This window comes from Mauremys reevesii, linkage group 4 (genome assembly GCF_016161935.1).
Source record: "Mauremys reevesii isolate NIE-2019 linkage group 4, ASM1616193v1, whole genome shotgun sequence".
Lineage (NCBI taxonomy): Eukaryota > Metazoa > Chordata > Testudines > Geoemydidae > Mauremys > Mauremys reevesii.
The window spans coordinates 9,408,711-9,985,426 of record NC_052626.1 but is presented as its reverse complement, the minus strand read 5'-3'; the positions used below and the strand labels follow the sequence as shown (position 1 = coordinate 9,985,426).

General features: G+C 45.1%; 11 protein-coding genes and 1 long non-coding RNA gene across 47 annotated transcripts in view; 6 read left to right on the top strand and 6 right to left on the bottom strand.

Moving 5' to 3' along the window:
• DLGAP5 (DLG associated protein 5) overlaps window positions 1-22,152 on the top strand; it is a 45,558-nt gene extending 23,406 nt beyond the window's left edge. For 3 of the 4 annotated variants that reach the window (XM_039538591.1, XM_039538588.1, XM_039538590.1), the window contains 12 exons: window positions 3,709-4,010; window positions 4,460-4,587; window positions 4,679-4,802; window positions 5,431-5,516; window positions 6,789-6,949; window positions 9,055-9,147; window positions 11,327-11,549; window positions 13,681-13,915; window positions 18,304-18,364; window positions 19,452-19,701; window positions 20,097-20,146; window positions 21,680-22,152. In XM_039538591.1, coding sequence (XP_039394525.1) covers window positions 3,709-4,010; window positions 4,460-4,587; window positions 4,679-4,802; window positions 5,431-5,516; window positions 6,789-6,949; window positions 9,055-9,147; window positions 11,327-11,549; window positions 13,681-13,915; window positions 18,304-18,364; window positions 19,452-19,701; window positions 20,097-20,146; window positions 21,680-21,805 — 1,839 coding nt within the window. In that variant the 3' untranslated portion in view covers window positions 21,806-22,152. The remainder of the gene's footprint in view (window positions 1-3,708; window positions 4,011-4,459; window positions 4,588-4,678; window positions 4,803-5,430; window positions 5,517-6,788; window positions 6,950-9,054; window positions 9,148-11,326; window positions 11,550-13,680; window positions 13,916-18,303; window positions 18,365-19,451; window positions 19,702-20,096; window positions 20,147-21,679) is intronic. The other variant, XM_039538589.1, reaches the window with a different exon arrangement.
• A 4,337-nt stretch (window positions 22,153-26,489) lies between these two features.
• On the bottom strand, window positions 26,490-44,105 carry LGALS3 (galectin 3). 2 transcript variants are annotated; one of them, XM_039537822.1, is made up of 7 exons: window positions 43,921-44,105; window positions 33,692-33,713; window positions 31,735-31,951; window positions 31,577-31,692; window positions 30,654-30,742; window positions 29,080-29,248; window positions 26,490-26,787 (listed from the first exon to the last, which is right to left on the bottom strand). In XM_039537822.1, the coding sequence occupies exons 2-7, from the start codon at window positions 33,707-33,709 to the stop codon at window positions 26,632-26,634; spliced, it is 765 nt and encodes a 254-aa protein (XP_039393756.1). In that variant the 5' UTR covers window positions 33,710-33,713; window positions 43,921-44,105; the 3' UTR covers window positions 26,490-26,631. The 2 variants fall into 2 exon arrangements, with proteins under 2 accessions (XP_039393756.1, XP_039393755.1); XM_039537821.1 differs by having other exon boundaries at window positions 31,577-31,951; window positions 43,921-44,103.
• Window positions 44,106-65,794: 21,689 nt separating this feature from the next.
• MAPK1IP1L (mitogen-activated protein kinase 1 interacting protein 1 like) lies at window positions 65,795-77,134 on the bottom strand. Its single transcript, XM_039538457.1, has 4 exons — window positions 77,030-77,134; window positions 69,305-69,332; window positions 68,035-68,748; window positions 65,795-67,272 (listed from the first exon to the last, which is right to left on the bottom strand). The coding sequence occupies exons 2-4, from the start codon at window positions 69,326-69,328 to the stop codon at window positions 67,261-67,263; spliced, it is 750 nt and encodes a 249-aa protein (XP_039394391.1). The 5' UTR covers window positions 69,329-69,332; window positions 77,030-77,134; the 3' UTR covers window positions 65,795-67,260.
• Window positions 77,135-102,919: 25,785 nt separating this feature from the next.
• SOCS4 (suppressor of cytokine signaling 4) lies at window positions 102,920-176,427 on the bottom strand. 9 transcript variants are annotated; one of them, XM_039535208.1, is made up of 3 exons: window positions 114,529-114,622; window positions 106,056-106,134; window positions 102,920-105,610 (listed from the first exon to the last, which is right to left on the bottom strand). In XM_039535208.1, the coding sequence occupies exon 3, from the start codon at window positions 105,509-105,511 to the stop codon at window positions 104,204-104,206; it is 1,308 nt and encodes a 435-aa protein (XP_039391142.1). In that variant the 5' UTR covers window positions 105,512-105,610; window positions 106,056-106,134; window positions 114,529-114,622; the 3' UTR covers window positions 102,920-104,203. The 9 variants fall into 9 exon arrangements, 6 of the variants coding, with proteins under 6 accessions (XP_039391142.1, XP_039391144.1, XP_039391145.1 ...); XM_039535210.1 differs by lacking the exon at window positions 106,056-106,134 and adding an exon at window positions 108,630-108,686 and having other exon boundaries at window positions 114,529-114,608; XR_005597683.1 differs by lacking the exons at window positions 102,920-105,610; window positions 106,056-106,134; window positions 114,529-114,622 and adding exons at window positions 147,133-147,374; window positions 170,222-170,277; window positions 176,066-176,392.
• Window positions 114,622-155,988, top strand: WDHD1 (WD repeat and HMG-box DNA binding protein 1). Of its 2 annotated transcripts, none has more exons than XM_039535204.1 (26): window positions 114,622-114,746; window positions 117,351-117,439; window positions 119,025-119,136; window positions 125,161-125,312; window positions 127,142-127,253; window positions 127,836-127,886; window positions 128,831-128,926; window positions 131,822-131,914; window positions 132,531-132,637; window positions 135,030-135,171; window positions 135,355-135,553; window positions 135,748-135,932; window positions 136,854-137,038; window positions 138,580-138,821; window positions 139,700-139,837; window positions 141,450-141,606; window positions 143,414-143,528; window positions 145,158-145,289; window positions 146,082-146,305; window positions 148,178-148,305; window positions 149,730-149,786; window positions 150,054-150,097; window positions 150,237-150,395; window positions 150,830-150,963; window positions 152,249-152,384; window positions 155,038-155,988. In XM_039535204.1, the coding sequence occupies exons 2-26, from the start codon at window positions 117,363-117,365 to the stop codon at window positions 155,239-155,241; spliced, it is 3,381 nt and encodes a 1,126-aa protein (XP_039391138.1). In that variant the 5' UTR covers window positions 114,622-114,746; window positions 117,351-117,362; the 3' UTR covers window positions 155,242-155,988. The 2 variants fall into 2 exon arrangements, with proteins under 2 accessions (XP_039391138.1, XP_039391139.1); XM_039535205.1 differs by lacking the exon at window positions 114,622-114,746 and adding an exon at window positions 115,349-115,658.
• On the top strand, window positions 161,152-166,633 carry LOC120403705. The gene is made up of 3 exons (XR_005597685.1): window positions 161,152-161,254; window positions 165,979-166,055; window positions 166,505-166,633. It is a non-coding gene; the product is annotated as an uncharacterized LOC120403705 (long non-coding RNA).
• Window positions 176,428-176,434: 7 nt separating the features above from the next.
• GCH1 (GTP cyclohydrolase 1) lies at window positions 176,435-210,435 on the top strand. Its single transcript, XM_039535212.1, has 6 exons — window positions 176,435-177,298; window positions 195,562-195,671; window positions 198,028-198,083; window positions 205,261-205,292; window positions 206,561-206,645; window positions 207,381-210,435. Exons 1-6 carry the CDS (start codon window positions 176,941-176,943, stop codon window positions 207,505-207,507), a joined length of 768 nt encoding a protein of 255 aa, XP_039391146.1. The 5' UTR covers window positions 176,435-176,940; the 3' UTR covers window positions 207,508-210,435.
• Window positions 210,436-227,518: 17,083 nt separating this feature from the next.
• Window positions 227,519-437,972, bottom strand: SAMD4A (sterile alpha motif domain containing 4A). Of its 10 annotated transcripts, none has more exons than XM_039535570.1 (14): window positions 437,756-437,972; window positions 435,856-436,499; window positions 309,220-309,738; window positions 276,503-276,766; window positions 265,790-265,899; window positions 264,268-264,354; window positions 259,958-260,252; window positions 256,869-256,954; window positions 249,420-249,538; window positions 242,994-243,195; window positions 242,134-242,260; window positions 236,412-236,495; window positions 233,494-233,586; window positions 227,519-232,298 (listed from the first exon to the last, which is right to left on the bottom strand). In XM_039535570.1, exons 2-14 carry the CDS (start codon window positions 436,049-436,051, stop codon window positions 232,270-232,272), a joined length of 2,211 nt encoding a protein of 736 aa, XP_039391504.1. In that variant the 5' UTR covers window positions 436,052-436,499; window positions 437,756-437,972; the 3' UTR covers window positions 227,519-232,269. The 10 variants fall into 10 exon arrangements, with proteins under 10 accessions (XP_039391504.1, XP_039391507.1, XP_039391506.1 ...); XM_039535573.1 differs by having other exon boundaries at window positions 437,765-437,972; XM_039535572.1 differs by lacking the exon at window positions 437,756-437,972 and adding an exon at window positions 437,303-437,390.
• A 14,450-nt stretch (window positions 437,973-452,422) lies between these two features.
• Window positions 452,423-482,112, bottom strand: CGRRF1 (cell growth regulator with ring finger domain 1). 8 transcript variants are annotated; one of them, XR_005597930.1, is made up of 11 exons: window positions 481,905-482,112; window positions 473,449-473,588; window positions 471,740-471,917; window positions 471,394-471,541; window positions 464,518-464,625; window positions 461,491-461,699; window positions 458,875-459,032; window positions 458,034-458,169; window positions 457,577-457,672; window positions 453,576-454,382; window positions 452,423-452,585 (listed from the first exon to the last, which is right to left on the bottom strand). XR_005597930.1 is itself a non-coding variant. In XM_039536569.1 (7 exons), exons 1-6 carry the CDS (start codon window positions 482,006-482,008, stop codon window positions 465,478-465,480), a joined length of 807 nt encoding a protein of 268 aa, XP_039392503.1. In that variant the 5' UTR covers window positions 482,009-482,112; the 3' UTR covers window positions 464,518-464,625; window positions 465,460-465,477. The 8 variants fall into 8 exon arrangements, 3 of the variants coding, with proteins under 3 accessions (XP_039392501.1, XP_039392503.1, XP_039392502.1); XR_005597931.1 differs by lacking the exon at window positions 452,423-452,585 and having other exon boundaries at window positions 453,078-453,867; window positions 454,299-454,382; XR_005597929.1 differs by lacking the exon at window positions 452,423-452,585 and having other exon boundaries at window positions 453,078-454,382; window positions 458,034-458,188.
• A 1,383-nt stretch (window positions 482,113-483,495) lies between these two features.
• Window positions 483,496-501,527, top strand: GMFB (glia maturation factor beta). 4 transcript variants are annotated; one of them, XM_039537656.1, is made up of 7 exons: window positions 483,496-483,625; window positions 490,260-490,356; window positions 490,998-491,047; window positions 491,999-492,048; window positions 492,805-492,887; window positions 494,540-494,613; window positions 497,558-501,527. In XM_039537656.1, the coding sequence occupies exons 1-7, from the start codon at window positions 483,623-483,625 to the stop codon at window positions 497,627-497,629; spliced, it is 429 nt and encodes a 142-aa protein (XP_039393590.1). In that variant the 5' UTR covers window positions 483,496-483,622; the 3' UTR covers window positions 497,630-501,527. The 4 variants fall into 4 exon arrangements, with proteins under 4 accessions (XP_039393590.1, XP_039393593.1, XP_039393589.1 ...); XM_039537659.1 differs by lacking the exon at window positions 483,496-483,625 and adding an exon at window positions 484,608-484,648; XM_039537655.1 differs by lacking the exon at window positions 483,496-483,625 and adding an exon at window positions 484,737-484,848.
• Window positions 501,528-516,217: 14,690 nt separating this feature from the next.
• CNIH1 (cornichon family AMPA receptor auxiliary protein 1) lies at window positions 516,218-526,816 on the top strand. Its single transcript, XM_039538637.1, has 5 exons — window positions 516,218-516,423; window positions 519,525-519,593; window positions 522,962-523,074; window positions 524,361-524,504; window positions 525,399-526,816. The coding sequence occupies exons 1-5, from the start codon at window positions 516,343-516,345 to the stop codon at window positions 525,424-525,426; spliced, it is 435 nt and encodes a 144-aa protein (XP_039394571.1). The 5' UTR covers window positions 516,218-516,342; the 3' UTR covers window positions 525,427-526,816.
• A 3,151-nt stretch (window positions 526,817-529,967) lies between these two features.
• On the bottom strand, window positions 529,968-545,434 carry CDKN3 (cyclin dependent kinase inhibitor 3). Of its 4 annotated transcripts, none has more exons than XM_039538370.1 (9): window positions 545,397-545,434; window positions 544,093-544,164; window positions 537,703-537,785; window positions 536,805-536,860; window positions 536,075-536,119; window positions 534,488-534,710; window positions 533,163-533,194; window positions 531,944-532,047; window positions 529,968-530,581 (listed from the first exon to the last, which is right to left on the bottom strand). In XM_039538370.1, exons 3-9 carry the CDS (start codon window positions 537,774-537,776, stop codon window positions 530,495-530,497), a joined length of 621 nt encoding a protein of 206 aa, XP_039394304.1. In that variant the 5' UTR covers window positions 537,777-537,785; window positions 544,093-544,164; window positions 545,397-545,434; the 3' UTR covers window positions 529,968-530,494. The 4 variants fall into 4 exon arrangements, with proteins under 4 accessions (XP_039394304.1, XP_039394306.1, XP_039394305.1 ...); XM_039538372.1 differs by having other exon boundaries at window positions 531,944-532,044; XM_039538371.1 differs by having other exon boundaries at window positions 534,488-534,707.
• Window positions 545,435-576,716: the final 31,282 nt, after the last annotated feature.

Genomic DNA, 576,716 nt, shown 5'->3' with positions numbered 1-576,716 from the left:
GTCTCTCTCTGCTTTCACACTTCTACCATCTAAGTGTGCCTGAAGTTGTTAGGCCATATGGCTGCAGGCACTTAAATGGTCCAGCATGCAAGATTTCATGTTCGTCCTCGTCAAATCTGGTGGAGGTTGGTCTGTTGCCCAAATTGTCAGGTATTGGATGGGCTGGTCTAAGTGCATCCAGTGGTTCTGAACTCCCTTCAGTGGTGGACAGTTCAAAGTATACAAAGGTGTTCTCTGCCTGTGTTCTCACCACATCCCCTTAGATGGGATCATAGTTACAGATGCTTCCACAATAGGTTGGACAGCGCATCTGGGGGAATTGAAGATACAAGGTTTATGAACAGAGCGGGAAGCATCTCTTCATATCAGTGTTGTGGGGCTTCAGGCCATTTACAATGTATGCAAGGTATTTCAAGTGCAGATACTCACTAACAACATCACCACAATGTATTATGTGAACAAATGGAGGAAACCACTCCCATCAACGTTGTCAGGAGACTATAAAGTTCTGGCAGTTCTGAATCAAAGAGAACATCATTCCCACTGCTGCTCGTTTACCATGGGCCCAGAGTCACTCAGCCAATCATCCTGCAGGAATTTCTCCCAGAATCACAAATGGTCTCTGAAGCGCAGTATACTGAGGTCCATATTCACAGAATGGGACATTCCTGCTATTGACCTGATTTTGACAGAGGACAAAGTGCAATCAAATTTGCCCTTGAGCAGGTCTCAGTCCAGATTCCTTAGCCAATGCCTTTTATGTGAATTGGGGATCAGCATTGATGTATGCTTTCCCCCTGATCCCAGTCATTCCTCAGGTCATTCTCAAGCCAAGGATGGATCATGCTAGACTAATTCTAATAGCACCAGTTTGGCCAAGACAATGTTGGTTTTCCAACCTCCTCAGTCTTTGTTCACCCATTCCTCTTCCTTGTTGACCCGATTTATTGACTCAGTTCCATGGTCAGATTTCACATCCAGCACTGAGCAGTCTGTCCCCAGCATGAATACTAGTATGTCTAGATAAAGAAAGCTGTTCAACAGATTCTGCTTAGCAGTAGAAAGCCCTCCGCTAGGGCCTATCTATTTGGAAAAGTGGAAACATTTTCCCATTTGGTGCCTAGCCCCGGGGGATTCAACTGATAGAGTCCTGGAGTACCTGTTACACCTTCAGTCCTCTGGTCTGTATCTCAGTTTGTTGAGGGTTTGTGTGACATTGATTTCAGCTTTTCATCCTGAAGTCCAAGGACAATCAGTTTTCTTGAACTCCATAGTAGTCAGATTTCTGAAAGTGGTCACTTGTCTCTTTCTACCACAGAAGGAAGTGAGACTTAATACTGTGTTAGCCTCCCTTATGGGTTCTCCCTTGGCAACTTGTTCTGTCTCTCCTAGGCAGAAAGACAGTGTTTCTTGCAGCCATAACTTCTGTGAGAAGAGTTAGTGAGCTGTAGGGCCCTGATGGCAGACCCTCTGTATACTTATTTTTTCAAGGACGAGATTGCCTGGAGACCTCATCCTAAGTTTTTAGTCTCAGGGGGTGTCACTATTTCATCTTAACCAGAAAGTTTACTTACCTATATTTTTTCCAAAATGTCATTCAAATGCTAATGCACAGTGTCTTCTTTCCTTGGATGTGAGACAATGCTTGGCATTTACTTGGAAAGAACTAAGCCATCTTGTTTCCTTGTCTTTTTGTTTCCTTTGCGGATTGCAAAAGGGACAAGTGCTCTCTGTGCTGGCAGTTCCAAGGTGGATAACATCCCATGTTACAAGGACTTATTATGAGACAACTCAGACCCCGCCTCTGCAGAGATTGAGCCCGTTTGACAAGGTCCCAAGTGACATCAATCGCATTTCTCTGACATTTTGATATTGAATATTTGCAGGGCTGCTACTTGGTCTTCCATACATATTTTTACCAAGCATTATGCTGTTACGTCTGCATCCAGATCAGACATGAATTTTAGGAAGGCAGTCTTGCTGTTACTCTTTTAAGGAGACTTCAAGCCCCACTTCCTTCTATTATTGCTTGTGAGTTACCTGAGTGGAATACATGTCTGCAACCACTCAAAGATGATTGTTACTTTCCTGTACTGTAACTGTTGCTCTTTGAGATATGGATGCAGACTTGTATTCCCCAATCCACCCTCTGTCTCCTCTGCCTCAGTCTCAATTCTTGACAGTCAGTATGAAGAAAGTGATGGAGAGCAGGGCCACACTGCCCTTAAATAGCCTGGGGAGGGGCTAAGGGGCAACAGTTGCGAGCACTATCCCTTTGGGTACTGCTAGGCAAAGTTCTCTAGCTTTGGTGCACTTGGCATGCTCATACCTGAGTGGAATACACATCTTCACCCACGTCTTAAAGAACAACAGTTGCAGTACAGGTAAGTAACAGTCTTTCAGGACTCCAGTGCTATAATTTAGGATGAAAGCCTTCATTTTGTCTATAGCTTGGCTAATGTGCCTAAGTATTGGCACTACACTAACCCCGTAACATCACCAATATCTAGGCACAACGGGCAAGTTGAGGATGAAATGTAAGCCTCGAATTTAAAAAGCAAGGAAATTTAGTTAAAGTAAATAACATTTAAGGAGGATTAGATCTAAATTTAGTCTTCTAGAGCAGTGGTTCTCAACCTTTCCAAACTACTGTACCCCTTTCAGGAGTCTGATCTGTCTTGTGTACCCCAAGTTTCATCTCACTTAAACTACTTGTTTACAAAGTCAGACATAACACAGCACACTATCACTGAAAAATTGCTTGCTTTCTCATTTTTACCATATAATTATAAAATAAATCAATTGGAATATAAACATAGTACTTACTGTATATACTCGTTCATAAGCCGAATATTTTTGGTAAAAAGTGATGCATCAAAGTGCGGGGGTTGGCTTATAAACAGATCTACACCAAAATTTGATTATTTTAAACTCTATGGAATCATTTAATTGAATATCTAATACATTGTCGTTTCGTTTACCTGGCATGTCTGCAGGCATAGAGCCCCTCAGTTCCCTGTGGCCGCGGTTTGCCGTTCCCAGCCAATGGAACTGCGGCCACTAGGAGCTGAGGGGCTCTGTGCCCGTGAACACTCTAGGTAAACACAACATCCAGGCCCGCTAGCAGCTTACCCTAACGGGCCAGGAGCCAAAGTTTGCCAACCTCTGAAATACAGGGTCGGCTTACAGGGTCATAGAGTTTTTGCTATTTTTACCTATCCATCTTGGGGGTCGGGGATCAGCTTATAAACGAATGGGCTAATAAACGAGTATATACGGTACATTTCAGTGTATAGTATATAGAGCAGTATAAACATTTCATTGTATGAAATTTTAGTTTGTATTGACTTCGCTAGTGCTTTGTATGTGGCCTGTTGTAAAACTAGGCAAATTATGTAGATGAGTTGATGTACCTCTTGGAAGAACTCTGTGTACCCCCAGGGGTACACTTACTCCTGGTTGAGAACCACTTGATAGAATTTCTTTCCACAAATTATCTTGATTTATGGATGACTCCAACTACTAGTCACTTCTCAAAACATAAGTATTTGTTTCAAAAATGTGTTCTGTATTGTTATCTAATGAGTAAAGTCCTGTAGTACTTGCAGTAATATGGACTAAAGTTGAAATAGTGACAATAACCTCAACTTTATTTCTACTATAAGAACTGGTTTAAATGTTTGCTTTGTCTACCTTGTGCTGTTACAGGCACATAAACATGAAGTGGAAGGAAATACTTGGATGGATCAACTAACTGAAGTCTCTGTCAGTAACTCTAAAAATCCAACATCAGAAGTTCATCAGGAAGATACCCTGCTAGAAAGGGAAAACATACCGGTTACTCATATTCCAGTTCCAGTGAGACCGAGAACACGTTCTTTTGCTCCTCAGAACTTTGTGTTTCAGCCCCTAGATGGTTTAACAACTTATAAAGTTACACCCATGACTCCTTCCAGGGCAAATGCATTTTTGACACCCTGTCTCTCCTGGAGCCCTATGAAAATTGATGTGTAAGAACTCCCTCTTCTAATGACTTTGCTTAACTTAGACCTTGTTGATGAAAAGGGATTCAAATTGCAATGGCAGTTCTGCTGTGGAAACCTGTCTAATATTAAACTGTACAGCATGTCAGTTGAAGGATATCTGACATTTAATGAAATGATTTCTGATCACTACCTACCAAGCCTATATTTGACTGTGTAGTGGCAAAGGAAACCATGGTCTATAATCATGTGCCTTTAGGAGTAGAGCTCTCTGCAGTCTCTTGATATGCTATGAAATACACACTTGTTGCTTTTTAGTAAAAATGGTTTGACTTCTCAAGACACACATGTTTAACATTTAGATTTGATTAACTGCACCTAAAAGTGCCTTGTTCCTGTAATGTAGTATATTATTGGCCATGTTAGCCAATTTTAAGGCATGCCAAGTAACGGTTTCTAACTTTTCTGTTCCTTAGTAATGTTTCTAAAGAAGAATCAAGAAAAGAGTGTTCGTTAAAAAATCAAGCTTCACCTGCTCAGGAAGGGACTGATAAAGGCTCTCAAGAACAGCAAATTGGTACAAATTCACTGAAAGTGAAGAATGGTATAGTATTGTGATTCACATTTCATGTAATCCTCTTCCTTGTTTGTCAAATAGTGTCCTGGTGATCAAATATCCTTCATATATTTTTCAGAATGTGCCTCAACCAAGACGCAAGATGCTATGCAGAGTTCACGTGAAACTAGTCCAGTGTCTGAAGATATCTCCGCAATTGAAACCAAAGCAGGAGAAACAGATCATGACGTACCCTATTTCAGGTTTGTGTTAAGATTGGCTTCTTACCTGGCTAACAAGACTTCAGAACGGAGTACTAAAAACTAGAATATCTATAAAACACAAACTCAATAAGTCACTAAACTCTAACAGCATAAATAGTAAGAGGTTTTCTTGGTAGCTGGATAATGTTTGTCATGTTTAACTCTCATACTGGCCTTTCCTAGAGTTCTTAAAGCCAGTGACAAACCATCTCTTAAATGTTAATTTGCAATAGATCAGTGTCTTCATCTTCCTATATGTATCAAGCAGATGTTAATTACTATTCTCTTTTTGTGCTTTGTTTGTATTATATACATATTGAATAAAAACAGAATTTAAAGTGATGAAGACTAATGCCTTCTTAACCCTAGGAGAGCAAGCGGAGACAGTTCCTCTTTTTATCAGCCTCCAAGACTGGCCGCTTAGAATATACCAGCAAGCTATAAAGCCTATCAAACCTCTCCTAGAGCAGAAAGAAGAAATGTTTCCCTCCTAGTAAGAGACTAAGAACACCAGCAGCTGCAAAAGTACTAATGGCAGTTAGGGAGGATCAGATTTTACTGTAAAATGTAACAGAGGTTGGGTATCTCACCTTTTCTTTTCTCTTTTCTCTTTCCTTTTCTTTTTTAGAAACGTTCTTGCCTCTGAGACTGAGAGGCTGATGTCACACTGTCTCCAGTGGGATGGAAAGTTTGAACTGGACATACCAGAGGATGGTAAGAGAACAAACATGTAGTAAGGAACGGGATGGGTTTTATCCCAACCCTATATTGTCTGATCACTGGGGGTGGAGGGAAAAGCAATTGATTTTGATTGTATGGGCCAAATTGCATTGGTTGAGACACATGAAAAAACTGTATTGGGCAAATATCCAGAATATTTTTAAATGTTAGCATTAAAGCTCACATAGAATGTTAGAGTTTTAGGCCAGGAGGGACCACTGGGTAATCTAGTCTCACATCTTGTATAGCACAGGCCACCAACCCCACCTAGCACCCACACAGTAACCAACAACTGAAATGAGACCAGTCTTACAATCCACAGGACACTAGACTATTATGAGCCACAAGCAGAGATTAGAAGGGACTGAGGTGCATGAGTGACCGAGGCCCCCATGATGCCAGGATTATCTGGGTATACCTCACTTAATCATTTTCCTGCCAAGTGACCTGCACCCACATACTGCAGAGGAAGGCAAAAAAAACCCAAGATCTCTGCCAATCTGACGTGGGGGAAATTCCTTCCCAACCTCTCACGGTGATTAGTTATAGCATGATAATTTAAGCGAGAACCAGCAGACCAAGCACCTGAGAGAGAGTATGTGCTTGGTGCCACCTCAGAGCTCTGGCCACTCTGCAGCATCCCATCTCCAGCAATGGTCATCTTCTGATCCTTCAGAGGAAGGAGATAAATAAAAACCCGCCCAGAATAGCTGGAGGGTGGGGGGGAATGCCTTCCTGCCCCCTTCTGGTGGCCAGCTGAAACCCTGAAGCATGAGATTTAGGATGCAGTTTGCTGACGCTAACAAAGTAAATGGAGTTGTCCACCAAAAGAACTTGTCATTTTCAAACTTTGCCCTTTGTGTGACTTTGACCAAAAAAAAAAAAAAAAAAGGCATGAAACATAGCCAAGCTATGGAATAGCTTTTAAACCAAATTTAAGACTTAACATAGAGTAACTGTTCTTGTTTGGGGAACATGAGTCCAATGCCATAGTCAGACCTCCTCTTTAAAGATCTCTGGAGGTTGTGTTACTTCTAAAAGTATCAAGCATGCCTAGAAGAGTTGCAAATACGGTGGCTGGCTGCTGCTCCATATGAGCTGTTTTGAAACATTGCTCTGGATGCAGTGAATCTGAAGTCAGGTTATACAGGAAGCGAATTCTGGCACTCTACACTATTAGACATAAATAAATTAAACCACAATAACGGTAGAATGAAATGTTCTTTTAATGTGTATCTTCAACTGTTAACTTTTTTTTATCATCAGCAAAAGATCTCATTCGGACAACAGTTGGTCAAACGAGATTGCTCATAGCAGAGAGGTTTAAACAGTTTGAAGGACTGGTGGATAACTGTGAATTTAAACGGGGTGATAAGGAGACGACATGCACAGATCTGGATGGATTTTGGGATATGGTTAGTTTTCAGGTATGCACTTAATGTTAAACTACAACAAAACACAGAACCTCTATGAAATTCATGTGAAACTTCTTTCAATCCACTGGGTTCATTTTATGGAGGCTGCATTTGTAGATTTTTCAGACCCTAATGTATTTTGTGTACACAAAGCAAAACTATAGGTGCTGGTTTAGTAGTCTAATGGTAACCTGTTCACTGTAACACAGCTGTGTGTGGTCACAGTGTTAGCGTACAGTTACCATTAGACTAGATCTTTTGAGAGAAGTGGGGAAGAGCATCTACAGATCCCCTTCCGTGTGTTTGAGAGCAGTAGTGAAATGCATTTGAGCCTGGGGGAAAATGAGCCTTTCCTAAACTGGAATTGATTAGTGCTTCTTGTGTCCTTTTTTTAACCCAGCAAACTTGTAACTAGTCAAATCAAAAGGCAAAAATGTATTTAGCTTGCAATGACCACCCAAGGGAACTGGAGTTTGGATTCTGTCAGGGAAGTGGGTGGGTCTGCCACCTGGAAAGTCACAGGCACTTGAGAAGAAACCTTTGGCTAATGCAGCCAACTTTGTATATGCTGAAAGAATGGAATACACTACACACACCTATTTGGTTGATGGAAAGGCATCAGAAAACCTTTTACCTAGGAGGAAGCATAAGGGTACTGTGGAGACAAACTTTGGTGTAAAAAAAAAAAAATCCCCAGCTCTGCCCAGTTCTCCCTCACTATTCAGTCACTTGCACATGCTGTGGTGAGAGGAGAGCTGGTGGAATCAGATATACATTACCTCAGAGAACCAGTTCACCAGGGACAGACCAAGTGTTGTAACTCCAGATTGACAGAGGACAGCAAACTCCTTATCACATAAGCCAGGGAGATGGTACTATTGTAGTACAAGTTTGTGTCCATAGCCTCAAGATGTCAAGAGCAGGGACCGAACAGGCTAGGAGAAGGAATCTAGGAAAGGGGGCAGAGATGTAGCAAATCTTGCAACAACTCTACACTAAAAATGTTTCCTGCCTAGCGATGAGTCTGCACTTCTGAGTGTTGCCGTTGTAGGTACTGTTATACAATAATCTGTTCCACATAGCCTTAAGCCTAATGAGTTCTAAGAGAATTTCTTTGACACAACTTAATTTCTCACTTTTTATTTCTAATTCAGCATGTGAACAGTAGGCTGTAAGCAGACTACTTTAATTCTAGGTGCTGGATTTCCTGAAGGTGATCTGATGTTTTCTTTCATTGGATCGTCCAGTGTGATAAAGGCTGTTTTGAATAAACCGAAGTATCTTTGAATGTAGTGTGTGTCTATTTAGTGTTAGTCACATCAGCTATGTTAACAGGGAGACAGCAGTTCGTTTCTCCTATTAGAATCTGTTGGCAGTTCAGCCCGCTTCTATATTTAATTGGAAAAGTACAGAAAAGGGCAAAAAAATTATTAGGGGTATGGAACAGCTTCTATATGAGGAGAGATTTATAAGACTGGGACTTTTCAGCTTTGAAAAAGGACTGGGGGGGGATATGATAGAGGGCTATAAAATCATGACTGGTGTGGAGAAAATAAATAAGGAAGTACATTATGAGAAGGAGTAAATAACACTAACTAGGGGTAACCAAATGAAATGAATAGGCAACAGGTTCAAAGCAAACAAAAGGAAGTATTTTTTCGCACAACACAGTCAACCTGTGGAACTCTTTGCCAGAGGATGTTGTGAAGACCAAGACTATAACAAGGTTTAAAAAAACCTAGATGAATTCATGGAGGATAGGTCCATCAGTGCTTATTAGCCAGGATGGGGAGGGATGGTGTCCCGGGCCTCTGTTCGCCAGAAGCTGGGAATGGCTGACAGGGGACGCATCACTTGATAATTGCCTGTTCTGTTCATTCCCTCTGAAGCACCTGGCATTGGCCACTGTCAGAAGACAGGATACTGGGCTAGATGGACCTATGATCTGACCCAGTATAGCCGTTCTTATGTTCTTAATGCAAAGGTACCTAAATACGCAATAAACCACCTGTTTTATGCTTAAAAGACATTTGATTCAAATAAGTTATGCAGCTGTAAATCTGTGTGTTTCGACCATAACCTAGTTCTCTAGCAGTCTTTTCTTGGATCTTCAACAGGTAGAAGATGTGAATAAAAAATTTGATAACCTGAGTAAACTTCAAGAGAATGGTTGGCAGCCAGTTAACATCCCAAGCAAAAGAGCCATCAAGGTATGTGCGACTCCTAAAAGTCTGCTCTAAGATTTAACATGTAACTGTTTTGAACAGTTCTAAATAGAATATTTGTAGTATAAGGCTACTATGCCTTCTGAAGCCCTGCTCATTCTGTTTTTCCTCTCTAAATAAAACTAGTAACATTAGAGAACTCCTTTCAAAAAACAGTCTTCACCCTTTCACCCCCACCCCCAATTAACTGGCAGTAGGGACCTATAGTTTAGCCTTTTCTGGCCCAAGGAATTGGGACTAGAAATTGAAATCTTAACTCTTGCACAGAGAATCACTGCAAAGGCATATCATCTCTTAAGGCTTGTCTACACTACAGTTATGTTGGTATAACTTATGTCGCTCAGAGGTGTGAGTCACACTCAGGTCTGTGTAATTTATGTCGCTCCAAAGTGCTGGTGTGGACAGCACTATGTCGGCAGGTGCTCTCGCCGACATGGCTACCCCCTCTCACTGGGGTAGTTTTATTATGCCAACAGGAGAGCTCTCTCCTATCGGCATAGTGTCTTCACTATACGTGCTACCGCGGTGCAGCTGCATCAATGTAGCTGCACCACTGTAGCACTTCTAGTGTAGACTAGGCCTCAGAATTAAAGTAGGTAGAAAGCCTGTAATAAGGCAGTGGCTTCCTCAGGACCTGACAGGGAGGGACCATTACACTCCCCCGGGTGGGTACAGGCAAACTTGTCCCGCTCCCCTCACAGGAAGTGTAAGGGCAGGGCAGGAAGTATAAGAGGAGGGCCCTGCCTCTCAGCTGCAGGTGGACTGGGGAAGGAGGTGGACTCCTCCCCAAGAGCCACACCCTGGGCAAGACCCAGGATGGGCCATGGAGTAGACCAATGCCCTACTGACCCGCGGAGACATCAGAGGAAGCGCTGCAGGACAGAGCCTAGTGGCGATGGAGGAATGCTGACAGAGTTTGGTAGGAAATGGGTCAGGGAAACCAGATGTTGGTCCAGTCGTGCTGGTAGGGCACGAGGCAGTGTTTCCCTACTGACCCAGTTATGGGACTGTCTGCCACTGCTACGGCCCTGAGCTGGCACCTGGTGGAGTAGGGTGGGCCTGGGTACCCCTACGCCCTGCCACTGCCCCACATCTAGGACTGGCTACATACTGTACTCACCCTAGCCCAGAAGGCCTGCATCAGAGACTGCTGGGTGATTGCTTGCCTCAGCCAGGAGGGCGAGGGCCATAAACTATTGACTACTTTGTCCATACTCAAGTGCTAGAACCCAGACCTACTGCTGTTTGTCCCTGCCAGAAGGGGGTGCCACAGAGCCTGAGAGGAAAGGCAGCTACAAAGCCACAAAGTTCAAGTGTAGTAGTTAACATCTCAGTTGTGGTCTAGAGGAAGGACTCTTGTCAGTACAATATTAACTGTTTGCTTTTTCAGGTGAGGTCTTTGCAGTCATGCCAGTGGCAAAAGTAGGAATCTATGGGTAACTTTGCTAAACCTGTGCTGTAAATGCTAAACTGTAATGAAGGGGAGTAAACGTAGGACAGTTCCACTATTGGGGTTAAAATACTTCTGATTTTTTGGGTGTGAAACAGTCTGACACACTCCAAAAACATAACTCTTACAGTATTTAATACAGTCTGCCACGTGGAAGGTAGGTCATTGCTGCCAGTGACTCATTCGACTAACAGTCAAGGCTGTGTGCGTTTCACAGTTTGGCTGCAGAATTATGCACCAGAATATAAGCTTCAACTTAAGAAATTGTTGGACCCTTGTGGTTAGGAAGAAAAACTTTACAAGTAAGCTAGTAGCATCCCATTTGCTGAAGTCCATGATGTCCTGCATCTCTATCTCCTGGCCACTAGGAGTCTCTGCAGCCCACTGCTTACAAGGTCATGAGCAAAAGAAACCCTGATTGCCATCAGCAAGGTGTTAGGAAAAGTTTTGAACTCTAGGCTTTTACTTCAACACTCCTTGCAAAGAAATTGCTCTGCTCTTTTTGTCCATTTCCAAAACCCTGAAATAGTTGAATGACAGTACAAGAGATCAAGGACATGAACAGGGATGATCTTTCCAGCGATTAGATTCCCCATTGCCACCTTTGTATGGGCACTATTTACAGTGGTCAACAGCTCCAAAGATGTTCTTGTATAACTGCCTTTTGTCTCTAAGCTTTAAGATGTGATAGAGATTCTCTTTTACAACTTTCAGAAGAAAGCTGTCCCAACTGGGATATCTAAGCCGAAACAGGGGGCTGCTGGAAGAACTGCTGCCCGAAACCGTATTGCTGCCATAAGAGCGGCCATGAAGGAGAAAATGAAGCAGGGAGAGACAGCAGCTGACTCTGCAGTCCAAGAGATGCCAAAAGAAGAAGAAAAAGTGGTGTTTGAGGCAGGATTTTTCAGAATTGAAAGTCCTCTAAAATCTTTTCCAGGTCGGTGAAATTCATTGCTATTACTGTGACCTGGAACTGCTGGGTGACTTCCTCCACCTGTGCTCCAGTTTGAACTTTGCTGATTATATTTGATGCTGTTGTATCACTTGAGTATCAGGAGGAATGATATTTCACCTCACTCAAAGTTCATTACACAAGGAACTGAAGGCAATTGTTTTGCGTGGATGAAGTTATTTGAATGAAATCACTCAATTGAGAGGCCTACTGAAGTAAATCAGGCAGTAATGTGACAATGGGTTGTATACAGTTTTCAGCACCTGGTCAACTACAAAGCTTTATGTTGAGTATTCTTGCTTTACTCACATGACTAAACAACGTCTAGATCTCTATAAATAGGTTCTGCCCTTTGTTACTGTGCTAGACACATAGTTAAGAGAGCAAAGGAGTACACAAGATCTTTCTTCTACTGCAATCTAATTATGAAATCATTTTTCTCACTAGCCCTTGTTCCCAGTTGGCTCTGAGCCATTAAGAGCAGTGTTCAGCTTCTTTTCTCTACCATCTTTCTAGGTGTTCAGTCTGATTCTAAGAGTGTGTTCTCAACTCCTGTTGTTCTTGGGTATAGCTTCTTCCCAAAACTAGCAGAATTCTTTTAATGCACATGTGACTAATACCTTGAGGTCTTTGAATTAAAAGGATTTGGCAACATTGGCTTTAAATGCCAAGATGGTGTCCACTAACAAATCTGAATCTATCAGATGAAACAAGGTGAGTGACAGAGTATCTTACTGGACCTACTTCTATTGGTGAGAAAGACAAACTGTCAGGGTTACACAGAGCTCCTCTTCACCTCTGGGACATGTACTCGGAGAGTCACAGGGAAATACAAGGTGGAACAGATTGTTTAGCAGCAAGGGACCATTCAAGATGAAGTGGCCTTTTAATACCTCTCCGGTCATAGGAGGGGAAAGGTGGGGGAAAGCTGGGGCAGGGGATTAAGTTGGTTACAGATTGCTGTAATAAGGCAGAAATCCAGTGTCTGTTCAGTCCATGATTTTTAGTATCTAGCAAAGTTACAAATTTAAGCTTCCAGGCTTATCTTTTGATGGTATTGTGCAGGTTTCCTTTCAGGACGAGGACTGAGAGGTCAAATACAGTGATCACTTTTTGGAAAGTGTTCGCCCACGGGTGCTAGTGGTTTTGTCTTTTATCATTTTTCTGTGTGAGCTCATATGAGAGAGTGGTGATTGTTTCGTTTCACCCACATAGTAGTTGTTGGGGCATTTAGGGTTTGTCTACACTGCACTTGCGGCTGGCCTGTGTAGGCTGAATTGGGCTCAGGCTATGGGGCTGTTCAGTTGTGGTGTAGATGTTCTGGCTCTGGCTGCAGCCTGAGCTCTGGGACCTTTCCACCCTGCAGGGTTGTAGAGCCCAAACGTGGATGTCTACGCTGCAGTTAAACAGCCCCACAGCCCAAGCCCAAGTCACCTTGTGTTGTGTGTGTGTGGGGGGCAGTTATCATTGTAGCAGTGGAGATATTTCTACAGGTTTTGCATCTGTTCTTGCAGGGGTCTGGTGCTGCTTTGAGTTGTTCTGTTCTAGTCTGTGAGGGGCTTGCTTCTGTCAGATGAAGCAGATAAGACTATGAATGTGACAGTGTCCTTTTAAACCTTAAGGTTTAAAAATCTCCATTGTTAATGAAACCAGAGATAAAAGTTGAAAGTAGTTAATACAAAAATGTATACTGTATAATTTGTGCTGTTTATACTTCAGTTGGTATGTATAGTAAAACTGACTACAGTACTTTGTTCTTATTCCTACTCAGTTTCAGATTCTGGGTCTCCTGTACTGGCACAGCTGTAAACTGCAAGGGAATGTCAAAATCCAAGATGTTTACTAGAATACTTGAAAGATGTTTTCATATTTAGTAATTTTTTTTAATTTAAACTGTTAGTGACCTATTCACACTTGTCATCTTTGTCCATATTCTATCTGGTAGAATTCACAAGAAATTATTCTTAACTTGCCATCTGAATAAACTATTTAAGTTCAACAAATAAGAAAAAATATCAAATTAGAAAGTGTTTCTAATCAGAATCTTGGTCACTGAATTTGTCCCATCTTTATAGAAACATCTCCCATCTAATGACACTTTAAACACATTTTTCAGCTTTGCCTTCCAAAACACCTGGCAGATCTTCCCAACGGATTTCTAAACAACTGACAACTCCAAGATCAGCCAGTAGAACTTTGCTCCAAAGCAGTCTTGCCATTCTCTGCAGCTCTGAGGACACTGTTGCAAAACAGACGACACCAGCAGCCAGTGGCTTTCATGTTCCACAAAATCCTAACAGGCTCCAGGCTCCTACTAGAAAAACGCTGTTTGGCAGCACACCTGAACAAAGGTAGACACTTGAATACAGCCTCATTCTAACTTCAGTTGCAGTAGAAGTTACCAGTTAACTTTTAAATGGGAATATAGACACCTCTTAGCACATACAGTTGTCAATATTCATGTTTGCTAAATCTTACCATTAATTCTGCTTGGGTAAAAGACGCCGAGTCCTTGTTTTCCTCCCTCCACTGACCTAAAGCGAATCTTAAGGCTTTGCATCTCAAATATAACTTCATTGTGCATAAATATACATTTACTTTCTGTCCAGAAAATGAGTTGTGTAGTGAGTACTGACAAGGACCCAACCATGATGGTAGGAGGGAGAACAGCACAATAAAGACAATACATTTCAAGAAGGCAGACTTTAGCAAACTCAGGGAGTTGGTAGGTAAAATCCCATGGGAAGCAAGTTTAAGGGGAAAAACAACTGAAGACAGTTAGCAGTTTTTCAAAGACACATTAATACGGGCACAAGAGCAAACTATCCCACTGCATAGGACAGATGGAAAGTATGGCAAGAGACCATCCTGGCTTAACCAGGAGATCTTCAATGATCTAAAACTCAAAAAAGAGACCTACAAAAAATGGAAACTCAGTCAAATTACAAAGGATGAATATAAACAAATAACACAAGTATGTAGGGACAAAATTAGAAAGGCCAAGGCACAATATGAGCTCAAACTGGCTAGGGACATAAAAGGAAACCAGAAAACATTCTGCTGATACATTAGAAGCAAGAGGAAGACCAAGGACAGAGTAGGCCTGTTACTCAATGAGGGGGGAAAGACAATAACAGAAAATGTGGAAATGGCAGAGGTGCTTAATGACCTTTGTTTCAGTTTTCACCAAGAAGTTTGGTGGTGATTGGGCGTCTAACACAGTGAATGCCAGTGAAAATGAAATAGGATCAGAGTCTGAAATAGGGAAAGAACAAGTCAAAAATTACTTAAACAAGTTAGATGTCTTCAAATCACCAGGACCTGATGAAATGCATCCTAGAATACTCAAGAAGCTGACTGGAGAGATCTCTGAGCCATTAGCAATTATCTTTGAAAAGTCATGGAAGATGGGAGACATTCCAGAAGACTGGAAAAGGGCAAATATAGTGCCCATCTAGAAAGAAAAATAAGGATAACCCGGGGAATTACAGACCAGTCAGCTTAATTTTTGTACCTGGAAAGATAATGTTTGCAAATTGATTGCTTAATTATTTGCCCCACGTAGAAGTTAATAAGGTGATAAATAACAGTCAGCATGGATTTGTCAAGAGCAAATTGTGTCAAAACAACCTGATAGCTTTCTTTGACAGGGTAACAAGCCTTGTGGATAGGGGGGAAGTGGCAGATGTGGTATATCTTGACTTTAATAAGGCTTCTGATACCTGATACTATCTTGCATGACCTTCTCATAAACAAACTAGGGAAATACAATCTAGATGGAGCTACTATAAGGTGGGTGCATAACTGGTTGGAAAATTGTTCCCAGCGAGTAGTTCTCACTGGTTCGCAGCCATGCTGGAAGGGCATAACAAGTGGGGTCCCACAGGGATCGATTCTGGGTCCGGTTCTGTTCAATATCTTCATCAATAATTTAGATAATAGCATCTAGAGTACACTTATAAAGTTTGCTGACGATACCATGCTAGGAGGGGTTGCAAGTGGTTTGGAGGATAGGATTAATATTCAAAATGATCTGGACAAACTGGAGAAATGGTCTGAAGTAAATAGGATGAAATTCAATAAGGGCAAATGTAAAGTACTCCACTTAGGAAGGAACACTCAGTTGCATACAAAATGGGAAATGACTGCCTAGGAAGGAGTACTGCGGAAATGGATCTGGGGGTCATAGTGTATCACAAGTTAAATATGAGTCAACAGTGTAACACTGTTGCCAAAAAAAAAAATAATAATAATAATAATATATCATTCTGGGATGTATTAGCAGGAGTATTGTAAGCAAGGCACGAGAAGTAATTCTTCCATGCTGATTAGGCCTCAACTGGAGTATTGTGTCCAGGTCTGGGCACCACATTTCAGGAAAGATGTGGACAAATTGGAGAAAGTCCAGAGAAGAGCAACAGGAATGATGAAAGATCTAGAAAACATGACCTCTGAGGGAAGATTGAAAAAATTGGGTTTGTTTAGTCAAGAGAAGACTGAGGGGACATAACAGTTTTCAAGTATATAAAAGGTTGTTACAAGGAGGACGGAGAAAAATTGTTGTTGTTAACCTCTGAGGATAGGACAAGAATTAATGGGCTTAAATTGTAGCAAGGCCAGTTTAGGTTGGACATTAGGAAAAACTTCCTAACTATCAGAGTGGTTAAGCACTGGAATAAATTTCCTAGGGAGGTTGTGGAATCTCCATCATTGGGGATTTTTAAGATCGGGTTAAACAAACACCTGTCAGGGATGGTCTAGTTAATACTTAGTCCTTCCTTGAGTGCAGGTGACAGGACTACATGACCTCTCAAGGTCCCTTCCAGTTCTATGATTCTACGATGACTGCAGAACAAACTATGTAATGAGGTCAAGGTTGGCTATGCCAAAAGCTGAGAATGGTTAGAATGTTCAGGTTCTTCTTCGATTGCTTGCTCATGTCTATTCCACAGTAGGTATGCATGTGCGTCATGTGCACTGGTGCCGGAAGTTTTTCCGTTAGCAGTACGTGGGGGGGGGGGGAGCACCACTGCAGCCCCTGGAGTGGTGCCTCTATATTGCGCTATAAGGGAGCCACGCGCTGCCCCCACCTTCAGTTCCTTCTTGTCACCAGTGAAGGTGCGTCGGAACTTCTTGCTCCAGCTCTGCTGCAGCCTTTCTAGTTAATCTTAGTGGTACCTTTAGCTAGTTATTAGTAGAAAGTAGTTTTCAGTTGTTAGAGCGGGCCCAAGGTATGCCCCATGCCCCAGGCTCCAAGCCCTGCGACTCCTGTCGCCGTTCCATGCCAAGGAGTGAGCCGCATGCTGAGTGTCTCCGCTGCTTGGGCGAAGCTCACGTGAGTGAACGCTGCAAGATCTGCAGGTCTTTTAAGGAGAGGGACATCAGACTTCGCGTTATCCTCATGGAATCGATGCTGGCTCCAACTCCAGTACGCTGATCGGACTCTGCGCCAGGCCTCTCATCGTCAATGCGCCACAATGCCCCAGCTGGCACCACTCCCCTTCCAAGACGCAAAGGAAGAGCTCAGCTACGCAGCAGTGCCAAGAGGAGGGAGAGGCTGGTCCCGTGTTGGACAGCCCTTGGTCCCCCCTGAGCTCGAAACGTCCGACTCGTGCTGAATGGAGTAGCCCGGCAGCATCGACATGCACCTCTACCCGATTCCCTTTTTAATGTACTGTCCCACTTAGTACTGGGCCAACTGGCTTTACCCCTTTACCAGAAGTGGTCCCGATTTTCCAGGTGAGTGGGGAGTTTCCCCATCGTCTACTCCGCTCCAGCTTATCCTGGAGTACTTCCTGTCCCTTAGGACCCAAGGGCTGGCACCCGTCTCTGTCAGGGTACATTTGGCAGCCATATCGGCATTGAGGACTGGTACCCCCTCTAGAAACAGGACCTCTTTCTCCTCATGCTCTGTCCCAAGCCCCATTCCTCCAATGAGAAACGCCGCCTTCGCACGCTCGATATGTGTAGGGCACTGGCCTTCTACCTGGATCGGACTAAACCGTTCCGAAAATCCTCACAACTCTTTGTTGCCTTGGCCGAGCGTATGAAGGGGCAGCCTATTTCCACCCAGCGCCTTTCTCGCTGGATCACCTCATGCATACACATGTGCTATGATCTGGCAGGGGTTCCCCTGCCACCGATCATCAGGGCGCACTCAACAAGAGATCAGGCCTCGTCAGCTATTCCTATCCAGGGCATCTGTAGGGCTGCCACCTGGTCTTCAGTTCACACGTTCACTGTGCATTATGCGATCATCTCCCAAACTAGGGATGACGCTGGGTTCGGCAGAGTGGTACTGAGTCCCGGGAACTCGAACGCCTACCCACCTCCAACAGATATAGCTTGGAATCACCTACTGTGGAATACACATGAGCAAGCACTCAGAAGAAAAGACAGTTACCTGTTCCGTAACTGGTGTTCTTCGAGGTGTGTTACTCATATCTATTCCACCTCCCACCCTCCTTCCCCTCTGTTGGAGTTGTCTGGCAAGAAGGAACTGAGGGTGGGGGGAGCGTGCGGCTCCCCTTATAGTGCGATATAAAGGCGCCACTCCAGGGATCGCAGCGGTGGTGTTCTCCCTCCCCCCCTCTTCCCCCCCCCCCCCCGAACAGGTACTGCTAAGGGAAAAAAACTTCTGGAACCGGTGCACGTGGCGCGCACACACACCTACTGTGGAAGAGACATGAGCAACACAAACATCAGTTACAGAACAGGTAACTGTCTTTTTCTCTTTCAGTGGCTCCCCACTTGTAGAAGAACAATGTTCTATGACAGATGGTGCAGCAGAGAGAACTAATGTGAGTTATGTCTTCATTGACTAGTGCATGTATGTGCCTTAAAGATCTATCTTCAGTATATAAGAAACTGTTAATGTTTACCCCATAAAGCAGTGGATACCATGGATTCTAAATCTGGAGAATGTACTTTCCAGTTCCTCCAGAATGTCTGAAAGTTGGGAGAGATGTTTGCATAGGATCATTAGTATTGAATGGCAGATTATCTTAAGCTTTGTTTCTTTATATGGATCCACATTTAATCCTTTTTGTGCCAAATTGAGTCCAACAACTTAAAGCCATTCTCCTACAAACTGCTAAAAATCTCCTGCATTGATTTTTATCCTCATAATCTACTACACTTAAAAGAGCAAGCAAAGAGTTTTCTTGCTGTTCACTTGTTTCATCTCTGAGAATGTCTAGATGCTATATTATTTTTACCTGCATCTAACTCTCCATGAATTTATTGCACATCACTGTCTGCAGAGGGGATCTTATATGAAACATTTGTCCAGTTATGACTGCCTCTCTTCTCTTCCTCCAAGAAGTTCCTCATAGCTTTCCTCAGGGAGATAGCCTTGCCTATAGGACTTTTCAAGCTTAAGTATTGCTCAGTAGGTAGTTCTCTTGCTACACTGTTTCCTCAAAGCACAGAACTGATTACCTAAAATACTCTTCAGACACCTCTGCTGTAAGTGTAAATTCAGTTTTCTTCAGGGAGGAAGAATTGACCTTGCATTTTCCTCTTTAAAAGCTTGTCAAAGAAGCACCAAAGAAACTAGCTTTCGTCTGAAATAGATCACAACAATGGATTTACAGTGGCCACCTTTTGTTTGGTTTTGAAGAGTCTCTCCTGTATAAATCTACTAAACTCTTAACAAATTATTCATAGACTAACTCCAGTCCACAGGCCTTGTATCTTAACAATACACATGGTGGAGTACCATCTTCCATGATCTCTTGGCCTACACGTACACTTTGTGCTTTCTTTCCATTTTTAAAGTTGATGCATTTTTTTAATGAAAACAAAACAAAAAGCACAAAACAGAACTGAAGACTGATTTATGTCTCTTGTGATCTTACTTTCTACTTATCCCTTTTAATTCTCCAGGAAACAAATGTAGCTGTCCTTGAGGTGTGTTTACGCCCAGATGAAAGGAGCAGTTCAGGTCCTGTTGATTCTCAAGCATTGAAAGATCCTGACATTAAAATAGAAATGCCAGATGTTACAGAAGAGATGGAACTGTCTGCTACAGATCTTATAGGTCAAGACATTGTCATGTGCAGCCCAGAAAAGAATGCCCAGTCAGAAACTGATTTCATTCAGGCTGAAAAACCAAACACACCAGAATATAAATCAGGTGGGTTTCTTTATGGTTATTTCACATGGTTTGTGTTTAATACTAGGATTTTACAATCAAAATAAGGCTTTATCTGACAATCTTAAACTTATTAATGGACCTTGTTAACACATGAACTTATTGCTGCATGACTATTAAGCTCTCTAAATGGGGTGCAGTGTCAGTGTCTATTTGATATTTGCACTGACATCCTTGTATTATACTGAATGCACAACCGCAAATAACCATACTAATCAAGAGGGTTTTTTTAATTGTATAATCTTCAATAGGGTGTGTAATCCCACTATAAAAAGCAGAAGTAAAAGTTGATAAATGCTATGAAAACTGTATGGCATTTCCAGCACTATCAAGCAATGCATTGTAACTTTTAAGTTTTAAAATGTCTTATTTTCCAGATCTTTTGCATAGCGATTTTATCTCCAGTGATGGAACTCCTTTTGATGTGGTAGGTTCACCTTTAGTCTTACTTGACTAAAACAATCCATTTTACATGGCAGCCCCATTCAACTTTCATATTAAATGTCTTTTGTAAAATTTCCTGAACTACTGCAATGAATTCAACTCCATTAAAAAGTCAGTATCAAAGACCCAGTTACTCTAGCGCAGCGGTTCTCAAACTGGGTTGTGACCCTCTTTGAATGGGGTCGCCAGGGCTGGCTTAGACTCAGTTGCAGGCCACCTGCCTGAGGCTGAAGCCTTTGAGCGTCAACTTTGGCCCCCCCTACCTGGAGTGGTGGAGCTTGGGCTTTGGCCCTCCCACCCAGGGCAGTGGGGCTTGGGCGGGCTCAGGGTTCGTGTCTCTTCTCTTCGCCTGCCCCCCCCCCCCCCAAGATCGTGAAGTAATTTTTATTGTCAGAAGGGGATCGCGATGCAATGAAGTTTGATAACCCCCTGCTCTAGTGCATGCTGCCTTTTGTGGTCACTCAGGAACAGCTTACGTGGATCCAGGATAAAATAGCTCAAGATTTTTGTAGAAGAGTTGTCTAATTCCTGTCAAACTGCTTGATCCCTTGACTTGGTCAAACTGCCAAATATCCAGAAAATCCAATTAGTCTGAACTCTTAGTGATCTTCTCCCTCATGAAAAGTTGAGGCATGATAGCTAACCAGGTGAAGGCTTATTTCTTTCTGTTAATACCTGCTAAAAATGGATAATATGCTCCTTGCTTTCTGCCTTCATCTGTCCTTTTCCTTCCCTCTTTCTTACGAGAATGCTTCAGGTCTCTATTCTATCTCTGCCTTGGTAGCGCTAATATTGTCTAGGGCTGAAGTTGTCAAAAGATCCCCAGGGGAAAGTTGGTGCCCAAATCTAGGGGATTTGGGTACCCAGCTCCCTTGGCTCCTCTGAAGATCTCACCTTGCATGTGGATTGCTGCTGTAACTGGTCCCCTTCTTTCCAAAACTGAGCTGATATTTAAACTCTCCTTATGTGATTGGAAACAAGCCGGCAAAGTGCTGGACCAAAGAGGGGGCCCCAGTGACATTGGTAAGTTGGTGTTGGGGTTTTTTTAATTCATGGCTCTTGCTCTGGAAAAATGTGCAGCACAACTACGATCACCACATTTGAGTCAAGTACTCCATCCGATACTTAATATTTCTAATAATTCTGCACCTTTCAGCACTCTTAAGGATTCTGCTCATAAAACTTGTTTTATCTTTGAACTTGTGTATTTTAAAGCTGTGATGATTAGTGCCCATAGTACTGAATGAGGTGATGAGAGAATTCCCTTAATAAAATCTTTGTCAAAACATTGTCCACCACCTCTTGTCCCAAGGGCTTATACGTGTCTATTATTCATAGACCTCTACACCAGGCATAAACAATTGATTGACAATGACCGTTCCTGTCAGTCTGGCATTTAAATCACTGCGCTAATCAGTAATCTGCTGCTGTACTATGATTTAGTGAATTTGTTATGTGCTGTAGATTGGAGAACTGTTGCTTGAACACTCACTTCACACTTTAATTTCCCCTACAGCCAAGCTTGAATTGCAACCTCCCCTTCACACCAGTCAGGAATGAAGCACAGAAGTTTGCAGCAGCTGAAATATACAATGATCTAATTGTATTTTCTCCTTTGTCTCCCCCCTCTGTGGAAAAATGAAGACTGACTTTGAATTCAGAATGTGTAAATTACACTAATTGAATACATAGAGGGACATCTGAAGTACCAGGATATTACCCTTGAGAACAACTGTGTACTGAGTAAATGTGTCTAACCTGGTATTTAAATAGTAGAGCTACTTATGAAAAACGTTTTGTAACATTTTATGAAGCAGATGATGTTGCAATATGATAACTGCTGTACAGTAATAGCTAGGGAGGGTGATAAGTAGGCTTGCTGTATCCATAGTGACTTGCATGATGATGCTCCTATTTAGGGATAATATATCATGTACAAGCTTCCACACATGTCCAATCCACTTCAAGATATAAACTTTATTTTATTCAGTTTTTGCTTTTCTCCATTTCTTTCCTTACCTCAAAAATAATTAATGTGCAGTCATGGGGCGTACTGTGTGCGGTCATTGCTACAGTTCTAGCTGCACCTCTGTCCCCTTTCTGGTCCCCGAGTGTACCCATTTGGGCCCTTTGTTTTTACCTACACTCTGGAATTCCACAATTCTCCTACACTTACACTGAGCCTGTGTATTAACTGTGCTTACTCAGCAGGTCTGACGGGTCCTTTTTAGAAGTCAGCGATCAGTGCTATCCAGTGACCAACCAGCTTTCTTAAAACAAACAATATGTTGGTTTTAACAGTAGGAACAAAGCATTTAAAGAGGATTTGAAAACCAGTGTGTATGCATGTTGCTGATCGCCCCTGAGACAAGTTTTCTTGGGAGTATGTCACCCTGGTTTCCCCAAACTCCCTCTCCATCTTGAGAGAGACTCCTTAAACTTGCCACAGTTCTTTGATCTCCTGTGTTCCTGAGCCTTTGCCTGTCTTGGCATTGTCTCTTAACAGCCCACAAGTGGTTATGGAGAAGTGGCTTATCCTGAACCCTTCTGTTTCCTTATGGCCCCCTGTTGAACTAGATCAATATATTCATACAGCAAATATCCCAGTAACCAAGGCAACATCCAGTATTCATAAATCATTATAGATCAGCTCCAATTGTCATACATCATTTAAAAAAAGTGACTTTTCGCCTCTTCATTGTCTAATAGTCGATTTTGTATAATAAAATATCGGTTCTCCCCTAGCTTTACTTCAAACTAACTCCTTAGTCAGATACCTAGTATCTTTCCATGGTTACAGTGCTTTCTGCTGCAACTCACCTCTGACAAGGGTTTCTTATTTCAGAATGCTAAGCTGAAAGTGCTGTATTCATGACACTAGAGTCGTCTGTTGAAATAAGGATGAGGGCGCTAACCTGTCTCAAGATTGCTGTGCTGGTCCACTTGCTGAACTTGGTCCCCAAGGCAGATAGCCATCTCCATTCCTCTTTTACAGAGGACAAATTTCTTGTTCAGCTGTATTCCTAAAAATCCTGTGTAGTAAGGAGTGTTGGAGAATCGTATGTGAAATGTTAGTCTGTATACAATAGTGTTAAATGGTGGGGGGGTTCTGTTGACACTGTCCTTCTGGGCTAGCACATCTCTCCTGCTGGCAACTCAGGCTGCCTGCATCTTACTATGTAATGTCACAATTAAGGCATGTCTGTTAGTTGCCTTAAGTGTACAACTCGAGTATTACATATGACTCATTCTTGATACGTTTGTAAACAGGTTCCCTAAGGATTTCTTTTAAAGTAATGTCTGTCCTGATGTTCTTCATGTGACTTCAGATTGCAGCTTTCTTCGGAGTGCTGCATGTGAATGGAATCAGATCCTGAAAATGGACTCTCTAAGAGTGAAAGGAATGTACGACTTTAACAGATTCCCCCCCCACAAAGAAATTAACTGACCTGTAAGCCTCTCCTTCCAGCAGGGCGTAGGAGGAATTTGTTTAGCTAAACTTTATGGTAAAAGCACCTGGAGACGGAAGATAGTCTAGTGGCTAGGACACTCTGCCACTGGCTTCTTCTCTGACCTTAGGTAAGTTGCTTAGCCTCTCCGTGCTTCAGTTCCTTATCTATAAAACAAGGATAATAGTCCTATCTCACAGGGGGGTTTTGAGGTACTCGGGTAGCATGGTAATGGAAGATCTAAGTACCTAGATAATGCTAACTTGTATTGCTCACACCTTCAGCCATCTGATTCTCAGGCTTCAGAGTTCTAACCTCCTTGAAGTACTTGTGGCACAACTTGCCACGCCTTCCCCTTAGAATATACAGAGGCAACCTTTTCTAGAAGCTTGGCCTGGCCAGATGCTTTTTTTTTAAGTAATCCAGCTGTGCTGTCTGCTCCAAGACCTATTTAGTATATTAACTGTAATTATTTGAAGTTAGTCTTAGAAACAAAAAGGGGGAAGGGTGCAAGGCCACCGCTCCAGCTCCTTCCCATTTGGGGTGATCAGTGTATTCTCCCCCTCCCCTCCCCACTGCTTCATGCAAGCCTTCCTCTCAAAGTTGGAGGTTGCTAAGAGTCCCAACTCACTGTCAATAAACTTTAGAGAGGGAAGGAAAATCAGCTTGTCTGTACTGTATTTTCTGTGATGCAAGTACCTACACATTTCCATGGTGCTTGAGTAATTTCAGGGTGGATAAAAATCAATGATTCTTTAAAAATAAGTCTGCTTTTTTAATTTAAATTGGATTTTTTTTGATAGGATTTTTCCTCAAAAAAAGCATTTTATCTAAAGGTAGTTTTAATTAAGACACATAGCTCAAAGGTATCTCATGATGGAATAGGGATTATAAATTTTAATTCTATAGTATGAGACAATATATTCATGTCATCTTTAAGAAAAGATTTGTAAATTAGTTCCAATAGTTCATGGATTAGGGACCCAATCTTAGAGGTTCCACAGGCTTTTTATAGATTATTTAGGCTAATCTTTCTATCTACCCAATAGGACTCAGTGCTCAGTCTAGAAGATACCATCAGAGATGCTTAGTTTTGCAGTTCTCAAACTGTAGATTTGTGTCCCCAGAGGTAACATGCTTGTTAACAGCAAAAATGTGTTTAAATAAATAATATATAGAGGTGAGAAATAACAGACCTCAACTCTATTGTCCCTCTGCAAATTTGTGTATGCAGAGTCAATCCCTTACCTCTAAAAGTGCAAAGTTTCAAAAATTTCAATGAATAGAAGATTGTTGGGGGTGGAATAGATCTGGACAAGGAGAAGTCTGGAGATAAATGTGAGAAGTGAGGGACATATGCTTGTTTTGTTAAAATATTATGTTTGCTTGAACAAAAAATATTATGTTTGGATGAACAAAAACATCCAGAATATTTAATGTTGTTTCGGTTAGACATTTAAATTGTTTTATTTGTCTGGTGATGTTCTCCTCATACAGCATGGCAAGAAAATCCTCCAAATATTAATGATTAACCTGTTGAATTGGAGAGAGTTCACCTCCCTAAATGCCTTCATAAATATCTGCTTCAATTACCTGTGGCAAATGAAACAATCATTTATTTTCTGATGTAGCTGTAAAACTAACCTGAAAAGTTTTCAAAATAAATCACATTTTTAAACAGTATCGTGTACCTTCTAAAAATGAAACCTACATCTATCTCTGAGTTGTGAAGAATATGTATTAAGATTATAACAACCAACAAGAATGCACTTTTATGTAGAAAACCATGATTAAATTGAGTCTTCCTGACTAGTGATTTAAATCAAATCCACCTGAGTAATTTCTCCCAGCTGAATGTAACTTATTAGGAATCTAGTGCCCCACATAATAATCTTACTGTTCAGTTCACTACATACCAGCTATACTACCAGTTTCCCATGCTGCTGCTTGGTGGAGTAGTCTCTTCAGAAGATTTCCCCCTCCTGGAAAATCCTCTCCACTTAAAGGAATTCATGTTTAACTAGCTCATAGTATGGAGTAGTTGAAAGGAGCTAGGACCTCATTATCCTAAGTGGAAGAATTAATCAAGTTTTCAACTCAGTTTTTATTCCACATGTTTTGTGAACTAGGTTACTATTGAACCTCATGCTTTTCCTATATTAAGTGTAACCCCTGTTGTTCTCTCAGCCTCAGCTTGTCAGAGAAGATGGACCATTAGAAGGGGGATACCTGCATCTTTTTTTCAAACAAGCTAGGTCAGGTTGGACTGCTGCAACTTTTAATTAACTTCAACTTTAAGACTTACCATTTAAATTTCGTTAGTTTTAAATGCAGGAGTAGATAGAATTTGGTTTTGGACATGCTTAAGCTTTTAGCTTGTCTGAAAAGGTCTTTCCAGATTTGATTTTTTTTTTTTTTTGCACAATAGCTGCAATTCTAGAGTAACTTGTCTTAAGCCTAATTTATTCCTAATATCTTCAGCTAACAGGGGTGAGTGGAGAGCAGTATTGTGCTTTACAGGGCCAAAGCATTGCAGTCCATCTTGCTGTAGGCTTCCTTCTAAATTGAGTTCAAGTAGCGGGTTAGTGAATGCTCCAGTTGTGCTTCCTGTAGAAGCACAGAAAGTGGACCTGGCTGTTTGTTTACTCCTGGGACCAATGGTCACAGGCATCAGGCTGTTCTCCCAATGAGGTCCTCATTTCTCTGGGTGGGCCCAGGCCAAAGCTGTAGTTCATCTGTTCTGTCCTTTGGTAGACACCCCTTCTGGCCTTTAATATGCATTACCTAAATTCTTGCCATATTTACACTTCTGTGGCTTGCTAGGAAGGCTTTTTGTACCCATTTTCTGATACCCTTTTTAAATAACATGGCAGCAAATTTCACTTCTAGTACAAGTATTTTTATTAAGTTTATTATACAAAGGATAAATGAAGCCAGCAATTTTTTTTTAAAGGCTAACTGCTATTCAAGAAATGGCCGGAGTATGTTTCTTGGGGTGAAGGTTGCACTACAAAAACACTCATATCATAGCAGGTGTAACGCTGGTGAGAGAGATGTCTCCACCAATGCTGAGTGTGGTGATTTCATTCAGGTTCTTCAGCCGGTAGTTGAACTGCAGCAAGTGAGCATCATTGACAGCTACCTTGAAATGATCTGTCTCACACAGAATGTGGATCTGAAAAATGTGAGTCAAACAGATGAGTTTAACGTTGCATTTGTTTCAGGGACTAGGTCTCAGGCTAGAGGGACTATGGCCACTGTTCTGAATCAAGCCTAGGCGAATACCATTGTCACAGTGGCATCTGCTAGCAGTGCATGTAAATCAACTTGGCAGCGGAAGGGTAAGTGTAAAGTGTCTATTGCAAAAAAAAAAAAAAAAAAAAAAAAAGCCATTTGCCTTTCTGCTGCCATTCCACTGACCAAAGACTCAGATTCAAGTATCCCTCATGAGCCGTCGTCCCTCCAGAGCTGGTGGGAGAGCTTTGCAGCGAGGCTGACATCCATGCTGTGCCAGTTCTGTGGACAGGGGCCCTCCATTGTCAAGCTCTGATACCTTTCACAAGCACTTAATTCTGCATCTCTTTTCCCTAATTAAAGCCAAGTGTTTGTTCAGTCCCTTCTCCCTTATAAGGACTAGTTCAGTAACACTTGCTTGAGTCTTGTCCACCATCTCTACCGCTGCACGCTATCCTGGGAGTTAGTTCCCTGGGACAGCCCAGGCTCCCTTGTAAAATGGTCAAGAATATGTAGCAGTCCAGACACCTGCTCAACAACCTGCTGTTTTACTTGCCTGGGTCGAGTAGAGCTTTGCAAGGCTGTTTTAAACATTGAGCGAGCAGGGGCCCTGGATCCTGTAACTCTACTTCCATACGTTCCAGTAGTGATGTGTAAACTGGGGCGCTGTTTCACCAGCCAGGGAAGGGGGAAAAAATACTCCAAGCTTCAGGGCTTGTTTTTTTTAAATCCACCAAACCACCCCCCTCAAAGCACAAATCAATGGTAACAGGACATTTGCTTCCTACAGTAGAGACTTTTCCCTGGAGTAGCTAGCCAGGTGGGGTGAGTGGAGCGCAGGAACTGGTCCAAGAGGTAACCATAGCAGGACCGCTTGGAAATAGTGACCATAATACAATAGCATTCAACATCCCTGTGGTGGGAAGAACATCTCAACTGCCCAACACTGTGGCCTTTAATTTCAAAAAAAAGGGGGAACTAAATGAAAGGGTTAGTTTTAGTTACAATGTGAAGGCACACCCCTTTGATACTCTGCCCCAGCCCCTGTGTGAGCCACAAGGACCTGCTAACCCTTGAGAGGTTGCAGCACCTTTAACCTTGCCAGCCTGGCTTTGACCAAACACTAGACCAGGGAGCGGCTACCTTTGGCACGTGGCTCGCCAGGGTAAGCAGCCTGGTGGACCAGGCCGGTTTGTTTACCTGCCGTATCTCCAGCTTCAGCTGATTGTGGTGCCCACTGGCTGTAGTTCGCTGTTCCAGGCCAACGGGGGCTGCAGGAAGGGGGGCCAGCATATCCGTCAGCCCACGCTGCTTCCTGCAGCCCCCATTGGCCTGGAACGGCAAACTGCAGCCAGTGGGAGCCCTGATTGGCTGATCCTAGGGATGTGGCAGGTAAACAAACCTGGTGAGCCCTCTGCCAAAGGTTTCCAATCCCTGCACTCAACTGTTCTGTAGAAAGGGTTCCTTGACAAGCAGTTTTCTGCATCAGCTGGGAGACCTCCCTGATCTGCACCATCAGGCTATGATTACAGTCCAATTAGTAACTCTTAGAGAGGCAACATGAATGCGGGCAGGGAGTTTTGAGGGAGTAAAAGCTATGCCCTGAGCCTTGGCAGGAGCGGTTGAGAAAGTTAGGGAACGGACACATTTTATGAAGTTGCCAATTAAGGTAAGACCCACCTTAACATGCCCCTTACTAAAGCAGGTTTCTTTATAACCAGACTCACTGGACTTTCTCCTTTATGCAAGCAGCAAAGCCTTTGCTCCTTGGCTTGCCCTGCTATGGCCAGCCCTGGCTGGTAAGGACCCATATCTGCCACACTGCACCACAGAGCAGCTACTGCTATTGCTTTTACACAGTCTTGGCATCAGAAGGAATTTAACACGCATGTGGCTTTTGAATTTAGTGCTGTTGAAAGGTACCAGCATGACAGCCCTGGCCATTTAAGGCCTCTGTTCACCAAAACAGACAATAGCCAGGTGAGTCTCCCAGGGCTGCTGGAAGGGCCAGCTGCAGGGCTGAAAGGTTTATGCCCATTCACCTAGATTGCTAAAGACAAGGGCCAGTTCATACCACGGTGGTGCCCTTTTTGCAACAGGGCACTGGAGTCAGTGAACACTCCTGTCCAGTATATGGCATTTAGAAGTGGATATTTAGAAAATACACATTTAAAGTTTCTGTAGCACCAGGTATACCGGGCACCAGGCCTGCCAGGTAAAGTTTAGTTTATACCTTAAAAGGTTTGCCAACTTCAAATGGAAACCTGGGAGCGGTTCTCTCCTCCTTTCCCCAGTTATTCTGAATCATTGAGTTACAGACAATGACGGGTCTGGTCTCCTCGCTGAAGCGGGGATTAAAGTGGAAGGCGATGTCTTGCCCTTTCTTGAAATCCAGTGAAAATCTGCAAGAGAGAGAACTTCTCTTTCCACAACCCCTGAACGGTATTGCCGCTCAGCTCGTAGGCTAGTTCCTACAGCGGTCGCCTTTAGTCACAGAAAGCAGAGGAGTAAGTCAAGTTTTACGGTTGTAATGAAACAGGCAGCCCGGGGTCCTGCTTTCACTGACTTGGCATGTCAGCAACTCCCTGCGTGTTTAGGGTGGCCAGGGGTCCCGATTTTATAGGGACAGTCCTGATTTTTGGGTCTTTTTCTTGTATAGGCTCCTATTGCCCCCCACCCCCTGTCCCAATTTTTCACATTTGCTGTCTGGTCACCCTATGTGTGTCTAAAATTACAAACACCACAGCACACTACAAACTGCACTCTGGCTGGCTGACTGTTCCTGCCCCTGCTCCATACTCATGGCTTCCCCTGTGAACCCCCCATCTGAATGGCTGCTTCTATAGCACCTTCCACAGGCCAGTTTGTATGGATAAGGGACAGTTAGAGAAACTTCTGCTTAATGAAAGGACATTCTGGGCAATTCATCAGGAAGCAGATGCTGCTTGGGAGAGCACCTGACTGCAGCAGCAGCGGGCTGCCTCCCGCCCAGGGTTGGCTTCCAGGACAGCAGCTGAGCGGTTGGAGCCTCCCCCTTCCCACCCAGCATGCTCAGCATAATCTCCTGTCCCCAGGTGCTAATCCTGGGCCTCTCTGATCTGATCAGCCTGTCCGGTGGGGTTACGCCCGAGTGCTGCAATGGGGCCCTGGCGTGTCTGTGTGATGCTCCCCAGTGTGGTGTTAGGGAAGCCGCTCTGGGGCACAAAGGTCAAGTGGAGCTTTGTTCACACCAAACTCTAGTGCAAATTCAATTACTACACCCCCTGCTTCCCCGCCGTGAACCAAAATCCAGCTGGAGAAGGCTTTAGCCACAGCTGAAAATACAGTTCCACTCTGAATTGGCACAGCAACACCTTCGATCCCCCGGGGTGAGTCGACAGGGCCGACCTGTGCCTTTAGGTACCACCTTGGGCACGGGCTGTGGTGTGAGCTGCACCCATCCAGGAGTAGCCGTGGACGCCTCAGAGGCTCAGTCGTCCATCCCTGCCCAGAGTGGGACAGTAATTCAATGCTGGCCTATACCAGCAGGAAGTAGCGGCAGCCCTTATGCTGGCCCCCACATCAGCAAGGACAGAGACACGGTTGCACCCATGCCCTATCCCTGATAGGAGCAACCAGCACCCAGTGACTCCTGCACCCTCACACACACGCCCCCGCCAGCTGTCCGGTGGGTTCTTCCTCCCCGTTCTACTCCCGTATGGGGGCGCAGAGCAAAGCACAATCTAGCCCATCGGTAACACAGCGCTCTCCTCCGGGCAGCGTCCCCCTGGCTCCGCTGGGGACACCCACTGCTCCGGCTCACTTTACCTTTTGGGGTTTGGATTCACCGTCCCCACAATGGTGATCAAGAAGCGAGGCACGAGGCCGGTCTGCAAGGGCAGGTCAAAGGGGACTCTCTGTGAAAGAACATGGACGTTTCATTAGCAAGAACCAGACTCGCAGCCAACATTTAAAACCACATATATAAAAATACACAGACAAGTCCTAAGGTCTCATAACTTGATAGTGATCAGAGGAACACAACAGGCTCCTCAGGAGACTGCTAGACACCCAGCTGTCTGACCCACGCAGGAAAGCTACCCCTGAGTCCCTCTTGCCCCTCCCTAGCTTTAAAGGGACACTGACTGAAGACTTCTCAATTACTGGTGCTTTACAATATAAATGTAGCTGGGAGCTAATGACTTAAGATCTCTGTCAAGGAAACAAGTTTGCCTGGAACAAAAGGGAATAACTGATATTTTCTGGGAAGTTTGCTTTAGATATTGCAATAGTGGATTGTTCCTCAGGAATGAAAATGTTCAGGAATAATTTAGATGCAAGGTGACAACAAGGAGCGTGGTGTTTTTCAGAGCGATCAGTTTCTTCCAGCAAGATCCCAGCTCTGTAACATCTCCTTACTCACCATGAAGGACCAGAGATGCACACTGGCACGTTCACCTCCCAGGCAGTAACACTAGCGCTCGAAAGGGCTGGGTGACAGCACTATGGGCCTGAGCCTGTAGGGGCCTGAGTACTCTCAATGCCTACGGACGCTGGGAGACAGGGGGGGCACTTTGCACCTTCCAGGAAGGATTCTGCACCTTGCAAGATTGAGCCCCATGTGCTCCGGTTCCTAATTCATACTCTGTCTACTGCACTCTCGGTCAGCCAGGTCCCTCCTGTTCTCAACCTATCAGACACTGCAGATTGTCTAAGAACTGGAAACTATTAAAAAATTATATAGCTGTCACCAGTGGCGCAGTAGGTCCCCCGGGCTGAGGGACAGATCCAAATCCAGGTCCAAATTGTGGTGCAGTAGGAGGTGCTCCAGGTCCACTTGGGGGTTGTCCAGGGGCAGGTGGTGCTCCAGGATAGGCTCCAGGCGCTCCAGGATAGGCCCCTGGTGCTCCAGGATAGGCCCCTGGTGCTCCAGGATAGGCTCCCGGCGCTCCAGGATACGCCCCTGGCGCTCCAGGATACGCCCCCGGCGCTCCAGGATACGCCCCCGGCGCTCCAGGATAGGCTCCAGGACCAGCAGGTTGATTTCCCCAGGGACCACCAGGCCAGCCTTGGTTTGGAGGAGCATTTGGGTTTGTGTTACCGGCTCCAGATAAAGCATCAGATAACTGGAAGGAAGACAAAACATCGTCAGTATGCTACCATTGCATCCTGCCAGCCAGCGTGAGTCTGTTTTGATTCCTTACATGCTTGTGTCTCTTGGTGCTTTATGGGGAGAGAGGACAGGCAGAGACCAGAACTTCGAACAGCAGGGTCGTTATCATTCTACTTCTTGTCCAGGAGAGAGGGTTTGGAATGTGTTTCACAAACTACAGGATCTGGCCTGTCACTGGACAGAGCCTTCGGGTCCAGAGTGGGATTGGAGAGGGAGCCCTAGGGAGGTTAGAAAGAAGGGGACATTGGCTTGGAGTACAGGCTACTCTGGAGTGTCTCTATATGACCCAAAGACTTTGGATGCCAACTGGCAGAGGGCACAGGGATCCCCTGGGTTCGCCAAAATAATGTCATGTAAGGTCTCTAATGAAAAACCTGTGGCACACTGGTCATCATCATCATCATCCTGGGATGTACGTATGGAAAATGTGAAGAGTTACACACACATGCAGCAAATTATGCTCTCTAGGCCTTGTCGTTAAAGGCAGAGCACTCAAAGGTAGCATCCCTTGAGGCAAATTTCTCCAGACAGGAAGAGGAGATGTTTATCTCCCCGCTGGACCATTGTGTGTCTTACAGTAGAAGTCTATTAACACACTGAGTCAAATGCTAATGAAGAGCTTGTGGAGACTTCAGAAGGAAATTAACAGGAAGAGGCAAACAGAGGAGGGATCCCGGTTTTCAGATGAATCTCAAAGATCTGTTATGGTATATTTGATGGGGGAGGGTGCAGAAAGATGCTCTGGCAGCCTTCAATCTGTGAAGGCACGTTGCCAACAGGCTTGATCTTTTGAAACGGGATTTCAGCCATCCTGGCTGAAAACAGTGGGAAAAGGACTTGGAGTAAGCTATCCTGTTGAGACAGGAAAAGTCTTGTGAGTTACGTTTAGCTAGAAAGCATGTTATAATTTTGTTTTATATGTAACCATTTGTTTCCAATATTCTTAGTTACTATCTGCTCTTTGATGATAAACTTATCCTTGTTTTCACTATAAATATATCTAAGTGCTGTGTTTTCAGCAGATTGATGATCCAGAGTTGAATCTTGTAAGCTGGCATGTGCTATTCCCTGGGGAGTACAGGACCTGAGAGTTCTGTGAGTGTTCAGTGGATCAGGGACTGGGCACTTCAGAGGGACACACCATGAGGATTCAGGGGTTGCTAACCTGTCCAGAGAACACAAGGCCTGCAGAGACCTGGAAGGCAGCTTGCGTTGCAAGAGGCCAGTGGAATCAGGGAGCTGATCCAGAGTAGGCACAGACAAGACTTCCTCACGCTAAGGGCAGGTGGTAGCAAGGAGCTTCACAACCCTGGGAAGCATCACGCTCTAGCAAGCTGCAATGTGTTGCGTTTATGGTAATAAATGTACAATTGAAAGCCAGAATAATGGTCCCACTCCCACTGACACCAATGAAAATCTTCCCATTGAAGTCAATGAGAGCAGGGATAGCGCACACAACCCTAAATATTCATGAGCAGCCAGTGATTTTGGATGCCCAACCTGAGATGTCCAGGAGGGATTATTTCAGCACTAAATGTACAGCTTAAGAGCTGAATTTAGTTTTGAGGAGTTTTATACATCTTAGAAAAGATGAGAAATTCTAGCTTCCACAGGAACTGTATGCTTTAGTACAAGGCAACATCGTTTATAATGCTCAAAGATCATGAATTTTGTTTAAAAAGTCAGGACTTACAGAAAAACCGTCTGCCATTTTCCTGAAACAAAGAACAAGGAGACAGTTAATACTTATTTTCCCCACATTCAATCTACAAGATACAGATCTCAGCATTGCATTTTTAAAAGTCACACGAGTTTATATTTAATACGTCCTGAAGAATCTATCCCCTATGTCTTGCTTGCCAACTTTTCACCTCAAAGCATTGCTACTTCCAGAGAGAATGTCTCTTAACTACCCCAAGGACTAATGACATCTATATGAAACATTGTTAGCTAAATATTAAATGGGAAGATATCAGTACCATACTAGATATTACACTGCTGTACCTGGACTGATGTTTAAAATTAGTGCCCCTTTATTTAGACAATGTTGTTATTCTCTATATTAGACCTTAATGGGAAGGAGGCTAATCATCACTGGAATCTTCAGTGCTCAAGGACTGCAATTTAAATGGAGAGTTGCTACATTGTGAGATATGCATGCAAGGGCCATTATCTTGGCAAGGGCTTTGCTGTAGGGGACTTGAATCAATACAGTTATCTTTCCTGGAGAGATGGACACCAATCTGAAGTGTATCATCTGTGGGGGCTTAAAATCCAGTTAAGGAAATACTGTTTAAACACATAGCAGTCATGTACAGCAGCTTATTCAGTTATACAAGTCCTGATTCAGCACATCCTTAAACACCAGAGTAATCCCAATGATCTCAAAATTAAGCACATGTACATTGCTGAATCAGGGCCACAGTTAGAGAACAAGCATGGCTGAATTTCTATCTTTCCAACAGAGGTGAGTCCTTTTAATTAACGGATCTCCCAGATCGACAGTATGAAAAAAATCTGAGAGGCCATAATATCTGTGTTTCTATTGGCTGTCATTTTCCAGATAACTATAATTTGCACTTGAGATGATTGTTGTACTGACAGTTTCATTCCTCTTGTAGAAGTGGAGTACAACCAGCGCTGTAGCCAGGGAGATACAGCGCTGTGCCTTGCCAGTGTGGACGGTGAGTGAGTTACAGCGCTGTAAAGCCACCACCAGCGCTGTAACTCTCCAGTGTAGCCAAGCCCTTACTTGTTAGGTAACAAGATTTCAGCCTTTCCACAAACTGTGTTCTGATTTATTTACGCATTTTTTGAATGGCTGCCAGTTCTGATAAAGTATAAAGCCAGTTCCAATATCCTAGACACCAAATCTGTGCCATTGGTGGAAGTCCAGAGTAATGCCCCTGAAGTCAAGGAAGTGACTCTGGCTATACATCACTGTTACAGAAATCAGAACCTGGCCCTGCGCAGTGCATAAGAAGCAAACGATAGAGCTGCACGTAGAGTAGTCAGCTTTACATTCTCCTTTTTGTCAAATACTTTTCATCACAATGTTTTCCTCCGGCCATAGCAGTTGGAAATAGATTTGTATCAGTAAGTGGTAACACACAGTTATAGTTGCAGACATAAATAGCATCAAAGCTCCATATTCAGTCTGCAAATACAGACACGTCAAGGTTGTTATCTTTGCAAATCAAGACTTCTGCCAAATTGAAAACTCAAAAGGAAGAAAGGAAAGAGAAGCCCCCCCGACTCTGTTCTTCCTGCTTGCCGGAATGAAGATTGTGCAACCCGAGATTTGCCCGCACTCTAATTATTATTTCTATGGTGCTACAGGGATGAGGGACACTTTACAGTCACGTAGCAAGACAAAGGCTTTGCCTGGAGGAATTCCAACTGGTTTAAACCAATACGGACAAGTAAACCGGAGCAAACAGCATGCGAGAGAAATCCAGCGTGGTGCATTAGGCAGGACAGAATGCAGCACGCTCCAGCTGTGAGCTGTAGAAGATGGTTTGTGCTAGTGAAGTGGGCAGACCAGCTCGGTGAAATAAGAAGGTGCCGTTTTATTTCGTTCTTTCCCCTGACTGTAGCTGCATTTTAAGTCGCACGACAGCTTGTTTCAATAATTCAGATGCATAACAAGTTTTCATCTACATTGGTCACGTGAGTGGTTCTGACTCTTATCCTAGGAGACAAGTACAAACCCCAGAGACTATTCACCTCCCATCCCCCACCACAGTGGATGTTTCGACATACTTTAAAAAAAATAAAAAAAAGGCAGCCCAAAGTTTCTGGAGCAAAAACCACAAACTACGTAATGGATTTTTTTTTTTTTATTTTTAAAGTTCAGGGATATCTCCATAGTAACCTCGCTTGGTAAAACGCCTGGCTGATCTGTGTAGCCTTCAGCTAAGGCGTGGCACAAATATGAGTCAGGACTTCACCCATTTTGATCAACGGCTCTCAGATGGAGTAGGATTCTCCTTCCATTAATAATAAAGAAAGTTAGGTTATGGCATATGACTAGCTTATCTAAGCGTGTCAGATAATGCTGTACAGCGATAAAATTCCCAGCTTCGTCTTGCACTTTTCATCAAAAGTGCTTTACAAAGGAGGTATCATTACCCCATTTTACAGATGGGGAAACTGAGGCACAGAGCCATGAAGTGACTTGCCCAAGGTCACCCGGCAGGACAATGGCAGAGCCAGGAATAAACGTAGGTCCTTTGAGTCCCAGGCCATTACTGTAACCACTAGGTTACACTGCCTCTCTAGCAGTGTACTAGCTGCAAAATTCCCACTGACTTCAGAGAGATCCCCTAAATTGTTAATAGAGCATCAGTCATCACTGTACGTCCCTGCAACTCAAAACTGCACCTGCTTTTTAGGTGAACAATTCTACCAAAGGGAACCAAAATCGGGCTCTAAACATGGCTAACACTGAGGCCAGCAAAGGAAAGAATTACATTTACCCAGCAGCAGAAACAGTTACACTGGCACTGAGCTGGGACAGAGAACGTCTTTGCTAGCTGCTTGGCTGAACTGCACATACATCCTCTGCCATAAGCAGGAATCACTGCAACGCAGCCAGTAACGTGGGGGCAGTTATTCTGTTTGGTCCTGACTGTCTTTTTGTTCTGTGTTTGGACAGCACCTAGCACACTGGGGTCCTGGTCCTTGACCAGGGCTCCTAGGTGCTATGCAACATGTGGCTCCCGGAAGCAGTGCCATGTCCGCCCCCCAGCTCCTATGCGTAGGGGCAGCCAGGGGCTCCGCACACTGCCCCTGCCTCAAGCGCCACCCCTGCAACTCCCATTGGCCTGGAACTGCAGCCAATGGGAGCTGCAGGGGCGGCACCTGCGGACAGGGTGGTGCGCAGAGCTGCCTGTCTGCCCCTCTGTGTAGGAGCTGGAGAAGGGACATACTGCTGCTTCCGGAAGCTGCTTGAGGAAAGTGCCCGGAGCCTGCACCCCTGACCCTCTCCCGCCCTCCGAACCCCTCGGTCCCAGCCCGAAGCTCCCTCCTGCACCCTAAACCCCTCATCCCCAGCCCCACCCCAGAGCCCGGACCCCCAGTCAGAACCCCCTCCCTGCACCTCAACCCTCTTCCCAGCTCGGAACCACCTCCCATACCCTGAACTCCTCATTTTTGGCCCTACCCCAGGCCCCGCACCCCCAGCTGGAGCCCTCACCCCTTCCCGCATCCCAACCCCCAATTTCATGAGCATTCATGGCCCATCGTACAATTTCCATACCCAGATGTAGCCCTCGGGCCAAAAAGTTTCCCCACCCCCGCAGTAGACCCTCATCACACGTGCCTTGAAGATTACAGTGTAAATGAACACAAACAGGGATACGCAGTAACTCTGATTTCCCCTCACCAGAAATGGATCCCATCACCATCCATCCATTATGCAAGTCAGTGTTTAAGAGCATTACCATTACGGCCACAATGCTACAAGTCATTGAATAGGAGAGCCTCCACGTCTCAGTGTGCACACACCAGGATCTGCAATGTTTGCACACTCACAGATGCTAGAAATTCACCATGCGAAACACATTTGAATGCATTAATTCAATCAACTGGAAGCACAAGTGTGTGTGCAAAAATTGCCCTATGAGCAACACAATTATTGATCTGCATTATGGGAAGCACCTGGAAGATCCAACTGATATCAGGGGGCCCCTTGTGCTAGGGGCTGTACACAAACCTAGGGTGGGTCTACGCTAGAACAATGGGGAATTTGGACCTGCTCTGGGAAGGCTGGGGATGCTGCAATGCAGCCACACGAGGACGGGTTGTGGATAAGTGGAGGTTAGTTAACACACTCCAACCTAACCTCAACCCACTTTTCTAGCATAGAAAAGCCAACAGCGAGAGACAATTCCTATCTGGAACCGTTTACAACCAAAACAGCTAAGAGAGACAAAAGATGAGAGAGGAAACTGAGGCCCGATGGGGGGTGGGGAGAAGTGACTTGGCCACGGTCTCACAGGATGTCCAGTCCCTTTGGGATGAACTGCTTCTCCAGCAGACAAGATGATGGGACAGCAGCCTCAGAACGAGGTGGGAATGTCAGAGCTGCAGTGGAGCAGAACCCAGTACACAGATAATTCAGAGTGGGGCTCCCCTTTTGTTCAGCATGGACACACAGCATGGACATCCGGAGGCTCTCAGTATAGCTCGGGGGCAAACCACTGATGGAACGAAGGACAAACGACAACTCCTTCCGCTGGTTAAAAGCGCGGGCCAAAGCACTACCGAAAGGTCCCAATTTCTTCCCCTCCCCCTGGCCTGGAGGTTTGCAGGAAGCTCTCCTGCTCTGCTGTGTTGTTGCTGAGACTGGAAGACTTCTCCCACTGCACACTGCAAGTTACAACACAGAGCCCGAGGCTGAGTTCTCAAGCTGCTAGACAGCCAGCCTGCAGGTTGAGTTTGCTGGATGGCGCTGTTAATCCAGCCCAGGTGGCGTTTGTCTGTCTGCCCCGTGCCAGGCTGAACTGGCAAAGCTAGCGGTGGTGTTTTGTCTCTGATGAATCAAGACCGCGAGGCCTGGATGTGTGACCCACTGAAGTCAAGGCAAGCCCTTTGGGCCCTATCGTGCATTGCGAGGTGTCAAGCTACCGCTGGAGGCATCAGTAAATAGTAAACTCTTACTAAAGTCAGTGCGGGTTCCATGTGCGGATGGTTGGGGCCTTACATTTTGTATGTCAACTGGGGTGGGGGGGTAAAGGGGGGGGAAGGGAAGAGTCTCGGGGAAAGGGGAAAAGCAGTGGAACAAGATTCCCATCCTGAGAAGATTCCCATCCCATTAAGGTGATGCCACTGGAGATCTGGCCCATCTGCTACACAGATTATGAGAATTTTTGCCCTTATTGGTACTGCCAACCTGAGTGTTCCTAAGCCTATGATCAGGGCCCCCTAAATCAGGACACTTTTTTTTTAAATTTAATTTTTAAGACAAATATTCCTTTTTGGGGTCTTTGTATTTGCCATCTGCTTTTTGCATCTTTAGTATTCACATTTTTAGGGTTTTCTCTGCAGCTGTGAGGGCTAGAACAGGGGCTCCTTGTACAGGCACCGACTCCCGGGCTGGAGCTACAGGCGCCAACTCCCCAATGTGCCAGGGGGGGGTGCTCACTGCTCAGCCCCCAGCTCTGCCACAGGCCCTGCCCCCACTCCACCCCTTCCCGCCCCCTCCCCTGAGCCTGCCGTGCCCTCGCTCCTCCCCCCAGAGCCTCCTGCACGCCATGAAACAGTTGATCAGGAGGTGCGGGGAGCGAGCGGGAGGCACTGATCAGTGGGGCTGCTGGTGGGTGGAAGGCCCTGGGAGCGGGGTGGGGGAGCTGCTGATATATTACTGTGGCTCTTTGGCAATGTACATTGATAAATTCTGGCTCCTTCTCAGGCTCAGGTTGGCAACCCCTGGGCTAGAAGCTTCCTGTTTCAAATGGAATCCAATTCTCACATCATCACGTGACTCCCAGAGCTGGGGCTTTAGGCGGAGACACCAAATATCCTGAAACTTGTGATAAAGCTGAGAGAGTTGGCAACATCCCTTCCTCATGCTCTGTGCAGACCAACAACTCCTCACATCTCCTCATCGCTGCAGGAATGTTTTGTTTGATATTTGAACCTAGCTCTGCATAGATAATAATGTTTTGTCAGCAAAGGCTATTGTGGTTTTCAGAGCCATAGCGAAAGCTGTAATTAACCCTTGGGTTTCAATGCGCCATGAGCTAGGCGCCATCAAAGGACTGTCTCAAAAGCACCAGGAATCCTGTGGTAATAGAGCCCCACCCCCACAGATGGCTCTGCATCAACTCCACCATCAGCACCCCTGGCCATCTCGGCACTCCTTCCTCCGGCTGCATGCTGTGACAAGCAGCTGTCACTCTGCTCTTTGGCTGCCTGGCACAGCTGCTGCTGCGGGAAACAGAATGGCCCTTTGAGATCCCTCACCCTGCGGGCTGCTTTCCCACCCACCCACTGCTCCAGCTCTGTGTGTGCATGCACGCACCCAAGGGAGGGTGAAGATTCAGAAGCACCAGGATTAAAGTCACATGACAACATTCATTAGCACCACGTTTGCCACTCATAGCTCCCCGCAAATCTCCCCTCGTGGCCTGACCCTTCCCATGCTTGGCATCAGACCTTTGTGTTTGAGAAAGTTTGAGGTGAACCCAATCACTGAGCTGCACAACCCCAGATGCCCCGCAGGATGCCTGCCTGCCCGGCCGCCCGCCTCCATTTCCAGAAAAGAGAATTCAGTACAAAACCCTCGGTTACTGCAGCAGTCAGGCTGCAACGAACACAGGAATGCCAGGAAATAAAATTATCAGCATTCCTGGCATGCTCAGAGTGTTTATTACTATCTAAGTTGCTACTTACTGTAAGGTACCCGCAACGTGGGCCAGTTAACACGGATTTAAGAACCTTTTACATCCCCAGCTTGTGCGCTTACGTCTACACCCCGGGGTGTTACACTAGCAAAGGGCTTCAGTTTTAGGACACACGCATTAGTTTCCAGTCTGTGTCTTCAGGCATGAATTCTCAGCGTGGGTGGGCGTGCCCACCCTGCCAGGAGGGATCCCAGCTAGAGGACAGGGGATCGCAGGCTTGAAAGGGGGACCCTGGAATGGAAAAAGCTGAGAACCACCATCCTAGGCTACACATCTCACAACCAAACATAAACATGAATATAAATGTTCGATCCTGCTCCTACTGAGAGTCACAGACATTTGGCCATTTTAATATTCCTGAATCTCATCAGCTAAAAGGCTTGTGTAGCTATAGGGAGTGGAGGAGAGGAAAAGCAGAGAGGGATACACAATGTGTAGGGAGCGATACACAACCACTACACACACACACACACCAGAGGGAGGGGCACACACCTACTATACACACACAATGCATAGGGATTATACAGCTGCATCTATTTCCAAGCAACGCAAAGCATAAGGGCACCTTTCACTACTACAACAGATTTAACAGAAGTGTTGACTCTGGATGTAACCGCCAGAAACCACAGCCAGGTGGCTGGTCCCTCATGCTATTCATTTGTGCTAGTCACACTCCCACAAGCGGGGGACCGAAGAGGGGGAAAGAGAGGATTTACAGTCGCCCCACAGAACGGCCCAGTAGTTTAGCTGAGAGGCAGTTTCCATGGACTAGACACAGGGCCCGGACTGATTCTAATCCTGTCACAGGCTCTGTGCCTCAGTTTCCCTATGTGAGAAATGGGGGGAGGGGGTCACAGAGCAGCAGCTGGGCCGGCCTCTGGGGATCCCACAGCGGCTGGAGGCCCAGTGGGGGGTACTGCTGGCTGAACAGCAGCACACGCGACATCCCACTCGGGCAAGGGCTGCCTTCGCTGCGGGGCGGGGTAAGGACCGGGGCGGACCCCAGCGCCAGCCAGAACCTCCCCAGACAGGACCCCGGCACCAGCCAGGGCCCCCATGGACAGGACCCCGGCGCCAGCCAGGGCCCCCCCAGACAGGACCCCGGCCCCGTGGCGGGCAGCCCCCACTTTCCCCCTAGCGCCCCCGGGACAGCTCCTGGGCAGCAGGCGGGCACCTCCCTGGGGAGCAGGGGCCGCCCCGCCCTGCTCGCAGCCTGGCCCCGCCCCCAGGGGGAGGCCGCGCCCCCGGCCCCGCTCACCTGCGGGTGTAGTGAAGGATACTGCTCCCGTAGAAATGTGCTACTTACGGCGTATGGCGCACGAGTTATACACCCTTGACTCAAGAAATTGTAATACATAAATGAGATTTTTTTTGTGCCTCTTTGTTCCTGAGCCTGATGGGTGCAGTAAGGCCAGTTCAAATGCCTTGAGCCTAAACACCGGAATGAATCGTAGGCTACCCTCATACTCCCAAACATTTCATATACCTAAGGCCATACCTACAGTTTAAGTGTGGGCTAACTCACGTTATGTCACCATGGAGTCACTATGGTAACTATGGCACTTGTATTTTCCATGTATTTTGTATGTATGCACTGTATTTTGGGAGGCTTTGGTTTGGCAGTGTACGCTGGGTACCAAACAAGTCAGACAGGGGTGGCTGTGGCCAGGGGATCAAACTTCCTATAACGCATAAACGTATACATAACGTTTACACCTTTTTTTCTCAGGGCCGCCCAGAGGATTCAGGGGGCCTGGGGCAAAGCAGTTTTGGGGACCCCTTCCATAAAAAAAGTTGCAATACTATAGAATACTATATTCTCATGGGGGCCCCTGCAGGGTCCGGGGCAAATTGCCCCATTTGCCCTCTCGGTGGCCCTGTTTTTTCTAAACCCACTAACCTGCCTGGCCCTCCTCACTGTCCGCCATCTCGCACAGACTCATGGAGCTTGCATGGCTCTGCACTATTGTCATGAGCGTTAGCACCCAAAGGTGCATGCTCCTTGACTATTTGCAGATCAGCAAACATACATGTGGGGTGTGACATTCTACTCTACATTCTTTATGAAAAGATGCTTATGATATGGATATGACATAGCCAATATATACCTTAGGCAAGATGGCTGTTGACTGTGTTTATCCAACCTGTATGCATGTGAGAGTGCTCTCTGTAGGGATCACCTACAACTATGAAACTGCAAACTATAGGGATGTGCTGCTACCCGGAGCGCTGCAATGTGATGAAGCTAATTCCTACAGGCAGCAGTTTCTCACACACACGAGTATGAAACTGGAAACTATAGGGATGTGCTGCTACTCAGAGCGCTGCAATGTGATGAAGCTAATTCCTACAAGCAGCAGTTTCTCACACACACGAGTATGAAACTGGAAACTATAGGGACATGTGTTGCTACCTGCAACTGAATTAGCTTCATCACATTGCAGTGCTACAGGGATCACATCCCTAGAGTTTGCAGTTTCATACACCCATGTGTGTGTGTGAAAATGCTACGTGTAGGACCGTGCTACCCGCAGCAGGGAAAGCTCAAACTTTGCTAAAAAGGGTATTTGACGCATTCTCACATGTAAAACCAACCTGATCGCTTTCTTTAACAGTGTACCAAGCCTACATGACCTTCTCATAATCGAACTATGGAAATGAAGCCTAGATGGACATAACGCTCGAGAAGACGGGCATAATAACAATGTCATGGATGTTTCTAGTCAAAATCTTCATGTAGGATTGAGATAAGGGCATAGAAATTCGATGACAGTTTTCAAGCATGTACAAGGAAAGTAGCATCTTTTTACAGAAGCTGCTTCTTACAATCGAGGCGTGTCACTAGCTGCTACGGTTGGCACATTTCTACCCGTAGCAATTTCACATAGAAGATCGTGCAAGAAACTGCTACCTGTCGGCACTTGCTACACCGGGTAGCAGTTTTATACAATAGCAGCTTCTAAAGTCTCGGGATGCGCTGCCGGTAGCACATGCCTACGCGGAGCAGTATCCTTCGCTGCACCGGATCGGATTCTGCCCCGGCAACCGCTGGAAGAAGCGGAGCCGGAGCCGGAGCCCGGCGGGGGGAGCCGGGGCCAGCGCCCGTCCCGGAGCCCGGGGCCAGCGAGAGAGCTGGGGGGCGAAGACTCCAGATCGGTGCGGGGGGCGGGAGGGACGGATCGCCGCCCCCTGCCCGCAGCTCTCTGCCGGGGCAGGAGAAGGGGGGCCCCGCCGCAGGAGCAGCAGAGCCGGACGGGCTCAGAAAGCTGAACCTTGTCCACACGAGCGACTGGCGCCCCGAAGGGCGGGATCCGGCTCCCGCAGCGGGTTCCAGCGCTGGCCAGGCCAGGGGGCGAGTGTAGACACCAGGCGGGGCTCCTGCCCCCAGCTCCCCGCTCCAGCTCTGCCGAGCGGCACTGGACGGATAAGCCACAACGAGGGGCACACGCAGCCCCCTGGGGTGGGTGCCAGGGCTGAGGACGCGGTTCCCTTTCACTCCGCCGCCCTTACTTACCTTAGGTGTAGCGGCCCCCCCAAGCCAGCACGTCCCTCTCCTCTCCGAGCGTCTCCCTCCCTGGAGGAGCCCCAGGAGCGGGGAGTTCCCCGAGCGCTGGAGGCGGGGCAGGGCTCAGCCTCCCCTGGCCAATGGGGTGGGACACGGGGAAGGCCCCAAACCAGGGACGCCAACAAACCATCAAGGAAGGAAACCGCCCTGCTGTTGCTATGGGAGTGAATCCTTCCTGCCCTGGCAGTGCCGCCAGCTTCATGGGCGGGCTGGTTGCTGGGGGTGTGGATAACGGTCACCCCCCCAGGGAGGGGTTTGGGGACTCGACATGGGGGCTGCCCCTCAGGCTGAAGGGCACTGGAGAAAAAGGCCTGACTGGGGCATGGATGGACTCTCCCATAAGGGCAGTTTTCCTTCCCCACTGTTCATTAAGCGATTGTGTGAAATAGGTGTTTTAAACAGAGTGAATAAAAACCAGTTTCCCTCGGAATTAATGGCCTCCCGCTTCCAGGGTAGCTGTGGGCTTCTCTTCGTAGTGAGGGGGAGAACCGGAGCTCAGGATGCTGCCTTCAGCACTGGGCCGGCTAACGCAAGCGCTCCCGGCCAGGTTCGAACACAGTAACGTTTCCTAATGGAAATGCAAAGCTCTGTGGGGTCAGAGAACCCAACTGCTCCCCCCGCCCTCCGCAAAAACAGGCTACGCCAGGCCTGAATTTCTCATGTCAAAAAATAATCTGGAAACCCAAACCTTCCAGCCTCCCTTCCCGCCTCAGAAAGCAGCAACAAAAAGGGCACCAAAGCCATTTTTCCCCATCGCAGGTCACCTTCCATGTTGTGCAAGCTAAACTGGCTGTGTCCAAGCACTGCTGCTGAGTAACAAAACCAACAATGTGCCCACATGACTGTCCTGCTTCTCAGCTGCAGCCGATAACTCACTGAGTGTGTGTGTCAATAGACCATCCGCCCTAAGTCAGGGAGCTCAAACACTATGGGCAAAGGGGAGATCCATATCAGCACCTCGAGCGAGAATAGTCTTTTGTGACAACTGGGCCTAGAAGTTTTTGCCTGCTTGGCAATTGACCATGACAAGTAGATCACGTGATTTTTAATAAAGAATGTTATAAGGAGGCGCAAGAAAGCCAGAGGGAAAAACCGAATTAGTCCAAACGAAAAAGCCCACGGATCTAACTGAAGGACTGTGTTAAGATCATGCTTGGTAAATAAGAAAATGTGGGTCCGGAAATTAATAAACTAAAAGTATTGTGTTGGAAACAAGGCCTAATTTATGGCCTAAGTAATAAGGGGATGGGTTATTCCACTCAGCCGTCCCTCTTGGTGCCCTGTCACAGATGCTCTACCCACCGCTGGAGCACCTGCTTCTGGCCACATCTGGGGATTAGCTCTGCCCATCTGATGCCCCTTCCTGCGGTTGCTCACTCCGTCGCTTCTCTCAGTCTCACTCCTTCAGGACTCAAGTGCTCCCGTTTTGTGGCTTGGCCGTCTGGCCAGGTCACTGTAATTTTCCCCTTCCAGGGCGGGTGCATGTATCAAAGCCTCTCATGATGAGCCACTGCTCCTTAACAGGGCCACTTCCACAGTGGCTGATGGGGAACCCAGGCCCACCCTCTACACTGGGTTCCAGCCCAGGGACCCTACAACAGGACATCGAGATCTGAACAGTCCTAAACCATATGGCTGTATCCCCGTGGGCTCTGTCCTACCTTGCCTTCAGACTTGACTAAATAGTCTATAATTCCTCAAGACTTGGCAGATTATATCCTCTTGCTCTGCACCCTGTGTCTTTCGGGTAATATAGCAGCCCCTTTCTAATAACACTCCATGTCCCCGATGCCTTTAACAATGGAATTTTGTTTTACCCTTAAGATGTTTGAATTCCTCAAAAAGCTTTTCCCTTTCTTTACCAAAGCCCCAACATAGCCAGAAAAGGAGCCACCTTACTGAGCGCACATAGTCCATCTTTGTGTCTATCTATTTGAAAAAGAGTCTTGTTTAAGCCACAATGTCCCAGGGGTGTTGGAGCCTTCCCAAAAGTGAGGGGCTGGGGGGACCCCACCCCTGGAGGACCCGCCCCTGGCCAAGCTGGAAGCCGGAGCAGGATCAAGGAGCCTGTTTCCCCCCTGCCTGGCGTGGGGTGGGTCTGAAATCAGCCCCCTGCCTGTGTCCCCACCCCTGGACCCCCCCCAAACAGGGCAGGTGGAAGGTCCGCAATGCCACAGCTTCCCACAGCTGCCCGTGCAAGTCTTATCATGGCCAGTCTCTCAGCCCTCCCACAACTGCCCGGGCTCCCCAGATGGGCTCCACACTGTCCTGGCCAGGGGTGGGGCTTAGGGGGGAAGATAAGGGGAAGGGGGCAGGGTCCACCCCAGCAAAAAGTGGGAGGATCAGAGTAAAAAATAGGGAAAACAAGGAAAGAACAAGTCAAAAATTACTTAGACAAGTTAGATGTCTTCAAATCACCAGGGCCTGGTGAAATGCATCCTAGAATACTCAAGGAGCTGACTGAGGAGATAGCTGAGCCATTAGCAATTATCTTTGACAAATCATGGAAGATGGGAGACATTCCTGAAGACAGGAAAAGGGCAAATCTAGTGCCCATCTAGAAAAAGGGAAATAAGGAGAACCCGGGGAATTACAGACCAATCATCTTAACTTCTGTACCCGGAAAGATAATGGAGCAAATAATTAAGCAATCAATTTGCAAACACCTAGAAGATAATGAGGTGATAAATAACTGTCAACATGGATTTGTCAAGAACAAATCATGTCAAACCAACCTGATAGCATTTTTTGACAGGGTAACAAAGCCTTGTGGATGGGGGGAAGTGGTAGACGTGATATAGCTTGACTTTAGTAAGGCTTTTGACACAGTCTTGCATGACCTTCTCATAAACAAACTAGGGAAATACAACCTAGATGGAGCTACTATAAGGTGGGTGCACACGATTGGTTGGAAAACCGTTCCCAGAGAGTAGTTATCAGTTGTTCACAGTCATGCTGGAAAGGAATAATGAGTGGGGTCTCGCAGGAATTGTTTCTGGATCTGGTTCTGTTCAATATCTTCATCAATGATTTAGATAATGGCATATAGAGTACACTTAAAGTTTGCTGACGATACCAAGCTAGGAGGGGTTGCAAGTGCATTGGAGGATAGGATTAAAATTCAAAATGATCTGGACAAACTGGAGAAATGGTCTGAAGTAAACAGGATGAAATTCAATAAGGACAAATGCAAAGTACTCCACTTAGAAAGGAACAATCAGTTGCACACATACAAAATGGGAAATGACTGCTTAGGAAGGAGTACTGCAGAAAGGGATCTGGGGGTCATAATGGATCACAAGTTAAATATGAGTCAACTGTGTGATGCTGTTGCAAAAAAAGCAAGTATCATTCTGGGATGTATTAGCAGGAGTGTTGTAAGCAAGACTGGAGAAGTAATTCTTCTGCTGTACTCTGTGCTGATTAGGCCTCAGCTGGAGTATTGTGTCCAGTTCTGGGTGCCACATTTCAGGAAAGCTGTGGACAAATTGGAGAAAGTCCAGAGAAGAGCAACAAAAATGATTAAAGGTCTAGAAAACATGACCTATGAGGGAAAATTGAAAAAATGGGGTTTGTTTAGTCTGGAGAAGAGAAGACTGAGAGGGGACATAACAGTTTTCAAGTACATAAAAAGTTGTTACAAGGAGGAGGGAGAAAAATTGGTTTTTTTTAACCTCTGAGGATAGGACAAGAAGCAATGGGTTTAAACTGCACCAAGGGCGGTTTAGGTTGGACATTAGGAAAAACTTCCTAACTATCAGAGTGGTTCAGCACTGGAATAAATTGCCAAGGGAGGTTGTGGAATCTCCATCATTGGGGATTTTTAAGAGCAGGTTGGACAAACACCTGTCAGGGATGGTCTAGAATCCTAGGTAATACTTAGTCCTGCCCTGAGTGCAGGGGACTGGACTGGATGACCTCTCAAGGTCCTTTCCAGTCCTATGATTCTATGATTACCCCTAAGAATTTGAACCTTTGAACTATATCTATTCATTCTCCATACAGATACCATTTACATTCCTTTGTAACTTTCCTTTTTGTAAAGATCAGTCCTTCAGTTTTAGCAGTGGAAAACTTGAAACCCCAGGCATTCCCCGTCAGAGGTCTCTCGTAACGCTTTGTTGATTCTCTTTTCTGACACCTCCATATTCCTGCTCCTAACCCCCAGATCGCAATCATCTGTGAACAGAGTGACACTACTCTGGCACTTATTTGTTTTGTGAGTTCACTTATAATCACAGAAGTGTAGCACTGGAAGGGACCTCAAAGGTCATCTAGTCCACTCCCCTGCACTCATGGCAGGACTAAGTAATAACTAGACCATGATATTAATTAAGGTCAGGCTGATAACACTTTCCTGTAGTGTATCGTTTTTAATACAGTATTATATAAATTTGATGTAACTTTCCCACCTCAGACCTGCATGGTCCTTTTACTCAAAAATTCTCTAATCCACCCATACATTCTTCCCCTTATCCCTCGTGCACCGACTTTGTACAGCAATCCCTCCCCTCCATCGCATGTCATGTGCCTTTTCAGTATCTAGAAAGACCGCTATCATGGAGCCCTTGTACCTCATGCTTTTTGGTATTCTCACTTCCCATTTAGCAATGGAGCATCTTCCTCTCCTCAAACCACTCTGCACCTTATCTGTAATGCCATTATTTTCCAACCAGGCCACCAATCTTTCTGTCACCACTATCATCATAATTTTAGCCAGACATAACATAGAGGCAATTGGCCTACACAACCCCTTCCTGCTCTCAGCTAATGGGCTTTATACAGGCCCCTCCTGTTCCTCCCCAGCTGAACTTCATCTCTAATTAGTCCTCATTGCTTCCTGGCTTCGCCTCCTCCTCCATGTGCAGCCTAGGCAGTTCATTGGCCCACCTAGCCACCTTAACCCCTTCAGGCCTGATCAGAGGTGAAAGTAAGCCGGTACGCCTGGTACAGCGTACTGGCAAGAGCTGGTGCACTGTTCTGGGGCGGCCCGGCTTCCCCAGGCGGCAATTTAAAGGGCCTGTGGCTCCCAGCAGCGGCTGGAGCCTCAGGCCCTTTAAATTGCCACTAGAGCCCTGCTGCTGGAGCCCTGGGGTAGCGGCAGCGGGGCTCCGGGGGTTATTTAAAGGGCCAGGGCTCCCGCTGCCTCTACTGCCCCCCGGAGCCCCACTGCCAAAGCCCCGGGTAGCAGCAGCAGCCGGGGGCTCCGGCAGTGGTTTAAAGGGCCGGGGCCGTAGCAGCAGCCGAATCCTGGGCCCTTTAAACTGCTGCTGGAGCCCCCAGCTGCTGCTGCTACCCCGGCAGGGGAGGGCACTTACCGGCTGGCTCTGACCCCCCCATCGCCGCCCCTTCTGCCTGAGGCCCCGCCCCTTCAGGGGGCAGAGCCGGCCCCAACCCAGCCCCGTACCAGTAAGTCGCTATTTCTACTTTCACTCCTGGGCCTGATGTGGGGCAGACACCCCACCGCAGGTCCTGGAAGAAAGAAACTGTGGGGGGACAATAAGGAAGAACAGACAGAGGCTGCTGACCCATGCTTCACCATCAAGACTGCCACCCCCACCTCTTCTGGGACCCTGGGCCTTCGTCATCCTAATCCTGAGACGTCCTGACCAAACCAGGCCAGAGAGAGAGAGAGAGAGACCCAGATAACATCGCCACCTGTATCGGCTCCATCTGGGATGAAATGGGATTTGTCTTTAACAACAACAGCTGCAGCTCCAGCCATAGGTGCTGGAACTCGGAGTGTGGCCACACCCCATGACTTGAAGTGGTTTCCATCACCCACAGGGGTTTCAGTTTGGTTCAATGGCTCTCAGCACCCCCACTATACAAATTGTTCCAAGACCCCTGGCTTCAGCTCATCTCAGCTAACTTCCCTCTTACCCAACAGAGAGTTATTCCCATCTGTGATACCCACTAAGAGACTGTCAAACAAAGGGCTTTTTACTTCAGAAACTCTCTCCAGCTAAAGGGAAAGGGAACAAAGGATGTTGTGGACATGAAAGCCTTATTTACTACTTTAGAGTTCAAATGCCTTAACCGTAGTGCCTTCTTTTCTGTGTCTTTAACAAAAGGTTACGAGGCTTGTTAATGGCGTGTTTGCCATGGTACCAAGCAGGTTGTGGTCTCTGCATCCCAAACCTTGTTTAAGATTGGTTAATGTTGGACAGTGACTGGGTTATGTTAACACCCTTTGGGCCCATATATTCCATCTAGATTAATGCACCACCTCACAATTACATAATAGGTCAGCAGCAAAAATTCGATAGGGTGAATAATGGTAGTGTGGTTCCATTGCACAGGGCTGGTTTGCACATGGGAATTCATGCAGGGGGTCCTTAACCTTTGCAAATCATGGAGCACAGCTCTATGTGGGGTATCTCTGCCCTAAGCGGGGCCAGCTAGAGCAGGGCTGGAGGTTTGGCTGCATGTTAATAATTTGAAAAGTGAGATTTGAATTTTCTACTTAGAACAACTTTTTTCACAATGCAGCCATGTTTGCATGCGCGCGCGCACACACACACATACACACACACCCCCTAAAGCTCACTGGCATTGGTGCATGCTGGGACAATCAGGGGAGCTGTCGCCTACTGCCTAGGTACTCCTCTAGGCACATGTGTCACTGCATCCTGGGATTTTTTCTGCCGGATGGAGAGCTGGGAGAAATGAGAACCAGCCAAACCAGTAACACAGGCAGGGTTAAATATGCAAAGACAGTGTTGCACTGTGGCAGCTCAGGCAAACGTGAATCGCGTTTAGGCCCTGACTTAGGAAAGCCTTTCTAGTCAGTGTCGCGCTTAAGCACATGCGTAAGAGCTACCCTGAATCAGGGCCTTTGAGTAAGTATTAACCAGGGTGCACATGGACATGTTCAGAGCCAACCGTGTTACAAACTAGTGTGCACAAAACCTTGCGGCATAGGCACCAATGCCATTCAGCCCTTGTGACCGTTAACTAGAGCAGAGCAAAGTGTTCCATTAAAACGTCGCCTCCCCCACCCCATCCCTCAACAGACAATGGCCTGTTTGACAAATGCACTTTTCACAAAAAATGCCTGTGGGGCTGAAAATTTTCAGGTTTTCATTGAAAAAAACCAACTTGATTCCCCCCTCCTCCTCCCCCCAGTTTTTAACAAAAGCAAAACACAGAAACCAGCTTTGTTTTTTTGTTTTTGATGAAACCCAAAAAAAAGTTAAAGAAAATTTTTGATGAAAATTGACATATGAACCAAACCCTCAGCTTTTGGTTCATTTTTCCTTTTGCTACAATAAACAGCAGTGCCTAGAAGCAGGGCGTCTATGGCCTGTAGCTATTACAGGGCTCGATTCCACCAGCCCTCTGCACACAGAACTATTTGGGCTAGAGAGAACTAACAGTGTGTGTTGTGTACTTTGCCTTAGCTAGCATGACTCACCAGATCCGTACTCATGTGCTCACATTCCTAGGCGTGGCTGTTGTCATTGTTAAGTTTTGTCTCCTGGGAGTAAGAAATAGGTTTACTGCCAGGGAAACACAGAAACCACTTCCAAAAAATATTATGATTCTCAATTATCACTTCTCTGTCTTAAACTGTCCCAGAGTGGTGGTGTGCACTGTTAAACAGCTGCTGCCTTCCACCCCAGACGTGGCTGCATGCCAACGGTGGGATCCTTGTATCTCTCTCTCTCTCTCTCACACACACACACACACACACACATACCCTATACTTTATTATTTATTCAACACTCAAAAATATTACAGCCTGGTAGGAGAAGCACAGTCTTTGGCCTGAAGATCTGGCAGTTTATGGCCTTGATCTTGCAGCTGCAGTGGGGTGCAGTAGTCTGCCAACATGAGTTGCAAGATTAGGGTCCCCCACAGATCAGAGCATGCAGCAAGGATAGGAGAGGGACTGGAGCTGGGGGAACCCACGGCTCAGGGCATGCCGTATCTCAGGTTAGTGATGCAGACTCTTTAACAGCCCCAGAACATATGGACTTTCTAAATAGAATTGATTTTCCATTTAAAACACCTCTCCAGCCCTTGAACGGTGTCAGCTATTATATATTTCTATTATTTTACTTTTCCCTCCACCCTCCCAAGCTTAGCCTGTGACGGAGGAGGGGCTCATATGTAATAAGTTAGCAATACCGTTCTGTATTAATTCATGAGCATTGTATGTGACCCAGTCATGGGAATGTTTCCTGTATGACCACGTGGAATTAATCCACTGCACAAACGTGTTAGTTAAATGTATTAACTTGGCAGGAAACAAGCAGGACGATAACACAACAGGCCCAGATAAAACAGTGGCTACTAAGCAGGTCAGGAGGGGAAGAAACAATGCCTGGGCCATTAGCTGTGACAATCCCACTCCCTTGGCTCCAGCCCAAAGTTACACAGCTGTTTGCAAAGGTTGCTAGTGGGCAGCTGAATAGGACTTAAAAGGGTTAAAAAGTCTGGTCACTGTATGAATTGCTGGTCACAGCTCCTGGAGGGAAGATGTGCAGATCCCAGGCCCAGCTGGACCTGCTGAGAAGTCCTGGTTGGGACACAGAGGGCTATAGCCAGTCTAAGAGTGGGAGAATTGCAGGTTTCCAGCCCAAGAGAGGAGAGGGCACAGGGCTTGTCATCTGAAAGGGGGCACTCAGACTGGAGAGGGCTCACAGGTGCAGTTAGCCTTCTAACCCTGACATCCCCTTTTCCAAGTAACTGCCTGCCTTTCTTTCATGTTTTGTAGCACCCAGGGCTGGCTAGTGTTGGCCCAGAGGAAAGCTGGGGAGGGATTGGATGAAAATAGTTCATAGAATATCAGAGTTGGAAGGGACCTCAGGCAGTCATCTAGTCCAACCCACTGCTCAAAGCAGGACCAATCCCCAGACAGATTTTTTTGCCCCAGATCCCTAAATGGCCCCCTCAAGGAGGGAACTCACAACCGTGGGTTTAGCAGGCCAATGCTCAAACCACAGAGCTATCCCTCCCCCTTCAACTGGGTTTGTAACTTTCAGCCTTGGCTTTATTCTGCCCTGTGGATCTGTGACACTCACAGAATATTATTAAGCTTTTTGAAGACATAAACTTTTTAATCAGGGGAGGGAAACAAAAACACCAACCCATAAATAACTGAACAATAAATCTTTGGGGTTTCCAATTGAAATCTCCTGGGTTAAAATATGGCCATGCAGTGTTAGCAGCTCTCACGTGGATCATGAGGCTCACGATATTTGCCTGGCTGCTGGAGTCAAGAGATTGCACCAGAATCTCAGCTTGCATTTAAAACAATAAATTGCGTTGCTCTCTCTCCGGGTGGTGGAGGAAAGCTTGAAATGCACAGAAACCAGAAGGCAGAGAAAAACAACACAGCAGTCATTGCTGTTTAAAAAAATCTCAGGATTGTAAAGCCAATCTCAGGACTTCTGGGGGCCTGACTCCTGATTTTTCAATGCACAGAGTTGGTGATACTGGCCATGTGACCAAAAATGGGCACTAAAACCCATCAACTGACAAAGAGGGTGGTAGCATGATGCATCCTGGGACAAGTCCAGGCAGCAGCCAAAGTGCGCAGTAAGCGTCCAGAGGAGGCTAGTTTCTGCAGAAAATCAGCTCCAGCTGGGGAGCAGAAGCAGCCTTGACATCTCCTCCTCTTTCAAAGAGCCACTCCTCCCTCTAGGAGATGGGAATGGGGGGATTAGAGCAAGTGTTTCATATGGCTCGAGACATTCCCTAGATTCAAGAACCCTGCACCCACTTCTTTCAGGGAGGTCAGGCTTTTAGTTTCACTCTACAAACGTGAACAGGAGGACTGGTGGCACCTTCTCTAAGGTGCCACCAGTACTCCTGATCTTTTTGCGGATACAGACTAACACGGCTGCTACTCTGAAATCTACAGACATGCTCCACATACCAAAGCCTGAGTCACAGGCAGGCATCTCAAACCCCACCTAACTGCAGTCGTACACTAGGGCAGTTCAGCTGGAGCATGACATATAACTCAAATCCCTCTGCACACACCTTTGGTGAGCAGCATGGATAGTTCCACCAGCTCTCTGCCACGCACATGGCAGTGAAAAAGAACAGGGCATCACACAGGGCGCAGTCATTAGCTCAGGCAACCTGGGAGGAACGCTGGATAGGGAATCGTTACTGGATAGGGTATCTTCTCTACCAGGGAAGAAACTGCTAGAAATCCCTGAAAGGATTCAAAACATTTTATGAACCACTGATGGTTCTTTATTACAAAGAGATGCATTCATTGCACTGCTGAAAGCCCCACTGACCAGCTGCTTGTTCTAAATTTAGCCTGATTTGTAACTGGGGAAATGCTACCACTAGAAACAGCAAAACCGGGGCTGGAGAACTCCGGAGCCTTCACCACAGTCCTGGGCAGAATAAGACCACAAAGCTAGAGCCTGCAGTAGCTCAGATATTATTGCGAGGAGGCCTAGCTAGTCTTTTGAAATTGAAAACCTTTCCCCAGGGGCGGCACGGTGAGAAGGTGCTGAAGTCCAATAACCTGGTGAACAGCGGTTTTAACGCCTGGGAGAGCCACCCAAGGCAGCCAGGGCAGGGACCAGATGAACAGCAGTCCCTGGGTCCTCCAGGCTAGGGGGCTGGGTGAGAGGCCACCAGCAGTTAAGCAATTGTTTGACTTGCAAAACAATGAAGTTGCAGAACCACAAGGTAGCTATGCCAGCAAAGAGGGAGGGCGCAGCCTTGGTCATGCCCTAAGTTGTTTCCGATGGTGTGCATGGGCGTCAGATTCAGAAACTGAGAATCTAGCCCTACAGCCATGGCGCGAGGGGGGTGCCGCTGGATTTTAGGCTGACCGGGAGGCGGGTTCGGGTGGCTGGGCTGGGGGAGGTAGTGCTTTAGCACCTGGGAGGCACCAGGGGTTGTTGCAGGAGTCAGGGGGGTTCTTGGCTGTGATTTTAACCAGTGGTGGATTTGGAGTTAGTGAGGCCCTGTGAGCAGCTTCATTTCCCCCCCCCCCGCGCCCCCCACCGCAGGACCCAGCCAAGAAAAAGATCAGTCTCTTTTATTCCTCCCCACCCCGGTTTTCATTCTTTTTTTCTTCATCCTCCTCCTATATTATAAGTAATGGGGCAGGGGGCTGAGGTACAGGCGGGGGTGCGGGCTCCGGGAGGAAGTTTGGGAGTGAAGCGGCGCAGAAGGAGGGAGGCAGAGTGGGCAGGGAGCCACCTTAGCCCTGCTGCTGGCACATCTCTGTGCGCCCCTTGGGGACGGGGGGGGGGGAGTGAGTCTCCGTGCGCTGCCTGGGGCAGGGGCAGCACATGGAGCCGCCTCCCCGCGCCCCGCCACCAGGGGTGCGCAGAGACGTGCCAGCAGCTGGCTGCTTCCAGGAGCAGCGTGGGGCCGCCGGCCACGGCATGCAGGCAGCCTGCCTGAGCTCTGCTGCGCCACCGGCCGGGACTCGGGGGCAGGTTGTCAGATATTTATCCTGCATTTGGGGGGGCAGGGGGAGGCTGCCACTGGGGGCACCGTGCCATTGGGGGCACCGTGCCACTGCACGGTTTGTTTCATGGTCAATCCGCTCCTGGTTTTAACCGATTAAGGGAGAGCAAGGAAATGTCGTGTTAGGACAAGTGGGCAGCTCTTCAGCTCAGAGCTCCAGCTCTGCAGTACCACGGCCTTGCCCTTTTGGGGTTTCAAACATTGCCCAGGGCGGGTTGCAAAGCAGGGTGACCCCCCCCAGCCCAGTGCTGTGGGTGCTATGCAGGGCAGCCGGGCAGCCTTCGGTTTAGCATATCGGTTTTACTCCGCAAATGCCACTGTCGTGAAGCTCAGTGCGAATCGCCTCCCTCACTTTTGGCCTATGTGAGTTAATTCATTCACATGATCACTGACCAAATCTCTCACTTGCATTATTACTACCAGGCCTGCTGGGCTTTGGGCCGCCTGCTCCCACTGAGCAATGGCTGTTAATGTTTACAAGATACACACCGCACTTGGCCGTGCAGATAATTATTCAGAGTGGTCTGAGCACAGGACGGGGAGCCAGGAACGGCCCAAGTTCGTGCCTGGCATTTTGGCGGGGGTTGTATGTGGGGCAGCCGGCCCCGTCTGCCATTCACATGCCACAAGCTTTTTAGTGCACTAGCTCGAGCAAAGCTACCACAAGGCTGTCTCCTGGCGCTGCAATTCATACCTCTGGCTCAAAGCATGGAACCAGGGTCTGACCCAGCTCTGCCAGACTCTCCCTCTGGGTCCTTTAGCAAATGACTAGAGGCTCGTCTCCACTAGGCAGGCTCTGCCGATACAGCTATACTGGCAGAGTCCTAGCATAGAATCTGCATCTGTCGACAGGAGTGTTTCTGCAGGTATCAGAGTGGTAGCCGTGTTAGTCTGTATCAGCAAAAAGAACGAGGAGTCCTTGTGGCACCAGTTTTAGCCCACAAAAGCTTATGCCCAAATAAATGTGTTAGTCTCTAAGGTGCCACAAGGACTCCTTGTTCTTTCTGCCGGTATAGTAACACCACCTCCCTGAACAACATTAGCTATGCTGACAGAACCACTCTTCTGTTGGCACAGACCGGGGGCTTTGCCAGCATGGCCATGTCGGCTAGTGGGTGTGATTTCAATGGGAGCAAGGCACTTAAATACTTCTAAGGATCTTCCATGCTGCTCCTGCATTCGGCATTTGTGGTATGTTCTCTTGCAAGAAGCTGGCACCATCTTTGCACATAAGAGCCAAGTGACTTGCTCCTGCTTGTTTTTCCATTGTGAAGAACAGCAGCTGTTTGTAGCACCAGCCCTGACAATACGAGTGTAGTTTCTTCTCTTAATGGTTTACAAACGTCAAAGTCTGGATGGTGCATTTCACTTCCCCTCGTGTGGAACTAAAGCAAAGGCAGCTCCACGCCCCGCTGGCTGAGCCCACTTGCCGAGGTGCTGGGTATGCTGGTCCTGGGAGCCCCCCCATGCCTCTTGCTGTCGAGTTTAATGTGAAGCTGCTTTCCAAGGATAAACTAAGGTGAAGACTGTAGCAATTTCGGTCCTAATATATAGAAATTAGAGCTCAAAAAATCTAAAAACTAACTTCAAGCCAGACATTAAATATCCTCCTGTGTTAGGAGAGCTGAAGGTGCAGTGAACGGTTTATAGGGTGCACTTAATGAGCTTACATTCTACACAGCCAAGGCCAGGAAGTGGAGGGAGAAGGCGCAGAGGTTCAGGGAGGTGAAGTGACTTGCCCAAGTTCACACAGCAGGGCAGCACTGGGAGTAGAGCCCAGGCGTCCTGAGCCCCAGTCCGGTACCTTGTCTGCTAGCCACAATTGCCTAACAACAGGTGAACCTCTAGTGCGTGGTTCAGATGAGCATAGGTACCCTCTGAAGGTCCCCTATCTCCTCCAAGACTCTCCCTTTCTCTACCTGACAGGCTCCACCCCCCACAATAGCCATTCAAGCTCCTTTTCTCCTCATGACATCAAATAGATTCCAGCTCTCCCCATCCCCATGCTCCCAAATCCCATCTTACCTTGTGGACTTTAAGGCCAGAAGGGACCATCATGATCACCTAGTCTGACCTCCTACACATTGCAACCCACAGAACCTCACCCACCCCACTCCTCTAAGACCTGAGCCCTTTCCTGGGGCTCGGGTGGGAACGAGCAAGGTGAAGAAGCTGTGTCTAGGGGACGATAGCGGGAGAGAGTAGGGGCCCTATTTGATGTTACATGGACCAATGACCTGCAGTGGGCTCAGGAGGAAAGGATGGGGCTGTTCAAACTGATCTGATTGATAGAAGGCCAAACAATGTGTATCTTGCACTTGATGAATTTAGCTTAAGGGAGACACTTTTTTTATTTTTAATATAGAACAGTGATGATTGGGGTATTATCCATGATTAGTTACTATAGCACATTAAATCAGAAAGGAATCAAATTAGAGCAGCCTTGTTAGTTACATGGGATGGTTCCTATAAAATTTGTTTCCTCCAGGTGCTATTTCTGCCACTCTGTTCCCTGGGCACACAATTTAATATCAATGTATATTAAGTCTTCTTATAAACTGAGAGGTTTTCATTCTGGAAACTACCAATTTGTGTTCTGTCTTTACAATCAAACTAAATGAAAGATCATAAAAATCCCTGTTGTGAAGACATTTGATGTTGAACCGCATTGGGATTCATACTACTTAAGAAAATCAGGTGAAAGAAAACAGCAGCATTCAAAGTCATACCTGCGGCTGAGGGAGAAGGTCTGAGATCTGCCACCATCAACCTATAATAAAATCTAGATTTTTAAGAGAGAATTCCAGGCTGCTGGATTTGAAGTGAGTAAAACAAGGCCCCCACCCCGTTAACTCAGGAGTGAGTACATGAGTTATGCTGGCTTTGCTCTCCCCTCAGAAACAAGGGCAGGAGAAATCCCTGGGGCTAGCACCAGGCAGAGACAAAACAGAAAGTTGCCCTAGTGCAGTATGCAGCATTGAAAGGGTTGCTAGATTCACTGAGACACTACTGAGTAGCAAATTGTGTCTGACCATGTGGAGAGAATCAATGGAGACGGGCCAGCTCTTGTTCATTACAGTTTGCTGTCTGTTAAGCCAATAGCCATTATGCCCTCTATTGTCCAAACGGAGACTCTGCATACGTGCCATTTTTGCTATAATTTTGGCAGAAAAAGTCAATCCGCAAGCCCCCGAGAAAAACTGTAGTGGATTCAGGCTATTCTGTTAAAGGAGGCCTGCAAACCTGGAGCTCAGTCATTCGTATGTTTAACCCGTCTTAGAACAGAAGCTTATATGAGTTCGTTAGAACACGGCAAGATAGATTTTGCTGCCTGTCGCCTCAACATGGATGCTCTTCAGGGTGAGCATTGGTTGAAACAGGCCCCGAGCAGAACCAGCAAGACACCATCATGGAGGAGGGAGCTACTATATGAAGAGTAAATAACAGAGTGAGGAAGGATGTTTTGTAGCTAAGCCACAGAAGCTGCAGCCCAGAGGCAGCTGGTATTATTCAGTAATTATGAGGACTGGCAGTTGTTCCAAGCTATGCCACTGATTACCTGGGTGCCTGCACTCAGATTTCCTAGCAGGAAAATGGGGAAATGCCATAGGAATCATGTGAAGCTTAGTGTCTGTAAAGAAAGATTAGAACTATAGATGGAAGTTTAAAGTAACCGCTGTGCCAAAGAGGCTGCCAACGGTAGAGAATGATGATGATATTTAGGGCTGTCAAGCGAGTAAAAAAATTAATCACAATTAATCGTGCTGTTAAACAATAGAATTCCATTTATTTAAATCTTTTTGGATGTTTTCTACATTTTCAAATGTGTTGATTTCAATTACAACACAGAATACAGTGTACAGTGCTCACTTTATATTTCTGATTACAAATATTTGCACTGTAAAAAAAAATATTTCTCCATTCACCTCATACAAGTATTGTGGTGCAATCTCTTTATCATGAAAGTTGAACTTACAAATGTAGAAGTACAAAAAATAACGGCATTCAAAATTAAAACAATGTTAAACTTTAGAGCCTACAAGTCCACTCAGAAGTTTTGTTACATTCGCAGAAGATAATGCAGCCCACTTCTTGGTTACAATGTCACATAAAAGTGAGAACAGGCATTTGCATGGCACTGTTGTAGCTGGTGTTGCAAGATATTTACATGCTAGATGCGGTAAAGAGTCATATGTCCCTTCGTGCTTCAACCACCATTCTAGAGGACATGCATTCATGCTGATGATGGGTTCTGCTCGATAATGACTGAAAGCAGTGCGGACCGACATGTTCATTTTCATCATCTGAGTCAGATGCCACCAGCAGAAGGCTAATTTTCTTTTTTAGTGGTTTGGGTCCTGTAGTTTCCACATTGGAGTGTTGCTCTTTTAAGACTTCTGAAAGCATGCTCCACACCTCATCCCTATCAGATTTTGGAAGGCACTTCAGATTCTTAAACCTTGGGTCCGGTGCTGTAGCTATCTTTAGAAATCTCACATTGGTACCTTCTTTGCGTTGTCAAATCTGCAGTGAAAGTGTTCTTAAAACGAACAGCATGTGCTGGGTCATCATCCGAGACTGCTATAACATAAAATACATGGCAGAATGGGAGTAAAACAGAGCAGGAAACATACAATTCTTCCCCAGGTAGCTGTCACAAATTTAATTAACACATTTTTTTCTAATGAGCATCATCAGCATGGAAGCATGTCCTCTGGAATGGTGGCCAAAGCATGAAGGGGCATCCGAATGTTTAGCATATCTGGCACTTAAATACCTTGCAATGGTGGCTACAAAAGTGCCATTTGAACACCTGTTCTCATTTTCAGGTGACACTGTAAATAAGAAGAGGGCAGCATTATCTCCCATTATGTAAACAAACTTGTTTGTCTAAGCAATTGGATGAACAAGAAGTAGGACTGAATGGACTAGTAGGCTCTAAGGTTTTACATTGTTTTGTTTTTGAGTGCAGTTATTTAACAAAAAAAATCAACATTTGTAAATTACACTTTCACAATAGAGATTGCATTACAGTAGTTGTATGAGGATTAAAAAATAGTATTTTTCAATTCACATTTTTACAGTGCAAATATTTGTAATCAAAATAATAATATACTATAAAGTGAGCACTGTACACTTCGTATTCTGGGTTGCAATTGAAATCAATATATTTGAAAACACAAAAACATCCAAAATTATTTAATAAATTTCAATTGGTATTCTATTGTTTAATGGTATGATTAAAAGTGCGATTAATCAAGAATAATTTTTTTAATCACTATTAATATTTTTGAGTTAATCGCAGTTAACTCACGCAATTAATCAACAGCCCTAATGATACTGTCTCTCTGGCACTCTTCTGGATCAGGGCTAACAACCCCCCACCTTTGTATAATAGACTATTCCCAAGGAGAATGAGCATTTATTTCCATTTATGCTGCATGCATTCATTCTTTGCGCATCACGTCCTAGCTGCACTTGAGTTATCACTAAAAAAAACAACCACCGGTGACTGGCCAGTCTTCTGACCAGTCAGAAAGGGAATCCACACACACAGGTCAAATCCTGCAGATAACGTTCCGTTACCACAGTTTGAGCATTTGCACAAGGCTGTGACATAGAAATTTAACACTCAACCTTGGGTAAGAACAACACTGGAATAAGTAGTTTTCAGTTTTCAGCATCTTCGAACAGCTCAGTCAAATACAAATAGCAGCTCACAAATAACTCAGTCTTCCATTTGTACACACTCTATTCCTAACAACGCCTCAGGTCACATGATCAGAGCTCCAGCCTGCTAAAGAAACAGTAATAATAATCTGCCCCTTCTTTAAGTGAGCCTATGGGATACTTTACTATCTGTGAGCCACGTAAATATCCTCGCACCAGTTATGTGCATCTCAGGGGGGATGAGTCATTTCTCATCTTTTGACTTTGGAGTCTCAGAAAGGCTCCTTAGAGAAAGAGCTAATTCCATGTGTGTGTTTAATCAGATAGGGAAAGGGATGTGTATTTGCAGCAACTTCAGATGCTGCCTCTGCATAGTAATGGGAAAGAGATCCTGATAGAGGAAGAACAGTAAGGGGACTCTATACGGTCTGTTTACAGTTAACTGCAAACACTTCCCGAGTTTCAAGCTGCTGATCAGAGCTGTGGGTATAATGGCTTTAGTGGAAACGTGGTGGTAGGAGAATGCAAAGCAGCAGCCATAAGGTACAGGACTTCCACACAAATCAGACAGCTAGTCTCCAACTTCACCCTGGTCTACACTTGAGTTTTGCTAGCATATACATATTGGTCAGCGTATGATTTTCCCCCCCCTCACCCTGCCTGACACAGCTATGCCAGCAAAAGCTCCAGTGTAGATGCAGTTGTACCTGCAAGAGCGGCATTTTGGCTGTACAACTTTCTTCATCCAGAGAACTGGTTTAAGCTGTACCACTGGGAAGGCTGCCAGTTTACCTCTGCTGGTGTATCTATACCAGCAAACCCTTTTAAGTGCAGACAAGGCCTGTATCCCAACATGTGATTTCACAGGCTTGTTCCAAGACATGGGGGTGGAGATAGGTGCATGAACCTAGGGAGAGGGAAGAGGCCCTTTCTAAAGTTAACAGCTTATACTAAAGGATCATTAGGAGAACACCAGTGCAAGTAGCCTCAGTGGCTCTAGCCCACTCTCCTGGAGTAATACTGAAACTGGTGTTGGTCAAAAAGAACCAGAGTCCCTTGGGGGGACACACAGGAGGATCTGGTCTTGCTAGAAGAATAGAAGTTGGTTCTATTCTGTACCCGTAAATTAAGAGGAAAGCCTTTCTAACTTGGCATGTAGTGAAGCATCAAATTAGACATGAGAGAGACTTGGAGTAGGTTGACCAGATGTCCTGATTTTATAGGGACGGTCCCAATATTTGGGGCTTTGTCCTTTATAGACACCTATTACCCCCCACCCCGTCCCAATTTTTCATATTTGCTGTATGGTTACGCTAGCTTAGAGAGACAAGGTGGGGGCGCTAACATCTTAGTGGTGAGCGAGAAGCTGTTTTAATATCCTCTCATCTACTTCTTCTAATGACTAAATACTTCAAGGCGGCGGTTGGTAAATATCACTGGGTATAGGTTCCCAAAGGGAAGAAACAGAGGTGCTCCTGCAGGACAATAAGCAGTGGGTATACATAGATCAGTACCCAGGTCCCAGTCTCAGAGTGGAAAAATTGCAAAATCCTACCAAGACAGGAAAAGATAAGAGGCCTATCACTTGAAGGGATTCACTCAGACCAGAAAGGAGAGGTGCAGACGGAGTGTGCTGGCTCTAGATACTACAGTGCTAGCAGCATTAGGCAAGTGTACATGGTTTCAAGGATAGAACACAATTATCACCCCTAACTGCTTCTGCTACCTTGTAAGCTAGGAGGGAAGATATAATTTATCCTACCTAAACTTTCTCTCTCTTTCTCTACTGCAACTTTTACTTTGGCCGAATATAAGAATTGCCAGACTGGGTCAGACCAAAGGTCCATGTAGCCCAGTATCCTGTCTTCCAACAGTGGTCAACGCCAGGTGCCCCAGAGGGAATGAACAGGTAATCATCAAGTGATCCATCCCCTATCACCCATTCCCAGCTTCTGGCAATCAGAGGCTAGGGACACCATCCCTGTTCATCCTGGTTAATAGCCATTGATGTATCCTCCATGAATTTACCCAGTTCTTTTTTGAACCCTGTTATAGTCTTGGCCTTCACATCTTCTAGCAAAGAGTTCCACACGTTGACTGTGCGTTGTGTGAAGAAATACTTCCTTGTGTTTGTTTTAAACCTGCTGCCTATTAACTTCATTTGGTGACCCATAATTATTGTGTTTTGAGTAAATAACACTTCTGTATTTACTTTCTCCGCACCAGTCATGATTTTATAGACCTCTATCATAGCCCCTTAGTCATCTCTTTTCCAAGCTGAAAAGTCCCAGTCTTATTAATCTTTCCTCATATGGCAGCCGTTTCATACCCCTAATAATTTTTGTTGCCCTTTTCCGAACCTTTTCCAATTCCAATACATCTTTTTTGAGATGTGGCAACCACATCTGCAGTATTCAAGATGTGGGCATATCATGGCTTTAGATAGAGGCAATATAATATTTTCTGTCTTATCTATCCCTTTCTTAATGGCTCCCAACATTCTGTTCACTTTTTTTTTTTTTTTGACTGCTGCTGTACATTGAGTGGATGTTGTCAGAGAATTCTCCACAATGACTCCAAGATCTTTTTTTTGAGTGGTGGCAGCTAATTTAGACCCCATCATTTTATATGTATAGTTGGGATGATGTTTTTCCAATGTGCATTACTTTGCATTTATCAACACTGAATTTAATCTGCCATTTTGTTGCCCAGTCACCCAGTTGTGAGAGATCCTTTTGTAGCTCTTCACAGTCTGCTCAGGACTTAACTATCTTGAGGAGTTTTGTACCATCTTCAAATTTTGCCACCTGTTTACCCCTTTTTCCAGATGATTTATGAATGTTGAATAGGACTTGTCCTAGTTCAGACCCTTGGGGGACACCACTATTTACCCCTCTCCATTCTGAAAACTGACCATTGATTCCCATCCCTTGTTTCCTATCTTTTAACCAGTTACCAATCCATGAGAGGACCTTCCCTCTTATCCCATGACAGCTTACTTTGCTTAAGAGTCTTTGGTGAGGGACCTTGTCCAAGGCTTTCTAAAAATCTAAAGTACACTATATCCGCTGGATCCTCCTTGTTCACATGCTTGTTGACCTCCTCAAAGAATTCTAGCAGATTAGTGAGACATGATTTTCCTTTATAAAAACCATGTTGACTCTTCCCCAAAAAATTATGTTCATCTCTGTGTCTAACAATTTTTGTTCTTTACTATAGTTTCAAACAGTTTGCCTAGTACTGAAGTCAGGCTTACCAGCCTGTCATTGCCGGGATCACCTCTGGAGCCCTTTTTAAAAATTCCTCACTCACGAAAGTCCCGTTTTTGCTATTCAGAATCAACATGAAATCTGTGCTTTGAAGTGTGGCAAAAGTGGGTAAAAACAGGAATTGAAAGACAGAAAAACATCAGTCTTGAAAATACGTTTAATGTCTAATCTTATACAAAAGTGACAGCATTTTCAAAAAATATCAAATCCTGTATTTATAGCTTTTCACTATCATACAGCAATATTTGCCTCATCTAAAGAAAATACAGCAGCAGGTGATAGTCTATACTTTAAAGATGTGATTGCTTATATTTCATATTGTAAACAAATGCAGTAGGCCAATCTCAAAGCACAAGTCAAAACAAACTTCTCAGCAATTTAACTTAAATGATGCATAGAAATGTACAAATTCCATTGCAAAAGCTTCAGGCCAGAAGTTGCTCACACTTGACATTACATGTGATAAAGTTACTACACAGCATATAGTGACAACTTGAGTTTTTACACAATACATTAACAGATAAACCCTTTCACTGCTATGCAAGGACCCTTGCTCACAAAACAAAGGGGATATGAAACAGTTTTCTTGACTTCAAGAAATATGAATATACATTGAGTGTCCCATATGTATCTGAATTTTAGCCTAACCTTTCCAGTAATAAATCCTGCCTATTCCAGGAAGAACCCAGACATTTATTTACTTTTGGAAAACCCCATTTAAAAAATATTTTGATATGTTAACTTTGTATTTTCTACATCTGGCCCCTTCCCCTGCAAACAGATCCAGACCAGTGCACGTTCAACCCACATTGTGACTATAGGATCAATTCTTTTAAATAATTTATGTTTTCCTAGATCAATTTACAGACTAAGGCCGCACATGTCAAATGCACTTGACCAGATGCAACAAAGCATGTTTGCTATAGTCACGTGCAGAAGTCGTATCAGTCTTGGAGAAATTTAAGTCAATTCAACAATGAATTTTTGAAGTCTACGTTCTATGGGAATAGCATTCTACAATTAATTTAGGAAATATCCTATTTAAAAATATTTCGTCTGGTTCTGATTTCCAGTGTTCAAAGATACTATGAATTATGTTGAATATTAGGGACAAATCTTAATTTGTTGTGTTCAATTCCACTATTGTCTTCCTAGTACAAAAACACACCTACCTTGGCTATTTATTAGACCTCATGTCAATATGCTAGAGTGGCCACAGCTCCTTCACAGACTGCACTATTCTGTAAAATTTATTTCAGGGTTCTTGCAACTGCCATGGAGACTATGGCTATGTATCCAACATCACTACCAGGCCAGTCAGTTTATTTTTTAAAAGTCCACTACTCTGTGCATGCAAAAGTCCATAGTAAGGGAGGGAAGAGAAAGTTATTTTGATTTCACAGTTCCACTATGAAAAGGGATTTCCTAATGAGCTCTGATGGATGATTTACTAATCCATCAGTATTACTAATTCAGTTTTTTAATTCCACCAACAGAGGCTAAATTAAGATTTCCCAGGTTGGGATAAAATAAATTCTGCAGGGTCACAGAAAGTCTAGGTAATCAAAGTACCATAATGAATTAAAAAAAGCCCAAGTCTCAGCGAAGAATGTGTCTTGGTAATGCAAAACTACCAGTACGATAATTCCATAAAGATTCTCAGTCAGGAGAATGAAATTGATAGCAGTGACCCTTCCGATGAAAGGCAGCTACACAGAATTCTAGTCATTCAATTAAAACCAAATCAGATCATGTCATTCAGCGAGGTACAACATACATCTAGCTATGAACAAAGGGACTACCCAATTACTATGTTCAATGGAGCTCTCACATAAGACTGGCTCATTTTCAAACTATGGCAGAAGGGAGATGGATTCTAAGGATCTATCTAGGCGATAGGACTATGTGGAAGGCCAAAAGCAGCTTTTTCCTACTGGACTACTTTAAACTCAGGCTTAATTTCCAAGGATGCTGAATAAAAGTTCTGCAGAGTTTACACAGCTTGGCCGCAAAGCCAAGTTTCAGATGGACAGAACCCAAGTTAAGAGACAGGATTATCTCCCAGTGGGAATCAGTTTATCTTCATGCAGAGAACAAGCCAAACTTCCAGTCACCACTACTAACTTTGGGCCGGCAAAAATTATGCCCTCATTTTCATGCACAAACCTCACATTTGTGAATTTAAATTAATTGAACTGCACACCCAGCTACTTGATTTGCACATAAATGCCTGTTTGCGAATGTGAACAGGTGTGCCTACAAGTTAGACTAAGTACTTTGGCCTATGAACGCTTCACTGTAGTCCCAGAATGAGAGAAATTGTGCTTGAGTGTATATTTATATAAATGCTGAGAACACCTTCAAATTCACATGCTCCATTTCTCTTTAGTATGTTGAATTACTGTAGCATGTTTAAAATATTAAGAGATTTCACAAAGAAATCTCAAAATACATTGTTTTTACTGATATCCTGGAATAACCTGAAAATAGACAAAATATGACTATCCATTCATTTAGTGACCCCCACAAGTCTGGTATCAAAACTTAAACATTAAATGTCAGTGAATGCTTTAACTTTTTAGTAAGACTGTAGGCCTGATCCTGTAATCCTTACTCACATGGCAATTCTTTTTTCCCCCCAAAGGAAGCTCTGCCTTGAGTAAGAACCACCGGACTTGACTTTGTCTGCTCATCCTAATTCACTTTAATAAACCAAAAAGATGCCAGTATATGAGCAAGTTAAATTTATGCAGATTGCTCCTTCATACCTCAGAAGTACATACAAGAGGTGAGTACTCTTCACAATTCCAAAAGTTACTGAAACAAAATTTTTTAAAATCTCTGTAAATAGTGGATGAAGGTGGAAAGCTACAGTACTTTGTTGCCCAGCATGAATTCAACGGTAAGGCTGTAAAAATTAAAAAATGAAATTCAAGGTCAATTTATGGCTTTAGCAAGACAATACATCCTCAAATCAGCACTAAGCAAACGTCTCAATGAAAGGCAAGGACAAAATTTAAGTGTACAAGTCAATTGTTACTTTGGTTTTTTTTTTACCGGTAGTTCTACAATCTAAGGCTATGTCTACACTAGAGAGCTCTCCAGTTAGCATAATTAAACCACCGCCAACGAGCTGTGTCAGTGGGAGAGCATCTCCCACCAACATAGCACTGTCCACACCAGTGCTTATGTCAGTGAAACTTATGTCAGTCAGGGGGGTGTTTTTTCCCCGATTGACATAAGTTTTACCCACAAAAGTGCTAGAGAGGACATCACCTTTGATTCTAGTCTCTATACAAATAATTCCTTCCATTCTCTCGTTTAAGCAAGGGGTTCTAGCTGCATGTTCATGCTTAGAAAAAGCAATCAAAGCGATGCCTAAAATGGAAGTATTTTTGACAGGCCAATAAAATACAACCCTAAAGACTACTGTCATAGTTCTCAGGCTTAATAGTATTTCAAATCTGAGTTAACTGCCTAAACAGAGCATTCCCATACTTTTTAACTCCACTAGGCTGCTAATTTCCCATTAAACTGTTGCCTGGAAAATACACATAACAGTTCTAACAGTCCATACCATTTTATTAAGTGGTCTTTCCACTGCCCAACATCAGCACTTGTGTGTGATGAATTTTGGAACTGTTCAACACAGTACAATTTAAATACTCACATGGTGACCACCAGGCATTGATGGAGTACCAGCAGGACCAGATGGCACTTGAAAAGGATTAGGGGGTGTAGGATATAGTCCTGGAGCTGGATATGATCCCGTGGGTGGAGGAAATGGACCAGGTGGTGAAGGTCCCCATGTTCCAGGTGGGACAGTACCCCACGGTACTGTAGGTGCAGCCCCGGGTGTCTGGGTAGGAGTGGCATATGGCCCAGGGGGTGGATATGGCATACTAGGTGCAGGATATTGCCCTCCCATTGTTGCTCCCCATGCTCCAGAAGGCATAGATCCCCATGGCCCAACAGAAGCCGGAGGTGCAGCTGGCTCTGTTGGACCACCATATGGTCTTGGAAGCTCTGGAAAGGGCATATTTGGTGGAGGATATTGCCCTGGTGGGACAGGACCTGGCACAGATGGGGGTGGATATGGACCACCAGGAGGAGGGCAAGAGGGTCCAGTAGGAGGTGGAGGAAATGGAGCAGGCGGTCCAGGTGGCATTGAAGGATACATTCCTGTTGGGGGAGGTCCAAATGGCACACTGGAGGCGGTTGTACTTGGTGGCAATCCAGATGGCCCCGTAGGTGGAGCGCTTGGGGTGTTCCAAGGATTGGAAGCTGGCCAGCCTTGTGTTGGCTGACCAGTTTGTTGACCAGATTTTGTATTGCTCACTTTGGAGGTTTTAGCAGGGGAATGATCCGGTAAAGCATCTGCCAACTAGAAAATAGAGCACCAGTGAGACTGCAAACTGCCTACTATTGTAATCACTAACTGTGCATGGCAATCCATTAAATTTACAAATTATGTACATCATTGTTAGTAAAGCTATATTAGCTCCTGCATGGTTGTGCTTAATTTCATATAGCTTCTCTCTTCAGAATAGCTTCACTTTAGAATAGAAGTTAAGAGGTATTCGGTTTTATAGCTATAGCACGTCAGAAGACAAAAGGAGAGCTACCATATGTGACAATAAGAAAACTTTTCAGTGCAAATCCAGAGGGAAGGGTCTTTAAGCATCTTCTACATAACTACTTTGAAGGCAGCATGTTGGAATTACATTTCAATACTAATCTCAGACCTGAAAGTCTCAAGGAGACCATCTGACAGTTTAGTACATTTAGCCCTCTGGATTGCTCTACTCATTCCAGAGCCAATACCACAACTGCAGCACCAGAAGAATCACCTCCCTATTTTTTCTTAAATAATTGTCTGGAATTCAGAATGAAGTTGCTTGGCCAAGCGATTTTTAAGGGGGAAAAAAATGATTACTTACCGAAAAGTCATCAGCTCCAGACATTTTACTGGAAAAAAATAAAAATAAAAATGAAGTTAGTTGAAAGCAATTCTCAAAAAGTGTTTCAGGCAGGAGCTTGTAAGGAAGCTAATTCCTGCCTATTTGTCTAGGTTCAGTGCACACAGCAGTTCTACTCTACTAGATGTCAGCATTTCCCCAACCATGGCTTTGTTTTTAGGATTCAGAGCTGAACAGATATCCATCTGTTGCCAGATCGGACTAAGGTGGTTCTCTCATGGGTGAAGAGACAGTTTTAGTAGGGCCTCTGTTACAGTTCCAACACACCAGGGAACAAGTCATAACATGGTAAATGGAACTTACCTATCCTGTAACAGGACCATATAACCAGAGCTTAAAAATTGCATGTGCTTATGGCAAGTTGGAAGCTGCCCCAGGCAACTGCCCTCAGTTTCTGCAGAATCTAAACTCTCATTTTAAGTAGTATTAAATTTGTGAAGACAACCTTCAAAATGTGAACTGACTAAACAGATGCTGTCTTAGTGACTCTAAAGACAAACCATTCCATTGTCTACTGCTGCTCAGAACTTTCCCAAACTGCAGCAGGGTGAAAACTGACGCATCTTGTCAGTTTTTACTGTTCCTATTTGAATTAAACCAGTTTCAGTCTGCTGCTTGGGCAAATTGAGGGATGGCAAATCTTTGCCCTGGAGCTACTCATTGACGATGCCCACAAACAGAGGAGGAGCAGAGTAGTGCAGATACTTTGTAGCAACCAGAAATCTTGAGGGATAGAATGGGTAGCAGATGGCCCTTCATCACTGTGGCCGGAAGGCCAGAGGAAGGCGTAAAGTAGAGGTGCAAAAGTCTGTACTGCAGACCTGGCCTTTGTATCAATCTCTGGCTAGTAGATTTAATCTTCAGGCTATTAGATCTCCAATTAACTTCTAAGCCCTATGGTGCATAGATAGGCATGAAGTGGGCTGGAGGGACTGATGGACAGAGCTTAAGGGCAGAAGGGAGCATTTTATCATCTATTCTGGCCTGAAGAGAAGGGGAGATTTGTGAGGAAAGTAGGGAAAGTGTAAAGCTTTTCTAGGGCAGGAGTTAGAGTACAAAACATAATGGGAAGAGAGGAAACAGACCACAAAGCCAGCTCAGGAATAGATACTCATGATTTATTATAGAAAAAAGACAAAGGGCAGTGAATCCGGAAAGGGAAAGCATATTCGATTCATGCTGCCCATATCTTCCATCTGAGGAGAGATTACAAAGAAAATAATAGATTACAAAGATTGGGACTGTTCATCTTAGAAGAGATGAAAAAGGAGGGATATGACAGAGGTCTAGACAATCATGAATAGTATGAGAAAGTGAATAGGGAAGTGTTATTTCCCATTTATATGACACAAGGGGTCACCCAATGAAATAGACAGCAGGGTTAAAACAAACAAAAGGAAGTATTTATTCGCGGAGTGCACAGTCAATCTCTGGAACTTGTTGCCATGTAATTTTAGAAAGGCCAAGAGTATAACTGGGTCCAAGAAAGAATTAAATAAGTTTGTGGAGGACAGGTCCATCAATGGCTATTAGCAAGATGGTCAGGGATGCAACCACATGACGCCAAGCCTCCAGCTGTCAGAGGCTGGGGCTGGATGACAGTGTATGGATCAATCTAAATTTCCCTGTTCTGTTCATTCCTTCCGAAGTATTTGGCACTGGCCACTGTCAGAGACAGGATACTGGGACAGATGGACCATTTGTTGGACCCAGTATGGTCATTATGCTTCAATTAAAATCTCAATAGGCAAAATGCCAGATCAACTTGTAAATGCCTCATTTGATGTTTTTTTCTTGACACTCTTCATATATGCCTACAACTAGTTAGATGCAGTGGAGCTGTAGCCATGTTGGTTCCAGGATATTAGAGAGACAAGGTGGGTGAGGTAATATTTTTGATTGGACCAACTTCTGTTGGTGAGAGACCACTCTACCTTGAATGGTCCCTTAGAATACATGTTAACTATTTATGCTAAACAATCTTTTCCACCTTGTGTTTACCTATGATACTCTGAGTACCTTTCATATGCCTGAAGAAGAGCTGTGGCTCAAAAGCTGGTCTCTCTCACCAACAGAAGTTGGTTCAATAAAAGATATTACCTCTCCCACCTTGTCTCTACAGCTAGTTAGACTCAGAAGTGGAAAGTATTTTTATTCAGCAACATCCAATAATTCCATTTTAAAGTCACTGCTAGCCACGGGCTCAAAATTACATGGATTTGCAGCAAATAAGATGCTGACTTCATTTTATGAAAAAAGGGGGTTAACAGTAAATGGAATCTCATTTTCCTGTTGAAACCAGCTATTTTGCTATACGTTTCCTAGAAAACCATTACACAAGTGCTATCACTTACAGAGAACAAAAATGAAGCCAATTAATTTAACAGACATGGTTTTTGTGCAAGAATTTGGGAGATGAAGTACTCTATTTCCAATGCTTCTTCTTGGGTATAAGGGAGAAAGGAGTTATGCTAGTTTAAGAGTTTGTCAGGGAGTGGGGATGATTACAGAACTGAAAGAAAGAAATAAAACCCAAGTCATACTTCCCTCCATTTGTGGCAAGACAAAGGAAATTCTGTCTTATAAAGACCCCTGCCTCTGGAAACACCCTCCCTGCCAGCTCCAACAGATCCAGCAGCTCTGAGACACCAAGCCTCAGCAGCCTCCACCTACAGCCACAACAGGGTGAATCAGGAGAAGGAGCTGTCAGAATGGCCTGTGAAAAGATTCTGATCCTAGATGCCAACCACCTCCCTCTTCCCCCAGCATCCAGGGTAAGAAGAGGGCCTGCTAGATACTCCACTATTCCGATCCAGAGATGAAATGGGACAAATATTCCAGCAGCCTCCAATTCCATCCACCCTCTTCCACAGCAGAAACCAACAACTGGACTACATACTCCTGAAGTCACAAGTAACATTTACACTGACTTTTCTGAATTACGAACTCTGCTCAAATCATGTCCAATCCTCCTGCTGCTCTCTCTCCCCACTACTCGGCTAACCCTAACATTCAGTGCTGGTGATCTATTAGTCATTCTTTTTCTATACTGCATGCTTTTCAAGAAGCCCTGCCACTTTTTCCAGTCCCCCGCCACACCAAATATATCATTCAGTCTGACCTGCACAATCATTCTTCGCTATAGGACTATAAATACATGTGGAGGAGATGCACTAACAATTAGGTCATTAACTAGCTACTGAGATTTGATAATCTCTGTCCTTGTGTCACCACAACTGGTCTTGAATAGGAAAAAGGGCTTTGTAGGATTTTTAAATTTTATCTGGAACTAACTACCAGCTATTTCCAAGACAGGCATAAGGAATGGCAGGGCAATTGCCATAAACACACATGGCCCTTGGTATCAATTATTTACAACTCAAGAGCCAAGTTTACTTCACCTTAAATCAAAATAAGAGTATTTCCTGTAGGAGACTGAATTATTTGGGCATGTAAATTTCTCAAAACTTCTTTTCATATTCCTTTTCCTTCCTGCTGGGATTTCTGTTTGTTGCCTCAGCACATTTTTATTCTTTCACTCTCTCTTAGCATTACATACCTTCTATTCTCAGATTCAGAGGGTTTAAGGACAGAAGGGACCATTAGATAAGGGCTGATCTATGCATCACAAGCCATTCATTTTCACTGTTACCCCTGTACTGAACCTAGTAACTTGGGAATGGCTTAAGCATATTCTCCAGAAATACGTCCATCCTTGATCTAAAGACATCACGAGATGGAGAATCCATCACCTCCTCTTGGTATTTCTGGCTTCAGCTTCCAGCCATTGGCTCTTGTTATGCCTTTCTCCACTAGATTAAAGAGCACCGTAGTACCTGATATTTTCTCTCCTTGAAGGTATTTACACACTAGTCAAGTCACCTTTTAATCTCCTTTTCAATCATCTAAACAGAACTGTTTACGTCTCTCACTGTAAGGCATTATTTCAGGGCCAGAGAAAATTTGTGGCTCTTTTCTGTACCCTCTTATTTTTCAATGTACTTTTAAGAAATGAATACCAGAGATGTACACGGTTTTCCACTATTAAGCCCTTTCCTGTTTATGCTCATCCTTGATACCTCACAAGAAATGCACAGAATTTTGGTGCAAGTTGTTTGCAGAAAGTCTAGAAGAGGATCCTGATAAATTGAGAGATGTGTTGGAGAGAGATGGGCTCAAAATAAACAGAGGAAAGAAAGTATATGGTATATAACTTCAGTAACATGAACACTGAAGAATTATCCTTGAAACTAGATGGGCAGACATTACTGAAAATGCAATGTTTCGAATATATGGTTTACAGAATCAGGGAAAATGAGGAAATACCTACACCGACAGGAGGGTTGGCATAGATAATCCACCTCCTGAGAGGTGGTAGCCAGGTCAAAGGAAGAATTCTTCTATCAACCTAGTGGTCTGTACATGGGGACTTAGGTCATCTTAACTATGCCACTCAGGGGTGTGGATTTTTCCACACTCTGGACCAACATAGCTAAATCGACCTAATTTTCTAGTGTAGGCCAAGCCTGAGTGTTAGGCAACAAAGAAGAAACATGAGCAAGTGATCTGTACCACAGAAAAGGAAATGTTGAGGTGAGTAAGTACTGTAAGGAGGAAAGGCCATGTGAAGAACATGTACGTTAGAGAGACTTGAAATAATACCCATAAATGAAAAAAATATGGTTTGGTCATGTAAAGCACAGTCCTGATAACTATGTGGGTAAGAGAGTCCAACAGATAAAGCATAAAGGAAAAAGAGAGAAGCCAACCCAAAAAGTGGTGGGATGTCCTAAACAGACAGGTTAGCATGTGGTGTGACAGAGGATTATGGCTAAGGCTATATTTTAGTAATGGGTATTTTTAGTAAAAGTCATGGACAGGTCACGGGCAATAAATGAAAATTCATAAGAACATACTGGGCCAGACCAAAGGTCCATCAAGCGCAGTATCCTGTCCTCTGACAGTGGCCAATGGCAGGTGCCCCAAAGGGAATGAACAGACAGGTTATCAAGTGATCCATGCCCTGTCACCCAATCGCAGCTTCTGGCAAACAGTGGCTAGGGACACCATTCCTGCCCATCCTGGCTAACAGCCAATGATGGACCTATCTTCCATGAATCTATCTGGCTCCCTTTTGAACCCTGTTATAGTATTGGCCTTCACAACACCTCTGGCAAGGAGTTCCAGAGGTTGACAGTGCGTTGCGTGAAAAAAATACTTTCTTGTGTTTTGTTTTTAAACCTGCTACCTACTAATTTCATTTGGTGGCCCCTTGTTCTTGTATTATGAGGAGTAAATAATACTTCCTTATTTACTTTCTCTATACCACTCGTGATTTTATAGACCTCCATCATATCCCCTCTTAGTCACCTCTTTTCCAAGCTGAAAAGTCCCAGTCTTATTAATTTCTCCTCATATGGAAGCCGTTCTATACCCCTAATCATTTTTGTTGACTGTCCATGACTTGTACTATATGCCCCTAACTAAAACTTGGGTGCTGGGGAGGGGGAGAGGGGGGAGGAGAAGAGGTGGGTTAGCAGGCTCCCTACCCAGCTCCCTGAAAGCAGTGACATGTCTGGGAACTGCAGCCAATGGGAGCTGTGGGGGCAGTACCTGCAGGCAGAGGCAGCGTGCAGAGCCACCTGGCCACGCCTCTGCCTAGGAGCTGAGGGAGGGACATGTCACTGCTTCCAGGAGCCCCCGCAGGTAAGCGCTGCCCAGAGCCCTCACCGCACCCTAACTCAACCCCCTGCCTCAGCCCAGAGCCCCCTTCCACATGCAAACTCCTGCTACTGCTGGGGTGGGGGGGGAAGTGTGGTGGCCTGAGACCGCCCCCAGCCAGCAGCGGCCGATGCGGCTGGCCCAGGGGCTACCCGAGCTGCTCATGCGGCCCCCAGGCCAGCCACTGCAGAAGTCATGGAGGTCATGGAAAGTCATGGAATCTGAGACTTCCATGAGAGATTCATAGCCTTAATTACAGCATCAGAGAATTTGGAGGAAGAGGATTTGAGGTGCTGTCCACATTTGATGGGATTAACACATGGAATAGGATGACTATGTATACAGAGGTAAAAACACCTCCATACTGCCACACGACTGTACTGGGAGCTCATATACAGGTGCTTGTCCACTAAGACACCTTAAATCCTTTTAAAGTCACAGCTTTCCAGACTTCAGACTCCCCTATTCTACAGGTATGGCCTGCATTCCTTATTCCTAGATGTACAACTCCGCATACAGATGTATTGAAACCCATTTTGTTTGAACAGGCAGAGGCTCCCAAGTGACAAATCACACTGTATGATTATTCAGTGCTCATTATTTACCACTTTGCCAATCTACAAATTTTATCAGTGTGACTTCCAAATCATTGAGAGAAATGTTGCTGTGTCAGGCCTAGTCCCAAACCCAGCAGAACCCCACTAATCTATGATCAATTTTGTCAGTGGGGAATCTTCCAGTCTGTGAATTAGCCAATTAATCTATTTAACTTGTACATAATATTGCAAGTTAATTCTAAAATCAGAATGTCATGCGATACTAACTCAAACAGCTCAACTTACAAAAGTTTAAGTATTACATCTCACCTGATCTGACCTAAAGGCATACTGAAAGGAAATAGGCTTGCCAAAGGCTTTCTTCAATGAGGTGTCCTTGTGCCCGAGCTTATATACATTTTAATAAGCATTTATAAGCTTAATGGATGCTTTTTTCCAAGACAATCAAAACACACAGTATTTTTTGTACTATTACACTATATATAGCCGAACAAAGTTTAGACTGAACCTCTTTGCTTTTTACATGCTGTGTAAGAACACAGCACTAATTAGTATAAATGCTATTTTTATGATCAGCTACTAAGCAACAAATCAACTGGTTACCAAAACGCCCCGTGATGTAATACAGCATGCTGCCGCATTAACTGAATTCCTTTGTGCAATATTTCATGTCATCCCAAGGGTGGCATTCGTTTAATGCCACTTTGCTGTGCGCACAAATAGCAGCTTTGATGGATGACTCTGTCTGTATAGGTTGCATATGGTGTTTGTACTTTGAGGCACCTCCTTTTTATAGGACTTGGAGTGGGATAAATTGCACCTAGCAGGAGGCAATAGCTAGGTGAGCAACCTCTAGTGTACGGAACTGTGGTGCGGCTTGTCCCCTAAGCAAGAGGGACACAGGTACGTTGGAACACGGTTCGCATGACACATCCACACCCTGCCAGGGCTTCGCGGCGGCTTCCAATACAAGCGAACAAACCCTCCCCCCGCGTTAAAAATAAATCCCCAGGTCACCTCACGTGCAGGGCGGGGAGACCAGACTCTGCTCCCCATCCCCAGGCACAACCCTCCCTCCCCCACCCCCGGGGCATGACCCCGGGCCAGAGGATCAGAGCCACAGAGGCCACAGCTAGGATCTGTGAGAACCGGCCCTACGGAGCCTCCCCCGCCTCGGGCCCCTCAGCCCGGCCCGCCGCGGCGCCCCCAGCCGGCGCCCGCCCCCTCAGCCCGCCGGCCACCCCCGCCCCGGGTCCCTCAGCCCGGTCAGCCGCGGCGCCCGCCCCCTCAGCCCGCCCGCCACCCCTGCCTCGGGCCCCTTCGGCTCCAGATCCCGCCGCACCCGAGGCCGCGGCCCGGCCGGAGCCCCCCAGACGCGCGCGCGGCCCGGGCTCAGCGCCCGCCCTACCTGCGAGGGGAACCGCGCGCCGCAGAGCGAGGGCAGCAGGGAGGAAGCCGGCCCAGCAGCAGCACCGCGACCCAGCCTCGCACGCGGAAGCGGAAGTGCGTCTCTTCCCCCCCCCGACAGGAAGGTCACGTCCGCTAGCCCCGCCCCTTCCCGACAGAGGCGCGAGCGGACCCCGCCCCCTCACCCTCAAAGGCGGGTCACGTGATAAAGACCCCGCCCGCGGCCCGAAGCGCGAGCGGCCTTTCCCGGCGCGAGATGGACCACGTGACACCTTCCAGCCTCCTCCCCTGTCCAGGCTCCCTCCCTGCTCCGCTGCCGATTTTTGAGGGCGCCACAGCGGCCCCTAGGGGAAGGCACGAGAGGTGCAGCGGTGAGGGGCGGAGCCGGTGAAGAAGGCGAGAGAATCCCATGCTTGGGCCATTCACAAATAACAATAGCGCACTGACTAGTCAGGTTGCTCATAGAAATAACCCCCTGCAAGAAGCCAAGGAAAACACACATAAAATATCAACAGCCTAATGTGAAATAATAAGTCACATGATGAAACAAACAGTGAAACAGCAGCTCTCAGGGAAGGAAAACAAACACAACCCCACCACCAGGAATCAGAAATTGAAAAATTCTGATTTAACCCCCCAAATGCTGGGGATTTGCTTAATACAAGAAGAATACAATGGGGTGGGGGGTTAGCTATTTGAAGAAAACCTGAATATTTTGGTCAAAAATTTTTTTTTTCATAAAATGCTTCATTTTTATGAACCGACAAAGAGTCCTGTGGCACTTTATAGACTAACAGATGTATTGGAGCATGAGCTTTCATGGGTGAATACCCACTTCGTCAGATGAATGTAGTGGAAATTTCCAGAGGTAGGTATAAATATGCAGGCAAGAATCAGTCTAGAGATAAGGAGGTCAGTTCAATCAGGAAGGATCAGGCCCTCTTGCAGCAGTTCAGGTGTGAACACCAAAGGAGGAGAAACTGCTTTTGTAGTTGGCTAGCCATTCACAGTCTTTGTTTAATCCTGAGCTGATGGTGTCAAATTTGCAGATGAACTGAAGCTCAGCAGTTTTTCTTTGAAGTCTAGTCCTGAAGTTTTTTTGCTGCAGGATGGCTACCTTTAAATCTGCTATTGTGTGTCCAGGGAGATTGAAGTGTTCTCCTACAGGTTTTTGTATATTGCCATTCTGAATGTCTGACTTGTGTCTATTTATCCTTTTACGTAGCGACTGTCCAGTTTGGCCAATGTACATAGCAGAAGGGCATTGCTGGCACATGATGGCGTGTATTACATTGGTGGACGTGAATGAACAGATGATGTTGTGACTGATCTGGTTAGGTCCTGTGATGGTGTTGCTGGTATAGATATGTGGGCAGAGTTGGTATCGAGGTTTGTTGCATGGGTTGGTTCCTGAGTTAGAGTTACTATGGTGCGGTGTGTGGCTGCTGGTGAGAATATGCTTAAGGTTGGCGGGTTGTCTGTGGGCAAGGACTGGCTTGCCTCTCAAGGCCTATGAAAGCAAGGGATTGTTGTCCAGGATGGGTTGTAGATCACTGATTATGCATTGGAGAGGTTTTAACTGAGGACTGTAGGTGAAGTTCTGTTGGTTTCTTTCTTGGGCTTGTCTTGCAGCAGGAGGCTTCTGGGTACACTTCTGGCTCTGTTGATTTGTTTCCCTAGTTCCTCGTGCGAGTATCGTAGTTTTGAGAACGCTTGGTGAAGATCTTGTAGATCTTCATTTTTTATGAAACCCTAATTTTTATTTAATTTTTTTATCAGAAAAGTGTAAAGCAGCTGTAGCGACAATATAAATGTATATATACAAATAATAAATAGATAAACATCACTTTGAACTTATATAGCACCATCCATCCAAAGATCTTACTCTGTTATAAAGAGGGTAGGTGTCACTATCTGTCAGCCTGTCTAGCGATCTATCTAGGACTCAAGGAGCTCAATCTATTTATCTTAGCAAGGAGAAGGCTAAGGGGTGACTTGATTACAGTCTGTAAGTACTTACATGGGGATTAAATATTTAATAATAGGTTCTTCAGTCCAGCAGAGAAAGGTCTAACACGATCCAATGATTGAAGCTAGACAAATTCAGACTGGAAATAAGGTGTAAATTTTGAACAGTGAGAGTAATTAACCATTGGAACAATTTACCAAGAGTCATGGTAGATTCTCCATCACTGACAATTTTTCAATCACTATTAGATGTTTTTTTAAAAGATCTATTATTTTTGAGAAGTTCTATGGTTTGTGTTATCTGGGAGGCCAGGTTAGATGATGATCATAATGGGCCTTTTTGGCCTTGGAATTTATGAATCTGTCTATGAGCTCCATATGTTGTACCTAGCACATGTAGCCCTTGCTACTGAGTCTTCACCTTAATGAGCATAAACCCTCCAATGTGTTATTTAAAATTATATCACAGCATTGGTGATATATTTAGGTAGGATTTTAGGACATTCTCCTGCCTGACACTCCAAACTGTAGTAATGATCCTGCAAACATTTTTGTATCTGAGTAGTCCCACAGAATTCAGTGAAATGTGTTCATGTGAGTACATGCATGTCTGAAGAATTGGGCCCCTCATTCTGTGCATTTTACTGTTGTCGTAAATGTACCTCTTTTGTCACTTTCCAAGGTCTTGCTCCTGCTCCCCTTTGAAATCACTTACAAAAGTACCACTCTCTTCAATAGGACCAAGGAGAGGCCCCAAATGTTACCATAGCTGAAATAGGAATGAGAATGCAATAGCTTTCCTGATGCAATTTATTTACATAAATTATTATTGCCTAAGCCAAAATATATTAACTACAGCCCCAGTCCTTTTATGAGGTAAATGATGATTTAATAGTATCTCTGCTAATCAGCATTTAATGAAATACAATGGATCATTTAGGCCAGCTTCAGCAATTCTTTACTACTGTAATTTTATCTTTGGCTTTTTAGATTGTCTGGCCAGTATCATCACCACTGGTGATTGTACCAGAACGGCCCTGACCAAGTTGGAATAATGAGGAAATAATATAATAGTAAAATGTACCCTCTTGCCAACAAAGTGCCATTCACAATGGTTCATTTAGTAGCATACTCCAGATTAAGGGGTCCAAGCATGGCAGTGGCTCAGTGCCCCAGACTGTCTAGCGAATGCTGTACTGAATAACCTGGTAGCCAGGAATCTTAATTAAAGAGCGTATGTGCAGCTAATGAAGGTTACAATGTATCACCTTAAATGTTGACGTAAAGCTGCCCTAGATCAGTGGTTCTCAAGCAGGGGTATGCGTACCTCTGGGCAGGGCTGGTGCAACCATTTAGGTGACCTAGGCGGTCGCCTAGGGCACTAGGATTTGGGGGGGCGGAATTTTCTTCGGCAGTGACTGCGGCGGCCGGATCTTCGGCCACCCCGGTTGCCGCCGGCATTTAGGCGGAGGGAGCTGGGACAGGCAGGGGAGCGCCAGGAGGGCCGCGCGCAGCAAGTAATGGGGGGAGGGGTGGCATGCAGGGGAACTCCCCGCCCCAGATCACCCCTGGGAGGCGGGAGAAGTGAAGCAGCGACGGAGGTGGGGCAGGGGTGAGCTGCTTCACTTCTCCCGCCTCCCAGACTTGCAGCACCAATCAGCTTAGGCGCCGCAAACCAGGGAGGCGGGAGAAGTGAAGCAGCCATGGCGTGCTTGGGGAGGAGGCGGGGCAGGGGTGAGCTGGGGCGGGGGGGTGCCTCAGGGTAGGGGGTGGGGAGCTGCCGCAGGGGGGCGCCTCAGGGCGGAGGGGGGGAGTTGCCCCAGCCCTGATCCCCCTCCTGCCCTCTGAACCCCTTGGTCCCACACTCCTGCACCCCAGAGCCGCACCCCCAGCCAAAGCCCTCACCCCATCCCACACCCTAACCCCCAATTTTGTGCGTATCCGTGGCCTGGCAGACAATTTCCATATCCAGATGTGGGCCTTGGGCCAAAAAGTTTGCCCACCCCTGCTCTATAGTAGCTTGCATTTTTCTTCAGTGGCAGAGTTGTCATCCTTAGCTACTCACTGTAGATTGGGATATGGGAAAGATCATTAGGAAATACTTAATCTAGAATTTAAAATATGAATAAAGTGTCAGCGATGCTATTCCATGTGAGAACTGTTAGCAACTGCATTTTCCATGAATACAAACACTGGCTTCCTTGGGGTTGCAGGAGTGAAAAAAGGGGGTGGAATTTGCATACTGTGCTTCAGTTATATTTCACAGGAATTGAGCTGTCATTGTTCCTACCGAGTCAGATTTAATCTTTTTCAGGGACAACAGCAGAGATGCAGAGATGTGGAGATGACAAACATCGGAGCCAGGAAATCCAATCACACCCTCCAGGCTGTGCGTACCACAAACAAGCTATCCAGAGAAACAATTACAAAATCTTTTTTTGCACCAGCTGTGTGAATCCAGCTACTCAGACCCATTACAGAATGGAGGAAAGAAGCATCTTTAACACCCAGTCTAATAGAAGGATTTTCATTTTTTAGCCCAATAAAAGTTCTGGAATACAAAATTACTTGTAGTTCAGACAGAAAGAAATTGCCAAAAGCTTACAATGGACTAGAACGGTAAACTATGTAAAATTAATCTGCAGTTACGCAGAGCTGGTTCTTACTGAGTTACTTCCATTTTTATATCCATGCATCATTGTGCACTGTGTACATTATGCACTCTAAAGAATTAGCTGACCCACCCCGAATCTAGTTTGTAAAGGATACCAGATGGTACGTTCAATGCATGTGGTAAGCTTTTATGTGCTTCTCCCTTATGGCCAATCGCAGACTGATAATTTATTTCAGAAACCCTCATAAAATAAATCACATTGAAAAAGACGCTGTCTTCTAGTTAATAATTGCTCTTTCTCTAGGCAGATCCTTGCTGCCATGATGATAAAATCAGAAAGCTGGTTTAATGTGCAATTAAATGGAAAATGCATCCTATTGAGAAAATGAGATTAGACTGGGTTTAACTGGAAAAGAAGCAGTGCTAACATAGTAGAACCTTTGATTCTTCCGGAATTATGTACAGGTGGTCTGTCACTAGAGACACTTAGATAATCACTTAGACTCTGAAACACAGCTCTGTGGCAAGGGGTGAACTCTGCAGCAAATTCTGGGCCTGTCGGACTGGGGAATATATGGGACCCTGATTACATATCAAGCTACTGTTTGAGCTTTTTTCAGGCATCACATATGTGGCCATCTGAATGTATTTAGCAGGTGCCAGGAGAACCCCATCTATGGAGGAAGATGTTTACTTTCCATTGATGTTCAGTGAGTAGGAATTCGTATTTCCAGTACGTGTTGACACCCAGAAACTGGGCCTAACTGGAGCTTTTCATATCATTTTCCATTCTCTAAAAGGGGAAAAAAAGGTTTTAAAAAGTACTAAACATTGGAGCTAAACCTGAATCAACCCCCCCCCACATCTGCACAACCACACATTTTGGATCTTGATCCAGTGATGCCATCTGTAAAGTCTCACAACCTCAGCTGCTTTGCTTAAAGCTCCAGTTCTGGAACCAGGTGATGACATCAGAATCAGTCCTTGCGTAAAAAAAAACAACCCCCCCCCAAAAAAAAACACTAAACTTTTTCTAGCCCTCATTGTTGTGGAATAAAAGCTTTAATATGTGACTCCTGTGGGTTCACAAAGCAGAAGGCAAATAAAAAGAACCCCAAATTTATAATTTAAAAAAAATCTAATGTAATGTAAAAATAATTAAAAAAAAAATCTAATCTAAAATTTAAAAAAGCTAATCTCATTATTTTGGGGGGCCTGACACGGTTCTTGAATGCTTGGGGCCACCAATACTGTGGATTCAAATTCCCTGGTTGGCCCTTGATTCTCTAATGAATAATAAGAGCTCCATTATGGGGCCTAGTACTACTTTTCAGCTCCACAGAATGTTGTACTCTTGTATTTTTGATGGTGCAGCAGCTTGGGTACATACATGTGATAGATTGGTCAAAAGGTAGATGCCTTGTCGCCCAGCTCCACAAAGGTATTTCGGCTTCTAATTTCCACTGAAATCAATGGGAGTGAGGTGCCTAAATACATTTGAGGATCTGGGCCTGTGTTCATAGTGAAATCCTTTCAGCAGCTGCTCTTATTTTGGATACTGTTTTGAATAGCACTAAAGTAATTAGTGTTCTCCCATGGCCCACAAATATATGTCCAAAGCACGAACAGCATTTTCTATAGGCAGTATGTCCCACAATTGCCTCTGTGGCCATGTGAGTAGCCCTGAGTAGGGAGTATATTGTGCATCATAGGACATGAAAAAGGATTCATGTCTGCATACATAGCACATTACACCAACTGCAGTCATTTCAGAGACTCAGCAACATGGTGTCAAGTGTCTTACTCAGACCCTATGCTACCAGCACTCCCAGCTATCTCCGTGACACCACTGATTTCCTGAGAAAACTACAATGCATTGGTGACCTTCCAGAAAAAAACCACCCCATCCCATGGATGGTGGAGCTCTCTACACACACAAACATCACACTGATGGACAACAAAGCAGCTGTCAGAGTAGTCCTGATGATGCCACACAGCACAGCTGGCTTGGCTCTGTGGCTTTATCCACACACAACAACTATTTCAAATTTGCTGACAATATATATCTCCAGATATAGGGGCACAGTGGGGCACCATATGGCAATATGCCTGGGCCCAATTATAATATTTAATGGGGGCTAGCTTCCTTCCTCCCTTACTTCTCCTTCTCCCACTCACGCTCTACATCTCTATACATTGATGACATCTTCATCATCTGGACCAATGGGAAGGAAACCAACCACTCAACCAATTCCACCCCCAGCCTCCACCCCACCCTCCTCCCTCCTCAGCCAAGGACCAATCTACAACCCACTTCCACCACACATGAACACACACCACCAACACCACAAACACACTACACCCCCCTCCCCCCTATACCTACACCGCCCCACCACACCCACCTGCCCCACTTCCACAGCAAACACCACACACACAAGCACTGACCACCAAGAGCACTGAGACTGACCCCACAACTGACCAGCCACACATCCAGAGAACAACTCCACACCAGAGACACCAAGACCACAGAAGCCAGAGGAAATAGAGAAACAGACAGAGAGAAAGAGCCAGAGAACCACAGAGAACCAGACAACAGAAAGAGAGAGACAAACAGACCCCAGAAAAAACCAACAGTCACCAGCAAAATCCCACAGCCAGCACCATCATCCATCATCTATCTCCTCATCTGGCATCAGATCCCATCACCACACTGGGCCTGAACCAGACACTCCACAGGCCCCTCAGCAACACAGCACACCTGCCAACTGCAAACTGCCAACAACCTCACACCTGACCACCAATCTCACCAACAAAACCAATCCACCACAACAAACACCACCAACACAACAACACACACAACCCACACCCACAAACACCACACACCAACCACATCAACACAAACAACACGGTTCATTCCACCAGACCACCACAACCACAATAGCCATTCATCATCGCAGCATAAACATCACATATACTGGACCCATGGATGACAAAACATGTGATGGAGGATAAATGGACACAACAAAAAAGAATGAAATGGAAAGGATAGACATGGCCACACACACAAAACAGACACAAGGCAATGAACAATGTAGACTGGCTTTCAAACCTAAAAGATCACAAGGTGGCCATCCTACAGACTTCAAACAAAGACTTGAGCTCAAAAAAAGATCAAAGAACAGACAGCTCCAGCTCAGGAAGCAAAAAAGAAGAATTCCTGCTTGCCACAAGGACTCAGAATTCCACTACTGGTTTTCACACCAACCTCTGGAACTCTTCCTCCTCTCCTGGTGATGATCTTACCTCTTTGATTCTAGCTTGCTTCTTCTTTCCTTATATATACTTGCCAGGAAATTTTGCTCACTTGCATCCGAAGGTGTAAATTTCCCCAGGAAAGGTCCAAAGCGCAATCTATTCTGCTGTTATAAGCTGCCCGCCATTTCAGCAACATGGCTACATCAGTCAATTGTTTGCCACTTAGAATATTAGGATTGGAAGGGACCTCAGGAGGACATCTAGTCCAACCCCCTGCTCAAAGCAGGACCAATCCCCAGATTTTTACCCCAATTCCCATCTCAGAGATTGAACTCACTCACAACCCTGGGTTTAGCAGGCCAATGCTCAAACCACTGAGCTATCCCTAACTGCTTACTTATGAGTCAGCTTGTGAATGTGCCTGTGTCTCACTTTGTCTTTCTGTGCAATGTTGCTAGGATCCATCCGTCTGTCTAGAGATAAACGTGCATTCACACTTTTCTCTTTCTTGATCAAGCATGCTGCATTTCCTCTAGCAATCCCTCTTAGTTCCTTTGAGATCTCTAACTTTCTTGATCAAGCATGCTGCATCTCCTCTAGCAATCCCTCTTAGTTCCTTTGAGATCTCTAACTTTGTACGGCCATAAATGCATGTATTTCTACATGTGAAATTAATTGTTCACAATATAAGGTTTCTCATTTATCTAGTTAAAATGTATACTAATGACACATATATGGGTAAGGTCAATGATCCACTGATTGGTGCCAGAGAACACATTTGCAGTCGAATGGCTTGTATTAATGATTGGAATGAAGCGTATATGGATCATTTGGACTTGTCAGGGGTCTATAAGTTACTCTGATGGGAAAGATGCTAATGAAAGGCATGTCATGAATTACTGATATAAGTGCTCAGTCAGAAGCAGTCTGTGGAAAGGATTAGGCGTAGAAGGTCTGGCCCAAGAGCTAGACACAGGAACCTCACCTGGACAAAGGGGGTGAGTTAAATTTTCCCTTTTGTCTGGATGGGGACCATTGGAGGAGTTGGCTCCTGTGGACATTTGGTTTTAGTTCAACCTCTTTGAGGTTCCTTTGTGTTTCAGAGCAGCAGCATAGAAGTTTTAACAGCCAGGCTAGGTTAATAACCAAACCTAGACTAGGGAAGGACAGGCCTACCCTAGACCCTTTTACCTGTATCGTAATGTCAATTGGGGGGAGGGGTCATGAGAGACACACCAGACATTTTTGTATTGGCAAAAGCCCCAGTGCTGACTCAGTTCTACAGGCAGAAAGTGCTTTTGCCAGTACTGTATAGCTTACCTCGTTCGCTGAACCAGTATAAGCTATACCACCAAAAGCACTTTTTTGCTGGTAAAAAGAACAGGAGTACTTGTGGCACCTTAGAGACTAACAAATTTATTTCAGCATGAGCTTTCGTGAGCTACAGCTCAGGGTTTGCTGGGATATAATACTGGCAAACCTTTTTTAGTGTGGAGCTGGCACTAGTTTTGGGAACACAAGCATCATGCAGCCAGGGGGACAGTGACTTTGGGCTATGGGATTTCATGGGAATAAAGTACGGGACAGAGGCAGGAGACAGGAAGCATGTACAGTGGGAGGAAAGTAGAGATGCTTAGCTGTATCCTACCCACTTTGGGTCGTAACTTGATGGCTGCACCGCAATGCTACCAGTAATGCAGGATCCAACTCCACAACACCCCCTGTACCTCAGCCACTTTTTACATTGCTCTGTCAGTTTCCAACCCTTCAAGAGCATATTGTAAAAACAGTCATATAGCAGTCAAAGCTCATCAAATCAACACTAACAGAGACATTTCTTCCCACATAGCTAAAGTTAAAGGGCATTCAGCCATTCAAAGCAAATCTGGATAAATAATACCCATGTTATTCTTCCTTGGTTCCCCTTTTCAGATTGAAGGCCCTGCTTTGGCAAATCACTTAAGCACATGCTTAAGTGCTTTGTTGAATCAGTCTCTTACTGCTGATAATACCAACCTGCATCTTCAATCCATGTGAAAGTGCTTTAGGGGTGGTGAAATTGCTTCTGAAAATCCACATGAGCGCTTCCATAAATAGGTTTTATTTTCACATCAGCCTGCAGGAAAACTCAGCAAGAGAAGAGGTTAGCCTGGGAAAGGATTTTCTTTTCAACTAATAAAAACACCACGGTGATACAATTCAGCAGCGTTTTAGATCAAATGGATTTGCCAGATCAATAGCCATCAATGGATGAATGATTCCTGTAAATAAATAAGAGACTTAGATATTTTGAATACCTGTTTGACAGAGCTATTAAAATCCAGAAATTAGACTGCAATTAATTGAAGGCACAATCAGTTCAAGCCAAAAGACCCATAATAAAACCCTGAACATATTTTAATCGTAGGGGTCTCTTTAGTCAAATATATAGCAGTGATAATAAATTCAGACAAATTCCATGAAAATCTCTGTTCTTCCGACTCTCGAGGCAATTAGCATAATCACCAGTTCCTCTTCCTTTTTATGAAAAGAGGAAGAAATTATGCAGGGTAGGAGTATTTTAAACCCTAGCCCGCATCCCTGGGGAGTTTTATAGACATTACAGTGATAAATTAAAAGATGGATAATTGAACGTTCTTAATAGGCTTGCTCCAAAGCCCACTGAAGTTACTAGGAACCTTTACTTTGATCTCAGGGCTCTGGATAAGGCCCACGATGAACAGGTCTTGTCTGGTGGACAGGGGCGGCTCTACCTTTTTGGCCGCCCCAAGCAGTCATGCGTGGGAGGCGCCCCGGAGCCGCGGGAGCAGCGGACCCTCCGCATGACTGCACTGCAGAGAGCTGGTCCCGCTGTGGGGCTGCTGGGACCCGCGGCGGCGGCGCGGGGGGGTTCGGGGGGTCCGGCTTGAGCTGCTGCTGCCCCATGCCTGCGAGCCGAGGAGCCGCCGCCGCAGCCCGCAGCCTCCCGCCCGCTCCTCCTGTCCCAGTCGTCGCCCGTCGCTGGCCGACCGCAGGCAGGTGCAGGCGCAGGTCCACGCCCCGCCTGCCCCCCCGGCTGCGCCCCGGCGCCGGGGGGCGGCGCTGGCGGCGGGCTCGCGGCCCCCTGGCGGGGCCCCCCCCTGGCCCCCCCCTTTTTTTTTTTTGCCCCTAGCCCAGCTCTTGCTGCTGGTGCTTGCCCTGCCGCGCTGGTGGAGCCATGCTGCCAAGGCTCTCCCTGTGGGCAGAGCTCGCAACAAATTGGGTTTCCCAGTGGGGATTACAGAAATGTTAATTCAACCTCGGGCTATATTCTAGGAAGTCAGATTACATAGACTGAAATCAACAGATTGCCGTGCTGCTCAGTTCATCTCCTTCAGGATCACTGCATTCATCTGTAACATTACTCTTATCCGTTTCTTCAAAAAGGTAGAGTATAGCGAATGGTCAATTTGTGCTAACAATCTTCTTTGATGACTCTGCTTTTCTGTACGAATAGCAAGATTTCTGTCTTCATGTCTGTGCCTCCTTTTTATCTTGATTTTAAAGTTCTGCTCCCAAGTACAGACCTTTTAGGAAGGCCCTGCTTTTCCGGTTTACCTAGCATTCCAGCTGGCTGGATTGGGATCTCAGAAAATTATTATTTATTTTATCGTCGTGTGTATAAGCCCCAGTCATGCACCAGGACCCTGTTGTGCTAGGCACTGTATAAACACAGAACAAAAAGAAAGTCCCTCCCCAAAAAGCTTGGAATGTAAGTACACCTCTACCTCGGTATAACGCTGTCCTTGGGAGCCAAATCTTACCACCTTATAGGTGAAACCGTGTTATATTGAACTTGCTTTGATCCACCGGAGTGCACAGCCCCCCACCCCGGAGCACTGCTTTACCGCGTTATATCCAAATTTGTGTTATATCGGGTGGTGTTATAGTGAGGTAGCGGTGTATAAGACAAGAGACAACAGACAGATGGGGGAGTATCAGGAAACAAAGAGACAATAATGGTCAGCAAGGTAGGCAATGGTCTCAACACACCAGTAACCTACCTGTTGTCAAATCAAATGGCCTCCGTATGCTCATTCAAGCTCTGCCGGGATAAGAACTCAAGATCTTTCTAGCATCTAGACTGTTGTTTTAACTTCTAGATGGCATAGTCTTCCTTTAACTATGAGGTATGTTACTGAACAGCAGATGCTATCCTGGCTCTTTTATCTGTCTGCTGAAAATCATGGCCCATTCCTTTGTCTGTCTGCACTGATTCAAAATTCCCTCGGTAATTTTTTGCAAAGGGAGAATTGAGCCTAATTAATGAATATAAATATTTATAGTAATCATGTTAGGAAGAAAGAGAATTGAAGATTTCGACAAAGCGCACTGCAAACATATTTGGTTTGACTAGATAGCTATATCACAGGAATCAGAGGATGTAATGATAGAATCATAGAAATGTTGGGCTGGAAAGGACCTCGAGAGATCATCTCATCTAGCCCCCTGTGCTGAGGCAGGAGTTGCAGGAAACAGCTATACCATCCATGACACTTTCACCAGGCTGGGGTAGGGGGTTGGTGTGTGGGATGCGGGAGAGGGCTATGGCTGGGGGTGCGGGCTCTGGGGTGGGGCTGTGGATGAGGAGTTTCGAGTGCAGGAGAGGGCTCCAGGCTAGGGCAGGAGGTTGGGGTACAGGGAGGGGTATGGGCTCTGGGCTGGGGATGCGGGCTCCGAGTGGGGCCAGAAATGAGGGGTTCAGGGTGCAGGAGAGGGCTCCGAGTTGGGGCAGGGGGTTGGGGTGCTGGGGGGGTGAGGGCTTCAGATGGGGGTGCAAGCTCTGGGGTGGGGCTGGGAATGAGGGGTTTAGGGTGTGGGAGAGGGATCTGGGCTAGGTAAGGAGGTTGGGGCCCGCAGGTGCTGCCCCCACAGCTCCCTTTGGTCATGGTTCCTGGCCAATGGGAGCTGTGGAGCCGGTGCTGGGAACGGGGGCAGTGCGCGGAGCCTCCCTGACTACCCATGTGCCTAGGGGCCACAGGGACCTGGCGACCGCTTCTGGGACCCGTGCAGAGCCAGAGCAGGCAGGGAGCCTGCCTTAGCCCTGGATTCCCACTGTGCCGCTGACTGGACTTTCAACAGCCCAGTTGGCAGTGCCGACTGGAGCTGTCAGGGTCCCTTTTCGACCAGGTGTTCTGGTCGAAAACCGGATGCCTGGCAACCCTCGCTGGAACTTTGGGACATGGTGTGGGTGGGGGGCACGAGGCCCCATCCCTCTCCATGGCCCCACCTCTCTCCATGGCCCCGCCCTGCTTCTCCTCTTTCCCCTGAGGTCCCACCCCCTGACCAGGCAGAAGCCCTGGACCCTCCCCCTGTCCTGGGCCAAGGGGGCCTGAGAGCAGCCCCTGGGCCATGTCCCAGCCTCCTGGGGCACACCACCCAGGGCTGGGGGAGGGTCCAGAGCTCCCCACAGCGGCCCAGGCTCCCTGGGCAGCTCTTACCAAACCCTGACTCTGGCTTCCGGCCTGGCCAGGGGGCGGCGCCTGAGGGGAAAAAGAGGAGTGAGGGGGGACCTCGTGGCGAAGGGGTGCTAAGGCTCACCTCGGTCCCGCCCCACACCAGGAAGGGGAAGGCGAGAAGTAACTGTCTCATTGTTACCTTGTGTTCCCCTAGCTGTCACCTCCTCTCCCTTAAATTATACTGAGGGTACGTCTATACTACCCGCCGGATCGATTTATCGCGTCTCGTCTCGATGCGATAAATCGATCCGCTAATCAACGCCCATACTCCACCTCGGCAGGAGGAGTAAGCACAGTCGACGGGGGCGCCACAGCAGTTAACTCGCCACTGTGAGGACGGCCAGGTAAGTTGAACTAAGATACTTCGACTTCAGCTGAAGTTGTGTATCTTCATTCGAATCCCCCCACTAGTGTAGCCCAGGCCTTAGATTGTAAGCATTTTGGGGAAGAGACCATCTTATTAGAGTTTCCAGTGCCTAGAACCATGGGACTGCAGTCTCTATAGGGGCATAGACAACTTTTTTTATTGTGGGGGTGGGAATAAAGTTAAGAAATAATAAACTAATGGTTGTTAAATAGCACTCTAATGAGTAGTTTTGTACCATGACTAAACTTGTCCACTTTTAATACAGAGAAATAAATTAGCTTAAATTCCAAGCTCAGAGTTTTCTTTCTTTCTTTATTAGTGCAATCCCTAAATTTTTGGAGGGGCTCCAGCCACCCTGAGCCTCCAGTTGTCTGCCCGCATCCTCTATGTGCTATCTCAGTATAAATAATTAATATAAATAACACTAGCTGTCTACTTCTTCTCTGTCTAGTATCACATTGAAAGGAGATCTCTTGCAGAAAAACATAACATCAGGGCTGGTTGCTGACCTGAGAAAACTAGTCACATTCTGGAACAGTTCAAAGAAATCACTCTCCCTTCCCCACCACTACTCTTGCTAAATACATTTTGAGAAAACAAGATTTGCTGCCAAAATAGCTAGAATGGGCCAACTCCCTAAATGGGAGGGAGACCTTCCCCTAACTCCACCGATGCTTCAAAGCACACTCCTCCCTTCAGAACCAAGTATTTTTAGTGCTTCCAAAGAGCAGCCCAAGATTTTATGATGTTACTATTTATGTGGTTGTTTTAATCAAATAACAGTGAGTTAAGAGCAAAGAGCACAATACTGCAATCCTATGAAGAGTCCTTACTCACAAGACTAACTTAATAGAAAGACTACTATGTGAATAAAGTTTGCAGGACATTAAACTAAATCTTGTACATTAGGGCCTCAAATCTGCACGGCATTTAAGCACATGCTTAACTTTAAGCAAGTGCTTAAGTCCCATTGGCCTCAATGGACTTATGTATGTGCTAAAAGTTCAACAAATACTTAATGCTTTGCTGAATCAGGATGTAGGAAGAGAATTTAGTTTTGCTGATTCATTTTGAAATTAGACCATGCAATAGTAGTTTGGAACATTTTAAATCATTATTTACTACAAGGATTCAGTATCTGAACCATAAAGTCTATTCCCCTTGTACGTTATGGTATTTGAACCAAAGCTTATGAAATATGGTCGGGTCTCAATGATCCATATTATACTCCCCAATAAAAATATATTTATTGCAAATTTGTGGTTGAAGAAAATGCATTGGCTAATAGGAAAGTGATATTTTACAAGCTTAGCAAAATCAGAAACCAATGTGAAAGGAAATGAATGCCAAAGGACATGAGACTTACTATCTTCCTGCATTTAAACTAGCTATCATTGTGTGGTCTACTCAAAATACTCTTATTCCAGGTTGTTGCTAATCCCTCTAAAATTACATTAAAGAGCAGGTGGGTTAGTGAAGTGCAAAAAGAGATTTTACGTAGCTAGCCCAGAGCTTAGTTCCACTAAACTACGATTTGCACTGTTGGTTACGCAGCTCTTGTGTAGTGGCTACTGCTTATTTGGCTGTCCATAATTATCTCATTGTTACCTTGTTCTCCACCCATCTGTTTGTAGCCATCTTTGGAGGCAGAGACCATTTTTTGCTGTGTGTTTGTACTGCACCTAGCACCTTAGAGTCCTGATCCCTGGTTGGGGCTCCTAGGCACTATGGCCTAGATCCTCAAAGGTATTTAGGCACCTAACTTCCATTTAAATCAATACATAGCATGAAGGACAACGCTTCTATACAAATGTCCTTTCTGAATGTCTGCCAGAGAAGTGATATGAAGGCAGATGAGGTCACAGTTAAGGTTTTGCATTAGAGTACAAGTCTAGGGAAACTGAGGCTTCTGCTTTTGGGTATCTGTTGGAGACAAAAGTTAAAGCCTTATGGGACATTGGAGCATGTTATTGATAGTGCTGAAGGCCAGATGATGGTGGAAAGGAATGCACAAGTTTTTCCCCTTAACTTCTCATTTTAATTATTTTAAGGTTATGGGTGAATGGAGTGTGTCCTGTCACAACCTTAACTGCCACGACATGTAATTTTTATATGCTAATACAATACACTCTGTATGTGAAATGGGGTATGCTTCTTTCTTGAATCATAAAGGGTTACACCCAGTTTCCACAGTATAATTTATATTGCAACCTTAGAAAGTGTTGAAAGGCTGAGCTCTAAAAGATACTTTCTAGAGTGCTATTTGGTCATGTTTGTGTAGGAGTTTAATTGCTTGAGGATGCAGTTTTGGGGAACGGAAGGCATTATAGTTAAATAACAATGGCACAGTTGCTGGCTTAATGAGTGGCTGGAAATGGATGAGTCATGTGCTTTTTCCCCTCCCCCAGAACCTCTCCACCCAACTATTCCTGGCTACTTTGACTCCAAAGAAATGAGCATGTTGGGTACAAGAAGGTGGTAGTTTATTTCCTGCTTTTGTCATTAAATGAAGAAAAATATAAAAGAATTGACTATATAACCTTGACCCCTGTAAAATAAGTTGTCTATAGAAAGGAATGGGACTGCAGCCTCTGTAGGGGCATAGACAACTTCCTTTCCACATCTTTTAATTGAGGTTTATATAAATGTGATCATGAGCGAGATTTTTTCTTTGAAATCCTAGAACCTTATACAGTTTATATGTTTAAAGTCACACAAACCCACACAATGTCACCCTAGCATGTATCTAACCCACTCAATTAATCTCCTATTCACCATCACACCTACCCCACCCAAGTGAACACTGGGTCAAATCCATCCACAGTGTAAATCTTCTGAAGCCTTTGGAGTTACACCAAGGATTAATTTCATCCCAGAGTTTAGAGATGCTAGTAGTTGGCCTGTCTCACTCATTAATCCCATCTGAGAGTGGCTGAGGTTGGATTGAAACCAACCTCCAAAGCAAAAATTTTGTCATTTGACAAAAGATCTTAAAAGGATCAGCCTGATGCTCAGTCTACAGCTGTTGGAGCTGTAAGGTTTTTGCAGGGAGATATATAGGCAATTTCTGAGCCGTATTCAAGAGCTGCAGTATCAAGTTCTCCCACAGGAAATCTGAGCGCGAGGTTTCCTGCTTTTATGAATGAAATACTGTGACAGTGCAAGGAGTTAACAGCTGAGCCAGGACTCTGATCACTCTGGCACTAATTGGCTCTCCCAGAGAGGTCTGGTTGGGTAATTGAAGTTAATGATCTAATGAGGTGAGTGGAGGCTGGGTGCTAAAGAGCCAGTTAGCCCATCAGCCCAAGACTGATAAAAGCATAGGATGTCAGTGCAAGGAAGGAGGAGGAGAGTGTGAATGTTGGTTTGTTGTGTTTAAGGTCAGAGAGCTTTCCAAGAAGGGAGATGTCTTCTCTTCTTAGAGCCTGGGAGAGGGGCTGAGAATACAAGGGATGGGGGAAGTCATATTGCTGCACAAAACTGGAAAGGTGTTGGTGGAGGAAGCATATACAAACAGCAAAGTGTGGAGCAGTTTTCTGTGGTGCAAGAAGGCAGGAGCATGCCCTGCTACAAGGAAACATTCAGGGGTTCCTGCAGTTTGATCCTGTGCCACACTGAGCCTTACATCCACACCTCTCTCTTATTGCTGCAGTTTTCCGTTCGGATATCTGCTGTGTCTTCCCTTGTTCAATTCACTTTGGGCCAGTAATGCTTTGTGTGCACTAAGCATCAGTGGCCTCTAGTATTTATATCAATGACAATGCAAACCAGGTCCATTCTTTTTATAAATGCAAGCAGGTTACAACTACTCAAAACAACACAAGTGTTTAGTTACCAACCTGTGTTGGGCTTTATTGAGACACTGCTGACACACATAGCATACAATCTGATGAAGTGGGTAGTCACCCACGAAAGCTCATGCTCCAATAGGTCTGTTAGTCTATAAGGTGCCACAAGACGCTTTGCTGCTTTTACAGATCCAGACTAACACAGCTACCCCTCTGATACTTGAATCCTTGTGTGCTTATTTTGCTAAAGAAAATGTATTTTCTAGGGGAAAAAACAACCCCAGAACCAATGAGACAATGAGTTTGGGGTGTCATGCAAATGATGCAGTAACATTGCCATAGCTCAGATTAATTTTCACCCAACTAAGTTTACTTGACCAATTTGCCAAGGTCTGAATATCAATTAAAAGAACCCTGTCCATTTGTCTTGTGTGTTACTCCCCTACAAAATAATGAACTGTTTAATACCCCAGAGGCAATTTCAATTTATCTAGTTTAATGAGGGAGGTTGTGGCAGAAGATTTATTACCCTGTTTGATCTGCTAATGTATTTCCCTGACCATCCCAGCAGCACCAATCAGCATATTTACATTATACAGCTCTATTTTCAGACGGTCATTACTTGCAGACTAAAAATGACACAGTAGATCTCAGCCTAAGAGCTAATCCAATTTGTTTTTAATTGGAAACAAAATCTGATAAGGCCACTTTCTAGTCAGACCAGCATCAAAAATTAAGAGACATTTACAGGGCTTTTTGGCTATCTTGCAACTTTTTTAAGGCCTGTCCTGGGAATATAACTACACAGCTGTTGCAGGAGGACAAACTGCAGTCTATTACTTGAAAATTCACATTGTTAATGCAAGCAATAAGTTGTAATTGGTGCTGATTAGCACATTTTTAAAAACATTGTAAAAAGGACCTATTCAATTGATACAAACCCAGAGCTTTTTCTAGCTGTTGGCTCACAGTGACACTTTAAAATAAATTGCCTAAATATACTGAGTAAAAAGGTAAATACGAAATCATTCCTCTCTGATGGGTTAGAAAAAGAAATAAAGCAGGATGAGGTGGATTAGGCTGCAGTTACAGAGCCATGCACCACTAGGTTACTCGTTCAAATCCTGATCAGGTTGGCAGTTTCCAGCAATTGTTACCAGATTGATTCATTGATTGCTCTTCCGTCATGGACAACAGTATGTGAAACAAGCATGGTGGCTTTCCGGCTCCATTTCCATATAGAAGAACCACCAATGCAGCTGGCACCTGTCTTGTCTATCAAAACAGAGAAGCCAAATGGACTTAAAGGCTGAACTGCTCCCCCCCTTTCAAAGTGTTCGTGCCATTAGGTTGAGTCGCATTGATCAGGAAGGGTCCAATGGCACTGTCTGCATTATAGCAGATCTGCAGATACAGAGAGGATTTCAGTCCTTGCAGGGCTATTATCAATGAGGATGATATAAATTACATAGGTAGATTAGCTGATCAAATATGCTTAACATCAATCATGAGTCTGTCTGAAAGATCAAGACTGGATGTGCTTCTAAAATACATGCTCTATGAATTTGGGGGGGAAGGTTCCATGGCCTTCGTTATACAGGAGGTCAGATTAGATCAGTGTTTCTCAACCCTTTTGTGTGGGCGATCCCCTTTGGACTTATCCCTGTGGCACAGGGACCCAGACCCGGTGCTTCCTACCCCCAACACCAGCCTTGTTTTAGACCCCCCTAAATCTGTCTCGTGACCCTTAGGTTGAGAAACACTGGCCTGGGAATCTATGAATCTTGGCACCTTTAACAGATACATAAAGGTCAGTGTAAATTTTGCCACTGACATCTCAGGGAACAGAATCAGGGACAGCGATCCCACAGAAGAATTAATGAAAATAAAGAAGCACTCAGGCTTTATTATGGGTATGAATGCCAACCTCCACTGGAGACAGGAACTTACCTATATAATGTAGATAAAATAAAATGAGCAAATCAGTTTCAATAAGGGTGGAAATGCCACTCTTAGAATATGTGGCAAAAGATTCAGGAAGGGTTGAATTGGCCAAGCATGCTTGTGTGTGGAGGCGGAGGGGGCAGGGGTGGATGGAGAAAGGAGAGAGATTGCACCCTAAGGCCTGATTCAGCTCCCTTTCAAGCCAATGGTTTAACACACTAGCCAAGTGTGTTTTTGTCCTTTCTCATGGCCAGAACTCATAAAGAGGTTTATAAGCCTGCTACAGCCTTTAAGCTATGAAGCTGGTTCTTTAGCTCAAGCAGTAGAGGTTCATGCTTGTAGATCCAGATGTCCCTAGTTCACTTTCTGCAGACAACCTGACCAAGGGGTCTTATAGTAAAACTCCTTTTGAGCATCAGTAGGAGCAGATCTAGAATCCAGGGAAGTTTACCAGAATCTTTAGAGGTGCAACAAATACCTTTAAGAATGCATGCAATCCTCAGTACTTTCACTTGATTGTCAGAGGGGAAACATTTAGATAATGCATCAGCAACACTCATTGAGGCAATAATTACAATGAGTATTGGGGGTGAAGTTATTGCAATTCACCCCATGCATGTACTATTGATTTTATATGCAGCCCTAGCAAATCATGCAGAGTTGAGTAAACCTGTATCGATTTTTACACTGTAGCACAAGATGAATATTTCCAACATTCTAAAGGCTTTCATGATGCTCTTGGTAACTATCCCCTCACCCTTGCTTCCTGAGAGTAGAATTTAATATGGACAATCAAGTTAAAAAATCAGTTAACAGCTACAGCCTCTGTTTCAAATGGAAATCAATGTACACAGGAGGTCAAATCTCATGCAGGGCAATGGAGACATCTATTGCCACCCAACTATAGTCCAGCTTGGTTCAGAATAGATATTCTGCCCCCCAGATGACTCCACACATATCACAGTCTACAAGAAAGCAATGAGGAGAGGATGTTTGAAATGGTGTTTCCATCATTCTCCGGTGCTAGCTGGTTCCCAGACTAGGAGTGACATTAGCTCCTGTGCATCCTGCCGAGAGGCAGAATATAATAGATATGTGACTGCAGTGCTGAGACCAAGAAAGAAGATGGCTCTCAGTATCAAAGGAAGTGAGAATATTGAATGGATCAACCTAAAATCCCAAACCATCAGCAAAAGCTCCCATCAGCAGTATATGAGCTGCGGTCAAGATTTCTGTCTCATTATGCCATCAACTTATCACTTCCCATACACATAAAAAAATAAAAACAAACAAACCTCAACAGCATTTTCTAATATAATGTACTTCAGAGATTAAAAAAACCACTTTCTTCACAGTTAATTTTGCTACACTGGACCAACGTACAAGTTCTTTATTGGATTTTTATTACAGCTAAAATTGACTGAGAAAATCACTAGGATATACTTAGAAATGGGAAGGAAATGTACGTTTACAATAAATAGGTCTCTGAAGGTCTCTTGTTTCATAGGAAGGAAGCTGTCTTTATATTACATGAACTATAAAAAATTATTAAAACTGAAGAGACAGGAAGCTGATAATTTGATTTATCATCTTAATGGCTATGATTCATGAATAAATAATATAATGGTTTATGTCTCTCTTGTAAAAAAGTAGGGAAGAGCAATTTGTCTAATAAATGACTTCAAAGATTACAGTTGAGTCTTGTTTGCCACATTTGTTCTATTTAAAAGAATGAGTGAATTCCTTATTTCTTATTACTTACTAAGACATTTGTTGTATTATTTATAAGAGTCAAAAACCTTAACTAAAAGCCACTCATCTTTGACCACAATCTCCCATTAGCTTTAAATTCAGGAAAGAAGATGGGATTGATCACCAGATCAATAAATCTAGCCTCAAAGCTGACTAAAAGCTTCCTTCAACCTCCTTCCTATGGGGTCTTTTTTCAAAATTAAAGTACCCCCTTTTTAATTATTTAAGAGCATGTCAGTTTTACAGTAAGGCCATGTATGACAGCATCATACAAATATTCCTTCTTTATATTGGAAATGTGGGCAGCTTCTTTAAAGGGACAGCATATAAATGATGATCCCTGTATTTCTTTGCAGCTGGATGTGCCACTAAAGAGATATAGCCTGTAACAAATGACTGCACCATAGATTTAATTGGTTTGAAGCTGCTGACAAGAGTAATAAAATCGACACGAAATATATACCCCTGATTATCAGACATGCTGAGCACCCAAAACCTTCACTCACTCCACTTGGAATTACCAGGGCTCTGCACTGCTGATGTCAGGCCAATAACTTACATTGCTGCAGAGAGCTATATACACTCAGTGAGAGTAAAATCCAACATAAAGAGTAACAACCAAAACAATTTTTTCTGTAGGAAAAGCTTATATCTGAAATTTGTCCACTGTACATTACAGGGCCTGACTTTCCTTCCTATGCTTTCTTACCAAACAACTATTTTACTGAAGATAATGGTAGCCAGGCCTTTTCTTTTCCTTACCAGATGGGAGACCTAATTAACAAAAGGTAAAAGCATTTCACATTTACTACAATCAGCTTGACATGTTTCTAATGTAGGGTAAAGAAAGAACTTAAAAGTGCTACCCCCCACCCAAGTCATTCTGCTTATGGCAAGACTGGCAGCGTGGTCCAGTGAATAAGGTATTGGGCTTGATATCAGGAGAGTTGGATTGTAGTCCCAGTTTAGCCACTGACCTGCTGTATAATCCTGTATCAACTGCTTCACATCTCTGTACCCCTTCCCCTCACCATACTAGTGTCTGCAACTTAAATAGGTAAAACAGGCAATCTCTTACTATGTGTCTGTACAGTACCTAACACAATGGGTCACTTGATTGTGACCGACAAACAATAATTTACTGGCACTCATTTGTTGACTTGGGGAAGCAAGAGTGGGAAAGAACATTTTGCCTCATGACAAACATATGGACCGGTTGTCAAACTATAGACATATGCATGAGTTTATCCACTGGGTCAGCTTTAGGCGAGGAGTCTTGGGTTAGGAGTAGGAGTTGTAGTGTCAGCCCTACAGCAGTTCTCAGCTGTGCATGTGGATTTTCCTAACACTGAGTATGGTGTGTGATCTATAGCACAAGCTGAGGAGTGGTGATCAGCAGACCAGACCTTCTCATGCCAGGGTTTGGAGCCTCAGACAATAGGACCAGCCTGGTATAGTGTAGGATTATCATGGGGAAAAAACAAGCCCCAGAGGTTAAATGGCATGCCCAGGTCTACTAGATTTTGCATGGACCTGGGAATCATAAAGATATAATTTATAATCTGGCTTCTGACACTCATTCTCTGCGTGATCTTGAGCCTGTCACTTAACTTCTGTCAGCCCCCGTTATCTTTGAATCAGATATATTTGCCTACTTCACAGAGGTGGCATTAGGCCTTGTATTTAAGACAACATATTAGCAAGTCTGTTAGTGGCAGATAAAGAACTCAGGGATGTTCTAAAACAGATAGCCTCTAAGAGGGTTCTTTCTCAAAAATTGGACAGTTTGAGTGAGTTTCACATGCTTCATGGTAAAAAAAGGTTTTGTCTTGTGAAATTAAAGGCCCACAGTCAGATCCCAGCGGTGCAAAAAATCACATTAAATGAATTGGCAAAACAAAACAAAAACCTGTACAATTTAAAAAAAAACACTTGTTCAGCAATTTTGTTCCTATCTAGGTACTTTAAACAGTTATGATTAATGAACCCACACATGAAAGGCTGTTTTATACACACAATGGCTATCCCATTGAACTATTTAGTCTCCCAAAATTGTAGAAAAATCTGGAATAAACCAAGCTCCTGTTTCATTTCAGTGTTATAACAGATGCCACAATTATAGAGGCTGCTTAAAAATACATAGACAAAGCTGAAAAAAATGCAGCAGGTTGTAAAATTGCATCCAAGACACATTTGTCTGATGGCCTTTCACTGTGAAGGGACAATTTTTGTTGTTGAAAATGAAGAAGATAGTCTTTGCTTTGTAAGCCTTCATTAAAGCACTCATCTTCCTTCTTAATGGGTTCAGTGTAAGAACTAAATATATTAGATCATCTTTATGAGTTGCAATCTAGTTTTTGTACAGTGTTGTGGAAAACATGAACAATTCCACTTAAGTAAGAAATCTTTTAGTTATGAAGCGCTTGGCGTATACTGGAGTTTCTGAAGGAGATCAGTTTGATTAAGCAAAGTGCCCCTGCAAACTTTGGATAAATTTAGGTTTGGACTATTTATTAGTCAATCATGGACCAATACTCCATTGTGCTTGATGCGATGCACACATGGAACAAAAGATGATTCACATTTTTCATCCAGTCTTATGTGACTATGGCAGCAGTAGATAATGAAGAAATAGATTTCCTAACATGAACTAGCTTAAAAAAAATCATGAATCCTCTTAAGAGAATGTCTGGTCTATTCAATGAAGTTAATTGAAGTGAAGGAGTACAAGGAAGTATACATTGATAGCTATGGATAGTTTCATAGATATCAGTTCCCTAATAGCGATTTGCACATACAGGAGCAGTGGCTCAGCTGATGTAAACTTTTGATAGACTCATCTGTGGTGCTATGATAGTTTACACCAGCTGAGAATCTGCCCCATACACCACTCAGAAATATTAATTATCAGTGAGTTATTAGTTTTCCAATGATATAATTTGGGTATATATCATAACATCAGCGTGTTAGGTGTAGTGAGTATGTCAGGCCTGACAAGTTGCTGGCAGAATAGTGAACCGCTAATGGGCCTTGGCGTCACATCTTCCTTTTCAGGCCTCAGCCTTCTCAGCATAGAAAATTCCCTGAATGAATCTGGTGTCTTTGTGATGTAGACATTTTTCCACTAGGGACTAAAAGGAGATCACTGTGTTTATTTTCACTTGTGGTTTAACAATGATAAAATATTAGTGCATCAATCCATGTTATTGCATGAACATATGTGCTAGAATTATGTTCTTAAAATGTGTTTGGCAAGAAATGCATAAGCCTAGACTGCCTTAGATGAAGGAATGTGAATTTGCTTTGTCTGACCAGCCTGGTCCTCAGGCAGAAATACTGAAGGTACTTTTACATAAAAAGGAAACAAAGCTATCAAGCCAACATGGGGAGGAACCAGTCTGAAGACTTCACCAGACTGCATGGCATCTCTTCCCCATAGGAGAAAAGTTACTTTATCTGAGAATACATTTCAAAAGATTATTGGTTTATAGACAGGGGGTCTGAACTTCAAAAGATAAGCAATTGAATCAATTGATTGTAAACAATATTGCTGTATTATAAAAGACTATTGAATAAAGTCTTATGAAAGCCTATGACATGCTGGTGATTAATATCATTGTGAAATGAATGCATTAACACTATATGAGGAATTATGGATATTCACTGATATCATGCTTTAAAGTATGTGACCAAACCCAGGGAGAAAAAAGTTCTCTCTCAGCCAGGAGGGAAGGCAGCTCTATACTAGTCTCCAATGTAAATTAAGCAATCTAGAATCAAGAAAACAGAAACCCTCCTAACATACAAATCAGCAGAGGGATAGGAAGTCCACAGAAAGCCTTCTTGACTCTTGAAACAGAGACAATGAACTCTGGAGTGATGGAAGGGGGCAAAAAGACAGTGATCAATTACTTGTGTGTTTCAAGGGGCCAGAGCTCTTGAAATCAAAGAACATTGGGTCCTTCAATGTCAAATGTTCAATAGGGGTTGAAGGCTTGAGGAACTGAATATAGGTGAGAAACCTACTTCCGCAATGATTGTATCTTGCCGAAATAAAGTTTTAGTCTTAGAAGGGTATTTTTACTTTTGCTTGCTTGTAACCCTTTCTATTTGTATTATGTATACAAATAGAATAGGGTATAATTTGACCCTATGACTTTTTGTTTAATAAACCGTAAAAGGAAAACAAGTTTATTAAACAAAAGGTCACAGGTAAAAATACCCTTCTAAGACTAAAACTTAATTCAGTTCTGTGACTAAAGTAATAGTGTTTGTCAAACCTCAGTTAAATTAACAACCTGCAGTGTATTCTTTTTAAAGAGCAACAAACGTAACTTCTGTGAATGTTCCAGGAGAGGGCTGCAGGGAGACAGCTAAGGAAATTTGGGATTTGGGGGGCACTGGCATCACTCTGCAAATGGTTACCGGGCCGTGGAAGCCCGGGTGTAACCTGTATGCTTGTAGACTGACTGTTGGCATTCAGGCTGTGACCCCAGCAGCCTAGCATTTAAGACATCCAGAGCTGAAAGGGAGGTGATGACAACCCCTAACTGGTCTGGGTTGAACCCTAGGATGATGTCACAGAAGAATTTTTAGGCAAGGAATGCAGTGCTTCAGTGGAGCTGTGTGGGAAAGTTTGCACAACCACCCTTGGCACTACTCAGTCTCCAACTTTGGGGGGGAGGGGAGATTTGCTGCTCACAAATTCACGTAATTTTCTGACAACTGTTTCTTTGGCCATTTTAATTTCAATGTCATGCTATTTTAGGTTCCAGTTCTGCAAACATTTATGCATGTGAGTGATCTCATTCAAGTCAAAGAGACTATTCATGCGTTAATCATGTACAAAAGGATCAGGGCCTAAATTCCTAAGGGATTATTCAACATGTCAAAACTGTCCACATGGTTAAATGGAAAAACAATATGCTCACTTTAGTTACCTATATTATTACTTATCACATTTGACAGACTGTCTAATCTGGGCCCAGTGCCATAAGCAGAAGTGAGTCCCTTCAATGAAGATAACGAGATTGGAGAGTGCTCAGTACATCACAGAATTGGGCCCCTCTGCCATTTATAGTGACTAGTTCTATGCCTGACCCTGCACCCACTGTGGTTCACTTGGATTATGCCATTGATTCAAGTATGAGCAGAATAATAATTTTATTGAAAAGAAGGCAAGAGTTTGATTTTTGTAAATGACCATACAAATATAATGTAAAATGGTGCAGCTTTCTGGAGGATTATCCATGCATAATTTTCTTGCACACAGAATTTGGCAGCAAGCAATCTTGTCTGGGGAGATGTAGCATTTGATCAATCTGTAGCTACTTCTTCTAAACCATATTTAAACAAAAAGCCCTCCCGCTACTAATGAAGTAAGAAGGTTATCCATCTTCTTTTCAGGATTAACAGTGCAAGATAAAACAGTGCTGTGTCAAGAGTGTTTAAAGAAAAAAAAAAGTAGAAAAAACTTCATAGCAATAACTGCCCATCAAAAGATAAAGACTGAATAATATTTTACACATAGTAATAGTGTTAGAAATAGACTGATTAATTTTACTTTATATATAGGTCATTAGCACTCATTTTAAAAGATAGAAAATACAGATCAATCAATCTTTAGTGTTCAGTGCATACCTTTCAAACATGCCTGCAACATATGCAAATTACAATATAAAAAGACAGATCAAATTCAAATATGAATTTTTATTTTTAAATCTAAAGACTATCCCTATGTGGAAACCCTACAAAACCTACCTGAAATTCCATAAAACCCTAGGGTATGAACATTACCAAAAAACCACAGACTCAAGTGAGTTGACTAAAAAGGGGTGGCAGGAAAAATCAAAGGACATTTGGATAGAAAGACCCAGGGAGAGATCAATTTGGACTGTAAATAATCTGCAGAAAAGATTCAAATTGCCATAGGAAAAAATTCAAGGGAGGAAGGACAACACAAATTTTATCAGATCAAGAGACAACCCCTATTCCCCCAAAAAACTACATTCTAGCTTTGTTGCTCTGGTACATCGATCCTGAGTACTCTAACTTTTGATTTATAGTGATATTCCTTCAGATATAACTTGACAGATGGAGGAATAGGAAGAGCATCAATGCCATCATATGTTGTAGAGTTGCAAATAACTGTTCTGCATATATGCTGAAGGGAAAAAGGAAAAGTCCTGTGTAAGGGAGTGGATAAAAGTGGTTCAAAGAACATACAAGAGCTCGGGTCTTTATAATGCTCTAAGAGACCAGTAATGTCAGGAGAATGGAAGACACAAGGATCATGAGCATCAAAGCTGAAGTTATGATTCCACTGTTCAATTCTTGCATGAAGAGAACGACTATAGCGTCTAAAACTAACAGAAAACAAATAGTCTTCTTGGGCAGAGTCTCGTAGTAAAAAAGTTCCTTCTGGCTTTCCTTCTAGTAGTGCCTCAGCTGCATATTTGTCCATTACACCCCAGTAGCATGGATTGTTATTGATCTGGAGAAGGTCTGGGACAAGACAGTGGACATAATCAATCTGGGTATGATATTTGGGAGGAGTTTCCAACTGTAGCAGTTCATCATCCGTTTCCCATTTGGGTTTGTTCCTTTTTCTAGAACTTGTGCAAAGTGTTATAACTTCATCATCAGAGTCCATATCACTCTCCTCTTTATTGTTCTTTAACACCTTACTCATAACCGATTCAGTCCTAGGATCACATTTACAGGAGTTGCTATCTGTAATGTCACACGGCTGTGAGAAAGAGTTTCTTCCTCCTGTGCTCGCTCCATCTCTCAGATGATCATCCTTCTCTTCATTTTGGGATATATCAGGGTTTATCCAATCTTCTGATTTTTGACTTATGGGGGCAGTGTGTCTTTTAATTAAATGCCATCGAAAAGCTAGCTCTGATCGCGGTGGGAAAGGACACTTATCTAGCATTAATTCACTGATATGAATTTTTCTCTTCGATGGAAGTACCGAAGAGTGCCGACTGCTACAATTCTTTATAGGAAAACACTGTCCCACAGCATCTTGCAATTTCTGTTTAAGAGACCGGCCTAAAAATCGGTGGCCACATGAACGATCTAAATCCAGTTCAATAGATGAACAGCTGTGCTTCCTCTCTTGGCTCCTTAAACCAGCCACTGGTTTTCCTACACTACTTGCTGCTTCACCATCAGAACAATTCTCATTCTTTTTTGACCATGAGAGCTTCTTTCCACTCCATACATAACCATCCTTTCTGTCTGCACTTCTACTACGGGTGGTTTTGGGTCTTACATCGACATTTTTACTATTACTTTCTTTATTTTCCGCCATTTTGACAGCTTAACTCCAAAAGTCCCAGAGCTCTATGTTGTGTTTTTCTGTAACAGTTTCTACAGCTTGAAGCTTCTTTCAGGCATTTTCTGGAAGTATCTAAGGAAACAGAAAACACAACTAGGTTAACAGCTTTACAAGTTCACAACACAAGACCAACTCAACTGTATAAATGACAGTAATGGCAATTAACTGCTGGCATATGTATAAATAATATAAATCAAGCTCAATTCATTAGGAAGGTTCTTGACAAACACTGCCTTGGTCGCAGACCTAGACACTCTTAATCCTTCTCCATTATTAATATTTTCCAGTAGTTACCATCTCCTTGAGTATGAATAAGGCATACATACACCGTGCTTTATAGCAAAATTGACAACAATTTTGCGCCAGGTAGGTTTTAAAATGCCACAGTACATGCATTAGGTTATATTGCTTTGGTTGTTCACTGAGCAAATGCTGCATCTATTCCAATCAGCCTTTCAGGAAAGAACAAGCCAGAACAGAAACAAAGTAGGTCAAAGAGTACAAAGAGCTACTGTACCTAGATGATATGCTTGTTTATTACTAATCCACAAAGTCTGATGCCTAGGATCCTATTCTTAATTGACACTTTTGGGTCACTGTCAGGATACAAAATAAATTAAAAATAAGTAAGTCGCAGATTCTGCCAATTTCTGAATGTTGTTTTCATTTATTTTTCAAAATGAAGTTAAAAAAAACATTAAGTCCCCAGGGGGCTGAAATATCTGGGGCTTTACATATGGAAAAGGATTAAAACAAATCCAGATCCCTTACTAAAAGCAATTGAAAAAGGCCACGAAAGATGGAGCTGCTTATTACTTATTACATTAAATGAGCGTTTTCCTGAGACTTATACATGCTTAGTTCACTCCCTATGTTTGCTTCCTAAGGCTTATTGTATTCTTAAGAGTTAAAATATGTGTGTGTGTGTACACACATGCTACAGGGAAGGGAGGGAGGCATCTTAAAAAATCTGCTTCTGAGTACATAGCTGAAAGGATAGTAGCACATTTTTCAACATGCATGGCAAGGTGCATCTAAGCACTCCAGGTCTGTCATAATCTGAGGTAGGTTTTTTCCATACCAAAAAGTCAGGATATGTGTCCTCTCCTCCACTGTTTAAAAACTGACAGAGATGGTGAATACAAAGAAGGGAAAGAAAAGGCATACACTTCCTCTCTCCATCAAATCCATTCTCATCATGAGAATTACCCAGTATTATACCCCATCACTCTGCATTCCCTGAGGGGCTGAGCATGCTGGCAATTCTGCATGCTGAGTTCTCTCTTCTGTTAGTGAGCGAGCAAGAGAGTCGGATGATAAATGAAACCTATGTCTCTCATATAGAACTACTCAGCACTACCAAGAGGCTAGCAAGATGTTTCAATTTAATCAATGGGCCAAATTCATCCCTGATGTCACTCCACTGTGGAATTTTGGAGAGTCACTTCATTTTACTAGAAAATATTTCCCATAGGCATAGTATGGACTTTGCAGCCTGGGCAGACAAATATATGGCAGCAGGGCTTGCACTAGTGCACTAAAAATAGTTGTGTGAAAACTGCGGCACTGGAGGAGGCTCGGCCCAGCTGCCCGCACTCAGAACCACCCTACCTCCTGGGTCCAAGCTCAGGTGGCAAACCTGAGCTGCTGGTGATGCCTCAACAGCCACACAGCTATTTTTAGCACACTAGCCCTACCTTGTCTGCTCAGGCTGGAAGGCTCACGCCCCATTGCTGTGTAGACATACCGTTTATGTCGAGTAGGGGAAATATACAGGAAATAACAGAAGTTTGTGAAAATTATTCGATTAGAGCACTCTTGATGATTAAAAACTCAACAATATCTAGTATTGGAGAATAGGAACTACAGGCCTGGAGAGTAAGTTTAACAGATTCATTGGCCCAGTTTTCATTTACATCCATATACATATATGATGAACAATTAGCATTTGTACTTCAGTAGTGCCTAGAAGGTCCAATCAGGGATCAGGCTCCTGTCGTGGTAGGCACTGTAGATACACATAATGAAAAGGCTGCACTGCCCCAAAGAGAATGTTATTTTCCCAGTTTCATCTGCTGCTGCAGACTAATTTTGTCAGGCCAATTAGAAAGGCAATTGATACTCAAAATATATGACTGTGCAAGAGTACCTGGAGCTGCAGCCTCTCAAAACCAGATCTGAACTTGGCCTGATAAAAGGACAGAAAGGATGGTGCAAAGGCTATCTGGGGATCTGGGAGACCCAAATTCAGTTCCCAGCTCTGTACATATTTCCTGTGTGAAGTTGAGCAAGCCACTAAATCCCATTGAAACCAAGTGAAGTTAGGTGTCTAAATACCTTTAAAAAAAATGGCCCTCAGTCTCTGCATGCCTCAGGGCTTGTCTACACTTAAAACACTACAGCAGCACAGCTGCATCACTTCAGTGCTTCTATGTAGACCCTTCCTACACCAATGGGAGTATTCTCCTGTCAGTGTAGCTAATCCACCTCCCCAAGAGGCAGTAGGTGGGTTGATGGAAGAATTCTTCTGTTGACCTAGTTCTGTGTACATGGGGACTTACGTTGGTTTTAACTACCCTGCTCAGGGATGTGGATTTTTCACACCCCTGTCTGACGCAGTTAAACTGATCTAATTTTCTACCACAGACCAGGTCTTAGTTCTCTATTTGTAAAATTAGGTTAACATCAAAGTCACAGGAGCATTGTGAGGATAACTACTTTAAAGATTCTGAGGTGCTCAGATATTATAGTGATTGGGGTCATATAAGTACCTTGGATAGGTACTGTACACTTAACTATCCTATCCATAAACTGAAGACTTTCTACCTAAATAATGCCATGTAGGTGTACTGCCATTAGTGACTGAAATGCAACCAAATGAAAAAGAAAAAGAGAAAGGCAGCAGAGATAGAGAGTATTCTTTTACCTACCGGGCAATGTTAAATGAAGCTATCCAGTATATCAAGTTATGCACATCAGCTCTGAGAACTTTACATTTACAAAGATGAATAGAGACAACAACCGGAAGAGAATTATACGCATAAGATTAAAGTCTCCTGTCTACTGAGGCTTTCTTGTAAAGTGGATATACCTTAGGGATGTTAAAAGCAGATACAGCTGACAAAACTCAAACATGAAACTCTTCCTCCTAAACAAATGACAAGACAAAACAACATGAATGGCTAAAACAGGGTTCATGTCAGGCTACTGGATTCTGAAGGTTATCAGACATCATCATGGATTTAAAATCCCTACAGGGTTATTGCTACACTGTGTCCTGACAAACTTCAGGATCTCAACTAAAAGCAACATCTTCTAACAGATGCATTTATACAATGAAAATGCTGTCCCCAATCAGACAGTAGGCAACAATCACCAGCCAGTGAAAAATATCAAAGAGATAGAGCCTGATCCTGTGTGCTGGAGTCAATGGCAAAACTCCCATATACTTCAGAAGCAGTAGGAGCAGGGCCATAACAAACACAGGGAAGTCTTGTTCTGAATAACTTGAGTGTTGCTCTACTAAAATATTATTTTTCTACAGCCACCGTGAATGTCTGTCTGCACTGCACTGCCAACCCCTCCAAAACCTTTCTAATCAAGTTGTTAGTTATAGTTTCCATGTGATTAATTATTTAAACAGTTCTCTACTCAAATACAAAAATCCAAGTGTCTCCATCTGATTTTTCCTCTCATTAAATGACAACCCCATCCCTGGTATACTACTAACCAAAAAGATTAATTTCAGTCATAAAATTGTGGAAGTTGATATTTTATGTCATTTATAGCATTCAAATCTATTAAATAATTTTCCTAACTACTACCCATAGTTTCAGACTGCTTACATTTCAATAACGAGTATAAATTAATATATTATTTGAATGGTCTATATTTATCTGTCATCTCTTTTTATTGGTATTTTTAGTTTTGGTGGATTTTTTTTAGATTTTTTTAAAACAAATGACTTAAGTTAAGACCAGCCATACTGGATCAGACCAATGGTCCATCTAACCCAGTATCCTGTCTTCCAACAGCAGGTGGTGCCAGATGCTTTAGAGTGAATGGACAGAACAGCTAATCATCCATCCCCTGTCATCCAGTCCTAGTTATGATACACAAAAATATATTCAGTTGTTTATGTATCTCTCATTGACCAACTGCTGTTCACATTCATCTTTGCCCAATCATTATTTTGGCCATCACATCTCACTTTAATTTAATACTTTCATTTCCACTGAAGGTGGGACACTGTTGACTTACTTCTGAAATAAACCCAGTTAAACATAGCATTAACTCCCAATTCCCTTGTCTCCGTTGACTTGTCTCAGTTCTAACTATTTATTTTGATTTATGTTACAGATTCTAAAAGTACCGAACCTTATCTCTGGGTGCCTCTGTAATACATTATAGATACAATCCCACTCAAAAATGGAACCAGCAACTACCTCTCACCCCTACACCAGAAAATAATTTACTAGAGATAAAATCAAAACCCAGATTCCATCTCCTACCCAACAAGAAATCCTGATTCTTACCCTGCCCGTTTCTTCACCAAAACCCTGGGTAGAGGGGTCTTGCACCGTGCCTAAAGATTAAATACGGGGCTATTTCATATCCAGTATGTGAGTGCGTGTGGGAAGTAGGTTCCAAAGTTCAGGGCTACTCATGCAAAATGCCCTACCAGAAGTTCCCTCTCTTTTATATTCAAGGAGCTCCAAAAAAAAAAAAAAAAAAAAAAAGTGCCTCTGCAGACTAAACAGCAGTGGCCATGTGGCACAGGGACAGAAGCAGTATCTCATGTCGTCAGGTACCAAGACATCAGGGCCTCATAGAGCAAGACCAAGCCTTTAAATTCCACACAGAAACCGCACAGGCAAATCATGGAGCACTGCTATCATGCTCCCAGCAAGTTTACACCAATTAATAAGTCAGATACTGCAATCTGCACAAGCTTCAGCATCCAGGTAGATTTAAAGTGTAGCCCAGTGTAGTGTGCCCTGCAATAATCTAATACTCAGATGACAAATGCATAGATGACGGTAGCAAGGTCTGGGAAAAAATGGTTGCATCCTCTTGGCCAAGCAAAGATGAAACCAGCCTTAATAGAAAAACTACTGCTAGACAATTTTTTTAACAGCAGCTGAGGATCCAATAATACCCCCAGACTGTACTTTAACAACAAATGGAGGGCAGGCACAATTATCGCCATATCTTCTGGTGGCTTTCCTAACTTAACAACATCTTATATGGATTCAGCTTCAGCAAGATTAGATGTAACCTGATTTTGTACTTAAAGCACCTTTACAGTATAAAGCATTTTAGATGAAAGCATTAAAACGTTTATGAAAGACACTATGCATAAGACTACTGAATTGTTTTAAAACATTTTACATGAAATTCCCTCAGCCCTCATAAGAAATTTATGAGTTGGAGAGTAGTTCTACCTTCCCACTCACCTGATTAGGAGTTCCTACTATAATAATGTGTAAGAACACATACCCCATATCCCCACTGAAAACCATGTCTCTGCACAGCTTCTACAAAGTTCTGCAATGAGAGCTGAGAATACTAAAAATAAAAAAAATATAAAGGAAGCCTAGAGTCTAATACTGTTTCAAACATGAAAGCATCAATGATGTGACTATTACAAAGGGACCAATAACACTTCCAATACAAAAATTATTTCCCTCCGCCAGGCACTGATGATGCAACTGCAGAATAAAACTGGACATAAAAGGTTTCAGCCTATAAGCAATTTTTCTTGGAAGCATGAATAAAATGGGCCATATTGTTAAAGGTACAGGAAGAGAAAACAGAGATCTGTTTTCTTATTTCAGATACTTAGTGATTTTAAGACAAACCATTTTTTTGTCCTTAAAGAAATTAGTTCAATTTTAAAAATGAATATTAATTAATGAAGGTTGTAAAGAATCAAATGTGCTTGCAGGGACTTTTTTTTTTTTAAACCACCAACAAAACACTGCAGGTTTGACTTGTACAGTCAAGCTATTATAGCTAAAAATTATAACAGCAGCATCACTCAGAATAGTTTAAGACGGCAACTTGTGTTTACAAAAATGTCAATGTACTCTGAAAAAGTCTATTTTAGTAAAAATGACTATACAAGTCAGCATGAAACATAAAATATGTTCTTGTGTTCTGCAAACACATACAAGACATCAACATTTATTTTAACTGCTTTTGTAGACGTCAAAACTATCTACAGCAACAAACCTGCACCAAAATACTTAGGAGGACAAGTTCTATTTCCTGTTATTCTCCCCTTCAGGAAGACAATAGTATGAGAAAAAATGGAACGTGTCCTCAAAATACTCTTATGTGTGTCCCCAGTGCTTATGAAATCACAGGCATTTAATACCTGACTCTCTGGAATTAACAACAGAAGGAAAACATGATTATTTGTACTTATCTATATTGTAGAGCTTTCACTCCATGAATGAGATACAACCCCACTATTAAAAGTTTGGCCTAAAACTATTTAAAAAGCTGAATAACTGCTCCTTTAGGACCACCCTGAAGGACTATAAATGGAAAACAATGCATATTTGAAATGAAGCATAGATTTGTGCATACTTATTTCTAAACACTAGCTTCTGTCACCAGTCTGTTCTGAGCAGTATTAAAAACCCAGCATCCCCCCCATGTTAAAAGGTGTGAACCGATCAAAGCTTTGACCCCTTCTCTTTTAGCTGCTTGTGAGCAATAAACAAAAGAATAAGCACTGTCCTAATGCTAATGCAGCCAACGTTACTTACCTGCTGCTTCCCGGAAAAGATTAGGAGGGGAATATGCAGGTGGGAATCTCAGAGCCCGACCTCATGCCAGGCAGCAGCAGCAAACACTCACCATCAGACACAAAGATGGACTGGATTAATTGAACAGCTGGATGGGTGGCAAGGGAAAGAGGGAATGACAGAGGGGGTGTGGGGAGAGAAGAAGAGGAGATTAGAGTGAGGAAGAATATTAGAGGGGGTGGAGAAGAGAGAATGGAGATGAGAGAGGGGACTGGCGGAAAATGAGAGAGGCAGGAGGAGTAATGGAAGTGTGGGACAGGGAGGGGAAAAGGAGGGGGAGGGCTGGGGGCACAGAGGGGACACAAGGAAGAGGACAGAGGGGGAGGCTGTAATACAGAAGAGGGGGAGTGAGACAGGCTGGGTCAGGGAGAGAGGAGGAGGAAGAGGAGGAGGGAGTGAGACAGGCTGGGGCAGAAGGAAGGGGAGAACGAAGGGGCAGGAGGAGGCTGGGGCAGGAGGAAGGGGGAGTGAGGCAGGCTGGGGTGGGAGAAGTTAGGGAGGAGGGAGCAGAAGGAAGAGACGGGCAGGCTGAGGGGGGCAGGGGAGTGGGGCGGAAGGAAGAGGAGGGGACAGGGGGAAGAGGAGAAGGGCAGGCTGAGCAGGGGACAGACTGAGGGGGCAGGAGGGGGCAGGTTGAGGAGGGGGAGTGGGGCAGGGGGAAGAGGAGAAGGAGGAGGTTGGGGAGGGGGCAGGTGGAAGAGGAGAAGGGCAGGTTGAGGAGGGGCAGTGGGGCAGAAGGAAGAGGAGGAGGAGGGGCAGGGGAAGAAGGGCAGGCTGAGGAGGGGGAATGGGGCTGAAGGGGAGAGGAGAAGGGCAGGCTGAGGAGGGCGCAGGGGGAGAAGGGCAGGCTGAGGGGGGCAGGGGAGTGGGGCAGAAGGAAGAGGAGAAGGGCAGGCTGAGGAGGGGACAGACTGAGGGGGCAGGAGAGTGGGGCAGGTTGAGGAGGGGGAGTGGGGCAGGGGCAAGAGGAGAAGGGCAGGTTGGGGAGGGGCAGTGGACGACGGGCAGGCTGTGGAGGGGCAGTGGGGAAGAAGGACGGGGTGGAGGTGGTGGGGCAGGGTAAGAAGGGCAGGCTGAGGAGGGGGATTGGGCTGAAGGGGAGAGGAGAAGGGCAGGCTGAGGAGGCGCAGGGGAGAAGGGCAGGCTGAGGGGGTCAGGGGAGTTGGGCAGAAGGAAGAGGAGAAGGGCAGGCTGAGGAGGGGACAGACTGAGGGGGGCAGGAGAGTGGGGCAGGTTGAGGAGGGGGAGTGGGGCAGGAGCAAGAGGAGAAGGGCAGGCTGAGGAGGGGCAGGGGACGAAGGGCAGGCTGAGGAGGGGGAGTGGGCTGAAGGGGAGAGAAGGGCAGGCTGAGGGGGCAGGGGAGAAGGGCAGGCTGAGGGGCAGGGGAGTGGGGCGGAAGGAAGAGGAGGGGACAGGGGAAGAGGAGAAGGGCAGGCTGAGGAGGGGACAGACTGAGGGGGGCAGGGAAGGGGGGCAGGGGAAGAGGAGAAGGAGGAGGTTGGGGAGGGGGCAGAAGGAAGAGGAGGAGGAGGAGGGGCAGGGAAGAAGGGCAGGCTGAGGAGGGGAATGGGGCTGAAGGGGAGAGGAGAAGGGCAGGCTGAGGAGGGGCAGTGGGGAAGAAGGGCAGAGGAGGAGGAGGAGGGGCAGGGGCAGAAGGAAGAGGAGGAGGAGAAGGGCAGGCTGAGGAGGGGACAGACTGAGGGGGCAGGGAGTGGGGCAGGTTGAGGAGGGGAGGGGCAGGGGCAAGAGGAGAAGGGCAGGCTGAGGAGGGGGGAGTGGGGCAGAAGGAAGAGGAGGAGGAGGAGGGGCAGGGGAAGAAGGGCAGGTTGAGGAGGGGGAGTGGGGCAGGGGCAAGAGGAGAAGGGCAGGTTGGGGGGGGGGAGTGGGGCTGAAGGAAGAGGAGGAGGAGGAGGGGCAGGGGAAGAAGGGCAGGTTGAGGAGGGCAGGCTGAGGAGGGGCAGGGGAGAAGGGCAGGCTGAGGAGGGGGAGTGGGGCTGAAGGGGAGAGGAGAAGGGCAGGGTGGGGAGTGGGGCAGGGGCAAGAGGAGAAGGGCAGGCTGAGAAGGGGCAGGGGGGAAGCAGGCGCAGGGTACGGAATTGGCTACCGGGCTGTGTGGCGGGGGGAAACCTGCCCTCCCCCCGCGCTCCCTTCTTGGCGGAGCCCCGATCCCCATACCTGCCTGGGCAGAGCAGCTCCGAAGCGGCCTGGGTCGCGCCCACCGCCGCCGCCATCCTTCCTCCCGGACTCGGGCCCGCCCTGCCGGCCCCGCCCCGCCGCTGACGGGAGCAGCAGGCCCGAGCGCGCGGGGCGGGCTGAGGCAGGGTCGCGCAGGCGCAGTTGCGCCGGCAGGAGCGCGGGAAGGCTGGAGACGGAGCCGGGCGGGACAGTGGCTGGTGAGTGCCGGGCTGAGGTATCGCCGGTGGGGCGGGTGAGGGGGGTGGTAGCGGTGTCGGGTGGGAGGAGTTCAGCGCGTGTCAGGGGTTGGGGTGTAGGTAGGGGTGGGGTTGGGTGTTCAGTAGGGAGTGTGGGGAGGAGAGGTGAAGTGGGGGGTGTGGGAGGAGAGGGGTTGGGTGTGGGGATGAGAGGGGTGGGGGTTAGGTTGGGTTGGGGATGAGAGGTATGGGGAGGAGAGGGGTGGGGGGGTTGGGGATGAGAGGTGTGGGTAGGAAGGTGGGGGTTGGGTGTTCAGTGGGGAGGTTGGGGTAGGGGAGGAGAGGGGGGTGCTAGGTTGGGTATGGGGAGGAGAGGTATGGGGAGGAGAGGTGAAGGTGGGGGGGTTAGGCTGGGTGTGGGGAGGAGAGGTGTGGGTAGGGATGGGTATGGGGAAGAGAGGGGTGGGTAGGTGGGGGGTTAGGTTGGGTGTGGGGATGAGAGGTGTGGGTAGGGATGGGTATGGGGAGGAGAGGGGTGGGTAGGTGGGGGGGTTAGGTTAGGTGTGGCTATGCACACACCAGGCAGTGCATAAAGCAGGAGAGAGGATTGTGGGGTGTCTCACTGTGACCCCAGCACTGGGCCCAATCACCCCTCATGGGCTGGGTGCAGATCTCCCCTTTGACACACAGAAGATGGAGGCAGTAGCCTTCAGATACTAGCCATCCCAGGTTTTGCCGCCTACTTAGGGTTCAGGACCTACACACGTTGAGTGTGGGGCTATATCACTCCCCCCCATCACCATTCCCGTGGAGAATGTAATCATATCTTAGGGCTGGACAATTTCTGAGGGGCTCTCTCCCCATCTTGCCCCCCACATTGATCTAATGTGAAAGTTTCAGGAGCAGCCAGTGGCCAGCAGGGAAGCCTTTAGGGTACGTCTACACTGCATATTAAGCCTGGTCTCTGACTGAGGTTTGAGCCCAAGTTCCCCCACTATCCACACACAAGTCAGTCGGATTCGGGTCTGAGAGCTCAATGAACTATGATCCTAGGACCCTGCTAGGAGGGTTGGTCAGAGCCCAAGTCCCACTGTGACTTGGGTACAAGCCCTGTCATTCTGCAGTGTAGATACAGCTCATTGCCTGAGGGACAAACTTCATTCCAAACTGGTGGAATGATCTGCCCCTTCCAGCAGATATTTTTCTCCTTGGTAGGGGATGATGGTTATCTAGCCCTATGCTACATACTGAATGAATGACTTTAATCTGATATCTGGTCATTTTTTCTATTGCCAGTGAATATTGAGTGATGCTTGCACTGAGGTCCCCACCTCCAATAGGCAACACTCTATCTTGAGCAGCTTCTGTACTTCCAAGTCCTGCAGCCTTATTTTGTTTCACCATTAGCTAAAGGCCCACCACTCTAGGGAAGTGGCTTTCACTAGTTCCCTGTGAGGTTGCTAAAGTCAGTTCTTGCCATATATTGTAAAAAGTAAAACACATATCAGGGAATCAATATAACAGACATATATTAATTGTGTGTTTTGAGGTTCTGTCCAGTTTATAGGTTTGCTGTCAGGGTAGAATAGAAACTTCAGAGGTATTCAAAAAAGCAGACATGTGGACGCAGTTTTCTTGTTTTGAGAGTCACCGTGTTTAACCAAATTCAAGGGATTAATATTTTTTAACTATGATCCTCCTGGACCTTAAAAAAATACAAGCAAAAGTGAAATGCACTGTGTGTGTGTTGTTCAGTCACAGTCAGTTCATGAAGAATTTAAAATACAGAACTGTTCTGCTTATATCAGTACAACTTAGAACATATGTAGAATTTTAGAATAGATGGCTTTTTAAAAAATGCCTTCTGTTCCAACTACATTCTTTGAAATGACTGTCAAGTATCAGAGGAGTAGCCGTGTTAGTCTGGATCTGTAAAAGCAGCAGAGTCCTGTGGCACCTTATAGACTAACAGACGTATTGGAGCATGAGCTGTTAGTCTATAAGGTGCCACGGGACTCTGCTTTTTGAAATGACTGTTATTTGGAGCTGATGTTTATCCATTTTTATTTCCCTCGTAATAAAGATATAGGCTTGTCACAAAGATATCAGTGTTGCTTATGTGAGTCCCAGCACTTCAGTTGGATCTACCCAGGTGAACCCTGGTGCTTGCATGGGACCCCATTAAAGTCATTGGAGCTCTACATGGGTGCAAGGTTCTTCCTTTGTGGATATAGTTACAGGACTTGGGAGCACACTAACTGTTTTGGCATAGGCTAGCAGTTGTTAATAAAGTTCTAAACAATTTAACTCTCATACAGTAAAGTGGTGTTGTATGCTCTCAGTTTATATTTGTTTAACCAGAAATACTGCAGTATTTACTAATGCCCCCTTTAAATTTCTTCATTTCCCCTCATCATACTTTTCATAATATTTTTCAAAATACATATATTGTAGTGATTCTTATCAACGCTGCTAAGCTCTTTAACAGGAAAAAAACATGCAAAAATACCACTGCATCAAAATGATTTAACTACTGAAGTTTAAATAGTGTTTTCCTGTTATTAACACTAAAAAAATCATTTGTATTTGTTATACAAAGCTTTTTATATTTTTATTATTATATAGATAAGAGAGAAGATGCCTTCAACACAAAAGCCAATGCGCTATGGACACACAGAAGGACACACAGATGTCTGCTTTGACGACATTGGAAGGTAAATTATTGAAATTAGGGCTTATTTCAGTAGTTCATATGTCTGTAAGCAATGACATTGATATTGCAAAACTAGAGGGGGTGAGAGAAGAGTGGTGGGAATGCTCATGGGCCTGACAAAACTCTCATATGAAGAGATGTTGAAAAGATTGGGGTTGTTTACCTTAGAAAGGAGTTGAGTAAGGAGTTGAGTAAAGGTGGAGGCTGGCAGCTCGAGACCCCCCATGTAATAACCTCGCAACCCCCTGAGGGGTCCCGACCCCCAGTTTGAGAACCCCTGGGGTAGTATGATAATGCTACTGAATTGAAACTGAGCCCTGGTCCACACTACAGAGTTAGATCGACGCAAGGCAGCTTATATCAACCTACCTATTTAAGTGTCTACACTAAAATTTTGCTCCCACCGATGTAACTCACCTGCTACACCGTCTTAATAATTCCGTCTCCACGAGAGGTGTAGAATCAATGTTGATGTAGCTAGGTTGATGCAGTGTCAGTGTAGACAGTGCCTTGCTTACATTGACTGTCATTGGCTTTCAGAAGCCATCCTCCAATGCCCACAGTGAGGAGTTCAATTGGTGCAAGCACTCCTGGTGAGGGGCATGCACCACCAACACATGGAGCAAAGTGTAGACATGTACAAGCGATATAATGACTGTGGCAACTGTATGCCAATGTAAGTTAGGTCATCTTAATTTTGTAGCATAGATGTGGTCTGTGTGTGTTAAAAGAGGGTATTAGGGTCAGAATGGTATGGGGATTGATCTACCAACAAAGTACCAAAACCACAAAAGGACAAAATACAAAAAATGATTGACAGAAATTATAAAACCTTTCCATTACTTTGCCAGCATGACTGATAGCAAATACAAATGTCTTAGTCTGAGCCAAGTACACTAAGAGGAGGCTGAAGTGTTGCTGATATAATGGAATCCTGAAATCATTCCTGTCTTTCTAGCATTTAAAATTGGAGATTCAGATTTCTGCTCCCAATCTCTGGTTGTGAAAAAGGTTGTGTAACAATTTGTTGCATCAAAGTTGTAGAAGTGAAATCATGAAAGACAGGAGAGTTGAATTCAGAATCTTGACAGTTTTTAAAAAGCCTGCCCTCCTTTACAGCCATCTCGGCTTCAATCAAGTGTGTTTAGCACATTTGGATTAGGTCAAAACTTTGTGACAGGATAGGAGGCAGAAAGGGCAGTTGGTTGCCCAACTTCTAGTGAAAGTCAATGCAAGTTGGGCTCCTAACTTTCCTTTGTGCTGTTGAAAATGTCCTCCTAGATGCTGAAAAATGAATTGGCTGGTTAGTGTCTGAGTATCTAAGGACAGATACAAAAGAGGGATAGGCATACGTAATTAGTAGACTTATACTCAATTATTGTGTTATACTAGCAGAATTGCAAGTTTTTCATGTTGTATAATACGAGTGTCTGTCTCATATTATTTGAAGAATAAATACACTTATAAAATGTGTTTCATTTAATAAAAATGTGAATTTTTAAACATTTTCGCTCCATATTTTGGGCTGAGGAAAATCATAATAATCCTGTTATACACAAATGTTAATATTATTATTTTCTTAACAGCTTTATTGTAACTTGTGGCAGTGATGGAGATGTTAGGATTTGGGAAAACTTGGATGATGATGATCCTAAGTCCATTAATGTGGGAGAAAAAGCATATTCATTTGCTTTAAAGGTATTAGTATAATATTTTCTATGAAATGTGCAACATGGATGCTGATATGTCTTGATCCTGCAAAATCTTCCTTGTGTACTTAACTGCATGCATGTGAACTCAATGGGACTGCTGACGTGCATAAAGTTAAGCATGTATTGGAAATATTTGCAGGATTGGAGCTAGAATGGTATTGGATTTAGCAAACTTGATTTAATATTACACATGTAACTCATTGCATTAACTTACATAACATAGCTTTCAACAAATACAGTAGTCTAACTTTTTTTCTTAATGTTGTCACGGACACATCTTACATGAGATTAAAAGGATCTGTCTTAATCATACAATCATAGAAATGTAGGGCTGGAAGGGACCTTGAGAGATCAACAGCTGCAGTCCCCTGCACTATGGTAGGACCAAGTACACTGCTACCTTGATATAATGTGACCCGATATAACACAAATTCGGATATAACGCGGTAAAGCAGTGCTCCGGGGTCGGGGTGGGGGGCGCTGGCTGCGCACTCCGGTGGATCAAAGCAAGTTCAATATAACGCGGTTAGATTTTTTTTTGGCTCCCGAGGACAGCCTTATATCGAGGTAGAGGTGTAAATCTAGACCATCCTGACAGGTGTTTGTCTAACCTGTTCTTAAAAACCTGCAGTGATGGGGATTCCACAACCTCTGTTGGAAGCCTATTCCTGAGCTTAACTACCCGTATAATTAAACAGTTTCTCCTAATATCTAACCTAAATCTTTCTTGCTTCAGATTAAGCCCATTACTTCTTGTCCTACATTTAATGGACATGAACAATTGATCCCCTTCCTCTTTGTAACAGCACTTAGCATATCAGGTTCCCCCTCAATCTTCTTTTTTCAGGACTAACCATGCCCAGATATTTTAATGTTTTCTCATAGGTCAGGTTTAGTTAACCTTTTATCATTTTTGTTGCTGCCTCTGGACTCTCTCCAATTTGTCCACATCTTTCTTAAAGTGTGGTGCCCAGGACTGGACACACTACTCCAGCTGAGGCCTCACTTGTGCAATAGAGCAATTACTTCCTGTATTTTACATACGACACTCATGTGAATGCACCCCAGAATATTAGCCTTTTTTGCAACTGCATCATATTGTTGACTCATGCAATTTGTGATCCACAATAACTCCCAGATCCTTTTCAGCAGTGCAGTACTACCACCTAGCCAGTTATTTCCCATTTTGTAGTTGTGCATTTTATTTTTCTTTCCTCGGTGAAGTGTTTTGCACTTGTCTTTATTGAATTTCATCTTGTTGATTTTAGACCAATTCTCCAATTTGTTAAGGTCATTTTGGATTCTAATCCTGTCCTCTAGTGTGTTCCTTCCAGCTTGGTGTCATCTGCAAATTTTATAAGTATCCTCTTCATTCCATTATCCAAGTCATTAATGAAAATATTGAATAATACTAGACCCTGCATTGGCTTCTGCAGAGCCCCACTAGATACACCTTCCCAGTTTGATAGTGGACCAACGATAACTACTCTTTGATGTAGTCTTTCGACCAGTTGTGCACTCATCTTATAGTAATTTCATCTAGAGCACAATTCCTTAGTTTGCTTTTGAGAATGTTATGTGGAACTGTATCATAAGTCTTACTGAAATCAAGATATATCATGTCTACTGCTTCCTCCCATCCACTAGGCCACTAAGATTGTCAAAGAAGGAAATTAGGTTCGTTTGGAATGATTCATTTTTGACAAATCCATGTGGCTATGCTTTATAATCCTATTATTCTCCAAGTGCTTACAAATTGATTGTTTAATAATTTTTTCCAGTATCTCTCCAGGTGTCAAAGTTAGGCTGACTAGTCTATAATTCTCTGGGTCCACTTTGTTCCCATTTTTAAAGATAGGTTTTATGTTTTCCCTTCTCCAGTCCTGTAGGACCTCACCCATCATTCGTAAGTTGTCAAAGTTAATTGCTAATGGTTCCAAGATTGCTTCAGCTAGTTTCCCACTTACCCTAGGATAAATTTAATCAGGCCCTGACAACTTGAATACATTTAACTTATCTAAATATTCTTTAACCTGTTCTTTCCTTATTTAGGCTTGCATTCCTTCCCCCTTATATTTATATTAATTGTGAGTATCTGATCACCATTAACCTTTTTAGTGAAGACTGAAGCAAATAGGCATTAAACAGCTCAGCCTTCTTGATGTTGTCACTTATTAGCTCTCCGTCCCTGCTAAGTAGAGGACCTACGCTTTCCCTTGTCTTTCTTTTGCTCCTTTTAAAGAACCTCTCTTTATTGCCTTTTATGTCCCTTGCTAGGTGTAACTCATTTTGTGCCTTAGACTTTCTGATTTTGTCCCCACATGCTAGTGCTATACTTTTGTACCCCTCTTTAGCAATTCATCCATGTTTCTACTTTTTATAGGATTCCTTTTTGATTTTCAGGTAATTAAAGAACTCCTGATGGAGCCATATTGGTGTCTTACTATTTTTCCTATCTTTCCTTTGCCTTAGAATAGTTTGCAGTTGTGCCTTTCACAAACTGCAAAAGTGACTGCACTCCACCAATGTGTTTAGGTGAAGGTATTAAAGCCATTAAAAATTGATCAATTTACTTTAAATATCATTCTACTCCCATATCTACTGACATCTGTTCCCAAAAGAGAGATTAATGTTGAATCACTAGAAACATCTAATTGGTTGAACATGTCTATCTGGTTTATAGTTTAGATAAATCATTCAAGAACTTTAAAATGCTTTAGAGTATATTGATTTGACAATTTATTCCTTACCCCATTCAGTGGGGTAAAGAACTACAGAAGTTTTCCTCCTGCTGAGTTTCTCAGGATATTCTGACTTCATGATTTTAAACTCTCTTAGAGAAACTGAAACAGAAAATTATTTTTTAATATACAGTGTAATTTAATGATGATGCTGAGACTTTGTAGTAGTCATTTGGCTATATGGATCAAAACTTACATTCCAGAAGTCATTTCCTAGTGGTGTCCTTGCTAATCATTGGGTGTCCAGCTTTAAAGATTTTTGGGTATCCAAAAGACGGTTCTCTGACCTTTTCAAAGGTAAGACAGAAATTGAATCTTGAATTCTTCTTCCACTGCAAATAATAGTAGTTTGTGGGAGTGCTGATTAGAACCTATTCTAGTAATCTAACTGATCTGCTCTAGCATAAAGTGCCTAATATAACTTGCTATATCCATCATGAAGGATGTTCATATTTTTATAAATATGGATGGAATGATTATTTGGCTATGATAATTAAAATAAGGATGACTTACATCACTTCTTATAACAGGTGTCAACTGTACAACGTTAATGCATCTTTTGAAAACTTCACATATTTGTCTTGAGAATTTTCATAGTAATTCCTTTGTCTGAAGCTATTCTTATGCTACATTAAAATGTATTACATAAATACTTTGGTTTTTGTATAAAATCTGAAATGTCCTCTCATTTTACAGCATCTTTTGAAAATGAGAGAATTATCCCAGGAGTTTGTAATTAATCTTCAAGTAGAAAACAGTGTTTGTGCCATACAAATTTGCAGTGATAGCAGATTTATTTTAAAAAAATGCATGTATCAAATTTTGGTAACTTTTTTGGGGGAATGAGTAAGCAATTATTGATATGTGTGTACTTAAAAAAAAGACTACATTTGAATATATACGCAAAAACTCAATGTTATCAAGTAAAATTTACTAAAGCAGGAAAATTTTGAAGAATACTGATTTTATTTTTTCAGATTAAGTAGCCCACTGCTTTCAAAGATGTATGTCTGAGTATCTTAGCATGAGTTTCAAAAACATTTTCCAAGACTTAAGTCCAGTAATTTTGTTTAAAAAATTAGATTTAATTCTTAATTCACTCATAAATAATTTATCTTTAAGGAAAAACGGTTTTTAATTTGAAGTAGATCTGAATCAGTTAAGTACGGTCTGATATCTCTTAACATATTAGATTATCTAGTCTGAGTGTTGCTGAGTATATAATTTTTGTAATATTTATATTTGTGAACATAAACTTTATGTAACTCTGCTTTTGGAGAGAAATATGCATGGCAGCTGTAATTATGTATTTTATGTAGGCTATAACTTAAATTATTTGTCGAACCTGCTGCCACACATACGTGAAGAGAGATGATACATTTTCATCTTAACAGTAGATTTTTTTTCCATAAACATAAAAGATTGCCGTAAAATTTGCCATGTCACTTGACCATATATATTCATTTGGCATTCTGAATAGGGAATATTGGAAAGATTAATGTGATGATCTTCTAGTTTGTATTTCTGCAAACTGGCCATTTGTTAAACTATGCCTGACAAGCCATCAAGCTTTCCTTAATGGCATTTAGTCTGTGAAATTTGGGACAAGGGCGCCCTCTCATGATCATGTGGCACATAAAAACCAAATATAGGCAGTTCTCGACTTTATGACATGCAAGTACATAAAAACCAAATATAGGCAGTTCTCGACTTTATGACATGCAAGTTACGATTTATAAACTGTCATATTTCGAATTTACGATATCGGTTTCGACTTTAAGACGCTCGATCAGACATTGTTCCTATGGGAAATTCAAATTAAGACATTTTCAATTTGACGCAATTTTCAGGAGCCAATTGTGTCGTAAGTCCGAGACTGCCTGTATATTTTGATTACGCTTTTTTCCTTTGGGAAGTGAGCTTTTTTTTTTCTCTATCAAAACCCTGAGAATTCCTCCTTGTTTTCTTTCTTCATACTCTCCATGGTTAGGGCCTCACAATCCCCTTCTTCCAGGTGTAGAGGATTGAATGGATCTCTTTAGAGCTCATTAGTGCCATTCCTTGACTCACATGCTCACTATTTCAGTAAAGACACAAGGCTCTAAGCAGGGCCATCCTTACCCATATGCAAAGCATGCAGCTGCTCCAGCCCCTGTTCCGGCTCTTCCCCATGGCCCCCACCCCTTCTCCGCCCCGCTCCGCTCCTTCCCCACCCCAGCCCCACCTATTCCCGCCCCTGCCCAGCCCCGCCCCCACTCTCCTGAGGTCTGCAACAGCCATCATGGCCGGGCCTGCATTCCCCGTGGTGGGAAGTGCAGACCTGACCCCAGTTGCGCCGCTGGTGAGTGGTGGGGGGGTGGTTCCCCTCTGTCCTCCAAGTCATCCCCCACCCCTCGCGGAGTCTGGGGCCCGCACCCCCCCACGCGGAAGCCTAGCCTCCACCCCCCTGCGGAGGGGGGTGGGGGCTGCGTAGGGCCCCAGAATAGCTAGGGACAGCCCTGGGTCTAAGGCCCTGATCCTGCAAAGACCTATTCACATGTGTAACTATGCACTGTGAGTAGTCCCATTGAAGCCAGTGGCGCTGCTCACAAAGCAAATATTTAAGCATGTGAATACATCTGTACAGGATTGGGGCCTAAAGGAGTAACTTGTTTAAATAGCTTAAGGCAGTGGTTCTCAACCTTTCCAGACTACTGTATGCCTTTCAGGAGTCTGATTTGTTTTCACCTCACTTAAAAACTACATGCTTACAATATCAGACATAAAAAATACAAAAGGATCACAGCACACTATTACTGAAAAATTGCTTCCTTTCTCATTTGTCTAGATGAAATTTTAGTTTGTCCTGACTTCGTTAGTGCTTTTTTATGTAGCCTGTTGTAAAACTAGGTAAATGTCTAGAGTTGATGTACCCCCAGAAGACCTCAGCGTACCCTGGGGTATGTGTACCCCTGGTTGAGAACCACTGGTTTAAGGAAGATAGTTAAGTAATATCAAATTAAAAAATTTGAAGTGTGGACGGTTGTACTTGTTAATTGAAAATTTTCTCCTTGGTTTCTGTTAATTTGGGGGTGGGGGGGCGGAGGAGAGAGGGAAGAGGAAGAAATATAACTGGAAGGAACATTTCCCAGGTGCTGCTCCTTTTTAAAACCAGAAGCTCTTGGAACTACTCAAGATTATATTTGGAAAGATCACTGGCTTTCTGTTCCTTGGACCAAAATATTTTTCTTTAACCCACCAATTCCAGAGTTTATTTGTTTCATTTGTAGAATGGAAGACTGGTTACTGCAGTATCTAACAATACTGTCCAGATTCATACATTCCCCGAAGGAGCTCCTGATGGCATCCTGACTCGTTTCACCACGAATGCAAACCATGTTGTCTTTAACAGGGATGGTACTAAAATTGCTGCTGGATCCAGGTAATTTGATCTTGATGCAGGACAAGCCAATAGCCACGCTAAATCTGGAACATTAGCAACTTCCTGGGATGTGACTTTTGTTCACAATATCATCTAATTAATCTTCATTTTGTGAAGATTTTACAATGCCTCAAAAGGTCTTCATAGAAGAAAACGGTCAAATGGAGGAGGCCATTAAGAAAAACTTTTATGGGAGAGGTTGGGGCCACATAAATAACTGCCCCACAACATCAAGTTTCCAGATGTAATTTATATTCTTCAGGGACTTACTTTGCAAAGCACAAGGGTTCACCCATATGAAGCTCATTTCAGGATCAGGGCTTTAGTTACTAACTTTATATTAAGAATCACAGTATTGTTGACAGTTTAAGGACCCACTACTGCAAACGCTAATGCGCATGCATAATTGTCACAAGTCTCTCAATTATTACTTTAAGTCTAGAACTTGTGAGTTGACAGTACATTCCACTTAAATGCAGAACATATGGATAGAGCCCTGCAAATCCGCGATATCTGCTTTATATCCTTGGACTATTTCCCCGGTACATTGGGAAGTTGGCACCTGTAGCTCCTGCCCCGGAGTCAGTGCTATACGAGGAGCCACATATTAACGTATGAAGAGCCGTATGTGGCTCCGGAGCCACAGAGTGGCCACCCATGCCTTACAGCACTCCACAAATCACACCCCTTAAAGTGCTTTGCCTTACAGGGTAGACAAGCCCTTGGTATCTTGCAGAAACTGTGGCTGTGATCCTGAAAAGAGTTGTGATTATGCTTAGGACTGCAGGATTGAGGCTCAGGGTTAGATTTATTTAATGGTTTTGTAGATTGCAACACTCTTGTGGTATTAAGATATTTGTAGGGAAGTGCATTATAATCCTGATTTTAAGTGGTTCATATGTCAACCATAAAAATGTATTCCACACTGAATTTGAGACTCAGATGTTTCTAACTAGTGTTCTATTTTTTTATACATCAGAAACATCAGTTTAAGTACTTCTAAATTTTACATTATTTTTAAAGTGTGGGTGAAGATGCTATTGTGGGGCCTAGTATGGTTTAAAAGTTGATAGTATTCTTAATTATGGACTAGATTGGGTCATAATACTGAAAAAATCCAATTATTTGAAAATTAGCTAATGCATTCTTTCTATGAAATATTTTAAAGTTTCATAACGATTTTTAGCAAACCAGCTTAATCTACATATGTAGCAGCTATTTAACAAGATAAGTCAATCAGTTGTGGTAATGATAAAATATAAATGTCTACTTTTCAAGAGCCAAAATACAGATTTAGGTGATGATAGTCTAAAATTACATAATAATATAGTTATTAATATGCGTGGGTGGGTGTGATTATGACACATACACCTCTACTCCGATATAACGCGACCCGATATAACACAAATTTGGATATAACTCGGTAAAGCAGCGCTCTGCGGGGGCAGGGCTGCGCATTCTGGTGGATCAAAGCAAGTTTGATATAACGCGGTTTCACCTATAACACGGTAAGATTTTTTTGGCTCCTGAGGACAGCATTATATCGGGGTAGAGGTGTATATGATTTCTTATTAAAGCATTCCATTTCCTCTTGAATTTAGGGGAAAAGTTATTCTATTCTGATATTGATGGCCTGCTCCTGCTCCCATTGAAGTAAATGGCAAGACTTCTATTTTCATGTAGATTCTACAGTGATAAGTGTGATTTTAAAAAATCCCTCAGTGATCAATTAGATAAAACTTGCATTTACTTCAGTCAAAGCAGAATAAGGGCCTGCCAGTCAGTATTAAACTAATCTGGTTAATTAAGTACATTTCTCTCATCTGCAGTGATTTTATGGTCAAAGTTGTGGAGGTAACAGATAGCAGCCAACAGAAAACATTCCGAGGACATGATGCCCCTGTCCTAAGTCTGTCTTTTGATCCCCAAGATGTTTTTCTGGTAAATCATTTTCCTGTCATTTTCTACTTTGTACTACTTTTTCCTCCAGCAGTTCATATTTTATGTTTCTTATGGGATCTTAAATCATAAAATGGTCCACAGACACAGAGGACATTGTTTTTATTTAATTTGTCTACTGAGTATGACCCATCAAAAGGATCGTGAATATCAAACTGTCTCCAATAACCTTAGCTGTACTTTCCTACACGTACATTCTCAGTGTGAAATTTTGTATTGTCCTTTCTGCTGAGAGAAGTTGATCCACTGACATAATTTAAAACAAAATGTTGATTTAAAAAAAAATTACATCTAATTTTAAGTATTTCATTGTGAAGAATTTGTAAATACAGAAGCTTTGAAATGAACGAGGGTTTCTTATATTTTCAAGCAAGATGATTTATATTTTATTTAATATAAAATATAAATCATATAAAATGTATTGTGAGTTTGTTTAAAGGCTGTTCATATAATATGTGTCTATTGCTGGCTGTACACCTCTTAAACTTCTAATTGTAGCATGACTTTTGCTACTTTTACTGCAAATTGTTGATGACATTTTAAAAACTACTCTTTCTTATACAGACATCAGCAAGCTGTGATGGGTCTGTCAGAGTATGGAAAATCTCAGATCAGGTAAAATGCTAATCTTTTGGAGTTAAACCTTAGATTTTACTGTGTGTGTATTTTACAAAAGAATGATCTTAACTAAAAGAATGCGTTTTGTCTTTTGATGTGTCAGAATTGGTGTATTGGCAATAAATGGAAAAGATTAATATTTTAAAAATCCTAATTCAGATTAAATCTAATTTGCAGGTTTAATGCTAACAAAAGCTCATAATTATGTAGTTCTCCAGAGTTAGGGCCCAGTTCTGCAGAGTTGTGTCTAGAATTACTTTTGCTTAAGTCCCGTTGACTCTACAATGGAACTCCAAATGGGAGTAATTATACATGGGCTGATTGCAGGATTGAGTAGTATCCTTGTGACTTGCTAGTTTTTAAGACAAATACACACCTAAATTGTCAGACCTAGCATTAGAATCTGTGATTGTGAATGCCTTTCGTATAGCAATGCTGGCACTGTAACTTTTCGTATGCAATGTTTTGATATCATAGCTGTGATTTGCATTTTAATGTATAAGCAGTAATATGGGGCACAACAATACAACCCTTTTTGTATTGCTTTGGTCAAATCCTGCCTTGACACACACCCTGTCCAACCCTATTAAAATCACTGTGGTTTTACAAAGTATTAATCGGGTAGAATAAACAATCTGATTTGTACTACATTTAATTAAAAATGAAAGGTTTGCGCTTGGTCTGAGACATTATGCTATATTTTATAAGTAGCTATATTTTTATAAAAATATTTTCACTAAGTTATAAAACCTGGGCATGGTTTTTTATAATAATAAGAAGACAGACTTACTATCGTATTTGGGTGAGAGAGATTACTTCACTTCCACAATTCTAGTATAATTTTCCTCACACTCCACTTTTAAGACTTTCTTTTTTATAATACAGAAGGATTTTTGCAATTGCAATGTAGAGAACCTAGTTCCGAAATATTCTGTTTTCAGACATGCGTGACAAGCTGGCCACTGCTGCAGAAGTGTAACGATGTGATAAATGCTAAATCAATATGTAGGCTTGCCTGGCAGCCTAAAAGTGGGAAGGTAAGTGACACATTGTTTTGCTGTCTGTAGTAGTCCTCTCTCTGCGAATACTTGGCATAGTGATTGTTAACAACAGAAGTTAAGCCAGGCCAATCCATATCCCAACACCAAAAAATAGATAAGTATTTTTGATGAAATTATTAAAAAACCAACCAAACAAAAACCCCCTGGAAATGGATACTTGGTAAAGTACTGTATAGTCAGTGCCAAAGTGAGGCTGGCAATACTCCAGCTGTCAGCCTGATACAGTATTCTATATTCAAGTAAGCTGAACAGGAAGGAACCCTGTTGGTAGGGAAATAACTTATTTGCTCACTACTAGGTATCAAAGTGGTTCAGTCGTTCTTTCATGTAAGTAAACTTTATACTGTGAATAATTTCTATTGTATAAATAAACAAGCCTTTTAAATAAGAAGTTACTGTATTTTCAACAGAAGAATAAAATTGATTTTAGTGTGAATGACGAAGTGCTGATTGTTACATTACAAATAAAATATATATGTAATGTGAAACTTACCCTGCCATGCACACAGCTGTAGTAGTAGTAGTAGTAGTAGTAATAATAATTGGAGATATACCAATCTCCTAGAACTGGAAGGGACCTTGAAAGGTCATCGAGTCCAGCCCGCTGCCTTCACAAACAGGACCAATTTTTTCCCCAGATCCCTAAGTGGCCCCCTAAGTAACTCCTTACTTAACGTCCTCCCACTTAACGTTGTTTCGAAGTTACATCACTGCTCCATTAGGGAACATATTCGTTTAAAGTTGTGCAATGGTCCTTTATAATGTTGTTTGACTTTAAAAGGGAGCGTTGCACAAGTTCCTCTTCTCCACCTCCTTTCCCTCCCTCCCAGCACTTCCCCGGCCTCCAAACAGCTGTTTGGCAGCGCTTAGGACTTTCTGGGAGGGAGGGAGCAAGCAATTGGGGAAGCTGCCTGCCATGCGCGCGCTCCCCCTTCCCCCCCCCTGCATGCGCAGGCAGGGCCACCCGGAATGCAGGGGCTTTAGGGACTGCAGGGCCCTGGGCTAAGGGGGCCTCTGGTCCCTGGCCTGCAGCTCTAAAGCCCTTTTGGAATGCAGCCCTGCGAGCACGGGCCGGAGGACTCAGGAGGAGCAGGGGCAGCCAGCAGCTGCAGAGAAGCAGCACTTTCCCCTCAAAGCCGGCTGGAGAGAAGCGGCGCTTTGAAGGGGAAAGCGCCACTTCTTTCCAGCCGTTGGCTGCACGGTTGCTCCTGCTCCTCCTCAATCCTCTGGCCCGTGGAAGAGCAGGGGCAGCCAGCGGCTGGAGAGAAGCGGCGCTTTCCCCTTCAAAGCCGGCCAGAGAGAAGCGGCGCTTTGAAGGGGAAAGCAGTGCTTCTCTCTGGCTGCTGGCTGCACGCTGCCCCTGCTCCTCCTGAGCTCCCAGAATTGTGGCCATGGAGGCGGTGCTGCGCTTGCCAGAGCCACCTGCACATCCCCTGCACCAAACAGGAGCTGCCCCAGGTACGTGCTCTGCACCTCCTGCCTGCCCCAGCCCTGAGCCTCCTCCCGCACCGCCACCTTGAGCACCCTCCCACACCCTAACTCCCTCCCCGACCCTGCACCCCCAGCCCTGAGCCCCAGGGATAAGCTGGGGCACCTCCCCACCACCATATAGTACAGTATTGTACAGTATATAATATCTTTTGTTTGCCCCACAAAAAATTTCCCTCTGCATTTACATTAAATCTTATGGGAAAATTGGATTTAACATCATTTCACTTAAAGTTTCATTTTTCAGGAACGTAACTACAATATTAAGTGAGGAGTTACTGTAAAGGGGCTTTGGATAGGGAGCTAAGTGAAAGTGGGAGATGTGGAAAAACCCCTCTTGCAGCTTATGATCTGAAAAAATGGTTGCAACTTCTACACCCCATGTGGGTTTCCCATCCACTGGATCTGCATAAGTGCATTTCCATTGTCCCCTCACAAACCTTGTCTGAATAATCCATTTCAGGCCATCTTGTATGTAGAGTCTCTTACCCATGTCCACTAGCACTGGTACCAGAAGGCTTAAGTGGTGCAGAAGATCATGTGTCACCCTTTTGTGCCTGCTTGAATGTCACTTACAGTCCATTAGTTTGACATGTTGCTTTACCGGTATACAATTTGTATACAATTCTAAAACAGTAACAATTTTGATTGGCAGAACAATCTATATTGCATTCATATTTTGAAATGTAAACAAATGTATTATTTTTCTTATTTAGACATAATGTAAGAAGTACTTTGACATGCAGTGATCTGTGGGGTGACTGGCAATAACTTTGTTTTTTTCCTTGTTTTTTGTACTCTTTGAATTAGGTGAAATTATCTTGTTTAGGAATCAAATATTCAAAGATTTATATATAAAATATTATCTAACAATATAAGTATGAGATATTAATAAATCCGATCAAAAGGTTTTATAGATATCAACTTTTGAAGAGGTCCATTGGCGGAAGTTTTATTTATAAGCAGTTGAAAACTATTTACAAATTTTGCTAGCTGTTCCAAAGGTCAAAATTTCTGTAATTTTCAGGGGCAGCTGTCAGCCTCTTCATCCTTCTGCCAGAAATAAATGCAGATTAAAATACAAACTGCTATGCTCAAATATGCTTACTTATGGTTTCTTGAAATTTCCAATATAATTCACAATGTTTTGTCTGTCTTTATTTTATCAATCAACAATGTTGAGATGCTAATTAAAAGATACTGTGTCGGACTGGCTGTTGTGGCAGTTACAACTATAATATCCCTTCTGAATAAAGAAACTACACTGCTTGTTGGCTGCTGTAATTAGCCTTATTTGAATGGGAAGGGAAATGTGAAATAAAAATAAACCGTTTAAAAAATTTTTATTTGTCCTAAATTAACACATTTTTTTTTCCTGAATAGTTACTAGCAGTTCCAGTTGAGAAAGTTGTTAAACTGTACAGAAGAGAAACTTGGGATAATCAGTTTGATCTTTCAGACAATTTCATTACTCAGGTACGTGCCCTATATCATAGGTTTTCAACCTTTTTGTGTCAGGGTGAAACACATCCTCTTAGAAACGGTCTCATGGACAGTTAACCCTCCCCTGTCTTATAACATCACGTCTTTGGAGATCGCTGGGTAGAAGAATGCTAATTCACCTACATGGTAATTTAGATATATGTGTACCTCGGCCTACAAGAATCTTGGTACAGTACATGTGTAAATCACTGGGCGTATTGTCAGTGGAACAGATCTTGATAGTCTTTCAAATATTAAAATATAAAACAGTCTTTTATGCATACATAACTCCACCTAAAATGGTTGCTTTTTGCAGTTGCAAAGTACATTTTGCTCCTGTCCACATGTTGCAGGACATTTGAAAAACTCAGACTTTGTTGCATTTCTCTACAGCATGCAATGACTAAAAATAAGTACTCTGAATGAAAAGGAGTAAAAAATGTGCTGATTTTTAGAGTGGCTCTTATACGAGGGTAGCAAAAAATCCTCCCACAGACAGCTGGATACAGTTTGCTAAAAGTTCTTAATCTTTTTCATAGATGTCTATTTTACTATATAGGACCAAGAACACTGTCAGCACTCAATTAATAATAATGTCTACTTTCCCTAGACTCTGAGTATTGTGACCTGGTCTCCCTGCGGACAGTATGTGGCAGCTGGAAGTGTCGATGGTTGTATAGCAGTTTGGAACGTGGACACTCAGGAGTGCATGGAGAGGTATTCATTGCTTTCCATACAATATATAAATGTTTATCTATTGTTTTCACAAAGGGGAGTTTTTTTTCTTATCCCTTATTTTTAGACTTTGTCCATGTAAATAGATACATAATTTGCTTATAGAAAGTTCTTAAAAAGATATATATTTAGATTTACAAAAAATTCCACTTTGTCTTGCACTCAAGGGAGCTCAGGGGCTGCTTGAGATACTTTACCTCTTCCCCTCACCAGGAGCAACTTCCCAGAAAGAGGGGGGGAGTAGGCAAAGCCAAGGCATCATCATCACACACGAACACATAGTGTGCACCATGCTTTCCTCTCAGGGTAAACAGGGAGCTCTGGGAGGTATTCTCACTCCTGGCGATTCTTCTGGGGCAGGGACCCAAGTGTGGGTTTATGACTAAATACCACTATCTAGCCCTCAGTGGATAAGGTGATGCATTTTATTATTCACCTTCATCCTTTGGTTAATTTATAAAGAGTAGTGTTGTGACAGGCTGTGAGGGGAATATAGCTTTGAGCCTCCTGAAAGGGCAAGAACAATGGCCCTTGTGATGCATCTTTTCAAGAATGGGATACTTAAATCAGGAGGTGGGGAAATAGAGTGGTTGACTCCCTGATTAATCTTTTTCTCCTTTGCCCCAAAGGAGAAAAGGCAGAACCCGATTGTGCTACTATCTTGTTAGTAAAGTATCTCTGTTTCATAAGTATGATGAAATGAGGAGGAGGGAGGGTTTTTGCATGTGAATAAGTCAGATAAGAAACATGATTATTACTTTTAAAATACATGTTAGGAGCACAGGAAGATTATATGCCGATGATTCGTAGGAGGACACTTACATGAGAACAAAGGGAGAGAGGAGACTTAATCCATTTGACATTAGAGGCAAAGGGCTAATTAGTCAAATATGATTCACGAGAGCAGCCGTATGCACTATTGTAACTGGACAATTCAGCAGGACATGTCTGCTGTGGAATTAACTTCTCTTTTTCCACCTATAGGGGGAAATTATCATTTCATGAATATAATTCTGATTTATTAATTGTTTTAAAACTCTAATTGATTTTCTTCATACAAAAGGAAGAACTTTTAGGTGCTATATTAAATGATCCAAGAATTCCTAAAAAACGCTGCAATTGCCTGACAGATGAGCATCTTCAACAGTGTGTGTGCCTTGCCCTGACCTCCTACAAAACACTCTTCACAAAGCTTGCCAGAGATCGTCAATGTCACTTCTCCCATTAGATATTATCTTTGTTTCTGGCAATCATGTTGATTTATAAATTTTGTTAAAAGAAACACTAATACTTATGTTGCAGTTGGGGTCTTTATTTATTGGCAGCTGAAGTTTTGTTTTGTGTTGTCAGCCTTCTGCACTAATGGCCCGCCTCTTGTCATAAAATTCTCAAATCGGCCCATGGGTAGATCTAATTGAGTATTACTGATCTAAACTGACTTCCTGTGCATCAGAGGCCACAGATCTGACCCTTTCACCGTCCCCCACTCCTGCAATAGTCCCATAACCTCTGGCTGAGTTATTGAAGTTCTCAAATCTTGACTGATTTTTTGAAGTCCTCAAATCTTGATTTTTAAAGACTTCAAGTTACAGAGAATCCACCATTTACTCTAGTTCAAACCCGCAAGTGACCCATGCTACAGAGGAAGGCGAACCCCCTGTGGATCTCTACCAATTTGGCCTGGGGGAATAATTCCTTCCCAATCCCAAATACAGCGATCAGTTAGACCCTGAGCATGTGTGCGAGTCTCACCAGCCAGACACATGGGAAAAATTCTCTCTCCCCAGAACTCTCCCCATCTAAAGTCCCATTTGTGGCCCTTGGAGATATTTGCTAATAGCAGTCGTGGATGTGCTGTATGCCATTGGAGGCAACTTTGTCATACCATCTCCTCCATACATTTATCAAGCTCAGTCTTGAAACAAGTTAGGTTTTTTTGCCCACACTACTCCCTTTGAAAGGCTGTTCCAGAATGCTACTCCTCTGATGGTTAGAAATCTTTGTCTAATTTCAAGCCTAATCTTGTTGATGGCCAGTTTATATCCATATGTTCTTGTGCCAACGTTAGCCCTTTACTTAAATAACTCTTTTCCTTTCCTGTTGTTTATCCCACTAATGTATTTATAGAGAGCAACCATATCTTCCCTCAGCCTTTGTTTTTTTTAGCTAAACAAGCCAAGCTCCTTAAGTTTCCTGTCATAAGGCAGTTTCTCCATTTCTCTGATCATTGTAGTAGCCCTTCTCTGCACCTCTTAATTTTGTTGTTGCTACATTTATCTGTATGTTTTATAGCACCAAGGAGCACTAGAACTTTGCAGAATACACTTATGAAGGTTCCTACCTTAAGAAGCTTTAAAACATTTTTTGTTTTTAGGATGAAACATGAGAAAAGTTACACCATTTGTGGGCTGGCATGGCACCCCAAAGGTGGGCAAATAGCATATACAGACACTGAAGGAAATCTGGGACTGCTTGAGAATGTTTGTAATAAAGATGGAAAGAAATCAAGTAGCAAGGTAATAAAAATATTACTTAACCCTCATCTGTATTGGTTAAGCAATCATGCTTATTTTGACTGAGCACATAAAAACTCAAAGCTCTCGCAGACTCAGCCCTGGTTTGGTTTGGTTATTAGCTAATCCAATTTGTGAATGCCAGGTTCAGAAAAATGCTCTTTGAGGACTGTTGTTTCACTTTAGGTCTCCAGTGCAGTGGCAAAGGACTACAATGATCTTTTTGATGAAGATGATGACTTTTTAAACACAGACCTGATTGAGCCACGGTCATCTCCAAAGGTCCTATCTAATGAGGAAGATAATGATGATGACGACCTCATGCTAGCTTCAGGCCATCCGAGACACCGAGGGGCAAGAATAGAGGATGATGAGAACTCACTAGGTACAGAGTGAACTGGGTTCTACAGCTCTTAGTGTTTTTTCAGGATCTGATAGTGTTTTATTGAGTCTTACCTACATCCTCTGTTCAAATATGGCTTCTGTTTTATCACACTACACAATTTTTAGTGTTTTCTTTAATTGTTTTCTATCTCATCTGCCATTGTAATTCTCTGATATTGAAGTTTTATCTTCTAGATACTGCACTGATGAAAGTTAATTCCAATCTTGAAAAAGATGATGACAATGACCAAGATGGTAGCATTCCAGTTCTGCCAGTATCAACCACCCAAAGACCTTTCTATGATGGACCAATGCCAACCGCCCAGCAAAAGCCATTCCAGTCTGGTTCCACCCCTTCGCACCTCACGCACCGCTTCATGGTAAGTCTAATTTTATCTGTGGCTGCACTGATTGGTATGATAACTTCTTCAGTAATTACTGACACTACTCGTTTGACTTGTCTAAGACTAAAATCAATTTTTTTACTGTTATCTCGGAAAGCTGTAAAATTTGACATAACTCGGAAGCTAAATAATAAAAGTAGCCATCTGTTAATACCCAGAATTCTTAATGGTATACTTTGCACTTAGCACCTTTTACCTGTAAATCTCAAAGTACTTCTAAAAAGATGGGTAAGCATATTAGAAGTTCCTATTTTTATTTATTTTGATGTAGACACAATATTTAGTTTTAAGGGAAAATTTAGAATGACATTTTGTACCTGTGCTATTGCATTCTAGATAAAATACTCTTTTAAATCGTTTATCTTCAACTGTGGCTAAGATTTTTGTCACAGTTATTTTTAGTAAAAGTCACGGACGGGTTGCGGGCAATAAACAAAAATTCACAGAAGCCTGCGACCTTTCCATGACTTTTACTAAAAATAACTGGGGCAGGGGAAAAGGCTGACTGCTGTGGGGGACTGACAGCCCGAGTCCCACTGTGGGGGGAGGTGGGGACTGACAGTTCTTGCTGCTATCGGGGGGGGCGTGAGATGGGGAGGACAGTGTCAACTCCAGCCCTGGCTGCTTGACAGCTCCAGCTGCGGCCGCTGGGAGGCATGGGGAGGGGGGACAGCTCCAGCTCCGGCCACAGGGGGTAATGGGGGGACAGTTCTGGCCCCAGCAGCTGAAGCCGCAGCCACTTTGTGTGGGTGGGTTTCTACAGATGAAAGCCAGTTATATTTTTATTTAGGAGCCATGAATTTGATTTAAAAAAAAACTTTTTAAGCTGTTCGTAGGTGTGAATAATTTAACTGGCTTCTTTGGAATTGCTCATATTCTTCACCTTTTGTTTTATAGGTGTGGAACTCTATTGGTATTATTCGTTGTTATAATGATGAGCAAGACAACGCTATAGATGTGGAGTTTCATGATACCTCTATACATCATGCAACACACTTGCCAAATTCTCTGAATCACACAATGGCTGATCTCTCCAGTGAAGCTATCCTATTGGCATGTGAGAGCACAGAGGAACTTGCAAGGTAAACTGTAGTACATCTGCATGGAACCTGTATTGTGGAATTAAAGTCAGCATGTTCAAAGAGCTCTTTGTAGTTATAACTTTTGGTTCTTGATCTTGATTTAAAAAAAAAATATATTGGTGGTAGATTTTCACATCCTTCCACTATGTAGATTTAAGGAGTATCCCAATACTTTATGTAGTTCAGGTAGCTTTTCTTTGTTTCTTGTTGTTTGAAGTTCTTCTGTCTTTCCAAGTGTATATTGGAAGATTTTAATGCATTGATGTCTCAAGAGAAACTGTACATACTAATGACAGAATTTCAATCCCCTCAAGTCAATAATGCATGATAAGGCACTGTTGGCCAGGTTGTTACTTCTCTCTGCAGTAGTAGGAGTGATGATAGAAAGCTATTGTGTCTGAGCATTGGTGTGGAGATGCATTTTAGCTGCAGGGACACACTGACAGAATGACTTAAGTTGTGCACTGTATAGTGCTTCTTAGAACCTGCAGATGAAATGTGCAGTACATGCTTTCCAACAGCAGCTGGGCATGCTAGAATGTTCTCCCTTACACTTAAGGAGTAATAGCAATAACATTCTGCCTGATTCTTAAGTGAGTGTTTTAGGGAGACAAGGATCTTCCACCCATTTCCTCATCTAGTTCGTCCATGTACAACTAGCCAAAATGTAGCTCTTAATTTATAAAATGTGATCAGCATCTACTAGTTATAGCAGCTCTGAAAAACCTATAAGTTTTTCAAAGCTTTTTCAAAAGTGTGTCAAACACTTGGGAGTCTGCCTTCTTTGCCTTCTGGTGTTTGAATGTAACTGGACTCTAAAGTAGCTGTATTTTTAAATTTGCCATATGAAAGATGTTGCACTTGGAATTCCACTTTTAAATGACAATCAGGATATAATGAGCAGTAATGAATAATGGACACAGGGATCAAACCCTAAACATGTAACTCTATCCCTGGGTAGATCTTACTTACCTCTGACAGATATCTGTGGGAGTTGTCTTTTTTATTTTTTTATATCCTTGCAGCATTGAATAGAACTATGAAATTGAAATTTTTAAAGCAATTTGCTTATGTCTATCTCTTAAAGCTTAAATTTTAAAAACTAAAAGTTTTAATAAAAAAACAACAGAATTTGTCAGGAAAATGTGGCAAGATTTGTAGGACCTGATTTTCAGGCATGGTTAGCACCCTCAGCTCCCATTAATTTTAATTGGAGTTGGAGTTGCTCAGCGCATCTGAAGATCCCACCCATAGACTCCAATCAGATTCCACATCATGCTTTTGAAGAATCTGGATTTCTGAAGCTTGGATTTCTGAAGCTGCAAATTGAATTGGATGATCAGTCACTGAGCAATAGGATTACAAATGGTAATCTGCAAGTATCATGCCATTTCACTTGTCCGATAGTTGCAAATTGTAGGTAATCCCCAGTCTCAGAAAACAATAAAACTTTACAGAGCACAGGTAAGTGGACAGTGTATTTTAAGTCATGCTGTCTATTTCAGCTTTAAATGTTTTCCTTTTATTCCTCTCATTTTTAGCAAGCTTCATTGCGTTCATTTTAGCTCTTGGGATTCCAACAAGGAATGGACAGTAGATATGCCAAAGGATGAAGATATTGAAGCTATTTGTCTGGGTCAGGGCTGGGCTGCTTGTGCCACTAGTGCCATGCTAACTCGTGTGTTTACAATTGGTGGAGTTCAGAAAGAGATCTTCAGTCTCCCTGGTCCAGTGGTGTCAATGGCGGGACATGGAGAGCAGCTTCTCGTTATTTATCACAGAGGTACTCTTCTTTCTCTCGTACTCTTTTTTTGGTTTGTTTTAAATCCCTACTATCTCTTGTTAGTGGTTTCAAGTATTGGTTTATTGTGCATGGTCACCAATTCTTCTTTTCCTCACTCTGTACTTCCTCTCTCCTCCTCCACCAGTTACTCCTTTTATTGCTGCAAACCCACAAATGTCATTTAACAAATAAACAAATAAAGCCTACATATTCAAACTTGAGTGCCTTAAATTAGGCACCTAAAAATAAGTAACCTAATTTTGAAAGGTGCTAAGGATGCACAGCTCCCATTGACTTCAGTAGGAGTTGTAGGTGCTCAACACTTGTGAAAATCAGTAAAAAAAAAAATTGTTGCTTGAAATTTTAGGCACTCAAGTTTGCAAATGTTGGCCTCTTTGCATATTTATACACATCTATCACTTAAAATACCTTGAATTCTGAAGAATATGCTATAGACATTTAATTGCTAGGCAGAAACAAATGAAATGTTTTGATAATTGGCTAAGTTTGGGGGGGGAGGATTGTAACTGTAAGATAGCCATGATCCAACTTGGATTTCAGATACACAGGAGCAAATTGCCCCTGTAGTTTGTAAAAACAAATATTACGCATGTGCTTGTAAGAGTTGTAGCTGATCTTACAAGATACACACAACATGTACCCACATATCTGAGATCAGAATTGGCTCTCAGTTATTTGACCTAGGAGTTCAGGCATAGACCTGAAATAGAATTACTCAGGTAAGTGTTCAATTAAAAACTTATATTTAACATGAGCTCAGAAATAGGAAGATGCATTTTACCATCACATTCTGTCTAATCAAGTCTAAAATTATATTGTTATGCAACACAGTCATTGGGTCGACCTTTTCTTACTAGGTACTGGCTTTGATGGGGACCAGTGCCTTGGAGTACAGCTGATAGAGTTAGGCAAAAAGAAGAGACAGGTTTTACATGGAGACCCACTTCCTCTTACAAGGAAATCCTACCTGATGTGGGTAGGATTTTCAGCAGAAGGTAAGATGATGCAGCTATGTGATGAGAGTTCCAGTGAGCAATCTTGGCTCTCTTTTAGATGGAGAATTTTACAGAAGCATTCACCTAATTTTTAAAAAAATAAGATGTTCCTGTAACTCCAATTTGTTTTGAACATCTCGTGACCATCGATCCATCCATCTTCCTCTGATATAAATGTAGTAATTGGAAATCTGAGTGCATTTACAATGTTAAAAAAATAAATTAAAATGTTACCAAAAAACCTTGAGCCAATCAGCTTCCCTCCTGCCTCCCCCCCAAAAAGCTACATCTCTGCCATTCTACTGAAATAGAAAAAACTTGAGATTTGTCCCAAATATCTGCTTAGGGAAAAGCCTGTGAGAAAAATAGATAAGCCCTATAGCATTCTATGAAGGTCAACAAAGTCTCCTCTGTCAGATCAATGTGTGGAGTGAGTTCTGGAACGGAGGGCCCGTAGCTGGGAACACTATACCACCAACCACTCCCCTTTTAATTGCGAGGGCTTTTAAGTCAGTTCTTCAACTGACCTCAACTGCTGTGGTATAGCATGAGGAGAAGTGTTCTCTGCAATAGTCAGGAACAAAATTATAAAGTTATTTTATAGGTTGCAGCCAACACCTTGACTTGTACCTGGACACAAATTAGAAACAAGAGCACACTGTGGACTACAGGTGTCATTCTCCCAGCGAGAAGCACCACTAAATATTCAGGAATTGCATTCTGCACTAGCTGAAATGTGAATAGTCTTCAATGATAGCTTTGTGTGCAATAATAATTGCAGCTTGAGGTGACAAAGACCGGATAACTGGGCAGCTCTGCATCCAAAAAGAGAGGTTCCAATTTGCTAGCTATACATAGATGAGAAGAACCCTTCTTGGCTACTAATGCTACTTGAGTGCTAAAAAATACTGGGGTTCTAGCAGAATCCCTGGCTTGCACACGTTACTGACTAAATGCAGATAAACACCCTCTAGTCCAAGGACAGGTATCAGCCCTAACATCTTCTGAATATTTTCTGTGCCAACCAGTATTACCTCTTTCTTCTGTGGATTGAGTCTCCACCATCTAACCTTCATCCAGGCCCCAATTTTGGCTGGGTAGTGAGAAAGCAGTGAGACTGCACCATCTGAATCAAATATAGATTATGTTACAGCTGCTAAGTAGTTGAATTTGAGAACTACCTGCTTGGGATTTCAGGATAAATTGCAACTACTGCTGTGCCTCGGGCTGAAGAGAGAAACCTTCTTTCTGTTGAACTTCTAACTTCTGAGACTTATAGTAGGAAAAAGTACTTATTCCTAACGTTGGAGTTTTTCCTAAAGTAGCTTATTTTCTGTCAAATTCTTCAAATCTTTCAGGAATTTCAATCTCTTGCATATCTCCATGTTTAAATGTCAGTTTGAATAATCTGGCCAGCAGGTGGTGCAGCTTTCTAAACAAACAGTAGCTTCTCCCAAACAGTTTGTACTTTTGAGCTGGAGGATATTACTTAATATTTGGGCATCCTAACCATGTACTGCTGCCTAGCAGCATCTGCCCATAAATCCTTAGTCATATTGCGGCCTTAGATTGAGTTGGCTGCCAGAACAATGCTTGTGTTTGTTACAAATAGGTACCCCATGTTATGTGGATTCTGAGGGAATTGTGAAGATGTTGAACAGAGGACTTGGGAACACCTGGATTCCAGTATGTGACACACGAGAATACTGCAAAGGAAAATCTGATCATTATTGGGTAATTGGCATCCATGAAAACCCCCAGCAGCTGAGGTGGGATATTGCAAAGAGAGTTACTTATGCGTTTGTCTTGGTCATGGTATACGTAACGTTTCCCCTTTATAATAATAGAAACTGCAAAGGAACTTTAACTAACATGATTTTTAAAGGGTTAATAGCGAATAAATATGCTCAGAAAGTGATCCAATTATATATGTAATTTTTAAAATGGACATTTAATTACTAAATTGACCTTGAATAAAATTATCAGTAACAATTTGAATAAGAAATTTCTAATGTGTGGCTAACAGGCATCTTACATTTTATTGTGAATTACAAACCTTATTAAAATTACAATTTTCTAAAGCAAATAAGTTTGTAAGCTTTCTTCTGACTATGGGGTTCCTAAAACTGCATCATAAGCTCCCAATTCCATTTGGTCCAGTCCTACATTGCCTTTTTAACACCTTGATTACTTTGTATACCTTTCCCCCCCTTGTATTCCCTGGCATGTTTCTTTCCCCGCCCCGGGCTGAAACTTTGAGCGGCTGAAACTGGGAGCGGACCCGTGGGAGCCCCAAGCCCCAGCTCCCTCTGTGAGGCTGAAACAGGGAGAGGAGCCGTGGGGCTGAAGTTCCGAGCCCCAGCACTCCAGGTCTAAAGCCCTGAGCCCTGGTGCTCCCTCAGGGCATTCCTGAGGTGTCCATAACTCTGACGTTCTCCTGTAATTCAAAATGGAGCTTTTTACACTCCTCTGTAGTGTTTTATTAAGTGAAAGTGTTTTGTGTCACCGGCAGACTTCAATTCACTGTCCACTTCCTCTTCCAGATCTTTAAATAACCCTGGTCTCCAGGAAACTCATTAAAATGTGTATCAAACTGGTGGGATGACTGAGTCAGCATCATCATGAGTTTTTTCCTCCTGTTCCTCTAAAGAAAAAGGGTGCTCCTCTATGAATTACAAAGAACGTTTTATTCAAAGCCACCACAATTGCTAAAGATAAGAAATCAGGGGAGGGTCATTGTTTGATGTTTCATTTATCAAACCTTATGCAGTAATTGACACACGTAACCAGACCAGTAATGCTTCCCCTTTCTTTATGCAGTGTTTGAAACAACATCACTTAAGGAGAAATTTTGTTAATGCTGCAGTGATGCAGCTGTATAGATCAGCTTTCCCAAACTGACATTTTACTTAGCTGAACCCTGCAAGAGTGTACTGGCTTAAATGCCACTGTAGTGCTACAATAACGTTAGAATCACTTTATTCAGGACTGTATGTGTGATCCAACATGCTACAGGACTGTCGAGAGAGAGAGGGAGTGTGTGTGTACGTACACTCTCCCTCTCTCTCTCGACAGTCCTGTAGCTTATATATACCTTTCCATCACACACTTCATTCCTCAGCCAAAAATAAAACAAACAATAAGAAAGTCAGCTCAAATTTTGCAATTATCTTCAGTTTTTCTGTGGCCCACTTTTTGGATAAATTAGAATGTATAGTTTCTAGAATATACTAAATTGTGTGTTAGAAATTTGCTATGTTTTTATTGTTTGCTGTATTTAAAGTATCTAAAGTGAACAAGAGAATGGAATAGGGTACTCTGGTGTAGCTGACGTTGTGGAGCATATGTTCTGGTCATCTCATGAGCTTTTATTTGTTTCACCAGTTGTACAGATGTAAAAATATATTTAATCCCATCACTACAATATTGATTTAACAGTTAGGATATACAATTTTTGTAATTAACAAACCCTGTTAAAATATCTTGTTCCTTCTATATTCTTGGGAGACCTGACTTGCAATTAGGCTTTTCTGTAGATTCTGAGTGGTTTGTATGTGTTTTGTTTTCCTTGGACAGGTGCATTCCTTGTAAAGGAGCTCGGTTCCCTCCTACACTTCCACGTCCTGCTGTAGCAATTTTATCCTTTAAACTTCCTTACTGTCAAATTACAACAGAAAAAGGACAGATGGAGGTATGTAGACTTTACCAACAAATTGGGATGAGATTATCTCAGGTGTTCCTAATGAACAGAGATCCACATTATTAAAACCCTCACTGCAAAGAGGCAAACTATTGAATACATGACAGCACTGAACTAGTGTTCTGCTCCTAGGTCAAGGTTGAGGAACATCGGTAGGATAGTATAGGGAAGCTTCCACTTCTGAAGTCCATCTGTACATAAATAGGGGTCTTCAGTCACCAGGGCTGTCAATCTGGCATCTTTCACTAAATTTATTGCAAAATATCTAACCCGTGTAAACAATTTGGGAACCATACTACAAAGAGGCAGTGTAGAGTCTGCGGAAGAGATCTAGGCATGGTGTTTGTTCAGGTTTGGTAGTTCATACAAGTTTTTTGTTGTTGAAATAATTGTATGTACCAAGGAGAATAAATATAGAACCAAGTTGATAGAATCATTAAGAAATGCTATCTCCCTTTGATCATCAAAATCGAATCTGTCTGCTTTTCAAAAGTGATTAACATTTTTTGGCTGCCTTAGTGTTTTGGGCCCAACTTGAAACCCATTATAGGTGTCTATTTTCAGGCAGTGCTGAGCACCCAACTTTTGAAAATCAGGCTCCTTTAAAGTATTTCACTAAGCACCCAAAATTTAGTCATTCTGAAAATTTTGGTCTTCAGGTTTAATTTCTCTCTTAAAATAGAGACTAATTGAAAAAAGATGCAAATGCAGAATATTCTTTGGTATCTGCAAAAGATCTGTACTTTGCTTCAAATTCTGCTTTGATTTAAACCTCATTTCAGTTGGGGTGTACATGGTATAAATGGTGCACTGAGTTTTAATCTCCATCTCAGAGGCAATTTCATATGTTTTGAAGACTGTGCTCACTGATCTATGTATACAGAAGAAGCTTCAGCAAAAAATACCATATTCTCTTGTGAAGTGTTCAATGGTTTTCCTCCATTTTTCAACAGTACTGACTGAATCTGTGTGTCATTGTCCTTGCCAAGCAGTGAAAGAAGGACGTCCTGAACTGTTAATTTGGCTGGAGGGAGCTTGTATTTTAGGTAGTCTCTACACACTATAGGACTGAATGGTTCCCAGTTGATCCAGTGAGCATGGACTAGATTCAACAACCTCCCTAGGCAATTTATTCCAGTGCTTAGTCACCCTGACAGTTAGGAAGTTTTTTCCTAATGTCCAACCTAAACCTCTCTTACTGCAATTTAAGCCCATTGCTTCTTGTCCTATCCTCAGAGGTTAAGAAAAACAATTTTTCTCCCTCCTCTTTGTAACAGCCTTTTATGTACTTGAAAACTGTTATCATGTCCCCTCTCAGTCTTCTCTTTTCCAGACTAAACAAACCCAGTTTTTTCAATCTTCCCTCACAGGTCATATTTTCTAGACCTTTAATCATTTTTGTTGCTCTTCTCTAGACTCTCTCCAGTTTGTCCAATTTGTTCTTAGTGTGGCATATTTTTCTTTTGCAGATAAAGGCTTAAGGACAAATATCTATCACTTGCCCCAATAGGATGTGAAAAGGAACATTAGAGAATAATTTGATACAAGTTGGTGGAAAGTACTAAGCACCTTTTTTTTCCTGGCGTTTAGTATGCTTTTTTTTCTCTTTCTCTTATTCAGGAACAATTTTGGCGTTCAGTAGTGTTTCACAACCACTTGGATTATTTATCAAAAAATGGATATGAATACGATGAAAATGCTAAAAATGAGGCAGCAAAAGAACAGCAGGAGCTTTTAATGAAATTGTTTGCTGTAAGTAAAATTTAAATGCAAAAGAAATTAAAGCTTATTGTTGAGCATTAATTTTCAGTAGATGGTATTTGATGCTGTTTAATTATGGATAGCTACTTTGTCATTTTCTTCCATGTGTACAGTTATCCACCTAACACGCTGTATGATTTTAGCCTCACTGTTGCTTTTCAATTGTGGAAAAGGTGTTGTACAGAGAACTCCTTTTTTTTGCTATACAATTAAGTATTGTTGGCACTCTCTGCGTAATAAGTCTAGCACCAGAATACTATAGGTGTTGCAGGGTCAGAATTGAATTGTGTTGGCAGTGCTATGTGAAATGTTTGCATAGTTCCTGCCCAAATTGTGTAAATCTTGTTTACTTCTTTTATACATGAAGTCCCACTGAAATCAGTAACTCTAATCAAGAGAGTCAGGAGCGCAGGATTAGGTCTATCCTTTGTTGTTGAAGGCAGTGTTGTTAAACTTTCACTGTCCTGATTACTAAATTTCCAGCATTTTTTTTTTTAATAAATGAAAGCCTTAATTGATGGGCTTGCATACCCATGCATGCTCCCTATTAAAAAAACTATTTTGAATTTCAAGGCTCTGTGTTGCCTAAGAAAAGTTACTGTCCTTACAAATGACTAGGAGCTATAAGGCGTATATATACAGGTGTCTGGCTAAGCTATGCCTCTTATGAGATATTAAGTTGGTGGTGGTTAGTGCCATTACTACGATTAATTATTCTCTTTGGGTTATTCTAGGAAGCATGCCTGTGGAGTATGTATCTAAAGGATTATTTTTCTTTGTTAGCTTTCTTGTAAACTGGAACGTGAATTTCGTTGTGTGGAGCTTGCTGATTTCATGACCCAAAATGCTGTCAATTTAGCTATCAAGTATGCATCTCGCTCTAGAAAACTAATATTAGCCCAGCGGCTGAGTGAGATGGCTGTGGAGAAAGCGACAGAGATGGCAGCACCTGAAGAAGATGAAGAGGAGGAGGAGGAGGAGGATTTCCGAAATCATCTGAATGCTGGGTAAAAAGAATTTTGACATGATAAAGGAACCTGCAGGGTTTTTTTTAATATGGATATATTCAAAATTATGGTGCAGCCAATCCAATTTTATTGTCCACTGCTATAACTTGCAATATATTTATTAGTGTTATGACAATTGGCTCTAATCCTAGTGTGATTCTACTCTAAAAAATTGTCTCTATAAAAGTAGAGCTGTGTTGTTCAATAGCTTTACTCCCTCTGGGGATTCATTGCAATAAGTTAGCTCTGAAGAGCCAGCAAAGCTAGAGAGAGTGGATTGGTTCATTTCCTGCATATGTGTTGTTGGAAGAATTTTTATTTAAGTCGCTCAGTTACCATACTAATGATGGTGGTATTTGAACCTATATAGAGTAGAATAGAACTAAGTTCTGATTGCAAACTACTGTTGGTGATGCATGAGGCTGAAGGAACTCAGATCAATTTCTTTAGATTCTAGGCTAGGTTGACAGTGTAGGGACTTAAGGCTAGTCTACACACAAAACTGATCCTGAAATAACTAGGTCAGTTTGATGCACACCTTTTGTTATTAATGTCCACACGCAGACTTGCACCAAAATAAAAAAAATTGTGACTTAAAACCAAGTTAGTTATTTCAGTGCAAGAATGTGGTAGAATAGCCTTTAGTTGCGATTTACAGCCAAAGTGGATGTTCCTCACTGTCCCTGTCCGCCTAGGAGTAGACAGAGGATTAGAGGTGGTATTAAATGCCGTTACTAATCCAGTGATAGAAAAGCTTTCACAGCCTTTCACCAGCAGTGAGATAATGGCATCACCGTACAGTGCAGAAAGTTAGGAAGCTTATTTTGGTAGAAAGAAGTTTAATTTTGCAACAAGTCAAGGCCCATACATAAAAATGTCTGCAGGTTTACTTTGGAATATATGGCTGCAAACAGGATGATAATTCCTTTCCAAGTAGTCTGCTCCAGTTTCCCGGTTCATGAATGGAAGCCATAGTCTAATGTTGGTGATTTCAGTCTCTTCTAGGGTTGGATTATATCACAAAAACTAGATTTTTCTTATTGCCAGATTCAGTCGTTGCTGTAAGTATCTTGTTGGAAAAAGAGAGCTTCTGTTTACATATACATACATTTTAGTAATCAGCAAAGATTGAGAAAGAAATACAGAAAATGTACTTGGTAATTTAATGGGATTTCAGTAAAATATAAGATCATATTTTCAACACTTGCTGCCTAAATTGCAGTTTGAAAATATATGCATCCAGTTATTTGGCTTTGTATTTGAATGAGTAGTTTGTGCATGTAATTGGCATGTATTATTAATGATTAAATGATTAGTCTTGAAAACTTGGCCCATTTATATTGTTGCAAATTGTCAATACTATATAGCAGAGATCTCAGATACTTTATCCCTTTCCTCAATAGTTAGCACCTTTCTCATTAACTCTTCCTTCAAAAATGGTTGCAATGTTCTTCTTACTCAGAGCGCACCTTACTCTTGCCTGTCTTGGGGAGTAAGGTAAAATTGTGTGGATCTGTCTTTGAGCCTTTGAGTTCTGGAGGTCAGTGCAGGCTGTTTTAATTCAATGTTGTGAACTTCAAGAGAACACATGTGATCCCACTTAGGGTCATAGGAGTACTGTGTTGGTGGCACTGACGTGGTTATTGATATTTAATTTATTAAACCCTTGAATTGTTTTGACTGTCTTATCACAGATTAATCAATAGCATAATAATAATAAAAAGTCCAGACTGTTTTCATTTTATTAAAATTAATACATAAATGTAACTTGGTCTCACTTTATTCCTTTCTGTTAATGAGCGTCCCTCTTTCCCTTTTGGATGAGGTGGAGTTTCATGCACAGCCTGATTAAAATTAGTTATTTCCACTTAGTTATAGCAACTCTACAACAGAGTGGAGCCAGCCTCGAGTCAGAAACCTGCACGAACAAGATATGGAAGACAGCAAGGAAGCTGATGCAGTTGAGGAAGTGGAAGAAATGCCAGAAATGCAAAAATTTAGTAAGAAACACTTTTGGGGCAGGTTGGGAAGTTTACACTGATCTTTGTTTTACAGACTTAATAGGAATTTTTCATTGTGGAAATTCCTCTCATAACTTTATAAAATGGATTGGATGATAACACAATAATTTATATAGCATTTAACATTTTTAAAGAATTAATTTTCAGGACACCAATGTGAGGTAAGTAAGTATCATCTCCATCTTACAAGGAAAGTGAGGCACAGATGTTAAGTGACACAGCAGGTCAGACACATAGGTAGAGCCCTGCATGGATACAAAATTTGTATCCTCAACCAAGCTGTAATCCACAAAAATGATCTGCGGATATAAAGCTGATAGCTGCAGATTTGCAAGGCTTTAGATATAAAATTTGGATTCTCATCCATCCACGATCTGCAAAAATGGCCCATGGATATCCGTATCTGTGGATGCAAACCAGATCGCAGCAGATTTGTAGTGCTCTACACATAGGGTCTGATTCAAAGCCCACTGAAGTCAATGGAAAGAAATAAGGATTCTTGACTCCAGTTAGGACACAACCATTAGACATGTTCTGTCTGGTTTGAACATCCCACTTAACTATGTTACTATCATTGCATTTTTTGTATGGTTTCATTTTTAACAATAGCACCTACTGCCTTCTGGGTCACCTGATGGAACTGTTTCCTTGGTTTCAATCCAGCTCTTACATGGGCTGAATTAACAGAATGAAGGCACACCCTGGCTGTGTCCTCTCCCTAGCTGCCAATGCCCATTTTCTGGGGCACCTGAAGGAGAAGGGTTATAGGGAGCTTGTGATGCTCTGCTATATCTTTACTATCACCTCCAGACAGACTTTCTAGCACGCATCTCCTTGTGCTCTTTCCATTTCCCACCTTCTGTGTATTAATACATATTTAGTAATATGAATGCTTTGGACTCTAAGATAGAGGGGTTGGAGGGGAAATAATCACTGAACTACGGTCTAGCACATGCTTACCATATTTTTTTGGAGGAGTGAAGAGTGCAAACACTGAAACTTGCTTTGAAGACCTGGAGTTATAAATTCGTTTTTTCTTTTCTTAGTATGCTCTTTTCTATATTATGGTAACACTTTAAGTTCTAGAAATTCTTTTAAATAAATGCTGTTGCTTCTACTGCTAAAAAAGATGAAGTTTAAGTGGGGTTATCTATAAAAGTGGCAAAGTAAAGCTTATCTTATCAAAATAAATATTCATCTCTTTCCTTCTTCTTAGAAAAGGTGAGTCCAAATAGGGATACAATTATTTAAATGTGTCTGTTAAAGCACTTATACAAACACTAAAATATAAAGTAATGATGAAAGTTACATATGAGTTCACTAGGATTTTTTTAAAATGAGTTGTGCTGTTTTAATATTTGCATTTTGTTATGAATTTAAAATGCATCTTTTTATTCTTGAAGGACAAAATCCATTCTGCAAAACTGTAGGATTGCCAGAAATGTCTGCTCCTAAATCTGGTGAGTAAATCTCATTTTATTCCAATAAGAAAATGTTGTTGTCAGGTCTATCATTTTGTTGTCAGTATCTACCTATGTGCCTTTCCTCCTGTTTCCTAACATCCTAGTAAAAGTGCAGAACTTTCAGTTTTCATTTAACAGGCCGGAATACTTTAATTTTTCTAATTAAGGAAATAAAATTATAATTGTTCCATTTAAACATATGAAACACACACAATACTTTGCAGATTTTCATGTGTTGTTTCTTTTCCTTTTCTGTAACAAAAGCTGTAATTACAACTAGCAGTCAAGGACGAGTCAATCCCTTCAAGGTAAGAATTTTGCAGTTCATCTGATAGTGGGTTGTTTTTTGTTGTTGTTTAAGTTAAGATTTTCATATAAAAGAAATTCTTTGGAAAAGAAGACTCCCTTTTGTGACTGAAAATAAAATGCTACCGTTTGTTACTTTAGGTATCGGCTAATCAAAAAGACCCAACAGCTCACTCAGCTAATATTCTAGATAATATGAGCAAGTTCTCCAAGAATACCCCAACACCTAACAGCCGGGCTGTAAACAAACAAAAGTCTCCAGTTATAAAGCCTCTGATCCCCAAGCCCAAATCCAAGCAGGTAATGTTTCTGGTCTTTACACTAGTTCAGTGAGCAAAAAGTTAGTGAGCAAAATTGATTTTTCCCTGCTCTTATTGTATATAGGAAACACTGTTGATTGAATGAAACAACCCAGATGGTAAACTCTGTCCAAGCAGAGTACAGAAAAGTGTACAACTATACCATGTGCATACTAAAAAGCAATATGAGATTTTTTTTGTCCAGCTGTAGAAAGCATGCCCTTGCAGTGACTTCAGTAGTTATTCTTATTTAATAATAGAGTATTAATAATACACATGTACTGTCTTAAGGTTTTAAACCATCAGTTTAACAGCAGAAACCCTCAGTAAAATCGCTTTTCCTTGGGATGATGTGTTTTATATTGTCAGATGTAGACGTATTCACAATGTGTAAATATCACCAGTGAATTTTTCTAAATCTATAAATTTTTATAGGCTTTAGCAGCCACTTTTTTCCAGCCCCGTCCACCCCATGCTGGTGACAAAACAGTAGAAGAAAAAGAAGAAAAGGCTGAAAATATATTGCCTGAAATCCAAGCTGCTGTCACTGAAAACACTGAAAACAAAAGGTGAGTGAATACAAGGGATTTGTTTCTCATATAACACTTAATTTTAATTTTGATGTATACACTTGACACAATTTCAGAAATGTCTGCATTTCTAATATCAGGCTCATTAATTGTTGCTATTTCATTTTTCTCATTTGCACATCAATGTTCTTTAATTCTTTAGACCTGGCTAGTCTCAGGGTATGTCTGCTTTGCAGCCTGGGGTGTGAATAGTAACTCTGAGATGTACCCATGCTAGCTGTACTCTAGCTAGCTTGCTAAAAATAGAAGTGAGGATGCTGCAGCGTGGGCTTCAGCAGTTGCTGCACAAGTGAGTATATACCCAGCAGGGTCAGGTGGACTTGTGCAGCCCGCACTGAAGCCTGTGCTGCAGCATCATCACTTCTATTTTTAGCGAGCTAGCTAGATTATATGAGCTGCCTTTCATGCCCCAGGCTGCAATGTTGACTTACCGTAGAAGTGTTGCATTTTTTTAAAAGTTTGGTTTGAACATTTTGGAACATAATAATATATGGAGATATACCTATCTCATAGAACTGGAAGGGACCTTGAAAGGTCATTGAGTCCAGTCCCCTGCCTTCACTAGCAGGACCAAGTACCATCCCTGACAGATTTATGCCCCAGATCCCTAAATGGCCCCTTCAAGGATTGAACTCACAACTCTGGGTTTAGGAGGCCAATGCTCAAACCACTGAGCTACCATGAGCTATCAAAGTGGTGTGTCAGCACTTCTGTTATATTCATCTTCAGAGTCTCACTAGCTAATTGAGTGAAAACTTAGCTGCCTTGCTTCTAGCGGTAGTCGTTACACATCAAGGTTGTGGGAATGATTTCTGATGGCATTGGAATGAGACAAAGCTGTATAAAACCATGATAAGAGCATTCATTAATAAGTTTTCACATGAAAAGGTGGAAGTACCCATACCAACTGTAAGAGGCGAATTAATTAAGAGAAGCTATTATCAGCAGGGGAGAAAAACTTTTGAAGTGATAATCAAGATGGCCCATTTCGGACAGTTGACACAAAGGTGTGAGGATACTTTAACATGGGGAAATAGATTCAATTAGTGTAATGACCGAGCCATTCCCAGTCTCTGTTCAAACCTAAGTTAATGTTATCTAGTTTGCATATTAATAGAAACTGCTGAGTATGCTGATTTGCTTTTCTAGACAGGATCTCTGTGGCAATAAAAAATACTCCAATCAGTTATTGTTGCACATGCTATTTTTGTAAAATTATTCTATAGGCTTCATATGCTGGAAATTATTTTTGTGACAATTTTAGACCAAAGACAGGATTCCAAATGTGGCTAGAAGAAAACAGAGAGAGTATTTTGGCAGATAATCCTGATTTGGAGGAAGCTGACATAATAAAAGAAGGCATGAGTCGATTTAGAGTGCTGTCATCTGATGAAAGGATGGTAAGAAAGCTGTGTTGCACTATATTTTTCAATAATTGTTTCTCTTTTACCACTGAATCCTGTGGAAATTCTAGTTTTGAAATTTCCTTAAATGCTGCTGCTCTCCATCTGGACTCAAAATATTATTCCAGGCCAAAACCCAAAATACATGCTTTAATTATCAGCCAGATCTTAATAAATTGTTTATTTTCATAATGATTTAGAGGAAGGAGTAATGTTTACAATAGTAAATTGCAGACATGAAATCAGATTTGGAGAGGATGCAGAGACTAGGAAAAGAAGGAATTTAAAAGTTCAGTGAAGTGGTCAAGAATTAGTAAGGTGAGAGAAAAGGTAAAAACACCAAGCGGAAGTTCAAAATGGGAAAATACTTGTTACAAAGGAGAAATATTGAGAAAGGCCTAGATGTGATCACAAGTAGCAAATTAGACAAGCACTTACAGTCTGAAGGTGTAGCAAATGCCATAATGGTATGTATAAATAAGCTGCGGCATGTAAGAGCAAGGAGGTAATAGTTCTTCACAAAGCCTTGGTTAGACCATGTTTATGTAAAATAGTGTGTGCAGCATTGTCTTGTCTTGTTTTCCTTTACATGTCTTTTCTGTAACAAATAAGAAAACTTTGCTATTTTGGACCTGTAGTGATCTCATGGTGCAAATATTAGTGATTAGATGTCCAAATTTCACCTGGAAAAACAAACGGACCAAGGCCTGAATAAAACCTGTTTTTTAAAATGCATAGACTACAGAAATCAACAAAAAAGAACAGGAGTACTTGTGGTACCTTAGAGACTAACAAATTTATTTGAACATAAGCTTTCGTGGGCTACAGCCCACTTCATTGGATGCATGTAGTGGAAAATACAGTAGGAAGATATAGATAGATAAATAGGTATAGATATATATATACCTAATATATACACAGAGAACATGAAACAATGGGTGTTACCATACATACTATAAAGAGAGTGATCAGTTAAGGTGAGCTATTATCAGAAGGAGAGAAAAAGAACTGTTTGTAGTGGTAATGAAAATGGCCCATTTTCAGCAATTGACAAGGAGATGTAAGGAACTTGGCGGGGGGCGGGGGGGAATAAGCATGGGGAAATAGTTTTACTTTGTGTAATGGCCCATCCACTCCCAGTCTTTATTCAAGCCTAGTTTGATGGTGTCCAATTTGCGAATTAATTCCAATTCAGCAGTTTCTCGTTGGAGTCTGGTTTTGAAGGTCTTTTTGTTGTAATATTGTGACTTTTAGGTCTGTAATCGAGTGGCCAGGGAGATTGAAGTGTTCTCCAACTGGTTTTTGAATGTTATAATTCTTGACGTCTGATTTGTGTCCATTTATTCTTTTACATAGAGACTGTCCGGTTTGGCCAATGTACATGGCAGAAGGGCATTGCTGGCACATGATGACATTATCACATTGGTAGATGTGAATAGATATGTGGACAGAGTTGGCAACGGGCTTTGTTGCAAGGATAGGTTCCTGGGTTAGTGTTTTTGTTGTGTGGTGTGTGGTTGCTGGTGAGTATTTGCTTCAGGTTTGGGGGTTGTCTGTAAGCAAAGACTGGCCTGTCTCCCAAGATCTGTGAGAGTGATGGATTGTCCTTCAGGATAGGTTGTAGATCCTTGATGATGTGCTGGAGAGGTTTTAGTTGGGGGCTGAAGGAGATGGCTATTGGTGTTCTGTTACTTTCTTCGTTGGGTCTGTCCTGTAGTAGGTGACTTCTGGGTACTTTTCTGGCTCTGTCATTCTGTTTCTTCACTTCAGCAGGTGGGTATTGTAGTTGTAAGAACTCTTGATAGAGATCTTGTAGGTGTTTGTCTCTGTCTGAGGGGTTGGAGCAAATGCGATTGTATCATAGAGCTTGGCTGTAGACAATGGATCGAGTGGTGTGGTCTGGATGAAAACTGGAGGCATGTAGGTAAGTATAGCGGTCAGTAGGTTTCCGGTATAGGGTGGTGTTTATGTGGCCATCATTTATTAGTACTGTAGTGTCCAGGAAGTGGATCTCTTGTGTGGACTGGTCCAGGCTGAGGTTGATGGTGGGGTGGAAATTGTTGAAATCATGATGGAATTCCTCAAGGGCTTCTTTTCCATGGATCCAGATGAAGATTTCATCAATGTAGCGCAAGTAGAGTAGGAGTGTTAGGGGTGTTAAAAAATCAACAAAGTGACCATAACTGTACTCTAAAGCCTGAGGCATTAAATATCCATCATGCTAAATTGAGAGAAACATAATTTTTTTTTTTTGGTGGTTGGGGGCGGGGGGGAATTGTTGTATCACTAACATTTTTTTTTGTTGTCAAAATTACTTAAACACAACCTTACCATGGTGTGTGTGCATTTAGAACAAAGGACCATTGAATAATTTGTCAAGAGTGATCATTAAAATACTACCATTAGCGTTCACAACTAGACTACTTAGGATATTGATGTAACAAAGAGTCCTGCAGTAGCACAAGCTGGGCTCAGGAAGTAATTTCCAACCTTACCAATGTCTCTCAAACCTTAGCGGTGGTCAGTGTAGTCACTATTCCAATGCTGCCTTATTCTGCAGACATTTTCTTTCCGTGATTATATGGTAGGATAGTAGAATTCACTATATTATGCTTTGGTTTTACTTTTTTAATGTACCTGCTTTTTTAAGGTCTGGACAGAGAAAGCCAAAGGAGGAGCAGCTAGTAATTCAGCTGAAGCAAAAAAGCGGAAGCGCCCAGCAGATGCAAAGAATGAGGGGAAAGAGAAACGAGAAGAAAAATCAAAGGAGGACTCCAGTTTGCCCAAAAAACGGAAGCCATTAGATCCATCTATAACTGTCAGATTGTCAGCCTTTGAATTCAAGCAGAGCTAAATTAAAATTGGTACCTTTCCACTGTTTTCTTGTCTCAAGACATTAGTTTCTCCTGTACTGAGAAATTTGCCAACATACTCCAAGTGCCCTTGCAAAAAGAATGAGTGTTTTGTCCTAAACGTTCCTTTACAAAGTGGAATGATGGAAATGATGCAGCATCCCTGAGATCCTTGATGCAAATAAGTTTTTATATAAAGTGTGTATAGTTGATACAAATAGTGATAATTCATTGATTATTGTAGATATAAGGCCAAATTCTATGATGCTGCGTGGCCTTTGTGTGCCGTACCGCTCGTGATATTTGATCCTAAAGCCAGTTAGGCCATGGAGAATTGGCAAAGTGTAAGGATGATCTCATGGTGTTGTAGAGCCAAAGTAGGGGCTCTTGTGTCACTTACTCTTATCCTGTCAAGGTAGCAAGGAGAAGAAGCAATGGGGGGAGAGAAAGATGCCCCTGTACCATACTGATCTTTGGCTGCAGTTACAACTCCTTGTGATGATTTCCAGCCATTGAGCTCCAGCGCCTAATTTAGTACTGAGGGTCCATCCATGTACCGAAGCTGTACTGGGAACAGTGGGTGTACAGAGGAGAGATTTAAGCCGTCTTGTGTGTACATGTGTATGCTCCTCCCCCAACCTACACTCTGTAGAAGAGCTCTGCCCCAGGATTTGGTCACTCTTAACTTTTGAATTTGTGGGTTTTGTATGTAATATTTGTTTAAAATAAAATGTGAACATTTCTGTGTTTAGGTTGGTGGAAGTCTCCTTTTCAATTTTTGCATGTTGCACTAGGAAGGAAGCAGGTGCTTGGGGTGGCCAAAGGAAAGGGGCGGCACGTCCAGGTCGTCGTCGGGTCCCTCAGTCCCTCTCTGAGCGAAGGACCCGCCGCCGAATTGCCGCCGAAGAAGGGGTGCAGTAGAGCTGCCGCTGAAGTGCCACCAATCGCGGCTTTATCTTTTTTTTTTTCCTGCTTTGCCGCTTGGGGTGGCCAAAAAGCTGGAGCCGGCCCTGCTTGCACCTCATAGTCAGAAGCCAGTTATATACACCATTCTTGCAGATGGATAAAACGCAGTGTCTGATGACTGGAAGTCAAGCACACATTGATTTTGATTTAAGATCTAGGAGTAACAGCTTTAGCTTTTCACTGTAGCAAGTCAAATTTGAAGGGCTACAGTCATTTAGTATTTTTTTCCTCCTTCAGTCTGGTAATTCTACTGAGATGTTAAGCTGCTGCCCATTCAGTAGGAATCATGAGTTTTTAGTGTTCAAATCAGTTAGAAGTAAGACATAAAACTGAGATTCTGCAAAAAACCCTTAAATCCTAGAGAATTTAAATTTCAGAGGTTAGTGATAAATTGAGAATTTTTGTTCGTTTTAACATTCTTCATTTTGAAAAGCTTGACCTTGAGATTTCAGTGTATCACAGCATTTTTAATTATATGTGGAAAAGTGGAGGTGATTGTGGCAGCTATTGTTGCTAAGAATAAGCAAATGGAAGAAAATCTGAAGATGCATTAACCCAGTTAATATAAAGCTTAAATAATAATCTAATTGATAAATACAAACTTTTTTCATACTGTTTTTACTCTTACATGCTTTTAAACAAATGACATACATAAGGCACGGTACACATCAATAAGTAAAAAGAGAGAAAACAGATTAAGCCATTCTGGGATCAATATGCAAATACTATTATTTTAGAAAATACTGACTGAATTCTTAAGACTTACACCTATCTCACATGTCTGGTCCTGGCAGCATGACAAGTGCAGGAGGCTGGAGCCTTCAATGACCTCACTCCACACTACATCTCCAACCATGGTCTGTCCTCAGAGTCTGTTCTATCTCGCAATCACAGGGTGTGATTGCAGCACACGTAGATATACGTGAGCTAGCTTTAATCGAGCTAGCTTGAGTACCGAAGCAGTGACACTGTGGCAGTGCATACTTCAAAACAGGCAAGTAATTACCCAGGGTTTGTGGTGGGCTTCTCCAGTCTGTACTGATGTGCATGCTGCTGCTGCTTTACTACTACCAGGACTTGAGCTAGCTCCGTCTAAGCTAGCTTGGGTATGTCTACTTAAGCTGCAATCAGCCCCTATGACTGCAATATAGACACCCTCAGTCTGCTTCTCTAGCACGATCTATGTACTGTTAATCTAGAAGGTGTTTATGGCTGTAAATAAGCGTCTTTGACCTGTTGGCAGTCATAGACCTTGTGCTAGCCACCCTTCATTTGGGTTAAATGGAAGAAATAATTGAGCTCCTTGATGGAGTGAGATAGCTAAAACAGTAGAAACCACGGACCAAGGTACTAGATCTCATGGGAAGGGAGAATAAGAGGGATTTCCCTGGGACTGACTGAAATGTTGGGGCATTGATCTGGAGCCAGAGCGGCATTTGTGAGCATGGCCCTGAGAGAGAGAGAGAGAGCGCTCCTTGGGGCACAGGACACAGTTGCCAACTTTCACGTGGTAAATAAGCACCCTGACTTTCACAATAAGCGAAAGATCACGCTAATTCCATTTCAAAACAAGCCAATCCCTCAGAACCCCAACACTCTGTGACTAGATCCCCTCGGCGTACAGTCCGGGACTGTGGTGGGCCCGCTGTGCACCCCTGACTCTTTCCCCCTGTTTGCCCCTTGTCCCTGCTTGCAGGGAGCCAATAAAAAAAAAGGGGGGGGGGCAACAAGCTACAAGCCAAAATCTAGCCAATTAAGCCTAAAACAAGCCCAATTTCTGCGTTTTTTCCACAGGTTTGGCATGTCTGGCAGAGGACTGTCTGCAAAGGCAGCCTTGGAAATCATGAGCAAGGAAACTGCCTGCTGTTGTTCGTTCATTCAGTGTTCAGGGAAACAGGACTTTGTGTACATTCTTTTTAAGTAAACAGGATTGCACTGAGGAAATATCTGATTCACATAATCAATTTCTCTTCCTAATGGGAACAGCCCAGCGAGGCTCTGAATATTGGCTAACCGCTCGGGTCAAGGAGCGACTGTCTTCTCCTTAGTGTTGGTGAGAGAGTCTTTGCCGTGGCTCCTGTCATTTGGAGTGAACTACCTCTTAGCCTCACTGCTTTCACCCCTCTTCAAATCCTCACTGAAGAAAGTATCTTTTTGGTCAGTTTAACTTTAACTTTATTTCTGTGGGGGAAGGGGTTGTTTTGTTTTGTTTTGCTCAACCATCTCATTGCATGTGACCCTAGAAAGCTGTTTTCTTGTGCATTGTCAGAAAGGTGACATACAAAATGAAGTTGTATGGACAAAATGGGTAACAGTTACTACCGTAAGAACAGGAGTACTTAGGGCACCTTAGAGACTAACACATTTATTTGCGCATAAGCTTTCAAATAAATGAATTAGTCTCTAAGGTGCCACAAGTATGCCTGTTCTTTTTGCGGATACAGACTAACACGGTTGCTACTCTGAAACCAGTTACTACAGTATTCACGATAAAAGAACAGCTTTACCCATCTTTGCTGAACCCCTTTAGGTGTTTTAGTTTACTTGGCATCTGCTTTTGCTGTCATTTTGGTTGCTACAGTAACTCATAGCAAGATCGCCATAAAATTTCACCATTGATAGCAGCGTAAAGTCTCAGCTATGACTCAGTATAGCAATTTTCTGCAATGGAGAATCATTGCAATTAGACCATATATATGTCTCATACTGTCAATGCCTAGGTCAGAGATGCTTCTTGCTGAAAAGCTGTGACTGCTACAATTTACCCAGTAATCTAAAAAAAACCTATAGTCTGTAAGGATGCACACATCATGCTGCAATGGTCACAAAATGAAAGTTGTGTGGTGGCTTTTAATAGCTGATGTGTTTCAGTGGTTGCACATCCACTCAGTTACATAAAGAAACTAGGGATGTAAAATATTAAACGGTTAACCCGTAAGCATTAGTCTTACCAGTTAACCCACCCTAACTGTTAACCCTCAACCCAAGGCCAGCGAATCCCAGCCCCAGCCACGCCGACCAGCCAAACCCAGCCATGCTGGGCGGAGCAGCCCCAGCTGCCCACTAGCCAGAGCAGCCCTGGTCCGGCCAACTGACTCCAGCCGACTCCACCGGAGCAGCCCCAGCCATGCCGGCTGGCTGACCCCAGCCTCGCTGACTGGCCAGCCAGCCCCAGCCCTGGGGCTGCTCTGGCAGATGCGGCTGGAGTCGCCAGCCCCAGCCCTGGGCTGGCTGGAGCAACGCCAGCTGGAGCAGCCCCAGTCCTTCTGCCTTTAATTGGTTAACTGACTAAACGGTTAACTTTTTAAACAATATTTACATTCGTAAAAGATCAGAGGGGTAGCCGTGTTAGTCTGGATCTGTAAAAGCAGCAAAGACATGCATCCGACGAAGTGGGTATTCACCCACGAAAGCTCATGCTCCAATAAGTCTGTTAGTCTATAAGGTGCCACAGGACTCTTTGCTGCTTTTATTCCTAAAATAAAAACTTGGAGGCCCTATCTTAAAGAAGGGTTTTATACGTGCAACACTTGAGGTTTGAGTCGAAGACATGCTGAGACCAATTGACTTTAAATAAGAGTTACAGTACTCAGCCACCCTAAAGATCAGATTAAATTGAACACAGGCAAAATATACCTGAATACCAGGGATGATATTGCATTTCATAACGTACACACCTCTTCAAGAGAGAAACATTTGTGCTATAAGTAAGTAAAATACACCAATCATCCTACTAAGGAACATTTTCTTTGGCCTTCCAAGCACTTGCTCCATAATATTTGAGTCCAAAAAAAGACAATTATGCAAGGCTTTCAAGCTGTGCCAATCGGACTGAGGATTTTTTTTTTTAAAAAGGTGAGATTTTAAATGCCTCATTCAAACAGAGCAAAATCCTTCATCAGAGGAAAGAGTTAAACTTCCTTAAAATTAACACACACTGAGGGAGCTTCCAACCCAGAGAAGTTTCGAAGGTGTGTGTGTGGTTGTCTGAGTGAAGAAAAATGTGCTTTTTCCCCAACGGCACAAATTCATGTCTGCCAGACTCACACAGCCTCTGCACTTGGTTCAGAGATCTGTTTAATGATCTGGTAGGTGGGCCGCCTGAGGGCACCAAGGATGATGCTTGGGCTCACAAATAATTGCTGAAATATACTTTGCATAGCTTGCTTTGTTTTATTTTCTCTGGCCTGTACTGCCAAGGTACTTGCAAAAATAAAACCTGGTATTTCTTCTTTCTTCCCCACCCACCCACCCCTGCTCCAATTTCTTAGCCACTTGTTTTACATAAGTCTGTGATGATTAATTTTTTTGGAATCTGAAGACTCCTGAGCATAAAATAGTATCTGTAGTCCTCAGAATATTTAATCTGTCCACATTGTTTTCTTTCACTTCCCTTTAAATAACAGCAATAATGAACGCTATGTCCAGGTTGTTAAATATCCATGAGGTTTAAACAATATATAGTCAAATAAAATACTGTAGAGTTTATACCTGTGACAGTCTGTATCATTATATTCACCCCTTTTACAAGACTATGATATCTTTTGTGCAAAGTATACCTTGTGAGATATCATTTGAAAAGTCAAAATTTGCTGATCATTACTGTCCTGGTAAACTATGTGTGGCAACATTGTATGTAAAGTTATAAGATTCTACTGTATGATATTACTCAGACATGTTCCAAACCAGTTCATCAGAGACAAAAGGCAGACTGATGCCTCAGCCAGGTGTCAACAAAATCAAATGAACTATCACCTGGGAAAGTGGCCATTCTTTGACAGGAAAAAAGGGTCTGAGCAAGAAATTTACATCTTGTCAGACAAACAGCTGGAGGTTCCCATCCCCACTGACTTTGTCTCCTGAGCCCCAGCTGGAGATGATTTTCAAAAAGGAAAAGAGAACTATAAGAAAGGGGAACAGATGCCCCCAAAATACCCCTTTTCTCTCTGCCCACAGCATCAACACCTGCAGGACAAGGAAAATAACACTGAACTAAGGGAGGCATCTTAGCTGGATGGAATTCAGCCAGTAAGATTGCTGAAGTATATGGTGAGAGAGACCTTTGCTTTGAATTCATTTAGCTTGTTAAGTTATATATTAGTTGCGTTTTACCTTTTTCTATCTTGTAACCAATTCTGACTTTTATGCCTCACTACTTATAATCGCTTAAAATCTATCTTTCTGTAGTTAACACATTTGTTTTATTTAAACCAGTGTGTTTGGACTGAAGTGTTGCTAACAGGATTTGTTCATATCATTTTCTGTTAATAAAATGATACTTTATATGAGCTTGTGTTGTCCAGGAGAGGGCTGGGCAGTACAAGCGTCACATTTGGGGAGGAAAGCCTGGGACTGGTAATTTGCTGGTGTTGCTCTGCAGTGTAATTCAAGAATGGTTTGCCATAGCTCTTATACAGTATAGCTGGGAGTAATTTACATGCTGGAGGCCGTGTGAGAGCAGATCAGGAGTGGTGGTTCTCACAGCAAAGCAGTGTGAAAGGCACCTCAGGCTGGAAAACTGAGGGGACACAGTTGTTCAACAGTGCAATGTGTACCCTGGGATAATGTCACAATGCCTTTTAATACAAAGATTTTAAAGACCTCTTAATTTTCTTTCCTAACTTGCATGGGGTCAAAGCAACAAAGAATCCTGTGGCACCTTATAGACTAACAGACGTTCTGCAGCATGAGCTTTCGTGGGTGAATACTCACTTCTTCAGATGCAAGTGGTGGAAATTTCCAGGGGCAGGTTGGAAATTTCCAGGGGAAACCTGCCCCTGGAAATTTCTACCACTTGCATCTGAAGAAGTGGGTATTCACCCACGAAAGCTCATGCTGCAGAACGTCTGTTAGTCTATAAGGTGCCACAGGATTCTTTGTTGCTTTTACAGATCCAGACTAACACGGCTACCCCTCTGATAGTTGTTCAACAGTGCAATGTGTACCCTGGGATAATGTCACAATGCCTTTTAATACAAAGATTTTAAAGACCTCTTAATTTTCTTTCCTAACTTGCATGAGAGTTCAAATGAAAAGATTATTTTATGGAATAACATTTGACTGAAAAGCTTATCTCATCATTTTGTATCAGTGAATTAGCAATGCAATTTTTAATTAAGATACTCATCTCCATTAGGTGAAGAAAAATGACTCTCCACTGCCTGCGTCATTTGGGATGCTCAGGGCTCCTCCTAGTGTTCTCTAGTATTATACATGAAGGATAAACTTGGTTCTGTGCATTTAAATATTGTCTTAACATGGCATGTTGTGTCTAGCTAAAATAGACCCTCCCTAAATTGAGTTTCTGAAAAATCTATCAGTTCTTCAAGGTTTCTGGAGGTTAGGTCCATCAATTACTATTAGCCAGGATGAGCAGGGATGGTGTCCCTAGCCTCTCTTTGCCAGAAGCTGGGAATGGGCGACAGGGGATGGATCACTTGATGATTACCTGTTCTGTTCAATTCTTCTGGGGCACCTGGTATTGGCCACTGTTGGAAGACAGGATACTGGGATAGATGGACCTTTGGTCTGACCCATTATGGCTGTTTTTATGTTCTGCTGCAATAGTTACTCGTTGAGGCATTCCAATAAGCCACGTGCTCCTTCCCAGCACACTCGTGATTTCTTTTGCATTTCTGTTTACTGATTACCCAATAGTTACTTATTTTTCTAATTCTTACCTTCCCCTTTTTGTTGCTGCAAGAATGAGTAGCACAACATGACTGAGATGTACGTTCAACGTACAGGGCTAGGGCTGTAAGTTCTTTCAAAGAAGCAGCTGCTCTGGTGTTGGCCAGTGTTGGCATTTCAATAGCCTGTAACAATGTGCTTGGGCTTGGACAGCTTGGTTAACTGATTTGGGATGTGTTCTTATTACTAGATGACAGCAGCAAAGTGGTTATTTAAGTGAAATGTCTGGATTTGCCAGTTAAGGTTGTTGTGGGCTGCATAACTCTATCAGCCCACTGGCTGGGGATGGATTCAGAGCATTGAGACAACAGAGTCTGACATGATGTTTCTTGTTTTAATCTTTGTTCCAGTATGAAATGTGTCCCAAGTCCAGTCTCCATGAGCATGCCCCCTCCTGTGCATGTGGATTATAGCACCATAGCAGCATGTCTGACCCCTCATGAGATGGCTCAACAGTGCACACCCTGTTTGCTAGTGAGAGCTATTTCACATTAGGCCATATCATCTCCATGTTGTGAAATACACTTCATGAAGAATGTCTGAAACTTTTCTAATGAAATATAATGGGTGGCAAAAAAAAATAAATTCCTATCTTACCTCTCCTATCTATAGTATTTCCAAGGCAATGGGCTCAGTTCTGGCCTTGAGCGATTAGACTGAGAGCAACACAACCTTATTTTACCTACCTGTGGCATCCTCTTGCCACAGAAATAAACAAACAAAGGTGTGTGTGTAACAATAGCTGCTATTCTGTGGTTTTTGCTGGTGTATGTATATGAGTGATAATCCATTTCAGAGGTAGCTGCTCTTTGTTTCTCCCACTTCAGTTCAGTTGTATACTGCTGGCAAAGTGTTTTGAGGTCCCAGGATGAAATAAATGAAGACCAAGCACAACAGCATTGCTGTTTTATATTGGTGCAAACGCTGCTACAGAAGCACTGACTTGACACGTTCATTCCTCACGTGCCTGGTACCAACATTGTGCTTGGCAGTCTACCAAGGAGTAAAACGGATAAGTGAAATGATGGAAAACATAGAACAATGAACTGGACTGGTAGAAATGTAGTGAGGCAGGCTAATCAGCTTCCTGCCTGCCTACTGCAAAACCACGCCAGGAATATTATTTTTAACTTTGAGTGACTTTTCAAAAGTGCTTAGCATTTGCTTTGGTAAATGCCAATGGTAAAACTTCTGATTTAAATTAAAATAGGTGAATGACAAGTGCTTTTGAAAATCCCATCTTAAAGGTTTTGCAAGCACCCATGCAAGTGCTGTACATCCTGGCATCATATTTGTCCAGTTCAAATGACTCTCTCTCTCTGTAGGTATTTTAAATAATCAATAACATTATTAGTAAAGACCCTGGCTTGTTAACAATTCATTGGGACAGATCCTCAGCTGGTAGATGATGACGATGTGGCTTATGATTGTGAAAATGTTCCTTTAATGAAGTTCCTGGCCCGTTTTGTATCACTCCACATTTTCTCAGGTTGGCCTAATCGGGGCCAGGCAGGGACAAGACAGGCCTTGCATTTAACTGCAATTCATACAAGGGAGACTAAGGCTCTTAAGGAAACACATACAGCAAAATCATCCCTTCAACCTGACAATTTAAGAGCTGGGAGAAATTACAGGAATGAAAGAAGGAAGTGTGTATCCCACAAAGTTAAGGTCTCCACATTTTTTCTTGCATTCTACATCATGCAAAGTACTAAGCTTTCATTTAAAAAAAATATATTTTTCTACTGGAAGAATAAACTACCATAATGTAAAATGATAGGCTACTACATTGTTCATAGAATCATAGAATATCAGGGTTGGAAGGGACCTCAGGAGGTATCTAGTCCAACCCCCGGCTCAAAGCAGGACCAATCCCCAACTAAATCATCCCAGCCAGGGCTTTGTCAAGCCTGCCCTTAAAAATCTCTAAGGATGGAGATTCCACCACCTCCCTAGGTAACTCATTCCAGTGCTTCACCACCCTCCCAGTGAAAAAGTGTTTCCTAATATCCAACCTAAACTTCCCCCACTGCAACTTGAGACCATTGCCCCTTGTCCTGTCATCTGATACCACTGAGAACAGTCTAGATCCATCCTCTTTGGAAAGTGTTAACACCGTTTTGCAGAAAACTAACAGCAGTAGCAAAGAGGAGAATCTTATGCCCCCTCATTCACCAAAGCCACACAAAACTAATATCCACCAAGGTTGTGAAATGAGCCACTTGATGCTAGATTCAATTGGATGTGAATGACAGAGGAAATTCACAAGAATAGTTCCAAGATGTGCGTTGCCAGGAAACTGTCCAGTGTACAAATCACATTATTGATCCCAGGATGATAATGCCATGAAGTAAATGAGCAGAGAGATGCAGGGACACAACTACTATTTTAGTTTCCTTTAGTCAAAGGCTTTATCTTGTTTTAGATGAAGATTTATAGAAGACTGCTGCTTTTAAGGGAAGAGCAGTTATAATATTTGGTGTAAACAGTTGCCTTATTATATTTGTTTTCAGATTACAATTTTTATACCTTGTAATCAGCTGCTAACATTTATAACACCAGGCAGTTTAATTTTAATGTATTTTATATTTGTTGTTTGTTTAATACTAGAAGATCTGTGTGGGGAAATAGGTAAGAGGGAAGCTATGCCTCCGTTGATTCACCCCTGATCCTTCCACCATCTCCCCAGCAGCTCCTTTTTTTGGTGGGGGGGGGTTTCTCATGTGATCATTATGATAATTATTTACCAGGACCCCGTTGTGCTAGGTGCTTTCCAAACACAGGACAAAGAGATGGTCCCTGCCCCAAAGCCCTTTGGTATGGCTTGGAGCATGTGGGGCTGAGCAAAATTGCTCTTTGTAGCATCATTTTCTCCTCTAACACCAGAGGACTTTCGCAGGTAAGTTAATGTAGAGGGTGCATTATAGGAAAACTATGAGTGGAAACTTGCAGTGTTTCCTTTCCCCCAGGGAGAAGTAGGCCACATAGGGGTGTATGGCACCTAAAACACTCATCTATTTTGTTTTTTATTTTAGATGCTGGAATTCTCCTACATTTAACTCAATGTTTCTTTAAACTGACAGATACAGATCCAAATGACTGATGAATCATAGTGCTGAGTGAAACGTTCCATGTGTATTTAATAGTCTATAGGAAATAGGTAAGTACTTTGTGACATTGTCACTGATTATCACATGTACACCTGTGTGTATCATTATTCACCTTACACATTCCAGTTAAATTCTGCTTAAATGCTATTAGCAGCATTTATTTGAACCAATAACCAATGGTATATTATGGCAATAGAGAATAGAGTTAGAGAGTCTCTTTATTAGCAAACATTGCATAATTTGTTTCTTTTAAGAGCTTGAATCCTGAAAGGTGTTGAGCCCCCTCAACTCCCCTGGACTTGAATCAGAATTGGGGTGCTCCTTCCCTCACAAGATTGAGTCCTAAGAGCCTCATCCAAATCCCAAAGTCAACAGAGACTCCTATTGACATCAGTGGTTTAGGATCAGGTCCTAAATGAGCAATTATGCTTTTGGCAGATTTGCCTCACTTCCCCCCAAATGAACATCTCCTACTCACATTTGCATTCTATACCCTCAGAGGACAGAGGTGCATCTTTTCAGCACCTTATCGGCCAAGAACTTGGAATGCTGCAGGTTTCATTTTGCTTTGTGCTCTTCAGACTGGTCTGCGCTCACAAGTCACTGCGTTGTCTTTGCCACTGTGATGCCTCTTCTCTCTCCTTTGTGTAATCGACCAAGTTTGGCACCTTTTGGGAGCAAATATCTTAAACAAGCACCTTCTAGCCACTCTTTAAAAACTTGACAAATCAGCAAGGACTATGACTAGCTGCTGTGACATTGAGCATGTCTTGTCCTTATCTCGACAAAGTTGTAGTTGGCATTCTGTCAGCTGACTCTGCTCTTCTTACTCGTGTTTTATTATAAACTTATTGTTGTGCCAGATAAGGCTAATTGATCCAGCCTTTCCTCTTGATTATCCTTTCAAAACAGGCAGTGGCACAGCATGCAACAGCAGGGTGACTACAAACTGATGTAGCTGTGAAAGCAACCCCTTATTGCTACTGTAATTATTAACATTGTGGCAAAAAGCCAATGCGTTTCCTCTTCCAGGACAGGAGGAGAGCCAAAAAACCGATAGGGTGGGAATGTAAGGATGAGAGGAGGGAGTGTTGGCTCCACAGCATGCTACGCTGTTCTCTGTGACCCCATCAGACCCAAATGCTATGGAGGCAGGGGGTTCAGAGTGCAGGAGGGGATTGGGGTATGGGCTTACCTCGAGTGGCCCCGGGGTGGTAGTGGTGCACAGCAAGGCTAAGGCAGGCTGCGTGCCTGCCCTGGCCCCGCACCACTTCTGGAAGTGGCCAGCATGTCCGGCAGTGGCTCCTGGGGATGGGGTGGGGTGCTGCCATCGCCTGCGGGTACCACCCCCAAAGCTCCCATTGGCCGCAGTTTCCCATTCCCTGATGGGCCAGATACAGCCTGCAGCTCGTAGTTTGTCCTCCCCGATGTATGGAGTCCCTCTTTCCCTGTCCACCCATCTTGATGGGAAATCCTGACTGGAGGTGTGAGAATGCCCTGGGGCATGCCTCCTCCAGGAGCTGTGTTTATGTGGGGGCTGGGCCTAGGGAGGAGCCAATGTGAAAACACAGGGACTCCTCATGGATGTTGCAAAGGTACTGGGTGATCTTCAGGTGTTTAGGTCTGAAATCCTTTCCCATTCTATAGGGGCAACCAAAGAACTCCTGGACCTTGTCTACACTACAGGTTACTTCAGTATAACTTATGTCGCTCAGGGGTGTGAATAATCCACCTCCCCTGGGCAATATAAGCTATGCTGATCAAAGTGCCGGTGTAGACAGTACTATGTCAGCAGGAGAGCTTCTCCCACCAACATAGCTACCGCCTCTCGAGGAAGGGAGAACTCTCTCCCATCAGCTTAGAGCGTCTCTACCACAAGCACGACAGCGGCGCAGCTGCAAGTGCTGTAGTGAAGATGTAGCATTAGAAAGAAACATTGTGAGTTACAGGCAGGGGACGTTCAGTCCCCAAGACAGGAATAACTCATGCAGGGAACAATTTGACTAAGGAGCTATTTTATACAAGGAGGAGGAAAGAAGTGATGAAGATGCTTTCCTATTATTGCATACAATCCAGGTTATATTCTTTGCAGCTTTACATCCCTTTCCTGTGTCAAATTTTTCAAGACTCGCGTTTAAAAATTAAACATTGCAGAAAGCAATCAGAAAAAGGGTGGGGCAGGGATAGCTCAGTGGTTTGCACATTGGCCTGATAAACCTCAGGTTGTGAGTTCAATCCTTGAGGGGGCCATTTAGGGATCTGGGGCAAAAATCTGTCAGGGATGGTACTTAGTCCTGCTAGTAAAGGCAGGGGGCTGGATTTGATGACCTTTCAAGGTCCCTTCCACTTCCATGAGATAGGAATATCTCCATATATTATGTTATTATTAAAGGGCACAATTCCTTCATGAGCACCTACCCTGTGCTTTAATGCTGTCCATTATAAAGTTCAGTCTATCACTTCCTTTCCATGGTTCCTGTGCTTCACCTTTCAGATATGCATAACGTCATGGAAAGCAGCTTTCTTTGGTGTGATTACATGCCATGTGAGAATGTAGGATGCAAACAATATATTAGAGACAAGATGGGTGAGGTAATATTTTTTTATTGGACCAACTTCTGTGGGTGGAAGAGACACTTTCTTCAGACCTGAAGAAGAGCTCTGTGAAGCTTGAAAGCTTGTCTCTTGCACCAACAGAAGTTGGTCAGATAAAAAAAAAAAAGTTACCTCACCCACCTTGTGTCTCTCATATCCTGGGACCCACATGGCTACAACAACCCTGCAAACAATATAGAGTAAAAGCTTTGTTATCCTGCATGTTGGGGAAATGGGGGGGGTGCCAGTTAATCAAATATTCCAGTTAACTAAGAGTTACACTTACCAATGGAATACCAATTTTCAAAGAATTAGAATACAATAAAACAAATAAAGTATAAAATAGTATACAGGTACTCCACCAATCCAGTAGTAGTACTGCACTGCAGAGTGGTTGGTTTCTTGAGGTGCTTAGGTGTATACAGGAAAAGTTTTCTATACAGTAGGTTATCTTATCACACTACATATCACTATGGCCAGTGTATGGCATACACCGAGATCACTAAAAATACACTTAACACAAAAACTTTGATTCAGAAGGCAGTGCAAGATCCTGCTCAGACTTCTGCAGACTCAACTCAAACACCTATAGAAATGGGTTCTTCTAGGAATTCACAAGGCACTTGCAGTAACCAGAAAAAGGAACAATCAACATGAGTAAAAATGGAAACCAGACCCCAGAATCCCTAAGCATATAAAAGTGTGACTCATGCACAATTTTGTTCTCATGTTATTTCTTAGAAATAAATGAAAAAGATTAGGCATGTCACAGTACATGATGATGGTTTAATAAACTCTTCTTCATTCCTATCCCCATTTACTTGCATCTTTTGTGTGATTAAAATAGTCTTTCAAATCTTATCATATAGTTATATATCTTAGAGGAAATAAAGCAGGGCCTACAGAGCAAATCTTTAACCCGTGAAACCCACTGTGATCAGTGGTAGTCTTGTCATGACTTCAATGAGTTTTGGATTAGGCCCTTAATTTGCACATCTGCACTAAAGGCACTCCATAGCCAGATGTTCTAGAATTTGAATCAGTTCAATTCAATGAGATTTTATTGGTATGACAAGGTACATAAATGTTGCCAAATGTAAAACCAAGATAGACCCCCCCCATCTGTCAGAGGTAGGTATCTTCCCCCAGGATTGGGTTATACACCCATGTTTGGGATTTGATCCCGTGTCCATTTGTCAGTAGTGTCTATTCCTGATCCGGTGTCATGAGCAATAAAAACAGAAGCTCTGATTTTGCTCCCATACTGCCTCTATGCCAGTGTAACTCCACTTACTTCAACTGAGCCACTCTGGGTTTACACTGGTGCAAACGAAGGTCAAAATCAGAGCCATGGTATTTGGGTGTTTCTGTTTCCTGCCTTGTTTTTAGTGAATGTAGAGCTGGTGCTAACAGGGGGATGAAGAGAAATGAATCATGTTCTAAAATCTGTATTTATGACACGTTTCCTTGCCTTGTTCTTGTCTTTGACCATTTACCATTTCCTAGGTGCCTGGTGGCAAACGATAGTACTTGATACTGAGAATGGAGGCAGATCCATGTGAGACAGGACAAAAGAAGCTATTAGCATGAATATAAAGCTGGGGGAAAGGTCAAAACTTACCTGGGCTGCTTCAAGGGACTTCATAGTGAGGCAGGGGTTGGCCATTGCTTGCAGAACTAGAGAGACAGGAGAGGTTACAGATAAACAATCGCCACCTGGAATTCAGAAATGGGCGCGAAGCAAATTCTCAGCAGCTCCAACTACCCCCAAACTTAGGGTGGAGAGTGTGTATGTATGTTGTCTGTCTAATCTATCCATCTAACACAGGGGTTCTCAAACTGTGGGTCAGGAGCCCTAAGGCTGGCGTTAGACTTGCTGGGGCCCAGGGTCAAAGTTCAAGCCCCATTGCCCAGGGCTAAGGATACATGCCCCCAGCCCAGGGCAGAAGCCCTTGGGCTTCAGCTTTACTGCCCCACCACCACCCGCCCAGGGCAGTAATTTTTGTTGTCAGAAGGGGGTCACTGTACAATTCAGTTTGAGAACCACTGATCTAATATATTTCTAAGGTGCCTATCACTGTCTGACTTGTATAACAAAAAAAAACTTAATAGTTGTTCCTTTTCCCCTGATCTGCCTACCCATCTGTCTGTCTGTCCTTAGCCTTGGAGCTCCTAGGGGAAGAACCATCCTTTCTTGAATATCTAGAAGGCTCCTACCACATCACGGGTGCTAGCACACTGATTTGTTTGTTTATGGTTATGGTATCTAAGCCCTGATATAGGTCTGAATTTCAGGACTGACCTTAAGATTATATTTATATATATAGTGACAAAGTTATTCCTCTACTTTGGTGGGTCCTGCGCTTATTGGCAGATTTGTTCACCTCAGTGATCTTCCCCACAGTCTGGGTCAACTCCTCCTGTGTCTGATCAGGAGTTGGGAGGTTTGGGGGGAACCCGGGCCCGCCCTCTACTCCAGGTTCCAGCCCAGGGCCCTGTGGATTGCAGCTGTCTATAGTGCCTCCTGTAACAGCTGCATGACAGCTACACCTCCCTGGGCTATCTCCCCATGGCCTCCTCCAAACACCTTCTTTATCCTCACCACAGGACCTTCCTCCTGGTGTCTGATAATGCTCGTACTCCTCAGTCCTCCAGCAGCTCTCGCTCTCCTCTGGCTCCCCCCAACTGGAGTGAGCTCCTTTTTAAACCCAGGTGCCCTGATTAGCCTGCCTTGATTGGCTGCAGGTGTTCTAATCAGCCCGTCTGCCTTAATTGGTTCTAGCAGGTTCCCGATTACTCTAGTGCAGAAAACTACTAATCCAGTGACCAGTATATTTGCCCTGGACCAGACTCCTGTACCCCATATGATGGGGCTGAACCAAATCTATAGATGCAAACATTGGAGAGCTCAAAATCTGGTTTGGCATTTTACAGTTTAGCCCCATCTCCACTGAGCTCCCAGGGAAGGGATCATGTGTTCCTAGATGGTGTATTTGTACAGCACAATTATTTTATTTGTATTTCAATAATGCCTAGGGCCCTGGATCAGGACCCTGGTGTGCTAAACCCTGCACAAATGTGATCAGAGAATGGTCCCTGCCCTGAAAAGCTTTCAGTCTAAATAAATAAGACAGATACAGTATTACCAGATGTTCAAAAATTGTGAGTCAGGACCTCAAATGTCATGAAAGTACTTAAAAAAAAAACAAGATTTTATAACACATTGTGGTGCTTTTTTTTTTTAATTGAGCCTTTAGGAGACACATGAGCAATGTTTTCAGGCTTTTTTCCATAAGCATGAAGGCTAGAAACTTGCTTTAAAAAAAAAAAGAAAGAAAAAGAAAGCTGAGATTATCATGTAATCCCCTGACTCCAAGAGCTGGGGCTTTAAGGAAAAGACCATGTATCAGGAGAGCTGGAAACACTGCAGCAGGGACAGGAAACAGAAGTGAAGCGACTTGACCATAGTCAATCAGTGATAGAGCTGGGAATCTAACCCAGGTCTCCTGAGATATAGCCTAGCATCTAATCCACTAGACCAATGGCTTTCAAACTTTTTTTCATTTGTGGACCCCTAAAATTTTTTTAATGGAAGTGCAGACCCCTTTGTAAATCTTAGACATAGTCTGCAGACCACAGGTTGAAAAACATTGTTCTATGGTCATGACAACCTTTTGTGCGCCCCTTAGACATAGTCTGTGGTCCCCCAGGTTGAAAACCACAGCCCTAGACCAAGCCTGGGGGCTTAGGGTGATATCACAATACAAATACATAATAATTTAATGGTTATGATAATGTATGATGGAGTGCACGCTCTGTGTACTTTACCATCCCGTAAGAGCACATTTGCATTTCATTGCGCACTGCAGATCCCCGTTCTACGTTTTACTCTGTACTTACAAAAACCAGGTTCAATAAATAGTCCCTTCTTTTCTTATTTGCACAATGCAGTCCTCCTCCCCCATAGGCCCAGGGCAGGAAAGGGTTAATGAGATAGCTAGCAGACTCCACCCCTGCACTATCAGCCATAAATGTCAAGCTGAGAGGCTAGATCCTTCAGATGGAGGAAATAAGCAGGAGGAGAACAGGAAATTAAAGGGAGAAAGCAGAGTTTGGAGACGGGTTAACTTGCTGGTGCTAAGATTTGTCTTCCATGCTCAGAGGGGCCAGAGAGCCATAGTCTGTCTCAGTGAGGTAGTCTGGGCACAAGCTACATAGGGGCTTTTTCTTCAACCACAGATTGAATGACCATGCTGGGAGTGCATGGGTTGTCCTGGTCTCCCTGGGGAAAGTAGGACTCTAGAGATTGTGAGTTTGCCACCATCTCCCCATCACAGACCTAATTCTAGCCTGTACCCAATTTGAGCAATGGTATCCTGCTGGCTGTCTCTTGTTTACCTCTTAAGTAAGGAGGGAGTTGTTTTTTCCAGCACCACCCACCTGTATACTCCTTGATACCTCTGCTGTGGCCAGCTGATATTTTAACATGACTGCACATCCATGAGAAAGGGAAGATAAAATCAGTGCATTGGGGTGAGATAAACTAGCAGAGCTTCAAAGAGTCTTGTGGCACCTTATAGACTAACAGCCTGCTTCTTGCTTGCTTATATATACCTGCCCCTGGAAATTTCCACTACGTGCATCCGACGAAGTGGGGATTCACCCACGACAGCTCATGCTGCCAAACGTCTGTTAGTCTGTAAGGTGCCGCAGGACTCTGTGCTGCTCTTACAGATCCAGACTAACCCGGCTCCCCCTCTGATAGCAGAGCTTTGCTGCCCTTCCCAGAGACAAGTTTAGATCAGGGGGTCTCAAACTTCATTGCACCGTGACCCCCTTCGGATAATAAAAATTACTATGTGACCCCAGGAGGTGGGGACTGAAGCCTGAGCCAGCCCAAGCCCCCGGTCGGAGGGTGGGGGAGAGGCAAAGCCGAAGCCCAAAGGCGTCAGCCCCAGGCAGGGGGCCTGTAACCTGGGTCCCTGTGCCCAGGAATTAAGCCCTCAGGCTTTGGCCTCGGGCACCAGCAAGTGTAAGCCAGCCCTGGCAACCTCATTAAAATGGGGTCGTGACCCACTTTGGGGGCCAAAACCACTGGTTTAGATTTAAAAAACCCCAACACATTATACTCCTGGAGATCCCTCTTAGCCCTAAAGGAGGTTTGGTGGAAATCTGCACAGCTGGCAGGCCCCTCAGTAAACTCTGAGCTGTAGCAGTGGAATAACAAAGGATTGACTTTACTGGCTGAGCCCTGTGAGCAAATTTACATAGCAGCTGGCACTGTTAGTCCTTCATGTTAAAGGGCATAAAAACTAGCTATGATTATAGAGGGGGAAAATCTGTGCCCAGGACCTTTCTGGTTAATGTTATGTATCACACTATCACTGCCTCAGTGTAGTTCAAAACTATAATTATGCAGTTGCAGTAACATTGTAAATAGACTCTAGTATTGCATATATGAATAAGGAGAACTTTAAATCATAGAATCATTGAATATCAGGGTTGGAAGGGACCTCAGCAGGTCATCTAGTCCAACCCCCTGCTCAAAGCAGGGCCAATCCCCAACTAAATCATCCCAACCAGGGCTTTGTCTAGCCTGACCTTAAAAACTTCTAAGGAAGGAGATTCCACCACCTCCCTAGGTAACCCATTCCAGTGCTTCACCACCCTCCTAGTGAAAAAGTTTTCCCTAATATCCAACCTAAGCCTCCCCCACTGCAACTTGAGACCATTGCTCCTTGTTCTGTCATCTGGTACCACTGAGAACAGTCTAGATCCATCCTCTTTGGAACCCCCTTTCAGGTAGTTGAAGGCTGCTATGAAATCCCCCCTCATTCGTCTCTTCTGCAGACTAAATAAGCCCAGTTCCCTCAGCCTCTCCTCATAAGTCATGTGCTCCAACCCCCTAATTATTGTTGTTGCCCTCCGCTGGACTCTTTCCAATTTTTCCACATCCTTCTTGTAGTGTTGGGCGCAAAACTGGACACAGTACCCTAGATGAGGCCTCACCAATGTCGAATAGAGGGGAATGATCATGTCCCTCGATCTGCTGGCAATGCCCCTACTTATACAGCCCAAAATGCCGTTAGCCTTCTTGGCAACAAGGGCACACTGTTGACTCATATCCAGCTTCTCATCTGCTGTCACCCCTAGGTCCTTTTCTGCAGAACTGCTGTCTAGCCACTCAGTCCCTAATCTATAGCAGTGCATGGCTTCTTCGCGCCATCTTCGACAAGGTCTCCTTACACCAGGCCCTTTCCTCGCAGCACATCTCCAAATGGATGTCTCATTGCATTCACAAATGCTACACTCTCTCTAATGTTCCTCCACTTCCTAGAGTCGCTGCTCACTCCACGCGGATGCAGATGGAGGATATTTGCCAGGCTCCGTCCGCTCCTTTACTTCTCAGTACAGCCTGTGACGTCTTGCGAGTCTTCACACTGGACACTGATCACTGCTTCCTGCTCACCAATGTTTGGAATCCATATAGGGACCATCGCTTGAAGAAGAAGAGAAGGTTACTTACCTTTAACTGGAGTTCTTCAAGATGTGAGATCCCTATTTGGATTCCAATACCTCCCTCCATCCCCTTTGCTGAGGACGATGCTGCTTAGCGGTAAAGAGGGATACTGGAGCGATGTCGCCCTGCACGGCCTCTTATAGCCATGGCTGCAGACACGAGGACAACTCACATGCATGTCAGTGGACACTGCTATGAATCATTCCGGTGCATAGCATGCATGCCCACATTTGGAATCCAAATAGAAACCACACATCTCAAAGAACCTCCATTTACAGGTAAGTAACCTCTTTTCAGCCTGTGGTCCATGGATCCTGGGGCGGGGGGTGTCCGCAAACTGTGTCTACGATTTCCAAAGGGGTCTGCATAGGGTGACCAGAAAGCAAGTGTGAAAAATCGGGACCAGGGGTGGGGGGGTAATAGGAGCCTATATAAGAAAAAGACCCAAACATTGGGACTGTCCCATAAAATCAGGACAGGCACCTCCATTTGAAATTTTTTAGGGGTGGGCAACTGCAAAAAGGTTGAAAACCACCAAACTTAGACCACTCAGCCTACATTTTCACTTTGAGCAACCAACCCACAGCCTTAATCCTGCCCCAAAATATGACCTTGCCCGCACATGCAGACTTCAGTACTAACGTCTTCCTAGAGCTGCCAAACGACAATCACTACTACAGAGCATTCATTCACACAACTCCCCTTCAACATGGCAGAGAAACCTATTGTCCACTACTCGCAATCTGACCTCCCCCGACTTCACTTACAGGCACTACCAAACCCCACACTGAGCTATGTCCACTGTCACTCATGAAAGCCCTGCCAACTCCCTAGTGCGGTAAGTACCCACACTGGGTGAGTTAAGGCTGAAGGGAGGGAGGCAGAAGAATTGATGAATGGAGCGTCCCTAGGGATGCTGAAGGGTTTGACTGCTGCCTACTTTACTCTCTGTGTGGGTGGGATCTGTAGTCAAGGCACCGATCCTCATATAAAGCCATTCCTCAGCGTGTGAAGGTTCGTTCTTACGAGGGATGGCGCAACAAACGGAAATGCTTTATTGCATATTTGCATAATCGTCCGAACCATTTGCAGGGAAGGGTGAGCTCGCTGGGGGAGGGCAGCATTCACTGTACAGTGACCGTGATCACAAGAGACTGAGCACGGGCTTAGCAGTGTCTCCGTATCACTGCACCGCAAACGGCCCAGCCTATAAAGCCGAAACCAGCTGCTGGATCTGAATCCAGATCCAGCCCGAGTACTAAAGACCCTGCTTTGGGGCGTACTAGGGAACCGGCTGCTGAGGGAGGCATGAAGCGCCCCCAGGCAGAGCTGGGCTGGACCCGACCCGACCCGACCCCAGCGCCTGGGGCGGGGCAGGGAACCTGTCGGGCAGCCGCTGCTTCCGTCTCCTTTCTCCCGCGGGCCGGGATCCTCTTATAGGCGGCGGGGCTGCGTGACGCACGGGCAGGGGCGCCCAATGGCCGCGGCGCGGGCCCCGCGAGCCGAGCCGGACGCGCTATAAAGAGAGGGACGGTGCCGGGACGCGCCAGCGGAGAGTCCTGGACGCGGAGCCCGCAGGTGGCCCTGGCCCCGCTTGGAGTCCCAGGACGCGGGGATCCCCGCTGAGCGCACGGACTCCGACCCCTCTCCCCGGGCCGGGCGCACGGAGACCCGGCACTCCTGGGCGCAGACGGTCCCCTCCCCTATCCGGTGCGCACGGACCCCCCCAGCCCCAGGCACTGCACGGGCCCGCTCCCCCCGGGGGTAGCCGGAGTCTCTCCTCCCCAGCTCCCGGGCGCACGGACCGAGTCCTGGGGCCGATGGAGAAGGGGAAGCTGGGGGCGCTGCTGGAGCAGCCGCCGCGGTCGGTGAGCTGCAATGGGTACGCGCTGGAGGAGAAGCAGCCGCCGCCGCCGCCTCCGGCCGCTCCGAGCCGGGCCCTGGAGCGGCCCCGCTACTCGCAGGGCACCAGCGCGCGGTGCCTGGACGGCTGGAAGGAGGAGAGGACCCGCAGCGAGGAGGATAACGAGATGAACCTGCCTAGCCTGGCCGCCGCCTACACCACCATCCTGCGCTCGCTGGGCGAGGACCCCGAGCGGCAGGGGCTGCTCAGGACCCCCTGGAGGGCAGCCACCGCCATGCAGTTCTTCACCAAGGGCTACCAGGAAACCATCTCAGGTATGGGGTCCGTCCCGTCTCAGGAGCGGGAGGTGTGTGGGGTGCAGGAGTGCCCCTGTCCTCTCTGGGGGTGAGGGGTGCAGGTATCCCCCAGACCAGGACATCCCTCATTTATGAGGACCCTATGAGTGCAGGATGTCTCCACTATCAGGAGACCTGCTGAGATCTTTAAGTTGGAGGGTGCAGGAGTCTGCTCCAGCAGCAGGAGGGCTAGAGAGGGATTGGACGATACAGGGCTATTCCTGGAGGATAGGTCTAGGGCAGAAAGAGTAAAACTTGTGTTAAATCCAGAAAACTTTCCTTATCTTAAACACTGCACACTGCCTAAAGCAATTCAGGTACTAGAGTAACACGTTCAGGACTTCTGACCATCTCCAGAAGTGAGGAAATACAGGAAAGTTGCCTTCAGTGTCTCATCCATGATGAAATCAAATAGGATGGGTCCTGCCCCAGCCACCCAACTCCAAGGTTTACTTTTGATTAAAGTTGAGTGAAATATCAGCTCCTTGCAGTAGTGAAGTAGACCTGTGCTCAATCACTGCGGGAAAATTCACTCTTGAAACACACCACTGCAGTAGCCTTCAAACAAAAACTCTACTTCCTGCTGACTCAAACAGCTGCCAGCTTAACTAGAGAGAGTGGGGAAACTCCCAGGGGAAAAAAGTGTGTCATTGATCCTCTGATTTTCTGCATGTTCCTGGTCTGTAGGATGCTTTTAAAAATGTCTACTTCCTCTTATCAGGTGTGCCTCAATTAGGGGGGAAAAATGTCGTAAGGATCTCATGATGCCAGGAGACTTCAGGGTAGGTAGTGAAGGCAGTGCCTACCCTGACTTGACTGAAGTAGAGTATATTTACCAGGGTTGCAAGCATGCGCTGAACACATCTGACAGTTTTGTCTACTTACTCCCAGATATTGCCAGTTTCCACTGCGTCATGCAGTGTGGTCTTTTTTGCTTTTTGAAAGCTTGTGCACTTTTTTAACCCTGTTGGCTCAGCTGTCTGAGACTTGTGTAGATTTTTAGGCTTGCCCATCGGCTTTGAGATGATAAGCAAGCCAGAGTAAGCAAATTTAATAGAAGCCTCCATGATCTTGTTTTCCTTAAACAGTTTATAAACTGAAATCTCTGATGTAATTTAACTATTGTCTCATGACTGCTCCACCATAATATTGTCAGTTTAGTGCTATTTTACATTGACTTCACCAGGGTGTAGGTGAGAAATGGTGCTTTCTAATGTTTCTCCTTTTTTAAGTCCCTAACCTTGCAAATTATTTGCAGCTACATTTTCCAGGTGTCAGCTTTAAACTCAAATAGTGCTGACTGGGCTAAGCAAGAAGAATATGAACCCCACACCCCCATCTAAACTCTCTGGTTAGAGACAGATTTTTACAATGCCTGTACAGTGTCTAGACCAATAGAGCCCTAACCTGAATGGGGACTCTAAATGCCACTTTAACACAAATAGTAATACAAGGGTTTGAAAATCTCACTGCTGCTCACCAGTCTCAGTGAGTACATGGTAGATGAGCGATTTCTATAGGATTCAAGTGTCAACTTTTGCAAAGGACCAAATAGAAGCAAACGTGAACCAAATATAAGCAATTGTCTTCTACAGTCTACCGTTCCACTGTCTACTTTTGTTCATAGCATTGTCAAGCAGCAGCATTGTGAAACTAACAAGATGATGGTCAGTTTCATGGCTGCTATCCAGACCCTTACCTTGTCAGTGACGCAGTCAGGAGCTGTGCCAATGGCATGCTGTTGCTGACTGGAAAAGCTGAGCCACAGCAGGTACTAGTAGTATTCTTCGCAAGGGAGGAGAAGCTGAAAAGAGACTGGAGGAGAAAGAGGAACGTTTTCACCACTCTTCTTCTCTCCTACCAACCCCATTGCTGCTTTGATGGGGAGAAGGGACAAAAGCCATCTCCTCCCTTCCATTGGTATCCAGATACTGGGCTAGATGGACCTTTGGTCTGACCCGGTACGGCCGTTCTTATGTTCTTCCAGTAGCTAGAGGCACATGGAATCTTACAGAAGTTGCACCCAGATAATTATGTGAAAATGGAGGCACCCCAAAGGGTTCAGTAACAGCACCTTGCCCATGACTGGGTGTGGCATATGGGACTGCACCTCTCATTAGGCTGTTACCCTTGGACTTCAGTAGTGGAACATTTTCACCCTTGCCTTTCATTAGTGCATTTAGTCCTTCAGCTTATAGGTATCTGCTACACTTTTCAAACCTGGCTTTATACCCACAGCCTTGTGTATCGTTCCCCACACCCCTCCTTGATGAGGGGTCCAAGAGTTAGCTGAGCAAATATATAGATTGTAACTATGTGTGTAACTTTCCTGACAGTCTTGCTTTATTCCTTATTCTGTAAGAATGCCGCCGAGGCAGAAAACCTTGAGATTTTATGAATAGAAAGTGTGGCAGTTCCACATCAATAATTTAAAAGAAAAAGAGAGTAAAGCTGTCACAAATGAAAAACTTATCTGCATGCTGATGCTGAATGCTGGGTCCCTGGGAGAGGTGTACAGATATGGGGACTTACCTGGCTGTAACTCAAAGGCAGCTCAAAAAGAGCTAGTTGTTACAAGCAGCAAGGTGCAGAAAGAAACCTGGAGATGGGGTGGGATAGCTCAGTGGTTTGCACATTGGCCTGCTAAACCCAGGGTTGTGAGATCCTTCCTTGAGGGGGGCCAGCTGGGGATTGGTCCTGCTTTGAGCAGGGGGTTGGATTGGATGATGGTCCCTTACAAACAACCCTGATTTTCTATGTCTACAGCCCTCTTCAGAGCTCTCAGTCAACTCCTAATTTTCCTCTTCTCATCCTGCCTGCTGCCTGGTAGATGGTTCTCATTTGTCTGGCTACAGGACATCAGCCCGGGACCACCATGTAAAGTCAACTGAGATGTCCCATGATAGCCAGCTGTCTCTTCTCGGTGCCAGTGTCTGAACCCCACTCTTGTGGGCAACATCCATGGGGACTGACCTGATTTCTAGTTCATTCAGTAGCACTTCATCCCCGCTATGCCACCTGCTGCCTGGTGGATTCTGTTAGGACTCTGAGTGGGCTGTCCCCCATCCCCCCCACCGCACTAAGCCATTAGGCCACAGCACTGCACTCCCCAGTGTGCTCTCCTAGGAGGACTGGGGGAGGCTGCATTTGTAGCAAGGTGTGTAAACTGTTAGTTGCTTGCCGCTGACTCTTTTTAAAAAAAAATGAAATACGACTTGTTCTGATGCGGAAACTTTCTCATGTGTGACCCAACCGGCCCCCTTTGGGGATCAGCCCTAGAGTGGGTGGCACGGAGCTTTGGAGGATGGCAGGAAAAAAAACTTAATGGAAGAGCCCATTGGGGCAATCTTCTGGCAGCCCCTCACATAAGGAGCATCCTCCATGCTCTGAAGATGTGTTCGTGGACAGAAGGGCAGAACTGGGTCAAAATATCTTGCAGAAGCTTCTGCACAAGAGCCAGCCTTTAGAAGTGATGTGGCCATTTGTGGCTTTATTTTTGGACTAACTATTTTGCAAAGGCAAAATGAGGCTGCAGTGTGAATATGGTGCTCATTTCCCCCCTCCCCCGCATCATAAGGGGAAACATCATCATTTTCCAGTTGCTCCTCTCCTTTTCCCCTCCCACATTCCCCCAAAGAAGAACACCTCTCATTCTCCAGTTGAAGGCAGACAGTTCTTCTCTCCCCACACCCCTCATTGGTTAGGTTGGAGAGGAAACAGTTGTGGCTGGGGGCAAAACCTAGGGTTACCTAGCAAAATGTGAAGGTGCTGAGAGGACTTAGACTTCGGAGCTGACACTGATTTAACCTCCATAACGTAGATACTTAAAACTCTTACTATAACTACATTTTTTCCTTTTCTTTAATATAGCACCTATTTATATCTAAACACTTCGGGGCAGGGACTGTCTCTTATTATTCTTGTACAGCTCCTAGCACGATGGGGCTTTAATCTTGTTGGGGCATCTAGTCCAGCTGTAATACACAGAGTGCCGATACCATCTTGTCACACTTCTGTGGCTATGGACGGCCAAGTCCGAGGAAGGAGTTCAAATAACTACAAATGGTCCAAGTGTGTGCAATATGACAACAGGGTTTTAAAATCACAGATCTGAGTTTCTGTATTTCTAATTATACAATGGGATGTGAGAGAGCTTTATTTCTAAAGAAATAGTGTTTAGTTTGCTGTAAAGATCCTAGAGAAAATTCTGAGTTTCAATAAACTTGGATATCAAACTTAGTGAAGACCATATAGAGAATGTAAGATCAGGAGACGTACACAGTATAAAACACATTCAAATGTATAAAATGTTCAGCTTAACTCTGTCTAGAAATGAAAATTGAGGGGGTCACATTACTTTGTCTATTTGGTCTTGAATTCTGAGTTGACTGAAAGAGGTGGGCAAAATCCAGAGTTTTCTGGCTAGCTATTGGCTGTCTCTGTCAGTCTCCTTACCTGCCCTGCAGCTGCCTCCATCTCACCTGGTGAAATCAGAAAGGAGAAAGCAGGAGAGCTGTGAATGCAAGATCACACAACTTTGTATGACTGGCATTTTCCAAAACTCATGTTTTAATGTATTTGGATTGTACAGTGTCATCTACCTCCATTAATATTTTCAAAGGTTGGCCCACAAAGGAGAAAAAAGTACTGTGGTTTTGTCCTATTTTGTTTCTTTAGGGTGTGTAAGAAAGACCTGGAAGGCCTTAAGTATTTTTCTGCTTGGAAACTTATTCTTCTTCTTGAAAGAACAGAAACATTTAATCTTCTTGTCTTTGTTGTAAGACTTCAGTGATTCAGGAATGGATTGGGAGTTTTTTAACTTTTAGCTTTATTTTGATTTTTGGTTTTGTTTTTTGTTTTAGCAACTATTTAAAAAAATAATAAATTGAAACCATGTGGCTAAAACTGTCATGCTGTCTGGGAGTGGTTCATGACCTTGAGTGTGAACCTCAGGGCAAACTGTCAAAAAGCAGGGCAGAGACTCCAAACTGGTTGTGTGTTCTAGAATTAGATTTCACCAACCCAGTAACAAATGTGAACTGTCAGACACTCCAGTCTATGAGTCCATGGTGAGACTATCTTGCCACCCAGGCAAGTTGGACCTAGTGATGATTGGTTGCCATACGCCAATGGTAATCTTCCCCGCCCCCCAGGTCCAAATTTCTTGGTCAAGGTCCAGACTCCAGAGAAAATAATACAAAAATAACAATAATGATAATAAGTAAATAGATTTCATGGTCCATTCAAAAGGATCTGGGGGTCCAGATTTGGCCTGCGTCTGCCTATTGACTACCCCTGTCATACACCAAAGATCACAAAAGATTCAAGGTGCTTCCAGTCCCAAGAGACCCAGTCACATACTTCAGGTCAATTTGTACCTCATATATCACACCAAAGATGAAGCTTGTAGTCAAACCTATGGTAAACTAAGGATTTATTAACTAGGAAAAAGAAACGAGTTATTGACAGGTTAAAACAGGCAAACATAGAGCTACACGTGAGTTACTGTCCATGGTTTTAAAAGGTGACAGAGCTGTAGCAATCTGTCAGCACTGAATGTCTTCTAGGACTAACCCAGGCTGAGCCTGGGGATCTCTGCTTCTGTTTCCTAGCTCCATCCCTGTGAGATTCCAAACAGCAAAGACAGAGAATTTTCTTGTGTCCCTGTTTTATCCCCTTCTTCCAGCATTCAAGCCAACGGGATAGGCTTTCTTGCAGGTACCACCTTCATGGGCGTGAGAGGGCCATTAATCAAATCTTTGTACTGTGATGTTCCACAATGACCCATTTAGTTTTGGGCGGTGGACCATTCCTCCTGAGTGGGGCCAGGTGTACGCTACAGTACGTTACTTGGGGGTGTGAAAAATTTACATCCCTGAGCAACACACTCACACACACCCCGTGTAGACAGCTGTCAATGGGAGAACTTCTCCTGTCAACACAGCTACTGTCTCTCGGGGAGGTGGATTAACTATGCTGATGGGAGACACGCTCCTGTCAGCACAGGAGAGTGTCTTCTCTAAAGCGCTACAGCAGCAAATTTGCCTCAGCACAGCATTTTAAGTGTAGACAGATTCAGAGCAAGAATTTTTACAGTTATGGAGCAAAACTTCCATATCCTCTTGTAAGGTCTGTATCCCAGCTACAAGTAAAACGTACACATGCAACAGTTTACAAGCATTGCATACAGTCTAAATGCTAAACACATTCTTCTAAATCTAATACCTACCATGGACAACGCTAACATACAGGTGAGCTGGTCTGGTTTCAGCTGATGCCTACAGCTTTGGCAAGAGCTGGCACCTGGTTTGTCAGCGTCACAGTTACCTCCCCTTGCGTAATCCAAGTTTTCACTTCCTTGATACCAGTGATACATAAACATAGGGAGACAAGACACTGACAATGTAGGGAGGAGAAGAAAGTGTAAACACAGTTTGCCAAATTCAAGCCTCTGTAAATCATAAAAGAGAAAAATAGGGTAGAGGCCAACTTTTTTGCCTCATTGTATGTTACTTTTGAGACTAGCACTGTATATTCCATGGCCACTTTGGTAATGATGATTGTAGTGCTGTGTCCTGGCCTACTTCACCTATGCTTGTGTTTGGTACTTATGTTCTGCAGTTATATATTGTTGTGCTAACTAAAGCACAATAAGAACAATTATAACAAGCATCTAATTTTGATTCTAGTTTATGCATTGGCCCTTGCTTTGGAGTAAATGATTTAATCAGCTGATCTCTAGTAGCTTGTTCTAGAATTATAGAAACGAGCTCGTATCTTATCTCTGACTTATCCCCAATGATATGAAATCAATGAAAAGCAAATATAAAAATATCAACACTCCAACCCAAAGTGAAATGTCCATCTGTAGAAAAACAAAGTATCAGAGGGGTAGTTGTGTTAGTCTGGATCTGTAAAAGCAGCAAAGAGTCTTGTGGCACCGACATGCATCCGACGAAGTGGGTATTCACCCACGAAAGCTCATGCTCCAAAATGTCTGTTAGTCTATAAGGTGCCACAAGACTCTTTGCTGTTTTTAAACAAACTTCTTGAGGCAGTCAAGGTTAAATAAAAACTGGATTAAAATCCTGTCTTAAATTTGATTCATTAAATAACATTTCTCTCAAAACCTAATCAGAGGGAGGGTCTGTTTCTCTACTAAATGGTTCTTGGAATAAACTTAATCTAGAAAATTGTACATTTAATTAGATTTTCCATACATAAAAGTAAAGCTAGGTAGTCTGTCAGTAGCTGGTTGTCTTTAATTCAGTGTTTGCATATCCGCTTCAGACCACCTGTCAAAAGTTCCCTTTTGTGTTGTGGGAGAAGAGGGGGACTCCTTTTTATTGCTTAAACTTTCTTGGAGGCTGGTGTCTGTAAGGCTGTTAAACTATCAAACGTGACCAAGTATATAACAGTGCAAACTTAAGAAAAAGCACACAATAAATGAACAAGAATAAGTGGAAATATCAGGTGGCAGGCTAACACTAAATTCTAACTAGAACTGTAAGTCTTCAGACTTTCTGAAATAACTTTTGGTAATTTAAATAGAAGGGTGAGCATTCTGAAATGGTGAACTTCAACAAAGCTGACTTTAAAAGATGAGCTGTAACTACCGGTAGTTGGTTCTTGCCCAGCAATCCCAGGCATTTGCAGAAGGAAAATAACTTGTTTACGTTTGAATATTGAAGCACTTTAAACAAAACAACATGTTCATTAAGGGCTGCAACAAGTACTGTAAAAACGGTGCTAGTCACGCACAGCAAAAGCCTTGCACACCTTTCGTTGAACAGAACAGTCCTAATATATGGTGGTACATTCAGTTTGTCTTTCTGCTAAAGACAATGTGCTAACTTACTCTGTGCTGCCTCAAAGTTTTAAATGAAGAATCTTTATTTGAATTTAAAAAAAACCCAACCCTCATGACATACAGTTGCACATATTTTTAGATTCAATTCTTCAGTAGTCCTACTTTCCTGGACATTTGTTTTGGTTCAAACTGTTAGGCTTGTGATTTTTATTTTCATTTAACCCTAATTACTCAGTGACCCTGTACTATAGATCTCTCATTTTAAGGCAAAACCAGTAACATCTGGTGTTATGTCCAGTACCAATAGACTAACTTCTATCAAATTGTGTATGGCTTGGATTTCTTGGGCTTTCGGATGGAAAGTACTGAATAAATACCACCTTACTGCTATTTTCCTCATCTTTTGTCTGTGGATTTGGTATTTTAACTGGTGACAGTGGTGAGGGGAAACTCATAAGTTCCCAAAGCTCGGTTGGTTTGCTGAGGAGTGTCCTTGCTAAACATCACAATGTAAAAATAGAGAGTCTGAAGCTTAAACAAACAGACTGTTCGATCAGCCAAACCACCCTTTTCTAAAAGATGGTCGGTTACTCCATTCTGGTTTTTTTTATTGGAGACAAAAGGTGTATTGCTAGATCTTAGTCCACAAACAATCTGTTTGGAATGAAACATCATTTGTAATGTATTGGGCTAGATGGATCAAATAACATAAGTTTTCAAAGGCTGGTTTTCACACAGACCTACATTGTTGTTTTCAGAAGCAGTAAATTTCCAGGGGTGCATATGGTTTGTTATGAAAGCCACTAATATCAATTAACTTCTCTTGTGGGGATGCTTTCTTTGTTGAGCATGGTTACATAATAGGATCAACTTTCCTCCCCCCTGGACTATTGCACTAAGCCTCCAGGCTTTTTAACCACTTTTTCTCACTATTAATGCCCTCAAATTATACTTGTTTGGCAAAACTTCTTTCGCTTTTAGATATTAACTTAATTTTTTTAACCTCTTTATCTGATTGAGAATCCTCCTCGTTAAGGACTTGTTTGCTCTTACACTGCCTTTCTAGTCCATTGTTTCAAACTTCTCTACTTTGCATCTCTAGTTCAATTTTTAATGGTTCCCATGATATTATGGTAACGTTATGAAAACCTTTATTGAAATCTTGATGCATTTTAATGAGACTCTACATAATCCTGCTTTCCCTCATATTACTTAATGTATCAGTGAAAGACCAATTTAAGAATTTTGAAATCTTAGTTACATCTGAGAATCTGTAATAACTGATCTTTCATATGAATAGACTCCAATCTCGTGCTCTATGCAGAATACAGTGATAGGAAACCAAATGAATCTGTTCCAATGACACGCAATAATATTGTTTAACTGATTTTGACTTTCCTTCTTTTTTGCCTTTTTTTAATATATCAAATAGGTATTAAATTCTTCAAGCTTTGCTTTTGCTAACTGAGGGATTAGCCCTTCTTTCTGAAACAATTAATTCCATCTGGGGTTGAGTACACAGTTCTTGTCCTTATAAAAGTTTGTCTGTCATCACCATTTCTCATAAGAACCCTGTAGGTAAGATTTCTTCCTTTAGTTTCAACTCAGCAGGAACATATGTGAGGGGAACAATGTGGATTTGATGCCTATTTAATCCTTGTATTGCTTCGTTTTTAGTTCTGTTGTCTGTTTAAGCAGCAGTGTTTTCAACCCATGCTCCCTTTAATTTGGAACCTCTTTCTTTAATAAAGGTTTCTTGAAAACTCTGCATCCTCCAGAATCCCTTCCTTCTGAAAAACGTAAGCCATTAAAATGCCACCACCCAATAAACTCTCCGTACATGGCTGAGAATTGTTACTGTTGGAATCCTGACATCTTGTGTCGTACACTTTTTTATTTTATTTTTTTTTATATTAAAGGCCACCATAATTTTCATGCCTTAAGGAAAATATTCTTGATGGGTAACTGCAGTCACTTCCTAACACCTGGAGAGAATGAAGATTTCAACCTTGGATTTATTTTTTGCTTTCCAATAGCAATTCAGGGTTTGAGAAGCATCCTGAAATTAGATTAGTTTCAAATCACTATGGCTGGTGTTTCCACCCATGCCCAGTACAGCTGTAGCATGTGGCTGTATCTTGTGTGTATTCTTCTGGGTTTTGTTTTGTTTTAAAGTCTCTCATTTCACATCACTGAACACAATCCAATCTTACTCCCCACCATTCTGCCAAGGTGCCTTAATCTTGACCTGTACAGACCACACCTCTTTGGATGAATGTAGTTCACACGTGCTCCTTGGCCTCTGAGATTGCTTGAACAGTGTCAGCTGGGTGTGGACACCATTCTCAGTCCAGTTCCTGTGACTGAAGGTGAAGCCTCAGCTGGCTTTGAATCAGTCACCCAAAGGAGAAATGGATTGTCCTGTCCTATCCTACTTGCCCTGGAACATATTAAACTAACTTGATTTAAAGATGCTTGTCTGAATCTGAGGAAACCTGTTACAGACGACTGGACTTTTCTGTGTGGGGTTCTTGCCGCCTTAGTACAAACCTACTTCTTTTAGCTTAACTTTTGAATTAATGTGTTACTCACTTTCATAGAATATTAGGGTTGGAAGGGACCTTAGGAGGTTATCTAATCCAACCGCCTGCTCAAAGCAGGACCAATCCCCAGACAGATTTTTTGCCCCAGATCCCTAAATGGCCCCCTCGAGGACTGAATGCACAACCCTGGGTTTAGCAGGCCAATGCTCAAACCACTGAGCTATCTGTCCCGCCCCGCTCCCTTATGAAAGGAAACTACACAGTTTTGCACAGAGTAAAAATTATACCTCTGTTGCAGAGCAGCAAGTTGAATGTGCTGCAGCCAGAGGCTAACTGTTGCTTAATGTTTATTGGTAATCTCCCCATTCAAAATGCAATTCTTCTAATATCCTGAAAGCTCCATGGCTTAGCAAATAATTCGCCACCCCATACTAAAAACGCTTGTTAAAATGAAAGGACCTCTTTGAAACTTGAATATCAGCGGCTTTTAAAGTGGCTTAAATGAGAATGTAAGCAGCCTGTGAACTTTTCATGTTTCCACTATTGCGATGCATTGTCAAAGGAAGCAAATGTAAGTGTCACAAGTGTTTGTTTGTAAAACTGACAGGATGCATCAAGATGCTAGTCTGTATAGTGCTGTCATCTTTCACTCTCTTGCCCTATCCAGCCAGCTGTCAGGAGATGCAGAGTCTGCCCCTTGGTTGCCAGAGGTGATTTTTGCTTTCCTGTGTCACATGAAAGCCATGCAAATAGTTTCTATAGCAACAGGTCATCTTTCCTCTGACGCAAAATCCTGAAAAGGTCTCTTGTTCCTTGTTTTCATCTGATTCTCATTTTGCTTTCATCCACTGTTATATTGTAGATAAAGGTTTTATTTCAATTTTGCTCAGAGCTGCTTCTTAATGGACGCCAGCTGTTAGTTTTACTACACATCAAAGTCACCACAGCAGTACCTTAAATCTGGGTCAGAGGAGAAATTGCTGTGATACTTAAACGATGACACCTAACTTTACTTCTCATGTTTACTTAGCCCCCCACCTCCCCGGAAGGCATCTGTGTTTGATCTGAACTGTAGCCACCGTGTTAATATAATATGTTTTGCAAAGGGCTTGTGTGTTCAACTCAATTAGTTTTTCTGAGTTATCCTTAGGAGCATGCAGTTTCCCTTTCGTTTGTGGATCTCTCAGCCTTGTGGGACATGCTGTTTTGAAGCAGCATGCAAACATATCCTTTTTGCAGCTGAGTCCTTGCAAAAACGCAGGGGAGAAGTAGCGCTCTTGAGATCTTCACAGACCGTGAGGAATACCTCTCTTCTCGCATCTGCTACTGGAAAAGATGCATAATTCAGGGGTTTGTACTAATGGTAGGGGGTGCGTAGCTAAAGTGATGTTGCAGGAGTGGTGAACTCCAGCTGAGGCGGAGAAGAGCTTTCCTTTCAATTACACATGCACGCTGCAGAGGACAAGGAGCCTTAATCGGTGTGTCTGTTGGACACAGTGCACTAGAGAAACTGTTGTACAACAATCCTAGCACTTGTGTGAAATTAACCCCATGTTCTCGGCCATTGAGAGCTCTAGTATGTGGAGTGCTTCAAATTCAACTCGTGTACTTGTGTTAAATGTGTGTGGCTTTTTGTTCATTAAGAAACACAGAAAATAAATGTAGTTTAGTTACTGGGGCTAATTTCTCTCTCCCCACCTTTTTATTTTTTGTTTAAAGAGCTAATCTATCTTTCCCTCCCCTTTCCTTTCCCCCACTCCCCCTTAGAACAGTCAGGAGAAAAGTACACTAGCTCTTCTAGCAGCACAGAAAGCTGCCGCTGACTAAACTGGCTGGGATTGTCTTGCAAGAACAAGTTCGAACACTGGGTGAATCTTGTAAGGCCTGGAAAAGAAGTCCTGAAATTTATCTGTGCTTCCACTTGGTCTGGAAATATCAGGATCTGGCACCGACGTTTCCAGTGCAGACATTATTTATGACTTGGGGATTCCAGTTTTAGGTGAAACAAGGATGTGAAGTGGTCCATGAAAGCTACAAGCTTAACTGGGCAGCATGGTCCAGTGACTAGTGCACCGGGAACAGACCCCCGGTCTTCCACCTCCCAGTCCAGGTCCACCACTGACCCATGTGACTCTAGCAATTGCACAGCAGTCACTAATTTTGGTATGAAATCATGTTAAGCACTCTCCTTCATGGCTGCGAAACATGGACACTTCATACCAGGCACGTGAAGCAATTAGAAAATTTTCACATGCGCTGCCTGCGTCTCATCTGTGACATCAAGTGGTTGGTCAAGATACCAAATATTGAAGTCCTGGTCCAGTGCTGCATGACTTTGTGTTGAATGAATCCCTAATCGTGCAGGCACAACTTTGGTGGGCTGATCACCTCCGACGTATGGGTGATACAGGACTCCCCAAAGCCATATTTTAAGGACCGTTGAAAATGGGAGCAGGTATGCTGGGAGGCCAATGAAAACTATAAGGAACTCCCTAAAAGCTGGCCAAGTCAACCCAAACACATGGGAAGCTGCTGTTGCCAACAGATCAGGATGGCTGTAGACCAGTTTGTCTGCAGTTAAAGCCATTGAGAATTGTAGAACAGAAGAAGCCAAAGAAGTGGGAGCGAAAAAAGGAAGCTGTGGCAAAAACATGCTGCCACATGTGCCCAGCGTGCAGACAAATGTGTCGATCCCTCATTGGCTTACAAACACACTGACTCTCATACATCAACTGGCACAGGAGACTCCAACAACCTTTTCTGTGTGTAACCAAACCATCCCCTGGGATCAAACTCGGGGGCTAAATGCATGAGCTAAAAGCCACATGGCCCTTAGCTAAGGCTGTAGAGCAAACTCATTAATCTCTAAGTGGTCTCGGTACCACTAGAGAGGACAGCGCACCACACCCAGAAGATGTGTGGGTTACATGTGCTTCTGGCCTGTCTCTTTAGATTGTAAGTACATTGAGACAGGGACTGTCTGTACAGTGTCTGCCGCACGGGGGCCCTGATACCAGTTGGTTCTACTGTAAATCAAGTAACCACTCAAAAGGCTTGGCTGGTTTTGGCAGTGGGGTCAAGTCACTTTTTATATAGCCTGGTTCAGTCATCCTTGAGCAACAGCAATTCACCTGAGTCACTGCAGCTTGGTGCCGGAGTGAGGCGCGTGACACTGCTTCTTTCCAGAAGTCGGTTTTTACAAATCTGGATTGTTCTCAGTAGAAGTCAACCTTCAGAGGAAAACCAGACTTTGCACTGTTCATTGAAGGAGAGGTTATTTTCAAAGTCGGAGTAGGAAGGACTCATCTCAGCAGGGTAGGGCCGCTTTGGAGCGAGCCTCTTTCAGTCAGCTAACCCTGCCGTTTGGATATGCACTACTCCACATCTTGTTTGCTCCATCTGTTCTGCTTGTTGTGTCACTTGCTCTGGCAACGCTGATGGGGTTGCAGGAAAGGCTAAATTGATAAATCCCTTTTGGCATTCACATGGGCTGAAGAGGGGTGACCTGCAGTGATCAAAGTAGTAGAAATTGCTCTGGATAAGGTTGTTCTGGGCTTCTCTCTTGCTACTAATCAACCATTTTTTTTTTTTATGTGCAGAATCAGCAATAAGGCAAGATCCACATGAGCGAAAAGCAAAGGGGCAAAGTCTTGTGGAGCAGCCCCAACTCTGCTTTTGTCTGGATATTGTCTGCTTTGGAGTGTAAACTCTTAGGGTCTGTCTACACTGCAGTTAAACTCACAGCTGGCCTGTGCCAAGTGACTCTGGCTGGCTCGCAGGTCTCAGGCGAAGGGGGGGTGGGGCTGTGTAAGTGCCGTGTAGACGTTCAAGCTTGTGCCAGCTCTGCGACCCTCCTGCTGTGCAGGACCCTAGAGCCTAGGCTGCAGCTGGGGCTGAACTTCTACACTGCAGTTAACCAGCCCCTTAGCCCCAGCCCCAAGAGCCCGAGTCAGCTGGCATAGGCCAGCCACAATATTTACTAGTTATGTAGACATACCCCTTGTTGCACTGCATACATACAGGCTGAATAGCACTAGCCTTTAGTCCCTGAAAGCTTGGGAGGGAGGGAGGATGGGCTCATGGCCAAGACACTGGACTGGGTTTAAAAGACCTGTGTTCCATTCCTGTCTCTGCAACAACCTCTCTGTGACCATGGGCAGGTCGCTTAACCGTCTCTCTTTTTCCATCTGTATAATCAGGATAACACTAGTCTCCTTTACGTGTAACTTAGCCTTACGATCTCCCTGGTAAATGCATTGAGCTGCTTTGATGGAAACCTGTAAAGGTCCATTCTGTAAATGTCAATTTCTTCCGACAGGCTAGATTAAAAAGTCCACGCTATCGTATTCGGGCTGTGCGTGGGACCTGACGCCAGATACATTCAGCCTAAGAACTTACCGAATTCTCAACCATTCTAAGCCCCTTTGCTTGACTGTGCAACAGCTTTGTTTGTAAACCTGCCTCTAACATCACTGTCCACCTATTGTGAACAGCAGCTGCCAGGTTCTTTGCTAATAGCCATCGGGCAGGGTGTCTAATGCTTGGTGCAATCAGAGACCTGCTCTGGGATCCTTTTGCTGAGCCCTCTCTGTTACTCTTAGCAACACTCTTAGAAGGGAAGCGTGAGTTCTACTGAAGGCAGCATTCCTCTAGTGACACACGTCACCTAGCGTGTTTAGGTTTTATATACCACATCCTGTGCTGTGATGAGCTCTGTACATTGTGCTGTTTGCTGAAAGTTGTGTCCTTCATAGAACCTCCGGACACATGACTCTCTAGAGACCTTGTTGCCATTACATCGTATCCTCCCCCTTCCCTCCTTGCTACCCGTTAACCTGCTTTGACGCTGGATATTGTCCACTTGAAGCATGCAGTACTCCAGCACCTTTCACGCTAGCTCTCCGATGCTTGGTACACCTCGAGCAAGGGCAGGAGTAAGAGTGCATGGCACTTTTCCTGTAAGCAAAAACACACTAGCTCTCCCATGAGGTGCTTAGTGTAAATTAGACAAGTGCAACAGACAGACAGGTGGGGGGTGGATTCATTCTGTGTTCTGCTTTGGCTCAGCAGGAGGCCGCACTGGGTGGAGGCTCTGTGCAAGGCTACTGGGAAGAAGCAAAGTGAGGAAGGCATGAAGGCTTTGGTAGGCGAAGCCAATGTTGGGGATGGAGACATCTGAGGGCCATTGAAATGAATAGGAGTTATGCTGCTCAATCCCCTAGCTGGCTGGAGCACAGGACTCACCAAAGCATTTAGAGGGAGAAGGTCCTGCCAAGGGCTGGAGTGGAGCTGTGTAGCACCTTGAAGGGGTGGACAAGGAATACAAACTTGATGCAAAGAGAAGTGGGGAAAGTAAATGGGTGGATGGCCCCTCCTTCTCCTCCCCATCTCCATAGGCGTGGACAGCTTCCCTCATGCCTGGTGGACACTGTATTCTATCTTCTGTCCTATCACTCTGTTCCCCTAGACGAGCCAGGTATATGTGTTGTGGTATCTGCAGTGAGACCACACCAGTTCTGTTTCCCTCTAGAGAGAACACTGCTGGGATTAGGGTCACGGGGTGTCTGTTGAGTAGGCTGGTCTCGGGAATGTGCCAGATAGCAAACTTCTCCAGCTGACGCACAGAGGGGGCCTGCTGGTACTTCACAGAGCAGTGTCCTAAATTACGTTCCCTGGCAAATGCTGCTCAGACACTTCTCTCAGCACAGGATTGCACACCTGAGCAGTGTCACCCCAACCACTCCTGCTGCTGGGATCTGAGCACTTTCCCCTCCAGCTTTGCTGGCTCTCCATCACCTGCTCCTGCTGCCGTCACCTCTAAAGGGCAAACCCATATCCTTAAGAAGTGTGCCCCTGACACTCCCTACCACCCCTCCTCCCTCTCCGCTGCCAGAGTGACTCTATGGGGGAAGGGGACATGGCTTAGAAAGATTGTAGAGAGCAGAAGTCCCACTGTAAAAATGCTGCTCGCCTTGTTCTGGTCTCTCGCCCCCCCAGTTCGTTTATACCCTGCCCGTGGATATGTGATTCTCTCAAGTTCCGGCTCGCTGCTTTCCAGGTCACTAGCCATTCTTGGTAATGAACACGGAGAAACAGCAGAATGTCGCAACGGCTGGTTTCCAGGGTTACCTGTGTACCTCTGATAGCATGCAGGAAATTAAAACAGTCTGTGATGGCGATAGGTTATTGGCAACAGATGGCGGCTGTTTGGGGATGTGCGTGTCCGAGGGAGGCATAAAAGCAAATGCAGCAGGCACAATTGTTGAATTTGTACATTAACCACTGAGTCACTTGAAGACGAAAGCGAAGCTTTTAATGAAGTACAACAGTCACTGGACACCTTTTGTTCTTCTATTAGACTTTACTCTTTTTATGGTATGGTCTAGGAGTTACATGGGGCCCCCGCTAAATGCTTAGTGTTCACCTGCCTGGAGGCCTGCGCATGGTATGAGTGTTTAGCCGTTGGATGAGTTATGGCCATTAAACTGGCCATATGTCCCATGTAATTGTTGGCTTAGCCCTCTTCTTATTGAGAAAGCGGAGGCTGCCGCTGGAGTCTATGGCAAAGTTCTCCCTGGCACAAGCAGAACAAATTACTGCCCCTGGAGTTCACTTCACTGAGCTCTGCTTCTCTCCTGTTCGAAAGGCACCGTCTGTCTCTTACCTCGGGGCCCTTCCTTAGCATCCCTCTAACGTCTCCAAACAATCCGGCTTTTCCGAATACTCGCAGAAACAGCAGTGGGCCTATGTAGCAGGGCCCGGTCCTGGGAACAACTTGGGGAGTTGGCAGAAGTAGACTGAGGCTCTGGACACCACTCTCCAGGGCAAACAGCAAACGCTCCAGGCATAGCATCCGAATGGTGCTCACTTGGCACTAGAAGAACCAAGTATTTGTCCTCCCGCTACCCGCTTGGATTTCCCCATTTACTTTTTTTTTTTAACACCTCTTATCTTTGGGGATGGGCTGTGCAGCTAAGTTGGGGTATCCTCTGCCCCATGCTATAAACCTTCTGGGAGGGCATAAGAAGGCAGATAGGCAAAACTGTCAGTTTCTTAGAACTATAAACCCAGTACTGCTCTTGCTGAGGCACAGAGAATCAGCTCTGGACATTCTAACCAGCCGCTGCCTTTTATAGAGGCCTAACTGTTGCAGGGCACGTTATGAAACTTGTGAAGGAGGAAGTATCTTGTCAGACTGTGAAAACTGACCTAGAAGATGCCTTGGTGTGTTTGTTTGCCTTTCTCCTCACCTTGCCCTTTTTGGTGCTACTTTTCAAGCATATGGAGACCCTTTGCCTCTCCTCTGAACCCTAAACCAGTTTGACCTCGCAAAGTGGTGCACGCAGGAACCTATACAACATGAGAGGATCCTTATAACCTATGCCTTCTTCAGCACTGATTGTAGTAGACATATTGTATCCAAGCCTGCACTGCCATGGCTTCACTGCTATTGTTGTTTGAGCTAGGTCAAAGCTAGCTTGGGTATGTCTACACATGCTGCCGTCACCCCACTGATTGCCGTGTACACATACCCCATCCTTTACATTCTAGGTTTCTTTTTTCATTCCTACCAATCGGTGGACATGTGTTGTCCTCTGAACAAATTTGTTTATCGTTAATGACTCTTCTTAAAGACAAATTGTTTCTGGTGTGTCTGTGAAATCTGACATTGCACTGTTGCAGTCATAGGACAAGCGACCCTGTACCAATCAAACTGGATCCTTAGTCTATGCTTAATGGATACACTTCAGGGTCTACTTTCCATAGTCTTAAGAATTGCCAAGAGCTAAAGGTGTGCCTGGGGAAAGGGATCAGAAAAATCAGCATTCTTCATATTTTGCATGTTGGGTGTAATTTATATATAATCTCCTGCAAACATTTAATTTCAGATGTCCTGAATGATGCCATATTTGATGAAGATCATGATGAGATGGTAATTGTGAAGGACATAGACATGTTCTCATTGTGTGAACATCACCTGGTTCCGTTCGTTGGAAAGGTAACTACCTCACAAAACAGACACTGTAGTGTAAACTATGATTTAAATCTCTCATTCGTGTGTGTTTCTGGTAACTTTGGTTTGTTTTTGTTTTTTTTAAGCTGTAACTGTATGAGGCCACTTACTATCTAGAATCACAGCAAACTTACTATCCTATCAAATCATAGCCACTTATCTAGAATCACAGCAATCTTCAAAATACAAATTCTGAAGACCACTTTCATGCAAGATTTATAGGATTTAAGACCCTAGCATATAGCGGTCAACCTTTATCAGTCTAATAGTTTCTGACATTTTGTATCAATGCTCTTCATGAAGCAGCAGCAAGCCTTCAGGGCAGACATCTTGATATTAAACCAACGCACCTCAGACGTCAGCTTTGATCCGTAACAGATTACACTAACAATTTGAAAAGCCAGCTGGTGGATTGTCGTCACAGTAACCACTGCAGACTGTGCAAACCTTGGATTAGTGTGCTCTTTTCAATGAATAGTCGGGCCTAGATTTCCAAGAGTAACTAGTGATTTTAGATGCCCAAACTGTGACAGCCTAACGGGGCCTCAATTCCAGAGAGTGCTGAGCACCCACTCTTTGAAAATCAGGCCTCTTTCCAAATGTCTCAAGTTGGACACTGCAAAACTGAGGCTCTGTCTAAAGATCTTGGTCTCTGTGCTGCTACATTTGACGTCCATGCCAGCTTCAGAAGTACCAGAGAATGGAGCATCTGCACTACAGTGTCTCCCCATGAAGCACAGTTGAGATGCAAGTGTTCCTATAGTCTGTAAAATTCTATCCATGCCATTTGTGTTCCCAAATACATTTTCTTGTAAAATAAACTACCTACAGGGAAGCCCAGTTTTATATGTGCCTCCTAGAGGGTGTCATCTGATTCTTGTCTCCTCCCCCCACTCTGCTGTATTGCTAGTGTTTAATTCTGGAAAGTAAGAGTCTCCTTTCTGTTCTGGCTTTCTATTTGCCTATATTTTTGCTACTGTGTAGGATTTATGTGCTTCTTCTTATTCTGGGGCAATCTGTAAATTCTTTTTCCATCTAGAAGTTTGGCCAGTGTGGGTTGGAGAAATCCCAAACACCGAACTGGTCCTTTTGCTATGTTCTCTTCCCTTGGGGTGTCTGGACCTTAATTGTCACAGCTGGTCAGCTAAATGACTTGGTGTGCTTCTAAGGATTGTTAGACTAGCCATTCTCCTGTTGGGTATATCAAACATGCTGCAAATGCTCTTCAGCAAATGATGTATTTGTAGCTCTGTCTAAAAATTCACAGTTAAGCTGTTCTTGCCATGCAACAAAAGTTATTGCTTGTTTCCAAGTAACTTCTGCAAAACCATGTCTCTTACTTTGATCTGAAATGTTTCGTGTCTTTCAGGTGTCAGTTGGTTGATTACCCAACAGAAAAGTGATAGGAGTGAGCAAATTAGCCAGGTAATTAGGTGGTGGTATAATACCTATAGCCACAGGTACAGCAAAATAGGATTCTGAAAAACCAGATTTCCAGGCAAAATCATATGAAATAACCCTACACTGACCCTTTCCGACCGTGCTATCTTGGCAAACGCATCCTTTGGTACAATGACACACCAGTGAGTCATCTGTAATCTGCTCTAACTATAAATCCACTTTAATACAATAGCTTCTTTCACAACTCTGAATACGGTTTTTCTCAGCACAAATCTGAAAAATTTGTCACTGCTTTTAGGACAGATTTTAATGAGAACTCTACTGTTTTAATATTATCTATTAAACATGAATGCTCAGACAATAAATGCATATTTGAACAGGATGGAGGATGGCTTTAATTTCATTGGCCTTCTGCAGTATCGGTGTCCTAAGAGCTATCCCTTAATTATTTTTTCAAGTGCATTGCAGTTTGCACACTAAGCGCTTCTTCCCACATGAGCTTTCCAGCTAAAGCAAAAAGTCTTTCTTCAAAAGATTTTTTTAAGCCATTGAAAGAAGCTGCATTTATTTTAGCTTAACTTTTCTGTGCTGAGTAATGCTAAAACAATCTCTCTGTTGCACCTGACTTAAATTCTGCATGTTGCTCTGTAGCCATCCTGAGACTGGGTGTACAAGTTGTGATTTCCTCCAAAACACTTACCCACTTTAAAAAAAGATACTGAACTCACCAGGCACTCACTCTCTGCTTGCTGGTTAATCTTTCAGACTTGCATGGTGGCATGTCCTCCCGCCCCCCATGCTAAAGCTTCTGGGTTTGAAACAGAAGTGAGTCTAATAGTTTGACATGAGGCAAATGCGTATTTCAGAAAGTATGCGTGAGTGTTAATGCTGTCTTGAAGATTGTTTTGATCCAGTGAATGGTTTGTTCCCCTTTCTCTAGGTACATATAGGTTATCTTCCTAACAAACAAGTTCTTGGTCTCAGCAAGCTTGCTAGGTAAGTACTAATTTAATGAAAGCAGTGCTAATTTGTAAAAAGGATTCCAGGCTGTGTTAAGTGTGATGACCTGTAATCTGGTCCCCTTCTAAAGTACAGCAGACGGTAGCAGTATCTCATGTTCTGGATTTGGGTTTACAGCAATCCTTCTCGCTAAGACTACTGGAAAACAAAAGCTAAATTGCACCTCCTTATTACTTTAAACAACACCGCCTTGGGAGTGTGCAGAGTAGGGATAGATTCATAATTTTGCTGAAGACTACTCAAAAACATTGGCGTATAGGAGATATGAAGAACCTCAGAGTTACAAATGGCCCAGTGAACCACACACCTCATTTAGAACTGTTAAGTACACAATCAGGCAGCAGCAGAGACCAAAAACAAACAACCCCAAAAGGCAAGTACAGTACTGTGTTAAATGTAAACTACTAAGAAAAAAAAAGGGGGGGGAGAGCAGCATTTTTCTTCTGCATAGTAAAGTTTCCAAGCTGTATTAAGTCTGTTCATTGGCTGTTTGTAAACTTTTGAAAGAACAACCATAATGTTGTGTTCAGAGTTTTACAAACACTTCAGAGTTACAAACAACCTCCATTCCGAACGTGTTCGTAACTCTTGAGGTTCTACTGTGCAAAAGTGATGGCAAGTGGTTATTTTAGGGAGCTCCAGTTTTTGGAAGGCAGGCAAATAGGTCCACTAAAGTTGATAATTTGTTTACTTGGACACTGCATTATAAGGTCAAACTCCAGAACTTGTGAATGATAAACAAATGTGATATTAACCAAACTCTTTCTGGATTATGTTCATGATTTGAATCTAACACTGTCCTATCTACATCAGTTGACTCTTCAATTAAATCTGACATTTTTGTTTCACTATAACCTGCAGTGAACAAGCCTAGAGATGGATTTTATGGATGAATTTCAGATTAGGGATCAAAGTAATTATGATGCATTTCAGAAACCTATTTGTCACACAAAAAGCTTTCCCCCAGCATGTGGCCTTATGTCAAGTGCTGTGCTGAATCAGTTGTAGCAAAAGTGGCATTTATGGAGTGATAATGCAGCAAATATGCCATTTAGTGGAGACAAGAATGGAAGGTTCTCTTCTGAAAAAAACCTCGGAAGTTGGCTGTTTGCAAAGACTATGTAGGAGTTCATTTATTCTCCCTCTGATACATGTGTAAATCCTCTGAAGTTCCCAATAACGCTAATGAGAGTTAAACTTGTAAATCCACAGGCACGTTGGGTTTTCTTAGCAGGGAGGGAGTGGGTCAAATATGCCACTAAAGCACTTTAAATGCAGCTGGTCCCATTCTGCACTCTGTTTGTGTAAGAATGAATCTGATTCAGAGCTGGAGAGACCCTTATACCACGAACAAGCAATCTTTGTTAAAATAACCTCCGATCCCAGGGAGCTCATCAGTCCACACGTTCTATCTCACATGGGCTGGCAGCTAGAAAAGCTGAACTTTGCCCTGAGTAACCAGGCTCAGGCAGACTGTTCAAAAGACTCTGGAAGTTTGTGTTGTATTTCACAGGCACAAAACTGTGCGTGTCTGGATGCAGCAAACATTGTAGAAATGCAGGATGAGAATTTGTTGAGCTATTTTCAGCATCTCCACTCTGTATCTTTCTATTTACCTGGACAAAAGCTTGTGGCATAAAATTTTTTTCCCCCCTTCGTTGCCACTTAGTATTAGACACCTTTCTGAGGAGTGGCATTTCATGATTCAGCTCTTCTGACTATCAGCACTCTTGTGGCAGGAACTTCAAGAATAACTTGTTCATTGGTATTTTTTAGTAGGATTTCTGAAGGTGACTGTCCTTACTGAAAGTATTCGCTAACATTTTACTGACCTTATTTACCGAGGGGGTTTTAATTCTTGACATTTTCAAACTCTGCTCAGGATCACAAATGAAATATAAATCAATTGGATTGAGTTTACATTTGTCAGCAATTGTCTCTGAATTGCAGTGGTACAAAGGAACGCTCAATTTAAGAATCACTTGTCTTGAATGATTAATAGAGATGGCACTATAGTGTTAAAAGTGTATAATTTTCTTCCCATCTCTCTTAGCAATTGGTATAGAAGCACACCGTGGGGTTTGTAATATTGATCCATTGTATGATTGCAGGCTCTGATCCTGTCCTTAGGAAGTCAGTGTGAAATCCCCATTTTCAATGGCAAAAGATCAGGCTCTTAAACTGAAAAATATTATTCAGTCTTAATTTGTTTTCAAAAACTGTAGTAAAAAACAGACTGGATGACCAAAAACTATATCCCTTCCTTGCCCTATTTAATGCAAGCTGGGGCTCAAATGAAGATTTGTGAGGCTGCCGGTGCCCTGGGTATAATCTATCCTAATAGGATTAGTCTAATGAGTTTGATTAGTCAAGGATGACCTGTGTTCTGTAAACAAACACCTTTCTCTGGATTTTAAAAACATGGCTTGCAAATCTACTGCAAATAATCCTATTACAAATATAAATGTACTTTCAGATCCTCTTCTAGTCCAAAGTTAAGAATATTTGTCTATCAATATATTTTACATTTGTTTATCAATATTTCCTCTCAGTGTTGGTGCTACTTACTGTAAAGTGACTGGTAACACACCCCTTGCTCTTCAGTAAAAGGACTTTTTTATGAAAACCCTTCCTCTGAAAATGATACTCTCTCGCTTTTTCACAAGTGTCTAATTAATGGCCCAGGCAGGGCAAGGTGGGTCTGGTTTCTGTTGAGGCTGACAAGACCAGTATAAAAGCCTTGTACAGAAGCTTCTTGACATAGCCACTGGGCTGTCTTATTAAGCTTTCGGGATTTGCATACATAACTACTCCTTCCCCGAGCTGAAGTTTTGTCTCTCCGAATGTATCGATTACGGTACTATACTGAGGCATCACCCCACTCCCTGCATGATGACACTGCACGAGAAGTGGGTTAAATCTGCAGACCAATTTAAAAGTAGCATTAAGATCCTTGTATTTATTTTCTTAATTAAAAAGTGGGGGTGATCAACATGGCCCTGGGAGCATATCCCTTGGGTTAAAGGTACCAAAACCAATCCCAACACCTGTTTCCTTGAAGTTCCAATGGGCCCAGTCGATAGTCTTGAAGGTACAGTCTGTTGTAGCTTCCAGGAACAGCCTTGGGGCGCCTTCATGTGATGCCTGACTCCATTGCAAAATCCCCAAATAAAGCTGTTTATAAAGGATGCTACAGAACTAATGGGTCACAGAACAGGCCGTTCATGAGCAACGGGAAGCCATGGGGAGCTGGGAGTGATGACAGTTTGTTACACCAGGAAGGATGATACAGCTGCTGCTGTACCCTGTTGGAGGCTGGGAGAGTGACCAGCTGCTGTAAACAACCCTGCCATTTAAGAAATGCAGGCCAGATGCTAAGCTGCCATGAGGATGTTCTCTCCCAGCAGCCACTGAGGCAAATCATTAGCATGGCTTTTTACATGCTTAAATATTCACCGTGTGACTATTGTTACCTTCTCACCTAGGAGCTGCAACTGTAACCTTTTGGGTGGGCTAGAGTTCACTTCATTTCCTGTCTCCAGTGCCTTAAAAAAAATAACCCAGTGTGACGGGTTGGATCACAGAAACCCCCTGTGGGTTGCTAACTAATGTGCCAAGACTACCTCTGCTCCCGGTTTCCCTGCCAGCTCAGGACTCCAGCACCCTGTCATGCTGAGCCAGACACCCCCATCTGCTCCAACACAGACCCAGGGTCTGAATTACCTACCCCAAAGCTGCAGGTTTACCTGAAAACAGCTTACAGAAGTGTGCTTGACTTTAGCATTCAGATGCCTAACTCCCCATGGGCTCTAAACCCAAATAAATCCATTTTACCCTAGATAAAGCTTATGCAGGGTAAATTCAAATTGTTAGCCCTCTAGAATGCTGATAAAGAGAGATGCATGGCTGTTTGCTCCCCTAGGTATTAATACATACTCTGGGTCAATTAATAAGTGATTTTATTAAATACAGAAATTAGGATTTAAGTAGTTCCAAGTAGTAACAGACACAACAAAGTAAGTTACTAAGCACAATAAAATAAAATGTGCAAATCTGTGTCTAATCAAACTAAATACAGATAAGATCCTCACCAGTTCCAAAATAGTCTGTGAAAGGGAGCAATCACTCACACCCCCTGTAGTTACTGTTCTTTGTTCCAGTTTTCTTCAAGTATCCCAGGGAGGGTGGAGAGGCTCCTTCTTTAGCCAGCTGAAGACACAATGGAGGGGTCTCCCACAGGTTTAAATAGACTTTCTCTAGTGGGTGGAGAAGTCTTGCACTGGTCCTGTCTGTATGGATTCCAGCTGAAGGATATTTTGCGCCCCCCCCCCCCCTCACTCCTATGCAAAGTCCAGCTCCAAGATGGAGTTCTGGAGTCACTGGGGCAAGTCACATGTCCATGCATGACTCAGTCTTTGCAGGCAGAAGCCATTGTCCACATGGTATCTTGTATGTCTCCAGGAAGACTTCTTATGTGGATTGGAGCATTCCAAGATGCAGTGTTTCCCCAAGTGCTTCCTGATCGGGTACTTAACCTTGCAAAATCCTCACAAAGCTTGCTTAGAAATCAAGCAGGTATACAACCACTATTCTTAACCTCAAGTACAAAATGATATGTGTGTACAAATAGGATAAATAGATATCTTAGACCATAACCTTTACAGAGATATGTTACATGGCACGGGCAGCACAAAACATACTCCAGTTATGTCATATTCCCATAAAGCCTTATGGGAGGTACTGTCACACCCAGCTCCCACAGAAAGTAGCCGGAGACCCAGAGTTCAATCTCTAAGGATTTTCAGCAAGGATTGCACAGGGTCAATCTCCCCACATTCAAGTCCCCAGAGGAACTAAAGAAATGAATTTAAATAACTTTATAAAATCTTATGATAAAGAAACAAATCTAATTTTTACAGCATGACATGGCTATTTTATAATCCACAGACATTATCTTCACAGTGATACATAAATAAAGAAAAATTAACATCTGAACAGTTCAGGCCCCACAGAAATACAGTGAGAAGAAACAGAGTTCCCAAAAGCTTAGATTTTGTTCACCTAAATCTGTGAGAGTCTTTGATCACCAAATCTAGACAATCTGCTGAGTCTAAAACAACATCTTCCCTCCACTTGCTTGTAGGAATCTTGCACTGGTCCTGTCTGTATGGATTTCAGCTGAAGGATATTTTGCGCCCTAGGCGAAACTTCCACCTTGCTGCCCCCCCCCATCCAGCCCCCACTTTCCTATGGCCAAGTTCCCCCCAGGCGCCCAGATGTTCACAAAGTGCAGGGGACATGGCGGGGGGGGCTCTTCCAGGAGGTGAAGGTGGCAGAGAAGGGGGTGCACGGGATTGTTGCAGGGGGTGGAGGTGGCCAAGAGGTGGGGGGGGGCGAGGGTGTAGTGGCAGGGAAGAGATTGCAGAGAGGCAAAAAGGGCTCATTGCAGGGGGTGCAGTGGCAGGGAGGGAGCGGCACAAGGGAGGAGAGAGCAGGAGGGGGCTGTTGCAAGGGGCGGGCAGGTGGGGGTGTGTCTGTGCCCAGAGTTGTTGCAGGGGGGTGAAGGTGGCAGGGAGGGGTTTCCACCAGGGGGGAGATGGCAGGCGGCTGTGGGGGGCGGGGGTTGATGCAGGGGTGAAAGTGACCATGGCTGGTTCAGGGGGTTGCCCGGTGGAGGTTGCCCAGAGGCACAAGTGGCAGGACAGGGTGGGTTGTTGGGGCAGGGGGTGCACAGGAGAGAAGGTAGCTGGTCGGTGGGTGTTGGAGGGGGTGGCGCTGGCTGGGGGAGGGGTGCCCGGGTTGCTCCCACATACATCATTCCCCAGGCCAGGGACCGGACCTGCCCACCCCCTGGCGCTCCGCAGGCCCGTGCGGCTCCCCGTGGCCTGGCTAGGTACCTTGCAGGCGGAGCAGACACCCAGCTTCTCCGCCCGAAGAGCAGAGTGCAGCCGCGCCTTCTTCCCCAAACCGCGGGCCGAGCCGGGCTCCCCACCGCCCCTGGGGCTCTCAGCAGCAGCACAGGCAGCCAGCCCCCCGCCGTGCCCGAGCCTGCCACCGCCGAGAGCCCTGGGGGCGGCAGGGAGCCCAGCTCGGCCTGCGGTGCAGGGAAGAAGGTGCAGCTGCAGCTGCTCGGCCCCGGGGAGAGGGACTAGCTGCACCGCGGGCAGCCCCTCGGGAGGCGGGGAGCAGCAGCAGCCGCCTTCTGCGCTGCTGTTTATAAAAACCACTCAGTTAAGTGTATAAAGAAAACCCTGTTACAAGAAAATACAAAACTGAGCATAGAAAAATAGAAGTGACTCTTTCCCCATGACTCCATTTAAAGAGAAGTTGGTGACTCAGACTAGTTGAGACAATTTAACTAGAACAGTTTGGCTAAAATCAAAACCACATTCACAGTATACAATTAAAATAGAAGTTATTTTTGCCTCCCAGTTGCCCCTGGCTATAACGAGCAGTGCCCAGGCTTCCTTGTTTGAGGGGTAACAATATCACTAACCCGCTGCAAAATATTTCAGCGTTCAGGACAACAGCCTGGGGCCTGCCCCGGTCTCGGCTTCTCCCAACTCACACAGGGCACGTGGCCTTTTGCAAAGCAGCTACGCTCACTGCTTGTCTTCAGGGAGGCTGACCCCAGCAACAGAGAACCTAAAGGAGCATCCCCAAAACTGCCACACCCAAGTCCAGAAGCTTCTGGATGTGAAGTGCTTAATCTGCCTAGCAACAATGACCCAGACACAACTCATTCCTACCTCCCCCCAATGGGTCTCTTAAAGCGATATCTCCCTATTAGGCACATGGCTTACACCAGGGGTAGACAACTTATGGCACGTGTGCCAAAGGCAGCACGCGAGCTGATTTTCAGTGGCACTCACACTCCCCGGATCCTGGCCACTGGTCTGGGGGGCTCTGAATTTTAATTTAATTTTAAATGAAGCTTCTTAAACATTTTAAAAAAACCTTATTTACTTTACATACAACAATAGTTTGGTTATATATTATAGACTTATAGAAAGAGACCTTCTAAAAACGTTAAAATGTATTAGTGGCATGTAAAACCTCAAATTAGAGTGAATAAATGAAGATTCGGCACCCCACTGCTGAAAGGTTGCCAACCCCTGGCTTACACAATAACCAAGATTTTGTTTCTTTCTAGGATTGTGGAGATATACAGTAGAAGACTACAGGGTAAATAGACTCTTTTATTCTTATAGAGAACGCTACCACATACGCCATCACCTTGGGGAAGCAGGCCATGGTACGTCCCATTGGCAGACCACTACAACAGGGCTGTATCTGGGCAGATTTTCAATGGGAGTCATGATCCAGGCATTTCTCATCGTGTCCTGTGTTTTCTAATTTGCCCATTGCCGTTATCCTGAAAAGCAGAGTCTCCCCATGAAAACTGATTCTGGCTATGAGAGCGACTCAAGGGAAAGGTGCTAGTTAAGGTATTGCTGCTGGGACCAAGTGAGGTCGCTGGTGGTTTGGGGGCGAGGAAGCTGTCCTGCTGTCCAGAGGGATGGCTCCAGGAGGTGGAATTCTAGAGGAGTTGTGTACTGAAGATACTGTTTGTTGAATCCTAAAAGAAATACCCGAGCCAGGATGAAGCATGGGCAGAGGACAATAGTCATCCTCAGAGATAAGCCACATTCCCAGGCATTTCTAAGAACCACACAGCTACTAAAGAAACTGAGGCTGCCCACAAGGGGTGTATTTTCAGCCTTCGTAATTCCCATTAGATGTTTCTATCTTTCCTGTTCCCCTTCTTGTTTCATGATGGTCTTTTTATTCTGATTGCCCCACTGTGTTTTGGTCCTAAAACCACTACAGGAGGAGGAGGAGAGCTGCTCTCGGCTCTGGCTGCAGGTTGGGTTGGGTTCAGCCTGAGCTCTCCTTACTCACTGTTCTGTAACTAGACTCGAGCTATTCTTGGTGGCAAAGTTCTCAAGAAGGTTTTGTAGGCAGCAGGGACCAGCATGGCAGCAGCAGACCTGGGGTGAACATAGGACACAAGTACTCTAGACGGCAGGAGATTGTGGCACTTCGCTATTCTGCAAAGTTTTAACTTGCATGCTTAAAAAATTCCTTAACACACAAAAGGAAAACCAAAAATATCTTGCCCTATGTCAAAGAAATGAACATGCGAAAACCACTGTGCAAGAAAACCAAATGTAATGGAGTGTGCAGATTTTGCATAAGTCATGACACTACATACAGTCTCATGCATGCACATATGAAAGTAAAAAATAAGGCTTCCAGTTACCCAGCCATGTGAGAGAAGCCTGCACTAACATCCCCCAAGCTACATATCCAGGAAGTACAGAGTTTGAGAGCAGTTCCTCTTAGAAACAGTAATATGCTATTGAATAGTGTCACTTTTCCTCTCCACGAGATACGAACACAATAGCCATGTGGGGCTGTATCTGCCTCTGAACTCCCTGTTGTCTCTACAGTTCAGGAGCGCCTTACAAAACAAATTGCAGTAGCCATCACAGAAGCCTTGCAGCCTACTGGAGTTGGAGTGGTTATTGAAGCGACGTAAGTGACCATACACTGCTGTTCTCTGTAGTAACATACTGGTGCTATTGCCTGGCAAGGAGGACTCACGGCAACCTGCCAAAATGTATTCCTCATGCATTGCCTCTCTCACTGCTGCAGCTAGCATATCATGCTCCGCACGTAAAAATGGCACATACAGCGGAGCCACATAACAATTTGGCCAATGTGCTATAACGAGGGAGTGCCTCCACCAGCATTGAACAGTGGCCAGTCAGCAGGCCGTGTTAGTGGATTGGAGCTTTTGCACTGTGGGGAGGGGGGGGGGAAATCTTGTTACCTTACCTCATGGTGGCAGCTGATCGCTTAGCCAGGAATTCAAAATAGATCCTTAAACATGGATCCATTGTGATGACCAATTTTCTGTCGTCATTACATACTTAAGATTTCCAGTAGCAGACCTTGGTTCCAATCTAGAAACAAATATTTTGGTGTGATCAGCGTAGCATGAATATACAGCACTTTAGGTGAGGTTTTCAAAGGCTCCTAAGAATTAGGAACTCAAGTGCCACTGACAGGGAGCAGGAGCTGGAAAGCTGGCGCCTTTGAAAATTCCAGCCCTGGGCCTTTTCCCAGACTCCGCCATAAGTGGATTATCTGAAATGCTTGCAGTTTAAACCTAGCACTGGAAAATGATTGTCCCCTGCTTCTCACAGCAGTACTCGCCGCTTTACAAAGCCTCCCTGATTTACGCTCCTGCCCTTTTCTTTCTTCTAGACACATGTGCATGGTAATGCGTGGGGTGCAGAAGATGAACAGTAAAACGGTCACTAGCACAATGTTGGGTGTATTCCGGGAGGATGCAAAGACTCGGGAAGAGTTCTTAACCCTCATCCGAAGCTGAAGCGGTGCCACTCGCCGAATGCTCTCTGCAGATCGCACTGTCCGTGCCGCTGTCTGTTCTTAACTCTTTGTGCAGCTCGTTTTTAAACTAAGTTGTGCGTTCTAATATGTGCAGTGAAATAATTTTGACGGCAAGTCAAAAATGTAACCGTGAGGTAGGCCCTATGGATATCTATGCTGTCTCTTGTGTCACAGGATAACCCAGCTACCGATAGTTTTTAATTATACTTACTCCATCTATACTACAATTTTATTGCCAGTAGAACTTTATTTGGCAGGTTATGTACAACACAGCATAGGAAATATTGAAAGGCTACAGATCTTTGCAAGGTAATCTAGGTGCCACATATACTGCCTCATATTCCTAACAGGAAGCTCTTGAATGATCTCCACTGACATGTCAGAATTCGTACTGTACCATTAACTGAAAATCTTCTGATATGTTGGTTTCAGTCTTTGAATATGCATGTCGTACCTTTTCATGTGACAATCTGGTGACACATATTTTGTTAGTATTCACCTTCTCTCCTTTGTGGCTTTAGTCTGTTACAAAGGCATATTGTTATTGTGCTAGTCTCAACGTGCAGGGAATTAATTTCAGCAATTTAGGGGGGGGCAATCTTATCTCAGTCTGCAGGGGTTTATGCACCTTCCTATCTGTGCCTCAAAATGAGAATATTATACCACTGTAACTGTAGCAGTCATTTTATATAAATTACTGTTTTGGGTTTTCAAAGAGCTAATGAATGCAAACAGAGTTTTAACCATTTTATATCATTTTGAGTTTGCTTTCCTGGATTTTCCAGGTGTTAACTGGGCTAGATGAGTAAATTACACACACACACCCACACACACACACACACACACACACACACTCTATTTGAGTAAAGATTTCCCTTAGGAAAACTACACATGGGGGAAATTAATCCAGAATAAAATAGGTTGTGAATTTAAAAGTGAATTAACTATTCCTGATTAACTCCACATATGGACACTCTAATAAGAGCGTCCACACATGGAGTTAATCAGGACTAGACAAGCTCTTCCAATATTTTAAACTTGTAATCTTATCCAACTCAGTGGATCAAAGCCTGTGAACTGAAGTGACTCCTGAACTCTGCACACCAGACATCTTTTCTGATGGAACATAATTCCATGTCAGTGTAGCCCTGTAAATACACTGGTATGAACTGTTCAGTTGTTCCTCTTTCATGAGGGCAACTGAGCAAAGTACTTCCCAGGAGACCAAAGTGAGTTAAACATATTTTCTGAAACCTCGGCATGTGAAGCAGGCAGTTAAGAGGAATTGATTTAATGTATTAAATTATTAGGAAAATGTAATGAGTGTTTTGTAACTCTTAATTGGGACAATATGGTGCAAATCAAAATCACCCATTTGCTTCTAAAACCAAAGGCAATACATACACAATCCTGTGCAGACTTTCAAAGAGCCAGAGTCCAAATTCATATAGCACGCAGTGTCTCTGGGTGTGAATGTAAAATCTACTACAGGCTAAACTAAAAGGTGAGCTTTGAGCTTGAGTCAGCAAATTATTGCTCGTTTATGCACAGGTCGTTAATGCCCCTTTTCATCCCGTGACGAAAGGAAACTAAAAGTATTTTATCATCGGGCCCGTAGCTCTGCAACAGGGTGAATGTGATAATCATACGCTGCCCTTCCCTAACTGTCACACTTCAATTGCCATCTGCCAGCAATCTCCAAAAATACCTGGATAAACTTAATGTCTTGACTCACTCATGCTAAGACATTGAAAGCATTAATAAGAAAAGTGTACAATATTCTGAAAACACTAACCTCACTACTCCAGTGCTGAGCACTCTAGAAATGCCTTTCTATTACAGCAGGCCGACTATTCTGAATCAATCAGTATTGCACAGTATAAATCCAGAGTTGCTCATTGGATCCCACTCCCCCCCCCCAGTAATATTGCCTCAGATCTACAGCAGTGGTTCTGGCAGCAGCATTGAGTCCTTGACTTCAATATATTTTTTAAATATGCTAATTAAAAAGCCTTAAATCACACTCGTCTGGAATGCAGAGTAAGATTTGTTCTCTCTCTCCTAGTGCAGCAGCTCTAGAAAGAATTTGAGGACCAAAGAGTTTTAGACACAGCTACATTTTCCCGTGATCACGTGCTTGCTTTGAAACTGTCAAGTCTCTTAGGCCAGGTCTACGCTACAAAGTTGTCAATACGGCCATGTTGGTCAGAGGAGTGAGGAAAAAAAAATGCGCCCCCTCGCCGATGCAGCTATGCTGGCAAAACCCCCAGTGTAGACACAGCTATACGGACAAATGAAGGATGGCCTTCAAATTATTGGGGTGCCATAGCAGAGTGGTTCTGCCAGCGGAGCTGATGTCCTTCAGGGAGGGGTATTTCTAAACGGCCAGGAAAACGCTCTGTCCGTATATCCTGTGTCTACACTAAGGGGCTAGACGAGTAGAGCTGTAGTGGGGGAGTCTGCGCCGGGCAGACTAGCCCTTCCTCTTCTAGAGGTAGCAGCAGGGGTTGTGTTTTTAACCACTTATCTCTCTTCAGGCTAAAGTCCACGTTACACCACCACGCTTCATTATCTACGTCATCATGATCTGTAGTCCTTGAAACATACCTCTAGGTACATGTGGCCTTGGAGTTTGTTCCGATTGTTGTAGGCTGTGGTGCATTCTGGAACACTTCGACTCCCGTGAGCTTTAACTACAGCCAGTGGATATATGTACACGACACAGTCTGCTGTTGTACCCCATAAAAGTCTATTGAGTTTAAAACGTTTCAGTATTATCCTTTGGAATGTATTAGCGTGACTTGCAACGGTGTGAGATTACACCATACAGCCTGTACGCAAAGCAACCGCATACATAGAAACAAGGGACAGAGGGGTAGGGTGTGCTCCAGCTTTAGCAAAACTTCTTAGGAGGGGGAGAGACGCTACGGCTGCAGCTGCTGTTTCCATCTGGCTTAGGCCTTGCTTTCTTTCCCACCACCTCCTCCTCCATCGGGACTGCCCCTGCAATCTGTTCAGGCTTAGTACCTGCCTCGCTGTGCCGCAAGAGACCTCAGCTCTGGCCTCCTACCCCCTCACAGGCCATGCTTCCTTTAGAGTCAGACTTCCCCGTGTCTCTGAGGCAATGCCTGAAAGCCACAACATGGTCTCTCCCCTGCTGAGTGTTCTGCCTTTTCCCTTCCTCGCAATCCAGAAGTCTGAGCCTCGCTTCGTCTTAACTTTCATCACTGTAATTCAAACAGCCTGACAAAACCAAAACAGCGCCTGCCCCACCAGCTAGCCGTGGGAACTACTTTTGCTGAGAAGGCAGCAGGGCCACCCTTAGGCATACGCAGCTGTGTAGGGCACCATGCATTTTGGGGCACTGAATTTAATGGTGCCCTAGGCAGCTGCATACCCAGCAGCACCAGCCCCGGCGACCAGCCCTATCCCTTGGCCAGCCCCCTCTGCAAGGGACAGGGCCGTCCCTAGGGAGTGTGTGGGGCCACGGACACCTCCTTCCACCCTGCCTCTTAACCTTCCCCCCCTGCTCCCCCGGGGCCACCTCCATTCCACCTCTTCCCCCAGTGACCCCGCACTCACCAGCAGGGGCGGGAAGTGGAGCAACCCCGCCCCAGCCTGCTCTACTCTGCCAGCGCCCAGCTGCGGCGCTCTGCTTCCTGCCGCCGGTGACTGCGGGGAAAGGATCGCCCCCCACTCTCACCGGCGGCGGGAAGCGGAAAGACATGGCCCCAGCCTGCTCCGCTTCCCTGGCCCCGGCCCCAGCCATGTCACCCTGCCCCCCTGCTAATCCCCTGGGCCAATCGGGGCCCGTGGGACCCCCCAAAAGTGGCCCCCCACAGCTCCTGCCTCCCAGACCCTGGGCGGGGGCACTGCGTAGGGCACCTAAATGGCTAGGGATGGCCCTGGGAGGCAGAGGATACAGAGCTAAAAAGCAGCCCCATCCCTCGTTTAGTGTGTCAGTAACTGACCAAAGGCTCTATGTGCTTAATGTAGCCGAAGCACCAAATGACCTTGGATTTTCTGCTTCCCCTTTCCAGCTGGGTTGGGACCCACAGCCAGACTGAAATTTTGCCCTTTAGGCCACCCGTTAAGTCCCAGCACAGTCTGTTGTAGTGTAATGTGCTCACACCAAGCGAGTGCAGGTGGCGGGCAGACACGCTGCCCTGGACCACCCCTGCTCTCCTGGCATCGATTCTAGCACAAGAGCAGCGGTGGCCTCAAGAGAACTGCAGCAAAGTAGGCCAGAGGCTGGTACTGCCTCCATATCAGGTTTCCTTCTCCCAGCAGAGAACCGGTTCCACTGGAAGGCCAGGGCTGGGGCAGCCAGAGCGTAGGGCCCTGAGTGTGCATAGCAACAGGGAGGCTATCGTGGTGTATTAGACCCAGACCTCCCCAGGATCGGAGGTGGACACTGGTACATCCCCAGAGTACAGGACATCCCTGCTCCCACCTGCATGGGCCTGCCCCCGTCGGCCGGCCCCAGCCTGCGTCACTCCGCACCGCGTCACTTCCCCCGTTGCATCCTCCTGCATCAAAGCCACGTCTGGTGCTAAGTCCCTGCTGGACAGGGCCAGTGCTCCACAGAACCAGTCCAGTCCGGCTTAAGCTGGACAAAGAGCCGCCCTACCACGGTCAGTGAGCATCAGACGGGGTATGAGGGGAAGGAAACCCGACGGGGGCGGTTACCAGAGAGCAGTCCAGCTCTCTGGGCCTGGTTCTCCTTTACTTACACCGAGCTCCTTTTGGAGTGGTTCACATTTACACTTGCTCTAAGGCTGCTGGCTGCTGCCAGAGTGGTGCACAGGAGCCTTATATTAATTAAGAATCTGTCCGTCTCTTTAGTGTCCAAACGAGCTCCAGAAGAGGAGATGTGCTGGGGGAGGGCACGAGATGGGGGGTGGGACCTGTGGGGAGGGATAAAGGGTGAGAAAATGAAAGGCAAATACTAAAAGCATGAAGGGAAGAAAGAAATGAAACAGGAAGGACAAATACCCACCCAGTAGTTAATAAACCTTTACTTCACCTCGGTGCCTACATTGTTATTGCACTGCCTGGTCATACAGCAGCTAGCGCAGGGGAAGGGAGCCGGCAGGGAGATAAAACTTCAGTCTGAGTGCACCTATGGGGAACATCGCCGTGCGTCTCATTTGCTGATTTGATCCCTGCTGTGGAGCCTGGAGGGAAGCAGGGGAGGGGGGGGAATGTATTGACCAATCCAACCCGCTGTTCTTTTTAAACGGGCTGGTCCATCTGGAAATGATTGTAATGCCAACCTTCAAAAGCCTGTTCCGAGCATTGCTCTTGGTCACAATGAAGCTCTGTTTAATACACAACTATATTAAATACACTTGTGGATTCAGAGGAGCTTTGTTGTCAAACCATTTTTTAAAAGGCAAATGGTTTTTAATGTCAAAACAGAAAATTCCATGGGCAATGTCCATTTTCAACTTGACTGGGAGTCATGTAAGAACCTGCTGTGCTTTCATTGAAAACAGGGCCGCCGGGGGGGGGGGGGGGGAAGTGGGGCAATTTGCCCCAGGCCCCCACAAGAGTTTTTCGGGGCCCTCAGAGCAGGGTCCTTCACTTGCTTTGGGGGTCCCGGAAAACTCTCGCGGAGCCCGGGCTCCCGGAGCTTCTTCCACTGCAGGTCTTCGGTGGCAGGGGGGTCCTTCCACTCCGGGACCCACCACCAAAGTGCCCCGAAGACCCACAGCGGGGGGTCCTTCTGCCCCGGGACCCGCCGCCGAAGCCCCCAAGCCCCCTGAATCCCCTGGGCAGCCCTGATTGAAAAACCAAGGGTTTCTGCTCTCATGGGTGGAGTCCAGCTCGAAATGCTGCATCCTGCAGGCTCAAAAGCCAGAAGGCAAATAAAAAAGAGCCTAGAACTTTTTTTAAATCTCAGGATTTTTAAGCCAATTTCGTGATAGGTGGGGGAGCTTGACTCCTGTTTTGAATGGTTAGGGTTGGCAATACTGTGATATTTCCTCCCTCTTTTCAATTTCTTAAGCTTTTTCCACATGGTTTTTGGCGGACTGTTCCTGCCGACTCTCATCCACAATGCGCTTCTTTCTAAGCTGGTCAGCACCACCTGTCCCAAGAGCCCACACTGACTTTAGTATCCTGCTTATTGGCTCTCGTATCACTTTTGCTGATGTGTATTCTTTCTAGCCGCTGTTTTCATTAATGACACCCATGCCAACTGCTGCCCATTCATGTCCTCCCCTCCCCCCCCTTTTTTTTTTGGCGTTTTCAGTTGCAATTTCTGCAGTTGTTTACTGCTTTAGTGAGTGTTTGAAAGCACCAGGATTAATTGTACCACAAACACTCTGCTCCCTAGCACAGGATTTTAGTTCTTATACTCACACTGTACTTTCAGGCAATGCAGAGGTCTTAACCAAGAGCAGAGCCCCTCTGTGCTAGGGCTTGCACACATAGTATGAGACAGTCCTTTGCCCTGAAGCGCTTAGTGTCTAAAAAGACATGACTGAAATGGTCTCGAAACTTCCATGTGCTAGTGCAGTTTGTGCACAGGAACATACCTTTGAAAAGATGTGACTGCACAGACCTGACGGTGTAAAAAAGTGTGAATATGAGTGTGCAGGCCCCTTCTTTCGGTGTAGCTCATCGCATGGTGTGGGAGATTGTTGGAGGTGAGGAATGCACCGAGCAGTGTACCCACAGACAAATCCCACACCGCTGAAATTAACCATGGCTGGCCCAGAATTAAATGTACCATTTTCTTTATGCTTGCTAAGCAACCGTAGTTCTTTGTGTTCCCTGCTCCCAACCAAACGCTTCACTTGGTCTCTCTCAGCTTTCCATAGCGTATACAGCCCTGGGAGAACAAGCAAGCATGTGCACACACAGCAGATTAAATAATGCATTCCAACGTACATGACAGTTGCACCCTTAACCCCATCCTGCACCGACAGAAATCAATGGGACTGTTGTCATCTACTTCCAGTTTGGGGCCTTGCATACCAAGGTGATAGGGGCTTTAGAAATACCTAAATTAGATGGAAACCCTGATAAATAAGCAGATGTCAACTTAATCTCTTATTAAAACTTGAGTGAAAAATATCTTGACCGTATCTTTCGAAGGATATTTGTGCTAGGAAGTGTTTGCATGAACTCAGTTTGCTTTCTGTGACAAAGTTCCTCCTCTACCTTGGTGGGTCCTGCGCTTATTGGCAGATTTGCTCACCTCAGAGATCTTCCCTTCTGGTGGAACCCACAGTCAGGTCAACTCCTCCTGTGTCTGATCAGGAGTTGGGAGGTTTGGGGGGAACCCAGGCCCACCCTCTACTCCAGGTTCCAGCCCAGGGCCCTGTGGATTGCAGCTGTCTATAGCGCCTCCTGTACCAGCTGCATGACAGCTACAACTCCCTGGGGTATTTCCCCATGGCCTCCTCCAAACACCTTCTTTATCCTCATCACAGGACCTTCCTCCTGGTGTCTGATAACACTTGTACTCCTCAGTCCTCCAGCAGCACAGCCTCTCACTCTCAGCTCCTGATGCCTCTTGCTCCCAGCTCCTCACACGCACCACAAACTGAAGTGAGCTCCTTTTTAAATCCAGGTGCCCTGATTAGCCTGCCTTGATTGGCTGCAGGTGTTCTAATCAGCCTGTCTGCCTTAATTGGTTCTAGCAGGTTCCTGATTACTCTAGTGCAGCCCCTACTCTGGTCACTCAGGGAACAGAAAACTACTCATCCAGTGACCAGTATATTTGCCCTCTACCAGACTCCTGTACCCCACTGGTTTGGGTCTGTCACATTTCTGTACCTTTAAACTTGGTCACTTCCTGCAGAATCTTGCCTAGGAGTCTGGCATTTCTTAAATGGGGCAGGTGGCTCTTTCACAATGGCCCATTGGGATCTGAGCCCATCCTTCCTCTCCAGAGGTCATCCCAGGGATGTACTGAACAGGGCCTTAAAAGGAGGGGAGCTCTGGCATTCTGTGGGTTGAGAACAATTCTTTCCTTCCATGTGCTTTTTACACCCCGAATGATGGGTAGGGAATCTCTCTGTCAAAGTTTTACCATCTGTGTTCTGAGTAATTGAACACACAGTGCATGATAAAGGCCCATGGTTCTGAGGACTCTCAGACTCCTGTAGGGTTCGTGAAGTCATCACAGTTTTATCTGGTCCTGTTTTCGTAATTAGCTGGCACTGTTCATTAGCCAGCTCAGATGCTCCTGAATCCAGTGGCTTTTATCAGGTGATCAGCATTGGGAAAGACTCTAATCAGCTGCACCCTTTGAACCTTGACTAAGCCAGTCTGCTAACCTCCTGGAGGTCACCTTTACAAAAGGGTTGGCTTCCATTCCTTTTTAAAGGTCCAGTCATGGTGTTGGAGTCAAATCATTCACAACTGCAAATCGCTCTATAATATGTTTTAGGTTGGACTATTTAAAGGGGCATCAAGATTACGATCCTGGTCGGTATTACAGAAAGTTGTAGCCAGACTACTAAAAACCTTAGCATATTAAAATAAAGATTTAAAAAAAAAACACGTGTATTGATTTTTAGGCAGTGTCATGTGACATTGTATTTGTTTTGCTCTTCTTTATCTTGAGCATAAAAGTTAAGCCGAGGTTAAGAGCCTAACGTAGTTACGTATAACCTAACAAACATGCTGGGCCAGACTTTAGAAGTGCTTAGCCAGCCCCCTGCATGCTTCATTTTCACAGTATGTACAAATGACACACGGACTGCCCATGGGATCTATAAGGCCACATTCCATCACAGCCACACAGCCGTGCTCTGGGGCACAGCCGTGCTCTGGAGACGTTTAAGCTCCAGCCTTAGGCTCTGGCTAACACTGCAGCACTTCCAGCCGTGCAGCGGCACCGACGCAGCTGTAGCGCTTGTGGTGGAGATGCTCTAAGAGACTCTCCCTTCGGCTTAATAACACCTCCCTCCACGAGAGGCGGTAGCTGTGTCAGCAGGGGAAGCCACCACTGCGCTGTCTACACCAGCGCTTAGGTCGGTATAACATACATTGCTTGGCGGTGTGGATTAGCCACAGCCCTGAGTGACGTAAATTATACCGGAGTAACCCGCAGTGTAGGCAAGGGCTGAGTCCCACTGCAGACCCCTCCAGCCCCACTCGTTTCACTCCATGGGGTGTGTGTGTGTGTGTGTTTCGCTCCATGCCATGTGTGTGTGTGTGTGTGTGTGTGTGTGTGTTTCATTCCACACCGTGTGTGTGTGTGTGTGTGTGTGTTTCGCTCCATGCCGTGTGTGTGTGTGTGTTTCACTCCACGCCATGTGTGTGTGTGCACTTAGCGAGTGCGTGGAAGATGTACTCGCAAGGGGCCAAGTCAAAAACACTGTGGTGAATCAATACACAAAAAAGAGCTGTAGGTTTGGTCTCACTCTCACTGCAGCAGCCAGTATTAGCAGTGTTGTTACAGTGCTGATTAGGGATAGCTCAGTGGTTTGAGCATTGGCCTACTAAACCCAGGGTGGTGAGTTCAATCCTTGAGGGGGCCACTTAGGGATCTGGGGTAAAAATTGGTTCTGCTAGTGAAGGCAGGGGGCTGGACTCCATGACCTTTTCAGGTCCCTTCCAGTTCTAGGAGATTGGTATATCTCCAATTATTACCTTTATTACCTTTAGCTGGGTAAATGCTGGACGGATTTTTAGCTTTACGGTGGAAGACTTGATTGTGTCATCGAATCCTCAAAGTGAGCCATAGAAAAGACCTGTTTTTATCTAGCACAACTTCCTCCCAGGGCAGGGAAAGGGGGGAGGGGGGCCTTGCCTCATGGACATTTTCTAGCCTAGCTGTAAATACCCCAAGTGATATGTTCCAAAGCTACATTAGTAATTTTTTAGACCAATCCTGCTTGCCTCACTCATGTGAGTAGTCACCACTGATAAAGGGTCAGCTCTGGGGCCCATTGACCTAATCTGGCTTGCATGATCTACTCATGTGGCTTGCATGACATGTTCGGTGCCTACAGAATCGCCACTTGTGTTTAAAATACACAGGTAAGTTTCCAGTTCCAGGGGTGTGGAAAAAAAAATCTTCCAAATGTGAACCCAGGTTAAACTGATGGCGCAATGGCTGCCTGAGTCTGCAGAGAGCCTGAAACAATAGCTCTGAGAGGTGTAAATGTAACCCCCACACCTCCTGGGTGTGGTGCTCTGTCCCCTCTAATGGCACTGGGCCCACTTAGAGAGTAATGAGTCTGCTACAGCCTTAGCTAAGGGCCCTGTGGCTTTTAGCTCATGCAGTAGAGAGGCTCATGCATTTAGCTCCAGAGGTCCCAGGTTTGACCCTCGCCTGACAACGACCGGAGTCTGTCGGTGTTACATAAACATGCCCCCAGCCCCCATTGGGTATTAACTCTAAAACCTAACGACAACACTCATTGCTTATCATTTAGGCCAGGCAATAGGCATAGCGGTAGGAGTGAAATTCCAGAGCTTCGGAACTGGGAATTACTGTGTAACAAGTTAGAGGCGAGCACTAAGCTAACGTTTGGTATATTTGCTTCCCCTACCCTGTACCTTATGTTACCTCTCTGCTGGGAGACAGCCCAACGCTCAGTGTTTCAGGACTTTTGTTATATTTATATATGTCTGATACAGAGACAAATCTCTGAGCTCCGCCATGCTCTCTACTCTCCGGGCAGGGGGCGATACATCCTGCCCCTCTCCACCCTTCTCAGGAGAGGGGAGGGAAGCGCCTCAGTTGAACAGGTCCCCTCCCCTGGCCTTCTAGGCAGGGGAAGATAAGGGCCCTGGCCGAGTGGGTCTTTTAGCACAGCCAGGGGGCTCAGCAGGGAGCAGGCTGAGGGCCACACCCCGGCTCCCTGGAGGTTCCTCCCACCTCAGTGAGCTGCGGTGGAGTCTGACTGGTGCCTTTTCCTTCCAAGGCAGCCAGCCAGCAACTCCTCCCCTGCGGGGAAGGGGAGCGGCGGCAGGGCGAGGTAGGGCTTCCAGGAAAGGCTGCCGGGGCGCCCAGCCAGCTCCTGGAGATACACCAGTCTGTGGGGCCCTCTGCTGAGCCCAGCAGGAATCTGTGGCTAGACAGGGATCAAGAGAAGAGTTTCTTTCGCTTGCATTTAATTTTGTTTCACTCGAAGTGTAACCGCTGGTCTGAACAGCCAGGGCCAGCTCTAGCTTTTTAGCCGCCCCAAGCAACAAAAAAAAGGCAGCCGCAGGGCGCGCGTGGAGGGCGGTCAAGGCGGCTCGCAGGGGGGGTGAAGGGCGGCGCTGCAGCCTGCTCGCAGCCAGGCGAGAGGGGCTCCCTCCTCCAGCCTTGAGGTGCTCCTCCCAGCCGGGCAGGCGGAGCCCCTGGGGGCTGCAGGAGGTGCTGGCTCAGCCGCGCCTTTAAAGGCGGCTCGGCCAGGCCGGGCTCAGAGCGGCGCAGGAGGTGGAGGCCGGTGCAGCGGCGGGGAGTGGCGCATCCCAGGGAGCCCAGTGGCACGGTGAGCGGCGGGGATTGCTAGTTCCTGCCCCCCGGCAGGGCAGCCGGAATGTGCTGCCCCAAGATTGGCCCGAATGCCACCCCTTACAATGTGCCGCCCCAGGCACGTGCTTTCTCGTCTGGCCCTGTGAACAGTGTTAGGAGCTGTACCTCTGCGGCACACCCCACCAGGCCAGGGGCAGCACTCCGGGGCCTGCAAAGGAGCTTTCGGACAGGCTGCCATCTTTTGGGGTAACGCAACTGAACAGATTTAGCACGGCGGCGGTATTTACCGCTCAGTGGCGGAGCCAGGCAGAAGATGGGTCCCCCAACCACAACAGTTTGATTTTTTTTTTGCTGAAAAAATCTGAAAAACCACCAAAAACGGCCCCAAAATGAAATATATTCAGCCGGAACGGCCAAAACAGAGACAATTTTTTTTTGGTTTTTGAGGGTTTTCAATTTGCCAACCACCCATCACATTGCTAGGAGAAAAGCAGCCCCTGCAAAGAAGTTTGTTTAAGGCAAAAATCCAACCTTTCATCCAAAAAAAAAAAAAGAGATGGAAAATGTTTGGCCACCCCCATCCAGCAGGTCGTCACTTGGCAGCTTCCAGGGACGGACTGAGTCAGGGGTCAAATGGGGCGGGGGGGAGTTGTCTTCTTCCACCTTCTCCCCCTGCTCCCCCACAACATGAGCTCTGCCCAGTGACTCCCCAGCGTGAGATGCTGCTCACAGTACATGGCGCAGCTGGTCCAGATATGATTGTGCAGCTCTCAGGTCCGCCGGGCTCCTGGGCTTAGCTTCCCCTCAGCGGGTTTGAATGTGCTCACGGGTTCCTCTGGGAGTCCTGCCTTTGGCGCCTTCCTGACCGGGGGAAAAACAAAGTGGGAGTGGCTCCGAAATGCTACCCACTTATGGCCTGCAGATGAGCCTGGCGGACCGTAGCTTGTGCCGATCTGTGTTACTCACGCGCCTGTCTCGTATCCCAGAACAAATCGTTCTGTTGAGATTTAAATGTTCATCGCTGGGCATCTTGTGTGTCGTCGCTGAGCCGCACGGGGCCGTTCCTGCCACTCAGCGCTCGTGACCCAGGCGCTCACCAGGACGCAGCTACACAGCGCTGCAGCGGTTACACCTGGCTGAGGTTTGCTTCACAACCCTAAAGTCTAGCCCAGGGGGTGGCCAAACATACTGCCCCTCAGAGCCGTAGATGACCCAATTCAGCAGTTCACAAGCCCGGGTGTGGCTGCTGGGGCTCAGGGCTTCAGCCCCACTCCCCACCGGACAGAAGCCCCTCACCCCAGCACTCTGCCATGGGGCTGAAGGCCCAAGACCCCCCTCCCCCCCTGCAGAGGTGACCCATGGGGGGTGTATGGAGTCATGTCCCCCCCCCCCGATTTTTGCCAGGATTTGCTGGTCACAGGATACCACCCGGTCCCCTCTCTGCATGGCAGTTGCTGCAGCCAACAAGCTGGGCCGTGGGGCGAGGCTGCAGCAAAGAGCTGGGAGAGCTGCTGCATTTGCTGTTGTCTCTCCCCATGGAGTTAAAGCAGCGGCCCCCTCCCCGCAGCTCCCAGCTCTTTGCTGCTGCCTCTCCACGTGGAGCTAAGATCTGGGAGCTGCAGGGCGGGGCCCCTGAGGGTGAGACGGGGGGGGCATGTGCCGGGGGGGGGGGGGACATGACTTAAGCTGTTGGGGTGGGATAACCTTTAAATTGTGCAACCCCCCCCACCAGCAGGCACCAGTTGTCTCTGGCAGAAGCCCCTAGCCCCACCACCCTGCCGCAGGGCAGAAGCCCCAAGCTCCCCACCCCCAGGCTGGTAGGTGGAGAGCCGCACGTTAAAGCACAACAAGCCGCATGCAGCTCGCAAGCCATGGTGTCACTACCCCAGCCTTGAAGTTTCTGGGCTTCAAAGCGGCGGGGGGGGGGGGCTTTTTTCCATGTAGGTTTTGCGGGCGGGTGGGTGTAGCGCTTGCACCGAAGAGAGGCGATGGCCGACCAAAGAGAGGCAAAAACATCCAAGCCTTGCCACATACCAGCTGCACGGCTCTAAATGCACAGCAGGAGTGGGTCTGAGGCTGCAATGGTTTGCTGGTGGAAGCGCAATGAGCTAGAGAGCCTGCCACTTGCACGGTCAAATTGAGCACACGCTGGTAGTGACGTAAAGCTGTTACCATCTGGTTGAAATGCCCAGTGGCCTCACTGAGCAGCCTCCTGGCTTGTTGGCTGGCAGGCTCAGCAGCGAGGCCGAGGGCCGACTGGCTGCATTGGTTGCATGACAGTCCCGTGCCCTAGAGGTGGGCTCTGTAGCTAAGGATTGAAGCACGTTGGTGGAATAGCCTAGAGGAAGCCTGCACGCCCCAGCCGGTGTAGAAACAGTTCTGTGTCTGACCAGGAGACCTCCCTGTCCAGGGATGGGAAACTGGCACCTTTCCAGCGTGCTAGATTCACCCTGAAATGAGCAGCTATGGAATGGCTGGTGTAGCAAGCTGCTGAGAAATGGGGCAGTTACGCTTAATAACTTCCTTAAAACAACCCAAGTAGCACCAGCCGACTATGTTTTTACTTCCCAGCCAGCCAGTTAACGTGGCTGAGAAATTTTCTCCCTGGTTTCTATCCGACTTCATTCCTAAAGGCTCACTGAGAGCAATTGCCATTTGCCGGTCCCTTCACAAGAGACGTCTAATGAATTAACAAGGGAGAACAAAACAGCCTGTTTGCTACAGCTGACCTCTGCAAGCTAAGTAAGAAATTGGCGTTCTTGGCAAGGTGTTGGAAGGAACCCAGTGTAATTCTTACCAGTGTACAGTCAATGTGGTGATTGAAAGCGCTGGAGTTTCCAGCAGCGCTAGTGGAACAGCATCAAAAGCATTTGGCCCTCCACGTAATAGTGCCTGACTGACGTGGTGGGAAAGAGGAGCGTGGAAAACGTGGAACCAGGACCCAAGATGCAGCAGGCAGCTAAGACATTCAAGCTCCAGGAGGCTAGCTGAGCAATACTTGTTATCAGGAGCCCGGCGAAGATGGTTCCCAGGGATATGGATACCTCTTTTCTAATGCTTTCAATGTGCCAGCCGCACCTGCCTGCTCTGTACTGTCTGTAGTGTAGATAGTGTAGCTAGAGATACCAGGGGCAAAGCTCGAGCAAGCTGGGAACACTGTGTGTGAGAGAGATTTTAATAAAGATGCGACCTGCTCCAGGACGGTGGCTGGTGCTGCTCTGTGCCTGGTGCTTTGAGAGTGATTCAGTAAGCGGCAGGCCCAGAGGTAACGCGCAGACAGAATCAGGGGGTGCTGCCTGCTAGTGCGCCGGGCAGAGAGCGAGATCTTAGCGGAAAATTAGAGAGAAGCAAAATGTAGGCGTCTCTCTCTCTGGCATGATCTGGTCGGTCTCTCTCAGAAGGGAGATGGACATTGTAGTCCCTGCCAGCAGGCAGGTCTGAGGCAGAGTCACTGAACACGGGAGCCCAAGACTCAGTGGGTAGCAAGATGCACTTGGCTGCAGGAAGACCAGGAACAGGGCGACAGGCTCTGCAGAGACAATGCAGTTTTCCTGCTCAGGGGTGTATGCCTGCCACATTTCCACCAAGCACAGCGGTGATTCAGGAAGGGTGGACACATAGCAGTGGCTTGTTTCGAAGGGGAAGGGGAGTATCCCCTCCCTGTAGCTGGGTGTGACCCTGTGTCTCAGTCCCAGTTTTACAGAGGCACAGGTGGGCCCGACTCCCTAGGCCAAGGTCCTGGTTGGGTGCAGCTGGTGTGAGGGAGCTCCCTTGCTCAGAGGCTAAGCAGGGGTCTTTAGCCCTGCACTGGCAGAAGGCTGGGGCATGTACCACCTGGTTTGCATCACTGGTTGCACCAATCTGTGGCTAGTAAACGCTTTACAAACCATTTGATACTTACCATGGCCCAGGAGCACTCAGCTGAGCCCAGCCAGAGATGCTCCTTGCACTGCAGTACAGCCTCATTCAGCCCACAAAAAGCTCTTTTCGCCTCTGTCTCCACAATCACTCAGCTGCCTGCGGCATCTCTGTGACCAGACAGCAGCTGGTCACAAGAACAGGCCACTAGAGGGACCAGGTTGCAGAACAGCAACAGGCTTTGCAAAGACGGGCTGCTCCTAACAAAAGGCCGTTTCTAGCGCTCTAGACAAGGCCCTGGGGCTCGCTCAGTGAACCAGACCCCCCGAGGGACTCAGCCTATGAACCTGCAGCACAGAGCCCAGCGATTGCTAGGCACATGGGCCATGCCTCCTGGAGTGGCCAGGAGCAGCGTAAAACCTGTACGACATACCCAGGCGCTGGTGCACTGCTGGCCAAAGGGGAGCATTCCTTCCCACCCACCCGCATCGGCTAATCCTCGCTGACCGGTGAGGGGCTATTCGCTCTGTCCTTTCCAGGGCACTTTGTAAGGGAGAATAAATGCAGACAGCCAGCAACTGACTGCAGCGCACCTGAGCTAAGTGTGCACCAGGGTCAGGGCATGGGGCCTGCAGCGTGTGTGTTTGTGTGTGAGACAGAGACCTGCGTGCTCCTGGCTGTATGCATCCCACATGCGCAAGGCTGCCCCAACTCTGGCCTAACGAGGGGGTGCAGCAGAGCCCTTTGGAATTAAGTAGCTACAAAAACAATGGGCCAAATTCATCCCTGTTGTAAACTCCTTCACCCTTAGGGGCCTTACCCCGGGATGAATCTGACCCCAGGGTTTAGGATAACTATGGACACCTCGCAAAATGAAACGCAGCCCTCGTCAAAGGGGCCTGAGCCACTGCACAGTTTCAATAACTGGCTCAGGGTCACGCAGGGCGTAATCGGGGCGAGAAGATGAATAACTGACTGATGCCGCGTGAGTGATTCAGCCAGCCACCTTTCGAAGGCGCCCAGTTAAATTTACAGCATGGCCCTTTGGGTAAAAGACTAAATGGAAAAACCCCTCATTGCTGGGAGCCCTGTGGAGTGACGGACAGCCCCGCCTGCCCGCCCGCAGCAATGCTGCCCTTGGAGCTTTTCAACCTGCGCCGCGCCAGCTTTCCATGGGGACGGCTTTTCCCCCCCGCCCCTGTCATTTTAAATTAGTGCAACAAACACTTGCTTTGCAAGCCAAACGGCAGCTGCGCAGCCATGGGAAGAGGATTGTTTATGGAAGGAAAGGGCCTTGCGTCTGGGTTTAGGTAAGAGTTTCGAAGTGGGTGAAAACTAACATGGCCGTCATTGCTGGCTAAGGTGGGGCCTGACGCGGTGCGGCTTACTCAGGCAGACGGCCTATGGCATTTAATGAGAGTGTGATTACCCCCCTGCCCCTTCACTTACCAGGGCAAAGTTTACCTCCCCGCTGCTGCCTCTGTGGCGAGGTCTCGGCACCGCAGAACTGCACTGGTGCCATGCAGAATGGGAGGGAACTGGCATTCTGCAGCCCCAGCACATTGCAGAGCTGGGCACTATTTGTGGGGGTGGGGGGGGGACATCCTCCATCTCTGGGCCATCAGGGTATGAGGGTGGGGAGGGTGGCTAGGGCTTATTATGGGTACACTGCAGGTGTGTCCATGAGCCTGCTAAAATTTTGCCCAACCCTCCTCATCGCTTCTCAGGAAACCCCGCCGCCTCAACCAGCAGCCTCCCCTTCCCCCCATCCTACGAGCCCCCTACACCTTCTTCCTCCATTGTGACCTGGCACATGGGGTTGCAGCGCCATTCAGGTTTGGCAGGGCCAAAAAGTTGTCCTGCCCTGGCCTGGGTGCCTCCTTCCACCCAGCCGAGGCAGCTCTGCGGCCGCTGCCCTGGGACTAGGATGTTCGACACCTAGGGGAGGCTGGCAGCGCGTCCCAGCTCAGAACCAGGTCACACCGGCTCTGGGCTGGGGGTGGGGCCCAAGGGGCATTACTAGCCCTTGCTAGGGCCGTGTAACTCGCTTGTGTTTCCATGCTGCAGAGCCTGTGGCCAGTAATGGGTGGTTGGCAGCTTTGCCACAGAAAGAACAGAGCTGCTCTTAGTGCGTTATGCAGCACGGCACCCCTGGGGCACCCTCCTGTCAGGTAGCTCTGTCCCCCCCGCCCCGTTTTGCTGTGTTTGCTCCCCCCACCACCCTGAGGATCAGTCTTTGCTGCTGCGGCTTGGCCTTGCCGGGCCCCAGTGACAAGTGGAGACCAGCCCAGGTCATTGCCAAGCTGGGCTTGAGGAGAATTGGGGGCCTAGTTCTGCCACGCATGCCCTGGGTGATATAGTCCCACCTCCTCGCTGAGCCTCTGCTCCTTCCCCTGTAAAAGGAGGCTACTGCTGCGCAGAGGTGTGGTGAGGGTTAATTCATTGGGGGAGGAGGGGAGAAATCACATCCCCTCCCCACCTCAAAGCTATGTGAGGAGCAAAGCCTTGGTGCACAATCTCCACCGCTATACATGGATGGGGAACGCAGTTACGTCTGTGGCGTTACCAGCCCCTGGACCCTGTAGCAATCCCTCCACTGGTCCCAGGAGCTGTGAGGGGCAGGACGGGGGGGCTGCATGTTGTTCATCCCCCCTCCTCCCCTGCAGCCAGTGGAGTTTGCAGCCTCCGGGCTGCAGTATCTTTTCTGTGGAGGGGATCCCTGTTTAAGGGAGGGAGCTGTGTCTAGCAGAAGTCGACAGCAGCTGCCCCCAATAGGGTGGAACTGCTTAGGCATGAAGCAGTTGGTGGTGCTAGGGGCACCCGGCCTCCTCTCTAGCTTCCCCCTGGGAGCTGCAGGGTTTGGGGCTGTGTCCTGCAGCCTTTTCTGCAGGAGGCAGAGTCCCCATGCAACAGACAGCGAGGAATCAGCTGAGCAGCTCTTCATGAGGGTTTCTCCTCCTGAGCCCCTTCTCATGGGTTTGACAGCAGAATGGGGATCTCCCACTCGCTGTGTGGAAGGTCCGGAAGAAATACAAGGTATCACTCCAATAAATTCCTTTCACACTTTGCCTGAGTCACGCCTCTGGACTCTCTCCCAAGCCCACAGACCTTTGTGGGTAGGTGAGGAGCAGCGTCCTCATCCTCCTGATGGTCAAGCTGAGGCAATGAGGTTAACCCATGAGCTCCCAAACTCTACTGCTGTTTTTCTACAGTTGTTTGGTGGCTAGAGGTGTTGCCAACTCTCCCAGTTGAAATATCACCAGGCTCATGCTATGATGTTCTATTGAAAGCCCCAGCTCCTGGAGTAAAAGGTTTATGAAATAATCTCTATAGTGTGTCTATGCATGTGCTAAAGCACGTTTCACACCCTCAGGGTTGCAGAGAAAAGCTTGGAAATGTGACTAGAATGCAGCCTGACGGCACTAGTCGGACAACCAAGAAGAGTCCCCTTTGTTTGTTTAAAAAAACCCTCTCATGATGGTTTTTGGAAGCCTGACTCCTGATTTTTGAACACTTGGGGCTGGCAATACTGAGATTGGGCCTCCAGGGGAGTAAATCCAGTGCTTTTGGGGAGTGCTACATTCACATGAAAAAGAGGTTTGTCTATGTGAAGTTAATCTGCCTCTTCTTGTAATTTATGCAGTTTACCTGTTTGAGGGATCACAGCCCATGGGGCTCTGCAAACACACTGCCCTCTAACACCATGACAGGCATCGCCTTACACCTTGTATCTGGGCCTCTGCTCCTGCAGCCCTTACTTATGGGAACAGTCCCACTGACTTTAGCGGGAGTCTAAACCAAATTTACACTGGAGCAATTCATAGATTCCAAAAGCCAGAAGGGACCACTGTGATCACCTAGTCTGACCTTCTCTATAGCCCAGGCTAGAGGACGTCCCAAAATAATCCATAGAGCAGAGCTTTTAGAAAAACCTCCAGTCTTGATTTAACAATTGTCAGTGATGGAGAATCCAGCACGACCCTTGGGTAAATCATCCCAATGGTTAATTACTCTCATCATTAAAAATGTACCCTTGATTTCCAGATTAGATTTAGCATTTTCAAAATATACATAGAAGAGAAGTTCTGAGTGTCAAGCTAAGCTTTGCAATGACTTTAACTCCTTTGCTAAGAAGTTGGAAAAAATACAGAGAAAACACCAGCTAGAGATCTTTCCTGTGGAGGGTGGTAGAACTGGTGATGGTGATACAGAAGACAGAGTTTATAGAAGAGCAGGATGGCTAGTGGACTCAGATTAACAGAACCAGAGGTTCCTAAATTCTAATCCTGGCTCTGCTTTTCACTTCTTGTGTCTCCTTGGAAAAGTGGATACTGTTCTGTGCCTCAGTTTCTGGATGGGATTACTACTAACTTTCTGCACCTACCTCGCAAGGGATAGTTAGTTAAACATTTGTGCAATGCTTTGGAATTCAGAAGCCCTAAAGACTAGATTCTCAAAGGTATTTAGGCACCTAAATAATGAAATCAATGGGAGCTAGGCACCTCAATACCTTAATCTGGGCCTAAACCGCAACCATGGGATTTTTACATAAATATAATAAAACTTTTCTACAAAACTAAACAGCTGTTTTTCTTCATTCCTTTGAGCCACAATGCTGGTCTTAAAAAAAAAAAAAAGGAAAAAGAAACCAGATTTCACCCCCCCCAAAACAAACAAACAAACAAACAAGACTACACACCCCAGTGTTACAAAACCTTGTATTAATCATCTCCCTTCACTTTCAATATAATGTTGATATGAAATATAGCCATGATTCCTAGTTACATGGGAGGAAATGAGTAATAAATACATTGTAGCAAGTTTAAATCACAAGAGTGTTTCACTGGTAACAACATTTGAAAACTGTACACTTGCAAAGAACAGCATCTTTCAAACATTAGTATTTCTTTATATCAGGAAGCTTTTACATGTAACAAACATGCTATTTCCATATATGACAAATTTAAAAAATATGCATTGCTTGGCAACATTAACTAGGCAAAAATATTTCTTTGTGCACTAACTTTATACAGAAAAAACAGGACTAAATGCATGCATGTACGATAAGGAACTGCCAGAAGATGGCATGCAACGAAAGAAAGTCCAAAGCTTTTTAAAGTAAGCTTACGTTATGCATAAATACATAAGGGTTATATATTAATAAGGGAGGAAGTATTCTGTTTAACATTATTAACATTCCTGTTTTCTTCCTATTCCTCCCAGAGGAATACACATTCACCTTTAAGTAAAGATAAAGGAATACAAAAAATAAAACTCACTTTGCAAACTCTGATGACTTGTATAAAATCAACTTTAGTGTTATCATAACTGTGTGCAAATTATACTTCTGCAGGATCTACTTTTCATCAGGCACATTCAGAAAGCCTAAAATGGGTCCTGTTTCTGCACCCCAAGAGAGAGAAAGTTGACAACAGACATATTTTTAAGTGCTGACTAAAATCTGAGCTCTGGTTCTCAGTCCTGTGTTCTTACATGTGTGGAACAGGGCCTGCATGATACTCGTTCTGCACCTTGTGCATGTCGCTGATCTACTCAAACAAAGCAAGTTCTGTGAAGGCCTGTTGGTGACTGGGGGAAAATCCCCGGACTTCCACCATCTGAGAAAAACAGGCTGATCCCCAGCTCAGGTACCTGCATTACTACTTAGACAAAGAGCTTGTCCGTGAAAGGGTTAGCTCATGGCACCTCAAAGGAAAAGCAGGGTTTCCTCAGTGTCATGAATACTTACTTGTCCCTTACCAGGAAGGTGGGAGGAAAGGGGCAGCTTAGCCCTAATTTGGGACGATTAGAAGGCTGTGTCCACTGCAAAAATGAGCCGTGTTGGACAACAGGGTGACATTGTCGACATCCCACTCTCAACAGGTAAACGCTTGTGTCTGGCTGCAGTGGTCAAAGCGAGCCCCGTTGAGCACTCATTGCGCGACATCTTACTGCTGCTCCTATTCAGCAAAGCATGTGCTTAACTTTAAACCCATGCGTAAGTCCCCTCGAAGTCAGCGGAACTTAAGCACTTGTTTAACGGATGTGCTTTCCGAGGAGGGGTGCCCTGTGGTGAATCTGCCAAGGGCCTGGCACACTTCGCTACCAGTGCTGGACTCTGCTGATCCTGTCCAGCTCAGCAGGGCAATCCGATGGGCGGGGCAGCCAAGCTTGACCTGGGGGCAAAAGAGGTTCATTTCTGCAGTGTGGACACAGCCAAGGACACTTGGATAGACGGAATTTGTTAGCTTCTCAGTGCAGACAGCATCACCAAGCAGACCGTCATTCAGAAGTGAAACCCGAAGCAGCAAAAAACCATCAGCAGCGTTTCATTCCTTGTATGTCTCAGCCTCTTGTGTGTGTCTGCCCCCTACTGTTAATAACTGTAAGAAACCGCCAAGGATAAAAGCACCAGTAAAACCTCATACATGATAATAGTGTAACAAACTACTGTCACTGGAAGAGATGCTTGCAGAGATGCCAAGTACACACTGCTTTAGTGAGAAAACAGAAAAAACCCCACATTTATATGTAGTGAAATATTTCTTACTCTGAGATTTGAAATTATTTGATACTTGCTTATTATAAAACAGTTGCATTTGGGGTAAATGGGTAAATACAAAAAAGAAAGGCACTGCCGCTTTATTACTAAATATTTGACTTCACAGCCTTATGCATGCAACTGGTTTTTATAAATAAATTTATTTTGTTTTAGAATTTGATTTTTCAATTGAGCTCTACACCTGCACTCAACACAGGCCTCAAAACGGAGCTGGGAAGGACTTCCAAAATGGAACCGAAGTTACTTTTTAATTAAAACAAAAAACAGCAAAACACAACAAAGTCTATCATTAACCTATACACTCCCAATGGAAAATAAGCTTTTTTTAAAAAAGAAAAAAGAAAAGAAAAATTGAATTATGTGGTTGTTAATAACAGACATTATCATGGTTACCAGCCATAGCAAGTTAATAAGTAATATATCCAAAATAATATCTCTAATAATCAGATAACCTCTGTTTCTATATTCAGCAAAGGAATAAATAGAATTTCAGATTTGTAAATACTTTGTCTTCCTTTCAAAAGATTCATACTAAGGTGATTGTGTTCACAAGTCATTTTCTGAAGCTGCACATTGTATATAGCTATGAATGCTCAAGATGCAGCTCAGATTTGAATACCTTCTCATTTCCTATCCAAGCTGTGTAATACTGCAGTTCATTATCCTCTTCATTAACTTTGTTTTAAGCTCCTTCTAACACATTCCAAAGTCCCCTCCTATTGTCTTCCCTTATTACTCCACCAAATCATGCTCAGTTACATTGTATCATGCATTCTGGTAAACAGGAAACCAAGAAATATCAACTGTATGTCAATCAGCATGAAAAATTGCATTTTGGCACTTTTTGTTTTTATAAAGTTAAGTAAAAATGCTGCATCTAAATTGGATTTACAAACCTTATAGTACATGTAAGAACACCTCTTTGAAGCTGCAGTTTAGCCCTTAGTCCCCCCTTTTAAAATAGTCACGTTGAATGTTTGGCACTGAAAATATTTGCTGCTTTGAGCAATTCCATAACTACTTTCAGAGAATGTCAACCACCCAAACAACGTTAACCGACAGAACTGATTTCTGAAGTATTGTACAGATTCATATAGCCATGGTATGCACCAATATTACTTTTCTTTATATAATAAAGAAAAATTGCACGCACCAAATCATTTCTTACTTACACCAGGGTGAATCCAGAGTAACTTCACTAAAGCCAATGGAGATGCATTGGGGTAAAACTGGTGTAAGTAAAAAAAAAGAAAAAAAGGAAAAGAACCAGGCTATCTGTGTGTCAAGCAAGCAATGGGGATTCAATTGGAACCAGGCTCTCTGTGTGTCAAGCAAGCAATGGGTGTTACTGAAATGTTAGGTGAAGATTCTGTTTTTATTTGGGTGTAAATCTGGAGTTAACCCACTGAATTCAATGGGAACAACTATGGATGTAGGCTGGTGTAAATGAGACTTGATTCTGGACTCAGATCTCAGTTTAAATACTTGCTGGTTCAAAGTTGTATCAAATTCACGTATGAAATGAACCAGGGCCACCCTTAACTCAGTTATAAAAAGCAAGGTGTGATAGTTACAGTTCTGGGATGACAGCAGCACAGAGATAGATGTGCATCCGAACAACTGGCTCTTAAATCTTTAATCCACCCACATGTTGACCTTCCTTCCCTTACACGTAATGTCCAGTTTAGCCTGCTTATTACTCTATGGCCCCATGCACGCTCATTATCTGTCAGGACCAAGAAAAAGGCAGCAGTGTTTGGGAGCCAGTATAAACACTGAACAGAGCGTAGTCACTATTCATACTGAGAGCCGCAGTCCAGCACTGCTTACGTTTTGCTGCTCTCCCGCATGGTCCAGTAGCACAGGAAGCTCATGCTTTCCCCTTTAATCCTTCTCTACCTCCTCACATCGTCTTGTTACTCCCAGGGCAAGAAAAGGCCCAGCCCTCCACCCCTGTAGTTTAGCTGGCAAACTGTAGCTAGTTCTGAAAATGATCCAGTCAGTCTGGGATGTAGTGGCAGGTCTGTAAAAGCCACGATGCAGCATCTTTTAGGTATTTACATACACAAGACAAGAAACAAGAAACTGATCCCACTTGCTCTCCACGCCCAATCACATATAGTCCCGCCCACTCCACGACATCCCTCCTCTCTTCTCTGATGTCCTCTCCATCCCAGCTGATAAGATGAAAACCCAAGGCCTGCCCCTAGAAGCATAGCTTGGTTGCTATGTAAAATGCAAACCTGCTGCTATTAACAGAAGTAAAACAAAAAACTCCTTTACAACAGGAATATGAGACAAAGGCCTACCAGACATTTTTACACACTTATGTACCCTTTATATCTGCTCCTATGTAAACAATACACAGATTGAAATTTAATTGTTTTAAATTTAGTTGAAAGGACGTTTGGTGGTGGTGGTTGGTTTTTATTTTCCTTTTTGACTGCACGGCAGCTCCAGGAGATATCTGAGCTCCAGTGAAATACAAGAGTTGTAAACTCTGAACAATAAGTTACCCCCTTGTTTTTTGGTCACACACGTGATACTTGTTAATTTCCTCCTTCAGAAACAGGGTTTGCCTGGTGCCTGTTTGCCTGGTGCTCTCCATCCTTCCCAGCTGCAGATTAACATCTAATTTACCAGACTTTGCCTTCCCCGCCCCCCACTTTCCCCCTAGAGAGGATGTGTAATAAATGTCAAAACAAAGTCCAATTCTAATGATATGTTCACAAGGACAATCTACACATTCACAAAATTAAAACAAGAGCGAGAGAGAAAAAGAGCGAATGCAAAATCTCTTGGAGAATCCTGTGCACGTGTGGAGACTGTTGCCACTGGACCTGCAGCAGTCATTCTCACGGCCAGCGCTGTCACCGGTACACGTTCATCTTCTATATCGTAGAGGTTCTGTCAACGCCGTCTGAAAGATGTAAGTCATAATCAGAAGTAGCCACACCTTGCTTTAAATTGCATTGCCTCAATACTACCATGATGGGCGTGTTACAAATACCCAATTTAAACAAAACACAGCAGATTGGCCTGAATCCAATTGGTAGATCCAAATGTTGGGGAAATTCAGCTCTGGATCCAAACTTGGTGGCTCAGATCCACCTACCTACCTTCCATATCTGTGTGCCGGTCAGCAGGGCGCTGCCATGCCCTCTCTAGTTGTGAATATAATTTGCATGCTGGTATGCAGTAGGGGCTCAAATGTATCTTTACAATCTGCTCTGAGTAAGGGACATGGAGTTCTTGGCTGCTCCTGGAGCAGCAGCCAAGGGAATGCAGCGTGACTCAGAGTCACCATGCCTGCCCTGGTCCCTCCTGTGCGCCAGGAAGGAAGCAATCTGCTTCTGGTCTGTTGCCCATTTCTTGTTCCTCTTTGCCCACTTCCCCGCCCCCATCCGGTGTGGGTCAGGGAACAGTGGCCATGCAGAGGTGTGCAGTGACCTACAATGTAGAGGGCCCATGCAAGCACTTATTAGCCCCTGGCTCCACGTACCAGAGCATAGCAGAAGAGATGGCCTTGCCCTAAATTAATAGGCAAGGTTCAGAGTCGGAGGGGCACATCTCTGTTATCCTGTGCACTCTGAGCAGGCAAAACTCCCCTTTATGGCAGCGTGAGAGGGAGTGCAGGATGGGACCCAGTTCCAGGAGCGTTTGGAAATGCAGCCCTGCCCAGAGGAATGGCAGCTGCTGGGTGGCCTGGGGTTTAGTTTGCTTTTAAAATGCAACATAGCTAGGACAAGGAAGTGAAAGGAACAATTAGAAATAGAGGCCAGTAATGTCACAGAGGAAGCTTTAATGCCATGCCCGGGGCACGGACTCCATCTCATTTCGGTGGAAGCCGATGGGGCTCCCTCGACAAGTCGCAGGGGCCGACTGAGGCGTCGGGGGCTAAATTCCCCTCGGTTCATTTCTGGCCTCCTCTTTCTAAGGCTTCCTGACAGCCTCCTGGTAATGTACTGTTCCCGACTCTTTTCACCCGGGCCCTGTCCCATCACAGCCCAGGAGTCAGGATATCTAGGGACTCGGTGGTTGGGGATGAGGGGTTGGAGCAGAAAACTCCTCAGATAGGGGTGATGTCTCAGCAAGGCCTTAACGAGCCAACTGACCAGTCAGAAAGCGCTGAGAGGTGTGCGTGGGCTTATCATGCCTGCTCCCGCCAATGAAATCCACAGTGCCTATGACGCTCCATGCACAGCTCTCTACAAGGGGACGAAGTACGGAGAGAGAGAACAACAATGAAAAGCCTGGGTGAGGATTAACGCTGCAGACGGGTTTTTAACCAGACACGAGTTATGACAAATGCATTCAGGGTGCAAGCTTTTTACACAGATTCACTGTCTTTGAACACGTATTCCTTGACATGGCTCCTCTGTGCTCAGTCGTGCACAGGCTTGTGAATGGATTAGGGTGGCTTTTAGAAACACAACAGCAGGCTTTGGGCTATGGAGAGTCTTCATCAGAGATAAAAATATTGTATTTCCAACCCCACCTGGAATTATGGATGTAGGCCAAAGATGGGCATGATCTGAAACATCAGATCAACCTGCCACTGCACCCCCACCCTTCAAACTTGGGGGCAGAGTGGATCCAAATTCAGTGGCTGGCTCATCTCTAGGATGGGCTGCGCCAAAACCTGGATCCAAACACCTGCAAGGCTCTGGGAAGTTCAGACGCTGTTCCTGGCCCCTCCCCAGCGCAGGCACAGTAAGATGGATAGCCCAGCTCGGGTGCGCCCCTGTTCGGGGAGAACGACGTGAGCAGTAGGCTGTGGGGTGGCTCCTGCTGCAGTGCTGTGCCCAGGGCAGCCTGAGTGATGCAAGGTGACCTAGCACGATGGCCCTGGGAGAGCCCACCCTGTTGAACATGGAGAAGGGAATCAGGCTGGTGCTGCGAATGGCAGAGGCGCTCAGCCCAGAAAAGCGGCAGCTCCCCACTTCCCCCGACGTCATCCCACATAACGCAGCCCATTTAGCGCATGAGCGAGACTGAGGAAGTACCCAGGAGGGCTGCCGTGATGATCCGACTTCTAAGAGACACAGCAGCAGCTGGTGTCAAGACACTGGCTGTTTTGTTACAAAGCTAGAGCTACGCGTAAGGGCAGCAGCCCTGCACGCCACAGCCCACCACGTTACCGCCTTTGGCAATCCCCAAGTGAGCTATTCCCAACGCAGGGCCCAGCACACTGCACTCCCCGTTCCCCTGCTCAGCTCCCCATGGAAACCGCCTCAGACACACGCTTCAGTTCCTCCCGCCGGAATGGTCAGATTAAAAACAAACAGGTTCGTTAAGCTCTGCTTTGTCTGTTTATTTAAAGCTATTTATAGCACTTTTCGCGTAGAGAGGCCTGGGCCAAGGCAACGTGGGTCAAACCTGGCCCCTCCCAGCCTGAGCATCTGCCTCTCTCCCCACAATATACTGCCAGGCGGGGGCTGCTGACAGGGTGTTCTCCACCCTCAGATTCCTCGCTCCTCCCTGCCACAGGCCATGGATTTCTAGGCATGCTGCACAAACTTTTTGTGTGATGGGGTTGGGGGAGTAGTTTGAACGGTTGCGATTGGCTGACTTGATTCATTCTTTGTACGCGGATAGTTTTTTCGTAGCTGGGTGGCCCTGCTTTGGGAGAGTCACGGCCAGTTCATTGCTAAGGGCACCTGGAGCGTTGCGCGGGGATGGTTCGGTTTGTTATCTACCCCATCGAAATAAAACAACTCACAAAACCTACGTGTGCTGCGATGCAGTCAGATCTTCCTCTGGCTTTCGCCAGACCCCGGCCCAGCTGAGACGTCCATCTTTCTGCTAAGCCGTCGGTTCTGGTACCTGCTCCGTCCACCCACCTCCACCCCATTTGTCTGTTTGGCCATCAACTGTGTCCTGTCTGACATCAACACTGTGAACAATGTGGTATTTATGGTATCTAGCACAACGGGGCCCTGATCCTTGACAGGGGTTCATCGTCGTTACCGCGATACACAGTAACAGTAGTATCAGTCTGGGTTTTCTCAGTGGAGATCATGGGCCTCTCTTTCCCCAGGGCTTAGCCTGAGACAGAATCCTTAAGGGCCTGTGGAAGATGTATCTGTTTAGCTGTCTGACACAGTCGACTGTGGCAACTTGACTCTAATGTGGCTCTCCCGGTAATCAGCTCCTGGCATCCGATCCCTGAGGAGAATTCTCCCTTCTACTGGGAAACTGACAGCTATCAGTCCGTAGGGCACCCACACGATGGTGGTGGGCGTTTTTAGAAAGGCACAGGCTAAAAGAACCATCCTGTATTCCGATTTACGCTGGATTTAGTGGCACTAGGATGGAAAGGTCTTTTGGGAAGCCCAAGTTTCACTAACCTACCCCTCCCCTCCATGTCGGCAGGCTCTTGCAGTGATATTTCTATGCAGTGTGCTCAGGCCCAATGCCCAAGTCCATACACAGGGCCAGCTCCTCAGCTGTGTAGATCGGCCTACATCTATTGACTTCCATGCCAGTTTACACCAGCTGAGGGTCTGGCCCTTAGAGCTTAATCCGGCTCCCATTTTAGTCCGTATGCCAAAGCTCCCACCACATGCCCTTAACAATAGTCCCCTGATTTTCAGGGGCGCTCAGCACTGTCAGTTCCCATTAGCTTCAAGCGGGAGCTGCCGGTGCTCAGAATTGTTGAAAGGTTCTCTCATCTTGGTGCCTAAATAGGTCACCATTTTGGCCGGGGCAGCGTAACCCTCCTTCGCTGCTCACCTGCTTGTTAGCGGTGAGCACGTTCCAGAGCGTGGCTTGGCTGCTGGCTAGTTCCCTTTCATTCTATTCACTCCCTTTTCAGACAGAAGTGCCCCTACCTGCGGCTCAGTAACTTAATGGGCAGCACTGATTAGTTCCCACCACAGTCTTGTCCTGTCTCCTTCAGTCAAGGGGATGGTGGCCGTGACAGACGGCATCCAGGAGATCAGGAAAGAATTTAAACGAGGAATCCTCCCGGCTGTGCCAGAGACACTGTGGCTGACACCAGAATGGAGGGAAGGGAAAAGGGTGCACTCACCCCCCAGGGCATGTTCGGTCATACTCAGGCACAAGGACTCCAGCCTGTTGTTGATGTCAGGTTCTGTCACTGGTACCTGGAACTCTGCAAAGGAAATGGAACAGACTGTTACTCCGGAGACCCACAATGGCAGAAGCAAAGTCACAACAAATCTAAAGGGTAAATACAATAGCTGGGCAGGTAGGAATCTGTTCTGCACCGATATATGCCCTGTGTAAACCCGATGACAGGAGCCTTACTTCGCTTGTGTCCCTCTGACAACTCCTTCTAAAGACTGCAAGTGAGCTTTCATTCCCAATATTGCATGTTTTTATGCTCATTTATATGTGCAAACACATTGACTTTCTTACACACACACACACACACACGTAAAACTGTTTAATATCAGTTTTTATTTGCAAACACCATCCCAGCTGCTAACTAATGCCACTGATGGAGATTCACACGTTTGCAGTGATGTGGTACAGAATCATGAAACCCAAACCTTAGATTTGTCTACAGTCTTATACCCAGACTGTAAGCTCTTTAGGGCAGGGACTGTCTCTCTGTTATGTGTTTATACAGGCACCAAGCCCAATGGCCGCTACATGCTACCATACTGATGATTAGAGGCTTGGTTTCAGACTGGCCATTGCAGGGCAAGGCGATGAAAGCTGTAGGTTAGGAGGCAGGAGTTTAGAAGAAAATAACCCCAGCACAATTAGGGAAAAACACTCAAATCCATTCGTAATCCAGTAACTTTGTTTTACTCATATGAACTGAAACAACAAGGCTAACTTCATCCTTTGCTTGAAGATTTTGGCCTAGGCAGAGAGGCAGAAGCCTAAATACCTTTGAGGCTCTGAGTCTAACTTCCATTAATTCCTCAAATACCTTTGAGGATCTGGGCCTTGGCATATATACCATGGGCCTATAAACTGTTTTATTGGACTGCTAAACCAGGACTGAGATTACAACCCTACTAACTTTCTAGCAAGGACTGTTTTTTTAAAATGGGGCACACTTTTCTTTAGCAGCACTTTCAACACAAGAAACTAAGGGTCTGAACCTCCGTTAGTGTAAACCAGGAGGAATTCAATGGCGCTCCACCAGAGACGAACTGATGTAAGTGAAAGGTTCAAGGTTTGTATTAGAAAGATGCTCACATGGTTTGAAAATACCACAAAGAAAGGGCTTTGCAAGGCCAATGAAGAAAGACAGTCAAATGTCCCTGTTATGCAGGTGCTGCTCCACAGGTACTCAGAGTCGCTAAAGGAATTGTGAAATCCTATCGCTGGGCATTACTGAAGGAGCACCAGTGTCCTCTAAGCCGTAGGTCTGCCAACAGCTGAACAGAATGGTACGTGTGCATTGTAAGGCCTCAGAGCTGCATAAATCCAAACTCCCTCCTCAGATCATCTGTAAACACAGCTCAGGAGTAAAAAGGCAGCGCTGAGGCATAGATGCCTGAGGATGTATTCTATCTGATCCTCTTATCTCAAGGTCCCTAGAGTTTTGTGGACTGGGTCAGCAGTGACAGTGCAGTTCTTAAAGGAAACTCTCTCCAGGCAATTGTTGAGCTAATTTTCCCTGGGGAAATACAGGGCATGGGGTTTGCATGAACTTAACTGTTGCTATCAGATGAGGTCAGATGGTCTTGTAAGGCCCTGGAGCAGGATTCAGGAGAGCTGGGTTCATTCCCTGTGTGACGTTGAGCAAGTCACACGGCTCCAGAGCCACTAAGGTAGTTAGGCTCCTAACTTCTGCTGAAATCAATGGGAATTGGAACCCTACATACCTCTGAGGATCTGAGCCCCAGCTGCACAATGAATACAAGAGTACTTCCTTTGTCTACCTTGTCTAGTTGGACTGTGTGGGGCAAAGCAGAGACCCCCCCCCCGCCCCAGCCAGGACTCTGCTCTGCCCCGCCAACACTGCAGCCATCCTACATCTTGCGCCTGCAGGGATCGGGTGTCACTAGCCCTAGGCAATACCGTGCCATGGCCCCGCTCCCTCACTCCTGTGACAGCGGGCTCTCTGCACTGTCGTAGGAGCCACACAGCAGCGGGCTGGCCTCCCTGCAGCTGGGGGCTTGTCTCCATCCTTGCAGTCCTGGCCGGGGGACTCTGCTTTGTTTTCTGAACCTCCACATTCTCCAAATCCCTTCCTTGTCCCCCCGCGTGAGACACGAGGGGGACAAGGAAGGGGTTGGGATAGCATGGAGGTTCGGATAATGGGATGTGACGGAGGCTGTGTAGGAGGCAGCCAATCACAGAAGGGCTTACAGAGGCAGCCAATCAGGGACGGGCAGGCCCATATAAGAAAGGCTTCAGATCACTCCCTGGAACTTGAGGAGGAGTAACTGCCTTGCAGGCGGAGGACAGCAAGCACCCTGGACAGAGCAGTGCTGCAGGCTGAGGCCTTGAGGCTAGGGCAAAGAGGGTGCTGGGGCTGTGGGAAAGTGGCCCAGGGAGATCTACAGAGGAGTCGGCAGGGACGTAGTAAATGGCGGCCATCTTCAGGGTCCCTGGGCCGGGACCCAGAGTAGTGGGTGGGCCCGTGTCCCCCCTCTACCCCCACTGAGGAGGTGGCTGGACTGAGGGACTGTGATACTATCCCCTGGAAGTGGGGAGCACAGAGTGCAGCATAGCTGGAGAGCTGTGTCACGCAGAGGACGCCGTGGTCCTGGGAGCAACGTGGGCCCCTGGAACAGAAATGACGGTGGCAGAACACCACCAGAAGAGGGCGCACTGGCATACAGAGCTAATCCCCAGGACAGCCAGCAGGAGGCGCCGCAGCAGTGGACCGAAGCCCATCACACCGGGTTTCGGATAAAGAGGAGTATACTGTAGTTGATAATATTGTTATGATTATGCTCTAGAACAAAAGTATTTTATGCCTAAAACAAAAGTGAGGCATAATATTGACTACTCCCTGTTTAGACGTAGTTTGTGTCAGGCTGATTTCATTTGCCACAATGTGTGTAAAGACCAGGCCTTGATTTTTTTAAGAACTTTAAAGTTGCACGTAGGGCAAAATCAGAAACTCCTCTGTGCCAGGGACACGGGGGCTGTAAAACTTGTCTGTACAAATGACAGAAGTGAAACTAAAAATAAGCTCCATTGCTGGGGTCATTTGAAACCATGCTGGACAAAGCCCTGGAGAACAGACGGTGTAGGTGCCTGTTGAGGGATCTTTTTCCCTTCCTCTGACGCATCCTGTGTTACCATGGAGATCTGGGCCGGTCCCCAAGGGATGACCGAGGCGTGACCTAAGAGTTCTTCTCCAACTTTAAATTCTCTGATTCATATGGAGATAAATATATCCAGCAGGAGAGACCCCCACAGCACAGCTTAAAAGGAATGTGATCTTACCCCGGACATCTAAAGAAACATCTCTTGAGTTCAATGGATCGAGGATATCTAGCATTTTACGGGAGCAATATCAAGATTATTTTCTTTTCACCCCCTCCATGCACAGCAGGTGGAAGGAAAGAGCTTGTTTATCTGAAACCATCATTTGCGGCTTAAAAATGTGGCATGCTGCAGCCGCGTACCAAGTAAGGTTGTGAGCTACCTGGGAAGGCTTGTGTTTTAGGGCTCCAAATCAGCCGTCAGATGACTGGAAATTAAGGGCAGGTGGTGTCCCAACAGGTCTGAAGATGAATTAGTGGAATAGCCCACTAATTTATATGACCTGCTTCCCCTCTTTCTTCCAGATCACCTTTTAATCCGGGCTTAATGCACATGAGATGCAGACGCTGGCAGTATGTCCTTAAATCCCTCCTGGACAGTCATTGCTGTGCATTCCTAGTTCAGGTGATATTTTAATCCCTGGTAGAAACAAGTTTTGGTGCTAGTTTTAAATAGCACATAAATTTAGAGCCAACATTCTGCCCTCAGATGTTTGTGCCCGGCTTGCAGGAGCTGGGGGACTGTTCTAGGCAAGAAATTGGCAGCAAATTCTAAGAGCTAAGTATTATTATTATTATTAAATTTAGCATTTGTAGGATGGTTTTGGCTCATTCTTATGGCTTTATTCTTAATTTAAACAATCCCTTTAGATTCCTCTCCTCTGTCCTGTCACCTGGGTTAGGTCCCCCCTGCTGGATTCTCTGCAGGAGGAGGCTAGGGATCAGAAAAACTCCCCGAAGCTCCCCTCTCTGAGTTCTTTGCAAACAGTTCTCCTCAAGGGAGAGAAGTATGACACCCTGTGGAGTTTGCAGGATCCCACAATCCATGGTAAGGGAACTGAGGCTGAATGCTACAAAGCCAGCAGGGTTAGATCAGCTATGGTTTCACCCCATGCAGTATTCTGCTTGAACAAACAGACCAGCTTTGTTCTGACTGAACAGACACTCACATTAAATGCATCTCAAGTTTACATTAATGAGATGTAAGAAATAAGGCTGGCTAGATGTGACTGTGCAGTCTAATATTCAGAGCAGGGTCAGAGTCAGGACTCCTGGGTTGCAATTCTAACTTCACAATCAACTTGCTGTAAGACTTTGGGCAACTCAGTTAATCTCTCTGTTCAGTTTACCCCATAAGTATAATACTTTCCTACTTCACAGGATTGTTGTGGGGATTAATTCATTAGTGTTTACAATGTGTTTTGAGATCCTCCAACGAAAAGTGTTGTATAAATGCAAACTATTAACAATACCAAATAAATGCATCACTTTCTTGGCTACTCTACACATATTTTTTCGGCAATGCCACTTTCCAGTCCTCTAGAGTCCTCATCACCTGCAGGCTAACATGCAAGAAGAACCTATTTCTTATTCTGTAATATTTACCGAACTTTGCCATTACACTGGGCTCTGGATGATACACAGAGGGAGACGCAGTTTCTGCAACAAGAGGCTTGCAATCTAGGACGGTCAAAACAATGCGGACACATAATACCTGAGAAGGCTAGATGGAGGCCCCGGCTGAAATAAGGGTATAAGTTTCTGGTGTGGTAAACTTCTTTTGAGTGAGATTTGTTTCTATGGTGAATTATTACTGGAACAATGCAGATGATTAATACTACTGTACATTAGCAGAAAGGCTGCATTAAAAGGATAGTGGAGCAACATACGTAGTTAAGATATACTAGAAAAAACGCACTGAAGTCTCAGAGCTTCTCTCTCTGGATTCAGATGGACACTCAGCAAACCAAAAAGAATGACAGGATGTTCTTACACATGGAAGGGTATTAAAAGCGTGCAAGGAAACAATTAACATCCCCGGTGTGTTAAAATTCTGCCTCAGAATGTCTCTCTCAAAAGAATTTCCCTAAAATGCACGAAGTCATTTCTCTTCTGCACTGGATTTTCCAGTCCATGTAAAAGCAAAAAAGGTGATCCAAGAGCTGCAACATTCCCCATGTAACACAAAGCCTTGCAGAAGGAAGCTATGTTGGGCACTAGCACTGTCAGTCTGTTATTTATAGGGTCAAAATCCCTCCGGTGATGTCTCTGGTTTAATCAATCCAGTAATCTGACTAGTGTCAAAAAATATCTTGGTCGGATTGCAACAGACACTGAGCTTGCAGAGTCTGGCTTGCTGCCAGCCCACCGCTGTTCATCTTGCAATGCACAGTTTAAAAAAAGAAAGCTTTCTATAAGCACCCAAGAATGTATGGTGACAGTTGAGGCTAAGTATTTGTAGGCAGGGTTCACGAGTGCCGCTATTTGAATATACTGTACTCTCAGATGACAAGGGGATGAATAAGCAAAAGACAAATGACTTCTTCCTACCTGGCTGCTGAAACATCAGCATGGTCTGTGGGGATGTGTGGACAGGCAGGGAACGCGTCCTCTGCACTGAGCTATGGGTCCGGCTTGGCATGCTGTTACTACCCCCGGGGTTTGCGAACCAGAGATTCTATGGGAAACAAACACACCAACGATACTGTAAAACAAATGCCAGTGCCATGCTAATGTAGGACACAGTCTGGGTGTGTTAAAAACCTCAGCACGCTCCGTAGGCTAATGCTTTCCTGATCTCCCCAGCCTTGCACCTTCTAGTCACTGGGTCACCCTCTCCCTGCGAAGGGCTTTTTCTGCGAGTGACACTTACTCTCCGAGGGATGTATTTATAAAAAGCCCTTGGCTCATTTCTCTTCCTCCATCCCTCTCTGAAGCCTGATTTGTCCCTCTCTCCCAGCTCTCCTTGTCCCTTTTCAGTACCCCACTCCACCGAAAAGAACAAAAACAGGAAATGCCTGCAGACTGTTCTCACTGGGTTCGCATGTAAAATAGAGTATCCAGACACATTAGTCAGATGAGGAAAATCAGAAGAATCATTCCACGCTAACCTTAGCAAAGAGCTGATTAACGTGTTTTCTTTAGTAGCAGTTTTCTCTTCAGCCATTGGGGAGTAAATAGCTACATTTGGACCGATCCCTTGTCATGGGTATGGGCCTGACCCTGCTAAGTCCTGTAAGCCACCCACACCTGACGAAACTGGCAATCAGGGGTGCTCAGCATCTTGTCGGATCAGACCCAAAGTATTTCTCAGCAGGTACAAAAAAATATAGACCCTCCCCTGCAGCTTTGCAACCGTCCTGCAGCACTGGTGGTCTGACATGCAACAACACAGACAGACTGACACACACCTGTCTTCCTTGTTTCAAGATGGTTGGGTTGGCAGCTGCGCTGCGTTGTGCAGCACCTAGGAGTCCACTGGGGCCCAGCAGACCCAGCCGGGTGGGGGGGAGATTCCGGGAGGGAATCTGGAACTGGCGCGGGTTCCGTCTGCCCATTCCTGCACCGACAGATCCAGCTGTTGGTAAGGAGTTCGACTGGCCAAAGCCTCGACTGGAAAGAGGAAAAAAGAACAGGTCTGAACATTCAGAATCTTACCCTTTTAAAATGCGAGCATGAGCTGACGTCTAAATACTTTAAGTATATATTCAAATGGCACGTGGTTAGTAGTGATTAAAGATGGGTTTGGAAATCAGCACAGCCTAACAAGCTTTAGCCTTGACCCTTCTCCCACTAAAATCAATGGAAAAACTCATACTGACTTCAGTGGACAGGGCTCTCTAATGCCAAATTAGCCGAAGTGTCTTACTGAGGATCGCCACAAGAGGGAACAGAATTGCTTTCACTGGAGTCAGAGGACAGCTGCACATGTAAGCCCTGTGGCTAGCATTAAACTTTGGTAAGCCCCTTGAGGCCCTATCCTGCTTACCATACTCCTGTGAGTGAGTCAAAGCAGAGTCCGTGGGAGAGAGGCAGGAGGGATTTGCTTGATGATGGCTGGTGAGATGTAAATGACCTTTTAAGTGCTAAACAGGGAGAAATCCAGACACTTAGCCTGGAGAAGTATATGGATTCTGGCGGTGCCCTGAGGGTTTTGGTATATTCTCCAGAATCTCAGTTTGCACTGATATACCGGCACTTGGCAATCCGCAGCTTGCAAGCCCCATGCAGCCTTCTCAAGATGCCTGTGCTGCTCTGCATTTCCCACAGTGACAAAGAAGGGTCCTAAGCTGATTCTTGGTTCCTCTGTGAGCTATATTTGCTTCCTAGTTTTCTGCTCTTGTGGCTCTTTACCTACTGAGGACCTGACGCCGTGAGTTGCTGAGCGCCTTTGCCTCCGATGAAATGAGAGTTGACAGTGCTGAGTGTGGTGTATGGAAAACAAAGTTAAAATTATAAGCCATCACTTTAATTTTTAAGGGGTTTCCTGGTCTGATTTGCAGGCTAGGGGGCTCTGTAGGGAAGCACCAAGCACGCAGATCTGTCAGAGTCAGTTTGCAAGAAGACAGTTTAGAGCAAGTGAAGTGAGTCGTGCCTCTGTGTTAGGGAGCAGCCTGCTTTCTCTCTCTCTGTTTTTGGTTCTTGGGTGTTACCACTCCAAATTCTAAGAAATAAAGTGTTATGTTGCAAGCATCCAGCACAAGTATTTTATGTTTTTAACCTAACTTCTCTGTGTGCATGGTGTGAACATAACACTCAGCATCTCCAGATTTGGGTCCACAGGGCCAGATCCAAGCCTCTTTGAAGCCCCTTGCATTCCTGCTTGTTTCTCATGTGTACATGTTTTTCCTTTCTTTGGCTTACTTAAGGCTTTAATTTCTCTCATTTCTATATTTGGTTATGTATTAGGAGTTTGAGGTTTACATTTTTGGTTTATTTGGCTGGGTTAAAGTTTGCTCATTTTAAATGAAAACTTTAAAAAAAAGAGAGAGAAAGAGAGAAAAAAGAAATGATGAATGTAGACAACTTCTGCACAGAATGAGACACAGGCATTGCACCTGGTATCAAATCTTGCTGTGGATTGTTTGTGCTTGTGTGGGTGCAATTGTTAGAAAAGGGCTTGTCAGTCTCAAAGGCTCCATCCACACTAAGATGTCAAACTGCATTAACACCTCCCGAGCAAGAGCCAGGTTTAAACACAGTTCTTTAGAATAGTGCTAACACAGTTTGAAAACCCAGAGTAAATGGGGCCAGAAAGTTTACAGATCTCTTAGCCCATTTGGTTGTGAAAAGCACTTTCTCTGTAAACCAGTATGATGCAGTCTTGGTTGGGTTGGCAGCCTGACACTAATGGAGATGGGGAGCAAGTGGATAACAAACGTTACCTGCTTAGAACCAGATTCCTAGCTCAGTTACAGCAGTTTGAACCCAGAGTAACTTCACTGAAGTCAGAAGATCATAGGCTGCTCCTTAGACTATTCTAATAGATCTGCTCTAGTTCAAACAGGAATTATTCTGGGGAACTTCCCTGGCCTCTGTTATGCAGGAGGTCAGACTAGATGATCACAGTGTCCCTTCTGGTCTTAGAATCCATGAATAAAAGTTCCCACGACAAGCCGGGTTCATGATTCTGACTCTCAGGGCCTGCTTCTCATCTCCCTGATTCTGATGATACACCAGTGTTAGTTACTTCACTGATTTAGTAGAGTTATTCTTGATTTGCACGGGGGAAGGGAGTGACCAATCAGGCCCTTAAATCTCATTCACTCACCTCCCCCCCACATGTATGGCAGGAGCAACAGCCCAATAAACTCAATTCTTTTACTTAGGGATAACGGGGCATGGTGATGAAAGTGAGGGGCGGTCTGCACAACAGATGAACAAGGAGTGGAATTTGTTTTCATTTGCCATGTGAAAAACAAGTGTTTGCAGATTCAGTTTCTCCCACAGTTTGATGGCTCTAGTATGGAGGCATTTTGCAGTAGCGAAGTTGAGGGAATTGTGGTTAATGTATCTTTTAAACACACATCTCTAGGGCAGGCCATTCTTGGTTTGTAATTAGGACATTTTACCCATTTCTATGTAACACCGCTGGTTACTGGTCTGCCACACTGAAACAACGCACAAAGCAACAGCACCAAAAAAACAGAAGAACCAGTAGATCCCACAGAACAAATAGATCATGCGGATTTCACTGCAGTGTAAAGTCTTCCTAGTGTTCTTGCCCAATTGTTTTAAATGATCACACAAAGAGATGGGTAGTTTGCTGTGATACTTATTATTTACCTGCTGCCGTTTGAAACATGACAAATTTAGTTGGGGATTGGCCCTGCTTTGAGCAGGGGGTTGGACTAGATGACCTCCTGAGGTCCCTTCCAACCCTGAGAGTCTATGATTCTATGAAATGAGAGTACCTATTTGGAGATTAACAACTCTTATCACTTGTGCGGTTCCTGTATCGCCCTGCCCCTTCTCCAACCCTTGATGTTTCAACTCACCTTCATCTTAGCCCTAATCTCTCCCGCCTGTGCATGCTATAGTGAACAAGGCTTCAAAAATAATACGATTATGTGATCCAGACCAGTATAAATCTACCCACCATGACACACAACCAAGTTTCTTTAGGAAGTGATTTTGCCATTATACCTATGGAACTATGTGAAAGGCAAAGCTGCACCATTGCGTTCTTAGCCTGCAGCTTCACCCAGACTGGAAGAGCAGAGAAAGTCCAAGAAAATGACACACTTGATCTAGATCAGCAAGGCTGAATTTCACGCCTTCCAGTCTCGGTCGATACCCCACTTATGCCTTATTTTGAGCATTGAGGCGTGACATTAGGTGGCACACCTGCTGTATGCTGCTGTTCTGCACGGGGCGAATTTCACCCTAATGAAGTATCTCCTGCTAAGTGGTTCTCTAGCCACGGTGCTGGTTTATGGTGTAGCGCTTCTCCAGTCACAGTGGAGGAGCAAGTCTCAGGGTACGTTTACACTTACCGGGACGGTCGTCGCGCGAGTCGACGACTGCAGTAGAAATCAACGCTCGTCGTCTGATCTGCGATAGATTTCAACCCGAACTGAAGTTCGGCTCCGCCTCCGCCGCAGGAGAGAGGAGAGGAGAGTGTGAGAGAGCGGAGCGAGTTCGCGCGCGCTCGCCGCGCGATCGATAAGTCAAGTCGAACTAGGTGTCGTATTCAGCAGCTCATTTCATTCTTCTGAATTTGAATTTTGTTAGTTCCACCCAGCACTGTAGCCAGGGCTCAGTGTTCAAGCAGTGAAGATTCCAGTCATTTGTAGCCCCCTACAGGGCCCTCCTGAGGTCTTCTGATCAACTCACCTAAACAAGCCCAAGACCCTCGCTGCCCCCTTGTTGATTGCTTTTTCTGGTGTCTATCCAACAGTGATTTGCAGATGACACCAAAACTGGAGGGGCAGCAAACACAGGCGAGAAAACCAAACTGCAGAGAGGGACAGTGCTGTTATTACTTTTTAATAGGGCTGTTGATTAATCACAGTTATCTCATGCGATTAACCAAACAAAATTAGTCGTGATTTAAAAAATGAATCGTGATTAATCGCACTTTTAATCGCACTGTTAAACAATAGCATATCAATTGAAATGTATTAAATATTTTGAATGTTTTTCTACATTTTCAAATATTTGATTTGAATTTACAACACAGAATACAAAGTATATAGTGCTCACTTTAGATTATTTTTTATTACAAATATTTGCACTGTAAAATCATAAACAGAATAGTATTTTTTCAATTCTCCTCATACAAGTACTGTAGTGCAATCTCTTTATCACAAAAGTGCAACTTACAAATGTATTTTTTTGTTACATAACTGCACTCAAAAAACAAAACTATGTAAAACTTTAGCGCCCACAAGTCCACTCGGTCCTACTTCTTGTTCAGCCAATCACTAAGACAAACACGTTTGTTTACATTTGCAGGACATAATGTTGCCCTCTTCTTATTCATAATGCCACCTGAAAGTGAGAACACGCATTTGCCTGGCACTTTTGTAGCTGGCATTGCAAGGTATTTACGTGCCAGATATGCTAAACATTCTTATGTCCTTTCATGCTTCAGCCACCATTCCAGAGGACATGCTTCCATGCTGTTGATGCTTGTTAAAAAAATAATGCATTAATTAAATTTGTGACTGAACTCCTTGGGGGAGAATTGTATGTCTCCTGCGCTGTTTTATCTGCATTCTGCCATATATTTTGTGTTATGGCTGTCTTGGATGACAACCCAGTACATGGTGTTCGAGTTAAGAACACTTTCACTGCAGATTTGACAAAATGCAAAGAAGGTACCAATGTGAGATTTCTAAAGATAGCTACAGCACTCGACCCAAGGTTTAAGAATCAGAAGTACCTTCCAAAATCTGAGAGGGACAAGGTGTGGAGCATGGTGTCAGAAGTCTTAACAGAGCACAGTCAGATGTGGAAAATGAACCACCAAAAAAGAAAATCAACTTTCTGCTGGTGGCATCTGACTCAGATGATGAAAATGAACATCGTCAGTCTGCTCTGTTTTGGATTCTTATCGAGCAGAATCCATCATCAGCATGGAAGCATGTCCTCTGGAATGGTGGGCGAAGCATGAAGGGACATATGAATCTTTAACGCATCTGGCACATAAATATCTTGTGACGCCAGCTACAACAGTGCCATGCAAACTCCTGTTCTCACTTTCTCCTTAAACAAGAAGGAGAGAATGCCTGTTCTCACTTTCTTCTTAAACAAGAAGTGGACAGTATCATCTCCTGCAAAGGTAAACAAGCTTGTTTGTCTGAGTGATTGGCTGAACAAGTAGGACTGAGTGGACTTGTAGGTTCTAAAGTTTTACATTGTTTTTTTTCTTGAGTGCAGTTACTTTATTGTATGTAATTCTACATTTGCAAGTTCAACTTTCATGAAAAAGAGATTGCACTACAATACTTGTATTAGGTGAATTGAAAAATACTATTTCTTTTTTCTTTTTTACAGTGCAAATATTTGTAAATAAATATAAAGTGAGCACTATATATTTTGTAGTCTGTGTTGTAATTGAAATCAATATATTTGAAAATGTAGAAAACATCCCAAATATTTAAATAAATGGTTTTCTAATATTGTTTAACAGAGCAATTAATCGCGTGATTAATTTTTTTTAATCACTTGACAGCCCTACTTTTTAATCTTTTCAAGTGCTCCAATTACCGTGGGGAAAGTGTAGGCTTGGGAGATGGGCAGGTCAATCAGAATCCCCAATTTAAGGAGGGAGCCACATAGAGGAAGGACTGTCTTGTTGGTAAGCCACCAAAGTGGGACTTGGGAAATCTGGGTTCAAATCCCAGCACCGCCACAGGCAGCTTTTATCACCTGGGGCAAGTCACTGAATCTCTCTAGACTTAGGTCACCATCTGTAAAATGGGACAATGGTACGTTTTACCCACCCTTTGGTTTTGTCTATTAACACTGTAAGCTCTTTGGGGCAGGGACTGTCTCTCAGTTTAACATCTAGCACAATGGAGCCCTGATCTGAGCTGGAACCTCAAGGTGCTAGTATAATGCAAATCAGAGCTAATAACTAACAACAGGACCCACTGCTCTAAAGTGACATTTGAGAGCTGCCCGTGACATACAGAATTAAAATAGAACAAGGTGAAATATCCCAGCCCTGCCTGCACTCGAGGTAACTGGCCTCATGAATCAGACGCATCGACAGTTCCAGTTAGCACAGTGTGAATGTGAGTGTAATTATCCCCTTTGGCGTAGTCTTGTCCAAGATACCAACCCGCAAAGTACAATCATTGCATCAGAGAGATGAAATCCCAACGTACTTTCTTTGCTGCCGATATCCTGATATGTCTAGAAGGGATTTCCGAGGGAAAGACCTGAAGAGTTTTTGCACCTGCTGTTTCCATGACAACAATCTTTTCTTCTGTGTCTCTGTAAATGCCTGCCCCCCAAAAAAAAGGAATTAAAAAAAAGATAAACATCTTATGGATGATGCAGTTGGGTATAAAAATAAAGAAAACAACAGGCAGTTAACATGCACCCGAAGTAGAGAGCTGAGCGAGCCAAGCTTCAGGCTGCAAACACACAGAAGCCCTGATTGGCAGGTTTAACTCCTAGAAGAATTGGCTCAGCCCATTACACTTTTGAAAAAGACAAACTGAGCACCAGGCCGTTTCCTATGCGTAGCTCTTTCCGATGAAATCTTAAGAGCAAAGCTCCTGCTGTGCCTGGGTGTTAAAGATCCCATGACACTTCCTGAAAGAAAACAGGTTTCCCTGGAGTCCTGGGTCCTAATTTCTGCTCTCGCCATCACAGGCTATACCATTGCCTGGCTGCCCACCGCCCCTACGATTCAGTGGTGCTGTGTGTGTGTGTGAAGTGCTGTGGGTCCGCCAGGATGACAGATACATAAAGGTCCGATACAATTATTATTATTATTGCTACGTCATTATGGATGCCGAAATGCACAACACTTAGGTGATGCTACAAAAAAGTCCTACTGATACAACAAAGTCAATTCTTTTTACTTCTTTTACTGACTTTTAATCAGAATTCATGTTTATTTAAAAAACAGAATAATTAGCAAAGTACTGAATGTTGCCTATGAAAAGAAATTCAGTTATATTGGGGCTTAGGGACAGATAATGGTCATAAGTATTTCATGAGGGTTCCTTCTGACCTTAAAGTCTATGACTCAGATCATAGTATGTATATAAAATTCCCTGAGTGCTCAGTTTATTGATAAATTCATGTTCCTGATTGTTTAATAGCTACGCTCTAGTGAGCAAGTTGCATTTTCATCCCCCAGTGCAAACCCTAAAATTTTCAAGAAATCTCCAAAAATAAACACAAACATCCGAGTTCTTTAAAAAAAAACCCCAACCTTTTAAAGTAAGTGTTCATGAAAGGTGCTGGCTTGACAGCCCTGGGAACTGATGGCTTCTGGCTCAGGTACTCAACAGCTCCAGTGTTAGCGTTTTGCAGCGCAACATTCCATAGGCTGTCCTGACAGCGTGGCTTGGCTGGACCTGGAGGGACCTTCTCCCATGATAACAGCAAAATCCTCAATCTCCTTATTGACGGGAGCTGCCAGCCAGAACCAAGTGCAGTGGTTTCTGAGGGGTGGACACTTGTTTCCCAAGAAATGGATTGAGACCTTCCGTTTATTTTCCATTCCATTTGAGGTTTTTATACCACAGTCTATTTCACTGAGACCAAAGTGCCTTGAGATTATAATGGCATTTGATGCTACTGCCCCAGGTTGGAGTTAACCTGAGCTCGGCAGTGGAAGTCCCCTTACTCCACTACCAATCTCCTGAGCCATTTGGGCCCCCAGAGCGCCTTACACATTATTATGTGACTGTTTTCATGTGCATGCCCCACGATAGCAGAGACCGACAGACAGTTATTAACTACAATAAACAAATTATGGGCAGCTTAACCAATAACGATCAATCTACTTACCTTGCACCCTAGTGATATTAACATATTCTTACTTAACGCAAATGAAAAACACTGCAGACGTGTTGCTGTGGAGCAACTCACTTTAGCTCTGGTTGGAAACCAATGAAAAACTGTTCGTTTTGGGAATACAGGACTCAATCAATGTTTTCTCTCCAGTGTCTCAGATTCTGACCTCTTTTCAATTCTATCTAGAGAGAACTGGGCTGGGTTTCATTCCTGGCTCTGTCACTGACCTTGCTGGGGACCTCTGGCAAGTCAGTGTGCCTCTATGCCTCAGTTTGCCCAACTGTAAAATGGGGATAAAGATACCTCCTTTGTAAAGTGTTTTGAAATCTATGGCAGAAAAGTGCTAGCTACACAAGAGCTAAGTAGCATGGTTATTACCTGTCACACACCCATCACCACGGGATCTGAGCAAGAAGCCTATCCAAGATTCAGCTGCACAAATCACCTCCCCCTCCGGCAGCTAAGACTATGCTCCTCCCTTCCCAATCCCTTCACTGGCTTCCTCTCACATGGCACATCAAGCTCAAGCATCCAGTCCTCACCTTCCAGGTTCCCCGTTTATATCTCTGCTCTCATGACTTCCTGCTCCCTCAGCAGTACTCAGCACTACCTTCAGGAGTACTGGGCACCATTTCCAACCCTGGTCCCACCCCATACCTCAGAGACCAGGCTACATTATGGAATCAATGTTCGCCTCCCTCCAACCTGGCGAGGAGCCGAATGTCACAAGCCATTCCACAGCTCCCACTCTAGCTGTTACAGGGATGGCTCTGAAGTGTCCGGTCATTTGCCCGGGCTACCTAGATGGTGACTTGCCACACGGAACCTCACAAAAACCAGTTACTAACCTTTCTGTAACTGTTGTTCTTCGAGATGTGTCACACACATCCATTCCAATGTGGGTGTTTGCGCACCCCAAGTGCAGCCACCAGAATTTTTTCCCTTCGTGGTATCCGTTGCCTTGGCTCCAGCGCCCTCTGGTGTTGCACACTCATAGCACTGGTATAAAGAGCCCTGCCGACCCTGCTCCCCTTCAGTTTCTTTTTGCTGACCACCTCTGACAGAGGGTGGGTTTTGGAATGGACATGTGCAACGCATCTCAAACAACAGCTACAGAAAGGTTTGTAACTGTTTCTTCTTCTTCCAGTGCTTGTACATGTCCATTCCAATGTAAGTGACTCGCAAGCAATTGCCCCGGAGGTGGGTTTGGAGATCAAGGGCAGGCTAAACGTAATGCCGCCCCGCTGAAGCCGGCATCGTCTCTAGCCTGCTGTGTAATGGCATAGTGCGTTGGGAACCGATGACCAGGCTGCCCCCCCCAGATGTCCTGAATTAGAATTTGTGCTAAAAAAGCAGCAGTGGAGGCCTGAGACCTTGTAGAGTGAGCTGTTAAGTGAGCAAGTGGTGAGATGTTCGCAAGGTCGTAACACGCCCTGATGCACCAAGTGATCCACAATGAGATTCTCCACACAGAAATGGGGAGAACCTTTCATTCTTTCCACTATCAACACCTGAGTGGATCCGCAGAATGCTTTGGGCCTTTGTATGTGGAAGGCCAGGGTCCCGGCATGTATCCAACAAGTGGAATATCCTCCCTGTTTGCATGTGGTTGCGGGTAGAACACTGGCAGAAAGATTGCTTGACTGCAATGGAATGGTGAGACAACTTTTGAAAGGAATGACGGGGGTGGTCACAACTGGACTTCGTCTTTAAAAAAAGACCATATATGGAGGTTCCAAAGTGTTTCTTCTTGGGGACCAGGGAAGATGACCAGTGCCAAGAGTTCCGGGTTGTTGGAGGCTCACCCTGCACTGAGGCTGAGGTACTCAGTGCCAAGTCTGAGTGCAGCTCCGAGGCCGGTCTTAAGGCTGTCTCCAAGAGGACCTTCAAACGTGCAGCACGGTTCGGTCCTGCTTATTCCGGGGCTTAAAATCCCTGCAAATTTGGCAGTGGTCTTTCCTATGAGCTTCCCCCTGAGGCAGCTTGAGTGAGGGTCGCTCAAAGGCCCAGACTTACTGCACCAAGCGCAGAGCTCGAAACTTGTTGACCGACGCAAGCCCCGGCAGTGGGATGGTGGACAACTCTGCTATCTAAGAGCGGAGGTGTCCAAAGTAATGACACTAACTACTAAAAACGACACAAACTATTTACACTGCATTTGTCAGAAAACCACTAAGAGAACGATCGCCTAAGTGATGAGGAGTTCCAACCGCTGTAACAGGCGGTAAGAAGGAACTGAAGGAGAGCAGGGTCGACAGGCCCCTTTATATCAGAGCTATGAGTGTGCGGCACCAGAGGGCACTGGAGCTGACCCAAGAGCTACCGCTGGGGGAAAAGATTCCGGCAGCTGTGCTTGGGGTGGGCACCTACATTGGAATGGACACGTGCAAGCACTTGAAGAAGGAGGTATGTGTCTGAAGTATGAGGGGAAAGGAACTGCCCCTTTCCTCTCAAGGTCTCCAGCTGGAATTAAGCTTTGTGACTGAAAACTGTCCCCAATCTGATGGCGGTGAAGTAACAAATGTGACATGAGTTTGGGGCTCTCTCCCTAGCTCCCTGGGGACCAGTGTCCACCAAAAAAACCCACCACTGTGACAGCTGGCAGTCATTGGCACCTCGGTGGGCAGTCTTAACCCCCACAAGAGCTGAACAGAGATGGAGAGTGAACTATCCTCGCCCCCATAAAAGGTGGTCTTTCCAGGGGAAGGTTTAGCCACACTGACTGGGTGGTGTGGGGAATTGTGCACAACCACTGCCTGTGCTGGGTGCGATCAGAGGGTAAAGAGAGGTCCGCGGTCTCTCTGCCTCTCAATCCTGCACCTTTCACAAGCTCTACATTTTATGTATAATATGCAAGGAAAAATCTGGGGCTTCATAGGGCACGGAGCATCTATCCCCTCCCACCCCTACTTTGCCTGGCAGGAAATGCTGTTCCACTTAAGACATTTCTTGAAAATACCAACAAGCACGTCCCTTATACCACTGCAGCCAGAGCAGTGTAACACTGTTTATATCACCCAGAAAATGAGTTTGGAGTTGCACCCTCCTGTGCAGCTGGGATGTGCCCAGCCAGAATCACATTTCAAAGGCCTAGTCACATTCTAATAAAAGCCTGATCTTTCTTTCTTGGTGATTTGGTTAATCTCAGAAATATAAAGAAAACAGGGGGGAAAAGACTAGGCTAGGATGGATGCAGTTCATAATGCTGCATTGACTTCAAGACTCATCATGAAGCAATCAAGGGGAAAAAAATCTTGCTATGTCTGGAAATACTTGAATAACTAGAGTGAAAGGAACTTTTCATGTGATCTCCTTGAACTTGGACTCAGGTGGAAGAGGTCTTTGTACACTCACATACTAGACGCTTTGGTTATATTTAAACTATGTGACTGGCTCAGACAGAACCACTGCTGAGCTGGGAAAGCAAACTAACCACTCACTTCATAGTAAAATTAAATTTCCTAGTGCAGCTGCTGTATATTTCAAGTGGCAAACTGTAAGTTGACAATGTATGCTGACAGGTCACTACCATTCACTGAAAACTCTTGGCAAACTTGTAACTATTGTGGATAGACGCATTCTGGGAGAATAATGTTTGTTTTTTTAAACCATGAACGTCAGTGACTTCCCTTCAGAGCTGGAAATTTCTGTCTTTGTCCCGGATTCAGGAAAACCCTTCAGAGATTCCAGGCCACAACAGACCATTGTGATCATCTTGTCTGTCCTCCAGTATATCACAGGTCACAGAACTTCTTCAGAATAATTCCCTTTGAATTAGAGAATATCTTTTTTAAAAAATCCAATCTTAATTTAAAAATTACCAGTGATGGAGATTCCTCCATGGCCCTTGATAAATTGTTCCAATGGTTAATTATCCTAAGCAGATACTTAGTGCTTTCCTGAATCAGAGCCTTTGTGAGGATGGGAAATGCCCAAGATTTAGCGGAGAGCTCTATTATTTAGGCAATAGCTTATCACATGGTCACAGTAAACTGGAGGATTCAGAACTCTGTAATTTAATCCTTTTTCCTCCTAGCATACTGTATATACTTATGTTTACAGCAGTCAACGTACTTTTGCCAAAATGCTGCCACTCATTTTCCTGTAGGATAGTACAGATTTCTTAGTGATTCTAGACTCCACTTTTATACACAAGTGACCATGTAAAGACAGTGTAAACTATAGATCTTTTGACACTGGAAAACATTTACCGATCCATCCAGATCTCAGATGTATGTCCATGTAATGCCATGAATCTTGCAAGTTCAGGTGCAGCACATATGTATACAAGGTACTCCTGGGGGAATTCTGCACTACTGCGCACATGAAGAATTAATGTCCCCCGCAGATTTTGTTTTCCTCTGTAGAATATAGATTCTGCTGGAGAGGCACTGCAGTTACACCTTTCGCCCACCAGAGGCTGCTATGGTACCAGAAGAGATGGCAGTTAGCCAGAGAGGCTGCTTTCCTCACAGTGGGGTCAGGTGAGGAGGCACCAGACGGACAGAGTGGGGCACGCAGGGCGCTGGGGGGATCACAGATTGGGGTTCAGAAGAGCTAGTGGGGGACAGACTTGGATGCAGGCTCAGGAGCTAGTGGGGTGATAGCATTGAGCCAGGGGCTGAATGGGAGGTGGGCTGAAGGGCCACATGGGGACAGAAGGTAGGGAGGTGCAGGGCCACATGTGGATGGGGGAGGGGGGCTTCGGAGACACATGGGGATAAGAGCAGATGTGTCTGACTGAGTGGCAAAGGTTAGGGGTCAACCAGGGTCTGCATGGGAGAGGCTCCCCAACTCCCTCACTATCACTCTCCCCCCAAAAAACTGTCCCATACTTCTCCCACCCGCACCCAATAACCCTCCAGGTTCATTCCAGGCTCCTTCCCTCTCCCTCAGCTTCTCTGTTACTCCTGAATCCCCCCAAGCCTTTGCACTGCTTCTGAGGGGTGCAGGAAACACAGTTCTGTATTGTAGTTTAGATGAATTACTCAGAGTTCTCTATTCATATGCCTAGTAAGGAATCTATTTGTCAAAAAAAAACATTTCCTGAATCTTTTTTTCCCCATCTGTAACAATTGTTACAGACATACTGGATGACAGTCATTTGAAATAAATTACCAAAATAACTGAAACTGGTATGATTATATTGTGTTAGTCTGACATACAAATATACAGAATTTTAAAATATTCTGCACAGAATTTTTAATTTTTTGGCACAGAATTCCCTCAGGAGTAACAAGTGCAGCAGGAACTTGGTACACATAAGGGGATAAATATACACAGCAGGGTTTGTGCCCTAGATCTATGGCATATGGAGCTCAAAATATGTTTCAGTCACCCTGAAGGACACGTGGTAATGTACTGTACCTTTTACAGAAAGTTACAGTGCAAAATAAAAATCCATAAACAAGCAGCTTTCAGGAAGAGGCACACAGACTGGTAGGTGCCGAATCACAGAACGTTTGCTACAAAATAGAAGCTGGAAATGCTGAATGATAGTTTAGTCTCTCTGCTAGAAACCCCATGCACATTCATCCTGGGTTTTTCTGTCATCCAGCTGTTGATCATAATGTCACAAGCACCATGAATGTCTCAATTCCAGTTCTTTGATGTTGTACAGGGACATAGTGACCTACCCTTCTGTGCACCACATTGCATTTACAGTCTCCCACAGTCAGAATTACTATTAATACTCCCAAAAATATTTGTGTTAGAAACCAAAATGTTTACATAAACAGAAACTTTGGAAACAGTTTCTAAGCAATGAGAACAACAGTTTTATAAGATCTGACACAACTCACCTCATGAATTAGACATTTGTCTATGAGCTGTAAATAGGAACTTATATTCTCCTCATCAGGTCTGGAAACTAAAAGTTGTGTACATACTGCAAACAAACAAACAAAAAAAAAAGGACAGCTAGCAAGACACATGGTGACCAGGAAACGGGACTGAAATCAATGTGCTGTTTTTAAGAATGGTCTTAAACTTCCATTGCAATTGTCTGAAATGAGTCATCAATGGAGCACTTGTGTATAAAGACACCCTTTTACAATTCCAGCCATGCCCGTCTATATTTAGCCATTTATATTTACTCTCGGTTACATTGCTGTAAATCCAGAGTAACTCCGTTAGTGTTATATTTGTGCAAATCAGCAGGAACAGAGTAGGATCTGGTTCCCCCTATCTTACCCTATTCTCACATGTGAAAGACACTGTCACACAAAGAGTGTGGTGTTAAAATCAATTGCTTCCAGGGTCAAATTCTGGTCTCGCTGAAGTCAATGGCAAAATTCCCACTGATTTGACTGACAGCAAGATTTTGAAATAACGCCACAAAAGTGTGTGCAAATTAACGTACAGAATAAGATGGTGTCTGCGTTGGGGGAATTTACCAAAACACTCCCACCCATTCTAACCCTGGCTCAACTGAACTGGTGTTAAAGTCCGTAGGAGCTGCAGAATTCTACAGCCAGAACTGCCATATTAGTTAAAGCTGCTGGAAAGCAAGCAGAACCAAAACAACTGGTCACAGGAGCCTTCTCTGCATTATGGCTTCCATCAATTTTAACCCTCATGGTGACCACTACATTTCCCCACTGTTCAGAGAAGGCCTGGGAGTGTGCCTCCTAACAATGCCATTTCCCCAACTTCTACTGATAAATCTCCATACCACTCAACTTTATGCATTATGGAGGTGCTGGTCATGGTACCAGAGTTAGCAGTGAGGTCTGATATGGGCTTAAAATGGGTCACAAAGAACCATTTTTCTCAAGGTAGGTGGCCAATCAGTGTGAAATTACACACTGGGCTCAATTTTCTGCCCTTTGAAGTTTCTGTGTAATTTGTATTTTATTTCTATTCATACATTTTAAACAGAAAGTGCTGGAAATGGACTGGGGCTGACATTTCTCCATGGAAGTCTGAGCCCTTTTTTTGTGTGGATAGACTATCCCCCGCCCCCCCCCCAACACCCCCCCTCCCCCGTTACCAAACTACTCCATTCTCCGCCCAGCAAGCTGCTACACAGAACAGTCCCTACCCAGTGTTGGGAGTGGGCAGTCTGAATTACCCAGGAGCGGTGAAGCTCTGAGTAAATTATGCAGCTCCTCCCAAATGAGTGCGAAGAGAACCTTTCTAGCACCCCATCACGTGCTCTGTATACACCACTTTTATTACCCAAAAGCTATTTTAGGAACAATTTAGAGATGTTTGCATAGTTCAAAAGTGAGGCCCCCATCCCTCGTAGATATTCTTTTAAATCATTCCTCAGTTCTAGAAACTAGTTTTGGTTTGTACTGACCATAGCAGGGCAAATTCTCTGCTGGTATAAATGGGCACAATGCTGTTGAAGTCAATGAAGCCATTTACACCAGCAACAAAGGATTCTGCCCGGAATGATTGTTCCTCCTGTATTTCAAAGTGCAGTGACAGTGCTGGGGCAGGGACACACAGAGGCCAGGGGGCAGGGACAGGCAGAGATCATGGGTAGCACTCCTACAGGAGCTCAGACTGCTTGGGCAATCGGCTTTAAGGCCCCAGTTCAGCAAAGCACTTAAGCATTTACAGTCAGGGCCCAAGACACCAAGGAAAGTGTTTTAAAAAACCCAACCCTCCCACAACTTGCACATTAAACAATGCCGGTCCCAGGCGCTCTCGCTCTATCTGTGTCACATGATCACGGAGCTAAAGGAAGCAACTGCTCTGTACGTGCACTCCCTCGTACTGCAAGTCGGGGCTATAAAAAACTCCACAGGCGTACGTGGGACCGGTGAGCAGCAGGGGACAAGGGCTGTCAACGAGAGCAAGCAGCCAGACCGAAGGTAACCCCAGAGCAGCCACTCGATTCTAGGATCATGCGCCACAAAGAGGAAGATCCTTCCACGGGCTTTTAAAAATAATGGTGCACAGTCAAACACTAAAGGCTCATTCTGATTCAAACTTCCAACGTACCTATTTGTATAGGGCTCAGCTGTACCTGCTAGGGCCGGCCTAGTTATGTCTACCCTGCACACTAAGCCTGGGTCTGTGGGATCCGCGCTTGTGGACTCAGGGGTTCCAAGCTCATGCCTGAACATCCACACTGTCTTGTAAACCAGGATTTACACTTGCTGGACCTGGTCTCGGAGCCACGCTAACACGTCCATACTGCGCCATTCCTACTCATGTCTGCAGCTTGACCTGCATCCACATTGCAAAATGACAGGGCTTGGCCCTGAGCTGCAGTGGGACTTGGACTCGCAGGGTCCGGGGGGCTTGCTGACCTGAGTCAGACTGATCAGTGTGGACAGAAAGGGGGCTTGTTCTCGGGCTCAAACCAGAGTCAGAGCCCAGGCTTACTGCGCAGTGTAGACGCTCCCCCTAATGTTGGAGGTGGTGCAGCAGGCTCAGGAGGGTTTGTGACTCAGACAGGCATAGTGCCTTCCGGAGCTCCTCAGCACCCAGGAGAAGGAAGGACCCCCCCAGTATAATGAGGGGCAGTGAGCTCACCTGCCTCTATGGCCAGCCAGCTCTACTGGCTGGGGGAGAGAGTAAGGCTACGTCCCCATCTCCTCCTGACCTCACCTTTTCGCCAGCGCTAGCCATGAACAGCGCTTGAGCACATGTGAATGATGGCAGCATGGCACAACGGGACTCCGGAGAGCTGGGTGCAGTCCTGTCTCCGCCGTGTCCCCTTGCGTACATCTTCCCTAATGAGACTGCATGCCCTTTGGGGCAGGGACTGTCTCTTACTAAGTGTTGGTACAGCTCCGGCACCATGGGGCCCTGGGAATATTATGATGAGTGGGACAGAAGGAGGGTGGATGGGGACCAGAGCTGCAATGAAATAAACGCTGTTCTTAACCATTCACTCCTAACAGAAGGCGTAAGGACAATGGGAGCGGCTGACCTTTCCCCATGACTCTTGTGAACTGCCCAGGAAGATCCCCTTCGGGCAAAGGTGCCCCTCCAGACTCGCCCTCGCAGCCAGGCAAGTGGTGCTGTTGTATGCACCCAGAGGCAGAGTCCTTGCAGTCAGACCCTTGGCTGTCCGAGCCGATCAGAGAAGGCAGGTGGTGGGAATCCAGGTCCCGGCTCTGCTCGTCTGGGTTTGAGTTCTGGGAGCAGTAGGCTTTGATCGGGGTGAGGATCATTTGGTGTAGCTCCTGCAGTGGGATGCGCAGGTTGCCACCTTCCAGGATGTCCTGCAGATTCCAGACAACAAAAACGATTAGCAGCTGGTATGTCTGCAATCTCAATATGCTGCTAGCTGCCCTGAGCTCAGCCATGCTGCCTCAGCTCAGCTGGAACACGAGGACATTGCTTCCAGAAAAACAACCTCTGCAGAAGCCTCTTCTACTGTTCCTACTCCAGGACTTACTTGTACTATGTGGTCCATGTTCAGTAAGTTGGTCTGTTTAATTAACTGAGGCTTTCACAGAACCGTTTTAACAGAAAGAGGTAAGAACTAGAACTTAAAGTCTGAAGCCACCTGCAACCCCCCTGCCCAGGGCTGCCTCCAGGGTTTTTGCCATCCCAAGCAGCAAAAATCCACGATCACTATCGGCAGCAGCTCCACCGCGTCACTTTCTTCTTCGGCGGCAATTCGGTGGCAGATCCTTTCCTCTGAGAGGGACTGAGGGACCTGCCACCGAATAGCCGCCAAACAGCCCGATGTGCGGCCCCTTCCCCTTGGCTGTCCCAGGCACCTGCTTGCTGAGCTGGTGCCTGGAGCCGGCCCTGCTCCTACCCCATTTTCAGGTGTGTGCGTTCAGATTTGAACTCCTGAATCTGAACCCACCCCATGAATCAGGTGGGATCCAAAACGGTGTAAGTCTGGCATCCAGATCCAGTGCAGATGCAGCCCAAGAGAGGTGAAATCCCATGAGAACAGCTGATCTGGTGAGATTCCCACCCTTCAAGAAAGCAGAGACCTTGCAATTTCCACAGGAATCACAAGAGAGCAGCACACGAGATTTCAGCGCTGTCTACCCTGCACAAGATTCAGTCTCTAACCTATCCCTATCCTGGCTCTGGCCCTCAGTACTGCCTTCTTGGCCCATGTCTGGCCCATCCACACACCTAAAGCCCTTCTCCAGGCTCTTATCAACTTGCGTCTCAAATGCTGCAACACGCTTCTCTCTGGACTTGACAAATGCAATCTTGCCCTGCTCATCTCCACTCAAAATGCTGCTAAGATCATTTTCCTACCTAGTCGCTTTGACCATGTCGCCCCTCCACTGGCTCCGCCTCCTCTGTCATATCAAACATAAACGACTTGTCCTCACTTGCAAGGCCACGCATGGGCTAAGCCCAGCTGATCACTTGTATCTCATTCGCTGTTGAGAGGCTGGTTTCTGCCCTCCATGACGCCAAACTCCATCACCCACTTGTTACATTTTTCAAAAAGCGCTCCTTGTTTTTTCTCCCATGCTGCCCCTGCCTGGCTCCTCCTCCTATCCATATATATCTTCATTCTCCTTCAAACCCCAGCTTGCTTCACAGTGGTTAGGCTGCTGGTGCCCTGCGACCACTGCCTGTCATGCTGATCCATACTGTCTCCTTGTCCTCCCCGTCTGTTTCTACCACTAGGTGTCTCTCATCTTACACTTGGACTGGAAGCTCCTTGGGGCAGGGACTGCCTTTTTGTTCTGTGATTGTACAGCACCTAGCACAACGGGTGCTGGGAAGTATGGTAATAATAGTATCACCACCAGATATGGTTTCTCAGCTTTTCTCAGCTGCTGCTGCTGGGGGGGCTGTATTGTGTGTGTGTGTGCACAAGCTGGTGTCTGTCTCATTTCTGGTGAGAGTGAAGGAGGAGGAAAGGGAGATGATATATACCCAGGAAATCCTGGGGTGCCCACTGCCCCCCAGTCAATGGGAATTTTGCCAGTGGAGCCAGAATTTCACTCCATATTTCAAACACGATCTTAACCCCCCCGCAAACATTTGTATTCCTTCCAGTGGTTCAGAATGAAAAATGTTGCCTTTCTTAAGCCCATCAGACTGCATGTGTGTGTGCGTCACAGCTGTTCTTCCGCAGTTCAGGTTCAATCCTCCCTCCCTTCCCCAGGGAAACGCCAGCGAGGAAGGCGGGAAGGACTGCATCTTGTTCTTAATATGGGCCAGACTCGTCTCCACTTTCTCAGGCTACCAGGTCCCACTCAAACTGCTCTTGAGGCATCGCTTCTGACACAAAACCAGAGCAGACAAGCTCCCGGGGAAAGCGCTGTGGAGGCACATATGAAAGATACATTAAGAGAAAGCACATGTGGTGTCACCAGCCAGCCTGAGCTGTGGGGTGATTGTTTATTTTTCCCATCACTCTTCACCATCTGCACTGCCGGCTCCACTGCTCTGAATTACATGGAGTCGGTGTGCAGCTAGTCGGGGACCCACTGTGTTAACCGGGTGCAGCTCCTTTATGGGAAGAAGGAAACATACACAGGAGACGCTTGCCCAGAAGATCAAGTCACACACATGCTCCTGGTTAGTTAAAATAAAGGAAGGAAAACTTGAAAACCAGAGACGCATGCTCCTAAGTAATACAGCCCATGGCCAGCTTTTACGCATGGGCCCCACTCAAACCATCCTCAGAACCACAGCCCCAGAGTCCAGGCAAATCCCACTGCATCGCTAGCAGTCAACGGCAAACCCTACTATTTATCCCATCTTATTGGATAGCCGGTGTAGCTCATTGTGTCAGCCAAACTCGGGTTACATTCCTGTAGTAATGACAGTCAATCAATACCATATCTCAAGCTTCATGAAGAGGAGGGGGAAGAAAGGCTGTGAAATTGCCTAGAAAACACATCTACAAAGCAAACTCAATCCAGTCGCCTGTCTCTTGGATGTAATGATTGTTATTAATGTACAGAGGGAGACACGGCTTTACTAACTCCTACAGTTCCATAAATAAAATCCCGTAGTTTAAACATGCAAAATAAAGTGGTGAGCTAACCAAAACACCAATAAACAGCAATGCGTAGCATAATTATTGAACAGCTCCTAGTCCGAGGCTGTGCATAGAATGATCGATGCAATATAATGTAACAGGGAAACAACAAACAGCGTGGTATTGGACTGAGTTGATACTGGCGGGTATGCTATGCTGGTGCTTTTCTGATGACTCCATCAGTTTCAGCAGAACTTAAAACTTTCATTACAAAGAACAAAAAAAAGTTTGACCTCTTCTGGCTGCCAAGAGAACCTGCTGAATGTGAACTGATGCAGCGCTGCTTTCCTGAGTCTTCAGCCAGCCAGCCTAGAAAACTCACTGTGATAGGCAAGTCGTGCTTCTCCTCTGCAGCTGGTTCTGCTGAGAAAGAGGGGGAGGGCAGGGCTGTGGGATCCCACCCAGGGGTCTTGTACCCCATGCATGCCGAAGCTCTGCTCACGGGGGCTCTCTCCTCCGCAGTGTATACGAGGGAACAGAGCAACAGAGGGACCTGCAGGTGATCATGTGGCTTCATCTCCCATGTGTCACACGTGAGGGGTGCAAGTACCCGTGACATGAGTGACGTGGAGTGGCACGCCCTGGCTCGCAGAGGGCACATCTACACAGCAGCTGGAAGGGTGTGTAGACATACACGTGTGTGAGCTCTGCTCGAGGTAGCACACTAAAAATAACAGTGTGGCTGAGGCGGGACGGGCGGTGGCTCAGGCTAGCTGCGCGAGCGTATAACTAGGGGGTTGGGCATGACGGTTCTTGGGTCGCTTGCCTGAGCCACCGCCTTGGTTGCCATGGCCACAGTAGTATTTTTAGAGTGCTAGCTCAAGCAGCGCTAGCACGTGTACGTCCACCCAAGTTAGGAATCATCATCCCCGCTGTTGGGTAGCCATAGCCACCGAGAGTGGGCAGGCAGGGTCAAGGAAAGGGTGGAGCAGTGGCTTCAACTCCAATTGGCCAGGCAGTGCCAGGGCATGTACGCTGTGCTCGGTACAGGTTACAACCTCCTGGAGCTGCGGGGAGAACCAGGAGGCAGCTTACGCCTCTGTACAAAAGCCAGTGGGCAGCCGGCTGGCAAAACACAGTGGTGGGTACAGCATTGGGTTTGTGATACAATTAACCAGATGTGGCCAAACCAACAAAGAAAATGCTCAATGAAAAAGACACACTATATGGGAAATACCCAGCAATAACCCAAAAGGACTTTATCTGAGAATTAATTCCTGGCTATTATTTTAATTGAAAAAAAAACAGCAGAAATAACTTACCCTTTCTAAAGACTTGAGAAGATTCTGCCTCTCTTTCAGCTTTTGGATACTGATGACTATTTTGTGCCTTGCACCTTTGGTAACATTCTGTGAAGATACAGTACAATGTGACATTAACATCTCCACCAGCCAGCAGGATGTACAAAAATCCTCTCTTTCGTAAGTGAAAAGGGCTGCTGTTATTTCAAGAAACCTCTGAATTGAGGGATTATCAGAGAGGCACAGGGTCTATGGAAACAGCTTAGAAACCCTTTGAAGATATCGATTTCTCACTAGCTTGTGCACCCTCCTTTGGAGTGGCAATATTTATAAGTGCTCACAAGGGACGAAAGGTCTTCTCAGTGACTTAAGAAAAATGTTTTTAAACCCAGTGTCAGGTCTGGGAGCAAAACTGCAGCTCTCGGTGACAGCACATGGTTTTCTGTGATTCAAATCAAACAAACACTTGGCCGAAAGTGAAAAAATTGCCCTCTGCCACCTGCTGCCTTTGTTCCCAGTTTGTTTGCAGTTGTTCCCAGTTCTCTCGGGAGCTGACTCGGCAAGCCTTACTCTGGCTGAGTAGAATGTACTGTACACTGACACGAAGAGAAGGCTCGCTGACTCTAATAGGATCTCTTGTGTCATTAAATGTACAGTGAACCCCCCCCACACACACCCCTGAGCAACGCAAGTTTTGCCAGCATAAGCGCTCGTGTGCACAGCGCTGTGTTGGCGGGAGACGCGCTCTACTGACATAGCTACTGCTGCTCCTTGAGCTGGTTTTATTCTGTCGACGGGAGAACTCTCTCCTGTCAGCATAACGCAGCTACACAAGCGATCTTACAGCGGCACAGCTTGTAAGTGTAGACATGGCCCTAGTGAAGGCTCTAGAAAGTTTACAAGGGGCTGAAGAAATTGGAAGGTAAAAAAAAAGACCCTGTCAAAAGTCAGCTGAGCAGCTGTATAGGCCTTGAACCCCAAAAGACCTCTCCTGCAATGAAAGTGTTACCAGACCATTAATTCCATCAAACTTTTGGAATCATAGCTCAGAGGAAAATAGAATCCATTTGCAACATGGGAGCAGCATTCTGTATATAAAGATGCTAATCAGATCTATTTATCCCAGGGATAGCATGGAAAGCAATCTATTAAGGAGATTTTTAAAGGAACAAATAAGTCAGTCACCAAATTCCTGTTGATTTTCAAAGGGTGTTGGATGTCTGAATGCCATTTGTGCCTCTGAAAGTGTCCTTCTTAAAGTTCAGTGGTAAAAGCCAGGGCATATCTCCCATTGACTTTGATGGGACTAGGATTTCACCCTATGACTCCGCTGAGAAGCTTTTGGCCAGGTCATTTTTGGGTACAATGTGTGGTTTGCTCCTCTCCCTCAGCATGGTTCTGGTATTTTTTTGCAATGTTAACAAATGATGCAAGGTTTTCAGGGCAACCTATCAACAAACTGAACAAACAGAACGTTTTAATCGTGACAACACTAGAAAAAATGCAACGTGACTAACTGTTTCATAGCTAATTTGAGACATACTTGTGCCTCGAGCTGGCATTCGGTAAGTGCCATCATTTCTTCGTATGTCATCTGGGAGAAAAGAGCTGCATACTTGTGCAGGCGGAGACTCTTCAGCCAGGCAGGAACATCTGCAGCACAAAGGCAAGTTGACAAAATGCCGTTATTTAATGACACTATTTAACAACGTAAGATAAAATCAACAATAACATGAGGAGTTTATTAGGCAATGGATTCCTTGCGTTTTCCACAGTACTGTTGTACTGATAGCTCCAAAAGTTTTATTGCACTTTGATGTTAGCAACGAAGGCTGGAACGTGCCTAAGGATATACGTCCCAAGTTCCCACCGCTTTCAATGGGGTTTCAGATGTATATTCATTGGCAGGATCAGTCCCTTGACGTGGGGCATTTCCTATTAGATTTGATTGCTGTTTATGAGCCACAATGAAGTCGTTTACTGTCATTTGAAGATTATTCTTAATTCCCTGTTCACATTGTTTTTAGATACTAGTGTTACATCTTAGAAATATATTCAGAGCACTGAGACAAGGCAGAGGAGATGACATGGCCTTTGATGAAGAGTCAGGTCCTACAGGGTTGCAAACCTGGCAAATAAATAATTAGACTCAGGGCCGGCCTTAGGGAAAATGGTGCCCTGGACAAACTTATATTTTGGCTCCTGCCCTTAATGCTTCCCTCAACGCCCCAGTGCCTGCCAGGCCTGGGCAGCCAGGTTAATCCCCTCCACGCCCCCATGACAGCTTGACCTTGGCTGAAGAGCTGATGGAGAGCGCTGACATCACCATGCCCCAACCCCATAATGGCCCCATAGACACATTGAATGGGGAAGGGACTCCTGCAGTGCGGCACACCCCATTGCAGAGCTTTATGGGGCCACCGTCCCCTCCCACTGGGGAGCCCAGATTCTGATGGTGCTGGCGGGAGCAGAGAGCCAGCCCCGCGGGAAAGCAAAGGGCAGACCCGGGGGAAACTGAGCTCCATGACCACATGCGCCCATCTGCTGGGCGCTGCTCTGCATTGCTGCTGCCCGCAACTCTCACGCCCCCTTTGTTTTGCTGCTGCTGCCGCCTCAGGCCTCTTCAAGGCTCACTGTGTAAAGAGGCGGCATGTCTTCTTGCTCCCCTTCTCTGCCTCACCCTCTGCTCCTTCCCTCGTTTGCATGGCACAGGGTGGCCTGTCTCTGCTCACCACTCTTCTGCCTCACCCCCCCAATCCCACTTTCTTTGCCTCTCTCTCTCCTGCTCGAGGAATCGCTAGCTCCTGAACAAAATCCTTTTCCTCGACGTGCCTGTCCAAAAGGTCTGCAGCCCAGGGTCCCATTGGGGCCCCCTGCCCCCAGACTCTCCAGGCCCCAGTCCTGCTTTGCCACAGCACCCCCTTGGGTGGTCATCCACCCCTCAGACCAGCCCGCAGAGTCATGGGGTCGATTGGCGCTTGAGCCAATACTCCCTGAAGTCAATGGAAAGGCTTCCATTAACTTCAGAGGGCTTAGGACCAGACCCCTTTGGTCACTGGGGATGGGCATTATCTACATATTGAAATAGCTGTCGAAGCCCTAAATGAGGGCTAAGAACTCATAAAACTCCACTGTTGCACAATGAGAAATCAATGCCCGGATGGACCCCCTATTTTACGCGAGCGCAGGGTGCATCTACACGGAGCTTGTGTTGGCGTAGTTACATCAGAGTAGCTACAATGCTGTAAATACCCCCAGGAAAGGGAGGCCCTTCATTTCTGTATTTTTCTGGACTCTGAGAAGTTAGTAAGTGGGTTTTAATGAAAATGAGCAAAAGTATTTCCACAACCACTTATGCTCACACACACACTGATTGATGAACAGGGGGGAAAAGTTGAGATAACCATTTCAAATGGTATAAGGAATCTTAATTTTTTTTCTATGTGGAAGAACCACATGCTGTCACAGCTGGGTGTGTAACAAAATTTAGAAGTAAAGCTTAGTATCAAATCCAAACTCCATCATATTACCTGAAACATGCGTCCTTCCCAGTTCTAGTCTGCTGTACAACACCCTACAGCCCTGGTTCAGCAAAGCACTGAAGCACATGCTTATATGTTCCACTGTTTTTTTGTTTTTTTTTAAATTGGAGATATACCTATCTCCCAGAACTGGAAGGAACCTTGAAAGGTCATTGAGTCCAACCCCCTGCCTTCACTAGCAGGACCAAGTACTGATTTTTGCCCCAATCCCTGAGTGGCCCCCTTGAGGATTAGGGCTCACAATCCTGGGTTTAACAGGCCAATGCTCAAACCACTGAGCGATCCCTCCCCTCTACAGCTCTGGTTCAGTAAAGCACTGAAGCACATGCTTAAGTTCCACTGTTGTCAGGTATATACCTAAGTACTTTGCTAAGCAGGGATGAATTTAAGCATGTGCTTCTGGCTACGCATATGCTTAAATGCGTTGCTGAATTGGGCCTAATCTCAGAACCTGAATTTACCTATTTTTGTTTTAGCATCACGTGTCCTTTTAGACTACTGACATTTCCAGCAAACACCCTCTTTACAGAGTTTTTGACAAAATAAAAGGTTGTGGTGATTTCTTATTTTACTGTATTTTTTTTCAAGTCACTTAGAAATGGTATGGTTATAATGGGCGATGGACTAACTCCCAGATCAAGCAATAAATGCACACAGAAATGGTAGGTAAAAAGCCACTGTGGGAGGAGGATACTTAGATCTTTGGGGATTGTTTGCAGTCTATTCCTGTCAAGGGTCAGGGTGAGCTCATCTTCCAAGATTCCCCACCCCCGACACATATCCAAATGGCTCCATGTCACTATGACCTTCCTTTGGGAAAGGAGGGCTGGACAAATCTCCCTCTGCAGAGGTGTTTGGTATATTCCTGGATTGAGACACTAAGTGCTCCTCCTACAAAGAACCTGGCACACGCTCAGCTCACAGCAGTCTGGAAGCTGGACGGACTTTTGCTTTGATCCTTCAATTACTGAAATCAATGGCAAAACTCCCATTGGTCTGAATTGGAGCAGTAAATATTTGGAGATATACCTATCTTCATAATGGAAGGTCATTAAGTCCAGCCCCCTGCCTTCAGCAGCAGGACCAAACACTGATTTGCCCCAGATCCCTTAGTGGGCCCCCTCAAGGATTGAACTCACAACCCTGGGTTTAGCAGGCCAATGCTCAAACCACTCAGCTATCCCTCCCCCCACTAACAGCCGTGCAGCGGTTTTGCAGCATGTTGGGAAGGACTCCTCCTTACCCTGGTTGCTTGGACTATTCGCTAGAGTGCGCTAGGCCCTTCATGAAATCTTTCTCAGGAGCTTGTAAATTACAAAGGCATGTTACAGCTGCAGACAGTTCAACTTTAACCAGTTCCAGCAGCGTCAGAAGGGCATGTTCCCACAATCTCAGACTCTGAGTCGTGATTCCCTGGGCTGAAAGTTATCTAGTGCCGGCTGTCACTGGGCTGGAAAGCCTTGAAGTATGTTTCTTACAAAAATGGTTATGAGACGCTCAGTTAACCTAACATTGCAGAAAGATTCAGTGGGGTGAACCTTCAAATGCAGCCTCCCAAGTTAGGCCCACACCCCGGGTAACTTTGTGCACAAACACATGATGAGGCACATACAAATACGGTGTTTAGGTGCACAATGGACAGAAGAGCAACCTAAGCTCGTTCACTTGACAATTTCGCCTGATATGTCTAACCCACCCCCTGCCTCCACTGGAACAACCATCTCACAGCACCTTCCTCAGCATGTCATACCAGTGTAGCTATTTCTCCAGATTTGGGTACATGGAGGAGTTTACCATGTGTTCGGTGCGTTAGCCCCCCTTTGAATGTCTTAGTGAGAGTGTCCCAGCATCTTCCTGCTTGACCTTGACTCTTGCACATAGAGGAGCTGTTTGCTGAAGGTCTCACCCCAAACTCAATTCGAAAGGAAACAGGGGAAATGCCAAGCAGCCCAGTCAGCAGTATTTAGCTCAAGTTCCTTGGCCTCAGTCACCATCCCAGGTCATTTAAATTAAACGACTTAAATGCTAGATTTTGAGAGCTAAGGAAGAAAATGATAATTGCAAAGCAAACACGGGGAGCCAGGTACACACCAATCCTGGAAGTCTAAAGTAAGCACTATTCCAAAAGCTCTGACATGCAACCGTTTTACAAACAGTCCTGTTGGGCCCCTTACCCCAACTGCAAGCTGGAGTACAGCAACAGAAAGCCTCTGGTTTCTAGTGTAAATGGATGTAACCCAACCCAGCATGAGCACCTGTTTTAGATAGTGGAGCCACATCTGTCCCCATGTCCCCAGTGGGCATCTGTCCTCAGCATACGCTGCCAGTAAAGCATGTTGGGACGAGTCAGGACGAAGGTTCCAGCTTGATGCACACGATTATTCTCCATAAAAGATGGCACTGAACCTCAGGTCCGAACCACCCTCACACTCTGCAGAACTTCAGCCCACAGCTGGGACCCATCTCTGCCTGTGATGGGGCCCTTCTCACTGGTGATGCTTCCACAGAAGTCCGACATGTAGCCTTGAGGAAAATGGAGTGGGAAGGGCCAGACGGTGCTCACAGCTCTGAGCCCACCGTAAGGGGCTGCAGTGCAGAGCCACACGACCCCAAGGGGGGCACCAGAGCTCTTCAGCTCACTCTATGCACATAGAGTGTGTGCAAACCGCTACATCCCTGTCGCAGACTCAGCAGACTCCCCCCACCCTGCACGCCAGCTCCAATGAGGGGCACATACTGGTGGTGTTATAATTATACCTTAGGGCATCACCCTGCTTTCTTGAACTAGGCAGGGGGAATCCTTGAGCTCCCCTCAGTGCAGAGTCCGCAATTCTATGAGCTGGGGGGAGGGGCAGAGGACAGATCCTTACTCCCCCTCCCCACTGTGCACCGGCAAAAGGGCCAGATGGGCTCTAGCCCCATGAAAGGAAAATAGGATGCAAAGGGCAGAGATTACAAGGTGTTGAGCTCTTTAAGACAATGTAATGGCAGTACCTGGAAAGTCACCATGCAGGATACAGTTCTTACTCCCTAATGATCTGCAGCGCTGGCAAGTGCCGAGCTATTCTGCACACACGCAGGGTTACTCTTGACTCACCAGTTACTAATAGTTCATTACTCAGGTCACCCTGTGATAGCTCTGAAACACTGTGTCCAACTTTAGGGGTTTTTTCATGCCAGGTATTTCTAATCAGTTATTCAGAAAACTTGTCATCTACATTTCAAACAGAAGTCTGGAGCTAATTCTGCTCTCAGGCCTTGTCTACACTCCGTGGCTGTGCTGGTATAGCTATACCGGGATAATCGTGCCAGAAAACCCTTCTAAGGTAGGTGCACTTGTACTGGCAAAAAAGTACTTCTGACAGCACAGTTTATTCTGGCTTGGTGAGCAAAACCAGCTCTAGTCATAAGTTCTCCTATGCCAGTAGAACTGCATCTACACTAGGAGTTTGGCCATAGTTATGCCACCAAAATAATCACACCCCTAACAGATCTAACTAAGCACACTATGAACACTCATGACTATTCTCAAACCCGTACCAACCTCTCCCCTCAACTCAGCCCACCTCTCCAGTCCAACCCCAAGCAGAGTTTAGAGCCTGTAAAGGGAGAGGTGCCAGAGACTCCATAAAATCCACTAGAGACTTCACTTTTGCTATTGATTTTATATAGAAGCTACTCAAATGGGCTTCAGTATAAAACCCTAAGATAGACAGATACGATATGTCTACATTGCCATTAAACACCCATGGACATTAATCATGAGCTATGAGTCTGTTTAATTGTAGTGTAGATGCTGAGGGGATCCCAGAGCCTGGGCTCCAGCATGAACCAAAATGTCTACACCACTATTGATCAGTGCCGCAGCCTGAGCCCAAGTCAGCCACGGGTGTTTAATTGCAGTGTAGACAAACCCATAGATATGCTGGCAGAGATTTTAAGTGTAGACCTACCCTCAGATACATCAGTATAAATCCAGAGTAACTCCACTAACTGCTATAGCAAAGGTAAGATAATGCTATGGTATAAACTAAAGTAATTCAGGAGAGACCCTGGATTTGCACCAATATATCTAAAAGTAAAGTTTGGCCCACAGCATGTAGTTTCAGAACAGGCCACACCTTCCTTTAGCTGGAAGGCAGTGTCTACTGCAAGGGAAGGGAACTGGGTGGAAGATATTACATTATGGGGCTAAATCAGTGACTCTCACCTGCACTTCTGCTGCAGCTGAATCAATTCATATATGGAGACATACCTATCTCATAGAACTGGAAGGGACCTTAAAAGGCCATTGAGTTGAATCCAGTCCCCTGCCTTCACAGCAGGACCAAGTAGTCTCCCTAACAGATTTTGCCCCAGACCTCTAAATGGTCCCCTGAAGGATTGAACTCACAACGCTGGGTTTAGCAGGCCAATGCTCAAACCATGGAGCTATCTCCACCCCCAATTGTTGGCAGCTGCATCTTAGAACTCTGTCTTTTCACAATTTCAAAGCCACTCACGACGCATCATTTTTATTATCCTCAAATATGAAATGGACATCACTGCAACGAGCTGGGATCCAGTCCTGGAACCCTGATGCACACAAGCAACCTTTATCACATGGGCAGTGCCACCAGCTTCACGGCTACTTGTGTGAACAAAGCTCACTGACATGAGTTTGGGTTGCAGGATTTGGCTGGTAATGGAATGCCAGACATAGAAAATTCACAAGTTGCATTTCTGAATGAATAATGCATCTTGTTGTATGTTGCTGATCATAGAATCATAGACTTTAAGGTCAGAAGGGACCATTATGATCATCTACTCTGACCTCCTGCACAATGTAGACCACAAAATCTCATCCACTCACTCCTGTATCAAATTTGTGTCTGAGCCATTGAAGTCCTCAAATCATGGTTTAAAGACTTCAAGGTGCAGATGCTAATCCACTTAATTTTTCTAATTCTTAGGGGGTAGACTTCATGCTGCCAGCCCAGTTACACATTGTAGCACTGCATAATCTGATAGCTTAGATGAGAGGATAATGGAGAACACTGGTTTGCATCAGCTGAGGATCCAGCCCAATATTTAGTTCCACCAAAAATATGATCAAAATGCTAGCATTGTAACTTAGAACCTTGACTTCTCTTTTTGATGTCCATTTCAGAACATGTCTAGAGTGCACAGGAGAACTGGCAATCATATCCTCTTGCACTGAGACTACCTGCACACAAAACTCAGAGACTACGGAACTTGGGAGATAATGCAAAATATCCAGTTCCTAGTGACAACCACTGGAGCGACTGCCTGGCACTAACATGATGAAAGATGGAGCCCCAAAATCAGGATAGGTAGATCTGAAAGTGCAGAAAGTTACAAAACTTTTGAACAGCAGTTCTCAAACCACTACAGTATTTTTGGCAGCTCCCACTGTATGGTTGGTGAGATTATGGATAAAATATCAATACACGGAGCTTCCTGCCCTGCTTGCCTGTCCTCCATATTATTCTTTTTATTGGTATATGTTTGCTGCAGCCTGATGATGAGCTCTAGTGTCATATAACAGCTCAAGAATATAGCAGAACCAGAAGCCTATGTTTAAGACACCATCTCCCTGCTGCTGTAGATGAGGAAGCGGGGAGGTAACATGCTGAAGAAAGGAAAGAGCTAACGGGTACATTTACTCTGTTGAGCAATCGCCATGAAACAAAGGAAACTGAACATCCTGGCTGAATGCAAGAACAACTTTGTTCCTAGACAGTTCTAGGAGAGGACCTTGGAAGAACTAGGCAAGGAAGCAAGGAGTTGAAAGTGTACATATTTATTCTTGGTCAGTGCGGAATCCAGTGGTTGTACTTGCTGACAAACCAACAGTCTCGTAAATAATGTTTGCTTTGAAAAAAGGCGAGGGGAAGTGAGTTTCCTCTCCCTAAGCCTGTTTCTCTTTGGAGCAGAGAATTTCTTTATTTTTGTGTACCAGACAATGCTGGGCACGTTGCTGGTGCAAAACAATGATGATGATGATGATGGGTGGAGAAAGATGAAGCAATTTCTGCCCCTTTGTCTTTATACTACATACATATATAAATAACTAAAATAGGGAAAGAACAAGTTAAGAATTATTTAGACAAGTTCGATGTCTTCAAGTTGGCAGGGGCTGATGCAATACATCCTAGAATACTTAAGGAACTGGCTGAAGAGATCTCTGAGCTATCAGTGATAATCTTTGAGAGGAGGATGGGAGAGATCCCGGAGGCCAGGAAAAGGGCAAATATAGTACCTATCTATAAAAGGGTGAAAAAGAACAACCCAGGGAATTGTAGACCAGTCAGCTTAACTTTTGTACCTGGAAATATAATGGAACAAATAATCAAACAATTGATTTGTAAGCACCTAGAATATAATAAGGTGAGAAGTAAAAGACAACATGGATTTGTCAAGAACAAATCATGTTTGACAAATCATGTCAAACCAACCTAATATCCCTTTTTGACTGGGTAACAAGCCTTGTGGATAGGAGGGAAGCAGTAGATGTGAGATATCTCGACTTAAGTAAGGCTCTTGATTCTGTCTCACATGACTTTCTCATAAACAAACCAGGGAAATATAGCCTACACCAGGGGTTCTCAGACTTTTGTACCTTTCACACAGCAAGCCTCTGAGTGCGACCCCCCTTATACATTAAAAACACTTTTTCATATATTTAACACCATTATAAATGCTGGAGGCAAAGCGAGGTTTGGGGTGGAGGCTGACAGCTTGTGACCCCCCATGTAATAACCTCATGGCCCCTTGAGGGGTCCCAACCCCCAGTTTGAGAACCCCTGGCCTACACGAACCTACTATGAGGTGGGTGCACAACTGGTTGGAAAACCATACTCAGAGAGTCGTTATCAATGGTTCACAGTCAAGTTGGAAGGGCATATCTAGTGGGGTCCCACCACGCTCTGTCATGGATCTGGTTCTATTCAATATCTTCGTACATTATTTGGATAACGGCATAGAGAGAATTATAACATTTGCAAACGATACCAAGCTGGGAGGGGTTGCAAGCGCTTTGGAGGACAGGTTTAGAATTCAAAATGATCTCGACAAACTGAAGAAATGGTCTGAAATAAACAGGATGAAATTCAATACGGACAGATGAAAAGTACTACACCACTGTGTTTTCCTCAAGTGTCCTTGGTGTGGCTAATGGCAGCACAGCTCCTAGAGGAATCAATAAGGGACCCTCCTCTGTTGATTCTGATTAGCTGCTCCACACTGATCTCTCTAGGCTCCTTAGTACATGCTGTATTTGATTATTACTTAGTGTTTATATTACAAGAACAACTGGAAGTCCTAACTGAGATTAGCATCCCATTTTGCTGGGCACTGTGTGCATTGCACTGGGCTTGTCTACATGGGGAAATTTACTGACATAGTCATATGGGTAATGCAGAATAAGAATGTCCACACAGGGAGTTGCACTGGTGTAACTATACCAGTAAATCTCCCTCTGCAAATAAGCCCTAACACACAGTCCCTGCCTCAAAAAGCTTATAATGTAAATAAACAAGACAGATAAAGGGTGGAAGAGAAACAGAGGCAGGAAGTGACTTGCCCCAGTTCACACAGCAGGGAATAGAACTCGCTAATCCAAAGCAACACTAGTGTACGGATCCAGTGACAGAAAAAGGTGCATGTCAGAACTAATGCAAAACTGAAATGGGGCCAGTAGGCGATATCTTGGCTGAGTCCATGAGACATTTCCAAGCATTTGGTTTGCAGCATTCGGTCAAGCTCAGTAAAGTATTGCCATTCTCAAACACAGTATCATTTAAAAATACATTCTATATAATTAAAAAACCAAAACCTTACATTTGAGGCCCTGATCCTCTGATTGCCGGGTAGGGGCCTTAATGGGTTACTTAGAATGCTGCATCCTTTCTCAAAGGATAGTTATTTTTATTGCTAAAAAGCAGTTAAAAATGCAGGCGTAGTGGAAAATTCAACCAAACTGCACAGAAGAAATTCAATTCAAACACATATCCTTTCTCAACTACAACTTTTCCAAATACCTGGTGCTATTCTTGTTCCATCAAACGCCACAATGGTAAATCACACATGGCATGCTAAGCTTATACTATACTACTTTAGACAATAATAAAAAACAAAACAATACAACCCCCCACCCCGCCCAAGAGGATCAATTCTGAATTTAAGGCTGCACACTATAGAGTTACAACCTAGCTTTTCAAATAGCTGATGGTGTGAAGTGAATTGTGGTAAGATGGCATATTGGCACATCAGAGCATCTTGTAATACACCATGAAGGCGGCACAGAGCGAAGAACACACCTTGTGTAGAGAAATGCCCACTTGCTACACTAACCCTGTGGTATTGGGTGGCACTCATTTGCTTAGCCTGAAACTAATGATAAAATGAAAATAATCTTTTGCAAAGCAATGTTTATTTCTCCACTCAAATTAAGCTTTGTGCAAAGATCCTGGTATTAAAACATTAATAGCACTAGTACAAAGAGCACATAAATGTATCTTAAGTATACACTGGCTGGATTGTCAATGAAAATGAAGAAACGCTGTCATCTTACGGAAAGTTAGGGGAATATCTTTTCCTTCTATCTATCGCTGTCTTGCCATCTTTTCTTTTCAAACTGTGCAACCATATATAATTGGAGCAGAGCCTGTTTCTGGGGGGCGGGGGCAGCAGGGTGTCTCATTTTCACTCACCTTTCATACCACTCCCTTCTTCCTGGAATGTGTTACGAGCAGAAGGCTGATCTTCTAAATGTTCACTCCCACCACTTCCCGAAGAGGCTACACTGCTCTGTGGAGACAGGGGGGCGTGATCGGAGGGGATGCACTGGGGTCCTCTAGCTCGTAAATCCTCATGAGACATCCATCCATGTCCTAGAGGCTGGTTTGGCACATTCATGGGTGGGGTAAGGGACACAGATCGTTTCAAAGGGCTGTGGTGTGTCTGGCCTGAGAGAACTGAAAAAAAATAAAATTAAACAGGTTATTCCCCGCCTCACGTTGTGGGATGCAGCAGAATCCCCAGTGAAGCTAATTAGTTAATCATGGTGTGTACTGCTTACCTCCAGAACTGCAATTTCATGACTGGCTGGCTGCTAGTAACTGAATCATAGCCTGAGCTTTCTTTTGCTTTCTCAGAAACAGAAAGATACAACACCTCAAGCAGGATGGGATCACACGATTCAGATCTAATCGCTTAGGAAAAAATGTTGCATGGATTTGATTTCTAATTTTTAAAGAACTGGTAAGTTTTTCACTCTAAAATTATTTTTCCTGGCATCAAGGGCACAGTTACACGCAGGACAGAAAACACAGGTAGTATGAGGCTACATATATTCTGTTGCTACCATTTGTCTTAATTTCTGCACAGACTATTATCTGTCTTGCATAGAAGATGCAGTGGTGAAGTTTTAGATGGAGCAGGAATTTTCAGACAGCTACACGTAGGAGCACAGAACTTGCCACGCTGGACCAGACCCATACTCCCCCTAGTTCTGCATCCTCTCTAGTGGCCTGCACCAGATGTTTCTGAAGAAGGTGAAATAAAATCCCCATAATGCAATTATGCAACAACTTGCCCATAGGGGAAGTTTCTTCTTACTTCCTTTAGGCAAGTGGTCAGCTTATGCCCCAAAGCATGACCATTTACATCCCTTACAGTTGTTATCCTATCTAATGTAATTGGATGGCTCATTATCCATATAAATGTCCATCCCTTTTTGAATCCTACTAATCTCTTAGACTCAAAGGGTATGACTACACTGTAAAGAATGGTACTGAGTCTTAGGCCCCAGGTCAATTCACTTGGATTTGTGGGGTTTGGGCCGCAGGGCTAAAACCAGCAGTGTAGACGTTCCAACTTAGGTTGGCACCAGGCTCTGAGACCCTCCCCTCTTGCTGGGTTTCAGAGCCTGGGCTCCAGCCCGAGACTGAATATCTACAATGCTATTCTTAGCCCGTCAGCCCGAGACAAATAACCCAGGTTCTGACAGTCCGTGCTGTGGGTCTTTCTTTGCAGCGTAGTCAGACCCAATCAATCTATGATTAATAATGAGAACATCACAACAGAGAGGAGCCCAGCAGGTGGGCTATAAAGTGCACCTCTTTCAACCTTCCAGAAAAAACAGACATCAAACGTTATGCTATAAATATGCCTAGGTGACAAACAGATTAATCAGATTCCCAAGAATCTTTCTCTTAGAAACCTTTGAGGTTTTTCTCTCCGGTTATATATGTATTTACATTTTCCCTGACTGATATATTAACATGACCCAGTTCAATTTGGTTTTGGCAAATAACATTTACAACACTAGGGAAAAGAAGAACAATGCAAACTCCAGTGATTTGGGATTATTTCTTGGAGAGTTTTAGCAACATCTGAGAGATTTCAAAGCTGGGTGTGTATTCACCTGGCTTTGAGTTTAAATAGCAATGCAGATGCTCTTGCTTGGGAAGTTAATAAAAAAAAAGAAGTTTTAGGATTTCTGAGACTTTTCTGGAAGAGTGTTTAATTCTGACTATAATTTAAATGCAATTAATTTTATTGCAGGATCTGAGTTTCAGGCTACTACTCGAATACATTTCAACATTTTTTCAGTGCCTTTTCAATGTACCATCTAATTAATTTTTAGGCACCTGTCAATGAGCCTCTCTCATCAGTTCATTTTGGTTGTAATAGGGGCAATTTGAAGTGTGTAGGGGAGAGGAGAGAAACTAAGGACTTATCTCTGTTTTCTATGGGTGAAATATATCTGAAAAGATTGCTCTGTTTGCTTCAGAAAATTCAAATTCAATTATTTGTATAGCCATTAATTTGACACAGACTGACTGAACTACAGATGCATTTAATGTATTTGTTTTAATCTAGATAAGTAAGGTTTAAATGTCCATTTAAACATGTTTTATTATAGTGCATTGAATGGAATTAGTCAGTCTTTTTGGGGGTAGTTTGCTCCAAGTCAAAAATACTTCTGGATCAGCTTGTTTGCGGGTTCTAGTAAACTGCTCTAACTCGTGATATTGAGTTCTAATAGTGGTCTCTCAGTGGCACATCTGTTAAAACAAACAGAACATCAGAAAATTTCAGCTGTGCTGGGGAAGTCTGTTTGATGGGCCTACTGACAGACTGGCCAGCAGAAATGTAGTTAACTTTTTTAATATTTAAGTGTTGGCAATTAGTCTTCTGTGTTCAGAACCTAAGGCACAAGTTCCTAAATTGGTCTGGATGCAAACTCAAGACAGGATGGGTTATGTGGTGATGGCTACCAGAAACGGCTTTTATTTATATATTTCCAGACGAAGGCTTAATTTCTGCAGAAAAGAGCTTCTTCCTGCAGAATTTTCTAATTACACAACACAGGCAGATTCCTTCACATCCCTGATTTCTGACTGCTTTAGATGTAAGTTTCACCATCAGGATGAGAAGAAGAGATATGCAGTAAAAATACCCCAGGTTTCAATTTCAGCTATTGCTCTGGTGAAAGCATGTTACCAAAACATTTCTGACTGACCAGAAGCACAGAGACAAGATGAACAAACGGGGAAAAGGGGGGAAAGTGAGTGAGAAACTCAGTAACTTTAAAAGCAGCAAAGATCCAGACTAACATGGCTACCCTTCTGATACTTGTCATCAGTAACTTTATTTATTTCACGGCTGGTCTTATTTATTAGGCACTCATTTAAAAGTAGCCTGCTACTGTGCACAATTTAATAGACAACACCACAAGCACGTAGACTCCTCCAACTTCTAAAGAGTTCCTTGGTCGTCACGTTCTTACTGTAAGAGAATCTGGTGCCTCTTGAGAATGTAGCAGAACATTGTGCAGGTGGAATAATTGGTTCTCTCTCGATTAAACAATTTCAAGGAAGTGACTCCCCTCAAACTTTTCATGACACAGTAAAAGATGTGTCAATGGGCACTTGGTATTACTTTAAGAGCAATGCTAAATATTAAACTGTTACTTACTGTTACCATGGTTCTTTGAGACGTGATGCAGATGTGTATTCCATTTAAGTGTGTATGAGCCCAGCACAATGCAGCTGGAGATTTTGTCTAGCGGTACCCGTGGAGGGGTGATGCTTGTGCCTTGTGGCTGCAGCTCCCCTCCCCTGGCTATATGTGGCAGCGCTGCTCTGACCCCCTCCTTAGTTCCTTTGCACTGAACACCCATGAGAGGGGACTCCGATGCAGAGGAGACAGAGGGTGGGTCGTGGAATACATGTCTGCATTACATCTCAAAGAATCACAGTTACAGGTACGTAACCGTTCCTCCTTCTTTGAGTACATGCAGATGTGTATTCCACTTAAGTGACCTCCAAGCAGTACCTCTCCCAAGAGGCGGAGCTCGGAGTCTACTGAAATAAGGATCTCCTTCTGAAGTTTGCATCCACTCTGGAAGACACAATAATGGCATAATGGCCTGTAACTGTAAGGATGGAGGACCACGTGGCAGCCTTTCAAATATCCAATATGGAAATGTCACTGAGGACCATTATTGACGTTATTTGCGCTCTTGTCGAAGGAGCTTACGTTCACGGAGGAGGCATAGCCAAAGCTATTTCATATGCAGTCTTGATATAGGATGTTATTTGTCTAGAGATGGCCTGTGTAGAGACTGCTTCATGCGGTTTGCATATGACACGAACAGGCGAGGTGAAGCATGAAATGGTTCAGTCCTATCCAGATAGGAAGCTACACATCACCTGACATCCAAGGTATGTAGAGGCTGCTCCTCTGGAGATGAATGCAGTTTAGGAAACAACACAGGTAAATACACCGCATGGTGCAAATGAAACTGAGAAACCACTTCAATCAAAAATGTAGGGTGTGGTCATAAAGTCATCTCGTCTTTAGAAAACTGTGTGTAAGGAGACCCTGTCATCAGAGCCTGCAACTCTCACTCCCTCGATGCGGACATAATCGCTACCAGGAACTCGGTTTTCTGACTCCAAAGGGGCAGTGGACAAGATGCCAGCGGCTCGAATGGGGGGCCCATTAGAGCCATCAGAGCAGTGTTTAGGTCCCACAAGGGGACTGGCTCTCATAGCGGAGGATGTAGATGTAGATGTAGAAGCCCTTTCAGAAATCTCATCACCGTGGCATTGGGGAAGACTGATTTTTCTCTGTACATGGGGATGGAATGCAGATACTGCTGCCAGATGCACTCTCAATGAACTAAGTGCAAGACCCGACTTCTGAAGGTGTAGCAGGTACCCCAAGATGTCCTGGATAGACGTCTGCATTGGCTGGATCATGTGGGTCAAAGACCACACCGAAAACTTCTTCCGCTTTGCTAAGTAGGCCATCCTGGTAGTGGGACAGTCACTGTGCACTGCTCTTCTTATTCATTCAGCCATGCAGCAGCCACGCCATGAGATGCCGAGAGCAGAGATGCAATCATGACTCTGCATGAGCAGGTTGGGATGGAGAGGAAGCAAAATGGGAGGCTGAATTGACAGCGTGAGAAGGTCAGAGAACCAGCACTGACTCGGCCATGCCCGGGCAAGGAGACTGAGCTTGGCCAGATCTGCCTTGAGCTTGAGGATTGCCTAAGAAATTATCGGGATGGGGCAAAGGCGTATAGGATAGTTGACTGTCACCTGCAGTGGAAAGCGTCGGAGGGGGAGCTTGGACTGAAGCCCCCACCCCAAGAGTAGAACAGGCGACATTTCCTGTTCTCCCTTATAGCAAACAGGTTGATTGTGAGAATGTCCCACAATGCGAAGATGACCCACAGGACATCTATCTTCAGGGACCACTTGTGATGGTCTATGAGATGATTCTGTACCCCGAGCAAGCGGACGGCTGTTGGAGTAATGTTCTCCTCAATGCAAAACTGCCACAGATTCATCGCCTCTAGGCAGAGCGCCCTGGAGTGCGCTCCCTTTTTTTATTCACATAGTACATCATGGTGGTATTGTTGGTAAGTATGTGAACCACTGTGTGTCTGATATGGTCACGGAAGGCACGACATGCCTTGTGGATGGCCTGAAGTTCCAGCACATTGATATGGAGTGAGGCCTCCTGCTCAGACCACTGTCTCTGTACCTTCAGCGACCCCAGGTATGCCCCCAACCCAGCAGGGAGGCGTTGGTAACAAGTGACTTGGTTGGTGATGCCTGGACAAAGGAAATGCCCTGGCAAACATTCTGTGGATAGGTGGGTCCACCATTGCAAGAAGTCCAGGACCGGTGGTGGGAGACAAACAAGTCTGTCCAGAGACTGAAGAGCAGGACAGTAGATTGTCCTGAGCCAGATTTGAAGGGGGTGAGGGCACATGCAAGAGGACATGTGGTCCAACAGTCTCAGACACATTTGAACGGTCATGGAAGCCTGAAATTGCAGACTGAGGCAAAGATGTCGAATTGTCTGAAAACAGTCAGTCAGCAAGAACACTCTCCATGTCATGGAATCTAACAGGGCCCCCAATTAACGCAATTTTTTGAGTGGGAGCCAAAGATGATTTTCTGGTATTTAGAATGAGATCCAAACACAGTCAAGCAAGTGCAAAGTGGGACTGACGTGAGCGAGAACTTCCTCTCTGGATCTGCCTCTTGGTGACCAGTCGTTAAGGTACAGAAAGATGTGGATTCTCTTTTTTCTGAGATATGCCGTAATCATGATGACACATTTGGTGAAAACTCAGGGGTGGACGAGAGGCTGAAGTGGTCTCTCGTATACAGTCGGTACCTGCATCTCCCTCGTCCTTACTAGACTCGAAGGATGCCCAGAGGCCAGAACTGGATTCAACAGTACAAGGAAGGGTCAAAAGTACCCACATTGTCCTGCACGCTGGCACCAGCTCCGTGCTAGTCCGTGCTTTTCCTGGGGAGGCAGAATAGTCGGCCCAAGACCTGGTGAGATCTTGATCGGTCTTATGTGACCTCCTCCTCAGCGCAGTCAATGGGGAAACGGCTCGTCCATTTTTTCAGAGAGGCACCTGCTTCAGAACGTGAAGTGGCAGCGCTCTCAGAGCCCGAGGGTCATCTTCCACCTGATGAGGGACTCAGTACCGGATCAGGCCATGTGGCCTGTCCGAGCAGGTGGCGCATGAGGTGAAGGTCCCAAGCTACCCGAGTTCTTTTCTTGAACAATCTACAGATCATGAAATGATCCTTGAGGTGAGCTGTGCCGAGACAGAGGAAGCACCGTGTGTGGGGATTGCTCCTCCACAGTAAGGACAATGTTTAACCCTCAGTGAGTGCATCACTGCGGAAACAGACTACTAACTAACACTAACTACTTGCTATATACAATAATAAGTGAGCCCAAGTCTATTTAGAGGTTGTGAGGCTAAAACCACACAGAGCTCTGACTCCAACCACAGGCAGTAAGAAGGAACTGAGGGGGGTCGGGGTAGTGCCGCCTCATAAAGCTAGGGGAGGAGTCACAACCCCGAGGTGTGAGCACCGCCCCCCTATGCATACTGCTAGTCAAAATCTCCAGCTGTGGCACGCTGGGTGCATACACATATAAGTGGAATACACGTCTGCATCTATCTCAAAGAAGAATTAAATATTCCAAGGGGTTGTGCGTTTCTTGACAGGAAGCTAGATACATTTAAGAAGCTCTGGTTAGACAAGATGGGTCAGTGAGCCCTGATAAAAGTGCAGGGAAGATGAATGAGACATCCTTGCCTTTGCAATCATATTCTGAAAGTTAGTGACACACTTCAAGTCTTCACTTGTCCTTGTTGAACCTCATCAGATTTCTTTTGGCCCAATCCTCCAATTTGTCTAGGTCACTCTGGAACCTATCCGTACCATCCAGGCTATCTACCTCTCCCCCCAGCTTAATGTCATCCATGAACTTCCTGAGGGTGCAATACATCTCATCATCCAGCTCGTTAATGAAGATGTTGAACAAAATTGGCCCCAAGACTGACCCCAGGGCACTCTGCTTGATTCCGGCTGCCAACTAGACATCAAGCCATTGATCACTACCTGTTGAGCCCGACAATCTAGCCAGCTTAATCTATACTTCTTTAACTTGCTGGCAAGAATACTGTGGGAGACTGTATCAAAAGCTTTGCTAAAGTCAAGTTATATCACATCCACCGCTTTCCCCATATCCACAGGCCAGTTATCTCATCATAGAAGGCAATCAGGTTGTCAGGCATGACTTGCCCTTGGTGAATCCATGTTGACTGTTCCTGATCACCTTCCTCTCCTCCAAGTGCTTTAAAATGGATTCCTTGAGGACCTGCTCCATGATTTTTCCAGGGACTGAGGTGAGGCTGTAGTTCACCAGATTTTCCTTCTTCCCTTTTTAAAAGATGGACACTAGATTTGCCTTTTTCCAATTGTCTGGGACCTCCCCCGATTGCTACGAGTTTTCAAAGATAATGGCCAATGACTCTGCAATCACATCAGCCAACTCCCTCAGCACCCTCGGGTGCATTAGATCTAGACCCACAGACTTGTGCATGTCCAGCTTTTCTAAATAGTCCTTAACCTGTTCTTTCACCACTGAGGGCTGCTCACCTCCTCCTCATACTGTGCTGCCCAGTGCAGCAGTCTGGGAGGTGACCTTGTCTGTGAAGACCGAGGCATTGAGTACTTCAGCTTTTTCTACATCACCTGTCACTAGGTTGCCTCCCTAATTCAGTAAGGGTCCCACGCTTTCCCTGACCTTCTTCATGAGATACTCATGCATTCTGCAGCAGTACATCCTATCACTCTGAATGCTAGCCAAGATGGTGGACCAGGTTATTGCTCCTCTTGAATCATTCTGGGGAGATCTTCCTCAGACACTGTTTATTTGGAGCACTGGTGTTTAATGGGGCAGGGCCCAGAGCATGCAGATCGTTGTCTGTGGAGAGGTAAACCATTCGTTTGTCAGTCCTACTTTACATCATTAATTCGTTTCTCTGTTGCTGCTCTGATCCTGCAGCCCATACTCATGCCTTCACGGGGAGCTTAGCTGTGTGTTGTTGACACACCTGGCCCTTATGAGGGTGCAGTGTAGCTTCCCTCCACAGCATGGTGAAGGGATTGGGCAGGGGTGAAAGTAACGTAAAGGACTTACCGGTACATCGGAGTCTTGAGCAGGGGGCGTGGTCTCAACCAGAAGAGGCGGGGCCTTTAAATCCCCGCCCCTTTAAATCACCGCCAGAGCCCTGCCGCTGCTACCCCGGGGCTCCTGCAGTGGGGCTTGAGCAGTGATTTAAAGGACCCAGGGCTCCGACTGCTGCAAGAAGCCCCAGGCCCTTTAAATCGCCAGCCTGGTGAAGCTGGTCCAGTCCGGCACAGCGTATTGGCTCTTGCAAGTACACCATACCGGACTGGACCGGCTTACTTTCACCTCTGGGATTGGGGGCCATAAGCCAGTCTTCCCTCTGCTGTGCTTTGTTCTCCAAGGGGTGCTGGCAGGAAGCCACGAGGAAAGCACATGCACTGCAAATGGGCCTGTCCCCCGCACTTGGAAGAAGCTGAGAAGGGTCAGTTCATGCCCCCAAACACACCCTGAGGTACCTGAGCAAAGGCCAACCACAGTCTGGGAGTTAATTACTAATTGTGAGAGCCTAGATGGGCTCATAAAATGGTTTGTGTCCCAGGGAAAGTTGCACTAAATGATCTGGAGCCATTTTTCCCCAACGGTGTTTGGAATTGCCAGATACTGCAGTCTCTCAGGTTTCAAACCAATTTAGACTTAAAACTAATAGGAAAAAAAAAACCATGACAATGCCCTGACCTACTCCAGACACTGCTGAGACGCAGAACTCTTCCTAGCAGGGCCAGGATTCTGAACGTACTGTAGCAAAGAGAGGCGAATAACTCCTTTTTCAGAGGGCTGAGGCTATGGTTTACAACAGAGAAGACATTTTCATCTGGTCTGCGGAAACAGCTGCTGGAGAAAGACTTGAAATTTGCAATCCTTTATTCAGGAAAACTGGTGTGTGGTCTCTGGTAGCCAGTCAAGGCCAGCTCCTCAGCTGGTGTCAATCAGCATAGCTCCTTTGGCACGTTAGATAACACTAACTGCATTACAGTTAAAAGACCGAGGTGCAGGAAGATCCTGAAATGTATTTAGGGCAATTCCGAGGTGGGATGGTTTATCTCTTTGATCGCTTCCTCTGTGAAACAGACTCTGTTCACTCCCAAACTGACTGTAGCTCTTTATCCCATACTGTTGATCCATGTAGGATGTGGGCCATGCAGACTGGGGTTTGTTTATTCTCTTTCCCTTTTTGAAGTGGAGATGCCTTTTTTATACACCAGGGCTAATTTCAGGAGCATTTTTCACTAATGACCATGAGGAACAGCAAACGATGTTTATGCTGCGGCTTCTTGGGAGGGCAGACCAAATGTTCAGAAGGCAAAAAGCAGCCCCTCCCGTAATTAGAGCACAGGGCTTGGATTCTGCCATCGATGCAATGTGCAGCCTGGGACAAGTGGCTTAACTTTTCTCTGCCTCCGTTCGCCCATCTCAAAATGTGGAGCAGAGTATTGTAAAGTGCTGGGAGATTCTCGGCACAGTGCAATGGTGGAGATATTAGTGACTCCATCACTAAGATTTACCTCTAAAACGGAACTAAAAATTCCTCGATGTCACGCTGCAGCGGCTGAATTTGACACAAATGGCCTGATTTATGGTCCTCCCAGGCCCCACTGTGTCTCCCCAGCTCTGGCCCCTGGGGGAAATCCCACGGTGCAAGGAAGTTCGCTGGGTGGTGCGGAGCTGTTGGAAGGGCTCTTTGCTTCTCCCATCCTCAGAACTTCCAGGGTAAGGGGCTTGCCAGGGATATTGCTGGGGTAGGGAAACCTGGCAAGAACACCCTGGGGGGTGACTATTTTCAATGGCTGGATGGCTCCTGAGGGCCATTGCAGCCACGCATAATTTAGAGTGGCCCTGCAATTGCTCTAAGCTATGTGGCTACCATGTGGAACACAGTTCTCCAGTTGATGGAGTAAGAAAACACGGTCCAGAGCACTTCTCTAACCCTACTGGCACCTGGGCTGGGTTTTTTGTTTTTGATTTAAGCAGCAGTGTGCCCCCGAGGGAATGGGTGTAACCATGTTTCCTTGGGATATGTCACCAAATGATGTTGTCTTGTTAACTACCATATTTTTTTACTCTGCAACTCTGTGGTTATAAGCTAAATCCCAGTAAAACAGACACATAACGCAGCAGTTTGATGCCAACTAGTTTCCCATTTGAAATCACTGTGTTCTCAGCCCATCCTGGCTCCCTTGCACCTCTATGCACTGCTCAGTTTGTGGACCAGAATGGGACAATACTGAACAGCTCCTTTTGTTCATTTGCAAGGAAACAGCAAGTTCAGAACAGAACAGGCCCTTTCCCCCTGGCAGCTGTTCAAATCATTAGGAAGAGTCTGTTCCAGGAAACGCACCCTGTTAAGGCAAACAAATTGCTTGCCTCTTTCACAGTTTCTCCTACTTTCTCTAATGAAGAACCCAGAAACAAAAGCCAGTATGACTCATACAGGGTGTCCTGCTGTTGGTCTCTTCTCCTGCAGTAGTTCATTCACATAACTAGTGACATACAGACGAACCGAAAAGCTCAGGCTTGTATGAAGCAGATCTTGATGAAACTACTGTGTTGAAAAATACATCCCCTAACCCTTGGGGCCTCCTCTTTACATTTCATGCTTCGGCTTTCGTTGTGATTGTAACTTCAAACATCAAAACAGCAAACTCTGGTCTCTGAACTGTGCCAACAGCTGAGCGGAATAAAATCACAACCCAAAACCCAAGCTAGTGTTCCACAGCTCAGCTTTTTCAAGCAAACCAAAACCTGACTCTTTTACATGATGGCACAGTTGCCCATTCAAGATAAAGGCTAGATACAGTAGCAATAACGCCTGTGTTACTAGTACTGCTGATCTTTTCAAGTAGAGCCTGTAGGGCCTAATCCAGCGTCCACTGAAGTCAGTGGGAATCTTTCAAAATACGATAAGCAGTGATTTCTTACCGGCTAGTTTGGTTTCAGTGGCAACTCACCGCACAACTAGTATTATTATTGTTTGCTCATTCATATGAGGGCAGCATGCACATGCCCCAGTAAGGACTAGCACCCTATTGAGCTAAGCACTGGACAAACACATACGCTGACACTACACTGTCATTGCCCTGACACATGGAGCAAATCCATAACCACGGCTAAGTCTTCGTGTCCGGGTTGCTTCCAAAGGCACGGATACATCTACTCCATGGTAAACAAAAAGTAGCACTCTCTGGAGAGGGACCCAGTAAATTCTACTGAGCAGTAGAGGTCTTGTAATATTCTATTCTACACAGATTCTTATACTCACACATATCACTATATATCTAAAAGTCTTCCAGTTGTGCATTAATGTGACTAATATCTGTCAGTTTTAAATTCAGATGATTATTTAACATGTGGGATAAAAGAAAACCGAAAGTCTCAGGATGAACTCTGGGCCCTACTGAAATCAATAACAAAACTCCCATTGACTTCAGTGGGGCCAGGATTTCACTCTCTGCTTTCTGGGTCAGTATTCGGTGACTAGATTATGGGCATTATGGGAGTTTTGCCAGAAGGCTCTATCCCCGTCCATGCTGTATCTGTTCTGTGGATGAAAAGAGAACCCTAGTCCTCAGGGCTGTACATCTGGCATCTTATACACACTCAAATCCCTTTAAAATAGAAACTATAGTTGAACACTGTGCACAAGTGGGGAGTCCCAGTTCATTAAGAGCAACATTTCATTGTTAACCCAAGTCTCAATAATTGCTCCACAATTTGCTGATTTTTCTGTTGGTTCCTAGGGAGGGTTCCTACCAGCTTGCTGACTAAGCTCTCCTAAATAAACTGACTGGTGACTCAGCAAGTCTCCTCTCATCTTCTCTTTCCACTTAACAGGTGGAGACCTCAAAGGACAGCAAATTCTGTGTCACTCCCTAGAATAGAATCAGAAACACGAAGAGTTGAAAACTCCTGTAGGGTTCCTTATGGAAGTGCTACCAAACTACCTGTTCTTACTTTAACTTCTTCATATTACCTTCCCTTCATGCATTATCTTCCCTCACAGCTGTCACTCGTAAGCAACTTGGGGTTTCTCTCTCAGAAAGTTGCACCAATATAACTTAAAGTGTGAATTTAAACTGATACCTAAACTGGTGCAAAAGTCTTTGTGGATGCTCTTATTTCAGTATAAAAGTGGCTTATTTTGGTTTAGCTAAAGCTGATTAGGAACACATTTAACTAAACAGGAATAAGCCACTCATATCCCGATATAAGAGTGTCCACACAGCCTTTTACATCAGTTTAAGTATATCAGTTTATAATTATAATATTAGATAATACTAATAATAATGATACCTGGCTCTTACATAGCACTTTTCATCAGTAGATCTCAAAGCACTTCATGATTCTTTATATTCAAGTTATACCACAATTTTCTCACCAAGTCCTTAGTCCCCTAGTCACCAGGGGCCATATTTCCAAAGGTATCTAGGTGCCTAAAGATACAGATAGGTGCTCAGTGGGATTTTCAAACGCTTCAAGGCAGGTCAGGCACCTAACTCCCACTGAAATCAATAGGAATTAGGCACCTAACCTGCTTAGATGCTTTTGAAAATTCCACTGAGCACCTATCTGCATCTTTAGACACCTAAACACCTTTGGAAATCTGGTCCCATGTGCTCTGTGCTGACGTGTTCCACACTCGAGCTTACCAGCCCACGAGCTTCTGCTGAGGATGCTACACATCAGGCTGAAGGGACTCACATCACAAAAAAACGCTGAGGGAAGGCTAGTTTGTTCTTCCTCCTCCCAGAGGGAAACTTCTAAATCAAACTGCCTTTTCCCGCAACACTGCATCGACATTTAAAAAGCTCTAACCAGAGATGAAGAGATTCTGGGCCAAATCTGTGGCTTGTTTACATCAGTGTAGTTTCACTGAAGTTAATAGAGCTGTGCCCATTTATATAGGCTGAAAATCTGACCTCTAGGCTTTTAAAGAAACTTGGCAGGCCACTGGTGATGAGATATTGGGTACCAGTCCCCACCACAGTGGCAAGTGAACGCAAAGGTGCTGATATTTATTTGTAGATTTATTAGCTGCATCATGCATCAATCACTTGCTGGGGACTGCTTAACAAAAGCTCCATCTTTGAGAAAATGTTTCCCCTAGAAGAAGAAGTAGATTTGATAGCATTAGCTTCTCTACCGGAATACACTTTAGATGGACAGCCCTGCACTGCGCCTCCCCCTGCCCCAGGCAAGCTACACAATCATCCTGGAGAGCACACAGTAGGGTGGAATTTAGAAATGTGCCTGTACACAGCATTGGGCAACCCTTGGTCCATTCCCATAGTGCCTGAGAACCATAAACAGTCATTAACATTCACGTAGAAACAGCTAAAGTGGACGGACTACTTGGAAAATCCATATTTTTGACAGTAATGAACCACTGAAAAAAAGAAAAGATGTATGTATAAGTCACATCATATAAAACTCTCTAGGAAATACCACACAGGAAGTTACATGAATTTAAAAGAATTATACTGCCTTTGTCATTTGTCTCATTAAATCATTCTGTCCTCCTCCCTTCCGGTCTACTTGTTAGTTTTTCTTTATTTTGATTCTCTTTTCACCCTTGCTCACGCTCTCACTCTGTCCTAGCAGCAAAGAATCCTGTGGCACCTTATAGACTAACAGACGTTTTGCAGCATGAGCTTTCGTGGGTGAATACCCACTTCTTCGGATGTATTCACCCACGAAAGCTCATGCTGCAAAACGTCTGTTAGTCTATAAGGTGCCACAGGATTCTTTGCTGCTTCTACAGAACCAGACGAACACGGCTACCCCTCTGATACTTGTCACTCTGTCCTGTTCTCTTGCATTCACTAGATCAGTAGTTCTCAAACTGTGGGTCATGATCCCAAAGTGGATCATGATCCCATTTTAATGGGGTTGCCAGGGCTGATGTTAGACTTGCTGGGGCTCGGAGCTGAAGCTGATGCCCGAGCCCGGGGCTGAAGCCGACGCCCGAGGGTGGCAGGACTGGGCTTGGTCCCCCCAGTCTGGGACAGCAGGGCTTGGGAGGGCTCAGACTATGGTCCCCTCTCCTTGGGTCGTGTAGAGCAATGAAGTTTGAGAACCGCTGCACTAGATGCACTGCCTCAACTGTGTGTGTTCTGTTCCCAGCAGGGTTGTTGACCTGCTGAGGCTTGTTAGATTCCCTTGCATACATCTCTTGCTTCAAAGGGGGCTCTGAACAGACAATCACATTATATAAGTTAGTGGTGGGAAAGATCTGAGCCCTTTCCCTGGCAAATGCAGGATACAGTCCCTCACTAGAGGATGTGAGAGATACTTAACTGATACGACACATCACACTACCCAGAAAGCTAGTCTGAGTCCATCTGTTGTCCCAGAAACTGTCACAAACAGCACTGGCTGGTAATGCTTCTTGATAATCCCCAACTCAATATTTAACATGGATATTTGGTACTTCCACTGGTAACTCCAGCCCTGCTGTCCGACCTACCACAATACGCGTATCTGTCCGTACTCGGTAGAACCCCAGCCAAACTCACTGACCATCCTGCTACCTTCTCCAAAAGATAAGAGTTTACAGGTGTAAAAAGTCTGCCCTAATCTCTATCAGCATTGCAGATTTCCTCACGCTAGAAGTTGACGCAAACATGTATCTGCTGTGTAACAAAATAAATTCTTAAACTATATTGATCGGCCAGTTGGAAAGCTGGAAGTCACAAGAGAACACTGAACATCAACCAGCATCTAACTACATAACAATTACATAACAAATGAGAGCAACACACTTAATGCAAATAGTTCAACCTCATGACTGCCAATAACGAGCCATTAATTGCCGTGCATTTTATCCATTTGCATTTGGATAGCGCTGCTTTGAATCTGAGATAGACACAAAGTCTTAATATAGCTGGAAAGGAAACATCCTTGCTGCAGTCTTCCAACTGCACTTTGATAGGAAGCAGTCACGGAGCAGATGTTGCTTATACAGAGTATGGAAACATCAAATCACTAGACCTATTATCCAACCCTCCTTTAGCAGTTTGAAGGATGTGATATCAAGTAAGCATAACAGCAAATATTTTTTCCCCAAAAGTATCTGAAAAGGGGAAGGAAGCTATAATTATGGGAGCTGTTAAAAGTCTTAGTAAATGAAGCAAAATAACTGTTTTGTACACTGCTTCTTTAAACCATATGTCAGAGGTTAATTCAGTGTGTGTTACTGAATCAGTGTAATGCAGCCATTCCAAATGTTACTGACAGGCAACATTTGATGGCCAAGATCCAGTTTGACCAAAATCCAGGTCTGATCCAGTTCAGATAAAATAAGAGCCAGTCCCCTCCATTTTTTCCCCCATGTTCAGAAAAGCGGTTTGTATATAATACTGATCTATAACAATTTCTACATAGTTTTTAGAGCTAAATAGTCAAATAGGAACATTTTTTGGTGAAAATTTTCATGGAAAAATTTGACCCTCTTTGGTCAAAACATTTTGAAATTAGAATTTTTTTCAACCAGCTCTAATATTTGTACATTTTTCATGCCCTTTGCTTGCCTCGCACTTCAGCAAAATACAACATGGGGGGAAGAGTTCCTGGGGATTTCCAACCAGACAAACAGGGATGTACTGGAAATGTCACAGGAAAGCCAGTTCTCATGACACTGCCAGCAGCGTGCTGTCGGAGGGAATGCTAGGGGGATGAGAAAGGTAGCTCTCTGAGGACCAGATTATGCCAGCTGCTGCACAGGTGTGCAAAGGGCAGGTGTGTGTTCACAAGCCCTAGCACCCCTCATGCACCAGCCACAGATAATCATAGTCTCTGTACTCTGAAATCAAAGAGGCTGCTCCCTCTTAGTGCCCTGAGCATGTCAGCCATTCCATGGGCATCTCACAAGCTAAGCTGGTCGATCTGAGCCAGGCCATGAAAGGCATAACCAGAATCAGACCTACCTCCTACCTCAGTAGGAGGGGGAGACGAACATGATTTTATTTATTTGTAGGTTTATTGGTCTCATCCATCCAGCATTCTCTGGGTACGTTTAAAAAGCTCAAAATAAAACATAACATGCTGACCAATGTCTGTTCTAAGCAGCCTCCCAGGATAAATGGAGCATATTCCTCCCCCACATCAAAGCCTGGAAAGGAACAGATGAGTGTCGTAGCAAGCCTTCTGGCTCCAGTAAACCAACAAGGGAAGTGAATGTCCACAGCCGAGGGCCCTCCTTTGAGGATGCCCAGCCACCATTCCCCAGATATTCAAATCTAAGGCTATGTCTACAGTACAGCCTAAGTCAGCAAAACGTATGGCACTCCGGGATGTGAGTATTCCACCCCCGAGCGACATAAGCGTTTGGGCTTCTCCCGCCAACATAGCTTATGCCGCTCATGGAGGTGGTATTTTTATACCGACGGGAAAACTCTCTCCCATCAGCATAGAGCATCTTCACCACACGCACTGCTGCAGCTTAGGACATATAGACATGGCCTAAGACTTAGCAAAACCGGGCCAACAAAACCAACCCATCTGATCTCAACTGTCATGTAACGAAGAAGGAATGAGGTGGTGCTTAGATAGCCAGGACTCAAACAACATCAGGCTTTACAGATCAAAAACGTCACTTTATATTGCACAGCAAAGCAAACTGGAAGCCAAGGAGGGATAGCTTTAATGTGCTCCTTATGGCTAGCTGCACTAATTAAGTAGATCCTGAACTCTGCACTAAATTTAGCTTCTGAGTGGAAGTCCAGGGTAGCTCATGCAGAATACATTGCAATAATCCAATCTACAGCTCAAAGGTATAAGACTGGTGGGGAGAACATCAGCAATAACTGCAATTTCCTAACCCAGTACAGATGGATAAAGGCGCTTTGTGAGCAAAGGGGGACCTAGAAATTCCCCCAGAATGCAGAGAAAAGCCAGGAAGGCACATCCCCTCATTTGCAGGGGCAACAGTCTTATCTGGAGTGACTCTCACTGCAGCTTACTGTCATCCATGCCACAATTTCTGCTAGTCACCAGAGCAGCTGGCAAAGTGCACCACGGTTCTGAGAAAGATCCATCATCTAGGTGCATCTCAAATATTCTCTCCTCCTTTCCCAGTAGCCTCAGGCATGCACTGAGGAGTGACAGAAGATAAACCTATGGAACCTTGTAAACAGCGGGCTGCTGGGGCAGGTGAACATGCTGATGTCTATGCTTTTTGGGGGCTGGAGAAAAGTCGTCAAAACCTCCTGGTCAAAGGCACCGAAGGCTGCTGAGGGACCTATAAAGAATTATTGTGGATGGCTGACGTCTTTCCATTGCTAGGAGGTCATCGACTAACAAAACTAACCATATCTGTGCCATAGCCAGATCAACAGGGGTCAAGAAGCCAGAGGACTCAGAAGCAACATAGTTACCCCACTATTCCCTTCTTAGTAACCTTCCCCTGAAAAAGGGAAGTTAAAAACTGGGCTACTGGGTGGCAATGCTAAGAGACAGTTTCTTAAGCATGAGCTTAACCACCTCTCATTTGAGAGCAAACTGGCACTTTCTGTATTGTGGCAGTGCCCGGAGGCTCCATCCCCACGGGGCGAGGCTGTTCAAACGTAAGTCAAAGAGACAGGCCTTGCCCTGAAGAGCTGACAGTCTAAGGCGCTATGAAATCAGGTGGGAGTTGGGCACCTACCATGTTTGGGCACTTCTGAAAACACCACGAGGCCTCTCTCTGCATCTTTAGGAGCCTAAATATCTTAGAACTTCCGGCCCCGTGTAACTGATAATAAACGGCGACTTAGCACTTTGCCCATCCTGTGCTTCCCCAGTCTATTCTCCCCACGCCGGTTTGGAAAGTGACTGGAATAATAACAACCCCTCTCTTCTGAAGTAATTTGGCCAAATCCCTGGCAATTACCATGCCACTTCTTCTGCCACCTGTCACTGGTCATCAAAGAGTTGGAGTCGTCAAAGCTGGAGGCCCGAGTTATAGATCCCCAGGGACAGTAGTGCAAGAACCGGTCTGTTACAGCCAAATAGAAACGTAAACCAGTGCAGCATTCCTCTAGGGAATATGTTTTGTCCACTCCATAATCCCTTCTTTCCTCCATAGCAAACACATACCCCACTCTCACTTGACCTCTTGCCCTGCCCAGAATGGTATTTTCATATAACCCATTACCCTAAACATCTCTCACATGATTAGCTCAAACCAGGGATCCATTCTTGTGCCCATTCCTGGCCAACGAGATCATGAACTGGACAGGGTACAGACAGACACTGGATACAGTGGGGCACGTTACCCTTTGAAAACATCAACCTTCTAATAGAATCAGCAAGAATCACGGTACAACTGCAACAACTGAACCAGGGTGGATAACAAGAGATGATTTTTTTTAAAAAAAATCAATTAAAAAATCATATTTTTAAAATTTAAATGGGATTTTTTTACTTATTTTTAATTCAAACTAAATACAGGTTTATTTTTAAAAAAATAAACCCATTTAAGCTAAATTTGAAATTGACAACTTATCTTGAGGCCTAAACTAATTATAATAATTTAAATTAAATACAGTGAATAATATGAAGCAGTACACGATTAGTGCCAACTTTTAAAAAAAACGGTGGAAGTCACTGGCTAAGCAATTGGAACCTGAGTTTGCTGAAGTGCTAAACCAGCTTTTGACGGCAGTAGCCTCTGCTGGAGGTGCAGAGAGAATATTTTCTTTACTACAGTTTATTCAACTCTATCAGTTCAGTGACTAGTTCATTCAAAGTTATGAAATCAACTGGCAATTTAAAAACCTGGAAAGCCTCTTTCAACCTGTGAATGAAAACTAGATGTGAGGGGATGAGATCTACTAGCCCTAAAATCTTGAAGGACACAGTGACTAGAAACAATCAGTTCAATTCACTAATTACAGATAATGCTTCCTTTGTTTAATAAATCACTTATGCTTTGCTTTTAAAACTGTTTTGACAGACTTTTTTCCAGCACATTTAAAGTAGTTTTATCAAATAATTTTAAAAACCATGCTGGTTTTGTGCATTTTAATTTAATTTAAATTTCCGTTCAAATAGAACTTGACACAAATCACAAGCAGAAAATTAATCATAATCTAGTAAAAAGTTAAACTACATAATTGATTAAATAAATGTGTATAGGACATAGTGTATGCTCCTGGATAGCCAAAAGAAGCACCACATTTAGTGTTAAAGCTATGTTTAGTTGCAATTCAACATGTTTTAATGGTTACCAACTAATCAGAGCAACTTTTCTTTAGGAAAATAAAAAAGTACAACAAACACAAAACATGATTAGAATCCATGATTTAAAGGAAGGTTTCTGGCTTGCTGGTTTTAACTGGTGATTTAAATTACTTTGTTTTAAGTCAATCCACCCTAAATAGAACTGATCTGAGGGCAGGGGTAGAGATGCAGTGGACTCCCCTGAGCACCTCTGATGACGCCAATATAAACTTGGATGTATTATTGTTTATGTTATGAATGCTGCTCATTTAATATTATAGGTTGTGTGGTGTGCCAAGTTAACACTGTAGGAGAGGCCACAACTTTAGGAATTTACTGGAGTTCAGTGTTTGGTTTCTCAGCTTGGTTGCATGGAAGAGTCTTTTTTGCATTTATCCTCATATTTATGCCCTCCTTAATAAACCAAAGGGACTTCTTGCACGGCCAGGCACTACTCATTGCGAGTGAGGCTGGCAGACCTTTACTTTAATTAGAGCATTTGGGAGTAAATTATTATTCTCATTACAGTAACATCTAGAGGCCCCACAGCGCTAGGGGCTGTACATATACAAAGTGAGACAGTCTCTGCTCCTCCGAGCTTACAGCCCACTGCTGATTTTAACACTGACTTCAGCGGGAGCCAAGTGAGGCCAACAATAAGCACTTGTGAAAAATCCCACCCCAAAAAGACGAAGGCGGCAAAATTATTCCTATATTATATATTGGGAGTAGGGCACCGAGCTACAGGAAGTGTCTGGCAGAGGTGGGAACAGAACCCCTAACTCTTCAGTGTCAGTCTAGGGTGTTACTCACCCTTTCTCCTGAAGGCAAAGGGTATAGAGTAAATTTGCTTCTTAACAGTGAATACGGAGTTAAACTATACGATATTTCCAGTTGACAAATGAAAACTCTTATGCAGCAAGATCATTTTCAGGTGGAACCAATTACATAGGCAAAAAAAGTGAGTGCCTGAATGTAATAAACTATTGGTCTGGAACTTTCATTTCTTACCTCTCTGTCATACATCTTGAGAGAGGAGCCAAAGGTTTGTACTGGTTTTATTAAATTGAGTTTTTAAAAGACTCTGCTCATTCCATTGCCAGCTGCACAGCAAAATATTTAATGATGCATTAATAACTTTAAAAGGAATTGGGTTTGTGTAGGTACAAGAACAGAGAGGGTAAATTACAGACAGTTTGTCTTCGTGAAGGCTGGCAGAGTAACAATCACATTGAGAAAAGGCAGCTCTTCACAACTGCCCCTTTGCTTTACGCAGAAAGGATCTTTAGTTTTCATTGTTTCGTATTGGAATTTTTTTTAAAGCTCCATTTACACTGCAAATGCAACTGTGATTTTGTAACCAGGTCATTTTGTAATTATCCTTTGACTCAGCCGCAACAACCATGGCTGGGTCTATACTGTCATTTTTTTCCCATAATGCAATCATGTGTCGAATGAGTTTCCAACCCACATCAATCATCCTGCCTGTGTCTGATCCTGTGCATTCTGGGAAAAACAGGCCATCTACCCCATAATGCCTCAGTGTGGGATAGGGACATGCACACAGAACGGCATCAGCCACAGCCACACATGGGGCAATGTGCTGTGGGGTGTTTTATCGCACAGAGAGCTGGGAGGAAGGAGAATCAATCAAACCAGTTACAGAGACATTGTAAGGGGAAAGGGTACACTCCTGTCTACACTGCAAAATAACAGCATTGTGTTCTGGGTAGAGGACGTCAACCATGTACTAGCCCTGTAGGAATGACACATGCAAGGTGCCATGGTTACTAACCAAGAATTAACATGTTGTGTGCAGACAGAGAGCATTCTTAGAGTCAAACATATCATTAACTGGTTAACTTGCAAGCTCAGGTAAGAACTGAAGTATAAGACAAGGCCTAAATGTCTTCCATGGTCTGGCATTTGACATGCAGTAACTGAAATTTTAAAAACAACAGACTCTTTATAGTCTTGTAAGGAAACTGGGAGACTGAGAAAACACAGAGCCAGATTCTGCTCTCGGCTACACTGGGGTCAATCTGGAGTAACTCCACTGAAGTTAATGAACCAGATTCTGCTCTCATTTACACCAGCGTGAGACCACAATCAGACTAGTGGGTGTGCACTGGTGTAGCTGAGAAGAGTCCAGCTCATGATCTTCATTTTTGGACTGCTGAGAAGAATAATCAGACATCATAACTGTCCGATTGTATTATGACACAAAATTGATGATGTCAATGATCCTGAGAGCACAGCAGTGCCTTGAACTACTGTATCTTTAAGAGCCCTATATGGACTACCCTTCCTTATGCTTTGTTCTCTCTTCCTCCAACTCTTCAATCTCTCTTCGGCATCACTTTTCCCTAAAACTGCTATTCAATCCCCAGGCCAGATCAATGTTCTTCATTCAATTTTATTCAGTCTTTACCCAGGTGACCCTCTCGCCAAAGTCAATGGGAGTTTTTCCTGATTAAATATAGACTTCATTATTTTTCAGTCGCTTTTTTAAAGGGGCGGGTTTGCTGCTTGGCATCCTGTCACACGCCAAGGACCGTAGGGAATCTGCACAGTCTAGGAGCCGGGTGGTGACATTCTGACAGCCCGAAACAACAGTGACTGTAGCAAATCTATAAAGAGCTCCCAATATTCTATCCACAGTCAAGAGCCCTTTGTTTCTTCCTTCCCTGGGGCCTACTGGAAGTTTTGTCTAATGTCCACGTCTGTTCTCCAGTCATAGAAACAGATGCCTCTATTAATGGGACACTGTAAGTTAAGTACAGAGGGAAAACTGTCACCTACTATCCTTCCCACAGACAGTATGGATTGACCACTGTTGGGACCGGCTGTTAACAGTGGGTTGGATTCTCATATCATTTACCTTGGTGCAAACCTAGAGTAACTCCATTAAATGGAGTTAATCTAGATTTACACCTGTTGGAATGGAGAACAGAATTTGGCCCATAGTTATTGTACTAATATATGTAATACGCTTTACTGGCCATTTTCTCAACTCTATGATCACATAAGACAGCAACAGTAGTGCAAACTAGCAACAGAGGAAGAGAGCGGTGTGACGTTCCCAAGCCTGCTGAGCCACTTGACAGGGCAGAATCTGATCTCAGTGTGTCACTCTGGGTCCAGACTGAATCATGGGGAAGTAAACAATATTGGAACACCACAAAGGGGATTCTTTAATGGACAGCAATTGATCATATTTAAAACCTGAAACATAGCTGTGTTTAATAACAACATGCCACAGCACCAGACTAAGTGTCCCTAGAGTGAAATCACCACTCTACGGAGAAAGACTTTGACCAGATTTGACATCAGAAACAAGCAGTACCTTTGGAGAGATGGCATGCTGAAGTCTGTGCCCTGGAACACACTGTTTAGACCACCAGCTGGACAGAAGCTATTATGGATAAAACGTGAACTCTAAAAAAAACAACTAAACTAAACAAACACTAAGTATTTGAGGGATTTGCTTTGGAATAGAAGATTAATGGGCATATTGATTGAATCGAGGGGCTGGGACAAAGGCTGACTAGCCATGTTTATTTTTTAGCATCTGTTTGTGGACTTACGGTGCTTCATGTCCAAGCAAATATTGTATTAAGGAAGGTTATGGACGAGCATATGAAGTACAATTGGGTTATTTCCAGCTGTGCCTGCAGATTGTCAGAACACGTTGCCGTCAAAAACCATCAGCAGACTTTGCCACTTCAAGTCAGCTTGAATGTCAGCACCTTACAACACTGCAATTCTCATGTGTGATCCAGTGCAATATGCTAGGGGAAAGTGACTGGCTGCCGCTGCCCCTCCAGTGGTTCTTTGCACAGAATACGATATGCTTCCCTCAGTGGAACATGTGGTTATATAGATACACTGGAATAAAAACACAGGACCATAGCTAGAGCTCAGTGTTACACAGGATATCAGTGAACCAGTGCAGCCATTACTGCAAATGTTTATCAAAGTTACAGTGTAACATTAAAGGTTGGAGCTGGGCTGAGGGAACATTTAGATACATTGCAAACCCACTCGGCTTCATAAACCTGTACACTTGCCCCTGGCATTAAACTCCGTGAAAAAGTTCCATGAATACAGACTCTATAAATCTTTCAGCGGAATCAGAGCAGTTTGATGGCAGGCGTGAGGGCTCTGGCGATGCAAAAAGAAGTCATTGTAATGTGCCAGGAAGTAGCTCGCCTGGGAGAGGGGTGTTTGTGCAGGAAAGTTATGTGAGGGAGCGTTGATGTAAAGGAGAGGTAACATACAGCAAGCCACAGCAGTGATGAGGTGAACTAGGAGGAGGGAGCAAAGACAAATGGAATAGGAAAGGTTAGCAGGGAGAGAAAGACAAGTATGGGGGCTTTGCAACAAAAACCCAGGATGAAGAACAATTCTGAGGAATCCAACCCTGCCAGATCCATCCAGCAAAACAGGCTTCTGCTAAATCACCTGGGATGGTCTGCTGAGTTAGATGCTTTTTTGCATTCTGTGTGACTTCAAAAAAAGTCTCAGCATTTCAGAAAATGGAGGAATTATTTATAATTATCTCCTTGTTTATTTCTATGCATTGTGGCAACACTTAAAGGTCCTGATCAGGATCTGAGCTAGGCTCTGTGCAAACATAACAGAAGGGACAAGTCTTTGAACCAAATCGTGTAATGGTTTCTTTTGAAAAGAGGGCCGAGTACTTTAGAAAAGACAGTTACCTTTTCCGTAATTGGTGTTCTTTGAGATGCGTTGCTCATGTCTATTCCATTGTGGGTGTGTTTGCTCGCCACATGCACCGGTGCCAGAAGTTTTCCCCTCAGCAGTATCCACATGGGACTGGCTCTGGTGCCCCCCTGAATATGCCCCTGGAATCACTGCCAGGTTGTAATAGGTCCTTATGCACAAGGTGATCCAATTGGAAATCCTCTCTGAGGACCCTTCATCCTATGCGCTGTAGCGATGAAGAGTTGAGTTGATTTACGGAAAGGGTTGGTACGTTCTAAGTAAAAAGCCAAGGCCCTCCGGACATCCAGGACATGAAGACGCCTCACCTCACTGGTCTTGTGCGGTTTGGGAGAGAACATCGGGAGGAAGATGTCCTGGTTCATATGGAAGGTGTAGACCACCTTTGGCAGGAAGGCTGGGTGGGGCAGCAACTGAACCGTATCTTTGTAGAAGACAATGTATGGCGGTTCTGAGATCAAGGCTTTAATTTCCGAGACCCATCTCGCCGATGTCACTGCCACCAGGAATGTGACCTTCTATGACAGATGGGAAAGGGAGCAGGACCCCAGTGGTTCAAAGGGCAGGCCAGTGAGCCTAGAGAGGACCAAGTTAAGATCCCACTGCGGGACAGAAGCCTGCACCTGTGGGAAGAGTCTCTCCAGCCCTCTCAAGAATCTGACCGTCATGTCACGGGAAAACACCGTCTGTCCTTGGATTGGCGGGTGAAAAGCAGAGAGGGCCGCAAGATGAATTCTAATGGAAGAGTGTGCCAGGCCCTGGTTCCTCAAATGGAGCAAGTAGTCCAGGACAGCCTGTATGGAGGAACCCGAGGGAGAGATGCCCTGTTCAGATGCCCATAGGGAAAACATTGTCCCCTTGGCCAGGTAAGTCAGGGCTTCCAGGAGGGCCTGTTGGACTCCTTGCATCCACTCCTCTGGGTTCAGCCATGCAGCATCCACACCGAGAGGTGCAGGGACCCGAGGTTGGGGTGTAAGAGCCAACTGTGGTCCTGCGACAGCAGGTCTGGTCGGTTGGGTAGGGGTCAGGGAGGGGCCGCTGACAGGCTCATGAGCGTGCTGAACCAATGCTGGTGAGCCCATGCCGGGGCAATCATGATAACCTGCACCTGGTCTCTCTTGATCTTTGCCAGGGCCCTGATGATGAGTGGAGAGGAGGACATGCATACATCAGGCTCCATGACCACGACAGAAGGAAGACATCGGGGAGGGAGACCTTGCTCAGACCCTTTTGAGACAAAACCGATGGCATTTCCTGTTCTGTCTGGTAGCGAACAGGTCCACTTGGGGAGTTCCCCACCTTTGGAAGATCATGCAGGCTACTTCTCTTTGGAGCGACCACTCGAGCGAGACTGTCTTGGTTGGGCTCTTGGGGACTGACAGCGTTCAGCGGCTCTGCGTCGGATACCCGGCGATCCGCGCCTCGTGCTACTCGACCGGTACTGGGATGTCAAACAGGACCGGGAGCTAATACGGACCAGTTGTCGAGAGGATCGCCCTGAGTAGGGCGACCTCCTTGCAGGTGATGCCGGCTCAGTGATTGGCGGTCCCTGGTGTCCGATTAGTCCCGTGATCAGTACCGGGCCCTTGGAGAGAGTCAGGACTGGTCCCAGAGTTGTTGCCAGGTGGCACGTGCCCCAGAGGGTCTGCGCCAATCTACCAGCGAGGTACGCCTCGAGTCCCTCAATCGGTGCCCCCAGTGCGGGGACTGAAGAGGGCTCCACTGAGCCTGCCTCTCCAGTCCTGAGGCGTGATAGCTTTGGGGGTGAAAGCTGGCTGGACGTCCCTCTCGATGGGGATCTGTACCGCTGAGGTGGGGACACATGCATAGGTCCCAATGTGGGTCTCCCCCAAGACCAGGGTACCGCGGGAGCCGGTGAGGGCGGCACTGGGAGCGTCAGGATCTCTTGAGCCACTCGAAGAGCTTCGGGCGTCAACAGCACCTGAAGCTGGCTAGGGCCTGCACCACTATCCGGGGTTGCAGGCAAAGCATGGGATGGGCTGCACCACTTGACTTGAGATGGGGCCCGACTTCCGAAAGGGGGTTTTGAGCTGCCCGGCACGGGTTGTGGCTCACCCCCAGCCCTCTCCTGTCCCTTACGGGAGGTAGGAGATCTTCCCCTCCCAGTCTTTTTCGGCTTCTTCACCAGAGCTATGGAGGGGGACTGGTGCCGGCTCGTGGCTGGCGTCGGGGGAGGACTGCGCACAGAGGCCACAGTGCTCGGTACGGAGTCAGACCGCTGCTCCGGTGCTGGAGTCAGGGCCGACTCCATTAGGAGCACTTTCAAATGGATATCGTGCTCCTTCTTCATCCTAGGTTTAAAGGACTTGCAGATACGGCACTTGATACTTATGTGCCCTTCGCCTAAGCACCCTATGTGGTCTGTGGATCACTGACGGGTATAGGCCGTTTGCAGTGATCGCAGGGCTTAAAGCCTGGGCACCGGGGCATGCCCCGTCCCCAGGCTGAGTCCCGTTTGGGACAATGAAAAGTTGAGAACTACTACTAAGGGTGACTAAGAAACTACTAACTATATACAACTATATTACAGGTTTTCAAAGTTCACGAGAACAGGACATGAAACAACACTAGCCGAACCAGCAGATGTTCCAGCACCATCACTGGTGGCAAGAAGGAACTGAGGGTAGGGGGAGCCAGGTGCCACTCTAGGGGGCTTCAGAGCCGGTCCCCTACGAATACCGCTGAGGGGAAAATTTCCAGCACCAGTGCATGTGGCGAGCACACACACCTAATATGGAATGGACATGAGCAAGCACTTGAAGAAGAACTTAAAACTTCTTGCCAGGTATCTCCACCTGCAATGATTCACCTGCTGCAGACAGAATGTTGTAACCATCCTCTCAGAAGCTTCTCCCCCCACCCCCAACCTGGTTTTGCCTTACTCATGTCTGTTTTCCCTTAGGTAAATGTCCTGATCATCACTCTGGTCTCAGGTCTCTTCTTCCTTAGCAGACTTTGAAGCAACTGCCTTTCAAACCAGATGACCAATGCCCCCAGTCTGTTCCTTTTCAGCTACTCAGACAGGGCATCGACAGCAAGCTCTTCTCCCTTCTCTCCCAGAGACTAAACTTGTCCCCCCCGTGTCACACCTGCCCCATTTTCAGCCCATAACATAAGGGACCTGTAACAGGGTGCTGGCTTAAGAGGCACTGAACCAGCCCCTGTTAGCTCAGAACCTGCTAGCAGAGCGCCCATCAAGGGGAACTGGCTGGAGCTGGCCGGGTGTGGCTCATTAAAGGAGCAATCACCTGGGAGCTGCTGAGAGGAAGGCCTATAAAGCTAGCAGGAAGGAAGTAGGAAGGGAGGAACAGGAAAGTGAGGAGTGAGGGCCTGTTGCTCCCAGCTGCTGTACGAGCAAGCTGTTCCCTAAGGGGCTCCCTGACTGGCATTGCATTGTATACAGCTGTAGATACGTGGTGGTGGGAAAATACTGGGAAATAAAAGGGCACTGGTGTGTGGAAGAGAGGGCTCCAGCGAATTTGTACCATGAGCAACGAAGCGCTCGTTTACAGGACCAAAGCACCGTGTGAACATACCTCTTATAATTCCAGCATTGCCAACACAAAGCATTCAAGAACCATGAGTCGGGGCCCCCTCAAAATCACAAGATTTTTAAAAACAATAATAAATTTAGGGATCTTGTTATTAGCCTTTTTGTTCTGAGCCTTTCCAGCACACATCTGCCAGCTGGCCTGGTCACGTCTGCCAGCTTTCCAGCACAACCAGGAAGGCTAGGAATTTGCTTTTATTTAACGAAAGCTGAGATTCTCCCATGATCCCCAGATTCTGGGAGCTGGGTCTTTAAGAAGAATGCCAAATATTGCGAGATTCGTGATCAAATAGCTAGTGCTGGCAATGCTGCAGTTTACAGAGCAATCTCATCTAGTGTCATTCCAAACCTGCACACACTGGGCCAGACGGTGCATGCACCATGCCGAAAGAGGCATTATCCTTCCTGGAGCTTGCCCATACAGGGAAGTATGCTCACTGTGCCACACCTTAGGAGGGTGCCGAAAGCACCCCCTGCGGGTCAGTCGGGGGAAGGGATGACCCTATAGTCTCCCTCCCACTTTGGCGTGGCTCACACCCTGGTGGGAGCTAGCAGGGTTTAGTCTCTGGGATCAGGAAACGGCAGGGACTGAAACTGTGCCTGGTCCCTGGGATGCGCCTAGTGGAGAAAAGCTCCCCCTTACACCCTTTTGTGCACCTCCGCAGAGGACAGGCACAATATGCCCCATTCTTTTGCTAAAGAGAGAATAAAATGTACATCTGCCTGTCAACATGGACACTTCCTCTTCATGCACTGTAGACACTCCCCGTCTCCTTTAAATCTCTCATGCATTTAAAAACCTACAGGGTCATCATCACCAGAGACTGGTTAGACACCTTGGTGTAACGCCATGGATACCGGGGGGATGTGACCAGTGCTTGCTAGCTCAGTGCAGAGGTGTAATGAACATATATTTTGTAGTGGCTGGTTTAAATCCTTCATTCAATATAGGCCTCAATGCAAAAGACAGTACCTGAGAGAAGGGCTGCAGTAACATTCAGGACCATTAGGAAGCTAGTGTGGCAAAAGTGAAACAGGCTGTGGTCATTATTAACTTAGGAAGCACTGGCTATGCAACTGGATCCTTCGCACGGCTATTTTCACGATCAGCCTCTCACTCACCTTCCCACCAGGGCCTAATGAAAACCTCTTGGGCGACTAGTCTGTGAAACAACCTAATAGAATTTTCTGCACAGCAGGGACTTTCAGCAAGAGCCATTTAATTTCTGCACTAGCTGAAGATGCAGCAAAGGGGGAAGTCGGATAGGAATCTCAACATACATCATGCCTGGAGCACTTGGGGTCTGACCCTCCAGCAAAGAATCTGTGCAGCAGGAGAGCGCGATGTTCCTGCCCACATGGCATTCTATGCACCAGCCAAATACACATGGGAGCGCCTACACACCATGGGGATGGGCACTTTAGCAATGCACGTAATAACGGTAATTCATAATAATCATTGGGGATTTGAAATTCCACCTGAAAGAGGGCACTAGTTACAAGAACTAAGGAGAGAAAGAATAGCCTTTCTTTCACCCAGTTACTGACTCATGAGAGGACCTTCCCTCTTATCCCATGACTGCTTAGTTTGCTTAAGTGCCATTGGTGAGGGACCTTGTCAAAGGCTTTCTGAAAGTCCGAGTACACTACACCTCTACCCCGATATAACGCTGTCCTCGGAAGCCCAAAAATCTTACCGCGTTATAGGTGAAACCGCGTTATATCGAACTTGCTTTGATCCACCGGAGCGATCAGCCCCGCCCCCCCGGAGCTCTGCTTTACCGCGTTATATTCGAATTTGTGTTATATCAGGTCACGTTATATTGGGGTAGAGGTGTATATCCACTGGATCACTCTTGCCCACATGCTTGTTGGCCCCCTCAAAGAATTCTAATAGATTGGTGAGGCTTGACTTCCTTTTACAAAAGCCGCGTTGACTCTTCCCCAACATATTTTATCTATGTGTCTGATAATTCTGTATTTTACTATTAGTTTCACCCGATCCGCCTGGTTCTGAAATTAGTAGGAGCATTTTTTTAAAAAATAGGTGTTATATTAGCCACCCTCCAGTCATCTGGCTCAGAGGCTGATTTAAGCGACAGGTTACACATCACAGTTAGTAGTTCTGCAATTTCATATTTGAGTTTGTTCAGAACTCTTGGGTGATACCATCTAGTCCTGGTGACTTATTACTGTTTAACTCAACAACTTGGTCCAAAATCTCCTCTACTGACACCTCAATCTGGGACAGTTCCTCAGAGCTGTCACCTAAAAGGGATGGCTTGGGTGCAGGGATCTCCCCTATATCCCCTGCAGAGAAGACCAATGAAAATTCATTTAGCTTCTCCGCAACAGCCTCAATTTCCCTGAGCACCTCGATCATTCAGTGGCCCCTGTTTGGCAGGTTTCTTGCTTTTGATATACTTTTAAAAAAATGTGCTATTATTTATTGTATCTTTTGCTAGTTGCTCTGCAAATTCTTTCTTGGCCTGCCTTGTTATACGTTTACACTTGACTTGCCAGAATTTATTCTCGTTTCTCCTCACTAGGATTTGATTTCCAGTTTTGAAAGGATGCCTTTTTGCCTCTAATCACCTCTTTTACTCTGCTGTTTGGCCATGGTGGCATTTTTTTGGTCCTCTTACTGTTTGTTTGTTTTTAAATTGGGGTATACATTTAGTCTGAGCCTCTATTATGGTGTTTTTAAATAGTCTCCATGCGGTTTGCAGGCATTTCACCCTTGTGACTGTTCCTTTTAATTTCTTTTTAACTAGTGTCTTCATTTTTATGTAGTTCCCCTTTCTGAAGTTAAACGCTACTGTGGTGGGTTTCTTTGGCATTTTCCCCCCTACAAGGATGATAAATTTAATTACACTGTGGTCACTATTACCACGCGATTTAGCTATAGTCACCTCTTGGACCAGAGCCAATGTTCCGCTTAGAACTAAATCAAGAATTGCCTCTCCCCTTGTGGGTTCCAGGGCAAGGTGCTCCAAGAAGCATTTACTTAACGTGTCTAGAAATTTTCTCTCTGCATCCCTTCCTGATGTGATACACACACCCAGACAATATGAAGATAGTTGAAATCTTGCAATATTATTGAGCTTTCTGCCTTTGTAGCCTCCTTAATCTCAGCATTTCACAATCACCATCATCATCCTAGTCAGGTGCTTGGTGGCATATACCTACTGCTAGACTCTTATTGTTCAAGCATGGATTTTCTATCCACAGAGACCACAAAGTCTTTAATAACCATTCTAATGCTCTCAGAACTTTTCATTGTGGATTTCCACAGGTTGACAGACAAGTAAGTTTCTTTACTGCAAGCCGCAGAAAGCTACCTCTACATTCTGTACAATTAGTGTGTTCAGAGTCATCAAAAGGGATGACCTGGAACACTTTCTAAATCTGCTCCCCAGTGAAGGCCTGGAGATTTGTGCGTGAGATATTTGTGCAACCAGGGGGTGAGAGAGGGTGGGCTTGTTCAAGGGCACGTGGAGATGGACGGGGTAAAGGGATGGGAGAGGGGGACAAGGATGAGGGAGGGGGAAGGATGAGTTGAAGCTTCCTATTATGGGAGCAGGGGTGTTTGGGGAAGGATGTCACCTTCTCCATTAACAGTACAGGCACTAGTGCTCATGTAGCAATAGAGAACACGGCCCTGAATATGAAGGCCAGCACTCAGCTGGGCCCTGGGATCATTTTGAGGCATGGGAGGTGGAGAGGGAGGTGTCCGTCAGTGCTAGGAAGCAAGAACACTGGAAGCGGGAGGTGGTGAAGGTTGAAGGTAGGCAGGGGAGCAAGGAAAAGGTATCGCAGGAGGCAGGGAGAGGAGGGCAAGCGTCTGATTTGCTGATCCCATTAAAACTGAGATAGAAACCTGGTTTTGAAAAAACACTAGCTGGACTGTCTTTGTAAAAGCCTGGTACCCACGATACGAAGACACAACAATTCCTCGTCATGTATCTTAAGGAAGGTCTCTGTGTACAGATCGCCCTTCATCAGGGTAAAAGGCCATGCCAGCCCCCGTAACATCCTTCAACACAACCAACAAGCGCCAGTCAACGGAGCAGGCTCCAATCAGACTGTGAAAATGCTACATTTTGTTCTCTCCCCAAGATGTAAACAGGCACAACAGTTTGGGTTGGGGGTAAATCTCCACGCAAAAGCTACATAAATCTGTTTAAAAATGCCAGTTACAGTGCCAGGGCATATCTGCACTATCCAATTCTGGGGTCCAGAGCTGCAGTACCACAGCCCGTGTAGGTCCCACTGAAGCCTGTGAAAGCTCTGCATGGGGAAAGACCGCAGAATTTTGCATCATTAGAAATAAGAACACTGAAGACTGCACGGCTAAGATCCACAGGTTACCAATAAGAGTCATATCTCTGCCTAACAGGGATAAAGGCGAATGTTTTTAAAAGTGCTCATCTGAATTAGGAGCCATGTCCCATTTTCAAAAAGGACTTCGGTACTTGGGAGTCTTGTTCAATTACTTCCAATGAGACTTAGGCATCTAAGTGCCTCAGTCACTTTTGAAAATGGATCTTAGGCACTTCTGAAAATGTTACCCAAAATCTGGGGTTAAAAGCATGAAAGGAAAGTGGCAGCCTTCAACAACAGACATTTTTGCTCTGATAACCTCTTAGCTGTTCAATCTTTGTTCCAAGCAGCTTTGTGTTCAAAATCCTACAATGTGCAAAACAGCAAAATGACTATTCTGGGCAATCAGGTATAAAGAAGGGTTTTTCCAGGGCCAAGCTAAAACTGGCCCCTCTTCTAATATGATAAGTGCTGCAAGGAAATGGTTTCCTGTGGGGCGGACATGCCACAGACACGTGCCAGAAACGGCTCTCGGCAGCAGTTTACGGTCACGGTACTTACTTGTGCTTGTATTAGTTCCGATAGTGTTGATCGTAGTGGGGACAGAAGAAGAAGAGTAGAGGGGCAAATGGCCGTTCTCGCACCCCAGGTTTTTGTCCTGCCAGCTGGAAGCACTGACGCATATCCCAGAATCTCGAGAGTTCTGCCACCCGTTCAGCTTGTCGTCAGAGTTCTGTCTTTGGTGATAGTAATGTGTCTGTCCATAATCCACAGAATCGGACCGACCTCTGTTTTGGCTGCCAAAACTACCCGATGTGCGATCCTCTAAGTGATTGAGCCACATGGCCAGAGCGCTCCTGTCTTCCAGCGAAGTGGCGGGATGGATCAAAGCATAGGACAAAAGCTGCCTGCTCTCTTCTATGTGTTGGTTGTGTTCAATCGAATGAGCCAGGATTTTAGGCAACAGTTTCATGTATTCCACTTTTGCTTCAATGTTTCCTGGTTTCAGTAAAGGCAGATGGGTTAACAAGAGGGAGATCACTTTATCCTTGGATTCCTGTTGCCATTGGTTAATGATTCCTGTTGGAAGGGTAAAAAAAAAAAAAAAAAGTTGTGAAATCAGCAAACAAATAAAATAAATAAATAAATAGATAGATAGATTCCTACGAGATACACATAACATTACAAAGAGATTCCTGTGTGTGATGCCCTGCGCTATGTGGAGTTCTCTTTTATGGCACACATTTAAGTAACTGATTTTGGGTGCCCAATTTGAAACCCCTGAAAGAGGTCTGGTTTTGAGGGGGGGGGGGGGCTCAGCACTTTTTGAAAATTAGGCTCCTTCTAAGATATCTCAAGTTGGACATCCAAAATTACCAGTAATTTTTGAAAATCTTGATATAAGAACATAACATAAGAATGTCCATAGAGGGTCAGACCAATAGTCCATCTAGTCCCGTATCTTGTCTTCTGACAGCGGTTATTGCCAGATGCTTCAGAGGGAATGAACAAAACAGGGTAATCATCAAGTGATCCATCCCCTGTCATCCAGTTCCAGCTTCCAGCAGTTGGAGATTTAGGGACACCTAGAACATGGGGTTGCATCCCTGACCATCTTGGCTAATAGTCAGTGATGGACCTATAATAATATAAATAAATAATAATATATGGAGATATACTTATCTCATAGAGCTGGAAGGGACCCTGAAAGGGCATTGAGTCCAGCCCCCTGCCTTCACTAGCAGGATCCCTAAGTGGCCCCCTTAAAGATTGAACTCACAATGCTGGGTTTAGCAGGCCACTGAGCTATCACTCCCCCTCACCAGGAACTTCTCTAATTCTTTTTTGAACCCAGTTCAAAACCCAGTTTTGGCCTTCACAATATCCCCTGGCAACAAGTTCCACAGGTTGACTGTGCGTTGTGTGAAGAAGTACTTCCTTATGTGTGTTTTAAACCTGCTGCCTATTAAAGTCATTGGTGACCTCTGGTTCTTGTGTTACATCAAGGGGTAAATAATCACTTCACTTTCTCCACGCTATTCATGATTTTATAGACCTCTATCATATCCTCCCTTAGTCTCTTTTCTAAAATGAACAGTCCCAGTCTTTTTAATCTCTGCTCATGTGGAGAATTCGTCTAGCAGCCCAAATTCTGCCCTCAATTACTCTACTGACTTTAATGAGTTGCACTGATGTAACCAACGGCAGAATTTGGCCCAACCTTTTTTAACATTACATGTTATACGGAAAATAGTTTCAAGTGCTAATGCACTGAAATATACCTTCAAAGACACAGTTTAAAAATTACATTCAGTGATGGGAAAAACGAATACTATTAATGCATGAAGTCCTAGAGTCCTAGAGTTTAAGGCCAGAAGGGATCACCACATCATCTGGTCTGACCTTCTGTATATCACAGGCCCCCAAAACCACCCAGCACCTACACACTAATAGCAAAATTTGTCTCCTCTGAAAGTTATTTATAATTGTAACTGAAAACCGTGGAATGATTTCACTACGGAAGCACCAGCTGATTACTTCTTTGTGAAAGAAGTGGGCAGTTTTGATACAGAGAGAACCTACAACATAGAAAACAACTACTCCTACACATGCTCACTACCTAGCCTGTGTAAACTGTCAGTGGAGCTCCACCGATCTGTCAGCTGAAGATGTGGCCCTGTGTTCGTAAGAATGTCCACAAAGCTTCGAACTAATTCTCCAGAAAACACAAGCGTTGGTACTTTCAGTAATTTAAATATTCCTGATTGGCATAATACAATTATTGACCTGAAGAAGAGCTCTGTGTAGCTTGAAAGCCTCTCTCCTTTACCAAAAGAAAGCGGTCCAATAAAATATATTACCTCAAATATAGAAAGAGTCACTCCAAATCATACTATTAAAGGCTCGGATTCTGCTATAGAATCTATGCAAAACTGAGCCAAAATCTGTGCTCTACACTTATATTTCCTTGTACGAACGTTGACAGTTTCTCAGAACATAACACACACTCTTACCAGCTTCAGATTCCTGTTTAAAAGCAAACAACTGTTTTAGCACAAAACCACTAGATGGCTTTCTGGAAACACTGATCATTCCAACTCCAACTTTGTGCAGAGATATTTCCTCCCCTCACCCCAGTGTAACTCTACACTTTGGATTTCTTTGATATCACTTCCAAATTGTCTGATTTCTCTTTGCATATCAAACTGACAGAGGTGTGAATTGGATTGAGTGACAAAGCTATACTAACTCGAGCAAAAAAGGAAAATGTTTAATTGGGTACCAGAACCGTGATTTGAGTACATGGCATGTGTGTATAGGCCAGAAAGGCCAGCAATTTCCTTTTGCACATCATTTCGATTTTCCCAGTGGGCTCCCATCACTCAAAGATGGTGACTATAAGCATACAAGACAGTATCAGTAGAAAAATGTGGGGATGAGTGGTGGGAAGAGGTCCATGGGGCAATTTCCTTTGCTTTTCCCTGTGGGCGAGTGTTCTCTGCATCTACGACGACCCACTCGATTTCCATAATCTCCAATTGACGTGGTTTAGGAACAAACTACCCCCGTGAGCTATTTATTCCGGAATGGTCTGTACAGGGTTTCTTGCACCTTCCTCTGATGCAGATGGTGCTGACTGTTTTCAGAGACAGGATCCTGGACTAGGCAGGCCATGGGTCTGATGCAGTATGGCAATTTTTATGTCCTTATTGTCATACAATACTTTATATCCACAAGCCGAGAGAGTGAATGTCACACTTAGATCCCTGCGCGGCAGGGCCAGCTCCAGGTTTTCTGCCGACACAAGCGGCAACAAAAAAAACAAAACAAAACAAAAACAAAAAGCCGCAGCAGTGTGATCACGCCGCTCCAGTCTTCGGCGGCAGGTCCTTCGCTCTGACCCGGACATGCCACCCCAATAGCAGCCAGAGTGCTGCCCCTTGATATTGGCTGACCTAAGTACCTGCTTCTTTAGCTGGTGCCTGGAGCTGGCCCTGCTGCACAGATACAAAAAGGTGCATCTGCATCCGATCCATGATCTGCAAAAACTGTCTGTGGATTTCCAGGGCTGTAAACAGCTCCACAGGTCATTGTGCAGCAATGGTGCTGGAACGGGGGGGAGGAGGAGGCGGCACCTTTTTATGGGGCGGACCCCTCTCCCTTCCCCGCTTCTTCCCCCCTGAAGGACCTCCCTGGCCAGATCAGTGTGGAGCCCAGCCGGAGAGCCCGGGCAGCCATGGGGAGCTGCCGTGGACCCTCCACCTGCCCACAGTGCGGAGGGAGGCTGAGAGCCACCCTGGCTGTGTCCCCCCAGGCTCCCCGCACAGCCGAGAGCACTGGAGGGTCGGTGACTCCATGCCGGCTTCCCACAGCTCTCCCCGACCCGGCTCTGGCACGCGCGTGTGTGTGTGTGTAAGTAAAAGACGGTTACTCACCTGTAGTAACTGGTGTTCTTCGAGATGTTGCTTGCTATCCATCCCATGTAGTGTGTGCCAGTGCGCACACGCGGGAACATTTTTAGCCTAGCAAGCAGCAACGGGCTGGGCTGCGGAGGGGAGCCCGCCGCCGCGGCGGCGCGCGGCCCGGCCCAGCCGCGCCCGCGCCCTCCCGTCCGCGCCCGCCATCCAGTGGGGAAGGGGAGAGGGGGAAAGGGGGAGCAACACATCTCGAAAGAACACACAGAACACCAGTGAGTACAGGTGAGTTCTTCTTTCTTTCTTTCTTGCTCCCTATCCATTTCCCCTTCCATTCCATTCCAGTGGCCTGGGTGGGGTCGGAATGAGAGGGTGTAAGAGTGTAACCGCAGAGAGCCGAACCGCGAGCTCCTGCCGTGCTGCCGCCTGTGCGCTGTGTGGGGTATGGAGAGGAGGACTATGGACCGAAGGATGGGTGGGATGGGTGAAGAATGGGCACATGGGCCATGGGCGGCCGCAGGGGCGCGCAGCCGCGTGGAGTGGGCGAACGCGAGGCGGCTCTCGGCACGCTCTCTGATCGCTCGCGATGATGGGGGCGTCACCAGGAAAGAGATCGCCTGTCAGCTAGACTGATTGGCTTTCTGGGCAGCAGCCGCCACAAACAGCTGCGGGCGCCGCCGAAAGGGCTTCTGCGAGGAACGCGGAACGCGCGGACTCGCGGACGCGCGCGCAGCTGGCTATGGTAGAGCATGCGCGGAGGAAGAAGAAGGGAAGAAAGAGATCCGAAGGATCTCCTGGGCGAGGCGGAGGGCGGGAGGGAGGAAGTGCGGGGGAAGACTGGGTGTGCCGTGTCCCCTGGAAGGGGTCCCGCCGGCGGAGCTCTGAGGAACCCGCGTCGGAGGCGACCGACTGAGACCCGGGACGCCGCACTTACGAAGCTGGAGGAGAGGAGTGGTAAGATGCGGAGGAGAGGGGTCAAGGGAGCTGGGGGCAAGGGGGAAGCTGGAGAGGGACGGGGTTAGGCGGAGGCGCGGGGAGGGTAGGCCGGAACCCTTTAAAGAGACGATCTTCCACCTTTAAGGAATCGAAGATCTGGAGACTCCCGAAGCTCCATTTGACTGAGACAGCCAATGCTGACAGCGCTGCCAGACGCACTTGGAGGACACTGAGGTAAGAGGTGACCGAGACGGACAGAGGCCTGGCCGAGAGGAGGGGACAGTCTGGAGGGGGCTCGAGATGGAGTGATAGCTTCTGGTCGCACCGAGGTAAGCAGCTCGCCAGCAGGGCGAGGTAAGTTGCCTGCGCGCTGCTGCTCCAGCGCACCAGCTTCCAGCGCCAGCGCCATCTCTCAACTGGGCGGAACCAAGCACCAACTCAGGAACACGTGGGATAAGCATTGCAGGTTGTCTGTGTCCCAGGTCTCCGCAGGTGGGTGGGTTGGGAATGGGTTCAAGGGCAGGGTTCGAAGGGTCCCAGGGTTGGCGAGGGCCCGGCCAGGCAGGGAAGTGCGGGGTGCTGCGCTCGGCGCTCTGCCGGGCTCTTGCCCTCCCGATCTTCCTCAGCGGAACGGAGGAGGAAACGCTGGAGAGCGGAGCGGAAGAGAGAGGAACGCTTCAGAGAAGAGGAGCTGAGCATGAGAGGAAGCCTGAGCTGAGCCTGGGCCTGGGGTTGGCCTTGGAAGAGAAGTTGGTCCGTTCATCAAAGAGGTCTATCGTGAAGAAGATGGAGCCTGGTCTGGAACTGGAGGAGGGCCGGCGAAGGGACCACTCGGCGTCTGAGGCCGAGGACCTGTCGGAGGCGGGCCAGCGGTTCTTGGGGGCGTCGCAGAAAAAACTTCGAGGCTAAGCGAGAGGAGCCATCCCAGAGGTGGGCTGGGAGGCGAAGTGGGAACGCCTGAATTCACCGGAAGTGGGCCACGTCGGAAACCGCACCTGCATTTTGCAACATAAACTACCGTGGCCGTGTTGTGCGCAGTGAGCCCAAAAGGCGAGACAAGCTAAGCGAGCCCGATAGCCTCGGACGCTGATATGGAGGAGAGAGCTCCTGGGGTGTGGCGAGCTGGGAGGTCCCCCTCAGCCGAGCGCGGCGCCCCAGCCCCGCGGCTCCCGCGAGACCAGGGTGCGTGACGGGCGAGCGGGAGGGGCCAGAGCCAGCCACCAGGCGAGCGTCCAGGTGACAGCCAGAGGGCGAGGAGGAGGGCTTTGCCACCCAGGGGACCACTTTTCACCACGTCGCGCACGGCAGGGTACATGGGACACCAGCCATTTGATGAGGGCGACAACGAGGAGGGCGCGGGGCGTGGGCCCGCCGGCACGACAGGTGAATGGGCACCGTCGCTGGGTGGTGGGCGGCACGCGGGTGAGGAGACTGCCCAGGCCAATGAGGGAGGCGCAGGGGCGCGCACGCGATCGGCCATCGGCTCGCCCCTCTGGCCAGAGGAGACTAGGGGCCTGGAACTAACTGGAAGGTCCGAAAACTCCACTCCAGAGACTGGAACTAGGATGGACTTCTCGGTGTCTCGAAGGAGGATGAGGGGAAGGGGAGGACTTTGACACGCCATGCGGCATATGGCCGCGCGAAGGAGCCAGTCGCCGAGATATGGTGGCCGGATGCGGCGACGGGCGGATGGGGAGGGCGGCGCGGAATGGCGGGGCGCGCGCGGTACGCGTTCCATGGAGAGCGAGGCCGGACGTGCGGCGTAGCGAATGAATGATGGGAGGGGGAAGGAAGCGAAGAGCACCGCCATCTCCTGGGATTGGAGTAGGGGAAGTCACCATCCCTGTCACCATCCAGCAAAGTAGCTGCACAGGCAGGAGCTGAGGAACTGATGCACAGGTCAAACCGGAGCCGGAGGTCGCCTGGGAGGTATCTGCTTCTGAGAGGGGGCCCAGATAGGTTCCTGCTGGGAGCCCTGAGTGGCACCCACGGAGACAGAGACTGAACTTGCTCAGGAGGCTCCTTGCGGGAGAGGGGTCTGCCTCCCACCAGATGAGGAGAGGGTGGTAAGAGGGGAGGAGGAGGAGAGGGAGGGAGGGAGGGACAAGAGGACAAGGAGGTGGGGGGGGGGGGATGGGCGAATGCGAGGAGGGGAAAGGCGGACTGAGGACTGTGGGGACGAGGACAAAGGGAATGTGGAATGCGATCTGATGGAGGAGGGGTGGAGCGGAGGGCGGGAGAAGGCCTGGCGGTGGATCCTGATTGGAGACAGGGACCCCGGGCCCTCGGGCCCCGGGGAAGGTGCGCCCTGGGGGGCTGGGGGGAAGGCTGCGATTGGGCCGGAGGGGGCTTGTTAATCTGGTTTGCGCGGCGAGGGGCCGAGCGCCGATTGTTAGGGGCCGCGGGTCCCGGGTGGGGCCTTGCGGGTTGGCTGGGTTGGAAGGTTCGATGTCTGCGATGCCGTGCGGGGAGGCTTTTAAGGTGGCTGCCTGTGCGTGTGGCGCTGGGCCGGCTCAGGAGCATCCCTAGCTTGGTGATCGAAATCTGCCGTCTGGCGTGAGGCGTCGCCGAGTACTGAGTGGAGGCCTGGAAAATAGACCCCTGCGCTTCGAGCCCGCGCCCTGACGCTATGGGACTGGCCCCCCCTGGCCCTCCTGCTGAGAACCCTGCGAGGTCCTGGGGCAGCAGTCCGCTTGGCGATTTCTTCGGGAAAAGCTAATTCTCACGAGCAGAATGGTGCGGATGGAGGCCCGCGTCAATGGGCCAGCCTGACAGAGAGCTCATTTGGCTGCCAAGCCCAAGCTGGAAAGTTGGGAGTCAGAGAGCGCCCGCTGAGTCGCCTTTTCGCTTGTTGGACCGCTCCTGAGCCCGTTTTTCGTCCTTGACGAGCTGCGCGGCCCCCGTACTCGCGCTGCCTTCGTGAGAGGCACACAGCCCGGCTCGCCGGAGCCGGGACAGCCGGGTGACACTAGATAGCGGGCAGATTTCTTGTATTGTTCGAATGAAGGTCATCGGGAGGAGGTGAGGGCCGGCCGGCATTGTTTTTTGTATTGTAGACGCCCTTCGGAGGGGATTAAGGTAGCGGGGAGCGCTGCCACCACCTAGGGGGCCTCCCACCACGATTCCTGATGCTTCTTCACGGTCTCCGTTGATGGCCTTAGCCGCCCGAAGCGGCTTCTGGTTTGTTCTGACGGCGGGTCCTGTGGGGAGCCGTCCTGTTCGGCCGCCCTCTCCCCGCGTCGCCTGATGGGGGGGTGAGGTGGGTGAGGGACGGAGGTGGGTGCCTGCTCCGCGGACTGGTACGCCCCTGCCGGCGCGGGGCCGCACGGTGCCTGCTCCGTCGGCTGGGACCAGTGCCTGCTGTGTGCTGACGGAGGTGGCCTGGGGGTGCAGGTGGGAGCCTGGCTGTCGGCGGGAGGGGGCCCTGTCTGGGCGGAGGGGCCCCTGGAAATGTTCGGGCATGGACCCCATGGTCCATGGTGTGCGGGGGCGGACTATGGTGCCGGGGCCCCCGCCCCCCAGGGGGCGGCGACGAGGGTCTTGATGCCAGGGGAGGGCCGGGGCGGGGAGGGCGAGCCCGTGGTGCGACCGGACCGGGCGGCCGGCGTGCGGCCGCGGGTGGGCGTGCCCGCCGGTCTGGCCCGCCGCCGCCTGCGGCGCGCGGCGGGAGGAGGCCGTCTGACCGGCGGGCGAGGGGACCCGGAGCTCCGGCAGCCGCGCGGCCGGCGGCCGAGCTCGCGCGGCGCCGGAGCCGGAGGCGGCGCCGCCGGCGCCGACGGACGGTGCCGGGGCTGACCGGGGCGGCGGCGACGGATGCGACTGGGCAGGCGGCGGACGCGCTGACGACCCGCGCCGGACTCCGAGGGCGGCGCGGAGGGAGCGGCCGACGCGCAACGCGCCGCGGAGCGCGCGACCGCGACTTGGCGGGGGGATGCAGGGACGCCGACGGGGCGGGGACGGGACGCGGCGGGAGGTGGGAGAGCCGCGGCGGGTGTGAGCGCCGCGAGCGGTGCCCGGCGGGCGCGAAGCGCGGCGCTCGGCTGCGCTCGACCGCTCGTGGCGGGCGGTGGTCGCTCGCCGGGGGCGTCCGGGTAGAACGGGCTTCCTGGCGGATCGAGCGCCGCTTGCATCAGCGGCCCCTGAGCGCGACGGGCACGCCGGGCGTGCCCGCCGCGTGGACGGTCGGCGGCCCGCCGGACGGGGGCGCCGGCCGCGGGGCTCACGGTGCGCCCGGCCTTGGGCTCCCAGCGCGAGGTCACGGGGGCGCGGTGCACGCCCGCGCAGCGGCCGCGTCGGTGGCGCGTTCTAGCCTGGTGTCTTAGCGCCGCGCGCCGCCGCGGCGCACACGGGGTGCCCGGCTCGGCAGAGCTCGTCCTTGGGACTCGTCGTTTTTTTGGCGCTGGACGCGCGCTGGGGTGCGGGGTGCGGCTGGCCGGTCAGGCGGGGCGTGGCACCGCCGGGTGCGGGCGCTGGGCGTGTCGGTGCGCCTGCTGGCGCCCGTTGCGGCAGTGCCGGGCGCGCTTCCTTCCGTCCGCGGGGAGAGGCGCTGAGCCAGCCGCAGGTAGGCGCTTTCGGGTGGCGGGGGAGCCAAACGACGCGGGCCCGCGCCGCACCTGGAGCACTCACAGGCGCCCTCCGCTGTTGGAGGGCGCATGGCGGCTCGCGCACCGCACTTGGGCATAACGCAGCGCCGGCCAGGGGCCAGAGCGGGCAAAGTCGATGGCACAATAACTATTAGAATAAGAACTATTAACAAGCGGAACCAACTACAATATTCATAATAGACTAATACAACTATATGCAACAACAACGTAGCTTAACTAACTAACTAACTGTTCGGCACGGAGGGAAACTAGGAAGAAAGAGAGAGGGCTGGAAACACTACGCCTAGCTGCGGGCGAAGTAAAAGTCTCAGCCCGGCCACAGTAAGACCCAGGCAGGCAGCTGTGAGGAACCGCAGTGCAGCCCCTCCACCTGCCCTAGGCGGGAGGCCTGGGGGACAGGGACACAGGCTGGGGGCTGCTCGGGCCCCCTGCTCAGGGCAGCTAGAGGGTCTGCTGCTGCTCCCCATAGCTGCACACCCAGCTCTTATCATGGCCAGGCTGTGGCTCCGAGACCCCCTCCCCCGGCCGGAGCTGGGACGGGGAGACCTGCACTGGCAGCTGTGGGGGAGCTGCTGTCTGCAAAAATGGTCCACATATATCCACATCTGATATCCACGGATATAAAGCAGATACCCGCGGATTTGCAGGGCTCTAGCCACAGTCACTGTTGTGGCCTAGCCTCTTAGGAGCACCTCTCAACGCCTCTCTCTACCCCGCTGCCAGAGAGTCCCTGCGGAATGACTGGAGGTACTCCCTCCGGAGCAGACCCCCTGTGCAGCACTCACAAGTTATGTTAGCCTGAGTCCAGTGATCAAGAGACCCCAAATGAGATTGTCACCCAGATCTCGTACGCAGCAGGGCGGGATCGACCCCTTTTTGGAAACGCTAGTGCAAGACAAAGAGCCGCTTGGCACTGCATTGTGATAGGTCTGACAGCGGAATAATGCGGTGACTTCGCAGCACCCAGACTACAGAAAGAGGGGTTTACTTCTGTTTTATCTTTGTGGTCACAAGAGGTGGGAATTAAAACTAGTTTAGTTATTTCAGTGCATTTTTGTGCACAGGCCTGCCTTAAGGTCCTGTCTAGACTAGGAAAACGAGGTGGCGCTGCAAAAGTGTCAGCTAACAGGTGTTAATTCACATGCTTTCAAACACCATCTACCACCTAGTGTAGACAAGGACAGTGGCGTGACTGACTAGCTATCATGTTTTTAAACACAATGATCTCTGGGTAGGTGTGCACTGCAATCGGAGATGTGACCGCAGCTCGGGTGGGCGTATCTGCACTAACTAAATTCCAGCTAGTGTGTCTAAAAGTAGCAGTGAAGCTGCGTTGGCAGGGCCCCGGCATGGGCTAGCAACGCAGGTATGTGCCCAGGTACAGCCAGCGCTGAAGCTCGTCCTGCTGCATCTTCACGGCTGTTTTCAGCTGTGCTAGCCAGAGTAAAGCTAGCATGGGTATGCCTATGGCAGTGGCTCTCAAACGTTTGTACCGGTGCCCCCTTTCACATAGCAAGCCTCTGAGCATGACCCCCTTATCAATTAAACAAACTTAAATATATTTAACACCATTATAAATGCTGGAGCAAAGCGGGGTTTGGGGTGGAGGTTGACAGTTCGCAAACCCCCCCGTAACAACCTTGCGACCCCCTGATGGGTCCCGACCCCCAGTTTGAGAACCCTGGCCTATGGGATCTGCAATCACACCTGTAACTGCTGTGAAAACACACCTTTTGTCTACAGCAGGTGTTAAATGGTATTTTAAAATGTGTGAACTTCGATATTTGCTAAACACGCCTCGTTTTGCTAGTCTAGATAGAGCCTGCAAGTTTGCGCCCATAAAATATGCATCAGTAATTTTCCCACATGCATCTGAATTGCAGTTGCACCGGCAGCTGTAACTACTTGATTGTGAGCAAAATGCACTTTGATTTGCACCACAATTCTTCTTGGGGGCACACAAGGGAAGGCTGGGCTCATACATGCTTGAATGCTGAACCTCAGTTGGAATGTTCATATTCTCAAAACTAATCTTAGGCTGGAAGAAAGGAAGACAAGAAATGGAGGCAGTGCAGATTCTCTCAGACATTGAGCCAGTTCCGATTATTTCAGGCTCCTGTCCAAAGAAGCCACTGGGGCTGGGCCATCCCCACTTGTAGAAACGTAGGGACTAAAAGGGCACAATTTTACTTTACCCTCATTTTACAGAACATTTTCTATTATTTCTTGCCCACAAGAGTTTAGCATTATTGTTTGGAAAATTCAGCAGAGAGACCAGCTATCTACCTGGTGGGGCATTCCCAGTGGTCCACCAACTAGATACTTGCAATTTCAATACATCATTGGCATGCTGTCTGTCTGACTGTTACTGCTCTGGTTGCTTCCCACCTACTATCCTCTTCCCACTTCAATTCCAACTGCCGGCCCAGCTGCGCTGCCTGCCTGTCAGCTGCCCACCTCCACGCTGAATTCTGAGTATGCGCACATGGGATATCCTGGATTATGTTCCACACTCCCTTGTGGTAGCATGCTCAGAATGCAGCGGGGAGGCAGCTGCATCTAGGGCCAGGGCGAAGGTGGGCAGAGGCACCGGAGGTAAGCGACAACAGAAGGAAGGAAGCTGGAAGGCTTGTGTGGAGGAGGAGAATCCTGAGCACCCCATCTCAATGACATGTGTCTTCCTTCCGGCCATCCCCCATTTGACATGTGCCTCCAACCTATCTGCTCCCCCAACACATGCGCCAACTTACAGAGCGTCTTCTGCACTCTCTCCCTAAAACACTCAGCCCCTTGCCCGCTGCACTTCACCCTCTCTCTTGAGACAGTCTGAAGGAGGACAGTGTGGTTTTCTGACCCAGGAAACAGTGCACCATGCATGCTGAAATAAACTGGGATTTCAGAAAAACCACAAAATGCCTGGCACCACTGACAAATAAAACATAGACACTGATAAGCAGAAAGAAAACAAATAGAGTCTTGGCCAGACACAGCCCAGGGACTAGGGAAAGTACCTAGAACGTGGTCAGAAATGCTAGGGGGTCAGGGAGCCTATGTACAAGTCAGGGGGGAGCAGCGTAGGCCAAAGGAAACACAGCGGCACCTGCGCCCTAAGATCCTCTCTGAGGGATGGAGGAAGGTTGATGCTGGGAAGCTCAGACTGGAGTGGGACTGGTCTCCAAGAGACCCAGAGGTTCAATGCAACATTCCAAAATGACCTGATGTGGCTCTGAACCTCTCTAGTCTGCATAACGGGATCAGAAATCTTATGAAAAAAGGCCCCCTGCTCTGCAAAGGCCCAGTGAACTGCAAAATCCTTTCTGCTTCTTGGCTGAATTTAGCTGAAATGTCAAACAATTAGCTCAAAAGGATTTGGTTCCCTCTGAGTTCAGGGCAAGAGACGGGCCTGTTCTGTTGCCCACTGCTAGCAGGGCACTGGGGTAGGGAACGTGATGGGCATTGGGAAGGAGGGAAGACTAGATGGGCAGGGCAGTGACTGACCAGGGAGACAGGAGAAGATCCTGCATCCCCTCTCCTGGTGACAAGCTCCCAGTTCCACCCAGTCCCAGCAGCAAAACCAACTGGTACCAACTCTCCACAACCAGACTCACTCTCACCTCCCACAGGAGCCCCCAATTCAACTCCCTACCAATTATCAATCACACCCAAGTACCCATGTCCTGATCCTTCCTTCCCCTCAGCTCCTAAACCCCTCTTCCCAGTCTGCCCAAACTCCCTCCCAGAGTTCCCCATCTCCAGCTTGGCAAAACAGTGTTAAGCAAAGTACCTCCATTGCCTGTTTCAGAGATCTAGTCACTCTACCCAAACCGTGTTTTATAGCAGTTTGTCTCCAAACGGACACTATTCATATTACAGTATCTCTCTTTCCCTCATTATAGGAGGTGTTAGGTAGCCAAGTGGCTACTAACTTCCATTACAAGATTCTTGCTACCTATTTTGAGAAGCTCTATCCCCTCCATTGTTTGAGCAGAGCTTTGAAATTTGTTGGGGACAAAGTCCCAAAGCTAGAAATGTGCCTTTTACGTGTCCCATGAAATTCTATTTAAGTTTGTCTGAGAACAGGGCTGCCCAGAGGATTCGGGGGGTCTGGGGCAAAGCTATTTCGGGGGCTCCTTCCATAAAAAAAAAAGTTGCAATACTATAGAATACTATATTCTCATGGGGAGCCCTGTGGGCAGCCCTGGCTGAGAAATAAGCTTTTGAAAATAATATTTCCCCATTCTGTCGCTTTAATTGCTCAGGGACATCAATAACCAAACATGAACGTTCTAAAGCCAGAGTTGCAGCACACAATATACTGGGTTTGCCTGGGAGCTCTCAGAGCAGATGCAGCCAGAGGGCAGAGTATGTGGGTAAAGAGATGCCACTTGAGTTTGCAAAGTCAAGTGCTCAGATGTTAGGAAATGCCACGTTTATGGCTGCCTGTGCAACCTTAATTCAGTCTCTGTGTATGTATGCATTATGATACATGTTAATTACATGATCACATACAATGATTTCCACATGACCCCCGCCATGTTCAGTGCCCAGGATGATTGTACAAGGAGGCACAATTAAGGTTACCTGGGCAGCCATTTCCTAACTTTTGAGTTCTTTTGCACCTTTAGGTAACTTTGCAACCTAAATACAATTCTTTTAACGTATTTTTGTATGTAATATACCTGCATAGTAGGAGAACAACAAGGGAAGGAGCGTTGAAATGCTAAATTTTCACTGCTCAATTCCAATACCTACCCTGCCACCATCTTCTCTTCCCCATGGCTAGCCATCAAATACGACAATGTCCCTCTTCCAAGACTTTATGAATAGGAATATCATCCATGTCTGGAGACTATAAGAACATAAACCTTTGCTGACCATAAGAAATCAATTCCAAAAGATCATCCCAAAGTGGACTGCCATGTAGTCACTCAAGCCACATGCCAGACGTGTGAATTTTCTAATGCCCCCAATGAAAAAGACCAATCACAGCAGGTCTCTATACTTTTCACAAGACAAAGGCCCACCTGAATGCATGAAAAATGTCGATAGACACGCAACTGTTTGCACAGTTACTGCAAATGTGCATGAAAATCAGGCCAACATACGTGCAAGTTTGGTGCTACGTAGTGATTTGTGCTTGCAGCCCAGAAATTTGAAGATGCAGATGCAGCAACCGTGAATGCAGGGGGCACAAGCATTTTTTTTTCTTTTGCCTGGAAGCCTCAAGCTTCCATTTTAAAAATATCGGCCCTGCATGGAAGAAAGGAAAGAGTAGTTGACAGCATGCACACAGAGAGATTCATCTCATTAGATGAGTCACCTGAAAGGGACCATTTCAAACACTGTGAAGTGTTTTTAAAGAACCGCTCAACACAAATCCTGTCATTTTCAAAACAGAATGGAAAGTTTTGCAGCAGAAAGGAGGCTATCCTCAAACTGTCATGTATGGTTTATCAGATTTCACACAGAGGGCACCCAAATATGTCATCTGGGGCATTGACAGAGAGGTAAAAATTAATGATTTGCAATTTATAAACTAGATGACATCTTATAATAAGTAACAAGGACTATAATTAAAGACTATGCTGATTTTTAAAACTATCCAAGGACTCTCGGAGTGGCAGAGAGCATGTTTCAATACTAAGTCCGGTATTATTACTGCACAATGGCAAGTCAGTGCATTTAAGGGCTCCAGATGTTAGTAAATTACACTTAAATTGCTGTTTTAATTATACTCCTGCTTTCAGTTTAATAACATTTCCTATAAAGGAAGGCTCACAAGTGCATTAAGATAATTTGTTCAGGGAAGAAATGGCTAAGAATTAGATGCGCACATCCCAAAGTTACTGGCTAAATGGAATAACCAAACAATATTGCTAAATGGCAACAAGATTCCAAGTGGGATGCAATGTAAGAGAAAAAATAGAAATTGTATTAAAAATTCAATGAAAAAAATTAAACTCTAAAAAAATATGCCTCTTGGTAAGTAGCCCCAAGCCCCTCAGGAGTGATTAGAGAACAGACACGGCTTGCCTTTCCCTCTATTTGCATACCCCCTTCAGGCTGGGATCACATCATATCTTGTAAGCTAAGCAGTGCCACGCCTGGCTAGTAGCTAGATGGGAGTCCTAAAAGGAAAGCATACATGTACCAAAGGGAGTGGAACTGGTGATATAGTAGTTAGCACTACTAGGCCTGATCTATGCTGGCGTTTTAGCCAATGGTGTAGCTGCAATGGTGCAAACTACTAGTATAGATACTATTTGTGTCGGTGCATTTTACCCCAATTTCAGTCTGGTGCAGCACTGGTGTAAATTGTGTCTACAGTAAGGGTTTGCAGTGGTGATGAAAGTCCCAGGCTTTGGCTACACTTGCATTTCAAAGCGCTGCCGCGGCAGCGCGCTGAAAGCGCTCAGTCAGCGCCAGCGCTGAGAAAACTCTCCAGCGCCCTCCCCTCTCCACCTCCACCTATGAACAGGAGGGGACGCAGGCAGCGCGCGCTGCGCTGTGGGCTTGACTACTGGCGCGCTGGGCGCGCGCGCAGAGCGGCAGCAGCAGTGTTTTTGCCACACTGCAGCCAGCACTGCAAATTTGTAAGTGTAGCCAAGCCCCCAGTGTGGACAAAGCTTTACTCAGTAGGGCCTGATCCTGGGAGGTTCTGAGTGTTTTCTAGAAGGAGCTGGGTGCTCCCAAATGCCACAATTTTCAGCTCCTTGCAGGACTGGTATGATGTTAGGGAGGACGGTGCTTTTGTATGTACTGCCTTTCAGCTGAGGCATAACAAATAATGTCCAGACCGCTTGTGGCCATTAAAGATCCTCTGGCATTGCACAAGTATTTTGATTAATCTCCATGCGTCAAATCCTCAACTTGTGTAAGCTGTTGTAGTGACACTGAAATCAATGGACCTATAACAATTTACACCAGTGAGGATCGGGCCCAGTCTGTCTAAATTCCTATGACATTAGGTAACTAGCCACCTTCTCCCTACCTAATTCCTGCTGCACTATCAGTTAGATACAGCATTCTTTGCACTTGTCCCAAATTCTTGTGTACTATTGCTGGATACTGTTAAACAGCTGCCATATTCCACCCCAGGACTGGCTGAATTTTGATGATGTGTGAAGAAAAAAACTGGCATCCAGATACAAATATTTAAATTATTAGTTATTAATAATTATTAGTTATTAGTAATTGTTACCACCTGTATCTTGAACTTTTAAGATATTATATTTAGCATAGGTGAAATGGTGTCTCATCTTTTCTTCCTGTGTTAACTTGACACCAAAAGAGCAATGTTAACGAAATGGGAATAAAACGAATCAGCTAAATCTTTTAGAATCCCTCAGTATATCCATCGAGAACATCCCTTCTTTCTGTTGTTGAAAACTATCAATCCTTCAGCTCCATAGAATAAAAACGTCAACTAGTGCCTTTTCCGTACTGTATCTGACGCCATTTAAAACAATCTTCATGTTGCAAACTCGCCAGTCACACAATATTGAGAGACAGCAAAATTTGATGCACTTAATGAAACTGATTTTTAAATGTCTGTGCCGGGAACACTGGGGACTGCTTCTGCTCCATCAAAGTCAAGGCAAAATTTCCACTGAGAGCAAAGGGAGCAACATCCGGACCCAGTGCACTGACAGCATTTCTAAAGAAGTCTGTGTCTGGGGCCAGACAATGCAGCAGTGATGCATAAGGTGGTGTAACTCAGATCCCACTACACTCCTTAGGGCTGCTCATCCTTGCACTAGAGCTGAGCCGAGCCCAGGGTCTAGGGACCTGGATCCTTCACCACTGAAGTTTTGCCATTAATTTCAATAGATACAAGTGGAAGCATTGGAGAGAGGGTGGCTTTGTGGCACCTTTTCAGGTTACAGAGCAGCAGCCGTGTTAGTCTGTATCCGCACAAAGAACAGGAGTACTTGTGGCACCTTAGAGACTAACACATTTATTTGAGCATATGCTTTTGTGGGAAGTGCACCGGCTCAGGGGCTTCTCTAATCTGTGCCAAAACCAGCCAGGGGCCATTCCTATCCCAGACCAATGACATGGCCAGTCCCAGCAAATGTCCGAGGATCTGCCAGAGGCCAGGGATGTCGGTTAGAGGCTTGTTTCCCTAAAGCCCCTCCCCTGCAGGTCTCTCACCTGCCCGCAGACACACGGAAATATTTGGGCCTATATGAGAAGAGTAGGCCAAGATCCCTTCCCAGAACGAGACTCAAGCCTCACTAAAAGCTAGCAGAGGCCAGCAGAACTCAGTACAAAGTATCGAAGAGCAGAACTGTTCATGGAATGTTAACGAAGGTAATTAGGGCTCTATTGTTTACCTCCCCAAGCTCTCCTATCTAGATTTATGAACCCATGAAGCTAATTCACATTGGCCTCAACTGGCCATTTATGTGACTGTCTTTCTGTGGCTCATTACAGGAGTGACTTCATTCTTTTTCTAACCCGTCTGTTTTTGGACATGTTAAGCATTTAAAGAGTAGGTGCCGTCTTTGAAAAATAAGTGCAAATTCAGTTATCAATACCACAGTAAGAGGCAAGATAGATAGATAATACTGCACAAACTGAAACATGAAAACACACCCACACAGGACTGGAATCTGCATTCTGCAACAGCAATTCCAGCAACCTCACACTGTAGGCCAGTGACTCTTAAAACTGCATCCAAGGGCCACCAGTGATCCATGGAAAACTTGCCAGTGATCCACTGGCAGCTATCTGGTCACACGGTGCTGGCCCTTCTCATTTCCAGCTGCTACATCACATTAAAGGAAGCTAAAAATACATTAAATACTTTCCTAATATTCCTTTTCCACATAAGCAATTGCTACAGTTGCTGCAGAGAAGTTATGCGACTGCAAATGGGAGGAGAGGTGAATACGCTATGGAGAATAGCAGGGCAAGTGGTCTAGTGCTAGGAAGATGGATCATTAGATGTGGTCCATGCTAAGAAGGAGTTCGAGAGCTCCCTACTTTAAGCTACACAGATAGTAAAACAAAGGCAAGAGTTGAAAGCAAACAAAGACAAAACGCTAGAAAATCTATAGTAGGGAACACTCCTGAACAGACATGCGCACAGATCAGATCATTTACTAAAGTAGGTCATTTCTGACTTTAACTTCCATGATGGTTCTATGATTAAGAAGTTTCATATGTGTTAACTACCAGAATAAGCCCTGATATCCCTTTGATTGTTAAACATATTGGCCCAAATTCATTCACTGAAATCAATGGAGTTATGCTAGGGATGAATTTAACTCGTAGGCATTGTCAGAAAGATACCATTTGGGCATCAGCAAAAATGTTAACAATCTCATAGTCGCCTGATGTAGTAGTTATACATGTACGGAATATATGTGGTGTACATCCACTGATGCTCCAGGAATGTCCATATAAACATAGAAATACACAGACAACAGGATTCAACAACAAATGAGTACAGAGTCGTAAACAGGTATGTTCCCTAGGTTACATCAGCCTCTACATATACTATGTATTATATGGTGTGTGTATATATATATATATATAGGGTGTCTCATTATAATTCGTTTGTGAAAACGGAGTTATGGAAGGTAGAAGCTAGGAGCAGTGTCTGAGGCTAGCATCACATAAGCAAGCTTGTTGATGCAGCTCTGTCAATGCACTCCAGCCATTTACCCTACAACAATCCTGTTATTCCACTCCTGAAACTATGTGTCAGGTTGGGTGGTGTTTTCACGGTGTGTACAAATGTCCACTGGGGACTAGAGTAAGAGCAGCAAATTCATTTTCACTTTTGAAGCCAGGTTTGGGGAGATAAAAAACTTGGTTTCGTGCTGCTGGGAACTCATCTTTCCACTAAGTTCTCCAGGGCAATGATAGTTAGGGCCCAGGCCAGTATCCCTGACACATGGGTGTATTTCTTACTCCCGTGAGGAGCCTTACTGATTTTATGTGAGCAAAGCCTGGAGGAGCAGCCCTTTAACTGACTACGTTCAGCTTGAACAAAAGTTGTTGGGATGTTTCAGCCAGACAACAGCAAGTCTGGGATGATAAAGACAAAGGGTAAGTCACTGAGGCCAGAGTGAGAAAAAAGCCATGAGGACTCTTCATGAAATTATGTCCCAGATAGCCTCATAAACAACAAACACTTAACCATCCCAGTGAATGCACAGATGTAGGCCTCAGCTGGTGCCGAACTAGCCAACAGAGGGAGCTCATTGTTCTTCATCAAGAAAAAAGGTATTATGAAGAAAAAAAATAACTATTGTGTTACATATTGTATTACAGGGCAGAACCTTCAGTTTGTCCCTCCCTTCATACAGACATCCACAACCACAAAGTAATCTGGTTCTATTGAACTATAATGTGTGCAGAAGAACAAGGATTTTCCTACTTTTTGCTATATTTCCCTCCATAATTAGCAAACTTAGCAGTGCTCATGTTATTGTAAGGTGGTCTGTGTAACAACAGAAGGAATAGATTTCCAGTGCTTGTTAATGGCAAGCTACAATCAGCTTCCCTATTAAGTGTGCTTCTGGAGTGAGAGAGTACCAGTGGCAGGATTTTTTCTTTTCTAAAGTGGATACAGATACTATGATTTTCACTCCAAAAGCAGAGATTTTCAGGAAACCTGGAGGGGGTGGGGGAAAGAGAGATAAAGTCTTCCTCCCCCCACAAAAAAAAAATTTAATACCAAACCAAAATATATGGATACTTTGAATTTTCTTGCCATGCATCTGATGGGAAGTTTTATCGTTTTGTTTCTAGGCCAGAGTGTGGCACCCTTTTGCTTCAGCTACCATGAAAACGGGACAGTTACTTAGAAATAATACTCTAAGCTTGGCACTAGAATGCTTGGATGTGACGTCTGCCAGTGGAGAGCACCTCAGGGCATCTGGCTTACTTAGAAAAGAGAAAAGACATGCTGGTAAAATTTTCTAACGCCCCCAAATCACAACTTTTGAAACAGGAGTAGGGCAAAGTGGACTGGGGAACAATTGGTTCATGGCACCAATGTCCGGACAGACACTTAAGGAGTGGCAAGTTAGTGTGATGCAGATTTACACCCCAGCTTGCTGCAGACTAAGTGTCCATGCAGCAAACCCCCAGTTGCTTTCAACATTTTGCCTGTTCTCTCTCCACGGGCTCCGAGCACATCACGGGAGGGATAATCCTCTGCACTAATTTCACAAGCTGTGGCCCAGCAGAGAGGGTCCCAATGAGCAGTGGATGTGACAGTGCAAGTGTTGCTAATATCTGGAGAGGAGGGAGAGCACACAAACCTGAGCAACAGGCGGAGAGCCTGAGAATTCTGCCCAACTGATTAGTGCATTTACCGCTGCGAGCTGCAGCAAGGTGCAGGGCCGAGCCAGAGGCGCTGAAGAACATCGCAGTTGCCAAGAGGCTAGAGTGGTTGGCTGGAAAAAGCTCACTGTCAGAAATGAATGTTCTAAACGCGACAGGCCAGACATCTCGGGGGTGATCCAAAGGTCACAACTCGCCTGGAACAGCGGCAATTGTGAGCCTGAGAGCTAGATGGGGTGAGGGTCCCTCTGAAGGGTCCTAGTTACTCCCAAAGCACAGGTACAAAACAGCACAGATGGTGAATCACACAGAAAGATGGTGAGAGAGCAGCTTTCCTTGAGACTACACAGAAATAACTTGGACTCCAGGATCATTCTGAGGGACAGATGACTAGGAAAAACTCCCCGCTGGATTTAAGACAGACAGCTTGATACCAGGCAGTGACAAACAGCGAGAATACCCACTTTCTAAGCGAAAGCAGAAGTAGGCCAACCTTGCTAGTCTCCCAACCAACATCACCTTTTTGAGGACAGAAACATTTCCAGCCAGTGACAAACAAGCAGCCTCACTCAGAGGCCCTTGTCATCCCCAAGAGAGCTGGTCTCCAACAGCAGCACGAGACCTGCAGCAATCTGTTGGGCACAGGAGCCAGTGTGGGTGTCTTTGCCTTGCTGGACCGGCAGCCAAGGAAGAAGCCCACTTTTACCCACAAAGCTCTGTTGATATTTCCTCAACACTTCCTTGGGCAGGTGACTCCTGTGCACCAGGGCCATCCTGTTTCTAGCCTCAATTAGGTGAGGAGGGCTCCTTTCAAACTATAAGGTGCTTAGCGTGATCCTTCTCACTCAAGGCAAATGGAAGCTCAAGAACCAGTGTGGTCCAGTTGCGTTCTGGGCAGCGGCTGTGGAATCGCTCAGGGTGATACGTTCTTCTGCTTTGGGTCATCTGCACAGGAAAGAGGCACTGGAACACAGAAAGCAAGAGCATCAGTGCCACAAGTGTCCTTCCCTAGAGAGGGGGAAGGAAAGAAGTCACAACACATGCAGAGAGCAATCTAGAAATGGCGCCAAAAACTTCACTTTGGGTGGGCTGCTGCCCTCCGACCATTAGAGGAGGACAAGTCATTTATCAGTTTCCAATGAATATAGTGAGGAAGTAGAATGATCAAACATGGGATGTCAGGCCTGGTGGACTGGCTGCCATTGGCCCAATAGAAGAAAGACATCCATTCTGGCTCCTGCGCCGAACAGCTTTCATTGGCTGGTGTGCAAAGTGCTACAAAGCTATCTTAGATTGAACAGCATTCAATTTAAAACCACACACGACCCTGCCAAGTCCAGAAAGCATAGCAATAGACCAGGTCAGAGAGGATTAAAGGCATAATTGAACAGCCATTTTTACAGAAAGCTTCCATAAGTCTCCACGACCTCTTGGAGACAGTGCACCTAAGCAATGCTACAGACGTCGTTTGCCTTGTCGCTTTAAGGGGCACTAGAAGAATCAGATGTATATGAATTCCCTTTCCAATTTTCCTCACATCAGAACTCTACTGTCCTATATGCCCCTGCACTAATTTAAATTTCAGATTTTTAGAGGAACTTTGTAGGGTCTAAGAACCTGAACTGTATTGAAAAATAATCTGGGGTTTCTAGATCCCTCATTTAAAGCTAATCCACAAGAATGATAAAAACCTTCATAGTTTTCAGTGGAATATAATGTACACAAATACATGGCACACAGGAAATATTCCTTTGGCATTTTTATAGTCCATACAAACTTTTTAGTAACAGCTCCAGTGAAATGCAGACACGTTTCATCAAAGGCTAAAAAAATTATCTGAATGTCAGTAGTGCATTGCCTAACATGGATAAAGGATTTAGAAGGGAAAAAAGTAATACTAAAAATAAGATATGAAGGGTATGGGAGGTATTGATATACAGCACATGGTTTAAACTGTTAATCATTGAACAGATTCCAGTACAAAAATAAAGAGACTGAAGTTGCACATAATACAGGAGCTGGTCTATTTATAAACCCTTCTGTGTAAAGGGCAGGCAAATGTTGGAGACTGGGAGGGGATCACCAATATATTGATGTAAAATAAGTCGACATTTTCACGTTGTAAACAAAATAAAAGTGAGTTGTAAAAGAGACGCTGTACTACAATCATGTGATCAGCATTTACTGCTCCCCTGCATGTGACTGTCCTCTCAATTTAGCTAGTAACTGACTCCATTTGACCTGTAATAACACCACTCCCAAATTAGAGCCCTCAATTTGACTTGGCCACAGTCCCTCCCTCAGAGCAAAATACAGCATCCGTTTTTGTTGTTGGTTTTTTGTTTTTTTTTTCTTTTTTGCACATTCATAATACTCTCCTTGTCAGCTGCCAATTCAAAGCCCTGCTGGAGTCAGATTTAGCTTTTCCTATACATTTTTTTTCCTGGGTAGTGAAAGAGCACAGTGGAAAACCACCAAGAGATGAAAACAAAAACAAAATCGGACAAAAATTCCAAGTAAGTGACATTCAGCTGGAAAAGCTCAATGACTCACGCGCAAATAAAATCTGCCTAAATTCACTGCTGTATGACGCAAACCACTGGCTACAACATACAAAGGGCAGAATGAAATCATCCACAATTAAATTCATCTTGGAAGGCTGGAAAAGCAACGACATCCACTAGACTCCCCCAGTTAACAGGAAACACAACAGAGGGAAGTTAATTGTAGTGAGAACATCCCCAGCCCTCCCACGGCTTTCTCCCACCCATTCCTCATGCTATCACTCATCATTCTTAATAATCTGCATGATTCGCTCTGTCACATACCAATCTCTGAAGCCGTTCTAAAGGACAGGGACCCAGAGGGAACATTGGGCTGCCAGATCTCAATGGGCTTTCCTAGCAAAATATTTCACAAATAAAAAACCCCCTATGTATATGTAAAAAGGGAGGCGGTAGGAGGAGACAGTCCAGCTTAACCTCAAACCCACAGTGCAAAATCCTGGCCCTGTTCAAGTCAACGGCAAAACTCCCTTTGCCATCAGGGGAGCCATTGACTTTGCATTGTGGATTCTTTTGCAATACTACTGAGCAATCCCATAATACTTCATAGTCTCAAACACTGGGCCAAATCGTACTCATCGCTGACTTCAGTGGGACCATGTAAATGAGCAAGGCAAGCTGGATTTCACCTAGTAATTGAATCCTTCCCTATTGCACAGAGGTGTATTCAATAGAAGCTGTGTAAAATTCTTCTCCTTCTACAGATAGACCAAGGACCAAATCCTGCCCGTCTTGCACGCAGTTAGTCCCACTGGCTTCAGTGCAACCACTCGTGAGAGTAACAAGCAGAATTTGAGGCACAGAGAAGTTGAATGAATTAGCCACGGCCGCAAAGCAAGTCAGTAAAGCAAGGACATGTTTATACTAGACATATACAATGATGGGGTCTAATTTAGCTGTTACCACTCAAGAAAGATCTTGGAGTCGTTGTGGACAGTTCTCTGAAATCATCCACTCAGTGTGCAGCAGCAGTCAAAAAAGCGAACAGAATGTTGGGAATCATTATGAAAGTGATAGATAAGAAGACAGAAACTATCATATTCCCTCTATATAAATCCAGGTACGCACATCTTGAATACTGTGTGCAGATATGGTTGCCACATCTCAAAGATATATTGGAATTGGAAAAGGTACAGAAAAGGGCAACAAAAATGATTAGGGGTATGGAACGGCTTCCGTATGAGGAGAGATTAATAAGATTGGGACTTTTCGGCTTGGAAAAAAGACAACTAAGAAGGGGGATATGATAGAGGTCTATAAAATCATGAGTGGTGTGAAGAAAGTAAATAAGGAAGTGTTACTTACTCCTTCTCATAACACAAGAACTAGGGGTCACCAAATGAAATTAAGAGGCAGCAGGCTTAAAACAAACAAAAAGAAGTATTTCTTCACACAACACACAGTCAACCTGTGGAGCTCTTTGACAGAGGATGTTGTGAAGGCCAAGATTATAACAGGATTCAAAAAAGAACTAGATAAAAGGTGTCCCTAGCCTCTGGTTGCCAGAAGCTGGGAATGGGCGACAGGGGATGGATCATTTGATCATTACCTGTTCTGTTCATTCCCTCTGGGGCACCTGGCATTGGCCCGTCAGAAGACAAGATACTGGGCTAGATGGACCTTTGGTCTGACCCAGGATGACCGTTCTTATGTACTACAAGTGAAAGTATGGCTGTACAATGGGTAGATTTACCCGTCTTAGCTTTAACATAGCTATCTTGGGTAACAATAGCAGTGCAGATGGGCTTCAGCACAGGGCTAGCCGCCAGAGTACAAGCCTGCCAGGCCAGGGCCCCTGGATATGAATTCTGGTTTGTTAGCCCACACTGAACCTTGTGCCACCACATCTACACTATTGTTACCCACGCTAACTAGATTAAAACCAGCCTGGGTATGGCTACCCATGCGACAATCACACCTTCACTTGCGGTGCAGACCTACCTTAGGTGTGTGGCAGAACTGGAAGTAGAACCAAGAGGTTCCAATATCCGCTACTAGGCCATGCTGCCTTTAGAAAGCCAATCTAGATAGTCTTGTATGGAACAGATCAGGGAGGTCCTCACCATTTTTCATAGTGTGATTCCACGCCCATTTACCAAACCTGCAAACCAGTTCTCCTCAGATGTATCCCCCATTTTTTTCAATAGTCCTTGGGAATGGTGCAAATGAGATGCTGATATTTAGGGGCATTCCTGGTTTCTAAGAAAGCCAGATTGCAGCAACAGGGCAAACCTACTTAAGCGGGGAATCCAGAGACAGGAAATGAGAACAATCTGAGCCCCCCAGGGAACCTCAAGTGACCAGCTTTAGAGGTTATGATTTAGGAGATTGTCTTTTTTCAGCAGTTTCTAGCTCGTTCGAGGTTCCCTGCTTCCACATAGACTTTTAGTGGATGAAACGACATTCAGAATATATCAGTGAGTGCTCATCCGGGCATGGGGGAATGGCTCCCAAGGCACACACAACTGTCTGCAGTCAGCAACACACTGAGAAGAGTCTTACACATACGTAACTTAGACTGGGATTTTAACGCAGCTGCCAAACTCAGGTGCCCAACTGCAGCTGGAATTCAGTGAGAGTTGGGTGCTTAAATCCCATAGGTCTTTGAAAATCCTTGCTGTCTTCAACCAATGAAGCTAATCCAACCACATCAGATTAACCCTATCCAGGTAGCCGGCTAATCTGAATCACGTTTGACTAATACCACATTAGCAATTACCTCACCCCATTTCTCCTTGAGTTACTATTATACAATAATATACATCAGGCAATCGGAGTCAAAATCAAACAGAGTTTAGAACTTTTTCCCGATGGGCCATTGGCTTTTCAGTACTACCTAATGCAGTGGGCAGTTTTGGAAGGCCTCTTCTGCACTTTGAAGGATGCATGGAGTTTTGAGCTGCTGGAAGTCCTCTCCTATTCTGCAGGTTGCTACATTTAATGGCTCTATGTTGGTACAAATATATGCAAATACGGCTGCATTATCAGTCTCTAGCTTCCGGGTGTGAATCAGCACCCAAACGACCCTGTTTAAGCTTCAATTAATTACTCTAAATATTTGTGAGGATCTCTGATTTCTCAATCTTCAAGGATGTGAAAGCCATTATTAAAACCAGTCTCTTTCCTTAAGGATTCAGCTTAAATTTTCTACCCCCACTGCCTGCAAACTGCTCCTCAGCAGATCCCTTACCAGTTTTCTAGTGTCTCATTCTTGATCATGAGGCAGAATGCTCTGTACTCCCTCAGGCTACCAAAGCTGAGGCAGAAAGCGAGGCGGAGGTAGGTAAATTAACAGAGGACAATCAAGGTAACTACATAATTATCTTGGGAAGGTCATGGCCCAGGAGTAGCTTTATTTGGGTTTTATATCAGCCATATCTGGGCAGTTACTAGATCGTTTGTTAAAAGTAACACTCCCCATTTAAACTTCCAGTGGGTGGATTCACTCCAGGGTCTACTCCACTGTTATTATTGATTTATAGTGCGGTAGTGTTGAGAGGCCCCCACCCAAGATCAGGGCCCCGCTGTGCTTGGTGCTGTACAAACTCACAGTAAGAAACAGGCCCTGCCCCAAAGAGCTTGCAGTCTATATGGACAAGAGGTGGGAAGGGAAACAGAGGAAGAGAGAGAGGACGTGACTTGTCCATGGTCACACATCAGGTCAGTGGCAGAGCTGGGGAAAGGTCTCTGGTTATCTCAATCCCAGCCCAGTTCCCTGGCCACCGGACTGCACCGCCTCTGAGAGGAAGCAAACACAGGCTATGGCGTAGGGTCCCTGGCAGTAGAAAATCCAGCTGGAGGCGGGCTGTGGCAGCACAACATTCTCCTCCCTTCTACCAAGGACCCCACAGGAAGCTGGTGTGGCCCAGAAAAGGATGGGATTGGGCTGGTCTCTTCAGCGCTCCTCCCCTGTGCCTGCCTTCCCCTGGGATGGACCCCCAGGCGTGGCACTCCTCACCGGTACAGGCAGGTGCAATATGCGCTTTCCTGGGTCAGCAGGGCTGACTCGGGCCCCAGGTGCCCAAATGGTTCTTCTTAGATATGTGCAAGTAAAGCCCCACAAGCCTCCGGTTAGTGCAACTGGCACATGGGAGGTGAGGTTAGCCCTGGTGTAGGTCTTTGTTTAATCCACTACAGCATCCAGGAAAACCAGACTAACTGGGCATCCTCGTGAAGTTGCGCTCACTCTCCGACCGGGTGCTAATTCCTATCACCCTACCTGGCCCTCATCTCATGTAAGCTTAGGTCAGTGTATATGTATTTCCCACTTACTGCTACCATCCCCGTCCCCGGTCACCTCCCCCTTGTTAAAGGAGCCCCAGACATAGCTCTTGTCCTGTCCTCCCATCATGGATCATTTACTGGCTCTCTAGAGTGTGTTCCACAATAAGGGAATTTAGCGCGGACCCAGCATCTTCACAGCGCTTTGCAAACATTCATTAACTTTTCCCCGTAACACCACTGCAAAGCAGGGCTAGCAACTTGTTCAAAGTCCCAGAGGAAGTCAGAGACAAGACTGGAACTCAGGACGTCCAGGCACTCGTGTCATGCTCTGTCCATTAGACTGCACTGCAGTTCTCAAGACAGAGGTCCATCTGTGAAGGGCATAGCACAAAAGGTTCAGTTAAGTATTCAACCCCTTTTGCTGAAATTTCAAGTGGTGTCTGGACCGGGCGGAAAAAAAAGACTGCAAAAAATAGCCCTTCCTATGCTTGTTTTACTTCCTGCCCAAACCAGGGAGGTTTGGGCAAGAAGTAAAGAGCTCGCCAAACTTTTTTAAACACTGGTAAAGGTTGTGGTTCAGTCTGAGGTTTGGCCTGGTTCTTAATTCATCTGAACCCATTTGTCTATCCCTGGAAACCACAGGGTCATGGAGTCTATTGCTACACAACATTGCCACAGTGCTAGAATCTATTTACTCTGCGTGCGTCTTTCTCCAGCGCACACGCACCCCTGACGTATACTGAACACAGGAGAACCCTGACATGCAGAAATAGACCTCTACAGCCTGATTCTGCACACGCTAAACAGCGTGAGGTACCACTACAGCACAGATATTTCACTGCCAGGCTATCTGGCACCTGCACACCTCAGTGAAAATGTCCCTCCCAATTAGCAAGCATTTCTGTAGAATAGTGACTGAGCTGTAAACTCAAACCTCAGACCATCGGCCCGGCCGTGACAATTTTGCCAACTCTCATGATTTTATTGCAAATCTTGCAATATTTGGTGTTTTTCTTAAAGTCCCAGCTCCCAGAGTCAGGTGATTACAGGAGACTCTCAGCTTAAACTTTTTTTTTTAAAAGGAAGTTTCTTGCCCTCATGGTTGAAAAGAAAAGCTTGAAAATGTGCACCTAAAAGCTCAAAACCCAGAAGGCATATAAAATGAACCAAAATGTATTCTTTAGCAATCTAATGATTTTTAAGATTTTGGAGGGGTCTGATTCCTGATTTTTGAATGTTTGGGGTTGAACACAGTATTCTAGTAAGGATGGATTAGCAGTGATAAGGTGAGTCTACACTGTCACAACTACTCATGCAGGCCCTCAGTTCGCTTTTTCTACCAAGGTGCACAGAGTCCCATCCACATACCATTAGCTCAATAGTCTCATTTGGCTAATGAAATGGAAGACTTAAGACGGGCCTCAAAAACCTCTAAGGATGGAGATTCCACCATCTCCCTAGGTAACCCATTCCAGTGCTTCACCACCCTCCTAGTGAAATAGTGTTTCCTAATATCCAACCTAGACCTCCCCCACTGCCACTTGAGACCATTACTCCTTGTTCTGTCATCTGCTACCACTGAGAACAGTCTAGATCCATCCTCTTTGGAGCCCCTTCAGGTAATTGAAGGCTGCTATCAAATCCCCCCTCACTCTTCTCTTCTGCAGACTAAATAACTCCAGTTCCCTCAGCATCTCCTCATAAGTCATGTGCCACAGCCCCCTAATAAATTTCGCTGCCCTCTGCTGGACTCTTTCCAATTTGTCCACATCCCTTCTGTAGTGGGGGGACCAAAACTGGACACAGTACTCCAGATGTGGCCTCACCAGTGCCGAATAGAGGGGAATAATCACTTCCCTCGATCTGCTAGCAATGCTCCTACTAATGCAGCCCAATATGCTGTTGGCCTTCTTGGCAACGAGGGCACACTGCTGACTCATATCCAGCTTCTCATCCACTGTAATCCCCAGGTCCTTTTCTGCAGAACTGCTGCTTAGACTGTCGGTCCCCAGCCTGTAGCGGTGCATGGGCTTCTTCCATCCTAAGTGAAGGACTCTGCACTTGTCCTTGTTGAACCTCATCTGATTTCTTTTGGCCCAATCCTCCAATTTGTCTAGATCACTTTGGACCCTATCCCTACCCTCCAGCGTATTTACCTCTCTCCCGAGCTTAGTGTCATCTGCGAACTTGCTGTTCCATGGTGAACCAGGACCAGGGCTGAAAGTAACTTCAAGGACTTACCGATACGCCAGAGTCCTGGACAGGGGGTGGGGCCTCAACCAGAAGGGGTATGGCCTCAACCAGAAGAGGCGGGGCCTTTAAATCGCTGCCCAAGCCCCCATGCAGCTACGCAGTGGGGCCCATTCCCCTGTGCAGCTACGCAGTGGGGCAGAAGAGTGTGTTAATACACAAAGATTTCACAGGAATCTTCCAGAGAGATTCAAGGAAACTTTCCTGGAGGTAATCGCCAATCCTCTGCTGAAGATTCCTTGGCAGAGCTGCTGTGTTCCTTCCCCCATTGTAGGAAACTTTCCTGCGCCAATCGGCAATCACTTGTGCAGGGACCAAAGCGGCACACCAGGTGAGCAGCCAAGGAACATGATCTGAACCTGCATGCATGCAGGAGATGCATCCTTACATCCTTGCTTACCCTCAGGAGTGAGATATTGGTGTTAATGAGCGCTGCCTGTGAAAAATGGGGGCAGAATTTACAATTTTGTCCCTAATTTCTTGCAGTCATCTCCTTAGAAAACTGTCAAGGCCTTTTTCCCCATCTTGACTGCTGGCCCCCGCCCCCATGGTCCAAACTCACCATAGTTAGGGCATTCGCCAAGCTGCGTGTTGCCAAGGCACAATGAGAAAGAGGTGTATTTTACTATAATGATGCGATGCTGTGAGTGCACTAACAATCATGCTTCTGTTTATTGTTTCTTGTGCTTCTCTGGATGTGGCCTTCAGAGGAACCCCCTACACACTGGCGGAGCATCTCTGCCAGATAAGGAAGCAACCGATAAGGAGCAAGGAAGACATGTTTTGAGAGGTGCTCCAATCCTCTGATGCCTCAAAACTAGAACACAGGGCATGTGTTAATGAAAATGATACAATAGACAGACTGGAGAGGAAGGAGAGCCAGGAGCACATTTTAGTGGGCCAGGAGCAGATGATAAAAGTGAGTAAAGGGAGATGCTGAAGTCCCTAATCACACTGCAGGCAGAATACATCTGTGCTCTCCTCCTCTACAGCTGATACAGAACTTCTTCCATGCCCTCCCCAAATTACTACCACACATTCCTTACATCTTTCTGGTCCATCGCAGTACCCTGTTCGCTCCACCCCAGCTTCCAGAATGGTAGCTGGAGTTACACACAGCTATGAGAGCCTACATCAGGAGACCGCCCTTCACTGTAATCTCCCTTTCCACCAAGCTTCTTCTGTGTGTTGTTACTTGGTATTTAATAAAAACAAACTCTCTGAAAGATAATCAATCTTTATGTGTCTCCCACACACGGCGATTGCTGCTGGAATTAACACACAGTGGCAATTGGAACACTTGCAGACTACAAATCATGGTCAGGACACAATCAACAAACTTTTCCTGGAAGGAGGCAAGTTAACAAAGCATGGAGAGTGCTTTACAGAAAGACGCATTACTGATGCTCATTGTCAGAATGGTGCCTCGAAGCCTCCTTGATTCCAATAGCCCCCCACTGGGCCCCTCCGTTAGCCCTTGTATCTGGCTGTTCAAAACCAGCTGCTAAGCGATCTCCACCTTGGGGGAAACTTTTCACCCTTAGCCTCACAAATATTATAGAGCGCAGCAGGCTGCTATGACCATGGGAATATTTTCCTCATTGAGGTCTAACCTGTCACAAAGGCAGTGCCAGGGAGCTTTCAGTCGGCCAAACGCACATTCAGCGGTCATTCTACCCCGGCTTGGCCTATTGTTGAAGTGCTCCTTGCCGCTGCCCAGGTTTCCCAGGTAAGGCTTCATGAGCCACAGGAGTAAGGGGTACGCTGAGTCTCCCCGGATCACTACGGGCACTTCAACATCTCCCATTGGAATCTTCTGGTCTGGAAAGAAAGTCCCTGCTTGGAGCTCTCTGTACAGGCCAGTGTTCCTGAAGATGCCTGCATCGTGCACCTTCCCGGACCACCCCATGTTGATGTCACTGAAACACCCACGGTGAACCACAAGTGTCTGAAATACCATAGAGAAGTACCCCTTCCTATTGATGTACTCTGCTGTAAGATGGTCTGGAGCCAAAATTGGGATATATATGCCATCTATCACCCTGCCGCAGTTAGGGAATCCCATTGCCGCAAAGCCATCCATTATTCCACGCACATTTCCAAGAGTCACAGTCCTTCGCAGCAAGGTGCGATTAATGCTCCTGCACACTTGCATTAATGCAACCCCAACGGTGGACTTCCTGACTCCAAATGGATTCACGATTGACCAGTAGCGGTCTGGAGTTACCAGCTTCCACACAGTGATCGCCACACATGTCTCCACCAACAGGGCTGGGACGAGCTTTGCACACAGTTCCAGAAAGGTGGCTTTCCTCATCCAAAAGTGCTGCAGCCACTGCTCATCCTCCCAGACCTGCACAGCAATGCGATCCCACCACTCAGTGCTTGTTTCCCGAGCCCAAAAGCAACTGTGTGCAGCTGCTCCATGAATGCCAAAAGTAATCTGCTGTTATTTCTTTCCACGGCACACAGCAGGTCAGACAACTCTGAGTCCTGTTCAGTGGGGAGCTCATGATATACTGCATGACCACCGATGTGTTTATAACAGTGACCACAACAGTAGAGAGAAATTCAGGATCCATCCTTTCAGGCAGAGATGGTGGGTGCACAGTAAACAGCGGCCATTGAGAAATGGCTTGAAACATAATCCGAAGCTCATGGAACGATGGGGCAGAAAAAACTGCATTGTGGGATATTGAGCCTGCACCCGTGATGCACTTTGATTCACTCCTCCTTCCCACACCTCTTAGCTGCAAAAGGTGGCGAGTTGCACAGTGGGATAACTACCCACAGTGCACTGCTCTGTTGACGCTAGAGCACCAACCGTGGACATGCTCCACCGATAGAAGGAGCGTTGTGTGAACATGCAAAAGCAATATAATTATAGCGGGTTTTGATCGTTGGCGTAACTTGCATCGATAAAACTCTAGTGTAGACAAGGTCTTAGAGTAAAGTGCACGTTTCATGTCACTGCTGCTCTTATAGGCTACTCAGAAGGGACCAGACTAGCAAGGTGTTCTCTACCCCGAGGGCTACGGTTCAAATAACATCATGACAGAGGGCTGCTTCCAAATTCCTAGAGCCTGCCAACTGGAACCCAGGGACTAAAGCTGGCTGTGCAACATGAAACTACAGACAGCTACTAGGTCTGTTCATCATCATCTAAAAACCTCTGTAATAGTAACGGAACAAATGCTAAAGACAAAATGTCCTTTAACTGATCTGATCTAAGATCCAACAGGATTTCCTCTCTGGATAAGAAGGTAAATATTTTGCTGTATCTGTAAAGCGTGATTAAATCAATATTGTGGTAGTCCAGCACACAACTCAGAGAAATGGACAATCCACCACACAAGACTCAACATTTTGTACCCAGGAGTGCAGCAGCCTAGACAACTTTCTTTTTACATCATCGTTTATTCACATATCCATCCTGCCAGTGCCATGTATGAATACATTTCCCATTACAAAATACTCTACAAAGCCAGTAATGAGTCATCGTCATGTGCAACGTGGAGAGAGGACGAATTTTCCCCATTTTTCGCCTACACAAAAATGACAACTCCCAGGGGGGGAATAGCTGAGTCAGCTATTACAAGGAACAGGCCTTATTAAAATATGACATCTGTGTGTGATGGGGAAGGAGGACTTAACAGATGCATTTGTAAAAGAAATGTTTTGTTTTTTTCTTTAGGACAGCAAAACCATTGACTGAATACTTTAATACAGTTTTAGAGCAAAGAGCAGGCTAAAACTAGTTCACAGTTTGTAGCAGAGCAACTCGTTAAAGCCACTTAACTTGTTTTATCTCTTCCACCTGTTGCGTCTTTCTACTTTTGGGCCCCTGATCCTACAGCGCAGCAGATGCCTGCGTCCACACGGAGACAGCTGCAGGATTGGCCGCAGACTGTAAGCTCGCTGAGGCAGCGACTGTCTTTTTATGGGCATGTCTACACTGCAGCTGGGACCACGTGTGCCAGCCCACGTAGGCAGACTGCGCCCGAGCTAGCACACTAAAAATAGCAGTGTGGTCACTGCAGCCTGGACAGTGGCTTGGGTTAGTCACCCAAGCTTGGACCAGAGGTCGGGTGGGCTTGGACTCAGGTGGGTCACTTGGGTGTGTAACCACTGCTGCTACTGCAATATCTACACCGCAATTTTTAGCATCCTAGTTTGAGTGGTGCTAGCGTGAATCTGCATATCCAGGCTGGAGGGCTTGGATTGCTCCCTGCTGCAATGTAGACACACGCTTGGCAAATTGGGAATCTGATCCTTGATTGTCGCTGCTAGGTGTTACTGTAGCGATAATTCTAAAGGCAAATATGTGAGGTTAAAACTCATCATTCACTGCTCATCCAACTGCCTTTTAGCAATGCATGCGGATTGGAGCATGAGAGGCCGGGTCAGTTTCACATCTGTTTACAGTCAGTTTCACTTTCTAGTTCTCATACCTAGCTGGATGCTTCAATGCTTGGGTTGCAAATCAAAGAGGACCTGGCAGTGTCCTTTTAAAAGTAGTAATAACTGTTTCGTTAGGAACATTTCCTAATGATTTTATAAAATTTGGAACATTAAATTACATGAGGTCAATGGGGGGATCTGATTAAAAAAAACATAAAGGAAGATACTATCCCAACATAATTAAATGTTCCTGATGTTTTGCTGTTTGTTTTTGCACTGAAAATGTGTGTTCATTTCCTCTTGCACTCATGCCATCATCACAACTTCCCTAGAATAAAACACACACCATTCAGGTGTAAATCCAGAATTAAGACAGAACACAAACACACAAACCTGACTTAAACCCACCCAGCCTGATTTTGCCCTCATTCACATTTGTGTAAATCAGGAGTAACTCCACTAGCAGTAGATGGAGTATTACTGGTGTGAACCCTGTGTGGGAAGAGTCTAACACAGTTAATCCAGCTAATAAACCGTTTGATTTTCAGGGTAGAGGGGAAAGAAGGAATCAAAACAGAGCTGATCTAGTCTACGTGTTGCACTTGCTCAAAAGCTAAAGAGAATTTTTCATTCAAAATGTTTTTACAATTAAAAATGGCTTTTTCATAAAAAATGAAGATTTCCATGGGAAATGTCTGCTTATGACTACAATTGCCGTCTAAAACCCCCAAAAACGTTTTGGTTTTTGACTAGCGAAACCTGAGCATTTTCATAAATTTGTTGGTGTGTCGCACCTGAAAGCTGAAAAGTTTTGGCCAGTTGGGTGATCATTTTCAGTCCGATCCTTTTCTTTTCCTCCCAACTGACTGAAACTTTCTAGTTTTCAGGTGCTGAAAAATGTAAAAGATGTTGAAAATTTTGTGGCTTGGCATGTTCCATTTTTGGATGAAGTTCCTCCCACCCCACCCCCGCCCCCTCAGAATTGTAGAAATTTTTCAACAAAAAATAAGTATTTTTCATTTTCATTGATTTTTTTGGTGGGGAAAACGTATTTCCCTGAACAGTTCTTGTCATCAGTTTCCCATAGGCAATGGGAACTGTCAGAAGACAGGATACTGGGGCTAGATGGACCATTGGTCTGACTCAGTATGGCCGTTCTTATGTTTTTATGCACCATCCATCTCCTCAGCCCTGGACCAGCCTCTCCTGCCATCCTCAGAAAAGGATGTGATGATTTTTTTTGTATCACACGCTCCTCCAAAGGAAGGACTGTACTCACTGCCCTGGGGCCTTTACAATTAAGAGTATTTCTCCTTTCGGTTCTAGCCATCCTAGGCACACTGGCATAGGTAAGCCTTCAATAAACAGGCGTTTGATCCTGCCACCCTTACTCATATCAGTATTCCCATTAAGAGGGTTACTCACATGAGTAAGGCTTCCAAGGATTGGGCCCCAGTTTGTGCTACTTTTATAACCAGCACTTCATATCGGAGCACAGTGAAAGAGCAGAACATTTGACATGAAAAGCAACTAAGAGCAAGTGCCCTCACAGCCAACTTTCTCCTCCTCCTTGCTCCTTCGGGGACATCATAATCCCGTGTTTACAACTGCCTAGTCTCGGCCTGGTGGTTTCACAATGTCACAACCAGAGCATAATAGGTTTAACTGGAAGGATCAAGTAGCATAGGGAAAGTACGCTAGAAAGGAGCAAAGAATAAAGACACAAAAATATATATACATACATATAACATACACCTATAAGTAAACATACACACAGTGTCATGATAGAAAGTCAGTAAGTGCATCAGGAAAAACTATGAAAAACAAACAAACAAATAAACGAGAAGGGGTTTTTTTTGCAAACCTGACATGCTGGAAATATTTGTCCGAAGTGTGAAACCCCCTTGGTAATATACGGCGGGTCAGTTCCTCGGCTGGTGTCAAATGGTGAAGTTGCATTAACTTCAATGGAGCCATGCCGATTTACAGTAGCAGAGGATTCAGACATGGAAGACAGCAGGATGCTGAATGACTCTAGTCTCTGACCTAGTATTATGAAGTTTGGAGGTGGAGGGGGTTGTTTTGGGTTTGGTGGGTTTTTTTTGGACAGGTGGAAAATAGTATTTTGGAGAAAGAAAAGAAAGAAAGAAAAGATAACCAATCCCTGACTCGATAAAGTAACCAATCTAGAGCCAAACTTAGGTTTCAAACCTTGTAACTGCCACATTTTACACGCACAGAAGAGAGTTATTTAAGGGTGAAACCTGATCTGCTTTCAGCCCAGGCAGCAGGAAGATCTGGAAGAAGTGTGTCGCTGTTCTGTCTCGGATGCAGCTGCCAAAGACCTATGTAAATCACAGAGGCAACACTACCTATGCCAGCACAGCTGCTTTCCTCCCCGACAGTCTCCTCTTCCTCCACTTAGCAGCAGCACACAGTGCCCATCTGAACACCTTGATGCAACAATGCACCCTTCATGGCGAGGCGAGGTATCAGCTTTTATTGAATTTTGCTTCTGTTTAAAGGCTTGACTCTCCACACTCTTAGGGTACGTCTACACTGACATTACACCAGCAGCTGGCCCATGTCAGCTGGCGTGGCCTCATGAGGCTCAGGCTGCAGGGCTGTTTAACTGCAGTGTAGACATTTGGGCTTAGGGTGATGCACAGGAGCTGGGACCCTCCCCCCCTTTGTGGGGTCCCAGAACCCGGACTCCAGCTCAAGCCTGAACATCTTCGCGACAATTAAACAGCCCTGCAAACCCAGGTCAGCTGACACGGGCCAGCCACCAGTGTTTAAGCACAGGGTAGGCGTACCCTTACATGAGTGCTCGCTCTATGGGACTCGTCCTGTTAGCGCCTAAACCAAAGCCAAGGAAGTCAAGAACAAGACTCGCATTGATTTTGGTGGGCTTTGATCAGGCCCTTAATCAGTAAAGGTCTACAGGATCGGGCCCCACAGCATAAGCAAGGCTGCTGCTAAGTACACTGAAAACCCAGCCAGCTCCAGGCCTAAAGGGCTGCATCTGAGCTGCACAAAGAAGGACAGACTGCATATAAGACAGCCTCTATTTTCTCCATGCATCACAGAGGGACTTGTACTGCCTGTACTATTTTCCAATTGTAGAAGCACCTCTAACAAAGGGCCTTTTCTGTGTTTCGGTCAGGAGCTGGTAACAGTTCATGGCATGTTAAAAACATTAGACTTGTGGACTCTAAGAGGCATATTCTGCCCTGGGATGCGCATGCACATACACCTCCCACTGAAGTCCGTCTGAGCTATGCACACCTGCATCCAAACAGAGGCTTCCTAATTGTACATACATGAAGGATATGCAAATAAGTGTTCTGTTTTCAGTGCTCTAATAAAAACCAACACAAGTACAGATTTAAGACAAAGGGCTTTTTTATGTAACCAAAAAAACCAGTCTTCAAATACACGTGCCTACCCACTGTCCTAAGAACAGCCATGCTGCGTCAGACCACACGTCCATCTGGCCCAGTATCCTGTTGTCTGAGTGGCCTGAAAATTCTTCCCACCTAAAGAATTTCCACAAGGAAACAGAGATTTTCCCTCTGATCTTCCTCCCACCCTGGTGTTACATAGAATCTTAAAGCATGCACACAAGGTTGCAGAAACTGTACACTTTAGTGTCGCAGTTTCACTAGCGCAGCCCAAGTTCCAAGCACACACTGAGCTCTTAGCCAGATGTGGAGTTGAAGTCAGGCAGTTGCACTAGTGTATTTCTCAGCTCTCCTATCAAACATCAGCACTTGTCACCACAGCAGCAATTCAGGCCAATTTCTGTGACAAACATACTCACGGCCAGTGGTAATATCTGCCTCTCTTCAGTTCCACACCAGCAAAATCCACAGCACCTGCTCACTCCAAAGAGCACATCCCTGGCTATAGAAGAGCACATGCCAGAGGATATGAATTGTAAGTGTGGCAAGAGGATGTGGGAGGTTTGGGTTTTGAAAAAATGTTAAAACGCATTATTTTTTTCATGAGCATCATCAGCATGGACGCATATCCTCTGGAATGGTGGCCAAAGAATGAAGGAGCATATGAATGTTTAGCACATCTGGCACATAAATACCTTGCAATGACAGCTATAAAAGTCCCATGCAAATGCCTGTTCTCACTTGCTGGTGACATTGTAAATAAGAAGTGGGGAACATTATTTCCCACAAATGTAAACAAACTTGTTTGTCTTAGCAATTGGCTGAACAAGAAGTAGGACTCAGTGGACTTGTAGGCGCTAAAGTTTTGCATTGTTCTGTTTTTGAGTGCAGCTACGAAACAAACAAAAAAATCTACATTTGTCAGTTGCATTTTCATGATAAAGAGATTGCATTAAAGTACTTGTATGACGTGAACTGAAAAATACTGTTTCTTTTGTTTATCATATTTATAGTGCAAATATTTGAAATAAAAATAATATAAAGTGAACAGTGCACACTGTTTTCTGTGTTGTAACTGAAATCAATATATTTGAAAATGTAGAAAAACATTCAAAAATATTTAATACATTTCAATTGGTATTCTGTTGTTTAACAGTGCAATTAAAATGGCAATTAATCACAATTACTTTTTTGAGTTAATCGCGTGAGTTAAGTGCGATTAATCGACAGCCTTAATTGGAACGTTTGGTACACACTTACGGAGGATGATCAGGCTGCCTGAGGATACAGTTGCTTCCAATCCCCATTCATGTAACGCCCAAGTTAAGCTACCTCTCATGATGTAAATACACCTACTATGTAAATATAATTTATGGGCTAGCGTTGTTAAAAGAGATTAATGAAGCATTAATGCTTCTAAAGATAAAACACCTTTCCAAACACTTCTTATGCAAATATTGCTTGTTCAAACTTTATGCATTACTCAAGCATAGCATTTCAGTGCTCTCAATAACTTTCCATTAACGCCTTCCAAGAACTGTGGGCCCCTGCCAGTGCCACCTGGGGCAGGGAGCAGGGCAGAGAGGCAGTCCTTTCTGCCTCTAGGAATTTGATGGCTTCCTTCCTCTAGGATTCCCAGGATCTACAGAGTTGTGAATTCCTGAGTCTCCCAACCCCCACTATCCAGAAAAACCCTCTTATCTTGTGGGAAAATTATCAGGAAGCCTGCTGAATTGGTTAGCCCAAGTGCCACCTCCCTGAAGGATTTTCTGTAGGAAGGGATGATCCAGCCCTTTTCTGAGCATGGAGAGCAAGACTGAGGCCTCATAAAGGTCTCATTGTTACCTTGCGCTGCCTCTGTCTGGTTGTTGTATCCACCTCTTGTCTCTCCTCTTAGACTTAGACTGTAAGTTAACATCTTTTTTTCTGTGTTTGTACAGCACCAAGCACAACGGGACCCTGATAAGTGCTGCCATCATACAAACAAACAATAAATAATAATAGAGCAAGGCTAATTTGGCTCTCTTTATTGACAGCATGTCAACCTGTGTAGCGAACAGAAGGCGACCTAGAGGTCTTGTTCAACCCTTATCTGCTTCAGGCTCAGGCTAGAAAGCTGCAGCTTCTACATCTGGATGTGGAACTCCCTGCAGTTACCCAGGCCTTTGTCACCTTTAGAGTGGGTTCGAGCAATGCACTGAGAAAGGGACTGCGCCTGAGGGGCTTTTGAAAACGTCACCTAGTGCAGAATGCAGTGGCCTGGGTGCTCAGCCATCCTTAGCACCGGTGCTGCTCTGAGCTCTGCACCGGCCTCCAGGTCTTCTCCGGGCGCGGTTCAAGGTGAGCAACAAAGCCCTAAATGGTTGGAGCCCTGCCTACCTGAAGTACGTCTCTCTCTTTGTGGGGTCCTGTAGCAGCAGAGGTGTTCAGGCAACCAGGGGTCCGGGCCTTCTGGGGGGCTGTGAGTAGGTTTCAGGGGGGCCGCCAAGCAGGGCTGGTATTAGACTTGCTGGGGCCCAGGGCAGAAAGCCGAAGTCCCACTGCATGGTGCTGAAGCCCAGGGCCCCAAGTCTCGCCACCTGGGGCTGAAGCCGAAGCCTAAGCAATGTAGCTTCATGGGGCCCTCTGTGGCAGGGAGCCTGGGCAACTGCCCTGCTTGCTATCCCCTAACACCGGCCCTGGCTTTTATATGCAGAAAAGCAGTTGTTGTGGCACAGGTGGGCCGTGGAGTTTTTATAGCGTGTTGGGGGAACTCTGGTGTGACGGTCCATGCCCCTAGGGTCAGGGCAGCGTGGCCTATCGGTCACAGTCTATAAAGCCACCCTTTGACTCCACCGGGCCCCAACCCAGGGCCCTAACAGTGGCGTAGCGGCTTGCCACTGACTCAGCGTGGGGGTCCTACCGAAACACTCTGAGGTTTCCCGGGTGGGAGGTACCACTCCGTCACCCTCCCTGGGTCACTTCCCACCAGACTCTGCGTTGGGGTCTCCCATGAGATGTCAGGGTCTCTGTGGTCGGGGGTCTGGTCGCCTCCAATGGCTCCTCCAGTCACCGGGGTGCAGGTGGGCCCAGAGTGGCTCTGATTCCCGGCATAGTCAGCGGCTGTGGCTGGCCCTCCACAGGAGCTTCCCAGGCAGGTCCTTCCCCTGCGGCCTCCAGCCCAGAATGAGCTGGGCTCCCTCCCTTTATACAGCTTGAGCATTTGGAGCATGCTCAGTACCACCACGGAGGCGGGACTTCCGCTGTCAATAATATGGGCTCAGCCCTGCCTGTGTTAGTGTCGGGTAAGCAGACCCCATCACACTCGGCCTTAGTTTACATGGGTAGCTGCGTTTTCTCAGTGCCAGCCCTTCACCCTGCAACATGCTTCCCACCTTGGTCTGACAGAGCCCGAGTTTCCTGAGCCTCAGGGCATTCTGCAGGGCCTACCTTTTTCCTCAAGCTGTTGAGGAAGAGGTGGGTTTGGAGGGCATGTGTGGGTCGAAGGAGCATGTCCTGATGGGATGTGTTTGTTATTTCTTACTGGCTGATTTCATAAGATCCTAGGCTGCTGTTCTGGCACAGGCACCGACGGCACATAGGTAGGTACACTTTAAACAAAAGCAATGCAGTGCAACTGTCTGCAGTTAGAGAGATCAAAAGTTTCAGTTACTGATTCTTTCTCTACCTAGGTGTCAGTAAGCCGCCCCTGAAGCCAACACATTACAGCTGCGCCCCCTGCAGCCAGGAAATAGTCAGCATCAGGCATGGCAGCCTCCCAGTAAATGTTGCTTTTCCATAGGGACTGTGATGTGGGAAGACAGGGATGATGTGGACTGGTCCTGTCTGGCAGAAAATTATTTGGAGGGATCCTCAGACAATCCACACTGCAGTGGATCCAGTGCAGAAGAGAAAGGCCTTTCAAAGCAGTGTATGACTTAGTCCTGCCTTGAGCGCAGGGGACTGGACGAGATGACCTACTGAGGTCCCTTCCAGTCCTACACTTCTATGATTCCATGACAGCTGTATGCAGACGAACTTCTCTACAGAGAAGGGACGGGTGCTGTTGTTCTCTAGGGCACTGGAGACCTAACTAAGCGAACTCAATGTGCTGTTCTGTCTAGCAGGGACGTGCAGAGCAAATTTGTTCACACTCCTCACTCAAGACAAATCTGCCAGTGGACTCACAGTCTGTCTTAGACAATCATGCTCTCTCGTATCCCCTCAGAGCTGAACAAAAGCTGCCATGCCAGACAAACAGGCATTAGGAGGGAGGGAATAACAGTTCTATGTCTACATGAACTCTCACCTAAAATACACTGCAAGAACTTGCTGCTGATACTGGTTTATGCCTTCAGCGACCTGGGTGAACTCTGTCTGTCGTCAACAAAATCTAGCCCAAGGGAAAAGAAGAAGAGAGTAATCAAAAAGCTCAACTTCTGCTACTGAATTTCTTTAAATACACAGCACCTTTACATTACTGGTACCCTATGAACGCACCCTAGCCGGCTACCGCTGTCCAGCCAATAGAATACTGGCATTTTCCAGACTGCCAGCAAAATGGGACCAAGAATGAGAACTTTTTCACTGACCCTGTCTCTAGACAGAATACACGATAGTGTGGTATAATGGTTTTATCAGCATGAATTTGGGATGGACACATTCCTCACAAGCAGTATAGCGAATTATGCAGGTCCACAAGTGCAGATGAGTGCAGAAAACTAATAGGATTTGTGATCCTATATCACTTAGGTGGTTTTGAAAATCCCCCCTAGAATATTTGTTCCAGACCATCCCATCATCATTAAGTATTATTTATTTGGCGAAAGAGGTTTCACTGGCGTGCCAGGAGTGGAAGCTGGAATAGAGAGGGGTTAGGATGGAATTGGAGGAGAGGAATTCCAGGCACAGACTGTAGAGTAGGTGTTAAATGAGTTTAGAGGTGAAAAGGGAAAGGGGATATGGGGTTGGAGAGAGAAGTGGGGTCAAGGGGGGGGGATGTAAGATGGAAGAGTCTAAAGCATGCTTGTATTGTGAGGGAAAGGAGCCAGATGAGAGTGAAGGTTTAAGGAGAAGAGTAAGGGAGGGGATGAGAATGAGCTCCAGGGAGATCAGATGGGATGGGATATACCAAAGACTTTACAGAAAATCTTATTTTAAAAAATCTGGGGATTATATTTTACAGCCTTCCTCTACAAGTAGGCTGGTGCTTAGTTACTGCTGACCTAGCAGGACTAGGGACTTGTAGGTGATGAAAATCAGAGGTGGTTGAGAAATTTTTTTTGCTCCCACCTAAAATGTCAGCCTTGTAACTCTTGGGTTTCTCTGTTAGCCTCCAGTGGATGAATGGGGAAGTTCACATCTCTCAGAGGATTGTTTCTGATTCTGAAAACAGACAAAAGTTACTGCATCTATTACACATGTGTCACATCTTCCAGGCTCCCAGCAATCGTAACTGCTAGAGACTTACTTTTTCTTTTTAAATGAAAGCTTAGATTCTGGAGAACAAAATGGCAGCGTGAAAGAGGTGCCAGGGCACTGTATTGGCTGACTCTGGGCCTTACATTAGTGTATATGATGGTGAAGGCTTAACAGTGCTTTGGCGTCAACCGACCATAGTATGACCAAACCATGTGGTAAATGCTTTTCAGTTTTACATTGCAACCCTCCTGCTGTTCCAGTCCTGGAACTGTCATTGAGAAAACATCATTAACTGTCTTCCTGGAGAGAGGAGAAAGAACAGGAGGTACAGACAAATATGAGGTAAGAATTATGTAGACAGAGTCAATTCAAGATTTCATCTCAGTGAGATTAGTCAATTGATCTCTGCCAGATTTGAATGCCCATTCTCTAGAGATGAAAAGAATAGCACCTCTCTCTTATATGTCCATGCTTTGGAAAGATCTTAGCTTACAGGAATGTCTATAATTCAGAATCAAAAATTTCCCCCTCTTCTTCTTTAGAACAGTTTGCAGAAGTGCAATCATTTAAATTGATGCAACAGGAGCGTCAGGTTTTTATAATCTGACTGCAATGAAAGCATCACAGAAATGCATTAAATGGCTTACACATGACAAAGAAGAAGAAAAAAAATTGATTCTTCCCTGAGTATCTTCTGGTGCTAGAAGCAGGTCATGTTTTTCCACAAGTCTGTGGGTATGTCTACACTACAAAATTATGTTGACCTAAATTACGCCGACATACAGCCACCGCAGTAATTAAATCACTTCTGCATGTCCACACTACGCTCCTGGTGTTGGCGGTGCGCATCCTCACTAGGAGCACTTGCACCAATTGAACGGTCAGTGTGGGGGATTGTGAGATGGCTTTTGAAAGGCAGTAACAGTCGATACAAGCAACGCAGTGTCTACACTGACACCGCATCGACCTAAGCGCTACACCTCTTGTGAAGGTGGAGTTGTTAAGTGGGTGTCGTGAGCGAGTTACATCGGCGGGAGCTGCATTTTAGCGTAGATGCTTACAGAGTTAGGTCGACGTAAGCTGCCTTACGTCAACCTAACTCTGTAGTGTAGACCAGGCCACACTGATCCCATTCCTGAGATGGGGACCACCAGTTTGAGCCCTAATGTCCACAGAAAGTCCCATTATCTTCAACAGTGTTATCTTCAACAGTACTCCATGCAGGTGTGATATGCATGCTGGTGGATACCTTCGCAGGATCAGCATCATTCATCTACACATGATTCCAAGCTTCAAAACATTGTTGTGTTGTTGTGCTGGTCTTGTCCCACAATAGTCTTATCAAGCCTTGAAAGTTGAGAATGAATTTCATGATTCTTATAGGGCCCTTTGTAAAGGCATCAAATACAAAGAGCACACATTTCCTTTCAGTGTTACGTTCAAAAGCGTGGGCAGGTGTTAAAGGCCCTCCCAACACAACTTGCAGAGTGGATATGTCTTGGGCCGATCTCTGCTGATTTTCATTCCTGCTGTGCGCCCTGCCCACAATCTCATGATTACGGACAGTATTTTCCGAGATGCTTTGATACCAATTAAAGGATCTGTTATCTTTTTTGCGTTATGCATATGTTACTCTTTGTCATCTTCATAAGATAAAAATACCAATCCGGCAAATAGTAATTGTTAACCAGCTTCCACAGATGCATGTGCCAATCTTGATTTTCCTGAGGATCCTGCAATGCAGCAGTTGATCTGCTCCAAGTGCAACAGGCAGGGGCGGCTCCAGGCACCAGCACGCCAAGCGCGTGCCTGGGGCGGCAAGCCACGGGGGGCGCTCTGCCGGTCGCCGCGAGGGTGGCAGGCAGGTTGCCTTTGGTGGCATGCCTGCGGAGGGTCCGCTGGTCCCGCAGCTTCGGCGGATCTCCCGCAGGCGTGCAGCTGAATCCGCGGGAGCGGGGACCTCCCGTAGGCAAGCCACCGAAGGCAGCCTGCCTGCCGTGCTTGGGGCAGCAAAATACCTAGAGCCACCCCTGGCAACAGGAACATGTATGTTTTCCTATATATTTCTGAAAAAACTGATGTGAAGTGGATCTCCATTCTAAAAACAGAATTAGTATGCAGGTAGAGTCTCTCAAATGCATTGAAATCCCTAAGGCTAGACTCTCAATGCTTTAAACTGGTATAGCTCTATAGATTCCAATGGAGCAATGATGATACATGTCTTCTGAGGATCTAGCCTAAAATGGCTTAAAGCATACGGATGGTCAGACCCTTAGAATCAGCGAGGTTCCGCATCTACTCCGTTGCTCACTTATAACCCCAAACAGAATATTTACAAGTTCTTTTGTTTAGAATTTCAGCTACAATTATTAAAAAAAACCAAAAACCATTTTGTCTAAACTTCCTGAGACATGTAGGTTTAATTAAAATGCATAGGTGTGAGAGGGAAGCCTATTGATCAAGCACAGGAGGTGATAAGGTGACATCATAAGGGCTGGAAAAATAGGTTTACAAAGCACTGGCTCCCACACTTTAATGTGACCAGATAGAATGACTAGCCAAAGAAAATCTGGATTTCATAGGCAATCCAAGTTTTACTTGGCCGACAGACTAGAATGGCTTTCTGTTTTTAACCGCAACATAAGTCACTCTGGAGAAACAGATTTTGCCTGCATCGTATTTTAAATGAGTTAATAAAATGTAATTTAGAGGAGTTACTATTAAAAGGTTGAGGGGAGGTTTCTCCATTTCCTATTTTTGAGTAAATCTTATACTCCCATCGATCTGTCTGGAGTTGTGCAAAGACTGTATTGAGCAGCTCTTTGGAATATGAGTTATCCCATATTGATTAAAGTTTGATTTCCGTCATTCAGTGTGCAGCTACATTCTGTTTTATAGCTATACCACTGGCATATTCTTTGTATTATGTTGACTATTTCTTTGAGATCTTCATGTCTGTACAGGTAATATAGCAACCTGCAGATTAAAATCTGCATGGGGCTTGCATTCAGTTAGCTTTCATTTGTTCAACAGGAAAAAATAGCTCTTGCATGATTCAGTTTCATTCCATGAAACCATGTTTCCTGTCCACAAGGGTTAAAGGAACACCAACGCCATGAAAATTATATTTCTGTCTGAGAATTTTGCAGCTGCCATAGCTACAATGAACACCTAAAGGCTCCATCACTGAAAGATGTTGGTGAAAATGTTTGTTTACTTTGTACATCTAATTAATTTCACCATTTCCCGTTTTACTGTCAGACAGTTTCTAGAGAAGAAAATAACTTTACAAAGGGGAGCAGAAAAAGCTCTTACAGAAAAAACTGAAGGGCTTTATTTGTTTGTTTTACAATGCACTATTTAAAATGTGCACCATCAGAAACTGAATTATTTTAAATAAGTCAATTAAAAACATTCAAGTTGACTGTATCCCATTAAGGTTTTTTTTGTTTTTTTTTTAAATAAAGCCCATGCGTAAAGAAAAGATCCATCAGAATGACCATCTGAAAGGAAAGACCACTTCCACTTGACTGGAAGGGGAAAAAGGCACCACAGCACACCAGATATAGCAAACACATGACTGCAGTTCTAAAAATATGGTATCAATCCGTGGCTAAGAATAGACCCAGGATGGGATGGGCCCTTTGTAACTGTGCTTCTTTGTTTTATCTTTACAGGCCTACCAGGGCCTGCAACTTCAGGAAACTAGTTTTGGGAGACAAATCTACAAAATTTAGCTCCAGCTCCACCTGCGGGTGAAAGGAAAGGTACATCAGCTGTGGCCGGGCAAATCCAAGCAAAGGGTGATTTGGCAATGTCAACAGCATCAGGTGCACCTACTGCTTCACAGGCCAGTAACATTTCACCAGTAACCTGGGATAAAGGCCTTGCGCACTTAGGTCATCTGCCCCTCTTGTGCTCACACTGGTACCTTCCTGTGGCACTGCTGCTGAGGAAGATCACAGCTTTCTTCATGCCCAGGGCCAGTACACAGGTTGTCCCATTCACAGTTCTCTGCCTCCCTTGAGCACAACAGCACCAGCCAATGCCTTCCCCAGGCGAAGCAGCCAAAATCCTCTTTCAAGCAAAGAAGTATTGATTTGCTTTTCACAGAGCAGAAAGAAAAACCGAAACTGCAAGCTGGTGGGATCGTACACACTTGGGCACAGAATATGCAGTAAGACCCTGACAGATGCAGTAAAAAACGTAAACTTCATAGGAAAAAGTTAAAAGAGAGAAAAGTTATCCAACTTCCAGGCCAGCTTATGGTCCCTCCGCTGTGGTTCAGCTCCTCTGCCCTGCTTTCAAATGGACGTGTGCCTAGAAAACCCCCACACTTACCAGACCCTCTGCCCTTGAGATCAAGCTGCCAATATTGACAAATATGTTTAGTGCCTAGGCCCCAGTGTGGTGTCAAAATCCATGTGGGCTGTGGAGCGAGGCATCCCTTTTACTGAGGTTAGGGAGAACAGTCAGAGATTCATAGGCCCCTAGATAATAAGGCCAAAAGTGGCCCTTATGATCACCAAGTCTGACCTCTTGCATAACACAGAGCAGAGGATTCCACCCCCCGATTCCTGCACCAAGCGCGTAACTTCTGTTAGAGCTCTAGTGAATCGCTAAGACAGACACCCTATCTTGATTTATATGCTCCAAGTGATGGAGAACCAGCACATCTCCAGGTAAGTTGTTCTAGTGGCGTTCTCTCATTACTCTCACTGTAAAAAACTGGCATCTTATTTTTAATCTGAAGTTGTTTAGCTTCTGCTTCCAAACACTGGATTTTGTCATGTCTTTTTGTACAAGATCAGAGCCATCTACTGTTAGAAAGCACCTCCCCATGTAGGTTCCTAGACCATGATCAAGTCACCTTTTAACTTTCTCTGGGATAAACATTAGATTGAGCTTCTTTAGTCTCTCACCCTAAGGCATGTTTCCATATACACAAAAAATTTCCCTCCTCCGGTGCACCACCGTAGAGTGACAAATGACTATATTACATCCACCACCGTGATTTCGTCTACATCTGACACAACTACCTTTTGTTCACTTCACCTAAACCTTCTGGCCTCTTGTATCATTAACGATTGCACCGAACACCTTTCCTGAAGGCCGTTTTCACTAACATGCAAAATGGACATGTCAATTTTTCTTAGGCCTTCCTTAGCCCTTCAATGAGGTCAGGTCACGTGCACACAGCCCAGCTCCACTCTGCAACTGTCAGGACCAGAGTTCCCTCGACTTTTTCCCACGCATGTGTGGAATGAATTTTATTATGTGCACCTCCATATTGGTGCACATAACAAAATTCATGTGGCGGGGGTGGGACCGAGCGGTTTGGAGTGTGGGAGGGGGCTCAGGGCTAGGACAAGAGTTGGGGTGCGGGGGGGAGGGCTCTGGCTGTGGATGCGGGATGGGGCCGGGGATGAGGGGTTTGGGGTGCAAGCTGCCCCAGGGCTATGGTGGGGAGAGAGGACTCCCCCCAGCAGCACCTGGGCTGTGGGGGAGAGGCACCACTCCCCACCACAGCAGCTCCGGGGCTGGGTTGGACTGGGCTGGGGCCGGGGAAGTGGGGCCTCTCCCCTGGCCACAACAGGTCCGGTCCAGGGCTGGGCTGGGGCCAGCGGGGAGAGATGTCTCTCCCTGCCGCAGCCCCGAGCGCCTGTGTGGCGTTCAATAGGCTGCTGTGCGGCAGCTTAGAGGGAACTTAGGTCAGGACCCAGGGAGAATTATAAATATACACACCAAACTCAGCACAAATTGGACAGTCACACCAGAGTCAGCCACATGCCTGAGCATCAGTGCTTCAAACAGTTGATTCTCTCCAGGTTAGAAGGCAACACACTCCTCACTGCTACTTTAAGTCGAGACCCTTTCACAAAGCCTGGTTTGGTGCAGGAGCATATATTGTGGGGATCAGAAGGAGAAGGAATCCACCCCGTCCCCCAGCTGAAAGCAAAGCACGAAGCATCCGACGAAGTGGGTATTCACCCACGAAAGCTCATGCTGCAAAACGTCTGTTAGTCTATAAGGTGCCACAGGACTCTTTGCTGCTTTTACAGAACCAGACTAACACGGCTACCCCTCTGATACTTGACACGGAGCAACTGTGCATCCCCAGAACCTCAAGTGCTGACGTAGGAGCAGGTTTCTGTGGCTCCTATACTGTCAAGTGAGTCCCACCTAGACCAAATATTTCAAATGCTGCCTACCTGCCTCCGTGGGGCTGGCGGTGAAGGGAGACAGTCCCAGCAGTGAGAGAGGGACACTGGTTACCTCTTCTCCCCCCTGCCCCCTTGGGAGGCTCTGGCACCTACTGGCCAGCTGGGATGGAGGGGCACTGCCCTGTAACCCCTGCACTGGAACCAATTAAATGCCTGGTTAGGAGAGACTGGGTGATAAGCAGCTAACGCTCCTCTCGTGTTGAAGTTTAATACAAGCTGCCGCCTGCCTCTTAAATCCATCCATGTGTCCACCCCCATTTCACCGCTGTGTCCACAGCAGTCGTCTGTAGAGCTTCCTGGCTCCAAAGAAACTGATTCCTGACCCAGGGAGAGAATGAACCTGGCCCGGACAATTGTCATACAAGGGAAAGGCCCAAAACCTGACCTTGGGACTCCGCATGCCCCAAGCATGGCCACAGCTCCGTGGCCCAGCTGGGCTCTTCCCCTGCAGAGTACTAGGGAAACCCCCCCATCCCTGTCATTGGAAGGGGAGCTGCCAGACCTCTAGTCTAGAGGCCGAGTGCCCCCACGTCTCCCCCAGCACACACCTCACCTTAGAGCGCCAACAGTGCATCCAACGAAAACTCAGGACTGATAAAAAAGCCCTCAGGCTTTCAGGGCTTTAGCCAACCTCTAGAAAGAGACTTTATTGGGGGCAGATTACCCCACATCTACCTACTCTGGGGTAGCTGCACCTTCCTCTGAAGCAGCTGGTCCTGCCCACCGCCAGACAGGGAAGTGGGTGAGACGGACCTTGGTTCTGGTCCACTATGACAACTCCGATGTTCCTATGCAAAACAATGGTGGGTTTGCATGGCAATGACCGGGGCTGGGGTGGGCGGAGGTGCTTTGTCTGACAAGCGGGCTTTTGTCAGCCAGTGAGACCTCTGAGCAGCCCCTCTGCTTCATGAAGCAGGGCCAGCTGACAGCAGCAGAGTTGTCAGGGAATCTCTCCCCACAGGCATTCATGGGACAGGATGGCAACACAACACACCCATCCACACCCTTCCCCCTTACCTGACTACACCTCACCCGACAGCTAACCTCTCCTGGGGGAGTCTGAGTCTCCTGGTCACTAGCCCCTCTCCCCACCTGCTCCATGGAGGGGAGCTCCAGCAGCCCCATGCTGGCAATAGACTGGGGGGTCTTTACGATGCAGGAAATCTCAGTCAAAGGGGCAGAGAACTCACTGAAACAAGCTGCCCTCTCTCCCTCTGGGGCCTCTCCAGAACCCAGCTGCAGAGCAGCACTCGCTACTGTCACCATCTCAGACTGACAACCCTGGGCATCAGGGAGGCTAGTGCAGCTCCCTTACCCTCCACGGAAGCAGGGGGCCTCTGTGCTCCTTAGTTTCTGACTCAAGGCCTCTCGGGTACAGGTGCACAAAGAGGCCGGCTTGCAGCATAACCACTTGGCTAAGTGCTGCTGGAAGACCGATGGAACAGAGCAACAGAATGGCTAGTGGCAAGTGCTGCTTAGAGCTCTGTGGCCGGAGGAAATTAGGGGACCAGTTCAAGTACACAAAACCGGCTACAAACAGGGTGATGCTGCACAGCAACTTGTGCTGCATCTGTGCTCCCAGACTCAGAGCTAAACACTGAGATCGGCGGGAGAGCAAGGAGCCGAATGTGAAACGGCTGTGAAGTGTCTGAAAATAGAACGTTTCAACGGCAAAAAATAAAAACTAGGTCAATAAGATAATGGGCTCCATTTAAGTGAAAATCATAGCATCTGTAATGGGCTAAAAATGGCATCAATGCGTCGCCGAGAAAGAATATAATTAAGCGTATTTTTAAAGCAGCGTTTCCCCACCCCAGTCGTACAAATCACAGCACACACTACCAGTATTCCTTCCACCTCACAGTATTGGAATGTGCTGGCATACCACAAGTTGGCCTTAAGAATGTGGAGTTTCCGTAGTACTTGAGAAGATCCCAAATGACAGTGGTTAGCCACATTCTTTCACTTTGAGATCACTGTTATCCATTTATAACACCAGGCAACGGAAATAGGTTGGGGATCTGACATTTTAATTCGTTTAGCATTCAACAAAGTGGTACAAAACCAGGTGTAATCAATTGGCTAAAATTACACAACCGAGGGAGACATCACTTATTCAGTGCTCTCCAAAAGCTTCCCAGAGCGTGCCTGGGTGTACAGAATAAATTCACCTTTCAACAGTGTTCATTCAACAATAAGCTTCTTGGAATAAAACTAGGTGCACAGTACAATTATACACACCAGGGACATGATTCAGCGATTACTAAGTGGAATTCTATGGCTTGTGTTAGGCAAGAGGTCAGACTGGTCCCTTCTGGCCTTAAAACTACAATTTCTCAGTTCAATGTATTAGAAAGATACAAATTCTGTGATACAGGGACAGGACAAGGGAGTAAAAGTAGCCTTCCCAACCCCATATTCTGGGGTTGGAAAAGGATCCACGCAGTTACCAGTGTAAATCAGAGCAACCTCAGGGCTATTCTAACTTATCCTCTAGCCTGACTTCAAACCCTGGCCTTACACTGAAGTGTAGACATACCCAAAGAGGCCTCTGCTCAGGTTGTATTTTCAGAGGGTCATTTCCACTTACTTTACAGCCTGTTAAATCTACCTGGGGCAGGTGTAAAGGGGCCTTGGAGTGACAATCAGGCCCAGAAAGTTTATTCTTTTGACCGCCTTCACTGTTATTCACATGGACATTGCAGGGTTAGTGGCTTTCAGGTTAAATAGATTTGACACTGCAGATGCAAGTGCACAGCCCCATGAATTTATATTTGTAAGGTTAGATTACACCTAGCTCACCATCGGTGCTTAAATCTCCTACTGTGACCCTGCCCAAAGGCCTATGATGATCCCTGTTCCTGTGCCCATGGCCCCTAAGAACCAGGAGATACTAACACCAGGAGTGGCAGTAAAAACCCACACCGGGGATCAGTGAGGCTGTACATACTGCAGCAAGTTACAGAGCGCCGCTGCTGGGAGAGCCACCCCAGTGTTCATGCAAGTCTCCAGGAGCTGTCAGCCAATGGGGTTCTCCTCTGCACCCTCCACACCGGCAGTGGCTCCCTGCCAGAGCTCAGCCCTGAACAGACTTTGCTTTATTACAGGCACCTGTAAACTACATAAAAGCAACTCCCTGAAACGAGTTCATCTCTAGCCGGGTAGACACTATATTTACTAAGTCACATGGTATGTTAAAAAGAAACACAGCTGGGTGGGAGTGTAGCCATGAGTGCGTTACATAGCTCATCCCAACTGCGTATGCCGCGTATAATGCAGATAATCTATTTTAGAGATGTTTTTCATTTTATTTTGTTGGGACACCCACATACCCACAATCCAGCCCTCTATCAATGATACTTTATATGATCCACCAAAACGACTTAGGATCTTTAACCCTCTGGAAAGGCTAACCCAGCCACATGTATGTGCTCTGACCAGTAGCTGTCGCCGACATTCACAAAACTGTAATGGGAACCCTGTTTGGTATACAAAGAAAGGTACAGCATAGAGAAGGAAATACATTCCTACTAAATTCCAGGTGCTCATGAACAAATTTCCTGGAGGAAAACAGAGGCAATATCGTAACCAGCTGCTTCTTATTTGACATTAGCCCAATTCTTCTCCCTGTGTTGATGTAAATCAGGAATAAGTTCCACTGAAGTCAATGGCATTATTCCCATGGAAGTGAAATAAGAATCAGGGCCAACAAGTTTTTTAAAAGGTATTTTCATTTGCACTGGGCTGGGTAAGTAAAATAAGTAAAGTGCTATTTTAAAACTTTCAGCATCAGCATGGATTGCGCCAACCAGCTTAAAGAACAGTCAGGATACACTACGAATGCTCTAGAAAAAGCCTACAACATAAGCACAGTATCTGTAATTAGACTGGAATTCCTTCCTTTTATCTTGCTCTGACTGAATTATAGATGCTCCCATTCAACTAGAAGAAAAAGGCTTTTCTACACCAGGAAAGTGCCGCTGGTTTAACTGAAAGTGAGATTTTTTCAACTGATTTAGCTAAACCGCCACAAAAGACTGTGTGGACACTTATTGCGGTTTAAACCAGGTTTATTTCACTTTTTCTTTGCTAAGGAACGGATGTGAGCTCAACTGAAATAAGTCATTCTCAATATCCACACTGTGAGATGGAGATGTATATTCCAGCTCAAGGAGACATACCGGTGCTAGCTCTGATCAAGCTAGTGTGCTAAAAACAGAAAGTTGCTTCAGCAACACAAGCAGCAGGAGGGGCTAGCTGCCCTGAGCACATACCCATCTGAGACACTTCACCTCCCCTGCCACTTGCACCAGCACAGCTACGCTCTGTTTTCAGTGTGCTAGCTCCATCAGAGATAGGGCAGGTACGCCTCCCTGAGCTAGAATTTACACCTTCCAGCTCAAAGTGTAGCTGTGCCCTTACACCGAAAAAAGAGCATCCACACAGGGGCTTGCACTGGTATAACTAAATCAATTTAAAAATCGATTTAAATTAAACTGGTGTAATTTCTGCATGTACACAAGGCTTTAGATAAACAAACTTCTAAAGGCGCAGCATGAAAAGACTCATTCAAAAACCATCATCATGATTATTTGCTACCTTTGCTTGGAATCTCAGCAGTGAAGCCAGGACTGAATAGCGATGGGGACCGTGTTCTCTTCCCCGCACCGTGAGGTGGCACCTTCAGATCAGAGCTAGGGCACAGGAATGGAGTAGTGTGGGAAAGCTTGCATGCCTATGCTGGGTATGTTCTGTGGCTAGAGGACTTTTTGGTACTGCAAATCTGGTAACTTGATGGACACAATTTGCAAACTTGGGTATCTTAAGGTAGGCAATTTAATTTATATTTAGGCACCTTAATAAGTAGCCTGATATTCAGAGGTGTTAAGCACCTACAGTTCCGTGCTACGACATTTTGGCCAGCAATTCTTTGTTACACACATACACCCCCCACAAGCAAATGTTTGGATGCATTATTTTTCCCCACAAGACTTTTTACTTGAGACTCAAACTGCATTCCAAAAACTCTTTTTCCTTTAGACTGTTGTTGCTGTCCCTGTACCCATCCACATGAGACAGTCTGTAGCTCCATGAAGTTCTGTGCAAGTGTAAACACTTCACCGCTAGAATTTAAATGAATTGGAAAAAAATTAATTTAAACATTATTGGCATATATAACTATTTTTATATGGAAAAACCATGCTATGTGATATACATTGGGACACCTCCAAGTCTCTGACCTTTAAATAAGCAGTCAGGACAGTCAAACAACTATGCTTGACGATTACATATACATGTAGTGAAAAGGAACTTCAGATGTTTTCCAATCCTTATACAAACAAACCACACACAATTTTTTTAAATCTCCTGTTTTTCTTGATTCTCACATTTGGGGAAACAGCAGCTAAAGTCAACAGTGAACATTGCATTACTCAACCATACTACATATTTAAGATGAAAACGATAAGAAATGCTATTTCATTTCATATGGGCTTTGAGCTGGATAAAGTGAAAAATCTGACTCTCTCACTTCATTTATAAAAAAGGGTGGGCCTGATTCTCATTTATGCTGAGACCACTTTACACCACTCTGACAGTGCCAAAGGGTCTTAGAGTGGGTGCAAATGGAATGCACTCACACTTTAGGGCCAGTTTACATTAGCAGAATTGTGTGAAGAGGGGTCTGAGGCCTTGTCTATCCTGTGGGGTAGTGTGGGAATTATTTCAAGAGCACACTAATGTGTTGCCATTAATTGGCCCATGTAAACTCTGTTGGTGAGCACCAAGGAGATTCCCTAGTGCACCTGAATGTTAAAAGCGCACCAGCAGGATCGATGTAGATCAATTAATGCGCAACATGTTAGTGTGCTCTAGAAATCAACCCCCAGAGTGCATTATCCCATCATGTAGACAAGCAAAAAGTGTAAATGAGAATCAATTATCCCAAAAAGAAAAACACATGTATTTAGTTGCAACATGGTACATGGGACTTAAATGGTTATCTCTGGAAAATATGTATCAGAGGTAACATACATTTGAACATTTCCATTCTGCTTCATGTATAGTAGCTGCATAGCATTTCCAGTCCTTTGGAAAAATAGTTGCAATGGCAGGAGAACCTAGCTTGGCAATGAAAACAAGTTTCCATTAGTTAAATGCTGAGGGATGATTTCATTTCAAAAATGAAATGTGGAAACCAGTGAAATGAGTAAGATACGGCCAAACACACACATACTAGTGTCTATTTTTAAGTCCGAATTTTGTTTTAAAAAAATGGGTTTCTAACAGCTACTGGAACAAGTTTATCTGCTGTGTATGGGGAGAGGCTGCTAAAAGAGAATTCTTGAAATATGTTCCATTAAGTGAACACTTATCAAGGTATTTTTCCAGAGTCGTTCAAATGTTACTCACTGCTCTTTTTAATACACCACTGTGAGGCTCCCCACTGCAATCTCTCTCTTGAGTCGTGCAATTTACGGGACCCACCAGCAGCCTGTCCAAGTGCACAACAGGCAGTTGAGCTGAGTGGTGACATCTCCCTGCCCCCTCCTCGGGACCATGAAGACCTGGCTGTGAGCACTGCTTTCTTGAGAGAGAGAGTGGCTAGGAAAGGCAGGAACAACGCGAGGTGGAACATCTCTCCCTGCCAGTGCCCCCCTCCAAATATCCTGCAAGAAGACAGGGCAGACCCCTGCCCGCCATGGGACCTGGCTCCAAACGTGCAGAGTTCAGAGAGGAAGGGCTTGTTCCTAGCAGGGAGCCAATGGGAGCACGGTTGTAGGCGTTTTGCCAGCCAGAGCAGAAAACATTTTTGGTGCCCTCTAGAGCGGCTGAGAAAAAAAAGACAGACAAGAGGCCTGGTGATGTGGCACCCCCTGCTCGCCCATGCCTAGAGCCAGTTCCGCTTACTACCAAGGGGGAGTGGGCCAGGGAGTAATGCTGAGGCAACAGAGCCCTACGCAAGTGAGCCAGCCCTCTGCGAGCGCCATGAGAAGCAGGGATTACCGAAGGGTGATGTCATCCCTGCCAGCGTCCCCCAAAGAATATGGGATCTGACACGCTCCTTCTCCTTCACCCGCTGATCAATGAAGCAGCGTGTTATTTCTTAACTGGTCATCCAAACACGGGAGCAAACCCTACAGCCGCCACTGGGAGCTCTGCCTGAATTCCAGCGGCGTGAGAATGGCAGGACATAACAAGTATGGGCCAGACAGTGTGCAGCAAGGGGTGGAGAAAAGAGCTCAGGAGGCTTCTGTACCTTGGACACCTGCCGCCTGTGCTAGCTACCAAAAGGAAGTAGATAAAGGTGGGGTAAGCTGGCCTGAGGTCCTTTTCTGCACTGGCTGCTGGAGTTGGCTGGGAGACACACCACCCTCCTTGCAAGGCTGGTGAAGCTATTTGCAAAGCATGCACTTCCCAGGAACAGTCCCAGGATTTCCCCAGGACTGGAAACAGAATCCCTCCCATGCTGCACCGTGGCCTCTGTCTCCATGGGGTACAGTCTACCCCTGCAGCTGCCAGAGGCAAGTGTAGAGCAGCCTTTGTTGCTACGAAGCACAACTGAAGCCTAGTGAAAACGCCTGAGCTAAAAAGCCATGTCAGTGAGATGCACAAAGAGACTGTAATTCAGAGCCATGAAGCCGAGCAACGGGCAGCTGTGGAGAACCAGATACAGTAGAACCCTGTTTAATCGAGCCTCCGTTATCCAGCTCTCCATATTTACAGAACCACCAGCTGTGCAGGGCTGCCAGCGTCAGGGCTTGGGCTGCCAGCCCCGGGCAGCGAGGGCTCAGGCTCCCACTGTCAGACCCAGGTGAGTTGGGCTGAAAGCGCGAGTCCCAGACGCCTATTCTCTGGTTTATCCAGATTTCTGGTTATCCGATCTGGCCTCAGTCCCAGTTAGATCAGATCATTGTGGTTCCGCTGTATAAACTGAGCCCTCCCTGCTAATGGACGAGAAAAGTGGGTTCAAGAGGTAACTGAGTCTCCCCTGCTTTCTCTAGCTGGTGGAGATGCAGCAACAAGGCGCACACGACACTGATCTATAGGTGCACTGGAGACAAATGCCAAAGCTATTCTCTTCCAAACACAAATATCTGCCTATAAATAACACAGCTGTTCAGACTTCCGGACCAAAACGCATCCTTTCTTGCACAGACGCAGGAGGATATGATGCCGACACCAAGAGCTGGGCGGCAGCGGTTGAACCCTGAAACCTGCTTGCTGTATAATGTAAGCGGAAGCAAAGGCCTGCTTAGAAAAGTGAACTGTGTAAAAGGACTTTTATGCTATTCGTGGTACGTGTGCGTGCATCCTTGAATAAAACGTGCACTGCAGATAGGTGGCCAAGGTGAGAAAAATTAGGCACCGTTTTCTTTATTCCTGCTGTAGAAATAAAAGTCTTCACAGGTCATAGAATTGGAAGGGACCTCAGGAGGTCATCTAGTCCAACCCCCTGCTCAAAGCAGGGCCAATCCTCAACTATCTTTTTTGCCCCAGATCCCTAAGTGGCCCCCTCAAGGGCTGAGCTCATAACCCTGGGTTTAGTGGGCCAATGCTCTAACCACTGGGCTATCCCAGAATTGATCAAGGGAGAGATTCTCATTTCTGCTAAGGCCCTTTAAGGTCCCTCTGTACTTCCAGAGCAGTGTAAAAGGGGCCTGACTGGAGATGATAATTAAGCCCCGCATCCTGAACAAGGAGCCAGATTTCACTACCAGCTTCCATGGGCACAGGGGACTCAGACCTGGCAGACCAGGGAAAGGGGGAGGAGGGAGAAAATGGGGGCAGTGGTGGCCATGGAATGGTTCCCTCTTTCCCAGGGCTTAAATTCTCACAGAGTATTTCCCAGAGCTCCGGGGTTTCAGCCTTGTGGGAGGTGCTGGGGCTCCCACAGGTTTGAAAATATTTACTGGAGCTGCACTCGTACACACAGTGGCGTGCACAGGAATGAAAATGTGGCTGCTTTTGGAGAGGCACTTTCTGCGCTCCCCCCCACAACCAGAGGAGCTGGCTTCTCTCTGTGCCCCCACCCCATGGCCAGAGGACCTGGTTCTCCCTGCCACAGCCCTAGGGCCAGTGGAGCTGGTTCTACCCCTGGCAGCCAAAGGAGCTGGATCTTCCCCCTGTGGCCCCAGAGCTGGAGGAGCGGTCATCTCTCATCCGGGGCCAGAGGAGCTCGCTCTCCCTGCCCAGAAGTTCTGTGCTCCGGCGTTCCCCGCCCGGCATACGCCCCTGCATACACACTGCCACAGGAAGGTAAGAATATCACGCTGAATTCCCTTGTTAAATCCTTATTCCTATTCTTTCTTGGATGAGCTGCCAAAGTGATGCTGTGTGTCCTTTTGGGCAAACTACATTATACATCAGACAGTCTGTCAACAACAAATATATATAGTCAGTATGGTGCACCTCGTTAGCCTGAGGAGAGAGACGGTAATCTCCCTACAACTCTGTGCTCTCTCTGATAGATCCATGCTTCTAGACTGAGCATTTCTCACTCCACCCCCTGTATCCTCCCTCTTCATGTGCAGAATCCTTGGCCAGCTCTTTTGAGATGGAGAGAAGCTGAACCACATTCTTCCCAGAAAAGTCGAGCACTAGAAACAAACAAAAAGCATGAAGAAACTGAAGCCAGGGGCTCTGAGTCACAAAGGTAGAACATCGGCTTGTCTTTTCCTCAGCTCCACCTATCCTGAATGAGAGGTTATGACAATCTTACGGAAACTCATGTGAAGGGAGGGCCGGGATAGGAAAATGACTCAGGGATCTGCTACGGCACAGAGATCTCCCCACAGAAATGCAGCAAATGACAAGATACCTTATTCGTGAGACTTCAGTAAAAACCTGTCTAGACCCGTGGTTTTCAAACTGTGGGTTGTGGAATGGAAGACACCGGGTTGCGGCGGCTCTGGGCAGCACCACCGACTGGGCCATGAAAAGTCCCATAGGCGGTGCTGCCCAGCTAAGGCGGGCTAGTTCCTACCTGTTCTGACACCGCGCTGCGCCCCAGAAGCAGCCAACAGCAGGTCCGGCTCCTAGGCAGGGGGGCGGCCACTGGACTCCGCGCTGCCCCTGCCCCAAGCACCAGCTCTGCACTCCCATTGGCAGGTTCCTGGCTAATGGGAGATGGGGGGGGTATCTGTGGGCGCCTCTGCCAAGGATCCAGGCCTGCTGCTGGCCGCTTCCAGGGAGCAGCACAGTCCACAGTGCCAGGACAGGCGGGAAGCCTGCCTTAGCACCCTCACTGCGCTGCTGACCAGCAGCTGCCCGAGGTAAGCCCGTGCCCCAACCCCGCGCCCCAATCCCCTGCTCCAGCCCAGAGCCCCTTCCTGCACCCTAAACCCCTCATCCCAGGCCCCACCCCAGAGCCTGCATCCCCAGCCCACAGCCCTGACCCCCTCCCCCACCACAACCCCCTGCCCCAGCCCAGAGACCCCTCCCACACCCTGAACCCCTCATTCCCAGCCCCTCCCCACAGCCTCACCCCCACATACCAACTCTCTGCCCAGCCCTGAGCCCCTCCCACTCCCCAAACCCCTCATCCCCAGCTCCACTGGGTCACCGGCATCAACAATTTTCTTCAACTGGGTCACCAGAAAAAAAGTTTGAAAACCACTGATCTAGACTATCAAGAGGCTCAGATGGCTCTTGTTGGGTGCAACTCAAGTCTAAAGATGCAACCAGGCTCTTCGTTGGATTTACAATAGCACCTATGCAGCTTAGGCACCTAATTCCCATTGGTTTCAATGGGTGTTAGGTCCTTAACTTGCTTAGGAGTTTTTGAAAATCCTACATGATGCCTATCTCCATCTTTAGCTGCCTAACTACTCTTGAGAATGTGGCCCTCTGTCTCTGGGGCCATGAGAATGGCACCTTTCATGAGTGCCCAATTCACTAAGGGCCAAATCGTGGTCAATATTAAAATTCTGACAAATTAACAGGAGTCAGTAAATTCAGCCAGATATTGTAGACTAACACGGCTGCTACTCTGAAACCAGATATTATAGGGATAACAGAAACATGGTGGAATAAGAGTCATGACTGGAGCACAGGTATTGAATGGTATGTGCTGTTCAGGGAAGACAAAAATAAAGGCAAAGGTGGTGGAGTAGCATTGTATATCAGTGATGAGGTTAACTGTAAAGAAATTAGAAGTGATGGAATGGACAGAGTCTGTTTGGTCCAAAACCACTTTGAGGAAACATGCTACTCGAGGTTCCCCTGACATAGTGCTTGGGGTATGCCAAAACCCTCAGGATCCGATTTCGATGTGGATAGAGACCTTTCCTGTTTTTAATGAAATAAATACTACTGGGAATTGTGTAATTATGGGAGACTTTAACTTCCCAGCTATAGATTGGAGGACAAGTGCTACTAATAACAGTAGGGCCCAGCTTTTCCTGGATGTGAGAGATTATAATTGCTGAACCAACAAGAGGTTTTAGATTTGGTATTGGTGAGTAGTGAGGACCTCACAGAAGATTCCTACCACTACAGATCAAGAAAGACTAAAGCCTGGTCTACACTAGGCGTTTAAACCGGTTTTAGGAGCGTAAAACCGATTTAACACCACACCACCACCACACTGAGCCCTTTATATTCGGTATAAGGGCTTTTTAAACTCAGTTTCTGTCTCTCTCTAACGAGGAGTAGCGCTGCTCTCCTCGGAACCATATATTAGGGTTAGTGTGGCGCGGTCGGCCAGTGGTGGCCTCCGGGCCTCCGCGGTATGACACACTGACCGCTCGATCTGACACAGCAACTCTGAACTGCAGGAGCAGGAAGCCAGGTAAACAGGAAAAATTTTTGAATTTTCCTGTTTTTGCCGCGTGGCTCAGATGCAGTGTTAAAAAAAAAATAAGAAAAAAGAAAATGCTCATGGACCATGCGTGATCGCTATGCAAGGGGCAAGGCATCTGTTCTTCTGTCAGCGCAGCGTTAAGATGAAATCAAAATTCATTTTAAATTTAAAAAAATCAGAGAGCGCAGGGGCAGGCAGGCGCGGCGCACTGCTTGTGAACAAAGCCAAAGCCAAAAATGGACAAATGGAGGCTGGACTGACTGGAGGGACTCACCATCCCACAGTTCCTGCAGTCTCCATGTTGCATTCTTTGGCTGAAATCTTCGCTCAAATGCTCAAACATTCGCGTGTCGTGGGGCAGTCAGCAGTTTGCACAGCCACCCCCCCCACACCCCCCAGAAAAAAAAAAAAATCCTCTCTCTTCTTCTCTCTTGACTCTTTTCTCTCTCTTGACTCTTTAGCTGATGCCTGCAGCAGACCTGCAGCTCTCCCCACCATCCTTGCCCCCCCTCATGGGTGGGTGGTGATGGGTGGGTACTGGTATCCTCAATCATCATCATGGCATCAGGGGCATGGCAAGACTAGCACTGGATGGCAGAGTGACATCGGTGCATCATCAGGGGGGTGCCTGGCCTAATTTTGGTGGTAGATGGTGCAGTATGGCTGATAACCATAACACCATCAGTGTACGTCGGCTGAGCTCTGTCAGCCCCACCCTCTGCCCCCCCCCACCTCTCAAAAAAAAAAAATTTGATGTGATTGGATGCTGGGGCTGCTCTGCTCTCTGCTCCTCCTGTCTGCTGTCCTGTCCTGTCACTTGGCTGGAGGCAGCTGTCCACTAATTTCCTCTACTAATTTCTATGTGTGTTCCTTCATTGTGTCTCTTTTATTCATTCTTATTAAGGCACAACACAACAGGGGGGGGGGACAATGCTGGGAATGGAAAGGCTGGGTGGGGTTGGTTGCAATCAACAGGTGTGCAGCATACAGCTCATATAATTTCTGCAGGATCTGACACAGAGCTTGCTGTGCTCTCTGATTCTTCTCTACTCTAGTACATTCTATTAGTACTACTTCTTATTTTCTTCTACTAAAAAGGAGGAGGATTGATTGAGGGGATTTCATTTGGAGTGGACTCTCCCAATTTGCTTTTGGCCAGGCACTAGCTGACAGCAGCAAATATGACAAAGCAAAACAAGCCATAATCATCTTTTGGTTTTTTTATGGATCATCTTTTTGCACCAATGGATGGGTAGGTAGATGGTGCTGCTGTGCTGCAAAAGCATGCTGCTGTGCAGCGCTGCTGAAGCATGCTGCTGTGCTGCATCTAGTCTGCATCACGCACAGTCACAAAAGGCAAAAACAGGTCAGGCAGGGCAATGCTAATGCATGGGCCAGGGCATCTCCAGGAAAAAACAAAAAAAAGAAAAAATCGCAAAAAAGCCCAGAGCGGCTTGACGACTGACGACAAGGACCCAGGAACCCAGAACCACCATGATTTTGCCCCCCAGGCATCCCAGGATCACAACCCATCAGGGACGGGATCCAAGGGAAGGGGGGATAGCTGGATAGGAACTCCAGGATAGCTACCCTAACTACACAGTGGGCAGGAGTCGATGCGAGCCTCGGACCGACACCACCCGATTAACCGTGTTTAGTGTGTTTTTGTAGTGTGTTATTTTATAAATTTTTTTATACATTTTAATTTACAATTTTGGTTTATGCAAATGTGAATAGTGTCCCCTAAGTCTTGCCATCAACAGAGTGCAAAGTAAGACACCTCTTTGTGTAAGCCTTCTTGTAATAGGGTATACAGGTCCTTTAGTAGTGGAGGGGGCCAGAAGACCCAGTTCCTGGGAGTTGGAATGAACAAAGGCCCAGGAAATTGCCTGGTAGTGGAAGAGAGGAAGCAGTCCTGGGGAATTAAGAACAGTGGGGGAGGGGGACTCCAGAATCAGGAGCCCTGTACTGTAGGATGGGGCAGGGCTCCCCTCTCTTCCAGCCAATCAGGAGGAGTTCTCTGGAGGAGGTCAGTATATAGACCACCTTCTCTCTCAGATCGGGGAAGACACTGGTGGTAAGAGAAGGAAGCCAGGCCAGAAGGCTAAGCTCCAGCAGGAGACAGCTATGAGAACTGACCCTGTGAAGAGCCGGCTGAGACAGGGAAGAGTTCTGTGTTGATGGCAGAAGAGCCAGAAAGCGTGAACCTCTGAATTTCAGTGACGGACTTTACTGGCAGGAATGTTTGGAACTGTTTGCAGTCATTGAACCAGCCCCAAGTGGAGGCTGGAGGGCGGGGGTCTGTAAGGGGCCCTGACAAGGGAGGACAGAGGGAGGCTGCTGCAGAGGAAGCTCTGGAAATGAGAGGATTGCTCACTAAGCAGCAGCCCTGTTGCACTCCCCTTAATAGCAACAGCTGCAGAAGGACTGGCCCTGGCTCTTCTGCAGACACAGTGAGAAAGCCTGCCTCGACAAGTGGCATCAACAATCAGGGATGGGACCGAACAGATGTTCTTTTAATGTTTGGTTATGGCACTAACGTGCCACAAAAGTGGATGCTCTGATGACGTGGTAAACTCTGTGTTTACACCCAAACAACCCCAATGAGTTCAGTGGCATCGCACAAGTGTAAATGAGAGCAGAATTCAGCCCAATATACAAAGCTGTCTTTACACCTGCTATTGGGAACCAAGGTTAGGTGATATTGAGGCAAATATCTGGAGGTATTTGCCAGGCATTACTGAAGGGAAACAATCACAATAGATATGACAGAAGGAGAAATCATTCCTCCAAAGGCTGAAATCACACTGATAATCTGAAAGGGATTAATATGCCTTTGGAGTCACAATTAGAAAAATGCAGTCAGGACCAGCCAAATGCTAACACTAGTTGTTTTCTTGAGTTGCATAACCTCTTGAAAGATTGATTAAACTGTGTATGCTATAAACATATCTTTTTGCAGAGAAGGTGAATTTCCAAAAGAAGCGACTCAGTATTGTGGGTAAAAGCAGAATTATAACACGTGGATGAAATACAGCTTGCAGGGCTCTATTCAGTAAATTAAAACAAAGGACATGACAATAGCAAGAGAGCAATTTGCTGTGTGCACAAGATGTTTCACAAAAAGTACCGTAGCAGACAGATTCCTTGCATTTTGCGATCTGGAATAATTTTTTTTTGCTGAAGGCATCACCGATACAGTGCATTTTTCTCTGCTCTCTTTTTTTAAACTACAGAGCTCTCTTGTTTAGATCAGGGCTGTGCTGGTTTATCATGAATGGTCATTTCTTGGTCACTTTTCAAAAGAGCTCTCCTCTCTTCCTCCCCAAAGAGTCTGATGTTTATCATTAAACTCGTCGTTTGAATTTAGACACTAGTGTAGTGATGGGCACAGCACAAGATTAGCTAGCCAGACAGAATTAACTGAGGAAACATGTTGAGCAATATAGCAAAATGACTCTTCTCCTGGGCCAAAATCTGATCTCAGTTACCGTGGGTGTCAATTTGGCAAAACTCCATTGACTCTGATGGAGTTAAGCCAGATTTATATCGGTGTAACAGAGCAGAATTTGAGCCAGTAGTTGTTAAAAGTCTTCAGTTAGTTACTTATCAGGGAGCATTCAGAAGTGCATACAGCTGAAAACACAGAAAATGAGTGCCTGTCTTTAACGCAAGATGGGTATGTCAGGTGTACTCACTTAAATTAGTGCTGGGAAATGATGTTAGTGTTGGGGGAAAACAAGTGAAAAAACAAGATCAGTTGATCTCAAGAGGTCTTCAGATGTTACCCTACGGTTCCATGCCTGCTAGCTCTTTTCACATGCCAAACCATTCTGCAGCAGAATGGCACGATGGCCAAAGGGCTTTCCCAAGAGCAAGAGCCAGTATCTACAGTTAGCAGAGACGCCCTCGGCAGCTGCGAATCTCTCAACTCAGCAGGGAAAATCTTCACCAAGGCTTGTGCGTGTGACTGTCCGTCGTATCCGAGGATGACGTCACAGCATCTCGTGTGTTCTCTTGTGGCGGCACAGTCCCATCTGAGAAGAGCGAAGTCATAAACAAGTGTCACATCGTACGTGTGGGCTCTCACTGAAGACTTGGCATGATGCTTGGCCCCTTTTTCAATCAGTTTTTTCACATCTGTCTTTCTTAGAAGTGTTTACAACCTTTACTGATAGTTGCTTTCCATTCAGGTGTGTCCTTGGCTATATCTTTGAAGTGATCAATATTTATGCTGCATGAGTTGATATTCTACTTATGGGTGTCTCTGAAGCATGTAGGTGGACAGCCCTTCCTGTGTTTTCCAAGTTTCAGCTCTCCATAGTGGACTTTCTTCAGGAGTCTGGGATCACCCATTCTAATGGCATGACCTGTTCATCTAAGATGAGCGTTGATAATCAGTCCCTCAATACTGTTTGTTTCTGCCCTCTCAAAGATGTTAACGTGTGACACTTTGTCTTGCCAGTGGACCTTCAAACAGAATCATAGATTATTAGGGTTGGAAGGGACCTCAGGAGATCATCTAGTCCAACCCACTGCTCAAAGCAGAACCAATCCCCAAATGGCCCCCTCAAGGATTGAACTCACAACTCTAGGTTTAGCAGGCCAACGCTCAAACCACTAAGCTATCCCTCCCCCGCATCATTGGCTTTGTTGACAGTTTGGTGGTATGCTGGTTAATAATCTTAAGAAGTTGTCTTCCACAAAAGCCTGGCTTGCTTTCCGTATTTTGTTTGATATTTCCTGATCGAGGGAAACCTCACTGGAGATGGTGCTGCTCAGGTGTGTAAAATGTACTCCATTCTTCAGTTTTGTACCATCAATGGTGATGATTGGCTCAGCAGAAGTGGTTGATGGGGCTGATTGGAAGAAGACTTCAGTTTTTCCCAGGCTGTTAATGTAGCCAAAAGCCCTGACACAGTGAAAATGATGTCTGGGTCCTCTGAGCAAGCTTTCCTTGTCCCCAGCGGTTTTGGTAAGATATAAGGCAGAAATTTTGAAGCAAGTTTTAAAAAAGCATTTGCCATTGGCCTAACTCTGCCCCCACTGAAATAAGAGTGAAGCCCACACTGAGTGCTTTGTGGGTGAACACCGGGCATGAGAGCTACAGATACTTAGGCCATGTCTACACTACAGGGATGACACCAGCATAATTACAGCGCTGTTACTTTTTCAGCATAACTCCGTAGTGTAGATGCAGCCTACAGGGACAGAAGGGGTTTTCCCATTGCTGTAAGAACATTGCCTGCACCCTGCCAAGCGAAAATAGCTAGGTCAACTGAGACATTTTTCTGTTGACAAAGGGTATGTCCACACTACCCGCCAGATCAGCGGGTAGTGATCAATCTATCGGGGATCGATTTCTCGTGTCTCATCTAGACACAATAAATCGATCCCCGAACGCTCTGCCGTCGACTCCGGAACTCCACCAGGGTGAGAGGCGGAAGCGGGGTCGACGGGGGCGCCGCGGCCATCGATCCCACGCCGTGAGGATGGGAGGTAAGTCAATCTAAGATACGTCGACTTCAGCTACGCTATTCTCGTAGCTGAAGTTGCATATCTTGGATCGATCCCCTCCCCCCCCAGTGTAGACCAGGCCTTAGATGCATCTACACCTGGAGTTAGGTCAGCCCTGGGTGTGGATTTTTCATACCCCTAAGCACCGCAGCTATGTCAACCTACATTTTAAGTGTAGACCAGACCATACCCATCAAAATCTATGTGCCCAATCATCCTCTCTGCAGGAAGAGCCCAAGATAGGAGGGCCAGGAAAATCTGAGTTTCAACTCACAGAATGTCCTGCAAATCAACCAGTCTTGGGGCAGGATTACACCCCCACAGAGCAGGCTTAAGGTGTGACCCGCCTACAGGAGGGGTTATGGACCCCTTACCTTTCACAGCACCATGGCTCTCTCAGGATCTGTGCTGCCAATGGAGCCCCACTCCTGCCTGCCCTCCAAAAAGTGTGGGGTGTGACGGTGTATTGGAAAATGCAGCCTCACCTTATGCAGGGAAATCCTCAGTGTGCTTACAGGGCTCATGATGCTGAGGGATGGTGGCTCTCTCCCAATCTCATCCCATCCCTGCCCTGCCACACATCTCATAATGCAAGGTCTCAAACCCATTGCAACTGTGCAATTTCCCTGACGCTAGAGGGAAAACGCAGGTGCTGCCTCACTTTGTCCTATCCCAGACACAACTGAGAGCAGTTCATCGGGTTTCCCACATTTTCCTGCTCTTGATGCTTCTGAGGAAATGGGCTGATCTGGCCCTAAATCATTCACATGCATATGTACGATTGGCTTGTGTGTTTGGTGCTCAGAAATTCGAGGAACTAATGGCACAGGAAGACTTCAGAGGAGCACCCTGCACTTGTCCCTCTGCAAATTCACCTCACTCCTAACTTCCAGTGCCCCCAGCGATCCTGTTCTGGAGTTTTAACATCCAGTCTCACCTTTCACACCCTGATCCAGGACATCTATTATCCTCTATTCACTATATCTGGAAAATTCAGTGCAGTAACGACCCATCACTGAAAGACCTTTCAAGGGGCCATGACTATAACCCTGGGAAATTCTTTTTATTTTTAATAATTTGGGGGTATTTTTAATTTTTTTGTTATTTCGTTTAATCCATGGGGGGCTGGGGGTGGTCCTGCCCCTGAGGTGGGAGATCCAGTGGGGACTGGGGGGGGGGGTGGAGAGTGAGCCCACCCTGCACTCACAACAGAAGCTTCTACAGTTCCTGTCCCTTGGGGCTGAGCTGGGCTCCCTGCTCCAGGCACTGTAACCTTGTGGGGGGTTTCAGAGCAAACCCACCCCATACCCCTCCCACAGCGGAAGCTCCCGTCCTGCCAGGCCCGGTTTCCCACGCCAGGGGTTGCGACCTGGTGTCCAGGGTTTCAGTGCTGCTCAGGTTTGGCCCGGGCACCCCTATGTCATGACAGGGGGTGGCTGGGCCAATCCTGAGCAAGTGATGCTGCAACCCCGTGCACCAGGCAGCAATGCTTGAAGCACAGAGCTGGGCACAGCCACAGGACAGGAGCCCTACGCGCTGCCGCTGTGGGGTGAGTTTTTCATTTTATTTCACATTTGCAAAAAACAGGGGGCTCTAGCCATGAACCTCCCACAGGCAAGGTAAATGTAGTGCCCTTAAAGATCTGCAGGACACGTGAATAGAAACGGAGAAAAAGAGACTCGGCCCCTGGGGCTGAAGTGGATTTCTGACAGCAGTTTGGAGATAAGAACAACAATTTTCCACTCTCAGCTGCTGCTCCTTCATTCTGAACTACATGTAAAAAAAGACAGAAGTACTGACACAAATGAACATATACCTCTGCCCACTCCTATGGAAACTGACAATACCAGAATCTAAGGGAATACTTAGGAATTACACTGGTTTTGCACCATTACGCCACAGCCCGATAAATGATGCCGCTAAATCATAAAAACTGCAAAACAAATGTTATTTCTAAAAAAAGTTACTTGGAGATGAAAGAAAATTGTGCAAACAGAGCAAGAATTTTGTTGCTGAAAATCCAGCCCTTCACTTGTTCTGTTTTCACTTTGAAAGCTGTAACCGTTTGAACCATTTCTCCCACCAAGGAAAAGATTTGTGATATTCCTTCCCTAAAATGAAAACTTTGCTCATTATGACTTCACAGCAGCAGCAAACAAAGAAAATAATCTCTGTTATCTCACTCTGTCCCCAAAGAGATCTGCTTCATTCTTGATGCTCTGGCACATTAAAAGCTCTTGGAATCTGTTTCTATCTTCCTCCAAACTTCAAGGATATTTTTGCTGCCAAAATTATGCAGTAAAAAGCAACACAAACCCTGCAGCTTTGGGGAGGAGGGCTAGGCCTATAGCCTTTATTATCTTTGGATGGAAAGTGCAGAAGAGGAAAGACACAGCTAACGCCTTGGGTATTTCTAGATCCTAGCTCTGTCCTTTCATTTCAAAGTCAAGTTTGAAACAAAAATGCCACTTGAAATGCCATACGGAGCATTTAAAAAAAATACATAAGTCTAATAGGCTTTATTATCTGCGCTCACAGCCTCTCCGTGGTAGTCAGCATAAGGACTATCCTGTGATTATGCATCTCAAGTGTTACTATTTAAAAATTCAAACAGGAAATCTGGGAGTTGAAAAGCACCAAACCGTCGCCTGGAGGTCATGTCTTCAAAACAACTCTCAAATGTCAAACATTTTATGGACTCGAACAGTTCCTTCCTTTTGTGATCTGACATTATATGCAGCCTCAGCTGCACACATCAGGCAGAAGGAAAAGGCTAATCTGAGATCTGATGGAAGAGATCTGAGGCCTTTGCAAATTGCTGTATGTAAACCTTGACCTGTATGCAAACCTATGTGTTTAACTCACAAGCTACTAAGCATCATCTGTAGTCAACTAAAGCACAGTACCTCCCCGCTCAGTCTCTTCTGCCTTGTTAAATAAAGGCAAGCAGAGCTATTGTAGGGCCAGAGTGTGACTCTCCCAAAGACTCGTCTACACACAGGGTACATCTACACTGCAATGCGAAGGTACAACTGCAGCACCTGCAGACTTACCCAAGCTAACTCAAGTAATAAAAACAATGAAGCTGCAGCAGCACAGGCAGCTGTATTGGCTACACTAATCCCCCCCCTCCCCTGAAATCTGGGTACATAGCTGAGCGCCCACCACCTGAGCTGTCACAAGCATCACTGCTATTTTTACTCAAGCTAGCTGGATCTAGCTAGATCAAAGCTAGTTTGGGTATTTCTACGCATGTTGCAGTCACACCTCTGAGTGCAATGTAGACATACCCATGGAGCTGTTCCTGATCAACTCCAAGTGTAGACACACTTATTCCGGAAGAACAGTACCTTGTTCCTGCTTAGCTTAACCCACTTTAAGTTAACCTGAGTTAACTTTCAGGTGCAGATGGTCCTTACACAGGTGAGCCATTACTCATGCAAGTAACCCCCTTGAAGTCAGCAGGGCTCCTCATGTGATTAACTGCTCACCAATCTGATTAAAGCCTACAAGATTCAAAACAAAAGCTGACCAAAGAGAAGAATGAACTGCAGGGCTCAAAGATTTGTTGGATTAATTACTTAAAGTTGTACAGTGTTTTGAAGATGCAAAGTGCTAAATAAATACTAAGCACTGTCCATATTATGCCTTGCCCCCAGACTGGCAAACACAGAATCTGTCAAGTACAGGCCATCCCTTGACACAGCAGCAGCAGCAGCAGCAACTGCTGCTTGATACAAAAGTTGGTAAAAGACAACATACGTTTAACAGAAAAATAAACTAAAAACAGGATGTTATAGGTTATAGTTCTCAATGTGCTGGACTAAAAATTAAAGACCAACAAAAAACAAAACAAATAAAACTAAGATTTGTTTTCTTCAGGATGAAGGAGGATACTCTTAAAAATATTTTGCTTAAAAATAAAGGAAAAGTAGCTCAAAGAGCTTCATTTCTGATTTTTGTTTTGTGCTCTTGGTCTCCCAAACAAACATAGTTACCACATCTAGGTCCTGTAGTCTTATCGTGAAAGAAAGCGCAGAGTAAGTGTGAGTAACAAGCGGTTGGGCAGAACAGAAAGAAAATTCAGTAACTGTAGTGGACCACACGTTTCATGGTTCAGCTATTAGTGTGTGAGTAGTGCTCAAACTGAGGAGAGGATGGTATGTACCAACATGCAACAATGAACAACGTGGGTGTATCATAATCACTAATACTCCTGCTATCCTCCAAGCAAATTTAAAGCACTCTTTGTGTGGAAGCAATACCTCAGTAATTATACTGCTTCAGCTGCCATAGAACCTCCTCTACTGTTGAAAGCGCTTCCTGTAACAGTTATATCTATCCATTTTCTATTTGGACAGGAGCAGGATGATGTACTTGTATCATAAGAGGACGATGAAGTACTTTAATATTCTTCTTAGTTACTAATGGGCTGTAAACAACAATTACTAAGAATAAACATTTTTAAATTAGCAGGCACAGATAACTTACACCAAAAAGATTCCTAAAAGAGCTGGCTGAGGAGATGTCTGGCTTGCTGATGTAGATCTTGGAATACTGGGGAATTTCCAGAAGGCTAGAAGAATGCTAATGTCATGCCTGCATTCAAAAAGGGCAAGTGAGATGACCTGAGTAACTATGAGGTGGTTAGCCTGACATCAATCCCAAGAAAAATAACAAAAAAACTAATAAAGGATTCAACTGATAAAGAAATAACGGATAGGAGTATAACTAATGCCAGCTAACATAATTTTATGGTAAGTGGGTCTTGTTAAACAAACCTGAATTCATTGTTTGATGAGATAACAAGTTTGGTCATTAAAGGTATCTGTATAGATGTAATGGCCTTAGCAGGAGCGCCGCCAGCTTTTTTGGCGCCCTAGACGGCGGAAGGTCCCACCCCCAAAAAACCGCTGACAACTGTGGCGACCGAAGATCCGGCCGCCACGGTTGCTGCCCCTCAAATGTTAGCGCCCTAGGCGACCGCCTAGGTTGTCTAATGGGTTGCGCCGGCCCTGGGTCTTAGACTTTGTAAGGTATTTGAGTTAGCACCGTACAACATTCTGACTAGAAAATTAGCACTACACAATATTAATAAAGCACATGTTAAATGGATTATCAAGTTATTGACAAATCTCAAAGTGGTCACCAATGAGGAATCATCACTGAATGCAGCTGCTTCTAGTGCAGTTCCACAGTAAACAGTAGGAGCTCTGACACTAGTCAATATTTTCATCAATGATCTGGAAATAAATATAAAATTGCTGTGGATCAAATTTGTGGATGACAAAAGTTTGGCAGAGTGGTAAACAGTGATGACAGGGAAGTCATACTAAGCAGTCTGGATAGCTTGATAAGATGGGCCTATTAAACAAAATACATTTTAGTACAGCCAGATGCAATGTTATGCATTTAGGAATAAGGAATGAAGGCCATACCTACAAAATGGTGGACAAACCTAGAAAGCAGCTCCTCTAAAAAACATTTAGGGTCACACTGAACAGGCATGAACTCCCAGTGCAATGTTGTGGCAAAAAAGGGCTAATGCGATTGTTCAATGTACACCTCTACCTCGATATAACGCTGTCCTCGTGAGCCAAAAAATCTTACCGCATTATAGGTGAAACCGTGTTATATTGAACTTGCTTTGATCCACCGGAGTGCACAGCCCCGTCCCCCCGGAGCGCTGCTTTACCACGTTATATCCAAATTTGTGTTATATTGGGTGGCGTTATATCGAGGTAGCGGTGTATAAACAGGCGGGAAATGAATAGAAGTAGGGAGTTAATTTTATTTCTGTGTACAGCATTGGTGATACCAATACTAAATTACTATGTGAAGTTCTGGTGTCCACATTTTAAAAATGATGTTGAAAAACTGGAGAGAGTGCAGAATAGAGCCCAGAAATTATTTGAGGATTACAGAAAATGCCTTACAGTGAGAGACTTAAAGAGCTCGATTTGCTTAGCTTATCAAAAAGATGACTGAGAAGTGACTTGACTACTGTTTGTAAGTACCATCACGGGAGCAGATTCTAGCTACTAAAGAGTTCTTTAATCTAGCAGAGAAAGATTGAACAAGAACCAGTGGCTGGAAGCTGAAGCCAGGCAAATTCAAATTAGAAATTAGACACACAGGTTTAACAGCGAGGATGATTAACCACTGGAACAAGCTACCAAGGGAAGTGGTGGATTCTCCATCTCTTGCTGTCTTCAAATCAAGACTGTCTGACTTTCTGGAAGTTTGCTGTATCTAAATACAAATTTCTGGGCTCTCTACTGGCATAACTAGGTGTAATGTAATGGTCTGTAATATACAGGAGGTCAGACTAGATGTTCTAATGGACCCTTCTGGTCTTAATCTCTACGAAACTCTATGGCCTTCATCACCTTCATATAAGAGTGCCTCAAATACATTCATGAAACAACATTCCTTCAGCACCACTTTACAGAGGAGGAACTGGGGTTCAGAGAGGCTAAATGACTTGCCCAAGGTAACATAGGACATCTATGGCAGAGCCACTGTGAAGGGGTAAATTAGGCCAATTAACCTGTAGGCTGCACCTGGAAGAAAGCCAGGGAGTGCTAAGACCTAGTTGTTGATGAAATCCTGTTGGGGGAGGCGCTGGGCGGGATTTATAAAGAAAGGAAATTGGCAGTAGATGCATGGGGGGACCATAGCAAGGAACTTTGCAGTCACACTCTCTGATACAAGGGAGTAGGAACCTGGGAAAGGCAGGGCAGGAAGCAGTCCAAGGAAGGAGTGGTCAGGTCTGAGAGGGCTAGATCTGAACTGCCAGTTCAAAGGTTCCTGAACTGGAACCCGGTGCAGAGGGCAGGCCCGGGTTCCGTACCAGCCACTGTGGGAGTGGCGCAGTCACCACAGAAGTGGCGACGAGGCGCTGATAATACCCCAGGAGGGGAGGATGATGGTGAGTTGGCTGGAGGGCTAAGTCACGAAGGCAAGGCGCTGCAGCTCCTGACCAGCGAGAGAGGGGCCGCAAGGCGAGTGATGGAGGCAACGGGCTGAGCGACTGCAGGACGGGGCACAGACACTGGTGAGCTAATTCCCCAGACCCGCCATGAGGAGGCACTGGCCAGCAGCGAAAGAAGCACACCCCCGTGACAGCCAGGAATTGAACCCAGACCTCTTGAAGCTCAGGCCACTGCCTTAATCATAAGACCTTCCTTTCTTTTCACTTGGCAGGCCTGACAGAATTCAATTTTTATTTGTTGATAATTTTGATGGATATTATTGATGTTTATTTTTAAGCTTTTTTCCTATTTTTATCCATTTAAATTTTCACAGCGGTGGGACATTATATGGGGGGGGGGGAAATCAGACAATAAATATTTGATGACAATAGATTCCAAAAGCTAAAGGTTTCTAACCATTCAAACACAAATTGTCATCATCATATGTCAAAATATACAGAGTAGTTATCCTTAAATCAAAGTAATAAGTGCTCAAGCTGCATTTCTCTTGCTTTTCCTAGCTGGACTTTGGGAACGGAGGAGGAGATACAGGAAGGATGGGCTCCACCTAAACCATAACAGAACTAGATTGCTGGCATGCAAAATTTAAAAAAGGTCTTAAACTAAGGCTGGAGGAGACCAGACAGGTGAAGAGGTGAACATGGTTCAGACAGAGACATCCCTTAGGGGAGGATTTATTAAAGGGAATCCTCTATATCCTAGTAAAGAGCGGAATGAAGGTAGAAAAAAGAGAAACAGTCAAATGAAAGAGAGTCCTAGTCAATTACATCACATGAACACACAACTAAATATTGATACATTTTGTAAGTGCTGGTATATAAATGCTAGAAGTCTAAATACTAAGATGAGTAAACTTGCGTGCCTGGTATTAAATGAGGATATTGATGTAAAAGGTATCACCAAAACTTGGTGGAACAATGATAATTAATGGGACACTGTAATACCCGAGTACAAAATATATAGGAATGACAGAGTCGGTCGCACTGGTGAGGGAGTAGCACTGTCTGTGAAAGAAAACAAAGTAAAATATAGTAAAAATCTTAAATGAATCAAACTGTACCATAGAATCTCTATGGATAGAAATTCCATGCTTGAATAATGAGAGTGTAGCAGTAGGAATATTCTACCAACCACCTGACCAGGACGGTGACAATGACTGTGAGATGCTCAGGAAGCTTAGAAAGTCTACCCCCCGAAAAAATCAACCCAATAAGAATGAGGGATTTCAACTATCCCCATATTGACAGGATACATATCACTTCACGATGGAATGCAGACATAAAATTTCTTCTTGGAGCAGCTAGTCCTGGAACCCACAAAAGGAGAGACAATTCTTGATTTAGTCCTAAATGGAGCCCAGGATCAGGCCCAAGAGGTGACTATAGCTGAACTGCTCAGTAATAGCAACCATAATTAAGGCTGCGCGTCTGTCACGGACCTCCGTGACTTCTGCAGCAGCCAGTGCGGCTGGCTCCAGGGCTGCCCGAGCAGATCACCAGCCGCTGCTGGGGCAGTTTGGGTGTGGGAGGGGGTTCAGGGCTGGGGCAGAGGTGCAGGGCGGCACTTACCTTGGGTGGGGGGGGGACTCCCCGGCAGCAGATGGCATGTCCCTGCAGCTCCTAAGGGCCAGGGGGCTCCGCGCGCTGCCCGTGCTCGCAGGCGCCACGCCTGCAGCTCCTATTGGCTGCGGTTCCCAATGGGAGCTGTGGAGCCGGCGCTTGTGGTGGGGGCAGTGCAGGGAGCCCCCCTGGCCTTCCCTCCCCCTAGGAGCTGCAAGGACATGCAGGGCTGGGTATGAAGCCTGCCAGCCCCGCCAACCCTCCCCACCCCCAGCACCAGCAGGGATCCTGGGCCACACACCACCTCCTGGCCCCACTTGCCCAGCACCAATAGGGGTCCTGAGTCGCGCGCCACCTCCTGGCCCCACTCCACCAGCACCAAATGGGGGTCCCAAGCCGCACACCACCTCCTGGCCCCACTCCCCCAACACCAGCAGGGATCCTGGGCCACACACCACCTCTTGGCCCCACTCCACCAGCACCAATGGGGATCCCAAGCCGCGCACCACCTCCTAGTCCCACTCCCCCAACACCAGCGGGGATCCTGGGCCATGCACCGCCACCCTGGTCCCCTCCCCCAGCACCAATTGGCATCCTAGGCCGCGCACAGCCACCTGACCCCTCTCCCCCAGCACCAGCAGGGATCCCAGGCCGCATGCCGCCACACGCCCCCCGACCCAGCACTAGCGGGGGTCCCGGGCTGTGCGCCACTGCCTGGCCCCCCCCAGCACCCACGGTGTCCCCAGACCACCCTCCCAGAGCACCCACAGCCCAAGGTGTAGTCAGAGCACCCATAGTCCAAGTCATGGACACGCCAAGGGCCGTGAATTTTGTTTACTGCCCGTGACCTGTGCATGAATTTTACTAAAAATACCTGTGACTAAAACGTAGCCTTAACCATCATTAAATATAATATCTTTGTGGGGGGAATAACAAAGAAACCCACCACAGTAGCATTAATTTCAAAAAGGGGAACTACGCAAAAATGAAGAAGCTAGTTAAAGGGAAATTAAAAGGAACAGTCACAAGAGTGAAATGCCTGCAAGCAACAGGGAAACTTTAAAAACACCTAACAGAATGTTGGGAACCCTTAGGAATGGATAGAAAATAAGAAATAAAATATCATAATGCCACTCTATAAATCCATGGAATGCCTACACCTTGAATGTTGCATACAATTCTAGTCGCCATATATCAAGAAAGAGATTAGAACTGAAAAAAGTAGAGAGCGGGGCAATAAAAATGATTAGGGGTACAGAACAGCTTCCATATGAGGAGAGATTAAAAAGACTGGGACTGTTCATCTTAGAAAAGAGACTACTAAGGGGGATATGATAGAAGTCTATAAAACCATGAACGGTATGGAGAAAGTGAATAGGGAAGTGATATTTATCCCTTCACCGAACCCAAGAACAAGGGGTCACCCAATTAACTTAATAGGCAGAAGGGTTAAAACACACATAAGAAAGTACTTCACACAACACACTGTCAACCTGTGGAACTTGCTGCCAGGGGATGTTGTGAGGGCCAAAAGAAAACTATTAGATAAGAGCATGGAGGACAGCTCCATCAATGGCTATTAGCCAAGATGGCCCCATGCTCTGTGTGTCCCTAAACCTCTGACTGTTCATTCCCTTTGAAGTGCCTGGCACTGGACACTGCCGGAAGACAGGATATTGGGCTAGCAGGACCACTGGTCAGACTCAGTATGGACATTCTTATATTCTTATGTACATTCTGATTATTGTCTATGGAAATATTTTTTCATTGGTTTGTGTAAAATTGATGTTTACCAACATATACCAATAAAAATCTAAATCTTTCAAGCCTACTCATACTTGCAGGGTTTTTTCATAGATTCCAGAGCCAGAAAGAAGAACAACTGGGATCATCTGGTCTGCCCACCTTCATAACACAGACCACAGAATTTTCTCAAAATAATTCCTAGAGCATATTTTTTAGAAAAACGTCCAATCTTAATTTAAAAATCACCATGACCCTTGGTGAACTGTTCCAACTGTTAATTACCCTCACTGTTAAAAATTACACCTTTTTTTTCCAGTCTGACTGTATCTAGCCATTGTATCCTGTTATAACTTTCTCTGCTAGATTGAAGAGCCCTTTATTAAATGTTTGTTCTTCGTGTACTTCCTGTACATACTTACAGACTATAATCAAGTCACCCCATAACCTGTTTGTTAACCTAACCAGGTAGACTCGCAGAACTCCGTCACTATAAGGCATGTTTTCTAATCCTTTAATCATTCTCTGCTCTGAACCGTCTCCCATTTATCAACATCCCCCTTGAATTGTGGACACCAGACTGGGCACAGTAATCCAGCAGCAGTTGAACCCCTACCTGAGATTCCCGTTTATGCATCCTGGGATCGCATTACCTCTTCTGGCCACAGTGTTCTGACCACACTGGGACCTCATGTTCAGATGATTGTCCACCACAACCCCCAAATCTGTTTCAGTCACTTCTTCCCAGAATAGAGTCCCCATCCTGTAAGTATTGCCTACATTCTTTGTTACTGGATGTATACGTTTACATTTAGCTGTATAAAATGCTTATTGTTTTGCTTGAGCTCGCTTACCAAGCTATCCAGATTGCTCTGTACGAGCGACCTGTTCTCTTCATTATTTACCACTCCCCCAATTTTTGGGTCATCTGCACAAACTTTGTCAGTGCTGATTTTGCTTTCTTCTAGGTCACTGATTAAAAATGGTAAATAGTGTAAGGCCAAGAACCAATCCCTGCGGATCCTACTTTGTAATGTTCTCTCTGCAGATGATCACGTCCGCCTACATTCAATACTAACAATGCAAAAGATTCTAGATTCCCCTCTATCACCACATTGCAATGGGCCAGATCAATTTAAAAAAATAATAAAGAATCAGGGACTCATCCTGTAGCTCTTCCATACGTAGCCTCTTTAAAATCAATGGGACTATATACGTGAGTAAGGGCTGTGGGAACGTAAACCACATTTCTTTACAAGTCGTCGTCTCATTCCTCACCAGTTCTGTGGTTCAGCTTGGGCATTTGGATTTTGAGCATGTGTCTGATGCTGTGAATGGACGAGGCCCTTTGGGGCAAGTACAAATGGCACCGGTGGTCTGGATGTCCCCACATGTAATAATCCTTGGTCTGTGTGAGTCTAAGCAGGGCCTACCACAAAGCTCATGACCAGTAACACCAAGATTGCAAATTGAGTCATCTGGAGAGAGGGGGAGGCACTTGGGGTAACGTCCAAGTCAGAGGCCTGATATTAGTAGGTTTTTACTAGTAAATATTGTTGTAAGAGAAAAAGAAATGTACTATGTAATCGCATTCAGCATTTATAAGCTGTCCATACATTTGCATTCTTCTCTTAGCTGTTATAAAGCCCTGTACAAAGAGGAAACTTGGGGCTTGATCCAAAGTTCATTAAGTCAATAGGAGTCTTTTCATTGACTTTGAGGGGCTCTTGCTTAGGACTTATTGAGCTCAGCTGACACCCACTTTCCAACTTCACCCAAGACAGTAGTGGGTCTAGTCTTCTCTGGTTAAAATGATGGAACACATTACATCTGTACTGTGTTTGCTGAACTGGCTTTCTGCATTTGCTGACCAGTAGAATTCAAAATTTTGATTCCCCTGGCTAATGCCCTTCACATGCTGGCACTACTGATTTTTCTCACATCATACAGATCACTTGGTCCCGAAGAGCAAACTTCCATCCGTTAGGAATCAGACTTACAGATCTCATGGTTTGGGGAACTCTCCGCCACCCACGCTCTGATGCTTTTGAGTATTCTTATTAACAAAGCTGAGACGTCTCTGGTTAATTAAGCATATAGCTGGGTTTGTACTAATGTTACTGACTTTCAATGTAAGTGATTCCAGCAAGTTCTCCAGTAGCTTTGTAAGACTGCATCGGAGATCTCCTGCAAAAAGCATTAGCTCTTTTCAGGGGCAGCATTACATTCTTTAAGGGCTCACTTCTATTGAGGGCTGTACTCCCAATGCAGTACTTAAGCATATGCCTCACTCTAAGCACGAGTGGCCTCGTTGACTCCAATAGCACTATGTATAATTTGTATATGTTTCCATGAACCAGGGTCACAGTGCTCAGCACCTAGCAGCATCACGTCCTGAGACAGCTATTCATTAAATTTATGGAATTAATAAGATCTCCCTCTCTCGCATACTTAGCTAGATGCCAAAGGTTAAGGAGGGCACCTGTGCTGTACTGAATGCAGATTAATTCTGAATCCTCACCCCAGCTATTACTTATGTCATTTATACCAAGCCTTCCCTGGATTGTGCAACCAATCTTTTCTTTCCACTGGTGTTTGAGGCTTGCCCTACTTCAAGGGTAAGTGGCAGAAGTGAAAAACAGATGAGTTGAAGAGAGGTGATGGGAGCAAAAGCAAAACTCGCAGTGGTGCACAACGTGGTGGGTCTATGAAAAACCACTCTGAATGCACATATATCAGATGCCTAAATACGCCTAGTCTTCTTCTAAAGGGCATCTGGGTGTATTATACATGCACTTGGCTCATGATGCTTTAAACAGAGTTTAAATCTGTCATAATCTAAGTGACACTCAAGGAGATCTAACCCCAACTATTATTCATTAATGTATTACCACAGCAGAGGAGTCCCAGTCACGGACCAGGACCCCTCCATGCTAGGCATGGTACAAACACAGAGCAAAAAGACAGTCCCTTCCCGAAAGAGCTTACAATCTAGGTATAAGACAAGAGACAATGCTGAAGTCCTTGCTTAGTTTAAACTTTGCCTGAGTAATGACTGAGTAAAAACTCCATGAAGACCTCAGGATTTGGCGCAAAGAATGTTTTAGTTATTTACTCACAAAAGAAACCCTGTTTTCATACTGTTCTCCAGACTCCAACCTATCCTGATACTGGTTTTACTGCCTAACCTGATGAACACACAGAGGTGTAACAATTTCAAGCTGCTAGGAGTGTAACATTTAAAGTCAGGTTAACACTAGGATAAATTTTGATAGAACGTAACATACACACATAGTTTCTGAAGCAGAACGTAGCTGGATCAGTAGAACTGGTGTGGGGGAAAGACATTTTAATGTGCAAAAAATGTCAGTAGGGGCCGGGGGAGGAATGGCCATTGAAGGATAAAATAAACAAAGCCTGAAACACTGAAATCAGAATATTCCACATCCAATATTCTGCTGGAAGGGTCGATAGTCACACACCCACACTGACTGTTCCAGTTAATGGACTGTGGGACAGCACCAGGGTCACAGAGATAGGAATGACAGTGGTAAAAAAAAGGAAATGAGAGCATGACAAGGAAAAAGCATGTGAGAACCCCATTAAAAGAGACTCAGAACTGGTTTTTAATGTTCTGGACCCAGCGTTTCTTGGCCTGAGCAATGGAACACAAATAATCCAACCTTCTCAGTAACAAGCCAAACCCTGTGGAATTATGTGTTTGAATATTCTCTGTAAATAAACTGAAAGCTGGGGAAATGTAGCTTAAGCAATAAACTGAAACAAGGTGGCCATTCTCATCCAACCTGGCTCCCCTTGGCAAAAGCGAGTGCAGTTACAACGTTTAACAAGAAACTATTTTACTTCGCATTCTGTCTGTTCTAAACTGGCCAGGGATTTGGCACTAACACTTCATATGACATTTGCTCCTTGTGGTGGTGACCAACAGCTCCATATGGCTGGGGACACTGAGCCATCAGATCTGTGTGGCAAAGGGCGGGGAAAGCACTGGCTTGAGTAACATTCACTTCCCTCTTCCTTGGGTCAGACAGACAGAGAGAGAGAGAGAGGACAGCTCTTATCAGTGGCCCTGGGGCAAACAGCATTCCCAGCCTGTCAAGCTTTAGACGTTAGAAGCTACTAGCTTCTCATGCTAAAAGCAACTACCTGCACCTGGTATCTGTCATCAGCAATACTAACCATACTACAGGTTTTTTTTCCCTGCTGGGACAGCATATCAACCATGCCTCAGGAGAGGAAAAAAAGCAAAAATTTACCCATTTTGCAGATTCTATGGAAAACACTGAAGATTTAGCTCTACCAGAAGGCATGGACTTGATGCAGGAATTACTTATTGGGTGAAATTCTCTGGCAAGTGTTATGCAGGTCAGACCAGATGATCCTAGTGGTCCCTTCTGGCTTTCAGAGCTATGAATCTAAGTGTTTTCTGTGCAGAAAAATAAAATTAAATGAAATTTTAAAAAGTCAGATATTAAGCTGGGCCTGACACACCCAGGGTGAAATTCACCCCTGTTCAAAGTACCAGAAAAGTGTTTATGCATCAAGGAAGTCTCAAAATAAGATTTCAGGGGGACATCAGTTACATGTTGGCTTCATGCAAGCCCACTGCACAGGGAGAATTTGACCCATTCTGTATTAGGCTGTCAAAATTCTGTGATGAAAGCACATCTCTTCTCCCCTTGGTCTACAGAACTATCACATTAAGAACTGCCAAAGTCTAGACAAGTCTGTTGTATCCTCCCTACGTCCACGGTGTGCCCAAAATAATTGTTAAACTGCATCCAGACACCTCTGCGCTCCTTTGTTTACGGCCAGGAACATTCCAAGCCATTCTGACATAAAAACAGGAAATTTGTTTTTTCTACCCAGAGAAACTTTAAATCCTCATCGCCCAATGACAGGAGAAGGCCAAGCTCACTGAGGAGTTGTACATTTTTGTACTAGTCAGATAGTTAAAAATAAACAATCTTTCAAATCTATGCTGTGATCAAAGAAACATAACAAAATTCAGACTGAAAGGTGAAAAAAATCTCACCTCAGAAGGTAGAGGTCAACAGAGTAGCCCTTGACAGATTCTCCTTCCCATATTCGCACTTCAACTTTACAGCTAGTTTTTAGCAACTATGTTAAAAGACAAATTGAGATGTCAGCACATTTTATGTACACATATGTACACTATATATGAGTATTATATAGTATTGTGCATACACTCAAACTTTGTACTTATGACAGCACTTTCTGTCTGAAAAGCCCAGCATGCTTTAATGAACATTTATTTAATTTAGTAAACCTCAAAACAACCTTGTCAAGCAAATTATCCCCATTTCACAGAGAAGGAAACTGAGGCAGGGAGCGAGAGTGTGTGTTCTGACTCACGTAATATGCTGGCAGAGCCAACAACACAACCCTGGTCCCCTCACACATAGTCTCATCTAAAGCACAAGACCATTGTTTTCTCCACTAGGACACAGCGACCAAAATGTTATTTGAGATCTCTATTCTATAATGAACTCAGTGGAGCTCCATGCAGGTATAAAGGTTGATGTTATCAAATCCCACACCAGAGCCTTGGTTAATATGAGAGAGGATAATAACTAGCATTTTGACCATGCTTCTTTAACTTAATTCTGCTATTGGCATTACATGAGATTAAAAGGTCACTTAAGCTTTTATGTAAAGAACTGTGCAGACTATTGGTAGTGTTCTTTAAAGTGGGAAAGCCCCATTTGTCTTTGGCATGCAACTTTATGTATGTATTTATTTTTTAAAAGCTCAGCTTCCAATATGAAGACCGCACATATAGGGCCACGATCAACAATTACCTATATCCTCAAAACACACTGACTCAAACTCACGAATCTGGATGTAAAAGTTCTAACAGACTACACCAATATACATAACAGGAGTTAGTCAGTTCTCACCTGACAACATTTTAGATCTGGAAGGAATTCATTTTGTAGTAGAAGGTGCTTGTGTGGCAACAGTTTAAAGAAATAAACTCAGGGACTTAGGTGCACAGCTCCTGCTGACATTAAAGGCATCAGATCCCTAAAAGCCCCCACAAACCACTTTTAAATGTTTCCTGTTTGTCTCATCATATGCTCTAAACACAGGCAAAGAAAATTCCTGATGGCCTCCCTTAATGTAGAAGTGAGTGTTTAATAGGAAAAATGGAAATAAATATTTGAGTCATAATTTGGATTTTACATTTTAATGGATTCAAAATTATTAGCAAACATAGCACCTGTTATTACCAAAACCATGTTCTGATCCTATTCCCTGGCAGGCATTTACAATAGAATGCTGTGTGAGCTGTCTACTAAATTTAAAACTGCTAACGGACAGACGCTTTGAAACAACAGCCAAACCTCAAAGTTATTTGCATGTTGGGGAAGGGAATGAATATATCCCTACACTTTCCTTCAGTTTCTCTTCAAATCTTGAGAGAAGAGTGGGGCAACACAAGGGGAAAAAGACCTTTTCCTCTGTCTCGGCAATTGTCACTATTCCTCCGATGCTTCTCCCACTAATGTGCTTGGACAGAAAACCAATCTACAATGCTTAACACATGAAAATCGTTCATATTTGTAACCGTATTCACAAGGAGGCTATCCTTACTGCACCTTTTAAAATAAAGCTTCAACTTACAAATCACACGTCTGTCTGAAACTTATTTTCCTGCTATTTTTGGAAATACATTAAGTGACGATAATGTAACAAAAAGAGATAAAAGAAAACAATTCCTTGTTTATTTTATGAATTTGACAGCCCTGTTTGTGTAATCAGGGTCACTTTTTCCCCTGGACCGTCAGGTTCCCCTGTTATTTGCGTGGGTCTTTCACACAACAGGGGAGAAAAACGCTTTCATAACAAGCATGTGTGTTTGTAAAAATTGGCAGATGTTTCACTAGCAGTAAGTTATGCAGCTGGCAGCCAGAGTTGTAGGAAATAGATCTTTATGGAGACTGCCTCGAGGCCAAGGCTACACACTGAGGCCTGTATCTGTCCAGCAGCAGCTTGGCTCCAGCTTGTAGGCTTTGGCCCCTGGTGTCTCACCAAGCTCGGTTCCTCCTGAAACCTAACCCTCTTTCTCCAGTCCCACTCATAATACCATAGGGGGCTCAAGGGCAAGTGTGTATTTGCAACAACTTTTTGCTCTTTTTAAAAGAGATTTCAAGTCAACGGTATCCCGACAAAAAAGATAAGAAGATTTTCTTTTTGCTGTACATTTATCTGCTCATAGCAATGCAGATGGAACCAGGGTATGAAGGCAAATCGTACACATGCATTTCAACTGAGTTAAAAATCCTGTGTTCATGTGCTCCCGGAGCTGATAGTGTGGCTCTTTCATTGCTCCTCTTCCTGCCAGTAGAAAACGAGGGGAAGCATGTATTGTTTGAGTCTCAGGCTTCCTCCTCCAATGCCTGGAACAGTACTTCTGAACCTACTGCGCCTGGAAGCGAATAGATCTGTTTGAGGTACATACCACGTCTCTGTCACTTGACGGCAGGCCCCCTGATCTAAGCACTTCCCATTTGCCTGATGGGAAAAGCTCACAAAGCTAGCTCACAAAGTTTAGCTCTTCCTGAACATAAGTCACTCTCTCATGGTCATCTTTCTGCACAAGAGGGATCCTCTTGCTGGAGCCGAGAGCTCTTGGTGATTTATACACACTCCCAAAGGTATTTACTTGTCACACTTTACCAAGTCAAGTTGCAGAAGGTGACTATCTTCTCATCCTGACAAGTGCTAATTTCGCTCAGGCCAGGAGGCTAGCTTCTGATATTACCTATATCAGCTGTGGATTTGCAGGACGTTTCCCTAGTAATTTTTTCCTTGGAAAGGCTCCAAAGCTATGAGTGAAGAGCTGGAGATGACACTATCAACAAGACAGTCCTCTTGAAAATTCTAACTGCCCAGGACAGAGGGGGATGGAGCTGCAAACACTGACAAGTGGATCTTTCCTTGTCTAATGAATCAACGCCTAGCTTCACAAAACTGTTCTTCAATAGCAGAGTGAATCCTTTTCAGGTCAGAAATCAGATCCTGGCAAAAAAGCCTAACCCAGTGGAGAATGCAAGGTCTAAAGCAGCAGATTAGGCCAGACCTTGGTTTTTTTAATAATCTAGCTGTAACTACTGTAGCCAATGATTTTAGTTTATGGTTCACTGATTGTGCGGTTATAATTAATTAACATGTTATATTATATATAATCATTGTATGCTACATAGAGTTAAATTATAGCATTATAGAAGTATAAGACTGATCAGCATGTAGAGGGAATGATCATGTATTAGCTATCTAAGTACGTAGGGCTGAAATGCAAGGCCTGTAGGCTGAGGCCTCCAAGATTTTAGCTTAGCTATTTTAGGCCTTGGAGCTAAGAAATGCTGAAATAAGTAAGTGGCCGAAGAATAATCCAATGGCCAATGGTTATGGGAAAAGAGATACCAAGTGGTAATATTGCAAAATATTAGCTGGAAGGTTAATTTTAAATCATAAAAATGCTGTAAAGGCGCATCTGTTTGCAACATGTGCCTTAACCACAGGATACAGGTTGTGCATGAATGCTAATGAGAATACAAAGAGCCTACACAATTGGGGTCCCTTAAGTTTCTAGGGGACATCAGACCAGTAAGGAAAGAGGGTTGACACTTTTATGGACATGCACAGAATGGACGTATAGACAGAATCACATTATAAAAAGAGGGTACCCAGAGTGGGAAAAATGAGCTCCCTATGGGAAACTCCAGCAGGACCATCCCTCTACTGACGATCAATCCACGAGAGACCCATCAGATCCTAACACCATTGTTAAGGATGTAAGTAGAACTATATTTGTAACTTGTGCATAGGTCTGTATAGAATTTCTATATGCTTGGGTAATCGTCACTTTAATAAAACTGGTAAAACAGACTAGACCTTGTACTTGTGAATGTATGTGTAGTCACTACCCTTGGTCTTTATGTGTTCCTAGGGATTCTAAATCTGAAGCAAGCAGCAGAGGTGACTTTCACTCTGTTACGCTTGAAACTGTAGCGATGAGAGCCGAATCCATGGTAGTGTAATACCACATTACAAAAATTAACTTTAAATAAAATAAAAAAGGCTAGAATACAATAACTAGAGAGAGGGAACTACTCTTCGTCACTGTCCTGTGATGGCCCAGAGAGTGGGAGAACTTTCCCCAGATCAAAGACATATGGATGGGACTGCCTTGGAATGGCAGCCTACAATGACCACCTTTCAAAACTCTTCATCTTTCAAAACTCTCTATCAAGATATATGGCTATGTCCAGTCTGTAATAGCTAATGAGACCGGCTGGCTCCCCTGTACAACTCCTGGGAAGAGACACCCCCTATCTTCACCTCCGAAGTTGACACTGTCTTAATAGGATAAGTTTTTACTCCTAGAGGTCACCTGGGTCCACATGAGTCCTCATGATGCTACCAAACAGGACAATGCCATGTTCTGTTTAGGACCCCTGAATAAAATGGGCAAGGTTCATGGGAGAATAGGGAGTCACTCTTCTAGACTCAAGGCGGAATGAAGAGACCACATTAGGGAGAAAATGGGGAACAGCCATGACCATGCCTTGTCTTGGTAGAAAACCAAGTACTGACCCTTGTAGGAGAGAGACTGCAACTCCTCTTCTCTTCTCAATGAGCCACCAAGAACATGGTCTTTAGAACCATTAGACGGTAAGTTCTTCGAGGCACAGACTACCTCACACGCTGAGTCTAGCACGCTGGCACCTCAGTCTTGGTTGGGGCCTCTAAGTGTTACAATAATATATAGTAATTGTAACCTTCTTGAGGCTCAAATAAATCAATCAGGATCAAGTTGAGATCACAGGGGCTGATCCCACAATGGGAGCATTTGCATTCATTTGAAAGGAAATTGGAACAGGCTCCCAGTGTAGAATAGGAGGTTTGGTCTTGTTCTCCCGGTAACATGGGCAGTCACCTCCTGAGAGCCCCCTTCATGTCCAGAGTTCCCTTTGCTATGGCCTTCATCCACTCCCCTTCTTCAGTGCCCTTTCAGAACTCCACAGTCCCCAAGTAAATCAAACAGTCCCCACCAAGCGTCCTGTTCATTTTGTCCTCTGGCCACACACTGACTCTGCAGGCCTCCCCCTCGCAGTAGCCCAAAATAACACACTCTTTGAAAACAGAACACAAAATTTTTGTCTTCATCCCACTTTTAGCTGGGCACAGCCCCTCCTCCCTGGGGGTCTGTTTGCCTACATCCCAATACCTGCTGCCTGGAGTTTGTCCTTCTCCACAGGTGCATTCCCACTGCTGACTCAGGGCCTGCAGGTCGCTCCTTACCCCTCCCTAAAGTGTCTACACTCACAGCTGTGGTTTTCTAAACTCCCGCCCCCCTTCACTACAACTTCCTGCTCATTTTATATTGCAGCCACCTGGCTCCTCTGAGGTGGGGCTTATTCTGTAATCAGGGTTGGCTTAATCCCAGGCTCTCCTCCCCAGCCACCCTGTTACACTCCCTTTGATTTCATTATGTTTACATGCTAGTACCTCAGATTAATAAGCATTAAAACACACACACATGCACACACATGTGGGTGGTGGGAAAGTAAAGACTACAAAACAGACATGTCAATACATTGTATGGGGAGAAACTACCAACGGGGAAAGAAAAAGCAAGCAGACCTTGAACATCTTGAGTATGATCCAAATACCCGATAAAGCACTAAACATTATTCTTAGTGACAATAGAATCTATAAGAAAGAAACATTAAGGTATACAAGGAGCCATTACAGATTCAGCTCAGGTCAGATGATACAATATCAGAACCATCTTCATATTACCCCAGGAATCATATTGTTTGTTATTTCAGACAAAAGGAAAGTTTCCCCGATCATGATGATAATAAAAAATATATTGTTTCTGATCTTTGTGTGGCCTTTAGCACTGAGGAAAAAAGGACTGAAGCTGAGAAACATAAAGCTATAAATTGAACCCTGAACAAGTACTCTTTACAGCTGACTGTGTGGCCCTAGAAACATCTGGGATAATACGAGTTTTCTTATTATTAAGCAGAATTTTCCCTTCCATCTTTCCTCCCACACAATCCATGGTACATTACACCTTCCCAGTCCACGGTGGATATAAAAGCCACAACAGTAACGTAGAAGGAAATTGATTTGTCAGAAAATGTACATACAGTACTTCTCCTTTACCTGGTATTTGATATATGAGGGGAGAGTTGAAATCCTCTGAAGAATGTAACAATAAAGTGGCAGTATCAGCTGACTCCACCATTCCATATCTGAATACTGAGTTCTTAGGGCAGCCCTATTATGGACTAGGAGCTCTCCTCCACAGAGAGAACATTGGTGGGAATGGATTTCTGCTCCCCTCGGGTCTCTGCTAGAGCTCCCACTGCATCAGGAGAGAAGAAATTGGCTTGAAGGAAAGCCTTCTGCAGGCCTCCGTATGACCGGCACTTCAACGCCCTCAGCTGGCAGCCATGGCAGTGCCACAATCAATGCACTATAAACCCTGGGAGACTAAGCACCACAGGAAGTGCTGCTTACAGAAGACTCGATTGGCAGCACCTCCACCTGCCCCCCAGATTGGTCCAGGCACACTGTTTAAGCATGGAGGAAGTTCCAGGAAGCTGCCCATGCAACCCAGCAGTACTTGAGCTGCTGCTGCAATGGACCCTGTTCTTGTTCCCTGCTTCAGACCTTCCCTGCATTCCAGAGGTTGGTTAACTTTTCTGACTGCAAAAAAAAATGGTCTCAGCAATTTGCCCTTAGCAAATACAACCAAATGCGTTAACCATTATTTTGTGCAATAATCCAGTCACATATTCTCCTCGGTAAGAGATAACTCATTTTTGGAACCTTCTCCTGTAAAATCATTAGTGTCGATGAAACTTTCGTCTTTATTTCTAAGTATAAAGGATCCACTTATGTGCATCCTGAAGATTATGGAAATAAAAAAAGCACTCTTTTTAGACTGAGTGAGCACAGAATGGTAAGATTCTGTGTCATCCTGCGTCTGAGTACCAGTACAAGCTAAATGTCAAATTCTCTGTTAAAGAAAACAATCTGCCATGATCATTATACCAGAGGTTGTGCTGCGATAAAGGGGGTCTTATGCAAAAGTACTTGTTAGTTGTACTGCATTAACAATTACTTTTAAGTATATGACAAATGACAAAAACACCATATTGTCTGTAGGTGAACAGTTTTCACCAAGTGATCATTCTATATCTGACTTCTCAGTCCTCATCCTCAAAGGAAACCTGCACAACACCTGCAAAAGACGAGCCTGGGAGCTTAAATTCATAACTTTGCCAGATACTAAAAATCATGGACTGATGGATTTATGTCTTATTAGAACAATCTGTAACCCACTTAACCTCTCCTCCAGCTTTCCCCTTCTCCTCCCTCTCTTCCCCTCCCTCTCTTCCCCTTCACCCCATGACTGGAGAGGTGACAACAGGCCACTTTACCTTGAACAGTCCCTTGAAATACGTGTTAACTACTTATGAAAAACAAGCTGTTCCACCTTGTATTTCACTGTGGCCAGGTCTACACTACTGGGGGGCGGGATAGCTCACTGGTTTCAGCATTGGCCTACTAAACCCAGGGTTGTGAGCTCAATCCTTGAGGGGGCCATTTTGGGATCTGAGGGGAAAAAAAATCTGACAGGGACAGTACTTGGTCCTGCTGTGAAGGCAGGGGACAGGGCTCAATGACCTTTCAAGATCCCTTCCAGCTCTATGAGATAGGTATACATACAATAAAAAAAACAAAACAGACCTATAGCGATATAACTCCATCGTTAAGGGGTGGAAAAATTCATACCCCGGAGCAACATAGTTACACCATCCTAACCTCCCCCCTCCACCCCTGTGTAGAGAATCAAGAGAAGAGCTTCTCCCATCCACACAGCCTCTCAGGAAGGTGGATTAACTATGCTGATGGGAAAAGCTCTTCACTTCAGCAGTGCAGCAGCATCAGTAAACTGTGCCGATGCTGCGTTTTAAGTGTAGATCTGCCCTGTGACACCCTGAGTAGGTTTCCCAGACCTGAAGACGACTCTGTGTAAGCTCAAAAGCCTGTCTCTCTAACCAACAGAAGCCCAGTAAAAAACAAAATGTTCACATGTTCAATCAGGATGAGACTCCAAAGCTTAGTGGAGGAAGCTTCTGTACAGCCTAAATAATTACAAAGGAAGGCAAGAAACAAGGAACAGCTTTCAAACCTCAGGAGAGGAGCTGGCAGGTGATACAAGTATAAATTTTTTCAATAGCTAAGATGTGCATACATACAGATCCATGGAGGAGAGCCACCAAGACATAGCCAGCAGAGTCAGACACATCCTTCTTCACAACATGCAGGGCACTTCAAATGATCAAAGAAGAAGTAATAGTTCTAATCGTACTTATTCAAATGGTAACACATTAAGAAGAAGGAGAGATGATATGTTACTTTGTTTCTTTATAGCTTGTGCCAAAAATTAATTCTAATGTCTGAGAAGTGTGAAAACAAGTCAAAGAGATAGAGAAGACACCCTACATGATAACACATTTGATCTGGAAATGTACAGGACCAAAGTAAATGTGGGAAATGGTCACCTAAATATGTGCATTTCCAGTTCTTCAGGACAGACTTTGAGTGAAATCTGATCTCTGCTGAAGTTCACAGCAAAAAAATCCATTGATTTTCAATGGGCCAAGATTTCATCCTTTGTCTTCTTACTGTTTGTAAAAGCACCTGGCATACTTTTTTGGCACTCTAAATATATAATCATTTATATTAATTTTATCACTAAGAAGTGTAGTTTCTCTTCCATCTACTGAACTCTGCCAAACCCCTTTCTGTATGAAACAGTGTGCTAGAGTATAAGCAGCACACAAATGCTTCCTTGCAAGTATTTCTCTTCCTTATTCTCCATCGTGGTAGATTGCATGATGACTTCAAGGGTGACACTGCCTGAGCAAAATGTAACAGTTCTCTTTAGTCTTTCCTAATTCAGATTAAGTTTATAGTCGCAGTCGTTGCTGAAACATTGTTATTTGATGTTTCCCCTTTTTCCTCAAATCTCAATATCTCGCATATGGTTGGTCATATCTGAATACAATATGATACATGCTGATTAAAAAAGAAATTAATACAAACATTTTCTTACAATTAGTCTTTCTCCTCCATCTATAATCTTCCAGCAGTATACAACTAGAGGATTCAAATATAGATATATTGGAATTACTTACATTTAAATGTGTGTGCGTGCACACAGAGACTATGACATACAAGCAAACAGCTGTGAACATTGTCAAGCATCCCCATTTTAACTGCTTGTTAGAAACCTTTATGATATAATAATAGGAATAAACTAATAATATCCTTGACATTTACTTCCCAATGTAAAATTAAAAAATAAATTAAGGCAAACCAAATGGATTCTAGATGTTTTTAGGGCAGGAAGTGCTTGAAACAAAATGAAGCTGAGAACTTAACTACCATATATGAGTTATTTTGCATGTATTCAAAATAAAGTAGTTTATAAAGAGCAGTCAGTCACATACCGGTAATGAATCAACAATATGAAGGAAAATGCTGAAGACTAAGCACTAAGCAACATTTCATAGGAGCTGAAAACATTAATGCCATCTGAACCTATGGTGGTAAATTAGAAAGAAGGCTGACCTGGACAACAAGGTCTTGCAAACTGCAACACAGAATCTTTCATTTCCATCTGTTACTAGTCATGGTTACTAGAACATACTGAAGAAACAGTGAGTTATTTATTCAATAGAGCTAGTACAATTAAATGTGAGCAGATAATGGTGAGCCCCTGAAAGATCTATCTTAGGAAAACCAGAATATTTGCAAAAAAATAAATGTAGAATCCGAGATATTTATCTTTAAAGTCATGCTGCTATCTGGCCTCAATACATAATTACTTGATGTAATAAACTGTTGGGCCACATGATAAATTGCATCGCCATCCTATAAACTGTAAATATATCACACATGTAAAATACACATATTATAGAATGAAAAAATTATGATAGCGTTGTGTGCTATATGGTGTTATCGGCATGAGTTTGAGATACCCTCATTATTCACAAGTGGAGAAGACAGGGATGAGTTTTATGCAGGTCACCTGCAATGAGTACTCATAAACCATCATAACATCATGTATTCTGTGTGTGCCACATAATTCACACACAAAAAATCTATTTTAGGAACATATTCGATTTTGAAAATCATTTTGATACTGTTTTTCAAATAGGTTACCTTAGTACCAGACCTCTCTGGAAACAGAATTAAAGCTGACTTTGGAAACCTCTAAAAATACCTTTTCTACACACAATAATGTCGTGATCTTAAGCTCTGATGTCTTGACATCTCCAAGAGCTCCAATAAAGCAATGGATGACCCATTGTGAAGCTATGATTACAGCTCTACCCCAATATAACGCTGTTCTTGGAGCCAAAAAATCTTACCGCATTATAGGTGAAACTGCATTATATCGAACTTGCTTTGATCCACCGGAGTGCGCAGCCCCACCCCCCCGGAGAGCGGCTTTACCGCGTTATATCCGAATTTGTGTTATATCGGGTCGCATTACATCGGGGTAGAGGTGTATTTGTATTACAGGAGCACGTACACACAAAAATAATCTTGACAATGGTATTGGTCCCTTACTAGATGGATATAGAAGAATTATCAATAATAATGCAGAAAAGGCAGAAGTGTTAAATAAATATTTCTGTTCTGTATCTGGGGGAAAAAACAGATGATACAGTCTCTCTGATAACACTCTTTTCGTTCCAGTAGATCTCTGGAGGATGTTAAACAGAGACTACTAAAATCAGACATTTTAAAAACAGCAAGTATATATAACTTCCATCCAAGAGTTTTAAAGGAATTGACTGATAAGCTTTCTGGATGGACTGTTAATGTTGCTTTTCAACAAGTCTTGGAGCACTGGGAAGTTCCAAAAGATTGGAAAAAAGCTAACTTTGTGCTGGTTTTTAGAAAGGGTAAACAGGCTGAGATGGGTAATTATAGGCCTGTCAGCCTGACATTGATCCCTGTCAAGAAAATGGAGCAGCTGATATGAGACTCAATTTAATAAAGAATTAAAGGAGGATAATGTACTTAATGAAAATCAACAGGGGTTTATGGAAAATAGATCTTATCGGACTAACTTGATATCTTTTTTGGATGTGATTATAAGTTTGGTTGATAAATGGAATAGTGTCAACGCAATATACTTAGACTTCTCTAAGGTGTTTGATTTGGTACTGCATTACATTTTGATTTAAAAAACTAGACCGATATAAAATTAGCATGGCACACATTAAATGGATTAAAAACTGGCTAACTGATAGGTCTCAAAATGTAATTGTAAATGAGGAATCATCACTGAGCTGCTATGTTTCCTGCGGGGTCATAGAGGGATCAATTTTTGGTCCTATGCTATTTAACATTTTTATCAATGACCTGGAAGAAGACATCAAATCATCACTGATAAAAGTTTGCAGGTGACACATAAATTGGAGGAGTGGCAAATAACGAAGAGACCAGGTCGCTGATTTAGAGTGGTTTGGATGCAAGCACACAGTATGCATTTTAATACGACTAAATGTAAAGATATACATTTAGGAACTCAGAATGTAAGCCATATGTACAGGATGGGGGACTCTATCCTGGGAAACGGTGACTCTGAAATAGATTAGGTGTCGTGGTGGATAATCAGCTGAATATGAGCTCCCAGTGTGACACTGTGGCCAAAGGAGCTAATGCGATCCTGGGATGCATGAACAAGGGAAATTCAAGTAGGAGAAGTTATTTTAACTCTATATTTGGCACTGCTGCAACAGTTGCTGGAATACTGTGTCCAGTTCTGGTGTCCACAATTCAAGAAGGGCATTCAAAAATTGGAGAGGGTTCAGAGAAAAGCCACGGAAATGTTTAAAGGATTAAAAAACCTGCCTTACAGTAATAGACTCAAAAAGAGCTCAATCTATTTATCTTAAAAAAGAGAATGCTAACCGTGACTTGATTAGTCTAAAAATATCTCTATGGAGAACAAATATTGAATAATGACCTCGTCCGTCCACAGAGAAAGGTCTAACATGATCCAATGGCTGGAAGTTGAAACTAGACAAATTCAGACTGGAAATAAGGTGTAAATTCTTAAAAGTGAGGGACGGGTAATTAACATGTGGAACAATTTGCCCAAGGTCATGGTAGATTCTCGATCACTGTCAATGTTTAAATCAAAATTGGATGTTTTTCTAAAAGCTCTGCTCTAGGGATTATTTGGGGAAAGTTCTATGGCCTGTGCTACGCGGGAGGTCAGACTAGATGATCACAATGCTCCCTTCTGACCTTGTAATCTATGACTCTAGGAATCTTTGCAAAAGAAATTATCCAAAGTAAGCAGAGTGACCCCAGCAGTGGGAGATCCATTCAGCAAGGCACACTCCATAAATGGCAAATTACCTTGATGCGGATGTACCCCTTTTCTGGGAGCCGATAAACACCACGAGTGAAATCCTAGATTCGCTGACATCAATGAGAGTTTTGACAGTGTCTTCAATGAGGCCAAGATATCACTGCACTTCACCCACTCTGTGGAAGTCACTTTACTGGAATTATACGGTAAGACTAAATTTTGGGGGGCAGGAACTGTGTTTTTGTTCTGTTTTTTTACAGCATCTAGCTAAATGGCATTCTGGGCCATGACTGGGACTTCTCTGGTCTATGGTGGTAATACAAATAAATAAATAATAATAAAAAGGAAAGAAAACTCAGCCCTGAGTTCTTGTTCTGAGCAAGTTTATTTAGGCACTATAATAAAACAGCAAGAGGCCAATTAGTTTACTCTGAGATGGGTATTTCTGAACTAGTTACACTGAAATTCTGTTTAAGAGGCACGTTCTGATTGGCTCGGAACACTGCTTTTTTTTAGGATGAGACTCCTCCTTCCCCAAATCAGCGCTCAGGCCCCCTCACTTCTGATAGCCCCAGAAGTCACCTGACCCCTCCCTAAGAGGATGGATCTAGACTGTTTTCAGCGGTACCTGAGGACAGAACAAGGAGTAATGGTCTCAAGTTGGATATTAGGAAAAACTTTTTCACTAGGAGGGTGGTGAAGCACTGGAATGGGTTACCTAGGGAGGTGGTGGAATCTCCTTCCTTAGATGTTTTTAAGGTCAGGCTTGACAAAGCCCTGGCTGGGATGATTTAGTTGGGGATTGGTCCTGCTTTGAGCAGGGGGTGGGACTAGATACCTCCTGAGGTCCCTTCCAACCCTGATATTCTAGGATTCTAGGATTCTAATCCTCACTTAGCCTAACGCAACACTCTCTGTTGAGCTCTCCCTCAGACTCCCTGGGCTTTGGTGAACTTCCCTAGGTCCCCTGCCCACCTTAAGCTTTTACTAAATAAGATGTGGTTTGAGTGAATTCCTCTCCTGCACTGTTAACCAATTGTCTTGTCAGTAAACAAGGACCAATATCCCCACCGTTGGGTGGAACTGGCCTACATCTGTAGTTTGCTAGAAAGTTTCATCCGCTGGAACACGTCTCCAGCTGCATGCCCTTCAGATAGCCAGGTACAAAACGAGTCAAACTATCAAAAGCTGATACCATGGATTAGCCTCTGCATTTGTTCATGCAATTAGCCAACTGCATACACTACTCAGACAGGCTGTTGCAGACATATCTGATCTGCTGCATAAACTAGGGGGTTGTGAGCAATTGTGCTGGCACTAACTGCAACAGGCGCACCTACCGCTGAAAACTAGGGCACATAAGCACCACAGGCTGAGTTAACAGTCTCAGGTGTTGCCCCAAGGAACTGAGCCTGCAAATGCTTACTCACCTGGGCAGCCTCATTAGCTGAAAGCAGACTACTCACATGAGTAATGCTCTGCAGGATGGAGCCTGAAGCTCATGTGCATTTTTTAGCACAGTTCAAAAAATAAAGCCACAACAGTAACATTTTCCTAACTTTTTGGCATTTTAAATTTTTAGAAAAATCAAAAATTCCAACCAGCTCTATCCTGGGTTGAACACCCCCACCCATACGCACACAAAATCACAAATGTCACTGTAAAACGTTTTCCCTTCTTTCTTCCTTTCTGATTGAAAATTAAACTTCTAATGAAGAATTTCATGAAAAAGTCAAAATTTGGAACATTTTAACCAATTCTAAGTATTTTCTTTAAATTACACCCAGTGTTTTAATATAGTTTTTACTGTTTGAGAGATTATAGCGTGTGTAGTAGTTGCCTTGGTCAACTGCACCTTTAGGAGGGGTCTTTTTATCATATTAAATGCTAGCTGTCAGGTGTTACAAACTCTAGTTTCTTCTCCTGGAATCTATTTAGTATTTTTTTAAATTACTGAAACTCTGTCATCTGTAAAGTAGTGATTCGGAACAGATTTAATTGTAGCGATTGAACCACTCTCCAGTTTAATATCAGATTATTAAATTAATCTACAGTGGTACTGATACCACCAATAAAGTCACAGTTCCTAAAGCAGCAAATCTCAGTCACTTCCTCACTATTCAAATGGAGCAATGCAGCTCAAAAGTTAACGTCAAATCATCCATCCTAGGATCTGGAACTGCATTGTAAACCAGACCCGAAGAAGAGTTCTGTGAAGCTTGAAAGCTTGTCTCTCTCCCCAACAGAAGCTGGTCCAATGAAAATATTACCTCACTCACCTTGTCTCTCATAAACGAAAGGGAGATCTGAATTCCCATAGAACGGCTGCAGCACTGTTTATCATACTAGCCCCACATCCACAAACAAGTGGTATGTAGGGTGTTAACTATCTAACTCATGCAATGGAGCTGTGTCATTTCAAAATATTGTACAGAGTCATTTTAATGTGATGGAGATTAAAGCCTACTGAGACAGACTGCGACTCATCCTGACTGTCTCCAGCTCTTCAGTCATGATACCATTGGAAAAGGAAAGTAATATGATGGTGTCAACTAATGCTAACTTTTTGGACAGAAGTCACACACGCAATAAAGAAGGTGTTGGAAATTTTCCTAAATTACCACAATTATGTATTCTAGGAATTCCTGGAATGTTAAGATGCTACATGACAGATATAAATTCTCTGTTACTACTGCTAACATTGGCCAAAACAACAATCTTGTTGGTGCGGGCAAAGCCAGCAGGACCACACAGGACTGTATAGCTCAACCAAAATACTGGGCTCAGGCAGGGGTAAATGGGTGGAAATCTCTGGCGTGTGCTATGCAGCAGGTCAGACCTAATGATCATAATGGTGTTGTCTGGCCTTAAAATCGAGGAATCAACCTGATCAGAGTAAACTTTATAATGGAGCAATGAAAACAGTTTGAAAAATAATAAAGAAATCCAGCGCTTAATGTATGACTGGGGCTTCTAGGCGCTACAAACCATATCAGAAACAATAACCACAGCACAATGGCAGGGCTTATAAACCATGGGCCTGATGCTACAGTCATAGCCATGTGGGCCCAGGATAAGGGCACACAGCGTCATTGGGACAGCGTGAAGGATGAGACCCAACAAATACAACAAAATGAAACAAATCTTACCCCTCACCACTGAGCATTGGAGACGGCCCAGGTCTGCTTACAGCTTGGAAGTGCCCAAGGTTATTCTGAGCGATTTGGTATTTATCCAGTTCCCACGCAAATAAGCATCCTGCTCTCATTTACACTGGTGCAAATCAGGACTAAGATAGCAGAGTGAGAAGAGAATTAGCCCTGACAATTTGGTCCCAATCACAGAATGACAAGGACTCTGCAGGTCAGCTCCCTGCTTCACAGTCCTCGTGGGGCCTTCTCATTCCCCACCTCCCTCCCCATGTTGGTGCTCCCTTTGCCTCTGCTACTGGACCCATTTCTGTGATGGGTCTATCCACGCGTCACTACTGCCACGTGCTCTTCTTCCCTATCCCCCATCCCACCCCCATCTCTTCCTCTCTCGCCTGCCACACTCACAACGACGCAGCACATCTAACCCCCACCCGCCCCCACTACCAGCGGGGTTCCAGCAGCAGTAATTCATTGACTAGGTTCCTGAATGCCCGAGAAACAAAAAAATCTCCAGTGGAGGATTAGTTCAAACCCTGCCTAGTGCAGGTTATCTTAGAGCAGCGATACTCCGATGGAGGCTCAGGAGCCACAAGTGGCTCTTTAATGTGTCTCCTGCGGCTCTTTGCAGCACATGATATTAAAACACCGTGTGACTGAATTATTAACCCATGTAAGTTATTAACCAAGGAGGCTTTTACTATGTTATTAACCAATTGTAGTTGATAAAATAATAATACTTGTTCAGTCATTTTTCTGTGGGAATTATATACATATATATAAAATCTAAATATTCCCTCGTCATACTGTTTAAATCAGAATATACAGTACTATAGTAAACGAAACCATGAATTCACACTGTGTCTTCTATGGGTAATGCTGATCGCTAATTTGGCTCCTGAACCACTGAGGTCTTAGAGCAATCTCTGAATTGTTTTATCTCTGGGAGACCTTCACTGGCAATGCGTCGGCCGCCTCCTTTGACCACATATTCCATTCTCTAGAGTACTCAACCTTACTGCTAGAAATTAATTCCTAACTTAAGGCCAGACTGGGGACAGGGAATGCCACAGTTCCCCATCCACAGTTACTATGGCATCACAGTGTCAGGAAGCAAGGTGCGCACGCAGAGCTGTCCCCTACGCTCACAGACCTCTTGGCACCACAGAGGCCAGGGACATCAGCACAGTGACTGAGTGCCACTGCAGTATTTCCAGCCCCCCTATCCTCCGTGCTGCTGAGCTCCCATGGACTTGACCTCCAGCCAGTGCTCCCAGAACTCCTTTCCAGGGGAGGAAAGGGCAGGTGAGTGAGGTAATGCTAAGTATGTTAGAATTAGGTTACTCATGTATTTCTCAGGAGCTTCTGGAAGTACGATGCCACCACGTGGATTTCCTCTCTCTTATACTGCCACCCATCACCATAGCCTCTGAGCACCTACCAGCCCCAAACCATCATGTGCCTGTGTCACAGCCCTCCCTGAGGATGAGAGGGTGTGATCAGGATGTCCTTACCTTCTCCCACCATTCCCTGACTTCTCTACTGGCCCCTTAGGCAGCTCTCAAGTAATCTAGGGAACAAGGCTGGCACATGGGTGCCCAGATCAGTGGAGTGCAAAGGCTACCTTTGTGTGTGTGTCACACACACACACACACACACAATGAGCAGTCAAATAATAGCTAAGAATGAGGGTCTTTGTGTCTAGTCATGTTCACTTATTTCTTCTGTATAGTCAGTCAGTTCCCCAGCCCATGTGGGTCTTTCATATGGCAAAAGGGGAGAAAAACAATATTTAAAGACAGGAAAATGTGATGACAGTGAAACCATAAAAAGTGGCAGGTGGTGCAAAGGACAGGTGTAGCACATGAAACTTATCAACTTATTTGCTGAAACTAACAAGATTTCAAATTGGGAGTCTCCCTTTAAGTGCTTTTGGGTAAGAGCTACATGGGAAACTGTGCACATTGAAATGAAAACTAGAACGTTAAAGGGCTCTCTCCCTTTACAAACAAAACAAGTGTGTATTTTATCTGCAAAGATTCCAGTGGTCTCATTTCCTGTAAAGTTCTTCTTGAAAACAGAAGTATTGTTTCACTAATTGCAAGTCTATTGAGAAATGGAAAATACTGTGCATATAAATAGGAATTAACCTTGAGTAGTGTGACCCTATATTATTTTAAAGTGCTGCAACATTAAAAGAAAATTAAGAAGAGACTTCTTAAATCCTATAAAAGATAACGCAACCCTATTACTCTGACTCCACATGCAAAAATTAAACTCTTACAAATCACCACTAGCACTTAATGCTGTTGGATTTAGTTTCATATTTGAATTTCATTCACTTCCATTTTATTTGTGCTATCAACATGCTAACTTTAATACGCTCTCCTTGTGAAAACTGCAACAACACACAATCAGATTTTCTTACCCTACAGAACTCTCAATGCCAACAATATCCTAAACATAAATTGATGTTTCTTAGCATACCGATTACTAGCTTTTAATCCTCACTGCCAGAGACAGATCTTTAAACTCTTCACATACAATATTAATAAAACCAAGTGGTGTATGTTATAATGGTAAATTAAACCAAAATACGCATATTAGATCAATACATCTCAATTACATTTTGTAGAACTCATAGTTAAATAAATTTAGAGTCAAATGCTGCCCCTAGTTACTCCCAATTTACTACACTGACAGGTTCAATTCAAATACTTATTGGGGCCTCATCACCCAGTATTTGTGCACAATCAATCATTAATGGATTTTATCCTTCCAACACCCCACTGAGATAATACTTTCCTATTTCATAATCATAGAATACTGGGGTTGGAAGGGACCGCAGAAGGTCATCTAGTCCAACCCCTGATAGATTTTTTCCCAGATCCCTAAATGGTCCCCTCAAGGATTGAACTCACAATGCTGGGTTTAGCAGCCCAATGCTCAAACCATTGAGCTATCCCTCCCCCTAGGGCTAGGTAGTTTAAGTGACTTGCCAAAAATCACACAGGAAGTCTGTGAGTGAGTCAGAAATTGGACCGAATCTCGTCCAGCGCCCTATCCACTAGACCCTTCTTCCTCCATTAAAGTCAGTGGCGCTACACTGATTTACATCCACTGAGAATCTGGTTCACTGACTTCACATTACACCAGTGTAAATGTGAGTGGAATTTATCCCAAACAGAGGTTCTACTCTGGACAAATGCAAAAAAAGTCACCTTCTTAATATAACTGCTCTCTGATTGCGTCTAGAGTCAGATCTGCTTACTTTAACGACAGAAATAACTGACTATCTTTCACGCCTGTTGGCACTTCAGAGACAACAAGGCTAAGGGATGCTGGTTTGGGTTTTTTGCAGTACTGTAATATCTTTTTGTCTGGGGGGGAGGTCTCCAGTACTGCAGTTTCAAGCTAAGCCGCAATGGTGTTAGCCACTTTTGGCATTGATGCAGTGTGTCTGCACTAGGCGTTTACAGCGATGCAGCGACAATCAGGTCCTGGTCTATGACTGAGGTTCCTAGGAGCCATGATAATGCAATAAATAAATAAAATAATACAACATCGGTGCATCTACATAACTTCAAAAAGCCTCAATTTAGATAAGGCCTTAGCTCCATATACATAGCCCAGTATTGTCCTCCTAAACAAGCTAGAGGCCTCACTTCTATGCAATTTGGCCAGCACAACAAGCAGCAGCAAATCGCCATCAGTTCTCTCGTGGCCCTGCCTGGGAGAGGAGGCCTGCCACCTGCCAAAGCAGAAGAGAGCTAGGGCTTTGCAGTGTGCCAGGCTCCTTGCTCCTCAAAGGCTGCTCTTCTATTAAGTTACACAAGCAGGAGAGCCAACCAATTACTATTCTTTCATCAATCTGTTTTATGGTAACTCCTCGCTTAATGTTGTCGTTCTGTTCCTGAAAAATGAGACTTTAAGAGGAACGATGTTAAGCAAATCCAATTTCCCCATAAGAATTAATGTAAATAGAGGGGGTTAGGTTCCAGGGAAATTTTTATCACCAGACAAAAAACTAATGTATTATATAGATATATACACAGTATACATTTTATACAAACAATTTAATACTGTTCACAGCTATGATGACTGTGAAGCTTGGTTGAGGTGGTGAAGTTAGATGGTGGAAGAGGGTGGGATATTTCCCAGGGAATATCTTATTGCTAAATGATGAACTAGCTCTCGGCTGAGCCCTCAAGGGTTAACACATTGTTGTTAATGTAGCCTCTCACACAAGGCAGCATGAACACGAGGGAGGGGAGACAGCATAGCAGACAGAGACAGACACACACCTTGTGTGTGGGAGAGAGAGAGAGAGAGAGAGAGACAGAGAGATGCACACTGCCCCTTTAAATAAGCTGACCCACTCTTAAGTGAATTGTCTTTTTAAGTGGATCAGGAAGTTGAGACAGCAGCTGCTGCCCCAAGCTCTGTCTCTCTCTGTCCATGTCCCCTCCCTGCTCTGTATGGAGATGGGGTAAGCAGGGTGCAGGAGTAGGGGGGAGGGGGACACCCTGACATTAGCCCCCTCGCCTCCTGCACAGCAAGCCGGAGTCTCTGGAAGCAGCTCCAAGGCAGAGGGCAGGAGCAGCACATGGTAGTGGGGGGAAGGACAGCTGAACTGCTGATTGATAGCCTGCTGGATGGCTGCAGCACAGGGAACTTAGGAGAGCGGGGAGCTGATAGAGGGGCTGCCGGTCCACCCTGGTTCCAAGCCCCCACCAGCTAGCTGCAACGGGCTGCTCTTCCTGCAAGCAGTGGACAAAGCAGACAGCTGCCAAAGATGCTATAAGGGAGCATTGCACAACTTTAAACGAGCATGTTCTCTAACTGATCAGCAACGTAACAACAAAACGACGTTAACCGGGACAACTTTAAGTGAGGAGTTACTGTATTTATAAACTCAGGAACTCTGTGATCCACCTTCCCGTGTCCGCTGCCACAGAGCCCTTCGCCTGCAGATTTATGAAGGAAAAATCCTGACAAGACCATACCCAGGTTATCTGAGAAAACCAGTATCAATTAGGAGCAACTTCAATTAAGTTAGTGGATCAGATTTGGCCATAGAAATCCAGAACGAGTCCTTCAAAGTCTAGGGGGCGGAGGGGGAGCTCTCTATGTACAACAGTACAATGAAGAGCACAGCTCGACCCAGTGGAGTAACACCAGTGCCAATCTGGGGTAAATGAAACCAGAATCAGGCCCCACTCATCTTAGGGTAACACTCAGAAGCCCTTACTCACATCAAATAGTATCTCACCCCAGAAGTAGCATCTTTAGCTTCAATCGGATCATAGGTGGAGTAAAATGCTACTAAACCTGAGTCAGGGTATCAGAGTATGGCCCCCCATTGTCATGCTCCTCACTGAGGACCAGATTTTTATGCCCTTGCTCACACTGTGTAATATCTTATCCCATGAGTGATCCCACTGAAATCAACACGTGGAGTGAACCACTACTCAGCATGAGCAAAAGCAATAGGTCTGGCCCCTAATGAGGCTGGCTACTGCCACAATAGTAAATTGCAGGATGCAATAACACCTGGTGGCACCTATGACCCACAAGAGACAAAGCTAAGGACATTTTTGGTGACATGGGCAGGGAGGAGGAAATGGAAATCAAGTGCAGGAAAAAAGGCAGCACACCGCAATTGCTTAAAACCCAGTTTCCTGTCTAGGCTAGATGTGAGAGCCAGACAACGGCCCTGGTGTTCTGCAGAGAATGAAGAGGGATGGATAAGAATGGTCAGGGTCAGAGGTGATCTCAAGAAGGAAATGCCTTACAAGCAACTCTGTACCGTGGTGGGCTTTGATTCTCCCATGATGCCCCTGGCTTGGAAAAGGCCTTCCAAGCTATTATTCTCCCACAGTGGAGCTACAGAGGGGACTTCTCCCTATCCCAGCATACCCTCACTGCCAGCCGTGGGAGGGAGCTCTAAGCTGGCCCCAAACAGGCCCGGGCATAGGACAGCTTTGATAGCAAGCAAGGGGATGGCCCCTGGCCCCTAGGGTTTGAGACTTCACTGATTCAGTGACACTAACACCCCGCCTAGGGTGTGCAGAATGTTAACTACCAGGGCTGCACAGGGGTTTTTAGGGGCCTGGGGCAAAATCTGAAACCGAGCCACCTCCCGCCCCGCCCCCGAAACTGAGGCCCGAGTGGGGTGTGGGGGATGGGGACTGGAGAGTGAGCCTGCCCCACACTCACCCCGCGCAATGGTGGCTCCTGTCTCATAGGGTTGGGCCCAGCTCCCTGCACATGGTGTCGCAACACCACATCGCAATGTCGCTCGTGCAAACTGAACGGGTTTGAGGGCCCTCTCAAATGGGGGGCCTGGGGCAAACTGGGCAGCCCTGACAGCTACCCCCAGAAATCTGAAGTAGCAGCTATGATGTTACTGCAGAGTGCCCCCCTTACTGTAGCCCACTAGGCTGTGGGTGCTCAGGCCTAGGGGTTAAAACGAGAGTTTGGCCTACTGGTTAAAGCTGGGTTCCAGGGGGAATAGTCCAGGAACGAGCCATGGGTCAGCACCGGAGGGACAGCAGCCAAAGACCAGAGGGGAGTAGAGGATCGAAGCCAGGAGTCAGAGGGGAACAGGGACTGGAGCCGGAGCAGGCCGCAGGGGGAGCAGGTTTGGAAACAAGGCCGAAGCAGGCTGGGAACCAAGCAGGAGCGGGGACTGGAAGAAGGAGCAGGGCAAGTGCAGCTGTGGGCATGGTACACGTTGAGCAGCCATTGATCTACTGTAGGGGCCACACTTATCAAGGCAGAGCAGCTGGGCTCACTGGTTGCCTAGCAGCAAAGTTAAGAAGGGAGCAGGCCAGCAGCTGGTCCCAGCTGGTCTCACCCCTGACACTTACCAGGGGGAGGGGCAGAGTGTGTGGGGGGTGAGAGAGAGAAAATTCCCCCATCCCCACATCCTACTTTCTGCACACAACCCAAGGAGTTTCAGAGACATCGCTGGAGGCTTCTAGGAATGGGGAAAGAGCCAGTATTGTTATGTTAGTCATTTTTAAAACAGAAATGTTAATTTTCTCTAGCAAAGCACTCTCATGGCTTTTTTAATACGCAGGAGGAGACATTCCCAGGAAAAGATCTGCTGAAGTGTTTATTGAAGGAGAGGCAAAGGCTGAAATGAGATGTGCATCTCTTTAATGGATACAGCAACGCAAAGAGTTCTGTCAGCTTCAAACTAGAGGATGGAGGGGAAAAAAGAACATGCACTAAAGCAAATAAGTGCATAAATATTTCAAACCTGACTGACAGCCATCAAAGTCTCTCTCCTTCCTGCACAGTCCAGGCAGCCTTTTTGATGACTGCTCTCACACTGAAACCTTTATTCCTACAGCAGTAGACACTGCACCTAGTAAAATGGATTAACTAGCAATTGGTCTTCTGTGTGTGGGTTTCTGTGTTACTTCCTTCAGGGGGAATCTGCCCATTGATAATGCCCTCCCTGCTGTAACTCCCTGAAGCCCCCTGTGTGTAAAGGGACAGGCTGGGCAAGCCATTCATCAGGTCTTACACACACACCCCGACATTGGGGAGGTGGGCTCTGCAGTGGTTCTGAATATATTCACAGAGTCCAAGGCTAGTAGGGCCATTGTGATCATCTAGTCTGACCTCATGCATAACACAGACCATAGGGCTTCACTGAATTAACTGCTGTTTGGCTGTTTTTCTATAAGATCTGGTGTAGTTCAATCTTGATTTAAAAATTGAAAGTGATGGAGAATCCACCATGACCCTTGGTAATTTTTTCCAACAGTTAATTACCCTCATCATTAAAAATGTATACCTTATTTCCAATTGAATTTAACAAGCTTCAAAATCCAACCATTGAATCTTGTTATACCTTTGTCTGCTAGACTGAAGAGCCCATTATCAAATGTTTTGTTCCCCCTTTAGGTACTTATAAACTGTGATCCAGTCACCCCTTAACCTTCTCTTTGTTAAGCTAAATATGTTGAATTCCTTGAGTTTATCGCTATTAAGCATGTTTTCTAATCCTTTAATCACTCTCACAGGTCTTCTCAGAACCCCCTCCAAATTATCAACATCCTTCCTGAACTGGGGACACCAGAACAGGACACAGCATTCTAGCAGTGGTCACACCAGTATTAACTCAGAGAGGTGTACAGTAATGGCTGCAAACAGAAACGTGTTTGACTTTATGGGTCTAAATGAAGTTGCATGTTCAGTCCCAAAGTCTTGGATACTCTGACTTGAAGGGTGACACTCTTCAGTACTCCAGGGGCCATGCTTCAGGGCCCCTAAATTGGTAGCTCTCTTTGATATCGTGTTTGCTCAGGAAAAATCAGATAAATGGTTTTATTTTAAAATCAGAAAATAACTAAACATCAGTGGTGACACTGAATTTGGCTTTAAGAGGGATTTAAAGCAGTGACTTCACACTCTTTAACCTCTATTCCACACTTAGGGTACGTCCACACTACCCATTTTTCTGTTGACAAAGGGTACGTCCACACTACCTGCCAGGTAGTGATCAATCTATCGGGGATTGATTTATCGTGTCTCGTCTAGATGTGATAAATCGATCCGTGAACACGCTCCCCCTCGACTCTGGAACTCCACCAGGGCGAGAGGTGGAAGTGGAGTTGACGGGGGAGCCGCAGCCATCGATCCCGCACCGTGAGGATGGGAGGTAAGTCGATCTAAGATACGTCGACTTCAGCTATGCTATTCTCGTAGCTGAAGTTGCGTATCTTAGATCGATCCCCCACTAGTGTAGACCAGGCCTTAGACATGGCCAAAGTATATTTACTTTAACAATGCAAAAGCATCTGATTATATTTTTGCAACTCTTTGTATAGAGCAAAGGGTTAATCTGAAGAACAGTTGCCAAAATGCTGAGAACACAGTTGAACAATAGCTTCTCTGAAGAAATTCCTTCACTCCACAGAGAAACCCGTACCCTCCAGCTGCTGTGACTTGTCCAGAAAGACTTCTTAGTGTTTATCCACTTCCACCAAAAAAAAAAAAAGATAGGAAAAACTGAAGCTACAAGTGCAATTTGAAGAAAATGAATGCAGAGCTTTGCACTTTAACCACAACACAAAAGTGATATTAATGCAACATTTGCTTTGCGTGAAATATAAAACCAGGACCTCAACCAAAACATGTGAATACAGGCCACCTGTTACTTACTAGTAGGGAAACTTACTAGTATAGAGACCACTTTTAGCAGCTCCGCCACACTAAATATTCATTCTTTGTGGAATCTCTTATAGGTCATTTAAAAGACTGGGCAGTTTGGCTGGACAGCTGATATTATAATAGCTATTACCCTTATATATTTGAATGTAACATACATGTTTATTTATAGAGGTACTCTTAACAAGGGAGGTTTGACATGTACTATACAAAGCATTCAGTGCCAAGCTGATTATTTCAGAATCCTTTTATGATGAAAGGTTACTAAATGTGCAATCCAAAATGTGTTCTTCGTGCAATACTGACAGTCACAAAGTTGTGCACTGCTAAAGGGACACTGTAAACTTGAATTTATTTTAGCTGACGAACTGCAAATAATTAATTTCCTGAGAAGATACCACTTAAATAGCATGACCTGAATTTAAAAAATAATCCTTCAAAAATTGTTATAAGGGTATTTCTGCCATCTCTCCGCCCCCAGATATGTTTAGAAGACTCCTTTGGGAAGGCCTGAGAAGGACCTCCCCTTCTCTTCCCATCCTTGTTCTCTCTATTCACACCCTTGCTGCCCATTCACTTTCCACTTCCAATTCTGCTGCTGGTCTTACTGCTAAACGCCCAATCATGTAGAGCCCTGGCAAGAGTGTACACCATCCATCAGCAATGAGACTGACTATACGCAAGGTGCTGTCAAAAATCTAAAGTAAACAAACCGGAAAACAGGTTAAAAAAAATCACTTGCTCACAGCGATGTTGGAACAATTTGTATAGTGGGGCTGCTGAAAGCCATTGAACAAAACTGTAAACCCTCTATAAGATGGAAACCACTTCAAGCCAGGGAGTGCTCCTGTAACCTCAGCACCCCTAGTTCCAGCCCCCTTGCTTGCTCAATCTCTGTTAGCTCCAGTACGGAACTTCAGCAGCTATCTGTAACAACACTAGCTACGGTTTGCGGATGAAAGTGTGATTTTTTGTAAGTTGGCAATGGCCCCTGGATTTATATGCAAAAACTCTGAAAAACACCATTCAGTTGGGGGCTGTGTGGGGCTTTAAGTGCACACTGATATCAGAAATGTAAAAGGCTTTGAAACTGCCCATAAAAGCAGCCTACATCTCCTCCAGTGATGTGCACAGAAGGGTCCAAATATACTAACTTACCAACAGCTAACTTGTGCCTTCCAGCCCAATAACCGCTCTAAGAGATAGGAGCTAAGTAGATGCAGAGGCCCATTTATCTGCAGGAGGTGCAATCCCTAGTGTTCACCATTTCAACCTTACCTGCAAGCATGTGCGCGCGCGCACACACACACACACACACACACACAGTACTGTGTACCCTCGCGGCCTGGCTGGACATGCTCCTTTGGGGAACCAAGTTGTCATAAACAGATAGCTAAGGGTTAAAGTCTGTTTTACCTGTAAAGGGTTAACATGCAGTACCTGGTGACCACCTGACCAAAGGACCAATCAGAGACGAGATAATTTCAAATCTCTGTGGAGGGAAGCCTTTGTCTGTGTTCTTTGTAGAGAACTCTTTGAATCTAAAAGAGGACAGTCATGTCTCCAAGTTCTCCTGAGTAGTTTCTACTAATTAATAGTGAGTATTAATTAGAAAAGTCTTATGATTTGATTTCTATATTTGCAATTGTGTGTTTGCTAAAGGAAATGCTTTATTCCTGTTTGCTGATATTGCTTGTACTGAGATTCTGTATTTTCTTTTGTTCTCTTAATAAATTATTTTCGGCTGCTTCCTGTGTGTGTGAGATTCAAGGAGTTTGAATCAAGGCATCTCTGTCTTCCTCTGTGAGTGGATCTGTGTTCCCAGGAGTGTCTTTGAAGGGAGACAGGGGAACAGAGGGTGTGTCCCCATCTTTGAACCCACAAGCTCAAAGTGGGGGTGAGATCCCATGACATGGTGGCTTCCCTCCACAGAGATTTGAAATTATCTCGTCTCTGATTGGTCCTTTGGTCAGGTGGTCACCAGGTACTGCATGTTAACCCTTTACAGGTAAAACAGACTTTAACCCTTAGCTATCTGTTTATGACACAAGTGCCATCAGCCATGCTAGCCAGCCCACCTTTGTGCTCGGGGAGCTCCAGCACCCAGATGCTGTCAGGCCCTGTGCTGACGCTCCTAGTCCTGGCGGTAGAGAGGTGAACATGGCTCCCTGCATACTTTTCTCACCCACAACCCAATCCAACACCCACTGAAGTCAATGGAAAGACTCTCATGAACTTCAGTGGGCACTGAATCATCACCCATATCTGATCCCGTAATACTGAAGTCACTGGACTCATTACCGTGGGTGCAAAATCAAACCCCAAGAAGCCACAATTTGGACTGTAGGGGTGAAATCTTAACCTCGCTGAAATCAATGGGAATTTTGTCATTGACATTAATGGAGCCAGGATTTCACTCTAGGTATTTCAGGAGGCGCTCTAGCATTTCTCAAGATATTCAGATTAAGCTATAATAAAATTCTTAAGGGTCCAATCCTGAGCTGAGTATTTCCCACCAGAAGCTAAGGGCCCACAGCACCTGGCTGGGTCAGACTCTTATAGATCAAGCATCATAACCTCAAAGAATGAGTGTGAGGAGGAAGACTGGGCTACTGGCTGTGAACTGAGCAGACTGTTATGCAAATAATTTTTTCTAGGTTTTTTTAAAGAATTCTTATCAGGTTAACATAATACTGCAAGTCAATAACAATTCTTATCTGAAAGGGTCATGCAGGTAGTTAAAACAACATCTCATCAACATTCACATTATCTGGAGGGAAACAGCCTAAGGTTTCTATTTTTAAAATCCACTTCTCTGGCACTGCAAGGTGTGGTGTGGTGTTTTTTAAGTGAACAAACCCCCTTTTCAGAGCTGTGCTGACACAACTGGCAATTCCGATGCACAACTAGACAGCAGGCAAAAAAATCATGCTGACTTGTGCTCCATGATTACTGCTTGGGGATATCCCAATGGCAGGAAAAGACAAAATCTGTAAGGAAAACATTTAACGGTACACTAATACTGTTTGAGAAACAGGAAGTAGTTTCAAAAACAAAAAAAAAATAATTTTTCAACAAAGGAACAAAAACCTGACTTTTTTGGCTTTTTCAGATTTCCCAACCTTTTTTTCCCCCTTTGCCACTGGGGAAAAAAGCAAGAGAAAGAACAAAAACTAAATAAAAACTGAAAAAGGTTTTTTGTTTCATTAAAATCAAAAATCTAAAGTAAATTTCTGTGAAAATCTTCATTTTCACAAAAAGATTGTTTTTCACTGGAAAAAAGTTTCAAAGGAGAAATTTTCACCAGCTGTACTTTGCACATCAGTATCGGGAGTAGCTGTGTTAGTCTGTATCCACAAAAACAACAAGGAGTCTGGTGGCACCTTAAAGAGTGACAGATTTATTTGGGCATATGCTTTCGTGGGTAAAAAACCAGACTCCTTGCTGTTTCTGCACACAGCGTTACTTTTTATAACAACAAAACAATCACTAACACAACAAAGAAGCATATCCAAGTGCAGAGCAAGTAATACAACATGGCAAACAGCAGGAAAACCAACACGCCACAAGCAAGGCCAGGTTAGTTATCTGACTGATCTAAAGTTTAGAAGAAAATCTGGAACCAATTATGTGCTAAGAGTAATAACAAGACAGAGCTAGAGTTCTGTAGTGACCTATATTTGCTTCCACCCTACTCTAGGGTGATCTATTGCTTCGGAGCACAGAGCTGAGTGAATCAGGGATGGATCCTACAGATGATACTTGAAGGATAAAAAAAAATAAAACAAAATTAAAAAACCAAAACCACTTTATCAAGCATGGCAGCTCAGCACACGAGAACAGATCCAGCTGCCATTAAAGTCAAGGGGACCTTTTCCACTCAGTGAAAGTTGGCTCTGCCCTGTAGTGCAACAGCCCTGTCAGAAAAGAACAACCACATCCTACAGAGATTCCTGTATCCATATCACTAAATGACCACGTGTCTGCTGATGCTTGTCATTAGCCATCAAGCTGCAAAGGAGAAAAGGCCTCATACCTCCCGGGTGCCTTATTGTAGACAGTAAGAGAAACATCTCATGCTTCCAATTCCAGTATTTCATAAACATCACAAACTGGTCCCAAGGGAGAAGAGCCACAAGAACTCGGCTCATCCATTCTGCCAGGGCACTGTATACAGACCACAGTAATAAATCATTCCTCCTCCAACAGAAATTGCTCCTGAGAGCCGAAACACCTTAAAGTCACCATATCTGGCTGGCCCAATCCATCTCAATCAGACTGTGTGAGACTATTCAGAGGTCTCACAAGTCCCGTGGCCTAATCCTAAGAAATGTTGAGCACCCACAACTCCCGCTGACTTCAACAGGAGGTGAGGTCACTTGGCACCTTGCAGGATCAGAGATAAAATTAACAATAGCACAGTGGTAAATCACCATCTAGGGCTTGATCCAAAGCTCACTGAAGTCCACTGACTCCGACCTGTAAAGAGGGCACAGACTTGTTACAGGTGAGGGCCCTGAACCTGCATCCAATTATGCAAGTTGCTTAACTTTAAGCACATGAAACCTTCCTCTTATGCATGTAAAAAAGTCTTTTCAGGATCAGGGCCTAGAACAGAAAAATGCTGCTATTTAAAAAGCCCCTGCCAAAATCTTTGATACAACAGTATCATGAAAAGAAGTCACTACGTGCAAAATAAATGAATTAATAGATTACAAGCTGTTAGCCAGGCATCTGATGTGCAGAGTTCTCTAGGCAGGAATTCACACCTGTATCTGCTCTCTTCCCTGAGACAAATGCAATTGCCTTCTATCTGGAAAGGCCAATAAATGACTCTGCACTCCACTCAAATTTTAACTCCAGCCAGGTAAAACAGAGGATATTGTATCCCACTCCCACAACCATTTCTTCACGCCCTCCCTCCTCCACTCTGAAGGGTCTCCTCACTCCACACTAACACCCGGGCTGTAATATACTGTTTTGTCTACAAAACTCCTTCAAAAAATTCCGACTTCATACTCTGTCTCCAAAAGAGAAATAATTTAAATCATATTTTGGTGACTCTGCTTAAAGCCCACCTTAAAGAGAGCCAACACAGAGACTAGGAGGGGATGGAATTGTCCATCATAACCCAGAGCCAGGACAAACGCACTGCCAGGTTGGAAGCCTGCACATGGGATTTGTGGGTCCAGGTCATGAAGCCATTGGCCATCAAACCTCCAACCACCGTCACACTCCTGCTAGGTGCTGATCTCTGCTGTTTACATGGGGAGTGTGCAAGTTTCTCCTACCTCAGACTCTCAGTGCAAAAAGCAACTACTGTGGTTCCACTGATTTTCTGGACCTTCCACAGATGCAAAAAAGCCCAGGTGGATTTGGTCCCAAGTATCCCTTGTTTCTAAACCACTCCAATTCTCTCAAATCCTACAACAGCAGCGATCCTGCCTCCTCCAAACCATTACGAAAACATGGTTGAGCAGGGGCTCAGAATGGGACTTTGCACTTACGTAGCACTTGGCCACCGTAAGTAACAAATGTCTCTGTTCTAGCTTTCCACGCTACAGCCTGTGGGAGGGTCTTCAGGGTGGCCACCATGGCAGTTCTAGAAGCATTTTGACACTCTCTGCCCCGAGGTAGCCAGAACACCTGGGAACGGTCATGGCTACATCCCTCACTGATGCAGGTCAACCCCTGCTCCACTCCCCTCCAGTGGCTGGTACTGCTACCTACTCTGTACACCCACTCGCATTGTCTTGCACTTTGGATAGCTGTCCTTGTGCTCCCAATGCCCCCTCTGGCACCTGCATCTCACTATCAATAGTATCACAATAATGTATAGGTGCCACAACAGAGTTTGGGACCCCAGTGTGCTAGGCACCATATTTCTATATATATATACACACATGGCAAGAGACCATCCCTGTACCAAGAGCTTACAGCTGAGGGGCAGAGAGGGGGAATAATTCGCACAAGGTCACAGCAGGTCAGTGGGAGAGCCGGGAACAGAGCCCAGGTTTTCTAGCTCCCAGTCGAGTTCTCTATCCACTAGACAATGCCACCTTCCTCCTGCCATTGTCTGTGTGCAGATACACAACCATGGTCTGACCCAGAGCTGGGAAGGCAAAGATGGGGCAAACAATTCATTCCCCCAAACACTGGGGTGTACAAAAGAACCACACCCGGACAGTGACTTCTAAATGGATAATATTTAGTCCTGCCTTGAGTGCAAGGGACTGGACAAGATGAACTCTAGAAGTCCCTTCCAATTCTCTCCCTGTGCAAAATACAATTCTGAAACCTGCCATGAATATTAAAGTCCTCTTAGCTTTGGCCACGTTGCTCATGGAAACCTCCATGCCAGGCAGCCTGCTTTAACCGAGCAGTTGTGCAAAAACTCAGACCCGAGCATTGGGCTGAAATCTCAGCAGTTTATATAACTGCCCAATTAACATCTCCCGGACTGATGCCGGAAGCCGTAGGTCTGTCCCTCTGACCTAATCAATTACTACATAAAGGAAGCACCCGAGTTTAAAACGTCTAAAGCTCCCAAGAGGAGGCCAAGCCCAACAGCCTGGTGGCAGGTCTGTGCACTACCATGCAGCAATAGTACAGCTGGTATAGACAGAGGCTGGGGGAGACATGGATGCAGACGCTTTGTAGGAAACCCAGAGTTACAAAGGAAACATGTTCTTTGTATTTATTCACTCATAATCGTACAAAAAAACGAACGTGGGCAACATGCGTGCAAGGTTCATGTCAGGCTTAACCTTGAAAGTCGCACTCAGTCTCAAGAGCGCCCATCCATTTCTTGAAAACAGGGGGGGGGTAAAAGCCTTGTGAATCCGGCAGGCAGAGAACATGCTCCATGGCCTGCTCCTCCCTTTTCCCAACCCTACTGGCACAGTTTCAAGGTAACTGCACCCGTGTTCCCCCTCCATGGTCCACTCCAGGAGCTCCCCAGCTGGGTCTTATAGATTCCAAGGCCAGAAGGGACCACTGTGATCATCCAGTCTGACCTCCTGTATAGCACAGGCCAGGGAACTTCCCTGAAAGAATTCCTAGGGCAGATCTTTTAGAAAAACATTGACTCTTGATTTTAAAATCGTCAGTGATGGAGAACCCACCATCACCCTTGGTAACTTGTTCCAATGGTTAATTACCCTGGCTGTCTCCAACCTGAATTTGTCTAGTTTCAATTTCCAGCCACCTCCAGCCATCAGATCCCTTGGCAGGGATGCTTGTCCCACTCCCATTTTAAGGCTGCACAGATCCCTGCCTTACACACTGTGATATCCCCAGCAAGTCAGTCTGCCTAACAGCCAGCGCCTGTGCTTTGCTTTCTCTCCGAGGGCTACGAACAGTGTGTTGCCAGCAGTTACAAGCTACCACACAGCTCCTTCTGAGCAAGCACCTTTATTCTTAAGGCAAAAGCATTACACAGAAAACAGAAAAACCAGTAAGCAGATTTAAACATATACTAAGCATACCAGGAGCCACCCGTCTGGCTAATGGCACCCTAATATGCCAATGTCTTTTCCCACCCTTCTGTCAGGGTTAGGGCTCCGTTAGACAGAAGGTCCTGTCCGTTTCCTGGACCAGAAAAAAGACCTTGAGTCAGTTCCAGCTCATCCATTTATATCAGAAGCCCTTTCTTTGTTTCCTAATCTCTGGAAAACCCAGCCTGACTCAGCCTAGCAAACCACTGCAGAAGGTGGAACTTCTCCAGAGTTGTTTTCAGAATTGGTGGTAATCACCCCACACTGCTTTTAGTACTCAGGGAAGCTGTGGTAACATAAGAATGGCCATACTGGATCAGACCAATGATCTACCTAGCCCAGTATCCTGTCCGCCAACAGTGGCCAATACCTGGTGCTTCAGAGGGAATGAACAGAATAGATAATCATCAAGTGATCCATCCCCGGTCACTCATTCTCAGCTTCTGGCAAACAGAGGGTAGGGACACTTCAGAGCATGGTTTTGCATCCCTGCCCATCCTGGCTAATAGCCGTTGATGGACCTATCCTCCATGAACTTATCTAGTTCTTCTCTGAACCCTACATAAACAAAACTTAAATACAATGACCCCCAAAGACACTGCATGGGACTGCAATATCTGTCACATCTACAATCAACCCTCAATGGGGAGAACGGGCTTCAGGCAGGGAGAGGAGGAGGAGGAAGGCCACGAAGAGGCAGTTCTGGAGGGACAATCACTGTCTGCAACCTGTGTGGACACCAAGCGTAAGTTAATGCTGTCCTTACCACCACTGGGTTACACAGTTCCCTCACCACTGAGTGACCCCTCCTTCCTGAGCGGGCAGCAGCCAGTCGGAGTACCTTGGCAGTTCCGCTTCTTCCATGGGGGTTGAGAGAGTCTGAACTCACAGGTGTGGGTGGACCCTCTGGCAGGTCTTGCCAGGATCTGCACATTTTAGGGAGATTAATCCCCTTCTCATTCTGGGAGGGGCAAACCCAACCCCCTCCGAGGGCAATCAGGTAGACCGGGGTGGGCAAACTACGGCCCGGGGGACACATCTGGCCTGTCAGACGTTTTAATCCAGCTCGAGGGCCAGGGAGCAGGCTCCGGGACTTGCCCCGTGGTGGCACTCCAGTGGGGGGCTTGCCCCGCTCCGCATGTGCTGTGGCTCCGCACGGCTCCCGGAAGCAGCTGCATGTCCCCCTTCCAGCTCCTATGCACAGGGACAGCCAAGGGCCTCCACAGCTCCCATTGGCTGGGAACCATGGCCAATGGGAGCTGCAGGGGCACCGCCTGTGGACGGGGCAGCGCGCCAAGCCGCCTGGCTGCACCTCCGCGTAGGAGCTGGAGACCCCTGCTTCCGGGAGCTGCTTGAGGTAAGCGCTGCCTGGAACCTGCACCCTGACCCCCTCCCCCACCCCAACCCCCTGCCCTGATCCCCCTCCCGTCCTCCAAACCCCTTGGTCCCAGCCCAGAGCACCCTCCTGCACCCCCAACCCCTCATCCACAGCCCCACCCCAGAGCCTGTACCCGCAGCTGGAGCCCTCATTCCCCTCCGCACCCCAACCCCCTGCCCCAGCCCGGAACCCCCCTCCCACACCCTGTACTCCTCATTTCTGGCCCCAGCCCAGAGCGCGCACCCCCAGCCGGAGCCCTCAGCCCCTCCCGCACCTCAACCCCCAATTTCATGAGCATTAATGGCCCGTCAGATGTGGCCCTCGGGCCAAAAAGTTTGCCCACCCCTGAGGTAGACAGTCCATGGCCCAGATCCTCAGCTCTGCCAATCAATATAAGTTCTTTGATATTGATGGAGCTACGCTGGTTTACACACCTGAGGATCAGGGTTATGCTTGAATCCAACTCACAAAGTTTTCAGTCCCTGCAGAAGAATAAACCATAGATGGGGAGATCTGGCCCATAAAGCTTTAACCTGCCAGTAGGGAAAGCGGTGTCCCTACTCTCTAAATAGTTCTCTGCAGTGACATTAGATACAAGTGTGAAGCATGGAAGCTAAAGTACTGACTAATACATCTTAAAATAAAGCAAGCATTCATACTAATTACTATTTCAGTTCCTCTGATTGCAAACAGAACTCCCGGCCCGGAATAATTCATGTTCATGGACCACAAAAACAGCTAAGATTTCAGGAGAAAGGAAAGCCAGGCTTGAAAGCTAGTAGGAACACAGGAATTACCATAGTGGATCAGACCACTAGTTCATCTGATCCAGTACCCTGTTTCCAGCAGAAGCCAGTACCAGCTGCTTCAGAGGAATGTGCATAAAACCCTGAAGGAGGCAGTTGTGGGATAACATACCCACTGGGAAAGGTTTTTCCTGACCCCCAGTAGTTGAGAGTGGCATCAGGTAGGTTTACATCACTTCCAAAGCTAGTAAGCTTTTTCTTTCCCCCGTCCTTCCTAGTGGGAAAGATGAAGGCCTGCCTAGGTGTCTTAGGTTGGGCACCTAAAAATTGAAGGATCCAAAATGAATGGATTCTTTCAATAATTTGGGCCTGACTAAAGAACGTTCTTCCAAATACACTTCTGCTAGGATTGTTTGGATCCTGAAAGCCACTTACCTAAAAACAAATGTATCAAATACAGGGACCGACTTGGTGGACAATTTTGTTCAACGGTTAGCTTCTAATATGTCCAATACACTAGCTATGCTGTGCAGCACATGTACAAACTGTCATCCGCTGGCCAGAATTTTGACTGCACTCATGGACAAGCTACCCCATTCTCCCATTTAATCTCACTTTAAGAGAACTCAATTTACAAATACACTGCGAGCACTTGTTTTAATTTAAAGCACTGAGGTTTGCCCTTTTGAAACTACCAATCTAAAACAATTCCTGACCTAGGCCATCAATCTGTAGCTTATCAAATTCAAGACTGCCGTAAGCAACTGAGCTCCTAGTGTCGCTTCCTCCCCTTTACATTTAATTTCCTCAGCCATTCTTCGCCCATTTATGCAGAGAAGCAAGTAGATTTAGTTCTTTCCATTTTCAAAAAGAAAAAACATAACAGAAATATATCTGAGTAAAAATATTTTACTTGGAAAGAAGCCAACTTACAAGAAACTAGGTCCTGTATAGAATAATACTTTGCACTTTTCCTCTAAGGATCCCAAAGCACTTTACAAACATTTCAGGTAGGATTTCAAAAGCATTCAGCATTAGCCTAGCTCTGCGCCCACTGAAGTTTGTGCGAGTTTTAACATTGTCTTCAATCCCACTCTTAGTTTCCATGCACACCTGTGAAATAGCTCACTATTTTATCCATTCTCTAGTTGGGGAAACTGAGGCAGGAAAGGGCGTGAGTGACTCAATCAGCATCATCTTGTGAATTAGGAGCAAAGTAGGGGATAGAACACCACACTCTAGATTCACAGGCTTGTACTGCCATAACCACATACCGATTCCTATTTTGCTAGGGATGAACAACTATTTTTCTATTACAACTTTTTTTACATGTGCAATGTTTCAGATCAGATATTAAATATGCATTGATTGCAATGCACCCACCAGATAATAATCTGTTTTTGTGCTGCTAATGGGGAAATGTTAAACGATTTTTTTTTTTTTTACATACCACTCACTAACACTGAAATATGAAGCAAACATATTCTCTACTATGGCCCGATCCTTCAACTTTTTCTGCCGGCATGGCTCTCAATGCAGCTGTAGGACCTAGGTTTGCCTTTCCCACCTTTGGGAACTCTTGATTGTTAATTAGCCATTGAGGGTCTCCTCCAGTTTTCATGAATGTAACAGAAACAGACTGAGAATGACAAGGAATAATTTTTTTTAAAGAAATACAATACAGAGTTGAATACATGAGCCACAGAGTTCAAAGAAAATATTTCCTCTAGTCCATAGTGAAGTCTATAAGCATTGCAAGCTGATTCTCTTCTTTCAAATTAAAAAGAGGGAGGAGGAAGAAGAGAAAACATTTTCCTACACTCTAGCTACAAACTTATGTACAAATAAGGGCACCTGTTAAATAGCAGAGCTGTTGAAAAACGCAAGAAGTTTCACTGCTTCGTGCTATCATTCCAATACCTCACGCAGTGTTGCAAACTCCTGCAATTTCACCATAAGTCTGTTATTTGGTCTCTCTCTTAAAGCAAATCTCTGCTTTCGTTTAAAACAAGTGAAATTTGTCAGAGTTGTGGGCCAAAAGTTTGAAAATATGAACTCTAAAGGCTCTAAAATCAGTTGGTAAATTAAAAGATCCCAGTGTTCATGCTTTTTAAGCACATCTCATGATTTAGGAGTGTCTGTCTCATGATTTTTAACATTTGGGATTGGCAATTCTGCTCACTCTGCTCTGGAGACCCCTTTAAATACAGTCCTATGCATGTTGCCAGCTGTCGTTACTTGATGGCTTGTGATATTTGGTGGTGTTCTTAAAACCCCAGCTCCAGGAGTCAAGCGATTAGATGAAAATCTTAGCTTTCAGTTTTAAAAGGGGCAACTTCTAGCCCTCGTCGTTTCAGAGAAAGAAAGAAAAGAAGCAGAGGCCCAACTAGCCCCACCAATGAGCAGATGAAGAATGGAGTAGATGAACGGAGATCATGCAGCACCCCCTTAGGTGAGGTGGAGGCACCAGTACACCTTCTATACACCCAGCAGCTCGGGGAAGCATTGTGCTTCACTAAGGTGTCATGCCGCCTGGTTCCTGCTCCATACCACCCACAATGCAGGCCAAAGCCCTAATTGTGTGCAAGAGCTTTTTTTTGAATGCGAGTGCCGTTGTTCTACCTTGGCTTGAGTCAACACAATGGGTCAGTATAAAGAATGCACCTGACACAGTACATCATAACTCCAAGCTAAAAAATAAGTGTCTTTAAAATAAATGCTCAGGCGACTTTCACCGATTGCTGGACCCACGTAGTAGTACCCACAGTTCACGTTAAGCTGAGCCTTCCCAGGAGACTTTCTCCAGTCAATCTGCCCCAGAACGATAGACCCAGGCAATGATGATGCTCTTAGCACTTGACATAGATGGCTTGTGTGAGATAAGGATGAGAACCTTAATATACCCAGTAGTCAGTGCACTGTGCAAACGGCAAAGAAAGGTTCTTGTCCTTGGGAGCCAAGCACTTAAAGTCATTACGCTGCGTGATGAGGTAATGCAAACCCCACACTAGACAAGGGGTTAAGGAGCTGCTCCGGGCACACCTGGCCCCACTCTACCACACCAGCAAGGACCACACAAGCTGGAGGGGGAGTTTAAAAGGGGAGCAGAGCCGCTCACATATGGGCAGACAGGGATGTCAACAGATCTTCAGACCTCAGCTCCTTAGGAAAGGGCTGACTGAAGGGCAGGAGCTTCCCAGACAACCACCGCCTGGAGGCCCCTCATCCTGGGACACCCTGAGAGTGAAGCATTCCCCCTCTCTCTTGTACTGACTCAATTTGTTTGAATGAGTTCCCCTTGCTTTTTGTTCCCAGACTACCCCGGAAGGGGAGCGACTTGGAAGTGATCTGGCCGGAGGGCCTGCCTCTGCAGAGGTGGAGCTGCCACACCACACCCAGCCATGAGGAGGTGCTAGCAGTGAGTCTCCTCCCTTCCCGCTCTGTTATTAATGACGACTGGGTTCTTTGGCTAGTGGAAGGTTTGAGGACTCCCAGGGTAGTTGGGGCAGCGCAGGCATAGCTATGGACTCTCTCTGCTCTGTCAGAGTCTCATTTATGGCCATGCCCAGTAGGAACTTTCCTTTATTAGGTGTTGAACCTGATGGGAGCAAGAGTTAGATGGAAGCAATAGCCCTTTGTTCTCTTTCTTAGTGCCTGGTCAGCACATGTCTCAGAAATCAAAGGAAAGAAATTTGATGGACTGATGGAGCGTAGGGTGCTCAGCACTTCAGAGAATCAGGTTTTTCAGTCGTTCCATGGGGACTGGCCCAATAGCCTAGAGTGAATTTGGCATGATGCAGGCATCTGGCCACCAGACAGGGAATTTCAGTCAGGAGGTGGGGGCACTTGGAAGGGAAAGCGCTAAACTCCATCAGGACGTAAATTCCCATGGTGGCCCCTACTGGCCCGCCTACAGAAAGAGGAAGCCTGGTTATGTCCTGCAGATTCCACCATAGGCCAGACCAGATGCACAAAGAGACATGGCTTTTTTACTACATGTTCTAAATCCTAGTGCCCTATTTAGCCTAGCATGGCTCTGATGAAGGGGAAGCCAGGCAGAAGCAACATCAATCCTACAATCATGAGGAGTGACTGCAGCCCATGCAGACATACCTTGGCTAGCTTTAATCTAGCTAGTTCACATACCCAAGCAGAAGCATCAGCAGCACGGGCTTCAGCATGAACTAGCCACCTAATCACCCAGGGCTCCCACTGGGTTCAGCATAGCATACTGCCTGTGCTGAAGCCCGTACTGCCAAGATATCACAGCTCCAGCACATGAGCTATCTCAGTATAAAGCTAGCTTAGGCAAGTCTATGCCAGCTGCGCTCACATCCTGTGATTGCAGCATAGACATACCCTGAGTTCGAGACCTCCCTGTGTCCAAACCAAGACACACCCTACTTCAGTCTCCACCTGCTATCTCCTCCCAGAGCCCTGCTTTCCCAGTCCTCATAGTGGAGCATTTTCAGCTATTAACTGAGGAGGGATAGTCACTTTTAGAGTGAAAAGCCCCTGTGTAGAGAGCCAACGTAAGATCTACATACCACTTAATCCCTATTCAGAGGTCATACATGAAGCAGAGCCCTTGTGCCCGCTTGCTGCATGGGCTGGATTTCACTCATCTAACCCATTTATTTGTGACTCCAAGATGTTTGTTAAGTCCAGACAGCTCTTTCCAGCTGGGTTTGAAGCTACCCATGTAGCCCTGTTACAGGGTATAGCCAGGCCTGCCCCTGCTGTGTTCCAAAAACCACTCAGAGACCTTCCGGCTCAGCAATCACTGGTGCAGTTATTTACAGCATGTAATCCCACCACCTTCTTACCATCAAGCGTTTGGGGATTTCAGCCTTAAGGGCTTCTCAGTCTCTGCAGCCAGGAGGGAAGCACTCCCACCTTCCTTCCACTCTCTGGCTTCCCCCTGCCTGCCTGCCTGCCCGCCCCTGCCTGCTTCCTTCCTCTGAGGTTTTTTTTACAGCCCCAGGCTAATTTGGCAAACAGCTGCCAGCCTATCAAGCAGAGGTTTTCTCTAGGCAGCTCCAATCTACCTTAATTGGAGCTGGCGTGACAAAGGGCTGGCTCAGCAGTTGCTGCTCAGCACAGAGCAAAACCGTTTTCTCTAGGCAGCTCCAATCTACCACACACACACACACAAAACCGTTCTCATTCATTAAATCCTGATGAAAGTATCTTGAATTCCTCACTGGTGCTATCTGCACACCCGATCCTGTTCCCAGTGAAGTCAATGGGATTTTCCCTGTTATTACACCTCTACCTCGATACAATGCTGTTCTCAGGAACCAAAAAATCTTACCGCATTATAGGTGAAACCGCATTATATTGAACTTGCTTTGATCCACCAGAGTGCGCAGCCCCACCCCCCCAGAGCACTGCTTTACCGCGTTATATCCAAATTCGTGTTATATCGGGTCACGTTATATCAAGGTAGTGGTGTACTTATATTACCATAACACCTCTGAGCCCTAGTCATAGACTGTGACCTCACAGCGGCAGGCACTGATCTCAATGGGAGCAGGAACAGGTCTTGTACACATTTAAACTCACAGTGGACTCAGATGGTTTTCTTCGATATTGCTCTTCCCATTGCTCACATCAGCCTGGATTTACTTACTCGTTTTTTGGTTGCTGTTTCTTCCTTACCAGCCCCCACCAGCAGTTTGAATGCTGAAGAGCCAAAAAGGTTGTTTGGGATTCTCTCTGCTTTGTTTGTTTGATCTTTGTGGATTTCTAAGTTCCATTCTAGTGTATGCTACAATCATTAAAGATCTCCGACATGGATTGTGCATCTTATCCAATCCTGTAGGGATTTTTTGCATTGCTTTTTTTGTTTCCTATCAACCACCAGTAATTTTAAACAAGACATTTTCATGTGGTTTTAGAGCGACATATACATTCTCTGTGGCACCTGCATCACTTCTATGTGATGTGCCTCTGTTGCATCAGAGACAACAGAGTAGCTTTCAGCCCGGGAAAGCCTATGGAGACCCCTGTTCTAAAGATTCTGTACACAGCTATTTTGTCTGTTAAGCGCCACTGGTAACAAAATGGCTCCAGGAACAGTAGGTTTCTTAGGCTTTGGCTACACTTACACTCAAGCGCGCTGCGCGCAGCCTGAAGCGCGTGTAGTCAGCGCCAGCTGGGAGAGAGAAGCCTCCGCTGCTGTCTGCCTCCACCTCCCCTGTGGGGGCACGACAGCGCTGGGCACCACGCTTTTGACCACACGGCGCTGCAGCACATAATTTGCAGCGCTGGAGAGGGTGTGTTTTCACACCCTGCTGCAGCGCTGCAAATTTGTAAGTGTAGCCAAGCCCTTAGAAAAATCCCTTTTTGAGAGTTACGCTGTAGCTGTGCATTCCAACCAGATTTACATTTTACATGTCAGGTGCTATGAATGAGAGCTGAATTTTCATTAATAGGCAAAGGAAAAACCTATTAAAGAAAACCACATGAAGAAAACAGAAAGATGAAACTCTGCCAAACGTGCTTGCTTCACTAATAAAACCAATCAGTTTTAAAGAATTAATTTTTGTTCAATATTTTTCATTTCATTTTCAATACTAGCGAGAAGCAGCAGGAAGACAGCACTGAAGACTGGGGTCCACACAACAGAGCAACAACAACAAAAAACCCAATACCCATCTGTGTAAGATCAAGTTCTCTCCCATTGCCCAGTCAACATGCCTCAAGCCCTGTCTTGTGGGACTTGCTGGTGAGAAGGTACTTTGCCTTCCATGTCTATTCAGCCATTGGCCTCTCTGCTGACTCCAATTACCTAGGACAGTATTTGTGAGGTGGACATCGATCCAATAAGAAATGTGATGAGTCAACACTCTCATTTCAACAGTGATCAGACAGAGTCACTATCCATTTCAGTCAGATTTTAACAAGCAACATAGGCTCTGTGTCCATAGAACAGGGGTCGACAACCTTTCAGCAGTGCTGTGCCGAGTCTTCATTTATTCACTCTCATTTAAGGTTTCGCGTGCCAGTCATACATTTTAACGTTTTTAGAAGGTCTCTTTCTAGAAGTCTGTAATATATAACTAAACTATTGTTGTATGTAAAGTAAATAAGGTTTTTTAAATGTTTAAGAAACTTCATTTAAAATTCAATTAAAATGCAGAGCCCCCTGGACCGGTGGCCAGGACCCGGGCAGTGTGAGTGCCACCGAAAATCAGCTCGCGTGCTACCTTCAGCACACGTGCCATAGGTTGCCTACCCCTGCCATAGAATGACTCTTTTCCCATGGGAGACCAACTTTAAAGTCAATTCAAACATTCACACTGGCATGTTAGACTCACATGTTGCTTTCACACTAGCTTCACTGGAGAAAATAGGACCGTTTGTGCCTTCGTCACTATATTTTTGTCTTTTTACTGCACTAAGGAAGCTAGAGATAGCCTGGAATTTAACTGACAGTAGGATTGATACACCACATGTAAAGATTTATGGCCCAAACCTGTTCCCAAGTTACAGCTCGGATCCCAAAACCTCTTGTACTTGGGCAGATTGCTGCACCCAAGAGCAGACCCATTAATTCAAACTCAGAGGCAAAGTGGTCAGCTTCCATGCAAGAAGTTGCAGGATCAGGCCTGTGTCATTGGCAAATCTCACACCAAGGGGGAAAAAATTAGGCCAAAAAGTAGGGGGCAAATTGATATCTTTAAATATTGCTGTCAGCACCACCAGCCATGGAAGAAACAAGCCCAGGTTAGTTGTGTAAATTGTGGAATTCAAGTAGTAAGAGCAATAAAAAGTTAATTGTTGTTGTTAGACACAAGGTAGGTGACACAACTTTTATCTGACCAAATTCTATTGGTGGCAGGTATAAACCTTCAAACTACACGGAGTTCTCCAGGTCTGGGGAACGAAATCAGAGTGTCCAAGCTAAATACAAGTTGGGACTGAGAGTTACGCATGTCATAGGAGGTCATTTGAGATGGAGTGGGCAGTAAGGGTTGCTATGCAAAAGGGGTTTGAAGTGGGCCACAAAGGGTTACCAGGCAGGTGTGTGTTACAGATTGTTGTAATGAGCCATGAAATCAGAATCCCTGTTGAGTCCATGGTTTTGGGCATCTAGCAGCATTAAGTTGTGGTTGTTGTGAGAACCTGGTGTGATTTCATGTCTAGTCAAGTGACAAATGCCATGGTATGAAATGTGTGGTGAATAAAGGCTATTTAATATTATTTCAACAGGAGATCTCAAAGCACTTTAAAAGACAGGTGGTTTTACAAAGTATGTAATGTTAATACTAAACTAAAAGTCACTTCCTATCATTTCTTCATTGCCAAACACAGAGACGAGGCATTCCTCTGTAACAATAGAATCACCCTGATCAAAAAGTAAACACCTTGATTCTCTGATGCAAAGGCATGTTTGCCGTATGTTTACCAAGCATCAAATTTACAAGAAGAAGAAATGGTTAGTGGTATCAGAAATTTAACAAAGGTTCTCAAGTCTTGCTATTGAGCCTATAAAAGCCCTAAAAGAACAGCTGATTATTAGAACAAACATCTGAGCAAGTGCTATCAGCATCACAAATGTAATCATTCAGAGGCAAACCAAGGGCTCGATTCCACAAGCTTTATTCCCAGGAGTAATCCTTATATCCATTGGGGTCAATGGGATTAGTCATATGTGTCAGTACTGGAAGGATCAGGACCTTCATTTCTACTACTGTTTTGGCAAGAGACTGATCATTATGCAGAAAGTCCTTTCATTCATACATGACCTAATATTTGGATGGGCTTTAGGGGAAATTTTTCTATCATAATTTAAACAGGTACGCCACAGCTACTGCAGTCTGCAGATAAATCATTCATGTGTAATCTTTTGACAAATAAATGGGACGCAACTATTACAGGAAATCCAGGTAAAACTAAAACCCAGAAGTTTATACAATGGTACATAGCCACATACACTACTGAGAACCAAAGATAAACTGTGCTAATGCAGGTAAGAGGAAAGGCGATTCTGTTCTGCGGAAGATCAGTTTAAAAGAGTGTGCTCTCCTTCCCAATTTATTCTTAGTTAGGCCTCCACCCGCAAATGTATGAGGTTAGACTGTTCAGCTGTTTATAAAATGTAGTATTGCACTGAAATGTACACTGCAACATTCTTCCCCGGCACTCATACGAACTATATAAGGAAATATCCAATTCCAGTGTGTTCACCATTGTGATGATAGAGCTCTGTACACTGGAACAGCCCCTGAGTTGGTTTCCTAAAGGCGTACTTAAATATATCCAAGCCCTAACAACATTGTACTGGACGTTGTCATCAAATGGCAGCATAGACAGCTGCCAAATCTTGCAGGCTCAGTGCTCTAATATGGAACAGCTGGAAGAGGACCCTGCATTCTTTTCTCTCAGTAAACACTGGGGGCTCTGTTCAGTATCCTACTGCAATAAAGCCTAAAGAATGTCACCTATCAATTGACAGACTTTCCCCCCCTCCACAGACTATGCTTTGTGTGTTCTTTTAACCATGTGCAGAAGTTCAAGGTGTACATATTTAATCCTACAAACTATATTAAAATATCTGAGACAAGAACAGGAGGGATTATATTTGTTTTTGGAGGGATTTTTTGCAAATGGAATAGAACTAGGTAATTTAGCTGTGTATTTAACCTCATCTCTGCAAAGAGTAGTTTGGAGTTTTATTTTGGAAGGTTTCTTTAAAAGAGTGCGTGGTCACACTTGTGCACACGCACAAAGCATGAGTTTAATTTCACTTACACCGTTTTAGTTCTCCTAACTTTCACTGGTGTATAAATGAGATCAAAATCGGGCCCATATATATTAAATGTACATCCCTGGGACAGTACATGCACAGTATACACTAACTGAATTATGTATAGCAGCCCTAAATGGTCTACTAATATCTTCCCACAGCTCCTGTGGAATATATAGAGCATTCAGAGCTGCAGGAAAAAAAAATGTATTCAAACAGGACCTGAATGATGAAACAAATTACCATTTAACAAAAGATTAAGATACCTCAGCTAGCCACAGATCAGCAAAACACTCGTTTGTATTAGATAATGAGGAGATTCTTCTGCATGTTGCTTAAAGCACAGCAAGCCACGTTGTCCAAAAGAAGCCTAGAAAATCCAGACTCTACGTGACCTGACTGACTTATTTCATAGGAAACTGCATGAGAGAAAAATCAATCATTCATGCTACCGTAGTTACACCACTGAATAGACTGTAGTAGTTTGCTGTGAAAAATCAAACTGAAATAAGTCATCACCCGTCTGAAACGTAAAATGTAAAAAGGGAAGCTGTTAACAATGAGGCTGGTTCATTTGGAGCCCCAGCTCCCTGACCTCCCCTTTTTTGCCATCATTAGGGTATCAATCAGAGAACAATGTAGCATTCAAAAGGGATTGGTTGCACCAAAACTTACCAGGGTTGTTGGCTTCCCCTTCAAGAATGTGCAGCTCAGTGCAATCTGCCAATGAATGCTCCAGGCAGAGCTGGAGGAAACGGGCTTGGGTTCGACTCACCCGCTTCAACAAGGAGAGCAAAGCAACAGTCTGCTCGCATTCATTCCAGCCTTTAAACCAACCAGCCAGCACTCCAACCTGATCTCGAAACATCATGATTAGATTGGGGTGGGGAGTGGAGGGAGAAAAAAAAAAAAAGCCTCTGCAGGGGAAAAAAAATTCCCTCCAAAGTTTTTTTCCCCCGTGTCTGTCTCACGATTTTATTTATTAATCAGATGGATTTTTGGACACAGCCGTCAGCTCAGATGTGGGTCTGGTTTCTCTCCTCCTCTTTCTATCTTCAGTTCAGTGTCCTGATGGCTTCTTGTTAAATTCCCCAAAGATGATGACACAAAGTGGCACAGGGAAATAGGGATGGGAAATTGTATATTATATATACACACACACATATATATATAAATCTCAACAAGGCACAGGAGTGGATGTATAGCTTCTTCTTCTTTTCCCTCAGGTTATTTTAGCCTAGCGTCGCCAGCTCTCTCCTCCCCTGGGTGGCAAACTGGACCATCCACACCCGCATTCCTCCCAAAGCAAATGTTCACAACTGGAAAGAGAAAAGAATTGCTGCTGATGATGACACACTTTGCAAGGAAACGCTATGATTCAGCATGACAGCAGCAGAGCCCGCTTCCTAACCTACCGAAGGAGATTTCAGGTCAACAACACAGGGAAGGGTAACGGGGGTGGAGGGGAAAGGCGAGGAAGAAAGGGGGAGGGAGGAAGACACCGAGCCTCTAAAAATTCAACCCTCATACACAGCAACTGAGAGATGCAGGCTTTGCAGCTAATGGTTTAAAGAAAGGAGGGAGCTCCCTGTTGCTGCCATCAAAGGGTTCCTAGTGTTTGGGCAGGTTCTTCAGGGACCTACCTGCTTTAAACTGCAACTGCTGCAAGAGACCATTCGTGCAGAAGAAAACTTACACTGCGGCTATAAAGCTCTAATGCAAAGCAGGAGCAGCCCTGGTGCCTTCCTCTCCACCTCCTCCTCCCCGGGAAGTAGCCGAGTTGCTGCAGCTCCATCTACAGCAATCAAGCATCTCAAGCCAGCCCCTTTGGATTGAGGCCCTAAGCAGCAGCAGCGTGAGACAAAAATAAACTCTACCCACCCCCGACTTCATCACACAGCCCGGCAGGCACAGGCCAGCCCAGGGAGTCTTCGGGTCCCCCCTCTCCCTTTTTTAGGCTGCTTAAAAAATGATCACATCATCCCACCCACCCCCAGCTATTTTCCAAATAGCTTCACCGATCCAGCGCTCTAACGGGCGGGAGGAAGGGGGGTGTCTCTCTCTCTCCCTCCCTCTTTCTGTCCTACTGAAGCGCTCATGAAATCAACCCGGTTTTACATACGCATTTTCCACATTCAAGGCATCGCCTTGTGACCGAAGGCGCGACCAGGTCCATTAGCCTCAAGGGAGCTTTGCAAAATGCAAACGAGCGCTGAGCAAGGAGCCCCCCATCCCAAAGTTGGGTTCCTGCGGCTTTTCTGCTTCACCTAGGATGGCTCTCAGCAACCCCCCGCTGTTACCCCCAGCCCATGGGGGTGCACACGAGTGGGCAGGGCAGGGCCAGCCCCCTGGGGGCTCTAGCACCGCAGCGATGTTCTGGGGAGCCCCCCACATGCAACAGATAATTAATACCCCCCCCGGAGCTGCGGGGACCCCCAGCTAGTGCTTAGCCTGCCTAAGCCCAGCGCGGCGCAGGGCACAGACCAGCCCCAGGGCAGGGAGAGGAGCTTGGTCCAGCCCCAGGGAAAGCACGAGCCCTCCCGCCCCACCGCTGCCAGCTCCCCGCGGCACCCACCTGGCTCACCCCCATGCTGCCCCCCGGCTGTCTCGGGAGGCGGAGGCAGGTGCCTCGCTGCTGTCAGGCGGGCGGCGGCTGGCGGCGCCCCGGCCGGGCCATGGCGGGGAGCGGGCAGGGGGCGATGCCGCCGGGCGGTGCAGCAGCAGCGCCGGGCGCCTGGCTGGGCGAGACTGAGCCGCGCCGAGCCCCGCGCCCCAGCTCCCCACATGCTAGTCATTAGCATAACCCATTACGTCATGGCTCGCGGCGCGAGGCCCCCGCCCCCCGGGTCGGGGCAGCGCCAGGGGAGCCCGGAGCGGGCCGGGCTCGCGGCCGGGGGGCGGCTCCTTCCCGCCCCGGCCGGATCCTGCTGCGGGGCCCCAGCACCCCGGGCGCGGCGCTCCCTGCCCTGCCCTGCCCTGCCCTGCCGGGGGTGCGAGACCGGGCCGGGCTGTGTGTGCGCTGCGAGTGTACCGCAGCGGGGCTGCACACTGTGTGTGTGTGTGTGTGTGTGTGTGTGTGTGTGTGTGCTGCAAATACACCCCAGCGGGGCTGCACACTGTGTGTGTGTGTGTGTGTGTGTGTGTGTGTGTGTGCGCTGCAAATACACCCCAGCGGGGCTGCACACACTGTGTGTGTGTGTGTGTGTGTGTGTGCTGCAAATACACCCCAGTGGGGCTGCACACTGTGTGTGTGTGTGTGTGTGTGATGCAAATACACCCCAGCGGGGCTGCACACTGTGTGTGTGTGTGTGTGTGTGTGCTGCAAATACACCCCAGTGGGGCTGCACACTGTGTGTGTGTGTGTGTGTGTGTGTGTGTGTGTGTGCGCTGCAAATACACCCCAGCGGGGCTGCACACTGTGTGTGTGTGTGTGTGTGTGTGCTGCAAATACACCCCAGCGGGGCTGCACACTGTGTGTGTGTGTGTGTGCGCTGCAAATACACCCCAGCGGGGCTGCACACTGTGTGTGTGTGTGTGTGTGTGTGTGTGTGCTGCAAATACACCCCAGCGGGGCTGCACACTGTGTGTGTGTGTCTGTGTGTGTGTGTGTGTGTGCTGCAAATACACCCTAGCGGGGCTGCACACTGTGTGTGTGTGTGTGCTGCAAATACACCCCAGCGGGGCTGCACACTCCCCGAGTGTGTGTGTGTGTGTGCTGCAAATACACCCCAGCGGGGCTGCACACTGTGTGTGTGTGTGTGTGCTGCAAATACACCCCAGCGGGGCTGCACACTGTGTGTGTGTGTGTGTGTGTGCGCTGCATATACACCCCAGCGGGGCTGCACACTGTGTGTGTGTGTGTTGCAAATACACCCCAGCGGCGCTTCACACTGTGTGTGTGTGTGTGTGCGCGTGTGTGCGTGCTGCAAATACACCCCAGCGGGGCTGCACACTGTGTGTGTGTGTGTGTTGCAAATACACCCCAGCGGGGCTGCACACTGTGTGTGTGTGTGTGTGTGTGTGTGTGTGTGTGTGTGTGTGCTGCAAATACACCCCAGCGGGGCTGCACACTGTGTGTGTGTGTGTGTTGCAAATACACCCCAGCGGGGCTGCACACTGTGTGTGTGTGTGTGTGTGCGCTGCAAATACACCCTAGCGGGGCTGCACACTGTGTGTGTGTGTGTGTGTGTGTGTGTGTGTGTGTGTGTGTTGCAAATACACCCCAGCGGGGCTTCACACTGTGTGTGTGTGTGTGTGTGATGCAAATACACCCCAGCGGGGCTGCACACTCTCCCTGTGTGTGTGTGTGTGTGTGTGTGTGTGTGATGCAAATACACCCTAGCGGGCTGCACACTCCCGAGTGTGTGTGTGTGTGTGCTGCAAATACACCTAGCGGGCTGCACACTGTGTGTGTGTGTGCGTGTGTGTGTGTGTGTGTGTGTGTTGCAAATACACCCCAGCGGGGCTTCACACTGTGTGTGTGTGTGTGTGTGCTGCAAATACACCCCAGCGGGGCTTCACACTCTCCGAGTGTGTGTGTGTGTGTTGCAAATACACCCCAGCGGGGCTGCACACTGTGTGTGTGTGTGTGTGTGTGTGTGTGTGTGTGTGTGTGTGCTGCAAATACACCCCAGCGGGGCTGCACACTGTGTGTGTGTGTGTGTGTGTGCTGCAAATACACCCCAGCGGGGCTTCACATGCCCTGAGTGTGTGTGTGTGTGTGTGTGCTGCAAATACACCCCAGCGGGGCTTCACACTCCCGGAGTGTGTGTGTGTGTGTGTGCTGCAAATACACCCCAGCGGGGCTTCACACTGTGTGTGTGTGTGTGTGCTGCAAATACACCCCAGCGGGGCTTCACACTCTCCGAGTGTGTGTGTGTGTGTGTGTGTGTGTGTGTGTGCTGCAAATACACCCCAGCGGGGCTTCACACGCCCTGAGTGTGTGTGTGCTGCAAATACACCCCAGCGGGGCTTCACACGCCCTGAGTGTGTGTGTGTGTGTGTGCTGCAAATACACCCCAGCGGGGCTGCACACTCCCCGTGTGTGTGTGTGTGTGTGCTGCAAATACACCCCAATGGGGCTTCACACTGTGTGTGTGTGTGCTGCAAATACACCCCAGGGGGCTTCACACTCCCTGAGTGTGTGTGTGTGTGTGTGTGTGTGTGTGCTGCAAATATACCCAGTGGGGCTTCACACTGTGTGTGTCTGTGCTGCAAATACACCTGAGTGGGCTTCACACTGTGTGTGTGTGTGTGTGTGTGTGTGTGTGCACGCATGCTGCAAATACACCCGAGCGGGCTTCACACTGTGTGTGAGCACTGCAAATACAACCCAGTGGGGCTTCAAACTCACTGAGTGTGTGTGTGCTGCAAATACACCCAAGCAGAGTTTCACTTTCAGAGTGTATGTGTGTGTCTGCTGCAAATACACCCGAGCGGGCTTGCTTCACAGTGTGTGTGTGTGTGTGTGCTGCAAATACACCCCAGTGGGGCTTCAAACTCACTGAGTGTGTGTTTGCTTGCTTGTGTTGCAAATACACCTGAGCGGGGTTTCACATTCAGAGTGTGTGTGTGTGCTGCGAATACACCCCCTGTGGGCTTCACAGTCACTGTGTGCTGCAAAAATACACAGCAGGGTTTCACATTCTGTGTGTGTTTGTGTGCTACAAATACACCCCAGTGGGTCTTCACTGTGTGTGTGCGTACATGCTGCAAATACACCCCAGCTGGCTTCACACTCGTATGTGTGCACTGCAAAGACACCCCAGTGGGCTTCACAATCACTCTGTATGTGTGCTCAAATACACCCCAGCGGGCCTTCACACTGTGTGTGTGTGTGTGTGTGTGTGTGTGCGCACGCGCACACGTGCATGTGCTGGAAATACAACATACCAGAATTCACACTCGTGTGTGTGCTGCTGCAAATACACCTCAGTGGGGCTTCAAACTCATGTGTGTGCTGCAAATACACCTTAGCAGGGCTTCCCTTCAAACCCTGGGATGGGTGGATGTGCTGCAAATTCACCCCCGCTGCAAATACATCCAGAGTGGCTTCAAAGTGTGTGTGTGTGTGTGTGTGTGTGTGTGTGTGTGCACGCTGCAAATACACTCCACTAGGGCTTCCTTTCACATCCAGGGTGTGTGTGTACTGTAAATACACCCCCACTGGGACTACCTCCAAACCCGGGAGGTGTGTATGTGTGCTGCAAATACACCCTATTAAAGCTTCACACCCCACTGTGTGTGTGTGCTGCAAATACACCACCAGCTGAGCTTCACACCCACTGTGTATGCATGTTGTAAATACTGTACTCCCAGTCACCTGAGCTTCTCCTTGCACGATATATTTATGTTTTCCAAATACTGCAACTGGCAAAGCTTCTCCTTTCCACACTTCTGCAGGTGTGTTTGCACGTGTCTGTAAAATGGGGCAAACACCACCAGTGGACAGGGATTCCCCTTTGCACCACTGGATGCATGCTGGTGCAAATGTTGCCACAAGCTAAGAACTTTTCCCTTTGCACCACAATCTTTCTGTGAATCGAATTGTGTGCACACATGTGCAGAAAATAGGTTGGTGGCATTCATCAGCAATCCGTCAGAACCCTGCCATAGGAGGATTAGGAAACCCATGTTTGGACCATGACTGTAGATACTCTAGGACTCTTTTAATAAGGGTTTATTGCAAATATCGACTGTGAATGAGCTCTCCTTTCATGCCAGTGTGTGTGGGTTACACATTGCAGCACTTGTCAATGGGCCAGTGACCAGGGAGTGGAGGAGAAATGTTCTTTCCTCCTCCTAAGTAACAAAGCTGGTCAGTAAAGACCTTTGACTGCCCTTTAAAGTGACTCAGGGAAGCTTTCTGGGTGGCTGGGAGAGCAAGCCTCACCTGTCTTGCTAAAGGGAGAGGGTTAAAAATCCACCTTCTTTTACCCCAGCGCATCTCCACTGGGTTCCGAAAGCAGGCCGGCGTGGTTGTGGATGGGGCAGGCGGGGTTGCACACTGTTGCTGCCGCAGAGCCTATTTGGATGGCTAGTCACATGATACGATGAGCCATTGGATACTCATTCAAAAAAATAAATAAATACAAAAATCAACCAAGCAATGCCTAGACTCAGAGCTTGAGGCTTGAGAAACAATGTACCAAGTGTAAGCAGGAGCTTTGCACGAGAGTCACATAGAGTGTATTCTCTGCAAGACTGTAACAGCAATCCACAAGGGAAAATGAAAAAGGGAATATCACCGCCACCTACCATTATCAGCAAATACAAGGGGGGGAGGGGGAGAAATGTGGAAAATGCTCATATAAGGATGTCCCAAAGCATTGCAATGCAAGCACATTGGCTTGGAGCTCCTCTGTGGATTAAGCCACTTGAATGAAGCAGGGAAAACTTGCCACTATCTGGGTGGAAACCATTCTGCAAAGTACACATTCCCTGGGGCCTGGGCTGACTCCTCAGTGCAGTGAAATGATGCTTTCCAGGGTGTGCAATGAGTTGTTGATGGTGATGCAAATCAATCTGTGTGGCACGTACAGAAAAAAAATGTGAATGAGATCAAAATAGTATGATGTAGGAGACCAGAGTGCCTGTGGAAATTAATCAAGCCCATGCTGCAGTGTTGTTTTTAGATGGGTATTAAAATAACTTTGAAATTTCACAAATGTGCTTGTTTCAGAGCATGGGTCAGGCTACACTAGTGTAAATTCGAAGGAATTCCAATGACTGCAGTGGTTCTACTCCAGATGTACCCCCGTGTAACAAGAGCTAGGCACTATGGTAATACCAATAAACAATAATAATTACCCACTATATTTCAGTCATATGCAAATATTTTTTAAAATATGGAATGAGAACTTCATATTTTGTATGCACAGAGGATTTATACACAAGCATTAATTATTTATAACATAATAGAACTGAGAGGCTCCAATCACAATGCAGGGCCCATTGTGTAGGGACCGGTATAAACACGTAGCAAAGAGACCGTCCCGGACCCAGACAACTCACGATCCTGGTTAACGACAAGACAGCCCAGGTGAATAAAACAAAGAGATGGGTAGGGGTGGGAGAGAGGGAAGACAAGGCGTGAGGATCAAAGGAGCATATTTTCACAGATACTAGCTGTACACACATTGTAACATGCCACCTGAATTCAGCCGAGCAGGCAGAAATCACAACTATGTAAGCAATTTCAGTCTCACTTGGCTACGATTTAGGTGTCAAAATATCAGCCGAGTGTTTGTGACTGGTGCATGTTTCATTGATACCGATTGTAAAACTGACTCCAATACGTTTTAAATGAAAATCTACACGGTGAAAGGATTGTGCAAATTTTCCCTAGCTGGTGTTATGATAATGACATAAAATAAAGTAGTGGGCAAAGCCAAGAGGATGGGGTAGTTTTATAGCAGTGGTAAATGATTCTGCCGCCTTTATCTGTAGGGGTTAGTTTGAATCCAGCTTGTAACAATAATGACTGAATGGTGCCTCCAGATGAAGGCCATTTGATAGTCTAGGTACATTGAGTTGAGTGATTTCAGCCTTTTCCCCCACGCACGAGTGTCTGCATCATAAAAACCACCAACACAATTGCCACTTGTTGCCAACCGGGCTGGCCAACTCAGCAGAAAGGCTGAGGAATGAATGGGAACCATTCTGAATGTAAACGGGCCAAAAGTCAAAACCGGTAGTGGGATAGTCATTTTGTAGGGAATAAGATTCTTCCCCTTGGACTTTCTAACCATTCTACAGAATGGGATTTAATTTTCTGTTAAATTCTACAGGATGAGCCAAACAAAAACCCAACCCTGTAAAAACCTGAAATGCCATAGGATTTTCCCATATGGCAAGGAGACTACATTTAGGCCTAGACTCCACTTACAAGTTTTGTCATTATAACTAAAACAACAAAATCTTCCTAGCATAGGTGCAGCTTATACCAGCAAAAAAAGTGCTGGTATAGCTTATGCTGGTTTGGCAAGTGAAAAGCCCTTTGATGTCAGCTGTGTCGACACCAGGGCTTTTGTCAGCAAAGAAATGTCACAAAGCTCCCATCCCTAACCGACATTGCTTTCCGGCCGAAAGTTTCTAGTGTGGACTTGGGCTTAGTCTGGTCCCTGGCACCGGTTCCCCCCGTCAGGCAGGCTGGTGGGGGAATTTGAATTGGTATGCCTGTAGCTCTTCTGTGGATAAATGGAGGATTTCCATCTCCACCAATGTCGGTCCAGCACCTTTGATGAGCAGCAAATTCACACACCAAATTAACAGTATTCTAAAAAACGCCAAACTATAATCTCCAAATCAACTCCCTGGATGCTGTTAGAGGAAAACACCATCTAGTGGACAGCAGTAGTAATCACACCACTGCTTGGTAAGACAACAGAGTGTTCCCAAGTTCTACACACTGGGAGGGAATAATGCAGGCCCACCTGAGCTATATCGGGTTATAACCAGACACCCCTAAACAGGGAAGATCATGCACTTGGTGTGAGCTTCTGGTCTCCGCTCTCTCCCTTCAGATATCAGTTTCAGGGCAAGACTTACAAACCAGATGTATTGGGAACTGTCTGGCTCATGCATTCTGGTTTCAGAAGCATGGCAGCACAAATTCCCACATACCCTGTGCCCTTGGCCCCTGATGACATTGGGCTTTCTGGAGTACCAGGCGGGTTCAGGAGGTGAAGAAGTCTGGAGCCGTTAGAGAAAATGATGGCTACTGGGAGGATGAAATAACGGAGTTGATGTAGGACAACTCAAGGCTTGGTCCCAGACATCATAGCTTTGTATACAGAGGGGATCTTTTACTATCCCCCGTGGCTTGTGTTTTCTGATCATGCCACACAGAGAGGGGCTCTGGAATGACAGCTGGGAGGCAGATGGGGTGGTAGGCAGTGATGGGTGGTGGAGGAACGGCCTGTGAGCCAAAGCAGTGGGTGTAATTGTGCAAAGCTACAGTTGGAAGGTGGAGGAGATGGGAAGTGGTGGGAGAGAGGTTAGATCAGGTGGAAAATGAAGCTGACAGCTGAGACAGAGTGGCAACTGCAAGTGGAGGGGAGAGACTGATGAGGAAGGATGCTTGAGAGGTCACTGGACATAGAAGGAGCTGGAGGGAAGGCCATAGGGAGCTAGAAGTCAATAGGTTCCCAGGGGATGGGGGGAACAGGCATCTGGACAGTGAAGGGATCTCGAGGGTGGGCCAGAGAGAGGAGCAGAACTGAGTGGGGCGAGGGAGAAATAGGCTACATCAAAGGGGGGTGCAGGAGCACTGCTGAAATGGTGGCCTTCAGAGAGGAAGGGACACACTGAATGGGTGACACCCACAGCTTCCATCCGGCCCATTTTTAACAGGTGAGGCAGCACATTACGGGCCCTGGCCTGATTCCACCTGAGAGTGGATGCAAGGCACAGTTGACCCAGAGGGTGGGGCTGGTTGGCTCTTAGACCCAAATACACAAAGGTATTTTGGCTCCCAACTTCCATTGAAACCAGTGGAAGTTAGGAGCCTAAATATCTTTGGGGATCTGGGCCTATGACCACGTCTACACTACAAACTTTGGTTGACGCAAGTAATGTCGGCGTAAAGCCGCTGCAGTTAGCATATTGCTCGTGCATATGCATACTTGACTCCTTGCGTCGGCGTTGATAGTACTCAGCAGGGGTGCTCGTGTTGATGCCCACTGCTGCGCGCCATGGGTAGGTACCGCAGCGTGCAACTGACCATCATCCAGCACAATGCCTCTTGGGAAATTCTGGCAACGCACAGTGGGGCAGAAACGAGTAATGCAGGAGTGAGTAGGAACCAGTGATCAAGCTATCATCATGCAACCTTCTCCATCTCATAATGCCATCCATATCCCATCATTTTTGTGCTTTTTTACAAAATCCCACAAACCTGTGTGGCACATTTTGCCGTCTGCCATCTCTGACGGAAGGATGGAGCCTGCACAGCTCTGCCCTATTGTGGTAAGCATCACAAACACAGGACACACGATCCGACGGTAGTTGAAGAGCCACAAGAAGAAATGCAGCAGCCGGAGATATGATGGTTTTGTGGACGACAGATTGCTGTGGGCTACAGCAAAAACCAATTAAAGGTTGGTGGTGGTGTTCATGGAGCAGCTGCAGTTGGTCAAGTGCTGCTTCTGTGCCTGAGACACAAGCACTGACTAGTGGGATCTAATCATAATGCAGGTTTGGGGGGATGCAGAACTTTTTGATGCAAAAGGCCACGTTCCTTAATCTCACGTTCCTTAGCTCACCCCACCCCTCTAGCACAGCAACTCCAGAATAAGAGCTGTACTAGCAGCGGAGAAGTGAGTGGTGATCGTTATGCGGAAGCTTGCAACACCAGATGCTACTGGTCAGTGGGAAATGACTTTGGAAGTAGAAAATCCACTGTGGGGACTGTTGTCATGCAAGTGTGCAGGGCCATTAATTGACTCCTGCTATGGAGAACTGTGACTCTCAGTACTGTGCAGGACATGGTGGAGGATTTGCAGCAATGGGGTTCCCAAATTTTGGTGGGGGTGATAGATGGCATGAATATCCCTATGTGATGGGGTGTACAAACCCCACACTGGGCCAGAAGGGATTAAAGGACAGCACTGGGCCCAGGTAGCTCTGCCCCTCCAGCCCTGCAGAGCATGATCCCATTGGAGGAAGGGTTGAAATGGGAGCAACCCAGCTCAGAAGTGGGGAGGTTCTGAAGGTTACTGACAAGGGCTTCAGAGAAGTCTCCCTGAGGGGATATGACTCTGCTGAGCCTGGATGGGGCTGGCAGTTTGGTTCTTTTCTTTTTCTCTTTATGTTGAACTGGAAGCTGGGAGAGGAAAGCAGTAGGAAGAAGTGACCCAAGGAGGGTAACTCACAGGGCACTTTCAGGGGCCAGGCACTGTTGACCCTCCTAGGGCCCTGGGTCAGAAGCTGGTGGAGTGGGTGGGCCCGGGCTCCCCTACCACTGCCCTGTGACGAGAGGGACCCAAGCCTCTTGATTAAGAGGGTCTGGGCCGCAAGACCTACCCACGGGGAGGGGGCGCTAAGTGTGCTAACCACTAGGCCACCTAATCCACTGAGGACTCTGTCATATCCTATTTTGGCACCAGGCCGCCTTGCCACAAAGTACATCAACAGGAAGGGCAACTCTTCTATCGTTATGCAAGCATTAGATTACTGGGGACACTTCACCACAATCAATGGTGGCTGGTCAGGGAAAGTGCATGACACTCACATCTTTAGAGAGACGAGGTGGGTGAGGTAATATTTTTTATTGGACCGACTTCTGTTGGTGAGAGAGACAAGTTTTGGAGCTTAGACGGAGCTCTTCTTCAGGTGTGGGAAAGGATCTCCAAGTGTCACAGCTAAATGCAAGATGGGAACAGATTGTTTAGCATATTCTACGTGCTAACTACTTATGCTAAACAATCTGTTCCCACCTTGCATTTAGCTGTGATGCTCAGAGTATCTTTCCCGGACTTGAAGAAGAGCTCTGTGTGGCTCGAAAGCTTGTCTCTCTCACAAAGTGAAGTTAGTCCAATAAAAGATATTACCTCACCCACCGTGACTCTCCAATATCCTGGGACTGACATGGCTACAGCTACACTGCATATTCCCATCTTTAAGAGAACTAGACTGTTCAGAGAGCTACAAGCAGGGACTTTCTTTCCTGACCGCTGAATTACCATTGACGATGTTGAAATACCCATAGTGATCCTGGGGGACCCAGTCTACCCCTTGCTCCCCGGCCTCATGAAACTGGACGCCAGCCACCTCGACAGCACCAAGGAAAGAGTCAACTGGCTCAGGAGGTGTAGAATGACAGATGAATGGGCTTTCGGTAGAATGAAGGGACGCTGGCGTTGATTACTGAGAAGATTGGATCTCAGTGAAAAAACAGGGTTGCCAACTTTCTAATAGCAGAAAACTGGACACTCTTGCCCCGCCCCCCACCCTGCCCCTGCCCTGCCCATTCTCCAAGGCCCTGCCCCCGCTCACTCCATCCCCCGTCCCTCCGTCACTCGTTCTCCCCGACCCTCACTCACTTGCTTATTTTCACCAGGATGGCTCAGCGGGTTGGGGTGTGGGATGGGATGAGGGCTCTGGCTGGGGATGCGGGCTCTGGGGTGGGGTTCAGGGTATGGGAGGGGGCTCTGGGTTGGGGTGTGGGAGGGCTCAGGCTGGGGGTGCGGGCTCTGGAGTGGGGTCAGGGATGAGAGGCTGGAGGGTGGGGTCGAGGGGTTTGGAGTGTGGGAGGGGGCTCTGGGCTGAGGTAGGAGGTTGGGATGTGGGAGAGGGTATGGGCTCTGGGCTGAGGGTGCAGACTCCAGGGTGGGGCTACAAACGAGGGGTCAGGGTGCGGATGGGGCTCTGGGCAGGAAGTTGGGGTGTAGGAGGGGATGAGGGGTGTGGCTCTGGGTGGTGCTTACCTCAGGCGGTTCCCGGCATGTTGCTGGCATGTCCCTCCAGCTCCTAGTAGGAGGGGTGGCCACAGGGGCTCTTCATGCTGCCCCCACCCGCAGATGCCACCCCAGCAGCTCCTATTGGCCATGGTTCCGAGCCAATGGAAGCTGCAGAGCCAGAGCTTATGGTGGGGGCAGCACACAGAGCCCCCGTGGCTGCCCCCACACCTAGGAGCCGGAGGGACATGCGTGCCAGACACTTCCTGGGAGCTGCACGGAGCTGGATAGGGAGCCTGCCAGCTCTGCACCAACCGGACTTTTAATGGCCCTGTCAGCAGCGCTGACTAGAGCTGCCAGGATCCCTTTTCGACCGGGTGTTCTGGTCAGAAACTAGACACCTGGCAACCCGAAGGGTGTGTGCGCTTCTGACAACTCCTCCGTAGTTGTATCTGCAGAGCCTCTTCTCCCCACAGCCCTGGAGATCCAGTGCCTCCTGTCCACTCCAGGCAGCAGCTCCTCTGGAGTGTGGAGCTGCTTTGGTCGGTTGGGCAGTTGCAGACAACACGGGAGAGCTGCTAAGTGAGGGCACCAGGCTGGGCAATCAGGAAGAGGCATGCAAAATCATGTGGCGGTTTTAAAGGAGTGGGGGTGGCTTCTGGTCTCCGTGACCCCTGGGCAGGGTGAACAGATGTCTCGATTTTATAGGGACAGTCCCAATTTTTGGGTCTTTTTCTTATATAGGCGCCTATTACCTCCCACCCCGTCCTGATTTGCTGTCTGGTCATCCTACCCCTGGGCAACGGAGTTCACAATTGTGACCAGAGTGGACAGTGTTGGACATTGTGGGACAGATGCTGGAGGACTGTTAGAGTTGCCATAGGTCACACGGTGTGTACACTCAGACTGCATCGATCACAGTATGTTGACCATGGCTCAACACCATTCAGGAGATGGTTTTAATGCACTGCTGTAATGGAGCACTTCACCCAGAGACAAACTGGAGTGTAGGCACATGCAGATATAGGCTGACACAAAGTGACTTACATTGAGCTAACTCTGTAGTGTAGACCAGTGTAGTACATGTAGAGCCCATGGAGGGGTCTGGGGGCATAGTGCTATCTGTGCCATCCCAGCAGATGTATTAGACGGGTTGATGGCCTTAACTCAGCAAGGACTATTGATCTCCCTGGTGTCTGAGGCCTCGTCTACACTAGAAAAGCTTTGGCAGCGTAGCTAGGCAGTGTGACTATACCAGCAAACCCTCCTAGTGTAGACGCAGCTTATAGCGGTTCCCTGAACAAAATAAGCTATATTGGCAAAAGCATTGCCAGTATAGCTGAGTCTACAGTAAGCCTTTTGCCAGTATAAAAATGTATAAGACATCACTCCCAACTGACACTGCTCTACCAGCAAAAGTCTCTAGTATAGATGTAGCTTTTGTCATTGTCAGTTCAGGGTTAATACATTCACGCCCACTGTCTTACTCCAACCACATCTCCATCCCACACGGCCGTCTGTCTGTCTGTCTGTCTGTTTGCAAATGACTGAGCCTGGGAGAGGAGCATGCGCAAATGCCAATGACACCGATGTATGCAGTATTGTTGTAGCTGTGTTGGTCCCAGGATATTAGGGAGACTAGGTGGGGGAGATAATATCTTGTATCCTGCAGAAGAGCTCTGTATAAGCCATAGGCGCCGACTTCCCTCCGCCCGGTGGGTGCTCGCCCCACCCCTGGCCTCGCCCCTGCACTGCCCTCGCCCCACCTCCATTCCACCCCTTCCTCAAAGTCCCCACCCCACCCTGCCTTTTCCCACCCCAGCCCCCCCTTCCTGCCCCCATTCCACAACATGATGGGGGCTAATTTAGCTACAACGAGTCAGGAAAAAGATCTTGGCGTCATCGTGGATAGTTCTCTGAAGATGTCCATGCAGTGTGCAGAGGCGGTCAAAAAAGCAAACAGGATGTTAGGAATCATTAAAAAGGGGATAGAAAATAAGACTGAGAATATATTATTGACCTTATATAAATCCATGGTACGCCCACATCTCGAATACTGTGTACAGATGTGGTCTCCTCACCTCAAAAAAGATATTCTAGCACTAGAAAAGGTTCAGAAAAGAGCAACTAAAATGATTAGGGGTTTAGAGAGGGTCCCATATGAGGAAAGATTAAAGAGGCTAGGACTCTTCAGTTTGGAAAAGAGAAGACTAAGGGGGGACATGATAGAGGTATATAAAATCATGAGTGATGTTGAGAAAGTGGATAAGGAAATGTTATTTACTTATTCCCATAATACAAGAACTAGGGGTCACCAAATGAAATTAATAGGCAGCAGGTTTAAAACAAATAAAAGGAAGTTCTTCACGCAGCGCACAGTCAACTTGTGGAACTCCTTACCTGAGGAGGTTGTGAAGGCTAGGACTATAACAATGTTTAAAAAGGGACCGGACAAATTCATGGTGGCTAAGTCCATAAATGGCTATTAGCCAGGATGGGTAAGAATGGTGTCCCTAGCCTCTGTTCGTCAGAGGATGGAGATGGATGGCAGGAGAAAGATCACTCGATCATTGCCTGTTAGGTTCACTCCCTCAGGGGCACCTGGCATTGGCCACTGTCGGTAGACAGATCCTGGGCTAGATGGACCTTTGGTCTGACCCGGTACGGCCTTTCTTATGTTCTTATGTTCTCCCCTGCCCTGCCTCTTCTCTGCCTCCTCCGCTGAGAGTGCTGTGTCCCTGCTCCTCCCCTTCCCTCTCAGAAAGTCTTAAGAGCTGTCCCACAATGGGAAGCACTGGGAGGGAGTGGGAGGAGCGGGTCGTGGCACGCTCAGGGGGTAAGGAGGCGAGGAGTGGGGGAGCTTGGCTGCCGGTGAGTGCGAAGGACCCGCTAATTTTTCCCCATGGGTGCTCCAGCCCCAGAGCACCCACAGAGTCGGCGCCTAAGCTCAAAAGCTTGTCTCTCTCACCAACAGAAGCTGGCCCAGTAAAAGATAGTATCTCATCCACCTTGTCTGTCTAATCATACCGGTGACGGGCAGAATTCCTCTGCATCCTGTTCTGTGGAACACAAGCACCGAGTCTCCCAAAAGCAGTCCTGCAACGAAGATGAGGAGATCAGGGTTTGCCATTGTAGCCAATAGCTTTTCCTTGGAGCCATTCTGGAGTGTTAGAAAGTGGAACAATCTGTGATAATAATGCCGTGGCCTTACATAGCATTTTCATGTAAAGCTCTCAGAGCACTTTACAGATGTGCACAATTTCTTTGCCTTGTATTGCAGATCGGGGGAAACTGAGGCAGAGGGGTGGGGCCGCTTGCCCAGGATCACATAGTGAACCAGGAACAGAATCCAGGTTGCTTGAGTCTCAGTTCTAACCCCAAGCCACTAGATCAGCACTGCCTCTTGACAATGCGGTGCATTGATTCTACTCAGTACAGAATCAATAACTTTTCACCTGGTAGGTGCTTGGGGCTCGAACACTGGGGGAAATAGTTCTGATTCTGACGTTTATGTTCCAACCTCTCAAAGTCAACTTCGGCTCTCACTTATGCCACTGCAACACTATTGAATCAATAGGGATAGAAGGCTTAACTCAGCGCTGAGGACAGTGGGGCTGCAGAGGTGTAACTGAGGGCAAGATTTGGCTTTCAGGGTATTGATTTACTCCACAGATTTTAATGTACCTAGTACTTGGCTGCTGGACAAAATAAATAAACCCCAGCGGAAGGAGTCTGAGCACTGCGCTGCAGGTACATTAAAGAATTCAGCAAATATTTCAAATGCAGAAGCGGAAATCTGACGAGAACTCTGGACAAATAAACAAAAGGTTTAATTATTTGTCTCCCAAGGGGGCACAGCGGAAAAATAGGAAACATGGACTCCAAGCACTGCTTGTGCTTCATCATCGTAATACCATGGGGCACCTCGACAGCCTCTTCCATCTCAGGGTCTTACAGTGCTTTTCAAACAGTGAACCTCAGCAGCAGCAATCACTATCCTCCCCTCCACTTGACAGGGAAGTAGAAGGAAAAAGTGAGGCACAGATAAGTTAAGTCATTTACGCAAAAATACGTGGTCTGTGGCTGACCTGGGAACTGAGCCTAGCACGGTGCTTTCTCCACGTCTATCTTCGCCGTTAGCATTGCAAGGGAAATTCATGACACTGTCTAGGCCAGGGGTGGCCAACCTGAGCCTGAGAAGGAGCCAGAATTTACCAATGCACATTGCCAAAGAGCCACAGTAATACCTCAACAGCCCCCCATCAGCTTCCCCCACCCCACTCCCAGTGCCTCCCACCCATCAGCAGCCCCACTGATCAGCGCCTCCCCCTCCCTCCCCACACCTCCTGATCAGCTGTTTCATGGGGTGCAGGAGGCTGCGGGGGGGAGGAGTGAGGGCACGGCAGGCTCAGGGGAGGGGGCGGGAAGGGGTGGAGTGGGAGCAGGGCCTGTGGCAGAGCCAGGGGCTGAGCAGTGAGCATCCCCCGGCACCATGGAAAATTGGTGCCTGTAGCTCCAGCCCCGGAGTTGGTGCCTGTACAAGGAGTCGCATAGTAATTTCTGAAGAGCCGCATGTGGCTCCGGAGCCACAGGTTGGCCACCCCAATCTAGGCCTTGATTTAAAGTAATTAAACTGTATGGAGCCATCCCTTAAAGGGAGAAAATGATTGCCGTAAATCTTACCATCAGGGAGATAAGGACCTCCAATGAATGCACCCGACCCCTATTTTTCAGGAGGTTTATATTTGGGGATATGAAATCCAGTCATGAACTCTGTTATATGAAATGTACTTTCCAACAACTCCCTATACATCCCACACGAAAGATCCATCTCACAGACACGCTTATGTATCTGCATGTAACACGCTTTAGTTTTCAATACAACTTGCAGCTAATTAAACAAACATGAAACATTCCTGCCAACAAAATGGAGCCATCTGTTAATCCTATAACTCAGTCTTAATAAATGGTCAATCAAAGAATCTCCCATTTCCTTACGTTGGTGCTGACAGAACTCATACAGTTATAACGGGTTGACAAATGGCAACTGGAGCTGAGAGGATACACCATCTGCTGGGTTTGCGTGCACATCTTGCATAGGAACATATTACAAGGGATAATAAACTATATTCATCAATAGAACAATGAGCTCAAGACAGAATGCCTAACATCAAGAGTTCGCTCATAGTTACATAGCACTGTTTTACCAATGGCTGATCTGGGGTTGGGAGCTACTCCTATGAAGTTTTACATTTTGCCACATTTGTGGAAATACTAATCCATTGCCCTTCTGCAACACAAATAAAGAAAGAAAGAATTATCACTATTAGTAATAAACCATTGTGCCTATCATCTGAGGAGCTCAGGACACTTCATAAACACTAATTAATTAACCCTCACAATGCCCTGGTGAGATACAAACCCTTATAAAAACAAATATGGGGCTCACCCACAGTAGGAACCCAAAGCACTGCCGTGCTATTGTTATACCGATGCACTTTTAAATCATGACTGTAGGTGTTTATGGCTATTTTTAAAACAGAAGTGTTATTGTTACATACAAAAGAAATACCCTGGTGCATAACTGGCTGGAAACAATCAGCTCAAGTGATGCATCACTACGGCCCAGATTTTCCAAGGTATTTACGTGCCTAACTCCCATTGGTGCCCAGATAGTAGGAAAAACTTTCTAATAGGAGTTAAACGGAAACAATTGCTCACCTCCGATGACAGCATATCTATGTACGTAGATGTGTACCATGGTGTCCATCACATCAGGACCCACATGTCTGATCTCACTAAAACCTAACATTAATAAAAATATTAGTACCTGGATAATAAACTAACAAACTACAGAACCTCCTGCCTTCACTACTGGAATGGAGGACAGGGAACGGTTGACCAAATGCCAGGGCTTTCCGTTTAAACAACTTTGTATTCTGAAATTAAAATATATACTCCATACAAAAATGTATACCGAAGAACTACAGTAAAAGAATAATCAACTTGCAAAAACAACAAAGTCAGAAAAAGCAACCTTAACTCCTCCCCATGGTGCATTATGACACAGTCCTTAACGTGATCACATGCTATTTTTTCCTGAAGGATTCCTGTCTCATTACATGTGCAATTCAACCCCATTGAGAGAGTTGGCAAAAGGTCTGGGCCCCACTTAAGTCCCCTGGAAGCCTTATTTTTGTGAAGATTTAAGTTTCAGGGGTGCATAAACCTTATTCTTATTCTGTGAACAGGGCTAACTTTCACCCCCAGTGCCCAAGTGGGATGGGTTCCTAATTTATTTTTATCGTGTGGCCCATACTTCATAGCCTGCAATCCCTCCAAATCCACAGTGAATGAGGCAGTGAACTTATGAATTATTTTTCTATTATTAATGATGATTATTATTTCTGTTCTGGCAGTACCTACACGCCTCAATTGTGCACCAAGGCCTCCTGGTGCAAGGCACCTTACACACACAGAACAAAAACACAGTCCCTGCCCTGACACGCTTGCAATCTAATATCAAACAAGCGATGAAATGGAGAGAAGGAAATGCCCGGCGAGGGGGAGCACATGGAGATGGTGAGGCGGTACTTGTCAGCAGGACAGGCTGTGGTCACAGTTCACCTATTGCCAAATCATTGTCAAGTGGTTGTTTTGTTAACCCCTACCTCATGGACCAGAGTTCCAGCCTTTCACGGCATGTTTGTCTCTGCCATAAGCCCATGGTAATTCATTGGCATAAGGTTGCTCATGAGAAGTGGGCTACTGACGTTTAAACAAAATGAATAGACCAACCGGACATACAAAACACCCCTCACAAAAATGTTCTGGACAGCTCTCTAATACGGTGATCTACGCAATCCCTGATTAAGAGAAGGTAAGGAAATATGGGCTCTGATGCATTTATTTAAAGAGGGGGTGTGTCATATTTTGAGCTTCCAACTTCAACGGTCCCCCTAAATTTAATCACAGATGTGGGCCCCGAGTGTGCCAACACTTTTGCACGTGCTTAACTGTACCCAGCTGAGGAGACCCATAAAGTCAAGCACGTGCATGAGTGTTTGCAGAATTGGGGCCTTCGTGCCTAGGACATGCCTGGTAGCGATATGGCTAACTCCCATATCCTCTCACCATGTTGACACACGGAAGTCTGATTTTTCAAAATATCCCCAGTCAGCTCTGCTGCTAGTGACAGCGGCTTGTCTGAGGATTCGGAGCTGAATGTGGGTATGCTGCAGGCAGATGGGCTTGATGAAACAAGACGCTGATCTCTCCTGAGGCACTGTTCAACCGAGCACTTGAGTCCTTGGGCCCAGCTGTTCCCGAAGGACTGAGAAATCTGCACAGGCTGGGAAATCATAACAGCCCCTTTGTGCCAGCAATTCTCTTGGGAAGCTTGGTCCACTCTATCCTGGTAAACAAATGAGGGTGGCACCAAGCACAATCAGTGCTTTCTTAATTAATTATTAATTAAAGACTGGTAATGTGCTTGGCACTGTACGAGACAGAGAACAAAGGCCGTCCCTGCTGCAAAGTGGTTATAATCTAAGGGAGAAATTCCATAGGAGCTGCCAGTCTGGATCACCCACATAACCTATCCAGTTGCCTGTCTCTGATGGCAGTTAACAGCAGATGCATCAGAAGGCAGCTGTGAGATAATCCGTCCTCCACTCAGGTCCTTCAGCTCTTTAATAGTTAGATATTGTCTTAAGTCCTGAAGCAGGAGGTTTAATACACCTTTCAAAATCTGTGTTATCATGAATTATTATAACTGGATATGCTTGATATTCATATAATTATCCAGTCTCGTTTTGAATCCTGTTAAGTTCTTGGCCTCAATGACATCCGGTGGCAATGAGTCCCACAGTCTAATTGTGTTGTGTTCTCCCTCTTTATCAAAAGTGGGGTTTTTTTCCATGATAAACTGTTGACATTGTCCAAAATTTTCATTTTGGGTGAAAATTTTCATATTTTTTATTAAAAAATATTCTTGAACTAGTTATTGGGGGCGTTGTTTGTTTGTTTGTTTAATAAAAACTGGGCTCGGATCCTCAAAAATGCCAAACATCATTTTGATAAAAAAATGTGGAAAAAGTTAGATTAAAAAAATCCCTGCAAAATTTCAAAAATGTGAATAATTTGTCTATTCTGAATCCTTTCAAATTAAATCAATGTTGAAATTTGAAACTTTTGTTGTAAAACTAGTTTTTAACCAGTTCTACTTCTGGTACGCATAGGTCTGCACAGAGAAGCAGGGTGAGTGAATGTGACTCAGTGGAAATAAGAAGACAAGACCCAGTGAGGAGCCCAGCGGAACGAATAACTTTGAGCGACATTTTTCCGTTTTGTGAATGCCTGGTAGAAGTGAGGGTTAAAGAGGGTCTTGGCCGTGAACAGACTATTAACTAGACCAGCAACTGGGAGAGGAAAGCCACTTTATGCTTAGGAGGCAGAGTGCAGATGGGAGATAGAGACAAGATTGTTAAATCCTGTTCTGCAGAGACCTCTCACAGAGTTTGTAGCGAAGCTGGATACATTAAATTAGGACTCACTCCTGTTCCATATTGCCAGGAATAATGCCTCTTTGCACAGATATGGAGGCTGTTTTTCAGTTACTCCTCAACAGGGCTGCATAAGTGGTGGCTGGCACTTCTGCGTGACAACAGGCACAGAAGGCACAAACAGCAGACTGGGCAATGCCATGCTGGATTTCCTCACAAATAAGACCTGATGCTCACATGTGTAAGACTCCGAGGACTGCCTACATTGGTGCCCGTGCGTTCAGCTTGAATCTTGTATCACATGTTGTTCACCCTAAGGGTAGGTGTAGACAGTAACATGTTTATACACCCCCATTCATGGTAGATCCTGCCTCTCCAATATCCAAGCTCAGCTGACCCTCGGCTACTCTCCAAGGCACATTCCTTGCACCAGATGGAAAACTCAGCAACAACAGAAGCAAGCCCATGGAACCAAAGCCCGGCTTATCCACTCACTGTGGCAGTCAGATGATGGGGTAGGATGCCGGCCAACGATCGGATGTCTGATGGCCTTCCACATGTGTCCAACACAAACGGGGACATTTCTCCTCCCTGGCAGCACAGAGGTTGTTGTTACATATCCATTAGGCTGTTTGCTTTTCCCCCCCTCAACTATATTCTTGCACATCTTCTCGAGGAAAGTAAAAGGCTGAAGGCATTATAAACAGGACACGTTTGATTGCAAAAAGCCATGGCAGGTGATTACTTCATTTTAAATTCTCAGTCTTGATTGTAAGGCATCATCCAGTCTTAGGACTTGTTAATAGGCAACTTTAACTGTATCTGTTTAGAAACGGACCTAATTAAAGTAGTGCAACCCCCTCCTTAGTGTGGATGCAGTTATATCGCTGTAAAGGTGTCTACACCAGCATAGATTATTCCCATAAACGTATAGGAAAAAATGGTTACCTACCTTTTGTAACTTGTTCTTCGAGATGTGCTGCACACGTCCATTCCAATTTAGGTGTGCGAGCGCCCCGAGCAGGGCTGTCGGAGATGTTTCCCCTAGCGGTATCCGTTGGATGTGCTGTCACTCGAGGAAGAATAAGCTAGAAGGGTGTAAAGCACCTGTACACTGGTATAACTGCATTCTCTAGAGGGGGTTGTACTGCTTTAACTATACTGATTTGTAGAGTGACAAAGGTAAAGTAGTACAAACCCAGCCCTTATATTGCAGGAAGGGCTCATGTGTGGTCTGATGGGCAGGGCACTAGAGTGGGACTCAGGATGCCTGGGTTCTCCTCCCAGCACTGGTACTGACCATGGGCGGCGCGTGGCATAGGTAGGGGAAGGCTGTGCCTCCTCAAAGAGCCTGGCGTGGCTCTGCCCACCCTCTGCCCGGAAGACCCCCTCCTGCTTGCCCTAATGCCTTTCCCCTTTGGCCCCAGCCCAGGCAGGCGGGTCACTCATCTTCAGGGAAGCGTTCTGGGGCTGGGGCCAGGGTTAGGGAGGCCATGGCTGGCCTGTGGCTGAGACTTGGGGTAGCTGGGGCCTCCGAGTGCTGAGGGGCCCCTGGGCAGTGGGGCTGTGCTGCCCAGCACTGGTGGGGGGTTGCCTGCCCTGTGCTTGGGGGCCATGCACTGCCTGGTGCTTGGGGACTGACTGTCTGGCACTCTGGGGTTGGGAGCTGCCGTCACCGAGCCTGGCAAGTGGGGGGGGAGGACAGGACTCTGGGCTCCGGCGGGGCCTCAGGCAGGAGGGGTGGGAGCTAGCCTCCCTAGGCCGGCGGGTCACCAGCCGCCCATGGTACTGACCTACTATGTGTCCTTAAGCAAGTCAGTTCACCTCTCTACACCTCTATTTGTATTCCTGTCCTTGTCTATTTAGATTGGTAGCTGTTCCCAGCAGGTTATGTGTATTCACAGCACGCAGCACAATGGGGCCAGATCTCAGCTGGTGTCTCTGGGTGCTCCTGTAAAATAAATAAATAGCCCCTGAATCAAGGAAGAGAAGCTACCTGTATAATCAGGGGGTAAGGGGCTGAGGGGAAACACTCCTTGTGAAAAAACAACAACGAGGAGTCCGGTGGCACCTTAAAGACTAACAGATTTATTTGGGTATAAGCTTTTGTGGGTAAAAAACCCACCTCTTCAGATGCATGTCCAAAAAAACCAGCAGCTGTAATGCAGGGCACAGGAGGCTCAATGTTCAGAGGGGCTAACCCTGCCCAGGGAATCTCAGACAAGTGGCTCTGGGACACTGCAACTTTGTCTCTGGGAGCGCACTGAGGGATGTTCCCATAGTCAATACACAGTTAAATTAGAAATAACAACACTTAGCATCCAGCCAGCACTTTCTACTTTCAAAAACTCTTTGCAAACATTATTCAGTCCTCACAACACCCCTGGCTATTATCTCTGTTTGATACATGGTGCAAGTGATGCTTCCTTAAAGTTACCAATGGAGTGTCGGGGAGCTGAGATTAGAATTCTAGAGGCAGTCCCAATACTCACTTTAATAAACCACGCCACTTCCTAATAAATCACAGGTGGCCTAGTGCATTGTCTCTCAACCTCCCAAAGACCTTGAGGGGGAGGGATAGCTCAGTGGTTTGAGCATTGGCCTGCTAAACCCAGGGTTGAGAGTTCATCCTTGAGGGGGCCACCTGGGGCAAAAATCAGTACTTGGTCCTGCTAGTGAATGCAGGGGGCTGGACTCCATGACCTTTTGAGGTCCCTTCCAGTTCTAGGAGATTGGTATATCTCCAATTATTATTATTACTACCACCCATGGCTTCTTGGCATGACCTTCCAGCTCCCATAATCCATTCCAGCCACAAAGGTTTTTGCATTTGGAGTCATGGCAAGAAACTGCAGATAATTTAGGGCTCTGGATTGGGGACTCCTTCTGTGCACAGTGCTCAGCTTAAGGGCAGCACCAGTAAAAGAGGCTGGGAGATGCCTCTTGAAGCCAGGCTTTCCCTCCACAGAGTGAGTGCTGTGTGGAGGGAAGGCAGAGGCCTGAGAAGCTGCTCTGGGAATGGAGGGGCTGGTGGAGCAGTGGCAGAGCAAGGAGGAGGGAGCAAATTTCTCCTTCTCTCCAAGCCCATCTCCCATAGTGAGGGTGGGAATTTGTTATTTTTACTTTGGTGTCTCATCCCACCAGAGGAGAAGTCCTGGCCTAGAAGTTACATCACCCTGAATTACATTAGTCTGTCCTGTATTAAAAAGTGAACAGCATCATTTCTCTTCTCAACACCCATTTTTATTTTATTTTATTTTTTTGATAGAAGACAATTGTGTTTTCTGCTGTCTTTCAATGAAGGATATGGGAGAGTTGGCAAACCCACAGACTAGGCTGTCCATGTCATGGAACAGGACATGCTGCCAAACTCACATCATCTACAAAATAATTAGTCTCTTCTCCTTGCAAAAGTTAGCCCTTCATAATCCATAGCTGTCACACTAGCAAGAGTTAAAGGCCTAGCAGTGCAGTGTGGCAGGCTATACACAGTGGGCTCACTTAGATGTTCTACATGCTTGATAGTCAGTAGGAGCCTGAGGTAAAACTCACTAACATCAATGGGAATATTTCCAATCACTTCGAGGGGCTTTGGATCAGGCTGCGTGCACACAGAAAATCTCTTTCAAAGCAGCAGAAACAAAATACAATTACAGGAGGTCCATTCCCACTAATGTCCTGAATATCCTTAACTCCCAGTAACTTCAACAGGAGTTGAGCAGCCCAGCACTTCCCATGGCCAAGTTCATCAGATACAAAATAAATACATACGGATTTATACCGAAACTAAGAACAGATTCTTAAATATTTGGTTTCCTTCATTTTTCATTCTTTAAAGTGCTAAATATCTAAATTATACAGGATTACAATTATATTTTTTTCTAACTTCACATTTAAAAACCTATATATATAGGAAAAGTACTTTTCAATTTCAGTTGTATGTAAGCCTTTGTTCTTTTCTTTTTAATGTTTAGCTCAACTAAATCTACTTGTCAAAATAATCTCTAATACTTCATGAACATCCAGTCAACAGTTAGCAAAAAACTCGTTCTTCATACATCTCCTACACACTTCTTCTGGCCATATTACCAGTGCATATGCAGTGTTCCAGTAACTGTATGCAGTGTGGACATGAAAAGGATGCTTAAATTGGTCTAGTAACTAACAGCAAAACCATAAAGTTACACTGCAGATCCTCCCATGGACAGAAAATGCTTTAGGTTCTACACCACGCATTTGAGAGTACAACTGGATAATTCTTGGCTTTCCACTAAAAGTCTGCTCCGTGGGGAGCATCCTGGAAAATGTGTTCGGGTTCATCTTGATCTTGCTCCTTTTTACTGCAAAGTGGAAAAGATTCTTGAACAAACTGCCTACACATTGGACACTGTTGAAAATATTTCACACACCCATCGCACAGACACGTATGCCTGCAGGGCAGGAGGACCCAGTTCACTGTTCCATTTTGGCAGACGACACAGTCTTTACTGTTTTCCTCATGTAATTCTGATTCAACTTCGGCCAGTCCAACCTTTTCCAGCAAGCTTTTGTCAGTGCTGCTCTCTCCAGAGGCATTGCTCGAGGGCGGGACACTGTTGCTTGCAGACATGAAGAGTTGCTATGGACAAAAAACACACAACCAAGTTTCAGCAGAATTCAGTAATTGCACATTGTCATGTGATCTACAATAGAGCAAATGCGAACTAATGGGGCCTTTCTTCTCTCTACACACATGCTTCCTATTAAGTTCAACACAGGACCAAATTCAGCTCTGGAGTGAACGGACACAACTCCCCTGACTTCAGTTATGTATATTTTGGGAAGATAAAGAGGTGCAGAAACACTAAGGGGAAAATTAGAGATAAGGGACCAGATCCCCAGCTGCCACAAATCAGTGTAGTTCATGGACTTCAGTGGAGCTATACAGGTTTACAATGGATGAGGTTCTGGTCAAGGCTTTGTACTTTCTAGCATGCTGCTCCATATGCCTGGAGTTATGTCCCTAACCTCTTCTACCAAGCGCTTACTCTCTCTCTCTGCCTTCAAATCCACCACATTTTATCATCTCTTGTGCTTTCCTGTCTTATTTCATCTAGACTGCAAGCTCTTCAGGGAAGGGAATAGGTCTTTCATGTTTGCAAAGGGTCTGTGTTTGCAAAGAACTACCTAACACCTATGATGCTATACAAACATTGTGTGTAAAACAACAGCATCACCAACATATGTCAAATATATAATTCCAAGGCACTGGAAAAGGAACACCCGACTCATTAAGAGAATGGGTAACACTGAAGTCTACATTAACTTCCTAAAGTGTCCAATTGCAAGGGGAAACGGAACTTTTTGAAGATATCTGGGTATTGACCTATCTGAATGGAAACCTGCTCTTATATTCTATTCTAAAAAGCAGTTAGAGTGTATATCTATGTATATAAACAAATCTGTACACACAATTCAAAATTGTAGTGATTATGCAGATCCATTATTATTTGTTTATTGCCAACGGTATGTTTGATGCAGTAATAATACCCCCACCATAAAGCATACAGGGATTTTTTAGGGTGGGTTATGTGGAGCAAATATCTACCACACAAATTGCTGGACTTATTGAGATAAATCTATTCATGGTTTGAACTTCAAGTCAACTGAATTCCATCAAGGAATGAAGTTGGCCCATTCTTCATAATTCATGGATACTATATAGACATTATCTGTATATTAAGTATACTGTATTTTACTAAAAAAGAACAGGAGTACTTGTGGCACCTTAGAGACTAACAAATTTATTGTAGCATGAGCTTTCGTGAGCTACAGCTCACTTCTTCGGATGCATAGAATGGAACACACAGACAGGAGATATTTATACATACAGAGAACATGAAAAGGTGGAAGTATGCATACCAACAGGAAAAGTCTAATCAATTGAGATGAGCTATCATCAGCAGGAGGAAAAAAAACCTTTTGAAGTGATAATTGAGATGACCCATAGAAGGTGTGAGGAGAACTTAACATAGGGAAATAGATTCAATTAGTGTAATGACCCAACCATTCCCAGTCTCTGTTTAGGCCAGAGTTAATTGTATCTAATTTGCATATTAATTCGAGTTCAGCAGTTTCTCTTTGGAGTCTGTTTTTGAAGTTTTTTTGTTGCAAAATTGCCACCTTCAAGTCTGTCACTGAGTGATTAGAGAGGTTGAAGTGTTCTCCCACTGGTTTTTGAATGTTATGATTCCTGATGTCAGATTTGTGTCCATTTATTCTTTTGCGTAGAGACTGTCCGGTTTGGCCAATGTACATGGCAGAGGGGCATTGCTGGCACATGATGGCATATTATCACTTTGGTAGATGTGCAGGTGTACGAGCCCCTGATGGTGTGTCTGATGTGATTAGGACATCCAAATCTGACATCAGGAATCATAACATTCAAAAACCAGTGGGAGAACTCTCTAACCACTCAGTGACAGACTTAAAGGTGGCAATTTTGCAACAAAAAAACTTCAAAAACAGACTCCAAAGAGAAACTGCTGAACTTGAATTAATATGCAAATTAGATACAATTAACTCTGGCCTAAACAGAGACTGGGAATGGTTGGGTCATTACACTAATTGAATCTATTTCCCTATGTTAAGTTCTCCTCACACCTTCTATGGGTCATCTCAATTATCACTTCAAAAGATTTTTTTTCCTCCTGCTGCTGATAGCTCATCTCAATTGATTAGACTTTTCCTGTTGGTATGCATACTTCCACCTTTTCATGTTCTCTGTATGTATAAATATCTCCTGTCTGTGTGTTCCATTCTATGCATCCGAAGAAGTGAGCTGTAGCTCACGAAAGCTCATGCTACAATAAATGTGTTAGTCTCTAAGGTGCCACAAGTACTCCTGTTCTTTTTGCGGATACAGACTAACACGGCTGCTACTCTGAAACCTTGTATTTTACTGTTATACTATAAAAACAAAGACTTTAGAAGTTATCATAAATTATTGTCAATATCCACTTTCAGGATACTGATTTAATGCTGCACACTGGGCCCAATCCAAAGTCATGGAAGTCAACAGAAGCACTCTCATTGACTTGAATGGGCTTGGAACAGGCCCATTCTGAATACTCTCTAATATTTGCAGCTATTATCCCTGTCAATCTGTTACTACCACTTTGACAAATCAGGAGGGCCTGGGGTTGCCTGGAATATAAATATATAAAAATAAAGGATTTCTGTAGGAGAGTTCAGACATTTTCAGATACGAATGTAGGTTGCATTGTAAGTCTGCATGGAACTAATTTAGTGACAAGATAAATTTAACCATCATCCAGCTCCTTGCATAATAACAGACTAAAAAAACCAGATACTGTACCAATTTAGGGTAATTGTAATCTACACAAACTAAATGAACATTGCAGTCAGAGTGAAGTAAGACTCAGAACACAGCTTACCTTAAGGTCATGAAATTGACCTTGGGCCAGAAGTAGATACTGATATAATATTCTGCAGGAAAGTCTGTAACTCTCATCAGGAATATGAATTACGGACACCATTGAAATCTAAAAACAAAGGTTTTATTTAGCACTATCTACTTCCTTGTTGATTTATATACGTGCAGTGACATGCACATCACATACAAACAATAGGGAGTCTATTAAGCGATTAGACAAGGTAAAACAAGTATATGGTTCAGTTTATGTCTCTTCATAGCCTGTTTAACTGTTTGTCTTGTGTCTAAGGGTTGCTTACGGTACTGTCCCAGATAGCTGTTGAACATGTGATCAAACAGACCAATCCAAGCATCAGATTCTACAGCCACTCTGTGCTGCGTAACTTCTTCTGTGGCTAATTCACAGCGAAGATTATCCTACTACTGCTCCCAGCTAATGGACTTGGGCCCAACCAGAAAAACACTTAAGCACATGTAGTCAAAAGTAGACAAATGCTTAAATATCTGATGACTGTAACCTCTTTGGACAGAGGCTGTCTTTAAGTTCTGTGTTTGTACAGCACCTAGCACAATGGGGTCTTGGTCCAGGACTAGAGCTCCTAGATGCTACGATAATACATTACTGTTTACTATTGTATGTGCCTCCTGCTGGACCTCTGCACAGCAATGAATTTCATCCAGAGAGAGCATGACTGAAATTGTGACTCGCTCTTGCACAGGGGCACACAAAGAGGGGGTGAGGGAGTGAAACTCCTCGAGTACCCAGGAAAAGCCAATCACAGTCTGGCCTTAAAGAACCGTAAATAGTACAAGTCCAATATGACTTGCTCTTCTGTGGCTGGATTCTATCCTGCCTTGGACAATAGCAGCGACCAGCTAAGTTCTGACTGCAGAATGTCTGTTACGGATGATGTAAAGGGAGAACACCTCCACTGTCACTTTCCTATTTGTGTTCTCCTTGCTACCACAAAACACTCAGAGGTTGGTTTTCAGATCCCGGATGGCATTTAGAGGTATCATCATTCAGCCTGTAAACAGAGCAAATACAGGACATAAAAGTCACTGAGAAGGACAAGATATGGAACCCGCAGACTGATTTTTACAGTCACTTTGCCGACAATAATAGTATTTTATGCTTATGTATTGTGTTCAAGCCAAGAAGACAACCAACCAAGCAACCATAATGGATTGTAAAGAAGAGAGAAGCCCAATATTATTGCAAATTCCAAGGCTCTCGGAACAACGAGGAATCTATAAGATGTTTTTTGTTTAAAGTTATTTTACAAGCTTGGGGATCAGACATGCACTTAGGATACCTCTAGTTAGCTAATGGAAATATAAAGCATGCAGAGATTAAATGAATTAAAGATATGTATTTATACTAATCACATTGACTATCCCCCAGGGCTAGCTATAGCCTCATTTTTTAATCACAGAATATTTTACATCTTAATAGTGATCCATTTGTTTAGTTTTGGAATCAAGATGTCCCTAATACTCAGAATGACAGATTTGGTATTAGATAACAAGAATTTAAGAGTCAACAGCCCCAGTTCTATTAGTGCAATGACACTGTGTCGATTTGCAATAAGCAATGATTATTACATAGATCCCCACTTAATAAATGGGACCTGGTCTACAGCTGCATTATCAAAACTATGTTTTAATTCACAAGAAAAAATATATAATAGAACAGTAGAATATATTGAGTAGTATCCCTTAAAATAGTACGCAAACCCTCTGTGGGCATATATATACGCTGCAATTAAAAATCTACAGCTGGCCTGTGCCAGCTGACTCAGGCTCATGGGGCTTGGGCTGCAGGGCTGTTTCATTGCAGTGTAGACTTCTGGGCTCGGACTGCAGCCTCACCTCTGGGACTCTCCCACCTTGCAGGGTCCTAGAGCCTGGGCTCCGGCCTGAGTCCCAGGACCCTGCGAGGTGGGAGAGTTCCAGAGGTGAGGCTGCAGTCCGAGCCCAGAAGTCTACACTGCAGTGAAACAGCCCCACAGCCCAAGCCCCATGAGCCTGAGTCAGCTGGCACGGGCCAGCCATGGGTGTCTAACTACAGTGTAGACATGCTGTTAAGGTTCTCACTATCCTCTGTGTTTCAGAAGCTGCTAAAAAACCCAGGAGAAGCAGCAGTGTATATAGATTCATAGAGTTTAAGACCAGAAGGGGCCATTAGTCCTGACTTCCTGGATATTACAGGCTGTTAAATTTCACCTAGTTACTCCAGTATTGAGCCCAATAACTTGTCTGACTACAGCATAATGTGCATTTGGCTTAATCATATTTTCCAGAAAGGCAACCAGTCTTGAAGACATTAAGATATAGAAAATCCACCACTCCCCTTAGCAGATTTAACCATCACCCTCACTGCTTAACATCTGTACTTAATTTCTAATTTAAATGTCTCTGGCTTCAGTTTTCTAGACACTGGTTCTTGTTGTGCCTTCTCCACTACATTAAGAGCATTTTGGTATTTTTCTCCCCACTAAGTACTTACACACTGTGTAATCAAATCAACTCTCAGTCAGTTTCAGCTTATCAGAAAGATTAAGCTCTTTATGCCTCTCACTAATGCATTTTCACCAGCTCTCAAATCATTCCTGTGGCTCTTTTCTGCACCCTCTCCAATTTTTCAACTTCCTTTTTAAAACATGGACAGTTATTGGTCTCACCAATGCAGGACACAGAGGTAAAAATCATTCACTTACTCCGAACTCAGGACTCCCGTGTTTCTACATCCAAGGATCACATTAACCCTTCTTGTCACAGCCTGGCACCGGGAGCTCATGTTAAGTTGCTTGCCCACCGTAAACCCTAAATCCTTTTCGGAGTCACTGCTTTCCAGCAGGTACGAGCTGCATTTCTTATCTGCATGTGGCTGTATTTAAACACATTTTGTTTGAATGGGCCCATCTTGCCAACCAATCCAGACTGCTCTGTATGATCCCCCTGCCCCGCTGTTATTTATTGTTTATCTATTGTGTGATTTCTGATTAACTAACATGTCATGTCATTTACAGTCATAGTATGTTGAATAGATTTAAGAGTAGAATTATCCAAGTATAAAGTTGACCAGTAGTCAGAAGGGATATGTATGTATTAGGCACCTAAGTAAGTAGGATTGAAATGTAAGGCCTACAGGCTGAGGCCTATAAAATGTCAGCTTAGCCATACTAGGCCAGAGGCTTAAGCAATGCTTGACATAAGATGGTGACCAAAGAATAACCCAATGCCACAAGATTATGGGAAAAGATGTGCCAATGAGTGGTACTGCGAAAAATTAACTGCAAAGTTAATTTTGGACTACAAGGTACCCGGTAGTCAAATTTCTTCTAACAAATGCCCTAACCGATGTGCGTAAATGCTAATGAGAACAAAAGGAACTATAAACAACCTATGAAAAATGGGGTTCCCAGTATTCTTAGGGGACACAATGCAAATAAGGAAAAAAGGGTGGACACCTTCATGCACATGTGCGGAGTATTAGGTGAAGTTAGAATCAGAAGATAAACTAGGGCTCCCAGACTGGGTAAAATGAGTTGCCTATGGGAAAACACCAGCAGGAATCATCCCTCCACTGACGATCAATTGGAAGGAATCCATCAGACCCTAAGAATATTGTTAAGGATGTGAGTATGACTTTATTTGTAACTTTAGCATAGGTCTTTATAGGATTTCTATATGCATGTCTAATCATAACCTTAACTGTAACTTCAATAAAACTTGTAAAGCAGACTAGACCTTATACATGTGAATATACGTGGGGTCACTATCCCTGGTCTCTGTGTGTTCCTAGAGGCTCTAAATCTGAAGCAGATAGCAGAGGTGATGTTCACTCTGAGCTTGAAACTGTAGCCACCAGAGCCAAACCCACAGTGGTGTAATATAACATTACTACATTCACTTTAAATAAAATAAAAGGCTAGAGTGACATCCACACATTTTATTATCAGCAGTCATTTTATACTTACTTCCAGATCCCTGATAAAATGTTGAATAGCATCAGGCCTAGTCCCCATCCCGTTGGAATCCCTGTAGAAACACCCCCATTGACAACTACTTTTGGAGATCTTTCAGCCAGTTCTTAATCCATTTAATGTGTACTTTTCGGAGATTGTATAGTCCTACTTTTTAAAATCAGAACATTGTGCAGTACTAAGTCACACGACTTACAAAGAAAGTAAATTACATCTACACAGTTACCTTTATCAACCAAACTTGTAATCTCAAAGAATGAAATAGGTTTTGTCAAACAAACCCATCGTCCATAAACCCATGTTCACTGGCATTATATTCCTATCCTTTAATTCTCTATTCATTTAATCACATATGTAGCTGGTCCTTGCATCTCATATACAGTTAGTAAACATGGTTCTTTGGAGCCCATTCTGCTCATGCAGTTGCTTCATTTTACCTATGCTGTGTAAATAGCAAGTGATCCAATAAAAACGTATCTAGCCATGATAATGGAGCAAATAATTAAGCTATCAGTTTGCAAACACCTAGAAGACAAGATGATAAGTAACCAGTCAGTTTAAATAATAAACATAATTTAAATGTGTTAGAACTAGATCCTTGCAGGACGAAATATGGGAAGAAGAAGTGATTCCTGACTGGAAAGAGGATATCTCATCAAAATCCCCGAGAATGAAGCATGAAGGATGCCATCGATCCACAGCTACGAGATGAACAGGTTTAAGGTGGTCAACCTGATCAAGAATTAGCTTGAGCCATCACAGGTTGGCCTCAACATCCACAAGGACAAGACCAAGATCCTTAGGATCAATCCAGAAGTGCAGTCCTTCACCTACCTAGGTAGCATCATCGAAATCAGTCTTACTGTATGGAGCTGAAACCTGAGAGGACAAAAAAACAACCACCAGGAAGATCCAGACCTTCATTAGCTGCTGCCTCAGAAGGATTCTCCCAGATCCGCTGCACCACACAGTCAGTAATCCACACTCTCCCTGGAGAGATCAACCCAAGCCAGCAGAGAAAAGGAAGGAGAAGGTGGGGCTGCCAACCAACATCACCAGACAGGCACTGCAGTGAATGAATGAATGAATGAAATGTGTTAGCTGAGATTTCTGATAAATACATTTCATTTTCTCCACATAGATGAGACCTTTGATTCATGAAAACTCATGATTCCTACAATCCCATGCTCAATTAAAAAACCCACACATTATTTAGGTCCACCTCTACCCCGATATAACACGAATTCGAATATAACACGGTAAAGCAGCACTCCGGGGGAGCGGGGCTGCACTCCAGCGGATCAAAGCAAGTTCGATATAACGCGGTTTCACCTATAACGCGGTAAGATTTTTTGGCTCCCGAGGACAGCGTTATATCGGGGTAAAGGTTTACCAACAAATGCCAATTGTGTGACAGCTATTAAAAAAAACAAGCATGAGTTTGCAGGGGAACATACCAGAGGTTTACCTTGGATGTATTGTTAGACTTAAATATAAATATGCTTCCTTAAGATTTTTGAAGTTTTGCATCAAAGTTAGATTCAATCCTTCCATTTGGACCATGAAAAAGTCTAGAATCTGTTTCTGCTTTTAATGTACAAGTGGATTCTGCTTCTGCTGCTTTGGCCAATTGAAGGGTGTTTGACAATGACAATCAGGAAGAAAAACTATCAAAAAAAAACAAACAAAAAAACCCCCACAATGAATATAAAGTGGGTTTCTCCCCTGGTAGGTGATGCAAAAAATGTCATGTTAAACAATCCAGCTTTCTCATGTTAGTTTAAGAAACCTTCTTGCAAGTTTGTTAAATCTACATTTTATCTTTATTAAACTAAACTGAATTATAAGCATACTTGGATGTACTGACTGGGGAAGGAGCTGGATACATTCTTCTGTTGAGGCCTTTACGGCTGGGTAGCAGGAAGCTAAGGGATAGGAATAGTTGGAAAAGGTAATATGTAAGTTTTCCTGGGTATTATTTTGGCCATGACTGATTTCTATATTAGTATGTAGAGAAGGTCAATTGTATTGGGGAGTTTGCCTTTAAATGTGTATGCCTTGACATACATTAGTATTCATGCACCTAAAGCTATTGGAACAAAATATAACATTTAAACTCAGAAAGACACTGGATAAATACACATATTGCACAGTGAACACTCAGGAACTGAAATCAATTCCTCTGTGGGAAAAAAAAGTTTTGGAAGGGATATTAAACCTCTTGCTTCAGCATTTAAGCTAATCTCTAACTATTAGGTATTAGGAGAAGATTTTCATGGGGAGTAGGTTACTGAGTATCCATCTACTGTGGGATTTTCGCAACTTTCTCTGCAACATCCAGTGTTGCCATTGTTTGGACAGGATACTGGACAAGATGAACAATGGGTCTGATCTGGTATGGCAATTCTTACAGTCCTAAACCTCTCCCCAGAGATCAGTCCAAATAGTTCTGCCAGGTACTGGGGTGAATCCCTCTTCTTGACCCACAGAAGTTACAAAGGCTAAACCAAATCAAAGGCTCCACAACACTCCATATGGTAGGGGAAAGGATTTGCAGTGCTTGATACCCGGGCCTGACGCTTCCTTAGCCCTCATGCCCTGCTCCAATGTGCTGGCACACAAAGACCTTCCTGGCTATGAGCTCTGTGTTGTGCAGAGGGTGAGCACTTCCTGAATGGCCCACCCATACATTCATCCCTACCCCACGCACAGCAGGACCACCAGGTGCCTCTGTTTAGGGAGCCATCATTAGTGCGGGGGGGGCCTACATTCTGTTTTCAGCCAACATGAGAAGAGCAAGCCAGTCTTTCTACTCAATCCTAATGTACGTTCTGAAGCATCCAAACACATCAGTACAGTGCCCTGCTATACATTCTAAAATTACTCACAATGTCGTATATTTCTCTGTCGTCTTCGTCAGCTAAAGTCAACAAAGCTACCAGCGGGTAACGAGATCTAGGCACTGGGCCAAAGCCTGCAATTTGAGCATCTTCTGGCAACTGACAATATTTTTCTTCCTTGTCAGTTTTTTTAATGCTTTATTTGTGTAAAGGAAAACAATCAATGTCACTGCAATTGAAGACAAATGTGGCACTTGCACTAAGAGTATTCTCAATCCTATTCATTCATAAATGCACGGTGCCAAAAACTGCAGACTGCTCATGAGGCTCAATTCTCCCTGTGCCAGAAAATTAGCATAGTTTGTCAAAATATTTTTTTAAAATAAAAGGATACAAATACTGCTGTCGATAGATGTATTCGCTGTAGAGAGCGTCTTCTAGTGTCTGTGGAGTCTTTATTCTGAAGCAATAGACATGTTTCTGCAAAGCTTCGTGTAGTTTTTGAACACTGCACCCCCAGTAGCAGGTAAGGATACAGTCTTCCAGACAATCAGGTGTCAGTGTTATGCCCCCTTAGAGAACAACATATAAGTGCATGAAAAGAAAATGCATCCTACACAATGCAAGCTTCATCAGCTCACCAGTATACAGAAATCCAGTATACAGAAATCCTGCATTTACCAGCCGTAATTCCTTAAAGGCAGCAGAGGGAAAGCAATGCCAGTACCCAGATTTTTTTTTTAAATTTAGAGTGGATTTAGAGCACTTGAAAGGGGAAGGCCATGAGGTGCCTTTTGCTGCTCCAAGGGCACCTCATGCAAGGTTAAGATTTACTGCTGACAGCATTATATGTACTAGCTCTCTTAGGGGACTGAGTATGACTCCTACCCCAAAGACTATGCCGTTTGGAAAATGATATTTAACTAGACTCACATCCTAGCACGTGTCTGTGCTTGATGGAAGAATCAGGCCCTACTGCATGTGCACAGTGGGGATGAAACTATGTGCCATGTTTCTTTCCCCACTTGTTATCAGTGCAGGAGACAGCAATACTTAGCCATTAGGGACAGATTTTAAAAAGAGGTGTAGGCCAGACTTTCAAGAACTCAGCATCCACAGCTTGGGACAGATTTTCAGAGGAGCTCAGCTCCCACTTATGGTCAGATTTAGAGAAGCACCCAACACCCAATATGCTGAGCTGTTTGGAAACGCTGATCAATTATTCTGGTGCCTGAATGGGAGTGGTCAGTGCTTCTGGAAATTCTGGCCTTGTAATGCCAAGATTCTTTGTGGGGAAAAGGGATGAAGAGACTTGAGCTCATTACTGCAGTGCTTTTTATTTGCATACAGGAAGGTTTTACAGGTTTGCTGCCCGACTTTGACACAGGCTGGGAGAGGCTCTCCTGAATTCTGCGGTGCCTCTGGAATGGACTGGATGTTTGAACAAAGCAGCACTTTAAAAGAAAAACACACACAAACTGCAAGCCACCACTTGAGTTTACATCCCAAGCACATACAAATATCTTTCTTCTTTGGCTGGTGTGGACAGCCATACAGGAGGAGATTGGGAGAAAGGGGGCTGGGCTGAGACCCGGCATTGCATTTATATAGATCCAGCTGCCCCAACACTTTGTGCAAGGAGCAAGAGGGGCTCCTATACCAGCCCATAAGCTGCAATAGCATCAGTGGAAAGCTGCTCATCAGCTGAGCTCACTGTTCCCAATTGGTGCAGAAGGGCACAGACCCCCTGCCTCTCTGCAGTTCGCCCGCATGGGGCCCAATTATTTCAATTTCAAGTGCAAGGGACGGATTTCACAATGAATGAAGTTGTGTCCAGTATTTTATCATCTCCAGTTGTTTTTAATCACTGAAAACATTTGTCGCTAGAGCAGGTTTTAGTAATGAAATTGATCTCTCTCCAAAAAATCTAATTTTTGAGCCCCACAATATGGACAGTGCCACTTTAAAACACACAACGGTTTGGTAAGCTGCACCAGTACAGCTATTTCTATGGCAACTGTGTAAGGAAACACGTTATGGCAATGAAAGTAAGGGCTGGGAAAAGGGCACTGAATAAAACCTAACATAAAAAAATCCACTGACTTGTTATGGAAACTGCAGCAGGATGCGGAATTTCTAAGCCAAAAGGATTCTTCACTTGTCTCATCTGCTTTTTGGATACTCTTACACTGGATTCTATTTCTTCTGAATTTCTCAGGATCACAGGAACATCCCAACCAAACCTAAGAGACATGGAACCACGAGATGCATAAGCGAGCATGTGTTAGTGCTAGCGTATTTGAACTGCCTTTCGGATCTAAACAACAAGCAACACAATAGAACTACAGCTTGGAATTACAGAATCTTTGCTAGGATGCATGCACAGTATATACTGTCAATCAAAAACTGGATCCATGGAATACAGTGGTTTACAGTAATAAAAGTGGGAATCTTTAACACTAGTAAGAACATAAGAATGGCCATATTGGGTCAGACCAAAGGTCCATCTAGCCCAGTATCCTGTCTTCCGACAGTGGCCAGTGCCAGGTGCCCCCGAGGGAATGAATAGAACAGGTAGTCAAGTGATCCATCCCTGTCCCCCATTCCCAGTTCTCGCAAACAGAGGCTAGTGACACCACCTAAGCCGATCCTGGCTAATAGCCATTGATGGATCTATCCTCCATGAATTTATCTAGATCTTTTTGAATCCTGTTATAGACAAACATTTGAAGGGAGAGTATTTTCCCTCTTTTTCAAAGTTTTGCAGAGGTAAAGTAATGAAGATGATTAGTGCCCTCTAGTGGTAAAGTTTTGACTAAACTTCCCCAAAACCAGATCTATTGGAGCTGCTGCTTGCTCAGTGGCAAGTGAAGTTGCTTTCAGTGTTGGGACAAACCTGATGCGTTGTGTACTTTCAGCAGTAATAAGAAGCAGTAATAAGAAGTCTCTAGAGCCTGATCCTGCAGCCCTTGAATTCATATAGCTTTTGTTATAGCCACTGGGATTTGCGTTCATGAGGGCCGCAAGATCCGGGTTTAACATTTTAATCTTGATTATGAAGATGTTTCTTTGAGACAGTTTCTGATTCAGGCCCAGAATCAAAGCCCAAGAAAGTTGACGGGGAGGCTCCAATTGATTTCAACAGAGTTTGGATCAGGCCCTCAAGGCTGAGGTTAGCATGCCAGCCAAAGTGGGGTCATTTGTATCAGTCCGGATCCTTGGCCATCAGTTTTTAAAATCACAGCTCCCTACCTATCATTACTCACAGGCACTGTTAAGCACGATATTCAACCTGAAGGAACCAAGAGGGAATACTGCAGGAGGATCCTATTAAATACAAAATGCACTGCAGCTTTAAAATGCACCAGCAACAGAGAGCTGTGATGTACACAATCTAAGAGCAAAATACACACTCATTTCTGTTTTCAGATAAATTCACCTTTAGAAGTGACTGGGGATGCTGTCCTGGAAACATTATGCTAATTCAGAAGGCAATTTTAGGGACTGAACAGGAGAAATGTTGTTTCTGTATTAATCTATCCTAGATTTTATACAAAGGAAGCAACAGACATAGCTTGAAGGGTTTGGGGTTTTTTTTGTCACCTCATTTTATATATTGTCATTTATTAGCTCTGGCTGCACCATTAACATTTATGACTTAGTACATTCACCACTGCTAGCTGTAAAGTTGAAGTGATGGCCCTTTTAAAGGGTTTACAATGTTGGTTCACTCAGTCATCAGCATATTACACCCTGGGGAATTCTTCGGGATGCTCTACCTGCTTCTTCATAACAAACTCCCTGATACGGATGGCATAAAATGTATGAAATCCCCAGATTTATTGTTTCCATTAAATATGCTAGACTAGTTTCTGGCACAATGAGATGGGTCTCATAGAAGCAAATCAAGCTTAAAGGGACATTGTCAGTTTAAATCTAGTCAGTTTTAAAAAGCGCTAAAAAAAGTTTCAGCTACAACGTCTGTCTCTGAGCCTGTCTGAATTTTTGTGGCTTCACAACTAATTTCCCTCCTCTGTCGCTGTGTGAAAGGACCACGAAAAACAACAGGGGAAGCAGAACTATACACAAAGTGCTGGCAAATGGACAACTAAAATAAGATTTGTTTTTCCTCTAGTCTGTTAGTGTTTTATAGAACATAAGGTGTTATTTGTAACAACAGCAAGTAAAACATCAGACAGAAGTGTGATTTTCAGGTTGACAGTGTCTCTTTAAGAAATAAAACCTCAAGACTGTTCTTGGTAGCAGCAATATGTTCCCAGTAGCTTAACAAAGGGCTCCCAGAACCACTGGATTCCTTAGCCTGCTTATCAGGATTGCGCATATTCACAGAAGGGAGGGCTAATAGGCTGGAAAAATCGATAGAGCATTTTTATTTAAAAGATGAATGTGTATCATAACCATAATCAAAGAAGGAGACAACAATACTTGGCAAACAAGCTTACATTTAACTGCACTTTGTTGGCAACGTTCACCCTTTTTCTATAGTATACTGAGTAACCTGGTAATTCAGCAGTGTTCAACTTGTGCACAAACGGCCAGTTCCTCAATCAGCAGCACTCTACTGACTTCACTGGTATTATACTGATTTACATTAGCTGACCCTGAGGGGGGTGGATTTAATATTTTGCAGGTAATCTCCCCAACGATTGCTTCTTTAATATACCTGCTCTTTTATGCCACCTGGTTGATTCCAAAGGTAAAAAGCTTTGCTCTTTGGAAGCATTTTGCATTGGTCAATAGCAATCAGATATTCACCAGGACAAGTAGACATGGAAAAACAAGTCTCTAGTATAGAGTCTTTTCATCAGCGAAAGGCAAAAAATGTGTTCATCGATAACTAGATGTACTGAATACACAAGGCCCTTCATTTTCAGTTTTTATCTTGTTTAAAGTTTCCCAGGAATTTATCAGGGCTGATTAGCAAAAAATATATAAAGTGAAAAATCCGTGCAAAAAATTAAGTTTGCAGTTTTTTAGGTAAATAACACTTTTCCTTTTTTTTTAAATCTTAAAAACATTCTGAAACATAGTTGTATACAGGTTTCAGAGTGGTAGCCATGTTAGTCATCGGATGCATGGGTTTTAGCTCATGAAAGCTTATGCTCAAATAAATTTGTTAGTCTCTAAGGTGCCACAAGTACTCCTGTTCTTTTTATAGCTGTATACAGTTTTTCATTTTTAACCCATTTTAGCATAAAAAGTAGTTCGCTAACTTATTTGCTTTGAATGCTGATTACCAACTTACAGATAGGATGGATAAATATGGGGTGGGCGGGGGATTTGACAACTGTATATACACTAGTGCTTAAGTCATTCCAGTACTTCTCACCAGGCTTCCCACTCTGGTCCAGGTTACTGCGCCACCATCTCTACTTCTGGAGTGGGCGCAGAAGTGGAAGAGGTGGCGGAGACAGTGTGAGAAGATGGTGTCCTAGTTTCCCCCATCTTTTCCACAGCCTCTTCTAGGTGCAGTCCTGGGAGTTATGACACTTCCAAAATTCAGGTAGTAGTAAAAACCTACTAATGGCTTCTGTGAAACCAGGGAAACTTTCAGTTAAAAAAAAAAAAAGTAAAAACTGAAAATGAATACTAAATTCGAAGTTACAATAGCAATGTAAGGAAAGTGAAATCAAGGTTAGAATATAATATTCTAGTTATCAGGGGTCAGATCCTTAACATGTGGAAACTAATATAGCTCCATTCAAATCAATGGAACCACATCAACTTATACAGGCTAAGGGTCTGTCCAGGGGCGGCTCTAGGTATTTTGCCGCCCCAAGCACGGCAGGCAGGCTGCCTTCGGCGGCTTACCTGCGGGAGGTCCCCAGTCCCGCGGATTGAGCGGCAGCCTGAGGGAGGTCCGCCGAAGCCGCGGGACCAGCGGACCCTCCGCAGGCATGCCACCAAAGGCAACCTGCCTGCTGCCCTCGTGGCGACCAGCAGAGTGCCCCCCATGGCTTGCCGCCTCAGGCACGTGCTTGGCATGCTGGTGCCTGGAGCCGCCCCTGAGTCTGTCCCCATATCTTCAAAAGTATAAGCCTTATAATGCTGCTCGTGTGACACTAGACTGAAGGCACATGTGAAAATTCAGGAGTCAAAAATCTGCATAACAAGTAAGGCCAACATTTTCAAAGACTGTCCACTAATTTTTGAATGCCCAACTTGAATCCCTTGGGACGTCTTTTTCAGAGTGCTGAGCCCACAGTTCCTGTTGGCAGCATTTGGGGATGCAGATACTCAGCTCCATTGAAAATCAGACCCTAGGTGTCTCAGGCATGCTACAAAAATGGAGGCATGGAAAGTTAGTGGATGCTTTTGCAAATGTAGGCCTTAGTGTTCATACGTTGTTGGTGTATCTCAGGTTGACTTGCTTAGTCAGGAACACCTCCATAAAATGGGACTGCTGATTGCTTGCAGAAAATGACTGGAAAACAAGAGACAAACAACATCATAGAAAAGGAGATTGTACCAAATTATTATTTATTGTTTAGATCACACCATAGGCATGCACAGCACTCGACAGAACAAACAAAGGGGCAATTCCCTGTCCTGAGTTTACAATTTTAAATCCTGTTTCTGCAATGAAACTCATGCAGAGAGCCCCCGCACTCACTTGTAGCCCTTCTGAGGCCAACGGAAACCTGTGTGAGTACAGGAGTCTGCCTCTATGCACCTAATTATAGCATCAGGGCCTAAAACACACATAACACAGCAAGGGATGACCATGAACAAAAGGTGAGAGGGTAAGTAATGGTTAAAACATCAAAGGATCACAAGATATTGCTTATGTTTCATGCACATCTTGTTCATTCCAAGTCTAATTTTTCATTTTATTTATATATATGTAGCCTGGGTTAATGGGTCTGACAATGGGAACCAAGCTTGTTGGTGGGTAGATGAGAGATGGGGAAGACTGCAGTGTGTTCACCTTACCAATGGACGGGGGCAGTGCTGAGCCTTGTGAGTAAGTGAACCCTAGGCAATGGAAGGCTGACTGAGCCAATCGGAGAGGGGATGAAAGCTCTGCCCAAGGGGGCACGGGCAATCTCCTGCCTCTCTTCCTCTGCCTGAGGGAGTTGCCCATGTTATCCTGAAAGGGGTTTGTTGAACTATTCTGGGAGCAACCAACTGGACTTAAACACTGAGGAGGCCCTCCAGCATTGTGGAGACTTTTTCCACAAGGAGTAATGCCTATTGCTGCCGAAGAGAGGCCAGCTCCCTAGGCAAATCGGCACCCTCATCACCTCCTCGCACTCAAGCACCTTCAGGCCTAGAATGACTCATCAAGATATGTGAGGTTCCTCCACCTTACAGAGCCCACTAGTATGGAGTAAAACAGACTTGTGAATGCATGGAAATCCACCCTGCGGATAGTGTTACTTGGGAGTTGTATGGTATTACAGATGTACCCAGTCCAAATCAGTCTTCCTCTCCCCTTTATATGTTTCCTCTATATTTCCCCTTGTAGATAAAGTGTACCTTGATTGTTGGTTCATCCATTAGAGAGGTGTCAGAAGAATATATGTATGAGGTATAAGGCTAGTCACAGGGATAAGTACTGGGTGAGGAATAATCAAAATGACATTGGGAGGTAAGGTACGGTTCCTGATTACTGTAAACAGTCAGGTGGAAGCACCCCTAGTTAATGGCTAAGAACCCAGGCCACTGAAACCCACCGCAGCCAAAGCAGAGGGACACTGGATAAGGGCTCCTCGTGGTGATTAGCAGCCCTTAACTCATAAAATCCCCTTACATATATATGCAGGCATGTTTCCACGCACGCACACACATACACACCAAGGAATTGTTTAAGTTGTGATTAGCTGTTGTGAGTTCTCCTGTGTTTATAAAAATATTAAAAACTGAGGGAGCAAAAATGTGCTAGAGGAGAGAAGCAGACAACAGTGTCTAAGGTTAACGTGTGAGGAGGGAGAGAAGGAGAATGTTAAAAAGGAACCACCACCTTAATTGTGTTCTACCTCCCATGCACACACAATGCCTGGCTTCCATCAAATTTCTTCAGATGATGCAATGCTCCAAGGGAAGAACCACCACGGATGGAAACTGGCAACTCCAGATTGCTACTGATCAGTCGTGAATCAGTTTGGAGTTGAAGAGTCCACCACGGATTTATACTCAAGAGTGGATTCTGTGATGTTTAATAACGTGACAGAAATGTTATAATCTACACAATTTAAGATAAGACTTTCCTAAAATTAGGCCCCATATTCATGCACTTAAATAAGGAGCCTGGTTTTCAGAAGGGCTGAGCACCCAGCAGCTTCCATTAAGGGAGATCTGAGGAACAACTGATAGGAACCAGAGTGGTGCTTGCGGGATAAAACTCTATTATAGAAATGCTGTCCCTTTAATCAATCTCTTATTCTCTCCCAATACAGGTTAAATTTAGAACATTGGTATCATCCATGAGGCAGGGATTCCACAAGTAAGAAAAAGTAGAGTTCCTATGACAGCTTTTCCCACACTCAGTACATTTATGGAGTGTCTCTGCTGTGCAGATTCTCTGATGCACAATAAGGTTGGAGTGGTGACTAGCAAGCAAGGAAGGATCAAATTCTGCTTTCATTTACACCAGTATAACACGAGGGGAGTTAATAAAAAATGAGAACAGTACTTGATCCAAAAACATACTTGAGAATCCCAGTTATAGAAAAAGGTTATGCTTCTAAACATTGGAAAAGAAATCAAGAGGTAACTTTATATAATGCTCAAAGGAATTGATGCTACGAGTTTATTTATCTAGTGACTACTAAATAAGAGGTGATAACATAGAAAGGACATTACATTAAAGGAAAAGTCAAGCAGAATATTTATAAGCTACCAAAAGTACCAATACCAATAACCAGAGTCACTATTTTCAAAGGATGAGGAAAATATTGAGACTCAGTACTACAGGTATCAATGCTAATTCAATAAAGAGGCAGGATCTATGCTGAGTCAATTTCCTGACCCCAGTGCAAACATGGCTTTCCAGACAACAGCCATCTAGACGCTTTTGATTATTTATCAGCTGACTAGCCGACAGGGAATAGGCTCTGCTGGAATGGCTAGATACCTCATTAGTTGCAACTGCATCGCATCCCGGCCTACCACTCGGTTAAGATCTGCATTTATTGCTAGGAACTGTAGGAAGCAATCCTGTCTTGGCAGATGTGGTCTAGCCGGTGCTGCCCATCTCTATGGGAACAGTGGTGTCTGTTTCTGAAAGTAGTTGGCAGTAAGACTGCTGCTGAATCCTAACTCTCCAGGGGACCCTCCATGCTCCCTTCACATTCAACAGGCATCAGGCTGCCTCTAAGCTAGACCCACCACATAGGGAGACCAGACAGCAAATGTGAAAAATCGGGACGGGGTGGGGGGGGGTAATAGGAGCCTATATAAGAAAAAGACCTAAAAATCGGGACATCTGGTCACCCTGCCACCACACGCAGGACACTGTCGCCTCTCCACCTAAACATCCACCTCCCACCGAGCTCCAGCACCAGAACAACCGGGCAGCGTCCAGTGACCCCTTAGCCCCCAGCCATCAACAAACTGCTGCCCTGTGCAGGTCCCGCGCTGCCCAGCCCCAAGCCCGCGCCAGATCCCCCCTCCCTCCATGCCGGTCCCAGGCCCCTGCTCCTCCTTCTTCCCCACCCAAGCCGGTGCCGGGCCCTCAGCACCCCCCGCCCCAGCCCCTGAGATCACCAGCCCCGCCCCGCTCCCCTCCAGCCCCGATCCCGGGCCCTGCACTCACCAGCCGCCCCCCCGCCCGGGCCCGATCCCGGCCCCGCGCTCACCAGCCGCCCCCCCCGGGCCCGATCCCGGGCCCCGCGCTCACCAGCCGCCCCCCCCGGGCCCGATCCCGGGCCCCGCGCTCACCAGCCCCGCCCCCCCCGGACCCGATCCCGGGCCCCGCGCTCACCAGCCCCCCCGGCCCCGCGCTCACCAACCCCCCCGGCCCGGCCCGATCCCGGCCCCGCGCTCACCAACCCCCCCGGCCCGGCCCGATCCCGGCCCCGCGCTCACCAACCCCGGCCCGATCCCGGCCCCGCGCTCACCAACCCCGGCCCGGCCCGATCCCGGCCCCGCGCTCACCAACCCCGGCCCGGCCCGATCCCGGCCCCGCGCTCACCAAACCCCCCCCCGGCCCGATCCCGGCTCCGCGCGCACCCGTCCCCCCGGCCCGGCCCGATCCCGGCCCCGCGCTCACCAGCCCCCGGCCCGATCCCGGCCCGCGCTCACCAGCCCCCGGCCCGATCCCGGCCCCGCGCTCACCAGCCCCGGCCCGGCCCGATCCCGGGCCGCGCTCACCAGCCCCCGGCCCGATCCCGGCCCCGCGCTCACCAACCCCGGCTCGGCCCGATCCCGCGCTCACCAGCCCCCGGCCCGATCCCGGCCCCTCGCTCACCAACCCCGGCCCGGCCCGATCCCGGCCCCGCGCTCACCAGCCCCCCCGGCCCGATCCCGGCCCCGCGCTCACCAGCCCCGCGCTCACCAGCCCCCCCGGCCCGGCCCGATCCCGGCCCCGCGCTCACCAGCCCAGCACCAGGCCGCTGGTAACCAGGAAGCAGACAAACACCACAGCGATGTAGAAGAGCGGGGAGTATTCGTAGAGCGTCACCAGGAACACGGCGGCCATGGGGCTTCGCGGCCTCCTCAGTACGGGGAGGGGGAGGGGGAGGGGAGGCTGCCAGCGGAACCAGCCGCCCGGCCTCCGAACCGGCCGCGCTCGTTCCAACTCCGACGGCTGCAGCCGTACTGCACATGTGCACGGCATTTGCGCATGCCCACTAGGAACGTGAGGCCCCACTGAAGCTGCTGCCCTTAGTCTGCCCTGAGTTTGGTACAGAAGCGGGAGCAAGGCCGAGGACGGCACGTGGAACGCATGGGGCAGGGCAAGGAGATGATCGGGAGGGGTAGGGGAGCATGTGCAAGCGTTGCTAGCTCTCCTGCTTGCACTGGGAGGCTCCTTAGAGGTGAGGGTTTCTCAAAGCCCCAGCTGCTGGAGTACAGTGACTAGGTGAGAAGCTCAGCTTCCATTTTTTTTTAAAGTAACTGTCTAGGGCTCAGGGTTGGGGAGCAAACTTGAAAACACCACCACCTCGATGCACTCTGAAGACTAGGCCGAACCAAATGAAATGACTGTCAGAGAATTATCTTTTAAAATAATCTTGTATTTTTAAAGCAGTTTCATGATTTGTAGAAGCCTGGCTTGTGATGTTTGAATACTTGGCGTTGGACTAGAACAGGAGTGCAAAGAAATAACGCTGGTAGAGGGTGTGGGCAGATGGAGCAGCTCAGAGGCTGTGAATGGATGAAGTGGGAGATGAGGCAGCATGATGTGGGAGTGGACCAGGAGACATAGATATGCAGGGGATGTGGGATGATGGATAAGGGATGGGAAGAATATAAATATATGGATAGGCTTTAGAATTCTGATCTGGGTTTCTTATAGGGAACAAGAAAAATCTAGGTGGGATACCTCAGTGGTTTGAGTATTGGCCTGCTAAACCCAGAGTTATGAGTTCAGTCCTTGAGGGGGCCATCTGGGGCAAAAATCAGTACTTGGTCCTACTAGTGAAGGCAGGGGGCTGGACTCAATGACCTTTTGAGGTCCCTTCCAGTTTTAGGAGATTGGTATATCTCCAATTATTAAATTATTTAAAAAATTAGTGGATCTGGTAACTGAAGACAAGGAGCCCTGGCCTGCAGCTCTAAAGCCCCTTTCGGAATGTGGCCCTGGGAGCATGGGTCAGAGGACTCAGGGGGAGCAGGGGCAGGAGACAAGCAGCACGTTGAAGGGGAAAGCAGCCCTGCAGCCCCTGCCTGTGGGGGGGTCGGGGCAGCTTCCCCGCTCGCTCGTTTCCTCCCTCCTACGGCCACTCTTCCCCCACGGCAGCGCTCCTCCTGCTGCACCCCCAATGGAGCCTCTTGCGCACCCCACTTTGGAGACCACTGCTTAGGATGGGACCAACCCCCCCCCGCACGTGTCCCTGCCCCGCCTTGGCCGCGCCCGCTGCTCTCTCAGCGCACGGGCCCCCGCCCCTTGAGCACCAGCTCAACCCTCCGCCAGGGGCGGCGTGAGCCTTCCCGCGTCCCGTAGCCGGGTGAAGCCCGCAGTCCGCTCCGGCCGGCCTCGCTGATTGGCTCCGGAGCTGTCCGGCGCAGGCGCACTGGAGCCGGTCGCCGGGAGGAGGTCGGCGGCGCTTTGGTTCTTAAAGTGCGAGCGGAAGGGGCTGGTGGCTGCTGCAAAATGGTGAGTGGAGCCGCCTGAGGGAGCGGTGCCCGTCAGGCCCTGGGAGCTGCCGGGCAGGGCACTTGCTGGCGATCCCCGCGCCCCGCCTCGCCCGCGGAGGGGGTGGGTGAGGGAGGCCCGGGCGCTCGCAGCCGCCCTGCCTTGGGCACCCTTCGGCGGCGGCAGCCCCAGCCGGCGAGCCCGAGGCGGGGCCAAGCGGCCGCCCCCAGGGCCCGTCCTGTGCAGGGCTGCGAACCCGCGTGTAACTCAGGGCGCCGCCCGCAGAATGCGGCTGGGGGGTGTAGAAACCCGTGAGTCCCTCCCAGCGCTGGTTGAAGCCGGGACACGCTGGACGGAGCTCTCAGCCCCGCCTGTAGCCGTTTCCGTGGCTTCCCAGCGACTCGGCAGACCGGGGAGGTTTGGCAGTGATGTTGGGAGGGGGTGTGTGTGCTGGGAGAGTTGTGTGGCTTTGTGCTGCCGTGAGGGTCTGTGTGTGCTTGGGGCTATTGTGTGTGCTGGTTGTGTTCCGTTGTGCAGCTGGCTGTGGTGCTTCATGATGAGCCGCACAGGTGATGCGTGAAGGGGGCGCTCTGCCCTTAGGGGCTAGGTGTGTTTGGGGCTGTGTGCTAGTTGTGTTGACTTGTGTCTGGATTGGGGGTGTGTGAAAATTCACGTTCATGTGCACAGGTGGCGAGTGTGGGGTGTGTGTGCTGCACTGAGGGGCTAGGTGTGTTTAGCGTTATTGTGTGAGTTGTGTGGGTGGTGAATGAGATGTGTGTGTTTGGAGTCATTGTGTGTGTGCTAGTCTTTGAGGAACTGTGGCAGCTGGGCCAAGTAAGCCACCATCTGTGCAGTCTCCCTCATAGAGTCAATGAAATAGTTTTTATGCAAATTAGCTGTAGAGTCAGGGTGGTGGTTGGGTGAATTGTCTGCTATCACAGTGGCCCAGGAGTCTTGGTAGGTAGTAGATAGATAAATGCCTTGCAGTGGGTGTAATTTATAAAGTCAAAATGGCAGAGATTTTATAGATTACTGCAAATCCTGGTAATGATTGAACCTAATGATATTTGGAACAGAAAGCTCTCAGCCATGCTTGTAGCTGTTTCCATTACTTCATACTGACTCAACAGACATTCTAGGCTTCAGAGTGACAATCTTGGAATCTTATTGTATAGATGGAGCAAAAATTATACCTGAAACCAAATGGGCAGGATCTGAAGAGGACAGGAAACAGAATCCTGCAGGTGTGGTCTCTCGAGTCACTGCTAGTGTATCACTGTTTTTCCACACGCTTCCCTTTGAGTTTGCTACTTTGTAATAGCTTTTGTTAAGTGGAGGTGTGAAAGGGGAGAAAGGGTTCTAAAATGATACTGTGTATGGAAACAAGATTGTAAACTGAGGACTTGTCTACACTGGCAGTTAACAGTGCTGCAACTTTCTTCCTCAGGGGTTTGAAAAAACACCCCCTGAGTGCTGCAAGTTGCAATGCTGTAAAGCACCAGTGTAAACGGTGCCCCAGTGCTGGGAGCTGTGCCCCTCGTTGAGGTGGGTTTTTTTAAAAGAGCGCTGGGAGAGAGCTCTCAGCACTGTGCCAGTGTGGACTAGCCTGAGAAAGCTGCATCCTTTTTTCTTGTAGAGTTCAGAAAGGTCACACAATGCGAAGTTCTAGCTCTGCTGTAACTGAAGATAAATGCTTCAGTTGAAACATGCATTTCTCAGCTTTTTGCTTACACTTGGTGTGTTGCTAGAAAGTGATCATTTGTGGCTGTGTGTGCACCTATGGGGAGGAGGGATATGAAAACAGTGTGACTAACTCTTAACAGGTTTCCATCCTGCCTTTCTACAGACATTGCAATATGAAAAAAATTCTGTGTAAACAGTTTAAAAAGTCACTCTTCTGTGATGAGTTGGGAGGAGGGCAGCTGGCTAAGCTATCAGTTTTGGAAGAATTTAAAGTGTGGTTCTAGCCAGAAAAGGGACATGGTTTAAAAAAAAAAAGGCACCCCCTTACTTAGTAGATGTGCTCTCTCTCTGTGTAGTCAGTCATAGAACTGCTGGCTTTAGTGAAAGCATATTTATTTATGTTTACCTCTGGTGTTGGAGAGCTAGTTTAGCCAACAGGGAGTGAACTGGATTATGTTCCTCCTGTGTCACAAACAGAATGGTTTGTTTAATTAAATTTACAGGGCTAATTTGAGCCACCCGTAGAACTCCAGGGGATTGCACAAGTGGTTTGGCCTGCAGTACTTTGTTTGCTATTTATGTTGGAGAGAAAAGAACTTAGTCTCTCATCCCAAAATGAGTTTGTGGAGCTGGCAGTTGGAAGAAATGTCTTGCTTTCAAAATGGAAACACTTGATGTGCAGTATCACTTAGAAACAATTAACATGGATCACAATGCAAGATTTAATCACTTCATGACAGCAGCAGAAGTAGATGCTAATACTAGCCATGTGAGTGAGGATGATCCAAAATAGAGTCTGGGGAAACAAGCACACAGCTTTCAGAGTAGCAGCCGTGTTAGTCTGTATCCGCAAAAAGAACAGGAGTACTTGTGGCACCTTAAAGACTAACAAATTTATTGTAGCATGAGCTTTCGTGAGCTACTGCATCCAAAGAAGTGAGCTGTAGCTCACGAAAGCTCATGCTACAATAAATTTGTTAGTCTTTAAGGTGCCACAAGCACACAGCTGTCATCCTCATCCTTGGAGCAGCCAGGAGCCTGAGAAAGAGTAGAGTAGTAGAGTGCTATCACAGCAGACTCATAGGTGGTGGAAGAAGTCTCCATTCCAGCAGTCATAGGGCGCAAACTCAAGACACCTTTCCAGAGGCTGATGAAGATGGAGTCCAAGAGTATGGCTACACTTGCGAGTTGCAGTGCTGCAATTAGTAAGTGGCCACACCTGCAGGGCACTTCCAGTGCTGCAACTCCCTGGCTGCAGCGCTGGCTGTACACCTCACTCAGCATGGGGAATAAGGATTGCAGCGCTGGTGCTGCAGCGCTGGTCATCAAGTGTGGCCACACACCAGCGCTGTTATTGGCCTCCAGGGTATAAGGGTGTATCCCAGAATACTTTTAACTAAATTAAGCAAAGAATCCTGTGGCACCTTATAGACTAACAGATGTTTTGCAGCATGAGCTTTCATGGGTGAATACCCACTTCTTCGGATGCAAGCAGTGGAAATTTCCAGGGGCAGGTGTGTATATATAAGCAAGCAAGAAGCAAGCTAGATATAACGAGGTTAGATCAATCAGGGAGGATGGGGCCCTGTTCCAGCAGCTGAGGTGTGAAAACCAAGGGAGGAGAAACTGGTTCTGTAATTGGCAAGCCATTCACAGTCTTTGTTTAGTCCTAAACTGATGGTGTTAAATTTGCAGATGAACTGGAGCTCAGCAGTTTCTCTTTGGAGTCTGGTCCTAAAGTTTTTTTGCTGTAGGATGGCCACCTTAAAATCTGCTATTGTGTGGCCAGGGAGGTTGAAGTGTTCTCCTACAGGTTTTTGTATATTGCCATTCCTAATGTCTGATTTGTGTCCATTTATCCTTTTCCTTAGAGACTGTCCAGTTTGGCGATGTACATAGCAGAGGGGCATTGCTGGCATATGATGGCATATATTACATTGGTGGACGTGCAGGTGAATGAACCGGTGATGGTGTGGCTGATCTGGTTAGGTCCTGTGATGGTGTTGCTGGTGTAGATATGTGGGCAGAGTTGGCATCGAGGTTTGTTGCATGGGTTGGTTCCTGAGCTAGAGTTACTATGGTGCGTGTGCAGTTGCTGGTGAGAATATGCTTCAGGTTGGCAGGTTGTCTGTGGCGAGGACTGGCCTGCCACCCAAGGCCTGTGAAAGTGTGGGATCATTGTCCAGGATGGGTTGTAGATCCCTGATGATGCGTTGGAGGTTTGAGCTGGGGACTGTATGTGATGGCCAGTGGAGTCCTGTTGGTTTCTTTCTTGGGCTTGTCTTGCAGTAGGAGGCTTCTGGGTACACATCTGGCTCTGTTGATCTGTTTCCTTATTTCCTCGTGTGGGTACTGTAGTTTTGAGAATGCTTGGTGGAGATTTTCTAAGTGTTGGTCTCTGTCTGCGGGGTTAGAGCAGATACGGTTGTACCTCAGTGCTTGGCTGTAGACAATGGATCTTGTGGTGTGCCCGGGATGGAAGCTGGAGGCATGAAGGTAGGCATAGCGGTTGACCACCACTTATTTGGGAAGTGGACCTTAGATAGGTCCAGGCTGAGGTTGATGGAGGGTGGAAGCTGTTGAAATCATGGTGGAATTTTTCCAGAGTCTCCTTCCCATGGGTCCAGATGATGAAGATGTCATCAATGTAGCGGAGCTGAGGAAGCGTTGTTCCAGGTCGGCCATAAAAATATTGGCATGGTGCCCATAGCGGTGCCACTGATTTGGAGATATATATTGTCATTAAATTTGAAATAGTTGTGTGTGAGGATAAAGGCACAGAGCTCAGCAACCAGTTGTGCTGTGGCATCATCAGGGATACTGTTCCTGACAGCTTGTATTCCATCAGTGTGTGGGATGTTTGTGTAGAGAGCCTCTACATCCATGGTGGCCAGGATGGTGTTTTCTGGAAGGTCACCAATGCATTGTAGTTTCCTCAGGAAATCAGTGGTGTCACGGAGATAGCTGGGAGTGCTGGTAACATAGGGTCTGAGTAGAGAGTCCACATATCCATCAGTTTAGGACTAAACAAAGACTGTGAATGGCTTGCCAATTACAGAACCAGTTTCTCCTCCCTTGGTTTTCACACCTCAGCTGCTGGAACAGGGCCCCATCCTCCCTGATTGATCTAACCTCGTTATCTCTAGCTTGCTTCTTGCTTGCTTATATATACACACCTGCCCCTGGAAATTTCCACTGCTTGCATCCGAAGAAGTGGGTATTCACCCATGAAAGCTCATGCTGCAAAACATCTGTTAGTCTATAAGGTGCCACAGGATTCTTTGCTGCTTCTACAGAACCAGACTAACACGGCTACCCCTCTGATATTTAACTAAATTACTCCCTTTGTTTTGTTATGCAGCCTCTTTGTTTTGCTGTGAACCTCCAGAGCTCCGTTGCTACCGGAGCTGCTTATCAGCTCCTGTTTGCTGTGATCAATCTGTGAACGATCAAATGAGATCCTCCTCCTCCCTGCGTGATTCACAGGGGTTGAGTGTTTGCTTTGCTTGAGAGAAACGGGGGGAGGGGGCAGAGGGGGGAAAGAGTATGTTGGATGCAGGCTGTTTGCAGTTAACAGTAAGGGGGTGGGAAAATTTTCTGATTTTGCACAGTGTCAGTTCCAAAAATCCACTCTCTCTTTCTCTCTTCCCCATCCCTGTCTTACTGCCCCACACCCCCCTCTTTTGAAAAGCACGTTGCTGCCACTTGAATGCTGGGATAGCTGCCCATAATTCATCACTCCCAACAGCGCTGCAAATGCTGCAAATGTGGCCACACTGCAGCGCTGGTAGCTGTGAGTGTGGGCACACACCAGCGCTGGCCCTGCACAGCTGGACGACCAGCGCTGCAGATTTGTAAGTGTAGCCATACCCTAAGATGCAGAGTCTAGAGACAGTGAGAGAATGCTTGGATGAAGTTTGCCCTTGCTCTTTTTTTTTTTGTGAGGAAACTCTCCTTTCTTCAATATTGGCCTCTAGTAAGGTGTCTGGTAAACTGCTCGAGGCCTAAGTTTTAAAGACTAAATTTCTTCTGATCACTAAACTAGTGATTCATTCTTTTACCGAATGATTCATTTAGTGGCTGCCTTCAATAATTTTAAAATTGTTGACTTGTATTTAAAGATAGGTTTTAATTAAAACCTAAGGCATGTCTGAGTACTTGCACGGAAACATTCATGGGACTTCCTCTCCTTAGCTAATTCTTGACAAATTCCTTTTTATGGAGGAAGCTATCTGTAAACTAAGATAAGTGGACTAGGACTTTGGTGTAGTTGCATATGGGCTCAGAACCTTACTTCAGTTTCTTTCTAATCTCTAATTTATTCCTTTAAGACTTGCTCTTCATAACATGATCATTTAGCTTTATATATAGATTTTGTTAGCCCTGATTTCTCAGGAGTGAGTGTATAAAGGAAACTGCTATGTATGGTGGCTACAGTAGTATAATTGAGCTAAAGATGGTGAACTAATTTTTCTTCCTTCTGCTTGGCAACAGTGTTCTGGTATGCTTGGCATTCAGTCAAAGCTACCTGTGGTGACAGAACATTTGCTGAGCAGTGGAGCTGACTGTTACAAGAAGACACACAAGGGAGTGTGTATAAAGCATGGTGCAGGAAATGGGCAGTGGTCAGTATAGCGCAATTACAACTTACGCTTCTACCTCGATATAACGTGACTTGCTATAACATGAATTCAGATATAATGCGGTAAAGCAGTGCTCTGGGGGGGTGGGGCTGTGCACTCGGTAGATCAAAGCAAGTTAATATAACGCCGTTTCACCTATAACATGGTAAGATTTTTTTTTGTCTCCCAAGGACCACGTTGGGACAAGACAAAATTTTCACTGTGTTTAATGCTTATGGTTTTTTTTTTTGCACATCTGAATTTTATGCATGTTCTGAATCTTCAACTAACTTCATGTAGTCATATAATTTTGGGAGGATTTTTGTTAACTGAAATTCTTTTTTCTGTAGAGTGAATCTCTGGTGGTTTGTGATGTTGCTGAAGATCTGGTGGAAAAGTTGAGAAAATTCCGGTTTCGCAAAGAAACCAACAATGCAGCCATTATAAGTAAGCTAAAATCATTGCCAACAAAAGCAACAATGTCTTACAGAAAATCTTTGATAATTTTTAGCTGCTGCAGCAAAATGGCGTGCACTATGCTTCTATTATACCACTACCTTTGATATTTTTTCCATTCCCTCTTAACAATAGAACAACATTTTATGGTATGGAACTAAAGCTTTCAGAATAAAAGCTGTCACACTTGCTGTTAATAGAAATACTTATGTGCTTAAACATTGCTTAAAGTGGAAAAAGTCTACCACTGGCTTCAAGAAAGTGGAGGAAAAAGCCAAGACTTAACCCTCTTAGGTTTGAGTATGTTTGACATTCTTGAAGTGGGCTATTTCGAAATTGCTAGTTTTGTAACAAAGTTTGGGGGGAGAAGTCTTGACTGCACTGAAGTTAAAATTCCAGTTGACTTCCGTGGGGCCAGAATTCCACTCACTGATCATTGTCAGAGGGGGCGGGAGAGAAGAGGGAGTGAAAGTACAAGATAATGCATTAGGTGGGTTAAATAAAATCTGATTATTATATGCATGTAATTCTAGAAAAGTTGCAATTTTAACCTTTTTAATTTAAAAAAAGTGTGTGTGGAGACAGCACCCCCTATAGATGCACAGTTCACCTATGTTATGTTTGTATTCTAGTGAAGATTGACAAGGATAAGCAGCTGGTGGTACTGGATGAAGAGCATGAGGTTTGTTATGTGAATTGTAAATAAGAATATCTTCAGCTTGCCATGTGTTGTTGCTGCTGAGGTACTGTCTTAGTGTCAAATTGTTCTCAAACTGTTAATCTCATTTGGGTCATGAATCTCCTTCAAATGTATGGTTACTCTGTGGGTGATGCATGACACACTATTAATTGAGCTATACGGTAGCAATTGTTTGGATAATTAGCCATACAAGATGGTTTAAACATTAAAATGTTAATTTAATTATATTTTAATAAAAATTATGCAAAAAGCATCTCTCTCCATTTGCTGGCTCTCTGGAAGAATTCTTGCTGAGCCTTTTGCTGACTTGCACTCTGGACTCTACATTGACCTGCCATTAGTTAGAAGTTAGGATTGTCTTAATCCCTGTAGACAGGTGGAATAATAACTTGATCTCAATCTGTAGTGTTGGCTCACACAGGGACAACATGAAATCTTATGCAATGATTTAAGAAATAACTTTTAAAAATATATAATATTTGAAGAGGAAACTATTGGCAACTATGAATAGTTAAGCTTGTTCACTAGTCCAGGAACTGGTCTCTTACAGATGGAGACCAAGAGCTAGATTTCAGGATCGGTTTGTATTGCTGGTTGTAGCAAATATTGCACACTCGTGTTCAGTAGCAGAGACTGAAATAAGTGGTGAGTGCCAGTATATCTAACACTAGAGTGGAGCCACAAAACATCAGTTTCTTAAACTGCTAAGGACACAGATTTATTTTTTTATATTAACATTAAATCTCTTATACAAAATTACTAAAGCAGTTTAGCAGTCAATTAACAGTGGCATCTTCCTGTGACTGTTCCCATAGGATTGTTTTCAGTTTAGATATGTAACTGTAGATGTAGCAGTGTCTTGTACTTGAGCCGGTATAGTGTATAGGTTTGAGTTCACCTATTGAAAGACTGCTTGTGTTTCAATATTACTAGGGCATTTCCCCTGATGAACTAAAAGATGAGCTGCCTGAGAGACAACCTCGATATCCTTTCTAATGTTGCTAGTATTTTTTTCAAACAAATATTTGTCTACAGTGGAAATTCTCCCTATATTAATTCAAAAATTGATTACTTTTCATGATATATTCTGTAGTCACATGCCATTGCTTAGTGAAGACTTGTACAATAGTATAGTGAAGTCTCTACTTCTAAAACTTGGTTACTTTCACCATGTTTTGAATGGCTTTCAGCCCATTAATACAACAAAAAGATTTAAATTAATACTTTAGCTATAGGTTCTCCATTTAAAGGTTAGCAAAGTACACGAAACCATCCAATGTTTGATGTGCAAAGAGCTACCAACAAATCGTTTGCCAAGAGAGTATGCAACGAGCAGCAAAAATCTCTTTAGAAAAAGAAATCTGACTACTTATGAAGTTTCAGCTAAATTAGATATTTAAAACATTGGAGAGAAATCCTTGGGAAATGACTTTATAGTTCTCAATATTGTCCTTTTCACTAACATTTATTTTGCAAAATAGTCACACAAATCTCAGATGGGGGTTATGTTACTGAAAAGCAGGGTAAATCCTCCAATGGCTCAAACTCAAATCGGAAGAGAAACTGAGATGGGAGCAAGATGAAACAGTACAGAAACTGATGTATGTAAGCATCTTTTAGAACAAACGGCTAAGGGAGATTTATTTTTGCCTATATCAAGCTCAGCTAACGAATGTAAGGATTATGTTCTAAGAGATCAGTGAGTTGTATTTTTTTAGTTTCCTTAACCTCAGAAAAACATTCATTGTGTATAGTTACAAGTATCAGCACGATGATGGAAGAGTTTCTTATCCATTGTGCTTTATCTTCTCCAGTCCAGTCGGTGAGTAAACATTGTGAATAGTAGTTGCTATATCCTATAAATGTGGAAGTCCTTGTATCTATGAAACAAAAAAGGCCTAATGCTTAAGATCAGTGGTTTTCACTTTAGGCCAAATTCATCAGTACGCTCTCTCTGGCTTAAAGGGGTTGCAAATTCACAGTGATGGCTCCCTGACAAACTTCTTTAGAGGGGAGTTCCTGGCAGGCACAGAGCCAGTTGTATGCTACCTCCTACAGGAGTGCCAAATATTCCTGTATCCCAGCTGCCAGAACAGCTGTTGCATCTGGGGCCCACAGTAGAGCAACTCTGAGGCTGTCTTAGTCCATACCAGGGACCGAGTGGCCCTGAAGAAACCTAGGAATGGGGAGGAAAAAAGCCAGCTCAGCATCTCGACTTTCTTTTAAGCTTTGTTCAGACACGGGGAATGAATTGGCCCCTTGAGATCAGTCTGCACTTTCTGAATTGTAATAGGGTGGCTTTCTGCAGCTATTGAATTATATTGTAATCCTTGAGAGAGAGAGTGCGTGCATTGTTTTACCCTTCACTACTCTGCTTAACCAGATGTCTGTTAGTCTATAAGGTGCCACAGGATTCTTTGCTGCTTTTACAGATCCAGACTAACACAGTTACCCCTCTGATACTTAACCAGATGGGTGTTAAAGTTTAGCAATAAAAGTACGGAAAAAGGTGTGGATAAAGGTAATATAGGTAATAATTGGAGATATACCAATCTCCTAGAACAGGAAGGGACCTCAAAAGGTCATTGAGTCCAGCCCCCTGCCTTCACTAGCAGGACCAATTTTTGCCCCAGATCCTTAAGTAGCCTCCTCAAGGATTGAACTCACAACCCTGGGTTTAGCAGGCCAATGCTCAAACCACTGAGCTATCCCTCTTCAGTAGTTAATTTATGTAACAAGTTATAAGCCATGTCTACAGTGTTAGGTTCTGCTCTGTGGTAAGATGCTTCACGGGAGACCTTATCCAGAATTTATTTCTGTAATTATTGTATCTTAAGATTTTGTTTCTAGAAGTTCCCCTCTATTTTCAGTGTCTAGTTAAAACTACTACAAAGAGTCAGGACATCAATGGCTTGCTAAATGAAATCAAGCTGGTCATATTTATTTATTTATTTAGGTCCAATCAGTTTATTTTTCTTTGTCTTGCCCTGAAAGTTATTGTACAAGATTAGTGGCTAGACTCAGATAAATGCATTCCTTGTATAAGACTGCATCTGTGGTTCAGGAAGAAATGGGAATCTATTAGAAACAGCAGCAAAGGTAACTTGCTTTCTGATCGATCAACGCTCTTGTAGAATATAAGATAGCAGGAAGAAGTGATGGGTTTAGCCTCTGCTTTGCTGGTTGTGCAGTTTGAATTGTGATACAATGAAGCTTAATAGTTATCTTCCTCTCTTGAGTACAGTTTTAAGCAGAACTAGAGAGACAGCTAGATATGACCTCCGACCCATCCCACTTTCACATCACTTTAATATAGTCTTGACAAGTACTAAACATTCAGAGCAAAACTAAAGATGATACTGTGTACAAAGAGACAGTTGGGTCATTCTGTTGGTTGGAAACTTCCTGCATACAAGTTGGATTAAAAAAAAAAAAAATCTTTAACGGATTTGCTTTCCTTCCCCACAACTACAGGATGTAAGCCTGAACAACAGATGATGTACGCTGGGAGCAAGAATAAGCTTGTACAAACAGCTGAACTCACTAAGGTACAATTTAATATCTAGCTGACCAGTTGCAAGAATCTTTCATAACAAGCAGAATGTGAGTGTACATAAGATACTGTTCTGTCTTGCTAGTCTGTCTCACGTGTACACAATACAGCAGGATCATTATGTTCTTGCATGTTTTAAATTGCATTCAGCAGGTGTCCATCTTGCAGGAAGCCTAAAGAAAGAGGAGAGTAAGCATGGAGATTGATGGATTTTTATTTTTTTTTAAGAGGACAGTGAGCCCTGTAATTCATGGTTGAACTAGGACGTTTTTAATAGAAGTACATTGTCTTGATTTAAAGATTCCAGACGGTGTGGTAGAACCTCCATCTCTTGATAAGCTGTTGCAATGGCTAATTACCCTCACTTAAAAATATATGCTTTATTGTAGTGAACCCTTCCTAACCATCACTGAAGCATGAAACACCTTAGGTGTCTAGTTTCTAACAATGGTAGAATGGGTCTTGCCAACTGAAGAAGCATCCTCTGGTTGAATAGTTGGTTCTGACACTGTTGGGTCAGAAATAGGAGATTATAAAATCTCCTTTGGACACCTGCAGTACACCTGAAAGTTAATGCTGAAACTCACAGGTGCTAGTCTGCTTTCTTTTCCCCTTCCCATCTTGGTTGCTACCTTTGCAAATCTTCTACTTTAGCCAGGGCAGAATGGGCTTAGTGGTCTGGCCTGCAGTCAGCTCCACAATACATTTGGGAAACACCAAGCGTGGAGAAGAGGCCCCTCCAGTTGGAGGGGCGAAGTGGGAGGAAGCAGGCTTTAGAGAGCTGGCTGGTCTGGCAGACGACTGTCTCATAGGCCTGCAAGGAACTGAGGCATGAGAACTATAGCCTGCCAGAAAAGAGGGGGGACAAGGAGTGGGGTCCTCTGAGGAGAGAGGTGAACTCGTGCTATGCCCAGCTAATCCACTTGGTGAGTGGGGAAGACTGGTCAGGTTTCTCAGGGGCAAGGGAAGCTAGAGACCAGTTGCATGTTGGGGTTACCCTCTTTTTTTTTTTTTTTTTTTTTTTTGGGCGAAAACCACAAACCATTTGAAAACTGCCTGGAGGAAGGCCGAGGAATGGGTGAGAGTCAGATCTGATCTTCTGGAACTGACCCCACTCTGTACTCAGGTCAGAGTGTTAACTTTCTGCTTCAGATTTAGATTTGAAATGTGCTTTATTCATACCTCACTGAAGCTTGATTTTTATTCTGGCTTGTGCTAGGGCCTTCTCCTGATCTGACTCTCATACATGACTTAATTGACTTACCCCACTTCTTGGTGGCTTGGTAGATTAGCCTAGTTTCTGTTATGCTAGTCTGTGTTGTCATATTGATCTTTTTTTTTTCTTTTTTATCCCATCTTTTACTTACTAAATCAATATACCAGTAGACAGCACTGAATAACAGATTGAACATAAGAATCTGTGTCTGTAGGCTGGGCCTGAGAGGGTAGAAAACAAGAAAAAGTGGAAATAAACAGAGGGACAAAAAAATGTAAACAAACAAAAAAAAAAACTTGGGGATTACTAAGAAGGTAGACTAGATGGGGAGGAGTAAACAGGTGATTCATGCCCTGCAATGGGTAAATTCACTGGTGATTTTATGTATTTTGTTATCCCTTTTATTGTCAGCTGAATACTGGAGTGTCAACATTAGCTCCGTGTGTGTGTGTGTGTCATTGGTCTTAATAGTATGGTCAAAATATCTTGCATTCTTCTATTAGTATACAGTGTGTATTGCTAATAATTCAAATTTGATTCTCCACAACTTCAATTTTTTTATCTTGCTTGCATTAGATAAAAGCATGTTCTCAAGGCTCTGTAGACATGTTATTGATGCAACATTTTTTTTATATTGACTTAGCAATTAACTGTCCTAAAAAGATTGGGCATCACTCAAATGAGTTGCAATGATTCCAACTGGAGTGGAGCAGTATAAAATCCATCTGTTCTGTGCCATATCAAAATCCAGAGTTACTTTCCTGCTAGGTGTGTGTTGAGCAGGGAATGGTATACTTGTTTCTGTTTCATTTGCTGTATCAAGGCCTTACTGAAGACTCTCTCTTCTGCAAATCTTTGTATGTATTTAATACTTAGATACACCAGTGAGTACTGACACGATACCTTTAAGTATCAGATGAGCAAAATATTATAGTGATACTTTGAGGGTTCTGCCTGCTTACAAGTTAATAATAATCTTGGGCAGAAAAAAATTAAAAGGCTTCAGAGTTAATTCAGCCCAGAATATAGTTGTTGTATTGCAAACAGGAAGCACCTTCACATATTATAGTAAATAGATCAGCATCCCTGAGCTGTGACTGACAATGCCACTTCAGAGTCACTTAAAAAATTGTTATATCCTTATCATATATAATGTAGAACAGGGGTCCCCAACGCGGTGCCCACGGGCGCCTGGGGCATTTAAATGCGCCCGCTTCCTGGCCGGCGGTCAAGCATCTGCTGAAATGCCACCGAATTTCGGCGGTGACGCCTCTGGATGACGCTGCTTGCTGCCAACAAGTCATGTCATCCAGAGGCGTCGCAGCCAAAATGCCACCGAATTTCAGTGGCATTTCAGTGGTGCCGCCATGGTTCTTCGTCTGGCACCTGTCAGATGAAAAGTTTGGAGATCACTGATGTACAATCTTAAGAGAACTACAAATTAAGGTAGCAAGTCCCAGAAACAGTAATTATGGCTCTCCGTAACTTAACCAAATTGTAACATGTATTTCCATTAGGGTCTAACATTTTATTCTAGGTTATTAACCCGTCCTTGCAAAAATGTTCATAAGGCAAAATGGTAACATGATGATTCCTAGTGTATGGTGACTATTTTTTTTTAAAAGTACACTAATGCATTTTATCAATAGAACTGTGGTATAATGTGTTCTTTTCTTCCAAGTACTGAAATGTAAATATTTAACCTGATACAATTTTGTTTTAGGTATTTGAAATAAGAAATACAGAAGACCTAACTGAAGAATGGCTGCGTGAGAAACTGGGCTACTTCCATTAAGAGAACCTCTGTATTAAGTATTTATATACCATCCTGACAATACTGGAACCAGACATGAATACTTATGCCTAAAAATGCACTATATTTACAGCAGTTTCCTGCAGTATATTTCTCATACAAAGTTTGAGCAAGGAGAGGAAGATTAGTCTCCGTGAAGTAAAACTTTGCAAAGTGTTTTCTTGTGTATAACTATAAAAGGAAATACTTTTCTGCAGGGATTCTCTTTTTGCACTCTTGTGACTAATATTTCTATAATTACTACAGTTCAGAAACTTAACTATTTACAAACATTTGGAAGCTGACACTAACTTTTCATGAGCTGCAAATACATCCTTTTGACAGATACTGTATACTAGCAGTTTATATGTTGAAATAGCATACGGCCACTTGTTAAAATTGAGAATTTTTTTGAATTTCCCAAATTAAAGTCTATGGAAGTGTTTAATATTAAACTGAAACCAAGTATTTATATGACAAAAATAACTTAATGTGAAAAAATTCTTTTTAGGACTTTTCAGGACTGATTCTCTTTAATTTTAATGAGTATCTCACTTGATTGTGAGTCAATCTAAATTTCAGGGCAAAGTTCTATGACCACTAGTCAGTCATAAACTAGTTTCTGTAAGACTATTTTATAACTCTTAAGGGCTTAATTACAATATTGGTTACATGCATTCTGGATTTTTACATGCGAGACTTAATATTACACTATTTATAAATTAACCTCTTCACTCCCATTACCTGTTATATGAACACCTGTTAATACTGCGTGCCTTTAATTTGTTAGCTTTAAAAGGACTAAGAATTTTACACTATTTACTCCAAATCTGGTAAAAACTAACCTTTGTTAAATGGTCTAAGTAACATGTTTTCTAATGCCTAGTGGTGCAATTAAACATTTATAAAATAAAACACACCTGGACTTAAAATGCCAGCTGTCTGCTCCCATCAGTGAAGACCTGGGAGTGCAGGAGTTCAGAGCTCTTAAGAACTTATGAGAGATTTAGAATAGTCTGATTTTTGTTGTTGAGAAACCTTGGCCATATATAGACCTTCTATCTTTTTAATGAAAGGAGGTTTCCTAACTTAATTGCTTGTCAGTCAAAAGTACATTCCAGCTAGGACTTCTGCTCATAAGTAACCTCATTCAATCTTGAAGTTTCATCTCTTTTTGGTAAAACGGCAAAAATTCTAATATGAAAATAGTACTTTTTATAATCTAGCTAAAAACTAACCCTTTAAAGGGTCTGTTTTTATATAAAAGTAGAATAGTAGTTTGAGATGGGATATCCTGTTTGGCCCATGCAGTGGCAAACAGGTACTCCTGTGACAGTATCTCAATTATGACTCACATGAGTGTTTGTCATGCTACTGAATACGTGGCTTCTCATGAGCAGCTTCTAGTCATGAATAGCTGTAGCTTAAAGTATAGTTGCCCTAATAATGTGTGTTTTGGTGAGGAGGAGTGAATTAATCAGCTGTTAATTTGGGAGGCCAGTATTTCATTCTGTAAAACCTTTGCTGGGAGAATGCATGTTTTCTTGCAAACACATGCTGTGTTAAGAGTATTAAACATGACTCTGTTTAAGATGACCGTACGCACCCATGCAGTGCTCTTCAGTAGCAGCAGTTCATGTTTAGCTTGACTTATTGATTTATTCCTCCTTCATACACACACCTCTCAAACATAAGAGGGCTTTTCAATGTGTACAGGTTATGATGTAATTGGGAGACCATTAGTTCAGTGTAGGAAAAGTGACTTAATTGGAGGAAATAAGATCCTTATGTTGATGGATTGAACTGGAACAACATTATTTCCTCATTTCCCTGGACAGAACGTGTATTGATTGTAAAAAAATGTTCCTTTGTCTTTCTCATGTGCTACAGATCAATAGAAGCAATTTCTTTAGTGGCAGACTTGTATAAATAAGGCTTTCAAAAGCAATTTAAAAAAAAAATCCGACTTGAAGGTCTTGCTTCACTTGTATTGCATGAACTAGAAGGCATTGTGATGTCAAAGTCCAGTAGGGCAGAAAGAAACTGCCAGTTGTGCTGTGAGCCTGTGACATTCTTTAATATTCAGCCTAGCTTGCGGTGGGAAAACTGGATTTGTAAACCTCTAACCAGACCAGTGTGCTTTGTATGCTATGTTGGACTGGCAATAGCCACCTTACTACTTGCACAGGGTTTAGCAGGAAGAATGCTCATAAAGGGGGGGAGAAATGTGCCCCATCAAGAAAACTGTTCTTAATGTGTCTTTTTGGATGAAAATATGGGGTTTTCTGCACTAAACTTATAATTGTACTTACAAATTAAGTGATTCTGTGAGAGTCACCTGGGGTGTCACCAGTTCTCTGCACAGAGTCTCCTCCTGCCTTGATTCCCCATACCAAGAGCACTTCCTCCTGTTCAGTTCTTCCCATTGCTCTGTAAGTTGTCGTCCCCTTTCTTCTCAGTTCTGCAGTGAAAGGGAGGGAAGTAACTGCAGCTACTGTGTGGGGAGTCCTTGCGGAGAATAGCCCTAAAACAGCAGCTGATCTACACTTAATATATGTCAAGATACTGTACAGTCTCCTGCTGCTCACTGTCCAGGTCTCAAGGTCCCAGGACTGGCTCTGAGATATGGTAGTGTGCAGAACTCCAGTACTTTTAAAGTAAAGGCATGACTAACCCCATTCAAATCTCTGTGGATGTGAGATTTGTAATGCTGTCATATCGCTGACTGTTGCTCAAACTGCCTTTCTTTACAGCTACCCATGAAGATTAGCAGGAGGCAGATACATGGTGTTCGGAAAGCCAGTATATTCTAACTTTGCTTATTGTTAGTTTAATTTATGCCTATCTGATGTAACCAAACTCCTCTCTTCTCTGCCAGTGTTTTTGAGATCTCTAAAAAGAACTCAAAACATGGGACAGAGGTGTGCTTTAATTATCATGAGACTTGTTGACCTTTAGCTACAAAGGTTATTATTTTTTTCAGGAGTCAATAACTCAGCCATAAAAATGTTTCCTGACCAGAGACTTTACTTAAAGGTCTCCAACAGGTGGTGTTTTTTCTGCCACACTTAATTTGGCTGTTTTTAAATTTCAAATAGGTGTATGTGGCAGGGAGGAGGGGGGGAGAATCTCTTGTAATCCCGTGTGTGAGAAAAAGCCAAACTGACTAAAGCATGAGCGTTTTTGCATGTTTTCACTTCATAAGATGGACTGGTTCTATTGCATATGTTCGTGAAAAAAATTAAATGCGATATTTGGTGGTTTAAAAGTATTTCTCGTACTATGTAGCCTCCCTTGATAGACCAGAATGTCAATAATGCTGGGATCTACACCTTCCAATGTATTGTGTAAAGGTGCCTTGTACATTCCCATTGAGCTGAGATTTTTGTGTCTTAAACTATAAAATGACATTTAGTCCAGAAGTTGCATTAAATTAATGCTAAGGGTCAAAGTTAAATGTGCAAAAGCAAGGGAATTCCGATTTTAAAAAAATCGCTCTGATTTCTCAGTTGTGCTTTGGAATGTAAGCATGTCACAGCATTCTGCTCAGACTGCAAAAGTGAGTTGTGATGGGAGTAAAGGCTGCAGTGAAAGCTCTCCATTTCTTTCTTTGCGTTTATTACGTTGGTCAGGTGTACAGTGTTACCTTTGGGTGCTGATTATGTATGCCAAGGCAAGCTGCCAGTGCTACAGATGGTAAAAAGATCAGGAGCCTTGAAATATTGATGGTCAGTCTTATTAATCTAACAATTCCATGTAACTGTTAATGCCAATAACTGGCACAACTTCCATCAGGTATTTAGTCTCTGCTAGTTCACACTGCATGTTTATTTTTAAACCAAATCGTTTGCTAAGCATGGTGCTTGTACTGGTTTAAATAAAATGTGAATACTCAAATCACTATTCTGGTTCTTGTTTTAGCTACCTACAGAATGCTGGGCACATGGCCCACATGCAAGCTAGCCACAATAGGCCTTTATTCCATTCTCCTGTAAGCCGCAGGCACTGTGAGTAGCCCCATCTGGGGAGAGGAGGAGCTAGTGGACCTGGTGGGTGGGAAGAGTACAAGTGCCATGCCATGATTCTTTCCTCCTCCACCTGTGGGATCAAGGTTGACTGTGGCAATTGGGGAGGTCTCTACCTCTTACATCTGTGAGGCGTCATCTTCCATAAGATAGGGCTAACTTTGTTGCCCTTAACTAACATCACAGCAGCGGGGAAGCAAATGGAATCCTGATTCTCCATTGCCTTGGGTCATTGTAAAAATATGATCAAATCGGAATGGTAGCACTCTTCACACCTGTGCCCAGGAGTATAAGATGACAGTCAAGAATGGGCCTTAGCACAAATACTACTTGTGGGTGTGGGGTTTCAGGGCAGCAGTCATTAGACCCCCTTCTAACGGAACCATGCTACCATGGACGGAGTTGATCGAGTTCATCGCTTTGATTCCAAAAACCTGCCTCTGCTCCCAGCTAAATTATTCAGAGGAAGCAACTTCTACAGCATAGTTATGTATACACACAGCTTAAGTCGGTATAAGTTGTAAGTATGAATAACAATCCCCCCCTCCCCCCCTCGAGCGATGTAAGTTACACCAACCCAAGCACTAGTGTGGACAGCGCTATGTCTGCAGGAGAGCTTCTCCCACTGACATAGCTACTGCCGCTTGCAGGGGCTGGAGTAATTAAGTGGAGGGGAGAGCGCTTTTCCACCAACATAGTGCCTGCACTAGGAGCACTATAGTGGTGCAGTGCATTGCTGTAAGCTCTGTAATGTAGCCATAGCCAAACTTTCCCCTTCCTTGCCTACCTCTTCCTTTTGTTCTAGCTCTGCCATTGATTTAATTCTGCTGCCCTAGTTTTCAGTCCCCTCCCTGCTCTCTGCCAGAGAAGGTTCAGATGACTTTTGTACATCCTTCCTCAGTCACCTGAGATGGGGCAGGGGGTGACCTAGCCAATCTAGGGAGTCGATAAAACAATAACCTGCTAATATTCAAGAGAGGCTGCAAAGAAATGCCGTGAATAAGCGCAAGTGCTTGTCAAAGCAGAAAACTTGCAGTGAGAACTGTTTGTAGCTCTAAAAATGGAAACTCTTTGGATTTAGTCTCTAGACCTGTGACTGTTTGGCAGAGCAGTCCTGTAACTACTGCATGAAAGATTCCTCACAGTGCACTCCTTTGGTGCTGGAAGCCTGCCTGTTACTTCTCTGCCCATGTGGCTCACCACTGTAATGAGACAATTGCCTTTGTGTGGATCCACACTATCACTTCTTCCGTCCCCACTCTGTCTGGAATTGCAGAATATTTAGAGGAAGAAAGTGAGTGGTGGTTGGGGATATTATCCTTTATGTTGTATTAGGGTCTGAGGTCCTAGCAGCGATGACAGATGCTGCTATTAATGGCTCAGTTAAGATTGCCTTATGATAGCTTGTGCCATTCCAGAATGCTGAGTTTGCCACTCAAACATCTGAAAACCAGGAAGTACAGAGTTAAGGTAAATGCCTGTGATAGTTTGTAGCCCCATATTCATCCCTTTTGCAAGACTGTTAAATTTTGTACAAAGCATACTGTGTAAGGTATAGTTTGAAAATTCATGATTTGCTGATTATTGTCCTGGTAAAATGTGTGGCAACACCGTATGTAAAGATGTAAAATTTCACTGTATGATATTACGCGGACATGTTCTGGAGGGCAGTCACAGACAAGTTCAACAGAGACAAAAGGCCAGCCAGGTGCCTGTGAGATCAAATGGACCACTGCCTGAGTGGCCACTCTTGGGCAAGAGAGATCTACATTTTGACAAAGCAGCAATTAAAGTTCCTGGCCATACCAATTTTCTGTCTCCTGAACATCAACTGGAGATAATTCTTGTGCAAGAGAAAGGGCTGTAAATGGAGAAGTTGGACTGCCTCCCCTGCAATCATCTTCCCCTTGCTCTCCGCCAATGGCATCATCAAGACTTGAAGAACAAGGAAGCAGCATTGGACTGGAGGGGCAGGGTGAGATCTTGACTGAAAGACGTTCAGCCAGTAAGATGGCGGAAACGTTGTGAGAGAGACCTTTGCTTTGTATTCACTTAACTTGTTGGTTGTGTTTTGCCTTTTATGTCCTTGTAACCAATTCTGACAGATGCCTCATTACTTGGAGTCACCTATTAACTATAGAAATAGATTTTAAATTTGTTGTTTTATTCTAATCAAGGTGTTTGGATTGAAGTGGTTGGGGAAACTCCATTTGGGATAACAAGATGTGTGCATACCATTTTCTATTAATAAAATGACGGACTTTAGATGAGCTTGTGTTGTCCAGGAGTGGGCTGGGCAGTACAAGCTGCACATTTCTGAGGAAAAGTCTGGGAATTTGCTGATGGTTTTCCCTTGCAGTGTAGTTCATGAGTGGCTGGCTACAGCACTCATACAATGTAGCTGGGAGTGATTTACATGCTGGGGGCTGTGTGTGAGCTGACAAGGAGTTGCTCTCACAGTGAAGCAGTGTAAAAGGCATCCCAGGTTGGAGAACTGAGGGGACACAGCTGTTAATCAGTTCAGATTGCACCCTGGGAAATGTCACAGTAAGTAACCACTCTTGGTAATTGGATGGGGGTGGCTTTTGGCTCCCTAGAGGTCATAGGAAGCAATTTGGGATTGTGGGATGTTTCTGCCAAAATGATCAGCAGTGAAGTCGCTACAGATATAAATGTTTAATTTGTTGTTAGGTTTCAGAATCGCCATGACTGAGATGAATGGGCAGTTCACACCTCTGAGCTGTTGCTTATGGTAGACAACACTGGATGGGCTTATGCTCCATTTGTGGCTTTCAGGGTTTCCTTTACAACCACAACTCTTTATGAAGGCTTATATTCTGAAGTGCAGTTTGGTGGCAAATTTCACAGTTGTGTAATACATGGGGCTCTGACTTTTGCTTTTACCTTGTTCCATATTTTTTTATTGATCATGACACTTTTCAATACAAAGTTTAACTGAGCAATTACCCTGTTCAAATTTTCTATCAACTGCTGATCTTTATCACTTGTGAGGTAGCAAACTGAGAATACTGGTTCTGGTCCACTTATTGATCTTGATTAGCAGGAGATGAAAAGGCCACTGCTAATCTATGCAGAAATATGCTTTTATCACTGTAACCCTTTTCCTCTATTCCCTCCTGTCACTCCCTTCAGTCTTTATTTCACACACTATTATGACGGGGCTTAAATTAAGATTGTATAAATGCTTTGGAACAAGGGCTATCTACATGATACATCTTTACAGCACCTAGGACAATGTAGTCCTTGGTCTGGTTGGAGGCTCCAGACAGCTACTCAGGAATTGAAGCAAACACTTTTTTCAAGAGTAGATTTACAAAATAGGTGAGATTTATCAGCCTCTTTCACTTCTTGATTATTTCCCCACCACCATTTTGTAACATGCCACTCTTTTGGGAACCTCAAACATCCTTTCAGTTAGGTAATTTTCACAGTTCATGTTGCAGAGATGTCTCCTACCTAAATTAACTAATCCTCAGTGAGATTATACTCTACCTAATCTGACTGCTCTAATAGTTTAGCTGTACTAAACAAGCATTCCTCAGCAGGAAGCTAGAATAGCGCAGAGGGTGCGGGCAGAAGAGATGTGGATGTTTGGGATAGGTACATGGTAGTCAGCCCCCCTCTCACTGCAAATGTAGTTCTGCTCGTGTGGGTAAAAGCAGCATGGGGGTTTTCTGGCAGGAACCTACTATCCATCCCTGCTGCTGTGATGGCCCATAAGGCAGCTAGCTCCAGGAGTCTGGCTTCTCTGTTCTCCTGGCACTTAGCTAAGCTACACTGAAACCCTGCTGCAGAGCAACATGTGCTGTAACATTCTCAGCAGTGGAGAAATAGGAAGGGGGTGGTGGAAAAGAGGATGGAGAAATAGGAAGGGGGGGTGGAAAAGAGGATACATCAGCAATTGTTTGTGCAAGGGGGTCAGGAGATAAAGGGGACCCAGCTGCCCGCCTGTCGGAAGGGAGCTCCAATACAATCAATCTGAGTAGGGCAGGAGTGATCCTTTTATGCATCCTCCTTATAAAGATTTAGGATTTTCCAACTGGTTATGTATTAAATAATAATGGATAACTGGAAGGAAAACATGCCTGCCCTGCTCCCCCATGCTGTGCCATCTGCTCTGATATCCACAAATCCTGCCTTGATTTGTGAATGTGATTAATTCAACTAGGAGGACTGGCTAGCTCAAGGGATCCCTTAAAGATATTGACATGTACTCTGCCCTTAACTGTGAGTGTGCAATTGTTTGCCTCAGAAATGCAACGCAAACTGCCAGCTAGGTTTGTGGAGGAACAGTCAAGTATATGCGTCTTCTATGCAGCACATTCTATCTAGTTTAGATCTTTCGAGGCCCTCTCACCACAGTAGCTTACAATCTATGATGTATTTACCCTCACAATGCCTCTGTGAGCTACAGAAGTGCTCTTACCCCCATTTTACAGGTGGGGAACTGAACCACAGAGAGACCGAGGGCCAGATTTTTAAAGGTATTTAGGAACCTAGTAGGATTTTCATTTTGAAATCAACAGGAATTGGATGTGTAAGTGCTGCTGGGTATCTGCCTCTTTAGGCATCTAAATACCTTTAAAAATGTGACCCCAAGTGACTTGCCCAAGATCATGCAGGAAGGTAGAGCAGGGAATCAAACCCAGCTTACCTGAGTCCTAACTTAGGACACTAACCATTGGGCTATTCTCCCTACAGCTAGCTTGTTCCTTAAACCTAACATACAAGGCAGAAGCTCTAGAACTATGCTGCACTCCTCTTCCTTCTACCTTCTCCTCCCTCATTTTTCTACCCCCAATCCAGCTCAGCCCAATCAGTACAGTATCCCTCATGTTACTTATTTTGATGTTAAATTCAATGGTTGAGATTTTCAAAGAGGTGTAAGGGACTTAGACGCATTTTCTCTTTGCTTAAGATGTCAACCCAAGGTCCTTTGCCCACAAACTTTCAGTTTTCAATGTGCTGCTGATTTTTGTACAGAAGGTACATAATTGCCTTGTAAGAGTTGCTGGGGGGCGGGTGGGGACTGAAGGTGACAGTTGGGTTGGGATTTTTAGTTCCTGGGGTGGCAGGGGAAGTGGTTGGAATATTGGGTCTCCGAGGTCAGCTGAGGATTTTGGCACTGGGAAGGGGCTGCATTTCCCCTTTCATCCCTCCTTTTGGGCAGAGGCAGTGGTGACCTATTTTGAGGAGGATGCTTGAATTTCTAATTCTCCATCCCAGTAACTAGCATTCCATAGTGCCCTGCCCCAATATCTTCAACTGCATCTAGTAGTCATGGGTAAGTGTGTGTTTCTGCTGAAACAGTCACCAGTGAAATAGTGAAGTGATGACTTAAATGTTTAGTTCAAACAATTTTAGTTAAATGACATTTAAAATGGAATTAGGGATCAGAGTTACTACCACCTTGAGAAGAATGGAGGTGGTTCATACCAAGCTAGAACCAACAGTGCTAATATCTGTAGATTCATGCTGATGTTGCTGCATCAATCTACATTTGGTTCACAATTTGAAATCTTTCTCTAATCTAACGAGTTAGAATTAGTGGCATTTTCAAAATGGTCATTGACTTTAAATAGCAATTATTGGGCCCTTTGCACAGCCACATAGTCACATTACACACACAGCCTTAAATTTACAGGTATCCACAAAAAAGAGCTCTATATAGCAAGACAACAAGCCCTCTTATTAGACTGCTAGACAGGGTATGTAGCTACCCCAGTCTATTCAAAGAAAATTGATTGAAATACTAAGTATTGGAAGGATTGAGGCCATAACTAGATCCCCTATCCAAAGATTGCCTGCTGTTGCGATACATTTAGCAATGGATTTTTACAAGTGATTCTTGGGCTTTGGGGGAACTTTTTTTCTTCACATAAAGAATTTACACCATTAACTGGCTTCCGTGGCCAGACACACCATGGCATATTATAAATAGGAACTCATCTAGTTGAGCTATTTGACCAACCTTGAAAGAATCCTAGCAAATTTGAAGAAAAAACAAAAAGTTAGTGTGATGTCATGTCTAGGAAACTTTCCATCCAATTGTCTACCCAGCATGAGAGTATTAATGTCCTTAAATAGTAAATATAAATAGAGTAATTCTGATCAAAGATTTTTCCTATTGTTCCTGCTGTGGATTTTCCAGACTCATAAGGTATGTGGAAGAGTGTTCTCTACTAACCTGTATAGAAGTATTTAGACTCAGTGGTGAAATCCAAACCCTACTGAAGTCCATGGGAATTTTACTGTATATTTCAACAGAATCAGGTTTTCACGCAATATCTTTACCTGGGCTCTTCATTATTTTGGGGATATTGGATTGATGCTCAAGAAAAATGGTTAATTTGTGCATTTCTACAAGCTAGGAACCAGTTACATCAAAGGGAACTGTTCTTGTATTCCTCGTATCACCAGAAACTGGAACGTGGGATTGATTGAAGTGACTGTTAGGTGGAATAACTTCAAGGTACTTGGTAAATGGGACATTTTTGTCAATCTTTGACATGATGAACATGTGTAGAACATCTTATTCATTTGTCTACTTTTTTCTGTATATCTGTTTTACTATTGGACTTCTCTTTCTTTTTGATCATAGCATGCTATTAAAATTTTCTCTTGTGCTTTTAAAACCAATTAAATAAAAAAAAGAGGTTTGTCTCATTCATAGGTACTAGAATTTAAAAACACACTGTGTGGCAGATCCATAGTACAGCAGCAAATGGGTGAAATGTCACATACGACAAACTAATGCTTGAGAGAAAATACTTGGCAGTAATATTTGAAAACTCAGGTGCCATTTCGTGTCTTCAAAGTATAGCATAACATTTTCCAATTCTATGTTGTTGGATAGATTTGGTGCTTATGAAAGTGAGTATTGCCTAGGTGTAATTCAGAGGAAGTGCTATGTGATCTCATCTCCCCTTCCCCCCCCTTTGCCAATATACTACAGTCATGAGCTGCAACAGGCTTGCCATACCAGTGCTGGGGTAAACCTCCCTTAAGATCAGACTATGAAACACGCTGACTTATGCCTGATTATATTATTTTCTGATGTGGACAGATGCTTTCTAGGGATTTACAATGAAATCAACTAACAGTGACATTTTCACTTGGGATTCAAACTAGGATTAAAATCCATGTATCTATAAGTAAAAGGATAATGCATTAAAGCTTATATGCCTCCTCCCAGACTCCATGGTGTGATCCTTAAACATTTGTTTAGTGTGTGTATATGAAGTATATACATGGAAATTTCTGAGAAATTAGTGTCAATTGTTGGGTGATCTGAGAAGTGACATATATAAATGAAATGAGCATTGATTGACCATTGCCCCTAGAACTATTCTTGAAAATGTTTTTTCTATTGTCCTAGAAAGATAATCCTGACTGTAAGTAATCTTTCATTGAACAGATCCTAGTGATATAACATTGCAGTTGGTTTACTTCCAGTTTTCCTTGCAAAATAATTAAATTTTAGTGACTTCCACAAATGTGTGCAAGTATTAAAGCTGATGAAACACATTCTTTTGAAGCAGCAATAATAATAATAAATATAAATTCAGTATATTAACAGTCCCTACTGTATGTATTGCATATCTGTATTGCACATGCATTTTATTGTAAATGCCAGCAATAACATTAGCAACACTATTGCTTATGTAAAATAAATACTTCCTCCTTCTTTTCCCCTTCATGTTTAGGCTAAGATGGGGGATACACCTAATCCAAAAATACCAACATCTGTTATCATAAAGTCATAGAACTTAGAGTGGTCCCTTCTTGTCTTATCATCTACTCTGATCTCTTGTATATCATCAGTCACGGGGAGTGATATAGGCTGTGTACTGACTGAGAGCTTGAAGGTGATAACAGCATGTCTCTCAACAGGACTTGGGAGATTTCCTTTCTGAATAACATTGTAGGGTTACCGTCTCAAGCAATCACTAATATTGCAGGATTTGTTTCACTGAGGGATGGACATACTGAATAAAGCTGTAGCTAATAATGGTCTTGATGGCCCGGTGTTCTTTGCTCTAAATAAGGTAAATACACAACATTTCCTTTATATCTTTGCCCTAGAGAGGCTATGCTGCTGCTTCTCATCTCCAGTTTAAGCCCTGTCTCAATTACAAAATTAAGTTGACCTAACTTACGTCGGCATGTAGCCACCACACTAATTACATCACTTGTGCATGTCTACACTTTGCTCCTTGAGTTGGTGGTGTGCATCCTTACCAGGTGTGCTTGCGTTGATTGTACTGTCAGTGTGGGGCATTGAGGGACAGCCAGGGACAGCTCCAGGGGTTTTGCCACCCCAAGCAACCAAAAAAAAAAAAGCCTCGACTGCAATCTGCGGCAATTCAGTGGCTGGTCCTTTGCTCTGAGCGGGAGTGAGGGACCCTCCGCCGAATAGCTGGATGTGCCGCCCCTCTCCAGCGTGGCCACCCTAAGCACCTGCTTGCTAAGCTGGTGCCTGGAGCTGGCCCTGGGGACAGCTACTTGAAAGCCTGTAGCCGTCAACATAAGCAACACAGCATCTACGCTGACATGACATTCACCTTGGTCCTATGCCACTTGTGGAGGTGGAGCTTTTAAGTAGGTGTAGTGGGGCACTTGTCGGTGGAAGTGAAATTTAAGTGTAGACACTGCCAGTTAGGTCAATGAAAGGCAGACCTAAAACTTCTTATTCCCCTATATCATCACATACGCTAGTCCTGCATGCATCCACTGTTGCTTCACCTCCTGTTGCCTCTTCTGATGGGAATGAACCCTCCAGCTGGCAGGCGTGAGCAGTTTGGAACAGGGAGGAGGTCAATCAAATGGCTTTGCTGGTATGTTTGTACCCGCCTGACAGCTCATGGTAGGCCACAGTGATTACGCTCCCAGCAGAAGTAAGGGGCATGAGTCTGATATGCTGACAGAGATTGATGCCTAACCAAGGAACATGGCAGCATGACATAAGCCACACGTGCAATGAGTTACTGGATGCCCAAGCACACACAGGCAACCAGACACACTGCTACAGAGAATGGTAGTGATGGATTGCCAGTATTTCAAGAAGGGGCTCTCACACAAATGTGCTGTCAGCCATTAATACAAGTGATATTCCCTAAGCAAAAAAATACTCCTCCTGCCACCCTAAAAGCCATCAAGTACATATATCAATATTCTGAGCAGTGAGTGAGGCATATCTCTTACTTCCTATCCCTTTCTCACCTCACCTCACCCTTTCTATCCCCCCTACCCCCACACCCTTCATCAATCCTTGCACCACCAGAATGGTGTTCTCTCACACTCACACGCACGCACACACATGCTCAGTTTTTACTGATTTTTTTTTCCATCCAGTTTCCACATCACCTGAGTCCCACTCCTGATCTCTAGTTATGGGTTACTTTAACCAAGTACCTACTACCCGGAGCTCATTCTAGAATAATTTATCTTTATTACCTGAACTAACAATACCCACACTGCAGTCTGGTAAAGGACAGTGAGACTAATAAGGAACTCATAGTATTTGCATTACTTACCCTGGGCCTTGTGGAAAAACCTGAAGTGTTAGTACTAGCCTTCATCTTCACCATCACCTTCCTCCTCGTCACTAGTGACGCTCATCCTAGTGTCTCCCCCTAGCAAGGGATGCAGGCATGATAAAGTTTTTATAATGTGTTATGCTGACGCCTACTGGGTTACATACAGTGGTATTGTGATGGTTAAGTCATTTTGGCAAAATTATCTGGGGAGCCTCAGACAGAAGGTGCAATGTAAATGCAAGTATTATTATTACATTTATTATTCAGATCTTGTTCTTGATTTGATGGAAAGTGTTGCTACTGGCTATATTTGTCGAAGAATTATTGTGAAGCTGCTAGCCAGGCTTCTGCTTTATTAAATGACACTTTTTTTAATTGAAATTACTTGCATATGATTGATATAGCAGGAAAACATCTGAAGTTCCCCTCAAACTATTTGTTTTCTCATCCTCTTGTAGTTGCTGTTTCCTTTGAGTAAATCCCAAATTATATTGATTTTTGGATTGTGCAAAACTTTTCCTCAGAGTCCTTCATAGTTCTTAACTGGCCTCTTATCCATCTTACCCTTTTCCAGCCACGGGATGCTAATCTTATAAGATCTTATCTGCTGTGTCACTGTATTTATTTTCAGTGTATGTCTGTCTTCCATGTCTCAGCCTTGCGTTTATTCAACAAGAACTGGGTTTTTGTTATCTAACTTAGAACTTTAGGCTAAATTCTGTGCTCAAAATGTAACGATGTTGTTGATGTTTTTCTTACTTGTCAGTTTCACTTTGCTCAGTTTTGTGTCCAGTTGTGTTACATGCCCTCTTGGAGCAGAGGGGGGAAAACTATGGCCCGTGGGCCACATCCGGCCCCCAGGACCCTTCCCTTTGGCCTCTGAGCTCCTGCCAGGGAGCGGTGTCAGGACAGGCTTGCGGAGGAGCCAGCCCACCTCCCCGGCAGCACAATGAGCGGGGAGGAGGCTAGCCCTTGGCCCTCCCTTCTGCTCCCTTCCCTCCCTTTCAGTCACAGCTCCCCCCAGTGCCCGGGCAGCGTGGCTGCAGCTCCGGCCGGACTGCACAGCTATAGCATCGCCAGACCTGGTGCTCCAGGGTGGTGTGGTCACGGGGTGGGGAGCAGGAGGAGTTCTGGGGAGCCTGCAGGGGGGCGGTCAAGGAGCCTGGACCCTGCTGCCAGGGACAGGGGCAGAGCAAGCCAGGGCCCCCCTCCATCCCCAGCATGCTTGGCCCCTGTCCCCAGCAGCCCATCCCAGTCAGGGAGCGAGCCCTGCCCGACTGCCAGGGAGAGCAGCCAAACGAGCAGGGGAAACACACAGGGAAAGGACTGAGCCCCCCTTTTCTCCACACCACAGGTAATGTGGGGCGGGGAGAGCAGGGAGGGTTGGATAAGGGGCATGGGTCCTGGTGGTAGTCAGGGAGTAAGGAGCAGCAGGGATTGGATAGGGGATGAGTGTCCCGCAGGGATGATTAGGGGGCAGAGAGCAGGGGTGTTTTGGATAGGATGCGGGAGTCCCAGGGGGCAGTCGGGGTGGGGGGCAGAGGCCAGGCCACGCCTTGCTGTTTAGGGAGGCAAAGCCTCCCCCAGTCTTCCCTACCCGGCCCTTTATACAATTTCTGTACCCGATGTGGCCCTAGGGCCAAAAAGTTTGCCCATTCCTGTCTTGGAGTCTCACTGTGCTTACAAAATGGTTTTATGTAAATTATTTTAGAAAAATTAAATACAGGAGTCAATGAATAATCTTCATTTCAAAAATTAAGGAAATAAAGGTTGTGTGTGAAAAATGCAGGCCAGAGCTCCATTTTAAGAGAAAGCAAAGCAGAGCAGACTGTTTTGTCTGTCATACAAAATTATGCATAGCTCTAAATCATACACACCATATGCTCCTTTGTAGGAGGATTTTAAAAAATATATAGGTCAAAGGATCTGCTCCTGCTCCCACTGAAGTCAAGGGCAAAACTCCTTTTGACTTCAGTGGTAGAGGATTAAGCTCAAAGTGCATCCTGCTTGGATTTAGTATGGGATGTTAGTTCTAGACAAGGGACTACATGCTAGTCTCAGCAGCCAGGCCAATCAATGTCCGCAGGCATTGCTTGCTGTGTGGATAAGCTTAAAACTGTTGCTTCCCTTGATGCATTCTGTGGCCAGCTTTGGGCTGTAGCCTTCAGGGATACAAAGCCAGCAGCTTTGTAAATGCCACTTTGATACTAAATAAAATTAAAAACAGAATTGGAGAGGAGTGGGTTTTAATTATGTTAAAAGCATCTTGTAAATTAAACACACTGGCAAAGTGTGTTTTGTCCCCCTCAAGTGGCTGGTCCCTTAGAAGATAATAGCTTACTATTGCTACCATCTAAAAAAGGGGTGGATCCTTGTGCTTAAAAGTCCCAAGGCTGAAACCCTGCTGATGATGCAGGTGATGGTGGAGGGGGTCCTAACTTAAAGTCTGTATCAGTCTCAACACGTGTATTGCAATTTTTCTCTGAGCCATTACAACCAAATCGTGGGCAGTATAATGACATTTTGCACTCTGATAGCATCTTTCATCTGGGGATTACACAACGTTTTACAAAAATTTGCTAATTACATCTCACAATTTTCCTGTTCGGCCCCCCATTTGACAGATGGAGAAACTGAGGCACAGATGGATTAATTCCACGGCAATGTCGTTAAATCATTGCCAGCTCGAGAATAAAACTCTCATCTGTTGATATCTGTACCACAGACCAATCTCCTCCTTCTAGAAAAGATGAAGGGGGGACTATCACCTACTATAGAGGGCAGATGGGAGGTTGAGACTCTCTGTACCTCAAAATGGCACCCTGGATCCCCCAAATTCCCTACTGTAATATGATTATGACATGCTTTGTACAATGCATGCCTTGTGAGGTATCATTTAAACAGTCTTGATCTGTTGAACACTAATATCCTGTTGAATTGTCTGTACTGTCATTGTATGTGAAGTTATGAAGTATTGCTATATATTTGTTACTGAAATATGTGGTAAATGGGAAATGCCCACCGCTAGCTTTTCAACAACAAAGGAACAACTAACAAGACAGATTTATATCTAGATTGGCCAGACAGGTGTTGATGTCCCATTAAGGTGTTGATGTCCCATGCTCCCAATGGCCATCCCAGAGCCTCCTTAGAGGGCATGTACGTGATGGAGGCAGCCTAACTCATGTGACCCAGCAAGGATTTTCTAGCAGCTGGAGGAAAGTATAAAAGAGGGACAGTGACATCACCACTTGGCCTCTCTCCTCCCCCATCTCAACACCTGGAGGATTGTCTGAAAGACAAAGATTTTGAATTGGGGAGATTGGTCCTAGGCTGAGAGGGAATTCAGCCTGTGTAATAAGAACTGTACGTTGCCTGGAACATCCAGTGGGATGAGAAAAGCTGTTTGATTGAAATCTTGTTTACTCTGTTAAAGTCAGAATTTAGATTGATTCTATTTTTATTTCTTATGTAACCAACTTTGACCTCTGTGCCTAACCCTTACAATCACTTAACATCTATCTTTCTGTATTTAATAAACTTATTTCAATGTTTTATCCTTACCAGTGAATCTGTCTAACGTGCTCGTGGAATCTGCTCAGATTACAAAGGCTGGTGCATGTCCACTTTCCTTAGACAAAGTGGCGAACAGACTGCAAGTAGCAGAAAAAGAGAGAGACTATGAGAGTCAGTGGAGAATGAAGGATCTGGAGATAAAGGACAATGAGAGAGAAACCGAGGCCCGGAAATAAGCTGAGACGTTAGCACATCAGCAGGCCCTAGAGCTGAAAGCCAAAGAAGCTGAGGCCCAGAAACTAGCCAGGGAGGAGAACTAAAGGGGTGCAGTGGTCCCAGAGGGGTGGTGTACCAGGGCTGAGGGCACTCTCCCCATGTTACAGAGGAGGAAGCTGAGGCACAGAGGGGCAACATGTGGGAAGTGTCCCTCCATGTCTCTGAGATGGCTGGGTGAGGATGTCCCAGGCAGGGGGTTGTGCCCCTCACATTTCTGCAAGGGAGTGGGTGAGGATGCCCCTAGGTGGGGTGGGGCTGTGCCCCCCCATAGGGCTGGGTGCTGATGTCCCTGGGTGGAGTGGGGGGACTGTGCCCCCTATATCCCTGCAGGGGGCTGGGGGCTGATGTCCCTGGGTGGAGTGGGGGGACTGTGCCCCCTATATCCCTGCAGGGGGCTGGGGGCTGATGTCCCTGGGTGGAGTGGGGGGACTGTGCCCCCTATATCCCTGCAGGGGGCTGGGAGCTGATGTCCCTGGGTGGAGTGGGGGGACTGTGCCCCCTATATCCCTTTAGGGGGCTGGGGGATGATGTCCCTGGGTGGAGTGGGGGGACTGTGCCCCCTATATCCCTGCAGGGGGCTGGGTGCTGATGTCCCTGCATGGAGTGGGGGGACTGTGCCCCCTATATCCCTGCAGGGGGCTGGGGGCTGATGTCCCTGGGTGGAGTGGGGAGACTATGCCCCCTATATCCCTGCAGGGGGCTGGGTGCTGATGTCCCTGGGTGGAGTGGGGGGCCTGTGCCCCCTATATCCCTGTAGGGGGCTGGGGGCTGATGTCCCTGGGTGGAGTGGGGGGCCTGTGCCCCCTATATCCCTGCAGGGGGCTGGGGGCTGATGTCCCTGCATGGAGTGGGGGGACTGTGCCCCCTATATCCCTGCAGGGGGCTGGGTGCTGATGTCCCTGCATGGAGTGGGGGGACTGTGCCCCCTATATCCCTGCAGGGGGCTGGGGGCTGATGTCCCTGCATGGAGTGGGGGGACTGTGCCCCCTATATCCCTGCAGGGGGCTGGGGGCTGATGTCCCTGGGTGGAGTGGGGGGCCTGTGCCCCCTATATCCCTGCAGGGGGCTGGGGGCTGATGTCCCTGGGTGGAGTGGGGGGACTGTGCCCCTCATATCCCTGCAGGGGGCAGACAGGGATGCCCCGCGCAGGCGGGCTCCGCCAGGGGTCGCTGTGGAGCGCGCTTTGCTCAGACGGCGGGACGAAAGAGCAGGGGCGGTGCCGGCGGTTCCTCAGTGCGCCTGCGCCGCTGCATCCCCGGGCCCGGCCTCGGCCGCGATCCGGCCCGGCATCCCCCGCGCGCCTGCTGCCCCGCTGGCCGCGCGGCCCGCTCTCGCCGCCATGGCCTTCACCTTCGCCGCCTTCTGCTACATGCTGGCGCTGCTGCTCACCGCCGCCCTCATCTTCTTCGCCATCTGGCATGTGAGTGCCGGGCCGGGGCGCCCGGAGCGGGGGCGGGGCGGGGCGCGGCTCAGCCCCTGCCCGCGGGGAGCCCGGGCACCGTTTGTTGCCTCCCGTTGTGGCCGGGGCGCTTCCCGGCCCCGGTGTGTGTGTGTGTGTGAGAGAGAGAGAGAGAGAGCGAGCTGCACAGCGCCCCCCCCGCCGCCTCCAGACCCGCGCTCACAGGGGTGGGGGGCAGATCTAGCCATCCCCCGCGCTCACAGGGGTGGGGGGCAGATCTAACCGCCCCCTATTGCTGCTCCCCCAGCCATCCCCCGCGCTCACAGGGGTGGGGGGCAGATCTAACCGCCCCCTATTGCTGCCCCCCCCAGCCATCCCCCGCGCTCACAGGGGTGGGGGGGCAGATCTAACCGCCCCCTATTGCTGCCCCCCCCGAGCCATCCCCCGCGCTCACAGGGGTGGGGGGCAGATCTAACCGCCCCCTATTGCTGCTCCCCCAGCCATCCCCCGCCCTCACAGGGGTGGGGGGCAGATCTTACCGCCCCCTGTTGCTGCCCCCCCCACGCTCACAGGGGTGGGAGGGGCAGAGATCTAACCGCTCCCCTGTTGTTGTGTCCCGTCCCCCCAGCCATCTCCCCTCTCACATTCATAGGGTGGGAGCAGAGATGTAATGGCCCCACATTCTTATTTCTCCGAGGCATCTCCCACCCCCCCGCATTCACAGGAATGGGGGCAGAGATCAACCCACCCCCACATTGCTGCCCACCCATCCCCGAGCCATTTCACCTCCGCCCATCCCCCCCCGCACTCAGGAGTGGGGGCAGAGATGTAACCTTCATTGAGCCCCCCCCATCTCCACCCTCTTCACTGCTAGGGGTGGGGACAGAGATTGACCTGCCCCTATTTCTGATGTCCCAGAGCCCTCTCTACATCCCCATGGGCTCACAGGGATGGGGGCAGAAATCCAACTCCCCTCCCCAGCCATCTGTACATCTCCCTGTATTCACAGGAGTGTGGGCAGAGATCTAATCACCTTCCCTCTGCCCCATTGCTACTCCCACAGAGAGCCAGCTCCATCCCACCTATGTGCACATGGGGTGGGGGCAGAGATTTCACCACTCCACCATTGCTAACCGTGTCCCTCCCCTCCCCCGCCCAACTCTGCACCATGCAGAATTGCACCCAGTTGCATGTGACCTTTGGCCATGGCTGGATGTGCTTAGGGATTATTGGTTTGAGGAATAGTGCCCTATTTTGTGTATATTTGAAATAGTATGTGTAAAATAATTGATTAGATATGTTTAGTAACTTCCTGTTGGTGTAAACCAGCTTTGCAAAATTGTCCTGAAAACTCACCAGTCCAGATACATAATCTGCTTGCTCATCATTACTTTAATGATGCAAAACTGACAATATTCACCTGTGGATGAGTAGAATTTTCAAAGGCTAATGCAAACTGGGTTTGTTTTATTAAACATTTTTGTTGAAAATGTGGGCGTCTTATATTTTTAAATATTGGTGTTTTATTTGAAGGAATACGTGTTTAAAATGTTTCAGTCTCAAGTCAAATAAAGTTTTGTAATTAATGGAAAAAGTGAGTTTTTTTCCCCCCGTGGTTTGCTACCTTTTAAAATGCAAATCCTGAGTAAATATTACTTATTATTTGAGGTCTTGGATTTTCTATTGCCACAGAGGGGAAAAGACTAATGGTGGAAACCTAGTTTCAAGTGGCTATGAGATGCCTGCTCTTGGAGAGAAGCACTGATAGGAGATCATCTTTAGGAATGAACTTCATAAGTGAATGAGTGGATTTTTTGAAGATGATATTTTCCTTGATGAGCTTGGAGGACCAAGCCATTAATATCAGCAGAATTTAATTTTTTTTTTTAAAGAAAAAAGTTTTGGTCCTTGCAGTTGCTAAGATACCTATTTAGATGTGTACCAGATAAACTGATGATTTTTTCTCTGAGTATTTTAACCAATATTTTATAATTTTCTTCTCCATTAATCCAGTGCAACTTCTTGGTTTGCTGAATCTGTCCCAGGATGCATCATTGTGGGACATCCCTGTTACCAGAAGTCTCATGTAATCCAAGTGATGCCACAAAGATACATTCTCAGGCAGCTTTAAGCAAACCAGGAAGTACTATTGGATCTGAGGGAGGAAATAAATTAAAATGTGTGTTAAGTGCTTCTCCCCCAGCATGAATAGTGTGTGTGCGTATATAATATATTCAGATTTGTTCAGTTTCAATTTTTGCTTTGTAGTTATTTAATAAGCTTTTTATTGTAACTTAAAGGATGCTATGTAGACATGTTCTAGTTTACATTGAATATAAAGGATACTGATAGTACTGATTACATGATGTTTTGGTTCTCATACTTATTTTTCTATGGTTCTTGCTTTTTTGTTTATAAATTACCTGTTTGGTCTTGTTTGGTGCCATGATATCCATTTTACAAAAAATGGGTTTGACTCTATTTCACCCTGGCACGTTCACCTTTTCCTAAGCATCAGTGTATGGGTAAAAGTTCTGTCATTAAAAAGATGTTCTTGACTTTTTCCTGAATATATCTCCCTTGCCTGCCATCTCACACTCTGACCCTGAAGATAACACATCCATTCAGCCTCTTCAAAGACTCCGATCACTTCCTTTTAATTAACTGGCTGGCATTAGTGACAAGCACTCCGCACAGAGGAAGTGTGTCACGTGTGCAACCTCCTGGTTTTTTTTATGCACCATGGATATATTCTGTGGGACTGAATTCTATTTGCAATGACACTATATAACTCCTCTGCATGGTAGGGGGAAAAGGGAATGAGGGAATGAAATGCAAAGATGTAATGCCAGAGCATTGTGAGTATATAAAACGTCTAGAATAATCTGAAGCTAATCTATATGTACTTGAATGTTTTTTAAACCGAAGCAGACCTGTTTCAAATACTTTGTTGCTCTAGGTGATTTAGTTTATGGAATTATTTCTTTTACATGAGTAAAACGACCTTACTAAGATTGTGTTTGTAGCACTTATGGCTCTGTACCAATAAATGATATTTTGTGGTGAGATGTTTTTTATTGATTTTTAATTGAAGACTCCTAACTGTTCCAATTTTATTCTAGATTATAGCATTTGATGAGCTGAAGACTGATTACAAGAATCCCATAGACCAATGTAATACACTCAATCCTGTAAGTTACATGATAAATAATTCCTCTTTGCATAAATTTATAAATAATTTTTGTTGCTATTATCTTGATTTAATCAAAAAGGCCATTAAAAATTCTGTTCTGCTGGTAATGTCTAGTATATTTGATAGAACTTCTAGATAGAATTCTTTATCTGATTCTTCTTTACTTTCAATCTTGAATATTCTGACTATTATTAATCTGCTGATGATCTTGTCAGCTGTCCTACTAACATTCTTTCAATCTGCTTTTTACATTTTCGGCACAAAGACAGTTGAAAAGGTCAAAAAGATTAAAAGAGTCAAAATTGCATTAAAGGTGTGTACTGCTTTTTAGTTTAATGTTTTAATCCCACTTTTACTTTCATTTTGTTAGGAACATTTGTATTACTATTAAGATGTTTTGTTCAGTGTGCTTGCTCATCTGCCTGTTGTCTGTTCAGGTTTATAATAACTTCATGAACTTTCATATTTTGTGCAAAATAAGTTTGCTTGCTTACCCAGTGAAGTGGGGAAAACTGTTATATGCCTAAAATCTATTGAGTAGTTACAGCAACTGAAGATGTACAATAAATGGCATCATCTCTCAAGCCAGGTTCACTGAACTATCTGATGTTCAGAATCTAGGAGACTAGTTTGTTTTAAAAAAAAAAAAAAAAGGTGGGGGTTTAATTCTGATCTGGCCTTACAGTTTCCGGGGTGGAGGTCGGCTTCCCAAGGATATCCCCAGTGTTCTTTCAGAATACTGTGTACTCTCTTGGATACAACTCTTAATTATATTCTTATTTGTTAATGCTGTGCCTCAAGCACTTTTAGCTTGCTTGTGTCTTTGACAGACAAATAATATTAAGGCTTTTTATTAGAAAGTCTGTATTTTCAGTAACGCAGTATGTCTGTGCCCATTCACCATCCCTTTCATTTTGACTTGGAGTGGGCAGATTGAGATAAAAACACAGGAAGGCGGCACTGTAAATCATGGTGTTCTGCAGAATTAAGTAGAATCACACCAATGGAGACTGAATTCAAAGCTGAAAAAGTATGTGTCTTAGACAGCCAGAAAGCTTTGCAGCTTGAGGGTGGGTGAGTGGAGAAAGAAGATGTTATGGAGAAGATTGCATCTTGGAAAGTGGTACCTGAATAGCTGTGCATCTAACAGTTTCCCCAACTCAGTCTGTTTTACAGTCATTTCTGCAACAGTATGGGGGAAGGCAAATACTCATTACATTAATGCATTATGATCTTATCACAAATTTAATAAAAGGCTGTTATAATGTGCATGTTCAAAGCAAATATTTTATTAACCTAATGCATGAGGTGTTATATGATAGCTTTGTGTAAACTGAAAATCTTGATCGTGGTATTTACTATGCTAGTGGAGTTAGATTAGTCATGAAAAACAGAATTTGCGATCGTTACTCTTTGAAGAGTATGGTAAATGCACATGGTGCTTTACAAATACATGAAGCGACATGATCCATTGTCTTGAAATTTAAATTCTAGGGGAGAACATTTTTAGTCATGAAAGGTAAATACTTCTCTAGAGTACCATTTTTGGTTCACATAATGCTTAGCATCTCCATCTCTGTATGTGCCCCCACCACAACAGTATCCAAGCTTCTCTTGAGTATTTAAAAATATTTCTTCCTTCCTAGCCTTTAGGGAAAAATGCATAGTAACCTGTGAACTAATCAAGTTAGTTCTTGCGTAGGCTGGAAATGAAGAAAGATAACATAGTTTTAAATACTTAAAAGGCAGTCTGATACTCTGGTGTGGGGGCAGAACACACAAACCTAGATGGAAGGGAAATAGATGCTTTGAGACATATGGTTAGTCTTAATTTTTGTAGATTTCAGGTGTAGCAAACAGGTCTTGCTTGGTGGTCAAACTTTTTTTTAGCTTAAATAATTGGAATAACATCTAAAAGTTACATATGGTGAGTATACAAGAGTGATCTGGACAAGAAAAGTAATTGTTTTACAAATGTAAAGAAAGTTGATGACTTGGGTTTGTGTTGACGTAAGTTGGTTTTGTTTGACAATAGTCATTTACAGAAACAATGTATTAGAATGTGCATTAGGAACAAAAGTCTGTTTGCTTCTAGTTTATAGATTTCTAGTTAGACCTTTTTAGGTGTTTAAAACAAGTATCTGCTTTTAGACAGTATTAAAGAAAACTGCAAAATACGTTCTGAGGCAGTCATCCTAGATACTCTTTGACTTTGCCCAATTTGTGTAAGAGTTGTCTTGTGTGTGCTTCACTTAGAGAGTAGACTCCTTAGTAATTTAACTTACCAGTAAATCTTTAGTTTATGATAAACCCTTGATTGAAATATGTAGTAGCAATTGAATAATTTTACATGAAACAGCTTTTAGTTATTTATCCTGTGAGCATTTCAAATAAATGGATGAACTTTTGGGGAGAACTGTATAATTCAAAAGAGTAGGTGATACGATTCTTTCTGGTATATTTGCCTTTGAAGGATTTTACTTTTGTGATGAGCATGAGGTTTTCTTGAGTTTAGGGTATTTCACCTACATTTAATCTACATATATTTCTATACTGCTTATCTCTTAATAGCACTAGCAGGGTTACCTGGTATTTTATGCTCTCAGTAATCTGAGAGTAATCAGCATTACCTCTGTACGCTTCTGCTGGAAAGCACAATGTTAAAAAGAAGGCAGGTGTTAGGTATTTGAAAGGTCTTGTACAAAGGAAAATGGAACTGGCTAATATGCCACAAATTGTATGTGTATTTTACTGTTGTTCCCTCCTACATTGCAGAAAGCATATTGCTTGTATTTGTGCATATTGGTGTGCTTAACAATGTTGATGCTCCTTTTGTCTAATAAAGCTTTGCACCGGAAATAAGGTTTTGGTAATAAGTCTGTTTTAATAAATACTGGACATATATAGTGTATCAAGTTCAAAGCTTCAAAAATAGTAGAATACAAAAGAAACTCTTGCATATAAACTGTTATAGGGATTACTTTTCCCATGGATATTTCTATGTGGGGCATGTGCAGAAATATTTCAGTGCTCTACTCTTATGTCACAGAGGTATGTTGTAAAAAACATGGAAGCTGTTCACAGTGCACGTAGCCAATTAATAAGTAATAAAAGCTTCCATAATCTGAGCATTCCAGCTTGTAAATTTTCTTCTGTATATTCATGAATACCCAAACTTTTCTGTAAATATCAGGGTGTATTCTGCCAGTTGCTGTTTTCACTTTCTGCAGTTTACTTGCCCATTTGAGGGTTTTTCTCTATATAGTAGTATGGAATTTTTACCAATAATTTACCTTATAAATAGAAATTCAAACCAAGCTGTATGATGTTTAATTACATGTTCTGATGCATATTTTTCTGTTTCAGCTTGTACTTCCAGAGTACCTCATCCATGCATTCTTCTGTGTTATGTTTCTCTGTGCAGCAGAGTGGCTTACACTGGGTCTCAATATGCCTTTGTTGGCTTACCATATTTGGAGGTAATATTGATCTCTCTACTCATGTTAATTATAACTAAGGCTAAGATTTTGTCAAGGATATTTTTAGTGAGTCAGGGACAGGTCACGGGCTTCTGTGAATTGTTCTTTATTGCCTGTGATTTGTCCATGACTTTTACTAAAAATATCCATGATAAAATGGGAAGGGAGTGGGCAGCTGCGGGGTAGCTGGGAGCTCTGGGGCCCCCACAACCTGTTGGGGCTCAGCTCCAGGGTCCCCTTACCCCTTCCCCAGTGGTGGGGAGCTGTGGGATGGTCCCTCCGCCCTGCAGCGGTGGCCGGGAGCGTGGGGGTCCACTGCCTCAGGCGGCGGGGGTACCCAACAGCTCCCTGCCGCTGCGGGAGGCAGCGGGATCCTGCAGCTCCCAGCCACGAGGGCTGAAGTCACAGGGGTCTTTGGAAGTCATGGATTCCGTGATTTCTGCAACCTCCGTCGGATTCCTTGATTTCCGCAACAAAATCGTAGCCTTAATTATAACTTACTGTTACTGTCCTTTTGCGATGTTTGTTAATTGTCCCATTTCTTCAGCAATAAAGCATAAAGGCCCATTGTGATAAAATGGTGACAATCTTACGCTACAGTTATAAAAAGTAAAAAAAAGACTATTTTCCTTTTATTTTTTAAAAGGAATGTTTTTTCCAACTAGATGAGCAAGAATGGGAGTACTGCAGTACATGCTTTAAATGGTTCTGAAGTTACCAAAGCCTTCCTAAGTATTTTACCATACCAATTACGTTTGGTTCTCTCCCATGTTGCTCTCTTCTGCAACTTTTTCAGTTCTTTAATAAGCCTGTAATACGGTGCCTTAGATCCTACATTCTATTTTAAAGGGTTGTCGTGCCCACCCTTGGCATAGCACCATCTATAATGTAATATGATTTGAAGTTGAGATAAGTTGTGCTGGTGCAGTGCAGCTACAGTGCAAAAAACCACCATAAGAGCATAAGAATGGCCATATTGTGTCGGACCAACGGTCCATCTAGCCCACTATCCTGTTTTCCAACAGTGCTCAATGCCAGGTGCTTCAGAAGGAATGAACAGAACAGGCAATCATGAAGTGATCCATCCCCATACAGGCAAGGCCTTAGGTTGGGGTCTCAGACTTTACTCTCATGGTTTAATTGCTGGATGGAGTAAATGTTTAGTGCAGTTAAAGATGCATGGTTCCTTATGCAGATTTCTATTTTGTGTTTTGGGGTGGGGGAACCTGCTTTTCCCATCGCTTTCTTTTCCAAACTTAACTGCTAACCTAATTTGTCTTTTCCAGGTATATGAGCAGACCTGTGATGAGTGGACCTGGTCTTTATGATCCTACAACCATCATGAATGCAGATATTTTAGCATATTGTCAGAAGGAAGGATGGTGCAAACTAGCATTTTACCTCCTATCATTTTTTTACTACCTATATGGGTAAGTTTCTTAGTCAGAAACTTTTTGTTTGAGCTTAACCCAGAGTGAAAATTTAAATTTATATGAAACTTTCTTTAAAAAAACAAACCAAAAAAAACCCAAAATGCCCTGACATTTTTATCTTAATGTGTAAAAATATTTCAGACGCTTAGCCTGGGATGTAATGTCTATGTATCTATTTTAAAAAACAACCCACCCTCCCACCAAAGTTTGGATCATAATTTAGCAAGACAGCTGAACCAAAGAATCAAAAATCCCAACCTTTTAATTTTTATTATAAAAGTATTGGGATTATAATATGGGTGAAATTTGAATATTTTAAAAGAAGTGACATTTGTCTTAAAATTTGGGTTTCATTGAAGTTTGCTGGTACAATGGTCATCATGGGTGAGAAGACAGAGAAGCTGTAAACACAAAGTCAGACTCTCTAAAAAGGGGGGATGTGGGAAGCAACAGCTGGTGATAATGTACGGATGTAGTACTATTCCCAATACATTGCATAGACTGACTTTGACAGTCAGCGTTTCTTCATGCGATCATACAAAAAGATTAGGAAAAACATGATTAAAAAAACTTCCAATATATATACATATAGTGTGTTTGAGCCTATGCAAGACTGCCTGTTGTTACTGCCACTTGATCCCAGTGTCCAGAGTGTTATATACACGACACTTCTGTGCACGGGTTCGTTTTTAATGCCTTAACCTGGATTTTAAAAAGTCATGGGGAACTCTCAGTATTTTATTGTAATGACACAAGCTGTGTGTGTCTGCTCTTTTTCAGTGGGGAATGAATCTGTGCATAATATAATGAAATGCATAATACTGTTAACTTATCTAATCAAACTATTGCATCTAAATTTAGTACATTTTAAATTTTTCTTTTCTTTTCTAGCATGATTTATGTTTTGGTGAGCTCTTAAGAAGACACTCTGCAAACCTGGTTCCAGTTAAATGCATGCAAAAGCCACAAAACAAAAGGATTCTTTCCAACAAGAATCTGTTGCCAAGATTAAACTATGGAATCTGATGATCACAGTTGCATTCGGAAAAAAAACAAACAACTCCCCTATTTTTAAAACGTTTCCACACTTTATACTTGTGGAAAGACTGTTTTCGTATATTTTGCTGGGACGTTGAAATTAAAAAGAATTAAGTGTAAATTGATATTAAATGATTCTCTGGTTTTGAACAGTTTTGACTTTGCGCTCCCTAAGGAACAGCCATAGCTCTTCAAGTAGTTCTTAATTACTGACTGTCCTTAGTATCCTAGAATTTTTTGTTTACAGGACGTTATAGTGGCTCACTTTGGACTTTTGAAACTCCATTTAACTATAAATCAGCTGTAGCTATAAAGTGCTTCTGAAGGACTGAAAGCTTTATGTATTTTCTCTGCAGATATCTTCACGGATACATGTGTAGAAAGAGTAGTTCTGTTTTTTATATTTGGGTATCTTTCCCTGTGTATGCATGGTTCTGAAACTTCCCGTATTTCCACCAAACACTAAATATCCTTGCTTTAATTTTCAAGCATAAGTTATTGTGATAGGAAACATTGAGTTGTCTGTGAAGGAATGAATTTAAAAGATTTTATTTTTAAATGTTTGTGTAACAGTCTTATTAACCAATTGGCTAATAATGCAAGATCAAATCCAATGGTAAAAATCCTACTCCAATTGGTTCACAGGTCACACTAAAGACATTTCCAAGACCCAGTGAGATTGAGAAACTGCCCTGCTGTTCCTTAGTGGAATAAATAAAAATCTCAAATTCAGAAATGTTCAATTTTTTCCAGTGCTTTGTTTTTAAAAAAAAGTAAGTTTACTTGCTGTACTTAACTGCTTAATTAATAATACAGTAGCATTACTATTAAAATTCATATTGAGGTGGGCTATATCTGGGAGAGAGATACTTACACAGCACTGTTAGACACTAACAAGGTTTCTGCTCTTGTTTCCTGTACTTTCAGTTGGTCCCTATGTTAATAGTTTTTAGAGGGGGGAGGGGAGTGGAAATAGATGTGCATTGATAGAACTGCATTGTAATTCCTCTTGCTATGAGCTACTGGTTGGTTTAGCTTCAGAAGTTTAGAAATCTTTCCCACTTAAACTAGTTCAAAGAATGGTAAAATGTTTGCCTTGAGGAAGGTGTGTGGTGGTGCAGATTGTGTCTCTGGTTTTAGTAAAATGTGTTTACATAGATTGGTATTTGACTTTTCTGATATGGACCAGATTTTTGGATTCAATGCAGCCACTTCATGATGCAGCTTGGCCTTCAGTTCTGGAATAAAGGAATCTGAGCACTCTTATAAAACTTTCTATGTGGATAATGATTTTTGCCTTAGCCAAATCAAAGGAGACAGCTGACAGAATAGATACAAACTCCATGAAATTAAAATCCCATAGCTTCTTAGTTTGAAGTGTTTATCATATGGCATGCTTTTGTTGCAAATATTTTTTTTCCCTCCATGGGATAGAAATAACTAGAGTTAAATTTTTTTTCTATTTTCATATGGAATAATGTACCCCAAACTGTACATAATTGAGAATTCCATTGAGCCATTCTAATGATGAAGTATGATTAATTTGTATAGTCTTTTCCCCAGAACCACTGTTTGAAATTGGAGCTTTAAATTATGTACTTTCACGATCATAGCACTCTTCAAAAAGGATTAAAGCTGATTCCTCTCTCTACCCTTTGCCTAGTTTAAAAAACGAATTTGACAAGCTGCTGAGCTGCAAGGAAAGTGTTGCATCCCACAGCAATAGATGAAAGTTAACATCTTTGCTTTTATGGAGTTCAAGCTGTCATGGCTTTCAAAAGTTCTTCCTGCTGTGGCTTGACAGCTTCTGTTTTCAAACTGTTTCCTAAAGTATCTAATTAAATTGTTGTGACACTTTTTTGCACTGTACCCTGTAGATTAACAAACTATCAGACCATGAAATCTAGTATTGAGAAGCCTTCACGAAGAGTTATGCCACCAGCCCCCAATCATCCAAAAGTTGGAGCCCTGTATTTGTCTGCTCCAGTGGGAGTCTCTCTCTCAAGTAGCGTAGCCTGAACCATTTTAAGTCTTTAAAGATCTAAATTAGAGGTGGGGGCTCAAATCATCTTGAATCAGAATATTCCTGAATAGGAGGGCTTGCAATCATATTCAACTCTGAACTTTCCAAGGGTGAACTTGCAGCCAAAATTTTGGTTTGAACCCATCATTCAGTATGCTTCTCATCATGGACAAATAAATGAAATGGAAGTGCCTAGGATTAATCTAACTGGGAGAATGTTCTCTGAAACTTTGGAAGACTTCATAAAAGAAACGGTTAGACTTCTGTGGCATGAGAAGTTGTGGATTGGATTTGGCTAGTTAAAACTTTAACAGAAAATAGCATTTCTTTTTCTTGTTAAAAATTGTTACATTTAACCATAAACTACTTGTTTCTCATGAAAGCAAATATGGTCAGAAAAACCTTTGCACATACAGAAAAGGACTAAGGAGCAGAACTTGAGTTTTTCCTCTGAACAAAATTACTGTCCCTGTATTCATAACTGACAAGTATTTATGGTCCTAATTGTACAGCCTCTCTTACCTGTGCCTTGCCTTTAGGCATGGGAGTATTCTCCTCTGAATCAAATCATGCACATGGAAAAATGTGCAGAATTGGGGTCTAGAGTATTAAGTTGAATTTCACTTTAAGCACCTGTTAAACTTAAGTGCAGTTTTACCTTTAAAACTGACTTTGTAAAATTATGCAGTTTGCCAGTAGTGTCTTTTCTGTCATCCTTCTCTGCCTGCCACCTAAAGCTTCTACAGGATAAATTATGTCTACATCAACACTTGTTACTTCCATGAGTGGTCAATGGAGTTGCATAGGTACAGTTAGGGCCATAATTTGGCTTGCAGAATTGTAGTGCTAATTATAGGCAAGACAGAAGAACCCAGCTTGACACTCAGCTCTCAGCCTTAGTTTGTAGTGCTGGTACAAATCCAAGTTTGGTATGGAAGTCATTGAGAAATGGTCTGATCCTGAAAAATTAGTTGATCAAAGCTCCCCATCTATGAACCTTTACTTGTAAACATTAGACAGTGAAGTGGGGAGATTGCTAAATGGTCTACTTTTCTTTCATTCTGATTTCTATATTTTATGCTACCTATAAAGGCCCAGGTGGAGCAAGCTACAGTTATTAACTATCTCCAGGGTGAGTCAGAAAAGCTTGCACTGACCACTTCACAAGTGGAGAAAAGAATACATGGTGCAGTCTAAAGCCTAACTACTTTACAATTTGTTGGGTAGGAATTAGCCTTTACACATGGTGGTAAATTTAGAACATGAGACTAGAACATGTAGTGTGGGTTAGAAAATGTTGTCATTTACACCTTCCAAAATTTAGGTCTCCAATTGTACAAGTATATTTGCACAACTCAGGGTCAAGTGTGTATAGTCTGCTACATTCATTTAGGACCATATTACTCAAAATTCTAGAAGTCCTAATAAGCGTAACAAATTCCAAGCTTTAGTCACTTTCCCCCACAAACTGCAAATAGTTAGGAGTTGGATATGTGCTCAGGCTGAAAGAATTGGGTTTGTTTAGTTTGGAAAAGAGAAGACTGAGGGGACATAATAGCAGTTTTCAGGTATCTAAAAGGGTGTCGTCAGGAGGAGGGAGAAAACTTGTTCACCTTAGCCTCTAAGGATAGAGCAAGAAGCAATGGGCTTAAACTGCAACAAGAGAGATTTAGGGTGGACATTAGGAAAAAGTTCCTAACTCTCAGGGTGGTTAAACACTGGAATAAATTGCCCAGGGACGTTGTGGAATCTCCATCTCTGGAGATATTTAAGAGTAGGTTAGATAAATGTCTATCCGGGATGGTCTAGACAGTATTTGCTCCTGCCATGAGAGCAGGGGACTGGACTCTATGACCTCTCAAGGCCCCTTCCAGTCCTAGAGTCTATGAATCATTTCTTGTTTAAAAGATCAATGATTGAGTCAGCAGATAAAATGGAAAGTTGTCACTTAGAATGTTACAATAAATAGAACTAATTTTAGTTTAAGTTAAACCTGTCCCATTTTGAATTACAAGATGTGGAGCATAAAGAGCAAATAATGGCATGATGGCAAAGGTTTGAATAGTATTTCTTTACTCTAAGTCTATGAGCTCACTTTTCACTGATTTCAACTAAAATAGTGACTTAGGTGTTGAGTACAGAACCAGCCCACCCCACACACGCATATGCCATCAAATTACATTAATCAAGGACTTGTGGAAAGAACTAGACTGCTGCTCTGGAACGCTTTGAAAATCCTTCACAACAGAAGAGTAAAAGGAGGCCCTTTCTGGCTCTCAGTAGCCTTGGCTCTTAGAGCTCAGCTGGCTACTGTTAAGTTACCAGATCTTTTTACTCCCATTTCAAGCTTCCCTCCCCTTTTACCCCCAACTATTCCTGCTGACTTACAAGAAAAAAAAGACAATGCATTAGTTTTATTTCTTATTTGACATTCCCTGTAATACCCTCCATTCAGTAAATACATAAAATGCAACATACAGAAAACACCAAAATTTAAAAACCAAAATACTAGTTCAGAGTGTTGAAACTTGTATGCTAGTAAGGACATCCTTGATGAAGGGAATTAATGAATCAGCAGTTCACTGCTGAAGTTACTGTACTAAAACAAGTCCATTAGAAATGAAGGGGACACCAGCATAGCATTTTTCCCTTCATGTGTGGAAATACTTGTAGAGAATGAACTTAGAAATTAGTCCTTGGAAGTTTGAAATGCAGGATATTACTATAGCTTACAAGACCCTTTCCAGCACCAGTCTTGTATCTATTTACAGTAGAGAGACTGGGTGTTAGGATAATACTTTGCCAGAAGCAGTGACTAATGAAGTGGTATTAAAAGGTCATGTAGGTGAGAGATGTCTTTTTACGTAGAACTTGTACTCGCCAAAATACCATATGTAAACAGATATACCATGATGCCAATATTAGTTTATCTTGATACTGATCTTAATATTGCATCTTTTGTTGACAGATGTGCAGCCAGGTTCTCTCGAAAGTCATGGAGATAGTTGTATTGCTGAAAAACATACAATCATATTTAGCAAAAGTGCTGAATGTGACAGACATGTTGTAAAGTTTTAAAAGAGATATTAAATACTTCATGGTTTAGGCAAGGCTCTAGCTATTAGGGTACAATAAGACCTAATCGGGGCAGGAGAGGGCAGATTACCCCACATCTGCCTACTGCACAATTACTACACCTTACTCTGAAGCATTTGGTGCTGTCCACTGTTAGGACAGAGACAGGATATTGGACTAGATGGACCTTAAGTTTGATCCAGTCTGGCAACTCCCGTGTTCCTATTATAGTGAAGTTGGAGATATAATAATTCTGGTTGTGGTTGGCATTATTAAATGGGAAACTGCTTCATTTGTGAATAAGTAGCTCTACTTCCTCTGCATGTAGTCCAAGAAGTAGAACACTGCTTCCAGGTAGCTGAATATAGGGCACAACAATCTACATAGAGTGCTGGTGGGCCCAATCAGTCTTGAGTAAAGATTCCAAACGGTGTAAACTACATAACAAGTGTTCCAAAAAATATATAGGCAATCAGGGGAATTAAAACACAGATCCCCCATATCTAATAAAAGCAGGGTGGGACTCCCTAGCTTCAGTAAACAGTGCTTACTCTGCTCTCCACTCTGACTTAGCTGAAGTGTGCCTGCTTCCCAAATCCTATTCGGCTACTTCAGCTAGCAGTAGGCAGCCTTCTCTGCCACTCTGCCTTCTTTAGAAGGCATTTAAAATAACGTTAGATCTAGAAGTTGTGGTGAGATCTTGACTGGTGTATATTCTCTGGCTTTATGAACTATAGTCTTGCCCGTTGTATGACCTATGTATTCTGAGTAGGTTTAATACTAGCATTGGGACATGGGCAGAAGATAGATGATAAATGGTAAATGACAGCTAGAATAGGAACTAATATGCAAGTGTGAGTCGAAGAGAAGAGTTTTAGAATCGAGGCAGATCAAGGTGCAGTAAGAATGAAAGGAAGGATTTTTGTAATAGAAAGGAAGAAGCAACAACGCCTACTACGAGCCATAGGTGGGAGTGGGGTGGAGGGCAACAGGGGAGAGAGGTAAAGAACAGAGCAACCGGGTGGGGAGGAGGAGGGAATAGAATGGCTATTGGCGATAAAGGAGGAAAGATGTGAAGTTCTGGTGTAGACAGACTGAGGCTGAGTTGGTGTGATAGCATGTTACTACAAGCAGCTCAATCCCAACATTCAGAGGTAGTAAGGGCATGAATTACTAGAGACCTGCTTTAACTCTCAGAAAGAAAGCCATCTCTTCATGAGGACAGATCCTAGTACAGAGGCACAGTCCCACCAGAGGTCTTCTCCATTTTAGTATTCCCTTCCCCCCACAGCCTCCTTACCTTTATTGTCTGTATTGCCCCAGATCCTCTTAAGTCTCGGAGGCTCTCTATTGCCTCTTGGGGTTCCATTGCATCAGATAATTGAAGCAAAAGACATGCAGCTACTGTAAGGAAAAGACATGCATAAGTATGCATGCTAACAATCATTTCTGTATGTAATGAAACTTCTGCTCACTGATGTTTGTGCTTAGACAACCACTGGAGTCTCACGGCCACTTCAGAACTGCAATTTCTTCATCATACGAAGGTCCAGAGATCTGTTACAATGGATACTTCAACCTGGTTGCAGTTGGGGGCAGAACGAGGCCTGCCAGTCATTAGCAGCAGGGAAGTTTGCTCAAGTTTTCCCTGCATCCTCAGCAGCTCCCCCAGCATTCCTGGCTGCAGAGCTTTTTGGAGGGAAAGTCCAAACTTTAATTCAAAACTTTAACAGGTTGGCCCCGTAACATCTCGAGGGCCGTTTGTGCATTTTGGGAGATTGTTGTTTCAGCTCCATTCCCCTTCTGTGGTGTTTGCAGCTTTTGGCACCCCTCAGGCTTTGGGGAGAGAACTAAGTTGAGAAAAAACAGACAAAACGAGAGCTGCATGTCTCCTGCTTCCCCCTCATTGAGGGTCATGCAGGGAGCTCTGCGGGCAGAGTGCAGTCCCCACCGTGGCGGAAATGGAGGCAAGTCACAGCGAAGGTGTGGAAAAGGAGACAGAGGCAAGGTCTAGTTTGTTCCCTTTACAAATCAGACAAGAAGTCTCTCCACACTTCCATATAGTTGAGTGCACAGAGCTATGGTGCATTGTTCACTGGCTTTTTTTTATTCTTTAAAAAGTCTGACTAAAGAAGTTTCTTGCTTGATCAGTACCAAGAGCTCCTAAATAAACTGGCTTGGGCCTGCTCCATTTATTACAGTGGATGTCTGGTCAGGCCTGATGTTGGCAGAAACATGGGTGAGAACACAACTGTAGTAACCAAGGCCTGTCAAACTATAACCAACCTTATTATAGGAGGCTATTAAACTTCTCCCATTTTCCACATGACTCCATAAGGCCTGCACTGTGCAAGGGCACCAAGTTCCATTTCCAACTCAGAAACCTCTGGTTCATAATGCATTTTGGTCCCTTAGGTGCCAGACTAATATATATTTTAGTTCTATTACCAGAAGAGGATGTGGCTAAATTGCATCAATATTAAGCAATGACATGGGGGGAGGAGGGAAAAGATGCTTACTGAGACATGAACGTCCAAGTCCTCCGTAACAGCTGAAAGAAAAGAAGGACTTGTTTTAATAGTGCAGTAGAACTGGGGCCTTATTGTGCTTGGTAATCCTTGGGAGATCAAGATGGCTAGAAGCTACTTCCCTCTTCTGTGAACCCAGTGGAAAAAGAATTCATTCAAGAATACCTTGACCACAATTCCACCGTCTCCTATAATCTAAGGAAACAAGCCTCACAATACAGGCTTGGGACATTAGAGTTGTGTGAAAATCCAGTCCTTTGGTAAAACCTGTGGGAATCCGCCCCTGTGGAAGAGTTGTGTTCTAGATTCACAGAAAGCAAGATCAGATCATTTTGGTAGATTTTATGCCCATAGCTTCTCTGGTGCCCAATGGGAAAGAAGAAACACAGCATCCAATGGAAATACCTCATCCTACCTCTAGATCAAAATTCCTCCTCCCCACCCAAAGTCCATTTCTTAGTGGATTAGTAGAATGCACCATGATATCCTTATGTAAGGTGGATGGCCTGAAACAAAGTAGAAATTTTTTAATACCGTATTTTCCGGCGTATAAGGTGACTGGGCGTATAAGACGACCCCCTAATTTTACAGTTAAAACATAGGTTTTGGCCTATACTCGCCGTATAAGACGACCCCCCCTTCCGAGGGGGGGAGCCCAGAGCCTTTTAAATCCCAGCCGGGGCCGGGAGTCAGAGGGCTCTGGGCTGCCTGCAAGTGCGGGGAGCCCAGAGCCCTTTAAATCCCAGCCGGGGCCGGGAGTCAGAGGGCTCTGGGCTGCCCGCCGCGGCGGGGAGCCCAGAGCCTTTTAAATCCCAGCCGGGGCCGGGAGTCAGAGGGCTCTGGGCTGCCCGCTGTTTATACCCGGCGTATAAGACGACCCCTGATTTTTGGGGGTTGTTTTTTAGTATAGAAAGTCGTCTTATACGCTGGAAAATACGGTAGCCATTAGTGTTTCCTAAAGGCTCAAGGTATGTCGCCCTGGTAGCTGCTGTGAATTTTAGTTTCTCTCAGGTAGTACGCCATGGGTCATCCCACTAGACCAGCTAGGAAAACGGGAGGAGGCTCTAGGTGTCCAGCCCTACAAAGCCTAGCATTATTTCTCACTGAACGGGGCAAGGAAATGGAAGTAGTTGTAAGTGTGTGCCAGACGAAGACACGGTGAAAGAGAGGGAATGTCACAGTTTGAATTAACCCTAAAGGAAGCCAGCCAGCCAGCCGTCATTTGACATTATTATACATTAAAGTTTTGATTGTTCATCAATCTGGAGGAAAGTTGATAGATGCCTTGTGGAGATAGGAAGGAAATAGAAACTTACTGTATTAATGTTTTCCGGTTGTTTTCCAGACAGCCCCTTAGTTCTTCCAGAATGGTACAGCAGTTGGCGATGTCAGGAGTGTCTCCATCAGGAATAGGGTGGTGGTGCACAATAATCCCATGCTGCTGGTAGGAGTTTAGTAGGTTTGGCACCCGATATTTTGAGAGCTCTCCTCTGGTACAGAGCACAAATATATCCTGTGTCCCATACCTCTTTAATTCTTCTGCCAACAAACCAAGACACTTGCAAATAAAAAAAGCGCCTATCAAGTTAAAGATCTACTTAGACAAAAATGCTAATCAATTCAATTTCAGGGATTAATGTAAGAATCAGCAAGAACTAAAAATTCTTCTCAGCATTAGTCAAGTCCCCTCTTTTCTGATCATCTTTGAGCAGTCATGAAGGGACTTTTGCTGATACAACACAAGTCTTTGCTACAAAGCATAGGTGTGTTAGAACAAAAGCTTGAGGAATCATGTTAACTATCACAGCGTTAAACAGCAACCAGTGGAGATGTTGTGGTTAGCACAACTGCTGGTCAGCTAACATTTTGGTTCTAGTATGGTTTACCCATGACCAGCCGACACAAACACTAGAAGAACTGTAGGGTTAACCGTGAACACTGTGTTTATGCTCATTGGTAGGATCCTGAAGTTGGCAAGTTATTGAAATAAAGATTAGAAGTATTTGTGCTTAGGCTTTGAACTAGCTCTTCTTGGGAAGCTTGCTATCCTACATTGGGATTATCAGAGCTTCCTGTTACGGTAGAGGAAAAAGTAAAGACAACTGCCTCTGACTATGGGCTGTACCTATTCAGCAGTGAGTACTCTCAGTTGGTGGTGAACCCATGTAAGAGGTGATGTTTTTCTCTTGCAAAAGAGACTCATTACATTAAACAGTGCACACAGCTTCACATTCCTCCAAGCACATTGAGCACTACAGAAGCCCGGATTAACACAATTGTTAAATCAATACTCCCTCAGGAACTTTTCACCCAGTAAAAGGAAACACTACATGTATTTGTAAAAGGGAAACTCTGAACACTAATGGAGATGGCACAGCTTAACTGTCATGATTGTTTCATTTCTGAGAAGATACACATGGTATCTGTAAAAAGAACAGGAGTACTTGTGGCACCTTAAAGACTAACAAATTTATTTTAGCATGGTTAGAAAGATTATGTGATACAATCTCCAGTCTAAGAGAGCAGGCAAGATTCTAGTGACTAAAATAGTAAATTTATGCACTTTTAATTCACCATGTGCATTTGAAAGTGCTTACTTACAATATGAAAAAGAAAGATCTAAATTAGTGTAGAGTCCATATACAACATATAAATCAAAAGAGCAAGAGCATGTGTTAATGGGTGTGTCTATGTAGCATGTGTGCATATACACCTCTACCTCGATATAATGCTGTCCTTGGGAGCCAAAAAAATCTTACCGCGTTACAGGTGAAACCGTGTTATAGTGAACTTGCTTTGATCCGCCCCCCCGGAGCGCTTCTTTACCGCGTTATATCTGAATTTGTGTTATAGCGGGTCGCTTTATATCGGGGTAGAGGTGTATATATTTTATATAAACCTACCTATATCTTTCTGAAGATTTCTTCTAACATCCTTGAACCTACAACCTAAAATAAAATATGAAGAAGTGAGTTGGGTGGAATAGAAACATTTGAAAGAACAGTTCACTGTCGCAAGTAGAGTAGTTGTGTAGGGGAGTGCAGACAGAATCATCATGTTTAATAAAGTAACAGGGCAGCTTTTCTAAGCCTGTAACTAACATCTAGTTTTTAAGCCTTCCCAAAAGGGAGAGAGCTTCTGATATGATTAACTGGGCTACACTTAAAGAGATTGGCAAGAGATCAGCAAGAAGTGAGATAGTTGTAGGGTTACTAGTAGGAAGATGAAATACTTTACTAATATTTTACATTTTTAGAATGTAACAGTGTAGGATTTTTCAGATGTGATCTTTAGTTTGACATTCCTTATAGTGGAAAAATGTGGCTTGGTCAGAGTTGTCCCATTTCATGGGCTTGCATTGCCATTTACGATCATAAAAGGTACTCCAATTTGGAAAGCACACTAGTTTATCTGCAGTTACCTTTCATCACTTCTTCTGGATTAGGCAAAACAGTCTCAGGCATCAAACCAAGAGATCTGATACCTCCACTCTTTCCAATATTGTGTGCTCAGAAGACATGTGTATCACTCCACTAAGCGAGTAAGGTTTAGAGAGATCTTTGGAGACAGCATAATTTCCTCCTAGCTTTAAACCATGCTTTCAACCAAACTTCTAAAACCAGCGCTACGTACCTGGCAGAGAACATACTCCCAGAAACTGAGAACAATAGACAGATGACAGGGCTAACCTACCAAAAGAAAATGCAGAATATAAACTTGAATTCCAGCTCAAGTTTTCAATACTAGACAGCTACTTTCTCAGTGGGGTTGTGGAAAAGTTATCCAGCAGTAGTCCAGTTTGAATATCAAGAATTAGAGCCAGAAAACTTTGTAGTGTTTACTGATAAAAGAGAATCACATGTCCACACTACAACATTTTATTTCTGATCACATGTATCATACGCTTAAGTGAGAAGAGGTACATGAAGTGTACACACACAGTGAAGAAGTTTTAACACTTCTGAGGTGTATATTAAAGTATCAATACTTCATTCCGAACCATTTTACTATTTGATTAAATTTCATGTTGCCTCCTCTGTAAGAGCTATGGATCAAATCTTCTTAACCTACAACATCTTCACAGTGTGTCAGAAATGATTAAGAATTAAGTTACTTGGGAATTAAAGTAAATGGATTTTAGTCACTCACAAGTTATGTTTTAATCAGAGTCTGGACTAATATCTTCAGGTTGCAGAGAGACATGGCAGTTATACTAGCAAGTTTAGTTGTCATGTATGTCCAGTGTTTGATTTCATTACTATTTCTATGACTTCTCTGAAATATCACTGAAGACAGTGGCCTGCTGCAGGTTCCTTTAGGACAGGTACAATCTATTGTCCAGCTGTGTGGTTTTATGAATATTTAGTCCCACAGTTAGTGCAGATATTTAGCTGCAAGCAGCATACAAGTGTTCTTCAAACCTTATATATGTTACTTGGGATATTTCTGAAAGGCCAGAAATTGCTGAGTGAAACATCCATGAGGGTATGTCATTACAAAGAATTTTTTGCTCAAAAAAAGTGTGTCTTACCATGATATCTGAAATGGTATCTGATCATCTTGAATAGGCTCTTCATCAGATGAGTCAAACTCATTTGCTTGCATCGCGCCAGGCTTCAACAGAAGAGTAATTGCTATAAGGAATTGTTTGTCAACATCTGCTGTGTTGCAAGCACACTACAACAGATGAGGTTTTTTTCTTTAGTAAAAGGTTACCATTGTTCACATAGGATGCATTACTTATAAGACCACTTTGATGTAGCTCAAAGGTTTAGTTTAAGATGATAGACTACAACATTATTGAACGTTAGCCACTATCTACACTGAGCCCAGGTATACACTAGCGGGGGTGGGGGCAGTTGTCGACCTAAGATATGCAACTTCAGCTATGCGTAGCTGAAGTCGGCATATCTTAGGTCGACTTACCTGGCCGTGAGGATGGCGGTGAGTCAACCGCTGCCACTCCCCCATCAACTCTGCTTCCGCCTCTCGTGAGCTGGAGTTCCGGAGTTGATGGGGAGTGCTATCGGGGAGCAATTTTATCGCATCTACACTAGACGTGATAAATCAACCCCTGATAGATTGATCACTACCCGCAGATCTGGCAGGTGGTGAAGACCTGCCCTCAGGTTCAATCTTATATAAGATTTTGAATACTTGTCTGTAGCTCTCTGCTATATAAATAGTTCATCAGGCTTGTGAAAAAAAACACAACAGGTTTCAAATAGCAAAAAATTATATATATATTTTTAAACACCTGTCACTCTGAAGCATTCACATGAACATAACATACTTGAACAGAAGATGTGGATGTTAGGAACAGGCTCTAATTTTAATGTATGAAGAAGAACTTTTTTCCCTCAAGGTTATGAGCACATCAAGGTTCTTGTTATTCCTATTTTGAAAGTTTTAGAACTGTCTATGAAGTGAGAGGAGAATCAATGGTGATTCAGAGCAGTGCATTGCTAATAGGTGGATCAACTGTTATTAAATGTTAATGAGAGGGAAGCGAGTGGAGCAGTGAACGTCAGGAGGCCTATAGCTATCTTAGCTAGAAGGTTGGCATGGCACCTAATACACAGCACTGAACAAAACTGGCTAGCTCATTTTTTTTTTATGATCTTCACCATATTGATCTCATTAGATGGTTGTTCTGCATTCTAGCTAGTGAATGGAAGAGCTGCAAACAAGTGATTTGTTAGATGCATTCTGACTTAGCATGCCTAATTTTGAAGGAAGTGGTAGGAAACAAGGCAGTGAATGGACTAAAGTAATAATAAAGTCATCTAAAGCAACATGTACACAAGATAGGCTATGTGCTCAGCTCAAAGTGCAGAAAGTAGTTTCTTGGATTCTTTAATATCAGATGATCCATCAAATGAAACTGTCTATTGAAGACAACAAAAACATTGATTAGTTTGATGATCCTGCAAATAAGACATTTTCAATGCTGTTGTCATCACTCCAGTCAGAATGATTGCTGAAGGAGACTTCAGTTGTGTCTGTTCATCTTTATCATCCAGAGATTAGCAATTATGACACTAACAACTGAAAGGCAGAGACTTGAGCCTAAAGTGTTCTTTAACACTAACCTCATCCCCCTCAGTGTAGCACAAAATGAGAAACGAAAAGAGACTGAAGCACTTCACCCTGGATATATCTCCATACAGATTTTTAACTTACAAGTCCACTAATACATGCTGCTAGAATCAGTAGTAACATTAGTATAGCAGAACCTCAGCGTTACGAACACCAGAGTTCCGACCTGACCGGTCAGCCACACCCCTCATTTGGAACTGAAAGTACACAAACAGGCAGCAGAAGGCAATAAAAGAAAAGAAAAAAAAAAGCAAACAATACAGTACTGTGTTAAATGTAAACTGCTAAAAAAAAAGGGAAACGGAAAGTTTAAGAAAAGATTTGACAAAGTAAGGAAACTGTTTTTGTGCTTGTTTCATTTAAATTAAGATGGTAAAAAGCAGCATTTTTCTTGTGTATGGTAAAGTTTCAAAGCTGTATTAAGTCAATGTTCAGTTGTAAACTTTTGAAAGAACAACCATAACGCTTTGTTCAGAGTTATGAGCAACCTCCATTCCCAAGTGTTTGTAACTCCGAGGTTCTACTGTACAAAACTGAACACTAGCAATGATCTAATAATAGCTAAAAGCATTGGGGGGGGGGGGGAAGGCATCTCTACTTAATGCAAAGGATTCTACATCTGAAAAGAAAACTGTGCAAGTAGCTGCAAATGCCACCCAAAAAGGAAAAAAAATGACAAAGTTGATAAACTGAAAATAGAAGAGAACAACAAGTGTTTTCATCTTAAACATCTGACATATAGATGTTTAGCAAACTAGTTAAACCTTGTTGAGAAAGTAGTGACAGTCCTAAAGTACACTGTGGAAGTTAGTTGACTTAGGGAACGAGAGCTAAGGAAGCGTTGTTCTAACGCCCCTACTCTACTTGCGCTACATTGATGACATCATCATCCGGACTCATGGAAAAGAAGCCCTCGAGGAATTCCACCGTGATTTTAACAATTTCCATCCCACCATCAACCTCAGCCTAGACCAATCCACACAAGCGGTCCATTTCCTAGACACTACTGTGCTAATAAGTGATGGTCACATAAACACCACCCTATACCCGAAACCCACTGACCGCTATACTTACCTACATGCCTCCAGCTTCCATCCCGGACACACCACATGATCCATTGTCTACAGCTAAGCTCTAAGATACAGCTGTATTTGCTCCAATCCCTCAGACAGAGATAAACACCTACAAGATCTCTATCAAGCATTCTTAAAACTACAATACCCACCTGCTGAAGTGAAAAAAACAGATTGACAGAGCCAGAAGAGTACCCAGAAGCCACCTAGTACAGGACAGGCCTAACAAAGAAAATAACAGAACGCCACTAGCCATCACCTACAGCCCCCAACTAAAACCTCTCCAGTGCATCATCAAAGATCTACAACCTATCCTTAAAGATGATCCCTCACTCTCACAGATCTTGGGAGACAAGCCAGTCCTCGCTTATAGACAGCATCCCAACCTGAAGCAAATACTCACCAGCAACTGCACACCATACAACATAAACACTAACCCAGGAACCTATCCTTGCAACAAAGCCCGATGCCAGCTCTGTCCACATATCTATTCAAGTGACACCATCATGTGACCTAATCACATCAGACATGCCATCAGGGGCTCGTTCACCTGCACATCTACCAATGTGATATATGCCATCATGTGCCAGCAATGCCCCTCTGCCATGTACATTGGCCAAACCGGACAGTCTCTACGCAAAAGAATAAATGGACACAAATCTGACATCAGGAATCATAACATTCAAAACCCAGTGGGAGAACACTTCAACCTCTCTAATCACTCAGTGACAGACTTGAAGGTGGCAATTTTGCAACAAAAAACTTCAAAAACAGACTCCAAAGAGAGACTGCTGAACTTGAATTAATATGCAAATTAGATACAATTAACTCAGGCCTAAACAGAGACTGGGAATGGTTGGATCATTACACTAATTGAATCTATTTCCCTATGTTAAGTTCTCCTCACACCTTCTATGGGTCATCTTAATTATCACTTCAAAAAGGTTTTTCTCCTCCTGCTGGTGATAGCTCATCTCAATTGATTAGACTTTTCCTGTTGGTATGCATACTTCCACCTTTTCATGTTCTTTGTATGTATAAATATCTCCTGTCTGTGTGTTCCATTCTATGCATCCGAAGAAGTGAGCTGTAGCTCACGAAAGCTCATGCTGAAATAAATTTGTTAGTCTCTAAGGTGACACAAGTACTCCTGTTCTTTTTGTGGAAGTTTAGAAGTTTTCCTGCAACTGCTAGCAGCTTCTTGGGTTTGTTGGTTGAAAAAGGAGGACAGATCACTCCCACTTCCCAACTACACTTGGTGGAACACAAGAAGGTTATGGCAGTTAGATGCATAAATATATTGAAATTTGCATTAAGCACAAGGAGAACTTTCATCGAAAATAGCATGTTTTACATAACAAAGGAACTGACAGTTTACAAAAGCAATTAAAGGGATTTCACAGAGTACAGGCTATCACCCATACTGCAACAGCAATATAAATCTGTCTTGAACTAATTAAAAGAACTGCAGTCACCAAAATCAAACTCAAAAACCAATTCAGAAATGCTGTAGCACCTTTCTAGTACTTAACCAATGTGACAGATCCTAAACATGGATGTCACAGGTTTAGATTCCCCTGCCACCGTCAAAAAGTCTAAAACATGGTTGCCACCATGCAACCCCAATATCCTTCCTTTTATTCTAAAATTTAAAACTGAAGACCCAGATCTGTTTGTGAAGGAGGTTGCAACAAAAATGAGCAAGTAAAATAGGGAAGACAGGACAGCTGAATTCAGAATAGTGTCAGTTTTTATGACTTGTGCTTCTGTCTAGTCAACCAAAATATGTACTGAGCACATTCAGACTGTTTTGGTCAAATCCTTATAACACATAGGCCTGGTCTACACTGGAGGTGGGGGGAAAGACTAGATGCGATAAATTGACCCCCGTTGGATCGATTGCTAACCGTGGATCCAGCCGATAAGGTAGACAAGCCCATAGTAGGTGATGAAAAAGGTGGTACATTGGTTACATTATCAGCTTCTGTAGGAAGGTACAAGAGTAATAACCCTAACGAATTAGACTGGAGACACTTCTTGCACTTTAATGGAGATCTTGCACTTGTCTAAGTAGAGACAGGTGTATGCTTTTTTAAAAAATAGTTGAGGAATAAATAAGTTTACTAAGGCCATGTCTACACTTACAAGCTTACAGCAACAGAGCTGTATCGCCATAAAATTGCTTGTGGGGCTGTGTTATGCAGACGGGAGAGAGCTCTCCCGTCGACATAATAAAACCAGTTCAACAAGTGGCAGTAGCTATGTTGGTGGGAGAGCGTCTCCCATTGACATAGCGCTGTGCACACGAGCGCTTATGCCAGCAACATTCATGTCACTTGAGAGGTGTTTTTTCATACCTCTGAGCAACAAAAGTTTTGCTGACCTAAGTGCTAGTGTAGACATGGCCTAAATGAATCATAGTAGGCATTTCATTTCTAAAACCTCTGTAGGTTTTTGCCCTCCCTTCCAGGAAAAAGTGGGGTATTTTGTATTATTGGAAAAAAGTCACAATTCTGTACTATTGTCAATCAAAAGTTTCCATGAGCAACCTTGAAATAACCACAAAAGTAAAATCAGTCAAATAAAACATAGCATTCAAACGATACATGTATGATTGCACTAAAGGTATGCTGAAGATGGGAGCAAGTATCAAAACATCAATCATATAGCACTTATTAATATTTATCCATAAACACAGCCAGGGGCTGCTCTGAAGAATTCCCCATGTCTTTAAATGATTGGAGTTTACCCTAAGCACACAGAGCTGTGTAATTGTGCCTTAGAACAAGTGTAATATAATTCATTTCTACAAGGTTCCTCAAACATATTTGTGAAACAAATAATCTGGATGGAAGATACATAAACTCAGTCTACACATGTCAGGGCACCTCCAATAGCAGAGTGTTGCCTATTTTTGTTTGAGTTGCATGCATGAAAGTAGTGCTTCTGAAAATCTGTGACATGAAAGCCCTGAAGACTGAAATCCTCTTGCCACAGAACAGGTACAACACTGGCACCTGCTGTGCATCCTCTCCTACCTTTTCATGCCTTTGTCTCAACCTTATCCTAGAGAGATTACCTTTAGGGATGAGAGGGGAATTTAGTTCCCAGGCTTACTCAATATTGAGTGAATAGTTATTGCTAATTGGGATGATGATGGTTTGTCATATGAACTGGGCTGACACCACTATACCCATTTCAAACGATGGACCACAAACAGCCACTAGATAGTAATGATTTCCAGCCACTACCAACCAGGGAAGAATTCAGATGGTTACCCTAGCTGTCAAAGGCTCCATACTCATTACTTGTCTGAGCCATTCAGTTACGCTGCCAGGCAATTGCGAGCTCACCCATGTCAGAAACAAGAATAGTGTCCTGAAATGTGAATAGGCAACAGTGTGGTGGGCCTTAGGCTACGTAGCTAATAAGAAACTTCAGTGCCTGTGGTATGCTTAGAGTGGAGGTGGAAACTTCACAACGGAGGGCTAAGTGAAAGCAGCACCAACCTGGAACAAGGTCAGGGTTGTGGCAGCCCCATGAAAATCCCAGAACTGTAGCGAGAGGCAAAGAGCCCTGGCATTACTAGGGCTATTCTCTAGCAAGGAAGGTAAGTGGTGCTGCAACAACTTCACCAGCAATATTACAATCACAGAAAGGATACATCATATGGATACATTCATGTACAGTAATTGTGGGGGGTAGCAGACAGCAGGGCAGAAACACAGTCCATAAAGCGGAGGCCTTACCACTTGTTAGCAGCCAGACTCTTTCCCTAGGGTAGGCGAGCATCACATTTCCTGGGTTCCCAAGTCACTGACGTGCAGATTCAGGAAGTAACTAAATATTCAGAAAAGCTATCACAGAACAGAGGGATGTTTTACTGGGATGGAGGGGAACCCTGTCCTCCCCCCACAGCTCAGGAAGGAGAAGGGAGAAAAGATAACCCTGTCTCCCCCCTCACCCCCCCAGCCACGGGGGGGGGAAGAGGAGTGATAACCCTGTCCCCTCCCCCCCCGGGGGCTCAGGACGCGGGGGGGGGGGAAAGAGAGGGATAACCCTCCCCCCTCCGCCCCCGGGGCTCAAGACGCGGGGGGGGCGGGGGAGAGTGATAACCCTGTCCCCCGCCCCCCCCGGGGCTCAGGACGCAGGGGAGTGATAACCCTGTCCCCCTCCCCCGGGGCTCAGGACACGGGGAGTGATAACCCTGTCCCCTCCCCGGGGCTCAGGACACGGGAGTGATAACCCTGTCCCCCCCCCCGGGGCTCAGGACACGGGGGGGGGGAGTGATAACCCTGTCCCCTCCGCCCCCGGGGCTCAGGACACGGGGGGGGGTGTGTGATAACCCTGTCCCCTCCCCGGGGCTCAGGACACGGGGGGGGGAGTGATAACCCTGTCCCTCCCGGGGCTCAGGACACGGGGGGGGGAGTGATAACCCTGTCCCCACCCCCCCGGGGCTCAGGACGCGGGGGGGGGGGGAGTGATAACCCTGTCCCCGGGGCTCAGGACGCGGGGGGGGGGGAAGTGATAACCCTGTTCCCCTTCCCCCCCCGGGGCTCAGGACGCGGGGGGGGGGGGAAGTGATAACCCTGTCCCCTTCCCCCCCCGGGGCTCAGGACGCGGAGGGGGAGTGATAACCCTGTTCCCCCACCCCGGGACTCAGGACGCGGGGGGTGGGGAAGAGAGGGATAACCCTGTCCCCTCCCCCCCGGGGCTCAGGACGCGGGGGGGGGGAGAGGGGGATAACCCTGTCCACCCCCCCGGGGCTCAGGACGCGGGGAGAGGGGATAACCCTGTCCCCGGGGCTCAGGACGCGGGGGGGGGGGAGAGGGGGATAACCCTGTCCCCCCCCCGGGGCTCAGGACGCGGGGGGGGGAGAGGGGGATAACCCTGTCCCCCGGGGCTCAGGAACGGATGCTGGGGTAACCCGGTCCCGTCCCCGGCTCAGGGGCGGGGTAACCTCCCCCCAAACATCCCGTCCCGGCTGAGGCGGCCGTGGGGCGCTCCCCGCCACACCGACCCCTCAGGGCCCGACACGCCGGGCGCCCCTCACCAGGTTCACCATCCCGGCGCTCGGTTTGAACAGGCCGCTGTCCCGCCCCCTTGGTTCGGCCCGGCCCAGGGCGCTCATTGGTCAGTCCCTTCCCGCTCTCACCCAATCCCCTGCAGGCAGGCGGCTCGCGCCGGATACAAATAAACCCCGCCCCCTAACAACGCACAAGCCTCCTCTCCTCCCGAGCAGCATGAAAAGCATCTTCTGATTGGCCGAAGTAGGCGGCCTTTAGAAAACGCGCCCAAGCTTTAACTGGATTGGTTAGCTGGGAGGAAGGGGCGGGGATTATGGCTGGTCAATGCTGAGTGGTTAAAAGGGCGGCTGTGGGCGGATGCAGGTGCCAGGGTGCAGCCGTGGGTGGGAAGATGGTTGCCAAGGAGCAGCCCCTGGTGGTGTTGGTAGGGTTCCCTTTGGCCAAGGAAGGCAGGGGCTGAAGATGGCTGCTAAGGGGTGGGGCAGCAGCAGGCAGGGGTAGGTGCAACTGCCAAGGGGTGAAGGAGACAGTAGGGTCCTTGCTAGCCAAGGCAGCCCCTGCCAGACCCAGGGTATGAGCATCCTACAGCTCCTGGGGGAAAAAAAAATGGTCTCTCTCCACAGGGTGTATTGATCCTTAGCTAGCCCTGTCGCATATGTCTAACGGGCTCTTCTGGAGAGAGCAGCGCAGAGTGGCCATAACCAACTTAGGGATCAAAGTTCTTCACACACGCTGTGTGTGCTGCACCAGTCTTGCCCCTGTGGTTGTCTTTGGCATAGCAATGGCCTGATGCTCTGCTGAGCACAACGGAAAGGAAGAGGGAGGGAAGTGTTGGTTAAGTGCAAGGGTGAACTCCCTACCACTTACGAAATGTGCTACGGTGGTAGATTCTTCATGCACAAGATCTGAGGCTGAGTTTGAAAAGATGACCCTGAGTTTATACAAAGAGCACATGGGAGAGGAAGGATGTTCTTGTGGTTAGAGTACTGGATGGGGACTCAGGTAATCACTCTGGCTCTTCTGCAGACTTGCGGTGTGACCGTGGGCATATCACACACCTGGAAACGTTCAAAGGGCCTTTGACTGTTCTGCAGGGTATTTGGCTAGCCAATTTTGGGTGCACAGAAAATAGGGAATTTTCAAAGAATGTTTGTTATTTCAAACTATGCACTTAGTATTGGATGCCCAGTCCTCAGCTGGACACCCAGTCCCTGGAATGTCAGAAACTCACACTATATGATGCTATGCTCTCCAGGCACTGCTGTTCTCCTAGGGGCAAACTCACCATTGCATCAGCAGAGAAAGAGAGAAGTCAGCTTGCACCATCTCTGTTCAGGACTAATTTAGTCCTTTCATGGGATAGGGTTGTCCTGAAGGTTGCCATAACTTGTCTTTGTTGAGATGGCCCCTGTTAGAAATTGCTGGGGTGTAGAAACAGCAAGATGCTGGTCTGCCCCGTCCACATCTGTGGTCTAGAATGCCCTCTGCAGCCAGGGCTCTTGTGAGGTGGTGCACAGATGGCCAAACTTGCTCTACACATGGTGTAGAGGCTCTGGAATACACAAATTGCACCTGGCCTATGGCCTGTTTGCCCCAGCCTAGCTGGCAGAAAGGGAAGACCACAGGCCAGCAATGAATCTCATGTGGCCCCATTTTAAAAAGTCACAGCCTCCCCGTCATTCAAAGTGTTTCAGCCAACCTCTTATGGGGCATCTGTGGCTTATTGGGACAGTACAATGGCATAGGAACATGAATTAAAAGCCTCGGGAATAGTGAGGAATTAATAGTTTGTTTGAAAAAGTGATATTAGAACAGCATTTCACATTCTGTGCTTGAATAGTGTAGAACTAGATTGTGAAGTGGCTAATTGGTAGTTTCTATACAATCTAAAAAAAATGTTCAAAACCGAGGGTAGGCACAAATAGCTATTGGGGCCCGGATCTCGGGGTTGAAGTGAGATCCCATGAATTTTCAAAGTAGGTGTTTGGCTGTAACAAAGTTGCTGGGATGCACTGAGATTAGTGGGATTTTCAAAAGGGCCTGTGCAAACTTTCTTGGTATGCAGGGCCAACCTGAAAGCTATATTAAGTTCATATTAGCATACATAAATTATACACGTGTGTATGCTAATAAAATCTGAACGAGGAGCATTATAAAAGCAGGCTATTTTCAGACACCTTCGGAGAATGGCCGAAAATCACAGGATTTAGGGTAGGTGCAGGTGATGGGAGCATCAAGAAGACCCCAAAATTGACACAATAGTTACAGAAATGATCTTGTTGAGGAAGAGCTGATGGGGGGAGTACATGGGAACCCTTTTTGCCAGCACAGAGCAGAGGCTGTAAATGAGACAAACACTGTGAGAAGAAATGGGAAGATATGAAATTTGTGGCAGGAGAGTGAACCCCATCTTTGCATCTTCTGTGGCTGACACGGAACAGGTATGTTTTCTATTTCTATAAGCTGCCTTATCTAACCCTGGTCCCTTCAGAGTTATATGTGCAACACTGACAATGTTCAGTACAGATAGGAAATTCACCATGGTATAGTATTCTTGCAGTTTTTTCTGCCCATTCTTGGGGAAGATAACAATTTTTATACTTGTGGATCGCATTTAGGCACACAACAGCAATGGACTTGCTGATAACAGTAGTGTTCCCAATGGTCCTTTGAAAAGACCAAGTGACAAGGATGCCAAGTGCATCATTGATCAGGACTTGTGTAGAGATGGGATTCTGTAAAGACATCATGTCAGTACTGCCCATCATGACATCAAAAATGGTAAGAACAATTCACAGTGCCGTCTGGGTATTGAGAAATGTAAGAATAGAGCTTGAGATCTATTGTCAAAGGCAAGATATCTTTCTAAATGTGAAATCTGCAGTGAATGCAGAAAACAGGATATAAAAGAACCACTGGAAACCACATGAGATTCCTGATCACACTTGGCCCAAGATTGGTGTAGATCTATTCAAATGAAATGGGGAAATATTATCTCTTATTAGTAGACAATCACTCAGGTTTGTGGTGTTTTTTAAAGAATTAAACTTGCCCAACGCAGCATGTTGCAATACCACAACATTTAAATTGCAGTTTGCTCCCCAGGGTACGTTAGATGAGTTAATACACCTCTACCTCGATATAACGCTGTCCTTGGGAGCCAAAAAATCTTACTACGTTATAGGTGAAACTGTGTTATATGAAACTTGCTTTGATCCGCCAGAGTGCGCAGCTCCGCCCCCCCGGAGCACTGCTTTACCGCGTTATATCCAAATTCTTGTTATATCGGGTGGCATTATATCGAGGCAGCGGTGTAACAGGTAATGGTCCACAGTTCATGAGTGGCTTATTTGTGCAGTTCTCTTGATATATCAGTTCAAACTCACCAACATGAAGCCCTTACCTTTCCGAATTTCTAATCTGTCTAAGGAATGGAGTCTTGTGCAAAGTGTTAATAAATTGTATAGTCAATTGCGTGACCACACTTTGGTTCGTTATGAAATATATTCAAAAGACCAAATAAGCAATGTCAGTCAGGTTTATTAATATGGCACAGGAAAGGGTTCCATATGGTACCAGTCTCTAAAGAACACCCCATGCAGCGATGTTACATTTACCTTATGCAGAAGGTGTGCTCCCCAAGTTATACGTTTCAGCTGGTATTATTTATATAATGATTTTACAAGTTATATCTCTTTACATGACACTAAAACCCAACTCATTAGTTTGTCCCAGTTCCCTAACTTGTACTTGTTCTGTTCTTTCCTTATCTTTGTTTTGGATACTAGCATTCCAGGTACTGGTCTGAGAAGGTACTTTCCTAGCTTGTATTAAGACATGGAACAAGTGTATCTTGATTTGGACAAGTTTCCTATCTGCTTATGCCAAATGCTTATTTCAGCTAATGCAAGGAGTTATGGGATAATTAGCATAAATGAATAGGATTATGGTATAGGCCAGTTTAGGCTATATCACTGTTACAAGTATTTGTGCTTAATGTTATGGGTTCTTAATGCATATTAATCTATGTATGGTGCTGATAATGCATATTATTAATATGATATATTTATATGCTAGCCAGCATATAGTCGTCAACAAAAGAGAGGGTGGGGAAGAGTCTTGGAAGGATGCCGTAGGGGGACAAGAGTGAGAGATTTGGTTCACTTTAGAGGGAAGTTGTGAGGAGCGGGTCTGAGAAAGGGGACAGTTTAGGTAGAAAATTGTAACATGTTTGAAAAAATATTAAAGTAATTTGGCTTTCTAGACAAAGATTGGTCGGGAATGAATAACGGCTCGGTAGAGAAGGAATTGGGGATAATTTTATATTAAATAAATCACTGTGGGACTAATAAGAGATGCATATCTTCACCTTGATTGCTTTGCTTTGTGTGTTGTATCCCCTTCCTTCATACGTCTTTTAGTCTTCGCTCCTGCATTTTGCTCTGCACAGATGAACCCCTATACTGGGGCAGGGCCTGTGTCTTCCCTCTGCACTAGGCAAATGCCTAACACATAGTGGGTGCTATCATAATCTAAATAAAGAATAGTGAAATATTTCTTATGTAAGCATGTGTAGCAGGGTGGACCCTGCTCCTGCTGTGAAGAGGTTTAAAAAGTGGCCTGGCAGGGATTGAGAGCAGTGGCTCTCAAGGCTGAGTTGATTGGGGAAGTGGCTGCAGCTGGGGGCCACGCCCCAAACAGAGCAACAGGGCCTTATAAGAAGGCAGGGAAGCCAGAAGCCGGACAGTCTCTCTCTGCCTTCAGAGAGAGATGGGCCTGGCTGCTTAGTAGCGAAACAAGGTACCTAGGGTGAAGTAGGGCTAGGAAAAGGCTGAGGAGCTGGGGAAGCTCCAGCCTAGGAAAGCCCCAGGCTGCAGCCTAGCTATAGGCTAAGAGGTACTGGGGGTTGCAGGGGGCAACCTAGGGGTAGGTGTTAGGCCTGAATGAATATATAGCAGACAAAACCTTTGCTAGCCTGATTTCAGTCAGGTTAGCATAAAAACAGTTATGCTAACCTGACTGAAATCAGGCTAGCAAAGGTTTTGTCTGCTATATATTCATTCAGGCCTAACATAGGCAAGGCAGCAGGTCCAAACCCCCTTTGCCGATGATGAGTACTGGATACTGCAGTCTGCCCCAGCGAACGGGGGCTAGATAGAGACTGGGCAGTAGCCACTACTGAGGCGAAGTGGGGATAGTAGGGTGGGGGGTTCCCGAGGCAGGGGAAACCCAGAGAGAAAAGGGGTTACTACTGGGGGCAGCACCCCATGTGAAAGGGCACCGGGGTCCAGGGAGGGACTCGGGCCAGAGGACAGGCGGATCACCGGCCTGCAGAGGGTGCTCCGAACGCTGGCCTGAGCTAATTCCCGGAGTGACCAGCAGGAGGCGCCGCGGGGGTGAGTCTGACCCGTTTACAGCATGGGGAAAAAACCCTGCTATCTCAGATACCACTGTGTGGTGACTGTTGACTTTAAGGGTTCCATCTACTGTTTAATTTATCTGTGCACCAAATGCCGAAGTATCTGCACTGTATCCATAAATAAGATTCACACTGAATGTTTCTGGAAAAGAGACAAAGTTTTTCACCCCTGCTTTTATTTATATGCTCTCAAGACTCCATCTTAAAAGTTTCCTAATGCTGGAATTGATGTTTACATCTCCTGTTCCTGATAACCGTTCTATTTTCAAAATACTTGACAGCAATAAAAAATTTAAAAAAACAGCTTGGCTTATGTTAAAGTTTCTGTTTACGTTGTGGCTGCTCAGGAATAGATATCATTTAGCTTTTTCAGGGAATAATGCTTGTATCATGTACAATATGTCACCAAGCGCTTATGCCTCCTAAGCAATAAATAAATTTAAAAATTCTCCCATACGCATCTAAGAATAATTTACAACATGAAGGATCAAACAGCAAGATTTTTCCAAGGAGTCCTATATCCAGAGATCTAAACACAAGGGTAGGAGGGGTTTGTGGTCTGGCACCAAAGCATCTATGTGAATTTTGTAACATACAGAAACTGTGTGTGAGAATCCAAAGGGTTATGCTGAGTTAGTGGAGAATTTCCATGCAGACACAGTCATGACTGCTATGAAAGCAATCCTGAGTGAAACCTTTTGGGTTTTGGACCCTTTCTGTTTCTCATTTGATAGCAAGCAGGCTCCTGATGGCTGGCTCAGAGACCGAGGCATGTGCTTGTTGTATTGAGGCTTTGCTGAATCAGGGCCCTAGTGAAGGCATTTGTACCCTGAATATAGGGTATGTACAGGTAAAGGGTTAAATTTATGACTGTCAGACAAACAAGCATCCCACTCCAAGATAGAGGTTTGCTGGACAAACTATACTCAGCTTTTGCGAGGAGTTGAAAGGAGATCTGGAGAGTAAAAAGCATCATTGTCGTATGTTTCCTTTGATTGGGAAAATCATGGGTAATAGGATCCTTCCAAGCTACCATCATGCTTGTTAGTCACCTACCACTGCATAGCTCAATTTCTTGAAGGTCTTTTTGGAAAAAGGTTGTTTAGTTTTCTAAGAGCTCCATAGTAGTGGGGTTAGAGAGCTCCAATGGTGATATCGTCAGAAATCCCAAGGTGGCGGCATGTCAGTTTTTCATATTGTTTTGAAAAAATTATAGGTGGAACTGAGAGTTTCAAAATCTCTCTCTTCCCTCTCCTGTTCTATTTATCTTCCCTTATTTCTTTTTCCTTCTTCTTAACCACTCCCTCTTTCTTATGCCATTACAGGAGAGGTCCCCAAACTGTGGGGTGGGGAGGAATGTTTGGTAGGGTGTGGTGGGGCCCAGGCTAGCCCCCATGGGGGGCAGGGAGGGAGTGCCACCCAGCCCTGCTCTGCTCTGCTCTGCTCCCAGCTCTGCTCCAGCCTGCCCCCAGCTGTGGCTCCGATCCAGCCTTTGCTCCTGACCGTGGCCTGGCCATGGTCCCGCACCCAGCCCTTGTCCTGCACCCAGCCTTGGCCCCTGGTCATGGCCAGGGGCGGCTCCAGGCACCTGCATGCCAAGCGCGTGCCTGGGGCGGCAAGCCACGGGGGGCGCTGTGCCGGTCGCCGCAAGGGCAGCAGGCTGCCTTCGGCGGCATGCCTGCGGAGGGTCCACTGGTCCCGCGGCTTCGACGGACCTCCCGCAGGTGTGCTGCCGAATCCACGGGACTGGGGACCTCCTGCAGGCAAGCTGCCAAAGGCAGCCTGCCTGCCGTGCTTGGGGCGGCAAAATACCTAGAGCCGCCTCTGGTCATGGCTCTGTTCCCGGCCCTGGCCCCAGACCCAACCCCAGCTGCAGCCCCAGCCTTGGCCCCCTTACCACTGGTTTGTTCCCCATCCTCGCTCCCCTGTCCCATAGACAGATACCCACTCCTGCGTGTGGATGGAGTAAGGGGTGGAGTGACCCTGAAAACTTTGGGGACCACAGCATTAGAGTGATATTATGTGTAACCCCTGTTTCTCATGTATTGTTGCACAATTACAGCTCCCAAGAAGGTACATTTTTAAGGTGCAAAAGCTAGTCAAACAGACTTGTTTGCAGAGTGTGAGTACCGCTATGCTCTAGGGCTCATATTATGCTTTATAATGAAGAAAATAATGGAAAATTCACATTGTATGTGATAAAAATTGTTTGTTCCATGTTTGGAGAATGTTACTTTCTTGGTACACAAACTCAGAAGTCGCTGGTGGAATTTATAGGAGAGTCTATGTTTTCCATGCTATTACCTAAGCATAGTTTAACGATTGATTATGTTCTGGTAGGGTTTTGTTACAAAGTTCTGCCAACAACACTCTGATTGTTAAAAATACATTTGAATAGTGACTATACACTGAAAGCCAAAATGTTTGCTGCAGGCAGACTTTGCAAGATGCCATTTCAAAAAGGGACAAGCAACTGAAACTGCAAAATATGAGGAAGCTTTTTTTTTTTAACATGCATGTGGCTTTACATTGCTTTCAGCCACCACCCAAGCACATTTGTGGTAGACATTTGGCTGGAATTATATAACTCATTGATTGGCTGTCTTTTCCATCAATACAGTTTCAAATGAGCATGATTTTTCTGAAGTTCAGAATGAAAACATACAACCCCTTGAGAACCATTGCTAGCTAAGTGACTTCCTCATGAATACAATGTTGCCGGATGCCGCTGACACAGTAGTGGACTCAAGAAAGCCATGGATTATTTTGTATTAGTATTTTAGTGTTAAAAATTCAGGGTAAAACAGAAGGGGCCACAGTCAAGCTAGATCTGCACCTCCTGTAATCTCATTGAATCAAAATCAGGCCAGAGATTTGGCCCCATATCTGTTGGTCAGCAACAAATGTGTAGATTAACTGCTGAGAACCGTGGTAAATTAGTAGCCTATGCCATTTTAATATAATATTCATTATTCATACAAAGAACAACGTACTCTTGATTCTACAAAAAGGGTCCACTCCTGCTCCTGTTGAAACCCATGCCATAAATCCCATTGGGAACAGGTCCAAAGAAAAGTAATTATTCTATTTGACATCTTCACTGCAGAGCTCCATTATATTCTGGACTCATCATTTCTGTGTGGAATGAGTGCAGAATTTCAATACAGATATAGTGAGGTTTGGAGAGGGGAATTTTGCTTCTGGCTGTAATTCCATCAATGGAATCTAACAGCACAGCAGGACTGAAATGATGCATGTGTCTTACGCTGGTCCTCTGCACAGGAGTGAATGTCATCCTATTATCACAGTATATGCACTGTTTTTTCTATTTATACTAAACACAGAAATTGTCTTGTTTCCCAAAGCATTTTCTGTAACTTCTAGCTTCTACTGTTTGCATGACTTTCGTTCCTTTCACAGTGGCTTCCTTGTGACTTTTTTCCATAAAATTGCTTGGCTGAAACCACAGTCCCATAAATGACCATTTAAAAGCAAGATCTTCCTTAGTGTGTGGACCTATCATTTTCATTGTTTCAGAGTTAAATTATCTGAGAAGAGGATTCATAAGGGGCAAACTTTTTTCCCCTATTTCTTGCACAATGGGGCCCATATTCTGATTTGGGTTTGGATTGGCCTGGAGTCTCCAGGAATTAAAGATTAATCTTTACAGATTATGTCATGTGATGAGATCTCCAGGAATACATCCAACCAAAACTGGCAACCCTACTTTTGGGAACTACTGTAATATAAATAATAATAAGTAACTAATGTTTCAGGTCAAAGATGCAATGAGTGAGGCTGCAAAAATGCACCCTTTGCAGCAAAACCAGCTTTAGAAATTTGGCTGTCAACAGCATATTCTAAATTACTAGTAAATTTTTATTGTTTGTTTGCTCCTTGTTCTATATGAAAAGAGATTTTATTTTGCTTTTTTTATCAGAAGGGACTACTCGTGCTTTAACATATTAAAACATGCTTTATTACAACTCATTATTGTAAAGGACTACTATGAATATGAAAAGTTCTACATGCAAACAAAATGATTTATATTCTGTTTAGTATTGTTTGAAGGAAAAAGAAGTCTCCAAGTAGTAATCAAAATAGCAGGTGGCAGTGAGACTAAGAAGGAAGGTAGGAAACAGAAATAAAAGGGAGAGATTTTAGGACCATATCTTCAGCTACTGTAAATTCCCATAACTTCACTGACTACACTGCATGCCCGAAGTAAAGGGGCGGGGGGAAATATGTACACGTTACCAGGATCCGATCCAAGGGGGAACCCTTCCAGAGGCCTACAAGCCCATCAATATGAAAAGAAAATTCAGACTTTGACTAAATATTATTTATATAATCCCCGTGAGTAGATTTGTACCTGTGTATCTATGTGTGGGATGGGGGCCCATGTTATGAGTTTGTCCTGGGCCCAGCAAAATTTTGCTTGGGGCTTGCTACACTGATTTAATCCAGCTGAGGATTTGGTTTTCTGTGTCTAACCAAGAGTTCATACTGAGTGTTTTCTTTTGGGTGAATCCCACTAGTGTTATGTTGTCCCTATTTCAGGCATAAAAAACATGGTTATAATCTCCAGCTGATAGAGAATTGTACAATTTCTTTATACTCAAGAATGTCAAGAAGAAAACATTACGCCAGGAGTCAGCAACCTTTGGCACGTGGCTCACCAAGGTAAGCACCCCGGCAGGCTGGACTGGTTTGTTTACCTGCTGCGTCCACAGGTTCGGCCGATCGCGGCTCCCTTTGGCTGCGGTTTGCCGGCCGCCGCTTCCTGTAGCCTCCATTGGCCTGGGACGGCAAACCGTGGCCAGTGGGAGCCGCGATCGGCCAAACCTGCGGACACGGCAGGTAAACAAACCAGTCCAGCCTGCCAGGGTGCTTACCCTGGCAAGCCACGTGCCAAAGGTTGCTGACCCCTGCGTTACACAGAGGATGTCTACACTTGGGGGGGATCGATCTAAGATACGCAACTTCAGCTACGTGAATAGCATAGCTGAAGTCGAAGAATCTTAGATCGAGTTACCTACTGTCCTCATGGCGCGAGATCGACGTCCGCGGCTCCCCCTGTCGACTCCGCTACCACCGTTTGCGTTGGTGGAGTTCCGGAGTCGACAGGAGCGCGTTCGGGGATCGATATATCGCGTCTAGATGAGACGCGATATATCGATCCTGGAGAAATCGATTGCTACCCGCCGATACGGCCGGTAGTGAAGACGTACCTACAGTGTATAAATGAATTTGCTTTTCAACTGTTCTCTCAGTGCACTGCCCAAATTGTTAGTAACCAAGCCAAGAAACATGCTTGAAACTAGAACTCTTGTGCATTGCTGGCTTGCTCTTGCATGCACTGTCTGTTCAGTGATACTTGAATACTCGGTCTATGACCACATGGTCTTCTGCAGAGGGAATGATATGAAATCCCAAACCGACAGCAGAGTTATTACCTCATTCTTTGTGAAAGCAGTAGGGGGTGAAGTTACGAGTGAATCTCCGTGAAATAGCTTCATGAACTGTAATGGAGGTGAAGGATCCAATCCAAATATTTAAAAGATGGACTTGCATTTAAATTATGTTTAAAGTTTGACAATCCAAGAGAATTTCTGAAGATTCTGGTGAAGCATTCACTTTTTGTTGAATGTATTAGCCAGTGGGAGTCTTAGCAGAGCATGGAGTTGAGTGGATTTACTTGCTTCCTCCTTCTTCTTCAATCTTTTCCTTCGTGCATTTTATGTGGTTTTAGTGAGAATGAGCCACATTCTTGTCAGTTTAAGTGAGGGTGTCTGGTAGGTGACAGGAGAGAAGGAGGTTACAATTGTCTGGGCAGGACATTACTAAGGGTGTTTTAGCTCTGGGGTTAGAGAAGAAGTCAAATCTTGCTGCTTTTTCTTCTACAACAGCTGGGATGTGAGAGGAGAGGGAAAGAAAGGAATCAAAGTCCTGAGATACAGGGAGAGTGGTGGAACTATCGCTTGTGATGGGGAATATTTTTGATTGGGGAGATAAGTGGTGTGTGTGTGTGTGTGCGCGCCATGCTGTGTTTTGCTTGTTGGCAGGAAAAGATGCTTAGAATTAAAGGAATTAAACAACAGCTAAACTACCAATTAAATAAAAGGCAAATAAACAATGAAAGAGTTATTGAATGTTTCCTTTCTTAAGGCTGTAATCTCAATTTGTACCCATAATTCCTGTTAACAGGAGAGCCACCATATGAGGAATCAGAAGAGTCCTCCCAATGTTTTATTTGTATTGCAATAACGCATAAGAACCCCAGTCATTGACCAGGACCCTATTGTGCAATGCGCTGTAGAAACAGAGCAAAAAGACAGTCCCTGCCCCAAAGAATTTGCTTATTCTGCTTTTTCATGTTACAGTTCTTGTCTGGTGTAACTTCACTGATACCAGTTGAGATACAACAGGAGAAAATTTGGCCCCTAGATTTCATTTTTAAGGAGGCATTGATAATGGCTTTAGGTGTAAGGTTACACCAGGATTTCCTGATCATGGGATCTTTGCAATCTTCTATTGAAAATACCAGTTCCAGAATCTGGGTCCAAAATTCTGTGTGAAGTATGCATTAATATAATTCTGCCAACCTAGCATCAGGGTTTGATCTCATCACAACTCTCAGACTAGAAGATTTGGATCTGATTCATATCTAGATGGGACATATCCCAGGAAAACTCAGGATTCCATAGGAAGTGGCATTTGTGATTCAGTCGGTGGACCTCTTCCCACTGAATATTTAACCAACACGCAAGGATGGTACAGGGCAGGGGGCTTGCCACAGTTACCATCTTTCCACTGAGATATAAAACTAAGATTCTGCCACTTCTGGTCATTAAAGAGCCAGTACTTTTTGCAAGACTAGGATTGTTAACCTCAGTGTCGTGGCTGAAATCCAAATTTCACTCTTACTCCCTAAATTCCCCCCAGAAGGTAGCTGGCTCAGCCAGCAGGAGAGGCTGCATTCCTCACAGCACCCTGCCCCAAGGGGATGGGGGACCAGGGGGTGCAGGGCTACATGGGGACAGGAGGTGGGGGTGGCTGAGTGGGGGTGCAGGGACAGATGGGGAAAGGGGTTGCAGGGGAAGGGGTTGCAGGGACACATGGAGACAGGAGAGTAGGGGTGGCTGAGTGGGGCTACAGAGACGCATGAGAATGGTGGGGAAGGGTGCAGGTGGAGTTGGTAGCAAAAAGGGCTGGGTTCAATATCTAGGGTTTCCTCTTAACAATACAACACAGAACCAGCTTGAGTCCCCACCCAATAATCTGTAAAAATTAAGTACCACTCCTGAGCGCCTCTCACAAACACTGACACTGTATACAGAAAATAAAAAAATTTAATAAAAAGAGGAAAGGAACCTGGCAGTAATTTGGGAAAATGCCACAAGTATGATTCTGAAGCCCAGGACCATGAGCAACCCCCCCCTCCCCGCCGTCCAGAGTATGTTGGGTAGTGTCCTTTGCCTTAGTTTCTCACCTGGTGTGAAAATCTGGCAAACAAATGTTCCTTTAATATGCCACTCCCCTCTCTCTTCACTGCACCTCACTCACAGATGCTCTCCATGGTCAGTGAAGACCTAGAGTTCAGAGACATTCATGTAAGTTCCCTTCCCGCCTGGGGGGGGAAGGAATTGAGCAATGCCTCAGCTGCTGCTGCTGCACCATTCACGCTACATTGCTGCCCACTGCCATTGCTGCTTCATTGTTCGCTTGGCCACTGCGCCACTGGCTGCTCTGTCATTGTTCATTGCGCTGCCATTGGCCACTGCACCGTTGCTTTCTCTGCTGCAACCTCTGTGGTGCCTTGAAGTGGCACCACTTAACACAGCTCTCCATGATTTCAGCAGTTAGCGTGGGAAGGACCTCATTGAAATGCTGTCCCCCAGCAGATCTAAAGTTTAGCACTTAGAACTGGTTATCAGAGATTTCAGCTCTAGTGATCACTGAACAAAACAAAAGATTCTTAATTGAATCTAATCAGCCCTGTCCTTAAATAGTGGAGCGGGGGGAGGGTCAAATAGTATCTAGGACTCTTTGGGCAGATCCCACACCACAAACACCTGTCCCCACCCTCTCTCATTCACTGGGGCTTGGTATCCCTAGCCCCTGCTCAGTGAGTGCAGTTCGGTTGAGGGTGACTGCTTCATCTAGGGCAGGACAAGCACAGCCCTGCTGCCCCTCACTTGCACAAGGACACAAACCTTTCATCACCCCTGCACCCAACACTAAAATGACTTGCAATCCAACACCAAAGTGATCATTTGGGCAAAGCAGCTCCATCATGCTGTGCACCTAGGCAGAGAAGGTGTGTCTATGAGAACAAGGTCGCTTCCTGAAATCTTTTCCCCCCAGCTCATCGCTACATGTCAGGGGAGAGCTCATTCAAACCCTGCTTACAACAGCCATTGATGAACCTATCCTCCATGAGTTTATCCAGTTCTTTTTTTGAACCTACTTATGCTTTTGGCCATCACAACTTCTCATGGCAATGAATTCCATAGGTTAGTTGTATGTTGTGTTGACAAGTGCTTCCTCTTATTTGTATTATGCCTGCTGTCTATTAATTTCATCAAGTGACCCCTGGTTTCTGTGTTCTGTAAAAGGGTAAATAACACTTCTGTATTCATGTTTTCCACACCATTCAGGGTTTTATAGACCTTTGTCATATCACCCTTTAGGTGTCTCCTTTCTACACTGAACAGCCCTAATTACCTTTGATCATCTTTGTTGTCTTCCTCTGAATATTTTCCAGTTCCTATATCCTTTTTGAGACGGTGTTACCAGTTTTTCTCGTTACTTTGGGGTATGCTCATTTATGAGGGTTACTCTTGGGGCAGAGGGGTGGGTGGCCTGTAATTCTATCACTGTGCTGCTTGTGTCACTTGTGTTCTCATACAGAACTCTACTTCTCCTTGCTGCAAGTTGTTCTCATATGGAGCTCTACTCCCTACTGCAAGTTCCCTCCCAGTGGAGCTATCCTGCAGGACCTAGGTTCCTCAGGGCTGGGTTCTTCCAGCCCCAGAATCAGACACATTAACAGAGCGCGTCTGAGAGGACCGAGTTAGTCAGCACTCCCAAGCTGACCCCTTATATGTCCCTGGACTCAGTAGGCTGGGTCGAGCAGCACTTCCAAGCTGTCACCCTCATAGGTCCTTGGATTCAGAAGGCTGGGTCGGACAGCACCTCCAAGCTGTCACCCTCGTACGCCATGGGCACCGCACCGGAACAGAGCATGCCTGAGCAGGCTGGGTCGAGCAGCACCTCCAAGCTGCCACCCTCGTACGCCATGGGCACCGCACCGGAACAGAGCACGCCTGAGCAGGCTGGGTCGAGCAGCACTTCCAAGCTGCCACCCTCGTACGCCATGGGCACCGCACCGGAACAGAGCACGCCTGAGCAGGCTGGGTCGAGCAGCACTTCCAAGCTGCCACCCTCGTACGCCATGGGCACCGCACCGGAACAGAGCACGCCTGAGCAGGCTGGGTCGAGCAGCACCTCCAAGCTGCCACCCTCGTACGCCATGGGCACCGCACCGGAACAGAGCACGCCTGAGCAGGCTGGGTCGAGCAGCACCTCTAAGCTGCCACCCTCATATGTCCCAGGTTCAGCACTTCCCTAGTCCCACTTTCACATTACAATTGTTCTGGTAGTAACCCAGTTGATGAGCAAACCTCACAGGAGTTTTGGGCACTGCAGGGATCTTTAGCTTAGGTACGTGGAGCGTTGCTTCAGAGCGAATGAGGAAGCCAAAAAACACCCATGGGGGGGTGGTGGAGGGGAGAAGCAACCAGCTTAACCATGAAAGTAATTTATTGGTAATAACCATAGGGGAGCCAAACAAAGAAAACGGTGATAATATTAAATCTAACTTAAATTTGATTATAAAACTCAGGTTTAGAAAACTAACTGATCACACAAGTCAGGGTCAGAAGGCTACACCTAGAGAGAGAGCGAGAGAGAGCTGGGTTCTCCCCACTCCGTGAAGCTTGAATCGATCGGGGGTCCCAGGTGGTGGTGGTAGCTGAGGGTCTGGAGTGCGGGAGACACGCAGAGCCCCCAGCATGATCAATCAGGAGAAGATGAAGTCCCAATGGAACTGATGCAGATTTTGGATCCAGGCATCAGAACACTTACTAGAGCATAGGTTGGGGTTTCTGTAGAGAAGCAACAATGGTTCAAGGGAGAACACTAGATTTGTTTATGAGTAAACTGATGGCTCAAGGGAGTATACAAAAGTTGTTTTGTTCAGGCTAGACAGTAGGAACTGCTCATTCCTGGCTTTGGGCGGTGTTCCTTGGAGGGAGCTCACAATGCAATTAGGGAGCTTCACTATTTTGGATACCAATAAAGGATTTATTACTAGAATTGGTCTGATAACTACTGAGCTGGATGTGAGTAGGCGGGTTCATTAACATCTGGAGCAGAGATCCCCCATCATGCAGTGTTTCCCTGCTTTTCTGGTCCCAGAGTTCTTTGCCGTTCTTGCCTTGGAATCCCTGTTCTCTATTCTATATGCTAACGGAGATGCCTCCGTGTCCCGTCTTTGATGCAAATAAGGCTAGGGGAGTTTCCTTAATCCTGTCACCCTTGTCCCAGGGGTTTAGGTGTGTCTCCCACTGCCTTTTCATTGCGTTTGTAAGTCTGTCTTCTGATCAGTTTTGGTTCAAGCAGAGGCTGGGGGGGAGGGAAGGAGGAAAGGTCTTTCATGAGTCAGACAGGCTGGGTACTGCGCCCTGGTTCCCCAAGAACACAGAGCTGATAGGTAACATTGGGGTGATGAGAACTGGACACAGTATTCAAGGTGTGGGCACACAATAGATTCATATAGTGGCATTGTGATCTTTTCTGTCTTATTTTCTATCCCTTTCCTAAAAGTTCCGACAGTTCGCCTTTTTGACTGCTGCTTCACATTGAGCAGAAGTTTTCAGAGAACTATCCACGGTGGCTCCAAGATCTCTTTTTTTGGGTGGTAACAGCTGGTTTAGAATTCATCATTGTATATGTATAGTTGGGATTATTTTTCCCATTGTGCGTTACCCAGTTTTGTGAGATCCCTCTGTAACTCCTCGCAGTCAGCTTTGGACTTAACTATCTTGAATGTAGTTTGTACTGTCTGCACATTTTCCCACTTCACTGTTTGTCTCCTTTTCCAGATCGTTTATGAATATGTTGAACAGCAGAGATCCCAGTGCAGATCCTTGGGGCACCCTGTTGTTCACCCCCTCAACTGTGAAAACTGGCCATTTATTCCTACCCTTTGTTTCCTGTCTTTCAGCCAGTTATTGATCCGTGAGAGGACCTTCCCTCTTATCCCATGACTGCTTAATTTCCTTTCTGAAAATCCAAGTACACTATATCGACTGGATCACACTTAGCTACTTGCTTGTTGATTCCCTCAAATAATTGTAATAGATTGGCGAGGTTGACTTCCCTTTACAAAAGCAGTGTTGACTTTTCCTCCAACAAATTGTGTTTATCTAGGTGTTTGATAATTCTATACTTTCAACCAGTTTGGCTCACTGGCCTGTAATTGCCAGGATTGCCTCTGGAGCCTTTTTAAAAAATCAGTGTTACGTTTACTGTCTTCCAGTCGTTTAGTACAGATTTTATATAAAGTCTTAGAACAGCTTCTTAAGTCTATGGATGATCCTTCTTTTTAATTGAGGAGAAATTGAAACATATGGATCTATACAGTCTCATAACAGTAGGGGGCATCCTTGTCTTAAAAACATTGGTACAAAATTCTTAAAAAACGTATCAGTGTTTTTCTTTTACACATTGTAGCAGATAGATTTGAGGGTTTTATCTCTGGAAATACATAGGATCAAGTGTCTGTATTATTTTTGTCTGTAAATGTTATCTTTGTTAAAAATACTTGCAATAACTCTCAGGTTTTAAACCACACTGCAACATTTCTATATATATTCAGTAAGAGGTAAGAAAGTATTACTGAGTGATGAAACAAATAATAAAATCAAGTGCTTTGGGAATGCTATGTAGATTCACTGCAGTTGGGTCATATTCGGGAGGCAATATGAAATAAGCTTTTCAAGACTTTGAGAAAAAGCTGAACATGAAAATATTTTAATATTCTTCTTCTTATTTGCCATCTAAGGCTTAAAAGAGTGATTTTATCCTAAATGTATTTTGCGAAAAAAATTGATACAAAATGCTTATCTGTTTTTGATGCTTGTGAATGGAGACAATTGATTGCAAATTAAGGCACTGAGCCAGCAACCGTTACTCACGTGAGTAGTTTATTGACGATAGTGGGACTGCTCTTGTGAATAATCCTTGTTCACATGAGTTAGGATTACAAGATTGGGCCCTAAATTACCAAAATACAAAAATAAAGTGCAGCTAATTTATCATATAGTTATATTTTTGAAGTATTTTCCCTAATGGCATTAGTGAATTCTTTTAAAAACAAAACATATTTCAAACAAATGACTTTTACGTTGCGTTACATGTCAACTGGTGACAAGTGTGCTAAAACATTTGGTCCCTGTGATAAGGGAATGATTAAGCTATTGTAGATGGCCCATCTTGATAAACATCTTTGTGAATGAATCTGCTTGCAAACGCCCTTAGTCTTCCAACTGTGTTTTCCTGTCACAGGCTTGTGGTAGTTACCTATGGCTCCAGGATGGAGCAATCCAGGGCAGTAAAGAGATTGAGATAATGACAGTTCATGGTGACAGCAGGACTGGCAGAGCCAGCCTGGGGGAAGAAAGTCACATACTTGTCAATAGAAATGTCTCCATCCTTTGGGAATTGGGCTTGGGAATCAAAGCTGACCTCATAGGCAAGAATGATGGGGAACAAGCTTTTGATTTATGACTAGATGAAGCTCAAAGTCTGCCCTTCTGATCTTTCCTCACAACACACCTTTTGTATTTTATTTCAGTTTTTTTCACTTTATTCTCAGAATCTTATCTTCTGAGGTATCATCTTTGGGTCTTTCGGTTTCATAATAGTTCAGTCATCTGTTTCCTAAGAGGATTCTCTCTCTTTTTCTTTTTTAAATAAAACAGAAATTCCTTTTTTAGCATCACAAATTCCCCAGCCATTTATATTTTACATGGCTCATTGGCTGCTTTGCTTTTCATTAGTGTGATGAAGTCTTATAAAAGCTGAAACCATTTTTACCTTCAGGACCCTTGATTCACACAGAGATCCCAGTTTGCAAATGTGGATGCCTTGTTAGGGCACTGCTTATTTGCACCTACATGTAAGAAATGGGCCTTTATCTGACTAAGTAACAACCTTGGCATCCACACTCATAATTTATGGGTCAGATCCTTAGCCATTGTACAGACCTCAGTGGAGCTATATTGATTTACACCAGCTGGTGATGTGGGCTCACAATTCCTAATTAAGGCACCTACTGCTGTAATGGGCTCCGTATGTCCTGCTGTTAGTGACTCCTACTGTTTGTGTCCTATGGTCTGTGACTCTGTCTAATTGAATCCTAACCAAAACCCTCAACTTCCCCAAACTTGAGCGTGTTCAAAATCTAGATCTGGCTCTGAATTTTGCAGCGAGTGCCTTTCTCTAGTTTATGCATCAACTAGGTTCTCTTTGCTTTAGGAAGGTTAATGTTTGTGGCCTGAATGACAAGCTGCCAGGCATAAAAAAAGACATTTGCAATAATGGCTGTTATAAAGAGGGGTAAAATTATTATGGCTTAACATCAAACATTGCTTTATAAAAGGGAACTGTACTATATATTGGCACTGGTATATCTGTGTTTAAGGTGCCTGAATTCGATATGTCTGTCATCTGCCTGCCTGTCTTCCCAACTTACATATATGTAGTGTAGATAAATATGCTCCTTTGGTGATTAAAAGGAAGTGACCTCATAAGTTTGTCTTTTCAACCACAAAGGTTTGGTTGTAATATGACATTCCAGCCGATTACTCTGGTTTACACCAAATTCAACAACTTGGGGCCTGCAGATACTCAGAATAAAGAGCAGAAAGCGACTGACCTTGACAAGCTCATTTCTCATTCCTTTCTTGTTATAGGTAATATAGCTGAAAACGTGGTTTTAATTATAGCACTAATGAAAACTGAAAATCCAGACAGACACTTGACAAACTCTGGTACGCTTTATATTACATTGGTGCTAACTACAAAGTATCCAGCTGGGTGTAACATTATCTCTCTTTTCCTTGAGCATCCGCCTGACTTAAGCTGTATAATTAATGTGTACTTTGGCTGGAGGTCAGCTTACAGTTGGTTTTTTAGAATTTTTACATTTTTAAAGATGTTGTAATGAAACGAATATGTTTATTACCTCTGTGCCTGCATTCTCCAGGGGGAGTTAATACCTGTGGAGGAGCACTGGCTGGGAGAACTCTAACAAAGTGCCTAAGCCAGCTGAATCTGAAGCATCAGGCAAAAACATTTTCAAAACTTTTTGTTAAGAAACATGACCAAAATCTGTAATTTCCATAGATGGATTTTGTTTAGGTTCATCTCCCTTATACGGTCTGACTCCAGTATGGGACAGGACTATGAAAGTTCAAACACAAGAGTCATTTATTTGTTTGTTTGGAAAGGGCTTTGATTGCAGTGCTTATGAAAGAGAAACTGATGTCCCTGGCTAGAGGTAAATATACGAAACGTGGGTTCCCTGCAAAGCTCCGTCAGTACACCTTCATCCTAACCTGTTTCAATTCTGTTGTTGGAATCTTGGGCCTTTTCTAAGCATGTGCATGTAATTGTGTTAAATTAAGTGGTGGTTTTCATGATATGGACAAATGCCCACTGGGGACTAGATTGAGTTTAGTTTGGAACTGATTTCATTGTGATTTCAGGCATATTTAAATTTGGGTTGCCAACGATTAAAAAAGGCCAGTGCTTTACATGGCAGCGCCACTCACACCAAATGCCAGTCTGTTGCTTATGTCAGCCTTGCAGAAATTATTTCTTACATAAAAGGAAATGATTGCAGTATAACTGTAGTCACAATTGGGGGCCTCAAGGTGCTACTCTAATAGAAATGAATAAATAATGTTTTTCAAATGATCTTTTCTGTCATGTTCATATGGCGATCTGTGGACTTTGGATCGTTTGTGAGCATGAATGATAAACTGATCTCCCAAATACCGCTACACTTGAAACCTGTTTGTTGATACAGGCTTCTATAAAGTGTTTAATTTTCTTCAAAGAGCCTCAAACGGTCTCTTTATTCTTTCGCTGAGTTCTGTGTGACCAAATATGAAAACAAAAGCATAGTTTCTTACACAGAATTATTCACAAGCAGTTTTATTAATGTCTAGTTATCTGTGAAATGGCCAAATGTTACCATCTCCTCAAAAAGCTCTGCAGAAGTAATGGATGGATAGTCTTTGGTGTTGCTTCCCTAGAAGTGGCTAATGGGCCCAGTTCACTGAAGATATCTATATTGTTTATAACAGTATTTTGAAAACTATGTCCCCAAGATCATGAGACTTCCCCGTTGCCCAAAAGACTCCATTTTATAGGTTCTGAAAATTAAGGGTGAGATTTCAAAAGCACCAATTTGACTTAGGGGCACATGGCCCATTGAAAAACAAAGGGATGTATGCTTCACTCGCTTAGGTACTTTTGAATATTCCACCCATTATTATTATTTATTTGTATTACAGTAGCACTAGAAGCCCTGACTGAGATCAAAGTCCCATGATGCTAGGTGCTTTACAAACACAAACTTTGTGACAATCCCTGCCCCAAAGAGTTTACAAACCAAGTAGACAAGCCAGACAGGCAAATCCCAGCCTTCTTTCTGCCTTTACTGCTGAGCTGGCTTCTGTATTGCCTCACGACTGCCCATTCGGCATGAGGGTTATGCACTGGCATTAATAAAGGGATTTTCCATCTCAAAGAGGAAATAACACCTAGTCTCCAGTTAGTTAAAAGTTCCAAAAATGAATGAAACCAGACGTTGCTGGGCTCTTGATAGTGACCCACTTGAGAGTGCAACCTTAAAAGTGTCCCTGCTGTGGCCCCGTAGATGTATTAAGATCTTATTTCCATCCTATAAACATCTAGTAGAATAAGTAAGCAACAGTATTCCAGGTGTATCCCATGTTATACCAAAATAGTTTGTGGCTGTATTGTTCCTGGAGGAAAAGTGTGCTGGCTGGGTAAAGGGATGTCATTTATTTGTTGGTTCTTTAATAATTAATTAACAAACTTGCAGGACAAAAAGACCTGAAAATGAATAAGATCTTTTGGGCTAATGTTTGTGCATTATAATGTTTGCTATTCCACTAAGTGGAATTTTGTTGGGGCAAATCCTCCTTGCTTTACCCATGCAGGTGAATAGCCCCATTAACCTCAATGGAACCACTTGTGTGAGTAACGTGAGGAGGATCAGGTATTTTCATTTCCTGATTTGGAATAATGCTCAGACACTAATTCTACAGTTGGCACCACTTACCAAAGATGTGCACTAAAGTGAGTACTTTCATAGGCTGGCTCATTATTCCTCTGTCAGTCCTTCACAAATAACCACGAGTGCCCTTCAAGACAATAAAATGGATGCTTTATTGTCAAAAGGTTCTCTCCCATACCCAACTAAGGAAAGCTATTTTGTTTTCCTTTGGTGTGTCTTGTTTTCTTACTATTGTTGAGAGAAAGCTAAGGCAGAGAGACAGGTCTTGTGCCTGTAATTGAAGGCAATATCTGATTGATCTAACTGACATATCTCAAAATTGTTAATGGGAAATAATCAAGGAATGGGAGTGTTTCTAGTGGGGTCCTGTAGGGATCAGTTCTTGGCTGAACAGTATTCAATATTGTTATCAGTGATCTAGAAAAAAAATCTTTGCTGATAAAGTTTGGAGTTGGAATTGATGGAGTGGTAAATAATAAGAGCAATCTTGATTGTAAAATGGGCATAAGCAAGCCACATGTAAGACAACCTTGCATGTGCTGTATCAAAGCACATCTAGATAAAGAATGTAGGCCACGTGTGTAGGTTGGAGGACTGTATCCTGGAAAGTAGTGACTGAAAAGGATTTAGGAGTCAAGGCAGATTACGTGATTTTTCAAGTGCAATGCTGTGACTAAGGCCTGGTTTACACTGTGGGGGGGAATCAACCTAAGATACACAACTTCAGCTACGAGAATAGCGTAGCTGAAGTCAACTTATCTTAGATCGCATTAAAATTACTTACTTCACGTCCATGGCTCCCCTGTCGACTTTGCTTCCGCCTCTCGCCGAGCTGGAGTTCAGCAGTTGACCGGAGAGTGATCGGTCATTGATTAAACGCGTCTACATTACATGCAATAAATCAATCCCCACCCGCCGATCCGGCGGGTAGTGTAGACGTACCCTAAGAGGACTAATGCAATCCGTGGATGTATCAACAATGAGAATGTAATTAGGGGTAGAGAGTTATATTACCTCTGTATATGGCATTGCATGAAGATTTGATACTTTTGCACTCTTTAATCTAGTGGGCAAATGCCTAACAAGATCCAACAGCAGAAAGTTGAAGCTAGACAAATGCAAACTGGAAATAGGGCCCACATTTTTAAGTCCAACTAATTAACCACTGGAACCACAGTAAGGGATGTGGTAGATTCTTTAACTAAAGATTGGATATCTTAAGGTATGCTCTAGTGCAAGCATGGGTTGCTGGGCTTGATGCAGGAATTACTGGGTGAAATTCTCTGGCTTTTGTTAGACAGGAGGTCAGACTAGGTTTGGTCTCGTCTGGTCTTAAAATCTATGTGTGTGTGAGATCTGAGGACATTCCAATCTCCTCAGGAGGGGGTAGCTGTTGTTGTGGGCTTGTGTCATGGGGTTCTCTACTCACCATTGAGGCACCTATTGTGGCTACGTCTGGGGAATAGCTCCACCCAGTCGTATGCCCTCTTCTATCTCTTGCTTGCGCTGAGTGCCAGTCCACACTCCAGGAGTTGCATTGCTTCCTCTTTGTGACTCAGGATGCTCTTTCTTTGTAGCTTAGCCCTCCATCCAGGTCACTATAGTGTTCCCCTTCTGGGATATCAAACTGTGACTGGACTGCCTGTCTGGGTATCATTTGTGGCAATCCTCTAAGTCAAAGCATTGCCCTTTTCTCCACTCATTGGCTGGTAGGGGAACCTGGGTCCATCCACTATTCCGGTTTCCAGCTGGGAGACCCTCAAATCAGTGGTCAAGGTCCACACCATCCCAAACCTTGCTGCCATGTCCTGAGCCTTTTCCTACTCCACTTCTATCAGGCTTCCATTAGCTTTCTGAGTACTTCCTTCCCTCACAGCCCGGATCCCAGGGCTCCTACTCTACCCCTGGGTTTTCTCCTTTTCTCTCTCTAAGCCCAGAGAGTGACTGTAGGCTTCCTCACTGTAGCGCCTTGCTGCTGCAAACTTCCCAGCTTTATACTGGGCCCATCTGCTCCTACTCAGGTGGGCTCCATCCTTAACCAGTGCTTACTCATCAAGCATAACTCTGCCTCAGGTGTGACCTACTTAACCCCTCCTGGGGCACATTAGCCCTTTCCAGGTTAGTGTGCGGTGAACACCTCAGCACAGTTTGGCACTGAGAAAGCTTTGCCTTCAGCTCTCATGTTTCTTAGTCTGGTTGTGGAAAGCTCCATTGTTTCTGAAAAGTGTCGCTGTCATGGGAGGCCTGGTCATGCAATGAGAGATGATGCTTTAGGTCATTGGTGGGCACACAGCCCATCAGTGTAATCTGCTGGTGCGCCGCAAGACGGTTTGTTTACAGTGACCATCCGCAGGCATGGCTGCCCACAGCTCCCAGTGGCCGTGGTTCACTGTTCCTGGCCAATGAGAGCTGTGGGAAATGGCGGACAGCATGTCTCTGCGGCCCGCGCAGCCTCTCGCAGCTCCTATTGGCCGAGAACAGCAAACCACGGCCACTGGGAGCTCTGGGCAGCCATGCCTGCAGACGGTCAATATAAACAAGCTGTCTCGCAGCCTGCCAGCGGATTACCCTGACGGGTCGCAAGCGGCCTGAGGGCTGCAGGTGGCCCACCACTGCTTTAGGTGCTTTGCACTCAACTCATGGAAGGATTGGGAAATTAGGCCCATAACCTTGCACTGGATCGGGTGAGTAATAGAGATTCAATTAAGTCGTGGACTGCAGCACTGGAGTGACGTGCTTTCACCTCCTGCTGTTGCAGAGCAGGTGAGCAGCCACATTCTGGACCAGCAGGAGTTTTCCCAAGGTTTGCCTCCACATTCCCATGTATAACACATGACACTAACTGAGCCTGGAGGGCATGACATTCTGGATTGCCATGGGCATGTGTGTGTGGTGCACTTGGGGGCAGTTTCCTGCCAGTCACAAGTGGAAGATAACCTTTCAGGTGGCTAAGTGAAATTAATAGGCAGCAGGTTTAAAACAAATAAAAGGAAGTTCTTCTTCACGCAGTGCACAGTCAACTTGTGGAACTCCTTACCTGAGGAGGTTGTGAAGGCTAGGACTATAACAATGTTTAAAAGAGGACTGGATAAATTCATGGTGGCTTAGTCCATGAATGCCCCGCCCACCTTCCACCCCGGGCCCTGTGGATCTTTTTATCGGGCCCCTGCCCCGTGGCCCCAATCACCCCCCTCGCCCTTTCACTGCAAGCCGGCTGCCCGATCTGCAGCCGGTTTTGTTCCAGACCGCGCCAAGAAAACATCTGTACACGCTCGTGCTCCACACGCTTCACTACCTCACCCTCGCGTCCCGCCCCGATACGAAATGGCGGGACCTCCTGCCACCTCTCGAGGGTGAGGAGCCCCGGTGGGCCAGCCTGTATTCTGCCCTAGTCCCGAGGCCCGCCGGGGATGTCAGTTGGCGGCTCCTTCACGGGGCCGTGAGCACGGGCGTGTACTTGGCGCGGTTTACCCCTGTCCCCACCACCTGCCCCTTTTGCGGCGTGAAGGAGACCCTGGCACATGTTTATTTAGAGTGTGCCAGGTTGCAGCCCCTGTTCCGGCTCCTCTTGGATCTCCTATTGCGTTTTTGGTTGCACTTTTCCCCTCACCTGTTTATCTATGCACTCCCCATCCGTGGCCCCACGAAGTCGCGGGATCTCCTTGTCAACCTCCTCTTGGCCCTGGCCAAACTGGCCATCTATAAAACCAGGGAGAGGAGGTTGGCCGACGGGATTTCCTGCGACTGTGGGGCCTATTTCCGCTCCTCCGTCCGTTCACGCATCCGGGCGGAGTTCCTCTGGGCGGCTCCCTTGACGCCTTCGAGGAGCAGTGGGCGTTGTCCGGGGTTCTCTGCTCGGTGTCCCCATCTGGTTCCCTTCGTTTAGCCCTATGACCTCACTCCCGCTCCTGTTTTTTTCATTGGTTGTCCCACGTAATTACTTAGTGTCCCGGACCTGTGGATCCTCCCCTTAGGCTGGGGGGAGGTCCTTTAGCAGTGGGCGGGCTTCGCCCGCCCACTTCCTGGATACTAATAGGGCTTAGTCCATAAATGGCTATTAGCTAGGATGGGTAAGAATGGTGTCCCTAGCCTCTGTTCGTCAGAGGATGGAGATGGATGGCAGGAGAGAGATCACTTGATCATTGCCTGTTAGGTTCACTCCCTCAGGGGCACCTGGCATTGGCCACTGTCAGTAGACAGATGGACCTTTGGTCTGACCTGGTACGGCCATTCTTATGTTCATTGCTATTTGGGTTTCTGGTGCTGATGAGGAGTCAGAAGGACCCAAACGCTGTGTAGCTTTGTGACAATCTGTGGACTGACTCTCTTAGGGCTGGTCCACACTAAGAAGCGGGGTCGAACTAGGGTACGCAAATTCAGCTACGTGAATAGCGTAGCTGAATTCGAAGTACCCTAGTTCGAACTACTCACCCGTCCAGACGCCGCGGAATCGAAGTCCGCGGCTCCAAGGTCGACTCCGCCACCGCCTTTTGCAGTGGTGTAGTACCGGAGTTCAAACTATCGCTTCCGGAGTTCGAACTATCGCGTCCAGATTAGACACGATAGTTCGAACTCCGAGAAGTCGAGCTCACCGCGTCGACCCGGCTCGTAAGTGTAGACTAGCCCTTAGTGTTAGGTGATATGTAGCTAGAGAGCTCTATGAAATGCCTGTCTCTTCCACCTGTACCACTTCCATCTTGCATAGGTTCAGCTTCTGGCAGAAGGATGGGCACATGCTTCCATTGACTTTAATCACACTTGATTGGGAATAATTAATTATCGTGTCAGGCTTTATTTCAAACCCACGTGAACAACCATGGGCAGAACTTAGCTTAATGTACTTCACCATTTCATGTCTGGGCCCTTCCAGACGGGTGGTGAAGGGCCTTGCCTTTTCTGTTCTGCATACCTTATATATAATTACACTGCAATACTATAGTTTTATTGCAATATGCTATTTGTGTTTTGCATTAATTATGTACTTATAAAACCTACAAAAGTACATAGAAAATGGATATGGAGGGGCTCATTGTCACCACCTTGAATTTTTTTGTTTTATACACTTGACAAGCTGTTCATGATCTTGATTTAAAGTGCACAGAACACAGTATTCATTGGGGTGAATTTTCACTCATGGAGAGGTGCTCCTTATTTGAAAATTCAGAGTGCTGATTTGAAGAAAATGGAGACAGTTTTCCTTTACATAATATGAACAATGTAGGAGAAAGATTAGATTTGTCCAAAATTAAAAAAAAAAAGTGATATTTGTGTCTCACTGGAATCAGTTCAATGATTTGTGGGGCCAGAATCTTCCAGGAAGTAGCACAAATCCATATGTGTGCCTGAGTGGTTTTGCATTTAGACCTTTGATTTACTTGACCTGGCTGATTTGTATGGCTAGATGTTTAAAGCTTGGCTTTCTTTTTTATGGTTCCAGCTGATGTCCGTTAGATGTTTTGGTTCCTGACTTGCAGAAGCAATCAGGTACCTCATTCTCTAAATGAGAACAGTTTCACTTGCAAATGACTGTGTGTGCAAAGAGGCACATGGAAATATTTTTACTCAAACAACAGTGGGCTCAATAAGCAAGGCCAGGCTGCAGGTCCATTTAAAATCAGCCCATAAAATATTATGTAGCTGGACAGTTCCCTGTTGACTCCACAACTGAGAAGGATCAAAAATGTAAATTATTCTAGCTGCTATTTTTTGTTGAGCATTGTCAGGATGCTCAATGCTGTACAGCACAAAGAAGGCTTTGAGGGAAAGCCGACAGGTGTGGAGGAGCGCATAGTTTGGACAGAGACATCCCTTAGGGGAGGATTTATTAATGGAGATCTCTATGTCCTAATAAGGAGGAGAGGATGGAAGATGATAAAATACAGGTCAGATCTGATGAGAAACAGTCAAATGAAAAAAAGTCCCATTCAATTACATCATGTAATGGCAGACAGCTAAAAAGTGGCAAGTTTTTAAAGTGCTTATATACCAATGCTGGAAGTCTAAATAATAAGATGGGTGAACTAGAGTGCCTTGTATTACATGAGGATATTGATATAATAGGCATCACAGAAACTTGGTGGAATGAGGATAATCAATGGGACACAGTAATACCAGGGTACAAAATATATCGGAAGGACAGAACAGGTTGTGCTGGTGGGGGAGAGGCACTATATGTGAAAGAGCATAGAATCAAATGAAGTAAAAATCTTAAATGTACCAACCTGTGCCACAGAATCAATATGGATAGTAATTCCATGCTCTAATAATAAGACTATAGCAATAGGGATATAATAAAAAAACTATATGGAGATATACCTATCTCATAGAACTGGAAGGGACCCCAAAAGGATCACTGAGTCCAGCCCCCTGCCATTACTAGCTGGACCAAGTACTGATTTTGCCCCAAATCCCTAAGTTGCCCTCTCAAGGACTGAGCTCACAACCCTGGGTTTAGTAGGCCAATGCTCAAACCACTGAGCTATCCATCCCCCTCACCACCTGATCAGGATGGTGATAGTGACTGAAATGCTCAGGGAGATTAGAGAAGGTATTAAAATAAAAAACTCAAAAATAATGGGGATTTCAGCTACCCCCATATTGACTGGGTACATGTCACCTTAGGACGGGACACAGAGATAAAGTTTCTTGACACCTTAAATGACTACATCTTGGAACAGCTAGTCCTGGAACCCACAAGAGGAGAGACAATTCTTGATTTAGTCCTAAGTGGAGCCCAGGATCAGGTCCAAGAGGTGAATGTAGCTGGACCACTTGTTAATAGTGACCATAATATAATTAAAATTAAGACCCCTGTGGTGGAGAGAACACCACAGCAGCCCAACACTGTAGCATTTAATTTCAGAAAGGGGAACTACACAAAAACTAGGAAGTTAGTTAAACAGAAATTAAAAGATACAGCACAAAAAGTGAAATCCCTGCAAGCTGCATGGAAACTTTTTAAAGACACCATAATAGATGCTCAACTTAAATGTAACCCCCAAATTAAAAAAACATAGTAAGAGAACCAAAGGAGTGCCACTGTGGCTAAACAACAAGGTAAAAGAAGCAGTGAGAGGAAAAAAGGCATCCTTTAAAAAGTAGAAATTAAATCTGAATGAGGAAAATAGAAAGGAGCATAAACTCTGGCAAATGAAGTCTAAAAATATAATTAGGAAAGCCAAAAAAGAATTTAAAGAACAGCTAGCCAAAGTAATAGCAACATTTTTTTTTAAGTACATCAGAAGCAGGAAGACTGCTAAACAACCAGTGGGGCCACTGGACAACCAAGATGCTAAAGGAGCACTCAAAGACGATCAGGCCATTGCGGAGAAATGAAATAAATTCTTTGAGTCGGTCTTCACAGTTGAAGATGTGAGGGAGATTCCCAAACCTGTGCCATTCTTTTTAGGTAACAAATCTGAGGAACTGTCCCAGTTCGAGGTGTCATTAGAGGAGGTTTTGAAACAAATTGATAATCTAAAGAGTAATAAATCATCCGGACCAGATGGTATTTACCCAGGAGTTCTGAAGGAACTCAAATGTAAAATTGCAGAACTACTAACTGTAGTTTGTAACCTATCATTTAAATCAGCTTATTTCCAAATGACTGGAGGATAGCTAATGTGATGACAATTTTTAAAAATGTCTCCAGAGGTGATCCTGGCAATTACCTGTTGGTGAGCCTAACTTCAGTACCTGGCAAACTGGTTGAAACTATAGTAAAGAACAAAATTGCCAGACACACAGATGAACATAATTTGTTGGGGAAGAGTCAACATGGTTTTTGTGAAGGGAAATCATGCCTCACCTATCTACTCAAATTCTTTGAATGGGTCAACAAGCATGTGGACAAGGGTGATCCAGTGGATATAGTGTACTTAGATTTTCAAAAAGCCTTTGACAAGGTCCCTCACCAAAGACCCTTAAGCAGAGTAAGCTGTCATGGGATAAGAGGGAAGGTCCTATCATGGATTGGTAACTGGTTAAAAGATAGGAAACAAAAGGTAGGAATAAATGTCAGTTTTCAGAATGGAAAGAGGTAAATAGTGGTGTCCCCCAGGGGTCTGTACTGGGCCCAGTCCTATTCAACATATTCATAAATGATCTGGAAAAAGGGGCAAACAGTAAGGTGGCCAAATTTGCAGATGATACACAACTACTCAAGATAGTTAAGTCCCAGGCAGACTGCGAAGAGCTACAAAAGGATCTCTCAAAACTAGGTGACTGGGCAACAAAATGGCAGATGAAATTCAGTGTTGATAAATGCAAAGTAATGCACATTGGAAAATATAATCCCAACTATAAATATAAAATGATGGGGTCTAAATTAGCTGTTACCACTCAAGAAAGGGATCTTGGAGTCATTGTGGATAGTTATCTGAAAACATCCGCTGAATGTGCAGCAGCAGTCAAAAAAGCAACCAGAATGTTGGGCATCATTAAGAAAGGGATAGATAATAAGACAGAAAATATCATATTGCCTCTATATAAATCCATGGTATGCCCACATCTTGAGCACTGTGTGCAGATGTGGTCGCCCATCTCAAAAAAGATATATTGGAAGTGGAAAAGGTTCAAAAAGGGCAACAAAAATGATCAGGGGTATGGAACGGCTTCCATATGAGGAGAGATTAATAAGACTGGGACTTTTCAGGTTGGAAAAGAGGAGACGAAGGGGTGTATGATTGAGGTCTATAAAATCATGACTGGTATGGCAAAAGTAAATAAGGAAGTGTTATTTACTCCTTCTCCTAACACAAGAACTAGGGGTCACCAAATGAAATTAATAGGCAGCAGGTTTAAAACAAACAAAAGGAAGTATTTCTTCACACGACACACAGTCAATCTGTAACTCTTTGCCAGAGGATGTTGTGAAGGTCAAGACTATAAAGGGTTCAAAAAAGAACTAGATACGTTCATGGAGCATAGGTCCATCAATGGCTATTAGCCAGGATGGGCAGGGATGATATCCCTAGCCACTGTTTACCAGAAGCTGGGAATGAGCAACAGGGAATGGATCACTTGATGATTACCTGTTCTGTTAATTCCCTCTGGGGCACTTGGCATTGACCAATGTCAGAAGACAAGATATTGGGCTAGGTGGACCTTTGGTCTGACCCAGTATGGCCGTTCTTGTGTTCTTAGGAAGAAGAGAGATAATGCCTGCATCAAAGAGCTTACAAACTAAATTACATAAACAATCTAGAGACATACCATAGTTTCCAAGGAAATGAACTATGAGCCACATTAACTTAAGCACAGTATTTTCTCTTCAGCCCTTTGTTTCATACATTATCATTAGGACTGTCGATTAATCGCAGGTAACTCACGCAAATAACTCAAACAAATTAATCACGATTAAAAAATTTAATCGCAATTTTAATCGCACTGTTAAACAATAGAATACCAATTGAAAATTATTAAATATTTCGGATGTTTTTCTACATTTTCATATATATCTGTATTTTGTGTTGTAATTTTAAATCAAATTTTATATTATTTCTTATTACAAATATTTGCACTGTAAAA

Bases quoted from the DNA above. Each gene is read 5' to 3' on its own strand.
- SOCS4 (XM_039535211.1), bottom strand. From the start codon at position 105,511: ATGGCGGAAAATAAAGAAAGTAATAGTAAAAATGTCGATGTAAGACCC.
- CDKN3 (XM_039538370.1), bottom strand. From the start codon at position 537,776: ATGCAAGCAAATGAGTTTGACTCATCTGATGAAGAGCCTATTCAAGAT. The intron at 536,120-536,804 runs GTACGTAGCGCT...ATTTTATTTTAG, and splicing joins GGGAGTATGTTCTCTGCCAG to GTTGTAGGTTCAAGGATGTT. The intron at 530,582-531,943 runs GTAAGGAGGCTG...TATGTTTTTCAG, and splicing joins GGGCAATACAGACAATAAAG to CAATACAACTATCTCCATGA.
- MAPK1IP1L (XM_039538457.1), bottom strand. From the start codon at position 69,328: ATGTCTGGAGCTGATGACTTTTCG. The intron at 68,749-69,304 runs GTAAGTAATCAT...TCTATTTTCTAG, and splicing joins CTGGAGCTGATGACTTTTCG to TTGGCAGATGCTTTACCGGA.
- CNIH1 (XM_039538637.1), top strand. From the start codon at position 516,343: ATGGCCTTCACCTTCGCCGCCTTCTGCTACATGCTGGCGCTGCTGCTC. The intron at 519,594-522,961 runs GTAAGTTACATG...TTTCTGTTTCAG, and splicing joins AATGTAATACACTCAATCCT to CTTGTACTTCCAGAGTACCT. The intron at 523,075-524,360 runs GTAATATTGATC...TGTCTTTTCCAG, and splicing joins TTGGCTTACCATATTTGGAG to GTATATGAGCAGACCTGTGA.
- WDHD1 (XM_039535204.1), top strand. From the start codon at position 117,363: ATGCCTTCAACACAAAAGCCAATGCGCTATGGACACACAGAAGGACAC. The intron at 131,915-132,530 runs GTACGTGCCCTA...TACTTTCCCTAG, and splicing joins CAGACAATTTCATTACTCAG to ACTCTGAGTATTGTGACCTG. The intron at 139,838-141,449 runs GTAAGATGATGC...TGTTACAAATAG, and splicing joins GGTAGGATTTTCAGCAGAAG to GTACCCCATGTTATGTGGAT.
- CGRRF1 (XM_039536567.1), bottom strand. From the start codon at position 482,008: ATGGCCGCCGTGTTCCTGGTGACGCTCTACGAATACTCCCCGCTCTTC. The intron at 473,589-481,904 runs GTGAGCGCGGGG...CATGTCTCTTAG, and splicing joins AGCGGCCTGGTGCTGGGCTG to GTTTGGTTGGGATGTTCCTG. The intron at 471,918-473,448 runs GTCAGTGGATTT...TTGTTCTCTAAG, and splicing joins TGCTGCAGTTTCCATAACAA to GGGGCATAACACTGACACCT.
- SAMD4A (XM_039535570.1), bottom strand. From the start codon at position 436,051: ATGATGTTTCGAGATCAGGTTGGAGTGCTGGCTGGTTGGTTTAAAGGC. The intron at 265,900-276,502 runs GTGAGTGAAAAT...TTTGTGCTGCAG, and splicing joins AGAAGGGAGTGGTATGAAAG to ATGTTCCTGCCTGGCTGAAG. The intron at 260,253-264,267 runs GTAAGTTATTTC...TGGAATCTGCAG, and splicing joins TTCTCAAGTCTTTAGAAAGG to GACATCCTGGAAGGTGGCAA.
- GCH1 (XM_039535212.1), top strand. From the start codon at position 176,941: ATGGAGAAGGGGAAGCTGGGGGCGCTGCTGGAGCAGCCGCCGCGGTCG. The intron at 177,299-195,561 runs GTATGGGGTCCG...ATTTAATTTCAG, and splicing joins CTACCAGGAAACCATCTCAG to ATGTCCTGAATGATGCCATA. The intron at 195,672-198,027 runs GTAACTACCTCA...CCCTTTCTCTAG, and splicing joins TGGTTCCGTTCGTTGGAAAG to GTACATATAGGTTATCTTCC.
- GMFB (XM_039537655.1), top strand. From the start codon at position 484,780: ATGGAGCAAAAATTATACCTGAAACCAAATGGGCAGGATCTGAAGAGG. The intron at 490,357-490,997 runs GTAAGCTAAAAT...TTTGTATTCTAG, and splicing joins CAACAATGCAGCCATTATAA to TGAAGATTGACAAGGATAAG. The intron at 491,048-491,998 runs GTTTGTTATGTG...CAATATTACTAG, and splicing joins TACTGGATGAAGAGCATGAG to GGCATTTCCCCTGATGAACT.
- LGALS3 (XM_039537821.1), bottom strand. The intron at 30,743-31,576 runs GTGACAGCTATA...GTTCTTTCACAG, and splicing joins GGGGACCTACTGCGCCACTG to AGAGTCCCCTTTGACCTGCC. The intron at 26,788-29,079 runs GTATAAACTAAA...CACATTTTTCAG, and splicing joins AAGTTGGCAAACCTTTTAAG to ATCCACATTCTGTGTGAGAC.